At 45.9% G+C, this 576716-nt stretch overlaps 1 protein-coding gene and 1 pseudogene across 3 annotated transcripts; one reads left to right on the forward strand and one right to left on the reverse strand.

Annotated features, from left to right (window-relative positions):
- Positions 1-43503: 43503 nt before the first annotated feature.
- Positions 43504-43621, reverse strand: LOC135052404 (5S ribosomal RNA; annotated as a pseudogene).
- Positions 43622-86729: 43108 nt separating this feature from the next.
- On the forward strand, positions 86730-375671 carry COG6 (component of oligomeric golgi complex 6). 3 transcript variants are annotated; one of them, XM_063951903.1, is made up of 19 exons: positions 86730-86967; positions 90011-90154; positions 91746-91817; positions 106724-106782; positions 187814-187925; positions 191723-191805; positions 211475-211545; positions 212188-212281; positions 246802-246930; positions 274171-274301; positions 280875-280939; positions 285176-285267; positions 294070-294187; positions 322402-322533; positions 324152-324319; positions 327228-327335; positions 330057-330110; positions 330869-330948; positions 375456-375671. In XM_063951903.1, exons 1-19 carry the CDS (start codon positions 86842-86844, stop codon positions 375601-375603), a joined length of 1986 nt encoding a protein of 661 aa, XP_063807973.1. In that variant the 5' UTR covers positions 86730-86841; the 3' UTR covers positions 375604-375671. The 3 variants fall into 3 exon arrangements, with proteins under 3 accessions (XP_063807973.1, XP_063807974.1, XP_063807975.1); XM_063951904.1 differs by lacking the exon at positions 274171-274301 and adding an exon at positions 274025-274116 and having other exon boundaries at positions 86733-86967; XM_063951905.1 differs by lacking the exon at positions 86730-86967 and adding an exon at positions 87086-87187.
- The last annotated feature ends 201045 nt before the right edge of the window (positions 375672-576716 follow it).

A 576716-nucleotide genomic window follows, 5' to 3' on the forward strand; every position in this document is an offset into this window, starting at 1 on the left:
GTATATAAGCGTGAACATCCCCTGTACCGCTAGACCATCCACAATAACAGCTCAAGGCTATCAGGCACAGGAGCAGCATCTATGCAGCCTGTGGTTGTGCCGAGATACCATCCTATTGATGTTCAGCAAGCCCCAGCGATGAACTAGGAGCTGAAAGGCAAATGCCGGAAAATTATGCTCTGCCCAAACAAGGATGCAACTGACCTCCATTATGGCATGAGTGCATGAAGGAAACTTTTTCATGAAGGAAAAGTTTGTTACAATGTCAGAATGTAGCTGGACCAGACGATGCTGAAGAAGTAGTCAAGCTAGGAGTAGCAGAGCTAGACCAAGAGCTCTGAAGATCATGTGGAAGTCCAGAAAGTAGAGTGGTAACTGGCTTTTTTGAGACTGACTGTGAAAGGTCTGATGACTGCAAATATCCTGCGTTGGTGGTGAAGAAATCTCAGACTTGGATCCAAAAAGGGTGGGTATCTAAGTGGGACACCTGGAGCCACCAAAACAGGGAGTGTCAGATACCCTGAGAGAGGATGAACATATGTGTCTTTAGATACAGAAGTGATCAGGTCCACCGAGCCAAAACTTCCATCTGAAGAGGCCGGGATTGAAATTTAGCAAACTCCCCCATGTCAAAGGTAGAAACTGGAGAGGCCAGACGCTGTATACAAGAGTGTATTAACAATTGGCGGTGATGCCAGAATAGACAAATCTTTGTCGCCAAAATCCGAAGTCTATCCACAGGGAGGAGTTTTTCCAATAGTGGGACTGGAGAAGATCTATTCTGAGACATTGGTTCCCTGAGAACTTGACTGGGCCAGGATATGCAAACATTCAGATAAGGTTAAAATCTGAGGGTTCCGGTATGAATGGTCGACCATGTTATGGTCGACAGTCATTAGGTCGACCACTATTGGTCGACATTGACATGGTCAACATGGACACATGGTCGACACATGAAAATGGTTGACACATGAAAGGTCGACACATGAAAAGGTCGACATGAGTTTTTTAACTTTTTTTGGTGTCGTTTTTTGCGTAAAGTGACTGGGAACCCCAATTAGTGCACCGCGTCCCCTCGCATGGCTCGCTTCGCTCGCCATGCTTCGGGCATGGTGCCTTCGCTTCGCTCGGCACAGATTACTGTTCCAATCGTAGTCCACGTGGATCGTAAAGTATGGAAAAGTTCCCCAAAAGAAAAAAAAGTAAAAAAACTCATGTCGACCTTTTCATGTGTCGACCTTTCATGTGTCGACCATTTTCATGTGTCGACCATGTGTCCATGTTGACCATGTCAATGTCGACCAATAGTGGTCGACCTAATGACTGTCGACCATAACATGGTCGACCATGTGAACGGATACCAAATCTGAGACCCCTGCTCCTGCTCCAAAGATGAGCTACCATTCCCCTTGCGAAAAAACATGAGAAGCAATGGAATGTTCAAATGGTAATACCAGAAAGTGGAGTAATGCTCACGTATCTCCGTCCTGAGTAAGTGTTGGTGACTGATTCGGATGGGAATCTGTAAAAAGGCATCCTGGATGTCTGGGCATGCTCCATAATCCCCCCGGTTTCAGAGGTAGAATGAGGCAGTGAAGAGACTCCCTTCAGAAACTGTGAATCCTCAGAGGTACCTACTTCGTGCATTCGGAATAAGTCAGATAAGTAAGATCTTCCTAAGTCAGGAAGAGGTTGACATAGAATCCTATACTTTTTTTTGGGGGGGAGACGTGGGAACCAGGATGAAGACCTTGGAGGACAGAAGGGAGTGAATAGACTCCCCGAGAACTCCCCCTATTCCTGGAAGTACTGAAAAGCCGGTGGCCAGGACGGGTGTAGTACGGCTGACCGGCGGTCTCCTGACCGCCGGTCAGCTTACCGACGCCGGGATCCCGGCAGCATACCGACGCCGGGATCCCGGCGGGGAGGGGCGAGTGCAGCAAGCCCCTTGCGGGCATGCTGCGCTCGCCACGCTGCGGGCTCGGTAATGACCTGCGGTCGCCACGGGTTCTATTCCCACTCTATGGGTGTCGTGGACACCCACGAGTGGAAATAGTCCCTGTTGGTTGGCATGCCGACCATCGGGACAGTGACCCGTCGGGCTGGTGTAGGAGGGCATGTGACTGTCGGTCAGCTGACCGGCGGTCACATGAATACCACCCGGCAGGACAGGAGGACACTTCTGAATAGTCAGAGTGTATTCCTGGGAAGCTACACTTCTGATCCAGTCATCTGACGTGGTTCCCATCCATACCTCGGAGAGACAGCGGAATCCAGCCTTCCAGACTGGAGTCCCCCAGGTTTAGAGACCCACTCTATTATGCGGCATGCCTGCCAGCTGTCTAGAGGACCAAGGCTCCCCATCTTGGGACCTAGAGCCCTTAGAAGAGAAAGGACTCAAGAAAAAGGAATGAAATTTAGACGTTCTGGATTCGGGGGACCGCAAAAGGAAGGAAAGCCGCCCTGGGCGCTGTCACCACAGCAACTATCCTGTCCAATTCTGGACCAAGAGGATCTCTCCAGAATAAGGGAGAGACTCTAAAGTCTACTTAGAACCCGTGTCAGCACACCAGGGGGTAAATTTACTAAAATGGGAGTTCTATTTAAGATGGGATGTTGCCCATAGCAACCAATCAGAATCCAGGTATTATCTTCTAGAACAGAGCTGGCCAAACCAGTCCTCGAGATCTACCAACAGTTCACATTTTCCAGACTACCTAGCTGGTGCACAGGTGTAGTCATTACTAATTAAGATGTGCTGCATTAATTCCTAACTGACAATTCTACAGATCTCCAGTAGGCCTGGAAAACATGAACCGTTGGTAGATCTCGAGGACCGGTTTGGCCAGTCCTGTTCTAGAAGGTGCTAGATAAATGAGAAGTAGAATCTGATTGGTTGCTATGGGCAACATCCCCTCTAAAATAGAACTCCCATCTTAGTAAATTTACCCCCAGGAGTGCAGCCCTGTTCCAGTTGCACTTTGGCAGAAAAGTTCATTTCTAGACACATTTTGCACAATATAATAAAAAAGACAAAAAAAACCCAAAAAATTAAAACATGCAAGTGTTACATGTGAAAGATGTTTCTTCTCTAAGTAATTAATTTAAGTACTTAATAAAGTAATATTTGCTTCATAAAAGTGGTGATTCTAAAGAGGTATAAGATTGGACTTTAAAGTAATATTTACATTCTTACACAGTGCCATAAATCCCAGAGGCAATAGAGGCATTGGCAGGGCCGGCTCCAGGCATGTTCGAATAGAGCGGCCGCGCAGGGTGCCACCCTTAATGGGCGCCGCGCGCTGGCGCCGCCATATTCGAAGCTGGAGCCGGCCCTGTGCAGCATTGGCCCGGCCGTGACCACTTGTGTGCGCTATGCGTGCCGCGCAGCGCGCATAGCGCACACAAGCGCCCGCCCGCACCTGGACCCGCACTTGCCCGACCGCCCGCCCGGTCGCACTCAGACAGCAGTACTCCTCCCCCTCTCAGCGCCGCAGGTATTTTGGGGGGGCACATTTATGGATGGCACTGTGGGGGCATTTATCTGGCACTGTGGGGGCATTTATCTGGCACTGTGGGGGCATATCTGCACTGTGGGGGCATTTATATGGCACTGCGGGGGCATATCTGCACTGTGGGGGCATTTATCTGGCACTGTGGGGGCATATCTGCACTGTGGGGGCATATCTGGCACTGTGGGGGCATTTCTGTATCTGGCACTGTTGGGGCATTTCTGTATCTGGCACTGTGGAGGCATTTCTGTATCTGGCACTGTGGGGGCATTTCTGGCACTGTGGGGGCATATCTGGCACTGTAGGGGCATATCTGGCACTGTGGGGGCATATCTGGCACTGTGGGGGCATTTCTGTATCTGGCACTGTGGGGGCATTTCTGGCACTATGGGGGCATTTCTGGCACACTGGGGGCATTTCTGGCACTGTGGGGGCATATCTGGCACTGTGGGGGCATATCTGGCACTGTGGGGGCATTTATGTATCTGGCACTGTGGGGGCATTTCTAGCACACTGGGGGCATTTCTGGCACTGTGGGGGCATTTCTGGCACACTGGGGGCATTTCTGGCACACTGGGGGCTTATCTGGCACTGTGGGGGCATATCTGGCACTGTGGGGGCATTTCTGTTTCTGGCACTGTGGGGGCATTTCTGGCACTGTGGGGGCATTTATGTATCTGGCACTGTGGGGGCATATCTGGCACTGTGGGGCATTTATGTATCTGGCACTGTGGGGGCATATCTGGCACTGTAGGGGCATATCTGGCACAGTGGGGACATTTCTGTATCTGGCACTGTGGGGGCATTTCTGGCACTGTGGGGGCATATCTGGCACTGTAGGGGCATATCTGGCACTGTGGGGGCATATCTGGCACTGTGGGGGCATTTATGTATCTGGCACTGTGGGGGCATTTCTGGCACTATGGGGGCATTTCTGGCACACTGGGGGCATTTCTGGCACTGTGGGGGCATATCTGGCACTGTGGGGGCATATCTGGCACTGTGGGGGCATTTATGTATCTGGCACTGTGGGGGCATTTATGTATCTGGCACTGTGGGGGCATATTTGGCACTGTAGGGGCATATCTGGCACTGTGGGGGCATATCTGGCACTGTGGGGGCATTTCTGTATCTGGCACTGTGGGGGCATATCTGGCACTGTGGGGGCATTTCTGTTTCTGGCACTGTGGGGGCATTTCTGGCACGCTGGGGGCATTTCTGGCACACTGGGGGCATATCTGGCACTGTGGGGGCATATCTGGCACTGTGGGGGCATTTCTGTATTCTGTATCTGGCACTGTGGGGGCATTTCTGGCACTGTGGGGGCATTTCTTGCACTGTGGGGGCATTTATATGGCACTGTGGGGGCATTTATCTGCACTGTGGGGGCATTTATCTGCAATGTGGGGGCATTTATCTGGCACTGTGGGGGCATATCTGGCACTGTGGGGGCATTTCTGTATCTGGCACTGTAGGGGCATTTATGTATCTGGAACTGTGGGGACATATCTGGCACTGTGGGGGCATTTATGTATCTGGCACTGTGGGGGCATTTATGGCACTGTGGGGGCATTTCTGTATCTGGCACTGCTGGGGGGCATGCCATGTGTAGCTGGCACGGCTGGGGAGCATATCATGTAGTGTTCCCGCTAGGCGTCTGTGGCTAGGCAATGAGTCTCAGTGCTCTGCCTGGCGCAAAGTGTCTAACGTGCTCTGCCTGGCGCAAAGTGTCTAACGTGCTCTGCCTGGCACAAAGTGTCTAACGTGCTCTGCCTGGCGCAAAGTGTCTAACGTGCTCTGCCTGGCGCAAAGTGTCTAACGTGCTCTGCCTGGCGCAAAGTGTCTAACGTGCTCTGCCTGGCGCAAAGTGTCTAGGAGGTTCTACCTGGTGCAGTGTGTATTAACTGCACTACTGTGTGGTGTAATGCGAATTGCCACTATTATGTGGCTACGCACCTTTCCCACGAAGCAACGCCCCTAAATTTTTGCTGCGCGCCTTCGGCGCGCACTGTCCATGCTTTACCATGTAGGTAGATGAGCACCAAGCATAACAGTATGTACATCATTTTGCCCTCCTAACTTAAAAATGTGCCCTCTCTGTGATCAGCACCCTGCCCTAAAAAGTGAACACTATCATGTGTAGCTGGCACTGCTGGGGGGCCTATTGTGTGTAGCTGGCACTGCTGGGGGGCATGTCATGTCTATCTGGCACTGCACATTGTGTATCTGACACTATACTGGAGACATTGTGTGTAAGGAACCCTACTGTGGCTGTTATGTGTAAGGCTGCTAATTGTGTGCGTAGAGGGGGTGTGAAAATATATTTATTTATAGTCTAATAATATGAAGTTATGAGGGGGCGGGGGGGGGGGGGCGCTTTTACATGTTCTCGCTCAGGGTACTAGTAGGCCTGGAGCCGGCCCTGAGGTTCAGAATGTTAGCTGTCAGGGGGCACAGAGGACTCTGCATCCCCCTTCTCCATCCAGCCATCTAGCATCAGAGGAAGTGCACTTGGGTGGAGTCAGGGTTGTTGCCTGATGACTTCTCAGTTCTCTCAGTCAGTGACACAAGGAGTCAGAAGTAAGTCGAACTCTCTGCTACTTCAGACTTCTTGGATCACTGGCTGAGAGATCCGCGGAGTCATCAGGCAGCTCCATCCCACCCCAGTGCTCAGCGTCTGCAGTTCAGCTCAGAAGCAGTCAGCAGCAGCCTGGGGTGTCACCTTTCCAGCTAGTGGTTGTATGGAGGAAAGTTATGTCAGTGGGGAGGGTGGCATATCCTGCTGCAGCTGGGAAGGGGGGGTGGGGTGGGGGGTGTTAGGCTGATGATGATCAGTGTCTAGGAGGAGGAGCAAGGCAGGGGGGTATGAGGAGGAATGGGAGTATAGTGAGTCAAGTGGATGGAGGATGGGGAGAACATTGATGAATATATATGTAGGGGGGTGCTTTATAATAATACATATATTGCCTGCACTACACCTGCCCGAATTGCATTCCCATCACTTTCCTTCCTCCTTTGCACGTTCAGCTGTGCTACTGCGCGTGTGCCAATGGACGTTACTGCCAGACTCACAAATTTTTGTGCACAGCCCCTAAAACAACCATCAGCAGGTCCAGGGTGAGATCAGGCTGCAAGGGGGCAAGTTCAGGTACTGTAGCCAGTGTTTCAACATTGTTGCGATGGCAACTCGCCCCTTTCGCATGTGGGGTGAGTTAATGGAATCAACCTAATAAATTACTCGGACACATCGTACATCTGCATTCTGTGGATCATAACACAATAAAATAACATAACTAAAAAACAAAAGACAAAGATGGCCCTGGCCAAATGAGCTTACGACCAGTTGTGCAAGTAGCAAAAATGGGTGTGGCCAAATGCCACATGGGGCGTGGACAATGAAAATGGGGGCGTGATACACATATGGTTGGGGGGCAGATACACATATGACCCCAATAGTGCCAGATACACATTGCCCACAGTGCCAGATACACATTGCCCCACAGTGCCAGATACACAAATGCCCCCACTGTGTCAGATATACATTGCCCCCCAGTGCCAGATACAGAAATGCCCCCACAGTCCCAGATATGCCCCCCCAGTGCCAGATACATATATGCCCCCAGTGCCAGATATGCCTCCAATGCCAGATACAGAAATGCCCCCAGTGCCAAATACACATGTCCCCACAGTGCCAGATATGCCCCCAGTGCCAGACATAGAAATGCCCCCAGTGCCAGATACACATGTCCCCACAGTGCCAGATATATCCCCTGCCTGCACAGTCTATTTTTTCTTGCGATGCCGACCCCGTGGGACCGCGCATCGGCATCGAAAGCTGTGTACACACGATGCAATATGCACTAACTTTCCTTACGATTTTGACTATATAGTCAAAATCGTAAGGAAAGTTAAGTGTATATCGCAACGTGTGTACACACCTTAAAGATGTGTACACAAAGTGCAATTTTTCTTTTGATTTTGATTATATAGTCAAAATCATAAGAAAATATAGTGCGTATCGCACAGTGTGTATAGTCCTTGTGATGCCGATGCGCGGTCTCGCGGGATCGGCATTGCAAGGAAAAATAGACTGTGCAGGCAGCCCAACATTGACTATATCGGTGGGGCTGGCCTCCGGCCACATCGAATAATCAATATTAGGCTGTACAGGCATCGCACCGTGTGTACCAGGGACGTGCGGTGAGCTAAATGGCTCAGGAGGCACTGTCTAGCACCAGAGCCAGATTTACACGCAATATATGAGCCAAAGGGTTCATGTGGGAATTATACACTGGTGCAGTACTATAAACTCCTGGAAATTTGCTGAGGTTTGATCAGAGAAGGGCGGGAAAGGTCAGCAGGAGAGGGCCTGCCTCACCTGCCATAGACTTTTTACTCCAGAGTTTTGGCTATAAAACTAAAGCAAAGAAGATATTTCAGACTTTTTCTTTGTATTTTTCATATACTTTATACAGTCAAAACTCTTGCACAAATGTTAGTATGACAGGAAAGGCTCTGCCTCACATGCCTCACCCCACCGCACGTCACTGGTGTGTACACTCCATTACAAACATAAGGATTTAGATCTTTGCTTCCCCTTGTAATACCCCATTGTCACATTATCAATCCATGCCACAGTGGCTTGAAACCCCGTTTACACCGCAGCCTGGACTCGATTTATTGCCAGTGCTTGGAAATGACAATCTCCAAGTGCCAGTGAGCCGACTCTCTATATGCTTTTAGCGTGACTCGGGTCACACCATTCACAATGTGTCTCTGGTCACAGGGTATTCGGTGGGTGCAGAAAAAGGGGCTTTTCAAGGGGGAAGGGTGGTTTATAAAACATGTTTGTTTGTTTTTTACTGCTAAGGGGTTGTGGGGGGTACTATTATTAGAATTAAAGACCACTGGGGGGTCTACTGCCAATGGGAAAGTGAAAAATTATTTTAGAATGGGGGTCTATGGACATGGTGGGGATGGGTGGAGTGCAAAACACCCCCTAGATAAACATTTTTTTTTATAAAATATAAATATTTTATTAAAAATACTTTTTAAACTTTATTAAGTAATAAAAAAAACAAATGCCAAGTTCTGAGTGGTTTTGTGGGGAAAAAAAATCATCAGTTAAGTGGATAAATTAAACTGCAGACAGTGATCATTTTTGGCTTATTCCCTCATAAACGTACAAAAATTTACTGTATTAACAAGGTGCAATATAATAATGTATAGAAATGGGAGCGAAAAATTTGTGTATTTGATTGGTTTTTTTTTGCAAACAGACTATATTTTTAATATTTTATTAAAAGAAAAATCCAATAATAAGAGCACATTATTACTGATAAATCCCTGTTTATTTCCACTCTGACAATTCTTTGGTTCTATCTGAAGAGAGAAATGATGGAAGAGGTTAATAACTGTAGCAGAGAATGAAAAACATGATCAAGATCTCATTTTCTTATGCGATCTGGAGAATGATAGTCACACAGAGATGAATTTTAATAAACCACATGACACTTTTTTGAAGCATTAAGCACATTAACAATTGATTGAACACATATTGATGTTGGTTTTCTTCAACACGTGCACCAGCAAAGAAAAAGCTCTGTGAGCATATTGGCGCATGAAAAATGATGGTTGTTGCATGGATATATTGTCATTTAACATTGTGGGATGGATTATATGCTACAATCATTTAAGTAATATATGTATATGTAAAGCTACTGGCCTGGCGAGATGGCTACACTCAATCTTAAATAGCAATAGGAAAGAAATAAAAGCTTTAGGGTCATATACAGATATAGCCACGCTCATTGTGGCTACATCTTGCCGCAACAACCGTGTGCACGTCTGGGGCACGCATCTCTTAGATGTGCACACGCCAATTTGCACAAATGTGAGCGCCAATTGCAGCAATTCGGCACGGCTAGGCACGGGCACGTCTAGCCGCACCGAGAGTGCCCATTTAGCGCAGATGTGCGTGGTTACATGTGTATATTAAAAATCGCCACAATTTGTTTTCAATGTACATCGCAGCGGGAATAAAACATTGTTTGCATGACTTCCCCCACTATGCACTAGGTATAACTAGCAGGGATAGCGGTAGCGATAACCTCTGTATCTGTGAGTTACAGCCTGGGGTTTGCTTTTATAGAAACTACACAGAGATTCACCCGCCTGCCAATCAAAGTTGGTGGTCACAATACACCCCTCTCCCCTCCTCTTGCTGGCTGTGGGCTTTAGCATAATGAACACAGTTCCTGCCAGTAATTTGAATGACATAGTAGCTATGCATTCATTCACTGGGTGTGATACATTATCCCGGCAGAATGCCGGCAGAGGGGCGAGCACTAAGAATCTACTTGCAGATTCATTGTGCTCGCCATGCTGCACTCGCCACAGGATTTGTTCCCACTCTTTGGGTATCGTGGACACCCATGAGTGGGAATAGCCCTGGTGCGCCGGGATGCCATCTGGTGGCATTGTTGGCTGCCGGGATTTCTACGGGATTTTAACTACATCCCCATTCACTAACCTACAATTACATCAATCCAGTTGTAAGAGCTTAGATAGTTAAATTGTTTTTACAATGGCATGTATTTCACCTTTAATTAATCTAATGCAGTTTTCTCTGTGGTGGCTGGCCACACCCCCTCTGATAGCTGACCACACCCCTTAAGCATGGCCACTTACAGTGGGCCATTCATTCCCCAGTCTGACATATTTGACCTACACCACAGGCCACTGGGACATTGGGCGTGCAGTGGCAAACGAAGGATTTTTAGAGTGGGGTTTCCAAATGTCAGTCCACAATCTCCCACTCTACAGAACGTTTGAGCAAGTGCGGAAATCTGGGGAGCGGCAGAAGAACCTAGTACCGACCCTGGACATTAATGTAAACAGTGGTCTTTTTATACACTGGATACTATATGGAATACATTATTATTTATCACTATAGATGGTTTCTAGTATAAACTGTATCAAACAACGTGGTCAGGAAAAGGTTAAACATATCATAATAAATTAGTGATGAGCGGGTTCGGTTTCTCGGAAACCGAACCCCCCCCGAACTTCACCCTTTTTACACGGGTCCGAGCCATACTCGGATTCTCCTGTATGGCTCGGTTAACCCGAGCGCGCCCGAACGTCATAATCCCGCTGTCGGATTCTCGCGAGATTCGGATTCTATATAAGCAGCCGCGCGTCACCGCCATTTTCACTCGTGCATTGGAAATGTTAGGGAGAGGACGTGGCTGGCGTCCTCTCCGTTTATGTTGATGCATTGCAAATATTTTGTGCTTGCTTATTACTTAATTGTGGCGACTGGGGAGCAGCTGTATATAGGAGGAGTACAGTGCTGCAGAGTTTTGCTGACAGTGACCACCAGTAATACGTTGTCTGCCTGAAAAACACTCCATATCTGTGCTCAGTGTGCTGCATATATCTGTGCTCACACTGCTTAATTGTGGGGACTGGGGAGCAGCTGTATTATATAGCAGGAGTACAGTGCAGAGTTTTGCTGACAGTGACCACCAGTATACGTTGTCTGCCTGAAAAACACTCCATATCTGTGCTCAGTGTGCTGCTTTATTGTGGGGACTGGGGACCACCAGTATAATATTATATAGGAGGAGTACAGTGCAGAGTTTTGCTGACCAGTGACCACCAGTATATAATATATAGCATTACGGTACAGTAGGCCACTGCTGTACCTACCTCTGTGTCGTCATTAAGTATACTATCCATCTAGATTCTATACCTGTGGTGCATTTCAGTTGTGCAGTTTGCTGACACAGTGACCACCAGTATATATAGCAGTACGGTACGGAAGGCCACTGCTTTACCTACCTCTGTGTCGTCATTAAGTATACTATCCATCTACATTCTATACCTGTGGTGCATTTTAGTTTTGCAGTTTGCTGACATAGTGACCACCAGTATACTATATATAGCAGTACGGTACGGAAGGCCACTGCTGTACCTACCTCTGTCTCGTCATTAAGTATACTATCCATCTAGATTCTATACCTGTGGTGCATTTCAGTTGTGCAGTTTGCTGACACAGTGACCACCAGTATATATAGCAGTACGGTACGGAAGGCCACTGCTGTACCTACCTCTGTGTCGTCATTAAGTATACTATCCATCTACATTCTATACCTGTGGTGCATTTTAGTTTTGCAGTTTGCTGACACAGTGACCACCAGTATACTATATATAGCAGTACGGTACGGAAGGCCACTGCTGTACCTACCTCTGTGTCGTCATTAAGTATACTATCCATCTACATTCTATACCTGTGGTGCATTTTAGTTTTGCAGTTTGCTGACACAGTGACCACCAGTATATATAGCAGTACGGTACGGAAGGCCACTGCTGTACCTACCTCTGTGTCGTCATTCAGTATACTATCCATCTACATTCTATACCTGTGGTGCATTTTAGTTTTGCAGTTTGCTGACACAGTGACCACCAGTATATATAGCAGTACGGTACGGAAGGCCACTGCTGTACCTACCTCTGTGTCGTCATTAAGTATACTATCCATCTACATTCTATACCTGTGGTGCATTTTAGTTTTGCAGTTTGCTGACACAGTGACCACCAGTATACTATATATAGCAGTACGGTACGGAAGGCCACTGCTGTACCTACCTCTGTGTCGTCATTAAGTATACTATCCATCTACATTCTATACCTGTGGTGCATTTTAGTTTTGCAGTTTGCTGACAGTGACCACCAGTATATATAGCAGTACGGTACGGAAGGCCACTGCTCTACCTACCTCTGTGTCGTCAAGTATACTATCCATCCATACCTGTGGTGCATTTCAGTTGTGCGCAGTATATATAGTAGTAGGCCATTGCTATTGATACTGTCATATAATTCCACACATTAAAAAATGGAGAACAAAAATGTGGAGGTTAAAATAGGGAAAGATCAAGATCCACTTCCACCTCGTGCTGAAGCTGCTGCCACTAGTCATGGCCGAGACGATGAAATGCCATCAACGTCGTCTGCCAAGGCCGATGCCCAATGTCATAGTAGAGAGCATGTAAAATCCAAAAAACAAAAGATCAGTAAAATGACCCAAAAATCAAAATTGAAAGCATCTGATGAGAAGCGTAAACTTGCTAATATGCCATTTACGACACGGAGTGGCAAGGAACGGCTGAGGCCCTGGCCTATGTTCATGGCTAGTAGTTCAGATTCACATGAGGATGGAAGCACTCATCCTCTCACTAGAAAAATGAAAAGACTTAAGCTGGCAAAAGCACAGCAAAGAACTGTGCGTTCTTCTAAATCACAAATCCCCAAGGAGAGTCCAATTGTGTTGGTTGCGATGCCTGACCTTCCTAACACTGGACGGGAAGAGCTTGCGCCTTCCACCATTTGCATGCCCCCTGCAAGTGCTGGTAGAAGCATCCGCAGTCCAGTTCCTGATAGTCAAATTGAAGATGTCACTGTTGAAGTACACCAGGATGAGGATATGGGTGTTGCTGGCGCTGGGGAGGAAATTGACAAGGAGGATTCTGATGGTGAGGTGGTTTGTTTAAGTCAGGCACCCGGGGAGACACCTGTTGTCCGTGGGATGAATATGGCCATTGACATGCCTGGTCAAAATACAAAAAAAATCAGCTCTTCGGTGTGGAATTATTTCAACACAAATGCGGACAACAGGTGTCAAGCCGTGTGTTGCCTTTGTCAAGCTGTAATAAGTAGGGGTAAGGACGTTAACCACCTCGGAACATCCTCCCTTATACGTCACCTGCAGCGCATTCATCATAAGTCAGTGACAAGTTAAAAAACTTTGGGTGACAGCGGAAGCAGTCCACTGACCACTAAATCCCTTCCTCTTGTAACCAAGCTCCTGCAAACCACACCAACTCCCTCAGTGTCAATTTCCTCCTTACTCAGGAAAGCCAATAGTCCTGCAGGCCATGTCACTGGCAAGTCTGACGAGTCCTCTCCTGCCTGGGATTCCTCCGATGCATCCTTGAGTGTAACACCTACTGCTGCTGGCGCTGCTGTTGTAGCTGCTGGGAGTTGATCGTCATCCCAGAGGGGAAGTCGGAAGACCACTTGTACTACTTCCAGTAAGCAATTGACTGTCCAACAGTCCTTTGCGAGGAAGATGAAATATCACAGCAGTCATCCTGCTGCAAAGCAGATAACTCAGGCCTTGGCAGCCTGGGCGGTGAGAAACGTGGTTCCGGTATCCACCGTTAATTCAGAGGCAACTAGAGACTTGATTGAGGTACTGTGTCCCCGGTACCAAATACCATCTAGGTTCCATTTCTCTAGGCAGGCGATACCGAAAATGTACACAGACCTCAGAAAAAGAGTCACCAGTGTCCTAAAAAATGCAGTTGTACCCAATGTCCACTTAACCACGGACATGTGGACAAGTGGAGCAGGGCAGACTCAGGACTATATGACTGTGACAGCCCACTGGGTAGATGTATTGCCTCCCACAGCAAGAACAGCAGCGGCGGCACCAGTAGCAGCATCTCGCAAACGCCAACTCGTTCCTAGGCAGGCTACGCTTTGTATCACCGCTTTCCAGAAGAGGCACACAGCTGACAACCTCTTACGTAAACTGAGGAAGATCATCGCAGAATGGCTTACCCCAATTGGACTCTCCTGGGGATTTGTGACATCGGACAACACCAGCAATATTGTGCATGCATTACATCTGGGCAAATTCCAGCACGTCCCATGTTTTGCACATACATTGAATTTGGTGGTGCAGAATTATTTAAAAACGACAGGGGCGTGCAAGAGATGCTGTCGGTGGTCCGAAGAATTGCGGGCCACTTTTCGACATTCAGCCACCGTGTACAGAAGACTGGAGCACCACCAAACAGTCCTGAACCTGCCGTGCCATCATCTGAAGCAAGAGGTGGTAATGAGGTGGAATTCAACCCTCTATATGCTTCAGAGGATGGAGGAGCAGCAAAAGGCCATTCAAGCCTATACATCTGCCCACGATATAGTCAAAGGAGGGGGAATGCACCTGACTCAAGCGCAGTGGAAAATGATTTCAACGTTGTGCAAGGTTCTGCAACCATTTGAACTTGCCACACGTGAAGTCAGTTCAGACACTGCCAGCCTGAGTCAGGTCATTCCCCTCATCAGGCTTTTGCAGAAGAAGCTGGAGACATTGTAGGAGGAGCTAAAACAGAGCGATTCCGCTAGGCATGTGGGACTTGTGGATGGAGCCCTTAATGTCCCCAAACAGCACATGATGCAAAGAAAAATGAAAGAAAAAAGAGGTGCAAGATGGAATTGTCCTTGGGCCCTCCCACCCACCCTTATGTTGTATAAACAGGACATGCACACTTTAACGAACCCATCATTTCAGCGACAGGGTCTGCCACACGACTGTAACTGAAATGACTGGTTGGTTTGGGCCCCCACCAAAAAAGAAGCAATCAATCTCTCCTTGCACAAACTGGCTCTACAGAGGCAAGATGTCCTCCTCATCATCATCCTCCGATTCCCCTTTCACTGTGTACATCCCCCTCCTCACAGATTATTAATTCGTCCTCACTGGAATCCACCATCTCAGATCCCTGTGTACTTTCTGGAGGCAATTGCTGGTGAATGTCTCCACGGAGGAATTGATTATAATTCATTTTGATGAACATCATCTTCTCCACATTTTCTGGAAGTAACCTCGTACGCCGATTGCTGACAAGGTGAGCGGCTGCACTAAACACTCTTTCGGAGTACACACTGGAGGGAGGGCAACTTAGGTAGAATAAAGCCAGTTTGTGCAAGGGCCTCCAAATCGCCTCTTTTTCCTGCCAGTATACGTACGGACTGTCTGACGTGCCTACTTGGATGCGGTCACTCATATAATCCTCCACCATTCTTTCAATGGTGAGAGAATCATATGCAGTGACAGTAGACGACATGTCAGTAATCGTTGGCAGGTCCTTCAGTCCGGACCAGATGTCAGCACTCGCTCCAGACTGCCCTGCATCACCGCCAGCGGGTGGGCTCGGAATTCTTAGCCTTTTCCTCGCACCCCCAGTTGCGGGAGAATGTGAAGGAGGAGATGCTGACGGGTCACGTTCCGCTTGACTTGACAATTTTCTCACCAGCAGGTCTTTGAACCTCTGCAGACTTGTGTCTGCCGGAAAGAGAGATCCAACGTAGGTTTTAAATCTAGGATCGAGCATGGTGGCCAAAATGTAGTGCTCTGATTTCAACAGATTGACCACCCGTGAATCCTGGTTAAGCGAATTAAGGGCTCCATCCACAAGTCCCACATGCCTAGCGGAATCGCTCCGTTTTAGCTCCTCCTTCAATCTCACCAGCTGCTTCTGAAAAAGCCTGATGAGGGGAATGACCTGACTCAGGCTGGCAGTGTCTGAACTGACTTCACGTGTGTCAAGTTCAAAGGGTTGCAGAACCTTGCACAACGTTGAAATCATTCTCCGCTGTGCTTGAGTCAGGTGCATTCTCCCTCCTTTGCCTATATCGTAGGCAGATGTATAGGCTTGAATGGCCTTTTGCTGCTCCTCCATCCTCTGAAGCATAAATAGGGTTGAATTCCACCTCATTACCACCTCTTGCTTCAGCTGATGGTGGGGAATGTTCAGGAGTGTTTGCTGGTGCTCCAGTCTTCGGCACGCGGTGGCTGAATGCCGAAAGTGGCCCGCAATTCTGCACGCCCCTGTCATTTTTTTAAAAATTCTGCACCACCAAATTAATTGTATGTGCAAAACATGGGACTTGTTGGAATTTGCCCACATGTAATGCACGCACAATATTGGTGGCGTTGTCCGATGTCACAAATCCCCAGGAAAGTCCAATTGGGGTAAGCCAATCTGCGATGATGTTCCTCAGTTTCCGTAAGAGGTTGTCAGCTGTGTGCCTCTTATGGAAAGCGGTGATACAAAGCGTAGCCCACCTAGGAACGAGTTGGCATTTGCGAGATGCTGCTACTGGTGCCGCCGCTGCTGTTCTTGCTGTGGGAGGCAATACATCTACCCAGTGGGCTGTCACAGTCATATAGTCCTTAGTCTGCCCTGCTCCACTTGTCCACATGTCCGTGGTTAAGTGGACATTGGGTACAACTGCATTTTTTAGGACACTGGTGACTCTTTTTCTGAGGTCTGTGTACATTCTCGGTATCGCCTGCCTAGAGAAGTGGAACCTAGATGGTATTTGGTACCGGGGACACACTACCTCAAGAAATTGTCTAAGTCCATGTGAACTAACACCGGATACCGGACGCACGTCTAACACCAACACAACTGCCAAGGTCTGAGTTATCCGCTTTGCAACAGGATGACTGCTGTGATATTTCATCTTCCTCGCAAAGGACTGTTGGACAGTCAATTGCTTACTAGAAGTTGTACAAGTGGTCTTCCGACTTCCCCTCTGGGATGACGATCGACTCCCAGCAGCAACAACAGTAGCGCCAGCAGCAGTAGGCGTTACACTCAATGATCCATCGGAGGAATCCCAGTCAGGAGAGGACTCGTCAGACTTGCCAGTGACATGGCCTGCAGGACTATTGGCGTTCCTGTCTAAGGAGGAAATTGACACTGAGGGAGTTGGTGGTGTGGTTTGCAGGAGCTTGGGTACAAGAGGAAGAAGGGATTTAGTGGTCAGTGGACTGCTTCCGCTGTTACCCAAAGTTTTTGAACTTGTCAATGACTTCTGATGACGTATAAGGGAGGATGTTCCTAGGTGGTTAATGTCCTTACCCCTACTTATTACAGCTTGACAAAGGCAACACACGGCTTGACACCAGTTGTCCGCATTTCTGTTGAAATAATTCCACACCGAAGAGGTGATTTTTTTTGTATTTTGACCAGGCATGTCAATTGCCTTAATCATCCCACGGACAACAGGTGTCTCCCCGGGTGCCTGACTTAAATAAACCACCTCGCCATCAGAATCCTCCTGGTCAATTTCCCCCTCAGCGCCAGCAACACCCATATCCTCATCCTGGTGTATTCAACAGTGACATCTTCAATTTGACTATCAGGAACTGTACTGTGGGTGCTCATTTCAGCACTTGCAGGGGGCGTGCAAATGGTGGAAGGAGCCACCTATTCCTGTCCAGTGTTGGGAAGGTCAGACGCAACCGACACAATTGGACTCTCCTTGGGGATTTATGATTTAGAAGAACGCACAGTTCTTTGCTGTGCTTTTGCCAGCTTAACTCTTTTCATTTTTCTAGCGGGAGGATGAATGCTTCCATCCTCATGTGAAGCTGACCCACTAGTCATGAGGAACATAGGAGAGGGTCTTAGCCGTTCCTTGCCACTCCGTGTCGTAAATGGCATATTGGCAAGTTTACACTTCTCCTCAGATGCTTTTAATTTAGATTTTTGGGTCATTTTATTGAACTTTTGTTTTTTGGATTTTACATGCTCTCTACTATGACATTGGGCATCGGCCTTGGCAGACGACGTTGATGGCATTTCATCGTCTCTGCCATGACTAGTGGCAGCAGCTTCAGCACTAGGTGGAAGTGGATCTTGATCTTTCCCTATTTTACCCTCCACATTTTTGTTCTCCATTTTTTAATTATATTTGGAATTATATGCCAGCTGCAAGATACAGCAATGGACTACTGTACTGTACTACTATATACTGGTGGTCACCACAATGCAGCACTGTACTACGATATACTGGTCACAACAATGCAGCAGATATTGAGCACTGATCAGGATACTAGAACTGAGTCTGACACGGAGCTGCAAGATACAGCAATGGACAACTGTACTGTACTACTATATACTGGTGGTCACCACAATGCAGCACTCTACTACTATATACTGGTCCCCACAATGCAGTACAGATATTGAGCACTGATCAGGATACTAGAACTGAGTCTGACACAGAGCTGCAAGATACAGCAATGGACAACTGTACTGTACTACTATATACTGGTGGTCACCACAATGCAGTACTGTACTACTATATACTGGTCCTCACAATGCAGCACAGATATTGAGCACTGATCCGTAGAATAGAACTGAGTCTGACACGGAGCTGCAAGATAACTCTATGGCCTACTGTACTGTACTACTATATACTGGTGGTCACCACAATGCAGCACTGTACTACTATATACTGGTCCCCACAATGCAGCACAGATATTGAGAACTGATCTGGAGAATAGAACTGAGTCTGAAACGGAGCTGCAAGATACAGCAATGGACAACTGTACTGTACTACTATATACTGGTGGTCACCACAATGCAGCACTGTACTGCTATATACCGGTCCCCACAATGCAGCAAAGATATTGAGCACTGATCCGGAGAATAGAACTGAGTCTGACACGGAGCTGCAAGATAACTCTATGGCCTACTGTACTGTACTACTATATACTGGTGGTCACCAAAATGCAGCACTGTACTACTATATACTGGTCCCCACAATGCAGCACAGATATTGAGAACTGATCTGGAGAATAGAACTGAGTCTGAAACGGAGCTGCAAGATACAGCAATGGACAACTGTACTGTACTACTATATACTGGTGGTCACCACAATGCAGCACTGTACTAGCAGTGGCGGTTCTTGCCACGGGCAAGCGGTACTTTTGCCCGGGGCGCCGCCTTCCGGAGGGCGCCGCACCAGGGCAAGATCCGCCACTGTGCCCCCCGCAGTGCCCTGCTGTGCCCCCCCGCTTTGAAGGGAACCAGACGCGTAGCGTCTAGTTTCCCTTCATTGAGAGGACCTTATTTGTGCGGTGCGCGATGACGTCATCGCGCACCGCACAGCAAAGGTCCTCTCCATGATGGGAAACTAGACACTACGGTCTAGTTTCCCTTCGTGTAGAGGACCTTTGCTGTGCGGTGCGCGATGACGTCATCGCGCACCGCACAGCATAGTGGCACAGACACTAGGGGTCAAAATTGACCTCTAGTGTCTATGCTGTTCTATGGGAGAGACGTAATAACGTCTCTCCCATAGATCGAAGAGAAGAGAGAGGGGAGAAGAGCGGTGCCGCCGGTGGAGGGGGTCTGGATCAGGAACGGGGATGGTAAGTATTCTTTTTATTTATTTATTTATTTTCTTGCAGCGTCGTGACCACGCCCCCAATTGAAGCCACGCCCCCATATTTTGCCCGGGGCGCCACAACTCTTAGAACCGGCCCTGTTTACTACTATATACTGGTCCCCCCAATGCAGCAAAGATATTGAGCACTGATCCGGAGAATAGAACTGAGTCTGACACGGAGCTACAAGATACAGCAATGGACAACTGTACTGTACTACTATATACTGGTGGTCACCACAATGCAGCACTGTACTACTATATACTGGTCCCCACAATGCAGCACAGATATTGAGCACTGATCCGGAGAATAGAACTGAGTCTGACACGGAGCTACAAGATAACGCTATGGCCCACTGTTCTGTACTACTATATACTGGTGGTCACCACAATGCAGCACTATACTACTATATACTGGTCCCCACAATGCAGCACACTGAGCACATATATTGAGCTTTTCAGGCAGAGAACGTAGCCACGTCCTCTCCGCCCAATCGATAATGCATGAGTGAAAATGGCGGCAATGCGCGGCTCTTTATATGGAATCCGAATCTCACGAGAATCCGACAGCGGGATAATGACGTTTCCCCCGTTCGGGTTTTGCGTGTTAGGCGGGAAGAACCGAGGCTGCCTCGGACCCGTATAAACCATGTGAAGTTCGGGGGGGTACGGACCTCAACGAACCGAACCCGCTCATCTCTAATAAATAAATTAATACACAAACATAATAGAACCAGTACTGCACTTTCTAAGCACACATTCTCCCACCTCGTGGTAAGGCTCCTGTCTCTTCTTCCTGGTAGCTACTCTCTGGTCCAGAGCACTGATGGAGGACTCAGATCCACACACACAGCAAACTTGGTAGAAGAAGCTACTACCACTGGGCATGTGCAGTGGTAAACGGGTGATGTGGCGCTAGCTCTAGTAATCATATTATATACCATTGCTATTGTTGCCATAATGTGAGCCACTTGCCAAGAGGGGGGTTTCCGTGCAACCGCCCCCCCCCTTCCCCTGCGTTTGCCTATGGAGTTATTCAGAACCGATTGCTGTGCTGCAAATTTTGTTGTCCTGCGATCAGATAGTCGCCACCCAGGGGGAGTATAAATTTGGCCCGTGCAAGTGTGCGATCACATGTGTATGCCACGCAAAAATGTCCTTCAGTCAGTGGACAGCTGCAAATCCGTTCACAACTCACTCAAATGGTTTTTCCCAGTGTGTGCAGTCTGTGCATAGCCCAGGACTTACTCCTACAGTGCGAAAAGAACAGGCTGATCGGGGCCGGAGCTGATGTCACACACCCTACCAGCAAAAGCATGGGAATGTCTGCATTTTCCCTGACACTCCCAGTAAATGGTCAGTTACCACCCCCAAACGGCGGCATCCTGTCAATCAGCACGTGAATGGCTGTGCGATTTAAATTTTCGCATCATCCTGTCGCTGTTTGACGATGCGCATGCGCATTGCGGTGCATACGCATGAATAGTCAATCGATAATCGCCTGCTGTGCGAAAATGCACAGCAGCGATCATGTCTGAATCACCCCCATTGTCCCAAAGATGTGGCAGAAGGATCTCCATTCTTTAGAGGGTGTAGAGGTCATTCTTAACTTTTTAACAGAACTGTAGTGGAAAGTGGGGATAATACTGAATTTTGGGGGTCATTCTAACCTGATCGCACGCTGCAGTTTTTCGCAGCGGTGTGATCAGGTCAGAAATGCGCAGGCGCCGCAGTGCTCCTGCACATGGCCGTCCGTCGCTGCGCTACTATCACCTCTGCCTGATTGACAGGCAGAGGCGGTCGATGGGCGAAGGGGGCGAAACGGCGGCGTTTGGCTGCCATTTCGTGGGCGCGGTCCGGCCAACGCAGGTGTGGCCAGACCGTGCGGGGAGTGGCCTGCAGCGGCTGCATGACGTCACACGCAGCCACTGCGGGCCGGGGAGCAATGAGTAGCACCCGGCCAGCACGCTAAAGCTGCGCTGGCCGGGAGCTATTTCTGAAGTGCAAAGGCATCGCCGCTGTGCGATGCCTTTGCACTTTTGCAGGGGGGTAGGCGGCACGAACATGTTGGGCAGACTAGCCATGTGCTGGGCGTCCCCCCACATGTCTGAGTTCATGATCGTAGCTGTGCTAAATTTAGCACAGCTACGATCAACTCGAAATTACCCCCATTGTACAATGGCCCTCATTCCGAGTTGTTCACTCGCTAGCTGTTTTTAGCAGCATTGCACACGCTAGGCCGCCGCCCTCTGGGAGTGTATCTTATCTTAGCAGAATAGCGAACGAAAGATTAGCAGAAATGCTACTAAAAAAATTCATGCAGTTTCTGAGTAGCTCCAGACCTACTCCTAGACTGCGATCACCTCAGTCCGTTTAGTTCCTGGTTTGACGTCACAAACACGCCCTGCGTTCGGCCAGCCACTCCCCCGTTTCTTCAGCCACTCCTGCGTTTTTACCTGGCACGCCTTCGTTTTTTAGCACACTCCCTGAAAACAGCCAGTTTCCGCCCAGAAACACCCACTTCCTGTCAATCACACTACGATCACTTGAGCGATGAAAAAACATTGCTCGAGCTTGTGTAACTCTCCAAAGTTTTGTGTTAAATTACTTAGCGCATGCGCATGTGCATTTTCCACCTAATCGCTGCGTTGCGAAAAACGGCAACGAGCGAACAACTCGGAATAAACACCAATGTTTTATCTTCATTGTTAATATCTGACAAAATGTCAGTTTATTGGTCATTTCATTTAATTACTAAACTGTTTAACCTTTGACTGCACTATTTTACTTTTTACTCCACTATTTAACCTTCTGCTGTACTATTTTTAGGCCTGCCTGAGTAAAATGAAATCCCATTGTGGATAATCCCATTCTCTACTACAGCACTGCACATACCATCCCTTCACATACTTCAACAAGACATATATAAATTACATTATTTTCTATTTCACAGCTAGTTGCGTGTATCAATATTAATTCAAGCTCTTCCAAGCTTTAAAATGGTTTGCCGGAAGAAATTAAATGTCATATTTGCAGTTGGCAGCTACTTTTATTAATATATTAGTTATTGGAAATTTTTGCCTTACTAGAGTATGGTGAAATACTGGAAAAACTGAAGCCTCGTTGCAGACCTTTATGATTAATTTCATTACTACATTTGCAAATCAGAAAATAAAAAATCTAAGCAGTGCCGGACTGGTGAATGAAGGGCCCACCGGGGGATGCAGTGGTAGGTGCCCATGCTTAGGGGTGTGGCCAGCCTCTATAGGGCCGCCCATTAGAGAGTGCATGGAACCCTTTATAAATATATAATAAATACTGCTAGTGCATGCATGATATTGTACCATATTAATAACATCAATACACTGTAGAAAAGTAGAAAAGTCACCATAGTACTGCCAGTATAATGTATTGTGTACCAGTGTGTCATCACACCTACTACTGAATAAGAACCTGTCTGCACCCTCATTCCAGTCACCAGTTTTGCCGGGTCTGTGGCTGCATGTGGGGTCAAATTTAAAAGGACAGCGAACTGTACACTGCAGTGCCTGGGCACAGGTGTTCTGCACTTCTGTGTTCTCATTGAATATTTGACCATCCATTACTTTGCTGACTGGTTCCTGTTAGCTGTTGTCTATTCCTCCATAACTGACCAGGTGTGTTTTCAACCATCAGTTTCTGTCTGTAACCTTGACCTTCACCTAATTTCATGACCCCTTACCTACACTGCCGCCAATCCATAGGCTGTCTCCAAAAATGTGTCTTACCCTAGAAGGTATTTTTATAATTCTAGGCCAGTTTGAGCTGAAGACACACTGGGTTTTGCACTTAAATTACAAGATCATACATGCCAAGAAGCAGTGGCTTCTAAAAACTGATACAGTACTTCATATACTGTATATGTATATATATATATATATATATATACATACATACATACATACACACATACATACCAGTGACGTGCGGTCCCCCTCCCCCATTGAGGGAAAAAAATAAAAATTGTAGTCCCCCCACACACCACTAAAACCAGCACCAGGCAGAACCAGCCAGGGTGGGGGGGGGGGGGGGGTAATGCCATAGCAGGGGAGACACTCAATGTGGGGTCCCCCTGCCATGCCATTAAAGTGACCCCCAAGCCAGTCAGCCCAGGGCTGGAATTCCTCGGAAAGTGGGGCCCCAAAAAAATTAAAATGGGGTCCCCCCTCCCGAGCAACACCCAGCACTGGGCTGATAACCCAGTGCTGTGCCCTGCACCCCTGGTGGCTGTTGGTGAGGGGTTCATTGTATGCTAATATTGTTCTTTACAGGTGGCCTACAGGTCCCAGCAAGCCTGCCCCAACATGCTGGCACTTGGAGAACCAAAAGTGCCAGCATGCCCGGACATAAAGGGCCCGCTGGCACCTGTAGTCTACCTGTAAAGAAAATATATATAAAAAAACACATCACGGTCTTTAAAAAAGTTTAAGATCTTTTGCGTGGCCGCCGCCTTCCCAGGGCATCTGGCGTCTTCACCTGGGGGGGCGCCACCTCCCCAGTGATTCCGGCGTCTTCACCTGGGAGGCGGCGGCCTTTAAGCTCTTTTGCATAGCCGCCGCACATCCAGGACTTCCACAGCGTCTTCTCTCTTCAGGAGCTTTTCTCTGCTCCTCCACTGCTGTCGGACTGACAGCCGCTGCCTCGCGCTGACTTATATAAGTCAGTGGGAGGGGGCGGAGCGATGACGCAGCAAGCCGTGATTGGCATGCGGTGGCCGTCTTTAATTTCAAGAATGGCCCTGACTGCCGCGTCCCGCCGCCACCACCGCCACCCGCATCTCCGCCGCATCCCACCGCCCGCACCTCCGCCGCCCGGCCCGCCACATCCCGCACCTCCGCTGCCACCAATGCCCACACACTGATTGACATCAGATCCAGTGACGGATCCGCTGGCCAATCACTGTGGCCTCACTCACAGGGGCATGCTTTCATAGGTTGAAAGCACGTCCCTATATGAAAGCGGCACCTCTAATGGTGCCGCTTTCCCATGTAATTTCAATGGGCTTTTCCTGCCCATTGCTTGGCCCTGCCCGTGCCCGCCCTCCGCTCCCATACCTTTCCCTATTCACAACGGGAGGCACCACGATCGGTGCCTCCCAACCCCACTTTACACCTTATAATGATGATTAAAATAATCTAACTTGGCAAACCTAGTGGCTGTGACACAAATCCCAAAGTCTCTGGCAAAGACCAGACATCCAGTATACTCACTTGTCACTTTTCATTTTTAATAATGTCCTTGATACAAAACATACAATTGTTATTTTGTTACAAATTAAAAGGCATTAAGCATTACATTTACAAACATGTTTATACAATTTTTAAAAAGATTTAAAATGAGCAGAGAAGGGGCGTGACCTGGCTGGCAAACGAGGCGGCTGTGTGTCAGGTGAGCTCCTGCCTGCTAGACCCTGCAAACATCAAAACCCCTCATTTGTACCCCCTCCACCTCCACCCCGAGTAATACTACCCACAGGAGAGCCCTGCGGAGCCGGGAGATAGCTCCTGCTGTCTCTGCGGGTTGTGGTCCTCCTGCCCTCATAAAGCCGGGACCTCGGGTATTGGGCCACGCAGTGCCGGGGTGAAGACATGCGTCCCCGACTGTCTCAGCGGCGGACTGTCTGCCTGTTCCCCGCTCCCTGGCCTCACCTGCCGCTCGTGAGACCCCCTGTTTGCCTCTGCGAAGCCGTGGACGCGGACTTGCGGCAGCCTCTCAGCCTGGACTCCCTGCACGGCGGCCATCTTTTATCTTCTCCACAAAGGACAGAGAAGTACATGCAATTGTCTCCGTGGGGTGTCAGTGACAGAGGGGATAAGGGGACTCTCTTTGCCTGCAGCACGTATCCTCTGCTTACACAGCATGTGATTAAATAAAACAAAACATATTCATTTATAACCGAGAAATAAAACAAAAAAAGCCCCACACAGTGCAGCTTCTTTGGCATTACATAGCTTCCCTACTATAAAGGTAACCTACTGCCCCTGTGTATGCATGTCACATCCTTCTGCTTACTGCAATAAAATTCCTACGCTGCTGCTGTTACAGTGACTTTAACCTGCAGCTATCCTTGCTACCTTTCAAAAGAGTCATATTCTGTCAAGACTCCTGCAGCCGCTGACGTAACCAGCCATTTGCCACTTGATCAGTTACACCTTTCAACCTCCCACTTCACCCTACAGGTGTGAGGAGCTCTGTGTTTTCAATATATATATATATATATATATATATATATATATATGGAGGCTGGTGTCGCTGAGATCATATTGCTGGTCAGATCGTTGTAGGTGATATACAGTTATCCTGTGCAGTGAGACATGTAAATCTTCTCGTCCCCTGTTATATTTTGATCATTTCACAGTTCCTCCCACTCAGTGGTGTTCATATTATGCTATACCTCATCCATCAAATTATGATGTTTATGGAGTAAAATTTGTCGAATAGTAACCGTGATGCACTCATATAGTGTTCCCTGCGTTGGATACCTATTGATTCTATTGTATATTGCTTATTACACTCACTGAATGTGTTATGGACAAATTCCTCATTTTGTCAGCACCTAACTCTCAACATATTAAAGGTGTCGGGAAACGTACTGATTTATTGGTAGAGCTGTCTCCCAACTCGTTATTACCACATAATTCTGAGATAGGATTTGGATCTGTAGACACAATGCCTCCGAAAGCTCCTCCTACACTTCCTTCTTATGCGGAAATTGTTAAAGCTATAAAGGAGACAGTTGAACCATTATTACAAGCGCAAGCTGATAAACTTATGTCAGCTGCCACAGACATTAAGTCGGAACTTGGCACCATGTCTCGTAGAATATCAGTCAATGAGAATCGAATTGGCTCTAATTTCCAATAAATAGAAGGCCTAAAACATCACGTGACTGAGCTGTCATCGTCCCGACAACACGTTGTCTAAACTTGATGATCTTGAAAATAGATCAAGGAGAAACAATCTAAGGGTTGTGGGTCTAAGGGAATCCATAAAAGGTCCAGCTTTGCTTAACTTCCTACTTTCGGATTTACCGGATCTACTTGGAATCCCGGAAGAATTTTCGTACTTGGAAATTGAAAGAGCACACCGATTAGGTCCTCCACGAGACTCCAACCAATCTCGTCCTCGGCCGGTCATATTCAAATGTCTGAACTTTGACCACAAAGAAATGATCTGGTCAGCAGCTAAAACTAAAGGCACTCTTCAATGGGATGGTCAGAGACTCTTTGTGTTCCAAGACTACTCTGCAGAGGTCTCCAGAGCCCTTCATGAGATGTCTACCGTTTGCACCCAGTTAGTAAAATCAGGTGTTAAATTTGCTCCTCTATACCCAGCCCGTTTACGTATTTTCTTAGCTCCAGGTCCTAAGGATTTCACGAACGTAGAAGATGCAAGAGTTTTCCTAAAGCACATTATGGAGTCCTCAGACTCAAACTCCATGGACCAAAATGAGTGAGCATACTGATTTTCTAAATGCTTAGTGATTGCCTCTTTAATCCAGATTACTAATGTCTCTTAGTTGTCATGGGTTTATATCTTTCAATGAGGTTAATTTGCCTTTCTCCATTATATACCAACTAGTATTATCATAGCCTGTGCTAAGTTGATGATGTTTTTCTTAGTTTTTGGTATAGTATAATGAGAACCCTATAGTTATTAACTATGTTCTGAGTACTTCCCCAAGGGGAGCTAGATAATACTTCCTTGTCCAATGCTGGGAGAACCTTACATCCCTTTTTTCTCCCATTCATGGGTTTACTCCACGGTTACTGTTTGAGATTGCAATGTGGTTACTATTTTCTGCCTTTTGTATTTTGTACTTTTGTACTACTTTCTTTAGTACTATATCTTCTTTCCTTTTTTCTGTTCTTTTTTCTTCCTCTTCTCTGTATACTCTTTCGCCAGGGAGCTGGAGAGATATACTTCTCACTGACATATTGTTACTAAAATTATCAATGTTTCTATAATTGATGTATTTTGCTTTTCCTTGTGGTCTGATGGTGGATGTCGTGGGTTTAGATAAACCAAATTTCTGTACAGAATATGGCTTCCCAGCTTAAATTATACTCCTGGAATGTGAGGGGCATTAATTCACCCATTAAGCGTCGGCAGATTCTCACTTATCTAAATAAGGTGAAGGCTGATGTTACTTTATTACAGGAGACCCATCTAACGCCTAATGAGCATGTAAAACTTAGTATGCTTCGTCACCAGCTTATCGCATTCTCTTCTTTTAATTCAAAAGCAAGAGGAGTTGCTATTCTTGTTCGAAAAAGAATTGCTTATGATATCCATCATCAGATCATAGACTCTGCGGGCAATTATGTTATCTTGGATATAACACTGGAGGGTTCCAGATGTACTCTGTGCAATGTCTATGCACCTGCGGTATATGATAAATATTTTTATTTAAAAATTACAGATCTCCTTAGACCGTACTCAAGCTCCCCAATTATTATGGGAGGAGATCTAAATTTGGTCTCTTCCTTGGTATTAGATAGAAAGAGTATCTCTTAACAAAAATGTAATCTCCCAAAGGTTAATTTAAATTATATGGCAACCCAATTGGGTCTTGTTGATATTTGGAGGTTACATAACCCTATTGACTTAGAATATACCTGTTATTCATCCATGTTTAATTCCTTTTCACGTCTAGACTACTTTTTTATTTCTGATAGTTTGTCCACCAGGGTCATTGATACCGACATAGAACTAATCTTAATATCGGACCATGCTCCCATCTCACTAACTATACAGACCAAATTTACCCTGGGATCTTGCTCCCATTGGAGATTCCCAGCCAAATTGGCAGCATCCCAAAAATTTCAATCTATGCTGCAGGCAGCTTGAGACTCTTATTAACTTAATAACTCCGAACATAAATCTGACCCTGGTCTGTTTTGGCAGACTGCCAAAGTGGTACTAAGGGGAGAAGTTATTGCCTTTGTGGCTAAATTTAAAAAAGAACAAAATGCAATATACCGTGACGCTCAATCTATACTTACATCTTCCTTCCAATCTTTTAAATTATGTCCCACATCTGATAATAAAAATAAGTATAAAGAGGCGAAACAGCACTTATTAAAGTTTTAACACAAATGGATTATACATTTCTGACTGCGGGTAAACATAATATATTTCAATTTGGGAACAAATCTAGTCGTTTGCTATCCAACCTTCTTAAAACGAATGATGGTCCTCATCATATTGCTGCTTTGCAAGATGAAACGGGCACCACCCAATTCGAGGGGAAAAAGATCTCAGATATCCTCCATACATATTATAATAACCTCTATTCCCAAGACCCTATCAATACTGAAGCTAAAAAGGAATTTTGGGAAAGGATATCATTACCACAAATCTCCTCAGAACATTCAAACTCGCTTATAACCCCTTTTACTACTCAGGAGTACTAAATGCTATTAAGACACTTAAGAATCTGAAAACTCCGGGCCCCGATGGGTTATTTACAAAATTTTCTAAACTCCTCTCCCCAAAAATTGTTGTCTCTTTAACATCGTTCTATAACTCTTTAATTTCTTCTCATTCGATCCCCCAATATTTTAATTCTGCAATAGTCCGAGTCCTGCCTAAACCAGGGAAAGATCCATTATTACCTTCATCATATAGGCCCATAGCGTCGCTTAACGTTGACTATAAAATATTTACCAAAATCTTAGCAGATAGAATGAAGAGAATGCTTCCTGAAATAATTCACAAAGACCAGACCGGCTTCATATGGGGTAGGCATTCAGTGACTAACATAAGAAAAATTCTAGCTGTTTTACAGTCTTTGGAGATGTCTCAAGCAGGTGGTCCTGTTTTCCTGTTATCTTTGGACGCTGAGAAAGCATTTGATCTGGTAACATGGGATCACTTGTTCGAGACCCTCCCCAATTTGTACACACTGTGCAGACCATATATCATAACCATCCCACCCAAATTTTTGTTAATAAATACCTCTCTGCTCCCTTTTTTACTCAGAGAGGGACGACACAGGGTTGCCCTCTATCCCCATTATTATTTGCAGTAGCTCTGGAACCCCTTGCTATCGCCCTATGACAATTACCAACTTTTACCGGCATATCAATCAATGGGCTAATCTCTAAATTAAGCTTGTTTGCAGACAACATGCTCCTCTTTATAAAAAATCCCATGACTGCTATTCCGGCCATTCTTACAACTATTTCTGAATTTGGCTCCTTTGCCGGATATCGAATAAAAATAAACAAATCTGAATTACTACCTTTAAAATGTTCAGGGGACCCCCCGATTCTCTCTAGTCTCTCTACTCAGCTCACGTTGACTTCTACTAAACTGAAATACTTAGGGATTTATATTCCTTCTCAATTATCTCATATATACTCACTTAATTACCCAATTATTCAGAAAATGAAAACCCAATTGGAAAACTGGATGGATCTCCCACTTTCTCTAATGGGTTGGATTATTGTGGTAAAGTCAGTAACCTTCCCTAAACTAGCATATTTACTTCAAATGCTTCCTATTGTGATCTCAAGGAAAGATGCGTTGATATGTTCTAGATTATTCTCTAAATTTATATGGAAAAATGGGAAGCCTCGTATGCCTAGGGCACGTACTTACCTTAATAAACAGAGGGGAGGTCTGAGTGTAGCCAATGTTCAGATATTTGCCAGAGCTGCATTATTTCACTATGCCTCTGATTGGCTTCTGCGTCAAGAACTTTATACCAACTTGATCCTGGAAGAGGCTCTCTTTTATTCCTACTCCCCAGCAGCACTCCTCCACACACCCTTAATGGATATTCCGAAGGAGATTAAGTCCAATATTCTCTTCAATAATACTTATAAAGCCTGGCTGGCTACACATAAAAATCTTAAAAGTGACCCTTTCTCCACCCTGTACATCCCCATTTGGGGAAATCCCAAATTCCCGCCTTCCTTGTAGAACAAAACATTTTATATCAAGACACATTCCTTGAAAAAGACCATACATCCGGTCGAAACGCATTGGTGAGGAGCTGATAGGATACTAAGATTGGCCTTTGGGACTGATACCCCGCTGACCAGTAGTGGTGAGAAACTCGGGTCCATTTTTTCTCCCCTTTGGTTAGTGATTCCATCTGGCATCAAACCCAGAGGTCTCCTTTTTTATGTTTATATTTTATTGTGGTATTTGTACTTTTTTTATTTTTTGGAATAAATGCAAAGAACTGTTTTTTATCACGAGGATTTCATCATATTTTTTGGTACCGTCTGAACCCATCTGTCATTGGGAAAAGAAACCTTTATGAGCTTGAACCACTCCTGCTGATGTAAGCAGATAAAGTGAGCATTTCAGATTGTCCTATGTGAGATTTAAACTCAGAAAACAAAGATACCTTTATGTGTGATTTCATGTTTATTCATATGTAAGCCTCCATGTAAGCTATCCCTTCTATCGAACTTCACAGAACAGGTGGTCCCATATATACTATTTTTGCACCACTTCCTTCATATATAGGGGCACCCCGAACAGGTGTATACCTATTTGAGATATTCTCCAACTAACCACTTCCTTCTGCTTTACTTTCTGTGGCCCCATTTGGGAAATCACGAGGAATTATCTGAAGGAACCAGGAAGGATCGATAAAAGATACCTTGATGTGTTTCTTCACACTCTAGCTGATGTAAGCATACATGTGAGCATTCACCCAGTCTTTGTACTAGTGACGGAAAAAGAAACCTTTATAAGAATTTTCTTCTATGTTCTGTGTAAGAACAGTGTGAGCACACAATTGACTGCTTATCACAAGGGTGACCCTATAAGAACTGTAAACAACAAACACCACCCATACGGAGGAAGATCTAGGATTCACCCTTTGATATATTTATATCCAACCGTATAGGATACAGGGACTAAGAGACTTTTTTCTTCTTTTTTCTTTTTCCTTCTCCCAATTTCCCTTTTCCCTCCCACGATCTGAACTGACGGAGACGGCTGGAAAATACCTCATCAGTAGAAGATTTCATGAAAAAACCCCTCTAGAATCACACAAGAAGTTATACATATATTTATATTTATTTTTATATTTATATCATTTACGGTATTGCTGTTATATGGAGCGCTACTGAAAGTGTGTACTCAAATCCTTTTCACATGTTTAACCCCTTGGAGTATAATTGGTGATATACTCTTGTCCACACTAACTATAGCTGCTCCTAGAGCGCAGGGATTTTCTCTTAACTCCACTCTTTCCATTTTATATCTGGCGATGTCAAGGAATCAATGCCATAAAAGATGTCTTTGACCCTGGTGGACGACTCCTCTCCTTTACCCAATTCCAAGAAAAATTCTCTATCCCTCAAAGACAGTTTTTTATGTATCTTCCACTTAGACATTATGGGGTATATGCAATTGCGGTCGAATTCCCGAAATTGTCGAAAAAACTGGACTTTTTCGCCCAAAAAAAAAAAACGACAATGCAATTCAGTACTTTCCGTCAAAAAAACGGACTTTCAAAATTCGACTTTTTGAAATTCGACATTTGTCAAATTCGACATTTCTGCAATGGTACAAATGCAGCAATTCGCCAAAAGTATATTCAATTGAAGTTTGGAAATTCGACAACAGTGCTTTTAGACAGTAAATTCGTCATTTTCAATCCGCCACACTTTGGTGGGGGAATCTAATAAAAAAAAATTAAAACATGTTTTTTTTGGTGTTTTTTTTATTGGTAATAGCATATTTATTTATATTAGAAGGGATTAGGTAATTGGTTTGTCTATTTTGGAGGCACAAGTATTATTTATATATTTTTAAAAATATTATTATTATTTTTTTTTTAATGGAATGGTAAAATCCCGAAAAAAAATGGCGTGGGGTCCCCCCTCCAAAGCATAACCAGCCTCGGGCTCTTCGAGCCGGTCCTGGTTCTAAAAATACGGGGGGAAAATGACAGGGGATCCCCCGTATTTTTAAAACCTGCGCCTGGTGCTGGTGCAAAAAAATACGGGGGACAAAAAGAGTAGGGGTCCCCCGTATTTTTTACACCAGCATCGGGCTCCACTAGCTGGACAGATAATGCCACAGCCGGGGGTCACTTTTATACAGCGCCCTGCGGCCGTGGCATTAAATATCCAACTAGTCACCCCGAGGCTGTCCCCCCCATCCAAGGGCTACGGATGGGGGGCTGATAGCATACCAAAGCGGGACAGTCCCGCTATTCGGACCCTGTCCCGCTGTCCCACTTGCGGGCAGCAGTGTCCCGTGGGCAGAGGGGCAGTTGGGAGAGCCTTTGATCACCCGCTGATCTGCACTGCAGAGCAGCCGGTGATCACTGAAAACATGCTGTGCGCACAAGCACTGCATGCATTCAGTGCTAGGAGGGGAGCGGGTGCTGCCCAGCTGCTCGGGGAGCGCTGGGCACGCCCCCAAAAGGCAGGAAAATGCCCCGTTTGGCGAGGTCACGCCCACTCGGGCGAGACCACGCCCACCACGGATGAGGCCACGCCCCCTTTTGGATCGACACACGGCTACGCCACGCAAGAGTCCCGCCTTCCTAAAGCCGAAAGTTGGGAGGTATGTGATAGCCTTGAGAAATTTGAAAGAATATTGTTTTTTCCAGTAGTACAACAAGTCCCAGCAAGCCTCCCCCGCAAGCTTTTACTTGAAGAACCACAAGTACCAGCATGCAGGAGAAAAACGGGCCCGCTGGTACCTGTAGTTCTACTGGAAAAAAAATACCCAAATAAAAACAGGACACGCACACCGTGATAGTAAAACTTCATTACACACATGTCGACACACACATACTTACCTATGTTCACACGCCGACCTCTGTCCACTTGTCCAAGTAGAATCCACGTGTACCTGTGAATAAAATTATACTCACCTGATCCAGTGTACAGATTATAATCCACGTACTTGGCAAAACAACAAAACGAACACCCGGACCAAACGGACTGAAAGGGGTCCCATGTTTACACATGGGACCCCTTTCCACGAATGCCGGGACCCCACGTGACTGCTGTCACAGAAGGTCCCTTCAGCCAATCAGGAAGTGCTACTTCGTGGCACTCACCTGATTGGCTGGATGCGCGTCTGCTGTCAGACAGCGCATCGCACAGCTCCCTCCATTAGTTTCAATGGTGGGAACTTGGCGGGTAGTGGTGGGGTTACCCGCGGTCAGCGGCTGACCGCGGGTGACCTCACCGCTGACGCAAAGTTCCCACCATTGAATATAATGGAGAGGCTTTGCGATGCGCTGTCTGACAGCAGACGCGCATACAGCCAATCAGGTGAGTGCCACGAAGACCCCTTGAAGAAGTCTCATCAGACGAAACGCGTTGGGTGACCTGTACCTACCTCATTCTAAGATAAGGAAAAATTCTATATTTTTTAAGTGCATATATTCATTTAAGTGCTTTTAGCTCAGTTGTGTGTATATTGTTGTCCCCATTATTTATGTGTTTCTTTTATGTTCATTTTAATAAATACTTTATAATATTTTAACTGGCAACCTATTTTATTGACACCTTGGTCGCTATTTATCCCTCATCCCCTCTTTTTTCATATATATATATATATATATATATATATATATATATATAAACAACCTTGAGAGTCGGCACCCGGGGTTGGTGGCACCCGGTGTGGTCACTTTCTATCACTGTACCTGCACAATTCCTTGCCTACTGTCTTTACCCTAAAGAGCATATCCAGTTAGATGCCAGATCTTGCACCTGCTTGGTTTTTGGTATTCAATTGGGTGCAGGGTCTTTGTTTATTTTGGGGAGTGGGAGGAGGGCACTCAATTTTTTTTCAGAATGACTAACTTTTATAAAAAATAAATTCATTTTTTGTAAAAATTAGCCAGACTTGCTTCTGCAGTGCTGTCTCATTTGACCGGATCCCAGCAGGCTGGTCTTCTGCAGCAGCGGTGTGTGTGAGACCCCTGTGACCACTGTCAGGTGTGCGATCCCTGGTGTGTGGGCGTGTGAGCCCCACCCCATGCATATGTGTGACCCCCATGTGTGTCCAATGGCAGCAGCAGGGAGAAGTACTGTACATCTCCCAGCAGCCACCTCCCCTCCCAGCAGCCTCTTCTCCTCCCAGCACCCTCCTTCGCAGAGGAACTATGGAAATGAGCTGACAGAGAGCAGTGGAGACCAACGGAGTGGCTGGAACACACAGGTAAGTACCCGGCTGCATTTTTTGTCTCCCCCCACAGGATTTTGCCCAGAAAAAAATCCACAACCAATTTTTAAAAATTGGATAATGCGGGTATCGGGAGCGCTCATACCTGCGGTAATCCAAAATTTGTGTGTCCATCCCCTTAGATTATAAAATCTTCTGAGCTGGTCCTTCTTCCCTCATTTGCTTTTCTTTCCCTCTCTTATACCCTAATCTCCTCCACACTGCATACAATCATGGTCGTATTAAGGGCTATATGGGCTGGTGGCTGAAAAGATTCAAGGTCCTATGAGTAGAGGAGAAGCTGTGACCAGTGCTGTACTGGTGTGGCCAACGACACGTGGGCACATACACTGGAGATGTTCGCTGACTGCCGTGTTTTGGTTGTGTATGTAATTCATCATCGGGTTTTAGTTTTGGTGTTGCCAAACCGCCGACATGTATTTTGGTTTTGGATCTGTTTTTTTTGTTTTTTTGTTCCTACAGTATTATTAACCTTAATAACATTCCTTTCCAGTCATTTCCAGTTAATTTTGACCACCTCACAGTTCATCAATATTGGCCAAATGCTGCAGTGAGCTGGCTGGTTACTAAGCAACAGAGCAGCGGCACAAACACATGGCAGTTTATAACACATCTATGAAACATTGCCACACTGCAGTGGCAGAAAAGAAAAGTGGTGCAAAATGGAATTGTCCTTGGGCCCTTCCACTCACCCTTATGTTGAATAATTAAAAAGGGCATGCACAGTTTAACAAACCAAGAATTTCAGCGACAGGGACAGCTGCTTTTGTGGTTGAAGTGCTTGGTTTGTTTAGGCCCCCACAGACCAATTTTTTGGAAGGACTATCTCTAATCACTAATGAGGAGGTGGATGATGAGGATGTTGGTGGTGGAGATTGCATGTGCTGGTCCAAACTGCTGAAAGCTGATACTGGACTGTTATTATTTTATAAATTAGTATAATGTTGTAAAATAAATTTAATTAACTCACTGTAAATGATGTAACATTGAGGACGTGCCTAGATGGTTACTGTCCCTACCTCTACTAACTTTGGGCCCACAAATGAAACAGATGCCTTTACAAATGTTGTTTCAGCCTGTTTCACTTCCACACTTCTACCATCATCCCCACATGTATAGATGGTGCAGAAATGGTTGAATTAGGCAAAGGAGGATTCTCTATGAGTACAGTGTGAAAAATGACAGACTCACACATAGCTAACGTGGACACCCCTAGACTCTCCTCAGTTTCATATCAGCTTTAGTGTTCTTTTTTATTTTTTTGGGCACTGATTTGTCAGTTTTGACACCTCACACCTTTTTTAACATTGTGAAAGATTTTGATTTCAGGTGCCCTTTCCTAAACTTTCTGCCCCCAGGACCACATTTAGTAGATGTTGTAGTACTATCATGATTTGCAGCAGCCACAGCACTAGTACTTGGTTGCACTAGCACTAGTACAAGTTGTACAAAATAAAATAATTTTCTTCACAAATGTCAACTCACACTGCAGACTCACAGTATTTATATTTATTAACACAGTGGGGCACGGCCTGGGCCTGAACACATACAAGATTTTTGTGTGGGTGTATGTTTTTATATATATTTGCCTCATTTTGGATCTAGGAAGTTCAGGAATCGATATCTCATCTCTAATATACACCCACTACACTATAAGCCCCAATATTTTCCTACATATATAAAAATATAAATTTTGTAAAAAGACTAGAAATACAATTTATATACATTTTAGTAGTTATCATATTTCGCCGACTGTGTGGCCAGCTAGGCAGCTGGTCATCATCATCACTAGTCCAAATGTGGAGGCTGGAGCTGTAGTTCCATCTGATCCATTTTTAATCTGGCCCTGCCTACGATGACACCAAACCTTGGGTTCTGCCGCTCTGCTCCTTATTTGGGTACTATGGGGGTCATTTCGACCTGATCGCACGCTGTGCTTTGTCGTAGCCGTGCGATCGGGTCGGAACTGCGCATTCACTGCGCCCGCATTGTGCAGGCGCGTCGTTGCCCGGCGACAGCTGTCGCCGAGCAGCGATGCTGCTAGCGAATAAAGTGGTTGCAGCGGCGACCGCAAGAAGATTGACAGGAGGAAGGCGTTTGGAGGGGTGATCCGAACGTAGGCGTGTCGAGGTGTTTGGAGGGTGGATGTCTGACATAAATTCCGGGACCTGCAACGCTGGATTCATCGCACAGGGTAAGTCTTACCTTGGTCTTGTTTTACACAAAACTTTTTTTTGCATAGCAGGGCTGCACAAGCGATCACAGCCTTGCTATGCAAAAATACACTCCCCCATAGGCGGCGTCTAGTTGATCGCATGGGCGGCAAAAGTTGCTACGTGCGATCAACTCAGAATGACCCCCCCATGACTGCTGATGCAGCAAGTTTATAAACCTTTTCCATGTCCTGCAATGCTCTGTACTGTAAGTCACTTTTTTCTTGTTTTGATTTCACTGTTTCTGTACCTTGTAAGGCGCAATGGACCCTTTGTGCCACCAAATAAAGGATAATAATAATAATAATAATAATAATAATGTTTTGTTAACATATTTAATTTGGGCTCATGTATTTACATGCTGAATGTTTGGTGATGCCAAATTTGTGGTGCATTACAAATAAATTATGATTCCGATTATGTACTGTATATATGTCATATTCAAAATCCTAATGAAACTCAAAAAGCAAGTGACAAGAACTGTATGAGTCTGCAAAACAATTTCTGATGTCAAATGTAAATATATCATGTGATAGAAATGAGTCTTTGAAAAGTACTTTCTTCAAGGTTTTGCAAATCCTGGTATTCCTTTAAAAAAATAAAAAAAAGAATGTACTGATAAATGTGCAATATAAATGCATGCCTGCTTGCCGGATTCAGACACTTGATGGAATATTTATTAAACTGTACCATGCATTAAAATGAACTTATTCTTGCAATGATTAAATTTACTGAATGCTGAGTGTACATGTAGGAGGTATATTGTATTCAAAAATTCACTATTCAAATCATGCAGAATGCCAGACTTATTCATTCTTTTCACATGTAACGTCATTAACATTACATAAATCAGTAGGATTCTCACAAGAGACATGCGACTGTTATCTTACAGCAGAATACAGAACAGGGCCTAATTCAGACCTGGTCGCAAGCAGGCGATTTTTGCACTGCTGCGACCTGGTAGTTGCCGCCTACAGGGGGAGGGGGTAATCGTTGTGCAGGGGTACGATCGGATGTGCAGAGAGCTGCACAAACCAAAGTTTGTGCACTCTCTGCACAGTCTGGTCTGAATTACCCCCACAGTACATTGGCCCTCATTCTGAGTTGTTCGCTCGCTAGCTGCTTTTAGCAGCATTGCACACGCTAGGCCGCCGCCCTCTGGGAGTGTATCTTAGCTTAGCAGAATAGTGAACGAAAGATTAGCAGAATTGCTACTAAATATTTTCTTGCAGTTTCTGAGTAGCTCCAGACCTACTCACAGATTGCGATCAGCTCGGTCCATTTAGTTCCTGGTTTGACTTCACAAACACGCCCTGCGTTCGGCCAGCCACTCCCCCGTTTCTCCAGACACTTCCGCGTTTTTCCCTGACACACCTGCGTTTTTTAGCACACTCCCGGAAAACGCTCAGTTACCACCCAGAAACGCCCCTTTCCTGTCAATCACTCACGATCAGCAGTGCGACTGAAAAGCGCAGCAAAGACAACAGAAAAACTGCTAGGTTTTTAGTTAAATAACTAAGCGCATGCGCGCTGCGTACCATGCGCATGCACATTTAGCAACAAATTGCAGCATAGCGAAAATCGGCAACGAGCAAACAACTCGGAATGACCACCATTATTTCAATGTTTGGAATTCTGGGGGTCATTCAGGTTTGTTAGCAAACCAAAAAAAGTTAGCAATTGGGCAAAACCAGGGCCCTCATTCCGAGTTGTTCGCTCGCAAGCGGATTTTAGCAGATTTGCTCATGCTAAGCCGCCGCCTACTGGGAGTAAATCTTAGCATCTTAAAATTGCGAACGATGTATTCGCAATATTGCGATTACACACCTCGTAGCAGTTTCTGAGTAGCTTCAGACTTACTCGGCATCTGCGATCAGTTCAGTGCTTGTCGTTCCTGGTTTGACGTCACAAACACACCCAGCGTTCGCCCAGACACTCCTCCGTTTCTCCAGCCACTCCTGCGTTTTTTCCGGAAACGGTAGCGTTTTTTCCCACACGCCCATAAAACGGCCTGTTTCCGCCTAGTAACACCCATTTCCTGTCAATCACATTACGATCGCCAGAACGATGAAAAAGCCGTGAGTAAAAATCCTAACTGCATAGCAAATTTACTTGGCGCAGTCGCAGTGCGGACATTGCGCATGCGCATTAAGCGGAAAATCGCTGCGATGCGAAGATTTTTACCGAGCGAACAACTCGGAATGAGGGCCCATGTGCACTGCAGGGGGGAGCAGATGTAACATTTGCAGATAGATTTAGATTTGGGTGGGTTATAATGATTCTGTGCAGGGTAAATACTGGCTGCTTATTTTTCTACACTGCAGTTTAGATTTCAGTTTGAACACACCCCACCCAAATATAAATGTCTCTGCACGTGTTACATCTGCCCCACCTGCAGTATAACATGTTTTTTTTTCTAACTGCTAACTTTTTTTGCTTTGCTAACAAACCTGAATAAGGCCCTCTATTTGCATCAAACATAGAGACCCTTGCTAAAGTATTCAGACTATTGACCAATTTTTCTCATTTTAGTGAACAATAAAATTGTTATTAATTTGATTTTTTTGGATTCTAATAACAGTGTAACGTCTTTTTTAGAGAGATTCATCCAGGTAGATTTGCAGGTTATTCAGATTAGTCTGATGACACATGAGAACTCCAAAGATTCTCAATTGTATTGTGATTTACTGAGCCAGAGCTGGCCCTAGGCATAGGGAGTATATGCAAATGCATAGGGTATCCTAAAAGGCTCTGGGCATCTGAGCAGGCTGGACATCTCAACTCTAATTAGCAATTTTGGGCTGTAGCATTATTGTAGCCACTGTAGCTTTATTGCACTGGCAGTGGCTGATGCAATAAAGGTTTAATGTTCGTTGTGGTGCAGAATGTGTGATGTCACGACGTTATGCTGCACTGCTGAGATAGGCAGAGCAGATAAGCAGCGGTAGTGGTCAGCCAGTAGACAGCGGTGGGCAGCCAGAAGACATCTGGCACCTTGGACATCCACCTCTGAGATCTCTCAGAGCTTAGCAGCAAATAGTATGTTCTACCCCATCGTAGCTGTGACTGTGGCATTGACCTCTTGCCTGGTACCTCTTCCTCCGTGGTCCGAGTACAGTATGTCCTTTATCTATTCCAGGCATTATAATAAAATATAACCAAAGTTTCATCTGATCGTATCCTGATTCTTCTTTTAGATATCCTGCATAAACTACAGCAGTGTTTTTCAACCACTGTGGCATGGCACACTAGTGTGCCCTGAGCAGTCTCCAGGTGTGCCGCCACAGAAGCAGAGCCAGGCCAGTCACTGTTTTGCTGCTACCGAGGCCCTGGAACGATCAATACTGGTGGGTTTAGTCAGGGCCGTTTCTAGACAATTTGGCTCCCAGTGCGAGATTTCAAAATGCGCCCCCCCCCCCCATTGCTATAAAAAAAAATTGCGTGCCCCCCCCATATAGCCAGAAAAAAAGCATGCGCGCGCCGAAGGCGCGCGCGCTCCCGACAAGGCTGTGTGGCCTGATTAAAATGGGCGTGGTCTCATTACAGTGGGCGTGGCCTCGTCTGATATCGCACCCACCACAGGGGGAAAAAATAAAAATAAAAAAGTCCCCTTTTTACACATTACACCAGGCAAGTGTCCCCGTATTACACAGCGCGGCAGGCAGGTGTCCCCATTTACAAAGTGCAGCAGGCAGGTGTCCCCATTTTACACAGTGTGGCAGGTATCCCCATTTTACACAGTGCGGCAGGTATCCCCATTTTACACAGTGCGGCAGGTATCCCCATTTTACACAGTGCGGCAGGTATCCCCATTTTACACAGTGCGGCAGGTATCCCCATTTTACACTGTGCGGCAGGTATCCCCATTTTACACAGTGCGGCAGGTATCCCCATTTTATACAGTGCGGCAGGTATCCCCATTTTATACAGTGCGGCAGGTGCCCCCATTTTACACAGTGCGGCAGGTGCCCCCATTTTACACAGTGCGGCAGGTGCCCCCATTTTACACAGTGCGGCAGGTATCCCCATTTTATACAGTGCGGCAGGTATCCCCATTTTATACAGTGCGGCAGGTATCCCCATTTTACACAGTGCGGCAGGTGCCCCCATTTTACACAGTGCGGCAGGTATCCCCATTTTATACAGTGCGGCAGGTATCCCCATTTTAAACAGTGCGGCAGGTATCCCCATTTTACACAGTGCGGCAGGTGCCCCCATTTTACACAGTCCGGCAGGTATCCCCATTTTATACAGTGCGGCAGGTATCCCCATTTTACACAGTCCGGCAGGTATCCCCATTTTATACAGTGCGGCAGGTATCCCCATTTTACACAGTGCGGCAGGTGCCCCCATTTTACAGTGCGGCAGGTATCCCCATTTTACACAGTGCGGCAGGTATCCCCATTTTACACAGTGCGGCAGGTATCCCCATTTTACACAGTGCGACAGGTATCCCCATTTTACACAGTGCGGCAGGTATCCCCATTTTACACAGTGCGGCAGGTGTCAAGTGGGGGGGGGGGGGAGAGGGGGAGAGAGAGAGAGAAAATACTTACAACTTGCCGCTCTTCGGGTCCCGCCGACTCACGTCCCTCGCGCCGGCCGCCTCCTCCTTCGATGGTTATCTCCAGTCCTCTCCTCCCTCTCTCTCCCCCCGCCGAGCGCTCCTGCTCGGGGGGCGGCGCTTCGCGGAATGACGCATTTGCGTCGTGACGTCACGACGCAAACGCGTCATTTCGCGAAGCCCCGCCCCCCGAGCAGGAGCGCTCGGGGGGAGAGAGAGGGAGGAGAGGAGTAGTCACAAAGTGCCGCGGCGGGCGCCCCGTGCGGTTGCACGGCTCGCCCGCCGCTAGAAACGGCACTGGGTTTAGTGGTTGTAGAGCCAGCTCTAATTTTGGGCCCGGGCAGTATTGGGCTCTTCTGGCTTTCTCAGATGTGGCTCAGGTGTTACCTATGGAGAAGCTGCGACATGACATCCCAGGACACGCAGCTGCACCATGCATCACCATTATATTTGAGTGTGCCTTGACTATATTCAAATCTTGGCCCTCATTCCGAGTTGTTCGCTCGCTAGCTGATTTTAGCAGCATTGCACACACTAAGCCGCCGCCCTCTGGGAGTGTATCTTAGCTTAGCAGAATTGCGAACGAAAGATTAGCACAATTGCGAATAGAAATTTCTTAGCAGTTTCTGAGTAGCTCGAGACTTACTCCTACACTGCGATCAGTTCAGTCAGTTTCGTTCCTGGTTTGATGTCACAAACACACCCAGCGTTCGCCCAGACACTCCCCCGTTTCTCCAGCCACTCCCGCTTTTTCCCCTGAAACGCCTGCGTTTTTCCGCACACTCCCATAAAACGGCCAGTTTCCACCAAGAAACACCCACTTCCTGTCAATCACACTCCGATCACCAGAACGATGAAAAAACTTCGTAATGCCGTGAGTAAAATACCAAACTTTTGTGCTAATTTACTTGGCGCAGGCGCACTGCGAACATTGCGCATGCGCAGTTTGTGACTAATCGCTCCGTTGCGAAAAAATCTAACGAGCGAACAGTTCAGTGTGCCGCGAGTTTTAAAAGGTTGAAAATCTCTTAACTACAGAGACAGAGGCTATAACAAAGTCATCATCGAAAACTTCCACTTGCTTTGACTTCTGACTTTTTTGGAAATACTCATGGAGTTTTAGCAAAACTTGATTTATGCAAAATTTATAATTTAAGATGAAAAATGAAAAAAAGGTTTAAATAATTGAGATGGTCATTTTGAATATGTCTTGATGTCTTTTGACCTCAGTAATGCATCTTTATTATTTCAAACTTTTATTTCATACAGAATTTGGCCTCCTATTTCTGTACTGTGCATGCATACCAAAATGAGTCTGTATAAGGATTTGTGTATATCTTACACTTGTATCCCATTATGTATAGGTGAAACGTGGCCCGGCAGGCTACTGATGAGGACAGCAAGAAAGAAAAAGAAGACTCTTAGTGTGGGCGCACTCTTGTTGAATCGGTAAATACCATATGAAAATAAAACGTAACTTTTATTGGTACATCATTAAAATGTATAAATATCTCACAGAGGAAGCTAGGAACAACAGCAAAATTACAAACCAACTTAAAACATAACAATATTAGTTAAATCCACATGCGGATGTTCATCCTGCCAAACTCATACAATCAAAGAACATCCATACCCAATTGTCATGTGAAAAAATGGGGATATGTTCTGGTCACTATCAATATTGAATGGGTTAGGGGTATGCAGTCATGGGTTCTTGCTGCAACATTCCACCCTGACCAGTACAGATAAAACTGTGTTGATAAGGCCTCAATAGGTCAATCGGCATTAGAGAGAGCCTCACCTTGCTTTAGTGGTACCGTACAGGTAATTATACCACATGAATAATTGAAAGCAGATTCTAATTACAGGGTATATGGGGATACAATTGCAGTAGTAGGAAGGAAGACAATGGTGCTTCTGCTGTTAGTGTAAATTGGTAACGGCATCCTACAAGTTCAATAAGACTCTACAACACTTGGTATTCCTTGGAGGTCTCCCTTCCAAGTACTGACCAAGCCCAGACCACTTGGCTACCAAGATCAGACAAGATTGGGCATATTCGGTGTGGTATGATAGTAGAGCAGATGAACTTGGTCCAAAAGACACTAATGAGAGTGCACCGCAATCAGAAAAGAATACATTTTAGGAAGATGGGCTGTTGCACCGGGTCCGAGGGCAGCAGTAGCGGTGAGGGGGTCCGCTCGTGGCGGCGGGACGCCTCTGCAGCGGGTCTCTCTTGCTGAACTGTTGCTAGGAAACCAGGGGCAGTGAGCTGTGTGGCTATGTAAAAGGTCTACAGTACTGGGCGCCGCCATGTTGGAGACCAAGTTTGAGGCATAGTCCTTGCTTCCTGTTCCTTCCAGCCAATCCAGGGAAACTTCTTCCTATAAAAGGGGGCTGGTTTAGGACAGGGACGCCAATGCTTCAAGTTACAACCCTGTTGTAGGTGCTTTTGCCCTGTGCTCCCAGGATCCTTGCTGTATTCTGGTTACTCCTAATCCTGCTTAGCTGGTTCTCAGTTGCTGCTGCAGCCCTGCCGTTCCTAACCCGCTGCTGCCTGTGGAAACACTCCTGGAAAACCCGGTCCAGTAAGACCCTTTGGGCACGGTCGGCCTCGGGTCTCCTGCCTCGTCTTTCAAGCCACAGTCCGCAGATCTTTGTCTCCAGCCTCGTCTTTGAAACCACCGTCCACAGTCCGCAGCCCGTTATCTCCAGCCTCGTCTTCCAAACCACAGTCCACCGTTCCTTGTCTCCAGCAACGTCTCCAACCACCATTCACAGTTCCACAGTTCATTGTCTACAGCCTCGTCTTTCAAGTCATAGTCCACAGTTCTTTGTCTCCAGCCACGTCTTTAACCACCATTCACAGTTCCGCAGTTCATTATTTACAACCTCGTCTTTAAAGCCGCAACCCGCAGTTCTTTGTCTACAACTACATCTTTAAGTCATCGTTCACCAGCCACGGTTCTCTACCTCAGCTCTATCCACTAGAACTACAACCCACTGACTCTTAACCCCGCTACGCTCTTCATTGCCCCTTGTTCTATGAGAAGGAACTATATCCAACCCCCTCGTCTAGTTCACCCACAGACAACTACCTCCTTGGGCAAGTCTCAGCTGCCGGATCCTCAAACCTTGCCAGACGTGACTAAAAATAATGGATAAGGGGGTGTTGGTATTTCATAACATTTTTTATAGTAAATCCAATTTTAAGATATACTACTAATTGTCAAAACACTACTCCCCTCTGTGTCTATGGCACTTCAGTACATTATATAATGTACAAATAGGGAAATGTGACTTTTACATTACATGCTACTATCCCTGCCCACATGATGGGTCGGTGTGAGTGCACTACACACATGCATGCTTGGCATAACCCTGTCACAAATGCTGCTATGTTTGACTTGGACTCTTATTGGGGTGTATCCGGCTGAACATACACTGCATACAAATTGTAAATATGATTTTTTTTCTTGCGTGCATCTTTTTCCAACATTTTGTCCAGGGTGTAAATTAATCCAGACCTAAATTATCCCCATTATGCACTGTGGGAATACAAATGGAACTTTAATCAGATTACTAAACATTTTAAGTAATCAGAGACAGCATGATTATAATATTATTTAATCAGACTGGTTTCTGCATTGTCAGTGATATAATGGAAATCAATGCTATATTATGGAGTGAGAAGCACTTCTGTTTTTCCATTGCATACAATGCACTGTGACTACAAATGTGGATGTTAGCTGTAGAAATCAGTAGCTTGATTTTGCAGTAAAATAAGTCTCTTTCACGTCATTCATTATACACATGGAATAGCACTGGGCTGCCAATTTGTTACACTACAGAGGAAGACAGGCTTCCTACCCCATTTTATATGGCGTATTAATCAGACTTCTTATTTACTATATTCATGACAGTGATGCCTATTTAATTCTCATATGCTTTACCTCTGCACAGTGCCATGGCCTTATAATGATAACCTTCCATTTATACTGTAAATAATATTCTGAACCTTAGATAATCTATCATATTCTGAATTTCTCAGTCCTGATATATATATATATATATAGGGAAGCCAGCAGGACGGCACTCACGGAGACTTGGTACATTGAAGACACTGACAGCTGAAGCTGGTGTATAGTCAACGTTTCATATTTTACTCTTCTTTCAAGAAAAAAGAGTAAAGTCTGAAACGTTGACTATACACCAGCTTCAGCTGTCAGTGTCTTCAATGTACCAAGTCTCCGTGAGTGCCGTCCTGCTGGCTTCCCTGCATATTCAGTGTGTCTAGGTCGGGCACCGGAGCATGCTGTTATTTACAGTCGATTGACTGAAATTGATGTATTACTGTATTTTTAATACACGCTACTTGCTTAAGAAAAGCCTCTGAGTGCCGTTCCATCCAGAACTGTATATATATATATATATATATATATATATATAATGGACAACAAAGCAATAAGTCTGTTTAAAAGTCAAGTGTATTTCACACAAAAAGTGGTCCTGGACCACTTTTTGTGTGAAATACACTTGACTTTTAAATAGACTTAGAGTGCCGCTTGCTTTGTTGTCCATTATCCATCCTTACCTGAGATGGCACCTAAGCACTAAGTCTTGGAGGGGGAGTGCCGGTCCTTACAGTCTTTCTATATATATATATATAAACACACAGCAAAAAACGAGGCGGCACTCAGAGACTTGTGGATGCAATGTAACTTTTGTGAAACCACTGCAAAAGCATATCAACGTTTCGGGGCGCAAAGCCCCTTCATCAGGATAACCAGCACAGCAAACAAAACCCCCTTAAATAGGTGCACTCACCCATTGAAGTCTTCCCCATGCAGGGGGTGAGTGCAACTATTTAAGGTTGCATCCACAAGTCTCTTGAGTGCCGCCTCGTTTTTTGCTGTCTGGATATGGGGATAACACCCTAGTGGAAGGCACCAGAGCAGGCTAGCCCATAGGAGCAAACCGAGTGCCGGCAACATTGGTGTTTTTGTATATATATATATATATATATATATATATACACTGCTCAAAAAAATAAAGGGAACACTAAAATAACACATCCTAGATCTGAATGAATGAAATATTCTTATTAAATACTTTGTTCTTTACATAGTTGAATGAGCTGACAACAAAATCACACTAAAATTATCAATGGAAATCAAATTTATTAACCCATGGAGGTCAGGATTTGGAGTCACACTCAAAATCAAAGTGGAAAAACACACTACAGGCTGATCCAACTTTGATGTAATGTCCTTAAAACAAGTCAAAATGAGGTTCAGTAGTGTGTGTGGCCTCCACATGCCTGTATGACCTCCCTACAACCATCACAAGTGGCTCAGGTAGTGCAGCTCATCCAGGATGGCACATCAATGCGAGCTGTGGCAAGAAGGTTTGCTGTGTCTGTCAGCGTAGTGTCCAGAGCATGGAGGCGCTACCAGGAGACAGGCCAGTACATCAGGAGACGTGGAGGAGGTCGTAGGAGGGCAACAACCCAGCAGCAGGACTGCTACCTCCGCCTTTGTGCAAGGAGGAACAGGAGGAGCACTGCCAGAGCCCTGCAAAATGACTTCCAGCAAGCCACAAATGTGCATGTGTCTACTCAAACGATCAGAAACAGACTCCATGAGGGTGGTATGAGGGCCCGACGTCCACAGGTGGGGGTTGTGCTTACAGCCCAACACCGTACAGGACGTTTGGCATTTCCAGAGAACACCAAGATTGGCAAATTCGCCACTGGCGCCCTGTGCTCTTCACAGATGAAAGCAGGTTCTCACTGAGCACATGTGACAGACGTGACAGAGTCTGGAGACGCCAAGGAGAACGTTCTACTGCCTGCAACATCCTCCAGCATGACCGGTTTGGCAGTGGCAGTGGGTCAGTAATGGTGTGGGGTGGCATTTCTTTGGGGGGTCGCACAGCCCTCCATGTGCTCGCCAGAGGTAGCCTGACTGCCATTAGGTACCGAGATGAGATCCTCAGACCCCTTGTGAGACCATATGCTGGTGCGGTTGGCCCTGGGTTCCTCCTAATGCTAGAATGCTAGACCTCATGTGGCTGGAGTGTGTCAGCAGTTCCTGCAAGATGAAGGCATTGATGCTATGGACTGGCCCGCCCGTTCCCCAGACCTGAATCCAATTGAGCACATCTGGGACATCATGTCTCGCTCCATCCACCAAGGCCACGTTGCACACAGATTGTCCAGGAGTTGGCGGATGCTTTAGTTCAGGTCTGGGAGGAGATCCCTCAGGAGACCATCCGCCACCTCATCAGGAGCATGCCCAGGCATTGTAGGGAGGTCATACAGGCACGTGGAGGCCACACACACTACTGAGCCTCATTTTAACTTGTTTTAAGGACATTACATCAAAGTTGGATCAGCCTGTAGTGTGTTTTTCCACTTTAATTTTGAGTGTGACTCCAAATCCAGACCTCCATGGGTTAATAAATTTGATTTCCATTGATAATTTTAGTGTGATTTTGTTGTCAGCACATTCAACTATGTAAAGAACAAAGTATTTAATAAGAATATTTCATTCATTCAGATCTAGGATGTGTTATTTTAGTGTTCCCTTTATTTTTTTGAGCAGTGTATATATATATATATATATATATATATAAAATATAGGATTTTGTTTACCTACTGGTAAACCCTTTTCTCGTAGTCCGTAGAGGTTGCTGGGGTCCACATTAGTACTATGGGGTATAGACGGGTCCACTAGGAGCCATTGGCACTTTAAGCGTTTGAGAGTGTGGGCTGGCTCCTCCCTCTATGCCCCTCCTACCAGACCCGGTCTATAAACTGTGCCCGAGGAGACGGACATCTTCGAGAGAAGGATTACACAGATAGTGGCGAGATTCACAGCAGCTCACAAACAAGGCAACCCAAGGTAACTAGCTTGAAACATCAGCAACGGCTAAACAGGATTACTTACCAAGTAACAAAACAGTACTTACCAAGAACTAAGCAGTACTGAACTAAATAACCACAGCAGGATAACGAAGCACTGGGCGGGCACCCAGCATCCTCTACGGACTACGAGAAAAGGATTTACCGGTAGGTAACCAAAATACTATTTTCTCTTACGTCCTAGAGCAGGGGTGGGGAACCTTTTTTCTACCGAGGGCCATTTGGATATTTATAAAATCCTTCGGGGGCCATACAAAAATTCTCAACTTAAAAAATTACCCTACCCCCCAGTAGGTCTGCCCCTTAGAGGTGCTGTGTGTGCGCGCCGAAGGCGCGTGCGCCAAAAAATGGGTGTGGCCAGTTAAAATGGGACGCGATACACATATGCCCCCAATAGTGCAGTGCCAGATCCACAATTGCCCCCACAGTGCCAGGTATACAAATGCCCCTCACAGTGCCAGGTATACAAATGCCCCTCACAGTGCCAGGTATACAAATGCCCCTCACAGTGCCAGGTGTACAAATGCCCCCCCACAGTGCCAGGTATACAGATGCCCCTCACAGTGCCAGGTATACAGATGCCCCCACAGTGCCAGGTATACAAATGCCCCCACAGTGCATACAGATGCCCCCACAGTGCCAGGTATACAGATGCCCCCACAGTGCCAGGTATACAAATGCCCCCACAGTGCCAGGTATACAGATGCCCCCCACAGTGCCAGGTATACAGATGCCCCCCACAGTGCCAGGTATACAGATGCCCCCCACAGTGCCAGGTATACAAATGCCCCCACAGTGCATACAGATGCCCCCAGAGTGCCAGGTATACAGATGCCCCCACAGTGCTACTTACCGCTCCTTTCGGCGGGACACGGAGGAGAGCGCGGCTATGTTGGGCGGCGGCGTGTAGGACTTGAAACCAGCCGCCGGTTCGAGAGCCAATCAGAGCTCGCGGATCACCAGCCGTGGCTCCTGATTGGCTGCCGGTCCGCGAGCTCTGATTGGCTCACGAACCGGCGGCTGGTTTCAAGTGCTACACGCCGCCGCCGCGCTCTCCTTCCTGTCCTGACACTGACAGCTGAGACACGCTGCCGCCGGACTGAGCGACGGCGTGTCTCACTGGGAGAAGCGGGTGGGCCGGAGCAAACGGCTATGCGGGCCTTATACGGCCCGCGGGCCGGAGGTTCCCCACCCCTGTCCTAGAGGATGCTGGGGTCCACATTAGTACCACAGGGAAGTACCAAAGCTCCCAGAACAGGAGGGAGAGCGCGGAGGCTCCTGCAGAACCAATTGACCAAACTTAAGGTCCTCAGAGTCCTCAGAAGTATCGAACTTGTAGAACTTTGCGAACGTGTTCGACCCCGACCAAGTAGCTGCTCGGCAGAATTGTAAAGCCGAGACACCCCGGGCAGTCGCCCAGGAAGAACCCACCTTACGAGTAGAGTGGGCCTTAACAGACATAGGACACGGCAAGCCTGCCGTAGAATACGCATGCTGGATAGTGAACCTGATCCAGCGAGAGATCGTATGCTTAGAAGCAGGACACCCAATTTTCTTGGGATCATACAGGACAAACAGAGAGTCCGATTTTCTGTGACGAGCAGTCCTCCTCACATAGATTTTTAGAGCCCTTACGACATCTAAGGACTTTGATGAAATTGAGGAGACAGTCGCAACTGGCACCACAATAGGTTGGTTGATATGAAATGCTGACACAACCTTCAGAAGAAACTGCTGACGTGTCCGAAGCTCAGCTCTGTCTTCATGGAAGATCAAGTATGGGCTGCTGTCACGATCCGGGTAATTGGGCATCATTATGTACCTAAACGATATTTACCATGTGTTCAAAATTGCGCTATTCTGCTTAAACATGTGTACAATATATACCACAAAGGTGCAAGTAAAGGACAAATAATCATGCAACATAAATAGTGTACATGCAGAGCACCACATCCAAACAAAATGAAAAAATTACTGAGCTTTTATGATTGGAAATAAATCACACGCTTCTATGAGAAGCTTCTTAATATATGTAGGAGACAGGAACATCCAAGAGTCTCTGAAATCAGAAGAAAGTGCTTCCCTCTAATGGGTATAACCCTTATCAGGGGGGATCAGCACACGGAATAAATCATAGTGCAGTATTTTGTATAAAATCAAAGGGGTTTTAATACAAATTGCACTTACAACATTCAAAGATAAAAATCACATGTAAAATCTCCTTGTCTGGCAGCAGCATTTGAACATAATGGACATATCACCCGAACTCCTATTGATGTTCTCAGGATGGGGTTCAGCACACACAGCTCCGGAATCTGTGGCAGCCTCTCCAAGGTGACAGTGCAGGATAGATAAATGTCCAAGCAGGCAGGAGTTACAGGAACCACACACTTAACGCGTTTCGGACCTCGCTGGGTCCTTCATCAGAAGCGAGGTCCGAAACGCGTTAAGTGTGTGGTTCCTGTAACTCCTGCCTGCTTGGACATTTATCTATCCTGCACTGTCACCTTGGAGAGGCTGCCACAGATTCCGGAGCTGTGGCATGATTATTTGTCCTTTACTTGCACCTTTGTGGTATATATTGTACACACGTTTAAGCAGAATAGCGCAATTTTGAACACATGGTAAAATAAGATTTTACTTACCGATAAATCTATTTCTCGTAGTCCGTAGTGGATGCTGGGGACTCCGTCAGGACCATGGGGAATAGCGGCTCCGCAGGAGACAGGGCACAAAAGTAAAAGCTTTAGGATCAGGTGGTGTGCACTGGCTCCTCCACCTATGACCCTCCTCCAAGCCTCAGTTAGGATACTGTGCCCGGACGAGCGTACACAATAAGGAAGGATTTTGAATCCCGGGTAAGACTCCTACCAGCCACACCAATCACACTGTACAACCTGTGATCTGAACCCAGTTAACAGCATGATAACAGCGGAGCCTCTGAAAAGATGGCTCACAACAATAATAACCCGATTTTGTAACAATAACTATGTACAAGTATTGCAGACAATCCGCACTTGGGATGGGCGCCCAGCATCCACTACGGACTACGAGAAATAGATTTATCGGTAAGTAAAATCTTATTTTCTCTGACGTCCTAGTGGATGCTGGGGACTCCGTCAGGACCATGGGGATTATACCAAAGCTCCCAAACGGGCGGGAGAGTGTGGATGACTCTGCAGCACCGAATGAGAGAACTCCAGGTCCTCTTTAGCCAGGGTATCAAATTTGTAGAATTTTACAAACGTGTTCTCCCCCGACCACGTAGCTGCTCGGCAGAGTTGTAATGCCGAGACCCCTCGGGCAGCCGCCCAGGATGAGCCCACCTTCCTTGTGGAATGGGCCTTGACAGATTTAGGCTGTGGCAGGCCTGCCACAGAATGTGCAAGTTGAAATGTGCTACAAATCCAACGAGCAATCGTCTGCTTAGAAGCAAGAGCACCCAGTTTGTTGGGTGCATACAGGATAACAGCGAGTCAGTTTTCCTGACTCCAGCCATCCTGGAAACCTATATTTTCAGGGTCCTGACAACATCTAGCAACTTGGGGTCCTCCAAGTCCCTAGTAGCCGCAGGTACCACAATAAGCTGGTTCAGGTGAAACGCTGACACCACCTTAGGAAGAAACTGGGGACGAGTCCGCAGTTCTGCCCTGTCCGAATGGACAATCAGATATGGCTTTTGTGAGACAAAGCCGCCAATTCTGACACTCGCCTGGCCGAGGCCAGGGCCAACGGCATGGTCACTTTCCATGTGAGATATTTCAAATCCACAGATTTGAGCGGTTTAAAATGTGATTTGAGGAATCCCAGAACTACGTTGAGATCCCACAGTGCCACTGGAGGCACAAAAAGGGGGTTGTATATGCAATACTCCCTTGACAAACTTCTGGACTTCAGGAACTGAAGCCAATTCTTTCTGGAAGAAAATTTACAGGGCCGAAATTTGAACCTTAATGGACCCCAATTTGAGGCCCATAGACACTCCTGTTTGCAGGAAATGCAGGAATCGACCGAGTTGAAATTTCTTCGTGGGGCCTTCCTGGCCTCACACCACGCAACATATTTTCGCCACATGTGGTGATAATGTTTTGCGGTCACCTCCTTCCTGGCTTTGACCAGGGTAGGAATGACCTCTTCCAGAATGCCTTTTTCCCTTAGGATCTGGCGTTCCACCGCCATGCCGTCAAACGCAGCCGCGGTAAGTCTTGGAACAGACCTGGTACTTGCTGAAGCAAGTCCCTTCTTAGCGGCAGAGGCCATGAGTCCTCTGTGAGCATTTCTTGAAGTTCCGGGTGCCACGTCCTTCTTGGCCAATCCGGAGCCACGAGTATAGTTCTTACTCCTCTATGTCTTATAATTCTCAGTACCTCGGTTATGAGAAGCAGAGGAGGGAACACATACACCGACTGGTACACCCACAGTGTTACCAGAACGTCCACAGATATTGCTTGAGGGTCTCTTGACCTGGCGCAATACCTGTCCAGTTTTTTGTTCAGGCGGGACGCCATCATGTCCACCTTTGGTCTTTCCCAACGGTTCACAATCATGTGGAATACTTCCCGATGAAGTCCCCACTCTCCCGGGTGGAGGTCGTGCCTGCTGAGGAAGTCTGCTTCCCAGTTGTCCACTCCCGGAATGAACACTGCTGACAGTGCTATCACATGATTTTTCGCCCAGCGAAGAATCCTTGCAGTTTCTGCCATTGCCCTCCTGCTTCTTGTGCCGCCCTGTCTGTTTACGTGGGCGACTGCCGTGATGTTGTCCCACTGGATCAATACCGGCTGACCTTGAAGCAGAGGTCTTGCTAAGCTTAGAACATTGTAAATTGCCCTTAGCTCCAGTATATTTATGTGGAGAGAAGTCTCCAGACTTGATCACACTCCCTGGAAATTTTTTCCCTGTGTGACTGCTCCCCAGCCTCTCAGGCTGGCATCCGTGGTCACCAGGACCCAGTCCTGAATGCCGAGTCTGCGGCCCTTTAGTAGATGAGCACTCTGCAGCCACCGCAGAAGAAACACCCTTGTCCTTGGAGACAGGGTTATCCGCTGATGCATCTGAAGATGCGATCCGGACCATTTTTCCAGCAGATCCCACTGAAAAGTTCTTGCGTGAAATCTACCGAATGGAATCGCTTCGTAAGAAGCCACCATTTTTCCCAGGACCCTTGTGCAATGATGCACTGACACTTTTCCTGGTTTTAGGAGGTTCCTGACTAGCTCGGATAACTCCCTGGCTTTCTTCTCCGGGAGAAACACCTTTTTCTGGACTGTGTCCAGAATCATCCCTAGGAACAGCAGACGTGTCGTCGGAAACAGCTGCGGTTTTGGAATATTTAGAATCCACCCGTGCTGTCGTAGAACTACTTGAGATAGTGCTACTCCGACCTCCAACTGTTCTCTGGACCTTGCCCCTATCAGGAGATCGTCCATTTTCTTTGAAGAAGAATCATCATTTCGGCCATTACCTTGGTAAGGACCCGGGGTGCCGTGGACAATCCAACCGGCAGCGTCTGAAACTGATAGTGACAGTTCTGTACCACGAACCTGAGGTACCCTTGGTGAGAAGGGCAAATTGGGACATGGAGGTAAGCATCCCTGATGTCCCGGGACACCATATAGTCCCCTTCTTCCTGGTTCGCTATCACTGCTCTGAGTGACTCCATCTTGATTTGAACCTTTGTATGTAAGTGTTCAACTATTTCAGATTTAGAATAGGTCTCACCGAGCCGTCTGGCTTCCGTACCACAATATAGTGTGGAATAATACCCCTTTCCTTGTTGTAGGAGGGGTACTTTGATTATCACCTGCTGGGAATACAGCTTGTGAATTGTTTCCACTACTGCCTCCCTGTCGGAGGGAGACGTTGGTAAAGCAGACTTCAGGAACCTGCGAGGGGGAGACGTATCGAATTTTCAATCTGTACCCCTGGGATACTACTTGTAGGATCCAGGGGTCCACTTGCGAGTGAGCCCACTGCGTGCTGAAACTCTTGAGACGACCCCCCCCACCGCACCCGAGTCCGCTTGTACGGCCCCAGCGTCATGCTGAGGACTTGGCAGAAGCGGTGGAGGGCTTCTGTTTCTGGGAATGGGCTGCCTGCTGCAGTCTTCTTCCCTTTCCTCTATCCCATGGCAGATATGACTGGCCTTTTGCCCGCTTGCCCTTATGGGGACGAAAGGACTGAGGCTGAAAAGACGTTGTCTTTTTCTCCTTTATACGGCAATACTTCCATGTGCCGTTTGGAATCTGCATCACCTGACCACTGTCGTGTCCATAAACAACTTCTGGCAGATATGGACATCGCACTTATTCTTGATGCCAGAGTGCAAATATCCCTCTGTGCATCTCGCATATATAGAAATGCATCCTTTAAATGCTCTATAGTCAATAAAATACTGTCCCTGTCAAGGGTATCAATATTTTCAGTCAGGGAATCCGACCAAGCCACCCCAGCGCTGCACATCCAGGCTGAGGCGATCGCTGGTCGCAGTATAACACCAGTATGTGTGTATATACTTTTTAGGATATTTTCCAGCCTCCTATCAGCTGGCTCCTTGAGGGCGGCCCTATCTGGAGACGGTACCGCCACTTGTTTTGATAAGCGTGTGAGCGCCTTATCCACCCTAAGGGGTGTTTCCCAACGCGCCCTAACTTCTGGCGGGAAAGGGTATACCGCCAATAATTTTCTATCGGGGGAAACCCACGCATCATCACACACTTCATTTAATTTATCTGATTCAGGAAAAACTACAGGTAGTTTTTTCACACTCCACATAATACCCTTTTTTGTGGTACTTGTAGTATCAGAAATATGTAACACCTCCTTCATTGCCCTTAACAAGTAACGTGTGGCCCTAAAGGAAAATACGTTTGTTTCTTCACCGTCGACACTGGAGTCAGTGTCCGTGTCTGTGTCTGTGTCGACCGACTGAGGTAAAAGGACGTTTTAACGCCCCTGACGGTGTTTGAGACGCCTGGACAGGTACTAATTGGTTTGCCGGCCGTCTCATGTCGTCAACCGACCTTGCAGCGTGTTGACATTATCACGTAATTCCTTAAATAAGCCATCCATTCCGGTGTCGACTCCCTAGAGAGTGACATCACCATTACAGGCAATTGCTCCGCCTCCTCACCAACATCGTCCTCATACATGTCGACACACACGTACCGACACACAGCACACACACAGGGAATGCTCTGATAGAGGACAGGACCCCACTAGCCCTTTGGGGAGACAGAGGGAGAGTTTGCCAGCACACACCAAAAACGCTATAATTATACAGGGACAACCTTTATATAAGTGTTTTTCCCTTATAGCATTTTAATATATATAGTCATATCGCCAAATAAGTGCCCCCCCTCTCTGTTTTAACCCTGTTTCTGTAGTGCAGTGCAGGGGAGAGCCTGGGAGCCTTCCCACCAGCATTTCTGTGAGGGAAAATGGCGCTGTGTGCTGAGGAGAATAGGCCCCGCCCCCTTTTCGGCGGGCTTCTTCTCCCGTTTTTCTGAGACCTGGCAGGGGTTAAATACATCCATATAGCCCCCAGGGGCTATATGTGATGTATTTTTAGCCAGAATAAGGTACTATCATTGCTGCCCAGGGCGCCCCCCCCAGCGCCCTGCACCCTCAGTGACCGCTGCTATGAAGTGTGCTGACAACAATGGCGCACAGCTGCAGTGCTGTGCGCTACCTTATGAAGACTGAAAAGTCTTCTGCCGCCGGTTTCTGGACCTCTTCACTTTTCGGCATCTGCAAGGGGGTCGGCGGCGCGGCTCCGGGACGAACCCCAGGGTGAGACCTGTGTTCCGACTCCCTCTGGAGCTAATGGTGTCCAGTAGCCTAAGAAGCCAATCCATCCTGCACGCAGGTGAGTTCACTTCTCTCCCCTAAGTCCCTCGATGCAGTGAGCCTGTTGCCAGCAGGACTCACTGAAAATAAAAAACCTAACAAAACTTTTACTCTAAGCAGCTCTTTAGGAGAGCCACCTAGATTGCACCCTTCTCGGCCGGGCACAAAAATCTAACTGAGGCTTGGAGGAGGGTCATAGGGGGAGGAGCCAGTGCACACCACCTGATCCTAAAGCTTTTACTTTTGTGCCCTGTCTCCTGCGGAGCCGCTATTCCCCATGGTCCTGACGGAGTCCCCAGCATCCACTAGGACGTCAGAGAAATATCGTTTACATTCAGTTTCCTTGAGTGTTTGGATGAACACTCTATTCATGTGTACTTCTGCTGCATGATTCTGGTTTTAACTGCGCATATCTGTTACACCCATATATAACTTTTATTTGATCATTATGTACCTTCCAAGTGTCTTCTGAGACTGTCCCAGCGTTCCAAAACGGGATTCCATCTGCGCTGTCTGCGTGCAGCGCGCTGTATATCATTACCTCAAGTCTCTTCCCTGTGATTCCGCAGCGCTGTAATGGCAGCCTTACAGTTTAGTTGCACTGTTTTTAAGAATGGCGTCTCCTGCCCTCCAAGCCCTCCGCCGCCATTACTGCTGTTTACCACATGGAATATACAAACATACTCCCTCCAAATGCAAACATGGGCGCAGCCATGTTTTTTCTCATCACATGTCATTCTACAACCTATCCGCTGCACTCTGGACTCTGCCTAATTATCCAGCCAATGCCTGCTTCCCAGCTGGTATAAATATCCTGCTCCTGGGCTGGATAATCGTCAGTGCTTTGGTTGTCTTACCTGTACACATGTCTCTCCTGCTTGTGGATTCTACTGCTTGTTTCTCCAGGTATTCCAGCTCCTGTGTTTCAGCTCCACTAAGAGACCCGCACCTGTTTCCATCCTGCAGTGCAGCCTGACTTCAGCAGTGTTCCAGCATTGCTCCTGGTTACTTGCTACGATCAGACACTGGCTTCCTGCTCACAGCGTTGGTTCTGCTTCGCTTCCAGCCTCCAGCGGTGTCCTGGTATCATTTCCAACTTCTCCTTCCTGCAGCACCGCTCTCCATACTTCACAGCGCATTTACCATGGCCTAACAAGCTTTCCACGGTGCTCCTGAGTCGCCTGGTAATCTGCAAGCGGTGTTCTACAGTTTCTTCAGGTCATTTCAACATTATCAGCGGTATTCCCATATCACTCGCATCTGTGACCATTCTACCATCGAACCACAATTTCCATCGATGCTCACCATCGGACTCTAACTACAGTGGTGAGTTCTACACACCTTTCCTTCATACCGGTTCCATCCGGCATTCTCTGCAATTGTTCCAAGTACCATCTACTCCTGTACATCTGTGTTACTCCAGCCTCTGTATTCCATCTGCTGGGCAGTACCAGTTCATACCTCTCCTCAGCGGTTAGCTGTGGCATATGGACTTACCATCTCCAGTTCTGGCAAGGACTCTATAACATTCTGTTCTGCAAACCACAGCACTAATTACCTCTGCGCTTCTGGGAACTGTACTGTAATTTATCACTGCACACCTACTGTGAAGTTATTGCATATCCAAGGTGTCTAAAGCTGTGTGTTCAATAAAATTTACTTTACTTTTTACAACTTCGTTGTCGTGGTCACGCCTTCGGGCAAATGGTACTAGATCTCCTGTATGTCTAGGAACCCAATACTACCTCCCCGGTTCACCTACACGCCAGTCCCTACATCTGAGGCTTCCCCAGGTCAGCCTCAGCCCTCAGTTGTGACAGTAAGCACTGACCTAATGGATCCAGCCGGAGATCAGGCCCAAGCGACCAACCCGATGCAACAACTTGCAGCCCGTTTAGAACATCAGGAAGCTGCACAGGGTCAAGTGATTCGCTGTCTCCAGGACCTCTCCACCCGGCTGGATGGAATTCAAGCAACACTCCGTGGTTCAGGGGCATCCAGTGTTCCAACTATAGTACCTCTGGTGGTAAATCCACCCACCATTCCCATTTCTGCTCCTCATCCCATTTGCCAATACCAGCCAAGCTTGATGGTTCCCCTAAAGCCTGTCGTGGTTTCCTAAATCAGTGTGAAATACACTTTGAGTTACAGCCTGGCAATTTCCCAACTGACCGCATCAAGGTTGCCTACATCATCTCCCTCCTCAGTAGCTCTGCCCTGGATTGGGCATCACCTCTATGGGAGAAATCCGATGCCCTGCTCTCTTCATATGCAGATTTTGTGGCAACCTTCAGGCGCATCTTTGACAAACCAGGACGTGTGACATCTGCCTCCACTGATCTACTGCGGCTACGTCAGGGGACACGGATAGTCGGTCAATATCTAGTACAATTCCAGATCCTAGCATCTGAACTTTCCTGGAATGATGATGCTCTCTATGCAGCCTTCTGGCACGGGTTATCCGAATGAATCAAGGATGAGCTTGCTACTAGAGACTTACCTCCAAAACTAGATGAGCTCATATCTCTCCACACCAAAGTCGATCTCCGATTCCATGAAAGGGCGATTGAGCGAGGAAGGTCCACACTTCCTAAGACCTCTACTGTTATTCTTCCTCATCAGCTATCTCCGACCAAAGATGAGCCCATGCAGATCAATCACTCTAGTCTGTCGCCTGCAGAGCGTAGAAGACACCTGTCCAAACACCTGTGTCTATATTGTGCTGCTCTTTCTCATGTCATCAACGCTTGTCCAAAGCATCAGGGAAACTCCAAATCCTAGCCAGTCAAGGAGAGGGCTGGCTAGGAGTAATGAACTCCTCTCCATCTGTCACAACTGAGGGCCTGAGCTGACGGGAGGCAGCCTCAGTTGTAGGGGCTGAGATGTACCGGAACCTGGGAGGTTGTATCAGACCCCTGGACATGTAAGTAACATGAATAATAACTGCCCGAAGGCGTGACCACGACAACTTGGATAAAAGTCAATGATGTTTATTATGACAACTCCGCAACACAGCAGCAGTAAAAGAAAACATAAAAGTCAGCAAAGAATAAATACAGTTCCTGGGTACTACAGGATGGCAGGAGCCACAGGGCACTGGTAGTGTGAGATAGTTCTTATAATCTTCTAGATGGAAAGTCCTTACCAGGCCCGACTGTAGCAATGGAGATAACCCAGGATTGTACCAGCTGGTGTTCCAGGAAAAGCTGGGTTGCTGAAGATAAAACGGCTGCTGTGGATACTGGCTGGAACCAGACTGTTGTTAGCACGGAGTGGATACTGGCTGGAACCAGTTAAATAATAAATGAACTTGGGAGCGATGAAATATGAACTGAAATGTAGAACTTGAGAGCGGAGAAATAATAATACCGGTGGAGAGTGGTAAAGTGTAGAAAGGACACCGGCCCTTTAAGAGAAGCTGTACTCTGCTGGAAGCTGGGCTGGAAGCAGGTAATGTTGTAGCTGGAAACAGATGAATCCACAATGGATTGGAGAGTCAGGCTACACCGCAGGTGGAATGCTGGTGCGGGTCTCTATGGTGGAAGTCTTGAGACAGGAGCTGGAACCTGGAAGACAATCACAGGAGAGAGACAAACAGGAACTAGGTTTGACAACCAAAGCACTGACGCCTTCCTTGCTCAGGCACAGTGTATTTATACCTGCAGCAGGGAAGGGATTGGCTAGGAAATTATGCAGATTAATAATACTGACAACAGATTGGAGGAAATGATCAGCTGACAGAATCCAAGATGGCTGCGCCCATGCAGACACTTGGAGGGAAGTTTGGTTTGTAATCCATGTGGTAATGAAAACAGTAATGGCGGCGCCGGCCACTGGAGACAGGAGACGCCAGGCTGACAAGTGAACATCCAACCACGCGGACACAGCGGAGGCCGCGGCTGACGTAATCGCCACTCTGACACTCTGCATGCAGAAGCTCAGGGACGGCGGCGGAGGCCGCGGGAGACGCCATGCCAGATGTAATAAGGCGTTACTGTGACAGCGTCTCAGAGAGACAGGAGAGGATGCAGGAACGTGAACATTAGGATAACAGATGGGATCCGGTCCTGGAGCGCTGAGCCAGCCTTAGGAGGCATCTGATGGGTAAGAAATGGCGTCCAGATACCCGGATCGTGACACCATCTTCATGTGATTGTAATCTTCCAGTTTCTCTTTAGGTGTCTCAGTGCTTCAGGAACCTCATTGCTCTGCTGGACTCTGGAGCAGTTGGGAACTTTATGACTTCAGAAGAAAGGAATTTGTTAAGCGGTGGGCTCTACCCACCGAGAGACTTTCGTCTTCCATATGTTTGACTGCCGTGCATGGCAGCAGGATTTCCGATGCAGTCATTAACTCCAAGACCCTGCCTATCCGTCTGAAGGTAGGAGCTCTTCAAAGCCACGCATCCTGTGGTTCTAGGCCTTCCATGGCTTTGTCTCCATAATCCTCAAATTGATTGGAGAACTATGCATATCCTGGCATGGAGTCCTTCCTGCTCAGAGACCTGTCTTCAGAAGGTACTTCCAGTTTGCACATCTTCTTCCAAGTCTTCATATGTTCCACCTTCACCGTACCAAGATTTCACTGATGTACAGTATATAGTAAGTCCTCCACAGATATTCTTCCCCCTCACAGGGAGTGGGATTGTCCTATTGATCTCATTCCAGGGAAGACTCCACCTCGGGGGGACACTTATCTGCTGTCGCTTCTAGAGACCCACTCAATGAGTAGTTTATCAAAGAGAACCTTGCCAAAGGGTTTATCCGGCCTTCCTCCTCTCCAGCTGGTGCAGGCTTCTTCTTCGTGAAGTAGAAAGATGGTGGTCTGCGACCCTGTATTGACTACCGTGGGCTTAATGACATCAATGTGAAAAACCGGTACTCTCTGCCCCTTATCACCGAGCTGTTTGATCATGTCGGTGGAGCCACCATCTTTTCTAAGTTAGACCTGAGCGGTGCGTACAACGTCATCCGTATCCGGAAGGGTGACGAGTGGAAGACTGCGTTTAACACCCGTGACGGACATTACGAGTACCTCGTCATGCCTTTCGAACTCAGCAATGCTCCAGCGGCATTTCAACACTTTGTGAATGAAATTTTCAGAGATATCCTCCACCGACATGTTGTGGTCTACCTCGATGATATTCTCATCTTCGCTAATGATTTACAGGAACATCACTACTGGGTCAAAGAGGTCCTGTCTCGTCTCCGTGCCATCCATCTCTATTGTAAGTTGGAAAAATGTGTCTTCGAGGTCAAATCAATTCCATTTTTAGGTTACATTGTGTCCGGTTCTGGATTAGAGATGGATCCTGAGAAACTCCAGGCTATTTATGGTTGGCCGATACCCACGACACTCAAGTACGTTCAGAGATTCCTGGGTTCGCCAATTATTACAGGAAGTTAATTCGGGACTTTTCTACTATTGTGGCACCTGTCACTGCCCTTACCAGGAAAGGTGCCAATCCCTCCAAGTGTCGGAAGAAGCTACTCAAGCCTTCTATCTACTAAAACAAAAGTTTGTCTCTGCTCCAGTTCTGAAACAGCCCGATACCAGCTCGCCCTTCACCCTGGAGGTGGATGCCTCTTCCGTTGGAGTGGGCGCAGTCCTGTCTCAAAGAGCCGATGATGCTCACTTACATCCCTGTGGCTTCTTCTCATGGAAGTTCTCTCCTGCTGAGCGCAATTACGCCATTGGTGACCGAGAACTTCTAGCTATCAAGCTCGCTCTTGAAGAATGGAGATATCTACTGGAGGGAGCTTCTCAGACCATCACTATTCTGACAGACCACAAGAATCTCCTGTACTTGAAAGCCGCCCAATGCCTCAATGCTCATCAAGCCAGGTGGGCACTCTTCTTCTCCAGGTTTGACTTTAAACTCTTGTTTTGTCCAGGGTAACAGAATCGCAAGGCTGATGCTCTTTCCCGCTCCTGGGAGCAAGAAAATTAGTCTGAATCTACTGGTAAGCATCCCATTATTGATCCAGTGGCATGCTCCGCTGTGAGAGTGGACTCTATGCCCCTGCCAGGGAAAAGCCTCGTAAAACCAGCTCTCAGAAGGAAGCTCTTGCAATGGCACATTGCTCTTGCTTCGCTGGACACGCAGGTATTCAGAAAACCTTTGAATTTGTTTTCAGATCAAACTGGTGGCCGACCCTGAAGAAGGACATTACATAATTTATTGCATCCTGTCCTAAGTGTGCCCAGCACAAGGTACCATGCCAGTCACCCACTGGACAACTGGTACCTCTGTCTGATCCTCATCATCCAAGGACCCATTTATCAAATGACTTTATTATGGATCTTCCTGAGTGTAACAAGTACAATACCATCTGGGTGGTAGTTGACCGGTTCACCAAGATGGCTCACTTCATTCTGCTCACCGGTCTTCCATCAGCTTCCAAGTTGGCTCAAGTCTTCATCCAAGAGATCTTCAGATTACATGGTCTCCCTGAAGAGATTATCTCCGATAGAGGTGTCCAGTTTGTAGCCAAATTCTGGCGAAATCTGTGTTCGGCACTTCAAGTCAAGCTAAAGTTTTCTATGGCTTATAACCCACAAACCAATGGGCAGACCGAGAGGGTGAATCAGGACTTGGAGGCCTTCCTCCGAATTTAGATTTCCTCTTCTCAAGACGACTGGGTTCATCTTCTTCTGTGGGACGAATTTTGTCACAACAACCAGTATCATTCTTCATCTTCTTCCACACCATTCTTTTACAACTACGGGTTCCATCCAAAGGTTCCAGAGCTTCAATCGTTTCCAGCAACATCAGTACCTGCAGCTGATATCACCCTTCGCCAGTTTCTCCAAAACTGGAAGAATGTCTGGGCAGCTCTCCTAAAAGCTTCCTCTAGGTACAAGAAGTTTGCGGACGGGGGCGTGGCCTGGATACTGAAGGCAGCAGACGTGCTTTACATGAGCTCCTGCAGCTAGCACCCTCTTTATTCTATTATACAGCCCCTTGCTGTTCCTATTTTCAGCAAAGTCGACTCCGGCCCCTCCCGACCACCCAGAGGTGCCCCTGTAGGAGCCGCGGAATCGGGGAGCACCTTTTGGAGCTCCCGCGGATTGCGGCCTGCGGGCGTCCTCCGGACCGGGACCTCAATTTTCCCCAGACCATTGCAGTGGCGCTGTGGATCCCCCCCCCCTTTCTTACCCATCTGTGACGGAGCAACGGCTACGTGCCTCGCAAGGCGATTACTGGAGGCCGGCAGCTGGGCTCTGTCCCTGACCAGCCGGAGCCGTCAGGGGTGAGACGGAGAGAAGCGGCGCCCGGCGGTCACGTGCGACGGGAGACCAGATCCGGGATCGGAGCTTGTGCCTGCACTCGGCGCTCTGTGACTCACCGCCGGTGGACCTGTGGGGACGGGTACAGGGGAGACCTCAGAGCTGCGCTCTCGAGCTGGGAGGTTGTGCATCACCCCCACTCCCCTCACAAATTTTATCTGACAGGATATAACTGTCGGCCCACGCTATTCCACACAATACGGGCTCCTCTATACTGTGAACATCCATAATAATTGCAGTTAGCTCCTTGGTCCTCAAAGGCAAACAGGGCTGCATTGCCCCAGCCACCCAGAGGATAGAGCTGCAAACTACGTCCCCAGCACCCCAAACCGACCAGCGGCCATTCTACCTCCACTGCTGCAGTCTATTATCAGAAGACCTGTGACGAGGGGAGACAGGAGCTGCACTGTCACTGCTGCGGATCATCATCGGTGCGGTGAGGAACTCTCCCTTCCTGATTCCCTGATTCCTTGTGACCAGAACACCTTCTCCCGCTGCCCGCGGACCCGCGGGGCCATTGGTTTCCTAACTATGTGTCTGCCTGTCTAATGTAACCCTGAGGCCATGTGGGGGCTCTTGCACGGTGACGACCCATAAGCTGCATACTGCTGAAGATATGTGAAAGTGTAATTCTATATTGCTCTACTTGAAGACCGATCTCATGGTGAAAGGGACTAAGAAAAATAAGGCCAAGACCAAGCCGGACGCGACCCCATCCCCTGCGATCCGACATTCGTCGGACCTACGTCAGTTCTTATCTACTCCAACCTCAATTCCCACTACTTCCTCAACTGTCCCGACCTCCCCGAATCTACACAGTCCGGCGGACGATATGGCATCCCCCGGGCCTCCACAGGCCCCCTCTCTGTCTGCGGAGATAAGCGAGATATTATCCCATGTGAGATCGCTCCCCACGAAGCAAGACTTCTCAGCCTTGGAGACTCGCTTACTTTCCACCATCACTCAAGAAGTGACAGCGCTCCGACAAGATATGTCCCAAATTGCGACTCGTGTTGATGTCTTGGAACGCCATGAATCGTCTACTATGGATTCTCTGACTAAATTTCGGGAGGTGCTATTTCAACAACGGGACGATATTTCTTTTCTAAAATCACGCATGGAAGATATGGATAATCGCGGCCGGCGAAACAATATCAGAGTCCGGGGCTTATCTGAGAGTGTCCAACAGGCTGACCTGACAACCGCATTGTCTACGATATTTGGAGAACTCATCGACCTGGATCCGAATAAGGACATTATATTTGATAGAGCTCACCGAGCCCTCCGTCCTCGTGGCTTACCCTCCGATAGACCACGGGACGTGATTTGCAGGCTCCATTATTATGCCCAGAAGGAGGAAATAATGAGGTCGGCCCGTCAGCTGGACAGCATTGACTTTCAGGGGGACAAGATTCAGATATTTCCTGACCTCGCCTGGTCGACCTTACAACAACGTCGAGCCCTGAAACCTCTTACAGACGCTCTCAGGAAACTCGAGCTGAAATATAGATGGGGCTTCCCTTTCTCCCTCCAGGTCTCTCATGGTGGCAAAGTCGCGAGTCTCTCTAGACCCTCGGATTCACAGGCCTTCTTCACGATCTTAGGAATTCCTCCGGTACCGCCACCAGATTGGGATGCTTATCACCACCTACCGGAACTGCCTGTTGTGCTCCCTCCAGACGACGTGTGGCAACAGGTTCGCTCCCCACGGAGGCGGGGAGCTAATCCTGGTCCACGTTCTTCAGAGCCCCCCTGAATGGGAAGTCTTGTTCCGATTGGTCGTAAACTTACTTGCTACCCATGCTATACACTAAGTTTTTGTTGTTGGTTTTTTTTTTTTTTTTTTCCTAAATAATGCCATGTGTTACTCACACGTGAGATCGGTTCAGGTAATTTAGTAATTTTGTAATAGTATGCAGTTGCCATGGTTTCAAAGATAAGCGATGTGGTATTGTCGACATATTATTCCGGTTCATTTTTATACCGAATTCCTTATTTTGTTGACGATACTCACATACACAATTGACCAACTTTTATGAAACCTGGTCAGATAGTCTAAGGTTTATTCGTATACTTTTACATAAGCTTTTATATTTTTTTTTATTTTTTTTGTCACTTATGCTTTTGTGCACACCTCAGTGATATCACACATTTGTTTAGATCCTATCTTGTGGATGGTCGCTGTCCTGGGCCCCCCGTAAGACCCCCACTATGCTGCATCCCCTGTCTCTTTGGACTGGGAGTCGGCAGGATTCCGCTCCTGTCCTTTTTGCAGCGGTTCTTCTTGTAGTATTACTGTCTCTGTTTATTGTCGAAGTGTTTTACGGCGTGGATTCCCACGCTGCATCTTTTTTTTTTCTTCTTTTCTCTTCTTTCCCTTTTCTCCTATCTCCTTCCCTTGCTGCTCTTCCTTTCCCTCCCCCAATGTCTGCCGTAGGGAAGACTTTTATGAAGCAATTGGATCCGCCTGATAATGGGGGTGAACGATCTACATGTCACTACCCTTAACGTCAAAGGGTTGAATGTTCCTGAGAAAAGGTCTAAACTTCTTAAATGGCTTAGAGATGAGAAAGCTGACGTTGCTTTTATTCAGGAAACACATTTCAAGATGGGACATGTGCCGTCCCTAAAATGTCACTACTACCCTCATGTTTTCCTGTCTAATAACTCTACTGGTAAGACATTGGGCGTAGCTATATTATTGGCTCGCCACCTGCCTGTTCTTAATGTGGCCTCCCACAGAATAGCTGAGGGTAGGGGGTTGTTGGTGAAATGCGACATCCATGGTCAACGTTTCTCTTTCCTGAACATATACGCCCCTAACGCTAAACAACCTTCCTTCATATCCTCGGTACTAGATACCGTTGAACCTCTCCTGGAGGGGGTGGTGGTGATGGGAGGTGATCTAAATTGGACCCTAGACCCCCACCAAGACAACTCTAAAAAGAACTCTTGCAGGCCGGAGAGGGAGCATAGGGGAATGAGACGCACCCTGCTCGACCACCAGCTGATTGACACATGGAGACTGACACATCCCACTGAGTTAGATTACTCCTTTTTTTCGCACCCACATCAGACATACTCCAGAATTGATTACTTGTTTCTGAGCCACCGGCACCTACACCTCCTTTCTGATGCCTCTATAGGACAGATTGTGTGGTCAGATCATGCTCCAGTTAACCTCACATTACGCCTACCTCCCAGTACACACCGCCAATGGTCCTGGCGCTTTAACGACACTTTTCTGCAGGATGCAGATTGTAGGTCCCGAATCGATAACGCTTTAGATTCTTATATCTGTACCAATGACCTAGATGACATTTCTAAAGTCTCAGTCTGGGAAGCTCATAAATGTGTCATTAGGGGGGTTTGTGTTCAGATAGGATCCTTCCGCAAAAGGCAGAAGGAGAAACTTCGGGGTGATTTATTGTCTAAAATACAGTCTCTCGAGCTCCTACACAAAAAATCCCAAACCCCACTACATTATGCTGATCTTGAAGCTGCTAGGGCAGATCTGAATAAGTTACTCTCTGATGGAATCAAGTTTTCTTATCGGAAGTGCCGTAGCAGATACTACCAATGGGGCAATAAACCTGGGAAATTGCTGGCCAAAGCACTTAGAGAACAACGTGCTCTTACCTTTATTCACACGATTAAAAATAGCCACGGCCAAACCCAACACCAGACACCCCACATCGCTAGGGCCTTTAAGGCATATTATTCCACCCTGTACAACCTCTCCGGCTTGACCGGAAGAATTGATAAGTTGTCCCATCAAACTGCTATAGCTGATTACTTACGAGCCTTAGACTTCCCAACACTATCCACAACAGAAGTAGAAGGTCTAGACGCCCCGTTCTCTACTGAGGAGGTTCAGAAAGTAATTGAATCCTCCCCCAACGGCAAGAGCCCTGGTCCCGATGGATACACCACTGCCTATTACAAAGCTTTTAAAGAGAAATTAGTCCCTATACTCACGAGAGCCTTCAATACCATATCAGATCAATCGCCTTTTTCCCCACAATCTCTTGAAGCCCATATTGCAGTTCTACCCAAAGAGGGTAAAGACCCCAGTCTTTGCTCCAGTTACCGGCCAATCTCACTGTTAAATATAGATATAAAACTTTTTGCTAAATTGATTGCAAACCGCCTCAAACTATTACTACCTGGTCTGATACATGGTGATCAAGCGGGATTTGTTTTAGGCCGAGAAGCTAGGGATAACACCTCTAAAGTGCTCAACATGATTCATTATGCCGGCCAGCTTTCATCCCCATCAATCATACTGTCGACCGATGCTGAAAAAGCATTTGACAGAGTAGACTGGGACTTTCTGGCTGGTATACTGAAGCATATGGGACTCGGTAACGCCTGTCTTCACAGAATTTTATCTCTTTATACCTCCCCGTCCGCTAAAATTAGGATTAACGGCTCCCTTTCTGATTCTTTTCCAATCTCCAATGGCACGCGACAGGGCTGTCCACTATCCCCATTGCTCTTTGTCCTTTGCATGGAAACCTTAGCTCGAAGCATTAGGGCGAACCCGAGTATTTCGGGTCTGTTGATAAAAGGGACAGAATACAAATTAGCATTATATGCCGACGACCTACTCGCTATAATCACAAAACCGGTTACTTCTTTGCCAAACTTGATGGTAGAATTTGATAAGTTTGGAGCCCTCTCTAACTTCAAAATAAATTATTCTAAATCTATTGCCATGAATTTAACTACTCCTCCTGATATAGTAGAGGGCCTGAAACATGCCTTCCCTTTTACTTGGCATGACCACAAATTAAAATACCTGGGGGTGTTACTGACCAACGATCTAGCCAAATTATTTTCCCTGAATTTTATTCCCCTATTGGCCAAGCTTCGCCTAGACTTCCAGAAATGGAAGAAATTAAGACTGTCTTGGTTCGGCAGGATTAATGTGGTCAAAATGAATACCCTCCCTAGGATACTATTCTTTCTTCAGACACTTCCGATACACATTCCCCCGCTTTGGCTCCGAGACGTCCAGAATCTTATTTGTGCGTTTGTTTGGGGCTGTAAGACACCAAGGTTTAAACACGACATTTTATTTAGGAGAAAACAACACGGGGGGCAACAACTCCCGCATATTCCTAACTACTATCACGCAGTACATTTGAATAGGATTCTGGAATGGACACGTGCTAAAGACCGCAAACAATGGGTCCTGCTAGAGGAGGGCTGTTTCCCACATTATATTGAAATTGTACCTTGGCTCCCTACCCTTCCAAAGGTTTCACACCCTACGGTCTCCCCCACGCTCAAATTATGGGCCACGCTGAGATCCCAGAGCCATATATCCTCCAAATGGTCCCCACTAACCTCCCTTCTCTATAACCCCGAGTTTACTCCAGGTCTTCATGGGACAGCTTTCACTCCATGGGCAGAAGCCGGGATTTTTAGAGTTGGTCAGCTGGTGAGCTCGGGTAGGGTGCGCTCCTTTTCAGATGTTCAGTCTTCTTGGAACCTACACAGTGCTGAGTTCTGGAGGTTCCTACAGGTTCATCATTTCATATCATCCTCTAAGAACCTCTCTGATATAACCAGGGACCTCACCGCGTTTGAAAGTCTATGCACCTCTCCCGGCTCTCCCACACATACAATTTCACAAATATATGTGCTTATCATGGAAAACTTCTTCCCACAACCCCCTACCTTTATGGCTTCCTGGGAAAAGGAACTATTAGGGCTATCTTCGCAGATTAATTGGGAATCCGTATTTAAGAACGCCTAGGCGAGTTCTCTATGCTTATCGACACTTGAGACCCTCTATAAACTTATATATAGGTGGTATAGGACTCCTCGTGTTCTTAATAAAATGTTTCCCTCTCTCTCGAACCTGTGTTGGAGATGCAAAAATGCCCCAGGGAGCTTCATACATATTTGGTGGGAATGCCCTCTTATAACCCCATTTTGGGCAGAGGTATTTAAATGCACCGAACAAATAGTGGGAGATAAGATCCCGAAAGACCCAGGTTTTTGGCTCCTCAACCACACCCCCATGGGAACACACTCCTACAAATGTTCACTGTTGAGACACCTTAGCAACGCAGCAAAAGCGGTTGTTCCACTCCTTTGGAGATCCACCTCACCACCCTCGATTAAATTATGGATTTCAAAGGTCGATTACTTTTTGGACATGGAAGACCTTGTCTCCTTCTCATCTGGGAAAACCGTTAACTTTATAAGAAGTTTGCGGACATGAAGCATCGGGCAATTCCCAAGAATGAAGTTTGCTCCTCGTTACATCGGTCCTTTCCAGGACCGATGTAAGTTGTCAATCCATTTCTGAAAATCCCTAGGACATTTCATATCTCACTCCTCAAGCCGGTGGTCCTGAATCGTTTTCATTCTGCGCTCCCCACTGCACCTAAGGTCCAGACTCAACGTGGTGTTGAGTATGAGGACGCCAAGATTCTGGACTCACGCTTCAGGTACGGTCACCTCCAGTACCTGATTGACTGGAAGGGTTATGGCCCAGAGGAACGTTCTTGGACGAATGCATCGGATGTCTATGCTCCCAAGTTGGTCAAAACTTTCCACGCCAGATTTCCTCGTAAGCCAAAGAAGTGTCCTGGGGCCACTCCCAAAGGGGGGGGGGGGGGTGCTGTCACGATCCGGGTAATTGGACATCATTGTTTACCTTCCAAGTGTCTCCTGAGACTGGTCCAGCGTTCCAAAATGGGATTCCATCTGCGCTGTCTGCATGCAGTGCGCTGTATATCATTACCTCAACTCTCTTCCCTGTGATCCCACAGCGCTATCATGGCAGCCTTGCAGTTTAGTTGCACTGTTTTTAAGAATGGCGTCTCCTGCCCTCTGCGGCCTCCGCCGCCATTACTGCTGTTTACCACATGGAATATACAAACAGACTTTCCCTCCAAATGCAAACATGGGTGCAGCCATGTTTTCTCTCATCACATGTCATTCTACAACCTATCCGCTGCACTCTGGACTCTGCCTAATTATCCAGCCAATGCCTGCTTCCCAGCTGGTATAAATATCCTACTCATGGGCTGGATAATCGTCAGTGCTTTGGTTGTCTAACCTGTACACATGTCTCTCCTGCTTGTGGATTCTACTGCTTCTCCAGGATTCTACTGATTCTCCAGGTATTCCAGCTTCTGTGTTTCAGCACCACTAAGAGACCCGCACGTGTTTCCATCCTGCGGTGCAGCCTGACTTCTGCAGTGTTCCAGCATTGCTCCTGGTTACTTGCTATGATCAGACACCGGCTTCTTGCTCACAGCGTTGGTTCTGCTTCGCTTCCAGCCTTCAGCGGTGTCCTGGTATCGTTTCCAACTTCTCCTTCCTGCAGCACCGCTCTCCATACTTCACAGCGCATTTACCATGGCCTAACAAGCTTTCCACAGTGCTCCTGAGTCGCCTGGTAATATGCAAGCTGTGTTCTACAGTTTCTTCAGTTCATTTCAACGTTATCAGCGGTATTCCCATATCGCTCGCATCTGTGACCATTCTACCATTGAACCACAGTTTCCATCGATGCGCACCATCGGACTCTAACTACAGTGGTGAGTTCTACACACCTTTCCTTCATACCGGTTCCATCCGGCATTCTCTGCAGTTGTTCCAAGTACCATCTACTCCTGTGCATCTGTGTTACTCCAGCCTCTGTATACCATCTGCTGGGCAGTACCAGTTCATACCTCTCCTCAGCGGTTAGCTGTGGCATACGGACTTACCATCTCTAGTTCTGGCAAGGACTCTATAACATTCTGTTCTGCAAGCCACAGCACTAATTACCTCTGCGCTTCTGGGAACTGTACTGTAATTGATCACTGCACATCTACTGTGAAGTTATTGCATATCCAAGGTGTCTAAAGCTGTGTTTTCAATAAAACTGACTTTACTTTTTACAACTTCGTTGTCGTGGTCACGCCTTCGGGCAAATGGTACTAGATCTCCTGTATGTCTAGGAACCCAACACTACCTCCCCGGTTCACCTACACGCCAGCCCCTACATCTGAGGCTTCCCCGGGGTCATCCTCAGCCCTCAGTTGTGACAGCTTTTACATGACAAAGCCCCCAACTCCGACACACGTCTAGCAGAAGCTAAGGCCAACAAAGTGACAGCCTTCCACGTGAGAAACTTGACCTCAACCTCCTGAAGATGTTCAAACCAGTTCGACTGGAGGAACTGCAACACCATGTTAAGATCCCAAAGCGCCGTAGGCAGTACAAAGGGAGGTTGGATGTGCAGAACTCCCTTCAAAAAAGTCTGAACCTCAGGGAGGGCAGCCAACTGTTTCTGGTAGAAAATGGATAGGGCCGAAATTTGGACCTTTATGGATCCCAACCTCAGGCCCATATCCACACCTGCTTGCAGGAAGAGGAGAAAACGTCCCAGATGAAACTCCGCAGGAAACGTCTTGGGCTTACACCAAGATATATGTTTTTTCCAAATACGATGGTAATGTTTTGACGTTACTCCTTTCCTAGCCTGTATCAGGGTAGGAATAACCTTGTTCGGAATGCCCTTCTGAGCTAGTATCTGGCGTTCAACCTCCATGCCATCAAACATAGTCTTGACATAAGTCTTGACAGGCGAACGGCCCCTGCTGCAGCAGGTCCTCCCGAAGAGGCAGAGGCCTCGGCTCTTCTAGCAGTAGATCCAGAAGATCCGCGTACCAAGCCCTTCTCGGCCAGTCCGGAGCGATGAGGATTGCCTGAGCTCTTGTTCTCCTTATGAGTATGAGAACTCTTGGAATGAGTGGGAGTGGAGGAAACACGTACACCGACTGGAACACCCACGGGGTCACTAGGGTGTCCACCGCCACTGCTTGCGGGTCCCTCGACCTGGAACAATACCACTGAAGCTTCTTGTTGAGACGAGAGGCCATCATATCGATCTGTGGTATGCCCCAAAGATCTGTTACCTCCTTGAACACCTCCGGATGGAGACCCCACTCCCCTGGATGGAGTTTGTGTCTGCTGAGGAAGTCCGCTTCCCAGTTGTCTACTCCCGGAATGAAGATTGCTGATAGCGCCAATGCGTGCTTTTCTGCCTAGAGGATCATTCTTGTTACCTCTGACATTGCAGCTCTGCTCTCCGTTCCGCCCTTTCAGTTTATGTAAGCCACTGGCTTTACATTGACCGACTGCACTTGAATGGCCCGATTTCTCAGAAGATGGGCTGCTTGGAGAAGACCGCTGTAGACGGCTCTTAGTTCCAGAACGTTTATTGGCAGGCTGGCTTCCAGACTTGACCACCTTCCTTGGAAGTTTTCCCCTTGAGTGACTGCTCCCCAGCCCCAGAGACTTGCATCCGTGGTTAGAAGGATCCAGTCCTGAATCCCGAACCTGTGGCCCTCCAGAAGGTGAGATAATTGCAGCCACCAGAGGAGTGAAATCCTGGCCTTTGGTGACAGACGTATTCTCTGGTGCATGTGTAGATGAGATCCTGACCATTTGTCCAGGAGATCCAGTTGGAAGGACCATTGTTTGTATCACCAACGCTTTTTCCTCCGAAAGAAACACCCTCTGCACTTCCGTGTCGAGGATCATTCCCAGAAAGGACAACCTCCTGGTTGGTTCCAAGTGTGATTTTGGGATATTCATGATTCAACCATGTTCCCTGAGAAGCTGGGTCGTGAGAGATATTGACCGTAACAGCTTCTCCTTGGACGATGCCTTTATCAGCAGATCGTCCAGATATGGAATTATGTTCACCCCCTGCCATCATCTTGGTGAATAACCTTGGTGCTGTGGAGATGCCGAATGGCAGGGCCTGGAACTGAAAATGACAGTTCAACAGTGCGAATCGGAGCTAAGCTTGATGTGGCAGACAAATCAGATGGTGGAGGTACGCATCCTTGATATCCATGGATACCAGGAATTCCCCCTCTTTTTGACCTGATATCACCGCCCTTAGAGACTCCATTTTGAACTTGAACTCCCTCAGAATGGGGTTTAGTGATTTTAAGTTCAGAATGGGCCTGACCGAACCATCCGGTTTCGGTACCACGAAAAGGTTCGAATAGTAACCCGTGTTTTGCAATTGAGGAGGGACTGGTACAATGACCTGTGCCTCCACCAACTTCTGGATGGCTCCCTGTAGGGTAGCCCTGTCTGCTGGCAAAGCTGGCAAGCCCAATTTGAAGAACAGATGAGGAGGGAGATCTTGAAATTCCTGCCGGTACCCCTGGGACACAATATCTAGTACCCAGGGATCCAGGCTGGATGACACCCAGACATGACTGAAATGTCTGAGTCTCGCCCCCACCAGCCCTACTTCCAGGCTGCGCTGTCCACCGTCATGCCGAGGACTTTGGCGCACCTGAAGCAGGCTTCTGTTCCTTGGAACCCGCCGCAGCAGATTTTTTTTTATTTTGGTCGGCCCCCTCTAAAGAAGGTGTTGGACGGTTTGGCCTTTCTCCATTTAGAAACGCGGAAGGACTGAGATGCAGGTGACGAATAAGGTTTCTTCGTAGCAGGAGCTGCTGAGGGAAAAAAAGGGGACTTACCCGCTGTAGCCGTGGAGATCCACGCATCCAATGCTTCCCCAAAGAGCGCCTGACCTGTGTAGGGTAGGGTCTCCACACCTCTCCTGGATTCCGCATTGGCATACCACTGGCGCAGCCACAGTCCTCGACGAGCTGAGATGGACATGGAAGAAATTCCTGCAGCCATTGGACCCAGGTCTTTCATGAATTCCACCATAAAACCTGCAGAATCCTTAATGTTACGGAGAAACAATTCAATGTCACTCTTATCTAACATATCCAAATCCTCAAGTAACGTGCCTAACCACTTTACTATAGCTTTGGAAATCCATGCACAGGCAATAGTGGGACGTAGTATCGCCCCTTAAGCCGTGTATATGGATTTGAGCGTAGTATCAATTTTGCAATCAGCTGGCTCCTTCAAGGCGGTAGATCCTGGGACAGGTAAAACCACCTTTTTCGAGAGTCTGGATACAGACGCGTCCACTATGGGTGGGTTTTCCCATTTCTTTCTATCCTCCTCAGGGAAGGGGAAAGCAACCAGAACCTTCCTAGGGATCTGGAATTTTTTCTCTGGATTTTCCCATGCTTTTTTTAAAAATAGCATCTAATTCTTTGGACACAGGGAAGGTTAGCGAGGCTTTCTTATTGTCAGTGAAGTAAGCCTCCTCAACCTGTACAGGTGTTGTGGCAGTAAAATTCAACATATCTCTAATAGCCTCTATCATCAACTGCACCCCTTTTGCAAGAGATGCGGCCCCCCTGAGCACGTCCCCATCACCGTCTGCCATGTCAGAGTCGGTATCCGTGTGGTCTTGCATGATCTGGGCAAGAACACTTTGTGGGAACCCACAGAGGGGGGTCCTGAGGTAACAGAACCAGACCAAACTGCGATAGAATTCTGTAAAACCTGAGTTGCAGATTCATTCTGAGCAACCCTAGCAGAAATCTGAGAAATCATAGTTTTGATAGAGGATAACCACTCAGGCTCCCTTAATGGTATCTGCACTACAACAGTGCAATCCTGATTACACGGAATGAGATCATCCTGAGAGGACATATCCTCAGCTGCATATGACACAGAGTCCCTGGACATAGCTAACTGGAGACCCCAAACACTCCACACACAAACAGGGTAGGTTAGACGGAGTTTTCCCCCCTGAGAATGGAAAGAGAGACACAGAATTCAGTGCCAACCCACACGCAGCTCTGTTATATATAAAGGACACCCCTTATCAGCGCCCACTGTGTACTGTAATAGTTACACAGATCTAATTCACCGCCTCCCCCCGTTCTACAACCCCCTGGTACCGCACAGGATAGCTGGAGTTGCATGGAGGGACAGCTCTATCAGCGTCTGTGTACACGAACTGTAACCAGGAAAATGGTGCTGAATTCTGCTGGGTTCGCTCTGAAGAGAAGCTCCGCCCCTTGAAGATGGCGCGTCTTCCCGCACAAATTCTTTATACTGGCATGAGGACTCCGTCGCAAGGCGGGGGATTCCGTCCTCTGTGAGCGTCTGAGTACGGAGATGGGTTAGGGTAAGGGACAGAGGAGGGGTAAAATAATTACCCCGTCCCCTGACGGCATTAGAATTGTCGGTATGCTGGTTATATACAGCATCCTAGACCACTGTATATGTTAAACAAGCAGAAACTAGTATAGACGTTCCATTCTTCCTCTCTCTGGCACACCGCTGGCCTGCAGTTCTGGAAATGTAATAGCTATGGTATTAGCTGATTAGAGAAGTATTTTAGATGGTGACCTGAGGTGGGTCTACAACACATATGGTCACCGTTTATGATTATTAACCTTGAGTGATAGCTGCTTACTGTACTTGGCAAAGATGACATTAATTATTGCCAATGAATCCCCATGGAACAGTGCCTGGAATAGCTTACTTATCACTGACAAATAGTGCAGTGCTTGTTTGGCTTTATGAAACATACTGTATACTTGTTTTGTGTGTTACAAGCTTTACCCAGCATAACTTTAGAACATTACCATAATATATAAGGAGTAATAATAAGATTTTAAACCTACCGGTAAATCTATTTCTCGTAGTCCGTAGAGGATGCTGGGACTCCGTAAGGACCATGGGGAATAGACGGGCTCCACAGGAGACATGGGCACTTTAAGAAAGAACTTGACTCTGGGTGTGCACTGGCTCCTCCCTCTATGCCCCTCCTACAGACCTCAGTTAGAGAAACTGTGCCCAGAGGAGATGGACAGTACGAGGAAAGGATTTTTGTTAATCCAAGGGCAAGATTCATACCAGCCACACCAATCACACCGTATAACTCGTGATAAACTACCCAATTAACAGTATGAAAAACGACTACATAGCATCAGTCCAAGACCGATGAGCTATAACATAACCCTTATGTAAGCAATAACTATATACAAGTCTTGCAGAAGTAGTCCGCACTTGGGACGGGCGCCCAGCATCCTCTACGGACTACGAGAAATAGATTTACCGGTAGGTTTAAAATCTTATTTTCTCTAACGTCCTAGAGGATACTGGGACTCCGTAAGGACCATGGGGATTATACCAAAGCTCCCAAACGGGCGGGAGAGTGCGGATGACTCTGCAGCACCGATTGAGCAAACAGGAGGTCCTCCTCAGCCAGGGTATCAAATTTATAGAATTTTGCAAAGGTGTTTGAACCCGACCAAGTAGCAGCTCGGCACAGCTGTAGTGCCGAGACCCCTCGGGCAGCCGCCCAAGAAGAGCCCACCTTCCTAGTGGAAGGGGCCTTAACCGATTTTTGTAACGGCAATCCTGCCGTAGAATGCGCCTGCTGAATCATGTTACAGATCCAGCGAGCAATAGTCTGCTTTGAAGCAGGGCCGCCAACTGTGTTGGCTGCATACAGGATGACCAGTGCTTCTGTTTTACTGATCCTAGCCGTTCGGGCCACGTAAATTTTCAAAGCTCTGACCACATCAAGGGACTCGGAATCCTCCAAGTCACGTGTAGCCACCGGCACGACAATAGTTTGGTTCATATGAAAGGATGAGACCACCTTAGGCAGGAATTGAGGACGGGTCCGCAAATCCGCTCTATCCATACGGAAAACCAGATAAGGGCTTTTATGTGATAAAGCCGCCAATTCCGAAACTCGCCTAGCCGAAGCCAAGGCTAACAACATGACCACCTTCCAAGTGAGATATTTCAACTCCACTGTCTTAAGTGGTTCAAACCAATGTGACTTAAGGAAACTTAACACCACGTTAAGGTCCCAAGGCGCCACCGGAGGTACAAAAGGAGGCTGAATATGCAGTACTCCCTTCACAAAAGTCTGTACTTCAGGTAATGAGGCCAATTCCTATTGAAAGAAAATGGATAAGGCCGAAATCTGAACTTTTAGTGGAGCCTAATTTTAGGTCCAAATTCACTCCAGTTTGTAGGAAGTGAAGAAAACGGCCCATGATAATGTTTAGATGTCACGTCCTTCCTAGCCTTTATTAGCGTAGGAATGACCTCATCCGGAATACCTTTTTCCGCTAGGATCCGGCGTTCAACCGTCATGCCGTCAAACGCAGCCGTGGTAAGTCTTGGAACAGACAGGGACCTTATTGTAACAAGTCCTGCCTTAGAGGAAGAGGCCACGGATCTTCTGTGAGCATTTCTTGCAGATCCGGATACCAGGTCCTTCGTGGCCAATCTGGAACAATGAGAATTGTTCTCACACCTCTTTTTCTTATTATCCTCAACACCTTGGGTATGAGAGGAAGAGGAGGAAACACATATACCGACTGGAACACCCACGGTGTCACTAGGGCGTCCACAGCTACCGCCTGAGGGTCTCTTGACCTGGCGCAATACCTTTGTAGCTTTTTGTTGAGTCGGGATGCCATCATGTCTATTTGGGGTAGTCCCCACTGACTTGCAAACTGCGCGAAGACTTCTTGATGAAGTCCCCACTCTCCCGAATGCAGAGCGTGTCTGCTGAGGAAGTCTGCTTCCCAGTCGTCCATTCCCGGAATGAACACTGCTGACAGAGCGCTTACATGATTCTCCGCCCAGCGAAGAATTCTGGTGGCTTCCGCCATTGCTACTTTGCTCCTTGTGCCGCCTTGGCGGTTTACATGAGCTACTGCGGTGATGTTGTCTGACTGGATCAGAACTGGTTGATTGCGAAGTAAGATTTCCGCTTGACGTAGGGCGTTGTATATGGCCCTTAGTTCCAGGATGTTGATGCGAAGACAAGTCTCTTGACTTGACCAAAGCCCTTGGAAATTTCTTCCCTGTGCGACCGCTCCCCAACCTCGGAGGCTCGCGTCCGTTGTCACCAGGATCCAGTCCTGAATGCCGAACCTGTGGCCCTCTAGAAGGTGAGCACTGTTTAGCCACCCCAGGAGAGATACTCTGGTCCTGGGGGACAGGGTGATCCGCTGACGCAATTGCAGATACGACCCGGACCATTTGTCCAATAGGTCCCATTGGAAGGCCCTTGCCGTATGGAATGGCTTCGTATGTTGCCACCATCTTTCCCAGAACTTGAGTGCAATGATATACTGACACTTGTTTTGGTTTCAACAAGTTCATGACTAGAGTGATGAGTTCTTGCGCTTTTCCCTTCGGAAGAAAAACACTTTTCTGGTCTGTGTCCAGAATCATGCCCAAGAAGGGCAGACGAGTTGTAGGATTCAGCTGCGACATTGGAATATTGAGAATCCAGCCGTGTCGCTGTCACACATTCAGTGAAAGTGATACGCTGCTCAGCAACTTCTCCCGTTTTCTCGCTTTTATGAGGAGATCGTCCAAGTACGGGATAATTGTGACACCCTGCTTGCGCAGGAGCACCATCATTTCCGCCATTACCTTGGTGAAAATTCTCGGGGCCGTGGAAAGCCCAAACGGCAACGTCTGAAATTGGTAATGACAATCTTGTACCGCAAATCTCAGGTACGCCTGATGAGGAGGATATATGGGTACAAGCAGGTATGCATCCGTCATGTCCAGAGATACCAAAAAAACTCCCCCTTCTAGGCTGGCGATGACCGCCCTGAGTGATTCCATCTTGAACTTGAATCGTTTTAAGTAAAGGTTCAGGGGTTTTAAATTTAAAATGGTCTGACCGAACCGTCCGGTTTCGGAAACCACAAACAGAGTTGAGTAGTACCCCTGCCCTCTTTGAAGCAGGGGTACCCCTACCACCACTTGTTGCAGACACAATTTTTGAATCGCATGTAACACTATCTCCCTTTCCAGGGGTTGTTTCAGTAGGGCCGATTTGAAGAACCGGCGAGGAGGAACTTCTTCGAATTCCAGCTTGTAACCCTGGGAAACAATTTCTATTGCCCATGGATCCACCTGTGAGTGGACCCAGACGTGGCTGAACAGTCGAAGACGTGCCCCCACAGGAGCTGACTCCCTCAGGGGAGCCCCAGCGTCATGTGGTGGATTTAGCAGAGGCCGGGGAGGACTTCTGTTCCTGGGAACTAGCTGTGTTGTGCAGCTTTTTCCCTCTGCCCTTACCTCTGGCAAGAAAGGACGAACCACGTGCTCTCTTGTTTTAATTGGAATGAAAGGACTGCATTTGATAATGAGGCGCTTTCCTAGATTGTGAGGGAATATATGGCAAAAAATTTGATTTACCTGCCGTAGCCGTGGAGACGAGATCCGAGAGGCCCTCTCCGAACAATTCCTCACCCTTGTAAGGCAACAACTCCATATGCCTCCTTTAGTCGGCATCACCTGTCCATTGCATGTGCCACAGGACACGTCTAGCAGAAAGCGACATAGTGTTGACTCTAGAACCCAGTAGATTAACGTCTCTTTGGGCATGTCTTATATATATATATATATATATATATATATAAGACAACATATTTTACATATAAATATATATATATATATATATATATATATATATTAGAGACAATAATATGGTATCCTTATCTAGGGTTTCAATCTCCGCTGATAAGATATCTGTCCAGCGCTATAAACCCATGCCGACACAATCGCCGGTCTGAGTAGTGTACCTTTACTGCATGCTATCTGCAGGATCCCTGAGGATAGCTGTAAAGTCAGCGCTACCTTTTTGGGTGAACGTGTCAATGCCTTGTACACCCTAAGGGAAGATTCCCATCGTATCCTGGCCCCATTAGGGAAAGGATACTCCCTGAGAATTCTTTTTGGGAAGCTGCAGCTTCTTGTCTGGAGATTCCCGCTCTTTTTCTTCATGAGAGGAGGGAAGTTTACCTCAGCTTTCTTCCCCTTAAACATGTGTACCCTCGTGTCAGGGACAGATGAGTCATCAGTGATAAGCAAAACATCTTTTATTACAATAACCATATATTGAATACTTTTCTGCCAGTTTGGCAGTACTTTGCATTATCGTAGTCGACACAGGAGTCAGACTCCGTGTCGATATCAGTGTCTATGATTTTGGATAGTGAGCGTTGTAAGACTCTGAAAATCTCTGTGACATAGGGACAGACATGAGTAGATTTCCTGTCTGTTCTCTAATCTTTTGTGTAATAATTCAATTTAGCCCTTAATTTCACATATCCAATCAGGCGTTGGCGTTGTCGACGGCGACACCCCACACACACACATTTGCTCCATCTCCTCCATAGGAGAGCCTTTTACCTCAGACATGTCGACACACACGTACCGACACACCACACACTCAGGGAATGCTTTTCTGAAGACAGTTCCCCCACAAGGCCCTTCGCTCGGCACACTTTACCGTTCCAATCGTAGTCCACGTGGATCGTTAAGTATGAAAAAATCCCCAAAAAAATAAAAAATGTGAAAAACTCATGTCGACCTTTAGACCTGTCGACCTAGCACATGTCGACCTAGAAACCCTGTCGACCTTCCATCCATGTCGACCTAGTGACTGTCGACCTATAGTGGTCGACCTAAACATTGTCAACCTAGACACTGTCGATCTTCAGACCGGATCCCCTGAGCACCAGCTGACCACACATGCACAGCGACCATTGATGTTCTGGGGGAGCCCTCTGCCGACTAATTATGCAAAGTATAACCCATAGGCTACAGCGGGCTGAAACCATCTTCAGATGGCGTTAGCTGCGGGGGCCATGAAGCATTCCGAGCTTTGTAAATCTGACAGTATCGCATCTCCCATAGAAACCTATGGGGATTTTGTCTCCAGTCGGGAATGGAGGGGTCTTTGTGATCTCCTGTGGTCCCTCAGTCATACATTTGTGTGATACTAAATATTTGCAGTTAGCGCACTAAAGCAGGTGTTTTCGGGGAATAAGCCCCAAATATTTAATGATAAATGAGCTCCCAAGTGTCTGCTGAAGGCAGAAGGAAAGTGATATTTTAAAATAATTTCCTGCCGGTCAGAGTAGTGGAGCTGTACTGGCAGACCTATATATACATTAAATTAAAATATGTACTCTGGCACACTTATATATACACATTAAATTAAAACACATGTCTGCAACTACAATGCCACTAATATAAATACAAAGTGGATGTCAGCATGCGTATGTTCTGCTACATTCAGTATATAACGTGTAGCAATGACTCATTTATTACTAGCTATTTGTATATCATTAAAATTTTAGATTTTTTTGTACATTTTTAACTGTTCTATAGAACTACTTCAACTATGTAGTATAATGTATGCTAATGCCCTTTCCTAATCTTGTGACACCATGGATCTAGCCGATTGGTTTATACTACTAACATATCCTAATCACTTATCTATTATATTAACTCCAGCTGAAATATATATATTTTTTTAAACACATATCTGTCAATTATTTCATCCAAGGTTCCTTCAGGAATATAAATGGGAACATTGGTGGTCATTCCGAGTTGTTCGCTCGCTAGCTGCTTTTAGCAGCATTGCAAACGCTAGGCCGCCGCCCTCTGGGAGTGTATCTTAGCTTAGCAGAATAGCGAACGAAAGAGTAGCAGAATTGCTACTACATATTTTCTTGCAGTTTCTGAGTAGCTCCAGACCCACTCCTAGATTGCGATCAGCTCGGTCCGCTTAGTTCCTGGTTTTACGTCACAAACACGCCCTGCGTTCGGCCAGCCTCTCCCCCCGTTTCTCCAGACACTCCCGCTTTTTTCCCTGACACGCCTGCGTTTTTTAGCACACTCCCGGAAAACGCTCAGTTACCACCCAGAAACGCCCCTTTCCTGTCAATCATTCACCGATCAGCAGTGCGACTGAAAAGCGCCGCACAAACAACAGCAAATCTACTATTTTGTGTAAAATACCATGCACATGCGCATTTAGCAACAAATCGCAGCATAGCGAAAATTGGCAACGAGCGAACAACTCGGAATGACCACCATTGTCAGAAGAACATAAAACAAAAACAAAACAAACTGTTTTAACATGTAAATAATAATTACTGCTGATTGTGCAGTGTAAAAGTTTATTCAGTGCTGAAAGTAAAAGTGTTAAGGGTCCCATACACTACTGCGACATGTCGGTCCCTCATGTTGCAGACGATCACCGCGGCAGCTTCCCGGGTGGCAGGATTGCACAAGATACATCGTATGCTGTCCTTTTGCATACGATGTATCTTGTGCGAACCCAGCCATGCCTGTGGGGTCCGACATATCACGAGTGCAGCACATTCAATCTAGGGGATCCGATCCGATGCTCACGGGAACACGCATCGGATCGGATGTAAAACACATCCAAAATGCCCGATTTCATCCGATATATCGGCCCGAATTGCCGAAATCGGATAAAATCTGGCATTATCGTTCTAGTGTATGGGGCCCTTAAGGGATTATAAGTAAAGACGGCCTTACTATGAACAATTGTTGTTCACATTTAGCTGATTCACTACAGTTTCTTTTTTTTTTTTTTTCTTTATTTTGTATGGTCAGGTAAAGTAGAAACAGTACAAATAAGAGTAGCAAACGGGCAGACAGAGCCCAAAAGCATAACAAGGATGACCATAGTAAGTTTAAAGAATAACACAGACCAAAAGCCAGAATGGAATCAGTATCGAATGGATATAGTGGTGGTGGTGGTGGTGGTGGTGGGGGGGGGGGGTGAAGAGGAATGGTGGGGGGGGGGGGAGGAGGGAAACCACGATACAATCTTACAGCAACAAGTATATATCGCACTATGATATGTAGGATAAGAGGGGGGGAGAGAAGCATAAGAGTATAAAGAGGCCAGGAAAAGCATGGAGAGTGAGAGCTAGAAGAAAGGGTGGACATCAGTCGTCGCCCATGGGCCCGCGGGAAAACTTAACAATACAAAGGAGGAAGAGACAATCTACGCTCTGCAAGGAGCCAAGGAGCCCAAACTTGGTCAAAAGTATATCCTCGGTCATGGAGGTAGTAGGTGATCCTCTCCATTGCTGCAATGTGCCAGATTTTGGCTTTGAGGGCAGCGAGAGGAGGGGGAGAGGGTTTTTTCCAATTAAGAGCTATCAGTGATTTTGCTGCTATTAAGATGTGTGTTGCTAGTTTTTTTGAGAATTTATCAAGGGCTGGGGGGGATAACAAAGTAAAAAGACCCAAGGGTTTTTCAGCAGAGGGGTCTCGAGGAGGGAGTTCAAGAGAGCATGAACTAAGTCCCAAAAGGGGGTTAATATCAGACAGGTCCACCATATGTGGAGCATAGTACCTCTACAGCCACAACCTCTCCAGCAATTAGGAGAAGTAGATGGATAGATCTTATTGAGTCTGTCAGGAGTATAATACCAGCGATAATAAACCTTGTATGAGGTCTCTTTAATATTGGTTGCAATTGAGCTCCTCGCAGTCCCCAGTCTCATGTCGTCCCAGTCCTCAGCTGTTGGGGGAGGTCCAAGATCTCGTTCCCAAGCAGTTTCATGGGGTCTGGAAGGGGGAAGGGTGGCGTCTAGTAGGAGGGCATAGAGCTGAGAGATTAATCCTTTGGAAAGGGGGGAGTTTTTACATAACGTTTCAAAGTACCGTGAGTGGGGGCAGGGAGCATAAGAAATGGCGAATTTGTAGGAATTCAAAGGGGTTAAAAGTTTGTGAGGGGTTTTTCTGTTGGAGATCAGACAGGGATAGCCATTGGCCCCGATTGGCAAAATCAGCTGGGAATTTAAACCCCAGTTGAGTCCATGTACGGAATCTCGGAACCGAGGATCCCGGAGGAAATAGAGGGTTCTGCCAAATAGGGGTCAAGGGGGAGGGGAGGGTAGTAAGATTCAGCTTTACCGGACAACTGTCCCAGATTTTAAGATTAAATTTGATGGTAGGAAGTAATTTGGATGTAAGGGGTCGGGATGTGGAAGGTAGACCCCATATGGGGGTCAGATCCGGGAGGGAAATGTAAGCCGATTCAATATCAAGCCAGGAAACTGATCCAGAGGGAGCATAGGAGGCTATAATATGGGAGAGATGAGAGGCGAGATAGTAGAGTTTAATTTCAGGAAGACCACTGCCACTGGCAGAAACTGGTCTTTTCAAGGTGTTTGCAGCAATACGCGGGGCCCTGTGGTTCCAAATAAAACGGATAAGGGCTTTCTGAATATTGAGAAGGAAGGAGGCAGGGACGGCAACAGGGAGAGTCTGGAAGAGATAAAGCCATTTGGGGACTATATTCATTTTGACGGCGATAATCCTGCCCAGCCATGAAATAATAAGACTATTCCAAGATGAGAGGTCAGACTGCATCTTGGAAAACAGAGGTGGGAAATTTTCACGGAAGAGAGAATCATAATGGGAAGTGAGATAAATCCCCAGATATTTGATCCTTTTGGTTTGCCATTTGAAGGCAAAATTTGTCCTGAGGGAGTCGGCTTCTCGGGGGGGAACATGGAGCAGCATGACCTCCGAGTTGGAGTAATTAATCTTATAGCCCGAAACAACACCATAAGATCGGAGGACCGAGAATAAGTTCGGGAGAGATATTGCAGGTTGCGTCAGGGAGAGGAGAATGTCATCCGCAAAAAGAGAGATTTTGGACTCGGTATGGCCCACTTGAATGCCATGTATATCATGATGGGATCTAATTTGGGAGGCAAGCGGTTCAATTATAAGGGCAAAAATCAACCGAGATAGGGGACATCCTTGCCGTGTGCCATTATAGATATGGACCGGGGCAGATGGGACGCCATTAATTAATACTGTAGCGGAAGGGGTAGAGTATAGTGCCAGAAGTCACCAGACAAGCCGTAGGCTGCGAGAGGAGTTTTGAGGAAACTCCAGGAGATCCTATTAAAAGCTTTTTCAGCATCTAAAGAGAGCACAATAGTAGGGGATCTCCTGGAGTTTGAGATATGAATAAGATCAACAGCACATCTGGTATTGTCCCTTGCCTGGCGACCCGGAATAAACCCCACTTGGTCATAATGGATCAGGGATGTGAGATACGGGTTCAAACGGTTTGCCAGAATTTTAGCAAATATCTTCAGATCTAGGTTCAGGAGGGAAATAGGATGGTAGCTAGCACAGTTAAGTGGATCTTTACCTTCCTTAGGGATCACCACAATCCTGGCTTCCAACATCTCAGAGGGAAAAGGGTCGCCATGGAGTACCTGATTGAAAAGGGACTGGAGGTGGGGGGGCGAGGAGGGTAGAGAACTTTTTATAGTACAAAGCTGTAAAGCCATCTGGACCAGGAGATTTGCCCGATTTTTTAATCATTATAGTCTGAGCAATTTCCTCTGCAGAGATTTCAGTGTTAAGCTGTTCCAAAGCGTCGTGGGATAATTTGGGGAGCTTAGCTTCGGAAGGGAAGCCAGAGATCAAGTCGGCGTGGGTCGGAGAGGAGGAGGGGAGGGAAGGAGAGGGGAGGTTATACAGGTCAGTATAGTAGGCTTGAAAAGCCGCTCTAATGGCAACAGGGTCATGAGTCAGATGGTTGTGGGGGTCTCTAATCGATATGATATTGTTTCGTGCCCTAGTAGATCGCAGTTGTGAAGCCAGGATCCTGTCTGCCTTGTCCCCCTTCTCATAGAACGTTTGGCGAAGCCATTTAAGACGTGTAGCCACTTGTCTAGAAAGAAGGAGGTCAAGTTCCGCCTTGACTGATTCACTACAGTTTCGAGTGATTATCGTGTGTATATGGGAATGATAACAGTTCCAACACTTGTAAATGTAAAAACCAATTGTGATAATTTCATTTGATTATCAAATGTGTTTGATTGTCCTAACTGTTGTTCTGCTGATCCATACCAAGACAAGCATCCAAGTGCCACCCCCAAACAAGTGCACCCCTAGGCAGGTGCCTAATGGGAAATTCACCACTGCAAACGCCTCATTCTCTATATGGGAAAATGCCCATTGTCAGAGCAACATTTGGATCGCCCTGAAACTCTTACAGTCTATGGCTGGCAATAGGGATTCACTTCTGTACACAATATTAAACCATTTAATGAACATTTATACAATATGATTTTGTCATTTTAATATGGAGCTATTTTTTTTTACTGAGCTCTGCTTTTTTCTTGACAGGTAAAAATCTGACATCTCTTTAGTGATTATTGGAAAACCTGTTTTGCACTATGTAAAATGGACAGAGAACAAATCTGCCAACCAGTTCGTGTACACATCTATTTCTGACCATAAATTATCTGGTTTTCCGACTTATTTTCCCTTTGCAGTTAGCGCATGCGCAGTTCGACAACCTCGTCCCCAGCCGGCTCTGTGGTAGTGATGTGGTAGCGTCTAGATTCTCGCGGTTGCTGACGTGTCACCTGACACACCCCGGACGTCCGCGTCTCTCTGCGTTCCATCGGTTTGTGTCTGCGTTCCACGGCTGCTCTGGACGGGGAGAAATCGCATCCTGCACAGTGACGGCAGATGGCTGAGGTTGAGGTGAACGGTGCCTCACTCTCCACGTCCTCATCCTCATCCTCTAATCCAAGCTCCAATCCCCTGTCTAGGAAGCTCAACAAAATCTTGGAGACTCGGCTGGACAATGACAAGGTGAGGGAGGAAAGCAGAGGCCACTGTCAGTTGGTTCTCCAACTGTTTGGGAACTACAGATCCCAGAATGCTTGCCAAGGACATTCTGGGATTTCTAGTTCATGGACAGCTGAACGGCCATATGTTTCCTAATCTGCTGTAGGTAGACATGATTCCCACATGATACCTGTCTGTTACATGATCATATCCTGGACAGAGCAGGAGGCTCTGTATGTGAGAGGTGTGTGGATAGCTTCATCAGGAGTCAAGACACTTTTATTGTCAACATTTTGGGAGAGATGTACTAAGCCTTGAAGAGTGATATAGTACCAGCCAATCGGACTGTGTCTAAAGAATTGTCAGGAGCTGATTGGCCGGTACTTTATCTCTCTCCACTTTATCACTCTCCAAGGCTTAGTACATCAGTCCCTTAATAACTAATAATAGGACGATTCATGCAAATGCATATATGTTTGTAAAATATTATACAGATGTTTTGATTAATATTATGATCGTTTTAAGCCATCATTTAACCTACCCTGATCAATAATTGGGGAGAAATGGGGGGTGGGGAGACTGGGGAGGATGAGATTATAAAGTGGAGAAGTTGCCCATAGCAACCCATTAGCGTCTAGCTATCATTTATCTAGCACAGTCTATGAAATGACAGAAGCTCTTTGCTTGCTTTGGCCAACTTCAATTTATTTCTCTTGACTGTTTGATATATCTCCCCCTCTATGAGAAAAGTAGAAATTAATGAATGGAATAGGCCCAAATGCTAATAAATTGGACTTTGATATTATCCACCATAAACCACCTTCCCCGACTTTGTGGGAATTTTGGTGAATTACACATTTTGGGGAGCTACCTTGAACTCCCGGGAGAAGTGAGCAATGTGGGATCTTGATTAAGTGAGTTGCAGTGAAACGTGCCGTTGCTGTTGCTCAGTGGCACATATTGTGGCACTGGGCAGCGGGGGGTGAGGCCACATTGATGCAATTCCCTTCAGAACTTTGGTCCAAGATCTCTCAAAAGGAAAAATTATAGTTCAGCAAGATATAGTTATGGCATTTTGGAGTTGCGGGATTGGCACATATTTATTTAATTATGGTGTATCCAAAGATTTGGAATGACAATTAAGGGGTATATTCAATTGAAGTCGGATCCATTCCGACATTCATTTGTCGGAATGGATCCGACCTGGGCTATTCAATAGACATCTCAATTTGACTTGTAAAAAAGTCGAATTGAGATGCGGGACGGGAGACGGGGGAGAGCAGCGATATATAGCCGCAGCTGTAGCGCTGCGCTCCCCCGTCTGCCCGCGGCTCCCCCCCCCAGTCCCTCCTCTCTCGCATCCGCCGCTCCCCGTCCCCCCTGTCACAGCCGCCGCTCCCCGTCCCCCCTGTCACAGCCGCCGCTCCCTGTTTCCCCCTCTCTCACGGCAGCGTCCACCCGGCTTCGTCAAGCGAGGTCTCACTTGCTGGAGCTGGGTGGACGCTGCTGTGAGCGGCGGCTGTGACATCCTCCAGCTCTGCTCTCCCCGTCCCCGTCTCCGGCGCTGCTCTCCCCATCTCACTCGACTTTTTTCTAAAGTCGAACTGAGGCCCTCATTCCGAGTTGTTCGCTCGCAAGCTGCTTTTTGCAGCTTTGCACACGCTAAGCCGCCGCCTACTGGGAGTGAATCTTAGCTTAGCAAAATTGCGAACGAAAGATTCGCAATATTGCGAAAAGACTTCTCTGTGCAGTTTCTGAGTAACTCGAGACTTACTCTTCCAGTGCGATCAGTTCAGTGCTTGTCATTCCTGGTTTGACGTCACAAACACACCCAGCGTTCGCCCAGACACTCCTCCGTTTCTCCAGCCACTCCCGCGTTTTTCCCAGAAACGGTAGCGTTTTTTCAAACACTGCCATAAAACGGCCAGTTTCCGCCCAGAAACACCCACTTTCTGTCAATCACATTACGATCACCAGAACGAAGAAAAAACCTTGTAATGCCGTGAGTAAAATTCCTAACTGCATAGCAAATTTACTTGGCGCAGTCGCAGTGCGAACATTGCGCATGAGCAGTTAGCGGAAAATCGCTGCGATGCGAAGAAAATTACCGAGCGAACAACTCGGAATGACCACCTGAGATGGTCGAAAAGGGGGCCAGGTTTTGGCCCCGTTATCGACACAAGCACGTGGATCGGCAGCTATTCCGCCGATCCACGTGCTTTTTGACAAGTCGAATTCATCAACTTTAACGAAAAATTTGGAGTTATATTGAATAGGTCGAATCACGATTCTACCTTAAAAAGTCGAAAACTGACGTCTTTTCGACAGACGTCCGCTTTCGACTTCAGTTGAATATACCCCTATGTGCGCACAGAGGGGGTTATTCAGTATGGATTGCTCCTGCGATCCTCAGTGCAGTTTCCTAATTATTGGGAAGCTGTGTAAATGCAAAGGACGCATTCTGTATCGCTTTGCATTATTGCGAACGCCCTGCCTGATTAACAGGCAGAGGCATTCGGGGGGAGGGACGGGGGTGGCCGGTGTTGGCAGCAATTTCCTTGACCTTTCAAGCTGCCCAAGGCCAGCCTGAGTAAGCTGAGGCGTACCCAGCTGGCAGTCTGCAGGGAACGTTACAATGTTGATTCCAGGCTGCAACACGGTCGCAGCGCTAGGATCGCACATGCATTTGCATTGCTTAGGATTGTATTTGCAAAGCTGCCTGTGAGCAGCTATAGAAATGTGTGATCCATGCTGAATTAGCCCCAAAATAAAGAATTCATTGAGTGTGGTGTGTAGATGCGCACCAACCTGGGATTTTGGTAGGTCTGAATGCAAACTACTCGGTCCCTGACCCTGCTCTGTAACAGGGCTGAGACCTGGGAATTTGCCGGCTTTTAGACCTGTCAATTTCCCAGGTCTGATGTGTAAAAGGGGTATTAGTGTAATTGTTATAATTTTTTTTTTTTTTTTTTTTAAGGCCCCCTGAAAATCTGACATTTCTGTGGGGTGCTTCTTTTTGGTAGCTTGAAACCGTTGAATGTTCACTGTTGACATTTGTTTTTAACAGGAAATGCTGGAAGCCCTTAAAGCCCTCTCCACTTTCTTTGCGGAAAACAGCCTGAGAAGCCGGAGAAACCTTCGGGGAGACATAGAGCGGAGGAGTCTATCCATAAATGAAGAATTTGTGACTATATTTAAAAATGTTAAAGAGGTTAGTTGTGTCCGTCGCCTGGGTTTGCTGTCATTTTTTTCAAAACAAATAGAATACAATATGGAACTTTTCAATTTGAATTGTTTTTAATATTAACACAATACCATTGGGTGCCTAAGGTGTTTGTACCACTGAAAAAGAGAAACAATTCATTTAGGGGGAACATGTACTAAGCAGTGATAAAAGTGGAGAAGTGAGCCAGTGGAGAAGCTGCCCATGGCAACCAATCAGCTGCTCTGTATACTTTTATAGTATGCAAATTATAAATGTTACGTCAATTCTGATTGGTTGCTATGGGCAACTTCTCCACTGGCTCACTTCTCCACTTTTATCACAGCTTAGTACATGTTCCCCATAGTCTTGTAGGGATAGTGCTGTCCTTGATGCAATGTAACACTGAATTTCAGTGCGGCAGAGCTTCTTTATTCTGACTTTCACCCACCTGGCAGAAATTCCCCTATCAGTCTCTTTCACACGGGTCAGATTGTGCTAAATGCTTTATATGATCCCCAATCTAGACACCCTGATCCCATCTCCCACCTCTCCCATCCGTAGGGTGTTTAAAGTTACACTGCCTCAGTGCTGACCTCTGGCTGTCTGCTGCTAACTTTTTATCAATTCAAGTTTTATAGCATAACAAGAATAAATTAAGATACACCATGATTTGGGGAAAAAGCATTCTGATCTGATAAACACTCACATCCTTAAAAGAGAGATTGAAATACTATGTGGAACTATACAGTTGATGCTCCACTGTTGTCATCTAAACCACAGTTGTTGTTGTTGTTGTTATTGTTTTATTTTTTTATACCAATCTTCTGTTTCCTTTACTTGTGGTTTTCTCCATCAATTTAGTTTTTCCCCGTGGAATTAATTCTGGTGAAACCGCAATACTAACTGAGAATAACATTACAATCTAAACCAGTGATGGCTAACCTTGACACTCCAGCTGTTGTTGAACTACACATCCCAGCATGCCCTGCAACAGTTTTAGCATGGCCAAAAAGCAAAACTGTAGCAGGGCATGCTGGGGTGTGTAGTTCAACAACAGCTGGAGTGTCAAGGTTAGCCATCACTGATCTAAACCATCATTATTATAGTATATATACATTTGTATTATTGCAAAAAAAATATTTTTTTATGAAGTATAGAAGATGAAGAGACTGGTATATAGAGTCTCAATCATGGAAAACATGTTTACATGCTGCAGTGAACAAAGGGTCACGTTGATGTCGTGTCACAGATTTATTGATGTGGATTTAGGATGATAGTGAAATGGCATATACAGTCGCATGACTTAGGTTTCTTACTGAAATCCAAAGCCACAGATGATGATGGAAATAGATATGATATAGGGATGGGAAGATGGTGTTGGCCGAGGAGGAGGGACCTGCTTCCTGATCAAGTAAGGTAGGAAGCGGATGCCCTCCCCAGGCGCCCTCCTCTGCCCCCCCGCCCAAATTGGACATTTAATAAATATGCCTCCTATTCTTTTTGCCAATATAAGCATATATAAGATATGAGCTCATCTGAAAAATACATGGATAACGCAGATGAGATGGTGTAAAGTATTTTTTATTTTTTTCCCCAGGAGCTAGAAAGCATAAATGAGGATGTGCAGGCGATGAGCAACTGCTGCCAGGACATGACCAGTCGCCTGAAGGTAACAATCCTATACCTCTCACAGCAATCTATGGACCTATAGTCTTAATTGTGTACAGTTCTGTGCAATGAATACTAATAGTGGGAGTCATAAATTCACATTTGTGCAAATCCCAGGAATCAGTTCGCTAATGCGCATAACAAAAGTGCCGGCTGCTTAAATGAGGTTGGATATGGGATCCCGACAGTCAGGATGCAATGGGCAGAATCCCGACATACTGTGGTAAGTACTGTTACCCCTCCTGCTAACTCTCCCCCCCCCCCCCCCCCCCACGCTCCCCCGCAGCATAACCCTCCCCCTAGTGCCTACTCCTAACCATGATACTTAACCCTAATACCTACCTTCAGGGTTGTGGTGGTCTGATCCCGCAGGCGGTGTTGTGAGTGCTGTCGGCATTCGGATGCCGGGGTTCTGACCGTCGGCATTCTTACTGTCAGAATGCCAACTACATCCCTGTCAATGTAATTGACTTTAATGGCTAGTTGTTTCCTCCCTTTATTTTTGTTGGTGGCCTGCAGATCCGCTCTCTCTGATCAGGCAGCCTCAGGCTCCATAGCAGCACAGAATTATCCATATTATCCTCAGGCTCCATAGCAGTACAGAATTATTTAGAGGAGTTCAATTGTATAATCTGTTCTCTGAGTAAATGTGAAAGGGCAGCGCAGCTTTGAGTGTGGGTTAGGTTTGATCAGTTTAATAAGGAAGGCGGGTGATGCCTTGCAGAATGGGTGCTGCATTGTCACTCGCAGTGGCCCCAAGCCCACCATATTAGTTGTGTGCACACCATTGGATTTGCGCACAACCCTGAATCAGGCACTATGGAGGTCAGTCCGCACATGCAGTTTGGCCAATTTCGTCCATCTGTGCTTGTGCAGCAGTGCCGGGAGGATGCAATCTCATTTTGATTGACAGCGGTGGGCGGAGGTATTACTCGTTGCAGTGGAGTGGTCCAGTTAACGAAGGCATAACCAGACCTTTTTTTTTTGGGGGGGGGTGGCTGCGTGAAATCACACTCAGGCGCTCCGATACAGAAAATGGCGGTGTTGCGGCTGCATACGCAGCCATGCTTCGTATGCAGGGGGGCATCCGCAATAACCTGGTCAAAGATGCGATCGCAATTAGATTGAGATAGCATTGCTGGATGGGACTTGGCAGGCTAAGCCGCCTTGCCTTGTGCTGATTGGCCCCCAGCGTGCAATCTGCAGCAGTAGCAGACTCTGCTACTGAATAGGGTCCAAAGTCCTTTATATATTTCTCGTATTACCTATTATTTTTTTTATACACTAGAATACTCAATATTGAATATTATTATGATTTCTATTATTATTTTTAAGGCATTGTGCCCAAAAATGTACACTTGTGCATGTACTGACGATAAAAACAAATAAACAAACAAACAAAAGCATGGCAAGTGATCTGGAAATGCCATTCATCAGAGGCGTTTGTGTTGTAAACTTGGCAGATGCTGAGCCATCCTATTGTGTGTCGCGATGTGTCGGGATCATATGATGCGCTATGAGACTTCTATTCATGTACTGATGAGCAAGTGCCACATTTTGTATTAAAGCAGTGCTTTATGGATGTCCTAGTTACAGTTAAGTCCAGAAGAACTACAAAGGAAACATACTGCGGATATTCAGGGCTTTTTGTTTTGGCAAGTTGTCCAAGTGCTCTTAATTTCACAGGCAATTAGCCCATAACTCTCTGGAATCTCATTTGATATTGTGTTCTCTCTTCTCTAATTACATGAGCTTACCTACTTGGCTTTACTAAAGTATCCTTTATTAGCGGCTAGAGGAATAAGCTATCTCTACCTGAAATCATTCAGTGAAAGGGGCCTGGGTACAATCATCAGCTTACAGTGTTCAGTGAGGGGGATCCTATTGGGTTCTAGGCTGTAAATGTAGCGTAGAATGTTTCTACTGTCTCAACATTGAACACTTCTCCAAATAAAATGATAAATGTAATCTCTACCATTAAATAAAAATAAGGTAGTAACCAATCTCTAAATCGGTCATTGGATCTTCTTTCAATCCTCTTTCCGTACTAGTATCCATCAGGGCTTGGTCATATCATGCCATATCTGGGCATAGAGCCGCTGACCGTGTTCTAGTAGAAATAGGTCCAAAATATGTCTGGTGTTATGAGAGCATTTCTAAAACACTCTGTATTATTGCTTGACTAGTAACATATATATGGCCTGATTCTGAGTCACACGTAATGCTGACATCATTCCAGCCCTGCCCTGTGAACGAAAATCCCTGTATTCCGAGTCAGACCATCTGTGCAATGCACTGCCCCTAGCCCTGCAGTTGTGAGAGCACCACCCTTGGTGCATGAGATCCGACTGATGTCTCTGCATACAGTATGTCAGCTCAGAATACAACGCAACTCTTTGTACACATCCACTGCAAAGTTATTCTACGTGAGAGTGCCCCATAGCTACACAGTAACATCCATCCAGCTCCAAGTGAGGTGCTCAGAAGTCATTTAAGTTGCATATGCAGCCCCTGGCACAAGCAGTTCGGTAGTCACTCAGTCCGTCCACATACAGAATTTGTGTGCAACTCAGAATCGAGTTCACTGTTTTCAGTGGGAAGTGCTGGTTCCAGAAATAACATTCTAAAAAGTCATTGTGACATCATTACTTACCAGTGAGTGAAGGAATTTATCTCACCGCAGAGCAGTTGAAAGGTCAGGTGAGAGTTTATACCCCACTATAGACACAACAGGAGAGGTGGCAGCTGCCTGATTCTTCATAGTAAGGGGTCACACAAATTTGACCTGTACTGTCCCCACACTTGGAGTATACTTTCTGCCAAAGTGATTGGCTAAACTTCCTGAACTTGCAGATCTATACGACGTACAAAGGGAGCAGTCCTATTTGCAGAGCCATACATAGTTTTAGTTTAAAACCTCAGTTTAGGTATCTTGCTTCAAGGATTACCAGATAGTGGGGGTAATTCAGACCTGATAGCTGGGCAGTGATTTTTGCACTGCTGCGATCAGATAGTCGCCGCCTACAGGAGAGTGTATTTTAGCTGTGCAAGTGTGCGATCGCATGTAAAGCAGAGCTGTACAAACTGATTTTGTGCAGTCTCTGCGCAGCCCAGGACTTACTCTGCTGCTGCGATCACATCAGCCTGTCTGGGACCGGAATTGACATCAGGAACCCTCCCTGCAAACGCTTGGACACGCCTGCGTTTTTCCAAACACTCCCAGAAAATGGTCAGTTGACACCCACAAACGCCCTTTTCCTGTCAATCTCCTTACGATCGCCCGTGCTTTCAGAAATTTTGCACCATCCCGTCGCTGACCGGCGATCCCCGTTACTGCGGCCCGTCGCGCCTGCGCATTGCGGTGCATACGCACACGCAGTTCAGATCTGATTGCAGGCTGTGAGAAAACGCAGCCTAGCGATCAGGTCTGAGTCAGCCCCAATGTCCTTTCCTCTGTAGCATGCATAAAAGTCTGGGGGGGTTATGTTATAACATGTGAGCTAAACGCGGTGCAGAAATTCCAGCAAATCTGACAGTATTTTTAAAGCCGCAATCACTTTAAAGGCAAAACCCTTAAAGTGAAGCTTTAAAAATACGGGTAGACGCTCCAGATTTTCCGCACCGCGTTCAGTTCGCAGGCTGCCGATGGATCTTTGACATTGGCACCGCTCTCTAAGATCAGTAATATTTACAGTTACTTGTTAAGAGATAATGTATAACTCTGAAAGCGACAAGCCAGTCGCAGCTAGGCCTAGGGGCATCGAGATCAAGTTTTAGGGAACATGTTTTATTTTTACTTTCATTTTATCATCCTAGGGGTAGCTAGAAATAGTCACCCTATACTGCATGTTCCAACTTTCATATGCTGTTGACCTATAAAGTACCTAACCTGCCTGTGGTTGGATCTCACTATCTTTTTAGCAATGACGCACAGGGCCGTCTTATGAGCAATGTAGGCCCCTGGGCACAGCAATGCACCGGGCCCCATACCCATCCTCCAGCAGTAGTGGTGGGTGCTATCAGCGGCAGCTTTGATATGCCGCGGGTGGTAGGGGGTGTTCTATCTTCTGCCCAGCATGTAGGACCTGGAGCAGTAATTTCTGCTAATTACTCCTTTCTGCTAATTACTCCTTACCTCCTACTGCACAGATGGGGCTAAACTGTAGAAGGGGGCATTGGGCTGAATGAAGGGGCCCTGGTACATGACTTCCAGGGTGGTAGGGGGTGCTTAATACGTAGGGTAGGAGTGGATAGTGGAGTGGGCTTAATTTTCCGGTGGGAGGGCGGCTTGCTTGACTGCAGATATCTGAAGTTCCTGAAAATAGATTTCTTAGCTTTAAATGGGATAAAAACTAGAGAGTCCCACCTTTCAGGAGGTGCTGGGGACACCTTTCAGGAGGTACTGGGGACTTGGGGATCAGAGTTCAGGAGCCAGAGCAATCCACCAACGAAAATATAAAACTGCATATTAGGTGTGTGGAGCGGGAGCAGGGACCAGCTCCTTGAAGGCTGATATCTCTAGGCATAGCAGAGACAAGCTGCTAGTGTCCACCAAAAGGGGAGAGTCCCAGATTTTGGAGCATGCCCTCAGAAAAACTCTAAGTCAGACCAAGATATCTTGCAGGGAAGAGCAAGTAACAGGCTTTGATGGGGACCACTGCTATGAAGCCGGATATCTCCGGTTTTCTAGGGCCGATTTAAAAAAAATCTGGTACCCCTGGAAGAGGGGACCCTCGGCTATCATCCTAGGGCCCTTTTACTCTTGGGGCCCTTGGGCTTGAGCCCACATGAAAAGAAGGCCCTGATGACGCATGAGTTGAAGCATAAATATACAACTTCGAGCAATTACAGGCGATTCAGAATTGTACGCATCTACCACTTGCAGTTCAGTGGGTGTTACTGGGCGTTTGCAGATAGGATAGTGTGTCGTGGCTGTGTGAGCTGAATTGTAGGCTAATCAGAAACGGTATCCAGTCTTTAGGTCGACAACTATTGGTCGACATGGTCACTAGGCAGACGTGGAAAAATGCCGACATGAGTTTTCACTTTTTATTTTTTTTATTTTCATACTTTACGATCCACGTGGATTATGATTGGGAATAGTTGCCCAAAGCATGGTGAGGGGACACGGTGCACTAATTGAGTTCCCAGGCACTTTACGAAGAAAACAACACAATAAAAAACAAAAACAAAACGCATGTCAACCTTTTTCCATATTGACATTGTCTATGTCGACCTAATGAAAGTGTCGACCTGTTTCAGGTGTCGACCTAGTCACTGTCGTCCCTATGATCCACACCCATCAGAACCATGCCTATACATAGATCCTTCTAAATGGCATACTGATCTCTTACACCAAGTAAGCAAGCACCTGTTTCCATAACCAGCTTGTTGTGCGTAAGGATAATAAATGTCCCAATGCACAAAGCAGCAGAATGAGACAAGGAGCTGTTCACATGACATATAATACAATGAGTGCACAATATTATATGCAAAGTATATTGAAATCTTAGATTCTCACATTTAATTATTGTGAAATTATGAAAGGATTTGAGTATAAATATCAATTATAATAGCAAATGGATGTGTATAGTAACTGTTGCTCCTTATTTTAAGAGTTTATGACTGTCCATGTAGCGCATTGTATAGATTACCAGTTATGTGACACCAGTGTTTACCAGTCAGTTCCAGATGTGTTATGTGTCTCCGACATCCCAGGGGATTATAATATACGCTTATAGCTTCTGAATGGAATTTATGAGCAGGTGAGACCTGTTACAACATCTAAGCGAACAGGCAGCAACAGCTGAAAGGGTAGCATATGGTGGTTGCTTCAGTGCAGTGAATACTTGTCCTGTGCTATTAATTATGTCTACCTGTAGCGGTCTCTGCCTTTACCAACCAAGGGACAAATCTAAAAAGGATTATTTTTTTTTAAGCGAAAATAATCTGGTTCTGGCTTTCAAATAAAAAAAAAGTGCTTTAAGTCCAGATGCAAAATCGCAAAACAATCGTTGAAAATGGGATCCGGTCTCTAGGTCGACAGTAACTAGGTTGACACTATCTAGGTCAGCCACTATTGGTTGACAGTAACTAGGTCGACAGGGTCTCTAGGTTGACATGTTCTAGGTCAACAGGTCAAAAGGTCGACATGAGTTTTTTACGTTTTTTTTTTTAACCTTTTCATACTTAACGGTCCATGTGGACTACAATTGGAACGAAGCAGCGAGCCATGCTAGGGGACACTGTGCTCTAATTGGGGTTCCCGGTCATTGTACGGAGAAAACAACCCCAAAAAACCATAAAAAACTCATGTAGACCTTTTGACCTGTCAACCTAGAGACCCTGTCGACCTAGTTACTGTCGACCAATAGTGGTCGACCTAGATACTATCTACCTTCCAAACCACACCTATTGAAAATTGGACCCTTACATTTGCCCCCCGAGTGTCCTTGTATGGATAGACAGAAGTCAAGGCTCCCAAATCTGCATTCTCTTGGCACCTAGAGGAAACAGACAGCCCATCTGCACTTATGTTTTCACATCTGGGTTTTGTGTAACATGCGTGTTATTATATTTGCATCATTAAATCTAGTTTATAGGTGCTTCTGGGAAAATATACTATAGCCAGCAGCATCCACTTATAAACTGCAGCCGCGTTGTGTTAATGACTAAATGTTGTGGTATGGAATATAGGGCCATATTCAGAGATGGGCACTAATGCATTTGCAGCTGTGATGTTGTACGCAGCTAATGCGTGACAATATGCTAATGGTACAGTATTGCATACATCTCTGAATCAGGCCCATATATCGGAGATTTGTGTACCTAGATTAGAATAAAGTACAACTCCCTGAAAGAGGCTCACTTATCATGCATCCGCATGCCCTTACTGTACTGCATTTGTACATGAACGTCCCTAATCCGCCTTCACAAGCTCAGGGGACTACAAGTGTCACATACATGCTGCTCTGCACGTGCTAAATTGTATGTGAAATAGTGGGATTCAGTCATGCAAACTCACTGGTTTCTGACTTTTAAGTGTAGGTACAATAAAACTTGTCATTTTTGGTGGTCTGCACTGCTGTGTCAGTCTATTGTAGGGTACAGAGGGGTGAACACATTGGCAGGTTCTACTTTATTCTGACCGTCTCGCCTCGCCACGCCACGCCTCAATTCTAGATCCACAGCAATACTTTGTGGCATTTCACAATGGATGTTAATTGGGCAGAATACAAACATCAACTCTATAGTTTTCAAAGTTAAACTCTTCAAGAATGCACATATTTTTCACCCAGATAAAAGTTAGATATTGCACAATAATGCTAGAGTATTGGATTGATTGCTCTAACCATGGGTGCCAAGAGGGGGGTTGGCGGGCACAATGCAGGCCCAGCAACAGAAATCTTGGGGACCTGTACACTTATGTTTTTGCCCCCCTCCCCCCCCCCCCCATCCCAATGAAAGGCGGTAGCCATGTTGATCTTTAGATAAAGGACAGGAACCCATTAAACCTGTGGTTCCGCGGCCAGATGCAAGTATAATAAATAAATGACTGACCACAACATTCTGAAATCACTCATACAGATAAAAAATAACATTGTTCTCTGCAAAACAAAATAAAGGATATTCCCTAATATTTATTAGATGATATAAAACACACAACTTTAGAATATCAGTATTTTTATTGTGTTCAGAAAATACAAAGATTAAATAAATTACTCGCTGCATATTTTAAATAAGTCTTAATGTAACAGAAGCAAAATCTTTGACAACATCAGTGAAGTCAAAATATTTTAATTGTATTTGAGGTCAGTGCTGATTGTGCATTATAATGATGCCTTTGGGTACATCCACAGTACATGGTGTATTTGTAAAATAAAGAGTCTATTGTTAGCTATGCACTAGATAGAGCATCCTTGTGACTGCCCCTTACAGGTATTTCACATTATATGCCAAAACAAAAAATCCCAAATTCACGTTATTATGCCACATCACCATGACCATATACACTTTATATGCCCTATACATATACATGTTACCAGAAGCATATCCCCCTAAGCGGCCACCCCCCAAATGAAAAATAAAAAAATCTCTCATTCCTCTGTTTCTTTCTTGTACCGCGCCCCCCCCCCCCCCCCCCCCCAAACACATCCGGTACTACATATTCACGGTGCAGCATGGCCACGCCCCCTTGAATATTGGCCTGATATATATCTCTCTACACTCCTAGCTCTAACGAGGTGAAGGTAACGTAATGGATGATGTTTCTTCCCTATAATCCAAATAAAGTTTTTCCATTGTTAAAAAAAAATAAAATTGAGAAATGAAAATTCTCCTCTGCACCCAGAATTACAATTTAAAATTACCTTTGAAGATAAAAAAATATTTCCCTGTATAATAAACTTATTGCATAAATCTTGGCATCACAATATACTAACGGTTTGCCTTGCTGCCTCACAGCACTGAGGGCAAGAGTTTGATTCCATAGATGACCCTTTCTGTGTGGAGTTTATATGATCTCCCCATAATTTTCTTTTCTGGGCACTCCAGTTGCCTCCGACTGGCTTCTGACTAAAAATTACCCTATATGTCTATGTGTATACATGTGGTAGACAAGCTCCATTAGATCATTGACTGAATATTCTCTACATAATGTGTGCGCTACATAAACAATGGTTAATAAATGTGTGTATGATGTGGGCTCAAATAAAACTGCAGTACAGTATTCTAATAGTGATCGTAATGTGTCTTCAGGATCAGCATCTAGTCTGTCTCGCTGTGACCCCTTGCTGTTAAACCTTGTTTATTCCCTCTATTTAGGGAATGGAAAATAGTCTCATTAGAAAACATTAATATTCTGCATTACTGGACAACTACAACCAGTGTAATAAGGGGAAAATCATATTTCTCTATCGTCCTAGTGGATGCTGGGGTTCCTGAAAGGACCATGGGGAATAGCGGCTCCGCAGGAGACAGGGCACAAAAAGTAAAGCTTTTCCGATCAGGTGGTGTGCACTGGCTCCTCCCCCTATGACCCTCCTCCAGACTCCAGTTAGATTTTTGTGCCCGGCCGAGAAGGGTGCAATCTAGGTGGCTCTCCTAAAGAGCTGCTTAGAGAAAGTTTAGCTAGGTTTTTTATGTTACAGTGATTCCTGCTGGCAACAGGATCACTGCAGCGAGGGACTGAGGGGAGAAGGAGTCAACTCACCTGCGTGCAGGATGGATTGGCTTCTTGGCTACTGGACATCAAGCTCCAGAGGGACGATCACAGGTACAGCCTGGATGGTCACCGGAGCCGCGCCGCCGGCCCCCTTGCAGATGCTGAAGACAGAAGAGGTCCAGAATCGGCGGCTGAAGACTCCTGCAGTCTTCTAAAGGTAGCGCACAGCACTGCAGCTGTGCGCCATTTTCCTCTCAGCACACTTCACACGGCAGTCACTGAGGGTGCAGGGCGCTGGGAGGGGGGCGCCCTGGGAGGCAAAATGAGTACCTATAAAGGCTAAAAATACCTCACATATAGCCCTAGAGGCTATATGGAGATATTTAACCCCTGCCTGATTTCTCAAAATAGCGGGAGACGAGCCCGCCGGAAAAGGGGCGGGGCCTATCTCCTCAGCACACGGCGCCATTTCCTCTCACAGCTCCGCTGGTCAGGACGGCTCCCAGGTCTCTCCCCTGCACTGCACTACAGAAACAGGGTAAAACAGAGAGGGGGGGCAAATTTATGGCGATATTTTTATATAACAAAGCAGCTATAGGGGAGCACTTATTATAAGGCTATCCCTGATATATATATAGCGCTTTTGGTGTGTGCTGGCAAACTCTCCCTCTGTCTCCCCAAAGGGCTAGTGGGTCCTGTCTTCATTAGGAGCATTCCCTGTGTGTCTGCTGTGTGTCGGTACGTGTGTGTCGACATGTATGAGGACGATATTGGTGTGGAGGCGGAGCAATTGCCAAATATGGGGATGTCACCTCCTAGGGGGTCGACACCAGAATGGATGCCTTTATTTATGGAACTACGGGATAGTGTCAACACGCTAAAGCAGTCGTTTGACGACATGAGACGGCCGGACAATCAATTAGTGCCTGTCCAGGCGACTCAAACACCGTCAGGGGCTGTGAAACGCCCTTTGCCTCAGTCGGTCGACACAGACCCAGACACAGGCGATGACTCCAGTGGTGACGGTGACGAATCAACCGTATTTTCCAGTAGGGCCACACGTTATATGATTTTGGCAATGAAGGAGGCGTTACATTTAGCTGATACTACAGGTACCACTAAACAGGGTATTATGTGGGGTATGAAAAAACTACCTATAGTTTTTCCTGAATCAGAAGAACTAAATGACGTGTGTAATGAAGCGTGGGTTGCCCCTGATAAAAAGCTGATAATTTCAAAGAAATTATTGGCATTATACCCTTTCCCGCCAGAGGTTAGGGAGCGCTGGGAAACACCTCCTAGGGTGGACAAGGCGCTAACACGCTTATCTAAACAAGTGGCGTTACCCTCTCCTGAGACGGCCGCACTTAAAGATCCATCAGATAGGAGGATGGAAAATATCCAAAAAAGTATATACACACATGCAGGTGTTATACTACGACCAGCTGTAGCAACTGCCTGGATGGGCAGTGCGGGGGTAGTTTGGTCAGAATCCCTGATTGAAAATATTGATACCCTGGACAGGGACAATATTTTACTGTCGTTAGAACAAATAAAGGATGCATTTCTTTATATGCGTGATGCACAGAGGGATATATGCACACTGGCATCACGGGTAAGTGCTATGTCCATTTCGGCCAGAAGAGCTTTATGGACGCGACAGTGGACAGGCGATGCGGATTCAAAACGGCATATGGAAGTTTTGCCGTATAAGGGGGAGGAGTTATTTGGAGTCGGTCTATCAGATTTGGTGGCCACGGCTACAGCCGGGAAATCCACCTTTCTACCTCAAGTCACTCCCCAACAGAAAAAGGCACCGACTTTTCAACCGCAGCCCTTTCGTTCCTTTAAAAATAAGAGAGCAAAGGGCTATTCATATTTGCCACGAGGCAAAGGTCGAGGGAAGAGACAGCAACACGCAGCTCCTTCCCAGGATCAGAAGCCCTCCCCGGCTTCTACAAAAGCCTCAGCATGACGCTGGGGCTTCTCAAGCGGACTCGGGGACGGTGGGCGGTCGTCTCAAAAATTACAGCGCGCAGTGGGCTCACTCGCAAGTAGATCCCTGGATCCTGCAGATAATATCTCAGGGATACAGGTTGGAATTAGAGACAGATCCACCTCGCCGTTTCCTGAGGTCTGCTTTACCAACGTCCCCCTCCGAAAGGGAGACGGTGTTGGAAGCCATTCACAAGCTGTACTCTCAGCAGGTGATAGTCAAGGTACCTCTTCTGCAACAAGGGAAGGGGTATTATTCCACTCTTTTTGTGGTACCGAAGCCGGATGGCTCGGTAAGGCCTATTCTAAATCTGAAGTCCTTGAACCTGTACATAAAGAAGTTCAAGTTCAAAATGGAGTCACTCAGAGCAGTGATAGCGAACCTGGAAGAGGGGGACTTTATGGTATCCTTGGACATCAAGGATGCGTATCTCCACGTTCCAATTTACCCCTCACACCAGGGGTACCTCAGGTTCGTTGTACAAAACTGTCACTATCAGTTTCAGACGCTGCCGTTCGGATTGTCCACGGCACCTCGGATCTTTACAAAGGTAATGGCCGAGATGATGATTCTTCTTCGAAGAAAAGGCGTATTAATTATCCCATACTTGGACGATCTCCTAATAAGGGCGAGGTCCAGAGAACAGCTAGAGATGGGATTAGCACTGTCTCAAGAAGTGCTAAAACAGCACGGGTGGATTCTGAATATTCCAAAATCCCAGTTAATGCCGACAACTCGTCTGCTGTTCCTAGGGATGATTCTGGACACGGTTCAGAAAAAGGTTTTTCTCCCGGAGGAAAAAGCCAAGGAGTTATCCGAGCTTGTCAGGAACCTCCTAAAACCAGGAAAGGTGTCTGTACATCAATGCACAAGAGTCCTGGGAAAAATGGTGGCTTCTTACGAAGCGATTCCATTCGGCAGATTCCACGCAAGAATTTTCCAAAGGGATCTGTTGGACAAATGGTCAGGGTCGCATCTTCAGATGCACCTACGGATAACCCTGTCTCCAAGGACAAGGGTGTCTCTTCTGTGGTGGTTGCAGAGTGCTCATCTATTGGAGGGCCGCAGATTCGGCATACAGGATTGGATCCTGGTGACCACGGACGCCAGCCTGAGAGGCTGGGGAGCAGTCACACAAGGAAGAAACTTCCAGGGAGTATGGACGAGCCTGGAAACGTCTCTTCACATAAACATTCTGGAACTAAGAGCAATATACAATGCTCTAAACCAGGCAGAACCTCTGCTTCAGGGAAAACCGGTATTGATCCAGTCGGACAACATCACGGCAGTCGCCCATGTGAACAGACAGGGCGGCACAAGAAGCAGGAGGGCAATGGCAGAAGCTGCAAGGATTCTTCGCTGGGCAGAGAATCATGTGATAGCACTGTCAGCAGTGTTCATCCCGGGAGTGGACAACTGGGAAGCAGACTTCCTCAGCAGACACGATCTTCACCCGGGAGAGTGGGGACTTCATCCAGAAGTCTTCCACATGCTGGTAACCCGTTGGGAAAGACCAATGGTGGACATGATGGCGTCTCGCCTCAACAAAAAACTGGACAGGTATTGCGCCAGGTCAAGAGATCCGCAGGCAATAGCTGTGGACGCGCTGGTAACGCCTTGGGTGTACCAGTCGGTGTATGTGTTTCCTCCTCTGCCTCTCATACCAAAAGTATTGAGAATTATACGGCAAAGAGGCGTAAGAACGATACTAGTGGTTCCGGATTGGCCAAGGAGGACTTGGTACCCGGAACTTCAAGAGATGATCACGGAAGATCCGTGGCCTCTACCTCTAAGGAGGGACTTGCTTCAGCAGGGTCCCTGTCTGTTTCAAGACTTACCGCGGCTGCGTTTGACGGCATGGCGGTTGAACGCCGGATCCTAAAGGAAAGAGGCATGCCGGAAGAAGTCATTCCTACTTTGATTAAAGCAAGGAAGGAAGTAACCGTGCAACATTATCACCGAATTTGGCGAAAATATGTTGCGTGGTGCGAAGATCGGAGTGCTCCGACGGAGGAATTTCAACTGGGTCGATTCCTACATTTCCTGCAATCAGGATTGTCAATGGGTCTCAAATTGGGATCTATTAAGGTTCAAATTTCGGCCCTGTCGATTTTCTTTCAAAAAGAATTGGCTTCAGTCCCTGAAGTCCAGACCTTTGTTAAGGGAGTGCTGCATATACAGCCTCCTGTGGTGCCTCCAGTGGCACCGTGGGATCTAAATGTGGTTTTGGACTTCCTAAAATCTCATTGGTTTGAACCACTAAAAAAGGTGGATTTGAAATATCTCACATGGAAAGTGACCATGCTTCTAGCCCTGGCTTCTGCCAGGAGAGTGTCAGAATTGGCAGCTTTATCTTACAAAAGCCCATATCTGATTTTCCATTCGGACAGGGCAGAACTGCGGACTCGTCCGCATTTTCTCCCTAAGGTGGTGTCAGCATTTCATCTGAACCAGCCTATTGTAGTGCCTGCGGCTACAAGTGACTTGGAGGACTCCAAGTTACTGGACGTTGTCAGAGCATTAAAAATATATATTGCAAGGACAGCTGGAGTCAGAAAATCTGACTCGTTGTTTATATTGTATGCACCCAACAAGATGGGTGCTCCTGCGTCTAAGCAGACGATTGCTCGTTGGATCTGTAGCACAATCCAACTTGCACATTCTGTAGCAGGCTTGCCACAGCCTAAATCTGTAAAGGCCCACTCCACAAGGAAGGTGGGCTCATCTTGGGCGGCTGCCCGAGGGGTCTCGGCATTACAACTTTGCCGAGCAGCTACGTGGTCAGGGGAGAACACGTTTGTAAAATTTTACAAATTTGATACTCTGGCTAAGGAGGACCTGGAGTTCTCTCATTCGGTGCTGCAGAGTCATCCGCACTCTCCCGCCCGTTTGGGAGCTTTGGTATAATCCCCATGGTCCTTTCAGGAACCCCAGCATCCACTAGGACGATAGAGAAAATAAGATTTTACTTACCGATAAATCTATTTCTCGGAGTCCGTAGTGGATGCTGGGCGCCCATCCCAAGTGCGGATTATCTGCATAAGTTGTACATAGTTATTGTTAACTAATTCGGGTTATTGTTAAAGGAAGCCATCTTTCAGAGGCTCCGCTGTTATCATACTGTTAACTGGGTTTAGATCACAAGTTGTACGGTGTGATTGGTGTGGCTGGTATGAGTCTTACCCGGGATTCAAAATCCTCCCTTATTGTGTACGCTCGTCCGGGCACAGTACCTAACTGGAGTCTGGAGGAGGGTCATAGGGGGAGGAGCCAGTGCACACCACCTGATCGGAAAAGCTTTACTTTTTGTGCCCTGTCTCCTGCGGAGCCGCTATTCCCCATGGTCCTTTCAGGAACCCCAGCATCCACTACGGACTCCGAGAAATAGATTTATCGGTAAGTAAAATCTTATTTTCAGGCAGTGTTAGCAAGTAGTCTTGCAGTTATTTACATGAATTCATATTTTTTATGAATAATTCATGCTGCGTTCATTAAAAAGAGGTAAATAACACAGTCCCTGATGATGTGGCAGGTGGCTGTAATATGTTTTTGCTCATCATAAATGTATACGTAATTCTGATTTGTTTTTTTCTATTCCCAAAGCAACCTGAATTTATATATAATGCATTTATTGAAATAATTATACTCTGTTTTACATTATATTTTTTTTATGTAATACTGAAATTAATTGAGTAATTCCAATCATTATAGTATTCTATACATGATGCATTTTGTCAATCTTTCCCAGGCAGCAAAGGAACAAACTCAAGATTTGATTGGGAAGACCACAAAACTTCAAGCGGAAAAGTATGTATGACCTTATATTGCCAAATGTCAGTGAATGTGAGTGTCTCCTGGTGATTGTACTGCTGGAACATGAATTACACAAGACAAAGCTGCAAAAATATTAGGATTAATACCCCTGTATTTTACTGAGCAGCTGAAACTACAGTAGATGATCAGATTAAGAACCTTTTTTTATTGTCTTTGTAAATTGCAGAAATAAAGAATCTTTGGGTTGTTTTTATTGCCGTAGGCCAGAATTGCTTCTTTTGTTCATTTTAAAAACTCCCTCAGAAATCAGACCTGCTTTAACTGTATCATTTAACTGTGTGTAGATGTTGTACGACAGCTAGTATTTTGTCTTGTGGGCTGTAATTAAAAGCAGATGGCTGTAAACACTGAAAAAGAGTGGTCACGTGACATGATTGCTGATGCGGAGTAGGTAGCGCCTCCTGGGCCTTGTGTGATGTCATGTCCATTAAGCTGTAACTCTGACTTCTCCAGGCCATAAAAAGCAGCTGGATGTCACTGCAGTGCTTTGCTGTATGGGCTGTGCAGTGCTATGTCCATCCTTTGTTCCTGGGTCTTGTAAAGGAAGGCAATGTTCTGCTGTCGTCCCCAGGATTCATGAATTGACATGGCCGGATGGAGCCTTCAGGGGGCCCACACCCAGTCCTCTTGGCCTCCCCTCTTGCCAGCACTGCCCGGGACTCAGCTGCCTATACTACAGCAGTGACATGGGTGCTGTCACTCACTGCAGCAAATGACAGTGGTCACCAATGGGAGTTGTCTGATCTTCCCTCACAGGTGTTAGCGGGTGCCCAGGGATGTGGCTGGTGACACTGTGACTGCAACAACAGAGGTGACACCATCACTGTGCTGCAGTGAGAGGCCAGCAGTTGCAACAATCAGCTGATCTTTATATTTTGTATATTTACTAAAGTGCGAGTTGTAGACGTAGAGAAGTTGCCTATAGCAACCAGATTCTAGCTATTATCTTCTAGAAGGTGCTAGATAAATAAGTAGAATCTGATTGATTGCTATGGGTAACATCTCCAATTCTATAAACCCCCACTTTAGTAAATATAACCCTGAGTGTCTGACAGCTGCTGTGCAGCAGTGTGTTGCTCCAGCCGGGGGGGCCCCCTTAGAGAGTGCATGCAGTAAATTCGGCTTGCAGGACCATACTCATACCTAATTGAATTTCCCCCCCATAGACATTACTACTCTTAATGGAAAACTTGCCATCTGTGCACACTGACCTTGATGAGAAGCTTGCTGTCTGTGCACACTGACCTTGATGGGAAGCTTGCTGTCTGTGCACACTGACCTTGATGGGAAGCTTACTGTCTGCGCACACTGACCTTGATGAGAAGCTTACTGTCTGTGCACACTGACCTTGATGGGAAGCTTACTGTCTGTGCACACTGACCTTGATGGGAAGCTTACTGTCTGTGCACACTGACCTTGATGGGAAGCCTACTGTCTGTGCACACTGACCTTGATGGGAAGCTTACTGTCTGTGCACACTGACCTTGATGGGAAGCCTACTGTCTGTGCACACTGACCTAGATGGGAAGCTTACTGCCTGCGCACACTGACCTTGATGAGAAGCTTACTGTCTGTGCACACTGACCTTGATGGGAAGCTTACTGTCTGTGCACACTGACCTTGATGGGAAGCTTACTGTCTGTGCACACTGACCTTGATGGGAAGCTTACTGTTTGTGCACACTGACCTTGATGGGAAGCTTACTGTCTCTGCACACTGACCTTGATGGGAAGCCTACTGTCAGTGCACACTGACCTTGATGGGAAGCTTACTGTCTGTGCACACTGACCTTGATGGGAAGCCTACTGTCTGTGCACACTGACCTTCATGGGAAGCTTACTGTCTGTGCACACTGACCTTGATGGGAAGCTTACTGTCTGTGCACACTGACCTTGATGGGAAGCCTACTGTCTGTGCACACTGACCTTGATGGGAAGCTTACTGTCTGTGCACACTGACCTTGATGGGAAGCTTACTGTCTGTGCACACTGACCTTGATGGGAAGCTAACTGTCTGCGCACACTGACCTTGATGGGAAGCTTACTGTCTGTGCACACTGACCTTGATGGGAAGCTTACTGTCTGTGCACACTGACCTTGATGGGAAGCCTGCTGTCTGTGCACACTGACCTTCATGGGAAGCTTACTGTCTGTGCACACTGACCTTGATGAGAAGCTCTCTGTCTGTGCACACTGACCTTGATGGGAAGCTTGCTGTCTGTGCACACTGACCTTGATGGGAAGCTTACTGTCTGCGCACACTGACCTTGATGGGAAGCTTACTGTCTGTGCACACTGACCTTGATGGGAAGCTTACTGTCTGTGCACACTGACCTTGATGGGAAGCTTACTGTCTGTGCACACTGACCTTGATGAGAAGCTTACTGTTAGTGCACACTGACCTTGATGGGAAGCTTACTGTCTGTGCACACTGACCTTGATGAGAAGCTTACTGTCTGTGCACACTGACCTTGATGGGAAGCTTACTGCCTGTGCACACTGACCTTGATGAGAAGCTTACTGTCTGTGCACACTGACCTTGATGGGAAGCTTACTGTCTGTGCACACTGACCTTGATGGGAAGCTTACTGTCTGTGCACACTGACCTTGATGGGAAGCTTACTGTCTGTGCACACTGACCTTGATGGGAAGCTTACTGCCTGTGCACACTGACCTTGATGGGAAGCTTACTGTCTGTGCACACTGACCTTGATGGGAAGCTTACTGTCTGTGCACACTGACCTTGATGGGAAGCCTACTGTCTGTGCACACTGACCTTGATGGGAAGCCTACTGTCTGTGCACACTGACCTTGATGGGAAGCTTACTGTCTGTGCACACTGACCTTGATGGGAAGCTTACTGTCTGCACACTGACCTTGATGGGAAGCTTACTGTCTGTGCACACTGACCTTGATGGGAAGCTTACTGTCTGTGCACACTGACATTTGTTTCGAGTTCTTGCCGGGTCTGAGTGCTGCTTGTAGTATTTATGGTGCAGTCGGCGTTTGAAACAAATGTTGGTGTGCACTGAAGCATTCTTCCCATAGGAAATTCAGTTAGGTGTGAGTTTGGTCCTACTAGCCAAATTCACGTAAAACTCGTGTAGTGTAAATACGACTGTTTATTATGTTGTTTTCCAAGTTTGCCCTTTGGACAAAATTCGCACAACCTTGCTGCGAGTAGTGCGAAATTGACATTTGTAATTGAATTGTGTGAATCTCGGGTGCGCACATGAAGGCGAAGTGTGCAAGTTTAACTAGGCGAGTCAGCCTTCTGCAGACTCACACCTAATTGAATTCCCCCCAATGTCTCTGTGATTAGTGTTGTTGTAGTCGCAGTCACTCTGCAAGAGACATGGTTCCATGTGGAGACTGCAGTCAAATCTCTAAGATTTTGTATCTGGGAATGGGTGGTTAGGGAGGTTACATCCCTGATTTTGTATCAGGAATGCAACCTCCCTAACCATCCCATCTCCAGCTTCCCCCACAGCCTGACCCTCCCTGGTGGTGCCTATCCCCTACCCCCTTTCCCTGTACCCTAAACATAACCCTCCCTCCCCGCAGCCTAACACTAAACACCCCCCCCCCCCCCATCCCCCCCAGGCAGCCAATCTCCAATCCGCAGGTTACCTGTTAGCAGTCCCAGCAGAACTTCCTTTGGAATCTTGGTGCCGGCATCGCAATCCATGTCGGGATTCCCGCATCGGTTTTCAGAGCAGTGTCAGGATCCCGAATGCCGGGATCCTGTTCGGATCGCTTGTATCTTTAAATTGACAAATTTTACAATTACACTCTTCCTGACTTTTCCATTCAGCTCTTCATCTTTTCTTGGATTGTAGGGGCTTCTTCCCATGGGTATCAGTCTTGTATTGTTTGTACGAGTTGCACTACACTTCACAAATGTTGGCAATATGTGCATAATGAATCATTTTACATACATACAATTTTTTTCTAGAATTGGTCTGTTGGCCTGAACTATAGCACATTGTCTATTACTTCTTAGGAAGTCTCACACATTGCCCCAGTGGGAGGGATTTCAGGAATTGATCTATTGTGCGTTATGTATGGTTAGGGAAGCCAATCCCGGGCCATTTTTTCAATCCCAGGTATCGGGATTGAAAAATAGCCAATCCCGGGATTCCCGGGATACCCGAGATTGGCTTTTAGCTATGTGGCCGCCCCCTCGCCCCACCCCGCCCCGCACATATAACTCACCATACTCCAGGGGCAGGCGGGTGGGGAACAACCTCTCATCTCTCTTGGCGGCTCCCTGCAGCAGCTGACGGTGCAACTTGACCTCTCACGCTGCGCTGGGTAGCCGGAAGGAGAAAGCCGGGCAGTGTCTGAGCATCCTGTAAACACTCAACGCTGATCCCTCAATCCCCGGGATTGGAGCTTCCAATCCAGGGATTGAATCCCGGCCATTTTTGGCCCTAAATCCCAGGATCCCGCTGATCCCGGGATTAGTCACCATATGTATGATGTTGCTGCACCTGTTGTGTAACTTAACATACCATTATGGATACCTTTTGGCTGGTATCACAGTATCCCAACCACAGTGCACAATAAGACAATGTCTAGATGCAAAGAATATATACCAAGTATATAATATCGGGCGCTAGAATGGGGTGTTATTTCCAGCAGCTGTATGGTGGGAGATAGTCAGTCTCCCTAGACAAAGTGATACATATAGGAAAGTAAACAGTGCTGGTAGTTTGCACAATTAAGACACAATTTAATATATTGTAAGTTGTAAAACAATTAATAAAAAATAGCAGCAAGCTTGGGAATATATAAAAAGTTCAATTCAGTATTAGTATCAGCTGTAAATTGTATGACCGTGTCCCTTTAATATGGTGAACAGTTCATAATAATAGGCAGGTAGATATGTAGGCATCCAGTTTTTAGCAAATTACCGGCTTTGGGGTATATGTAATTCCGGGCGAATTGCGGCAATTTTTCGCCCGTTTTTTAATTCGACACAATTCGACCGTCGAATTCCGGCAGGTGGGTGCCGGAATTCGACATATTCAATAAAAAACGGATTCGACAGTCCCGCTGTCGAAAAACGGTCGATTTGACGGATTTTGATTAGATTTTTAAAAATGTAAAAAACCCGAATTTTTTTTGCGTGGGATCCCCTCCTAAGCATAACCAGCCTCGGGCTCTTTGAGCCGGTCCTGGTTGCCAAAATACGGGAAAAAAAATGACAGGGGATCCCCCGTATTTTAACAACCAGCACCGGGCTCTGCGCCTGGTCCTGGTGCAAAAAAATAAGAATTTACTTACCGATAATTCTATTTCTCGGAGTCCGTAGTGGATGCTGGGGTTCCTGAAAGGACCATGGGGAACAGCGGCTCCGCAGGAGACAGGGCACAAAAAGTAAAGCTTTAGGATCAGGTGGTGTGCACTGGCTCCTCCCCCTATGACCCTCCTCCAAGCCTCGGTTAGGTACTGTGCCCGGACGAGCGTACACAATAAGGAAGGATTTATGAATCCCGGGTAAGACTCATACCAGCCACACCAATCACACTGTACAACCTGTGATCTGAACCCAGTTAACAGTATGATAACAGCGGAGCCTCTGAAAAGATGGCTCACAACAATAATAACCCGATTTTTGTAACTATGTACAAGTAATGCAGATAATCCGCACTTGGGATGGGCGCCCAGCATCCACTACGGACTCCGAGAAATAGAATTATCGGTAAGTAAATTCTTATTTTCTCTATCGTCCTAGTGGATGCTGGGGTTCCTGAAAGGACCATGGGGATTATACCAAAGCTCCCAAACGGGCGGGAGAGTGCGGATGACTCTGCAGCACCGAATGAGAGAACTCCAGGTCCTCCTTAGCCAGGGTATTAAATTTGTAGGATTTTACAAACGTGTTTGCCCCTGACTAAATAACCGCTCGGCAAAGTTGTAAAGCCGAGACCCCTCGGGCAGCCGCCCAAGATGAGCCCACCTTCCTTGTGGAATGGGCATTTACATATTTTGGCTGTGGCAGGCCTGCCACAGAATGTGCAAGCTGAATTGTATTACACATCCAACTAGCAAAAGTCTGCTTAAAAACAAGAGCACCCAGTTTGTTGGGTGCATACAGGATAACAGCAAGTCAGTTTTCCTGACTCCAGCCATCCTGGAACCTATATTTTCAGGGCCCTGACCACATCTAGCAACTTGGAGTCCTTCAAGTCCCTAGTAGGCGCAAGACACCACAATAAGCTGGTTCAGGTGAAACACTGACACCACCTTAGGGAGAGAACTGGGGACGAGTCCGCAGCTCTGCCCTGTCCGAATGGACAAACAGATATGGGCTTTTTTGAGAAAAAAAACCCACCAATTTGACACTCGCCTGGTCCAGGCCAGGTCCAAGAGCATGTTCACTTTTCATGTGAGATGCTTCAAATCCACAGATTTGACTGGTTTTAAACCAATGTGTTTTGAGGAATCCCAGAACTACGTTGAGATTCCACAGTGCCACTGGAGGCACAAAAGGGGGTTGTATATGCAATACTCCCTTGACAAACTTCTGGACTTCAGGAACTGAAGCCACTTCTTTCTGGAAGAAAAATCGACAGGGCCGAAATTTGAACCTTAATGGACCCCAATTTGAGGCTCATAGATACTCCTGTTTGCAAGAAATGCAGGAATCGACCGAGTTGAAATTTCTTCGTGGGGCCTTCCAGGCCTCACACCACGCAACATATTTTCGCCACATGTGGTGATAATGTTGTGCGGTCACCTCCTTTCTGGCTTTGACCAGGGTAGGAATGACCTCTTCCTGAATGCCTTTTCCCTTAGGATCCGGCGTTCCACCGCCATGCCGTCAAACGCAGCTGCGGTAAGTCTTGGAACAGACATGGTACTTGCTGAAACAAGTCCCTTCTTAGCGGCAGAGGCCATAAGTCCTCTGTGAGCATCTCTTGAAGTTCCGGGTACCAAGTCCTTCTTGGCCAATCCGGAGCCATGAGTATAGTTCTTACTCCTCTACGTCTTATAATTCTCAGTACCTTAGGTATGAAAAGCAGAGGATGGAACACATACACCGACTGGTACACCCACGGTGTTACCAGAACGTCCACAGCTATTGCCTGATGGTCTCTTAACCTGGCGCAATACCTGTCCCGTTTTTTGTTCAGACGGGACGCCATCATGTCCACCTTTGGTAATTCCCAACGGTTTACAATTATGTGGAAAACTTCCCCATGAAGTTCCCACTCTGCCGGGTGGAGGTCGTGCCTACTGAGGAAGTCTGCTTCCCAGTTTCCATTCCCGGAATGAAACACTGCTGACAGTGCTATCACATGATTTTCCGCCCAGCGAAAAGTCCTTGCAGTTTTTGCCACTGCCCTCCTGCTTCTTGTGCCGCCCTGTCTATTTACGTGGGCGACTGCCGTGATGTTTTATCCCACTGGATCAATACCGGCTGACCTTGAAGCAGAGGTCTTGCTAAGCTTAGAGCATTATAAATTTACCCTTAGCTATATTTATGTGGAGAAAAATCTCCAGACTTGATCACACTCCCTGGAAAGTTTTTCCTTGTGTGACTGCTCCCCAGCCTCTCGGGCTGGCCTCCGTGGTCACCAACATCCAAAACTGAATGCCGAATCTGCGGCCCTCTAGAAGATGAGCACTCTGTAACCACCACAGGAGAGACACCCTTGTCCTTGGATATAGGGTTATCCGCTGATGCATCTGAAGATGCGATCCGGACCATTTGTCCAGCAGATCCCACTGAAAAGTTCTTACATGAAATCTGCCGACTGGAATTGCTTCGAAGGAAGTCACCATTTTTTTACCATGGCCCTTGTGCAATGATGCACTGATTTTAGGAGGTTCCTGACTAGCTCGGATAACTCCCTGGCTTTCTCTTCCGGGAGAAACACCTTTTTCTGGACTGTGTCCAGAATCATCCCTAAGCACAGGAGACTTGTTGTCGGGATCAGCTGCGATTTTGGAATCTTTAGAATCCACCCCTGCTGTTGTAACAGTATCCGAGATAGTGCTACTCCGACCTCCAACTGTTCCCTGGACTTTGCCCTTATCAGGAGATCGTCCAAGTAAGGGATAATTAAGACGCCTTTTCTTCGAAGAAGAACCATCATTTCGGCCATTACCTTGGTAAAGACCCGGGGTGCCGTAGACAATCCAAACGGCAGCGTCTGAAACTGATAGTGACAGTTCTGTACCACGAACCTGAGGTACCCTTAGTGATAAGGGCAAATTTGGGACATGGAGGTAAGCATCCCTGATGTCTCGGGACACCAGATAGTCCCCTTCTTCCCGGTTCGTTATCACTGCTCTGAGTGACTCCATCTTGATTTGAACCTTTGTAAGTGTTCAAATTTTTTTAGATTTAGAATAGGTCTCACCTAGCCTTCTGGCTTCAGTACCACAATATAGTGTGGAATAATACCCCTTTTCTTGTTGTAGGAGGGGTAATTTAATTATCACCTGCTGGGAATACAGCTCGTGAATTTTTTCCCATACTGCCTCCTTGTCGAAGGGAGACCTTGGTAAAGCAGCCTTCAGGAGCCTGCGCAGGGGAAACGTCTCGACATTCCAAACTGTACCCCTGGGATACTACTTGTAGGATCCAGGGGTCCTGTACGGTCTCAGCGTCATGCTGAGAGCTTGTCAGAAGGGTTGGAACGCTTCTGTTCCTGGGAATGGGCTGCCTGCTGCAGTCTTCTTCCCTTTCCTCTATCCCTGGGCAGATATGACTCTTATAGGGACGAAAGGACTGAAGCTGAAAAAACGGTGTCTTTTTCTGCAGAGATGTGACTTAGGGTAAAAACGGTGGATTTTCCAGCAGTTGCCGTGGCCACCAGGTCCGATGGACCGACCCCAAATAACTCCTCTTCCTTTATACGGCAATACACCTTTGTGCCGTTTGGAATCTGCATCACCTGACCACTGTCGTGTCCATAAACATCTTCTGGCAGATATGGACATCGCACTTACTCTTGATGCCAGAGTGCAAATATCCCTCTGTGCATCTCGCATATATAGAAATACATCCTTTAAATGCTCTATAGTCAATAAAATACTGTCCCTGTCAAGGGTATCAATATTTTTAGTCAGGGAATCCGACCAAGCCACCCCAGCTCTGCACATCCAGGCTGAGGCGATCGCTGGTCGCAGTATAACACCAGTATGTGTGTATATACTTTTTATGATATTTTTCCAGCCTCCTGTCAGCTGGCTCCTTGAGGACGGCCCTATCTATAGACGGTACCGCCACTTGTTCTGATAAGCGTGTGAGCGCCTTATCCACCCTAAGGGGTGTTTCCCAACGCGCCCTAACTTCTGGCGGGAAAGGGTATACCGCCCATATTTTCTATCGGGGGGAACCCACGCATCATCACACACTTCATTTAATTTATCTGATTCAGGAAAAACTACGGTAGTTTTTTCACATCCCACATAATACCCTCTTTTGTGGTACTTGTAGTATCAGAAATATGTAACACCTCCTTCATTGCCCTTAACGTGTGGCCCTAATAAGGAATACGTTTTTTAAAACCCCTGACGGTGTTTTTGAGACGTCTGGACCGGTACTAATTGTTTGTCGGCCGTCTCATGTCGTCAACCGACCTTGGCGCGTGTTGACATTATCACGTAATTCCCTAAATAAGCCATCCATTCCGGTGTCGACTCCCTAGAGAGTGACATCACCATTACAGGCAATTGCTCTGCCTCCTCACCAACATCGTCCTCATACATGTCGACACACACGTACCGACACACAGCACACACACAGGGAATGCTCTGATAGAGGACAGGACCTACTAGCCCTTTGGAGAGACAGAGGGAGAGTTTGCCAGCACACACCAAAAACGCTATAATTATATAGGGACAACCTTATATAAGTGTTTTCCCTTATAGCATCTTTTTTATATAATTCTAACGCCAAATTAGTGCCCCCCCTCTCTGTTTTAACCCTGTTTCTGTAGTGCAGTGCAGGGGAGAGCCTGGGAGCCTTCCCTCCAGCCTTTCTGTGAGGGAAAATGGCGCTGTGTGCTGAGGAGATAGGCCCCGCCCCTTTTTCGGCGGCCTCGTCTCCCGCTCTTAACGGATTCTGTCAGGGGTTAAATATCTCCATATAGCCCCCGGAGGCTATATGTGAGGTATTTTTAGCCAAAAAAGGTTTTCATTTGCCTCCCAGGGCGCCCCCCTCCCAGCGCCCTGCACCCTCAGTGACTGCCGTGTGAAGTGTGCTGAGAGGAAAATGGCGCACAGCTGCAGTGCTGTGCGCTACCTTAAGAAGACTGAGGAGTCTTCTGCCGCCGATTCTGGACCTCTTCTCGTTTCAGCATCTGCAAGGGGGCCGGCGGCGAGGCTCCGGTGACCATCCAGGCTGTACCTGTGATCGTCCCTCTGGAGCTAATGTCCAGTAGCCAAGAAGCCAATCCATCCTGCACGCAGGTGAGTTCACTTCTTCTCCCCTAAGTCCCTCGTTGCAGTGATCCTGTTGCCAGCAGGACTCACTGTAAAATAAAAAACCTAAGCTAAACTTTTCTAAGCAGCTCTTTAGGAGAGCCACCTAGATTGCACCCTTCTCGGCCGGGCACAAAAATCTAACTGAGGCTTGGAGGAGGGTCATAGGGGGAGGAGCCAGTGCACACCACCTGATCCTAAAGCTTTACTTTTTGTGCCCTGTCTCCTGCGGAGCCGCTATTCCCCATGGTCCTTTCAGGAACCCCAGCATCCACTAGGACGATAGAGAAATACGGGGGACAAAAAGAGTAGGGATCCCACGTATTTTTTGTACCAGCGCCGGGCTCCATTAGCTGGACAGATAATGCCACAGCCGGGGGTCACATTTATACAACGCCCTGCGGCCGTGGCATTAAATATCCAACTAGTCACCCCTAGCCGGGGTACCCTGGAGGAGTGGGGACCCCTTCAATCAAGGGGTCCCCCCCCAGCCACCCAAGGGCCAGGGGTGAAGCCCGAGGCTGCCCCCCCCCCTCATCCAAGGGCTGCGGATGGGGGGCTGATAGCCTTGAGTAAAATGTAAGAATATTGTTTTTTGCAGAAGAACTACAAGTCCCAGCAAGCCTCCCCTGCAAGCCGTTACTTGGAGAACCACAAGTACCAGCAAGCGGGGGGGAAACGGGCTCGCTGGTACCTGTAGTTCTACTGCAAAAAAAATACCCAAATAAAAACAGAACACAGACACCGTGAAAATACAACTTTATTTCACACATGCCGACACATACATACTTACCTATGTTGACACGCCGACTCTGGCCACGTCTCCGTCTGTCGAAGTCCGGGGTACCTGAAAATAAAATTATACTCGCCTAAATCCAGTGTCCTGTGATATTTGTAATCCACGTACTTGGCAAAACAAAAAAAACGCATACCCACTCCACACGGACTGAAAGGGGTCCCATGTTTACACATGGGACCCCTTTCCCCGAATGCAGAGACCCCCCCGTGACTCCTGTCACAGAGAGTCTCTTCAGCCAATCAGGTAGCGCCACGTCGTGGCACTCTCCTGATTGGCTGTATGCGCGTCTGAGCTGTCAGACAGCGCATCGCACAGCTCCCTCCATTATTTTCAATGGTGGGAACTTTGCGGTCAGCGGTAAGGTCACCCGCGGTCAGCGGCTGACCGCGGGTAACCCCACCGCTGACCGCAAAGTTCCCACCATTGAAACTAATGGAGGGAGCTGTGCGATGCGCTGTCTGCCAGCTCAGACGCGCAAAGCCAATCAGGAGAGTGCCACGAAGTGGCGCTTCCTGATTGGCTGAAGGGACCTTTCTGTGACGGGAGTCATGGGGGTCTCTGCATTCGGGGAAAGGGGTCCCATGTGTAAACACGGGACCCCTTTCAGTCCGTCTGGTTCGGGTATGCGGTTTGTTTTTTTGCCAAGTACGTGGATTATAATTAAAGAACTGGACATTGGATCAGGTGAGTATAATTTTATTTTCAGGTACCCCGGACGTCGACATTGGAGACGAGGCCAGAGTCGGCGTGTCAACATAGGTAAGTATGTGTGTCAGCATGTATGTAATAAAGTTATACTTTCACGGTGTCTGTGTCCTGTTTTTATTTGGGTATTTTTTTTGCAGTAGAACTACAGGTACCAGCGGGCCCGTTTCCCCCTTGCATGCTGGTACTTGTGATTCTCCAAGTACCGGCTTGCGGGGGAGGCTTGCTGGGACTTGTAGTTCTTCTGCAAAAAACAATATTCTTACATTTTCAACAAGGCTATCAGCCCCCCATCCGCAGCCCTTGGATAGGGGGGACAGCCTCGGGCTTCAACCCTGGCCCTTGGGTGGCTGGGGGGGTGGACCCCTTGATTGAAGGGGTCCCCACTCCTCCAGGGTACCCCGGCCAGGGGTGACTAGTTGGGTATTTAATGCCACGGCAGCAGGGCGCTGTATAAAAGTTACCCCCGGCTGTGGCATTATCTGTCCAGCTAGTGGAGCCCGGCGCTGGTACAAAAAATACCGGGGATCCCTACTCTTTTTGTCCCCCGTATTTTTTGCACCAGGACCAGGCGCCGAGCCCGGTGCTGGTTATTAAAATACGGGGGATCCCCTGTCATTTTCCCCCCGTATTTTGGCAACCAGGACCGGCTCAAAGAGCCCGAGGCTGGTTATGCTTAGGAGGGGGGACCCCACGCATTTTTGTTGTTGATTTTTACACCATTCCATTAAAAAAAAAAATATATATATATATATATATATATATATATATGTGTGTACCAATAGAGCAAACAGCGCCACAGATGCAGTATTCAAAATTATTGACACTAATACGTGGAAAAATTTTAATTTAAAAGATGCTATAGTATCTGTCTGTGTACAGCACTCCCTGTAAATTCACAGGGCGTCAGCTATTTACCTCAAATGTAATAAGGTACTGGTATAAGTACCTATGGAGAAAGTATTGTGAACGGTAAATGAGGTATTAAAAGCGACCACTGGTGCTAGATGATTAAAATAAGGCCAGATACTTATAAGTATAAAAAATAGGTACATAAATTTATTAGATAGCACTAAAACAAAACGGAGTAAAAGATTCTAAGCAAAAAACAAGGGGGTAACATGTAGTCAGCAGGGTAAAACATGTACACAGCAAGTTATTTTGCATAAAAAAAGACATGGGATATATACTATAAAAAAGAGAGGGGGGGAATTCTACACATAAAATAACTTTCTTAGTGTATAAAAAACCTTCCCTTAAAAAGTAAAAAAACATACAGAGTAGGAGTAAAAAATATCTTAACTTTTGGTAAGTGAGGTATGATCAAGGCAGCACCCAACGCGTTTCGTCCTGTCTGGACTTCATCAAGGGGTGATCTAATGCTAGAGACAGATCCTATATATATATATACTGGGCTATACAGGAAGTGATAGACACATCACTTCCTGTAGTTAATTAGGTAAAGTGTTTGTAACCTAACAAAATGATTTTCAAACATAGTATTTACTGGTGTATGGATAGGAGTATCCCATCCTGTGATTATGAAGTAAAAATTCTCTGCAGAAAGTTCTTAAAACCAGGGGAGAGTCACGGAGCCACAAATTTCCTGTCCGGGGCGTCCGTGACGTCATATCCGCCCCATATCCGGTGTCCTTGACGGCCGGATGTGCATGCTCCGGAGTCCTTGGCGGCCGGATGCGCATGCGTCGACTCCATAGGGCTAGATGAATAGGAGCTGTATTACAGTTAATGAACTGTTTGATCCGGTATTCCTTGTTGGTGTTGGAGTTAGAAAAGGATTTCCTATTGTGATGGAGAAATTTGCAGATATTGCATTTGCCACATTTAAAACTGCCCACACATTTTGGCATGACGTTTCTCGGATCCGGGTTCCTTAGCATACTAGGTGCAAGCAGATCCTTTAGGTTTTTAGATTTTCTGTATACCAGTTTAGGTTCCTTGGTGAGGTAGTCTTTCAAGACGGGGTCCATCAGTAAAATGTGCCAATGTTTTTTAAGGGTTTGTTGGATCAGTTTCTCGTGTCTGTTGAAAGTGGTAATGAATTTAACTGTGTCTTCTTTGTTTTCCTTGGACTTATATTTTAGTAGATCACGTCTTTCTATCCCTTTTGTTCTGGTTGTTGCTCCTTCCAATAGTTGTGTCGGGTATCCCTTGTCCTTGAATCTTTCTGTGTAGACTTCAAGTTGGGTATCTCTGTCCTCACTGGTTTTACAGTTACGTGCTATCCTGTTGAACTGGGAAAAGGGAATATTGTCCTTCCACTGTTGTCGGTGATTGCGCCTATAGTGTACGTAGCTATTCATGTCCACATTCTTGATGAAGTTACTTGTAATGATTTCTTGGTCTAAGTGTGTCAACACTAAGTCTAAGAACTCCATCCTCTCGCTGTCCTCCTTAGCCGTAAAACTAAGGTTCATGTCATTTTCCGAAATATGGGTTAAAAATTCTTTAAAACTAGGTTGATCTCCTTCCCATATAATTAAAATGTCATCAATATAGCGTTTGTAAAAGATGATGTTACTTAGGTACGGGTTATTTGAAAAAATATACCTGTTCTCCCACTGTCCCATAAAAATATTAGCGAAGCTGGGTGCAAAGATAGTGCCCATCGCTGTACCACAAATATGGAGGTAAAACCCATCTAAAAATCTAAAATAATTGTGTTTCAATATAAAATTCATAAGATCACATATAAAATGTCTGTGTTCCTCCGTGATGAGATTATCTCTGCTGAGGAATTCATTGCAGGCTTTGATCCCCTTCTCGTGCTCTATGCAGGTGTATAAGGACTGTACATTTATTGTAGCCCATCTGTATGTGTCCTTCCAGTGAAAGGTTTCCATTAGGTTCAGGACAGCTGTGGTATCCTTCAAGTATGCTGGTAATTCTACCACATATTTTCTCAAAAAGATGTCTACATACTCCGAGAGGTGTGAGGTCAGGGAATTAATCCCTGCCACTATGGGTCTACCTGGGGGATTGACCAACGATTTGTGTACTTTGGGGAGAAAGTAAAAAATGGGGGTGGTGGGGTTGGAATTTAAAAGATACTGGTATTCATCCTTCGTAATAATTTCACGTCTAAAACCCTTTAAAAGCAAAACTCTTAGTTCCTCCACAAAGGTTTCCTTAGGGTCATTTGACAGTGAGATGTACGAGGATCGAGCTCCTAGTAATCGATTTGCTTCTATGGTATAGGCTTCCCTATCCATAATGACCAACCCCCCCCCCCTTTGTCAGTCGCTTTTATGACTATATTCTTATTCTCCTGTAGTTGTTTCATGGCTTCAGTCTCCCTATTAGTGAGATTCCTCTCCTTAATTATTGGAATATTACCGTCACAGAGATCCTTTTTGACTAGTTCGTAGAATAAGCCCACATTGTGTCCCTTAGATTCTAGGGGATAAAACTTTGAAGTGGGTTTGAGGCCAGATTTGGATTGTTCATCATTTTGTATCACCGCATCACTTTTCTTGAGAAAATGACGTTTCAAGGTGATTTTACATATGAATTTGTTCAAGTCTATGAATATGTCAAACTTATTCATTCCCTTAGTAGGTGCGAAAGACAGGCCTTTATTTAACAGCGTGGTTTCGTGATTGGTCAGTGCGTGGCTTGAGAGGGATACTCCTATCCATACACCAGTAAATACTATGTTTGAAAATCATTTTGTTAGGTTACAAACACTTTACCTAATTAACTACAGGAAGTGATGTGTCTATCACTTCCTGTATAGCCCAGTATATATATAGGATCTGTCTCTAGCATTAGATCACCCCTTGATGAAGTCCAGACAGGACGAAACGCGTTGGGTGCTGCCTTGATCATACCTCACTTACCAAAAGTTAAGATATTTTTTACTCCTACTCTGTATGTTTTTTTACTTTTTAAGGGAAGGTTTTTTATACACTAAGAAAGTTATTTTATGTGTAGAATTCCCCCACTCTCTTTTTTATAGTATATATCCCATGTCGTTTTTTTATGCAAAATAACTTGCTATGTACATGTTTTACCCTGCTGACTACATGTTACTCCCTTGTTTTTTGCTTAGAATCTTTTACTCCGTTTTGTTTTAGTGCTATCTAATAAATTTATGTACCTATTTTTTATACTTATAAGTATCTGGCCTTATTTTAATCATCTAGCACCAGTGGTCGCTTTTAATACCTCATTTACCGTTCACAATATATATATATATATATATATATATATATATATATATATATATACATACATATATATATATATATATACATATATATATTTTTAAAAATATATAAATAATACTTGTGCCTCCTAAATAGACAAACCAAGTACCTAATCCCTTCTAATATAAATAGATATGCTATTACCAAAAAAAACACACAGAAAGAAACATGTTTTTAATTTTTTTTATTAGATTCCGCCAGCAAAGTGTGGCGGATTGAAAATGACGAATTTACTGTCTAAAAGCACTGTTGTCGAATTTACAATCTTCAATTGAATATACTTTTGTCGAAATGCCGCATTTGTACCATTGCAGAAATGTCGAATTTGACAAATGTCGAATTTCAAAAAGTCGAATTTGGAATGGCCGTTTTTTTGACGAAAAGTACTGTATTGCATTGTCGAATTTTTTTTTTTTTGGTGAAAAAGTCCAATTTTTCTAAATTTCCGGGAATTCGACCGCAATTGCATATGCCCCTTTGTGTTTCAAAATTGGATTCCGTAGCGATGGTTCCTTAATAGCAGCAGGACTCCATGCAATAGTAGCGGTATCCTAGGTCCACATTTCCGCTTAATATAGTTTGTAGGATTGCCAGATGTTTATTGTCCAATGTAATTCACCACACTTCTGCCAGATGGAGCATAGGGCACACAGGTCTTTTAGTGGTGCATTTCGCTGCTCCTGGCAGCTTTGTCAAAGGTGGACATTATCTGCCCTGATCCCCTTTATATAAGATATGAATAACCATGTCCACATCGTATTGGTTGTCTGCTAATAGAACAGTCAACTTAATAAGAGATACTTTTTTTACTATAATGGATTAGAAACAAAGAAGAGGCAAAGTGTATATTAAAATCATTAAAAACTGGTTGGATAGTGTCACAGAAAGGTTTATATTTAGCTTAACTCATAAACGATCCCGATCGGAGTTTCGCCGCATTAGTAAACACAAGAATATGACTCATTAATTCAATTGGTCCGTTTCGTCACATAATGCTTACTTCCATGTGACATACTACTAAACCCATGACCGCCCGTCAGCCTATAGCATTATACTGTGCGCAATAGCGTAGTAAACAAGGCGGTCATGAGATCACGATCGGTCTCATGTCCGGATTCCAACCAACCAACAAAGTTTGTGACCGGGTCTCAGCCAACCCTCCAAAGGCAGCTGATAAAGGCATAACGCGGAAATACCGCTAACCACCCAAATGGGTGGGGGCGGCCGCATAGTTAAAATACAATTCCGGGTATCCCGGGATTGGCCATTTTTCAATCCCGATCCCGAGATTTAAAAAATGGCCCGGGATTGGCTTCCCTACTGCAGACTATTGAAAGCAAATTTCTGATTGGTCATTATGCCTTATGCTAGGTTTTATGTTAGTGTGTAGTCTGCAATGTTTTTCCATAATAAATGAGTGCTACTAGATCACATCTGTTTCCTCCATACTTCATTTTGACTGCTCAGTGCAATAATCCTAGTTTGTGACATTTATTAAATGTATTTATCTCTCTAAAAGTATATGCTTGAGTCCATTGCTTCCTCTCATGTTTATTTGCAACAGCCATGCTTCATAGCGCACATGAATGTATAGTTTGCGTAAATCACCTCTCGTATAATGTGCCTACAAACAGTTGTTTTCTCTAACGTCCTAGAGGATGCTGGGACTCCGTAAGGACCATGGAGAATAGACAGGCTCTGCAGGAGACATGGGCACTTTAAGAAAGACTTTAGACTCTGGGTGTGCACTGGCTCCTCCCTCTATGCCCCTCCTCCAGACCTCAGTTTTAGACGGTGCCCAGAGGAAGATGGGTGCACTGCAGGGAGCTCTCCTGAGTTTCCTGCTAAGAAAGCATTTTGTTAGGTTTTTTTCTTATTTTCAGGGAGCTCTGCTGGCAACAGACTCCCTGCATCGAGGGACTGAGGAGAGAGGAGCAGACCTACTTAAATGATAGGCTCTGCTTCTCGGCTACTGGGCCCCATTAGCTCCAGAGGGAGTGGAACACAGGTTCGTCCTGGGCGTTCATCCCAGAGCCGCGCCGCCGTTCTCCTCACAGAGCCGGGAGAAACGAAGAAAGAAGACTACTGAGGCGGCAGAAGCCTTCGGGTGCTTCACTGAGGTAATGCACAGCACTGCAGCTGTGCGTCATTGCTCCCATACACCTCACACACTCCGGTCACTATAAGGGTGCAGGGCGCAGGAGGGGCGCCCTGGGCAGCAATAGAATACCTCTCCTATGGCAAATGGCTATATACATGTACAGGTGGGCACTGTACATGTATATAAAAGAGCCCCCGCCATATTTTATTAAGTTTGAGCGGGACAGAAACCCGCCGCCGAGGGGGCGGGGCTTCTCCCTCAGCACTCACCAGCGCCATTTTCTCTCCACAGCACCGCTGAGAGGAAGCTCCCCGGACTCTCCCCTGCTTGACACACGGTGAAAGAGGGTTTTAAAGTAGAGGGGGGCACATATTTGGCGATTATACATTACAGCAGCGCTACTGGGTAAACATACTGTGTTTTTCTCCAGGGACATATAGCGCTGGGGTGTGTGCTGGCATACTCTCTCTCTGTCTCTCCAAAGGGCCTCAGGGGGAACCTGTCTTCAGATAAGAGATTCCCTGTGTGTGTGGAGTGTGTCGGTACGCGTGTGTCGACATGTTTGACGATTAAGGCTCACCTAAGGAGGAGGGGGAGTGCATGGTTGTCAGGTCGCCGTCGGCAACGCCGACACCGGACTGGGTGGATATGTGGAATGTCTTGAATGCAAATGTAAATTTATTGCATAAGAGGTTAGACAAGGCTGAGGCTAGGGAGCAGTCAGGTAGTCAGACCATGCCTGCCCCAGTGACACCGGGACCTTCTGGGTCTCAAAAACGCACTATCTCCCAGATTACTGACACAGATACCGACACGGACTCAGATTCTAGTGTCGACTATGAGGATGCAAAATTACAGCCAAAGGTGGCAAAAGGTATTCGTTACATGATTATTGCCAATAAAGAGGTTTTGCATATCACTGAAGAACCCCCTGTCCCTGACACGAGGGTACACATGTATAAAGGGAAAAAGCCTGAGGTCGCTTTTCCGTCCTCATTTGAGCTAAGCGAATTGTGCGAAAAGGCTTGGGAATCTCCAGATAGGAGACTACAAGTTCCCAAAAGGATTCTTATGGCGTATCCCTTTCCACAAAAGGACAGGATACGATGGGAATCTTCGCCTAAAGTAGACAAGGCGCTGACACGCTTGTCCAAGAAGGTGGCACTGCCTTCCCAGGATACAGCTACCCTCAAGGATCCTGCTGATCGTAAGCAGGAGGTTACCATGAAGTACATTTACAGACATTCCGGTACTATTGTTAGGCCGGCTATGGCATCGGCCTGGGTTTGTAGTGCTGTCCAGCATGGACAGATTCCTTATCTACGGAGATTGACACCCTAGAGAAGGATACCATTCTAATGACCCTGGAGCATGTCAAAGATGCAGCTTTATATATGCGGGATGCTCAAAGAGACATTTGTTTACTAAGCTCCAGAATAAATGCTGTGTCTGTTTCTGCTAGGCGACTCTTGTGGGCCCGACAGTGGACGGGGGATGCCGACTCAAAGCGGCATATGGAGTCGTTGCCTTACAAGGGGGAGGAGTTGTTTGGAGAAGGCCTCTCGGACCTTGTCTCTACTGCTACGGGCGGTAAATCGAATTTCTTACCTTATGTTCCCCCGCAACATACTAAGAAGGCACCTCATTATCAAATGCAGTCCTTTCGTTCAAATAAAAGCAAGAAGGTACGGGGATCGTCATTTCTTGCCAGTTGTAGAGGCAAGGGAAAAAAGCTGCACACAGCTAGTTCCCAGGAGCAGAAGTCCTCCCCTACGTCTGCAAAATCCACCGCATGACGCTGGGGCTTCCCTGGGAGAGTCAGCTCAAGTGGGGGCACGTCTTCGACTTTTCAGCCAAGTCTGGGTTCACTCACAGGTGGATCCCTGGGCTATAGAGATTGTTTCTCAGGGATACAGGCTGGAAATCGAAGAGATGCCTCCTCGCCGGTTTTTCAAATCGGCTCTGCCAGCTTCTCCGTCAGAAAGGGAGTTAGTGTTAACTGCAATTCAAAAATTGTACCTGCAACAGGTGATAGTCAAGGTTCCTCTTCTCCAGCAAGGAAAGGGGTATTACTCAACCCTGTTTGTGGTTCCGAAACCGGACCGTTCGGGCAGACCCATTTTGAATCTGAAATCCCTGAACCGGTACTTGAAAAAGTTCAAGTTCAAGATGGAATCGCTCAGAGCGGTCATCGCCAGCCTGGAGGGGGGGGGGGGGGATTGGATGGTTTCCCTGGACATAAAGGATGCTTACCTTCATGTTCCGATTTTTCTTCCTCACCAGGCGTTCCTGAGATTTGCGGTACAGGACTGTCATTACCAATTTCAGACGTTGCCGTTTGGGCTTTCCACGGCCCCGAGAATTTTCACCAAGGTAATGGCGGAAATTATGGTGCTCCTGCGCAAGCAGGGTGTCACAATTATCCCATACTTGGACGATCTCCTCATAAAGGCGAGATATCGAGAGAAGTTACTGGACAGCATGTCACTGTCAGTGAGGACGTTGCAAAAGCACGGCTGGATTCTCAATATTCCGAAGTCCCAGCTGGTTCCTACAACGCGTCTGACCTTTTTGGGCCTGATTCTGGACACAGAACAGAAAAAGGTTTTTCTTCCGATGGAAAAGGCTCAGGAGCTCATAGCTCTGGTCAGGAACCTATTAAAGACAAAAAAGGTTTCAGTGCTTTACTGCACTCGTGTCCTGGGGAAGATGGTGGCATCATACGAGGCCATCCCTTTCGGCAGGTTCCATGCGAGGACTTTTCAATTGGATCTACTGGACAAATGGTCCGGGTCTCATTTACAAATGCATCAAAGGATCACCCTGTCTCCCAGAGCCAGGATATCTCTCCTGTGGTGGCTGCACAGTGCTCACCTCCTGGAAGGCCGCAGGTTTCGGCATTCAGGACTGGATCCTGGTGACCACGGACGCAAGCCTCCGATGTTGGGGAGCAGTCACACAGGGAAGAAATTTCCAAGGACTTTGGTCAAGTCAAGTGACTTGTATATGGCCCTTAGTTCCAGGATGTTGATGTGAAGACAACGCCCTACGTCAAGCGGAGATCTTACTTCGCAATCGACCAGTTCTGATCCAGTCAGACAACATCACCGCAGTAGCTCATGTAAACCGCCAAGGCGGCACAAGGAGCAGAGTGGCAATGGCGGAAGCCACCAGAATTCTTCGCTATGCGGAGAATCATGTAAGCGCTCTGTCAGCAGTGTTCATTCCGGGAGTGGACAACTGGGAAGCAGACTTCCTCAGCAGACACGATCTGCATCCGGGAGAGTGGGGACTTCATCAGGAAGTCTTCGCGCACATTGCAAGTCGGTGGGGACTACCCCAAATAGACATGATGGCATCCCGTCTCAACAAAAAGCTACAAAGGTATTGCGCCAGGTCAAAAGACCCTCAGGCGGTAGCTGTGGACGCCCTAGTGACACCGTGGGTGTTCCAGTCGGTATATGTGTTTACTCCTCTTCCTCTCATACCAGAGGTGTTGAGGATGATGAGAAAAAGATGAGTGAGAACAATTCTCATTGTTCTAGATTGGCCACGAAGGACCTGGTATACGGATCTGCAAGAAATGCTCACAGAAGATCCGTGGCCTCTTCCTCTAAGGCAGGACCTGTTACAACAAGGTCCCTGTCTGTTCCAAGACTTACTGCAGCTGCGTTTGACGGCATGGCAGTTGGACGCCGGATCCTAGCGGAAAAAGGTATTCCGAATGAGGTCATTCCTACGCTAATAAAGGCTAGGAAGGACGTGACTTCTAAACATTATCACCGAATATGGCGAAAATATGTTTCTTGGTGTGAGGCCAGGAATGCTCCTACGGAAGAATTCCATCTAGGCCGTTTTCTTCACTTCCTACAAACTGGAGTGAATTCGGGCCTAAAATTAGGCTCCATTAAAGTTCAGATTTCGGCCTTATCCATTTTCTTTCAAAAGGAATTGGCCTCTTTACCTGAAGTACAGACTTTTGTGAAGGGAGTACTGCATATTCAGCCTCCTTTTGTGCCTCCGGTGGTGCCTTTAGACCTTAACGTGGTGTTAAGTTTCCTTAAGTCACATTGGTTTGAACCACTTAAAACAGTGGAGTTGAAATATCTCACTTGGAAGGTGGTCATGTTGTTAGCCTTGGCTTCGGCTAGGCGAGTTTCGGAATTGGCGGCTTTATCACATTAAAGCCCCTATCTGGTTTTCCATATGGATAGAGCGGAGTTGCGGACCCGTCCTCAATTCCTACCTAAGGTGGTCTCATCCTTTCATATGAACCAACCTATTGTCGTGCCTGTGGCTACACGTGACTTGGAGGATTCCGAGTCCCTTGATGTGGTCAGGGCTTTGAAATTTACGTGGCCAGAACGGCTAGGATCAGAAAAACAGAAGCACTGTTTGTCCTGTATGCAGCCAACAAGGTTGGCGGCCCTGCTTCAAAGCAGACTATTGCTCGCTGGATCTGTAACACGATTCAGCAGGCGCATTCTACGGCAGGATTGCCGTTACCGAAATCGGTTAAGGCCCATTCCACTAGGAAGGTGGGCTCGTCTTGGGCGGCTGCCCGAGGGGTCTCGGCACTACAGCTGTGCCGAGCTGCTACTTGGTCGGGGTCAAACACTTTTGCAAAGTTCTAGAAGTTTAATACCCTGGCTGAGGAGGACCTCCTGTTTGCTCAATTGGTGCTGCAGAGTCATCCGCACTCTCCCGCCCGTTTGGGAGCTTTGGTATAATCCCCATGGTCCTTACGGAGTCCCAGCATCCTCTAGGACGTTAGAGAAAATAAGATTTTACACTTACCGGTAAATCTATTTCTCGTAGTCCGTAGAGGATGCTGGGCGCCCGTCCCAAGTGCGGACTTCTTCTGCAAGACTTGTATATAGTTATTGCTTACATAAGGGTTATATTATAGTTCATTGGTTTGGACCGAGACTATGTTGTTTGTTCATACTGTTAACTGGGTAGTTTATCACAAGTTATACGGTGTGATTGGTGTGGCTGGTATGAATCTTGCCCTTGGATTAACAAAAATCCTTTCCTCGTACTGTCCATCTCCTTGGGCACAGTTTCTCTAACTGAGGTCTGGAGGCTGGACATAGGGGGAGGAGCCAGAGCACACCAGAATACAAATTCTTTCTTAAAGTGCCCATGTCTCCTGCGGAGCCCGTCTATTCTCCATGGTCCTTACGGAGTCCCAGCATCCTCTACGGACTACGAGAAATAGATTTATCGGTAAGTGTAAAATCTTATTTTTTCAGAGCTCCGTACTATAGATTCATCACAGGCTTGTGACAGCATGGCCATAATGCAGATTTAATAGGCTGGCGGTCGCAGTGCACTTATACGATGAAGTTTTGCTTTTTGTGGTCAAATTTAACTACACAAGAGATTGTGCTAAACAAACCTTTCTCGGTTAGCAGTCCATAAGGCACACGACTGAAGTTTAATGCTTCATTTTTAATAGAAAACTGGTTGTTTTCTTACATTAATCTATGTAATAGCTGCTTGAGGAAAACAAAACATGTATAACTCATTTGTCATTTTACTTTGTGACAGAAATAATTGCACAGGGTGGCTTAGAGGACTTAAATTCTGCCTAATCCTTATTTCTCTATCGTCCTTGTGGATGCTGGGGTTCCTGAAAGGACCCAGGGGGATAGCGGCTCCGCAGGAGACAGGGCACAAAAAGTAAAGCTTTCCGATCAGGTGGTGTGCACTGGCTCCTCCCCCTATGACCCTCCTCCAGACTCCAGTTAGATTTTTGTGCCCGGCCGAGAAGGGTGCAATCTAGGTGGCTCTCCTAAAGAGCTGCTTAGAGAAAGTTTAGCTTAGGTTTTTTATTTTACAGTGAGTCCTGCTGGCAACAGGATCACTGCAACGAGGGACTTAGGGGAGAAGGAGTGAACTCACCTGCGTGCAGGATGGATTGGCTTCTTGGCTACTGGACATCAGCTCCAGAGGGACGATCACAGGTACAGCCTGGATGGTCACCGGAGCCGCGCCGCCGGCCCCCTTGCAGATGCTGAAGTAAGAAGAGGTCCAGAATCGGCGGCTGAAGACTCCTGCAGTCTTCTAAAGGTAGCGCACAGCACTGCAGCTGTGCGCCATTTTCCTCTCAGCACACTTCACACGGCAGTCACTGAGGGTGCAGGGCGCTGGGAGGGGGGCGCCCTGGGAGGCAAATGAAAACCTTTTTTGGCGAAAACTACCTCACATATAGCCCCCAGAGGCTATATGGAGATATTTAACCCCTGCCAAGATTCACTAAATAGCGGGAGACGAGCCCGCCGAAAAAGGGGCGGGGCCTATCTCCTCAGCACACAGCGCCATTTTCTCTCACAGAAAGCCTGGAGAGAAGGCTCCCAGGCTCTCCCCTGCACTGCACTACAGAAACAGGGTTAAAACAGAGAGGGGGGGCACTGATTTTGGCGATATTGAGATATATATAAAGATGCTATAAGGGAAAACACTTATATAAGGTTGTCCCTATATAATTATAGCGTTTTGGTGTGTGCTGGCAAACTCTCCCTCTGTCTCCCCAAAGGGCTAGTGTGGGTCCTGTCCTCTGTCAGAGCATTCCCGGTGTGTGTGCTGTGTGTCGGTACGTGTGTGTCGACATGTATGAGGACGATGTTGGTGAGGAGGCGGAGAAATTGCCTGTAATGGTGATGTCACTCTCTAGGGAGTCGACACCGGAATGGATGGCTTATTTAGGGAATTACGTGAGAATGTCAACACGCTGCAAGGTCGGTTGACGACGTGAGACGGCCGACAAACTATTAGTACCGGTCCAGGCGTCTCAGAAACACCGTCAGGGGCGTTAAAAACGCCCATTTACCTCAGTCGGTCGACACAGACACAGACACGGACACTGAATCCAGTGTCGACGGTGAATAAACAAACGTATTTCTCATTAGGGCCACACGTTAAGGGCAATGAAGGAGGTGTTGCATATTTCTGATACTACAAGTACCACAAAAAAGGGTATTATGTGGGAGTGAAAAAACTACCTGTAGTTTTTCCTGAATCAGATAAAATAAAATGAAGTGTGTGATGATGCGTGGGGTTACCCCGATAGCAAATATTGGCGTTATACCCTTTCCCGCCAGAAATTAGGGCGCGTTGGGAAACACCCCTTAGGGTGATAAGGCGCTCACACGCTTATCAAGTGGCGTTACCGTCTCCAGATACGGCCGCCCTCAAGGAGCCAGCTGATAGGAAGCTGGAAAGATATCCTAAAAAGTATATACACACATACGGTGGTTATACTGCGACCAGCGATCGCCATCAGCCTGGAGATGCAGTGCTGGGTTGGCTTGGTCGGATTCCCTGACTGAAAATATTTTATTCATATAGAGCATTTAATAGGATGCATTCTATATATATGTACGTGAGATGCACAGAGGGATATTTGCTCTCTGGCATCAAGATAAGTACGTTGTCCATATCACCCAGAAGATGTCATGGACACGACAGTGGTCAGGTGATACAGATCCCATACGGCACATGGAAGTATTGCCGTATAAAGGGAAGGAGTTAGTTGGGGTCGATCCATCGGACGGCAACAGCTGGGAAATCCAACCTTTTTACCCCAAGTTACATCTCAGCTGAAAAAGACACCGTCTTTTCAGCCTCAATCCTTCCTTTCCCATGAGGGCATGCAGGCAAAAGGCCAGTCATATCTGCCCAGACATAGAGGTAAGGGAAGTAGACTGCAGCAGGCAGCCCCTTCCCAGGAAAAGAAGCCCTCCACCGCGTCTGCCAAGTCCTCAGCATGACGCTGGGGCCATGCAAGCGGACTCAAGGTGGGGGGGTAGTCTCAAGAGTCTCAGCGCGCAGTGGGATCACTCGCAGGTTGACCCCTAGATAGTACAAGTATTATCCCAGGGGTACAGATGGGAGAGTCGAGACATCTTCTCCTCGCAGGTTTCTGAAGTCTGCTTTACCAACGGCTCCCTCCGACAGGGAGGCAGCATTGGAAACAATTCACAAGCTGTATATCCAGCAGGTGATAAATCAAAGTACCCCTCCTACAACAAGGAAAAGGGTATTATTTTTCCACACTATATTGTGGTACTGACGCCAGACGGCTTGGTGAGACATAGTCTAAACTGAAATCTTTGAACACTTACATAAAAGGTTCAAATCGAGATGGAGTCACTCAGAGCAGTGATAGCGAACCGGAAAAAAGGGGACTATATGGTGTCCCTGGACATCAAGGATTACCTCCATGTCCAAATTTGCCCTTCTCAACAAGGGTACCTCTGGTTCGTGGTACAGAACTGTCAATATCAGTTTCAGACGATGCCGTTTGAATTATCCACGGCACCCCGGGCCTTTTACCAAGGTAATGGCCGAAAAGATGTTTCTTCAAAGAAAAAAGGCATCTAAATTATCCCTTACTTGGACGATATCCTGAAAAGGGCAAGTTCCAGAGAACAGTTGGAGGTCGGAAGAGCACTATCTAAAGTAGTTCTACGACAGCACGACTGGATTCTAAATATTCCAAGAATCGCAGCTGTTTTCCGACGATACGTCTGCTGTTCCTAGGAATGATTCTGGGCATAGTCCAGAAAAAGGTGTTCCTCCGGGAGGAAAAAGCCAAGGAGTTATTCGACCTAGTCAGAAACCTCCTAAAACCAGGCCAAGTATCAGTGCATCAATGCACAGGAGTCCTGGGAAAAATGGTGGCTTCTTACGAAGCGATTCCATTCGGCAGATCTCAGGGGATTTGCTGGACGAATGGTCCGGATCGCATTTTCAGATGCATCAGCGGATAATCCTGTCTCCAAGGACAAGGGTGTCTCTTCTGTGGGGGCTGCAGAGTGCTCATCTTTTAGAGGGCAGCACACTCAGCATTCAGGACTGTGTTCTGGGGACCACGGATACCAGCCTGAGAGGCTGGGGAGTAGTCACACAGGGAAAAAATTTCCAAGGAAGTGTGATCAAGTCTGGAGACTTCTCTCCACATGAATATACTGGAGCTAAGGGCAATTTACAATGCTCTGAGCCTAGGAAGACTCCTGCTTCAAAGTCAACCGGTGCTGATCCAGTAGGACATCATCATGGCGGTCGCCCACGTTATCAGACGGGGCGACACAAGAAGCAGGAGGGCAATGACAGCAAGGATTCTTCGCTGGGCGGAAAATCATGTGATAACACTGTCAGCAGTGTTCATTCCGGGAGTGGGCAACTGGGAAGATTTCCTCAGCATAAATGAATTCCACCCGGAAAAGTGGAAACTTAATCTGGAAGTTTCCACATGATTGTAAACCGTTGGGAAAGACCAAAGGTGGTTATGATGGCGTCCCACCTGAAGCGCCAGGTCAAGAGACACTCAGGCAATAGCTGGGACGCTCTGGTAACACCGTCGGTGTACCAGTCGGTGTATGTGTTCCATCCTCTGCTTTTCATACCCAATGTATTGAAAATGATAGGAAGGAGAGGAGTAAGAACTATACTCGTGGCTCCGGTTTGGCCAAGAAGGACTTGGTTCCCGGAACTTCAAGAGATACTAAGAAGGGTCTTGATTCGGCAAGAACCGTGTCTGTTCCGGGACTTACCGCAGCTGCGTTGACGCCAAGGCGGGTGAACGCCGGATCCTAAGGGAAAGAGGCATTCCGGAAGAGGTCATCCCTACCCTGGTCAGAGCCAGGAAGGAGGTGACCGCACAACATTATCACCACTTAGGTGAAAATATGTGCCAGGGTGTGAGTCCAGGAAGGCTCCACGGAAGAATTTCAACTAGGTTACTTTCTACATTTCCTGCAAACAGGAGTGTCTATGGGTCTCAAATTGGGTCCATTAAGGTTCAAATTTCGGCCTGTTGATTTTCTTCCAGAAAGAAATTGGCTTCAGTTCCTGAAGTCCAGAAGTTGTTAAGGGAGTACTGCATATACAGCCCCTTTGATGTCTCCAGTGGCACTGGGCGATCTCAACGTAGTTTTGGGATTCCTAAAAAATCACATTGGTTTAAACAACTCAAATCTGTGGATTTGATATATCTCACATGGAAAATGACCATGCTGTTGGTCCTGGCCTCGGCCAGGCGAGTGTCAGAATTGGCGGCTTTATCTCACAAAGCCATATCTGATTGTCCATTCGGACAGAGCAAAGCTGCGGACTCGTCCCCAGTTTCTCCTTAAGGTGGTGTCAGCGTTTCACCTGAACCAGCTTATTGTGGTACCTGCGGCTACTAGGGACTTGGAGGACTCCAAGTTGCTGGATGTTATCAGGGCCCTGAAAATATAGTTTCCAGGTTGGCTGGAGTCAGGAAATCTGACTTGCTGTTTATCCTGTATGCACCCAACAATGCTGGGTGCTTCTGCTTCTAAGCAGTCGATTGCTCGTGGGATTGGTAGCACAATTCAACTTGCACATTCTGTGGCAGGCCTGCCACAGTCTAAATCTGTTAAGGCCCATTCCACAAGGAAGGTGGGCTCATCTTGGGCGGCTGCCCGAGGGGTCTCGGCATTACAACTTTGCCGAGCAGCTACGTGGTCGGGGGAGAACACGTTTGTAAAATTCTACAAATTTGATACCCTGGCAAAAGAGGACCTGGAGTTCTCTCATTCGGTGCTGCAGAGTCATCCGCACTCTCCCGCCCGTTTGGGAGCTTTGGTATAATCCCCATGGTCCTTTCAGGAACCCCAGCATCCACAAGGACGATAGAGAAAATAAGAATTTACTTACCGATAATTCTATTTCTCGGAGTCCGTAGTGGATGCTGGGCGCCCATCCCAAGTGCGGATTATCTGCAATACTTGTACATAGTTATTGCTAACTAAATCGGGTTATTGTTGTTGTGAGCCATCTTTTCAGAGGCTCCGCTGTTATCATACTGTTAACTGGGTTCAGATCACAGGTTGTACAGTGTGATTGGTGTGGCTGGTATGACTCTTACCCGGGATTCAAAATTCCTCCCTTATTGTGTACGCTCGTCCGGGCACAGTACCTAACTGGAGTCTGGAGGAGGGTCATAGGGGGAGGAGCCAGTGCACACCACCTGATCGGAAAGCTTTACTTTTTGTGCCCTGTCTCCTGCGGAGCCGCTATCCCCCTGGGTCCTTTCAGGAACCCCAGCATCCACTACGGACTCCGAGAAATAGAATTATCGGTAAGTAAATTCTTATTTTTGTAATTGGAGTAGATCATTCAGAAGCCATAATGGTAGTTTTATTTTGCAGAATTTAGCTTGTTATTTGTGAGGCACACATACTGTAGCATACCCTTTGGCTACACACATTGGAGGCGGCCATTTTGTGGGATTAACAATTTTTTAGGAGAATGCAGCCTATAAATCTACAACGTTTTATTGGGCCTTATTTAGAGTGGACGCAGTAACGATGACTACACAAATTAGAGTTTTGCTGTTGCGCATGTGTGAAAAGTCTAGGAAACCCTTAATGCGCCTGTGCAAACCAAGGTGTGATTGCGTATGTATTTGCATTCAACATTGTTATTACTTGAGATTGCTTTTGTAATCCGTGGGTGGTTCGGGGTGGAGACTGAGAAGTGACCTATAGTCTTCACTAAAAGAAGAGGTGTTATGTGAGTGTCATGAGTGTATTTCGGAATGCTGACGCAATCTCTTTCGCAGCACCGCAGCCACGGTGGCTATAGAAACTCTGCGCCAGGCAGGGGCTGCTTGAGGAGTCAGTGTTGTGACAATGGTGCTTTGATGGGGCAGAGATCCTGAACATTGCTTAGGTATGCAAATTGGGATCCTTACTGACACTTGCATTTTTACACCCTTGATAATCCGTGCAAAATCTGAGCTGCGGATTTTCTATATGCACCTCTGAATTGGTGCCATTGCTTTACTGAGGGGGGAGGTAAAAAAGGATTGTGTTCACAACATATAGGAGATTGGTACATTTTAAATCAGTTGTGTTCTAGGTTACCTCATTGGATAGATTGATTTAGTTGCACTTCTTGTATGGTTTTTAAGATTAAATTGTATGGACTCACAGGAGGGGCGATTCAATTGCTTTCCCTGTGGCTTTCACTAGATGGTGCCCGACGGAGCAATTAATTTGTTTCTACATTCGGGTGTGAGTGCCGTGGGGAGGGACACATTTGTACTCGCAGCCTCCTGAGGTGGCAAAAACCAGATAAAATTGGGCCCAACAAGTGGTCTAATTAATGGGTGGCCGCAACAATTTTATCACTGCATCGAACGCACATAAATGAGCGCCATCTATAAAACAATTTATTTCCCTTATAAGAGGAACTATTTTCTAACAGGTTAATATTTGTTCTTTGAGGGCTTTAATTTGAGGCTGCTAAAGCAATCATATTTAAGTTTCATCGGTGGCGATATCAATGTAGGCTATGTAACATTGGTGGTCATTCCGAGTTGTTCGCTCGCTGACGTTTTTAGCAGAATAGCGATCAGGCTAAAAATGGGCGATTCTGCGCATGCGTATGGGCCGCAGGGCGCACGCGCTAAGTATTTTCACACAAAACTATGCAATTTTACACAGGTCCGAGCAACGCTTTTCAGTCGCTCTGCTGATCGGTGAGTGATTGACAGGAAGTGGGTGTTCCTGGGCGGAAACTGAGCGTTTTCCGGGAGTGTGCTAAAAAACGCAGGCGTGTCAGGCTAAAACGCAGGAGTGGCTGGGTAAACGGGGTAGTGGCTGGCCGAACGCAGGGTGTGTTTGTGACGTCAGACCAGGAACTAAACGGACTGAGGTGATCGCAATCTAGGAGTAGGTCTGGAGCTACTCAGAAACTGCAGGGAAATATTTAATAGCAGAACTGCTAATCTTTCGTTCGAAATTCTGCTAAGCTAAGATACACTCCCAGAGGGCGGCGGCCTAGCGTGTGCAATGCTGCTAAAAGCAGCTAGCGAGCGAACAACTTGGAATGAGGGCCTTTATTCTTTAAGGGGGGAGTTCAGTTAGAAGACAAAAAACATCGGGAGGTAAAAAACTGATGTTTTCCAATGTTTATCCAGTCTCAGTGAAAGCTGTGTGTTTTCAGGAGAAACAGTCCCGTTTTTGGCAGAAAATAGTACTCTTTTCAGGGAATTGTTTCTCCTTTCTGAGGCAGGAGAAAAATATTCCCTGATAAACTGCGGCTGTCGCTGGCTTATCGGGGACAATTGAATAGCCCAGGGCGTGACAATTGCCTGCATACATTTTGGGCAGGATATAATGCCATCTGAGTTAGCTGGAGGTGCGGGTTGTCGGCCGAACTCGAACTTTTTTTAAAGCGGGAATAATTTACAAGGCAAAACCATGCCTTGTAAATGATTGTCGCTTTAAAAAATGTCATCCCGCACCTCCAGCGATCTCTGATGGCATTACATCCCGCCCTTTGCATTTTTTTTTTTTTACCAGTGTCCATGACTGATGCACTTAAGTGAAATTAAGTTGTCTCTTTTTTCCCCCCAATGTCAACATACAGTAAGCACTCATTTTGTCCGTGACCATGGATCAGAGCTGGTTTAACAGCAGTGCAGCCGTGGTGGTTGCCCTTGGGCCCTCATTCACTGAGGTGCCCCCGCACATAGCTTCATCACCAGCACGGGGCACACTTTCGTGGCATAATGTGAACTAGAGCCACTACAGTGTGTTTAACACGTTTATGTACTTGGAGTATTTACACAGTGTAGTTTTTATTAATATTGCCAGCATATTTTATTGCCCCCTTTTTTTTTTGTAGTGGCCCCTACAAGTCCGTTGCTCTGGGGCTCCCATAAACCCTAATCCGTCCCTGCTATGGATGTTACTGTAAGGTCAATTCAGTATTTCAGGATTTAAATCTCTGTCATCTATCAATCCAGTATAGATTGAACTAAAATATGCCAAAACAGTATTATCACATCCAGTTATCACTTATGAAACTGATTCTATGATCAAAGGATTGCCCAATTCTGTTACACAGAGAAACAAAAGCGCAATTATGACATACATACTAGCAATGAATAGGTTACTCATTTCTATTCCTTCTAATATGGGTTAGCGTTTCTAAGCATTCTTTCTCTTCTTAAAGCTTCTGCCCTAAATAAGAGCAGTCACAAACACACATAATAAGGCACAGATGTACTAAGCCTTGGAGAGAGATAAAGTGGGGAGGGATAAAGTACCAGCTGATAAAGTATCCGCCAGTCAGCTCCTAACTGCCAAGGTCCAGGCTGTGTTTGAAAAATGATAAGTAAGGAGGACTTAGTACATCTGCCCCTGAAGTTTGGTTTACTACAGTATATACGTGGTGGTCACAAACAGGGTAGTGGGGCATTATTAATTTGACCGATGAACACCTTTAGGCTGTATCCAGACAGACGTTTCTTTTAGATTGTATTTTTAAATACACTATTAACACTCCTTTGCTTCATTTTCCCATGGCCCTAGGTAGGCTTTGTTTGGATGGCTATTCTTATATGCATTAACAAACACACTCGCACTACTGAGCGCTGATCCTAATTGGAAATTAATAATATTGGATATACTGCAGCTCTGAGAATAAGAATGTACTTGTAAAAAATAAACCATACTGCATGAGTTAAAAGGGAGTTAAAAGGGAGTGGGGGAACATTAACCTTGGACTATCCCAAAAAGGTTTTGCAAGTTACACCCCTCTCACACAGATAGTTTGCTTTCACACAGTGTTTGAAGAAGTTGTATTTTTCCCATGTGTCGTAAAAATGCTTAATTCAAAGAAGACCAATGTGTTAACTTAAAATTTTTAGTTAAAATGCTCACTGAATCTTTCCTATGCTAACCAAGACTTACGGGGCAGAATGCAAGTGTGTTTGAGTGATACAAAAGTGCCAGTCGTGATGATGTAAAAGATGAACGTCCCAGAAGGCCTTGCAGATCAAAGACAAAAAAATTAAGAAAAGCTACCGTTCCCAGCCGTAGTCCACGTGGATCGTTAAGTATGAAAAAGTAAAAAAAAAGGGAAAGACTCACGTCGACCTTTTGACCTGTCGACCTAGAACATGTCGGTCTAAAGACCCTGTTGACCTAGAAACCCTGTCAACCTACTTACTGTCGACCTAAAGACCGGATCCCCTATCCCGCACAGCTCTCTCTGTGAAGCAGTTATTTGGCTGAGAAACTGATTGCAGTGCTAGAACACCCTCTATACTCACCAGACCTAGCCCAGTGCAACTTCTTTCTTTTCCCTAAATTAAAATCTGTGCTCGAGGATACCCGTTTTGCATCACTTACTGACGTAAAGAACACTGGCGCTGTTGAGACAGCTGACCGATGAGCTACCATATGGCTTTGACCAATATAAAGTAATAATGTAGCAGTGTTTGGAGATGTGCCTCATAACACTATCGATGTGGACTTATTTTGGGAGTAGTAACTTGTGGCAAGTGGAGCAAGCCACCAAGCCCGAAGCGTGGAGAGTTATCTGAATTTTAATGTTCTAAACAAGTTTAATGGTGTTCTGAAGTAGTTACACTAACCCAGGGGGTCCCATGTTCTGAACTTGAACATTAAAGTGGAAAAACACACTACAGGCTGATCCAACTTTGATGTAATGTCCTTAAAACAAGTCAAAATGAGGCTCAGTAGTGTGTGTGGCCTCCACGTGCCTGTATAACGTCCCTACAACGCCTGGGCATGCTCCTGATGAGGTGGCGGATGGTCTCCTGAGGGATCTCCTCCCAGACCTAGACTATAGCATCCGCCAACTCCTGGACAGTCTGTGGTGCAACGTGGTGTTGGTGGATGGAGCGAAACATGATGTCCCAGATGTGCTCAATTGGATTCAGGTCTGGGGAACGGGCGGGCCAGTCCATAGCATCAATGCCTTCATCTTGCAGGAACTGCTGACACACTCCAGCCACATGAGGTCTAGCATTGTCTTGCATTAGGAGGAACCCAGGGCCAACCGCACCAGCATATGGTCTCACAAGGGGTCTGAGGATCTCATCTCGGTACCTAATGGCAGTCAGGCTACCTCTGGCAAGCACATGGAGGGCAGTGCGGCCCCCCAAAGAAATGCCACCCCACACCATTACTGACCCACTGCCAAACCGGTCATGCTGGAGGATGTTGCAGGCAGCAGAACGTTCTCCTTGGCGTCTCCAGACTTTGTCACATCTGTCACATGTGCTCAGTGAGAACCTGCTTTCATCTGTGAAGAGCACAGGGCGCCAGTGGCAAATTTGCCAATCTTGGTGTTCTCTGGCAAATGCCAAACGTCCTGCACGGTGTTGGGCTGTAAGCACAACCCCCACCTGTGGACGTCGGGCCCTCATACCACCTTCATGGAGTCTGTTTCTGATCGTTTGAGTAGACACATGCACATTTGTGGCTTGCTGGAGGTCATTTTGCAGGGCTCTGGCAGTGCTCCTCCTGTTCCTCCTTGCACAAAGGCAGAGGCAGGGGTCCTGCTGCTGGGTTGTTGCCCTCCTACGGCCTCCTCCACGTCTCCTGATGTACTGGCCTGTCTCCTGGTAGCGCCTCCATGCTCTGGACACTACGCTGACAGACACAGCAAACCTTCTTGCCACAGCTCGCATTGATGTGCCATCCTGGATGAGCTGCACTACCTGAGCAACTTGCGTGGGTTGTAGACTCCGTCTCATGCTACCACTAGAGTGAAAGCACCGACAGCTTTCAAAAGTGACCAAAACATCAGCCAGAAAGCATAGGTGCTGAGGAGTGGTCTGTGGTCACCACCTGCAGAACAACTCCTTTTATTGGGGGTGTCTTGCTAATTGCCTATAATTTCCACCTGTTGTCTATTCCATTTGCACAACAGCATGTGAAATTGATTGTCAATCAGTGTTGCTTCCTAAGTGGACAGTTTGATTTCACAGAAGTGTGATTGACTTGAGTTGCATTGTGTTGTTTAAGTGTTCCCTTTATTTTTTTGAGCAGTGTATGTGTGTGTATGTATATTGTAACACTGTAGGGGTGCAAGGTGCCTTTTCCTGGGGAATATGGCAGCACGCAGCAGCTGAGGAACAACACAAGTCCAGTTTCTGGTACAACTGACCCCGGCCAGTTTTATTGAAACAGAAAATAAAACAAACCCCAAAATAAAAATACCTTGCCTGTCCGGCACTAACTAAACATAAGATGTTCCTAACTGTCACTAAACAAAACACAGAGTTCTTCAGTACATACTGTATAGCTTACTTGCATCAGAAAGCGTGTCTCTCACACACAGATCCTGCAGCCTTCCCAGGCAGTCTGCCCATACTAATCAGGTTAGAAGCACTATATCACTCTTACACAGCTGAAACCCTGATTAGCCCTCTGTGAGGCCAAAGACCCGAACTGGGCCCAATGTCTAGAACTCGCCTTATCTCTCTCTCAGAGCCTTTACCCAGCTTTTACAGCAAACTGAAAAGGTTCAGACAAAACAAAAAGCATTTTTCCTAGAAGTTAACATTTTCTAAAACATGTAAGACAAGAACCTGGGACAAATATACCTGCCCTCAAACACTATCCCAGTGTTCTTGTCACATATCCCCCTCCCCTGTTTCGACCTAGGGGCCGGAACACTTGTAGCCCCCAAACAGAAGATGCGAGACAATGCATCTGCGTTGGCCAATTGTGTTCCCGGTCTATGTTCGACAGTAAACTTAAAGTCCTGCAACGCTAGAAACCATCTAGTTACACGAGCATTCTTGCCTCTATTTACATACATCCATTTTAAAGGGGCATGGTCTGTCACTAGTCTGAATTGTCTACCCAAGAGGTAATATCTCAAGGTATCTAGTGCCCACTTAATGGCCAAAGCCTCCTTTTCCACAATGGCATACCTTTTTTCATGCTCATTGAGTTTCCTACTCAAATAAATGATAGGGTGTTCGTCCCCATCTCTGGTTTGGGACAGCACAGCACCTATCCCTACCTCTGAGGCATCTGTCTGTACCACAAATTCTTTTGAAAAATCTGGTGTTATCAACACCGGTTGTGAACACAAAGCCACTTTTAACGCTTGGAACGCCTTTTCTGCATCAGGGTTCCATTTCACCACATTTGACTGCTTCCCTTTGGTAAGGTCTGACAACGGCACCGCTGTGGTCGCAAAATTAGGAATAAACCGTCTATAGTACCCAGTAATTCCCAAAAAAGCCCTTACCTGTTTTTTATTCACTGGACGAGGCCAGTTTTGAATAGCATCAACTTTATTCAATTGGGGCCTAATCAGACCTCTGCCTATGGTGAAGCCCAAGTATTTGACCTCCTCCATTGCGAGGCAGCACTTCTTTGGGTTAGCAGTTAACCCTGCCTCTCTGATTGAGTCCAGTACTGCTTGTACTTTAACCAAATGTGACCCCCAGTCTGTACTGTGAATTACCACATCATCCAAATAGGCAGCTGCATATTTTCTATGGGGCCTCAAAATTTTATCCATCGCCCGTTGAAAGGTTGCTGGAGCCCCATGCAACCCAAAGGGTAACATCTTATACTGGTACAGCCCCTCCGGAACCGAAAAGGCTGTTTTTTCTTTGGCGCTATCAGATAAAGGTATTTGCCAGTAACCTTTGGTCAGGTCCAATGTGGTGAGAAACCTGGCTGTTCCCAGCCTTTCTACAAGCTCATCCACACGGGGCATGGGGTATGCGTCAAACTTGGACACCTCATTTAACTTACGAAAGTCATTACAGAAGCGTATGCTACCGTCGGGCTTCGGGATGAGCACTATGGGACTGGACCACTCACTGTTAGACTCCTCTATGACTCCAAGTTCTAACATGGTTTTAACTTCCTTAGAAATAGCTTCTCGCTGAGCTTCAGGAATCCTATATGGCTTTAAATGAACCCTGACCCCTGGTTCTGTGACAATGTCATGTTTTATTATGGTCGTTCGGCCAGGCAGCTCTGAAAATACCTCCCTATTTTGGATGAGAAATTCTTTAACCTGATTGTTCTGATCAGCTGATAATGTCTCTGACACCTTCACTGCGGGAAGCAACCGGGGTGAAGACACCGAAGGGCAAGGCTCCGCTGACAGAGACAACCTATCTTTCCAGGGTTTGATTAAGTTAACATGGTAGATCTGTTCGGGTTTTCTCTTTCCCGGCTGGTATACTTTGTAATTAACCTCATTCACTTTTTCCCTAATCTCAAATGGACCCTGCCATTTAGCTAGGAATTTGCTTTCCACAGTGGGTACCAAAACAAGAACTCTATCTCCAGGAGCAAATTCCCGTATCTTGGCACTCCGGTTATAGACCCTCTGTTGAGCACTTTGGGCCTGTTCCATGTGCTCTCTGACAACAGGTACCACGGCTGCAATCCTATCCTGCATTTGTGTTACATGCTCAATAACGCTTCTATAAGGAGTGGGCTGTCCTTCCCACGTCTCTTTGGCAACATCCAACAGCCCTCTGGGGTGTCTACCATACAACAAATCAAATGGAGAAAACCCCGTAGAGGACTGAGGAACTTCTCTGATGGCCATTAACAAGTAGGGCAACAAACAATCCCAGTTTTTCCCATCTCTCTCAACAACCTTTTTTAACATACTTTTTAATGTTTTATTAAACCTTTCCACCAACCCGTCAGTTTGGGGATGGTAGATGGACGTCCTGAGGTGAGTGACCTTAAATAACTTGCACAATTCTTTCATGATCCTTGACATAAATGGAGTACCTTGGTCAGTCAAAATTTCTTTTGGTATTCCCACTCTACTAAATACCTGCACCAGCTCCCTAGCTATCGCCTTGGTTGTGATAGTGCGTAAAGGGACAGCCTCAGGATATCGAGTGGCATAGTCCATAATTACCAGGATATACTGATGGCCCCGAGCAGACTTTAACAAGGGCCCCACGAGATCCATGGCTATTCTGTCAAACGGGACCTCTATAATAGGCATGGGAACTAGTGGGCTCCTGAAATGGGGTCTAGGGGCATGATACTGGCATTCAGGACAGGAAGAACAATATTCAGACACTTCTTTATAAACCCCTGGCCAAAAGAACCTTTGTAAAACTCTTTCAGTGGTTTTTTCTGCCCCTAAATGTCCTGCGGTAACGTGACTATGAGCTAAATCTAGTACCGTTCTCCGATAAGGCTGGGGAACTACCAGCTGTTCCACCACATCCTCACCCCTTTTGACAATGTGGTACAAGAGCTCATTACAGATGGCCATGTGGGGATACGTAACCCTGTCACCTGGTACCACAGGTTCCCCATTAACAATCTTAACATTCTCTCTAGCCTTTATTAAGGTAGGATCCTTTAACTGTTCAGACGCAAACAGATCCTTCTTTACCTCCAGGTCAGGCACGCTTTCAGTTCTAACTACTATGTCTCTGTTCCCGGCAAGAGGGTCCTCACTGGACTCCCCATCTGTCACTTCCCCAGCCAAACTAGCAAAAGGCAAAGGGCCAGAAAGTTCCGAAGACCCACGTACATCCAAAAAATCACCGGTATTATCAACTGGCTTTTTACTTCTCACATCTGTTGATAACCGTGATTCCCACAGTTTCCAAAAATGAGGAAAATCCCTCCCTATTATGGCCTCATGCACCAAGGTAGGGACCAGTCCCACTTTAACCATTGCTGACCCACAACAAGTTTCTATATTCACCTCAGCAGTGGCATAATATTGGGTATCCCCATGTATGCAAGTTACCCCAATAGGTATTTGCTGGACCTTTAAGGGGTTCACTAACCCAGCTTTCACGAGGGTAACTAAACTTCCTGAATCTAGCAAGGCCTCTACCCGGTTACCTTCTAAGAACACATCACACATTTGTTTTTCCAGCTCAGGTGAAGGTACCACAGTACAGGCTAACCTAGCAAAGAAAGACATTCTGCGACATTCAAAGGCAGCATCACATTGCATGGGTTCTTGCGTGACTGGGCAATTGGCAATAACATGACCTGGCATACCACACCTAAAACATTTAACCACACGATTATCAACCCATTTGGGCAGCATAGACCGTTCTAGCCCCATTGGCCTGTTTCCAGGGCCAGTGTTTACAGTCTCTCCAGCCTTGCGTTCTCTTAACCGCCCAGCAACGTTTTCCCACGGAACAGTCTTACCAGTCTTTACTGAAGGGCGCTGTCGAGGATCTATGGGTTGCTGGGTGGTCATCAGTAGTTCCTCTGCTGCCAAATACCTCTCTACCATGTCCACTAATTGGTCAGCAGTACCCGGGTTTCCATGGCTCACCCACTTGCGCAGGACCAGGGGCAAAGATCTCAAGTAGCGGTCCATGACGACTCTTTCCACCATCTGGGGACCAGTTAATGTCTCTGGCTGCAGCCATTTTTTTGTTAGCTGAATAAGGTCGTGCATCTGGGAGCGTGGAGGCTTCTCCATGGCGTACAGCCAACGGTGCACCCGTTGTGCTCGTACTGACAGCGTGACTCCCAGGCGGGTCAGGATCTCAGTCTTTAGTTTATCATAGTCCCGAGCCTCAGCAGGGCTTAAATCAAAGTAAGCTTTTTGGGGCTCACCTGACAGGAAAGGTGCCAGCAGACTGGCCCACTGTGCTTTCGGCCAGTTCTCACGCTCGGCAGTCCTTTCAAACGTGGTCAGATAGGCCTCCACATCATCAGCCTCTGTCATTTTCTGCAGGAAGTGACTGGCTCGTATAGAACTAGAGCTGGTTGGAGCACTGACGGCCACATCTCCAACCCGAGCTGCAAGTCTCTGCACCACTTCTGCTAAGGCCTCTCTATCCTGACGCTGTAGTCTCCAATTTTCCTCCATTGCCACCTGCTGCTGTCGGTTGGCCTCCTGCTGAGCCGCTGTAGCTTGCAGCAAGGCTTTAAGCAGATCCTCCATGTCAACAGATTTTTCAGGCGGCTTTGCAGCTGCTTTCACCCAGGACATATATCAAACCCTCAGGGGTGAGTCTCAGTAACTTCACACTGGGCTGTATCTGCATAAACCACCGTTTTCTGCAGGCCTCACAAAGCTGCTGCTTTCACTTATGCGCAGAACGGCCTGCTCGCATTCTCCACCAAGTTGTAACACTGTAGGGGTGCAAGGTGCCTTTTCCTGGGGAATATGGCAGCACGCAGCAGCTGAGGAACAACACAAGTCCAGTTTCTGGTACAACTGACCCCGGACAGTTTTATTGAAACAGAAAATAAAACAAACCCCAAAATAAAAATACCTTGCCTGTCCGGCACTAACTAAACATAAGATGTTCCTAACTGTCACTAAACAAAACACAGAGTTCTTCAGTACATACTGTATAGCTTACTTGCATCAGAAAGCGTGTCTCTCACACACAGATCCTGCAGCCTTCCCAGGCAGTCTGCCCATACTAATCAGGTTAGAAGCACTATATCACTCTTACACAGCTGAAACCCTGATTAGCCCTCTGTGAGGCCAAAGACCCGAACTGGGCCCAATGTCTAGAACTCGCCTTATCTCTCTCTCAGAGCCTTTACCCAGCTTTTACAGCAAACTGAAAAGGTTCAGACAAAACAAAAAGCATTTTTCCTAGAAGTTAACATTTTCTAAAACATGTAAGACAAGAACCTGGGACAAATATACCTGCCCTCAAACACTATCCCAGTGTTCTTGTCACAATATGTATATATATGTATATATATGTATATGTATATATGTATATATATATATATATATATATATATATACACACAGTATGTATGTATTACACATACACTTGGGGTGTCACTAATCACCATGCTCGGTAAGGACCATACGCCTGTGACCAGAGTCTGCACTCATTTTACATTGTATAATACAGCATGTATGAGCAATACTGTTAAAACCTCATGTTCACATAATCCACATTGTGACATGACCATTATGTGTTTGCTGGCTGACTAATATTACAATATTGATACAAACAACAGAGCATAGTGAGGTTGTCGTAAATGATGGACGCTACAAAAAAGCCATCTGTCCCTTGAGCCACTATTGAAGGCCTTAGCAAATCTATCCCAGGAGTCCAAAACCTCTTGGTTCATGTTTCAGCACATTTTTTGGTGATTCAGCAGTTTTCTTACAGCACTTCTAGGTCAATAGATTACTAATGAAATACTATGGAAAAGTGATTAAAATCATGAAATGTTACTTATTTGGCAGCCTTAGGCTAGGGCCACACATAGCGGCCAAGCGGGACCCGCTTGGCCTCTATGTTCGGGACCCGCTTGGCCTCTATGTGTGGTCCTGCCCTTAGGCTCCATTATGTGATGCTTGACATGATTCTGCTAATGTTTGTCCATGTAGTTTCTGATCTGATCAGCTGCCACCAGCACTGGTCTTGCCTATCATATAGAGCAGGGGTGGCCAGACTTTTGTGATCTACTCATGCAGGATAATTTTGCACGCCGCAGGCGCGCGCCACAAATAAGGGTGTGGTATAACAAAAAAGGGGGTGTGGTATAAAAAGGGGCGTATCCTTGCTGCACTGGGTGTTATGACTGTCTCGCACGAAATCACTCATTGACCCCCTACAGGTAAAAACCTCAAACACATATGCCCCCACAGTGCCAGATACACACATGCCCCCACAGTACCAGATATGCCCCCACCCTGCCAGATACACATATTCCCCCACAGTGCCATTTGCCACATATGCCCCCAGTGCCATGTGCCACATATGCCCCCACAGTGCCACATATGCCCCCACAGTGCCACGCATGCCCCCACAGTGCCACATGCCCCCACAGTGCCAGCTATGACCCCACAGTGCCAGCTATGACCCCACAGTGCCACATATGCCCCCACAGTGCCACATATGCCCCCACAGTGCCACATACCCCCACAGTGCCACATATGCCTTTACAGTGCCAGATATGCCCCTACAGTGCCATGTGCCCACAGTGCCACATATGCCCCCGCAGTGCCACATATGCCCCCGCAGTGCCACATATGCCCACAGTACCACATATGACCCCACAGTGCCATATGTGCCCCAACAGTGCCATGTGCCAACAGTGCCACATATGCCCCTACAGTGCCAGATACACATATGCCCCCAGTGCCAGATATGCCTCCAGTGCCACATATGCTTCCACAGTGCCAGATATGCCCCCACAGTGCCACATATGCCCACATATGACCCCACAGTGCCATATGTGCCCCCACAGTGCCATGTGCCCACAGTGCCACATATGCCCCCACAGTGCCACTTATGCCCACAGTACCACATATGACCCCACAGTGACATGTGCCCACAGTGCCACATATGCCCCCACAGTGCCACATATGCCCCCACAGTGCCTTGTGCCCACAGTGCCACATATGCCCCCACAGTGCCACATATGCCCCCACAGTGCAATGTGCCCACAGTGCCAGATATACGTACTTTAGCTGGCTGGATCCCCGCTGGCTGTCTCGCTGTCTCCCCGCTGGCTGGATCCTGCTCCTGTGCCTGTTCCCTCTTCCTGCCGCTGCTGCTGTCCTGCTGCCACTGGCGCTGACTGGATCAACCCAGATCCAGCAGGCGCACAGGCTCCTCACATCGCGTTCCCAAACGAGCATTGCGTGGGTGCGTGCCTGACGTCATGACGTCACCCGCGCAATGCATCATTGGGAACGCTCCGGGCAGAGGCAGCAGGTTACACTTGGATCGCGATCTACTGGTGAGAGCTCCGCGATCTACCGGTAGATCGCGATCGACGTTTTGGCCGCCTCTGATATAGAGCATAAGAGCAGGAAAGGAGGGCGTAAAGAGGGGAGGAGTGAAATATCAGCTGGGAGAAGGAGAGGTGACCCAGGACACTCTGTGGAGGAGGATGGGGCAAAGCTTGGATTACAAGGGGGGAGAGGGGAGGAGGGGGTTCCACTTCAGGGATTTGCATTTTTTATTTTAGACAAGTAGTGTTGAATGTTAGCGTTTGTCTCATAATTATGTTTTTTTATAAATTAGATACATATTATACAGTGAATTTGTAAAATAAACCATCATGTTTCGCAAATTTGTGTGAATTAATATTTACTGTTCTATCAGTTAGTTCCATGAACTGAGTGATCTAATGACGTTTATAAATGCTTGTTCACAAGGATAATTGATTTCATTGTGAATAACAAAGTAAATGGTAACACTAGCAACAAATAATCAGATTTAACAGGTCTGTAATTAGATAGTTTTACACCCACAGTAATTTGGAAATAATCTAATCAAGACTCATTTGTGTGTTTTATTACTTTTTTTTTTTTTAATGCGTAGCCAAGATCTGGAATTAGTGACAACATGCAGAAGATAATAATTATGGTAACAATGCATCAGGCAAAGCAGTTGAGTGAAGATAAAACTTTTATCTCTCCTCGCTCTTTTCACATTTGAGACGCAAACATTCACTGAATTCTTTCAAACAAATTTGGCTAAGTGTAATAGCTTCCAAGTTCCGGAGGTGCTGCAATTTTATATGAGTCAGACCCCTTTTTTTTTTTTTTTTTAAAGCAGCAATGATTTAGAAACCAAAACCAATCTGGGGGCCGCCCAGCACATGTCAAGACTGCCCAGCATGCAAATACCCTGCAGCAATGCGATCGCATCGCTGAATTGTGGAAGCCCCTCTGCCTCCGCAGCCTGGCTGCGAAGGCAGGCGTAGGGCGGCCATATTTTCACTTTTCACTCGGCCATGTGTCTCTTCACGCGGCCGGCCCAAAAACACTACTGACCTGCCTCCATTTTCCTCATAACGCTGAGTTGATGCCCACCGCTGTCAGTCATGTTGCGGTTGCATCCTTCCGAGATGCGATCGTAATATGACAGCCTGCGCACACGCATTGCCACAGATGCGTGTGCACAGTACAACACTGGTTGGGAGAATGCGAACGCAATGCATCTCCGACCTGTGCTGAATAAGGCCCACTGCCTATAAAAGGTATCCCTCAAACCTCTGCATCAGAGGAAGAAGGAGACTTGTGAGGGAGCCACAGAGAGGCCAGCTATCACCTTGAAGTTGCTACAGAGTTCAGAGACTGGAGCGAATGTGCACTTGTCTATCATATCAAGAGCACCGTGTACCACTCTCCTGCCTGGGAAGGTGGCTAGAAAGAATCCATTATTGAAGTAAGCCACATCAAAGCACGCAAAGTAAAATATGGGATATGGTTTTGTGGTTAGAGGAAACAAGAATGGAGCAGCATAAACCTAACATTGCCCACAGGGAGATTCTGCAGGACAACTTTCAGCAGGATAATAATTCTAAGCACAAGGCCAAAACAACACTAGCATGGTGAAACAACAAAAAGGTGAATGTTCCACAATGCAGTGACGTGCAGTGGGGTGAGGCAGGTGAGGCAGAGCCTGTCCTGTCATACTAACGTTTGTGCCAGAGTTTTGACTGTATGAAGTATATGAAAAATACAAAGAATATGTTTGAAATATCTTCTTTGTATTATTCGAATCATTTTTTATAGCCAAAACTGGAGTAAAAAGTCTATGGCAGGTGAGGGAGTTTCTATCTTTTCCGTGCATCTCTGATCAAAACTCACCAAATTTCTAGGCGTTTATACTGCTGCACCTGTGCATAATGCCCGGATGTAGCCTTTACCGCCATATATTATGTGTAATTCTGGCTCTGGTGCTAGCCAGTGCCTCCTGAGCCATTTAGCTCACCACATGTCCCTACTACAGTGGTCAAATCAAAGTCCAAATCTCAATAAGACTAAGAATCTGTGGCACTATTGGGAAATTGCACTGCACAAGCATCCACCGTACAAGCTGAGCTACCTGGAGCAAATCTGCTGGAAGAATGGGCAAACATCACTCCCAAACAGAATGCAAACCCGGTAGAGAGAGCCCTACAGACTTAAAGCTACCACTGCAGCAAAAGTTTACTTTACCAAATAGTAGTCTGCAGGGGTGGAATACGTAGACAAGCTGCATTTTTCAGGTTTTTGTCTGATGTAGGTCATTTCTTGAGAAAGGCCAGTATTTAGCCAATAGGTAGATTTACTATGATGGAACCCTGTTGTGGACATTAACCATTTGCCTGGCTTAAACGTATGTGATACGACTGCAGCCAGGAGTGCGTTACCTGGCCAGGTCACATTCGTCTGTGCTGCCCAGCTGTGCAGAGGAAATCCATTCTGCACGTTCCACCTCCTGCTGCAGCCCCCTGGGGCTAGAACACCCTAGAATGCCTTGCGAGTGGTGAGGAGCCCCATTGCCATTGGGGGTGTGGGTGGGCGCTGTGCCTCAGGGATCTATTACCAGTAGGGGGTGATAATGCTGGGGATTGTTTTGCCACTGGATGGACTACTTCCTTTTGTGGGAGAAGTATTTTATAATGGGGATCTATGGACACGGGGTAGGGGGCCAAATACCCCTGAATATGTGTTTTTGTGATAAAATATTTAAATAATATTTTTACAAATAAATTTTAAACTTTTTTTTTGGGGGGGGGGGGGGGGGGGGGAGAAGTATTAAAGTTAAGTCCCTGGTGAATACACTCTACTTTAAAAATAATAATAATAATAATAATAATGAAAAATAAATAATATATATATATATATATATATATATATATATATATATATATATACACACAATAGTACCTTTATCTTGCGCCAAACTCAAAGCAGCACAACGGGGGAGATCTCTGTTGAAAGATCTCTAAAGAATACAAGATACAAACAAAATTCCCAAGTGCGCTATATAGGAGCGTCTTTACGGTAATTCTTCCAATGTTGTTTCCATAGGTGTAAGTTGGATATTGGAGAAAGTTTGTGATCGGGAACCTGTAACGGACACCCCTCACCAAATGGTCACCCAAACAAGTGGGCCAAGGCCAATTAATAAAAGATTATTTTAATAACATTCATTTGAACAAATGCAATTTTTACATAGTTCATCATGTAATGAGTATACAGATAGTAAATATAAATGTCAGTAAAAAACTCTAGATACTCCCTCACCTTTTTAAGTTGTGAGCTCACAAGGGAGTATCTTCACAAACTAAGTAGGAAACTTCTGACTGACAAACCCAACGCGTTTTGTCTTATCGACTTCAGGGGTAACAAATATAGATGACAGGTTTACTTGTCATAAGTGAGTTTAAATGTAGAAAATCACAACCTTAAATATAAGGATAGTAAAATCTCCTATATTAGCTCCTTGAGGGGGCTTATTATAGATGGAAATTTCCACAGGCTGCCTTAAAAATAAATTAAAAGAACTCTATTTAGGGAGTTCCTTATAAAAACTATTGATTGAAGTTCTTTTTAAAGATACTGGCAGTTATACATCCATATTTTGGTGGACTATGGAGAATATCCAGATCTTAATATCAGAATTATTTCAGATTCGGGTGTTTACCCATAAAAATTTAATTCAAAAAGTTTAAAGCTGATTTGACAATCACAATGCAATGCAACTTCTCAGTAAAGCTCACAGAACGGATCCTGGAGAGTTTTGGCTGTGCATGGAAGTGGCAGAATATATATACAGTTGTGCTCATAAGTTTACATACCCTAGCAGAATTTGTGATTTTCTGGCCATTTGTCAGAGAATATGAATGATAACTCACAAACTTTTCTTTCACTCATGGTTAGTGGTTGGGTGAAGCCATTTATTGTCAAACAACTGTGTTTACTCTTTTTAAATCATAATGACAACAGAAACTACCCAAATGACCCTGGTCAAAAGTTTACATACTCCAGTTCTTAATACCGTGTATTGCCCCCTTTAATATCAATGACAGCTTGAAGTCTTTTGTGGTAGTTGTGGATGAGGCTCTTTATTTTCTCAGATGGTAAAGCTGACCATTCTTCTTGGCAAAAAGCCTCCAGTTCCTGTAAATTCTTAGGCTGTCTAGCATGAAGTGCACGTTTGAGATCTACACAGAGTGGCTCAATGATATTGAGGTCAGGAGACTGAGATGGCCACTCCAGAACCTTCACTTTATTCTGCTGTAGCCAATGACAGGTCGACTTGGCCTTGTGTTTTGGATCATTGTCATGTTGGAACGTCCAAGTACGTCCCATGCGCAGCTTCCGGGCTGATAAGTACAAATTTTCCTCCAGTATTTTCTGATAACATGCTGCATTCATCTTGCCATCAATTTTGACCAAGTTTCCACTGCCTTTTGTAAATACCAAATTGTTTCCTCACAAATATTTAAAATGCCTGCTCTAATATATATTGTAAATGCCTGCACATCTTATTACCATTTGCCATGAATGTGCGCTGTACATCGCAAAACACTGCATCCCATAAGAGAAAACAATACACCCACACATTATCTGAGTTCCAAAGCTCATTGATGTATATATTTGTTATTAAAAGGATATGGATTCAATATATTACAATGTACAGAATACACATAATTACATGATTACAACTCACACAGTAAGCAGTTAAAACATACAGTTACAGGCCAGCATACAATACCATTCCCTCAATGCCTCTTATATCTCTCTCTCTATGTAAAATCATGCAGGCACTGGTCTGCCAGTAACTCCATCATCCTCTGAGACAAAACAGCAACTGACTCCTGTGAGATCAGCAATGTGTTATCTAGTTTTTGGGGGAGGGGACTTTCTCATTCATGATGAGTCACTAGTCTGTGTATATGCTATACAGGTTCAGCCAAATCAGACATCAAAAGGGGCTGGCCTGAGCTTCCTGTCCACTACCTGTTTGGAATATCTATTGTTCTAATAGAAGTGATTTTAGCTTTAATACATTTAATCATAATTCCTTGTTGCAATGTCCTACAACTTAATAACAAGTATCAAATGAATCTACACATTAATCTGGTTGCTTTAATACCAAATATGACAGGTGTATCTGGTTTCGTTCAAATAATACACATACATGACATTACTTCATTATTTAATTTTAAATCATCATGATGTCTGGCGCTTGATATTATTATAATTATGTACTGCATGAAATAAGTGTCGAATCCATCTCTGTGGCATGTCCGTGTAAATGCGTGTGTTACCATATATTGCTGTGCTCGCTGCGCGTATTTGCAAGTATAGCGACTCATAATGTGTGTAGTTTGTATGTTCTTTTTATGTAATATTTTTGACTTCGACACTTTGTAGCTCATACATCCCCAAAACATCAGCGATCCACCTTCGTGTTTCACAGTAGGAATGGTGTATCTTTCATCATAGGCCTTGTTGACTCCTCTCCAAATGTAACGTTTATTGTTGTGGCCAAAAAGTTAAATTTTGGTCTCATCACTCCAAATGACTTTGTTCCAGAAGTTTTGAGGCTTGTCTCTGTGCTGTTTGGAGTATTGTAAGCGGAATGCTTTTTGGCATTTGCATAGTAATGGCTTTCTTCTGGCGACTCGACCATGCAGCCCATTTTTCTTCAAATGCCTCCTTATTGTGCATCTTGAAACAACCACACCACTTTTTTTTCAGAGAGTCCTGTATTTCAGCCGAAGTTATTTGTGGATTTTTCTTTGCATCCCGAACAGTTTTCCTGGCAGTTGTGGCTGAAATTTTTGTTGGTCTACCTGACGTGATTTGGTTTCCACAGAATCCTTAATTTTCCACTTCTTAATTAGAGTTTGAACACTGCTGATTGGCATTCTCAATTGCTTAGATATCTTTTTATATCCCTTTCTTGTTTTATGCAGTTCAATTACCTTTTCCCGCAGATCCTTTGACAATTCTTTTGCTTTCCCCATGACTCAGAATCCAGACACGTCAGTGCAGCTCTGGATGAAAGATGCAAGGGTCTTTCAGGAGTCCAGAAACTCACTGACCTTTTATACACACACACTGATTACAAGCAAACAGATCACAGGTGAGGATGGTTACCTTTAGTAGCCATTCAAACCCGTTTGTGTCAACTTGTGTGCATGTTATCAGGCCAAAATCTCCAGGGTATGTAAACTTTTGATCCGGGTCATTTAGGTAGTTTCTGTTGTCATTATGATTTAAAAAGAGTAAACACAGTTGTTTGACAATAAATGGCTTCACCCAACCACCAACCATGAGTGAAAGAAAAGTTTGTGAGTTATCATTCATATTCTCTGACAAATGGCCAGAAAAGCACAAATTCTGCTAGGGTATGTAAACTTATGAGCACAACTGTGTGTATGTGTATATATATATATCTATATCTATATCTATATCTATGTCTGGGATATTTAGAGTTTATATTTAAAAAAATTATAGATCAGCTGTTGGATTCTTGGGTTTCATATACATGGTGACGGTTTCATGTAAAAGTACTAATAAATAATTAGTTTGCAGTATATCCTGCCGACTAGGGTCAAGGGGCAAGTGTTTTTTTATTTGATTGATTGAATACAGTAAAAAAATCAAATCACATTTTGAAGCATTCTGATATTTACTAAAAAGGCACCAACCACAAATGTGTAATTTTGTACCAAGAACCTTTGAAATATTTGCAATTAGTGTTGAGCTTTAATCAGCATTGTTCCCTGAGTCCCCTACCTGCAATAGCTAAGTCTCACGCACCCTTGACTACATGTTGTAATTGGTGTTATACTCACCTGTAGCTGTCTGTCTATGACTAAGTACTTGCTCCTATAATGATCATTTTAAAATGGTAATTACTTTGCTGTATCTGTGACTGTTGTTATTATGCTGGAGGTGTGATTTATTGTATTACATGGATATTTATCCGGCAGGGTCCACAGGTTATCCACAGGATAACAATGGGATATGATGGAGCGACAGCAGATTGGCACCAAACGATCAAAAGCTTTCTGGCCTCCCAGGATGCAACGGACCAGTCCATATATCCCGCCCACTGGCTCAGGCAAATCAGTTTTTTGTTTGGTGTGGCAGGAGCTGGACCATGGTCAGAGGGCTGCTGTTTCTTTAGCAGCCCTAAGCTTTCTTATGTTATTTTTATAGTCTTACTAGGTTTTTTGAGTGATCTTTCTAAACCGCGTCTTATACGCATATTAGAAAGAGTCGCTCCAACAACTCTCCGCCGGGTCGTGACAATGCTTACCCACGAGTACAGTGCTGTTTCGGCGGGTGTCTGTGTCGGATATACTAGCATGTCCATCAGACGTTACCAGGCTGTGGCCGGAGCACGGAGAGAAGATAAGGCATCGGTTCCGCGTAGCATGATGGAATACGGACACAGCCGCATTGTTTTGGGAGGAGACTATCAAACAGTAGCTGACGCGCCGCCACCATGGTTGCTCCAGCGCTAGGCCCTAGGAATCAGAGGCTCCAGGAATAGTATGAGGCCGCGATCCCTAGGGTTGATGTCAGCAGTGGGGAGTCAGACGCTCATCTTGTTGCCCCTCCCCCCGGTTCATGACCAGTTTCCGCCGAGTCTCCCGCCATGAACTGTTTCCTCGCCTCCGTCTCAGACGCTACCACGAGCGGACTCTTTCGCAGCAGGCCACTGTGTTGGTGTTCACTGAGCGCTACCACAAGAGACCCGGTCGCAGCTTAGGCGGCTGTCTGATTGCTGCATCTGTGTTCACTGAATGATACCGTGAGGAGACCCGGTCGCAGCATAGGCGGCTGTGTGACCAGTGCGTCTGTGTTCACTAAGCATCTGTGTTCACTATAGGCTGGAGCAGCAGTGTACACTAGTAGCGTCTGGATCCACTCAGCGTTCGCTTACGTATTGATCGATCTTGGAAGCGAGGTGAGTCTCCCTGTTTCCCTGTATCCCACTCTACTGACTACGGGATATACAGCACTTAAGTCTCTAACAGTATGAATAGTTAAGATTAGTGCCTATTGCATATATGAGTCTGTGTACTTTTACTGTGGTTTTCTTCACATTGCGTCTGAATACATTAGATCTGTTTATACATGATTCAGTGAATGTTTGCCTACATACTTAAAAACAGTGTTTGTAGTTGATGATGTGCTCATATGACTAATATACAACATGTGACTGACTGCTAGTGTAATTGCTGACTTTAATATATGTTTATCAGTTGTTTCTTCTGATTCTCAATGCTGGTGCATGGGTAGGGGCAGATTGATATCACTTTAGAAGGTTAAAGAGATTACAGTCACAAATTGTGTAGTACACTGTGAAAGTGCTGAATATTTATCATGTCTAAGAGCGGCAAAGGTGACGAAGGTACACTTACAGTAATACCAATACTAATATCATGTTTGTCTTGCAAAACTGTATTATCCTCTCAGGATCTGGTTCAGGATGGTTTATGTGCAAATTGTTTTGCTTTTCAGCAGAATAAAAAGGCACCACCTTGGGCTATGTTTGCACAGACTTTGTCCAGTATAGCTGAACGGATAATTCCTACAGCTTCAGTACCAGGAATGGGGTACCCATACATGCAGCTCCCTACCTACGGTATATCATTTCCCTCAGCAGCTTCTCAAATAAGACAAGCTGATAAACCGATGGTAAGTAAATCTTCACCTTCACAGGCTACACATGACAATTCATCGGAAGATTACTCAGTTTACTTCGACATACGAAGAGGAGGAAGAAGGTCTCAGCTCAGTGGATATAGCTGAATTAATTAGAGCAATGAAGGCCCATTCTATCCTTAGAAGATTCAGCAGAGCCTGTGTTAAAAACCAAGGCACCTGTGTTTAAACATCCCAAAACAGTTAAGACTGAGTTTCCAGGGTCAGACCAGCTGAAGGAAATCATCAAGAGGCTTGGGTAACACCCAATAAAAAATATAGAATTCCCAAAAAATGGGATTCCAATTATCCTTTTCCAGCCGGGGACTGTTTAAAAAGGGAGGTGGCTCCTAAAGTAGATACGCATGTGATTCGACTAGTGCGAAAATCTATATTGCCTTTGCCATCAACATCATTAAATTATGTCACGGATAGGAGAGTGGATGGTTTTCTAAAAAAACATATTTTCCCTGTCTGGAGCAGTCATAAGGCCAGCCATGGCTTCAGCTTGGATGGCAAAGGCAGTGGCTGCCTGGGCTGATGCAATGGAAGGTGATTTTTCATCAGTTTCTAGAGAGCAAAAATCTTATATAGCTCATATTAAGCAGGTTGCAGTATTCTTGGAAGAAGCTGCATTAGATATGGGTAATATTGCTTCTAGGGCATCAGCCTCAACAATTGCTGCTCGCAGAGCAGTTTGGTTACGTACATGGAAAGCTGATTCAGAATCTAAGAAGGTTTTGGAATCTTTGCCTTTTTCTGGAAACATTCTGTTTGGTAAAGAATTGACAGATATTCTGGAGCCAGAAGCAAACTCCAAGAAGGTCAAGTTTCCTTCCACATATAACCCCAAACCTAGGGGTCCGGTTTTCCGGCCCTTTCGGGCTCAAGTAAAAGCAAAGGAAAAAAATGATCGTAAGCAGCCCCTATACAGTAAGTTTGGTAAGTCAAAAAAGCATTGGGCTACCAGAGGCCCAGCTTCTAAACCAGAAGATAAGCCATCAGCCTGATGGTGCAAGTCTCCTCCTGGGGGACTCCAGGGTAGGGGGCCGACTTCTTCAGTTTGCACAGATCTGGCGACAGTCTACAACAGATGCCTGGGTGCAAGATGCGGTATCTCTAGGTTATGTTTTTCCCTTCAAGAAGCATCCTCCTCGAAGGTTCTTCTGCACCAGCCCGTCCCGGGTAGAGACGAAGGCCAGGGCTTTGCAAGAAGCAGTTCAGAAATTGCTTCAGTCAGGAGTGGTCATTCCAGTACACCCTGCACAATGAGGACAGGATTTTTACTCCAACCTATTTTGGTTCAGAAGCCAAATGGGTAATTTTGTCCCATTCTCAATCTCAAAATACTAAACAAATATATTTGGGTACCGAGGTTCCATATGGAGATGTTACGCTCCATAGTTTTGGCCATGGAACCAGGGGATTATATGGTATCCCTGGATATTCATGATGCTTACCTACATGTTCCTATAGCACTGTCCTATCAGTGTTATCTCAGGTTCGCCATCCTCCAGCAACATTTTCAGTTCCAGGCCCTACCCTTTGGGTTAGCCACAGCCCCCAGAGTATTTACCAATATTATGGTAGTTATGGCAGCTTATCTCCGCAAGCAGGGGATAAGAGTTTTTCCATATGTCAACGACCTTTTAATCCTGGCACAATCACAGGAATTGCTCCTGTGCCATCTCCAACAGACAACAACATGTCTGCAGAGACACGGGTGGCTCATAAATTGGGAGAAATCATCTCTGGTGCTGTCACAATGGATGACTCACTTGGGGGCTGTACTGGATTCAGGTCTGCAGAAAGTATTTTTATCTCGGAACAAAATATCCAAGGTACAGTCAAAGATTCAGGACTTGCTACACAGTCAAAAGGTAGCCATTCACACAGCAATGCGAGTGATGGGTAGGTTCCACAGGGATCCCACCCTGGCGCACCTGATTTGAGGATCCTTCTACTCACTAACCACTTCCTTCTTGTACGGAAGGGTGTGCATGTGTGTTCTTCTCGCCTTGATTAGGGTTCTACATGATGCTCCTGCCTTGTGCTTTGGAATACAACTGATTTGCCTGAGCCAGTAGGCGGGATATATGGACAGGCCTGTTGCATCCAAGGAGGCCAGAAAGCTTTTGATCGTTTGGTGCCAATCCGCTGTTGCTCCATCATATCCCATTGTTATCCTGTGGAACCTGTGGACTTAGGGGAAATACCATTATCAACGGTAAGTTCTTACCATAACGTATATTTATCTTATAATAGGATCTGGTTTAATATCTGTGGTTCTGGTCTTTGCAGTTATAATTATTCACAGCATAATGAACTGCGTAATGTTTCACAGATCGCCCCTGAGAGTTGGCAGCACACTTAGGGGATCATTCCGAGTTGATCGCTAGCTGCCGTTGTTTGCTGCATAGCAATCATTGGGAAAAACGGCTAATCTGCGCATGCGTATGCACCGCAATGCGCACGTGCGCCGTATGGGTACGAAGTCCATTGTGGTTTTGCACTGGTTCTAGCGACGATTCCAATAGTACAGCCGATTGCAAGGAGATTGACAGGAAGAGGGCGTTTATGGGTGTCAACTGACCGTTTTCTGGGAGTGTTTGGAAAAATGCAGGCGTGGCCGGGCGTTTGTTGGGCTGGTATCTGATGTCATTACCGTGTCACTCGTCGCAGCAATCATTGCACAGGATAAGTAACTACAGGGCTGGTCTTGTTTTGCACAAAATGTGTTTGCAGGCGCTCTGCTGCACAAGCGTTCGCACTCCTGCAAAGTGAAAATACACTCCCCTGTGGGCGGCGACTATGCGATTGCATGGCTGCTAAAAACTGCTACCAAGCGATCAACTCGGAATGACCCCCTTAATGTAGTGTGTGCAGTTGTTCCACTTCTCGGTTTTTTACATTGGAAATGTGCAGTGGATAGGCGGTAGGATAACTGGTGTATGTGTCTTCTAACTGTGCTACATGGCAATCTTGTGGCCAACAGGCACTGATTAGAGCTGGCTGGTAGCCTACTCCACGCTGGGCTAATGAACACACATTGTTGTGTATTTTTTTTCACTGCAATGTTAATGTTATCTATATATACTGTGTGTGTGTGTGTGTGTGTGTATGTGTGTATATATATATATATATATATATATATATATATAAAAGGTGCCTACAGTTTACAGATTATCAGAAGGAACATAGATTATTATCTGTTATTTATATGGTGGCACAAGGTTGTCGCAACACCTTGCAAAGTAGTAAGCATAAACAGACAGAACAGGCTTACAGTACAAAATATTCCAGAATATAAGATCAGGCCCAGCGCTACCCGCTCAGCGGTGCTACATGGACCAAGGGGGCGGAGCTATACAGGATCATGCTACTGAAGATCTGGCCAGCACAACTGTGGTAAGTGGATGTAAAAAGAGTGAGAGAGAAAGTGTGTGTGTGTGTGTGTGTGTGTGTGTGTGTGTGTGTGTCTGGGTATGTGTATGTATGTATGTATGTATGTGTGTGTTTGTATTTATGTATATACTGTATTTATGTATGTGTGTATCTGTATGCAGAGCCGTCATGTGTAAAAAGGGGACGCTGTCTGCCGTAATGTGTAATAAGGGGGATGCTGTTTGCCGTAATGTGTAATAAGGGGGACACTGTCTGCCGTAATGTGTAAAAAAGGGACACTGTCCGCCGTAAAGTGTAAAAAGGGGGACGCTGTCTGCCGTAATGTGTAAAAAGGGGGCGCTGTCTGCCGTAATGTGTAAAAAGGGGACACTGTCTGCTGTAATGTGTAAAAAGGGGACGCTGTCTGCCGTAATGTGTAAAAAGGGGACGCTGTCTGCCGTAATGTGTAAAAAGGGGGACGCTGTCTGCCATAACGTGTAAAAAGGGGATGCTGTCTGCCGTAATGTGTAAAAAGGGGACGCTGTCTGCCGTAATGTGTAAAAAGGGGATGCTGTCTACCGTAATGTGTAAGAAGGGGACTCTGTCCGCCGTAATGTGTAAAAAGGGGGACGCTGTCTGCCGTAATGTGTAAAAAGGGGACGCTGTTTGCCGTAATGTGTAAAAAGGGGGATGCTGTCTGCCTTAACGTGTAAAAAGGGGGGCGCTGTCTGCCGTCATGTGTAAAAAGGGAAATCTGTCCACCGTAATGTGTAAAAGGGGCTCTACCTAGTGTAGTGGCGCTGCTGTGCGGCGTAGTTTGAATAATGGACACTACTATAATATGTAATATGTATTGGTGTTATTTTGTGGCCACACCCCTTCCCCATGAAGCCACGCCCCTAATTTTTTTGCGCGCCCCTGTTCTACATACAGGGAGGCCGCCAATGCCCTCTCTTGCACACAGCGCTAAAATGTCTAGTTACGGCACTATCTGTGTGTAGGGCCGTAACTAGCGCTGCACAGGGTGTGTATGGGCAGAGAGTTCACATCCATAGGCTTACACGGATCTCCTGCAGCTCAGGGGCCCAAGAGGCCATGGTAACCCTCCGGCCCTGCATGTAAAGTATGGGAGGGCGCAAATTTATATTTTGCAGGAGGGCGCCGAACACCCTAGAACCGGCCCTGTATAAGATATACAGCAAGCTATGTAAGCATTGTTTCATAAGCGTCCCACTACCCACAGCAGTAATTTGGAAAATGACTAAAATAAAAACCAAGAGAAAAGGGTTCTTTTAAACCATATTCTTGAATTGTTTTAGATATTTTAGTTTGGTCAGGCTAAAAATGCGGTGCATCGTGCACCAATGATCTGTAATCAATAGTAACCAGTGCAATACTATCATTTTTTCAGTTCAGTTTGTAGAAAGTGAAGGCAAACATCTGATTGTGGAGGGTGGTTATATCAAAATATAAAAGCAATCAGCGCTCTACTCTGGGTGTTTCATCCAAGGCAGCTGTATAAAGAGAGAGAGTCAGATGTGTGTTGTTGTACAGTATATGTGGTCCTAAATCATAGGTGTACTGTATGTCCCTTTAACTAGTCAAGTGTTTTCCAGAATAGGGCAATTTGTTACCAGTTCCATGATGGTGGTAGTGGGGTCTTGCAATGAGGCTCAGTACACAGTTAATGGTTCCCCTTTGGACACACAGTATTTGCTGGATATTTCAAGTAAGGAGGTAGGAACGGTTGAAAATGCTACAGAAGTTTTATGCTGAGTGATATATCAGAGATTAGGTCAGTGGGTGGGTACAAACGATAGGTTTGTGAACGTTATTCACAGACATATTGTCCAGCTGCGACATCAGGACAACATATCGAGCGGCTAATCAGTAAGGTTCTAGATGCACAAAAAAGTATATTTACAAACAAAGTAAACATTAAATGTTTTTCAAAGTAATTGCCAGACCACTTGGTGAAGCAGCTGGACCAGTCTGAAGCAGGTATGTCTTCTACACTGCAGCTTGAGGTGACTCAATATTAATCCCATGTGTCTTGCACTTGATTTGTGAGAGCATGAAGTAGTCACAGGGGGCCAGGTCTGGACTGTATGGTGGATGACCAAGCTCCTGGATGCGTTCATGGGCCAGAAAATCCACCACTTTTGTGGACAGGTGCATTGTTGTGATGGAGAAGGGCACCACGAACACAAGTTTTTGGACGGCACCTGGAAATATCTTCCAGCACTTGCGGCAGGCATTGGTTGGCGTACCAGTGTCCAGTGATGGTGTCTGTGCTGGTATGGTAGCTATGTGTCCAGTCTTGGCTACAAAAGCAGCCACCACCTGGTTGTGCTCATGTTGGAACTTCTGTGGTGGCACACCTCCAGCTGAGTCCACAGGGCCGACTGTTGTTTGGTCTTTGGATCGAAACTGTAGATTTAGGATTCATTGTCACTGATGATCTCCCAGACAGAGTTTTAATGACCTCCGTCAAACCTGGCCAGCATGTTAAGGCACCAAGTCACACAGTATTCCTTCTGCTCTCTTGTCAGCTGATAGGGCACCCAGCATGCAGAAACCTTGCTCAGGCTAATATTTTCATGGAGTATCAAGCGGATAGATCCTGAATAGATATCTACCTCCTTCTCTAACTAGGCCACGGTCACCATGCCGACCACCTCAACTATGGCCCGTACAGCAGCAATGTTGTCCTCGGTGACGGTGGACACAGGTCGGCCGCAGCGAACCTCATCTCCTAGGGACTGTCTACTGTGACAAAATTTAGCAAACTACTCAAGCACAGTGTTTCAGGATGGTGTTTCTTCCCCTAAAGTAGCTTGCATTTGGTAAAAAAATCTCCTGCTTTTGCAGACCACTCTTGTAGTTGTAGAAGATCATGATTCTCCAGTGGACTCTATTGAACTCCATAACGTGTTTGTGAAGGAAGTGAACATGCAGACTTCTTCAGTGTGCAGTGCTGCTTGATATTTCACAAGACCTTTAGTCAGTGATTATAGTTCACAACCAGAAATTCAGATTGTGTCTACTTTACCTATGCACTGCACATCCGGAAACTTATTGCTCATCCCTCATATATGTACCTGAATTGACCGGTCTGTCGATGTGACTTCGGATATGGCAACATGTTGTCCTAGTGTGTACCCAGCTTTAGTCATGAAAAGTACTTCTGAGAAGTAGGCCCCTGACGTGTTTTGCTCTTACTTGCAGCTTTCTCAAAGACGTAGCCATTAGACCAAAATAAGTGCTTTATATACTAGTCCCAATATGGCTGCTGATTAGCAGCTGTGAATAGTTAACATCTCATCTGCAATCTGACAGCTGCATTTGCGGGAGCATTAGTTTAATACGGCTAATCCTGGGCATTATCGCAAGAAGAAGTGGTCATCGCAGGAAGTAATTGAATAGCTTCCGGGCACTAAATTCCTGCAAAAGAATTGAATTGCCCCCTTTAAGTTAATTTATTGTAAATGAGAACAAACAAGGCTGTGGGCCTAATTCAGACCTGATCGCTGGGCTGCAAAGTTTGCTGTCCTGCGTTCGGATTGTCGCCGCCTCTAGGGGGAGTGTGAATTCGCCGTGCAAGTGTGCGATCCCATGTGTACGCAGAGCTGCATTAATCCTCATTGTGTAGTCTGTGCGCAGCCCAGGACTTACTCCTACAGTGCGATCATATCAGGCTGATCGGGGCTGGAGCTGACGTCAGACACCCTCCCTGAAAACGCTTAGGCACGCCTGCGTTTTTCCGGACACTCCCTGTAAACGCTCTGTTGCCACCCACAAATTCCTGTCAATTCCTGTCAATCACCTTTGCGAACGCCCGTGCAGTCGGATTTTTCGCACCATCCCGTCGCCGACCGTCGATGCTTGTTGTTGTTTAACGCGCCTGTGCATTGCAGTGCATGCGCAGTTTGGACCTGATCGCCCGCTGTGCAAAAACGCACACCAGCGATCAGGTCTGAATGGGTGTGGATCATTAGATCGACAGTGTCTAGGTCGACAATGTTTAGGTCGACCACTATAGATCGACAGGGACAGAAAGTCGACATGTTCTAGGTCGACAGGTCAAAAGGTCGACATGAGGTTTTTATGTTTTTTTGGTGTCGTTTTCTTCGTAGGGTGACCAGGAACCCCAATTAGTGCACCGTGTCACCTCGCATGGCTCGCTTCGCTCGCCATGCTTCGGGCAAGGTGCCTCACTCCGCTACCGCTTAGCTCGGCACAGATTACCGTTGCAATCGTAGTCCACGTGGATCGTTAAGTATGAAAAAGTTTAAAAAAAGAATCCTTTAAAAAAAAACCTCATGTCGACCTTTTGACCTGTCGACCTAGAACATGTTGACCTTCTGACCCTGTCGACCTAGTGACTGTCAACATAAACATTGTCGACCTTCAGACCGGATCTCGTCTGAATTAGGCTCAATATCCATAGAACTCCAATGTCATTACCAGTCGGTAAAGAAGTTAACTAGCGGTTTCTCACAATTGCTAGAAATGTATCTGTTACTTGCAGAAACCCTTTATTGGTAAAGAATTCATGGATTCACAGCAGATAAAAATACTATTGATGTGAAAAACAACAACCCTGAAAGCGATAATTACTTACACCACCTAAACTTTAATTCATTTGAATGCTTGAGACTTATTACAAAGTAAAATGAGTCAAAAGGTGAGAACACAGTATGACGCCTTTAAAAATTGCTTTCAGCAATAGTGTGTGTGTGTGTGTGTGTGTGTGTGTGTCTGTATTGTGAGGTCTCTTGTCTGTATTGAAACTGTAATGGCAGAGCAGAGTCCGCTGTTGCATCTTACCATGGACAATAACTGACAATTTAAACATTGAGTCTGGTGTTAGGGGGTAATTCTGAGTTGATCGCAGCAGGATTTTTGTTAGCAGTTGGGCAAAACCATGGGGGTAATTCCAAGTTGATCGCAGCAGGATTTTTTTTAGCAGTTGGGCAAAACCATGTGCACTGCAAGGGAGGCAGATATAACATGTGCAGAGAGAGTTAGATTTGGGTGTGGTGTGTTCAATCTGCAATCTAATTTGCAGTGTAAAAATAAAGCAGCCAGTATTTACCCTGCACAGAAATAAAATAACCCACCCAAATCTAACTCTCTCTGCACATGTTATATCTGCCTCCCCTGCAGTGCACATGGTTTTGCCCAATTGCTAAAAAAATTCCTGCTGCGATCCAGTGGCGCACGCAGGGGGGGGTTTCCGAGCACCCAGAAACCCCCCTCACTTAAAAAAAAAAATGTTTTTTTTTTTAGTTTTTTGTCCTGCATGACTATTATTATGCCTGCTGTCTTCCTGGTCTTACTTATAAGTACTTACAAAAAGTTTACTTTACTTTAATTATAGTACATATATATATCCATGTGCATACATATATACACATGTATATACATACATATAAACACACACACATATGATATATATACATGTGTGTATATATATGTGTACTGTATATATATATATATATATATATATATGCATGTTTAATATGCTATGTATATGTGTGTATATATATATATATATATATATATATATAGAGAGAGAGAGAGAGGTGTATATACGGTATATATATGTGTGTAGATATATATATGTATACATACATACATACATACACACAGACACTAGTTTTACGGACCCATCATATACTGGGTCACCTCAGTCCCCACCCCCGTGCTTGGCTCCTCCCAGTTCTGGAAACCCCCCCATGCAAATCCTGCGTTTGCCACTGCGATCAACTTGGAAATACCCCCCATGTGCACTGCAGGGGAGGCAGATATAACATGTGCAGAGAGAGTTAGATTTCGGTGTGGTGTGCTCAATCTGCAATCTAAATTGCAGTGTAAAAATAAAGCAGCCAGTATTTACCCTGCACAGGAACAAAATAACCCACCCAAATCTAACTCTCTCTGCACATGTTATATCTGCCTCCCCTGCAGTGCACATGGTTTTGCCCAACTGCTAACAAAAATCCTGCTGTGATCAACTCAGAATTACCACCTTCCTGTGTATATTTGTAATATATGGTCTAATTCAGACCTGACCGCTGTGCTGCAAATTACACTGTTCTGTGATCAGATAGTTGCCGCCCAGGGGGAGTGAAAATTTGGCCTGTGCAAGTGTGCGAATGCATGTGTATACTGTGCAAAAATTTCCCTTCGTCATCAGACCGCTGCAAAACTGTTCAGATCACACTCACCATGAAATGTTTTTACCATTCTGTACAGTGTGTGCAGTCTGTGCGTAGCTCAATACTGACTCCTCTAGTACGAAGAAATCAGGCTGATCGTGGCCGGAGCTGACGCCACACACACACTCCCTGAAAATACTTGGGAACGCCTAAGTTTTTCCAGACACTTCCAGAAAACGGTCAGATACCACCCACAAACGGCCTCTTCCTCTCAGTCAACTTGCGAACGTCCGTGCAATCAAAATTTTCGCACCATCCTGTCACTGCTGTCCGTCGCGCATGCGCATTACGGTGCATGGGCAGTAGTTCGATAATCGCCCGCTGTACAAAAACGCCACAGCAGCGATCAGGTCTGAATCGGGCCCATAGCTAACTGATAGCCATAGCTGAAAGCTAATACTGGTTTAGAATTTGTAAGAAGCAGGGCTGACCGTAATAGCCTGTGTGCTGCCAGAGGTGCAGGACTTTGTGTGATTCTGCCTGTTTAAAGCAGCAATCATTCACAAAGCAAAACCAGGTTGATTTTGCATTGGAAATGATCGCCGCTTTGAAAATACGGGCAGACTTGCACAAAGTTCCGCACCTCCAGCAGCACGCAGGCTATTTCATGTAGCCCACGGTCTTCAAATGTGATTCTGTTTTGAACTAATACCTGTGATGATGTAGTTGTGAAGAGTCATGGGTATTTCCTGTGAGCAGACCTAGAGTTTAGTCCTATATTTCTGTTTTCCTATTGTACGTAATCCAGTGAAACAGTGTGTTCATAGAGAATTGATGAAGTTCTCTATAGGGAATGGTGCTGGCAAAGAGGGTCTGTATGACTTTAAAGAATAGTCACGGCTTGTATTAACAATGTTATGTCAGAAATAACTGACCTACTTGTTTACCCATAATTAATAACCAGACGTACTTACAGTACTATTTGGTCTTTCTATATCTACAAAATGGTTGTTGCAACTAATACGTGAAGGATGTCATTGCAAACAGTGGGTCCCATACATATTCTGCAGTTAAGCTGTGATCTACAGTGCATCCGGAAAGTATTCACAGCGCTTCACTTTTTCCACATATTGTTATGTTACAGCCTTATTCCAAAATGGAATACATTTTTTCCTTAAAATTCTACACACAATACCCCATAATGACAATGTGAAAAAAGTTTATTTACAAATTTTTGCAAATTTATTAAAAATAAAATACTAAGAAATCAAATGTACATAAGTATTCACTGCCTTTGCTCAATACTTTGTTGATGGCAGGAATTACAGCCTGAAGTCTTTTTGAATATGATTCCACAATCTTGACAAAACTATCTGTGAGCAGTTTCGCCCATTCCTCTTTGCAGAACCTCTCAAGCTCCATCAGGTTGGATGGGAAGCGTCGGTGCACAGCCATTTTCAGATCTCTCCAGAGATGTTCAGTCGGATTCAAGTCTGCGCTCTGGCTGGGCCACTCAAGGACATTCACAGAGTTGTCCCGAAGCCACTCGTTTGATATCTTGGCTGTGTGCTTAAGGTCGTTGTCCTGCTGAAAGATGAACCGTGCCCCAGTCTGAGGTCAAGAGCGCTCTGGAGCAGGTTTTCATCCAGGATGTCTCTGTACATTGCTGCATTCATCTTTCCCTCTATCCTGACTAGTCTCCCAGTTCCTGCCGCTGAAAAACATCCCCACAGCATGATGCTGCCACCACCATGCTTCACTGTAGGGATGGTATTGGCCTGGTGATGAGCGGTGCCTGGTTTCCTCCAAACATGACGCCTGGCATTCACGCCAAAGAGTTCAATCTTTGTCTAATCAGACCAGAGAATTTTGTTTCTCATGGTCTGAGAGTCCATCAGGTGCTTTTTGGCAAACTCCAGACGGGCTGCAATGTGCTTTTTTCTAAGGAGTGACTTCCGTCTATCCACTCTACCATACAGGCCTGATTGGTGGATTGCTGCAGAGATGGTTATGCTTCTGGAAGGTTCTCCTCTCTCCACAGAGGAATGCTGTAGCTCTGACAGAGTGGCCATCGAGTTCTTTGTCACCTCCCTGACTAGGGCCCTTCTTCCCCGATCGCTCAGTTTAGACGGCCGGCCAGCTCTAGGAAGAGTCCTGGTGGTTCCGTACTTCTTGCATTTACGGATGATGTAGGCCACTGTGCTCATTGGGACCTTCAAAACAGCAGATATAGGGCCTAATTCTGAGTTGATCGCAGCATCAAATTTGTTAGCAGTTGGGCAAAACCATGTACACTGCAGGAGGGGCAGATATAACATATGCAGAGAGAGTTAGATTTGGGTATGGCGTGTTCAAACTGAAATCTAAATTGCAGTGTAAAAATAAAGCAGCCAGTATTTACCCTGCACAGAAACAAAATAACCCACCCAAATCCAACTCTCTCTGCAAATGTTATATCTGCCCCCCCAGTGCACACAGTTTTGCCCAATTGCTAACAAACTTGCTGCTGCGATCAACTCAGAATTACCCCCATAGTTTTTTTTTTTTAATAAATTTGCAAAAATCTAAAAAAATAACTTTTTTCACATTGTCATTATGAGGTATTGTGTGTAGAATTTTTAGGACAAAAGTGAATTTATTCCATTTTGGAATAAGGCTGTAACATAACAAAAATGTGTAAAAAGCGCTGTGAATACTTTCCGGATGCACTGTAGAATTTGAAGCCCACAAAGATGTGATGTCCTGTACAATTGACAAGTACAGTGTATATGCTCTCCTGTACAACTGAAAAGGGGAACGGTATGGATGACCGGCAAACGGGATGCTGCCCGTCAGAATGCCGGCAGCGTGGTGAGCGCTAAGAGTCCCCTTGCGGACTCAGTGGCTGGCTGCATTCGCTACAGGTTCTATTCCCACTCTATGGGTGTCATGGACAACCATGAGTGGGAATAGTCCCTCTTGGTCGGCATGTCGACCGTCGGGACAGTGAGGGATCAGGATGTAGGTGCCGGTATTGTGACCGGTCACATAACTGCATCCCCCATGAAGGGGTGTACTAGGGCTGCAACAATATTTAGGTAGGTGGTGTGTGTCAAAGTAACATCCACATGAATGCCATGACCCAAGGTTTCCCAGTATAACATTGCCCAGAGCATCACACTGCCTCCACCGGCTTGCCTTCTTTTCCATAGTGCATTTTGGTACCATTTTTGCACCATGTAAACGATACACAAACACCCAACTGCCCACAACAGAATTAATCAGAACAGGCCACCTTCTTCCATTGCTCCATGATCCAGTTGTGATACTCACATTCCTGCTCATGGCACTGGACAGGGGTCCGCATGGGCACTCTGAGTGGCCTGCAGCTACACAGCCCCCTCCGCAGCAAGCTGTGATGCAGTGTGTGTTCTGACTACTTTCCATCATAGCCAGCATTAACATTTTCAGCAGTTTGTGCTACAGTAGCTCCTCTGTAGTATCAGATCATATGGGCTAGCCTTCACTTCCCATGTGCATCAGTGAGCCTTGGGAGCTCATGACCCTGGAAGGTACTAACCGCTGTATACTGGGAACACACCACAAAAGAAAAAGTGGGAATAGCCCTGTTGCGACGGGAAACCGGCTGGTGCCATTGTCGGCTGTTGGGATTTTGGCGTCGGTATACTGACCATCAGGATCCTGACAGCCAGTAAATTAAATGCATCCCATGACAAGTACAGTGTCTGTGCTCTCCTGTACATCTGTCAAGTACAGTAATCAAGCTCTCCTGTACAACTGACAAGTACAGTGTCTGTGCTCTCCTGTACATCTGTCAAGTACAGTAATCAAGCTCTCCTGTACAACTGACAAGTACAGTGTCTGTGCTCTCCTGTACATCTGTCAAGTACAGTAATCAAGCTCTCCTGTACAACTGACAAGTACAGTGTCTGTGCTCTCCTGTACAACTGTCAAGTACAGTAATCAAGCTCTCCTGTACAACTGACAAGTACAGTGTCTGTGCTCTCCTGTACAACTGTCAAGTACAGTAATCAAGCTCTCTTGTACAACTGACAAGTACAGTAACCGGGCTCTCCTGTACATCTGACAAGTATAGTAATTGAGCTCTCCTGTACAACTGACAAGTACAGTAATCAAGCTCTCCTGTACAACTGAAAAGTACAGTAACCGAGCTCTCCTGTACAACTGACAAGTACAGTGCCTGTGCTTTCCTGTACAATTGAGAAGTACAGTAATCGAGCTCTCCTGTACAACTGACAAGGTATAGTGTCTGTGCTCTACTGTACAACTGACAAGTACAGTAACGGAGCTCTCCTGTACAAATTACAAGTATAGTGTCTGTGCTCTACTGTACAACTGACAAGTACAGTAACCAAGCTCTCCTGTATAACTGACAAGTGCAGTAACTGAGCTCTCCTGTACAACTGACAAGTACAGTGTCTGTGCTCTCCTGTACAACTCACAAGTACAGTGTCTGTGCTCTCCTGTACAACTCACAAGTACAGTGTCTGTGCTCTCCTGTACAACTGACAAGTACAGTGTCTGTGCTCTCCTGTACAACTGACAAGTACAGTGTCTGTGCTTTCCTGTACAACTGTCAAGTACAGTAATCAAGCTCTCCTGTACAACTGACAAGTACAGTAATCAAGCTCTCCTGTACTTCTTTCAAGTACAGTAACTGTGCTCTCCTGTACAACTGACAAGTACAGTAATTGAGCTCTCATGTACAACTGACAAGTACAGTAATTGAGCTCTCCTGTACAACTGACAAGTATAGTGTCTGTGCTTTATTGTACAACTGACAAGTACAGTAATCGAGCTCTCCTGTACAACTGACAAATATAGTGTCTGTGGTCTACTGTACAACTGACAATTACAGTAACCGAGCTCTCCTGTACAACTGACAAATGCAGTGACTGAGTTCATTCACCATTGAAAGTAGGCTGAACTGGAAGGAAAACTAACCCTGAGCTGTACATCCACTGTCTGTCATGTATACACAAACACATTTCTAATGGAGGCCAGCTACTGCAGTACTGAATTAGCACACACAAAACAGTAGTCACTATTTTCTTAAATTTGTTTCATTGTGAGTGGAAGTAAATAAAGAGCGCTAGTGGGAGGAGATTTCAAATAAATGGTATGTGCATATGCAGCCATGGTCATGACAGAAACAGCCAGGCTTATGGGTTTTACAGCTTTGCATTCTCTCGGGTTACTGTCCTGTATTGGAAAAGTTTTCCTCCCCTGTCCTTCTGTCCTGTGCTATCCTATCCTATGTCTAGTATTGATGGTTGGTGTTTTTATTCTCACTTTCCAAATTACTGCAGTAATGCAAGTCCTTTGTAAAATACCAAACTATCATCAGTTATCTTTGATGGATATTGTATTAGTAAACATGAAGAAATGTGTTGTTATAGGTTGCAGCACATTGGCATTTGAGAGTTAGAAAAAGAGAAACATTTTCCCCCAGCACACCAAAGTGTCTCAGCGGTAAGGCTTCAAAACTACATGGTAATAGAAGATTCAGAGATCTCTGTTGCATATAGTTGCAAAGATATGGTTAAGCCACCAGGTCGTGTCAAAGCTTCTCTGATACTGGTGGTTTCTACGCATGATAATAACACCAACTCTGGGTCATATAACTGCTTATTTTTATGGACCCTACACACTTGTCGACCCGCCGCCGAGCTGCCCGAAGGCCGATACGGCTGGAGGGCGACCCGGCAATGGGGGTGTGTGACGGGGGGAGTGAAGAAACTTCACTCCCCCCGTCACCCGACTCCATAGCAGTGCATGCTAATATGGACGAGATTGTCTATATTGGCCTGCATGCATAAGCGACGGGGGGACCAACGATGAACGAGCGCAGGGCAGCGCACCGTTCATCGTTGGTGCCTCCACATTGAACGATATGAACGAGTTCTCGTTCATTAATGAACAAGAACGTTCATATCGTTCAGTGTTATCTGCCAGTGTGTAAGGCCCATTATGCTACATGATAATGGCACCTACAAAAATATATCTAAATTGAGAGTTTGGGCGTTATAGTCTTGTACAAATGTTAAGTGACACATTGCTAACAATTGTTGACAGGTTACTGCATATTCACACTTTATAAATATTTGTGTCTGGTATTGAAGGCTTATACCTTTTACTGTCAGAAGGGCTTATTTGCGATCATTTTTTTTTTAAGCTCAACCGTGTGCAAATTAGCCTCTTCCCAGAGCTGTGTCTCTTTTCTCAGTTAGAAGAAAAACAGTATGAGTAACACTTTGTAGAGGACGGGAACTTATAAATACCATACAGACCCTCCAATATGACCCCATCTGTAAGGTACAAAGTGCTCTGCTCCTGGACTTCTCATTTGTTTTAAAATACCCTTTCATTAAATAACTAGTTCAAGGCAGGTGACTTCAATCATAATGAGTGTTTTGTACCTGGCGGAAAGGGTCATGTTGGAGGGTCTGTATGGCGTTTATGAGTAAGTGAACCAATCACTTTCACCAACATTACAGCTTTTCATTGATTGTCCTTCTCACAGTGCCCTTCCACAAGGAAAGAAAATGTTTTGTTTTTTTCTTTCAACTAGGTGGAGATGAGCTTTAGGTGCAAAGAACTACAGCAACCAATGTTTAAATCAGTTTTATCCAAGTAGTGCAAAATAAAAACCATTAATGCAACTATACTGGTTAGTGGCTGTGATTCTGTGCAAACTGTGCAATGTCAGTGAAGCCTAGGGGTAGATTAACTAAAGCTTCTAAAACAGACCAGAGGTGGTGTTGCCCATAGAAGCCAATCAAATTCTACTATTTCTCTGTTGCATTCTAGAAAATGATAGCCAGAATCTAATTGGTTGCTATGGGCAACACCACCACATTTCTGTTTCGAAGCTTTAGTAATCTACCCCCTAACGCAGTGGTTCTCAAACTGTGTGCCTCAAGACACTTTCCTAGGGTTGGTGGTCCAGGACAAAACAAATTATTTATAGTCAAAATGATAGTCAAAACCAGTGCTAGTGGCTGCCAAACATATATATGTGGACAGGTAGAACCACAACTACTGTATGTCCACCACCATATAATGTAACTGAACCTAAGGATGACATATAAGAACAATTTACTTAATTTAACATTTATTTTGAGTTTATCCATAAGAAATTTTTGGACTAGGGGTCCTCGAAAAAAAAATGCTGATACTCTAGGGTGCCGCGATTGAAGAAAGTGCGGGAACCACTGCCCTAGTGTCTTAGAAACGGTAGACAAATAGACACCCAACAGCGGTAATAAAAGAATGTGTACAATTTAATAGAAACAATTAAAATTAAGTGTACAAGTACCGGCCAGTTTTAAATATACAAGCTGTATGTGCAAACATGCCAAAAAAAATGTTAATAGTAATAACTGATTAGTAATCATGCACAAATAGTTCATTAGTCCTAGTGAAAATGGACTTGATGCGGTTAGAATAAGATGTTTTAGTAACTTTTTCAGTGCACTGAGATTATCAGCTTCTTAGTCCAATTTTTATAACAGAGCAATGTTAGTTGTAAATGAATAAAAGCAAAGTTTGCAATCTGTAGTAATTGGAATGCACAACGGTATTTGGATATCACCTAATTTGTTAGCCCGAGCTCCCAATTGAGCAAATATACGATCTCCCGGCTCCTGGTGCCTTCCGCACATTAGTGGTGCCATATCCGGAGTATCCACATTAGGGCTTGTAAAAGGGTGAGCTCACTGTGTAAAGATGCCGCCTTTAATCAAGTCAGCAGCCTCCACATAACGTCTCTGAGGAAGCCGCTGACTTGATTAAAGGCGGAGAAACGCGTAAGACGTCACCTTCTGTGTCCGGTACCGGCATCTTTACACAGTGAACTCACCCTTTTACAAGCCCTAATGTGGATACTATGGCACCACTAATGTGCTGAAGGCACCAGGAGCCGGGAGATCGTATCTTTGCTCAATTGGGAGCTCGGGCTAACAAATTAGGTGATATCCAAATACCGTTGTGCTTTCCAGTTACTACAGATTGCAAACTTTGCTTTTATTCATTTACAACTAACATTGCTCTGTTATAAAAATTGGACTAAAAAGCTGATAATCTCAGTGCACTGAAAAAGTTACTAAAACAGCTGATTCTAACCGCATCAAGTCCATTTTCACTATTTGTGCATGATTACTAATCAGTTATTGCTATTAACAGTTTTTTTGGCATGTTTGCACATACAGCTTGTATATTTAAAACTGGCCGGTACTTGTACACTTAATTTTAATTGTTTCTATTAAATTGTACACATTCTTTTATTAGAGCTGTTGGGTGTGTATTTGTCTTGTGTTGTTTAAGGGTTGAGTGTCCCCTTTTTTAGCAGTTGCTTTAAGATTGGTGTGTTAATTATCATCATATAAACATTTGTTTAAAAGTGTTTATTGGCCCAAATCAGCCCTAAGCGCTGATTTTTGTTTTTTGTTTCTTAGAAACGGTGCAACTTTTCCTATAAGAAGGAACACACTGTAATTCAGTTATAACTTTTTTTGCATCACCTGTGCTGCACTGTTTGCTCTGGATTATTGCCACTATTGCCCTGGTTTTAGTAATGTTCTGTGTTCTTTCCTCACATGGTACAATATTCCTGCCTTCCTAATATGTAAAGTACATATTAACAGGTTTATTAAATAATTAAACATTAAAATTAAAAAAATGTAAACAATTAAGCAGCATCAGCACTAATAACTAGCATGCAAGTAAATTATTTGAAGTTATTGTGGTCTCCAGTGTTGTTCTTCAAGAACAGTGCTCTGTTGTACTCTCTTGCAAGGGAAAACGGACCATCATTTTCCTAGCAGCATGTGGGCCTTCGCACCGGAATCTGGTATCCATGGCAGCGAGTGAGACAGGGGAATAGGGCTTCATTAGGGCCCTCCTGAGATCAGAACGCGGGCCTGTGCAATGAGACATTCCCATGATCTGTTACCTTTGTCTTCCTGGGGCATGTCTTAAGTTTTCAATGGAACTTTTGTTCCCCCTTATTTTTATACGCATAATTATGAGCCAGTGCAGTACACTTTAGTACATTCCACATCCTCTGCAAACTAAACACACACACCCGTGGACTGTGTATATAAAAGAAGCCAACTACTCATGGAAATTTTTCTTCTTTGCTCAACCTTTATAAGATTATTATGACTGTGTGTTTGTAAGAAAATATTTTACTCTGAGATCTTTTCAAATCTGAATTTTAGGCCTAGATGAGTTATCCCTGTCAGTGTGCTTCTCATCCACTAACGCCTGAGAACTACAGTCATTGTATTGTTATGGGCCTGTTTACACCATTGCATTCTAATTATTTAATGCAACCTTTACAAATGTCCATATATGATGCAGTCAGACATTCCAACAGTATTCTAAATGACAGTGGGAAAAAACAAACAAACAGTATCTGAATAGCACATGGAATTCTTTTTATAATGATTTTAATGCGCTTGTTAGTTAGTACCCATTTTCCCAGCATATGAGTGGATGAAACTTTAATGCAGCACAGTTGGCATAGAGGATTGCATTACTGCCTGACAGCATAGTAGTTTGAAGGCCAGTACACACTGGCAGAGATGTGTGCTGAGCGATCTATCACAGACCGCTCAGCACACTCCCCCCCCTCCCCCCCTGCTGAGCACAGCGTGATGTGTGCTGAGCGAGGGGACAGGACGGGGGTGGAGGGGTGAGGGGTGGGGAACATTTCACCCAGCGGGTGAGTGAAATGAGCAATGGGCCATTCTAGCTCCGGCGATAGCGACGCACGGGGCCGCGCATCACTATCGCTGTGAGGGGTACACACGGAGAGGTCCGTGCTTAAAATCTAAGCAATCTAGTCAGATTACTTAGATTTTAGGAACGGATCTCTCAGTGTGTACCCCCGTTTCGGTTTGATTGTTTGATTGGCCCTGTGTGCTTGGAGTTTGTATGTTTTCTCTGGTAGATTTCCCCTGGGTGCTCCAGTTTTTTTCCCTCCCACAATCCTAAAACGTGTGGATTAAAAAATACAGTATCTAGATAGATAGTCAGTAGGTCGACACCAAATGTTAGAGAGTTAAAAGGCAACAGAGTCAAAAGGTCTACAGTTAAATGGTCGACATGCAAATGTGTTTGTGTTTATTGTAACCCTAATCCTAGCCCTTCCCCTAGTGCCTTACCCTAACCCTCCCACTGGTGTCTAATCCTAAACCTCCCACTGGTGCCTAATCCTAACCCTCCCACTGGTGCCTAGCCCTAACCCTCTCACTGGTGTTTAACCCTCCCCATAGTGCCTAAGCCTAACCCTCCCTATGGTGCCTAAGCCTAACCCTCCCCCATGGTGCCTAACCATAACCCTCCCCATGGTTCCTAACCCTAACCCTCCCCATGGTGCCCAACCCTAACCCTCCATCTGGTGCCTAACCCCCTCTCCCCCCAGTGTCTAATCCTAACCAGCCCTTTCCGCAGCCTAACCTGAACCCTCCACCAAGCCTAATAATAACCCACTGCCAGGTGCCTAACCTTAACTATACCCCCTGGCAGCCTAACTCTTTCCCAGGTGCCTAACTGTAACCCTAATCCTAACCCTTAGCCTGAAAAAACATGAAAAATCATGGGTCAACCTTTTTTGTGTTTACCATTCGCTTGTCCAAGGGCCAAGGGCCTTTTGAACCCTTGGCCCTATTGATTATTTACTGTCTATCTTACATCCGGATACCCCAAAAAACATAATGGTATGTTAATTCATTAAGATGAATAAAAAATAAAAACCTTAGTGCATGTACATCGATTGCAGGGTTGCGGGCCATTTCAAAGTAACCAATGTTACATATCTGCTGTTTGTTACGTGAGCAATACTGCATAACTTCCAAATAGATGGAATATGTATAAAATATACTATTACAAGATCAGAGGAATTTAATGAGCTTTTATAAGTGTAATTTACTTTATTTGCTAAAAAAAATTAGGTTGACATTTAATAAAAAATTCTGTCCCACTTGCTGTAACTAACGTTACATGCAATGTGTAATTAAAAGTAGCAGCCTTTGTTGCAGTTTAATTTTCTGCTTCTCTATAGAGTTTATGTAAATTATTATTTTTTTCTCTCTTTAGTACAGCACTAAATATGATCATGTTGGTATATTTATTTAAATTAAATTTCAACGGTGTTTAATATTTATTAAATGTTTTTGTAACTAACATTACACTCATGTAACTAATGTTACATGGAGAAATATAATACAGGAAAAAGTGCACTCTTTATAGTATAATAAGAATAAACTCGATTCTATTTGATAAATCAGAGAAATAATGTTTCCCACGCAGGCAGGGGTCAACCTCAAATTGATGCGTCCGCAATTACACTGCGGACGCATTATGAGGCGGCACCACACACATGCTGGGCGGCCTTGCCCTGTGCTGGCCCCCAGCATGTGAGTAGGTGCACACAGATCTTGCTGCCGGAAGCAAGATCTGCGTCCATCTCTGAATAACCCCCAATCTTTGTATAAACAGTTAAATGATGTACCATAAATTTCCAGTTATGTTTATGCTTAATATATTTTCAAAATAGACATATGTTTTTATAACTACACGGTTGAGTCACATTATTATGACCAACAGCGAATAGCCAGAGTAAACGCGGTGTGCAGCACGGACAGCAGCTAGACAGGCTGGGAGTGACTCAATAAGGTGCCGGTAGGTTAGCACATGTATCTGGAGTCGTGCTGACGGCAGTGAATCCCACAGCTGCTGGAGGGTGTGTGGCGGAGGAGCCGACGTTCACCTCTCACATCGGTGGCACGTGGTGTAACCACACAATTTACGTGGACCTGCCAAAGTACACAGCACTAAATCTGTGCTTATGATGTCAAAGTCATCTTTCTCAGGAAAAACATACAGTAATAATCCTGTAAAACCACCTTTTCTTTTCAAGTATTGTACAGTAAGAAAATTGTCATTACTGATACTTACAATGTTTCCAATGTAGTGTTTGTGATCCCCTTTAACTGTAGAGTACTTCACTACTACAGAAGAGTTCATAGGTGGAACTGTGACCTGAGATTCAACTTCTTGGGTATTAGCAGCTGTAACTGCAGATTGATCAATGTTGTTCATCAGAAGTTGATTTTTTGAACTTGACCATTTTCAGCATCAGCAAAGTGTATTAATTTGCATGTATTAAATAGAGCACTTTCACCAGTGTTTTCATATAATTCACAACAAATTCCTTGGCAGGAACCACTCATCTTGCCCCACATATTCCTTTTGCATCCTTGAGGTCTGCGAACATTGTTTCTTGGTTGTCATATATGAATTGTTGTCAGAGAGTATAATCAACAAGTATGCAGTGAATTTTTGTGTGTCAGGGCAGGCTGTTTTTGTGAATCCGTTGGACTCAGACCAACTGAAGGAGCAGATGCTACGGAGTGCAGGAAACAAGGAGGACGAAGATAATTCCTTTTCATATATTTATTAACGGCACAAACGGAGTAAAGCGGTAGGAAGTCAAACTGGCTCGGGACTGATAAACTGTAGAGAATGAAGTCTCTGAACTCCTGAAGGAAGAGGCTTGGTGCTTGCATAGAGAGATGGTTTGAAGAAGGGGCGTGACTGTGGAACTATGACGAGGTTTGCAGGGTGACGTGGGGCGTGAGATGAACTGCGGAGAGTAGGTTTCTGGATGGGGTGATAACGTGAGTGAAAACGGTAAGAATGTCCAGTGAATGATACGAATTTGAGACTGAAGAACTGAGAAGACTTTGCTTTAGATGATACGAAGACGTGGCTGAAGAACTGTGAAGTTAAGTTGCAGGATGATGCGAAGATGTGGAAGGAGAACTATGAAGACGGGTTACCTAGCTGAAGCGAGGACGTAAATGAGGAGCTGCGAGAATCGTCCACTAGATGATGCAGAGACGTGACCAAAAGACACAGACTGAGGCTGACGAACCACCACAGGAAACCTGGAGAACTCGAAAGACACCGGCGGGAGAGTGGTCAACCGTGACCGCGCACGGGGAAGCTGGCGGACGTAGTGCAACGAGAGCCGGCAGACAACTCGGAGAGCAAGATGGGACTAAATTACCTAGAGACGCAGAGTAATTTGCGGGAGCACAGAGCTAGGGTACAGAGTAACCACAACAAAGCACTGGCACATAATGCAAAAATCCCAGCCTATTTATAGGCAGCAGAAAACCAGGATTGGCTGACACCCATACGCTCATTGGTGCCGCACTTGGTCTCCAACATGGCCGCCCCCTGTAACGCAGACACACAGGGAGGCTGCGGCCACTAGGTCCTCCCTCCAGTCTCCAGGAAGCCGTCACTCCTGCCACTGACTGCGCCACGCCCCCATGTGGCCACCGAGCACCACCGCTAGCCGCGCCGGCAGGGGACGAATCCCGGGACCCGCGGTGAGTACCTGCCGTGTGACATTTGTGTATTGGCTGGCGATCTCAAAAAATTATTTGCACGGTAATACACATTTCCAGACGGTACAACCAACACTATCATTGAAACGATAACCTGTGGTGAGCAAAGCCGAATGAGCCACCTAGTGAGCCACAGAACCGGATGTGTGGCGAGTAAAGTAAGGCCAGGAGGGGTTGCGTTTGTACTTTTGGTGGTCACATAACATGCATTAAAAAACAATTGGCCCAAAAAGTCGAGTATTTTTCTGTTGATCTTTTCATCCTGTCGACCTTTAATGTTCTGAAAAAATGTAATAATCTGAAGCAGTTTAGTTACTTTAATCCAGGGGGTCCCATGTTCTGAAGTTTAACCCACAATATTATCCTAAATAACAACAAAGGATAGCTTTTGGGCGCTGTACTGAATGTGGCTCTTAATGAGTATATAGCAGCAGCCAATTGGGAAAAAGAGGAATGCCAACCTCTTAAAAATGAAAACCAGAAACAAGTATTCCCAATGGGCGCTTAATAATACATGTGCACAAACAGATTTTAAAATATAAACACAATTAATTCACATACAATAATAACCTCCTGGGGGTTTGCAGTTACAATTCGTGCAAATAAAAATAACTGGTGTAAAATACACAATTGCAATAACACCCAATGTTAAAAAATTTCTCCAACAAATAACATTCACTGATGCTGTCTTATAAGAAAACCTGCACTGTAAATCACCTCCAATAAAAAGATGACCTAGATGAATAATATATTACCAGGTGGATTGTAGCCAAAGCAGCGGAGACTCTCGGTCCTTGGTGGTCATTCCGAGTTGTTCGCTCGCAAGCTGCTTTTAGCAGCTTTGCACATGCTAAGCCGCCGCCTACTTGGAGTGAATCTTAGCTTATCAAAATTGCGAACGAAAGATTCGCAATATTGCGAAAAGACTTCTCTGTGCAGTTTCTGAGTAGCTCGAGACTTACTCTTCCAGTGCGATCAGTTCAGTGCTTGTCGTTCCTGGTTTGACGTCACAAACACACCCAGCGTTCGCCCAGACACTCCTCCGTTTCTCCAGCCACTCCCGCGTTTTTCCCAGAAACGGTAGCGTTTTTTCAAACACTCCCATAAAACGGCCAGTTTCCGCCCAGAAACACCCACTTCCTGTCAATCACACTCCGATCTCCAGAACGAAGAAAAAACCTCGTAATGCCGTGAGTAAAATACCAATCTTCATAGCAAATTTACTTGGCGCAGTCGCAGTGCGAACATTGTGCATGCGCAAATAGCGGAAAATCGCTGCGATGCGAAGAAAATTACCGAGCGAACAACTCGGAATGACCACCCTTGTGCAGCCAGTCTCAATGCTTGAGAAAGATATCTAAATGTAAAGGCTCCGTATAGATTGCTAACAAGCAGGACTCCCCACACAGTGTGTAAGAATGTGGCCAGTTGATCTCTGCACCACCGGGAACCACCCACAGCGGTGATGGGTAGCAGCGGCTTACCACTCTGAAGTGCAGTGGCCCTTGTCTCTAAGGGCCACACCATCGGGGTCCACCACAGTGATGATGTGTGGCAACGGCTTGCCGATCGGAGGTGCAGTGGCCCGTGTATCTGGAGAGGTTATTAATATTATTATATGTGAATAAATTGCCTGTAAGTCAGATATAGGAACTACCATTTGCGATTTGGATATCAACAAAAACGGACCTGAGCTTTTAAATGGACCAAGCGGATCCTTGAATCAAGCCATACAAAGGTCTTCATCTCCAACTTCAGTTGGTAATTATTTCCATTTCGGCTTACTTTGTTCTTGGATTGTGGCTATAATATACGGATGAACTTATCAATTGAAGTTCCAGCGCAATTTTAAATTCTATATATACACATATTTTTATAATGAAATGCAGTGCTATGTTAGTCCCTTATCTACATGACTAAGTTATGTTTTAAATGAATGTTGCAACATTAGGATTACATGTAATATCTGAATAAAATTTGTGGTATTTTTTTATATATTCAGCTCTCTAGCGCCAATTCTGTTCTTTTATCTATGAATAAATTGTGTTTATATTTTAAAATCTGGTTGTGCACATTTATTAAGCGCCCATTGGGAATACTTGTTTCTGGTCAAAATATTTTCCTACTACATAATTGGAAAGACGTACTGGTTGATGACTTACTCCTTATAAGCCCCTCCCCCTCCACTAACTCACGCTGACACTGCAGCATGGTGTCATTCTTGGAGCCAATTAGTGGGAAATGCAGGCAGCTCACACCACAGCGCCAATACATTACACATATGGCATGGGTTTTATCTGTGAAATGCAAAAAAAGTGCATGTTTCATGTATGAGGTCCTCTGTCTATTACTTGCTCTGTCTTCGCAAATAAAAAAATATGCAAGCAAAAAAAATAAAATAATAATGTCCAAAGGGGTACCCGTCCCTTGCCCTCAAATCATCATCATCATCATCATCATCATCCTACCAATGCATCCACCTTTTGTATATTTGAAAAAACTAATTAACCTAAATTTCCTAGAGCCCGTTTTATTTTACACTCTATGTGTAACGATAACATTTAGCGTATGACATTGACTTAAATACACATGTGACGTTGGTTACCATTTATAAGATAAGCTATTTTATTTAATGGCCATCAATGGACATTGAGGTATTGGTTAGAGGTCCAGAATCCTCATAAACCTCATAGTATCTAAAAATGACACAACTTACAAAACTGAAGGAAACTTTTTCATGTTTCGTAACTAATGTTACAAGTTAGTAATAGTGATGTTCACATTCAGTATTCAGCTTCAGACACTGATTGCTCTTGCATATGAACATGTGATTAACCACCATATACTAATAGTACTGCCACCTAGTGATAAATTGTGGAACTCCCATTTGCAATGTGGGAAAATCAAACATTAAATTACATCCCTTATCAACATTTACTTCTTAAGAATTATGTTAACTTTACATAATGTTCTCTCTACTGAATAATGTAGATACCAACATTTATATTTATGATTAGTGTTGCTCCATCTATGACTTAATTTGTGGGACACAGAAAATTAATATTGAAGAAATACATTTTTTTACTAAATTTGTCAGTTTTTTTGTGAAATAGACCTCCACTGAGGTAGCAAGGACTGATGTGCATGAGTAGTATTGTCTGTAAGGTGCAGCAGAATATGTGAAATGGACCTCCACTGAGGTAGCAAGGACTGATGTGCACGAGTAGTATTGTCTGTAAGGTGCGGCAGAATATGTGAAATGGACCTCCACTGAGGTAGCAAGGACTGATGTGCATGAGTAGTATTGTCTGTAAGGTGCGGCAGAATATGTGAAATGGACCTCCACTGAGGTAGCAAGGACTGATGTGCATGAGTAGTATTGTCTGTAAGGTGCGGCAGAATATGTGAAATGGACCTCCACTGAGGTAGCAAGGACTGATGTGCACGAGTAGTATTGTCTGTAAGGTGCGGCAGAATATGTGAAATGGACCTCCACTGAGGTAGCAAGGACTGATGTGCACGAGTAGTATTGTCTGTAAGGTGCGGCAGAATATGTGAAATGGACCTCCACTGAGGTAGCAAGGACTGATGTGCACGAGTAGTATTGTCTGTAAGGTGCGGCAGAATATGTGAAATGGACCTCCACTGAGGTAGCAAGGACTGATGTGCACGAGTAGTATTGTCTGTAAGGTGCGGCAGAATATGTGAAATGGACCTCCACTGAGGTAGCAAGGACTGATGTGCACGAGTAGTATTGTCTGTAAGGTGCGGCAGAATATGTGTGCACTATATAAATAACTTCATAAATAGATAATCTTCCTTATTCTCATTGTTGAGAGACTTCTTCAATCCACTGATTTTGCACTAGAGATAGTTCTACAGTTTTGTTGCTTTCATATAAAATATTTGTGTTAATATAGTGTTCTGTGCATAAGCTCTACAGTCTGGTTAAGTGATTCTCCTTAATTATATACTGTATTATGTGAAAACTTTATGTCTCGAATGTAATTGAATGATACTCTCTTCATATTTGGGGGCCTGTTCATTAGGTGAATTTTCGGGGGTCGGAAGGCCTCCGATACTTAAGTAACTCGCTGCAAGTACTGGAGCAATTCAGCATTGCTCTGGTGCAGAGACAGCTGATCAGCTGTCCCCGCGTATCCGTTCACTGCTTGTAGCGGTGAAATTTAGCACTGCTGAGTCTGACAGAAGTGGCACTGCGCATGCGATGGGTTCACTTGTGCACGGCCTTCTGGCAGAAGGAGACGAGCTTTGGTGGAAGGATCCGAATTAATTCCTCGTTGTGGCCGGAACTCCTTCCCATAGGAAGGAGCAGGGTGTGGGAATGAAAGCCATCTGAAGATATATCAATGCATCTGGCTCTGTGTATGGGTAACCTGCCGACCACCCGTACACTTGCTGCACGGTCTATCATCAAACCTGGGTGTGCAAACTCAAATGCCTGCCAGCTGTAATTCGAGGACGACATATCGAGTGGCGAAGGATATATCCATACCGAATTTAGCGGGACAGTGCAAGGTAGGGAGCTGGGGGCTGTCTAGCCGCTCAGGGAACGCTGGGCACGCCCCCAAAATGGCTAAAACGGGGGTAGTGGAGCTAGGCCATGCCCCCCTCAACTCAAGGTCTGCCTATCCACCTGAGGCCCCGCCCCATTTTCAGCCATGTCACGCTATTCAAAAGAGACGCAAGTTGGGAGTTATGATATACCAGTACAGGGTGTATCCAGCTTAGGCTCATAGCATTCTGGATAGCAGCTTACAGAGGTACAGTTATATCAAACAGCCAGTTTTTTTTTCTATGCAACTCGGTAATAAGGCTGAAATACAATCAGTACACTAATAAATTAACACAGTATGTTCAATAGATAGTGTAATTGCAACGGGAACCAGGTTCTTACGCTAAGCATTAACCTATTTAAATACCTTCCCCAGTATATTGACTTGCAAGATAATTAAAATACATTACAGAATAATTCATCTGTGTCAAACAATTGAGGTCCACGGTTTGTAGGGACTTGCGACTATTCACAATCTTTATTTTAAATATTCAGTCATTATCTAATTTGTTATTTAGCTGGATTTAAAGTGATTAATAAAAGTTACGTTTTACTTTCATGATTTCACAAGAATAGTGCACTCTATTGAGGGACTAGCCTTTTTTTTTTTCTTGGTGTTTTATATATGTGTCTCAGAGTCGCACCCCTAAATAGGTATACTATATGATATATTAATGCCAAATACATAACTCCTATAAAGGGAAGTCTTGTTGGTGAATTAGGGGGCGATTCAGAGATGGATGCAGCCACGCATCTGTGCGCAACGTCCGCGTCCATCTGGTCTGCGCATCGGCTGCAGTGCACGGCCACAAGGTGATTGACAGCGGCAGGCATTTGGGGGGGCAGCGTTTTGCCATTACATGGGCGTGTTGTCAGCATTTTCGGGGCGTCTGCGTGACGTCACACGCAGCTGCTCTAATTAAAAAATGCCAGTGCAGCCAATTAAATTGCGGATACATTGTTAGGCGAGACTACACCTTGCCCTGTGCTGGGTGGCCCCCAGTATGTGAGGAGATGGACACAGATTTTGCTGCGAGAAGCAAGATCTGCATCCATCTCTGAATAACCCCCTTAATCCGTAGTGCAATATCCTTCTCTTTTAAAGTACCAACCAATTGGCTACAAACTGACATTTTTCAAAAACAGCCTGTAAAATGACATTTAACAGCTGATTGGCTAGTACTTTATCTCTCAACAGCCTTCAATTAATATCCCCCTTAATTTTATACTGTGTTATGTGAAAACTATGTGTAAGCTGTAACTGTTGTGGTCCCCATACACTTATACAACTTCTCCGAGGGGAGAAGGCACATAGGATTACCTTGAGCTCCCCGGCAGCTTCCCAGCGGCAGGATCACATACGATACATCGTATGCGGTCCTTTTGCATACAATGTATCATGTGCGATCCCAGCCAAGGCTGCAGGATCTGACAGATCTACAGTGCGGCCCTTGCGATCTCCGTCTCCGATCCGATGTGCCCGGGACCGGGCATCGGATCGGAATCGGAGGTAAAATGCCTGCGATTCGCCACTTTTCATCCGATTTCTCTACCCGATCCGATGAAATCTACCTAAATCGCACAAGTGTATGGGTACCTTTACACTTTTTGCAAGGAATTGCAGTGAAGATAATTGTATAGACTACAGGTGATGTTTTGCTGCCATCTAGTGTACGCAGAAGACTTTACAGGTAATTTTTGGTCTGTTTGAGTAAATGTAATTATGGAATAGAGAGGGACCGATGCTCCTTGTTTTTGGGAGGGCAACAGCTTTTTCTTCCCTGCCACCTCAGCACATAAATGTGAAACTTTTGAAGTCCTCACATGTTGCTTTTTATAAATGATTTTATTTGTATTTTTTGTTTAATAAGATACATTGCGTGTTTGTGGGCGAAAAAACCCCTAAAGTGAATATTGTGTTTTGTGTTTTTTTAATGTAGTCAGCGACTAGAGATTCGAGCGCAAGTTGCAAATGCGTTCTTGGCAAAGTTCCAGCTTACATCGGATGAAATTAACATACTTCGTGGAACTCGTGAAGGTCCTTTAACTGAGGTAATGAGATATTGCGATTGCTATTTAGAACACATATTGTTAGATATAAAGATGTCCATACTTTTGTAGCTAAAAGCACGTTATCACCAGTGAAAGCTCACACCGTAACTCGCCAGTAAAGTATGACGTGTCCGTGACAGATGTGCATTCTATATTACTGTACAACGTAATAAAGAACGATCAAGATTTCAGTGGAAAGAAAACCCAAAGACTAATGCTGGCCATACACTAGGTTGATATCGTCTACGAATGTACGAATTTGTCTGCTCATTCGATGCATCTTGTGCACATTGTGCATGTTTTGGGTACGATTACGATGCGATGCGTGTCTCCATGGGTCGAATGTCGCATCCTCAGATCATACGTGCAGCCTATATTATCCGTCATAATCGTATGCACATCGTACCATGTTTTATGCACATAAGATGCATCGTATGATTTTGGGTGGCATTCCCCCGGACTTTTTGTTTTGTGAGTCACACAGTCGATCCTTTAACGACGGGTTGTTAGCACATTGCGTGTCACTTGTGTCTCTGGCACTGCCAGGGAACTGCCGGGGAGGGTCAGCCTGATATATGGCCAGCATATCTGTAGTAGTCTCTCTACATTGGGCGTTGTTAGCTGGCGGCAGCACTCATGTACCTAGGATCATTATCACATAGGAAGCGTGATTTCTGTTTGTGGGATGAAAAATATAGCGTTTTGGGAATGTTTTTACTGATACATCACATACATCAATGACATTATCATTACTGTAGACTTATGTAGACCAGTTTCGATTGCACAGCCCTTCATATGCTGATTGACAGGAAGAGGCCGTTTATGGGTGGTAACTGTCCTTTTTCTGGGAGTGTCAGGAAAAACGCAGGCGTTCCCAAGCATTTTCTGGGAGGGTGTGTGACGTCAGCTCCAGACCCGATCTGCCTGTTCTTTTAGTACTGTAGGAGTAAGTCTTGGGCTGTGCACAGACTGCACACACTGGAAAGACCATTCGATGGTGAGTGAGTTGTGAATGGATTTGCAATTGTCCACTGACTGAGGGACATTTTTGCACGGCGTACACATGCGATCGCACACTTGCACGGGGCAAATTTACACTCCCCTTGGGCGGCGACTGTCTGATCACAGAACAATAAAATTAGCAGCACAGCGATCAAGTCTGAATCAGGCCCTATATTTGAAAAGATATGGTAAGCCTCCAGGCCAGCGTCAAGGCTTCACTGATATTGGAGGTCCCTAACACTGCATGATAAATGTACCCACTCTGGGACATATAATTGCCTACTATAAGGCCGCATGATATGAGCACTTAAAAAAATATATATATAAATTGAAAGCCAACCTGGAGTAACTCCTAGGTCCTCCAAATGGCACTACAAGAACCAGCATGCTCTCCTAATGCTAGTCCCATTTGTGCCTCTCAAAACTGAAATATAAAATAGAAGCTGCTCAATCTCTAGTAATACCCCTCATGTGCTTAAAAAGATTTAACCCATTATCTGCCCATGAGGACCTGGACATTTTGCATTAACTACTGTATAGTTCAGGTATGTGTTTCCGCTACCTGTCAACGTGTACCCCGAAGTCAAGGGTGCTGGGAGACCATGTCCTATCATCCATACTTACTTCCAGGGTCAAGCTCTTTCTCCTAGCATGAACTTTGTTCCTAGAGGTTGGGAGCTTGACTGCATCGGCAAATGGAGCTTATTAAGCTCCGCTGCTGTGCTCTCCTTCACGTGGCTCCCAGAAGGTAACACTAATTCTGGGATCATTTTGGGTCATTCCGAGTTGATCGCTCGCTAGCTGTTTTTAGCAGCCGTGCAAGCGATATGCCGCCTCCCACTGGGAGTGTATTTTAGCTTTGCAGAAGTGCGAACGAAAGGATCGCACAGCGTCTACAAAAAAATGTTGTGCAGTTTTAGAGTATCTTCAGACCTACTCAGCGCTTGCGATCACTTCAGAATGTGCAGTTCCTGTTTTGACGTCACAAACACGCCCTGCGTTCGGCCAGCCACGCCTGCGTTTTTCCTGGCACGCCTGCGTATTTTCACACACTCCCTGAAAACGATCAGTTGCCACCCAGAAACTCCCACTTCCTGTCAATTACTCTGCGGTCAGCAGTGCGACTGAAAAGCTTCGCTAGACCTTGTGTTAAACTACATCGTCCGTTGTGAAAGTACGTCGCACGTGCGTATTACGGCGCATACGCATGCGCAGAAGTGCCGTTTTTTTGCATCATCGCTGCACAGCGAACATTTTCAGCTAGCGATCAACTCGGAATGACCCCCATTGTTCTGTGGATTGCTAAGTTTCTGATTCTACTGTTGTCCGGTCTTTGGTCTTTATAGGTCATATGGCATGTCAGCCTAACATACATATAATAAAAATTAATATATTTATATTTTTTGGCACTATGTGTTCTCTATCATTTTATCTTTAATTTTTCATGAATATGTTAACAAAGAAGCATAAAAGAAAGAAAAGCATATTAATAATAAAAGCAAAACACCTCAATGTTTATATATAAAGGATAATAATAATAATACTATTACACAGATCAGCCGTAACATTAAAACCACCTGCCTCATATTTTGCAAAAACAGATCGGAGCCGTAGAGGCATGGAGTCCACAATGCCTCTATAGGTGTCCTGTGGTATCTGGCACCAAGAAGTTAGCAGCAGACCCTGTAAGTTGCCAGGTGGGGCCTCCATGGCTCGGACTTGTATTTCCAACTCATCCCACAGATGATTGACTAGATTGAGATCTGGAGAATTTGGAGGTCAAGTCAACACCTTGAACTCTATCATGTTCCCCAAACAATTCTCGTACAATTATTGCGTTGGCAGGGCGCATTATCCTGGTGAAAGAGGCCATTGGCATCAGGGAATAGCATTGCCATGAAGGGGTGTACTAGGGCTGCAACAATATTTAGGTAGGTGCTGTGTGTCAAAGTAACATCCACATGAATGCCAGGACCCAAGGTTTCCCAGCAGAACATTGTCCAGAGCATCACACTGCCTCCACCGGCTTGCCCTCTTTTCTATGGTGCATTTTGGTACCATCTCTGCCCCAGATAAATGATGTACACACACCCAACTGTCCACAACAGACTTAATCAGAACAGGCCACCTTCTTCCATTGCTCCGTGGTCCAGTTGTGATACTCATATTCCTGCTCATGGCACTGGACAGGGGTCCACATGGGAACTCTGACTGGTCTGCAGCTACACAGCCCCCTACGCAACAAGCTGCGATGCACTGTGTGTTCTGACACCTTTCTATCATAGCCAGCATTAACTTTTTCAGCAGTTTGTGCTACAGTAGCTCTTTTGTGGTATCAGTCCAGATGGGCTAGCCTTCACTTCCAATGTGCATCAGTGAGCCTTGGGAGCTCATGATCCTGGAAGATTCTAACCACTGCATACTGGGAACACACCACAAAACCTGGCATTTTGGAGATGCTCTGACCCAGTCGTCTAAGTCATAACATTTTCGCCCTTGTCAAAGTCGCTCAGATCCTTACACTTGCCCATTTTTCCTGCTTCCAACGCATCAGCATCAGCTTCAAGAACTGGGGGTTTCCTTGCTGCCTAATATATCCCACCCCTTTACAGGTGCCATCGTACTGAGATAATCACTTCACCTGTAAGTGGCTTTAATGTTATGACTGATCGGTGTATATACATACTCACTTGGAAGCTTATACTACTGTTAATGTAAAAGAAGAGGGGTACAGTAAATTATTACTTGTAATGAGAACATAGTTACATTGTCATTGTTTATTTTATCATTTGAAGGATTTTTTCAAGGTATTGGAAAAAGTGAAACAAATTCACAATGATGTGAAACTGCTTCTGCGCACAAACCAGCAAACTGCCGGGTAAGTCTTACATTTCTAACTGCTAATATAAATATAGTACTTTATGCTGACCATTTCTGTAGATATTCTGTATCAAAGCTTGTTTTGGGGGGGAGGGGGGTATAACTGAGGGTGGGAGACTTTACATAGCCTCCTCCTTTCTCAGATTAGTAAATTGTTTCCCAGAATATACTAGTATTGTGATTTACTTTAGAGTTTTGCCTGGGGCTGTGTAAGCTTCAATGTGATCCAAATCCACTCGCCACTAAGCAGTGCATATCGTTACCACTTACTCCCTCAGCTGCGGCTGGTCTCCGGGACTGCAGGGAAAGGTCTCCTTTGTAAAGCCGCACGTATTCAGCGCTGTGACTTTACAAACACTTGAGTATTCTACATGTCTTTATACAGACAGCGTTAGTCAAGAAGAAGTGTACCTGTTATAGAATATATTGTACGAGTATTCTAATATATACCTCTGGTCTAGGACCGCGCTGTGATCCTAGAGTGAACACTAGATATGATGACGCGACAGCGGATTTGCACCAAACGGTCAAAGCTTTCAACCTCCCAGCATACAACGGACCCGTCCATATATCCGTCCATATATCCCCGCCTCCTGGCTCAGGCAACTCAGTTTTTTGTTTGGTTTCGGCGGGATGTTGTGTTGGATGTACTAGCAAGTAAGGCACCGGTTCCGCTTAGAGGGGGAACGCGGACACAGCCACACTGTTTCGGGAGGAGACTACCAAACAGTTGATGACGCGGCTGCCACCTAGTGTGCACCAGCGCTAGGCCTTAGTGATCATAGGCTCCAGGGTTAGTATGAGGCCGCAAACCATAGGGTTGATGTCAGCAGTGGGAATTAGATGCTCTTTTGGTCGCCCCAACCCCCGGTTCATGACCAGTTTCCTCAGAGTATCCCGCCATGAACTGTTTTCCTGCTTCCGTCTGAGACGCTGTGTATCTAAAAGGACCCAGTTGCTGCATAGGCGGCTGTGTGGCTGGTGCGTCAGTGTTCACTTGGGCGTCTGTGTTCACTGTAGGTTCACGGGGCGAGTGTGTACACTATTAGCGCCTGGATTCACTCAGCGTTCGCTAACGTATAGATCGGTCCTGGAAGTGGGGTGAGTCTCCCTGTATCCCACTCTACTGAGCACGGGTAATACAGCACTAGGGGGCTAATTGAGACCTGATAGCTGCTGTGCGTTTTCCTACAGCGGGCGATCAGGTCCAAACTGCACAGGCACCGCAGTGCGCCGGTGCATGCCAGAGAGGCTATCAGCATCTCAGCACTAACCCAGTGCTGGCTACGGTCAGGTCTGAATTAGGCCCTAAGTCTCTATCTACCTTTTCATCACGAATGGTTGGAGAAGTGCCTATTGCATATGAGTCTGATAATTATTACTGTTGTTTTCTTTCGCTGTGCGACTGAATACGGTTAAATCCTATATAAGGTAATGCAGTAATATGTTTCTCCTACGTACTTGAAATATATTTGTTGTTGATTATGTGCTCATATTGCTTATTATACTAATGTATAACCTGTTACTGATTGCTAGTGTGATCGCTGACTTTACTATAATTCTGTCCATTTTTTCTGTCTATTCCGATCCTCAATTGCGGGTGCAAAGCAGGGTAGGGTCAGATTGTATGTCACTTTAACAAAATTTAAAGTGATTACAGTCACAAATTGTGTAGTAGACTTCAAGTGTGTGATTATCATGTCTAAGAACGGCAACGGTGAGGAAAATACACTCGCAGCAGCACCAACACTTATGTCATGTTTGTCTTGCAAAGCTGGGTTAACCTCTCAGGATCTGGTTCAGAATGGTTTGTGTGTAAATTGTTTTAGCTTTCACCAAAGTCTCTTCAAAAATCCAAGGCAGACACAGGTGCAAGTTGAACCCCCATGGGCTACATTTGCACAGACATTATCCAGTATAGCTGAGCGGATAATTCCAACTTCTGTACGAGGAATAGGTTACACTATTAACTCTTACATGCAGCATTCCACCTCGGGTTTATCACATCCAGCAGGGGAAGCGGCAGCCTCTCAACAAAAACAGGCTGAAAGGCCAGTGGTAAGTAAATCACATAGACATGAAACAACATCTTCACAGTCTACACATGTTTCAGATGAAGACTCGTCAGAGGATGAAGACTCATTACACTCCGGTTCTGCATATGAAGTTGAGGAGGAAGGTCTTAGCTCAGTGGACATATCTGAGTTACTTAATGCAATGAAAGCCATTCTATCCTTAGGAGAATCCGCAGAGCCTGTGTTAAAATCTAAGGCTTCTGTGTTTAAACATCCCAAAACAGTTAGAACGGAGTTTCCTGTGTCAGCGCAGCTGATGGAAATTATGCTGGAGGCTTGGGTTACGCCCAGTAAGAAGTTTAGAATTCCAAGGAAATGGAATTCCAATTATCCTCTTCCGGCTGGGGACTGTTTAAAGAGAGAGGTGGCTCCCAAAGTAAATATGCATGTCATTCGATTAGTGTGTAAATCTATATTACCTCTGCCTTCAACATTGTTAAATGATGTCACGAATAGGACAGTTGATGGTTTTCCCTGTCTGGGGCAATCATAAGACCAGCCATGGCTTCAGCCTGGAAGGCAAAAGCAGTGGCTGCCTGGGCTGATGTATTGGAAGGGGATATTTCAATGGCATCTAGAGAGCCAAAATCCCATATTGCATACAATATATCAAACAGGCTGCAATGTTTTGGAAGAAGCAGCCTTGGATATGAGTAAAATTGCCTCTCAGGCATCAGCTTCAGCAGTAGCCGCTCGCAGAGCAGCTTGGCTATGTACATGGAAAGCTGATCAGGTTGTGGAGTCTTTAACTTTAACTTTTACTGGAGATTATGCTTTTTGGTAAAGAATTAACTAGTATTTTGGAGTTAGAAGCAGACTCAAAGAAAGTGAAGTTTCCTTCCACATACAAATTCAAGGCTAAATTTCCAGCTTTTCGGCCCTTTCAGTCTCAAGGGAAAGCAAAAGGAAAAGGTGAGGGCAATTAGTCCCAATACAACAAGTCTGGTAAGACTAAAAAGCATTGGACTACCAGAGGACCGACTTCTAAATCAGAAAATAAGCCATCAGCCTGATGGTGCGGGCCTCCACCTGGGGATTCCCAGGGTTGGAGGCCGACTTCTCCTACAATTAGCACAGATCTGGCGACAGTCTACCAGAGATGCCTGGGTGCAAAAAGCGGTATCTCTCAGTTAAGCGTTTGCTTTCAAGAGACACCCTCCTCAAAGGTTTTTTTGTACCAGCCCGTCTTTAGTAGAGACGAAGGCCAGGGCTTTGCAAGAGGCAGTTCAGAAATTGCTTCAGTCAGGAGTGATAATTCCAGTTCCCCCTGCACAACGAAGACAAGGTTTTTAGTCCAACCTGTTTCTAGTCCAGAAGCCAAATGGGTCGTTCCAGGCCATACTCAATCTCAAAGTGCTGAACAAGTACATTTGGGTACCTCGGTTTCATATGGTAACTTTACATTCCATAATTTTGGCCTTGGAGCCAGGGGATTATATGGTATCCCTGGATATCCAGGATGCTTACCTACATGTTCCTATAGCACTGTCCCATCAGCGTTATCTCAGGTTCGCTATCCTCCAACAGCATTTTCAATTCCAGGCCCTTCCATTTGGATTTCAATTCCAGGCCCAGAGTATTTACCAAGATTATGGTGGTAATGGCAGTTTATCTCCGCCAGCAGGGGATAAGAATTTTTCCATACCTCGATTTTTTTAATCCTGGCACAGTCTCAGGAATTTCTTCTGTGTCATCTACAACAGACAATAGCCTGTCTGCAGAAACACGGTTGGCTCATAAATTGGGCAAAATCGTCTCTGGTTCCGTCACAGCGAATGACTCATTTGGGGGCTTTATTCAATTTGAGCCTTCAGAGAGTAACTTTACCTCTGAACAAAATATCCAAAGTTCAGTCAAGGATCCAGGAGCTGCTACACAGTCGTAAGGTATCCATTCACGCAGTAATACGTGTGATGGGATTGATGGTGTCAATATTCGACATGGTAGAGTATGCTCCGTTTCATTTGAGGCCTCTGCAACGTCTGATCCTTACCAAATGTAATGGTTTTCATCCGACAACAAAAACACAGACTATGGTCCTTCCTCGGGAAGTAAGGAGGTTATTAGCCTGGTGGCTACAGACATCCCATCGGGACAAAGGGAGACCCTTTTGGATATCAGATTGAGAAATTCTGACAACGGATGCCAGCCTTCAGGGCTGGGGAGCGGTATCAGGAAGGATTTGTTTCCAGGGGCAGTGGACCAAGGAAGAAAGTTGCCTGCCAATAAATATATTGGAACTCCGGGCCATATACATGCCACTGATTCAGGCAAAGGAAATCCTTCAGGGGAAACCAGTTCAGATCCACTTGGACAGTGCGACGGCAGTAGCATTCCTCAGCCATCAGGGATGAACTTGCAGCCAGAAAGCAATGAAGGAGGTAAGTCACACGTTAAGGTGGGCAGAAATTTATCATCCAGCCTTGTCCACAGTGTTCGTTCCGGAAGTCCTAAACTGGGAAGCGGATTTTCTCATTCGACACACCATTCATGCAAACGAATGGGCTTTACACCCCGAGGTCTTCCAGACCCTGGTCGACAGGTGGGGGTTGCCAGAGATAGATCTCATCGCGTCCCATCAAGAACAACAAAGTTCCCGCAATACGGGTCAAGAACATAGGATCCCAAAGCGATCTTTGTGGATGCCCTGTCAGTGAGATGTGACTTTCATCTGGTCTATGTGTTTCCACCAATCGCCCTATTACCCAGGGCGATGAGACAACAAGGAAGGGGTGCCGCGATACTAATAACTCCGGCTTGGCCCAGATCTGCAGAGGATGTCGACAGATGCTCCATTCCTACTCCCTCAACATCCAGATCTACTGTGTCAAGGTTCTTGTTATCACAGACACGTGGATCGACTCACTTTGACGGCGTGGTTCTTGACACTTCCATCCTGAAGTCAAGAGGATTCTCACAACAGGTAATTCAGACAATGCTCAGAGCAAGGAAACCTTCCTCAGCTCACATTTATCACCGAATATGGCAAGCCTATATTCAATGGTGTAGTGATCGGAAATTTGGCTCTAGGTCTTTCAGAGTTTCCAGGGTCATAGCATTCCTTCAGGCAGGAATGGATAAAGGTTTAAGGGTGGCTTCCTTGAGAGTGCAAGTGTCAGCATTGACTGTATGGTTCCAAAAGAAAATTGCTAACCTACGGGATGTGAGCACTTTTTTCCAGGTAATGCTGCGCATTCAACCTCCTTTTGTTCCTCCTACAGTGCCTTGGGATTTAAGTGTAGTCTTAAAGGCCCTTCAAGTTGCCCCATTTGAACCACTTAAAAGAGTGGCTCTTAAATGGTTGACATCTAAAGTTCTCTTTCTACTGGCCATGGCTTCAGCTAGAAGAGTTTCAGATTTAGGGGCATTGTTATGTCGTCCTCCAATTCTGATTTTTTTTATCTAGATAGAACAGTTCTCAGAACTAAATCTGGGTATCTTCCTAAGGTGGTGTCTAAATTCCACCTTATCAAAGAAATTGTATTCCCGGCCTTCCAGGAGCCGGACCTTTCTGCGGGAAATGCACGTTGGATGTAGTTCATGCCTTACAGATCTACGTAGAGCGTACCAGTGCCATCAGAAAGACAGATTCTCTCTTCGTTCTTTACGGATTTCACAAGAGAGGATGGCCTGCCAATAAGCAGACACTGGCGAGGTGGCATCGTATGACAAGTTCAGAAGCATATTCTCAAGCTGATCTCCCTGTCCCAGCTAATGTCTCTGCCCACTCTACTCGTAAGGTAGGTCCATCATGGGCAGCACAATGTGTTGCTTCCGCAGAACAGATATGTAAGGCAGCCACATGGTCTTCCATTAACAAATTCATTAGACATTATGCTGTTGATACCTTTGCCTCTCGGGACGCTGAATTTGGTCAAAGGTTTCTCCTGTCCAATCAGGAGCATTCCTACCACTAAATTGCTTTGGGACATCCCAATGTTATCCTGTGGGTAACCTGTGGATACTGCTGGAGAAATATATGTTATGGTAAGAACTTACCGTTGATAATGGTATTTTTCCTAAGTTACATGATCCACAGGGATCCCACCCTGAAGCACCTGATTTGAGGATCCTTTTACTCACTAATCTCTTCCTTCTTGTATGGAATGGTGTGCATGTGCATTCTTCTCGCCTGATTAGTGTTCTCTGTGATGCTACTGCCTTGAGCTTTGGAAAAACAACTGATTTGCCTGAGCCAGGAGGCGGGGCTATATGGACGGGCCCGTTGCATGCTGGGAGGCCGAAAGCTTTGACCGATTGGTGCAAATCCGCTGTCGCGTCATCATATCTCAATGTTATCCTGTGTATCCTGTGGACTTAGGAGAAATACCGTTATCAACGGTAAGTTCTTACCATAATGTATATATTCTAGTCCAGTGCAGCCTTACTGTTTAATAATTTCTGCATTGCCTGTGACTGTGTGTGCCTGTATCTGCTGTATGGTTTCACTTTCAGTGTTTGCCAGATATAACTGTCACTATATTCTGTACCCTAAGAGGCTAGAGGCCTAATTCAGATCTGATCGCTAGGGTGCGTTTTTTGCATCCCTGCAATTAGGTAGTCGCCCCCTACAGGGAGGAGGGTGAAATCACTGTGCAGGAGTGCGATCACATGTGTAGAAGAGCTGCACAAACAGAAGTTTGTGCCATCTCTGCACAGACCAAGACTTACTCTTCCAGTGTGATGATCGGTGCCGGACCTGACTTCAGAAACCCTCCCTTCAAATGCCTGGTCCCTTCTGCGTTTCTCTGGACACTCCTTAAAGATGGTCAGTTGCCACCCACAAATGGCCACTTCCTGTCAGTCACTTTGCTCCTGTGCGATCGCTTTTCTCGCACCATCCCGTTGCTGCCCGGCGAGCCGCGTCTGTGCATTGTGGTGCATATGCATGCGCAGTTCAGACTTGATCGCAGGCTGTACAAAAACGCAGCCTAGCGATCAGGTCTGAATTAGGCCCTTGGTACATCTGCGTCCTGTAATATAGTGCGTCACACTATTTATCCAATACGCACATTCTGCTGTGTACTCAGTCACATAATACCAGATTTAATCGCAGGTATTGTACTTTGTCTGGCTTTATCGTACTGAGTCGCTCTGTTGTTGCATTTTTACATAATGTCTAACAGAAAGGGCAGTCAATCAGTGAAAGCTCCTTCATCATGCAGAGCATGCTCCAGGGATTACCAGCAGGGGAAGTTTTGTATGATGGTCTATGGCCCTCATTCCGAGTTGATCGCTCGCTAGCTGCTTTTAGCAGCAATGCAAACGCTAAGCCGCCGCCCTCTGGGAGTGTATCTTAGCTTAGCAGAAGTGTGAACGAAAGGATCGCAGAACGGCGTCTAAATTTTTTCAAGCAGTTTCTGAGTAGCTCCAGACCTACTCCTACCTTGCGAGCACTTCAGACTATTTAGTTCCTGTTTTGACGTCACAAACACGCCCTGCGTTCGGCCAGCCACTCCCCCGTTTCCCCAGGCACACCTGCGTTTGTATCTGACACGCCTGCGTTTTTCAGCACACTCCCGGAAAACGGTCAGTTACCTCCCAGAAACGCCCCATTCCTGTCAATCACTCAGCGGTCAACAGTGCGACTGAAAAGCGTCGCTAGACCTTGTGTGAAACTGCATCGTTTGTTGTGAAAATACATCGCGCGTGCGCACTGCGGCCCATACGCATGCTCAGAAATGCAGATTTTTTTGCCTGGTCGCTGCGCTGCGAACAACGGCAGCTAGCGATCAACTCGGAATGACCACCTATGTATTATGTGTCATACACCTCCTAGTCAGTCCGCAGCTCCTGGGTCTACTCAGTAGCCACCCTGGGCTGCGTTCACTAACCTACTGGGTACTCTGGTAGAATGCCTTATGCCCCCTATGGGACCACCTGTGCCATTACAGCCACAAATTGTCCCTATGGTTAATCTGCCTTGGTCGGAAAATTTATCTAACCAGCTGCAACAGTTAAATCAGTCCTTGGTTAGACAGAAATCCACCCCAGGTCACTCCTGTGCCTCTGGGTCATCTAAGCGGGCTACTTCCTCCTCACAGTCCACATACTTCTCTGATGTCTCATCTGAAGAGGAGGGGGAGCATACGGTTCTGTCAGTCACTGAATCTGGTGTTACTGATGAAGATTGTCCCTTGCAGATTGATGTCCCTGCCTTAGTGGTTGCTATTAAACAAATCCTACAAATCTCTGATGATGAGGATTCCACTACTGTGGCAAAGAAAACTGATTTACTTAAACCGCAGAAGGTGGTTAAAACTCTTTTTCCCATTCTGACCATTTAGTGGACATCAGACGGGAACCCTGGTCTACTCCAGGGAAGAAATTCCCTCTGCCTAAATGGTCCTTGGCTCACTATCCTCTCTCTGCAAAGTTATGTAGAAAGTAGGAAAATTCTTTGCCTGTGGATTCTCATGTCACCCGCCTTGTGGTGTCATCCACTATGCCTGTCACCACTGTCACCTCACTGAAGGAACCAACAGATAAGCGTGTGTAGGGATGCCTGAAGTCTATTTACTCCCTTACATGAGCTGGTCATAGGCCCACTATTGCTGCCTCCTGGGCTGCAAAAGGTATTGAAGAGTGGGTTCAAGCATTAGAGGAAGAGCTGCCCGACGATATTTCTGACAATGACCGACAATACCTGTCTCACATTACCACCGCCGCCTATTACATTCAGGAGGCGTCCTCTGAGACAAGTATGTTGGCAGCCAAAGCATCGACTACGTCTGTCCTGGCTCGCCGTATTCTGTGGTTGTGGTCATGGAAGGTGGACCTAGACTCCAAAAAGACCTTGGAGGGGGACATTTTGTTTGGGGAAGACATGAATAAAATTGTGTATGAGTTAGCAGCTGCTAAGACTGTTTTTCTCCCAAATACTAATCCTTCTGCACAGAAGGCAAAAGGAACCACTTTTCTTTCTTTTTTGCCTCAAGGGACAGTCTTGTGCTCCCAAAACCACAGAGCTCAAAGCCAACCAATCCTGGGCAGCCTGTCAGCCTGCTTCTAAACAAGACATGCCTGTTGCATGATGGGGTGGCCCTCCCCCTGGCGGACCCCAGGGTGGGAGGCCAACTTCTGCAGTTCACCCAGGTCTGGTTAAAGACCACTTCAGACGCATGGGTGCTGGAAGTTGTCTTTCATGGGTACGCTGCCTCTTTCAAGAGACGTCCCCCTCGCCAGTTTTGCACCATGGTTCTACCTTCTGATCCGTTAAAGGCGCAAGCTTTGCAAACAATTGTCAGTTCTCTCCTGAGTACAGGAGTAGTTGTGCCGGTACCTCAGTTCCAGAGAGGCAGAGGTTATTACTCGACCCTGGGGTATATTTACAAAGATTCACGTTTTTGCCGTTTTGAAGGGTGTTTGAACTCGAATGGTATCGGGTGCATTTTACTGCAACTTTTTGAATCCTGATACGATCATTCACTAAGCTGCCGACTTTTCCCAATTCGTTTTTTCCGATGTCGATGTGATTCGTAATGTTAGGCAGTGTTTTACGGGAGTGATGAGTAAAACACTGCCTGACAAAACACAAGGAATCCCGGCCGGATCTGTGAGATCCGTGCAGGGCTTCATTGTGTACCTTAAAAATGTGTTTTAAGTAGTAAAAAATCCGAAAAAAATTCTGTGGGGTCCCCCCTCCTAAGCACAACCAGCCTCGGGCTCTTTGAACCGGTCCTGGTTGACAAAATATGGGGGAAAAAATGACAGGGGTTCCCCCATGTTTTATCAACCAGCACCGGGCTCTGCGCCTGGTCCTGGTTCCAAAAATACGGGGGACAGAAAGCGTAGGGGTCCCCCGTATTTTTGAAACCAGCACCGGGCTCCACTAGCCAGGTACATAATGCCACAGCCGGGGGACACTTTTATACTGGTTCCTGCGGCCCTGGCATTACATACCCAACTAGTCACCCCTGGCCGGGGTACCCTGGAGGAGTGGGAACCCCTTAAATCAAGGGGTCCCCCCCCTCCAGCCACCCAAGGGCCAGGGGTGAAGCCCGAGGCTGTCCCCCCCATCCAAGAGCGGCGGATGGGGGGCTGATAACCATGTGTAAAAAATGTGAATATTGTTTTTAGTAGCAGTACTACAAGTCCCAGCAAGCCTCCCCCGCAAGCTGGTACTTGGAGAACCACAAGTACCAGCATGCGGTTGAAAACCTGGCCCGCTGGTACCTGTAGTAGTACTACTACTAAAAAAATACCCCCAAAAAACAGGACACACACACCGTGAAAGTATAAGTTTATTACATACATGCACACCTCCATACATACATACTTACCTATGTTCCCACGAGGCTCGGTCCTCTTCTCCATGTAGAATCCTTGGGGGACCTGTGAAAAAAATTATACTCACATAATCCAGTGTAGATTGTGTCCAAAGTATAATCCACGTACTTGGCAAAACAAAAAAACGGAAACCCGACCACGCACTGAAAGGGGTCCCATGTTTACACATGGGACCCCTTTCCCCGACTGTCAGGACCCCCCCTGACTCCTGTCAAAGTCAAAGAGGGTCCCTTCAGCCAATCAGGGAGCGCCACGTCGTGGCACTCTCCTGATTGGCTGTGTGCTCCTGTAGTGTCTGTGAGGCAGCACACGGCACAGATACAATGTAGCGCCTATGCGCTCCATTGTAGCCAATGGTGGGAACTTTGCGGTCAGCGGTGAGGTTACTTTCGGTCAACCGCTGACCGCAAAGTTCCCATATCCCTGTATCAATTTTTTTTTGAAGTTTTAACAATAAACAGACCCTTTCCCATAGATAACCATGCACAGATCTCACTGATCCGTGCATGGTTATCCAAACTCGACTGGAAAAAGTAGGTCTATTTCTCTAACGTCCTAGTGGATGCTGGGGACTCCGTCAGGACCATGGGGAATAGCGGGCTCCGCAGGAGACAGGGCACATCTAAAAAAGCTTTTTAGGTCACATGGTGTGTACTGGCTCCTCCCCCTATGACCCTCCTCCAAGCCTCAGTTAGGTTTTTGTGCCCGTCCGAGAGGGTGCAATCTAGGTGGCTCTCTTAAAGAGCTGTTTAGAAAAGTTTTTTTTTAGGTTTCTAATCAGTGATTCCTGCTGGCGACAGGATCACTGCAACGAGGGACTTAGGGGAGAGACTTGCAACTCACCTGCGTGCAGGAGGATTGAAGTTTTAGGCTACTGGACACTGAGCTCCAGAGGGAGTCGGAACACAGGTCAGCCTGGGGTTCGTCCCGGAGCCGCGCCGCCGATCCCCCTTACAGACGCTGAAGAACGGCAGAACGGAGGTCCGGAAACAGGCGGCAGAAGACTCCTCAGTCTTCATGAAGGTAGCGCACAGCACTGCAGCTGTGCGCCATTGTTGCTACACGGCTCACTGATCTCGGTCACGGAGGGTGCAGGGCGCTGCTGGGGGCGCCCTGGGCAGCAATATAGATTACCTTAGAGGCAAATAAATACATCACATATAGCCATTAAGGCTATATGTATGTATTTAACCCAGGCCAGTTTTCCTAATAACCGGGAGAAAAGCCCGCCGTGAAAGGGGCGGAGCTTATTCTCCTCAGCACTCAGCGCCATTTTCCTGACCAGCTCCGCTGGTGAGGAAGGCTCCCACTCTCCCCTGCCCTACAGAAACAGGGTTAAAGAGAAGGGGGGCATAAATTGGCGATATAATTATATATTAAGAGCCCATATATAGAAACAACACCTTCTAGGGTTGTTATATACATTATGGCGCTTTTGGTGTGTGCTGGCAAACTCTCCCTCTGTCTCCCCAAAGGGCTAGTGGGTCCTGTCCTCTATCAGAGCATTCCCTGTATGTGTGTGCTGTAGGTCGGTACGTGTGTGTCGACATGTATGAGGAAAATGTTGGTGAGGAGACGGAGAAAATTGCCTGTAATGGTGATGTCACTCTCTAGGGAGTCGACACCAGAATGGATGGCTTACTTATGGAATTACGTGATAATGTCAACACGCTGCAAGCCGGTTGACGACATGAGACAGCCGGCGGACAAATTAGTATCGGTCCAGGCGTCTCAGACACCGTCAGGGGCTTGTAAAAACGCCCATTTACCTCAGTTGGTCGACAGACACTGACACGGACACTGACCCCAGTGTCGACGGTGAAGAAACAAACGTAGTTTTCCTCTAGGGCCACAAGTTACATGTTAAGGGCAATGAAGGAGGTGTTACGTATTTCTGATACCACAAGTACCACAAATAAGGGTATTTTGTAGGGTGGGAATAAACTACTTGTAGTTTTGCCTGAATCAGATAAATTAAATGAAGTGTGTGATGATACGTGGGGTTCCTCCGACAGAAAGTTATGGGCGGTATACCCTTTTTCCCGCCAGTAGTAAGGGCGAGTTGGAAAACACACCTTAGGGTGGACAAGGCGCTCACACGCTTATAAAAAACATGGCGTTACCGTTTCCAGATACGGCCGCCCTCAAGGAGCCAGCTGATAGGAAGCTGGAAAATATCATAACAGTATATACACACATACTGGTGTTATACTACGACCAGCAATCGCCTCAGCCTGGATGTGCAGCGCTGAGGGGGCTTGGTCGGATTTCCTGACTGAAAATTTTGATACCCTTGACAGGGACAGGATTTTATTGTCTATAGAGCATTTTAAGGATGCATTTCTATATATGTGTGATGCGCAGAGGCATATTTGCATTCTGGCATCAAGAGTAAATGTGATGTACATATCTGCCAGACGAAGACACGACAGTGGTCAGGTGAGGCAGATTCCAGACGGCATATGGAAGTATTGCCGTATAAAGGGGCGGTCCATTGGACCTGGTGGCCATGGCAACAGCTGAAAAATCCACCTTTTGTTACCCCGAGTCACATATTGGCAGAAAAGGACACAGTCTTTTCAGTCTCAGTCCTTTCGTCCCCATACGGGCAGGCGGGCGAAGGCCAGTCATATCTGCCCAGGGGGAGAGGAAAGGGAAGAAGACTGCAGCAAGCAGCTCATTCCCAGGAACAGAAGCTCCTCACGGCTTCTGCCAAGTCCGCAGCATAACGCTGGGGCCGTACAAGCGGACTCAGGTGCGGTAGGGGGTCATCTCAAGAGTTTCAGCAACACTCGCAAGGGAACTCCGGGATCCTACATGTAATATCCCAGGTGTACATTGGAAATTCGAGACGTCTCCCCCTCACACAATTCACAGGCTGTATTCCCAGCAGGTGATAATCAAAGTACCCTTCTTACAACAAGGAAGGGGGTAGTATTCCACACTATATTGTGGTACTGAAGCCAACCGGCTCGGTGAGATCTGAAATATTTGAACACTTACATACAAGCGTTCAAATCAAGATGGAGTCACTCGGAGCAGTGATAGCGAACCAGGAAGAAGGGGACGATATGATGTCACTGGATATCAGGGACGTTTACCTACAGGTCCAAATTTGCCCTTCTCACCAAGGGTACTTCAGGTTCCTGGTACAGAACTGTCACTATCAGTTCAGACGCTGCCGTTTGGATTGTCCACGGCGCCCCGGGTCTTTACCAAGGTAATGGCCGGAATGATGATTTTTCTTAAAAGAAACATGGACGCTTTCCTGATAAGGGCAAGGTCCAGAGAACAGTTGAAGGTCGGAGTAGCACTATCTTAAGTAGTTCTACGACAGCACGAGTGGATTCTAAATATTCCAAAATCGCAGCTTTTTCCGACGACACGTCTACTGTTCCTAGGGAAGATTCTGGACACAGTCCAGAAAAACGTGTTTCTCCCAGTGGAGAAAACCAGGGAGTTATCCGAGCTAATCGGGATCCTCCTAAAACCAGGAAAAGTGTCAGTGCATCATTGCACAAGAGTCCTGGTAAAAAATGGTGGCTTATTACGAAGCAATTCCATTCGGCAGATTTCCCGCAAGAACTCTTCAGTGGGATCTGCTGGACAAATGGTCCGGATCGCATCCTCAGATGCATCAGCGGATAACCCTATATCCAAGGAAAAGGGTGTCTCTCCTGTGGTGATTACAGAGTGCTCATCTTCTAGAGGGCCGCAGATTCGGCATTCAGGATTGGATGCCGGTGACCACGGAGGCCAGCCTGAGAGGCTGGGGAACAGTCACACAAGGAAAAAATTTCCAGGGAAGTGTGATTAAGTCTGGAGAATTCTCTCCGCATAAATAAGCTTAGAGCAAATTTATAATGCTCTAAACTTAGCTAGACCTCTGCTTCAAGGTCAGCCGGTATTGATCCAGTGGGATAACATCACGGCAGTCGCCCACGTAAACAGAAGGGCGGCACAAGAAGCAGGAGGGCAGTGAAAACTGCAAGGATTTTTCGCTAGGCGGAAAATCATGTGATAGCACTGTCAGCAGTGTTCTTTCCGGGAGTGGACGACTGGGAAGCAGACTTCCTCAGCAGGCATGACCTCCACCCGGGAGAGTGGAAACTTCATAGGGAAGTTTTTCAACATGATTGTGGACCGTTGGCAAAGACCAAAGGTGGACATGATGGCGTCCCGCCCGAACAAAAAACGGGACAGGTATTCCGCCAGGTCATGAGACCTTCAGGCGATAGCTGTGGATGTTCTGGTAACACCGTGGGTGTACCAGTCTGTGTATGTGTTCCCTCCTCTGTTTCTCATAACCAGGGTATTGAGAATTATAAGACATAGAGGAGTATGAACTATACTAGTGGCTCCGGATTGGCCAAGAGGGACTTGGTACCCGGAACTTCAAGAAATGCTCACAGAGGACTAAGGGCCTGGGGAGCTAAGAAGGGACTTGATTCAGCAAGTACCATGTCTATTCCAAGACTTACCGCGGCTGCGTTTGACGGCATGGCGGTTGAATGCCGGATCCTGAGGGGAAAAGGCATTCCATAAGAGGTCATACCTACCCTGGTCAAAGCCAGGAAGGAGATGACCGCACAACGTCATCACCACATGTGGTGAAAATATGTTGCGTGGGTGAGGCCAGGAAGGCTCCACGACGGAAATTCAACTAGGTCGATTTCTACACTTCCTGAAAACAGGAGTGTTTTGGACCTCAAATTGGGGTTCATTAACATTTAAATTTCGGCCCTGTAGATTTTCTTCCAGAAAGAATTGACTTCAGTTCCTGAAGTCCAGATTGTAAAGGATGTATTGCATATACAGCTTTTTTGTGCCCCTAGGGGCACCGTGAGATCTCAACATAGTGTTGGGATTTCTTAAAATCATATTGGTTTGAACCGCTCAAATCTGTGGATTTGAAATATCTCACATGGAAAGTGACCATGCTGTTGACAAATATCTCACATGGGAAGTGACCATGTTGTTAGCCCTGGCCTCGGCCAGGCGATTGTCAGAATGGGCGGCTTTGTCTTACAAAAGCCCATATTAAAATTTTCCATTTGAACAGGACAGAACTGGGACTCGTCTCCAGTTTCTTCATAAAGGGGTGTCAGCGTTTTCACCTGAAACAACCTCTTGTGGTGCCTGCGGCTACTAGGGACTTGGAGGACTCCAAGTTACTAGACGTGGTCAGGGCCCTAAAAATATATATATATATATATATAGTTAGGACGGCTGGAGTCAGAAAGTCTGACTTGCTGTTTATACTGTATACACCCAACAAGCTGGGTGCTCATGCTTCTAAGCAGTCTATTGCACGCTGGATTTGTAGTACAATTCAGCTTGCACATTCTGTGGCAGGCCTGCCACAGACGAAATATGTAGATGCCCATTCCACAAGGAAGGTGGGCTCATCCTGGGCGGCTGCCCGAGGAGTCTCGGCATTACAACTTTGCCGAGCAGCTACGTGGTCAGGGGAGAACACGTTTGTAAAATTTTACAAATTTTGATACTCTGGCTAAGGAGGACCTGGAGTTCTCTCATTCGGTGCTGCAGAGTCATCCGCACTCTCCCGCCCGTTTGGGAGCTTTGGTATAATCCCCATGGTCCTGACGGAGTCCCCAGCATCCACTAGGACGTTAGAGAAAATAAGAATTTACTTACCGATAATTCTATTTCTCGTAGTCCGTAGTGGATGCTGGGCGCCCATCCCAAGTGCGGATTGTCTGCAATGCTTGTACATAGTTATTGTTACAAAAATCGGGTTATTACTATTGTTGTGAGCCATCTTTTCGGAGGCTACTTCGTTTTGTTATCATACTGTTAACTGGGTTCAGATCACAAGTTGTACGGTGTGATTGGTGTGGCTGGTATGAGTCTTACCCGGGATTCAAGATCCTTCCTTATTGTGTACGCTCGTCCGGGCACTGTACCTAACTGAGGCTTGGAGGAGGGTCATAGGGGGAGGAGCCAGTACACACCATGTGACCTAAAAAGCTTTTTTAGATGTGCCCTGTCTCCTGCGGAGCCCGCTATTCCCCATGGTCCTGACGGAGTCCCCAGCATCCACTACGGACTACGAGAAATAGAATTATCGGTAAGTAAATTCTTATTTTTTTTGCTGCTTTTTTTAACGAATCGAAAAAAAACAGACCCGCACTTGAGCACTCAGAGACTAACACCCAAATACGAATGAATAGTGAATGCCCGTATTGTATGAAATAACAGCCGTGTTTGACCGATGGTGTATTCATTCGTATTTCTGAACTTTGCTAATCAAACCATTACGAATATTCCAAACACTGCCGAGATTGGTGCTTAGTGAATTCCCGGATTGGGACTTAGAAAAAAAACACAAATCGGACAAACTCGAATTCTTAGTAAATTTTGGCCCCTGTTTCTAGTCCCGAAACCAAATGGGTCATTCCGGACTATTCTCAATCTCAAATCCCTGAACAAGTTTGTGAGAGTGTTCAGGTTTCGTATGGAAACACTGTGCTCAATTGTACTGGCTGTGGAACCCGGAGTCTATATGGTATCCCTGGATATACAGGATGCATACCTGCATATACCTATTGCCATGTATCACCAGCAGTTTCTGCGGTTGGCTATTGGCAACCTACATTATGAATTCCAGGCTCTACCATTTGGACTGGCCACGGCTCCTCGGATCTTCACCAAGGTCATTGCCCTTATGACGGCCCATCTCTGTCGCCAGTGTATCGGAATCTTGCCGTATCTGGACGACCTGCCGATTCTGGCAAATTCCCACAATGTCCTCCTCAGTCATCTGCAACTGACTGTAACCTTCCTGCAAGCCCACTGGTGGCTTATCAATTGGAAATATCCTTGCTGGTCCAAGCTCAGAGCATGGTGTACCTGGGCGACACTTCTGGATGCACACAGTCAACGGCTCTTTCTGTCTCCAGAAAAGGTCCTGAAGCTTCAGGACAGTATAAGATACTTCCTTTGTCGCCCCTCGGCGATGCAAGTACTTGGGCTGATAGTGTCGGTATTGGACATGGTAGAGTACGCTCAATTTCTTTCCCACCCACTACAGAGGTTAATTCTTTCCAAATGGGACGGCCATCCTCATCAGGTCAGATCTCAGATGATCACTTTAACTCCGGAGGTTTGTCTGTCGCTGATCTGGTGGCTACAGGACCAGGATTAAACAGGGGGCCGTCCCTTCTGGATCCTCGACTGGGTCCTAATGACAACAGACGCCAGGCTGAGGGGATGGGGTGCGGTGTTGGAGCAACACTCGTTTCAGGGTCACTGGACAAAGGAGGAATCACTCCTCCCAATAAACATTCTGGAGTTGAGGGCGGTGTTCAATGCATTATCTCTCGCCCTGCCTCTGGTACAAAACAGGCCTGTTCAAGTACGGTCAGACAACCATCAAGGCGGCACTCAAAGCCGCATGGCAATGATGGAAGTGTCAAAATTCCTTTGTTGGTCAGAATGCCATCTGCCAGCCTTATCGGCAGTGTTCATTCCAGGTGCCCTGGGAAGTGGACTTCTTCAGTCGCCAGGACCTTTGTCTTTACCCAGACCTGGCCAGACTGGCTTTGACGGCGTAGCTCTTGAAGCATCACTCCTGATTGCCAAAGGATTTTCTGAGGCGGTTATCCAGACTATGTTGAAAGCCCGCAAACTAGCATCTGCTCAGATTTATTACAGTGTTTGGCATTCTTACTTCACCTGGGGTGCTGATAAGAATTATGATGCACGTCCAGAATCCTGGCTTTTCTGCAACGAGGCCTTGATCTACTGTAGGGCTTCGTCTGGCCACCCTCAAGGTTCATATATCTACCTTGTCGGTATGGTTTCAGAGGAAAATTCAGCCTCCCTATGTCCCTCTGGTGGCTTCATGGGATCTGGCTGTTGTACTGGATGCCCTGCAAGAGTCTTCATTTGAACCTCTTGAGTCAGTGGATCTAAAATGGCTTACTGCCTGTTCTTGCTAGCTATTGCCTCTGCAAGAAGGGTGTCAGATTTAGGCGCTTTGTCCTGTCGTCCACCCTTTCTGATATTTCACCGTGACCAGGCAGTTCTAAGAACTCGATCGAGTTATTTAGCTAAGGTGGTGTCATCTTTTCACCTTAACCAAGAGATTGTGGTTCCGGCCTTTATCTCTTCAGATTTGTCATCCAAAGAGCGGAGTTTGGATGTGTTAAGGGCTCTCCATGTATATGTGGAGAGGACTGCCTCTATCAGGAGGTCAGATACTCTTTTTGTCTTGTTTGGTTTCCACAAACGTGGCTGACCTGCATATAAGCAAACCTTGGCCAGATGGATTAGAATGGTGATTGCACAATCTTATGCGCAGGCTGGTCTCCCAGCTCCTGCTGCTGTTAAAGCCTATTCTACTTGGTCTGTTGGACCTTCTTGGGCGGCCCGCCGCGTCGCGTCCGCAGAACAATTGTTCAAGGCGGCTACGTGGTCCTCAATGAACACGTTTATTAGGTTCTATGCCTTTGGTACTTCCGCCACCCAGTATGCTTCCTTTGGACGCCAGGTTGTCATACCTGCTAAGGCGTTTCCCCTTCCTTGAGGAACTGCTTTAGGACATCCCCGATGTTTCCTGTGGAAACCAATGTATCCTGCTGCAGAAAAGGAGTGTTATGGTAGACTTACCATGGTTAACACTCTTTCTGCGAGGTACATTGATTCCACAGGGCGCCCACCCTGACGCACCTAGCTTCTATGGGTTTGTATGGCATTAGCCACTGGTACCGTCTCCTGTCATGAGAATGTGGTTCTCTGTGACTAAAATCTGCCTTCTCTCTTGCCTGCTCCTGTATTTGACTGGTTAAAGAAACTGAGCTCACAGTGCCTGTAGACAGGGTTTATAGAGGAGGATCCAATGCATCCAGGGACAGCCTAAAGCTTTAGCCTGTTGGTGCCTCTGGATCAAGATCCACCCTACACCCCAATGTTTTCCTTTGGAACCAATGTACCTCGCAGAAAGAGTGTTAACCATGGTAAGTCTACCACAACACTCCTTTTTTTTTTTTTTTTCCTACAGCATTACGTTTGTGTGAGATTCTTTTTACTTAAATATCTTCTGGAATTTACAATTTGACCAGAGGGGAATTAATGCATTCACACAAGTTCTGTATATGAGTAGTGGGAACATTATAATACCACTGCTATGTAACCCAAGGTGTATTCTTAATGTATTTGGAATATTGAGGGATAACTTTGTTATAATGGTCTTATTTTCAGTTTCTTTTTCCCATTGCCAAAGAGTTACGGATGTATTAATTGTCTATTATAGTGATCATTTTGTGCTGTTATTGTCAGGCTTGAAATTATGGAGCAGATGGCTTTACTCCAAGAAACATCTTATGAGCGACTGTACCGATGGGCTCAAAGTAAGTGTTTATCCGATCACAACTTGCTATGGTTTTTTCTGCAAACCTGAAAGTGTTCTATTTAGTATAAATACTTGCTGGTCTCTTGCTATTGGTTATATATGGTGTCTTGTAGAATATCTAAACGTGCCCCCACAGAAGCAAGACATTTCTCTACCCCTATGAAATTATATTCAATGGAACTTAAACATTATTTCTAAAATGTGTTATGCACATAGAAATCTTACATGATTCAATCTAATCTTAAGAGATTACAGGAATATTAAACATACAAGTTTTTTAAGATCAATATTGATTGCCCAGTGCTGTATGTGCGGTCAGATTGTATAATAAATTCTTATGTGAGCTCTGTTCTGCACAGGATCAATACAAGTAGCTAACATATTTACAATAATTCTGTATGTTTGTGCGCACGTGTGTATGTGTGTATATGTATATTCCAATTAAAAAATTCTAATTCATTGGGTACTTTCACATGACTGCCACCTGCAGAATATTTGTTACAGGTGTAGTGATGTCATCACTTATGTTTGGAGAGTAGTGATGTCGTTGCAATGATGTCACTTTACCACATGACTCATTATGAAAGTGTTCTGTGACCGGCATACAATTACATTTATTGTAATGTTTGCTTTATGCCAGATGAGTGCAGGACATTGACTCAAGAATCGTGTGACATCTCTCCAATCCTGTCTCAGGCGATGGATGCTCTGCAGGATAGGCCTGTCCTATACAAGTAAGTAACCGTATTCTTTATAGCCGTTTGTTAAGAAATAATTAGAACACTTTTTTTTTTTCCAGTGTAATTTTTTTTCTTAGAAAATAGACCATTCCTAAAACTTAATTGCTAAATCTGTTCATGATCAATCTCCCTACACACGTGGATTGTTCAACAATGGTGTTTCTTGCTCAGTGGCATGTATAATATGTGACCACGTGGCATCTTGCCCTTTGCTGACGTGCACAATACCAACTCAGCTAAAGGGACTTCTTTTTTAATTATTATTTTGGAAGCATTGTCTCTAATTGTTAGTAAAGTGGATTTAAATGTCCGTGCAGACACACGTGTTATTTTTTATTTTATTAAATGCAAAATATTGTTTTGCTTTTAATGAAAGAAACTTTCCTGTGGACAAAAGATTTGGTTCTTCTTACTCAACAATCAGTTCTTCAGCAAAAACACAAAGGGGTTATTCAGAGTTCTTGGCAAACCAGAAAAGTTAGCAGTTGGGCAAACCCATGTTGCACCGCAGGTGGGGCAGATGTACATGTGCAGAGAGAGTTAGATTTAGGTGGGTTATTTTGTTTCTGTGCAGGGTAAATACTGGCTGCTTTATATTTACACTGCAGTTTAGATTTCAGATTGTACGCACCCCATCCACATCTAACTCTCTCTGCGCATGTTACATCTGCCCCACCTGCAGTGCAACATGGTTTGGCCCAATTGCTAACTTTTTTGGTTTGCTAACCACTCTGAATAGCCCCCAAAGTTTATTACATTTCCCACATCTTGTCATTCATTATTATAAACAAATGATCAGACTATAAGGGGTACCATGCCTATTACTTCTGCTAAGTGGCTGATCAGATTTTTCTGTGCAGAACTGTCTCCACATCAGTTGGATTAAAAGAAACCAGACAGCTGACCAGATTTTAGGGTTTCAAACCAATTTAAATTAACATTTTTACTGCTTACCATGTCCATTGCTTGCAAAGCCAGGTTAATGAAAGGCGCCATCACACGAGTGTACTTGTTCTGCGTAAATAGTACATTAAGCTTCTTGTCTACTACTAAGATAGCACCCGATAATAGAAGTGCACCTATGTTTAAAATCTTTGGAAGACCACTGTGCTCAGATTTAAACATCCGCTTCTCACTTTAGAAGCTCCCCTTTCTGATTATGATTTAAGCCTGTTTTCCATCTCCAGTCCTCAAGCCCCCCTAACAGCTCATGTTTTAAGCTTGTGGAAACAAGTAGAATTATTATTCATCCAGCTAAGCAGACGAAGTCAGCCAAGCACTACATGATTAAAGAAATCTTGAAAACATGTCCTGTTGGGTGTGCGTGAGGACCAGATATAGGACAAACTGGTTTAAAATAATGACACGGAGGGGATATTAGGACTGCCTTTATTACTCGTGACACTTTGGATTTAAAATGTGCAATGTAATTTAACAGGACATTTCAACATAATTGTGCCCCTTTTAAAGTATAGAACAAGATCCTGTCTCCACAAGCTCAGAGCTGGTGGTAAAGTGTTTTTTATGGAGGAAACATAGCTGTTCAACCTTCCACAAATCAAGAAAGAAATGTCCATGAAACTGTGCATTCTTGATTCCTTTATGTTATTTAGGTGATGTTGCTCGAAGATCTTGGCACACGCTTGCAAATGTAACATTCATGTGATGTCACCAAACAGGTTTGCGCTCTGTGGAGCGGATTTTCACTCAAACTTGGTTTAGCTTTGTAAATGATTGCCGCTTTAAAAATACGGGCAATCTCGACTGCAATCTTAGATACAGTTGCATCAACATGCCTTCACTGAACTTTGCCTGCATGAGAACGTCTGGTCTGCCCAGTTCTGCCGACCCATCGCCTATATTTGCGTGCGCTGAGCTCTGGGACATGCACATTGTGAAAACACGCAAAATAAGCTCCGCAAATAGGTGCATGTTGAACTCTGATTCAGACACTTGGACTGCAATGGTATTGTAAGTTTTACAGAAAATACAGGGTGTTTGGAAAGTCACTTTGTACTTTTGTATATTTATTAACACACCCTTCAATATATATGATGGAAACACAAATGATAATTATAAACAATGCTGAAAATGACCACCGTTGGCATCAAGACAGGCTTGGATCCTTTTTATTTTGTTTCTAAACACCTCTATATACATAAGTGCACGGTGACTTTCCGAACAAAATATGGGGTCTTTTCATAAAACTGTGAACACAGTGGGGAAGTTGCCCATGGCAACCAATCAGCTGCTCCGTATAATTTTATAATATGCAAATGAGAAATCTTACCTAAATGCTGATTGATTGCTACTGCTTTATGAAAAGTGCACAGTGACTTTCCGAACACCCTGTATATACTCAATATTATATTGTGGATTATTCCAGTTTTCCTCCTGGACTATTTCGCATTTCGCCACAAGATGGGAGTAGCATGTTCTATTCCAAACTTACATAACCTGCTGTCCTTGCTACATGCATTTATCAGTGAATGTACAAAAGTGTAAGGGTCATGTGTAGTAATGCTTGTTTTCCTATCAGGAGTAAACTAATTGACACAGTTCTGAAATTACTGAAATATTTCACAGGCATTTTTCTGTATATTATAGAAACATTTTGTTCATTATCCATTTTTCGTAGTCTTTCCTGGAAACCTCATTTGATTTTGCAAAACAGACATATGTGTGTTCCTTCATAATATTGTGTCGGTATAGTAAGTACAAGGTCAGTCTTTGAGAGTAGTAAATTATTATTTACATAACGATGCTGGCCTGCTGCTCTTTGTGTTATACTGCAGTATACTAACAATGGGGGTCATTCAGATCTGATTGCTGCTGTGTGTTTTCGCACAGCGCGCGATCAGGTCCAAATGCGCATGCATATGCTCTGCAGTGTGCAGGCGCAGCGGACAGCTACAACGCGGATCGCCGGTCAGCAACGGGATGGTGCGAAGGATTCATTCGCATGGGCGTACGCAAGGTGATTGACAGGAAGAGGCCGTTTGTGGGTGGTGACTGACCATTTACAGGGAGTGTCCGGAAAAACACAGGTGTGTCCAAGCGTTTTGAGGGAGGGTGTCTGACGTCAGCTCCGGCCCCGATCAGCAGGATTCAATCGTACTGGAAGAGTAAGTCCTGGGCTGTGCAGAGACTGCACAAACTAATTTTTAGCAACTCTGCTAACACATAGGAGCACACACTTGCACAGAGAAAATACACTCCCCCTGTAGGCGGCAAGTATCTGATCGCAGGACTGCAAAAAACGCAGTGATCATATCTGAATTACACCCATTGTCCATGAAATTCATGCAGAACAGAATCCTTATTCTACGGCCATGACTTGCTGTGACTATCCGGTCCTGCTTCTGTGTATGAGTCTGCCAGTATGCACAGTGCATGTCTGTAAAACAAGTCTGCAAATATGTCTGTATGTGCGCTCCAGGTTTTCTCCTGCAGGGTCCACAGTTTATCCACAGGATAACATTGGGATATTAGGTAGCGACAGCTGATTGGTACCAAACGATCAAAGCTTTCGGCACCCCAGAATGCAACAGGCCGTTCCTACTATATCCCCGCCTCCTGGCTTAGGCAATTCAGTTTTTTATTTGGTGCGACAGGAGCCGGACCATGGTCAATGGGCTGCTGGTTTTTAGCAGCCATGAGCTTTTTTTATTTTATTTTTATAGTCTTACTATATTTTCTCTAACGTCCTAGTGGATGCTGCGGACTCCGTAAGGACCATGGGGAATAGACGGGCTCCACAGGAGACTGGGCACTCTAAAGAAAGATTCAGTACTATCTGGTGTGCACTGGCTCCTCCCTCTATGCCCCTCCTCCAGACCTCAGAATCTGTGCCCGGCCAGAGCTGGGTGCTCCTAGTGGGCTCTCCTGAGCTTGCTAGAAAAGAAAGTATTTTGTCAGGTTTTTTATTTTCAGAGAGCTTCTGCTGGCAACAGACTCTCTGCTACGAGGGACTGAGGGGAGAGATGCAAACCTACTCACAGCAGCTAGGTAGCGCTTCTTAGGCTACTGGACACCATTAGCTCCAGAGGGATCGAACACAGGTACCTAACCTTGATCGTCCGTTCCCGGAGCCGGGCCGCCGTCCTCCTCGCAGAGCCAGAAGAACAGAAGCAGCAGAAGCATGAAGACATCGAAATCGGCGGCTGAAGACTCCTGTCTTCACTTAAGGTAGCGCACAGCACTGCAGCTGTGCGCCATTGCTCCCACAGCACACCGCACACTCCGGTCACTGTAAGGTGCAGGGCGCAGGGGGGGGCCCCCTGGGCAGCAATTAATTACCTTTTTGGCAAAAATAGACATATATACAGTCTGGGACTGTATATATGCCCGAGCCCCCGCCATTTTTTACACATTAAAGCGGGACAGAAGCCTGCCGCTGAGGGGGCGGGGCCTTCTTCCTCAGCACACCAGCGCCATTTTCTCTTCACAGCTCCGCTGGAAGGACGCTCCCCAGGCTCTCCCCTGCAGTATACAGGTGCATTAGAGGGTAAAAAAGAGAGGGGGGGGCACATAAATTTAGGCGCAGAGATATATTTAACAGCAGCTACGGGGTAAACACTAAGGTACAGTGTAATCCCTGGGTTATATAGCGCTGGGGTGTGTGCTGGCATACTCTCTCTCTGTCTCCCCAAAAGCCTTTGTGGGGTCCTGTCCTCAGTCAGAGCATTCCCTGTGTGTGTGCTGGGTGTCGGTACGCCTGTGTCGACATGTTTGATGAGGAAGGATACGTGGAGGCAGAACAAGTGCAGCTGAGTGTGGTGTCGCCGCCGACGGTGCCGACACCTGATTGGATGGATATGTGGAAGGTGTTAAATGATAATGTAAACTCCTTGCATAACAGTTTGGATAAAACTGTAACCTTGGGACAGTCAGGGTCTCAACCCATGCCTGATCCTACAGCGCAGAGGCCGTCAGGGTCTCAAAAGCGCACACTATCCCAGATAGTTGACACAGATGTCGACACGGAAGCTGACTCCAGTGTCGATGACGATGAGGCAAAGTTGCAGCCTAAAATGACTAAAGCCATCCGCTACATGATTGTAGCAATGAAGGATGTATTACACATTTCTGAGGAAAATCCTGTCCCTGACAAGAGGATTTATATGTATGGGGAGAAAAAGCATGAAGTGACTTTTCCCCCTTCACATGAATTAAATGAATTATGTGAAAAAGCGTGGGATTCCCCTGACAGGAAGGTGATAATTTCCAAGAGATTACTTATGGCGTATCCTTTCCCGCCAACGGACAGGTTACGCTGGGAATCCTCCCCTAGGGTAGACAAGGCGTTGACACGCTTGTCTAAGAAGGTGGCCCTGCCGTCTCAGGATACGGCCGCCCTAAAGGATCCTGCGGGTAGAAAGCAGGAAGCTATCCTGAAGTCTGTTTATACACATTCTGGCACACTGCTGAGGCCAGCAATTGCTTCGGCCTGGATGTGTAGTGCGGTAGCTGCAGGGACGGATAGACGGTCTCTCGGACCTAGTTTCCACAGCTACGGCTGGGAAGTCAAATTTCTTGCCTTATGTCCCTCCACAGCCTAAGAAAGCGCTGTATTACCAAATGCAGTCCTTTCGTTCTCAGAAGAGCAAGAAGGTCAGAGGTGCGTCCTTTCTTGCCGGAGGCAGGGTAGAGGAAAAAAGCTGCACCATGCAGCTAGTTCCCAGGAACAAAAGTCTTCCCCGGCTTCCACTAAATCCACCGCATGACGCTGGGGCTCCACAGGCGGAGCCAGGAGCCGTGGGGGCGCGTCTCCGACATTTCAGCCACCAGTGGGTTCGCTCACAGGTGGATCCTTGGGCTATACAAATTGTGTCTCAGGGATACAAGCTGGAATTCGAGGTGACGCCCCCTCACCGTTACCTAAAATCGGCCTTACCAACTTCCCCCGTGGAAAGGGAGATAGTGTTGGCGGCAATTCACAAACTTTTTCTCCAGCAGGTGGTGGCAGAGGTTCCCCCAACGGGGAAGGGGCTACTATTCCACTATGTTTGTGGTACCGAAACCGGACGGTTCGGTCAGACCTATTTTAAATTTAAAATCCCTGAACATTTATCTGAAGAAATTCAGTTCAAAATGGAATCGCTCAGAGCGGTCATTGCAAGCCTGGAAGAGGGGGATTTTATGGTGTCTCTGGACACCAAGGATGCTTACTTGCATGTCCCCATTTATCCGCCTCATCAGGAGTACCTCAGGTTTGTGGTACGGGACTGTCATTACCAATTCCAGACGGTGCCGTTTGGCCTGTCCACGGCACCGAGAGTTTTTACCAAGGTGATGGCGGAAATGATGGTGCTCCTTCGGAAGCAAGGGGTTACAATTATCCCATACTTGGACGATCTCCTCATAAAGGCGAGGTCCAGGGAGCAGTTGCTGATCAGCGTAGCACACTCTCAGGAAGTGTTACGTCAGCACGGCTGGATTCTGAACATTCCAAAGTCGCAGCTGATTCCTGCGACGCGTCTGCCCTTCCTGGGCATGATTCTGGACACAGACTAGAAGGTGTTTCTCCCGGAGGAGAAGGCTCAGGGGCTCGTGACTCTGGTCAGAGACCTCCTAAAGCCAAAACAGGTGTCGGTGCGTCACTGCACACGAGTCCTGGGAAAGATGGTGGCGTCATACGAAGCCATTACCTTCGGCAGGTTCCATGCGAGGATCTTTCAGTGGGATCTGCTGGACAAGTGGTCCGGATCGCATCTTCAGATGCATCGGATGATCACCCTGTCCCGCAGGGCCAGGGTGTCTCTTCTGTGGTGGCTACAAGGTGCTCACCTCCTCGAGGGCCGCAGATTCGGCATACAGGACTGGGTCCTGGTGACCACGGATGCAAGCCTCCGAGGGTGGGGGGCAGTCACTCAAGGAAGAAACTTCCAAGGGCTGTGGTCAAGTCAGGAGACTTGTCTGCACATAAATATCCTGGAGCTACGGGCCATATACAACGCCCTGAGTCAAGCGAAGCCTCTGCTTCGAGACCAACCAGTGCTGATTCAGTCAGACAACATCACGGCAGTCGCTCATATAAACCGCCAGGGCGGCACAAGAAGCAGGGTGGCAATGGTGGAAGCCACCAGGATTCTTCGTTGGTCGGAGAATCACGTGCAAGCACTGTCAGCAGTGTTCATTCCGGGAGTGGACAACTGGGAAGCAGACTTCCTCAGCAGACACGACCTCCACCCGGGAGAGTGGGGACTTCATCAAGAAGTCTTCACGCAGATTGTAATTCGATGGGAACTGCCACAGGTGGACATGATGGCGTCCCGCCTGAACAAAAAATTAAAGAGGTATTGCACCAGGTCAAGGGACCCTCAGGCGATAGCTGTGGACGCACTGATGACACCGTGGGTATTCCAGTCGGTCTATGTGTTTCTTCCTCTTCCTCTCATACCCAGGGTACTGAGAATCGTAAGAAAAAGAGGAGTGAGAACAATACTCATTGTTCCGGATTGGCCAAGAAGGACTTGGTACCCGGAACTGCAAGAAATGCTCACAGAGGACCCATGGCCTCTGCCTCTCAGACAGGACCTGTTGCAACAGTGGCCCTGTCTGTTCCAAGACTTACCGCGGCTTCGTTTGACGGCATGGCGGTTGAACGCCGGATCCTAGCAGAAAAGGGCATTCCAGATGCAGTTATTCCTACGCTGATAAAGGCTAGGAAGGACGTGACAGCAAAACATTATCACCGTATATGGTGAAAATATGTTGCTTGGTGTGAGGCCAGGAAGGCCCCTACAGAGGAATTCCAGCTGGGTCGATTCCTGCACTTCCTACAGTCAGGTGTGACTATGGGCCTAAAATTAGGGTCCATAAAGGTCCAGATTTCGGCCCTATCCATTTTCTTTCAAAAAGAACTGGCTTCTCTGCCTGAGGTTCAGACGTTTGTTAAGGGAGTGCTGCATATTCAGCCTACTTTTGTGCCACCAGTGGCACCTTGGGATCTTAACGTGGTCTTGGGTTTCCTGAAATCCCACTGGTTTGAGCCACTTAAGACAGTGGAGCTAAAGTATCTCACGTGGAAAGTGGTCATGCTGTTGGCCTTAGCCTCAGCTAGGCGTGTGTCAGAATTGGCGGCTTTGTCATGTAAAAGCCCCTATCTGGTTTTCCATATGGATAGGGCAGAATTGCGGACTCGTCCGCAGTTTCTGCCAAAGGTGGTGTCATCTTTTCATTTGAACCAACCCATTGTGGTGCCTGCGGCTACTCGTGACTTGGAGGATTCCAAGTTGCTTGATGTAGTCAGGGCTTTGAAGATCTATGTTGCCAGGACGGCTGGAGTCAGGAAAACTGACTCGCTGTTTATCCTGTATGCATCCAACAAGCTGGGTGCTCCTGCTTCAAAGCAAACCATTGCTCGCTGGATCTGTAACACGATTCAGCAGGCTCATTCTGCGGCTGGATTGCCGCATCCAAAATCAGTGAAAGCCCATTCCACAAGGAAGGTGGGCTCTTCTTGGGCGGCTGCCCGAGGGGTCTCGGCATTACAGCTTTGCCGAGCTGCTACTTGGTCGGGTTCAAACACATTTGCAAAATTCTACAAGTTTGATACCCTGGCTGAGGAGGACCTGGTGTTTGCTCATTCGGTGCTGCAGAGTCATCCGCACTCTCCCGCCCGTTTGGGAGCTTTGGTATAATCCCCATGGTCCTTACGGAGTCCCCAGCATCCACTAGGACGTTAGAGAAAATAAGAATTTACTCACCGGTAAATCTATTTCTCTGACGTCCTAGTGGATGCTGGGGACTCCGTAAGGACCATGGGGAATAGACGGCTCCGCAGGAGACTGGGCACATCTAAAGAAAGCTTTAGGACTATCTGGTGTGCACTGGCTCCTCCCCCTATGACCCTCCTCCAAGCCTCAGTTAGATTTCTGTGCCCGGCTGAGCTGGATGCACACTAGGGGCTCTCCTGAGCTCCTAGGAAGAAAGTATATGTTAGGTTTTTTATTTTCAGTGAGACCTGCTGGCATCAGGCTCACTGCACCGTGGGACTAAGGGGAGAAGAAGCGAACCTACCTAAGTGGTGGTAGCTTGGGCTTCTTAGGCTACTGGACACCATTAGCTCCAGAGGGATCGAACACAGGACCCGACCTCGACGTCCGTTCCCGGAGCCGCGCCGCCGTCCCCCTTACAGAGCCAGAAGCAAGAAGGTGGTCCGGAAAATCGGCGGCTGAAGACTTCTGTCTTCTCCAAGGTAGCGCACAGCACTGCAGCTGTGCGCCATTGCTCCTCATGCACACCACACACTGCGGTCACTGATGGGTGCAGGGCGCTGGGGGGGGGGGCGCCCTGAGCAGCAATATTAACACCTTGGCTGGCGAACTGACACCATATATAGCCCCAGGGGCTATATAGGTGTTTATTAACCCCTGCCAGAACTTTTACAATAGCGGGAGAAAGCCCGCCGAAAAAGGGGCAGAGCCATCTCCCTCAGCACACTGGCGCCATTTTTCCTCACAGCTCTGCTGGAGGGATCGCTCCCTGGCTCTCCCCTGCAGTCCTGCACTACAGAAAAGGGTTAAAAAGAGAGGGGGGGGCACAAATTAGGCGCAATATATATATATATTATGCAGCTATAAGGGAAAACACTCTATATAGGTGATATCCCTGTGATATATAGCGCTCTGGTGTGTGCTGGCATACTCTCCCTCTGTCTCCCCAAAGGGCTTTGTGGGGTCCTGTCCTCTGTCAGAGCATTCCCTGTGTGTGTGCTGTGTGTCGGTACTGCTGTGTCGACATGTATGATGAGGATAATGATGTGGAGGCGGAGCAAATGCCTGTGAATGGGATGTCACCCCCTGCGGGGTCGACACCGGTGTGGATGGACTTATGGAAGGAATTACGGGACAGTGTCAACTCCTTACATAAAAGGTTTGACGACATAGGACAGCCGGCTGCTCAGCTTGTGCCTGTCCAAGCGTCTCACATGTCATCAGGGGCTCTAAAACGCCCGCTACCTCAGATGGCAGACACAGATGTTGACACGGATACCGACTCTAGTGTCGACGACGATGAGACTAGTGTACCTTCCAATAGGGCCACCCGTTACATGATTGAGGCAATGAAAAATGTATTACACATTTCTGATAATACCCCAGATACCACAAAAAAGGGTATTATGTTTGGTGACAGAAAACTACCAGTAGTTTTCCTGCATCTGAGGAATTGATATGAGGTGTGTGAGGAAGCGTGGACTTCCCCCGATAAGAAATTTATAATTTCTAAGCAGCGTACCCTTTTCCGCCAGAGGATAGGTCACGTTGGGAAATAACCCCTAGGGTAGATAAAGCGGTTACACGCTTATTAAAAAAGGTGGCACTACCGTCACGGATACGGCCGCCCTGAAGGACCTGCTGATAGAAAGCAGAAAACTACCCTTAAAGCTATATACACACACACGGGCATTATATTGAGACCTGCTATTGCCTCGGCATGGATGTGCAGTGCGGCAGCTGCGTGGTCAGATTCCCTGTCGGATAATATTTATACTATAGATAGGGACAATATTTTGCTGAAAATAGAGCATATAAAAGACGCTGTCTTATACATGCGTGATGCACAGAGGGATATTTGCCGACTGGCATCACTAATAAGCGCTATGTAAAACCATTGCCGCCAGACGGGGGTTATGGACTCGGCAATGGTCGGGTGATGCCGATTCAAAACGGCACATGGAAGTTTGCCCTAGAAGGGGGTGGAACTGTTTGGGGATGGTCTTTCAGACCTCGTTTCCACAGCTACGGCTGGGAAATCAAAACTTTTGCCACAAGCTACCCCACAGCAAAAGTAAGCACTGTATTATCAGGTACAGTCCCTTCGGCCCCAGAAAAGTAGAGGGCTAGAGGCTCATCTTTTCTGCCAAGAGGAAAAGGTAGAGGGAAAAAGCTGCAGCACACAGCTAGTTCCCGGGAGCAGAAGTGCTCCCCTGCGTCCGGTAAGTCCACAGCATGACGCTGGGGCTGCTCAGGCGGACCCGGGTACGGTGGGGGCCCGTCTCAGAAATTTCAGCGCACAGTGGGCTCTCTCACAGGTGGATCCCTGGGTTCTTCAAACAGTATCTCAGAGGTACAGGCTGGAATTCGAGACGTCTCCCGCCCGCCGTTGCCTAAAATCTGCCTTACCGGCAACTCCCTCTGCCAGGGAGGCAGTGTTGGTGGCTATCCAAAAAACTGTATTCACAGCAAGTGATTATCAAGGGTACCCCTCCTTCAACAGGAAAAGGGTTACTTTTCCACAATGTTTTTGGTACCGAAACCGGACGGTTCGGTGAGACTCATCTTAAATTTAAAATCCTTGAACACATATAACAAAAGATTCAAGTTCAAGATGGAATCGCTCAGGGCGATTATTGCGATCCTAGACGAGGGGGATTACAGGGTCTCTCTGGACATCAAGGATACTTACCTGCATGTCCCCATTTACCCTACTCACCAGGAGTACCTCAAGATTGTGGTACAGGACTGTCACTATCAGTTCCAGACGCTGCCGTTTGGATTATCCACGGCACCGAGGGTCTTTACCATGGGTACTGACCGAAATGATGATACTCCTTCGCAAGAAGGGAGTTTTAATTATCCCGTACTTGGACGATCTCCTGATAAAGGCGAGGTTCAAGGAACAGTTGGTAAGGGGGTAGCACTTTCTCGGGAAGTGCTGCAACAGCAGGACTGGATTCTCAATTCCAAAGTCACAGCTGGTCCCGACGACACGTCTTCTGTTCCTGGGAATGATTCTGGAAACAGACCAGAAAAAAGTGTTTCTTCCAATGGAAAAAGCCGAGGAGTTGTCATCTCTAGTCAGAAACCTCCTAAGACCGGGACAGGTGTCGGTACATCAATGCACACGAGTCCTGGGAAAAATGGTAGCTTCGTACGAAGCAATGCCATTCGGAAAGTTCCACGCAAGGATTTTCCAGTGGGACCTGTTGGACAAATGGTCCGGGTCCCATCTCCAGATACAGCAGCAGATAATCCGGTCGGCAAGAACCAGGGTGTCGCTGCGGTGGTGGCTGCAGAGGGTTCATCTACCAGAGGGCCGCAGATTCGGAATACAGGACTGGGTCCTGGGGACCACGGATGCCAGCCTTCGGGGCTGGGGTGCAGTCACACAGGGAAGGAATTTCCAGGGCTTATGGTCAAGCCTGGAGACATCACTTCACATAAATATCCTGGAGCTAAGGGCCATTTACAATGCTCTAAGCTTAGCAAGACCTCTGCTTCAAGAGTCTATGGTCCAAACAGGAGTTTTCACTTACCATAAATTTTCTGGAGATAAGAGCCATTTACAAGGCCTAAGCAAAACAAGGCCCCTGCTTCACTAGCCGTACTGATCCAATCAGACAACATCACGGCGCTCGCCAATGTAAACAGGCAGGGCGGCACAAGAAGCAGGAGGGCGATGGCAGAAGCCACAAGGATTCCCCGTTGGGCGGAAAATCAGGTGGTAGCACTGGCAGCAGTGTTCATTCCGGGAGTGGACAACTGGGAAGCAGACTTCCGCAGCAGACTCCACCCGGGAGAATAGGGACTTCATCCAGAAGTCTTCCAAATGCTGGTAAACCGTTGGGAAAGACCACAGGTGGACATGATGGCGTCCCGCCTCAATAAAAAAGATATTGCGCCAGGTCAAGGGAACCTCAGGCGATCGCTGTGGACGCTCTAGTGACACCACGGGTGTACCAGTCGGTTTATGTGTTCCCCTCCTTTCCCTCTCATACCCAAGGTACTGAGGATAATAAGGAAAAGAGGAGTAAGAACTATACTCATTGTTCCGGATTGGCCAAGAAGGGCTTGGTACCTGGAACTTCAGGAGTTGATCTCAGAGGACCCATGGCCTCTGCCACGCAGACAGGATCTGCTGCAGCAGGGGCCCTGTCTGTTCAAAGACTTACCGCGGCTGCATTGACGGCATGGCGGTTGAACACCGGATCCTGAGTGAAAAAGGCGTTCCGGAGGAAGTCATTCTTATCCTGATCAAAGCCAGGAAGGATGTCAGCCTGAAGTTCAGACGTTGTAAGGGAGTGCTGCATATTCAGCCCCTTTTTTGTGCCCCAGTGGCACCTTGGGATCTCAATGTGGTTTTGAAGTTCCTGGAATCACATTGGTTTGAGCCACTTAAAACCGTGGATTTGAAATATCTCACATGAAAAGTGGTCATGTGTTGGCTCTGGCTTCGGCCAGGCATGTGGCAGATTTGGCGGCTTTGTCATAAAAAAGCCCTTACCTGACTTTCCATATGGATAGGGCAGAGTTGAGGACTCGTTCTCACTTTCTCCCGAAGGTGGTATCAGGTTTTCACTTGTACCAACCTATTGTGGTGCCTGCGGCTACTAGGGACCTGGAGGATTCCAAGTTACTGGACGTAGTCAGGGCCCTGAAAAATTATATTTCCAGGACGGCTGGAGTCAGGAAATCTGACTCGCTGTTTATCCTAGATGCACCCAACATGCTGGGTGCTCCTGCTTCTAAGCAGACTATAGCGCGCTGGATTTGTAGCACTATTCAGCTTGCGCATTCTGCGGTGGGACTACCGCAGCCTAAATCTGTAAAAGCCCATTCCACTTGGAAGGGGGCTCATCTTGGGCGGCTGCCCGAGGGGTCTCGGCTTTACAACTTGGCCGAGCTGCTACTTGGTCAGGGGCAAACACGTTGCAAAATTCTACAAATTTGATACCCTGGCTGAGAAGGACCTTGAGTTCTCTCATTCGGTGCTGCAGAGTCATCCGCACTCTCCCGCCCGTTTGGGAGCTTTGGTATAATCCCCATGGTCCTTACGGAGTCCCCAGCATCCACTAGGACGTCAGAGAAAATAAGATTTTACTCACCGGTAAATCTATTTCTCGTAGTCCGTAGTGGATGCTGGGCGCCCATCCCTAGTGCGGATTGTCTGCAATACTTGTAAATAGTTATTGTTACACAAATCGGGTTGTTATTGCGAACCATCTATTCAGAGGTTCCATTGTTATCATACTGTTAACCGGGGTTCCTATCACGAGTTATATGGTGTGATTGGTGTGGCTGGTATGAGTCTTACCCGGGATTCAAAATCCTTCCTTATTGTGTCAGCTCTTCCGGGCACAGTGTCCTAACTGAGGCTTGGAGGAGGGTCATAGGGGGAGGAGCCAGTGCACACCAGATAGTCCTAAAGCTTTCTTTAGATGTGCCCAGTCTCCTGCGGAGCCGTCTATTCCCCATGGTCCTTACGGAGTCCCCAGCATCCACTACGGACTACGAGAAATAGATTTACCGGTGAGTAAAATCTTATTTTCTCGTAGTCCGTAGTGGATGCTGAGCGCCCGTCCCAAGTGCGGACTTTCTGCAATTCGTGTATATAGTTATTGCTTAACAAAGGGTTATGGTTATGTAGCATCGGTTGAGTGATGCTCAGTTGTTGTTCATACTGTTAACTGGGTAAGTTTATCACAAGTTGTACAGTGTGATTGGTGTGGCTGGTATGAGTCTTACCCTGGATTCCAAAATCCTTTTCTTGTAATGTCAGCTCTTCCGGGCACAGTTTCCTTAACTGAGGTCTGGAGGAGGGGCATAGAGGGAGGAGCCAGTGCACACCAGATAGTTCTGAATCTTTTTTTAGAGTGCCCAGTCTCCTGCGGAGCCCGTCTATTCCCCATGGTCCTTACGGAGTCCCCAGCATCTACTACGGACTACGAGAAATAGAATTACCGGTGAGTAAATTCTTATTTTTTGAGCGATCTTTCTAAAAAGCGACTTGTACTATCCTTAGAAAGAATCGCTCCAACAAATCCCCGCTGGGTCGCGACAGTGCTTACCCACGTGTACAGTGCTGCCATGATCCCTAGGGTTGATGTCAGCAGTGTAAAGGCCCGTACACACTTGCCGATATATCGGCCGTTCTATTGAACGGACGATATATATCGCGGGTCCGACGGCTAGTGTGTACGGGCGATATGTCTGTGAACTCCGTCGTTCTCAGACATATTGCATTGGCCCTGCAGCACAGCTGACGGCCAATATATCTACCGATATATTGGCGCATCGCTGTGTGTGTATGGGCGACCATCCGCCCGCCCGTACACAAGCTGCTGCAGCCGGTGGTGATTGACAGCTGAACTGGGCGGGCGTGTGTACCCGCCCGCCCAGTTCATGACATCAGTCCCCTATGGATCGGGCAGTGTGTATGCACAGCACACTGCCCGATCCATCCATAGATGTTTCTGCAGATCAGTTGATCTGAAGATATATCTATCAGTGTGTACCCACCATAAGTTAAACACTCCCTTTGTCGCCCCTCCCCCCGGTTCATGACCAGTTTCCTCTGAGTTTCCTGCCATGAACTGAATTCCAGCTTCCGTCTGAGATGCTGTGTATCTAAAAGGACCCAGTCGCAGCATAGGCAGCTGTATGACTGGTGCGTCGGTGTTCACTTGGGCATCTGTGTTCACTGTAGGTTCACGGGGCGATTGTGTACACTAATAGCATCTGGATCCACTCAGCATTCACTAACGTATTGATCGATCCTAGAAGCGGGGTGAAGTCTCCCTGTATCCCACTCTCCTGAGCCAGGTGATACAGCACTGAGTCTCTATCTACCTTTGGTACTAATATTTGGATAAGTGCCTGATGCATACGAGTCTGTAAACTATTGTTGCTATTTTCTTTTGCTGTCTGAGAGTGGCTTCCTTGACAGTGCAAGTGTCAGCATTGACTGTTTGGATCCAAAAGGAAATTGCTAACCTACAGGATGTGCACACTTTTTTTCCCCCCAGGGAATGCTGCACATTCAACCTCCTTTTGTTCCTCCTACAGTGCCTTGGGACTTATGTTTAGTCCTAAAGGCCCTTCAAGTTGCCCCATTTGAACCACTAAAACGAGTGGAGTTTAAATGGTTGACAGCTGAAGTTCTCTTTCTACTGGCTATTACTTCAGCTAGAAGAGTTTCAGATTTAGGGGCATTGTTATGTCGCCCTCCTTTTCTGATTTTTTTTTATCCAGATAAAGCAGTTCTCAGAACCAAATCTGGGTATCTTCCTAAGGTAGTGTCTAAATTACACCTTAACGAAGAAATTGTAGTCCCGGCCTTCCCAGGGCCAGACCTTTCTGCGGGAGATACTTTAAGGATCTACTTGGATCGTACCAGTGCCATCAGAAAGACAGACACTCTCTTCATTCTCTACGGATTTCACAAGAGAGGATGGCCTGCTGACAAGCAGACAATGGCGAGGTGGCTTCGAATGACAATTTCAGAAGCATATTCTCAAGCTGATCTCCCTGTTTCGGCTAATGTCTCTGCTCACTTTACTCATACGGTAGGTCCGTCATGGGCAGCACAACGTGGTGCTTCAGCAGAACAGATATGTAAGGCAGCCACATAGTCTTCCATTAACACATTCATTAGACATTATGCCTTTGATACATTTGCCTCTCGGGACGCTGAATTCGAGTGAAGGATTCTCCTGTCCAATCAGGAGCGTCCCCACCACTAAATTGCTTTGGGACATGCCAATGTTATCTTGTGGATAACCTGTGGACCCTGCAGGAGATATAATCGTTATGGTAGACTTACCGTTGATAACTCTGTTTCTCCTAAGTCCACAGGGATCCCACCCAGACGCACCTGATTTGAGGATCCTTTCAATCACTAACCTCTTCCTTCTTGTATGGAAGGGTGCGCATGTGTGTTCTTTTCGCCTGATTAGGGCTCTCTGTGATGATCCTGCCTTGACCTTTGGAAAACAACTGAATTGCCTGAGCCAGGAGGTAGGGATATAGGGACGGGCCCGTTGCATTCTGGGAGGCCAACAGCTTTGATCGTTTGGTGCCAATCTGCTGTCGCTACCTCATAGAGAAATAGAGTTATCAACTGTAAATCTACCGTAACGATTATTTCACGCAATCCAATTAGAAATGTGCGAAAACGGAATTTGTCGATTATTCATGCCAACAAAACCAGTGAAAAGTCTAGGAGAAATCTGCCTGTACCCCCTAAAAGGAAACTAATATAGGATAACAGTATAGACTTCTGTTAGTGGCCATAATAAAAGTATTTGGGGTTCTTTAAAATTTGTCAAATGGCTATTATATGCATTATTGTAAAACAATGACAAAATGATAGAAAGCAAGTGTTTTCATGAAAATAAGTGCTCTAATTAAATTAGGGGTACATTTAAATGCCAATTAGTAGGTTTTTGTGTCATTTTAGGGGACTTTAAATCAATCTTTGAACACCTGTAACTCACACCCGCAAGCCTAAAAACACTTTTCCCATTCATACAACACCCCATTATGCCTGTCCCACATCTTTAAAACCATTTTACTAAACTTTGCTTTTTTTTTATCACCTCAAAAATGACATCTCATTATTGGCCAAATTAAACAAATGTAAATAATCTAAGTGCCTAATTAGTCATTAACGGGGAGTTGGGGGCGGGGGACCTCGGGACCTTCAAGTAAAAGGACAACAGGGTGACTAAGAGTATGCGGAACATTAATATGTCCTAACCAATAAGTGTTAATACTCTGTTACATAAAAAAATTTTATTCAGCAGCATTAGAAGCGACCATTTGCTTGTGTTAATATCAGTTAGTGGCATTATTTGCTCTGAAACTGCCCGGGCAAATTTTGAGGCGTTTGCTTCTTATGATCACATGGCCTGATTAATAGAGTTACGCTATTCCAATATTTATACAGTTGTTCGATGTTTTTATTACTGCGCACGGTCACACAGGGCATTTGTTCTTGTTCCTCTGCAATGACGCTCACAGATAGGATTAGGACACCGATTGACTGACAGTTAGGGACCTGTCAGGGTCTTAGTTCCATCGCCCATAGGATTACTGGGGGATGCTGAGTCGCTTCAGAATGACTTAGTTAAATTAAAAAGCTTAGTTAAATTAGAAGCTTGGGCAGCGAAATGGAGAATGCGCTTCAATACAGACAAGTGTAAGGTAATGCACTGTGGTAACAAGAACAAAAATAACACCTACCTACTAAATGGGGTAAAATTAGGGGATTCTGTACTGGAAAAGAACTTAGGTGTCCTCATAGATAGCAAGCTAAGCAGTAGTACCCAAAGTAGGACTGCAGCAAAGAAGGCTAATAAGATATTAGCATGCATAAAACGGGGAATTGATGCTAGGGACGAGAGTATTATACTCCCTTTATATAAATCACTTGTAAGGCCACACCTTGAATACTGTGTACAATTCTGGGCACCTTACTACAAAAAGGATATCCTGGAGCTAGAAAAGGTTCAAAGGCGGGCGACCAAACTAATTAAGGGTATGGAGACGCTGGAATACGAGGAAAGGCTTGAAAGACTAGGCATGTTTACACTGGAAAAGAGGAGATTAAGAGGGGACATGATCAACATTTACAAATATATAAGGGGACAATATACAGATCTTGCGCAGGACCTATTTTTGGTTAGATCAACACAGAGAACTCGTGGACACTCGCTCAGGTTAGAGGAGAGGAGATTCAACACAATACGGCGTAAAGGCTTTTTTACGGTAAGGACGATACGTGTTTGGAATTCCCTGCCTGAGGGAGTTGTAATGGCCAACTCAGTCAACACCTTTAAGAATGGGTTAGATAAATTCCTAATGGATAAGGATATCCAGGGTTACGGGGCATAGTCACGCACTATGGTTAGTATAAAAAAGAGGGGTTGATCGGAACGGCAGTCAGCAACTTCAGTCAAAATTTTATACAATTTTATACAAAATAATCATGCATAGGAGACCACAAATAGGTTGAACCCGATGGACAATTGTCTTTTTTCAACCTTAGATACTATGTTACTATGTTACTAGAATACTGATAACTGACTGATCTTCGTTTAATGCTGGGGTTTTTTTGTACACTTGGATGTGCAAAGCTGCTGATGAGCGTCTCAATACAAATCCCTGCGGATGTGACATTTGCATATCTTTGCACAGTATCTGCGTACAAAGTCACAGCAGTGGCGGCTGCATTAGTATACATCTCTGATTAAGTTTGCCAAACTTGTACTACAGGCAAATATCACACAACCTGATGCAGACCACAGTCCTCACTGTCCAGCTTTTAAGGATAGCATACTTGAGCACAGGTGACTTGGTCAAGTCAAAATAACTGAGATACTATCGGTGCTCAAGCATGCATATCACTGAAACTTGGACTATTATATCCCTTGCACAGTGCCCCTTTGCCGGGTTATTGCCAGGCTGACCTGGTTCGTGGCTCAGTTTCAAAGAGTCCCCTCCCACAAAAAAACCCGGTTGAGTGACCCGGTAATCCAACCGAGTGTGGTATGATAGATTTACACAAATTAGATAGACAGTCAATAGGTCGACGTCATATAGTCGACATGGTCAAAAGGTCGACAGTGAAAAGGTTAACTGTGTCTAAGGGTTAAAAGGTTGACATGGAAATAGTTTGCACAAAAAAGGTTGACACAAGTATTTTTTTAATGGTTTGTGTCCAAAATTTGTCCATTGCACAGTCTGTCCACGATTAGTGCAAACGTAGACGCTCATTCCGCTATCGCAGGTTACTATTCCCAATCGTAGTCCATGTGGATGCTAAATAACTCAAAAGGTGAAAAAAATCCAAAACAACTCGTTGACCATTTTTGTGTCGACCTTTTGACCATGTGGACCATGTGGGGTTGACCTATTGACTGTCTAACCAGACACTGTCTATCTGTACTTTTTAACCCAATCCAACCCAGGTAGTGACCTTGGTTGGACACGGGAATGACCCGTGTAAGTGGGGCAGTGTAAATGGTCCATTCCAGGTCATCTGATTACCTGGTCCCCTTTACAGTGTACAAAGAGCAGTGTCACTGGCACTTAGAGATGATGACATCTCCAAGCACCATCAGAACATTTAACATTGCCCCTAATGTAAACAGCATCAACTGTCGAAGCCGCAGTGTGAAGGGGGTTCTGACCTGGATTGGAAAAGTGTTCCAGATCTCAGGTCAGGTCCGGAATTGTGGTGTGAAAAGAATAATAGTGTACCTTGAGGACCAAGGTTGAGAATTAGTGGCCTAGGGTATGTGTTGGGAGAAAGAGACAACAAATACAGTATATAGAACAATTGTGAAACCCAGCAGTAGAAGAACATTTTATAATCATTTTCAAATATTAGCCGTTTAAATGTAAACAGATTGGGCGGAAATCAATTGTCGCCCCCCCCGGCAGGCAGCTGTTCAATTGTTTCTACTGACTGGCGCAATAACATAATTTCAGCTCACTACCCCTGATGGATTGTGATCTGAAATTAGCCAAAAGTGACTCATTTGAGCGCCAAACGGGATTTTTCATGATCACGCCCATTAGTTTGGTCTGGTTTTGCCGCTTAATGCGGCTAAACCTGACTGCTATGGGCGTGATATGCGCGATAATGGGGATCAATGGAATATCACCCCGTTATCTCCCGTCACTTTAGACGAGGGATCCAGTGTGATATAACAATTGAATTTCGCCCATAGGATCCTAAAGCCCTGTACACACGGGGGTATGTGTACTGAGTGATCTAGAACAGATTGCTCAGCACACATCTCTCCCCCTGCTCATCAGCACTCAACTCGATGTGTGCTGAGCGAGTGAGGAGGATGGGAAGGGGGGCGCTCATTTCACCCAGTGGTGTAGATGTTTAGTAATATGCAGTCACAGGAGGTATATTAGTGTATCTGATGAGTCCGGTGTTACACAAAGGAAATATTCAGTGTTAGCAGAAGCTTTTCATCTTCTCCTCTGGTAGATAAGGTAGAATTATGGCTAGAAAACAGATGCAAATTGATTGTTAAATAGCGGTCATTCTCTAGAAGTTAAAGCAGTATCTGTGCCTGTGGTTCTTGGAGGAGCAAAGTAATTCTGGCACTTGGGGGGAGATTTATTAAACCTTGGAGAGTGCTGAAGTGAGGAAGTTGCCCATAGCAACCAGTCATCTCACTGTAATTTTATACACTGTGCTAGAATAATGGTAATTGCTGATTAGTTACTATGCGCAACTTCTCTACTTCATCTCTTTCCAAGATTTGACAAATTTCCCCCTTGGTGTATTCCTAGTTTTTGGGAAGATACCGAGGGGTATATTTACTATAGGTCAGTTTTTCATTCATTTTTATCAGTCCCAAATGCATGAACATTGGTATTATGCGGTATGCAGCGCAAATCCAACGGGACCTGAAGCAGGCCCCATGAGTGGACAATGAAAACCTTGGCAAGAATGGGCAGGCCCAGAACAGATCAGTAAATAGTGGCATTACAGAATTCCCCTACATCTAAGCCAAATAAAATAAGATTTTACTTACCGATAAATCTATTTCTCGGAGTCCGTAGTGGATGCTGGGGTTCCTGAAAGGACCATGGGGAATAGCGGCTCCGCAGGAGACAGGGCACAAAAAGTAAAGCTTTTTCCGATCAGGTGGTGTGCACTGGCTCCTCCCCCTATGACCCTCCTCCAGACTCCAGTTAGGTACTGTGCCCGGACGAGCGTACACAATAAGGGAGGATTTTGAATCCCGGGTAAGACTCATACCAGCCACACCAATCACACCGTACAACTTGTGATCTAAACCCAGTTAACAGTATGATAACAGCTGAGCCTCTGAAAGATGGCTTCCTTCAACAATAACCCGAATTAGTTAACAATAACTATGTACAATTTATGCAGATAATCCGCACTTGGGATGGGCGCCCAGCATCCACTACGGACTCCGAGAAATAGATTTATCGGTAAGTAAAATCTTATTTTCTCTATCGTCCTAGTGGATGCTGGGGTTCCTGAAAGGACCATGGGGATTATACCAAAGCTCCCAAACGGGCGGGAGAGTGCGGATGACTCTGCAGCACCGAATGAGAGAACTCCAGGTCCTCCTTAGCCAGAGTATCAAATTTGTAAAATTTTACAAACGTGTTCTCCCCTGACCACGTAGCTGCTCGGCAAAGTTGTAATGCCGAGACCCCTCGGGCAGCCGCCCAAGATGAGCCCACCTTCCTTGTGGAGTGGGCCTTTACAGATTTAGGCTGTGGCAGGCCTGCCACAGAATGTGCAAGTTGGATTGTGCTACAGATCCAACGAGCAATCGTCTGCTTAGACGCCGGAGCACCCATCTTGTTGGGTGCATACAATATAAACAACGAGTCAGATTTTCTGACTCCAGCTGTCCTTGCAATATATATTTTTAATGCTCTGACAACGTCCAGTAACTTGGAGTCCTCCAAGTCACTTGTAGCCGCAGGCACTACAATAGGCTGGTTCAGATGAAATGCTGACACCACCTTAGGGAGAAAATGCGGACGAGTCCGCAGTTCTGCCCTGTCCGAATGGAAAATCAGATATGGGCTTTTGTAAGATAAAGCTGCCAATTCTGACACTCTCCTGGCAGAAGCCAGGGCTATAAGCATGGTCACTTTCCATGTGAGATATTTCAAATCCACCTTTTTTAGTGGTTCAAACCAATGAGATTTTAGGAAATCCAAAACCACATTGAGATCCCACGGTGCCACTGGAGGCACCACAGGAGGCTGTATATGCAGCACTCCCTTAACAAAGGTCTGGACTTCAGGGACTGAAGCCAATTCTTTTTGAAAGAAAATCGACAGGGCCGAAATTTGAACCTTAATAGATCCCAATTTGAGACCCATTGACAATCCTGATTGCAGGAAATGTAGGAATCGACCCAGTTGAAATTCCTCCGTCGGAGCACTCCGATCTTCGCACCACGCAACATATTTTCGCCAAATTCGGTGATAATGTTGCACGGTTACTTCCTTCCTTGCTTTAATCAAAGTAGGAATGACTTCTTCCGGCATGCCTTTTTCCTTTAGGATCCGGCGTTCAACCGCCATGCCGTCAAACGCAGCCGCGGTAAGTCTTGAAACAGACAGGGACCCTGCTGAAGCAAGTCCCTCCTTAGAGGTAGAGGCCACGGATCTTCCGTGATCATCTCTTGAAGTTCCGGGTACCAAGTCCTTCTTGGCCAATCCGGAACCACTAGTATCGTTCTTACGCCTCTTTGCCGTATAATTCTCAATACTTTTGGTATGAGAGGCAGAGGAGGAAACACATACACCGACTGGTACACCCAAGGCGTTACCAGCGCGTCCACAGCTATTGCCTGCGGATCTCTTGACCTGGCGCAATACCTGTCCAGTTTTTTGTTGAGGCGAGACGCCATCATGTCCACCATTGGTCTTTCCCAACGGGTTACCAGCATGTGGAAGACTTCTGGATGAAGTCCCCACTCTCCCGGGTGAAGATCGTGTCTGCTGAGGAAGTCTGCTTCCCAGTTGTCCACTCCCGGGATGAACACTGCTGACAGTGCTATCACATGATTCTCTGCCCAGCGAAGAATCCTTGCAGCTTCTGCCATTGCACTCCTGCTTCTTGTGCCGCCCTGTCTGTTCACATGGGCGACTGCCGTGATGTTGTCCGACTGGATCAACACCGGTTTTCCCTGAAGCAGAGGTTCTGCCTGGCTTAGAGCATTGTATATTGCTCTTAGTTCCAGAATGTTTATGTGAAGAGACGTTTCCAGGCTCGTCCATACTCCCTGGAAGTTTCTTCCTTGTGTGACTGCTCCCCAGCCTCTCAGGCTGGCGTCCGTGGTCACCAGGATCCAATCTTGTATGCCGAATCTGCGGCCCTCCAATAGATGAGCACTCTGCAACCACCACAGAAGAGACACCCTTGTCCTTGGAGACAGGGTTATCCGCAGGTGCATCTGAAGATGCGACCCTGACCATTTGTTCAACAGATCCCTTTGGAAAATTCTTGCGTGGAATCTGCCGAATGGAATTGCTTCGTAAGAAGCCACCATTTTTCCCAGGACTCTTGTGCATTGATGTACAGACACCTTTCCTGGTTTTAGGAGGTTCCTGACAAGCTCGGATAACTCCTTGGCTTTTTCCTCCGGGAGAAAAACCTTTTTCTGAACCGTGTCCAGAATCATCCCTAGGAACAGCAGACGAGTTGTCGGCATTAACTGGGATTTTGGAATATTCAGAATCCACCCGTGCTGTTTTAGCACTTCCTGAGACAGTGCTAATCCCATCTCTAGCTGTTCTCTGGACCTCGCCCTTATTAGGAGATCGTTCAAGTATGGGATAATTAATACGCCTTTTCTTCGAAGAAGAATCATCATCTCGGCCATTACCTTTGTAAAGATCCGAGGTGCCGTGGACAATCCGAACGGCAGCGTCTGAAACTGATAGTGACAGTTTTGTACAACGAACCTGAGGTACCCCTGGTGTGAGGGGTAAATTGGAACGTGGAGATATGCATCCTTGATGTCCAAGGATACCATAAAGTCCCCCTCTTCCAGGTTCGCTATCACTGCTCTGAGTGACTCCATTTTGAACTTGAACTTCTTTATGTACAGGTTCAAGGACTTCAGATTTAGAATAGGCCTTACCGAGCCATCCGGCTTCGGTACCACAAAAAGAGTGGAATAATACCCCTTCCCTTGTTGCAGAAGAGGTACCTTGACTATCACCTGCTGAGAGTACAGCTTGTGAATGGCTTCCAACACCGTCTCCCTTTCGGAGGGGGACGTTGGTAAAGCAGACTTCAGGAAACGGCGAGGTGGATCTGTCTCTAATTCCAACCTGTATCCCTGAGATATTATCTGCAGGATCCAGGGATCTACTTGCGAGTGAGCCCACTGCGCGCTGTAATTTTTGAGACGACCCCCCACGGTCCCCGAGTCCGCTTGAGAAGCCCCAGCGTCATGCTGAGGCTTTTGTAGAAGCCGGGGAGGGCTTCTGATCCTGGGAAGGAGCTGCGTGTTGCTGTCTCTTCCCTCGACCTTTGCCTCGTGGCAGATATGAATAGCCCTTTGCTCTCTTATTTTTAAAGGAACGAAAGGGCTGCGGTTGAAAAGTCGGTGCCTTTTTCTGTTGGGGAGTGACTTGAGGTAGAAAGGTGGATTTCCCGGCTGTAGCCGTGGCCACCAAATCTGATAGACCGACTCCAAATAACTCCTCCCCTTTATACGGCAAAACTTCCATATGCCGTTTTGAATCCGCATCGCCTGTCCACTGTCGCGTCCATAAAGCTCTTCTGGCCGAAATGGACATAGCACTTACCCGTGATGCCAGTGTGCATATATCCCTCTGTGCATCACGCATATAAAGAAATGCATCCTTTATTTGTTCTAACGACAGTAAAATATTGTCCCTGTCCAGGGTATCAATATTTTCAATCAGGGATTCTGACCAAACTACCCCCGCACTGCCCATCCAGGCAGTCGCTACAGCTGGTCGTAGTATAACACCTGCATGTGTGTATATACTTTTTTGGATATTTTCCATCCTCCTATCTGATGGATCTTTAAGTGCGGCCGTCTCAGGAGAGGGTAACGCCACTTGTTTAGATAAGCGTGTTAGCGCCTTGTCCACCCTAGGAGGTGTTTCCCAGCGCTCCCTAACCTCTGGCGGGAAAGGGTATAATGCCAATAATTTCTTTGAAATTATCAGCTTTTTATCAGGGGCAACCCACGCTTCATTACACACGTCATTTAGTTCTTCTGATTCAGGAAAAACTATAGGTAGTTTTTTCATACCCCACATAATACCCTGTTTAGTGGTACCTGTAGTATCAGCTAAATGTAACGCCTCCTTCATTGCCAAAATCATATAACGTGTGGCCCTACTGGAAAATACGGTTGATTCGTCACCGTCACCACTGGAGTCATCGCCTGTGTCTGGGTCTGTGTCGACCGACTGAGGCAAAGGGCGTTTCACAGCCCCTGACGGTGTTTGAGTCGCCTGGACAGGCACTAATTGATTGTCCGGCCGTCTCATGTCGTCAAACGACTGCTTTAGCGTGTTGACACTATCCCGTAGTTCCATAAATAAAGGCATCCATTCTGGTGTCGACTCCCTAGGGGGTGACATCCTCATATTTGGCAATTGCTCCGCCTCCACACCAATATCGTCCTCATACATGTCGACACACACGTACCGACACACAGCAGACACACAGGGAATGCTCCTAACGAAGACAGGACCCACTAGCCCTTTGGGGAGACAGAGGGAGAGTTTGCCAGCACACACCAAAAGCGCTATATATATATCAGGGATAGCCTTATAATAAGTGCTCCCTTATAGCTGCTTTGTTATATCAAAATATCGCCATAAATGTGCCCCCCCCTCTCTGTTTTACCCTGTTTCTGTAGTGCAGTGCAGGGGAGAGACTTGGGAGCCGTCCTGACCAGCGGAGCTGTGAGAGGAAATGGCGCCGTGTGCTGAGGAGATAGGCCCCGCCCCTTTTCCGGCGGGCTCGTCTCCCGCTATTTAGAAAAATTAGGCAGGGGTTAAATATCTCCATATAGCCTCTAGGGCTATATGTGAGGTATTTTTAGCCTTTATAGGTACTCATTTGCCTCCCAGGGCGCCCCCCTCCCAGCGCCCTGCACCCTCAGTGACTGCCGTGTGAAGTGTGCTGAGAGGAAAATGGCGCACAGCTGCAGTGCTGTGCGCTACCTTTAGAAGACTGCAGGAGTCTTCAGCCGCCGATTCTGGACCTCTTCTGATTTCAGCATCTGCAAGGGGGCCGGCGGCGTGGCTCCGGTGACCATCCAGGCTGTACCTGTGATCGTCCCTCTGGAGCTTGATGTCCAGTAGCCAAGAAACCAATCCATCCTGCACGCAGGTGAGTTGACTCCTTCTCCCCTCAGTCCCTCGCTGCAGTGATCCTGTTGCCAGCAGGAATCACTGTAAAATAAAAAACCTAGCTAAACTTTCTCTAAGCAGCTCTTTAGGAGAGCCACCTAGATTGCACCCTTCTCGGCCGGGCACAAAAATCTAACTGGAGTCTGGAGGAGGGTCATAGGGGGAGGAGCCAGTGCACACCACCTGATCGGAAAAAGCTTTACTTTTTGTGCCCTGTCTCCTGCGGAGCCGCTATTCCCCATGGTCCTTTCAGGAACCCCAGCATCCACTAGGACGATAGAGAAACATAGTTTGGCTTCTGTGGGGGACAATGCTGGAAGAGTATATATAGGGGGTTATTCAGAGGGAATCAGTATAAAATACCGATAGCCGGGATGCCAGCCGTCAGTATACCGACAGCGGCATCCCGGCCACCAGTATGCCAGCAGCAGGGCTAGCGCTAGTAATCCCCTTGCGGGCACGCCGCGCTGCTGGCGCGTTGGCTTGCTGTGCTACCACAGGTTATATTCTCCCTCTATGGGTGTCTTGGACACCCATTGAGGGAAAAAAGCCTGTGGCATCAGGATTCTGGCGCTGGCATAGTAACGCAGTGCGGGATCCCTGCGTCGGCATTGTGATCACCGGTATCCCGTGTGGCGGTATCTTCGCCGCTTCCCATTCACACTTGTTAGCAAACTGAAAAAGTTAGCAATTGGCCAAAACCATGTTGCACTGAAGGTGGGGCAGATGTAACGTGCTGAGAGATTTAGATTTGGGTGGGTTACATTGTTTTTGTGCATGGTAATTACTGGCTGCTATATTTTTACACTGCATTTTAGATTTCAGTTTGAACACACCCCACCCAAATCTAACTCTCTCTGCACATGTTACATCTGCCCCACCTGCAATGCACATGATTTTGCCCAATTGATAACTTTTTTGGCCTTGCTAACAACTCTGAATAACTCCCATAATATATGACCACACCAATAGCCTAGGCAAAAATCTTGAACCCTATTATCTTTTATTTCTCTGACGTCCTAGTGGATGCTGGGACTCCGTAAGGACCATGGGGAATAGCGGCTCCGCAGGAGACAGGGCACAAGAATAAAAGCTTTAGGATCAGGTGGTGTGCACTGGCTCCTCCCCCTATGACCCTCCTCCAAGCCACAGTTAGATTTTTGTGCCCGAACGAGAAGGGTGCAGGCTAGGTGGCTCTCCTGAGCTGCTTAGAATAAAAGTTTAATTTAGGTTTTTTTTTTTTTTTCAGTGAGTCCTGCTGGCAACAGGCTCACTGCATCGTGGGACTAAGGGGAGAAGAAACGGACTCACCTGCGTGCAGAGTGGATCGGGTTTCTTAGGCTACTGGACATTAGCTCCAGAGGGACGATCACAGGTTCAGCCTGGATGGGTCACCGGAGCCGCGCCGCCGTCCCCCTTACAGAGCCAGAAGAGACGAAGAGGTCCGGTGAAATCGGCGGCAGAAGACAATCCTGTCTTCAGACTAAGGTAGCGCACAGCACCGCAGCTGTGCGCCATTGCTCTCAGCACACTTCACACTCCGGTCACTGAGGGTGCAGGGCGCTTGGGGGGGAGCGCCCTGAGACGCAATATAGATGACAAATACCTTAGGTGGCAAAAGAATACATCACATATAGCTCCTGGGCTATATGGATGTATTTTAACCCCTGCCATTTTTACACAAAAAAGCGGGAGATAAGGACGTCGTGAAGGGGCGGGGCCTATCTCCTCAGCACACAAGCGCCATTTTCCCTCACAGTTCCGCTGGAAGGACGGCTCCCTGACTCTCCCCTGCAGTCCTGCTTCAGAATCAGGGTAAAAAAGAGAAGGGGGGGCACTATTGGCAGCAAATGACAATATAAGCAGCAGCTATAAGGGAATAACACTTATATAAGGTTATCCCTGTATATATATATATATATAGCGCTGGGTGTGTGCTGGCAGACTCTCCCTCTGTCTCTCCAAAGGGCTCGTGGGGTCCTGTCCTCTATCAGAGCATTCCCGGTGTGTGTGCTGTGTGTCGGTACGTGTGTGTCGACATGTATGAGGAGGAAAATGATGTGGAGGCGGAGCAATTGCCTGCGTTAGTGATGTCACCCCCTAGGGAGTCGACACCTGACTGGATGATCGTGTTCAAACAATTAAGTGATAATGTCAACACTTTGCAAAAAACTGTTGACGACATGAGACAGCCGGCAAATCAATTAGTGCCTGTCCAGGCGTCTCAGACACCGTCAGGGGCCCTAAAACGCCCGTTACCTCAGTGGGTCGACACAGACCCAGACACAGATACGGAGTCTAGTGTCGACGGTGATGAGTCGAACGTAATGTCCAGTAGGGCCACACGTTACATGATCACGGCAATGAAGGAAGCATTGCACATTTCTGACACTACAAATACCACTAAGAAGGGTATTATGTGGGGGGTGAAAAAACTACCAATAGTTTTTCCTGAGTCAGATGAATTGAATGAGGTGTGTGATAAAGCGTGGGTTTCTCCCGACAAAAAACTGCTAATTTCTAATAAATTATTGGCACTATACCCTTTCCCATCAGAGGTTAGGACACGTTGGGAAACACCCCCTAGGGTAGATAAGGCGCTCACACGTTTATCAAAACAAGTAGCGTTACCGTCTCCTGATACGGCCACCCTCAAAGAACCAGCTGATAGAAGGCTGGAAAATATTCTAAAAAGTATATACACACATACTGGTGTTATACTGCGACCAGCAATCGCTTCAGCCTGGATGTGCAGTGCTGGAGTCGCGTGGTCGGATTCCCTGACTGAAAATATTGATACCCTGGATAGGGACAATATATTGTTAACTATAGAGCATTTGAAGGATGCATTACTATATATGCGTGATGCACAGAGGGATATTTGCACCCTGGCATCAAGAGTAAGTGCTATGTCCATCTCTGCCAGAAGAACGTTATGGACGCGTCAGTGGTCAGGGGATGCGGATTCCAAACGACATATGGAAGTATTGCCGTATAAAGGGGAGGAGTTATTTGGGGCTGGTCTTTCGGACCTGGTGGCCACGGCAACGGCTGGAAAGTCCACCTTCTTACCCCAGGTCACTTCACATCAACAGAAAAAGACACCATCTTTTCAAACTCAGTCCTTTCGTTCCCATAAATACAAGCGAGCAAAAGGCCATTCCTTTCTGCCCCGGGGCAGAGGAAGGGGAAAAAGACTGCACCATGCAGCCGCTTCCCAGGATCAGAAGCCTTCCCCTGCTTCTGCCAAGTCTTCAGCATGACGCTGGGGCTTTACAAGCAGACTCAGGCTTGGTGGGGGCCCGTCTCAAGAATTTCAACGCGCAGTGGGCTCACTCGCAAGTGGATCCCTGGATTCTACAGGTAGTATCGCAGGGGTACAAACTGGAATTCGAGGCGTTTCCCCCTCGCCGGTTCCTGAAGTCTGCTCTGCCAAAGTCTCCCTCCGACAGGGAGGCAGTTCTGGAAGCCATTCACAAGCTGTATTCCCAGCAGGTGATAATCAAGGTACCCCTCCTACAACAAGGAAAGGGTTATTATTCCACGCTGTTTGTGGTACCGAAACCGGACGGCTCGGTGAGACCAATTTTAAATCTGAAATCCTTGAACACTTACATAAAAAGGTTCAAATTCAAGATGGAATCACTCAGAGCGGTGATAGCGAACCTGGAAGAAGGGGACTATATGGTGTCTCTGGACATCAAAGATGCTTATCTCCACGTCCCAATCTACCCTTCTCACCAAGGGTATCTCAGGTTTGTAGTACAAGACTGTCATTATCAGTTTCAGACGCTGCCGTTTGGGTTGTCCACGGCACCTCGGGTCTTTACCAAGGTAGTGGCCGAAATGATGATTCTTCTTCGAAGAAAAGGCGTATTAATTATCCCTTACTTGGACGATCTCCTGATAAGGGCAAGGTCCAGGGAACGGTTAGAAGTCGGAGTAGCACTATCTCAGATAGTGTTACGTCAGCACGGGTGGATCCTAAATATTCCAAAATCGCAGCTGATTCCAACGACACGTCTTCTGTTCCTAGGAATGATTCTGGACACAGTCCAGAAGAAGGTTTTTCTCCCGGAGGAGAAGGCCAAGGAGTTATCCGAGCTAGTCAGGAACCTCCTAAAACCAGCCCAGGTGTCAGTGCATCAGTGCACGAGGGTCCTGGGAAAAATGGTGGCTTCTTACGAAGCAATTCCATTCGGAAGATTCCATGCAAGAACGTTTCAGTGGGATCTACTGGACAAATGGTCCGGTTCGCATCTTCAGATGCAGCAGCGGATAACCCTGTCACCAAAGACAAGGGTGTCTCTCCTGTGGTGGTTGCAGAGTGCTCATCTTCTAGAGGGCCGCAGATTCGGCATTCAGGATTGGATCCTGGTGACCACGGATGCAAGCCTGAGAGGCTGGGGAGCAGTCACACAGGGAAAAAACTTCCAGGGCTTGTGGTCAAGCATGGAAACATCTCTTCATATAAACATTCTGGAACTACGGGCCATTTACAATGCCCTAAGTCAAGCGAAACCCCTGCTTCAGGGTCAGGCGGTATTGATCCAATCGGACAACATCACGTCAGTCGCCCACGTAAACAGACAGGGCGGCACGAGAAGCAGGAGGGCTATGGCAGAGGCTGCAAGGATTCTTCGCTGGGCGGAAAATCATGTGATAGCTCTGTCAGCAGTGTTCATTCCGGGAGTGGACAACTGGGAAGCAGACTTCCTCAGCAGACACGACCTTCACCCGGGAGAGTGGGGACTTCACCCAGAAGTCTTCCACCTGATTGTAAACCGTTGGGAAAAACCAAAGGTGGACATGATGGCGTCACGTCTAAACAAAAAATTAGACAGATATTGCGCCAGGTCAAGGGACCCTCAGGCATTAGCGGTGGACGCTCTGGTGACACCGTGGGTGTACCAGTCAGTGTATGTGTTCCCTCCTCTGCCTCTCATACCAAAAGTACTGAGAATCATAAGAAGGAGAGGAGTAAGAACGATACTCGTGGTTCCGGATTGGCCAAGAAGGACTTGGTACCCGGAACTTCAGGAGATGCTCACGGAAGACCCGTGGCCTCTACCTCTAAGAAAGGACCTGCTCCAGCAGGGGCCTTGTCTGTTCCAAGACTTACCGCGGCTGCGTTTGACGGCATGGCGGTTGAACGCCGGATCCTGAAGGAAAAAGGCATTCCAGATGAAGTCATCCCTACCCTGGTCAAAGCCAGGAAGGATGTAACCGCAAAACATTATCACCGCATTTGGCGAAAATATGTTGCGTGGTGTGAGGCCAAGAAGGCCCCTACAGAGGAATTTCAACTGGGTCGTTTCCTCCATTTCCTGCAAACAGGACTGTCTATGGGCCTAAAATTAGGGTCCATTAAGGTTCAAATTTCGGCCCTGTCGATTTTCTTCCAGAAAGAACTGGCTTCAGTACCTGAAGTTCAGACATTTGTAAAAGGGGTACTGCATATACAACCTCCTTTTGTGCCTCCAGTGGCACCTTGGGATCTCAATGTTGTTTTGAGGTTCCTTAAGTCACATTGGTTTGAACCACTCACCACTGTGGACTTAAAATATCTCACATGGAAGGTGACGATGCTGTTAGCCCTGGCTTCAGCCAGGCGTGTGTCAGAATTGGCGGCTTTATCATATAAAAGCCCTTACTTAATTTTTCATTCTGACAGGGCAGAATTGAGGACTCGTCCTCAATTTCTCCCTAAGGTGGTTTCTGCTTTTCACATGAACCAACCTATTGTGGTGCCTGCGGCTACTAGGGACTTGGAGGACTCCAAGTTACTTGACGTTGTCAGGGCCCTGAAAATATATGTTTCCAGGACGGCTGGAGTCAGAAAGTCTGACTCGCTGTTTATCCTGTATGCACCCAACAAGCTGGGTGCTCCTGCTTCTAAGCAGACTATTGCTCGTTGGATTTGTAGTACAAATCAAACTTGCACATTCTGTGGCAGGCCTGCCACAGCCTAAATCGGTAAAAGCCCATTCCACAAGGAAAGTGGGCTCATCTTGGGCGGCTGCCCGAGGGGTCTCGGCTTTACAACTTTGCAGAGCAGCTACTTGGTCAGGGGCAAACACGTTTGCTAAATTCTACAAATTTGATACCCTGGCTGAGGAGGACCTGGAGTTCTCTCATTCGGTGCTGCAGAGTCATCCGCACTCTCCCGCCCGTTTGGGAGCTTTGGTATAATCCCCATGGTCCTTACGGAGTCCCAGCATCCACTAGGACGTCAGAGAAAATAAGATTTTACTTACCGATAAATCTATTTCTCATAGTCCGTAGTGGATGCTGGGCGCCCATCCCAAGTGCGGATTGTCTGCAATACTTGTACATAGTTATTGTTAACAAAATCGGGTTATTGTTGTTGTGAGCCATCTTTTCAGAGGCTCCTTCGTTGTTATCATACTGTTAACTGGGTTCAGATCACGAGTTGTACGGTGTGATTGGTGTGGCTGGTATGAGTCTTACCCGGGATTCAATATCCTTCCTTATTATGTACGCTCGTCCGGGCACAGTATCCTAACTGAGGCTTGGAGGAGGGTCATAGGGGGAGGAGCCAGTGCACACCACCTGATCCTAAAGCTTTTATTCTTGTGCCCTGTCTCCTGCGGAGCCGCTATTCCCCATGGTCCTTACGGAGTCCCAGCATCCACTACGGACTATGAGAAATAGATTTATCGGTAAGTAAAATCTTATTTTTTACTTTACTTAATGTAATGTCTCTAACTACTAGTTCTCTGGCTTGATGTAAAGCAACATTTCTGTAAGAAATTCCGTCAGCCGGAGAGCTGTCACAGATTGTTAAGATCTACATTTAACTTGCAGAATCTGAGAGCTTTTCCATTTCTCTTTGTTAATAACTGCTGTGCTTTGATTCGGAGACATCTGAAATGACAAGGCTAGTTACAGAATCTCCTTTTATATAAAAATGTATTACAGGATCAATAATGTGTGCTCAGTAAATTGCAGAATAGCGCGGTAAATCAAACATTTAAGGAACATTGTGATATTTCTTTTTATTCATTTTAGTAAAATCTTCAAATTGGCACTTTAAAAGCCATCACTTTATTTTGTGAGTATTGGTCGATCGTTACATTGTATTGTATCAACATGAAAATTATTCATGGATTATGAACTATAGAAAAGTTTTGTTCCAGTGCGTAGGTTGATAACATAATTATTCATAGCTTTACTTTACTATAATTATTATTATTATTTTTATTATTATTATTTTAACGTCAACCTACAACAAAAGCAGCTTGTGAACCTAATACCACGATCAGAAGAATTAAGTGGGGTTCGGGTTCTGTAAATTCTGCTCTTTAGAAATGTGCTGTACAATGGATAAATAAGCAGTAGAATTACTAGGGGGGTGATGTGAGTGATTTAGCTTGTCCTTGTTACTGTATGTGGTGAATGTGCAAATAGATTTACAGTTTCTGACTTTCAACCCCCCACCCCCACCCCACCGTCACCCCTCCCCCCCGCGTCTCCTAGAACAGAACAATTTAACAAAATATTTGTGTCTTATTGTCATTTTGCACTGTACATAAAGTAGGTCTGAGATCTATAAAATTGGTGTAACACCATACCAGTGACCTTTCATCGGCAAAGAAATTATAGAGATTTTGTTAAAAGGTTGTTTTTATTTTCCCAAGGACAACTTTAATGTGTTCTCTTTTTTTTTTTACTTTTTTTTTTCATCTCCTTTTTTTTTTTTTTTTTTTAAGTAGTAAACTACAATTGTGGGTACACTAAAATTATTGTTTTCCTATCGCTTGGATAGAATCATTGTTACTTATTAAGCAAATTATTGTATTAATGTTTAAATCTTGCTTGTTTTTTTGTGCTTTCTGTCAGATACACATTGGATGAATTTGGAACTGCTCGGAGAAGTGCAGTAGTGCGTGGTTTTATTGATGCGCTAACGAGAGGCGGTGTGGGAGGTACCCCCCGACCCATTGAGATGCATTCTCATGATCCATTAAGGTAATGAATGGATACACACACACACACACACACACACACAGCTGCAAACTAGAGTTCCAGAGGTTTTCTTTATACAAGGCACTTATCACCGAGCAAACCACATGCTAATGTCAGAGTGGACTCATAGCTAGGCAAACATACTAATGACCATTTCATAACTACACAACACAGTTTCCCATTTCTCCATGGAGCACTCTATATTATGCAGACATACGGTGGAATGTAATGGAGTCTGAGACCGCCGGAGGTACGGGATTGCGGCCGATTTTTTTTAAAGAGGCAAACACCTCGCTAATTCTCTCTCCCAATTGGATTCTCCCGTAAGACTAGATATTTGAGTACACATCTGTACAGTATGTATATAGGTTTATACTAAACAGAAAGATTTTTGCTATTGGTGCTGACAATAATACACTGCAAATCTGTGTATATTTTGATCAAAACCTACAGCCCATTGTCAGGCGACCCCAATTCTCTGCACTAGCATAAATTGCAGTTATGTACTCCGCCATAATCAGGTGTGTCTGTATGTGTGTTTTTGTATTGGTATGTGTGCTAGATTCCTTTGTAATTCTCATTTTAACCACATTAGATAAGAATTTATTTATATAAGAGCAATATCCAAGTGTAAGAATGTAGTGCATATTCTATATAGCGCACAAACTCCTATTTATATTGCTGCTCCCATATATATTTTGCGCTGTACAATATTACGGCTGCCAGTGTATAGCTCTTATTACATATAGCACCCAACAGCTATCATCACGATACTAACTACAACTCACATTACCAGCTTTAATTATTTCACAATGTGCAAATGCTATACTATATTCCTATATACAGTATTTAAATAGAAACTCCATATGATATATCACAGCACGGCCTCCAAATCACAATATGCATATGTTCTATATGTACTGTATATCACACATTCCTCCATGTATCACAGACTCTCGCCTATCCTATCGCTCAACACTAAAGCAAACTCCACCTCCATTCACTGTCCCATATTTCCCAGTAAGTCATATACTGTACAGTATGCAGCCTATGGCGCAATGTCTGAGCAGGGAAGACCGGAAAAGTGGCGGTAGCATAGTAACATAGTATCTAAGGTTGAAAAAAGACAATTGTCCATCGGGTTCAACCTATTTGTGGTCTCCTATGTACGATTATTTTGTATAAAATTTTGACTGAAGTTGCTGACTGCCGTTCCGATTAACCCCTCTTTCTCTGACGTCCTAGTGGGTGCTGGGGACTCCGTAAGGACCATGGGGAATAGACGGCTCCGCAGGAGACTGGGCACACTAAAAGAAAGATTTGGTACTACCTGGTGTGCACTGGCTCCTCCCTCTATGCCCCTCCTCCAGACCTCAGTTAGATTTCTGTGCCCGGCCGAGCTGGATGTACACTAGGGGCTCTCCTGAGCTCCTAGAAAGAAAGTATATATTAGGTTTTTTATTTTACAGTGAGACCTGCTGGCAACAGGCTCACTGCAACGAGGGACTAAGGGGAGAAGAAGCGAACCTACCTGCTTGCAGCTAGCTTGGGCTTCTTAGGCTACTGGACACCATTAGCTCCAGAAGGATCGACCGCAGGACCCGTCCTTGGTGTTCGTTCCCGGAGCCGCGCCGCCGTCCCCCTTACAGAGCCAGAAGCAAGAAGATGGTCCGGAAAATCGGCGGCAGAAGACTTCAGTCTTCACCAAGGTAGCGCACAGCACTGCAGCTGTGCGCCATTGCTCCTCATACACACTTCACACTCCGGTCACTGAGGGTGCAGGGCGCTGGGGGGGGCGCCCTGAGCAGCAATAATATCACCTTGGCTGGCAAAATAACCACAATATATAGCCCCAGAGGCTATATATGTGGTAATTACCCCTGCCAGAATACAGAAAAAAGCGGGAGAAAAGTCCGCCGAAAAAGGGGCGGAGCCATCTCCCTCAGCACACTGGCGCCATTATTCCCTCACAGTTCCGCTGGAAGGAAGCTCCCTGACTCTCCCCTGCAGTCTACACTACAGAAAAGGGTAAAAAAGAGAGGGGGGCACAGATTTGAGGCGCAGTAAATATTATAGCAGCTATAAGGGGACATAATTCAGTTAGTCCCTGCATTATATAGCGCTCTGGTGTGTGCTGGCATACTCTATCTCTGTCTCCCCAAAGGGCTTTTGTGGGGTCCTGTCTCCTTTAAGAGCATTCCCTGTGTGTGTGTGCGGTGTGTCGGTATGGCTGTGTCGACATGTTTGATGAGGAGACTTATGTGGAGGCGGAGCAGATGCCTATAAATGTGATGTCACCCCCTGCGGGGCAGACACCTGAGTGGATGGACTTATGGAAGGAATTACGTGCAAGTGTCGACTCCTTACATAAAAAATTTGACGACAGGCCAAATACGGGACAGCCGGCTTCTCAGCCCGTGCCTGCCCAGGCAATTCAATGGCCATCAGGGGCTCTAAAACGCCCACTACCTCAGATGGCAGACACAGATGTCGACACGGATACTGATACCAGTGTCGACGACGATGAGTCAAATTTAATGTCCACTAGGGCCATTCGTGGCATGATTGAGGCAATGAAAGAGGTTTTACACCTTTCTGATATAAACCCAGGTACCTCAAAAAAGGGTATTATGTTTGGGGAGAAAAAACTACCAATAGTTTATCCCCCATCTGAAGAATTAAATGATGTGTGTGAAGAAGCATGGGCTTTCCCTGATAAGAAATTGGTGATTTCAAAAAAATTACTAATGGCGTTCCCTTTCTCGCCAGAGGATAGGTCACGTTGGGAAACTCCCCCTAGGGTGGATAAAGCGCTCACACGTTTGTCTAAAAAGGTGGCACTACCGTCTCCGGATACGGCCGCCCTAAAGGAACCTGCTGATAGAAAGCAGGAGGCTATCCTAAAGTCTATATATACACACACTGGTGTTATACTGAGACCAGCTATTGCTTCAGCGTGGATGTGCAGTGCTGCTGCTGCTTGGTCAGATTCCCTGTCAGAAAATATTGACACCCTGGACAGGGACACTATATTGCTTACCATAGAGCATATAAAAGACTCAGTCTTGTACATGAGAGATGCACAGAGGGAGATCTGCCGGCTGGCATCTAGAATAAGTGCATTGTCCATTTCTCTAACGTCCTAAGTGGATGCTGGGGACTCCGTAAGGACCATGGGGAATAGCGGCTCCGCAGGAGACTGGGCACATCTAAAGAAAGCTTTAGGACTATCTGGTGTGCACTGGCTCCTCCCCCTATGACCCTCCTCCAAGCCTCAGTTAGATCTCTGTGCCCGAACGAGAAGGGTGCACACTAGGGGCTCTCCTGAGCTTCTTAGTGAAAGTTTTAGTTTAGGTTTTTTATTTTCAGTGAGACCTGCTGGCAACAGGCTCACTGCATCGAGGGACTAAGGGGAGAAGAAGCGAACTCACCTGCGTGCAGAGTGGATTGGGCTTCTTAGGCTACTGGACATTAGCTCCAGAGGGACGATCACAGGCCCAGCTTGGATGGGTCCCAGAGCCGCGCCGCCGGCCCCCTTACAGAGCCAGAAGGCAGAAGAGGTCCGGAAAATCGGCGGCAGAAGACGTCCTGTCTTCAACAAGGTAGCGCACAGCACTGCAGCTGTGCGCCATTGCTCTCAGCACACTTCACACTCCGGTCACTGAGGGTGCAGGGCGCTGGGGGGGGGGCGCCCTGAGACGCAATAAAAACACCTTGGATGGCAAAAAAAATGCATCACATATAGCTCCTGGGCTATATGGATGCATTTAACCCCTGCCAGAATGCATAGAAAAACGGGAGATAAGGCCGCCGATAAGGGGGCGGAGCCTATCTCCTCAGCACACTGGCGCCATTTTCCCTCACAGCTCCGTTGGAGGGAAGCTCCCTGGCTCTCCCCTGCAGTCACTACACTACAGAAAGGGTTAAAAAAGAGAGGGGGGCACTAATTAGGCGCAGTATTAACTATACAACAGCTATAAGGGGAAAAACACTTATATAAGGTTATCCCTGTATATATATATAGCGCTCTGGTGTGTGCTGGCAAACTCTCCCTCTGTCTCCCCAAAGGGCTAGTGGGGTCCTGTCCTCTATCAGAGCATTCCCTGTGTGTGTGCTGTATGTCGGTACTTTTGTGTCGACATGTATGAGGAGAAAAATGATGTGGAGACGGAGCAGATTGCCTGTAATAGTGATGTCACCCCCTAGGGGGTCGACACCTGAGTGGATGAACTGTTGGAAGAAATTACGTGACAGTGTCAGCTCTGTATAAAAGACAGTGGTTGACATGAGACAGCCGGCTACTCAGCTTGTGCCTGTCCAGACGTCTCATAGGCCGTCAGGGGCTCTAAAGCGCCCGTTACCTCAGATGGCAGATATAGACGCCGACACGGATACTGACTCCAGTGTCGACGGTGAAGAGACAAACGTGACTTCCAGTAGGGCCACACGTTACATGATTGAGGCAATGAAAAATGTTTTACACATTTCTGATAATACGAGTACCACCAAAAAGGGGTATTATGTTCGGTGAGGAAAAACTACCTGTAGTTTTCCTGAATCTGAGAAATTAAATGAGGTGTGTGATGATGCGTGGTTTTCCCCCGATAACAACTGATAATTTCTGAAATGTTATTGGCATTATATCCTTTCCCGCCAGAGGTTAGGGTGCGTTGGGAAACACCCCCTAGGGTGGATAAAGCGCTCACACGCTTGTAAGGGCTCTACCCTCTCCTGAGATGGCCGCCCTTAAGGATCCTGCTGATAGAAAGCAGGAGGGTATCCTAAAATGTATTTACACACATACTGGTGTTATACTGCGACCAGCAATCGCCTCAGCCTGGATGTGCAGTGCTGGGTTGGCGTGGTCGGATTCCCTGACTGAAAATATTGATACCCTAGATAGGGACAGTATATTTTTGCCTATAGAGCATTTAAAAGATGCATTTCTATATATGCGTGATGCACAGCGGAATATTTGCCGACTGGCATCAAGTCTAAGTGCGTTGTCCATTTCTACCAGTAGAGGGTTATGGACACGTCAGTGGTCAGGTGATGCGTATTCCAAACGGCATTTGGAAGTATTGCCTTATTAAGGGGAGGAGTTATTTGGGGTCGGTCTTTCAGACCTGGTGGCCACGGCAACAGCTGGGAAATCCACGTTTGTACCCCAGGTCGCCTCTCAACATGAGAAGACGCCGTATTATCAGGCGCAGTCTTTTCGTGGACAAGCGGGCAAAAGGTTCCTCATTTCTGCCCCGTGACAGAGGGAGAGGAAAAAGGCTGCAGAAATCAGCCAGTTCCCAGGAACAGAAACCCTCTCCCGCCTCTGCCAAGCCCTCAGTATACGCTGGGGCTTTACAAGCAGAATCAGGCACGGTGGGGGGCCCGTCTCAATGAATTTCAGCGCGCAGTGGGCTCTCTCGCAAGTAGACCCCTGGATCCTTCAGGTGATATCTCAGGGGTACAAATTAGAATTCGAGACGTCTCCCCCTCGCCGTTTCCTAAAGTCGGCTTTACCGATGTCTCCTTCTGACAGGGAGACAGTTTTGGAAGCCATTCACAAGCTGTATTCCCAGCAGGTGATAATCAAGATACCCCTCCTGCAACAGGGAACGGGGTATTATTCCACACTGTTGTGGTACCGAAGCCGGACGGCTCGGTGAGACCGATTCTAAATCTAAAATCTTTGAACACTTACATACAGAGGTTCAAATTCAAGATTGAGTCACTCAGAGCAGTGATTGCGAACCTGGAAGAAGGGGACTACATGATGTCTCGGGACATCAAGGATGCTTACCTTCATGTCAAAATTTACCCTTCTCACCAAGGGTACCTCAGGTTTATGGTACAGAACTGTCACTATCAGTTCAGACGCTGCCGTATGGATGGTCCACGGCACCCCGGGTCTTTACCAAGGTAATGGCCGAAAGGATGATATTCCTTCGAAGGAAGGGAATTTTAGTTATCCCTTACTTGGACAATTCCCTGATAAGGGTAAGATCCAGGGAACAGTTGGAGGTCGGTGTAGCACTATCTCAGGTAGTGTTGCGGCAGCACGATTGGATTCTCAATATTCCAAAATCGCAGCTGGTTCCGACGACTTGTCTTCTGTTCCTAGGGATGATCCTGGACACAGTCCAGAAAAAGGTGTTTCTCCCAGAGGAGAAAGCCAGGGAGTTATCCGAGCTAGTCAGGAACCTCCTAAAACCGGGCCAAGTCTCAGTGCATCAATGCACAAGGGTTCTGGGTAAAATGGTGGCTTCCTACGAAGCAATCCCATTCGGCAGATTCCACGCAAGAACTTTCCAGTGGGACCTGCTGGACAAATGGTCCGGGTCGCATCTTCAGATGCATCAGCGGATAACCCTGTCTCCAAGGACAAGGGTGTCCCTCCTGTGGTGGTTGCAGAGTGCTCATCTTCTAGAGGGCCGCAGATTCGGCATTCAGGACTGGGTCCTGGTGACCACGGATGCCAGCCTGCGAGGCTGGGGAGCAGTCACACAGGGAAGGAATATCCAGGGCTTATGGTCAAGCCTGGAGACATCACTTCACATAAATATCCTGAAGCTAAGGGACATTTACAATGCTCTAAGCTTAGCAAGACCTCTGCTTCAAGGTCAGCCGGTGTTGATCCAGTCGGACAACATCACGGCACTCACCCACGTAAACAGACAGGGTGGCACAAGAAGCAGGAGGGCAATGGCAGAAGCTGCAAGGATTCTTCGCTGGGCGAAAATCATGTGATAGCACTGTCGGCAGTATTCATTCCGGGAGTGGACAACTGGGAAGCAGACTTCCTCAGCACGACCTTCACCCGGGAGAGTGGGGACTTCATCCAGAAGTCTTCCACATGATTATAAACCGTTGGGAAAAACTCGACAGGTATTGCGCCAGGTCCAGGGACCCTCAGGCAATAGCTGTAGACGCTCTGGTAACACCGTGGGTGTACCAGTCAGGGTATGTGTTCCCTCCTCTGCCTCTCATACCCAAGGTACTGAGATTGATAAGATGGAGAGGAGTAAGCACTATATTCGTGGCTCCGGATTGGCCAAGAAGGACTTGGTAACCGGAACTTCAAGAGATGCTCATGGAGGGTCCGTGGCCTCTACCTCTAAGAAGGGACCTGCTCCAGCAAGGACCCTATCTGTTCCAAGACTTACCGCGGCTGCGTTTGACGGCATGGCGGTTGAACGCCGGATCCTGAAGGAAAAAAGGCATTCCGGATGAAGTCATCCCTATCCTGATCAAAGCCAGGAAGGATGTAACCGCAAAAACATTATCACCGCAATTGGCGAAAATATGTTGCGTGGTGCGAGGCCAGTAAGGCCCGACGGAGGAAATTCAACTGGGTCGATTCCTACATTTCCTGCAAACAGGAGTGTCTATGGGCCTGAAATTGGGGTCCATTAAGGTTCAAATTTCGGCCCTGTCAATTTTCTTCCAAAAAGAACTAGCTTCAGTCCCTGAAGTTCAGACGTTTGTAAAAGGGGTACTGCATATACAGCCTCCTTTTGTGCCTCCAGTGGCACTTTGGGATCTCAATGTAGTTTTGGGTTCCAAAAGTCACATTGGTTTGAACCACTTAAATCTGTGGAGTTAAAATATCTCACATGGAAAGTGGTCATGCTGTTGGCCCTGGCCTGGGCCAGGCGCGTGTCAGAATTGGCGGCTTTATCCTGAAAAAGCCCTTATCTGATTTTCCATTCGGACAGGGCGGAATTGAGGACTCGTCCTCAGTTTCTCCCTAAGGTGGTTTCAGCGTTTCACCTGAACCAACCTATTTGTGGTGCCTGCGGCTACTAGGGACTTGGAGGACTCCAAGTTGCTAGACGTTGTCAGGGCCCTGAAAATATATGTTTCCAGGACGGCTGGAGTCAGGAAATCTGACTCGCTGTTTATCCTGTATGCACCCAACAAGCTGGGTGCTCCTGCTTCTAAGCAGACTATTGCTCGTTGGATTTGTAGTACAATTCAGCTTGCACATTCTGTGGCAGGCCTGCCACAGCCAAAAATCTGTAAATGCCCACTCCACAAGGAATGTGGGCTCATCTTGGGCGGCTGCCCGAGGGGTCTCGGCTTTACAACTTTGCCGAGCAGCTACTTGGTCAGGAGCAAATACGTTTGTAAAATTCTACAAAATTGATATCCTGGCTGAGGAGGACCTGGAGTTCTCTCATTTGGTGCTGCAGAGTCATCCGCACTCTCCCGCCCGTTTGGGAGCTTTGGTATAATCCCCATGGTCCTTACGGAGTCCCCAGCATCCACTTAGGACGTTAGAGAAAATAACAATTTACTTACCGATAATTCTATTTCTCATAGTCCGTAGTGGATGCTGGGCGCCCATCCCAAGTGCGGATTGTCTGCAATACTGGTACATAGTTATTGTTACCAAAAAAAAAAAAAAAAAATCGGGTTATTGCTGTAGTGAGCCATCTTTTCTAGAGGCTCCTCTGTTATCATGCTGTTAACTGGGTTCAGATCACAAGTTGTACGGTGTGATTCGTGTGGCTGGTATGAGTCTTACCCGGGATTCAAAATCCTTCCTTATTGTGTACGCTCGTCCGGGCACAGTATCCTAACTGAGGCTTGGAGGAGGGTCATAGGGGGAGGAGCCAGTGCACACCAGATAGTCCTAAAGCTTTCTTTAGATGTGCCCAGTCTCCTGCGGAGCCGCTATTCCCCATGGTCCTTACGGAGTCCCCAGCATCCACTACGGACTATGAGAAATAGAATTATCGGTAAGTAAATTCTTATTTTCTGCTAGGAGAGGCTTATGGACTCGGCAGTGGACAGGGGATGCAGATTCTAAAAGGCACATGGAAGTTTTGCCTTATAAGGGTGAGGAGTTATTCGGGGACGGTCTCTCAGACCTTGTTTCCACAGCAACAGCTGGGAAGTCAGCATTTTTACCCCATGTCCCCTCACAGCCTAAGAAAGCGCCATACTATCAGGTGCAGTCCTTTCGAACCCAGAAAAACAGGCGGGGAAAAGGCGGGTCCTTTCTGTCTAGAGGTAGAGGAAGGGGGAAGAAACTGCACCACGCAGCAGGTTCCCAGGAACAAAAGTCCTCCCCCGCTTCTTCCAAATCCACCGCATGACGGTGGGGCTCCACAGGCGGAGCCAGGTACGGTGGGGGGCCGCCTCAAAAATTTCAGCGATCAGTCGGTTCGCTCACGGGTGGATCCCTGGATCCTTCAAGTAGTATCTCAGGGGTACAAGCTGGAATTCGAGGCGACTCCCCCCCGCCGTTTCCTCAAATCGGCCTTACCGACAATTCCCTTGAGCAGGGAGGCTGTACTAGAGGCAATTCACAAGCTGTATTCCCAGCAGGTGATAGTAAAAGTACTCCTACTTCAACAAGGACGGGGTTACTATTCCACACTGTTTGTGGTACCGAAACCGGACGGTTCGGTGAGACCCATTTTAAATTTGAAATCCTTGAACACATACATAAAAAAAATCAAAGTTCAAGATGGAATCGCTCAGGGCGGTTATTGCAAGCCTGGACGAGGGGGATTACATGGTATCCCTGGACATCAAGGATGCTTACCTGCATGTCCCAATTTACCTTCCTCACCAGGAGTACCTCAGATTTGTGGTACAGGATTGTCATTACCAATTCCAGACACTACCGTTTGGACTGTCCACGGCACCGAGGGTGTTTACCCAGGTAATGGCAGAAATGATGATACTCCTTCGAAAAAAGGGAGTTTTAATTATCCCGTACTTGGACGATCTCCTAATAAAGGCGAGGTCCAGGGAGCAGTTACTGGTCGGAGTAGCACTATCTCGGGAAGTGCTACAACAGCATGGCTGGATTCTAAACATCCCAAAGTCACAACTGGTTCCTTCCACACGCTTACTGTTCCTGGGGATGATTCTGGACACAGAACAGAAAAAAGTGTTTCTCCCGCAGGAGAAAGCCAAGGAGCTGTCATCTCTAGTCAGAGACCTCCTAAAACCAAAACGGGTATCGGTGCATCACTGCACACGAGTCCTGGGAAAAATGGTGGCTTCATACGAAGCAATTCCATTCGGCAGGTTCCATGCAAGGACCTTCCAGTGGGACCTCTTGGACAAATGGTCGGGATCGCATCTTCAGATGCATCGTCTGATAACCCTGTCTCCAAGGACCAGGGTGTCTCTACTGTGGTGGCTGCAGAGGGCTCATCTTCTAGAGGGCCGCAGATTCGGCATACAGGACTGGGTCCTGGTGACCACGGATGCCAGCCTTTGAGGCTGGGGAGCAGTCACACAGGGAAGAAACTTCCAAGGACTATGGTCAAGTCAGGAGACTTCCCTGCACATAAATATTCTGGAACTAAGGGCCATTTACAATGCCCTAAGTCAGGCAAAACCCCTGCTTCAAAACCAGCCGGTACTGATCCAGTCAGACAACATCACGGCAGTCGCCCATGTAAACCGACAGGGCGGCACAAGAAGCAGGATGGCGATGGCAGAAGCCGCAAGGATTCTCCGATGGGCGGAAAATCACATAATAGCACTGTCGGCAGTGTTCATTCCGGGAGTGGACAACTGGGAAGCAGACTTCCTCAGCAGACACGACCTACACCCGGGAGAGTGGGGACTTCATCCAGAAGTCTTCCTACTGTTGGTAAACCGTTGGGAAAGGCCACAGGTGGACATGATGGCGTCCCGCCTCAACAAAAAGCTAAAGAGATATTGCGCCAGGTCAAGGGACCCTCAGGCGATAGCTGTGGACGCGCTAGTGACACCGTGGGTGTACCAGTCGGTCTATGTGTTCCCTCCTCTGCCCCTCATACCAAAGGTACTGAGAATAATAAGAAGGCGAGGAGTAAGAACGATACTCGTGGTTCCGGATTGGCCAAGAAGAGCTTGGTACCCGGAACTTCAAGAAATGTTATCGGAGGACCCATGGCCTCTACCGCTCAGACAGGATCTGCTACAGCAGGGACCCTGTCTGTTCCAAGACTTACCGCGGCTGCGTTTGACAGCATGGCGGTTGAATTCCGAATCCTAAAGGAAAAGGGCATTCCGGAGGAAGTCATTCCTACGCTGATAAAAGCCAGGAAAGAAGTAACCGCAAACCATTATCACCGCATTTGGCGAAAATATGTTGCGTGGTGTGAGGCCAGGAAGGCCCCCACAGAGGAATTTCAGCTGGGTCGTTTTCTGCACTTCCTACAGTCAGGAGTGACTATGGGCCTAAAATTGGGTTCCATTAAGGTCCAGATTTCGGCTCTGTCGATTTTCTTCCAGAAAGAACTGGCTTCACTGCCTGAAGTTCAGACTTTTGTAAAGGGAGTGCTTCATATTCAGCCCCCTTTTGTGCCTCCTGTGGCACCTTGGGATCTCAATGTGGTGTTGAGTTTCCTAAAATCACATTGGTTTGAACCACTTAAAACCGTGAATCTGAAATATCTCACGTGGAAAGTGGTCATGTTATTGGCCTTGGCTTCGGCCAGGCGTGTGTCAGAATTGGCGGCTTTGTCGTGTAAAAGCCCTTATCTGATTTTCCATATGGATAGGGCAGAATTGAGGACTCGTCCCCAGTTTCTCCCTAAGGTGGTATCAGCTTTTCACTTGAACCAACCTATTGTAGTGCCTGCGGCTACTAAGGACTTGGAGGATTCCAAGTTACTGGACGTAGTCAGGGCCTTGAAAATTTATGTTTCCAGGACGGCTGGAGTCAGGAAAACTGACTCGCTTTTTATCCTGTATGCACCCAACAAAATAGGTGCTCCTGCTTCTAAGCAGACTGTTGCTCGCTGGATTTGTAGCACAATTCAGCTGGCGCATTCTGCGGCTGGTTTGCCGCATCCTAAATCAGTGAAAGCCCATTCCACGAGGAAGGTGGGCTCATCTTGGGCGGCTGCCCGAGGGGTCTCGGCTTTACAACTTTGCCGAGCTGCTACTTGGTCAGGGGCAAACACGTTTGCTAAATTCTACAAATTTGATACCCTGGCTGAGGAGGACCTTGAGTTCTCTCATTCGGTGCTGCAGAGTCATCCGCACTCTCCCGCCCGTTTGGGAGCTCTGGTATAATCCCCATGGTCCTTACGGAGTCCCCAGCATCCACTAGGACGTCAGAGAAAATAAGAATTTACTCACCGGTAATTCTATTTCTCGTAGTCCGTAGTGGATGCTGGGCGCCCATCCCAAGTGCGGATTGTCTGCAATACTTGTATATAGTTATTGCCTAACTAAAGGGTTATTTGTTGAGCCATCTGTTGAGAGGCTCAGTTGTTATTCATACTGTTAACTGGGTAAAATATCACGAGTTATACGGTGTGATTGGTGTGGCTGGTATGAGTCTTACCCGGGATTCAAAATCCTTCCTTATTGTGTCAGCTCTTCCGGGCACAGTATCCTAACTGAGGTCTGGAGGAGGGGCATAGAGGGAGGAGCCAGTGCACACCAGGTAGTATCAAATCTTTCTTTTAGTGTGCCCAGTCTCCTGCGGAGCCGTCTATTCCCCATGGTCCTTACGGAGTCCCCAGCATCCACTACGGACTACGAGAAATAGAATTACCGGTGAGTAAATTCTTATTTTTTTATAAAAACTATAGTGCGTGACTATGCCCCGTAACTCTGGATATCCTTATCCATTAGGAATTTATCTAACCCATTCTTAAAGGTGTTGACTGAGTTGGCCATTACAACTCCCTCAGGCAGGGAATTCCAAACACGTATCGTCCTTACCGTAAAAAAGCCTTTACGCAGTATTGTGTGGAATCTCCTCTCCTCTAACCTGAGCGAGTGTCCACGAGTTCTCTGTGTTGATCTAACCAAAAACAGGTCCTGCGCAAGATCTGTATATTGTCCCCTTATATATTTGTAAATGTTGACCATGTCCCCTCTTAATCTCCTCTTTTCCAGTGTAAACATGCCTAGTCTTTCAAGCCTTTCCTCGTATTCCAGCGTCTCCATACCCTTAATTAGTTTGGTCGCTCGCCTTTGAACCTTTTCTAGCTCCAGGATATCCTTTTTGTAGTAAGGTGCCCAGAATTGTACACAGTATTCAAGGTGTGGCCTCACAAGTGATTTATATAACGGGAGTATAATACTCTCGTCTCTAGCATCAATTCCCCGTTTTATGCATGCTAATATCTTATTAGCCTTCTTTGCTGCAGTCCTACTTTGGGTACTACTGCTTAGTTTGCTATCTATGTACAGAATCCCCTAATTTTACCCCATTTAGTAGGTAGGTGTTATTTTTATTCTTGTTACCACAGTGCATTACCTTACACTTGTCTGTATTGAAGCGCATTCTCCATTTCGCTGCCCAAGTTACTAATTTAACTAAGTCATTCTGAAGTGACTCAGCATCCCCCTCCGCATTTATAACTTTACACAATTTGGTATCATCTGCAAAATTTTACACCATGCTCTCTAGACCTTCTGTTAGGTCGTTAATGAAAATATTGAACAATAGCGGTCCTAATACTGAGCCTTGCGGCACACCACTTAGCACTTCAGTCCAAGTTGAAAAAGATCCATTAACCACAACGCGCTGCTCCCTATTATCTAACCAGTTTTTGACCCAAGTGCATATTGTGCTTCCTAGCCCTGATTCTTGTAGCTTGTAGATAAGTCTCATGTGTGGTACAGTATCGAACGCTTTGGCAAAATCTAAAAAGATTACGTCCACCTCTTTACCCTGATCTAGGTTTGCGCTTACTGTTTCATAAAAGCCAAGTAAGTTGGTTTTACAGGATCTGTACTTCATAAACCCATGTTGATTCCTTTTAATGACCTTATTGACTTCAAGGAACTTCTGAATACTAACTCTTAGAATACCTTCCAATACTTTCCCCACTATAGATGTAAGACTAACTGGTCTATAATTACCTGGTTCAGCTTTACTTCCCTTTTTGAATATAGGCACTACTTCCGTTATACGCCAGTCTTTGGGAACCATACCTGATATTACTGAATCCTTAAAGATCAAAAATAGCGGTTTTGCAAGTTCAGAATGAAGCTCCATTAGAACCCTTGGGTGAATACCATCGGGACCTGGTGACTTATTAATCTTTAAATGTTTTAATCGGTCACAGACTACTTCCTTGCTTAAATAAGTACCTATCAGTGGGATATTCTCATTATTGAGATTATATGTTAGTCCCTGAATTGGGTCCTCTCTAGTAAATACTGTTGAAAAAAACTAATTTAGTGTGTCCGCTATGTCATTATAATTTTTGCTTAAGACTCCCAACTTGTCTTTTAAAGGGCCTATACTGTCCTTCTTTAATCTCTTGCTATTAATGTATTTAAAGAATTTTTTGGGATTCGCTTTGCTTTCCTTTGCTACTAGTTTTTCAGTTTCTACTTTAGCCGCTCTTATTTCCTTTTTGCATATTTTGTTACATTCCTTATAGTGCTGAAATGACTCTGCTTCCCCGTCAGATTTGTATTTTTTAAATGCTCGACTTTTCTTGCCCATAAATTCCTTAATCTTTTTGTTAAGCCACATCGGTTTATGATTTTTATTCCTTTTTTTGCTGCTCGTAGGAATAAATTTGAGTGTATTTTTAGCTAGCAGGAATTTTAGTACCTCCCATTTCTCCGTAGTATTTTTTCCTAAAAACAAACCTTCCCATTCAATATCCCTGAAAAATACCCTCTTTTTTTCCAAAATTTGCTTTGCTAAAGTTTAGAGTCCTAGTTGAGTTCTAGGGCTGTTTATGGAAACTGATATTGAATGTGACCATATTGTGGTCGCTGTTTCCTATGGGTTTCCCTACTATAATACCTGATACCAAATCCCCATTGTTTGTTAATACCAGGTCTAAGATTGCATTGTACCTAGTTGGTTCCTCAATTAGTTGAACTAAGTAGTTATCATTAAGTGTGTTTAAAAACATATTGGCCCTCATTCCGAGTTGTTCGCTCGTTAGTGGTTTTCGCAACGGAGCGATTTGTCGCAAACTGCGCATGCGCAATGTTCGCAGTGCGTCTGCGCCAAGTAAATTTGCCAAAAAGTTAGGTATTTTACTCACGGCTTAAAGAAGAAATTTCTTCGTTCTGGTGATCGGAGTGTGATTGACAGGAAGTGGGTGTTTCTGGGCGGAAACTGGCCGTTTTATGGGTGTGTGCGGAAAAACGCTGCCGTTTCTGGGAAAAACGCGGGAGTGGCTGGAGAAACGGGGGAGTGTCTGGGCGAACGCTGGGTGTGACGTCAAACCAGGAACGAAACTGACTGAACTGATTGCAGTGGCAGAGTAAGTCCCGAGCTACTCAGAAACTGCAAAGAAATTTCTATTCGCAATTATGCGAATCTTTCGTTCGCAATTCTGCAAAGCTAAGATTCACTCCCAGTAGGCGGCGGCTTAGCGTGTGCAAAGCTGCTAAAAGCAGCTAGCGAGCGAACAACTCGGAATGAGGGCCCTTGCCCCTAGCAGTATCACATGAATCGTTTTTCCAGTTTATCTCTGGATAGTTAAAATCTCCCATCACTACTATGTCTCCTACTCCTCCTGCTCTTTCAATTTGCTTTAGTAACAATTCCTCATCAGATGCATTGATACCAGGCGGCCTATAGCATACACCCAATACTAACTTTTTTTATTCCTTTTTTCCCGCATGCAATTTCTACCCATAATGTCTCAACAGTGTCTACAGTCCCCTCCTGAATATCTTCCCGTATATCAGGTTTTAAAAACGGCTTTACGTAAAGACACACCCCTTCACCCTTTTTATTTAGTCTGTCTCTCCTAAACAGTGTATAGCCCTCTAGATTGACTGTCCAATCATGAGATTTGTCCCACCAAGTTTCAGTAATGCCTATAATATCATACTGTTTGCTTGCTGCAAGTATTTCTAGTTCACCCTTTTTACCAGTAATGCTTCTGGCGTTTACATACATACATACATACAACTAAGATAAGTATTTTCCCTTGCGTTAGGGACATCTTTCACCTTATGTAGTCTTTCTTAAGGACATCCCACCTTCCGCTAACTTTGTCATTGGTGCCAACGTGCACCAAGACCGCCGGGTCTTTCCCAGCCCCTCCCAACAATCTATCTACCCGGTCCGCGATGTGCCGTACCCGAGCACCCGGGAGACAACAGACTGTACGGCGGTCCCGGTAGCAGATTGCCTTCCTGATGATAGAATCCCCTACCACCACCATCTGACTAGGTACCTCACTATCTTATATCCCAACCGCGCCAGAGGGACCGCTTCTCTGGATGCTAGAGGGAGCAGTCTCCTCCGGCACCGTCATTTCTTCACTATCATCCTCCGATTCCTCGTCCAGTCGGGCAAATTTGTTCGGGTTTGATAGTTCGGAGATGTCGAGCCTCCCCCTCTTTTTCTTCCTTCTAACTGTGACCCAGCTGGCTACCTGATCATCATCCTCTTCTACCAGTGACACCTCCCGCAACTCCTCCACCGTTCTGTCTAAACTTCGCTCGAGATTGTGAATCTCCCTCAGTCGCGTAACGGTATGCTCTAGATCAGTTACCTGGGCTTCCAGGGCAACCATTCACACACACCTCGTGCAGATGTAATCACACTGGGCCGGTAGCTCCAGGTGTGCATACATCTTGCACGACATGCACTGAGTGAGGTCCCCAATCACAGCCCCTCCCATATTGTTTGTAAGGTCTAACTCCCTGTTACTCTCAAAGAAAAAGCAGCAAAAATAAAAGGTAGAAGACAAACAATCTCACTTATACAATAATTAAGCTGGCTTATACCTATCTATCTTTGTGCGTTTCTTGGTCCTTCACTTTTATGCAGCCGTAGTACTCTCCCCTGCGGCACCTATACTCCACTTAGCAGTTGTTCCAGCTCACTGCACCTCCTTTTCACTCGGCTTCCAGCTCCTGCTAAAAAAAAAAAAGCCCCTCACACATGCACAATCACAGCCCCTCTGCTACTCCAAGTAAGAGACCCTCTTACTCACTCCACAAGGTCAGCCCCTTGCAGCCTCACCAGACGTTTAATGGTACTGCAAATATGTGTGTTCCTGATTGTGTATTATAAAACTCCCTCCAAAAAAAAAAACCCAGTACAGATACAAACACAAAAAAACCCAGTATAGATACAAACAATCAGATTCAGATTAACTTTCTCTCACAATATTACTATCCCTATATGGATAGACAGAGAATAATCAGAACTCACCTTTTGCTGTTACCAACTCACACTTACAAATCCAAGCAGCACTTTAAAATACAAGCCCTTACAAAGAGCAAGCTCCAAAGAGTCTAAACACTGATTATATAGGCTCAGCCAGCTGCTTTAGTCAGCCCCTCCTCCTCCTGATTACTCACACCTGATTCAACCCCCTCCCTCTGGCTTGCATTTTGGCCATACAGCTGTAAGAGGGCTATATAGAGAACAGTCTAGGAGTATAAAGCCAATTGGCCACGTAGCAGTCTTGGAACCATCATGTCAGTGGTTACGTAATTGCACACAAGTAGACGCACTGTCAGCCATCTGTGGTGATGGCTTCCGTATGCGTTACTGCACAGGTGCTGTCTGTCTGATCAGTGCATGCACTGTGCAGCTGCCACAATAGGGAAATCAAGAATGTTCCCTTATGGCTGACCATGGCCTCCAGGGTCATAATTGCAGTGGTTGGATGAGGCATTAGTGTCATAGAAGCTAGGTCGCTACTTTACACTTCTTACAGTCCTAATTTATCCAGTAGAATGATATATTATTCCTTTAACATGTATGTTTCTGATGAGCATGGAAATAATACATGTAGTTCTTCTTAACAGTGAAGTACTGACGTTATCATACTTTATACAGCTTTGCTCACTGCCAATGCCAATAAAACACAAGAACTGCAACAAGCAGTGGCTAGCCTAACTGCCAAGGCTGATACTTCCCATCCCCCGCTGTCTACTACAGGTGCACAAAAACGTGCTTTGCCTGCAATCCTATCAGATTCTGATGATGATGTACAGCTGGATGGGATGATGGGGATCCCATTATTGGGTATTCCACCCCTACACAGGGTATCTAACCTCTCATATTGACTATACGGGATGTGTTAAAGCTCCCCCTGGAGGATGCTACTAATCAGCAGTCATTTTTCCTCCCACAAGACAAACTGACAGTCACCTTTCCTGATTCCAAAGAATTGGATGATTTATTTAAATTAGCCTGGAGAAATCCAGATAAAAAATATCAGGTGTCCAAAAGGTTTTTAAATACCTTCCCATTTGCCCCTGAAGGCAGGAAATTCTGGGAAGAATCTCCAACAGTAGACGTCTCAGTCTTTCGCCTTTCTAAAAAGGCGGTGCTCCCTGCTCCGGGCTCTTTTACTGTAAAGGACCCAGGGGATAGGAAAATTGAGACCACTCTAAAAGCTATCTACACTGCTGCAGGTGTAGCTCAAAGGCCGGTCATTGCTGGTTGCTGGATGACACATGCCATTCATACATGGGCTACTCAGATTCAAGAAGGTCTTTCAGGTGATATGACCTTGGTTACTACTGTAACTTTCCTAAGACACATTCAGGACACGGCAAGAGTCCTCTGTGACTCCCTTAAAGAGATTGGCAATATAAATGCTAGAACCACTGCTATGGCTGTGTCTGCACGCAGAGCCATATGGTTGCGTCAGTGGATTGCAGACGTTGACTCCAAACGTAATGTGGAATCTCTTCCCTTCACAGGTGAATGGCTCTTCGAAGGTGAATTGGAAGCATGGATCTCCAAAGCTACTGCTGGGGCTTCGCCTGCTAGGCGTACCTGCCCAGGACCGTCTACTCAGTCCTTTCGATCCTCCAGATATCGATCTAGGGCCCGGGGTGCCTCCAGTGCAGCTATAGGCTCCAGAGTTAAGTCTAAGAAGCCAGCCATTGCTGGCTCTCTGGAGCAGTGCACCAGTTCAGCTTCCACAAAGACTTCGGCATGACAGTGCCCACCCACCCTGAGGGGATCTCGTGGTGGGAGCTCGGTTACGTCCCTGCAGCCACATCTGGGACGGTTCCTGCCAAGATGCCTGGGTGGGTAAGGGACCTTATCGCTCAGGGTTACAAGCTGGAGTTCGTTGGTGCTCCTCCCCAACGATTTTTCAAATCAGGTTTGCCAGTTTTGGAAAATATGCGTGTTACGCTACTACTGGCCATCGACAAGTTGTTCCAGTCCCGGGTCATTGTTCCAGTTCCCCTGCTACAGCGAGGACAAGGTTACTACTCCAGTCTGTTCGTAGTGCCAAAACCAGACGGGTCTGTGAGACTCATTTTGAATCTGAAGTCCTTGAATCCTTACCTGAAGGTTTTCAAATTCAAGATGGAATCTTTGAGAGCAGTGATCACAGGCCTGGAACAACAGGAATTCCTTGTGTCCCTGGATATCAAGGACGCCTACCTACATATCCCAATTTGGCCCCCTCATCGGGCCTATCTGTGGTTCGCCCTACTGAACGATCACTACCAGTTTCAGGCATTGGCTTTCGGCCTGTATACAGCTCCGAGCTCTGAGGGTGTTCACGAAGGTGATAGTGGAAATGATGTTCCAGCTCTGAGTCCAGGGGTTCAACATTGTCCCTTACCTGGACGATCTGATAAAAGCAAGTTCCAGGGAGCTTCTACATATAGATCGCACTATCCAACTTCTGTCTCACCACGGGTGGATCCTCAATCTACAGAAGTCTCAACTGGAACCGTCTCAAAGGCTCCTGTTTCTGGGTTTGATACTGAATACGGTAGCTCAGAGAGTGTTCCTCCCAGAGGACAAGGTGAGAACACTTCAAGAGATGGTTCACATGGTTCTCCGACCTGCTCGAGTTTCAATTAATCTCTGCATAAAATTGTTGGGAAAAATGGTGGCCTCGTACGAGGCGATACCGTTTGGAAGGTCCCATACCAGACCCTTCCAATTGGACATCCTAAACAAGTGGTCCGGTTCACATCTTCAGATGCACTGGATGATTCAGATGTCACCCCAGGCCAGGATTTCACTCCTGTGGTGGTTACAGTTTTCCAATCTGCTGGAAGGTCGACGTTTCGGGATTAAGGATTGGATCCTCCTTACGATGGATGCGAGCCTGAGAAGATGGGGAGCTGTCACCCAGGGGGGGCAGGTGGTCTGCCCAAGAGCCCCTACTGCCAATCAACATTCTGGAACCTCGGCTATCTACAATGCTCTGATTCAGGCCTCCCCTCTACTCAGGGATCAGGCGATCCAGGTTCAGTCAGACAACGCCACGGCAGTGGCATACATCAATCTGCAGGGGGGGACAAAAAGCCGGGCCTACATGCATGAAGTATCAAAAATACTTCTCTGGGTAGAAAGAAATGCAGGAGCGCTGTCCGCAATTTTAATTTCAGGAGTGGACAACTGGGAAGCGGACTTCCTAAGTCGCCACGACCTCAACCCGGGGGAGTGGGGATTACATCCTTAGGTGTTTCAACAGATTGTCGACAGATGGGGATTTCCTCCGATTCCGTTGATCCCAAGGGTGCTCCAGTGGATCAGATATCACAGAGTACAAGCAATCATGATTGCGCTGGATTGGCCCCAAAAGGCGTGGTATGCAACTCTTCTGGACATGTCCATAGAAGACCCTTGGCCTCTGCCGCTAAGAAAGGATCTTCTTCAGCAAGGACCATTCGTCTACCCGGACTTATGGCGGCTTTGTTTGACGGCATGGAAATTGAGCGGAACATCCTAGCTCAAAAAGGGCTTTCCAAAAAAGACATTGCCACTATGGTGCAAGCCAGAATACCTGTGACGTCAAAACACTATCATCATATCTGGAGGAGATATGTCTCTTGGTGCGAGGAATGCACGTATCCACCTGCAGAGTTTCACTTTGGACGGTTCCTACAGGCTGGTGTAGATAAGGGTTTACGTCTGGGCTCCGTTAAGGTCCAGATTTCAGCTCTCTCAATTTTCTTTCAGAAGAAATTGGCTGTGTTGCCAGAAGTTCAGACCTTCTTACAGGGGTACTTACAAGGGGTACTCCACATACAACCTCCCTTTGTGCCGCCTACAGCACCTTGGGCTGTGGATGTTGTGTTGAAATTTCTACAGTCCTCCTGGTTTGAGCCTCTGATGTCGGTAGAAGACAAGTACCTCACATGGAAGACAGTGATGTTATTGGCCCTGGCTTCTACTAGACGCGTCTCAGAATTGGGGGCCTTATCGTGTAAAAAGTCCCTACTTGGTCTTTTACGAGGACAGAGCGGAGCTCTGGACTAGACAGCAGTTCCTGCCGAAGGTTGTCTCCGCATTCCGCCTGAATCAACCTATTGTGGTTCTGTCCTGTTCTGAGGCTTCGGGTCCTCTGGAGTCTTTGACTGTTGTGCGTACTTTGAAGATCTATGTCAGGCGCAAGCTCGGGTCAGAAAGACGGATTCCATATTCGTTCTTTATGATGCGCAGAAAAAGGGTTGTCCTGCTTCAAAACAGACTATTGCTCGTTGGATTAGGCTTACTGTCCAACAGGCCTATGTGTCGGCAGCCTTACCTGTTCCTCTGTCTCTGAAGGCCCACTCTACAAGGTCAGTGGGCTCTTTCTGGGCAGCTGCCCATGGAGTCTCGGCCTTGCAACTGTGCCGAGTGGCTACCTGGTCGGGGATGAACACTTTTGTGAAATTCTGCAAATTTGATACTCTGGCCAAAGAGGATACCCAGTTTGGGCATGCAATACTACAGCAGTCTCCACATGTTCCCACCCATTCTGGAAGCTGTGGGATATCCCCATCATACTAAATCTGTCCCCAATATCCCTTATGGATGCTAAAGAAAATAGGATTTTCAATACCTACTGGTAAATCCCCATAAGGGATATTGGGTGCCCGCCTCTGTGCAGTTACTTTCTGCAGGTTATCTGTTATGTGTTACAGTTCAGCATTTGCTGTTTTCTGTTGCCAGCCATTGCTGGACAGGTTATGATATGGTGTGCTGGTGTGTAAATCTCACCACACTTGTTGTGTTCCTTCTCTCAAGTATGTCCTTTCTCCTTCGGGCACTGTTTTACCTATAACTGCCTGTGGGAGAGGGCATAGAGGGGCGGAGCCAGCACACCCAGTTGAAGAAATTTAAAGTGCACTGGCTCCTTTGGACCCGTCTTTACCCCATCGTACTAAATCTGTCCCCAATATCTCTTATGGACTACGAGAAAAGGATTTACCGGTAGGTATTCAAAATCCTATTTATGCACACAGGAAAAGACCTGTTTCTATAACTAACTGTTGGGGCATTTGACACGCAAATCCGTAGCACAGTACTGTACTGTTTAATGTACATTCACTCTGGCCCTCTCTTGTTCTTTCCCCCAACCAATGCGACTGTAGTATCAGCCCTTCATTTAAATACTGTGTTGGCAATTTATTGACTGTAAGATGGCCTCTTTGTCTGAAAAGATCAGTCTCTCAAGGAAGGGGGAAGGGTGAGGAAGGAGGTAGTGAGTTCAGAGACGCTTTCGAAAATATTCATTCTGTCGGGACCCCCCCAATAAATCAATAAAAACAGTGTATACAGACGCAAACGAACGTGTTAAAACAGTCGTCCATTGACATTTAGGTTTATGTGAACTATTAAATTAAATTAAATTAAAATGGGCTTAAAGCATGATATCTCCATGTCTGGGGGTCCAATAGGCTCAGAACCAGGTTGATATAGAAGGGAAGATGATTAGCTACCAGTGGATATTGACCCCAAGTTTCTGTGACCCCCACAAGGCTAACGGCAAGCGTCGGAACCCATGGTGGGCCTGAATTAATGGGCCCATTATAGTTTATGGGAATATAAGTCCACTTTGTGCTGTGATATCTCTGGTTCTGGGTGTCCCAGAGACTCAAGACCCGTGCCATGCGAAAGAGGAGACTCTTGTCTTTCAGGGCGGATCGGCCACTAGTTTATGTGACACCGTAAAGGGAAACGGCAAGCAACCATGTGTCGGTTCCCCTCCAACTGTCTGCCCAGCTTGCACGGGGTGCGGGGTTTCTGGCTAGATAGAAAATACTGTACAGAGACTCTAAGCACAGTGTTTTGACATCCAGGAACTTAGGGAGGAGCTTTTATCTCTCCCCATTATACTTCTAAAGATAACACTTGCTGCAGTAGCCTTTAGAGCAGAGTACGTTACAAGCTGTTCGTGCTACTGTACTTAGTACTCAAATAGAAAATACTGTACAGAGACGCTAAGCAGTGTTTTGGCATCCAGGAACTTAGGGAGGAGCTTTTATCTCTCCCCATTATACTTATAAAGATAACACTTGCCGCTGTATCCATTAGATCAGAGTACGTTACAAGCTGTTCATGGTACTTAGTGCTCAAATAGAATATACTGTACAAAGATGCTAAGCACAATGTTTTGGCATCCAGGAACTTAGGAGGGGCTTTTATCGCTCCCCATTATACTTTTAAAGATAACACTTGCAGCTGTAGTCTTTAGGGCAGGGTGTGTTACAAGCTGTTCGTGTTACTTAGTACTCAAATAGAAAATACTGTACAGAGTCGCGAAGCACAGTGTTTTGGCATCCAGAAACTTAGGGAAGAGCTTTTATCTCTCCCCATTATACTTATGAAGATAACACTTGCCGCTGTATCCTTTAGAGTAAAGTTCATTACAAGCTGTTCGTGCTACTTAGCACTCAGATAGAAAATACTGTACAGAGACGCTAAGCACAGTGTTTTGACATACAGGAACTTAGGGAGGAGTTTTTATCTCTCCCCATTGTACTTATAAAGATAACACTTTTAACACTTGCCGCTGTAGCCTTTAGAGCGTATCTGTACAGTATTTTCTATTTGAGTACTAAATAGCACGAACAGCTTGTAACATACTCTGCTCTAAAGGCTACAGCAGCAAGTGTTATCTTTATAATAAGACCCACCATGGCGTTAACCTTGTGGGCGTCACAGAAACTTGGAGTTGGTATCTTCTTGTAGCTAATCGTCTCCCCTTCCATACCAACCCAGTTCTGAGCCGATTGGACCCCCAGAACCGGAGATATTAAACTTTAAGCCCATTCTAATTTAATTTAATAGCTTACATAAGCCTAACATCAATGGACCATTGATTTAACACGTTCATTTGCATCTGTATACTGTACACTATTTTTATTTATTGGTTTGTCTATGGGACCTCATTGCCACAGTGTATTTAAAATAGCATAATGATACGAGCGTACACCATTGCCCATACAGTGTACAGTAAAGTAGTTCTTGCGCTATAGTGTACTGTATTTCAATGGAGACCACACGCATGCACTATGGTGATTTTAAAAAGCGACATCTGGTGGATGATCTCAGGTATTGCACTCACTGGTAACGCCAAACGCCATTATAAGCTCTGTGAGCCTACCTACAACTAGGCACGCCGCCTTGCGCCCAGGCACGCTGCGACTCCGTGATCGGGACTAACGCCATAGACACAGGGCCGGTCCAAGCCTACATTTTTTGGTAAGCGAATATAGATTTTGGCGCCCCCCATGGATGATGGAAAATATTATACACACAAAAGCTTAAAGCACATTAAGCGAAATATGGGTGAAATCAACTGCCTACCACAAAGTTAAAACTTAAAGGGCATAAGTGTTTTCTAATTAATCTAACTTTTAAAAATTGGGGTCCTACCCATCCTTTTCTGGGTCCCATTGGAATGAAGGTTCATATTAATCTTATTAATTATTCAGATATAAAAACAGACTTGACTTGGACACTACAAAACTGTTGCAAGGGGGAGGAGGGGGGTGACAATGCTGCTGGGCTGTGTAGCATACAGGACACTCTGCACCAGAGCTGTAGACATTTTGGTGGCCTTTGGCAGAAAGTAAATTGGTGTTCCTCCTCCCATATTTGAATTCATGGACAGTGCGCGCCAAAGGCGCGCCCCAAAAATTTAGGGACGTGGCTTCATGGGGAAAGAGCATGGCCACATAATACAGGTTGAGTATCCCTTATCCAAAATGCTTGGGACCATAGGTATTTTGGATATCGGATTTTTCCGTATTTTGGAATAATTGCATACCATAATGAGACCGCATGGCGATGGGACCTAAGTCTAAGCACAGAATACATTTATGTTTCATATACACCTTATACACACAGCCTGAAGGGCATTTAATACAATATTTTTAATAAGTTTGTGCATTAAACAAAGTTTGTGTACATACACACAATTCATTTATGTTTCATATACACCTTATACACACAGCCTGAGGGTCATTTAATACAATATTTGTAATAAATTTGTGTATTAAACAAAGTTTGTGTACATTAAGACATCAGAAAACAAAGTTTTCACTATCTCAGTCTCACTCAAAAAATTCCGTATTTCGGAATATTTGGATATGGGATACTCAACCTGTAGTACCAATTCACATTACACCACACAGGTAGAGCACGTTATATACATTGCCCCAGGTAGAGCACGTTACACACATTGCACCAGGTAGAGCACGTTATACACATTGCACCAGGTAGAGCATGTTACACACATTGCACCAGGTAGAGCACGTTATACACATTACACCACACAGGTAGAGCACGTTATACACATTGCACCAGGTAGACCACGTTACACACATTGCACCAGGTAGACCACGTTACACACATTGCACCAGGTAGACCACGTTACACACATTGCACCAGGTAGAGCACGTTATACACATTGCACCAGGTAGAGCATGTTATACATATTGCACCAGGTAGAGCATGTTATACACATTACACCACACAGGTAGAGCACGTTATACACATTGCACCAGGTAGAGCACGTTATACACATTGCACCAGGTAGAGCACGTTACACACATTGCACCAGGTAGAGCACGTTACACACATTGCACCAGGTAGAGCACGTTACACACATTGCACCAGGTAGAGCACGTTATACACATTGCACCAGGTAGAGCACGTTATACACATTGCACCAGGTAGAGCACGTTATACACATTGCACCAGGTAGAGCATGTTATACACATTACACCACACAGGTAGAGCATGTTATACACATTGCACCAGGTAGAGCATGTTACACACATTGCACCAGGTAGAGCACGTTCTACACATTACACCACACAGGTAGAGCACGTTATACACATTGCACCAGGTAGACCACGTTACACACATTGCACCAGGTAGACCACGTTACACACATTGCACCAGGTAGACCACGTTACACACATTGCACCAGGTAGAGCACGTTATACACATTGCACCAGGTAGAGCATGTTATACATATTGCACCAGGTAGAGCATGTTATACACATTACACCACACAGGTAGAGCACGTTATACACATTGCACCAGGTAGAGCATGTTACACACATTGCACCAGGTAGAGCACGTTACACACATTGCACCAGGTAGAGCACGTTACACACATTGCACCAGGTAGAGCACGTTATACACATTGCACCAGGTAGACCACGTTACACACATTGCACCAGGTAGACCACGTTACACACATTGCACCAGGTAGAACATATATATATATATATCCAGCACATCCATATAATGCAGAAGTAGACAAAAAGATATAGATGACCATAAAGTGCAAAGTCACAGCTTAAGTGGCAATGATTACAGCTACAGCAGCATATACTCATCATGTTGAAAATAGATGAAGTAGCCTCATCTTAAACTGATAGTCAGTGTATAGAGATAGATATTCTTTGTTTATTTAATTTTAACTTATTACCAAAAAAAAAAACCGCTTCTGGCTTACTTTTCCGTCTGCGTGGCTGCATACTGCCTCCCTCCCCGAGCTGGCTCCTTGCTGCAGATTGTGCGACCACTGACTGAGAGCCGTCACAGAGTTTCATTCATTCCAAGGCCGCCGGCAGCCCAGCACAGCAGTGTGGCGCCGCCAGTATGACGGCTTTTAGTGGCCGCTGCTACGGTGCCGCGGATCAGTGATTAATCACCGATCTGATCTCTGGCGTGTGATGGGGGAACCCTGTCAGGTAGGGGGGCCCAGGGATACGTGCCACCTCCTTAATCCGGCTCTGCACACACAGCATAGGAGCTGGCGGGCTGGGAGCGTGGTGCAGGCTGCCGGCGCCCTCCACACTGTGGCGCCTTACTCCTTTGCGTAACGGGCAGGCCGGCCCTGCATAGACAGCATAGATTAGCAAGGCTCCATCTGTAGATTTCTGAATGTGTAATGAATGACTGTTTGTGTTTAATGAAAAGGTATGTTGGGGATATACTTGCCTGGCTGCATCAAGCTACTGCGTCTGAAAAAGAACACCTGGAGTCTCTGTTAAAGCTCGTTAACATTCAAGGTATGTCCAGTAGCGATTCATTTATTGTGTCTCATATCTTTTATCTGCACGCAGATGTTCTAGGCCTGCACGCTACGCCAAAGTAGCCCTTATTAATCATCATCATCAAAGTTTTATTTATAAAGAGAGTCAGATTTTATTTATAAAGAGAGTCAGATTTTGCAGCATTCTACAGAGTATTGCAGGTATGACATACAGGAAAACCGTTTAAATGCATAGCAATAAAGAATGCAAGAAAGCAATTGGTGACTAATTTGCAAGGCATGGGGGAGTATTCAATAACTGTCGGAAGCTGCCGCCTTGTCGCAAAGACGGCAGCTTCCGACAGAAATAGGTCGGAAGGGGCTGATTTTTTCCGACAAGTCGAGAATTCACGAAAAAAACACGTGTATCGGTGGAATAGACGCCGATCCACGTGCTTCTGTCGGAAATGGGGCCAAATCCGACAGGTTTTGGTCCCCTCTCCGACAAACTCAATCCGACTTATAAACAAGTCGGATTGAGGAGAGGAGCGGTGCTGTGGGTGGCTGGGGAGCTGAGAACGGTGGCCGGCGGGGGGAGCTGGCTGCGGGGGACATGTCTGTGGCAGCGGGGGGAGGCGCTGCAGGGAGAGAGGTGCCTGGGCGTCCCCGGCCAGGCACCTCTCTCCCTGCAGCGCCTCCACCCGCCGCCACAAATATGTTCCCCCACTACCAGCCCCTCCAGCCGGCTGCCGATCTCTGCTCCCCCCGCTGCCCGCAGCACCTCTCTTCCTGCAGCGCCCCCCCCCCCACCGCTCCACACATGTTCCCCGCAGCCAGCCGATCACGGCTGCCGATCTCTGCTCCCCTGGCCGCTGCTGTCAGCGCATCCGCAGCCGCTGACGGCAGCGGCCTGACAGGACCCTGTGTACGGCCAAATCCGACAGTCGGATTTGGCCGTCCATTGACTAGGGGTTGTCGGATCCATTCCGACAACTGCATGTCGGAATGGATCTGACTCTTATTGAATATACCCTATAGAGGCAAAAATTGCATAATATCAGACATACAGGAAATGTACAACTATGCGGAATAAAATGAATGGATGCAATTTCGACCAAATGCCATGGGAAACAGAAATATTAAACTTAAAACGTGACAGGATGTACAAAGAGTACAGAGAGGGGGCAGTATGGATGGTGTAATGGTTAGCATTACTGCCTCACAGCACTGAGGTCATGAGTTTGATTCTCACGATGGTCCTATTATATTCTCACCTTGCTTGCAAGGGTTTCCTCCCAGAAATTGTTAATTGGCTTCCGACAAAATTCACCCTAGTGTGTGAGTGTTTGCATGTATATGGGCAGGCTAGATGGACCAAGTTATTCTTATCTGCTATCAAAATTCTATGGTTCTATGTAAGACAATGGGTCGAGAAGTTCCAATGCACAGATGCAATTATCAGAACATATTACATGACAGAAGAATTCAGCATAAGACATGTCAGGGAAATGTGCGGAAGATGAAGAGTGGACAAACACTCAGGACATAGGGCCTGATTTAGAGTTGTACATTATTGCACAGCCGCAAAGGAAGCGGCTGTGCAATACCATACAGCTAATATGCAAATGCAGCAGGAGGCACCTGGTGTAAATAGACGCCTCCTACCTGCTTCCGTGATCCACTGGTGCATCTCAAGATGATCATCAGATCACTCTGCGTGACCATCAGTCATCTGATTAACCTTCAGGTTACTCAGATTCCATCTAGGTCTACAGCCGAGGTCAGTAAATCTGCATTGCCAGACGTAGACACTGACTTTGGCACACCCACGAAATAGAGGCTGCACGCCGCCTTTCCATGCACCCAAACACCGTCAGACTGTACACTAACCATCAGGTTAGCGTACAAGTCTGAATTAAGCCTATAGTGTAGAGGACACTGCCCACAAGAGCTTGCTTTCTAAAGGTCAGTGAGAGACAATAGGAGCAAATGGGACTGTAGGCATAGTGGAGTCCAGTATGGTGCAGAGGGCTGTAAGATGCTGAGCCCAGCATAGTGCTGACACCTGGATGTGGTCATGATGGTGCAGGGATCTAAATGATATCTAAATGATGGTGAAGGGATCTAAATGAAACAGAGTCTTGCAAGGATCTGTTGGCGCAGAAGCCAACATAAAGCAATGAGATGGAACAGGTTCCCTTTTGTCCAGGCCTGCAACCAGCAAATGATCTGGTGGGGAATAAGGTGGAATTGACAATGTTGAATTATCCTCTGAATTATGGGCAGTCATCAGCGCAAAGTGTGTCAGGTGAATGGCTAGCTTGTAGTGGTGCCCTAAATTAGTAGTTGTTTACCATACCTTGAAATGGACCAGATTGGATCTGTTAAGAGTGTCTGTGGATGGCAGGTATATTTGTAGTCTTCAGAGCAGGGCCTTACAACTCCTGATCTATCTGGCGCCCAAATGTGTAGAGAGAGTATTTTCTTGTGGCTTAGTATTTGCAATTGAGGTACCTCTCTGTGAGATTTTTAAATGTGTTCTGATGGAATCAATAGAATATGCCGGCACTTGGTATCCCGGCGGTCAGGAGACCAATGCCGGGATACCGAAGATTTGAATACTGACAGTGGTGAGTTGTGTCTTTTTTCCCCTCTCCCCTACCCCCTAACCCTAACGCTCACTTGCTGCAGCCTAATCCTATCCTACCCCTATAGTACCTAACCCTAACCTTCCCTTGGCGGTGCCTAAACCTCCCCTCTCCACAGCCCAAAACTAACCCTCCCTCCCCCGCAGCCTAAACCTGACCCTCCCCGTGGGCACCTAACCCTAGCCCCCTCTCCCTGCAGCCTATTCCTAACCTCCCTCCTCCTGCAGCCTAATCCTGACCTCCCCAGGGTGCGCCTAAAGTATTCCCTTCCCCTCAGCCCTAAACATAACCGTGGCGGTATACTTAGTATGGTCTGGTCTCCTGACTATTTCAGAATTCCGGCACCGGCATTGTGACTGGTGTTGGGATTCCGACAGCCGGGATCCCGACTGCCAGTAACTTAACTGCATCCCGTTCTGACATGTAAAAATGTTTCTCACCTGGAATAAAGGAGATTTTTTTTCTTCTTTTCAACAATAAGAATAGAAAATCTGTATTCTGTGGTATACATATGTGTCCTCATACATCTTGCCTCAGTACGCCATGCAGCGGAAGATGCCTGGCGTAAGTGAGCTGACAGTTCCCGTGCTACTCCGTTAGGGCCGGGCATCTTTTTTTGCCGAAAATGCGTCTTATCTGCATCACTGTGTGAATAGGACACAAAAGCAGCTTATGCTGATTAAAATGATATGTGGCATGCCTATATTCTCTGTGCATCTGCGGCTGTAACTGCATACGAAATGCTATGGCACAGTGTTTAATAGGAAAACTCTGTAGCGAATCATTCCTGAAACAGATACAGGCGTAGTTACACAAAGAATATAGACATGCCACATATCATTTTAATTAGCATAAACTGCTTGTGCGTCCTATTCATATACCAATACAAATAAAACACATTTTAATGGAAAAGGTAACTCGAAAAGGCGCTCTGTGCTACCAAGCTACACCACGGCATGACGTGACTAGAAGGACTGTTTAACATACAGTACTAGGAGGCTAGATGTAAGTGGACACATCTGTATTCACAGTTTCTACATGTCTTCAATAGTTTTGAAGACTTTGGGAATACAACCATTTTGTTTTTATGTATATTACATTAAGGAGTCAGAGGGAAATGGAAAGCCTGCAGAGTATTGCCTCACCCACTTCTTGGAGATGTGAGAGGGGGACTTTCACCAAAGCAGTGAGCAAGGGGGTGGAGGCCCTTATGTGCACCCAGCACTAAGCAACGGGTGGTGGGTAGAGACCTGACTTTACTTTTGAAAATATCCTATACCCACATGTGCTATGAGTAATTGGAAGCAATAGAGGGTCCGATTTCTCTGATTAAATTACTTTTAACTTTGTGTTACATGTGGTGCCCAAAAACATACAGTAGATGCTGAGAGTGAATGGCATTTTTTTCGTGGCCTTGTCAAGCCACAAAGAAGGAACCTTACACAGACATATAAAATAACTTTTCAGTGAAGACCTAAGACTACTTTTGTTACGACTGGAGAATCAGTAGAGAAAGAGAAAGCTTGAGTTATTAAGGTTAGGGAACTCAGTCTTTCGGTGGCCCGAAACATTGGTGGGCTGTGACTAGAGGACAAGACTACAGCTGAGGAAGGTATATATGCTGCACATGCAATTTACTATTCTGCATCAACTTCCTTCTTACACTTGTTGCATTGATAACAGCCCCTGAGGTTCCCTCTTTCTTACTGTAGCACACTTTTCTGGGCTACTGTAACTGAACAAGGGCAAAAATAGCCATCCACCATCCACAGCACAGCTCAAAAGATTTGCCATTTATTCCTGCAAACAATAATGGAGAGTCTCAACCTACTACACAGCCTCTGGTGGGACCACAACTGAGCAACCAAGTGGGAGCATGTGTACAGCAAATCCTATAGGCCAGGGCTGGCCAAACCGGTCTTCGAGATCTACCAACAGTTCATGTTTTCCAGGCCTCCTGGAGATCTGCAGAATTGTCAGTTAGGAATGAATGCAGCACATCTTAATTAGTAATGACTACACCTGTTTACCAGCTAGGTGGTCTGAAAATTGTGAACTGTTGGTAGATCTCGAGGACTGGTTTGGCCAGCTCTGCTATAAGCAAACACAACATATGAGAAAAGAGTGATGGCCAAAATAGCACTGTCGTTAGTGGGGTATTACTGCAGTATTTCTATGACAAGAGGACATTACTATTTTGTCTTTCCAAATTATGGCCTGTGAACTAAAGCTGTCAGGTCTGGGAGGAAGACTAATTAGTAAGAACACAGAATAATGTTAGAGACATGGGATTGCTAGAGGAGACTGAGGGGAACAGTGTGAAGAATTTACTGAAGAAGTTGATGATTCCTGGTGTTTAGCAAAGAAGTGTTTATGACCCAATTCACTTTATATGGATAACATTGAATTCTGATGCAGGCTCCCAAGCCAGGGGCTCTGCCATGCACATTTATATCTACAGTACAGGGGAATACAGTATTCAAGCTTTACAGACAACGGGGCCTGCTTTAGTATGAAAACTGACCTACTGTTGTGTTTCTGTAATTATCATTAGAGGTCCAAAACAATTGTGCTCAAATTATGCAAGATAAGCGATGAGAAGGCCATAATTTCCCTATACTACTTGGAGAAGGTGGCTTTGGCAGCCACATTATTTCCTAATCCCAGAGCGTCAAGGTTAAGTGATTTGTGATGATGAAGAGATAGTCTGATGATAGGTGAAGAGATAACCCTGTATTTATTGCCTGGGTTAAATTGTTATACTCTTCCCTAGTGTTCAGGGTGTGTAAATGGGTATATACTGTGTGCCAGGGTATGTGTAAATGGGTATATACTCTGTCTTTTCTATCATGCTGCACACTGCCGTCATACTGTTTCCTGTGACCATAGAGCCTCTGCACTGTCTCATTAGGTGTCCCGGGACATATGCAAGCTGAAATGGGAGATTCGGTTGTACCTTCTTCTTTTATGGAGACATGTATCTTTGTGGAACAGATGCATGTGAGCCACTCTAGATATTCCCCTAGGTGGTTGAGGAATTCAAATGTTTTGTTGGGCTTAAGATCAACAATATATTCTTTATCTAAATGTACTGTCCACTGGTTGCTTTGCAACAATACCTTCTGCATTGGGTTGCTTCAATTAAAAATCTAGGCATATGAGTGATTAACAGTATGTTGACATACATTCTGATAAATGGTCCATTAAAACCAAAATGCACTCATGAAAATAATTGGATATGTCCAAAGATGCAAAGTTTTGTCCCTTGCTGTGGCAAAATGTATGAGAAGTGATGTCGCTGTTTCCTTTCTTCGCCCATATGAGTTATCATTAAGGAGTCTTGGCAACCAGTCAGTGAGCATTAGCAAAAATATTGTGTTTATAGAGATTTAGGACTATACATGTATTTACGAAACGGTGGCTTTTAGATGGAAATTTAATGCTGTACCCATGTGGGTAAAACCCGGAGTGCTTTGCGCTTCATATTAGTGCTGCTTTAAACTTTTACTTGAAAACCCGCCAAGAAGCTAAGCTGCTGCTTTGTAAATATGGCCCTTAATGAGGAAAGGGGAAGGAAGGAACAGGAGTTAAGTTGTCTTTTTTGTTTTTAATGCTATTCATGTGAGATTGTTAGAAATTCATGCCATCCATTCCATATTAATAACTGCAATAGAACATATCATTTATGTATCTTTTATTGAAAACAAAATCCATAAAATGAATTGACATCTATTGAAATGACAATATAGAAATGTTTAACATATAAAGCTTATGCTGAAACATAACATAGAAACCTAGAATTTGGTGGAGGATAAGAACCACTTGGCCATTCTAGTCTGCCCTAAACATATGTACATACACACTTACACACTAGGGTTCATTTTTTTGTTGGGTGCTAGATAATCTACCAGTATATTTTTGGATTGTGTGACCAAACTGGACTAACCAGAGGAAACCCACGCAAGCAGGGGAAAATATACAAAGTCCACACGAGGCAGTGGTGGGAATTGAATCCATTCTGTGAGGCAGTAATGCTAACCATTACACCATCTGTACTGCCTATGAAAACAGTCAATTTGGAATAACTCATGTGCAACATATAGTACTGCCTTGAAAAAGAGTTCAGTGTTGATTTGGTTTCTTGCAGGGGTTGAAGATAATATCCAGGAGGTAGTAGGACATATCACAGAGGGCGTCTGCAGACCCTTGAAGGTTAGTGGTTTAATTACTCTTTCACCACACTTTGGCAGCTGTTTTACATTACTTTATTCTTTATTATTGGCATTGCAAGTTTTGGTAGGCAAAGTGTTCAGCGTACTATATTAGTGATTAATTAGTGTCAGATAGCTGCTAACTTGGGGTTTAACCAATTCCCCTTAAGACAAATAATTGCCCAAAAACATAGACAGAGGTAAGTAGCGCCTATTTCCAGCCACTGAGGAATTAGACAATATCCAACTCGCATATTAAAGTAAAAATTTCATATTTAATAACAACGCATAAAAACATAAAAAACATTCACCATCATATATTATAATTTGAAGTTTAAAAGTAGCCATGTGTCAAGATGAAAAGTTTCAACAGGTTCTATAGAAACACCCTTTTAGTGAGTGGAACAATTAGTCATCAAGTATTCATAAATGCCCTAGTGCAGTGGTTCTCAAACTCGGTCCTCAGGACCCCACACTGTTCACTTTTTCCATGTCACCCAGCAGCTGCACTGTGTATCACCAACTGTCACACTTCAAAAATCTACAGGTGACCTGCAAAACATGAACAGTGTGGGGTCCTGAGGACCGAGTTTGAGAACCTGTGCCCTAGTGGGTCTGCGTTTCTCTTTCTTTGGAGAGTTTATTCTGTTGATAGCAATGTCTTCAGGAGAAACGCATTAAGGGCAGTGCCGTTGTGTGTCTGCTCTTATCTGACACATAGCCTGTGACTACTTTACAGCGAACAGCAGCTGGCTGCACCTATTGTGTATGGAGCTGGATATTGCTGTTGACAGACGGCTGGCCCACTAACTCTTAGACAGCAGCGCGGTGTTCGTGAGTGTCTGCCTGTACTCCATCCTTACCTTACAGTCACAGCCGGACTATATACAGCATGTGAGAGAGGCTGCTGTGAGCTTCGTTAAACTTCAACAGGAGAATTGACTGAATCTCTTCTAACTGCTATTTTTTTTCTGGTTATTTAACCAGGAATACCCTGACATTCGTTAGTGTTGTGGGCATTAGTGCTGAAGCACCGTAGACTAATTGCCACCAGCGGACCCAATGGGGCATTAAGGAATGCTTGCTGACTAATTGTCCCACTCCCTAAAAGTGGGACAATTAGTCAGCAGATCTATAGAACCTGTTTGAACTTTACATCTTGACATACGGCTACTTTTGATTTCAAATTTATATGATGGTGAATGTTTTGCATAATGTTTTTATGTGTGGTTATTAAGTGGGATTTTTTTTACTTTAATATGTGAGTTGGATTAATTCTCAGTGGCCGTAAATAGTCGCTACTTACCTCTTACGCTACATATCTCTGTCTATGTTAACAAATGTTGTGTTAACATTGTTTGGTAAATGCATTTCGATTTAAAGAAATTTACTTTACACTACAATTACCTTAAATGTCCAGGCATAGTAACATACAGATATTAAATAATAATCTTATTTGTAACCTTAATGGAGAACCTTCATCCTGCCCCTGGGAATTTTGCACGCTAAGTGGGACGACACAGGGAACAACATGCAGCTACATGCATTGGGGGAGGTCATTCCGAGTTGATCGCTAGCTGCCATTGTTCGCAGCACAATGATCAGGCTAAAAATCGGCATCCACGCGCGTCGTCCGGGTACAAAGCCCGTTGTGGTTGTGCACAGGTTCTAGCGAAGTTTTCAGTCGCACTGACGGCCGCAAGAAGATTGACAGGAAGGGGTCGTTTCTAGGTGTCAACTGACCGTTTTCAGGGAGTGTTTGCAAAAACGCAGGTGTGTCTGAAAAAACGCAGGCGTGGCTGGGCGTTCGCTGGGCGGGTGTATGACGTCAAATACGGACACTAATAGGCTGAAGTGATCGCAAGCGCTGAGTAGGTTCAGAGCTAATCTGAAACTGCACAAACTGTTTTTGCAGAGCTTGGCTGCACATGTGTTCGCCCTTCTGCTAAAATACACTCCACAGTGGGCGGCGGCATAGCGTTTGCACGGCTGCTAAAACTAGCCAGCGAGCGATCAACTCGGAATGACCCCCTGGGTAACGATATATTGTGCCGCTGTCCACTGCATCATGCAGTTTTTATGGACGCACAATGTATCGTTACATCTCTGGGTACACACTTTGTCCTAGTGTATACCAGCGGGATATGGTCGTTAGGTCGACACAGCTTAGGTTGTCAGTCATTGGGTCGACCACTGAATGTCGACATGCATTAGGTCGACATGTACTAGGTCGATAGGTCAAAAGGTCGATATGAGTTTTTCAAATTTTTTAAAAATGTTTTTATTTTTCCATACTTGACGATCCACGTGGACTACAATTGGAACGGTAACCTGTGCCAAGCTTCTATCACTATAACCTATTTGATCATTCATATCCTCCGTTTGATTAAATAAAATCTGACTCCTCTGCAGATAAATGTTTTGCAAAGTACAAAGACTTTACAATATTTTATTGTAGTGACGGAGGAATAAAGGAACAATTTGGTGATGTAAATATAAAAATATATGGTTCCATATTAATCCATCAATGCATGTAGCCTAGCCCTAGTGTGTAATGCAGCTCCATGTGCACATTTGCTGTAACATATGCTCTGTTCCCCGGGTAAGACAGCAATTTGTGTTTTTTTGTCAAATATTTTGTACCAATTTCTCAAAAACACCAGAAGGTCACATTCTGATGTTATCATTTTTATTTTAATTGTCATATTTATGGATTGTCCAGCCTGAAGGAAAGACTGATAAGACAATCAGTTACTCAAGGTTGTATTACCAAGAAACCTTTCTGTAGAGAAATATAAATATTTACAGTTGTAGTGGGAATTTTCATTTTAATGAATGTGGTTTCCAAGTATCTGATAACATTGGCTGTCTATGGTTTTCCTCTCATACCATTGCTTTTTCACCAGTGTAGCTATTGAAACTCATTGTAATCTGAATTTATAAGAATAAACCAAGTACAGTGCATTGTACGGTCTCTTGTCCCTGGTAAAGTGCCCGGAGCTATTCAATTAGAGGCCCGCAATTAACCCACGAGCAGCCCTTAGGCAGCAGTTAACACTTATACTGTACCTGCTCACACTCCCAGAGGAACAGCTTGTGGGTTTATAATGGTTCCATAATTGAATACCTGTGGGTACTTTACCCGGAGAAGAGATCTAAGGGTAGTTGAATCTGACCATATGTGTGGCTGCTGCTCATACTGTAATCTAAGATAGATATGATCCATAAGATATAAACCTGTCCATCTATAAATTCTCAAAGCTCATTTATGAGAGAACCTACAGTAAGATTAGAAACCCCTGACAACTTTCCAACTTGCCTAGAATTTGACAATACTGCTATGTTCTCTGTACTGAGGCCCAAATTTCAAGCAGTAGAACGGGCAATGGTTTGTGTTTTGTGCAATAAATATAGGCATGTACTCTGCCCCATATTCTACTACAAGTAGGGCAATCCAGCCACATGACAAGACCTTGCAACCACTGGATTTACACCTTGCTCCTCTGTACATATTACTACTTTTAGACATATTTACCCAGCTTCAACCCGACTCGGACCCGGGACACAGAGCACGGGTTGAAGCCAGAGTTACCCCTCTCACACTTGGTTGATGACCCTTGTTATTCCCGGGTCGTCATCCTTCACACCGGCCCAGGTCTTCCAGTGATCTGGGTATTCTGGCATTCAGTGGGCGCTTAGAGATGATCTCCAAGTGCTACTGTCCCCGACCAATCAATTTCTATCAGGTGCACCTTTCAGACCTTAGCCGGGTTTTCTACCCAGGTTGCAAGTCCTGGAAATAATGCTGCAAGCTAGCAGGGTCGCGGACCTGGGCTTCTTAACCCAGGTGGAGCGTATCAGACATAAGTCTGACCCGGGTTGATAGGCTTCTGTCCAAAAGGGGTTCCCGTCTGTGCTGCTATTTCTTGACAGCTTTATCCTCTTGCACTGCACTACAGAACACTTGTGGTGCCTTATTAAAATAACAATCCACGAAAAACATACAAAATACACACAGATAGCAGTCATCAGTAATTGAATCTGTTCCTGCAATGCTGAGGAACAGCAATGCCAACCACTGTGTCACTAGTACCATCTCTTTTAAAATGAGTATATTGTTTATAGATTAATTACCAGGTGAATTTGTTCAGAAAAATGTATAGTACCTGAAATAAAATAGGAATTCTTAATATGGTTTAAAAAGCTATATTCTGGTGCTGTTTTTTTTTTTATTTAGGTCCGTATTGAGCAGGTTATCATTGCTGAGCCTGGTGCAGTGTTGCTGTACAAAATCTCTAATTTACTGAAATTTTACCACAACACAATAAGGTGAGTAGATGTTGGGCCCTTTCTAAGTGTGTGTCTGCATACTGAATTGTTACATGAAGAAATGATCTAGACCAGGGCTGGCCAAACCAGTCCTCGAGATCTACCAACAGTACACATTTTCCAGATCACCTAGCTGGTGCACAGGTGTAGTCATTACTAATTAAGATATGCTGCATTCATTCCTAACTGACAATTCTACAGATCTCCAGGAGGCCTGGAAAACATGAACTGTTGGTAGATCTCGAGGACCGGTTTGGCCAGCCCTGATCTAGACAGCATCTTGGTGCAGGAAAGGGATAATGGGATAGGATGAAGGTTTTCAGAAATAGCAAGAGTTTAGCAAGGTTTAGGGAGGTATTCAATTAAGTGCTATTTTTTCGACTGGTCGAAAAAACGGCAATAATTCGACATGCCGTTTCTTTTTTTTTTTAATCGTCAGGGGCGAAAATGCCCACAAGTTCGCCAAAACACGTGTATCGGTGGCAAATTTGCCGATACACGTGGTTTTCGCCAGTGCTGGATTTTTCGACCAGTCAGAATAACGGCACGGGCATTACATCGGTAAATTCGACCTAAAAACGGCACTAATTGAATACCCCCCTTAGGAGTGAACCGCTCCCCAGAGAATGGGCTGTGTTAGAACAAGATGACAGGTATTGAAACTTGGAAGGTAGCAAGTTTCTGGCAAACCTGAGGAAAAATAACTACACTGAAAGGGTTGTGTTAAGTTGGAATTCAAGGGATAATACAGTATGGGATTTAAACATGCATCAGGTTTCCTAAATCTGAAAAACAGGATTTTGATACCTACCGGTAAATCCTTTTCTCCTAGTCCGTAGAGGATGCTGGGGTCCACTTCATGACCATGGGGTATAGACTGTTCCGCAGGAGCCATAGGCACTCTTAAGACTTTTCAGTGGGTGTGAACTGGCTCCTCCCTCTATGCCCCTCCTCCAGACCTCAGTTATAGGAACTGTGCCCAGGGAGACGGACATTTAGAGGAAAGGATTTACTTTAATACTAATGGTGAGATACATACCAGCTCACACCTCAACCATGCCGCACAACATGGCATTCAACATAACACATGCCAACAGGCATGAACCAATTACAGCAAACATGCTGAAACTAATAAACCACAACATGTGTAACTCTAATAAACAAAACTGCAGGTAAAGTACACACTGGGGCGCCCAGCATCCTCTACGGACTAGGAGAAAAGGATTTACCGGTAGGTATCAAAATCCTGTTTTCTCATACGTCCTAGAGGATGCTGGGGTCCACTTCATGACCATGGGGTTTATACCAAAGCTCCAGTACGGGCGGGAGAATGCGGATGACCCTGCAGTACCGATTGACCGAACTTGAGGTCTTCATTGGCTAAGGTGTCAAACTTGTAGAATTTTGCAAATGTGTTTGACCCCGACCAAGTAGCTGCTCGGCAAAGTTGCAATGCCAAGACCCCCCGGGCAGCCGCCCAGGATGAGCCCACCTTCCTAGTGGAATGGGCCTTCACCGACGTCGGTAACTGCAATCCAGCCGTAGTATGGGCGTGCTGAATCGTACTTTTGATCCAACGCGCAATAGTCTGCTTGGAAGCAGGACACCCAATCTTGGGAGCATACAGGACAAACAAAGACTCTGTTTTCCGTATTCGAGCTGTTCTAGCAACATAAATCTTCAAAGCTCTAACCACATCTAGAGACTTTGACTCAGTGAACGTGTCAGTAACTACTGGCACCACAATAGGTTGGTTTATGTGGAAGGATGAAACTACCTTTGGAAGAAAATGTTGATGAGTTCTCAACTCTGCCCTATCTTCATGGAAGATCAGGTAAGGGCTCTTGTGAGACAAGGCCCCCAACTCAGACACCCGCCGTGCGGATGCCAATGCCAAAAGCACCACCACTTTCCAAGTGAGAAACTTCAACTCTATCTCTTGTAGAGGCTCAAACCAATCCGATTGAAGAAACTGCAACACCACATTAAGGTCCCATGGTGCCACTGGAGGCACAAATGGAGGCTGGATGTGCAGAACCCCTTTCACGAAGGTCTGAACCTCTGGAAGAGAGGCCAATTGTTTTTGGAAGAACACTGACAAGGCCGAAATCTGGACCTTGATTCACCCCAATCGGAGGTCCGCCTCCACACCAGCCTGCAGAAAATGGAGAAAACGTCCCAACTGAAACTCTTCCGTAGGAGCCTTCTTGGATTCACACCAAGACACATATTTTCTCCAAATACGGTTGTAATGTTTCGACGTTACTCCTTTCCTTGCCTGAATAAGGGTGGGGATGACTTCCTTGGGAATACCCTTACGGGCTAGGATCCAGCGCTCAACAGCCATGCCATCAAACGTAGCCTTGGTAAGTCTTGATACACGCACTGCCCCTGCTGCAGCAGGTCCTCACAAAGAGGAAGAGGCCGAGGATCTTCTATGAGCAACTCCTGAAGATCTGGGTACCAAGCCCTCCTTGGCCAGTCTGGGGCAATGAAGATTGCTCGAACTCTTGTTCTCCTTATGATCCTGAGCACCTTTGGGATCAGCGGAAGTGGAGGGAAGACATACACAGACCGGAACACCCACTGGGCCACTAGCGCATCCACTGCTATTGCTTGAGGGTCTCTCGACCTGGAACAATATTTCTGAAGCTTCTCGTTGAAACGAGATTGTCACGAACCGATCTCTCACCTCTGCGGGTTCTGGGGTCCATCCGTTGCCAGTGCAGTTGCTCGCGGTGCTGTGCGGCCGTGTGGGGACGCAGCGTGGTCAGTGGCACAGGTGATGCAGGTTCTGGGAGTGCGGGGACCAAATGACCAAAGGCACCGCTGTGTGTCTGCAGTATAGGAGGCGGTCATGTTGGAGACCAAATGAGCACCAGAGAGCACTTGTGAAACACCTGTGGGTAAGTGTTAGCCAATCCCGTGCTTGTGCTGCCTTTAAGTAGGCTGGGATTATGTTACTCTGAGCCAGTGCTTTGTTGTATCTACTCTATGCCCTAGCTCTGTGCTCTCCGTGCATTCCCGTGGTCCAGATATCGCCTCCGCTCCCAGAGGTCTGCCTGCAGCCTTCACTGCAAAAGATCCACCAAACTCCCTGCTGTGCTGTCAGTTAATCGCTCTCCCAGTGGCAAACAAGTGGATTTCCAGAGTCTTGTAAGAGGTTACCCTGTCAGCCTGCTTCAATCACACAGCCTTTGGAGGATTCCACTAAATTCAGGTGCTCGTTTGTTCAGCTCTAAACTTAACCCATTCATCAACATTGTCGTCTGCTGCAGTTTCACAGTGCTGTGTTATCTTCTGAACTCACAAGTAACCCATTCAGTATTGTATTTTCATTGTTGCTGCAATCAAGGACAATTCTTCACAGCCTTTCAGTTTAATCTTTAAGCTTCAGTATAGGTCTCCACAGTTATTCATTTATGTCTGCAATATCCAGTTAACACTACTTACAGTTTGGCACCAATCATTGCTTCATTTGGACAATTCGTCATTCATTCACAAGACTGTTTAAAAACTCAGTTCTATGAACATTTCTTCAATGCATCTTTAAGACTGTTCCTGCTTATCATTATACCATTCTTTGCAATACGTCAGTTTATATATATATATATATATATATATACATACATACATGGTGATTAATAATTTGTCATTTAACTCCTTACTGGAATTGTTGCCTTTAATAAATATATGAAACAGAACTTTCTTCGTCCTCCCTGCTTTCATCATACCCCAGCACCTACACCTTTGGTTGGTCCAGGATTAACGGATTCACAAAAACACTCGGCCCTGACAGAGATGCCATCATGTCTACTTGAGGAACTCCCCAAAGACTTGTCACCTCTGCGAAGACTTCTTGGTGGAGGCCCCACTCTCCTTGATGGAGATCGTGTCGGCTGAGGAAGTCTGCTTCCCAGTTGTCTACTCCCGGAATGAAAATTTCAGCCTTTACATGTCTTTCGGCCCAGAGGAGGATCTTAGTCACCTCTACCATTGCCGCTCTGCTTTTCGTTCCGCCCTGCCTGTTTATGTACGCGACTGCTGTTACATTGTCCGACTGGATCTGCACGGAATGATCTTGAAGAAGATGTACCGCTTGTTGAAGGCCATTGTAAATGGCTCTCAATTCCAGCACGTTTATGTGAAGGCAGGCTTCCTGACTTGACCATTTTCCTTGGAAGCTTTCCGCCTGAGTGACAGCTCCCCAGCCTCGGAGACTTGCATCCGTGGTTACAAGGACCCAGTTCTGAATCCCGAACCTGCATCCCTCTAGTAGGTGTGAACTGTGTAGCCACCAAGGGATCGAAATCCTGGCTTTTGACGACAGGATTATCTTCCGGTGCATGTGTAGGTGGGATCCCGACCACTTGTCCAACAGGTCCCACTGGAATACCCTGGCATGGAACCTGCCAAACTGTATGGCCTCGTAGGCCGCCACCATCTTCCCCAACAACTGAATGCACTGATGGATCTACACACTCAATGGTTTCAATATCTGTTTTACCATTTTCTGGATTTCCAGAGCCTTTTCCACCGGAAGAAATACTCTCTGAACTTCTGTGTCCAGAATCATCCCGAGAAAAGACAATCTTGTCGTCGGTTCCAACTGTGACTTTGGATAATTTATGATCCAACCGTGTTGTTGGAGTATTGACAGGGAGAGTGTGGTGTTTTGTAACAACTGCTCCCTGGATCTCGCCTTTATCAGGAGATCGTCTAGATAAGGAATTATATTAACTCCTTTTTGACGCAGGAGAACCATCATCTCCGCCATCACTTTGGTGAATACCCTCGGCGCCGTGGAGAGACCGAAAGGTAACGTCTGGAATTGGTAATGGCAATCCTGAACCGCGAATCTCAGATAAGCCTGGTGAGGAGGATAAATGGGATCATGCAGGTAAGCATCTTTTATGTCTACAGACACCATGTAGTCCCCCTCCCCCAGACTGGAAATCACTGCCCTCAGTGATTCCATTTTGAACTTGAATCGTTTCAAGTAGAGATTCAGATTTTTCAGGTTTAGGATCGGTCTGACCGAGCCGTCCAGCTTCGGAACTACAAAAAGGCTTGAATAAAACCCCTCCCCTTTTTGTGACAAAGGTACCAGGACTATGACCTGATCCTGACATAATTTTAGGATTGCCGCTGTTATTGCTTCCCTTTCTGGAAGAGAAGCTGGCAAGGTCGATTTGAAAAATCGGCATGGGGTAACGTCTTGAAACTCCAGCTTGTATCCCTGGGACACTATTAGCAACTCCCAGGGATCCAGGCCAGACAGAATCCAACTTTGGCTGAACAGTTTGAGACGTGCCCCCACCCGAGCAGCCTCCCGCAAAGGAGCCCCAGCGTCATGCTGAAGATTTGGCAGAAGTAGGGGTAGACTTCTGCTCCAGGGAACCTGAAGCTGCTGTGGACTTCTTTCCCCTTCCCCACCCGCAAAGAAGGGGGAACCTTTCGCTTTTTTGTATTTATTGAGCCGAAAGGACTGCATGTGCGGGTGATATGTCTTTTTTGCCGGTGCATCGCCAAATAAAGCCTCACCTTTATATGAGAGAGCCTCCATATTTCTTTTGGAATCTGCATCCGCGTTCCACTGGCGAATGCACAACGCCCGCTGAGCCGATACTGCCATGGTAGCGGCTTGTGAACTCAAGAGTCCAATATCTTTCATCGCTTCTAGCATGTATGCGGCAGCGTCTTTGATATTCCCTAACTTAAGGAGTATCTCATCTTTATCAATCGTGTCAATTTCTGATGACACACTTTCTGACCATTTTTCAATAGCGCGACTCACCCACGCGCAAGCAATTGTGGGACTGAGCAGCGTACCATTGGCAACATAAATGGATTTCAATGTATCTTCCATCTTTCGGTCTGCCGGCTCTTTTAGTGAAGCCGTGCCAGGTGCAGGGAGAATTACCTTCTTTGTCAACCTGGACAGTGCACTGTCTAACACAGGGGGTGACTCCTATTTTTTCCTGTCCTCCACCGGGAAAAGATAATCTATCTGAATTCTCTTGGGAATACGAAGTTTATTTTCGGGATTCACCCACATCCCTTCAAAGAGTGTATTAAGCTCGTGGAAAGGAGGGAAAGTGACCTTAGATTTTTTTTCTTTATAGAAATAAGCCTTCTCCTGAGGTACAGGAGTGGCTTCCGTGACTTCCAGAACTTCCCTTATAGCCACAATCATATATTGTATATTTTTTGCCAATGTATGATCTATTTCTGTGGAGTCACTATCGTCGACACAAGAATCAGTGTCCGTGTCGGTATCAGTATTCACAATATTTGCAAATGGTCTCTTATGTGACCCAGAGGGGTCGCCTGCGGATGGAAGAACAGAGCCATGAAAAATCACATCCTCCACAGATTTTCTCCAGCACTCAGCATGAGATTCAGATTTATCTAATCTCCTATTGATATGATGCATACTATCACGTATTCATACCCTCCAACATTTTACACAGAAAAATCGGTACAAATCCGAAAAGGGGGCGTGGCCGCGTGTAAAGGGGGCGTGGTCACGCCCCTTTTCCTATACTTTCAATGGAAGTTTGGAGAGCCAAAAATCGGTACAGACCATGAAAAAAAGGTACTGTACCTATTAAAAAGGTACAGTTGGAGGGTATGCGTATTTCTTTCACCCATGCAGGCTCTTGGTGTGCCGGCAGCGCCACCACATTACACTTCTGTATCCCTAAAATGGTTTCCTCCGGGGAGGAACTTTCTGCCTCTGACATGTCTTACACACGTGTACAACACACACACAGACACACTGGGACTTATAGGGGACAGACCCACAGTAAAATCTGTCAGAAAGACACAGTTTAGGAGCAGCCAGTTCACAACCCCAGCGCCAGTATCTAATGCCTGTGAACACAGAATGCCCACTGACATGCAGCGCTTTTTACACAATAAAACACACTTGTAAAGCACCAAATTCGCTTGTGCCCCCCCTGTTTTGCTCCCTGATACTTGTAGTCAGAAGTGAAGGATTAACAGCGATGTCTCTGCAGCCTGAGGAGAGAGAAAATGGCACTGAGCAGTGTGCTGACTGTCTGAGGAAGAAGCTGCATCCATTTTACCTCAGAAACTTTTCATAATATTTATACTGGCGGGGGTAGGGATGTGCCTGGGCATCTTATGACCCCTTTTTGCCAGTTTATAGAGGTGTTTTTGCTGCCCAGGGCGCCCCCCCCCCCCCCCCGCGCCCTGCACCCTGCAGTGCCTGTGTGTGTGGGCAGCAATGGCGCGCTGCACTCCCGCCAGCCGCGCTGTACCTCAGCTGTCACTTTTCTTGATAGAAGATCTGTCTTCTTCTACTCACCTGACTTCTGGCTCTGTGAGGGGGGTGACGGCGTGCTGTGGGAGTGAGCATCTAGACACGGCTAGCGTTCAGTACCCTTCAGGAGCTAATGGTGTCCTGTCAGCCAGAAGCAGAGCCATGAAACTCTGCAGGAAGTTGGTTCCTACTTCTGCCCCCTCAGTCCCACGAAGCAGGGAGACTGTTGCCAGCAGTTCTCCCTGAAAACAAAAAACCTAACATAAGTCTTTTCAGAGAAGCTCAGTAGAGCTCCCCTAGAGTGCATCTAGTCTGCCTGGGCACATTTCTAAAACTGAGGTCTGGAGGAGGGGCAAAGAGGGAGGAGCCAGTTCACACCCATTGAAAAGTCTTAAGAGTGCCCATGGCTCCTGCGGAACCGTCTATACCCCATGGTCATGAAGTGGACCCCAGCATCCTCTAGGACGTATGAGAAAAAAAACGTTTCAAATAGGGTCTAAGTTCATCCGTAAAGAAAATGGTCGGACTGTGCTAAATGGTTCTGATCTGTCTCCAAATTCTGTGTTTCAGATCAGCTGCATTGTTTGATCACTATAATTTAGAGCAAGAGATCTTCCTAAGCATGGCCGCAGCTAGGTGGCAAGGGGGCGGCTAAGGGGGCATGCGTCCCGGGTGCAGAATCTGAGAGGGTGCAGAGATAGTTTCTCTGCCTACCCTCCTTCCTCTCAGCCCCAAGAGGCTACCTTCTGCCGGGTCCAAGAGCCCTCATTGCAGGTACCCGCACCCCAGCACCACTAATGAACTCCCCCCTCCCCGGCAACTAGAACGCTAATGAATGGGGCAGGGGCGGTGTCCAAGGACTCTCCAGCTGCCCCCTTTCATTTCCCAAGCACTGGTCCATGGCCGCTCACACACTCCTGTGCCTGTGTAAGCAATGCCTGCCCACAGGTCTGTTCCCCATCGACTCCCCCTTCCCGCACGCAGCTCCACCAGAGGAGGACAGGGTCCTAAGGGGCTACCTACTGCCAGGACTCAGAACCCTCTCTACAGGTCCCCGCTCCCCAGTACCACCATTGTGGATTACTGGAAAACCACCCCCCGGCAACTAGAACACTTATGAATGGGGCGGGGGTGGCTTGTCACACACTCCTGTGCCTGTTTAAACTATGTCTGCCCCTGGTCCTGTTCCTCAGCGCCTCCCCCTTCCTGCACAGCAGCTTCACCAGAGGAGGACAGGGCGAGAGGATGAAGCAGCACCCGATAATTAGTCTGGGCACTATACGCTGCCTCCCAAAGTGTGTTCCTGGGTCTCAATTAGCATGCAGGGATTTGTAGTCCTACAGCAGTTGGCCAGTTAGAGTAGTCCTTAACATAATGACACCCCCCTGCCTCCAGCTGTTGTACACAGTGTTGTTTGCAGGGGAGCACTTAAAGAATTGTGTATTGTGTTGTTGATCCCAGGAAATGCTGGCTTGAATTCTTTGGTATATTCTCACTTGTATCTTCTTTTCCAGTGGAATAGTTGGCACAAGTGCATCTACACTATTGACTACAATTGAAGAAATGCACTTATTGAGCAAAAATATTTTCTTCAACAGCCTGAGTTTACATGCAAGTAAATTGCTGGACAAGGTACAGTATACACACAAGGCACTGCTACAGACAAACACTTTAATTAAACATTGTATTGATTATTTAAGCCACTCTCCCCTGTTTCTTATAATATTCTCAAATTCTCTTCTAAAACTCTGTTAAAACAGGGAAAAAAAATAGGTAGCGGTTGCCTATAGCAACCAATATCAACAAGTGGCTTTTATTTTCTAAACTATACTAGGCAATGGATAGTTGGGATTTTTTTTTGTTTTATCACCAAAAGCACCTTATTCCTTAACTCCAATTCTCTAATGTGTTTCCATTTAAGTTACCGTTCTACATTGGCGTATATTCAATTAGTCATGAGGCTTATTGTGGGTTTGTAGCAGATTTTATGGCTATTGAATTGCAGTCTGCGGTAATCCCACAAGCTCCATTTACCAGTGATTTCTGTTTGCACCTTCCTGAGGTCCAAACAGAAATTTGAGGTAAGTAGGGCATTGTGCCCTTATTGCGAGCACCTTAACCCATAGCTCTGGCACTTAACCCGGAGTCGATGGGTTAACTTATGTAAGCTAGGGGTTTACTGTGGGAATATATGGATTTATAATTGAATAGCTTTGGGTGTTAAAGCTGAAGGCACTCCTCTTACGGTAAGCAATGCGGCTAGTTAAATATGCCCATTTTGTCTATCTGCAAAAATATTCACAAACAGTGGATTTATGGCCCCCATACATCTGAGATGTATTGGGGCAATGCCCCGATCCCTCAACGGACAGATCTGGGGATCGGAATATTAAACATGTTTAAAAATACCAATCTCCCTATTTTCATTCGGAATTGGGCATTTTTAACATGTATAATTTCTCTGATTCCCCGACAGAAAGGTTATCATTGCGGTCGGGACATGGCGGTCGGTGATGTATGGCAGCTATTAGACTGGTCTGTAAAGGGGAAGCTTTCCAAGTACGGTGGACAGCAAAAAGGTTACTTGTCTCCTAACCGTACACAAAGCTGCCATATCGTAGGCTGAACATAGCTCATATAACATTTCGCTCCTCCCCTCAAAAATCTAATTGTATTTAAGTGAGGGTGGTGCTATAAGCAGATGTTATAAATATGGAGCACTGCATTGCTTTATTAAATTTGCCTTTATGGTTTTTTGGGGTTATAAAGCTGACAACACACCCTTAGCTCTTACCCAATTAACTTTTTTGTATATGCACAGCTATGGAAAGAAGAAAAATAATATTTCTTTTAGTCTGCCATTTTGTGTTTTAGGTGTACAAAGTCAGTGAGTTTCCTGAGGTACATTGTGTGCATTCAGTGTCACGACATGACACAGACTCCGCTTCTCACTAGATTATCATTGGTATTGATTGTGCTGTGAACAAGCTGTTCTTAGTCTTGTGCCGTGTTCAGGGGTATTTTTACTTTCATTTAAACCTAAAGTATGATGATGTTTTCACCCGCCAATTGCACGGTGCTCACGTCAGGTAAAGCTTTTAGCTTTCTACTTCGCGTGTCCACTTGACTTTGTAAAACTCTGTTGTGAATGATCGGAAATTAAGCACTTGTCTTTCATTAACTGCAAATGGTCCTCCAAATGAGGTAGTGTGTGGAGAACACAGTGTAGACCCTGTGACGCTGTTTGTTTTCCCTGTGAAAATAGAACATATGATAATGATTTTTTTTTTTTTTTTTTATGGTGCTTTATTAAGATTTTTCTTAAGCAAATTACAACGACAGCTACACATAGCCCAAATAGGGATGATGAAAATATAACTGCTTTAGAGTTTACCCTTTCATAGTTTAAGGTTGTTTATTATTGTACACCCACAATTTTTTTTTAAGTATATAAAAATAAAGGAAGAGAGGGAAAAAAGAGTGGAGAAGACATTTATGGGACTGAAAAGGGAGTGAGGATAAAGGAGGACTGGGATGGCTCATGCTAGGGAATAGCTAGATAATTGGGTATGTTTAATGGGCAAATTAAAAGGATAGGAGTGAATCGATGTAGTGCAAAGTGTCACAAGGTCCACTGTGACCATATTCTTAGAGACTCACTGGGGGGAATTCAAATGTTTGAAAAGTCGGTTGGGAGTTTGTTTTTACCTGTCTATTAGATAGGAAAAAAGAGACACACAACTGACTTTTCAAACAATTGAATACCCCTCATTAAGTGTAGCGGTAAGCCATTTTCCCTCATCCAGCTGATTAAACGTGTAACCTGTAAAATGTAATTTAGCTCTAGACTTTATATAAATTACATTTCTCTTACGTCCTAGAGGATGCTGGGGACTCCGTAAGGACCATGGGGTATAGACGGGCTCCGCAGGAGACATGGGCACTATAAAGAACTTTTACTATGGGTGTGCACTGGCTCCTCCCTTTATGCCCCTCCTCCACACCTCAGTTAGATCCTGTGCCCAGAGGAGATAGGGTGCATTACAGGGAGCTCTCCTGAGTTTTCTGTGTAAAAGAATTTTGTTAGGTATTTTATTTTCAGGGAGCACTGCTGGCAACAGACTCCCTGCATCGTGGGACTGAGGGGAGAGAAGCAGACCTACTTCTTAAGAGTTCAAGGGCTCTGCTTCTTAGGCTACTGGACACCATTAGCTCCAGAGGGAGTCGGAACGCAGGTCTCACCCTGCCGTTCGTCCCAGAGCCGCACCGCCGTCCTCCTCGCAGAGCCGGAAGATAGAAGCCGAGTGAGTATAAGAAGAAAAGAAGACTTCAAAGCGGCAGAAGACTTCAGATCTTCACTGAGGTAAGCGCGCAGCGGTAACCTTACACGCCATTGCTCCCCCACACACAACACACAAGGCACTGATGGGTGCAGGGCGCAGGGGGGGCGCCCTGGGCAGCAATAAACCTCTATGGCTGGCAAACATACATATATAGGCTACAGAGCAGGGCCGGACTGGCCATCTGGCACTTCTGGCAAATGCCAGAAGGGCCGATGGCCACGTGGGCCGGTCCAGCGGTCACTGAGACGCGCTGCCGCTCAGTCCGGCGGCAGTGCGTCTCAGTTGTAAGGATTGGAGAGCTGTGAGGGATGGGGGTGAGAGCGCCGGGCACCCGCCAGCACGGCTGTGTCTGGCGCGGCGCGTATAGCGGACTTCAAAGCAGCCGCCGGTTCGTGAGCCAATCAGAGCTGGCGGACCGGCAGCCAATCAGAAGCCGCCGGTCCGCGAGCTCTGATTGGCTCACGAACCGGCGGCTGGTTTGAACGCTATACGCTGCCGCGCCAGACACAGCCGTGCTGGCGGGCGCCCGGCACTCTCACCCCGTCCCTCACAGCCCGAGGAGGAGGAGCAGTAGCAGCAGCAGCAGTGCAGCAGCGGTAAGCAGCTGCAGCACTGGCTGCTGTGGGGGCAATTGTATACCTGGCACTGTGGGGGCAATTGGCTGGCACTGTGGGGCATTTGTATACCTGGCACTGTGGGGGCAATTGTTTACCTGGCACTGTGGGGGCATCTGTATACATGGCACTGTGGGGGCATCTGTATACCTTGCACTGTGGGGGCATCTGTATACCTGGCACTGTGGGGGCATTTGTATACCTTGCACTGTGGGGGCAATTGGCTGGCACTGTGGGGCATTTGTATACCTTGCACTGTGGGGGCAATTGTTTACCTGGCACTGTGGGGGCAATTGTTTACCTGGCACTGTGGGGGCATCTGTATACCTTGCACTGTGGGGGCATCTGTATACCTGGCACTGTGGGGGCATTTGTATACCCTGCACTGTGGGGGCAATTGGCTGGCACTGTGGGGCATTTGTATACCTTGCACTGTGGGGGCAATTGTTTACCTGGCACTGTGGGGGCATCTGTATACATGGCACTGTGGGGGCATCTGTATACCTTGCACTGTGGGGGCATTTGTATACCCTGCACTGTGGGGGCAATTGGCTGGCACTGTGGGGCATTTGTATACCTTGCACTGTGGGGGCAATTGTTTACCTGGCACTGTGGGGGCATCTGTATACATGGCACTGTGGGGGCATCTGTATACCTTGCACTGTGGGGGCATCGGTTTACCTGGCACTGTGGGGGCATTTGTATACCTGGCACTGTGGGGGCATTTGTGGATCTGGCACTGTGGGGGCATTTGTATACCTGGCACTGTGGGGGCATTTGTATACCTGGCACTGTGGGGGGCATTTGTGGATCTGGCACTGTGGGGGCATTTGTATACCTGGCACTGTGGGGGCAATTGTTTACCTGGCACTGTGGGGGCATTTGTATACCTGGCACTGTGGGGGCATTTGTATACCTGGCACTGTGGGGGCATTTGTATACCTGGCACTGTGGGGGCATTTGTATACCTGGCACTGCACTATCGGGGGCATATAATGTAAATTTCGGCTCATACCGGGTGCTGTAATGTGAATTTTGGCTCATACTGTGTGGTATAATGTGAAAGGGGCAGCAGTACTAGATAGTATAAGGGGTCCTACTATTGTGGTGCATAATGCGTATAAGGGGTGTATGGTGTGGTAAACTACACTGAAGGCCACGCCCCCTTTGAGTGGTCACGCCCCCTTTTCCGGAGCGAGCGCGCCTTCGGCGCGCGCTTAATTACAGACCTCACATTTCCATACCCCCACTTAAACATTTCCACTTCAACCACTGGTTGTGTATATTTTAATAGAGAATGATGTACGCCTGTATGTTGTTAGAATATTAATTATATTTGTAAGAACATAGACTAATAAGTGGGAGGAGTCAGGAATAGTAAGGGGAGGAGTCACAGAGGTGGGCCTGTGTGCTTCAAAAATGCCAGGGCCTATTTTTTTTTCTGACGTCCTAGTGGATGCTGGGAACTCCGTAAGGACCATGGGGAATAGCGGCTCCGCAGGAGACTGGGCACAAAAGTAAAGCTTTAGGACTACCTGGTGTGCACTGGCTCCTCCCCCTATGACCCTCCTCCAAGCCTCAGTTAGATTTTTGTGCCCGAACGAGAAGGGTGCACACTAGGGGCTCTCCTGAGCTTCTTAGTGAAAGTTTAGTTTTAGGTTTTTTATTTTCAGTGAGACCTGCTGGCAACAGGCTCACTGCATCGAGGGACTAAGGGGAGAAGAAGCGAACTCACCTGCTTGCAGAGTGGATTGGGCTTCTTAGGCTACTGGACACCATTAGCTCCAGAGGGATCGAACACAGGCCCAGCCATGGAGTCCGGTCCCAGAGCCGCGCCGCCGGCCCCCTTACAGAGCCAGAAGCAGGAAGAGGTCCGGAAAATCGGCGGCAGAAGACATCCTGTCTTCACCAAGGTAGCGCACAGCACTGCAGCTGTGCGCCATTGCTTCTCAGCACACTTCACACTTCGGTCACTGAGGGTGCAGGGCGCTAGGGGGGGGCGCCCTGAGCAGCAATAAAAACACCTTGGCTGGCGAAAATACATCACATATAGCCCCCAGGGCTATATGGATGAATTTTAACCCCTGCCAGAATCCATAAAAAAGCAGGAGAAAAGTCCGCGAAAAAGGGGCGGAGCCTATCTCCTCAGCACACTGGCGCCATTTTCCCTCACAGCTCCGTTGGAGGGAAGCTCCCTGTCTCTCCCCTGCAGTCACTACACTACAGAAAGGGTTAAAAAAGAGAGGGGGGCACTAATTAGGCGCAGTATTAACAATACAGCAGCTATAAGGGGAAAAACACTTATATAAGGTTATCCCTGTATATATATAGCGCTCTGGTGTGTGCTGGCAAACTCTCCCTCTGTCTCCCCAAAGGGCTAGTGGGGTCCTGTCCTCTATCAGAGCATTCCCTGTGTGTGTGCTGTGTGTCGGTACGTTTGTGTCGACATGTATGAGGAGGAAAATGATGTGGAGGCGGAGCAATTGCCTGTAATAGTGATGTCACCCCCTAGGGGGTCGACACCTGAGTGGATGAACTGTTGGAAGAAATTACGTGACAGTGTCAGCTCTTTACAAAAGACAGTGGTTGACATGAGACAGCCGGCTACTCAGCTTGTGCCTGTCCAGACGTCTCATAGGCCGTCAGGGGCTCTAAAGCGCCCGTTACCTCAGATACAGACGCCGACACGGATACTGACTCCAGTGTCGACGGTGAAGAGACAAATGTGACTTCCAGTAGGGCCACACGTTACATGATTGAGGCAATGAAAAATGTTTTACACATTTCTGATAATACGAGTACCACCAAAAGGGGTATTATGTTCGGTGAGGAAAAACTACCTGTAGTTTTCCTGAATCTGAGGAATTAAATGAGGTGTGTGATGAAGCGTGGGTTTCCCCCAATAAAAACTGATAATTTCTAAAAAGTTATTGGCATTATATCCTTTCCCGCCAGAGGTTAGGGTGCGTTGGGGAACACCCCCTAGGGTGGATAAAGCGCTCACACGCTTGTCAAAACAAGGGGCTCTACCCTCTCTTGAGACGGCCGCCCTTAAGGATCCTGCTGATAGAAAGCAGGAGGGTATCCTAAAATGTATTTACACACATACTGGTGTTATACTGCGACCAGCAATCGCCTCAGCCTGGATGTGCAGTGCTGGGTTGGCGTGGTCGGATTCCCTGACTGAAAATATTGATACCCTAGATAGGGACAGTATATTATTGCCTATAGAGCATTTAAAAGATGCATTTCTATATATGCGTGATGCACAGCGGGATATTTGCCGACTGGCATCAAGAGTAAGTGCGCTGTCCATTTCTGCTAGAAGAGGGTTATGGACACGACAGTGGTCAGGTGATGCGGATTCCAAACGGCATATGGAAGTATTGCCTTATAAAGGGGAGGAGTTATTTGGGGTCGGTCTTTCAGACCTGGTGGCCACGGCAACAGCTGGGAAATCCAAGTTGTTTACCCCAGGTCGCCTCTCAACATAAGAAGACGCCGTATTATCAGGCGCAGTCCTTTAGTTTCCATAAGGGCAAGCGGGCAAAAGGTTCCTCATTTCTGCCCCGTGACAGAGGGAGAGGAAAAAGGCTGCAGCAATCAGCCAGTTCCCAGGAACAGAAGCCCTCTCCCGCCTCTGCCAAGCCCTCAGCATGACGCTGGGGCTTTACAAGCGGACTCAGGCACGGTGGGGGCCCGTCTCAAGAATTTCAGCGCGCAGTGGGCTCACTCGCAAGTAGACCCCTGGATCCTTCAGGTGGTATCTCAGGGGTACAAATTGGAATTCGAGACGTCTCCCCCTCGCCGTTTCCTAAAGTCGGCTTTACCGACGTCTCCCTCCGACAGGGAGGCAGTTTTGGAAGCCATTCACAAGCTGTATTCCCAGCAGGTGATAATCAAGGTACCCCTCCTGCAACAGGGAAAGGGGTATTATTCCACACTGTTGTGGTACCGAAGCCGGACGGCTCGGTGAGACCGATTTTAAATCTAAAATCTTTGAACACTTACATACAGAGGTTCAAATTCAAGATGGAGTCACTCAGAGCAGTGATTGCGAACCTGGAAGAAGGGGACTACATGGTGTCTCTGGACATCAAGGATGCTTACCTTCATGTCCCAATTTACCCTTCTCACCAAGGGTACCTCAGGTTTGTGGTACAGAACTGTCACTATCAGTTTCAGACGCTGCCGTTTGGATGGTCCACGGCACCCCGGGTCTTTACCAAGGTAATGGCCGAAATGATGATACTCCTTCGAAGGAAGGGAGTTTTAGTTATCCCTTACTTGGACGATCTCCTGATAAGGGCAAGATCCAGGGAACAGTTGGAGGTCGGTGTAGCACTATCTCAGGTAGTGTTGCGGCAGCACGGTTGGATTCTCAATATTCCAAAATCGCAGCTGATTCCGACGACTCGTCTTCTGTTCCTAGGGATGATCCTGGACACAGTCCAGAAAAAGGTGTTTCTCCCGGAGGAGAAAGCCAGGGAGTTATTCGAGCTAGTCAAGAACCTCCTAAAACCAAGCCAAGTCTCAGTGCATCAATGCACAAGAGTCCTGGGAAAAATGGTGGCTTCCTACGAAGCAATCCCATTAGGCAGATTCCACGCAAGAACTTTTCAGTGGGACCGGCTGGACAAATGGTCCGGGTCGCATCTTCAGATGCATCAGCGGATAACCCTGTCACCAAAGACAAGGGTGTCTCTCCTGTGGTAGTTGCAGAGTGCTCATCTTCTAGAGGGCCGCAGATTCGGCATTCAGGACTGGGTCCTGGTGACCACGGATGCCAGCCTGCGAGGCTGGGAAGCAGTCACACAGGGAAGGAATTTCCAGGGCTTATGGTCAAGCCTGGAGACATCACTTCACATAAATATCCTGGAGCTAAGGGCCATTTACAATGCTCTAAGCTTAGCAAGACCTCTGCTTCAAGGTCAGCCGGTGTTGATCCAGTCGGACAACATCACGGCAGTCGCCCACGTAAACAGACAGGGCGGCACAAGAAGCAGGAGGGCAATGGCAGAAGCTGCAAGGATTCTTCGCTGGGCGGAAAATCATGTGATAGCACTGTCAGCAGTGTTCATTCCGGGAGTGGACAACTGGGAAGCAGACTTCCTCAGCAGGCATGACCTCCACCCTGGAGAGTGGGGACTTCATCCAGAAGTCTTCCACATGATTATAAACCGTTGGGAAAAACCAAAGGTGGACATGTTGGCGTCACGCCTCAACAAAAAACTGGACAGGTATTGCGCCAGGTCAAGGGACCCTCAGGCAATAGCTGGGGACGCTCTGGTAACACCGTGGGTGTACCAGTCAGTGTATGTGTTCCCTCCTCTGCCTCTCATACCCAAGGTACTGAGAATTATAAGACGGAGAGGAGTAAGAACTATATTCGTGGTTCCGGATTGGCCAAGAAGGACTTGGTACCCGGAACTTCAAGAGATGCTCACGGAGGATCCGTGGCCTCTACCTCTAAGAAGGGACCTGCTCCAGCAAGGACCCTGTCTGTTCCAAGACTTACCGCGGCTGCGTTTGACGGCATGGCGGTTGAACGCCGGATCCTGAAGGAAAAGGGCATTCCGGATGAAGTCATCCCTACCCTGATCAAAGCCAGGAAGGATGTAACCGCAAAACATTATCACCGCATTTGGCGAAAATATGTTGTGTGGTGCGAGGCCAGGAAGGCCCCGACGGAGGAATTTCAACTAGGTCGATTCCTGCATTTCCTGCAAACAGGAGTGTTTATGGGCCTGAAATTGGGGTCCATTAAGGTTCAAATTTCGGCCCTGTCGATTTTCTTCCAGAAAGAACTAGCTTCAGTCCCTGAAGTTCAGACGTTTGTAAAAGGGGTACTGCATATACAGCCTCCTTTTGTGCCTCCAGTGGCACCTTGGGATCTCAATGTAGTTTTGGGGTTCCTAAAGTCACATTGGTTTGAACCACTTAAATCTGTGAGTTAAAATATCTCACATGGAATGTGGTCATGCTATTGGCCCTGGCCTCGGCCAGGCGCGTGTCAGAGTTGGCGGCTTTATCCTGTAAAAGCCCTTATCTGATTTTCCATTCGACAGGGCGGAATTGAGGACTCGTCCTCAATTTCTCCCTAAGGTGGTTTCAGCGTTTCACCTGAACCAACCTATTGTGGTGCCTGCGGCTACTAGGGACTTGGAGGACTCCAAGTTGCTAGACGTTGTCAGGGTCCTGAACATTTAGGTGTCCAGAACGGCTGGAGTCAGAAAATCTGACTCGCTGTTTATCCTGTATGCACCCAACAAGCTGGGTGCTCCTGCTTCTAAGCAGACTATTGCTCGTTGGATTTGTAGTACAATTCAGCTTGCACACTCTGTGGCAGGCCTGCCACAGCCAAAATCTGTAAATGCCCACTCCACAAGGAAGGTGGGCTCATCTTGGGCGGCTGCCCGAGGGGTCTCGGCTTTACAAATTTGATACCCTGGCTGAGGAGGACCTGGAGTTCTCTCATTCGGTGCTGCAGAGTCATCCGCACTCTCCCGCCCGTTTGGGAGCTTTGGTATATTTCCCATGGTCCTTACGGAGTTCCCAGCATCCACTAGGACGTCAGAGAAAATAAGATTTTACTCACCGGTAAATCTATTTCTCGTAGTCCGTAGTGGATGCTGGGCGCCCATCCCAAGTGCGGATTATCTGCAATACTTGTACATAGTTATTGTAAAATAATCGGGTTATTGTTGTAGTGAGCCATCTTTTCGAGAGGCTCCTCTGTTATCATACTGTTAACTGGGTTCAGATCACAAGTTGTACGGTGTGATTGGTGTGGCTGGTATGAGTCTTACCCGGGATTCATAAATCCTTCCTTATTGTGTACGCTCGTCCGGGCACAGTATCCTAACTGAGGCTTGGAAGAGGGTCATAGGGGGAGGAGCCAGTGCACACTAGGTAGTCCTAAAGCTTTACTTTTGTGCCCAGTCTCCTGCGGAGCCGCTATTCCCCATGGTCCTTACGGAGTTCCCAGCATCCACTACGGACTACGAGAAATAGATTTACCGGTGAGTAAAATCTTATTTTTTAGTCCCAGTCCGGCCCTGCTACAGAGGCACTATATATCATAACCCCCGCCAGTATTGTAAAAATGAGCGGGACCGAAGCCCGCCGGTGAGGGGGCGGAGCTTTGTCCCTCAGCACGGAAAGCGCCATTTTCTCCACAGCATGGAGCTGGCTCCCCGAACTCTCCCCTGCTGAAGACACAGGGCCAAACAGAGGGGGGGGGCACTTATTAGCAGCAGTGAGTGTATATAATGTGATTATATATATATAATTATATAAAAGCGCTGTTTTATCTGGGAATTCTATTTCCGGTGTCAGTGGCGCTGGGTGTGTGCTGGCATACTCTCTCTCTGTCTCTCCAAAGGGCCTTATTGGGGATCTGTCTCCATATAAATATCCCTGTGTGTGTGGGGTTGTGTCGGTACGTGTGTGTCGGCATGCCTGAAGCGGAAGGCTCATCTAAGGAGGAGGTGGAGCAGATGATTGTGGTGTCTCCGTCGGCAACGCCGACACCTGATTGGTTGGACATGTGGAATGTTTTAAATGCAAATGTAAATTTATTACATAAGAGATTGGACAAAGCAGAGTCCAGGGATTTGACTGTGTCACAGGGCCCTTCAGGGTCTCAAAAACGTCCCCTGTCCCAAATAGTAGACACTGATACCGACACAGATTCTGACTCCAGTGTCGACTATGATGATGCAAGGTTACACCCAAGGGTGGCAAAAAGTATTCATTATTTGATTATTGCAATAAAAGATGTTTTGCATATCACAGATGACTCCTCTGTCCCTGACACGAGGGTACACAGGTTTAAGGTAAAGAAACCTGAGGTAACGTTTCCCCCATCTTATGAGCTGAACGCATTATTTGAAAAAGCTTGGGAAACTCCAGACAGAAAACTGCAGATTCACAAAAGAATTATTATGGCGTATCCTTTCCCCTCAAAGGACAGGTTACGGTGGGAATCATCACCCACGGTAGACAAGGCCTTAACACGCTTGTCCAAAAAGGTGGCCCTACCGTCCCCGGTCACGGCGACACTAAAAGGTCCTGCGGATCGCAGGCATGAAACTACCTTAAAATAAATTTATACACATACGGGGGCTTTGCTCAGACCGGCAATAGCATCGGCTTGGGTTTGTAGTGCGGTAGCAGCTTGGACAGATACCTTGTCAGCTGATATTGATACCCTAGATAGGGATACCATTTTATTGACCTTAGGTCACATCAAAGACGCAGTCTTATATATGCTGTGGACCCGCCAATGGACGGGTGATGCCGACTCAAAGAGGCATATGGAAATTTTGCCTTACAAGGGTGAGGTTTTAATTGGGGAAGGTCTCGCGGACCTGGTTTCAACAGCTACCGCAAGTAAATCTACCTTTTTTTGCCTTATGTTCCCCCACAGCAAAAGAAAACGCCGCAGTATCAGATGCAGTCCTCTCGGTCGCATAAGTCCAGAAGAGGTTGGGGCTCTTCCTTCCTCGCCAGAGGTAAGGGTAGAGGGAAAAAGAATGCCTGCTACGGCCAGTTCCCAGGAACAGAAGTCCTCCCCGGCTTCTACTAAATCCACCGCATGACGCTGGGGCTCCACTGAGGGAGTCCGCTCCGGTGGGGGCATGTCTTCGACTCTTCAGCCACGTCTGGGTTCGGTCGGATGTGGATCCTTGGGCGATGGTAATTGTGTCCCAAGGTTACAAGCTGGAATTCAAAGACGTGCCTCCCCGCCGACTCTTCAAATCGGCTTTACCAGTGTATCCCCCAGAGAGGGAGATAGCGTGGGCTGCAGTTCGAAAGCTGTATCTACAGCAAGTGAATATTAGGGTTCCCTTAATGCAACAGGGAAAAGGGTACTATTCAACCCTATTTGGGGCAACCGAAACCGGATGGCTTGGTCAGACCCATTCTCAACTTAAAATCGCTGAACCTGTACTTTAAAAGGTTCAAGTTCAAGATGGAATCGCTCAGGACAGTGATCTACAGCCTGGAAGGGGGGGATTTTATGGTGTCACTAGACATAAAGGATGCATACCTTCATGCCCCCATTTATCCACCTCATCAAGCATACCTGAGATTCGCTGTACAGGCCTGTCATTTCCAATTTCAGATGTTGCCGTTTGGGATTTCCACGGCCCCAAGGGTTTTCACCAAGGTAATGACGGAAGTGATGGTACTCCTGCGCAGGCAAGGAGTCACAATTATCCCGTACTTGGACGATCTCCTGATAAAAGCGAGATCAAAGGAACAGTTGCAGAAAAGCGTGTCGTTCTCCCTGAGAGTGCTGCAGCAACATGGCTGGATTCTAAATCTACCAAAGTCACAGTTGGTTTCAACAACTCGGCTGTCTTTCTTAGGCATGATTCTGGACACAGAATGTATTATTTATTTATTTATTAGCAGTTTCTTATATAGCGCAGCATATTCCGTTGCGCTTTACAATTAGAACAACAGTTATAGAACAAAACAGGGCAAAGACAGACATAGCGGTAGGAAGGCCCTGCTCGCAAGCTTACAATCTATAGGGAAATAGGTATTGATACACAAGGATAGATGCAACCTGTTACATAATGTTTCCCCAGATTGCTAGGTTCTTAGTGGGTTGTATGATATGATCACCCAGCAATGTTGGAAGACAAAATGTGAGGTTATGGGGACTGTGCAGAGGGAATGTAACTGGATAGGGAAGCATTGAAGGTTATGTGTGTGGGTCAGGAATTTGGTAGGCTTGTCTGAAGAGATGAGTTTTCAGGGAACGTTTAAAGGTTTGGAGACTAGTGGAGAGTCTTATTGTGCGTGGGAGGGCATTCCACAGAGTGGGTGAAGCCCAGGTAAAGTCCTGTAATTTTGAGTGGGAACAGGTAATACATCTGGATGAGAGACGCAGATCTTGTGCAGAGCGGAGGGGTCTGGTAGGGAGATATTTTGAGATGAGTGAGGAGATGTATGATGGTGCAGTTTGGGTAATAGCCTTGTATGTAAGTAAAAGTATTTTATATTTGACACGGTAGAATACCGGTAACCAATGGAGGGACTGACAGAGCGGATCAGCAGACGAAGAACGTCTGGCAAGGAAGATTAGCCTCGCAGCTGCATTTAAAATGTATTGAAGTGGTGAGAGCCTATGTTTGGGAAGACCAGTAAGGAGACTATTACAATAATCAATGCCGGAGATGATGAGTGCATGGATCAGAGTTTTTGCAGTGTCTTGTGTAAGATAAGGGCGTATTTTGGATATGTTTTTAAGGTGCATGTAACATGATTTAGAGACAGATTGAATGTGTGGAACAAACGACAGTTCAGAGTCAAGGATGACACCTAGGCAGCGAGCTTGTGGGGTAGGGTGGATAGTTGCATTGTCAACAGTTATGGCAATATCAGGTTGGTAACTACCCTTAGCTGGTGGGAAAATAATTAATTCTGTTTTGGAAATGTTGAGTTTGAGATGGCGAGATGACATCCAAGATGAAATGGCAGACAGGCATCCAGTGACACGAGCCAATACAGATGGTGATAAATCTGGGGAGGATAGGTAGATTTGAGTATCATCAGCGTACAAATGATACTGAAATCCGAAGGAGCTGATTAGTTTACCAAGAGAGGAGGTATAGATTGAGAAAAGCAGAGGACCTAAGACTGAGCCTTGCGGTACTCCAACTGATAGAGGTAGAGAAGAGGAGGTAGAATCAGAGAAGTGAACACTGAAAGATCGATTAGATAGGTAGGATGAGAACCAAGTAAGGGCTGTGTCCTGAAGACCTAGGGACTCTAGTGTTTGTATGAGAAGAGTGTGGTCAACAATGTCAAAAGCAGCAGAGAGATCTAGAAGAATAAGTAGTGTGTAATGGCCTTTTGATCTAGCAGTGACCAGATCATTCACTACTTTGGTCAGTGCCGTCTCCGTGGAGTGTTGGGCATGAAAGCCTGACTGAAGTGGGTCCAGTAAGTTGTGGGAGTTAAGAAAGTGTGTAAGGCGAGTGTAGGCAAGTCTCTCAAGTAGCTTGGAGGGACTGGGTAGCTGAGAAATGGGACGGTAGTTAGAGAGTGTGTTTGGGTCAAAGTTGTGTTTTTTCAGAATGGGAGTAATCACTGCATGTTTAAACAGAGATGGAAAGATGCCAGTAGAGAGAGAGAGATTACAGATTTTAGTTAAGGTTGGGATAAGCACAGGAGACAGTGGCGTAGGAGGATGAAAAGAGTGTTGATACTTCATCTTCACTTGTGGGATCAAATGAAGAGAAAGTGCCAGAGGGTTCAGATAGGGATTTGAGCAGGTCACTGGCTGAGTTAGAGCATACCATTTTATCTCGGATTTTATCAATCTTATCCTTGAAGTAGGAAGCAAGTTCTTGTGCACTGATAGTAGCTAGTGGGGGAGGTGAGGGAGGGTAAAGAAGTGATTTAAATGTATTAAAAAGTCGTTTGGGGTTGGTGGCATGATAAGAGATGAGAGATTGGAAATATGTTTGTTAGGCCGTGTCCAGGGCCTGACGATAGGAGTGGTAGGTAGTCTTATATGTGAGAAAGTCACTTGGATTCTGAGATTTCCGCCACTGACGTTCTACCTTACGTGACAGTTTTTGTAGGTGTCTTGTTGATTTAGAGTGCCATGGTTGGCATCTAAGCCTACGTGGAGTGTGATGGGTAGCTGGAGCAACTTTATCAAGGGCACTCTCTAGGGTAGGGGTGGGCAAAATACGGCCCGCGGGCCGGTTGCGGCCCGCAAACCGATTCTGCCCGGCCCACTGCCTCCCACCAGCGAGCAATGACAAGCGGCCCGACCGGCTGAGCTGCTTGTCATTGCTCTGCACTGCAGTACCTCCAAGCTGCCAGCGGCGCCTCTCTCCCCTGCTGCTGCTGCTGCACGGCGCCTGCGTTGTAGCAGCCTCCTCCTCCCGCCTCCAGAGTCCCCAGTGACACGGCTGTGTTCAGCCGAAAAGGGGGCGGAGCTACGTGCCGATGAGGGGGCGGGGTTACACGGGACATCAGGGGGCGGGGCTACACGGGAGAGGAGCCAGACTGCTTCAGATCCATCCTTCCTGCCACTGCCAGCCAGATCAGTAAGTTAATGGGAAAAGTGAGTGAGAGAAAGAAAGTGTGTGTGTGTGCGCGAGTGTGTGCGATAGTGTGCGCATATTTGTGTGTGCGGGCAGTGGCGTCAGACTGTTTTTAGGTTTGGGGGAGAGATCTTTAGCTCCCGCAGTACCAACCCCTCCCGTGTTCTGTCACCATGTCACCCCCGAGTTCTGTCACGTGTCACCCCCCCCCCCCCAGTGTTCTGTCACTGTGTCACCCCCCCCGGTGTTCTGTCACCGTGTCACACCCACGGGTTCTGTCACCGTGTCACACTCCCGTGTTCTGCCACCGTGTCACCCCCCACGTGTTCTGTCACCGTGTCACCCCCCCGTGTTCTGTCACTGTGTCACCCCCCCGTGTTCTGTCACTGTGTCACCCCCCCGTGTTCTGTCACTGTGTCACCCCCCCGTGCCCCGTGTTCTGTCACCGTGTCACCCCCCGTGTTCTGTCACCGTGTCACCCCCCCGTGTTCTGTCACCGTGTCACCCCCCCGTGTTCTGTCACTGTGTCACCCCCCCGTGTTCTGTCACTGTGTCACCCCCCCGTGCTCTGTCACTGTGTCACCCCCCCGTGCTCTGTCACTGTGTCACCCCCCCGTGCTCTGTCACTGTATCACACCCCCGTGCTCTGTCACTGTATCACACCCCCGTGCTCTGTCACTGTGTCACACCCCCGTGCTCTGTCACTGTGTCACACCCCCGTGCTCTGTCACTGTGTCACACACCCCATGTTCTGTCACTGTCACCACCCCTCCCAGTGTTCTGTCACTGTGTCGTCCCCTCCCCCCGTGTTCTGTCACTGTGTCACACACCCCATGTTCTGTCACTGTCACCACCCCCCCGTGTTCTGTCACTGTGTCACCCCCCAGTGTTCTGTCACTATGTCACACCCCCCGTGTTCTATCACCGTGTCACCCCCACCGTATTCTGTCACTGTGTCACACACCCCGTGTTCTGTCACTGTCACCCCCCCCCCCCTCCCCGTGTTCTGTCACTGTGTCACACCCCCTGTGTTCTGTCACCGTGTCACACCTTTCCCCAGGGGCCATAAGACACTGGATAATTTGCTTGCTGCACAATAATTATCCGAAATAAAATGTTAGTGTGTAAAAGGGGGCTCTACCTGCCGTAATGTGTGTAAAAGGGGCTCTATCTGGTGTAATGTGTGTAGGTGGCGCTGTGTGGCGCAATTTGAATAATGGAGACTATTGTGCAGCATAATATGAATCTGTATTATTATTTGGCCCACACCCCTTCCACATGAAGCCATGTCCCTATATTTTTGGCAAGTGGGGGGAGCTGCTATTTTGTATGTGGCCCTCGGATACTGACAGGAAATGTCAAGTGGCCCCTCAGCTGAAATAATTGCCCACCCCTGCTCTAGGGTCTGGTGCAGGTGGGATACAGCAGTGTCAGGTGTGGTGAATGTAGAGATTGGTGAGAGACGTTGTTGCAGAGAAGTGGAAAGTTGTTGAAAATTTATATTGTTAGTATTTCTGCGTGTTAGAGGAGGCTTGCTTGGTTTTAGTGTCCTAGAATTTAAAGTAATAGAAGAGATTGTGAAGGTGATCAGGTTGTGATCAGAGAGAGGGAAAGGAGTGTTAATGAGTTGGGAAACTGAGCAGAGCCTGGTGAACACAAGATCAAGGCAGTGGCCGTCCTGGTGAGTAGAGGAGTCGGACCATTGGGTTAGGCCAAGAGAGGAGGTTAGAGAGAGGAGTTTGGATGCATGAACAGATTGTGGACTGTCAAGAGCTATATTGAAATCGCCCATAATGATGGTGGAGATGTCAGAGGATAAGAAGTGTGGGAGCCAGGCAGAAAAATCTTCTAGAAATTGTTGTTTAGGTTGCCCAGGAGGGCGATAGATAGCTGCAACACGCAGAGAGAAGGGGGTGAAAATCCTGATAGAGTGAACTTCAAATGATGTGAATGCGAGTGATGGAACCTGAGGTAGAACAGTGTATGTGAAAAACTGTGACAGTAAGATTCCAACCCCACCACCTTTACTATTATTAGGCCTAGATGTGTGTGTGAAGTGGAAACCACCGTGTGACAGTGCTGCAGGGGAGGCCGTGTCTGATTGTGTGAGCCATGTTTCTGTTATAGCCAGCAGATTAAAGTTGTGAGATATGAAGAGGTCATGGATGGATGTTAATTTGTTGCAAACAGAGAGTGCATTCAATAAGGCACATTTTAGTAACTTGGAGGGGGATGGGAGACACGTGATATTTATGAGGTTAGATGGATTTCTATGTTGTTTTGAGACAGCTGAGTGTGAGAACAGAAGAAGGTTTTTTCTCCCAATGGAAAAAGCCCAGGAACTCCAGAACAGGGTCAGAGACCTGTTTAAAACAAAAAAGAGTGTCAGTCCATCAATGCACTCGAGTACTGGGGAAAATGGTGGCGACCTACGAGGCCAAACCCTTCGGCAGGTTTCAGGCGAGGACTTTTCAGTGGGACCTCCTGGACAAGTGGTCCAGGTCTCACCTTCCAATACATCAGAAGATAACTCTGTCCCCCAGGGCCAGGGTGTCTCTCCTGTGGTGGCTGCAGAGTGCTCATCTTCTAGAAGGTCGCAGGTTCGGCATTCAGGACTGGGTCCTGGTGACCACGGACGCGAGCCTCCGAGGATGGGGAGCAGTCACACAAGGAAGGAATTTTCAGGGACGGTGGTCAAGGCAGGAGGCTTGCCTACACATCTACATACTGGAATTAAGGGCCGTTTACAACGGCCTACGACAAGCGGAGAATCTTCTTCGCGACCTACCGGTTCTGATTCAATCAGACAACGTCACAGCTGTGGCTCATGTAAACCGCCAAGGCGGTACAAAGAGCAGAGTGGCAATGGCGGAAGCCACCAGGATTCTGCGGTGAGCAGAAAATCACGTAAGCGCTCTGTCAGCGATATTCATTCCGGGAGTGGACAACTGGGAAGCAGTCTTCCTCAGCAGACAGGATCTCCATCAAGGAGAGTGGGGACTTCATCAAGAAGTCTTTGCAGAGATAACAAGTCGTTGGGAGCTTCCTCAAATAGTCATGATGGCATCACGCCTCAACAAGAAGCTTTGGAGGTATTGCGCCAGGTCAAGGGACCCTCAGGCAGGAGCGGTGGACGCCCTGGTGACACCATGGGTGTTTCAGTCGGTCTATGTGTTCCCTCCTCTGCCTCTCATCTCAAAAATATTGAGAATCATAAGACGAACAAGAGTGCAGACAATACTCATTGTTCCAGATTGGCCTCGAAGGGCCTGGTGTTCTTCAGGGGATGCCCACAGAAGATCCGTGGCCTCTTCCTCTCAGAGAGGACCTGTTGCAGCAGGGGCCCTGCGTGTTCCAAGACTTACCGCGGTTACGTTTGACGGCATGGCGGTTGAACACCGAATCCTAGCGGAGAAGGGTATTCCACACCTTGAGGAAGATAACAAGCTGTTATCGAAACGCGTTGGTGAACGGTATCCTGGGTACACGTGGAGGACTCCCTTGCTGGCATCTTGACTTTCTGGGGACGCCTGTATGTTTTGAATGCTCATTTGTCTACTTGTTAGACCAACAAAATCGGTGAGAGTCCACCTGTACCATTTTATTCTTCTGTATTAAATTGTTTTTATGGTATTGCACCATTGGATCCTCTTTTATTTCATATGAAATTATCCTGAGTCCATGTGGAGAGAGACCTTATCTGATGTTGATTGGAGAGGGAGGATCTCTGGTTATGATCTGACGTCTGGACTTTGACACAGTGATTTTGTCTACTATATGTAGACCAATCCATTCGGTACGAGTTCACGCCAGAATATCTCGATTGTATACTTATAACAATAATACACTATGCATGTATTTTTTGTCTAGGTAGACACGACACTAGATTCTGTGTGAGAGTATCAGATCAAAAACTCTGTGAAGCGCCCGTGTATTGGTGTGGTAACTTATTCTTTTCTGCCTACTCTGATGAAGGCTAGGAAGGAAGTGACGGCGAAACATTATCACTGTATCTGGAGACAGTTTGTATCTTGGTGTGAAGCCAGGAATGCTCCTACGGAAGGTTTCCACTTGGGCCGTTTTCTCCACTTTCTACAGACAGGAGTGGTTATGGGCCTACAGTTAGGCTCCATTAAGGTACAGATTTCGGCCCTGTCTATATTCTTCCAGAAGGAATTGGCTTCTCTCCCAGAAGTCCAAACTTTTGCAAGGGGAGTGCTACACATCCAGCCTCCTTTTGTGCCCCCGGTGGCACCATGGGACCTTAACGTAGTGTTACAGTTCCTTAAATCGCACTGGTTTTAGCCTTTTTCAAACAGTTGAATTGAAATTTCTCACTTGGAAAGTGGTCATGTTATTGGCCTTGGCATCTGCAAGGCGGGTGTCCGAATTGGCGGCTTTGTCTCACAAGAGCCCCTATCGGATTTTCCAGTTGGATAGAGCTCAATTTCTACCTAAGGTGGTTTCGTCTTTTCGCATGAACCAACATATTGTGGTGCCTGTGGCTACGGGGTCTTGGAGGACTCCAAGTCCCTGGATGTAGTCAGGGCATTAAATATTGATGTAGCCAGGACGGCTAGGGTTAGGAAAACAGAGGTTCTGTTTGTCCTGTATGCAGCCAACAAGGTTGGCGCTCCTGCTTCTAAGCAGACTATTGCTCGCTGGATCTGTAACTCGATTCAGCAGGTTCATTCTATGGCTGGATTGCCGTTACAAAATTCGGTAAAAGCCCATTCCACTAGGAAGGTGGGCTCTTCTTGGGTGGCTGCCCGAGGCGTCTCAGCATTACAGCTTTGCCGAGCAGCTACTTGGTCGGGTTCAAACACTTTTGCTAAATTCTACAAGTTTGATACCCTGGCTGATGAGGACCTTGCGTTTGCTCAGTCGGTGCTGCAGAGTCATCCGCACTCTCCCGCCCAGTTGGGAGCTTTGGTATAAACCCCATGGTCCTTACGGTGTCCCCAGCATCCTCTAGGACGTAAGAGAAAATAAGATTTTAAACCTATCGGTAAATCTTTTTCTCCTAGTCCGTAGAGGATGCTGGGCGCCCGTCCCAGTGCGGACTGCATCTGCAAGACTTGTATATAGTTGTTGCTTTCATAAGGGTTATGTTACAGTTGGAATCGGTCTTTGACTGATACTGTTTTTTTGTTGATTCTGTTAACTGGTTGCGTATATTCCAGGTTATATGGTATGATTGGTGTGGGCTGGTATGAATCTTGCCCTTAGATTAACAAAATCCTTTCCTCATATTGTCCATCTCCTCTGGGCACAGTTCTCTAACTGAGGTCTGGAGGAGGGGCATAGAGGGAGGAGCCAGTGCACACCCATACTAAAAGTTCTTTGTCGCTCCTGCGGAGCCCGTCTATACCTCATGGTCCTTACGGAGTCCCCAGCATCCTCTATGGACTAGGAGAAAAAGATTTACCGGTAGGTTTAAAATCTTATTTTTTGTTCGCTTCCTAATTCATTTTAATTTAGTAAGGGCCTCCCATAGTTGTGTTTTTAAGATGCCGATATTAAGAATCATGTAAACGTAGATCATATCTTAAGACTCTAATCCAGACTTTCTTCAGACAAGGGGATATCAAACATATATGGAGTACATTGCCTAATTCTAGACACTAAGTAGATGCTGGTGTAGGTTTGGGACAGGTGTAGCAGATGTAGTTACCATCAAAATAGGACTATGGGGGTCATTCCGAGTTAATTGTAGCTGTGCTAAATTTAGCACCGCTACGATCATCTTCCCTGACATGCGGTGGGACGCCCGGCACAGGGCTTGTCCGCCCCGTAAGTCAGTGCTCCCCCTCCCCCCCTCCCCCCCCCCCCCCCGCACAAATACAAAAGCATCACACAGCGGTAATGCTTTTGTATTTCTGGAGTAACTCCCAGCCAGTGCAGCTCCTGCGGCTGGCCGGGAGTTGTTCGTCGCGTCCCCTGCAACGGTCCGGCCACGCCTGTGTTGGCCGGACCGCGCTCCCTAAACGGCGGCTTAACGCTGCCGTCCAGCCCCCTCCCGCCCAGCGACCTCCTCTATCTCAGAGGCTGCGCACTGCGGCGCCGACACATGCGCAGTTCCGACCCGATCACTGCGCTGCGACAAAGTGCAGCGAGCGATCGGGTCGGAATGACCCCCTATGTATGTTGATTCTAGAGCCTAAGGGGTCTATTCATGAAGCAGTGAAAAGGGTGGAGAAGTGAGCCAGTGGAGAAGTTGTCCATGTCAACCAGCCTGCATTGAAGTAACATTTATAATTTGCGTACTATACAACTGTACGAAGCAGCTGATTGTGGTTGCCATGGGCAACTTCTCCACAGCTTCACTTCTCCACTCTTTTCACTGCTTCATGAATAGACCCCCAAGACATTAGGGTGAATTCTATTAGCTACTGTAAATTACCGCACCTAATTGATCCACAGGTGGTAATTCGTATAACCCCGATATCCCCAAAATTTGCGATAATTGTTTTTTTTTCATGGCAGCAGTTGTGAAAACACATGGATCTGGGAACTTATTCCGTATCCTGTGTTTTTTCCTTAATAGTGAGTAAATTTTGCTGGGAAAAAAGGCCATTGATTGAATTGGCCGATAAAATCATCAGGCAAAAATCGCTTTAAAGACCTTTTTTTTTTCAATTGGATTACCCCTTTAGTTGTGTGTGGAATTAGTAGTCCTACATGAGATCTGTGTGGATCCAGTAATTCAGTGGCTCTCCTGATGTATCTGACAGACTGTTAGGGTCTCCTGCTCTGTGCTGCCACGTCGTCATGGCAACCGGGAGACAAGTGCGACAAGTGCTAGCAGAGTAACCTGAGCGTAGCTGATACTCCGGTTCGGGTCTTTTGCTTTGCAGTGGTTACAGGCTCTGTGCACGGCAGGGGATCCGGTGCTGGTTTTTGTGCTCACAGTCTGTGAGGTCTGAGTGGGGCGTGGACAGCACCTGCTATATAAACCCTCTTCTCAGGTTAGGCAGATGCTGCTGAATCTTTGTTGGTTAGTCAGTTCCTGAAAGCTAGCTAGTACTGTGTAAACTTTGTATTTGTTTGTTGCTTACTGCAAATAGGCCTTGGGATTTGGTATTACACTCTGCCAATCCAGACCTAGCAGTAAGACTGGAGTCAGTCGTTTAACCTGCTGGGGTTCTTTTGCTACTCTGTGAACCTAGCAAGTTTGCGGCTGTATTCTCAGACTTGCCTGCCAAAATCCTTTCTCACTGTGCAAGGTGTTCAGGTGTCAGTTTAGTGGCAGTAAGCTGAACCAGTGCACTGCAAGTGAGGACTAGGATTGTGGAGACTCTCCTTGTGTCTATTATTCCATCTCTAACCAAGGAGTTTACTGCCACACCCGTTGGTAACCCTTTAGGGTTTTGCTGTTGCCCTTAGCAACAGCATTTCGGGTTCTCTACGTATTAAATCACTACATCTCGCTTCTTTCCATCTGAGCATTCCTAATACTAGGGAGACACCCAGTTTCTTAGCCTTTGGGCTTCTCTGTTCATTTTGTGTTTATTTTGTTACCCTATCACCTTCTGTGTATGTATTGTCATATTCCCCAGTCTGTCTGTGAGTTCATTTGTTTTGCATCCCTCACCGTTCAGACACCAGTACATTCCTGCTGGCACTGGTGTGCATAACACAGTCTGAGGAGAAGGTCCTCTCCTTCTTAGACTGGCCTTGCTAGTGATCATAGCCCTTCCCAGGTGAACCTCTCATTCATGAGCAAGAAAAGTCCATGAGGTCTTGGCTTTTACGCCTTTAAACAAGGCCTGCGGGGGGGAAGTTCTCTGGCTTGGACCCTTACCTGAACTAGAGTACCCGCTGTTTTACACAAAACTAAATTCATTTAGCCAAATCTGCCAAGTGCCACCAAGTAAAGCTGTATTTCATTTTCATAATTATATGTCTTCAATAACTAAATACATTCAATGATTAACTAGCAAGTACTTGAATATCTCTCTGCACGTGTGTTCTATGAGACGGTCAGGCTCTTGCCATCTGATTGGCTGCCAGCCTGTCAATTAAACACAGTCATGGAACTGTTCTCTGTATGAGAGCGGGTAAGAGTGAGTATTGGACCTGGCACAAATGAAGCCTGGTGCTGGTAGAGAGAACCATGGGGACGTTATCTGTAGCATAGTCAGTTCAGTGGGGGGTCACTACAGGGAGGGGAAAGACATGGAGTAGTATCGGTACATGGGGGCATGATGTGGTATTATGAAAATGGGGGGGACATACCAAGGGGCAACATCAATACAATGAGGGACCAGATAATGGAGCAGTATCAGTACAGGAATGGGCATGGCATGAGGCACAATATCGATCCAAGACAGTATGGCAGTTTCTAATTGAATAATAAAATACCCCTCCCCCAGCTAACAAGATATATTTTGAATGTTGTGAGTATTTGGGCCTTGAGATGATCATTATATTATATTATGTTATTATAATATCCGTTTTCATTCCCTTTCATTGCAGAGGATGCATTAGCTTAGTGTGATAGCTGATTATTTTAACTGAGACTTGGTGCATGTTTACTAACGACCTTAAAGTATGTGTAGTGGTGTGCAGAGATTCCCTTTGCGGAGCCTTGTTATGTATACAGACTCAAGTAAATTGCAGTTTATCAGTATCACCAATGTGCAGAGTTATTTAGATGATTATTAAATATAATAGTTGGAAGGTAGAACAATGAAACAGATGTGTGTACTTTGGTCTGGCAGATGTGTCCTCATTACACTGACAAATCATCCGACCCTTCTGTACAAGGTAGTAAATTATCCTTACTCATTTCCACAGTTATCATGTGGCATATTAAAGATTATGAGCTGCTATCGTAGGATTATCTAAATGAAATCCTGGACGAGAAACCTCTAGTAATTTATTTCCATTATTCAAAACGGTTTCACAGTTTACAGAGAGCAGATTGTTGCTGGACATAGTGGAGTTTGCCATGAAGGAAAAATACTGGATTTAGAAGTGCCCTAACAGTATATCTGTGAATAGACATACCAACCCAGATTCCTTACTGATACGTCTTATAGAGCGGTCATCCCCACTCCCCTATCCAAGGAGACTCTCTCAATTTGCTGTCCCAGGTTAACTTGGACTGTTGGATTGTACTTAGGGGGCAGTGGATGATCACCTACAGTAGCTCAGACCTGGCTCAGACCTGGCCAACCTGTGGCTCTCCAGCTAATAGCAAAACTGTGGCAGAGCATGCTGGGACTTGTAGTTTCACATCAGCTGGGGTGCCACAGGTTGGCCAGACCTGACTTAGTTGAATATGGTTTTAGGGTGGTGGATGAAATCTGGGTCCGTTCAAGTGGAGGAACGTTACTCCGTTACATCTCTGGAAAGTGTAAATAGTGGCCCCTGCTTGTCATGTATGTGAGGCTGGCGGTTCAGTTCAGGAACTGATATGTCTAAAGTAAGCATTGGCAATAGATGTGTATATATATTTACAATATTAGAAATATTGTAATTGTAATGCTGGAAACTAGGGTTGCTGATCATTCTGCCCTCCAGCGGGTTTAGAACTATACATCCCAGCATGCCCTGCTGCAGTTTTAGCATTCTTTAATAGCAAAACTGTGGCAGGGTATGCTGGGATGTATAGTTCCAAAACATGCCCGTTGAGCACCCCTGCTGTTACAACTATGATCGCGTTAGTTTACATTGAAACCCTCCTTATTTATCTATGTCTGCATGTACTGTAGATATGTATGTTTAAGTTAAGCCTAAAGCTCCACACAGCAGCATAACACGGTATAGTGACTACTATCCTACAGAAGTGCATTGAGAGACCACTAAAACCATTTATTGTGAGCTGTCTGGACCAAGGACTACTAAGAAGTCTAATGGAAAGCAATCCATAAAAGTCTTGGATGCAACACGCTGGAAAGCTGTTAAGCATTAAAATAAAAAAATCATAGTAGTACATGTTATAATATGCTTCCTGATATGTTTATTTTAAGTTCTATGACCATTCTTATTATTTAACATAAAATATAGGAAGTATCTCTGGCCGATCATACAAGAATGACCTGGCTGCAATAGTATTAGCAACAGCTGAAGGAGAATAACATTAAAAACTCATAAATAAAATATATTAATGTCTTGACTTGATTCATCTTATTGCTACTGTCACCATAAATGGTGCTCAAACGGGTTTGGGTCATAGGGTCGACATGCATTAGATAGACCACTATTGGTCGACAGTGACTAGGTTGACACCTGAAATAGGTCGTCACAGTCATTAGGTCGACATGGAAACAGGGTTTTTTTTAACTTTTTTTGGTGTCGTTTTCATCGTAAAAGTGACTGGGAACCCCAATCGGTGCACCATGTCCCCTCACATGGCTTGCTTAGCTCGCCATGCTTCGGACAAGGCGCCTCGCTCCGCTACCGCTGCGCAAGGCACATTTCACTATTCCCAATCATTGTCCACGTGGATCGTAAAGTATGAAAAAGTGGAAAAAAATGTGAAAAATGCATGTCGACCTAGTGACCATGTCGACCAATAGTGGTCGACCTGATGACCGTATCCCGTTCAGACAGGTATCCTTGGTGCATGTGAAAGAAAATAAAATCTAGCATAACAAAATCTAGCATAACACTAGTATACTCCCCGCAAACTGTGGAAAAATTGAAACAAGTCTGTGATCTGTCTTCAGGGTAGTTTTACCACTTTGGCATCTGCTCACCCGCGTGATGTCTACGATCATTCAGGAGCATAAGGAGCTGTTGTCGCTGTGTGGCCACTGATACCACAAGGAATTTGAAGCCCCAAAATTTTGTGTGTGATTCGGCATTCTTGGACTTAGACATCGGCGGTGCTCAGCAGAGGAAGGGCAGGCGATTCGGGGGGGAGAGGAAGTTCCTACTGTACCTTGGGGGCACCTTCAAAATTTTGCACTGAGGCCTCCACAGGCCTCCTTAAGCCTGGTGGGGGACGGACCTCAAACATGCTGTATTTTGGCCATCACTATCCAAACAGATGATCCTGTTTGCATAATTTGTCAAAATAAAAATGAATCTTTTAAGCAACAGAGAGATCTGGGAGATTATCTTTTGTTTTAGAAAGATACAATATGATCCTGTACCTTTTGAAAAGTTAAATATACGAACTTGAGCTTAAAATTGTAATAAAAATGCGGTCTAATGGAGGAAATACACGCCAGTCTAATGGAGGAAATACACGCCAGTCTAATGGAGGAAATACACGCCAGTCTAATGGAGGAAATACACACCAGTCTAATGGATACACACCAGTCTAATGGATGCATATTATTGTTGGTATCCGGACTATAGATCTACACTTAAAAGGTCTACCACTAATGGTAGACATGCATTAGGTCGACAGGGTCAAAAGGTCGGCATGCGAGGGGATACGGGGCTTGTTTGTGGCAGAAGTGACAAAACACCCCAAAAAATAAGAATAAAATGGTGTCTACCTTCTTTGTGTCGAGCATTTCCATGTCACCCTTTTGACCCTGTCGACCTCTCCTACTGTCTACCTATTGTATGTCATCCTTTTGACCCTGTCGACCTAATGCATGTCTACCAATAGTGGTAGACCTATTGACTGTAGTCCATTTTACTGTAGATCTAATAATCCATACCCATTAATGTATACATTATAATGCTTCTCATTGCAAGCCGGCTTGCTTCTAATTAAATCAACTTCATAATATTCAGATCTTTTTTTTAAAACTTTTTTAAGTTGTACTACAGAAACAGACCCCATTATTACTTGCTAAGGGCTGCAGCACCTCACCAGCTTCCATAAAGCTTTCTAATGACTTAACAGGCAGAGTAGAGGCTTATTCAATTAGGGTCGAAAGTTGCCGTCTGTTGAAAAGATGGCAGTTTTCGACTTTTTAAGGTCGAATCGTGATTCGACCTATTCAGTCCCCGCTATTTTTATTCGACAAGTCTGGGAATTTGACTTGTTGAGTAGTGCGTGAATCGGCGATATAGCTGCCGATTCACGTACTTTCGAGGGAAACGGGGCCAAATTCGACAGGATATGGACCCGTTTCCGACCATCTCAGTCTGACATAAAAAAATGCCGGACTGAGATGTGGGACCTTAGAGGAGGAGAGGGAGTAGAGCCGCAGGGAGACGGGGGAAATCCGCGGGCACACAGGGGAGAGCAGCGCTACAGCACAGCGCTGCAGTAGGATGTGTCACAGCCGCGCCGCTAACGGCAGCGTCCACCCGGCTCCTGCAAGTGAGGTCACGCTTGCTGGAGCCGGGTGGACACTGCCGTGAGGTCTGGCAGCTGTGAGACAACCTTCTGCAGCGCTGCTCTCCTCCGTCTGCCCGCGGCTGTCCCCGCTGGTCTCCCTCCGCTCACAGGTCTCATCTCAATTCGACTTTTTTTCAAGTCTGATTGAGATGGGATTGAATAGGGGTTGTCGGATCCATTCCGACAAATGCATGTCGGAATAGATCCGACCCTAATTGAATATACCCCTTAAACGCTTGGCTCATTGATACTCTTAGGGTCAGATTCAGTTAGCCATAGTAAATAAGGCAGGTTTGTTCGTTAAGACTCAGAGGGCTGGTTCTGCCCTCACTTTACCGGAACTGATAGTAGCTCGCAGACAATTGAATCAGGCCCTCGGATGAAAACAATTTCTTCTAGAGGAAGTTGTTTCTGTTTTGTATTTTTCATGATACCGCGTCAAATTCTATTGAGTATTTTTTCTTTTTCACTGAGCTATAATATGTGACAAATGTATTAATACAGCATCATCTGAATGCATTAATAACCTAAACTAACCATTGATTATATCTATATATAGGTAGAGCTGCCACCTGCAGATCTTGGTCCGAGTTCTGCCCTAAATCAGACGCTCACACTTCTACGTGAAGTTCTTGTTTCCCATGATTCTTCTGTGGTTCCTCTTGATGCCCGACAAGCTGACTTTGTGCAGGTAACTGTATTGTGTAATGTGCATTTGACTCTAGTATTGCCTTTGTTTAAGCATTGTATATTTAATAGACCATTATTATTTTGGTGAATCTAACTGCGACAATCACGGAAAATGAAAGGTGCACTGATCACTTCAAAAGCAGCTTTTCTGTCATTGTTTCTTCCGACTTTCACCCTATTCCTTGTGACATCAAACTGCAATATAATCTATAACTGGATACTGCAGAGTTCTGTACATGTAAATGTGACCAGCAGAGCCAACAATTACAGGTATAACTACTGTTAAGACTGTTTGACCACAATAAACTGTGTGTTTGATGTCATGATATGGGGAATATACCACAGTGATAAATGGTGTATTTCCAATGGACCTAAGGACCTCCATACATCAGATGGCACGTTTCCCCGATTCCCCAATCCACTGTCAGTGTGCTGCTGGGTGAGGGCAGCGTGGAGTGACGAGGCCAGGCTCTCCGTCGGAAGATGGATATTCCCTGACCTCTTCGCTGGATCTGGGGGCGATTGGCTTGTGCGACCCCATGGGTCACGCAACTGGCTGATTGTGTCTCAGATGATCCAATGCTGCTTCCTAGGATGCAGCTCGGATCACTAATGCAATCAGGAGGCATCTACTTATATCAGACGCCTCCTGCTACTTCCATGTAGGCAACAACTATAGCACCTCCATCCACATCTGAATCAGGCACATTGTACACAGTAAACTCTTGTCTTTACACTTCTCTGCAAAACTATACACTAGTTTTTCTACCTCGTACACTTACACAAACCCATAAAATCTGAGCACTTGAGCGCAAATCGGACCTCAACATGTCACCTCGGACACTTTGTACTGTGTAACATACCTCTAAGACACACCCAATGATGCAAATACATTGTAATTGCTGCGGCTACATTCTAATAGCAGAATTATAGTGTACTGAAACCTCTTTCCTACTTAGTTTGGGAAGGACAATGCTGCTGATACGTTTATCAGTCTCAGCTTGCGACTGGGGTATTTATTTTCTACATTTAATGTATATGCATTGTGTACTGTGTGTTTGAGTACCTTTTGTGCACACAGTGAAGCCACACCTCCGTATTCCTGATGCATCTGCTCTTCCTATTTGCAGGGGAGGGGGGGCATTTGGTTTCTATGAGAGGTGGTTGCATCTCGGCCCACCTTGCGTAGGCAGAAAAATGCAATTTATTTCCTTCTCCCTGACGCGTTTTACATTTGTGCCTGGATGCAAATTGTGTCCAACTCTCACTCATACCCAGAAAGTGTGAAGGGAATTAAAGTTTAATTTCTTGGTATAATAATATCAAGAAAAATGTGAGGACAATTACACCAGAATAATTAGCTAGTTCTACCTTTTTTCTTTAGAAAGAACAATGACATTACTTTCCTTATTAGACTGGCAACCTGTATTTTGTTGTACATTCTTGTTAGGATAGTTTGTTAAGCATTTGTGGAATTTTTTTCTATGTATTTATTTACAACGTTTTTGTTCCCATGATCTTGCCTAAGATTAAGGAGCACATTATGCTCCAGTAGAACTGGAAATTTGCTCTTTCCAGAAAGGTGACGTGATGTTCTGTACTCCTGATTTCCCTCGTAGGTTCTCTCTTGTGTTCTGGATCCATTGTTACAGATGTGTTCGGTATCTGCCAGTAATCTAGGCACCGCTGACATGGCCACATACATGGTCAATTGCCTGTATGTAATGAAGACAACTCTAGCTCTCTTTGAGTTTACTGACAAGCGTCTGGAGATGCTGCAATTCCAGGCAAGTTCTTGTGAATGTCTCCTGATATTGGTTGTAATGTAAATGTGAGTCATTGTGTAATGCTGCCCATACACTTATGCGATGCCCCGCGACGCGACATCGCGGGGCATCGTACCGGCAGTTCAGGTGCGATGAAATTGCACCTGAACTGCCAAAGTGATTACCATGCGATCATGCGATAGATCGCATGGTAATCACATGATGGGCACATCACCGCCGAGTGGGAGCAGCCTCTGGCCACTCCCAGCGGGTGCCCATCGCACATCGCAGTGCGATATATCTCATGTGGGTTTAAAACCACATGCGATCGCACTGCGATGCGAGAAATATTAAGTGCAGCACATAATATCTTGAGACGCCATATTCGACCGTCGTGCCCGCGCATCGTGTCTCAAGGTACTAAAATGTGCATACAAATCCTTTCATTTCTCTCACAGATGTGGTCGAAATCGAAGGATAGCACCGATTATCTCATAAGTGTATGGGCACCATAAGTCTTCTCTTCCATCAGTAATAGTAAGCAAGTTTGATCGAAGTACAAATGTGTCCTCTTACATCCTCTCTGCAGTCACGCTAAACAGCCCTTCAAGTCATGCCATGCCCTGGTGGGACTTGGTAGCGCAAAGAGTCATTTTTGCGTCTTAAGTGCAATGCAATACAATAGGACGCACTGGCAGCTTCTGCTCATTAAAATATGCAGCATGCCTATGACCCTAATTCAGACCTCTACGATCAGTCACACAGACATGTGGGGGACGCCAGCACATGACTAGTCTGCCCCGCATGTCAGGCCCCACCCTCCCCCGCACAAGAACAAAAACATCGCACAGCGGCGATGCTTTTGTACTTGAAAAGTATCTCCCTAACAGCACAGCTCCTGCGCGCTGGCAGGGAGCTACTCGTCGCTGTGAGGGTCACAGCGGCTGCGTGTGATGTCACGAAGCCGCCGCGGCCCGCCCCCTGCACGGCTCAGGCACGCCTACGTTGCCTGGACCGCACCCCCTAAACGGCCTTCAAACGCCGCTGGCCAGCCCAGCGACCGCCTCTGCCTGTCAATCAGGCAAAATCAGGCAGAGGTGATCGCAGGGCTGAGACGGCCGCCGGCTGTCTGGCATGCGCCGGCGCATGCGCAGTTCAGACCTGATCGGTTGCTGTGCGAAAACGCACAGCAACGATCAGGTCTGAATTAGGCCCTACATATGTTAGAGCTTGACAAAAAAAAAAATGTTTTTGATGTGGCCCTAAATGTGTTTGAAGAATGGCTAGTTTTTTCTATGCATCAAAGCCTATATGATTACCGCAATATTACTAAACATTATTTTGAAAACATGAAGATATTCAGTTTAATCTTGCTAGCCAGACATCTACATTTTACAGGGAATACTATTTTTAAGGTTGACATTAGCTATGACGACAGTTATGATGTTTACATTGTTGAAATGTTGACATCCCCAGAATGATGATATATTCACAATGGTAACATCTGAAGTGTAGACATGTGAAATCCTGACATTCCTAGAATGTGTACATTTGATTTAGGCTGCGGTACTGGAGGGTTAGGGATAGGCTACGGGGGTAGGTTAGTGTTAGGGGAGGGGTTAGGAGTAGGAATTAGGGTAAGGGATAAGGGGGAGAGTACTCACCAGAAAGCTTCATGTCACAAGTCTTTGCCGGAACTGCTCCTCATGTGACCACTGGGACCCGGAAGCCACTGTTGCAGCCATGAAGATCAGGTAAGTCACCACTAGGGACATTTGAACACAATCCAGGAGTATCCACATGATGAATGGGGATGCGGTCAATTTACCTACAATCAAAATCCCAACAACCACTGACCAACGGTCAAAATACAGACTAAACCTGTGTGTTGTCGGGAGAATTTTTCTTTTTTCGGGTGAACCTATTAGGATAGCCTGAAAAAAATATCGGGTTAAAATCTAGAAAACTGCATGTTTTTCGCTCCTGATGTTTCTTCACAGCTGATAGGATACCCCCCAATTTGTGCTGTTTTCTATGTGTGCTTCTTTTCGTTTATATAACCCCATACAAAAACATATAGTATAGTACAGGTTGAGTATCCCTTATCCAAAATGCTTGGGACCAGAGGTATTTTGGATATGGGATTTTTCCGTATTTTGGAATAATTGCATACCATAATGAGATATCATGGCGATGGGACCCAAGTCAGAGCACAGAATGCATTTAATGTTTCATATACACCTTATACACACAGCCTGAAGGTCATTTTAGCCAATATTTTTTATAACTTTGTGCATTAAACAAAGTGTGTCTACATTCACACAATTCATTTATGTTTCATATACACTTTATACACACAGCCTGAGGGTCATTTGATACAATATTTTTAATAACTTTGTGTATTAAACAAAGTTTGTGTACATTGAGCCGTCAAAAAACAAAGGTTTCACTATCTCACTCTCAGTCAAAAAAGTCCGTATTTCGGAATATTACGTATTTCGGAATATTTGGATATGGGATACTCAACCTGTATAGTATATTCAAATATGCATAAAAAGTTCATCCAATTTGTCCGTACAAAACAAGATTATATATCCGTGTCACCAGGATAGACTTTATTTATATTAAAATTAATATTAAATATTACTATTATTAATATTAAAATGTTGTTCTCCTTTGAGAAATCTGGTGCAGCCACCGGAGGCACAGAGCCGTCACACACCCCTGGTAGTCTTAACAATTAGACAAGACAGAACAATAACTTCTCAGACATTCTTTGTAAGTACAGAACAGCAAGAAATTGTTTCATTGTCGGGAACAAACTGTCTTTTTGTTTTGGCTTGTAATGTAATGAAAAACAGAGATTACGGAGATAGATCGCTTTCAATATATATTATGGTTCACATAATTATTTTTCACCTTTTCGCAGATTGAAGCTCATCTGGATACTCTGATCAATGAACAAGCCTCTTACGTACTGACTAGAGCTGGACTAAGCCAAATATACAGCTGCGTGCAGCAACACAAGCCAGAGCAGGTGAGGCATAGGAGTAATTACATCTGACCGCCCCTGCACATTACATGGAAAGTGATCACTGATGTAGTATCTAGTGCAGGGTTAGTCATTATGTGGCCCTCTATTGCTGTGAAACTAGACAGTTTTAGTATACCCTAATAGGAAAACTGTAAGAGCATGCTGGAATGTGTAGTTCCACAGCAGCTGGCGGGTCACATGTTGAAAACCTCTGATCTACTGTATGAAGATACATTGAGATGGTCTTTTAGTCCTTGGCAACATTTGCTATAAATTGTTAAGAGCCACCACCCCTAACTAACAAACAATATCCCCAGTGAAGGATCAGTATGTGTGACCGGCGGACAGGGATGCCAGCACTCACAATACCGATGTTTAAAATCTCAACAGGGGTGAGCGAGGTCAGCATGCTATACCCCTACCACCGAACCCTCCCTTCCCACAGTCTACCCCTAACCTCTCCCCAGTGGTGCCTAAACCTAACTCTCCCACTCCCCCCCGCAGCCTAACCCTAACCTTCCACCGGTGGTGCCTAACCCTAACCGTCCCCTCCTCACAGCCTAACCCTTACCTCCCCCCCATCCCCCTCCGTAGCCTAACCTTAACTCCCCACATGGATGGCACCTAAACCTAACCTTCCCTCTGACCCTAACCTGCCCACTAAACCAGAGCCGGCCTTAACCAATATGATGCCCTAGGCAAGATTTTGTCTGGTGCCCCCTAGCACCACCGCTGGTTCTGCCTCTGACCTTGCACCTCTTTCCCAGCACCATCACCCCTCATCCATAGCAGTCCTCATTTTGGGGTTTGTACCCCCTATATTTTAAAAAGGAACACTTTGCACCTTTGGCGCACAGCCCAAAAAGGGGTGTGTTTTTGCTGGCAAGGGGCATGGCTACACAATAGTAACCCCAATTTCAATTACGCCACACAGTACTGCAACTTTATTCACATTTGATCATGCAATAGTGTCCATAATTCATATTACATCCCACAGTAGTATCACTTTATCTTATAAATGTTACTCCTCACAGTAGAGCCCCTTATTCACATTACATATCACTGAATTGCTCCTAATTCACCTTACACCACACCCTATTGCTCTTTATTCACATTAGACAACACAGTAGTGCCTTTTCTATATGCAACGCCACATAGTAGAGCACCTTATACACATAATGCCCCATACACATGAGACACATTATTAATGTCCTTATAAACATAATGCACCTAACACATTATGACAACCTTTATTAATGCCCTTTTACATGTAATGTCCCTTACGCATATGCCGCACATTATTAATGCCCTTATACACATAATGACACACATAGTGCCCCCTACACATTTGCTGCACATTATTACACATAATGTGCCCCTATACACATAATGACACACATACAGTAGTACCCTGTTACACATATGCCGCATATTATTAATGCCCTTATACACATAATGACACACATAGTGCCCCTTAATGTTGCACATTATTAATGCATTTTTACATGACACACATAATGCTTCTTACACATATTCTGAACACCTTGCACAACCAACCCACTCACATGCACACAACACTCACACTGCCACTAACACTGTGACCTCTGCCTCTGCTTGAATACAGATGTGTCCTCATAAATCTTGCCTCAGTGCTAACGTTGGGCACATTTTTTTAAATGATTTAATGAAAATGCATCTTATTTGCATTGCTATGTGGCTAGGATGCACAAGCCGCTTCTGCTGATTAAAATGATATGCAGCATGCCTATATATTGTGTGAGACTGTTGCTGTATCTGCATATGAAATGCTACACACAGAATATAGGCATGCCACATATCATTTTAATCAGCAGAAGCTGCTGATGCCCCTAGGCATATCAAATGCCCTAGGCAATTGCCTAGTTTGCCTATGACTATGGCCGGCTCTGCACTAAACGGTCGGGATTCCGGCTGTAGGGATTCCGGAGTCAGCCTCCTGACCCTGTCAGGATTCCGGCGTCAGCATTATGACAGGTGTCGGGTTTCCACTGTTGGTATTCTGACTGCTGAGATCCCGACAGCTGGTATCTTAACCACATCCCCACTGTGATCACCCCCTCCTATCACAGCCCCTTACTATCACCTTCTGCAGAGATGAGAAAAATGGGCTGTGGACAGAGATGAAAGAGAAATCGGTGGAGCAGAGATAAGAGAGGGAAGGTGACAGATAAAATAGATGGGGGTAGGGGAACAGAGATCAGAGACAGGTGGGAGGGGAAGTCCGGCATCGGCCTTAAGACCGTCGGGATCCCATACTGAATCCAGATATGAAACATATAAAAAAAAAAATTCAAATTGTGTCATACGGTTTCCTGTAATGTTTTGGAAATAATACACTTTATTGTGTCTGTACTGCTTGCCTGCTATCTCCTGGTGACGCCATTACAGTGCCTTTGATGTCTGCTGGCACAAGGGTTACTGACTTGTAGCATAATTCCCAGAGTTTAGCAGGTAATTGTCATCTGAATACCTCTGCTATTTACAAAATGCTAAAGAAAATGACATTTGTAAATGTAGAACAACTGAAGGAACATAATAATGAAGCATTACATATTTTTGAATGAGTCGTGTAATGTTCACTTTGCAAAATGACTTAACCTGTTTTTATGAACACTAATTGAATAATACAATGATTTATGATAAGTGACTGTGCTAAAACTTTTGATATTTTGGTTCTTATTGCAGGGGCCACTGTCAAATCTACCCAGTATGGACTCTGTGTCTCTGAAAGCTGCGATGGTACAATATTGTTTTTTTGCAATGCATGACAAGGTTTATTCTTTCATGACTGAGATGAATAGTGTCACGGTCTTCTTACTGCCCCATATGTGACCTTACCCAGCAGTGTTGCAGACACATGACTATAAAATTCATTCTGTTCAATGTCACTGTAACCATTTGTGTTTCTTCTTGCGGCTGTGTGCATTGAGATTGCGTCTTGTGTTTTTGAGTTTGACTTGATTGATTTCACTTGGTTCAAAGCTTATCACCACCATTGGAGAGGTACATTTATTTCTGATGGAGTGAAACATGTACATGGAATGGCTCATTCATTCCAATTGCCTACTTACTTCAGTGGGATAGCATGGTGTAGAAACCCCATTAAAATTAATTGTAACTCACATGAATGGAGCTTTACAATATTTTCACTTTTTTCCCCTCATGTCAGTAGACATTAAATTATTACATTGTGATTACAGCAGGTGGTTCTTTTAACTCCCCTCAACTCCATCCAATGACATCTAAGCCACTTGTGATTGGCTGAGTGGCTAATTATACACTTCTTGGTCAATTAATTCTGTTTTATCTGAACATCTCAAATTAAAATGTAAGATATGACATTTGATTGACACATAAATGTGTATATTCAAACCTTGAACAGGCCTGACTATGCTAGTAGTTCCAATGTCTTCCCATCTGGCAGAAAAGGGCCAATATTGAAATGAAGTTTCCTGTGCTGACACAGCATTATACTTACATTTATGTCTTGTGGCTAGGCGCAGTTTGACCGGTACCTGGCAGCTCCTGACAATCTGCAGATGCCGCAGCTGAATTTCTTCCTAAGCGCCACAGTGAAGTAAGTGACATTTAAATATCATAACCAGCATTATCCAACACTACTATTAAAGGTGATTTAACGATGAATTCTGCTTCTGTGAACTTTTATATGAAATACAAAATGTCATTGATGAGCAGCATGTCCCAAGCACTTACATCTAGTTTTGTGGATGAAGTACGTAACTAACTTATTGGGTGATAGGCATTTGACAGATGAATGGATATCATGTATGGGTTACTGATGTCTGTGGACCATGCACTTGGCCATGTTAGCAAGGCAGATGACAGAATAGGGCTGTGGGAAAGTAGAAGCAAACGATAACAAGAGAGGTTACGTACAGGCGCTAATGTGGTTTCTTATTCCTAGCAGCTACTGGTAACTGGAGATAGTCTCCTGTATATAACAATAGGAAAAGGTAGCGCTATTCCATAGATTTGGAACAATTTATGCTTAGTAAAATAATACATCAACAATATTCCTTCACACACAAATCAATAATAAAATAATGAAAAACACTATTTCTCTTACGTCCTAGAGGATACTGGGGTTCCATTTAGTACCATGGGGTATAGACGGTTCCACTAGGAGCCATGGGCACTTTAAGAATTTGATAGTGTGGACTGGCTCCTCCCTCTATGCCCCTCCTACCAGACTCTGTTTAGAAAATGTACCCGGAGGAGTCGGTCACGCTTATGGAAGCTCCTGAAGTGTTTTCTGGATTTATTTTATATGTTTGTTATTTTCAGGCAGGGCTGGATGCCACCAGCCTGCCTGCTTCGTAGTACTTAGGGAGGGGGGGGGGGGGACCATTAACCCTCTTGAAGGGTTAATGGTCCCGTTCCCCACTGACAGGACACTGAGCTCCTGAGGGAACTATTCGCAAGCCCCACCATGGCAAGCGTACATTCCCGCAGCACGCCGCCACCCCTAACAGCCAGAAGAATGTTGGAAGGTATTCTAAGAGATAGTATTCAGAAGTTCCTTGAAGTCAATAAGGTAATTAAAAGGAATCAACATGGATTTGTGAAGGACAGATCCTGTCAAACCAACTTACTTGGCTTTTATGAAACAGTAAGTGCGAACCTTGATCAGGGTAAGGAGGTGGATGTAATCATTTTAGACTTTGCGAAAGCTTTCGACACTGTACCACACAGGAGACTTATCTACAAGAAATAGGGCTAGGAAGCACAAAATGCACTTGGATCAAAAATTGGTTAGATAATAGGGAGCAGCGCGTTGTGGTTAATGGATCTTTTTCAAATTGGACTGAAGTGTTAAGTGGTGTGCCGCAAGGCTCAGTATTAGGACCGCTATTGTTCAATATTTTCATTAACGACCTAACAGAAGGTCTAGAGAGCATGGTATCAATTTTTGCAGATGATACCAAATTGTGTAAAGTTATAAATACGGAGGGGGATGCTGAGTTGCTTTAGAACGACTTAGTTAAATTAGAAGCATGGGCAGTAAAATGGAGAATGCGCTTCAATACAGACAAGTGTAAGGTAATCCACTGTGGTAACAAGAACAAAACTAACACCTACATACTAAATGGGGTAAAATTAGGGGATTCTGTACTGGAAAAGTACTTAGGTGTCCTCATAGATAGCAAACTAAGCAGTAGTACCCAAAGTAGGATTGCAGCAAAGAAGGCTAATAAGATATTAGCATGCATAAAACGGGGAATTGATGCTAGGGACGAGAGTGTTATACTCCTGTTGTATAAATCACTAGTGAGGCCACACCTTGAATACTGTGTACAATTCTGGGCACCATACTACAAAAAGGATATCCTGGAGCTAGAAAAGGTTCAGAGGCGGGCGACCAAACTAATTAAGGGCATGGAGATGCTGGAATACGAGGAAAGGCTTGCAAGGCTAGGCATGTTTACATTGGAAAAGAGGAGACTAAGAGGGGACATGATCAACATCTACAAATATATAAGGGGACAATACACAGATCTTGCGCAGGACCTGTTTTTGGTTAGATCAACACAGAGAACTCGTGGGCACTCGCTCAGGTTAGAGGAGAGGAGATTCCGCAAAATACGGCGTAAAGGCTTTTCTCTAACGTCCTAGTGGATGCTGGGGACTCCGTAAGGACCATGGGAATAGACGGGCTCCGCAGGAGACATGGGCACTTTAAGAAAGAATTTAGATTCTGGTGTGCTCTGGCTCCTCCCTCTATGTCCCTCCTCCAGACCTCAGTTTGAATCTGTGCCCGGACGAGCTGGGTGCTGTTCAGTGAGCTCTCCTGAGCTTGCTGTAAGAAAGTATTTTGTTAGGTTTTTTATTTTCAGGGAGCTCTGCTGGCAACAGACTCCCTGCATCGTGGGACAGAGGGGAGAGAAGCAGCCCTACTCTCTGAAGCTAGGTCCTGCTTCCTCGGCTACTGGACACCATTAGCTCCAGAGGGATCATACACAGGATCTCACCCTCGTCGTCCGATCCCAGAGCCGCGCCGCCGTCCCCCTCGCAGAGCTGGAAGACAGAAGCCGGGTGAGTATGAGAAGCAAGAAGACTTCGAAATCGGCAGCAGAAGACTCCGTTCTTCACATGAGGTAACGCACAGCACTGCAGCTGTGCGCCATTGCTCCAAACACACCTCACATACTCCGGTCACTGTAAGGGTGCAGGGCGCAGGGGGGGGCGCCCTGGGCAGCATATGGACCTCTGTTGGCAAAAGTACTCATATATACATTTGGGCACTGTATATATGTATGAGCCCCCGCCAAAAAGATATGTATTTTAGCGGGACAGAAGACCGCCGTCGAGGGGGCGGGGCTTCTCCCTCAGCACTCACGAGCGACATTTTTTCTCCACAGCTCCGCTGAGAAGAAGCTCCCCAGGCTCTCCCCTGCAGATCACGGTAGAAAAGGGTAAAAGGAGAGGGGGGGCACATAATTAGGCGCTAAAAACACAATATACAGCTGCTACTGGGTTAACATTAAGTTACTGTGTTATTCCTGGGTTATATAGCGCTGGGGTGTGTGCTGGCATACTCTCTCTCTGTCTCACCAAAGGGCCTTGTGGGGGAACTGTCTTCAAAAAGGGCATTCCCTGTGTGTGTGGTGTGTCGGTACGCTTGTGTCGACATGTCTGATGAGGAAGGCTATGTGGAAGCAGAGCGGGAGCAAATGAATGTGGTGTCTCTGCCGACGGCACCGACACCTGATTGGATGGATATGTGGAAGGTTTTAAATGATAATGTTAATTCCTCACATAAAAGGGTGGAAAAAGCTGAAGCCTCAGGACTAGTCAGGGTCCCAACCCATGCCTGATCCTATGTCGCAGAGGCCGATAGGGTCTCAGAAGCGCCCACTATCCCAAATTATTGACACGGATACCGACATGGATTCTGACTCCAGTGTCGATTACGATGATGCAAAGTTACAGCCAAAATTGGCTAAATCCATCCGTTATATGATTATAGCTATTAAGAATGTGTTGCACATCACTGAGGAAACCCCAGTCCCTGACAGGAGGGTTCATATGTATGGGGAAAAGAAGCCGCAGGTAACTTTTCCCCCCTCACACGAGCTCAATGAGTTATGTGAAAAGGCTTGGGAATCTCCAGATAAAAAACTGCAGATTTCCAAAAGGATTCTTATGGCGAATCCTTTCCCGCCAACGGACAGGTTATGCTGGCTATCCTCCCCTAGGGTGGACAAAGCTTTGACACGCTTATCCAAGAAGGGAGCCCTGCCGTCACAGGATACAGCTACCCTCAAAGATGCTGCGGATAGAAAACAGGAGGGTACCCTGAAGTCCATTTATACACATTCAGGTACCTTACTGAGGCCGGCAATCGCGTCGGCTTGGGTGTGTAGTGCTGTAGCAGCATGGACGGATACCTTATCTGAGGAACTTGATACCTTAGACAAGGATACTATTGTAGGATTATTATTATATAGACTTTGTTTATCCTGTATGCTTCCAACAAGCTTGGTGCGCCTGCTTCAAAGCAAACTATTGCTTGCTGGATCTGTAACACGATTCAGCAGGCTCATTCTGCGGCTGGATTGCCGCTGCCAAAATCAGTTAAGGCCCATTCCACTAGGAAGGTGGGCTCTTCTTGGGCGGCTGCCCGAGGGGTCTCGGCATTACAGCTGTGCCGAGCGCCTACTTGGTCAGGTTCAAACACTTTTGCAAAGTTCTACAAGTTTGATACCCTGGCTGAGGAGGACCTTGTGTTTGCTCATTCGGTGCTGCAGAGTCATCCGCACTCCAGGGTTATGGTGCATAGTCACGCACTATAGTTATTATAAAAAAGAGGGATAAAACGTAATGGCAGACATCAGCATCAGTCAAAATTTTATACCAAATAATCCTGCATAGGAGACCACAAATAGGTTGAACTCGATGGACAAATTGTCTTTTTTCAGCCTTAGATACTATGTCACTATGTAATGAAGAATGCTGAGTACTAAGCCGGCGTCCTGGTTAGAGGGGCGCCGACCATTATGGCAGCATGAGGGTACGGAGACGCACAACTTTTAACAGAGGCGGAATGCATCTCCAGACACAGTACACAGCTGCGTCTCAGTGCACTGTACACAGTACCCACACTGGCAAAAACTGCCTTAAAACGGTTTTCTCTCAATTTTAAGCACCAGATTACCTAGCCAGTATATAAAAGCGGGAAGACCGCGAGCCATTGAAGAGGTGGGGCCTTCACTATGAGCAGATCCAGCAGCCCACCAGTGCCATTTTCCCTCTGCAGTGGACACAGATGCTGACTGACAGGGATGCGCAGCTCAACCGGAGAGACTCCAGATTACCTCAGTGGTACCAGGGGGTCATAGCAGGGGGGGAAACGATTATTAGTGTACTAAGTCCCCTATCGGGGTACTTAGTCTGCGACCCAGCTAAGCTTGGCATTAGCGATAAGGGCGCGGTGGGGGCTGGCTCCTAATAACTCTGTGTCTCCCTGAAGGGCTCTTTGTGGGTTAATTGTGCTTAACCTTTTCCTGTGTGTGTGTGTGTGTGCACTCACATTTACATTATGTCAGGCAAAGAGTGTGTTTCTTGTACAGCGGAGTGTTCGTCTTCACCAGGGGGCTCACTACTGGGTACTCAGGGCAGTGCACCTTCCCAGAATAGTGGGGCTGAACCGGAATGGGTTAATTCCATTAAAGGAATGATCTCCAATATTTCTACGAAATTATCCTGCAATGAGAAAGAGACGCAATGCTTAAGACAGACTGTGGATGAGTTTATGAATAGAGACTCAGTCCCCAAACCAGCGTCTCAATCCCCTCCCATTTGTCCGCAAAAATGATCTCTGGCCCATATCCTGCAGTTTGACTCTGACGCTGACGAGTCAGACATGGAGGAGGGCAAGGTGGATTTGGAGGCGGGGATGCTACTCTGTCACAGGGAATAGAGGCTCTTATAGAGGCTATCAGAGATGTTCTGCAAATTCCTGATAAGGTGTCAGAGGAGTGTGAGGAATCTTATTTTAATGTAAAAAAGAAGTCCTCAGCCACTTTTTTTAATGCATCAAAGGAATTGAATACCCTGTTTGAAGAACTGTGGGTTAATCCTAATAAGAAATGTTCATATCCCTAAAGGGTTGCTTTCATCTTTTCCTTTTCCTCTGGAGGATAGGAAAAAATGGGAAAATCCACCGATAGTGGACGTATCAGTCTCTAGGCTGTCACGAAAAATTGTATTGCCTGTCCCTGGTGCAGCTTCCCTAAAAGACACAGCTGATCGTAAAATTGAGACAAATCATTGTACACAGCTGCTGGGTTGGCCCAGAGACCCACTATTGCATGTGCGTGGATCACAAAAGCTATTGCTAAATGGTCAGGTAACCTAATTGAGGGGTTAGATTCCTTGCCTAGGGGGGATGTTGTTTTACTCCTGCAGCATATACAAGACTCTGCTATCTTTATGGTAGAAGCCATAAAAGAGATAGGCTTGCTTAATGCACGCACCACCGCTATGACAGTGTCAGCACGCAGGGGCTTGTGGCTACGCCATTGGACTGCTGAGGCGGACTCCAGAGTAGGCATGTAAGGCCTACCATTCACAGAAGAGGCCTTGTTTGGAGATGAACTAGACAAATGGATCTCCAAAGCTACTGCTGGTAAGTCTACGTATCTTCCTTCCGCAGCACCCCCGGCCAGGAAAGCTTATTCAGCTTCAAATTTACAGTCCTTTCAGACGGCCAAGTTTACGGGCAAATCCAGAGGTGCTCCTACGGCCTCCAGAGTTGCAAGAGGTAAACCACGCAAACCAGCAACTGCAGGTGCTCAGAAACAGAGCTCAGGCTCTGCTTCCTCAAAGCCTTCAGCATGACGGTGGAACCCGATGCCTGGAGGGCTGTCAGGTGGGAGCCCGATTAAAATTCTGCAGTCATATCTGGTCAAGTTCGTGCCGGGATCCCTGGGTCATAGATCTTATTTCCCAGGGCTACAGACTGGAGTTCCAAGAGCTCCCACCTCACAAATTCTTCAAATCAGGCTTACCAGTTTCACAAGAGGCAAGTATAACTTTATCAGTTTTTGGATGGCATGCTGTACAGACTCAAGTCATTGTTCCAGTTCCACCTCATCTGCACAACAAGGGGTACTATTCCAACTTGTTTGCTGATTCTGAACCTCAAGTCCTTGAACCCGTTCTTTAGAGTGTTCAAGTTGAAGATGGAGTCTCTGAGAGCGGGGATCTCAGGTTTCGAGGAAGTGGAATTCCTAGTGTCTCTGGATATCAAGGATGCATACCTTCACATTCCGATCTGGCCCCCTCATCGGGCTTATCTATGGTTTGCACTGCAGGACTGTCACTACCAGTTCCACGCCTTGCCATTTGGTCTCACCACGGCACCGAGGGTATTCACCAAAGTGATGGCAGAGATGGTGTTTATACTCCACAAACAGGGAGTGAATATAATTCCGTACCTGGACAATCTTCTGATAAAGGGAGAGGTTGCTGGACAGCATTGGTCTTACAACCAAACTTCTCCAGCATCACGGGTGGATTCTGAACCTTCTGAAATCTCACCTAGAGCCAACACAGAGGCTTCCATTCCTGGGAATGATACTGGACATGGAGTCGCAGAAAGTGTTCCTTCCGTTGGAAAAGGCATTGGTAATCCAGTCGATGGTTCGGGATATCCTGAAGCCAACCCGGATATCAGTGCATCTATGCGTTCGCCTTCTGGGGAAAATGGTGGCCTCTTACGAGGCACTTCAATATGGAGGATTTCACGTAAGACCCTTCCAGCTTGATCTATTGGACAAATGGTTCGGTTCGCATCTTCACATGCACCAGAGGATCCGTCTGTCACCAAAAGCCAGGATCTCCCTTCTGTGGTGGCTACAGACTTCTCACCTCATTGAGGGTCGGAGGTTAGGAATTCAGAGCTGGATTCTGTTAACCACGGACGCAAGCCTCAGAAGTTGGGGAGCAGTCACCCAGGGGGTGCAGTTTCAAAGAAGATGGTCAAGTCAGGAAGTCATCCTTCCAATCAACATTCTAGAGCTCAGGGCTATATACAACGCCCTTCTGAAGGCCTCACATCTTATTCAAGATCGGGCCATTTAGGTCCAGTCGGACAACGTGACGGCAGTGACGTACATAAACCGACAGGACGGAACGAAAAGCAGAGCAGCAATGTCAGAGGTGTCAAGTATTCTCCTCTGGGCAGAAAAAAACGCTGTGGCGTTGTCAGCGGTCTTCATTCCGGGAGTAGACAACTGGGAAGCAGACTTCCTCAGCAGAAACGACCTGCACCCGGGGGAGTGGAGAATTCACCCGGAAGTGTTCAGGTGCTTGACACGTCAATGGGGATAATCACAAATCAACATGATGGAAGCTTTGATACATTTCCATGGTACTAAATGGAGCCCCAGTATCCTCTAGGACGTAAGATTAAATAGGATTTTAATTACCTACTGGTAAATCCTTTTCTCGTAGTCCATAGAGGATACTGGGCGCCCGTCTGGTGCTTCGTTTTTTCTGCGCTGTTACTTGGTTAAGTATTGTTGGTTCAGCTGTTGCTGTTCCTGCTTAAAGTTGGGTTAGCATAGCTTTCCTCTGGTTTGTGTGCGCTGGCTCGGGATCTCACCACTATCCTTTATATCCTTGTCTCAAAGTATGTTCGTCTCCTCGGGCACAGTTTCCTAGACTGAGTCTGGTAGGAGTGGCATAGAGGGAGGAGCAAGCCCACACTATCAAATTCTCAAAGTGCCCGTGGCTCCTAGTGGACCCGTCTATACCCCATGGTACTAAATGGAACACCAGTATCCTCTACGGACTACGAGAAAAGGATTTACATGTAGGTAATTAAAATACTATTCTTGTTTGTGACAATGAATTGAGAAAATGCCTCACCCACATTATTCTTCATAAATGTGGAAAAGTTCATATGAATTCTTGGGATGGGCCTGTTCCTATAGGAGCTTCCGGTTCCAATAAGTCAAAGTCACAAAATAGTCCAATCGATGTGGTAGATATAGAATTTAACCTCTCGTGCTCACCACTAGACGAGGAGTGTAGTTGGTGTAGTTCTGCTGATGCTTTTGCTAAAATCCTCAAAAAGCTGCGGTATCGGTCCACAGCACCACTTTATCGTTCAGGCAAGGCGATTAGCAAAGTCCTTGTTGTATAAACTCTGTGCATCAACTCGAAAGCTGGTTCAGGCCATCTTAATAAACCTTGGAATTCCAATACGTGGATAGAGGATTCCAATTTATAGAGGTGGATATATTGTAGCTATAACAACGCGTTTTACTGCCTAGTATGGGCAACTTTTTCAAGGTCCTTGCAGTGAAACGTCTACTGGTATCCGTCAGTCTGCAACTATATGCAAATGCTGCTACAAAACTCCTCCCTTGTGTACATCCATGTGCCCGAATGCTGTGTGCAGCCATGTGCCCGAATGCTGTGTGCAGCCATGTGCCCGAATGCTGTGTGCAGCCATGTGCCCGAATGCTGTGTGCAGCCATGTGCCCGAATGCTGTGTGCAGCCATGTGCCCGAATGCTGTGTGCAGCCATGTGCCTGAATGCTGTGTATAGCCATTTGTCCGAATGCTGGGTACAGCCATGTGTCCGAATGTACAAGGACTGAGACACCCACTGTTGGTGTCCGTTGTCAAAGTCAGAAAAATATCCCTATACACGCTGCCATATTTGCACCTCACGCTGGTCCGCGCTGCGCATGCGTGCGCTTTCCCGTGATAGCGCATACCCGCTGATGCGTGCACCCGCTCGCATCGGTATGCGTATTTACGGTAAAGAGTATGTAGTCGTAGCGTGCGACCCAATCGTTACATATTTCCACAATTAACGTAGTTTATAGATCATGGTCCCTTTGATAGATTCTGAAAGTTTGGTTAATATAGAATGTCCCTGATCGGAGGGATCCCTCTTTGTATTGTAGGAAGGGTCTAACAGGAGTCATACAGTAGTGTTTGGTACCCATCGGAAGAGTATTTAAATAGCAATATTCCGGTGTTGGTTTGGAGCGTATTAATCGCTCGTGCGAATAGTTATGGACATAAGAAGTTTATGTCCATTACTATTATTTACTCTTACTCAGGTATGCGGCGGGAAACCTAGTTTCCCACCCACCTGAGCTGTTTGAAATCGTCACAGCCCACCTGTATGAATCACCCTATGACCTTTTGTTATAATGCGAAGCCGAATTCCTGCGTCCAATGGACAATGAGGTTGTAGGGACCATTAGATTGCATTGTGTGAGTAGCATAAAAGACGGGCCTGTGGCATCCAGCTTTCACTTCTCATCAAACGGTTCTCATTGCTGATAATCGGGAAGCTGGATGTCCAGAGGCGCATGCGATCGTTTCCCCTTGTGCGTAAGTTTTTCTCCGTGATCATATTGTCTTACTGTGAGCCATTTCTCTCATCTCTACCTCTCTCTCTCTCTCTCTACTCTTTCTCTCGTATTTTCCCTTGATTAGATTGTATTGTATTGTATTTATAGTGTAGTTATTTGGTTAGGAAGTCTCTGTTATATTGTAGTGTATCATTTGTACTGTGATTCCTTTTTACAAGTATATTAGTTATAATACATTTAATAGGCTTTGGACCCTAAACAAGTATCTGTGTATTTTCTCATAGTGTTAAGTGTTCACAGAGCGTCGGTGACGCTCAAGCAGCTTTGTAGTTAATCAGGTTACACCAGGTTGCACTTACACACTGTCTCTACATAAAGGTATACTGTGTATCTAATAGTTAAAGGTATAGATATCAAGGTATAGCGTTGTGAGCGTCGGCGCCGCTGGTGATCTCCTCGTGGTCTCGAGCGTCCGCTACGCCATAGCGAATCATTACGTTTGTCTGTAGCCAATAGTGTGCCAGTCTGTGATCTCTGGGCCGTGAGCGAACGCGACGCTTGAGCGTCTCTCCTACGGCTGAGCGATCGTTACGCAAGTAGCGTACCCTTACGGTACTTCTTACGTAGTCAGCGTACAGTGTTCTAAGACCTCATAAAGGGTTATTTATACGATAAAGGAATACAGCTTTATCAATTGGGGGCCGTCCAGTCCTTCACATATCTGCACTAGGTAGATCAGCAGACATTATCCCTCAGCAAAGGGCGGGAGGTTGTCTCGTAGTGCTGGCGGGATAAGCGTCTGCTTCGCTTAGATAACGAGTGCTGAAGGAATCCGGGAACCGGAGGTAAGAACAAAACGCTAGTGTCTTTTAAAAACTGTAATTTTTTTTTTCTCTTCTGTCTTGCGTACACACGCACGCATACATATATATCTGCATTTCTTTTTCATTTTCGTATATCACTATCCTGTTTGCCAGTTTTATAGTTGATAGAAAAGTGCTAAAAGAGACTTGCTGTTATTTCATAGTTTAAGAATAGAGGTAATAGTTAAAGTATAGACAAACACACAGGTTTGCCTGGGAGATAAGGCAAAGTCAGTGGGGTACGTGGTAGATGATCAAGGATCATCTACATTGATAAAAGTATAAATTGTGTTACGGTGGATCTTTGTTTTGCGTACACGTGTCCCTAACAAAAGACTTGTGTACGCAATCCAAAAGCAGACGCACGCAGCGTACATTACGCAACGGAGCGTCCGGTTACGCCCACCTAGCTCAAGTCACGATAAGTTGAAGTAACGCAAAGGCGATAAGTAACGCACAGCGGTAGATAACGCGACGCGGTAAATAACGCAAGTCTATTTTTGGTGTCCGAAATTTAATTAACAGATCCTGCTCCTAATTGGTAACACAGCTGGGCTAAAGAAAAATTTCTGCGCAGAAATAGAAATAGAAGCAAAAGTGTACATGTGGTGAGTGAGTGTGTTTTTATTATTACAAGTTTATATAACTTAAAGGTTGAACCACAAGAAAAGTCGAGTACTCGTGAGGTACACGCGTGTAAGTGACGTGCACGGTGGCTAGGGAGGCATCCTTGGTTAAACATAATATTTGAGCATTAGAGTATAGCGGACCAGTATAGAACAAGACCAGGAGGTCAGACCAGGAGGTCGTACAGAACAAGACCAGGAGGTCATAAGGAGACAAAGAAGTCCGCTATAAAGGTAAGAGGCACAACCCCGGGGGTTGGTGCAGAACCCATATAGGCCATATAAGCTCTGGCTGAAGGAATTCGCAGCCGAAATTTTCGATTCCATTGATCTCTCAGTACATAACAAGTAGTGCTTATGTACTGAACGATTGTACCGCACGTCATTGTGTGCATTAGTAAACCTGACTAGTATCATTTTGCGTACAAAGGTCATAAACGCTAGTTGTACATTCTGACGTGATTTGTGTAATTTTTTATTTTTGGAAGGGAAGTTCGCTGGTCACTCAGGAACTATCTAACAACCCCACCTTTACTGGAAAGAGTAAGTGTCCTGCGGGTAACCCTCACATGTTCCAGTAAACAGAAGGTTTTTGGTAGGTGCTCTAGGTCGAGTACGCCAGCACCATATCGGTGTGACCAGGTCGTATTGGTCGACGTGAGCGAGTGAGTGGGGTACTCGGTAAACCGCCACCGCCGGCCTATTTTGAATAATTTGGTTTGCTGTAAGGGTTCGCTGAAGACCGTGATATAAAGATCAAAGGAGTAGTAAGCAACGCCTGCAGATTATGGGGGCCAGTTGTTCAGGTAGGGGGCGATCAACCTCGGTTCGGGTTGATTCAGAGAACCGACCAGTCGGGTCGGCAAGGTACATCATGTGTGAGAAATATGGAAGTCACACAGAGGTTTTATGTGATGAATGGGAGAGAATGACTGTACAAGACAGGGAGAAATTCCCAAGAATAGGTAGCTTCAGCCCAGAAGTGTTACAAAATATAAGGAGGAGGATATGTCTCATAAAATCGACAAAGAGACGAATTCAGCATCATGATTATTTACAGTTGTGGCAACAGGAAGGTGAGATACAGGGAGGTTTGGCTCTGGCGGCGGGATCTGGGGCTGTCAGGAAACTGATAGCCACAGCCCCACCTCCACCATACATTACAGGAGAGAAGTTGATTGCGGAGAAAAACGCACTGGGGTGTAAAACACAAACTCTTAGCAACCATATAAATGTTAATGATGTTAACCAAGTAACCCATGCAATTATTAACCCGTGCAAGATGTACCCTGTTTTGAACTTTCCTCAGGAGTGTGATCAAGAAGACGATTCGGCAACAACTTCAGCGCTCTCTCTAGCGGCCACCATATCAGAAACCACAGTAGGAACTGCTCCACTCACGAGATTAGTGAAGGCCCCTAGCGGAGGGATAGGTGAGGTCGTGTCAACGGGTAAGTACGGCACCATGCATTATGCTGAGACAATTGTACCACAACAAGCTGTAGAATCTACACAGAGTGAAGCTGTTAGAATAAATCCAGTAAAGGTGATAGTAGTTCCCAATGGGAAAACAGATGCATCAGGAGCCACACCCGTTAGGAACATTGCCATGTATTGCCCGTTTACTAGAATGGAATTGAGGACCATAGTGTCTGAATTCCCAGACCCCAGAAAAGATTTAGTTGCAAGCCAAAAATACATCAGGGATCTAGGAAACACTTTAGAGCCCAATAATAAGGATTGGCAGATAGTGCTAAGAGCTTGCTTACCTTCAAATGTCGACTCAGTTCAATTCTTAGCTGATTGCGGACTAGATAAAGATGTACCGCTTTCAGATGTGTACGACAAAGATAATGTAAAAAGGATAAATTTACAGTTAAAGGAGTATTTCCCAGCCGTTGTAAAATGGAACAGAATATTCTCCATTAAGCAAAAGGAGTCCGAAACGGCAGCAGAATATTTTCACCGGGCACTATTAGAAATGGCAAAATACACTGGTATAGAAGACATTAGGACCAACCCAAACCATCAAGAAGTAGCAGTATCGGTACTGATGGATGGTTTAAAGGAAACATTAAAGGCTAGGGTACAGACCACGCAACCATGTTGGCGAGGTCTGTCAGTGTCCACTTTGAGAGAGGCTGCTATTGATCACGACAGAAACATCACCAGGCACAGAGAATCGCAAAGTGATAAGTTAATGTCAGTAAGTATACAGGCGCTGACCACAAAACAGCCTGCGTATGTACCATCAAATCCTGTAAGTAAGTCAACTGTGATAACATGTTATTCCTGTAACAGACAGGGACACTATGCACGAGACTGTAGAGTAAGAAATGTACCAAAATCATACCAACCCCCTAGACAACGACACAACACAAGACATTGGGATCAGGATCCACAGAGGCGGAGTTATGAGCCACATACAGGGGAAACAAAAAGATACCCCCCGAACAGAGATTGGCATGCCTCTGGTAGTTCCCAACTAACTCCCCCACAAGTAGTTGCTGCCAGCGGGATTCAGGGAGGTCAGCATACCCAATAGGGGTGTGGCCATACCTGTAATCTGCAGCCAGTAAAATTGATTGCAAGCCTTGGAAATGAACCCGAGATCGCAATCAATGTAGCTGGTAAAACTTTAAACTTTCTTGTAGACACAGGGGCGGCCAAGTCAGTGATAAATTCGACAGTGGGCATGAGAACCACTGGTAAGACAATTCCAGCCATGGGAGTAACAGGAGTAGTCCAGCATTACCCTGTTAGCAAACCAGCCGAGATTACAATAGGGCCTTTGCATACCAAGCATTCCTTTTTGCTGGCCGCATCGGCACCAACCAATCTCCTGGGAAGAGACTTACTATGTAAAATGGGGTGCGTCATTTATTGTACTTCTGAAGGTGTATTCTTGGACATACCTGAGAATCACGCTCAGGAAGTACGAGACATGTTAGACTCCCCATCAAAATTAATGTCACATTCCATTATGACAAATAGGAATCCGTCCCAAGTAGAAGAGATGACTTCCCAGATACCAGAGTCACTTTGGACAAAAGACGGACAGGACACTGGATTAATGGCAAACGTAGCTCCAGTAGTTGTACAAGTAAAAGATGGTAGGATAGCTCCAAAAATCCCACAGTATCCTCTGAAGCCAGAGGTGGAGTTAGGAGTTTTCCCAGTAATAGAGCGCTTGCTACAACAGGGCATTCTGGTAAGAACGTCCAGCACAGCCAATAGTCCCATCTTCCCTGTTAAAAAGAGTGGGGGGAGGGGTTACAGACTAGTGCAGGATCTAAGGGGGATTAACAAAATAGTTGAGAGTCAGTTCCCCGTAGTGCCAAATCCAGCTGTCATCCTAATGCAAATTCCTCCCACTGCCAAATTTTTCACTGTTATTGACCTCTGCTCCGCTTTCTTTTCGGTACCTCTGCACCCTGACAGCCAATATTTGTTTGCATTCACATACAGAGGAGTCCAATACACGTGGACTCGATTACCCCAAGGTTTCATAGATAGTCCAAGTATATTTTCTCAGGCTTTGCATGATTGTTTACAGTCTTTCCAACCGGAGAGTGAATCAGTATTGATACAGTATGTGGATGATTTACTGCTGTGTTCAGATTCACTGGAAGCATCTCTGAAGGATACGAAACAGCTCCTGTTTCATCTTTCAGACACAGGTCACAAGGTTTCCAAAGACAAGTTGCAATTATGCCAAACTAAGGTAAAATATTTGGGACACTGTCTAACACAAGGACTGAGACACCTGACCGCTGATAGAATCCAAGCAATTAGAGACATGACCCTACCACAAACCCAGCAACAGATCAGAACGTTTTTAGGAATGTGTGGGTATTGCCGTAATTGGATCCCAGGGTTTTCCATATTGGCGCTACCTTTGCAGGAAATGGTCTCCTCAAACAAACCTGATAGGATTTTGCATACAGACGAATCCGAAACAGCATTTGAGAGACTCAAACAGTGCCTAACGCAGGCGCCAGCGCTAGGTATGCCAGACTATGGGAAACCCTTTGAACTATACGGAACAGAAAGTGCTGGTTGCGCAGCAGGTGTACTAACCCAAAAACACGGTGATGCCAGCAGGCCAGTTGCATACTACAGCGCTCAGCTAGACACGGTAGCGCGATCCCTCCCCACATGCTTGCGAAGCGTTGCTGCAATAGCATTGCTAGTAACAAAAAGCGAAGATGTCGTGCTAGGCCACAACCTCACAATCCATACACCACATGCAGTGTCAGCCTTATTGAATTCTGCCCAAACCAGACACGTCTCATCAGCGAGGTTTACAAGATGGGAATTGGCACTAATGGCCCCAGTAAACATCACCATAAGGAGATGCAGTGCATTAAATCCTGCAACATATCTCCCAGGTGTGCCTGGTCAGGCACAAAGGGTGGAAGGTGAGAGTGATGGGGAAGGAGGATTTAATACAAAGGAAGATACACATGATTGTATGGAATATTTGACCCAAAATTTTACCGCAAGGCCTGACATCAGTGACAATCCACTGGAAGATGCAGAACTCACGTTCTACACGGACGGTAGTTGTCACAGACAGTCAGACTCGGGAGACTTGTGTACTGGATACGCAGTCGTAGATGACCAAGACACCATAGAAGCGGAACCGCTAGGCCCACCTCACTCAGCCCAGGTTGCTGAACTGGTCGCCCTAACCAGAGCATGTGAATTGGCTAAGGGTAAGTCAGCCAATATCTACACCGATTCTAGATACGCATTCGGGGTAGTCCATGATTTCGGAGCCCTATGGCGCCTCAGAAATTTCATGACGGCAGCTGGTACACCGATAGCGCATGCAGCTCACATAAAAAGGCTTCTAACAGCGATACAGGAACCCGACAGAGTGGCTGTTATCAAATGTAAAGCACATACATATAGTCAAGACCCAGTATCACTTGGTAACAGCCGAGCAGACGAAGCTGCTAAGTTAGCAGCTGCTACCCCCATACCGACAGACACCACACAACTGATGGTATTCAATACCATCAACACACAAAAGTTGTGTGAGATGCAGAATTTGTGTTCCACACAGGAAAGAGCAGTCTGGAAGGCAAAGGGATATGGCCAGGAGTCCTCAGGGCTCTGGACGGATGGACATGGTAAACCAGTGGCCCCCAGAGCATATCTTCCATGTCTGGCTGAAGCAGCTCACGGGCTGACTCATCTAGGCAAGGAGGGAATGTGCAAATTGGTAAGAGCATACTGGTGCGCCCCAGGATTCTCCTCTCATGCGAGTAAAAGAGCAATGTCATGCCTTACCTGTCTGAGAAAGAATATTGGAAAGGCAATACCTACAGAACCATCCCATATCCCACCTGCCGGCGGCCCTTTTCAGGTAATACAAATTGACTTCATTCAATTACCCCCTTGTCAAAATTTGAAATATGTACTTGTTTGTATAGATGTTTTCTCGAATTGGGTCGAAGCATTTCCAGCGGCTACAAATACCGCTATGTTTACAGCTAAGAAAATTGTGCAGGAATTTGTATGTAGATATGGTATCCCTAGAATAATCGAAAGTGATAGGGGTACCCATTTTACAGGTGATGTCTTTCAAGGAATGTGTAAGTTGATGGGAATTGATAGCAAGCTGCACACTCCGTACCGTCCACAGGCGAGTGCGAAGGTCGAAAGAGTGAACAGCACGATTAAAAATAAATTGAGTAAAGTAATGGCAGAGACAGGATTGACGTGGCCAGAAGCTTTAACCATTGTTTTGTATAGCATCAGAACCACTCCCAGGTCCCCTCTTAATCTGTCCCCCTTTGAAATCTTGTTTGGTCGACAACCGCATGTCATGATTAACCCTCAGGATGATTTGAAATGTAACAATGAAGTAACTGTAAAGTACTTGATTAACATGAGTAAACAGTTGAGGAACCAAAATGATAATCTGAAGTTAGTGATTCCTGATCTACCTGATAGTAATTGTCATGACATTGAACCTGGGGATTATGTAATGATACGAAATTTTCTACGCTCAGGTTGTCTTATTGATAGATGGGAAGGACCATCCCAGGTCTTATTGACTAGCACCACAGCATTGAAGGTTGCTGAGAGAGAGACTTGGGTCCATTCATCCCACTGCAAGAAGGTTGCTGATCCAGAGAAGTCCCGTGATAAGGAACAGACGGTAGAGGTTGTATCACTGGAGTGTCTGTTCCAGGAGGACTGAGGCGGCACCTGAGCCTTGAAGACCGAAAGCAGTTGTCGACTCCCCAATCCCTTTTATTGTTTTTCTCCACTTCCCATCCCCTCTCCCTTGAAATTTCTTTTTCCCCCTTCTCATTCTTCTCCATTTCCTCCTCAAAGATGGACTTGCCCCAAGAGACTGTGATCCGGATTTTCCTGTTAACCATGATGTTGACTAGAGCAGTCTGTTCCGGCGAGAGTACCATGGAGGTCGAGAGAGGTTCTGGAATGGGTTCCGATTATGATGATGGAGGCGTAGTTTTCCAAGATCAACCTAACCAACAAGCAAAGGCGAGTATCAGAAAGCGATCCGATAGCATTGATCATAGAAGAAATTGTGAAGGATTGTTAGCTGAAGAAAACTGTATCTGCAGGCTTTGTAACAATGTCATTGAGGATGGGTGCATAAAGAAATGCCAATCCAGTTTTAATATCCATATGGACCGGCATCCATTGAGTGACTATCACTCCTTAGTGGGTAATGTGTTAAACAAAACAGATTGTTGGGTATGCTCTCAAGTACCTCAGGGTCATAGCAAATCAGGGCTAGTACCATTTCCTTTAACGATAGGGGAGGTACTTGAGTTAAATGGTGGGAGACCGGTGGACAGGAGGTTTAATATCTCCAGCCCTCCTAGTTTGAAGCTCCACCAATACCATGTGGATAGGTCCCTCTTATGTTTTAACATCTCCAATCCCCGACAGCCGGGAAATTGGGAAGTGTCATGGAGCAACCTGACCATGACCTTCTCGCATAGAGCAGATAGAATGCCTACAGATACAGAGCTTGTACGCCACATAGCCAGTAGAGGAAAATCTTTCAGGTATAGATATACCTTAGGATATAGGATTACTAGAGTTGGAGAAGTATCACCAGGATACTGTGCACATATCGTACAACCTGATACGTGTATTAAGCAGATGGAAGAATTAGGGTCAGGAGATTTCACCTGGAAGGTATGTAATATGGTAATGTCCTACTCCGTCCCATATGTTCTCCCCGATGATGCTTATTTTATATGCGGGAGAAAGGCGTACAAGTGGCTTGCCCCAAACTCTGAAGGATTGTGTTATATTGGAAAAGTATTGCCTGAAGTGATGACTGTAACACATGATAAAATGAAAGACATACACCGTGGTGCCCAAGCTCCCTATACTCACACTCATTACGAGCACCGAGTTAAAAGACAACTGTCAGAAAGGTTAGAGCATCCGGCCTCTGATCTGATCCATGAATCCACCGGGATTCAGGTTCTGGTGGCGTTAGATTTCACTCGCACCGCTCGAGGAGTGATGAATTATAGATACATCTCTGCGCTTGCAAATTTGTTAGATAATATCACTGAAATGTATGATGACACGTTTAGATACACTGGAAGAGAACTCCAAGCTTATAAAACAGAACTGGTACAGCATAGAATGGTTCTTAATTACCTCACAGCAGTGACAGGCGGATATTGTGTTACATTGGCAACACAGTACGGCGTGAAGTGTTGCACGTACATCACGAATAGCACCGAGGATCCGGTAGAGGTCATAGACCAAAAGATGGATGATATTCTCCAATTAAAGTGGGAATTTCGCCGAAAACACAATCTCACTCTTGCTGCTGTAGGTAATGAGCTGACTGGTTGGGTGTCATGGTTGAACCCGCGAAATTGGTTCTCCGGTTTAGGAGACTGGGCTCAAGGAGTCATAATGGATGTTGGAAAGTTTCTCCTATGTATTTTAGGTGTTGTTATATCTATTGGATTGATATTTAGATGCGGGCAGGCTTTAATGAGGTGCAAACAAAGTACAAGAGTGATGAGTTTGAGGAGTGAGGAAACTGTAATTAACCTGGATTTGATTTATGACCCAATGATAGAAACCAGGATGTGATGAAAAATGCGATTATACGGTCCGTTTCTTTCACCTGTTTTTCTGCTTTTCTCCAAGATAAAAAGACCCCCTTGGACGAGGAAGTTGACGAGACGCTATACAGACAACGGATGGACCAAAGAAGGAGTTTTGACCACTTGAGAAATGGACATTTGATGAACTTTGCCATGGATCCCCAGTTTCCCTAGTATTCTTAAACTTACGCTAGCCCAACATTTTTTGTAAATCTGATGGCATTGACAAAGCTTATTGCTCATGCCTAACGAGCAAAACAGCGCAAAGAAGACGACTTTCAACTGATACCGAACAAAACTTCGACGACAGATGTACATTTACCTGACATAGAATATCATTGCATTTTCCATAAGTGTTCTTCATCTTCATCTCTACAACCCTCAGGTAATAACACACATAGTATAGGGAATACAGGCACAGATATCAGCAATCACATATTCCCCCATTCATGTATCATCAACTAAAATGTGCTCCCCATTTTGTTCAAAAGCCGAAAAGAGCTCGGTAAAGTTTGACAGCCCATCCACAGACCTGTACCACGGGATAAGAAGGAATTCAAATGTATACTTCGCAATACCTCGAAGCTTGATTTACAACACGTTCGGCACGATGATACATGACCCCCCCAAACATGGACTCATACACACATGCTTCTGCTATCTCACTAGGTCATACCCTTTTCACACCTACTCCTCTCTTCTTCCTTACCCAACCATGGAAATGAATTAACCCCAGACTTATATTTTTCTCCTTTTGAAATGTTTTAGAAGGTGGCAGTTATTATTGACTGCCAAAGGGTGGACTGTCAAAGTCAGAAAAATATCCCTATACACGCTGCCATATTTGCACCTGACGCTGGTCCGCGCTGCGCATGCGTGCGCTTTCCCGTGATAGCGCATACCCGCTGATGCGTGCACCCGCTCGCATCGGTATGCGTATTTACGGTAAAGAGTATGTAGTCGTAGCGTGCGACCCAATCGTTACATATTTCCACAATTAACGTAGTTTATAGATCATGGTCCCTTTGATAGATTCTGAAAGTTTGGTTAATATAGAATGTCTCTGATCGGAGGGATCCCTCTTTGTATTGTAGGAAGGGTCTAACAGGAGTCATACAGTAGTGTTTGGTACCCATCGGAAGAGTATTTAAATAGCAATATTCCGGTGTTGGTTTGGAGCGTATTAATCGCTCGTGCGAATAGTTATGGACATAAGAAGTTTATGTCCATTACTATTATTTACTCTTACTCAGGTATGCGGCGGGAAACCTAGTTTCCCACCCACCTGAGCTGTTTGAAATCGTCACAGCCCACCTGTATGAATCACCCTATGACCTTTTGTTATAATGCGAAGCCGAATTCCTGCGTCCAATGGACAATGAGGTTGTAGGGACCATTAGATTGCATTGTGTGAGTAGCATAAAAGACGGGCCTGTGGCATCCAGCTTTCACTTCTCATCAAACGGTTCTCATTGCTGATAATCGGGAAGCTGGATGTCCAGAGGCGCATGCGATCGTTTCCCCTTGTGCGTAAGTTTTTCTCCGTGATCATATTGTCTTACTGTGAGCCATTTCTCTCATCTCTACCTCTCTCTCTCTCTCTCTACTCTTTCTCTCGTATTTTCCCTTGATTAGATTGTATTGTATTGTATTTATAGTGTAGTTATTTGGTTAGGAAGTCTCTGTTATATTGTAGTGTATCATTTGTACTGTGATTCCTTTTTACAAGTATATTAGTTATAATACATTTAATAGGCTTTGGACCCTAAACAAGTATCTGTGTATTTTCTCATAGTGTTAAGTGTTCACAGAGCGTCGGTGACGCTCAAGCAGCTTTGTAGTTAATCAGGTTACACCAGGTTGCACTTACACACTGTCTCTACATAAAAGTATACTGTGTATCTAATAGTTAAAGGTATAGATATCAAGGTATAGCGTTGTGAGCGTCGGCGCCGCTGGTGATCTCCTCGTGGTCTCGAGCGTCCGCTACGCCATAGCGAATCATTACGTTTGTCTGTAGCCAATAGTGTGCCAGTCTGTGATCTCTGGGCCGTGAGCGAACGCGACGCTTGAGCGTCTCGCCTACGGCTGAGCGATCGTTACGCAAGTAGCGTACCCTTACGGTACTTCTTACGTAGTCAGCGTACAGTGTTCTAAGACCTCATAAAGGGTTATTTATACGATAAAGGAATACAGCTTTATCACCGTACACACTGCATTACTGATTGGTGAATCCTTAGATGCCACCATCGGCCGCGCCATCGAAACCTGCACAATTCGTATAGCAGATGCAGTTTCTCCATCCGTGTAATGCCTCCTGTGTGGGAGGATGAGCGCCTGTGTAAGTCCAACATCAGCACTGCGTACGCCTATGGGCCTAATTCATATTTTTTATGCAAACCCGTCCAGTCTGGATCTGGGACGGCACCATTCTCCGAAACGAGGAATTTCTCCCCCAAATTAAAGGCATGACAGGTTCATGGTCATGTCTGTATCCTACAGCCAGTCTGAGTAAGCTTCAGCTTACGCAAGCTTTCCGGTACCTGCAGCCGATTATTGCGGTGGTGGAACGAGGCTGCGTCCTCAGATGCAGCACTCTGATCCTCACAAATGCATGCAGGAGGCATCTGTCATCTACAGACACCTCCTGCTGCCTTTACATTTTAATTAGAAGGAATTACACTTCTGCTTCCTTGTGACTGTACAATTCCTCACAAATATGAATCAGGCCCTATGTGCATATCGTTGTCTCTTTTTTGGTTAATTTGAGTTTATTTTAAATTCTATTAGTTAATTAGTTAAAGTTGACAATGAAATATTACATACATATTTTTTTTTTTTAGAGTCCGGGTATATTTTTGCAAAGCGGCTAAGCATGTTTGACCTGGAAATTTAAAGGGGTGGTATTCAGGTTGCCGACTGTCGGGATCCCGGCGCACAGTATACTGGCGCCGGAATCCCGACAGCTGGCACACCGGCACTTTTTCTCCCTCGTGGGGGTCCACGACCCCCGTGAAGCGGCGCGCCACCGTGCCCGTAGCGTGGCGAGCGCAGCGAGCCCGCCAGGGGGCTCATTTGCACTCACCGTGCTGTCGCTATGCTGGTGCTATGCTGGCGGTCGGGCTTCCGGCGCCGGTATGCTGGTCGTCGGGAGCCCGGCCGCCGGCATGGCATACCATACTACACCCAATTTAAAGTGGTAATAATATTTAATGCAAAGCACACCGCGTTTTGCACGTAGCATTTTTCCCACTTTAAATTTGCAGGTCAAATGCGCTGAGAAACGTCAGCTTGCAAAGCTGCGGCTTCGTAAATCTAGCTATAGGTGTAAAATTACCCTAAAGTCTGATCTAATGTTAGCATGTCGGTTGCCTTGTTGGGGTGTGGTCCCAACATCAATTGATTTGGTGGCTTTCACTAAGGGCCTTATTCAGTACGGATGGCATAAGCAATCCTTATTGCAGGTTCCGATGTTCAGAACGGTTCCTGGGATCGCAAGGTATTTATGCGAACGCCTCTGCCTGATTGACAGGCAGATGCGTTCGCGGAAGCAGAGGCAGCCAGCATTGGGGAGTGAGTGGCGAGGCCAAGGACTGCGTTGCGTACGCAGTTTCCTTGGCCCTGCAAGCTGCACTGTGACGGCATGCCTGAGTAAGGCCGTCGCAAATTAACATCGTGACCATCACAGATGCGATTGCATCGCAAACGCAAGAAGGAGGTGGTATGCACATCCTCCTGCATTTGCATTGCAAAGGATTGCATTTGCAAAGCTACTGCAAACAATTTTGCAATTGCAATCCTTGCTAAATTGGGCCCTAAGAGCACAGAGTAACAAACAGCTTGTATTAATATACATTGACTACCTTCTGTCACTAAGGGGTTAATGTACGCTTAACTTAATAAGATGTTCTGCTATTAGTAAGACTTACGCTTGTTGAACCTTTAAATTGGACTCCTGTAAATATACTAACCAGCTCCTTTTGGAACTCTTGTACATAACGGAGTTACATGCTGCTTAATGGATTAAGCTTTTCGACATGGCTTAATGGGCATAGCCAGTTGATCTAGTGGGAAATAAAGATGTATGGGTTTAAAAGCATTGTTCAGAGCATAAGTGCTCATGTTTAACAGCATTGTTGGAGTGATGAGTGCTCAGAATTAGAACAGGGTAATTTCTTTCATCCTCATTATTACAGCAACAGATTTTCTACTGTCACAGACCTAAATGGTGTGCGGCTGAAGGGTAGAGATTTCTCTCCAGCAGGACCTACAAGCAGGTTGCCCATCGGCTGAATGTTCTTTTCCAGGGCTCTTTATTAGCCCCCATTTTCCATAACTGCATATATACAGTAGATTTCCTGGGCAAGCTAATACGTAGTTATATAGATACATTACATAATTAGAAGAATGTATATGGTTAGGCAATGCATTTTATTTATTTTGCTTTGCTTATGGGCGGCTTTGTTTGTCCTATCCTTTATTTAAAAAGCTCCGACTTATTAAGCAAACAAAAGATATAATATATGATAAACTGTTATATGTGTATCAGACGCTCAAGATTAAATCCGGATCATCTTCTCAGTACTAGTAGCTAGCCAATACCACACCAGAATTCAAATCACTCTGTACATGGTGAATCTTGTCCTACGATCTCTTGCTTACACCAACAGGTTAAATTAGCAAGTACTGTAATCATACCTCTGAAATAAGATGGCCAGCCCCCTACGGTTCTGCTGTCTTCTGGGACTATCGGAAGTGACCAGCAGTCTCTGGGACCAGCAATACATGTAGTTATATCCGTACTGGTCTGTTTGTTATATTTATTCAAAGTGAATGGATGAGGTATTTGGATATATTGCGAATGATCATGTGTCTGTTGATGTTTAGCACGACCCTAGTTCCAATGGCTATGAATGTTGGGAGCTGTGATCTAGTAACAGGTAGGCGCCCAGGGTAGTACAATTCTGTAATACATAGTTGTTTTCTAAACTACGACTCTTATCTTCTACCGACAGACTGCGAGCATTTGGACTTCCGACTTTTATTGGAAATAGATTTTGGTTGACATTGCATTTCTGATGTGAAAAAGTGTAAACTTTCTGAGTAACCTTTTTACATACTGTACACCAGTGTTGTGGCAATAATGTTACTCAAGTAGAGTATTATTAAGACAGTCAATGGCGGCTCTTGGCACATTGCTGGTCAATCCTAGTACTTATTTCATAGCCATGTTACTGAAAGGCAGAATCTATGTGTGACTGGTGTTTTGCGTTTTAACATTAATAGTAGGGGATGTAGTCATAATATCGACAGTTATGGTGTTGATACTGATCATAGAGGCATGTGTAGAATGTCAACATGTTCACAGTGTTGACAGCTAAAATGTTAACATTCTTCATTGACCTGAGGGGGGGAGTATTAAGGTTTGGCTACGGATGAGGAGGGTTAGGCACTAGGGGGAGGTTAGGGTTAGGCTACAGGAGGGGAGGTTAGGGTTAGGCTTTGGGAGGGGAGGTTAGGCTGGGCACTAGGGGAAGGTTAGGGAGAGGCTATGGAACGGGAGGTTAGGCAATAGGGGGAGTATTAGGTATAGTCACTAGGGGGAGGGTTAGGTTATGCACTAGGGAGAGGGATAGGCTGTGGGAGAGGAAGGTTAGGGTTAGGCACTAGGCCGAGGGTTGGGCTACAGTAGGGGAGATTAGGGGGAGGGCAGGGGCGGATTAGCTTTAGGCTACGGGAGGGAATGTTGGGGTTAGGTGCTAGGGAGAGGGTTAGAGGTTAGGTTTAGAATTTAACTATTTACTTGTTTAAGTCAAATAAATTAAAAATGCTCTATATCCTCCGACTGACCTTACTTCACAATTGCGTAATGAAAATAAAGCCCCAAATGTGACTGACCACAGACCTGAACCCCCCCATCTCTGAATGAAAGTAATGCCCCAAAACTGCCCCCCCCCCCCAGATCTGATAATCTTCCAATGCCCCAAATGTGACCCCCCCCCCACAGACCTGAACCCCCCCAAACTCTCAATGAAAATAATGCACCAAAATTGTTCCGCTCCCCAGTTTGGTTATCCCCTAATGCCTCAATGAAAGTAACACCCTAGAACTGCCATCTCAAACCTGATAATCTCACTATGTCTCAATAAGAATAATGTCCTAGAATGCCCAGAGGGGCAGAGAGAGCTGTGCCGCAGCAACCTGAGGGGGAGAAAGAGCTACACCGCAGCAGCCTGGGGGGCAGAGAGAGCTACACCGCAGCAGCCTGGGGGGCAGAGAGAGCTACACTGCAGCAGCCTGAGGGGCAGAGAGAGCTACACCGCAGCAGCCTGGGGGGCAGAGGGACCTACACCGCAGCAGCCTGGGGGGCAGAGAGAGCTACACCGCAGCAGCCTGGGGGGCAGAGAGAGCTACACCGCAGCAGCCTGGGGGGCAGAGAGAGCTACACCGCAGCAGCCTGAGGGGCAGAGAGAGGTGATGCAGCTTCTAATGCAGGGAGAGGTGCAGCAGCAGCAACTAGGGCAGAGAGAGGCACTGCAGCATCAATGTAGAGAGAAGTGCAGCAGCCGGAGCAGAGAGAAATAATGCAGCAGCTGGGGCAGAAAGAGGTGTGCAGTAGTTGCTGCAGGTAAAGGTGCTGCAGCAGCAGCTGTGGCAGAGAGAGGTGCTGCAGCATTATTGTAGAGGGAAGTGCTGCAGCCTCCGAGGCAGAGAGAGGTTCTGCAGAAGTTAGGACAGAAAGATGTGCATCTGAAGCAGAGACATGTGCTGCAGCTTCCAGGAAAAAGAGAGATGCTGCAGCAGCGGGGGCATAGAGTTGGGCTGCAGGACAGAAGTAACCCTGCTGCACAGCTGAAAGCAGACAGTGAGACATATAGAGAAGGCGGACAGAGTCTCCCACTGGTGCCTCAGACATGCTCTGTTCTCTACCTAATCTCTGAGTTTGTGTGCACTCCCTCTGCTTCTCCTACTCCTGCTCTGCGGCTACCAGTACAGTGGTCCACGGAAAAGAAGGGGGGTGGCAGGCGACAGTGCGCTTTCTATCTTTTTTGCCACCCTGAGCTCATGCTCCACCGGAGCCACCCTCGCTACACCCCTGAGTGTGGTTGATTTTTGTGTTAAACTTTAACAGACTCACAATGTGTTAGTTCAGCTTTCACAGGCTGGAAGGTTAACTTTTATTTGAAGGGCGTACATGGAAATGCACTGCACTTATTGTATGCCTTCACACAAGACGGTAAATACAGTATGAGTTATTGTATCTGCATAATACATTGGAAGGGACCCTTTCATTTACTCATCACACTACTACCAAAGATCATCCCACATTAATTATGAACTCTGTACACTACTGTACTCTTAACGAGTATCTGATATTTAATGGAGGTTGTCTCCTTTTCAGTTAATGAGATGACATTTTACAAAAACTTGAGCTCAGAATATTGTCACTAATGATTTCATCTTCACTTGAAATGTCTCCTCTTTTCTTGCTTGTACGTCTAAATCCTCGTGAATCTGGAGTGCTTTATCTAGCCACTAAATGCGTTCCATAATCTTTAAAGGCGAGAGGATTAAAAAAAAAAAAAATAGAAGTTCCCCTTTTGAAAAAATATAATTCATAAAAAGCAAAACTTCATGATATCAAAGTCCTACTAAGTTTATACTTACCACAAACATAGGCCAATCCTGATGTCCTCCCTGAGCTCCCAATGGCCACTCAACAACACGTGGACAGTCAGATTAGACGGAGCTGTCACGTCTAGCAAAGTTTGAGGATCCGGTAGCTGAGATTTGCCCGAGGAGGTAGCAGGCTGTGGATGAACAAGATGAGGGGGTTGGCTATAGTTCCTTCGCATGGGACACGGAGCAATGAAGAACGTAGGCGGGGTTTGAGAGTCAATAGAAAGTATTTATTATGTACAGGACTGAGGTAGAGAACTGAGGCTGGAGCACGATGGTTAAGGAACGTAATTGCGGATAAAGAACTGCGGGTTGTGGCTTGAAAGACGAGATTGTGATTAATGAGCTGCGGAACTGTGGATAGTGGTTAAAGACGTGGCTGAAGGCGAAGAACTGTGGACTGTGATTTGAAAGACGAGACTGTAGATGATGAACTGTGGAACTGTGGATAGTGGTTGAAGACGTGGCTGGAGACAAGGACTGTGGACTGTGGTTTGGAAAACGAAGCTGAAGATAATAATCTGCAGGCTGTGGTCGGTGGTACAAAGGCGTGGCTGGTGAAGGAGATCTGTGGAGTGTGGCTTAAAAGACGAGGCAGAAGACCCGGGGCCGACTGTGCCCAAAGAGTCTTACTGGACCGGGTTTTCCAGGAGAGCTTCCACAGGCAGTAGCAGGCAAGAAACGGCAGGGCTGCAGCAGCAACAGAGAACCGACCAAGCAGGATCAGGAGGAACCAGAATACAGCAGTAATCCTGGGAACACAGGCTAAAGCACCTACAACAGGGTTGTAACTTGAAGCACTGGCGTCCCTGTCCTAAACCAGCCCCCTTTTCTCTTACGTCCTAGAGGATGCTGGGGACTCCGTAAGGACCATGGGGTATAGACGGGCTCCGCAGGAGACATGGGCACTATAAAGAACTTTTAGTATGGGTGTGCACTGGCTCCTCCCTCTATGCCCCTCCTCCAGACCTCAGTTAGATCTTGTGCCCAGAGGAGACAGGGTGCATTACAGGGGAGCTCTACTGAGTTTCTTTGAAAAAGAATTTTGTTAGATTTTTTATTTTCAGGGAGCACTGCTGGCAACAGGCTCCCTGCATCGTGGGACTGAGGAGAGAGAAGCAGACCTACTTAAGTGATAGGCTCTGCTACTTAGGCTACTGGACACCATTAACTCCAGAGGGAGTCGGAACGCAGGCTTCACCCCGCAGTTCGTCCCAGAGCCGCGCCGCCGTCCTCCTCGCAGAGCCGGAAGATAGAAGCCAAGTGAGTATAAGAAGAAAAGAAGACTTCAAGGCGGCAGAAGACTTCAGATCTTCACTGAGGTAAGTAAGCGCAGCGGTAACGCTGCGCGCTATTCCTCCCACACACAACACACAAGGCACTGATGGGTGCAGGGCGCAGGGGGGGCGCCCTGGGCAGCAATAAACCTCTAGGGCTGGCAAACATACATATATAGGCTACAGAGGCACTATATATCAAAACCCCCGCCAGTATTGTAAAAATGAGCGGGACCAAAGCCCGCCGGTGAGGGGGCGGAGCTTGGTCCCTCAGCACGGAAAGCGCCATTTTCTCCACAGCATGGAGCTGGCTCCCCGAACTCTCCCCTACTGAAGACACAGGGCCAAACAGGGGGGGGGGGGCACTTATTAGCAGCAGTGAGTGTATATAATGTGATTATATATATATTTATATAAAAGCGCTGTTTTATCTGGGATTTCTATTTCCGGTGTCAGTGGCGCTGGGTGTGTGCTGGCATACTCTCTCTCTGTCTCTCCAAAGGGTCTTATTGGGGATCTGTCTCCATAAAAATATCCCTGTGTGTGTGGGGTTGTGTCGGTACGTGTGTGATGGCATGTCTGAAGCGGAAGGCTCATCTAAGGAGGAAGTGGATCGGATGATTGTGGTGTCTCCGTCGGCAACGCCGACACCTGATTGATTGGACATGTGGAATGTTTTAAAGGCAAATGTAAATTTATTACATAAGAGATTGCACAAAGCAGAGTCCAAGGATGTGACTGTGTCACAGGGCCCTTCAGGGTCTCAAAAACGTCCACTGTCCCAAATAGTAGACACTGATACCGACACGGATTCTGACTCCAGTGTCGACTATGATGATGCAAGGTTACACCCAAGGGTGGCAAAAAGTATTCATTATTTGATTATTGCAATAAAAGATGTTTTGCATATCACAAATGACTCCTCTGTCCCTGACACGAGGGTACGCAGGTTTAAGGTAAAGAAACCTGAGGTAACGTTTCTCCCATCTTATGAGCTGAACGCATTATTTGAAAAAGCTTGGGAAACTCCAGACAAAAAACTGCAGATTCCCAAAAGAATTATTATGGCGTATCCTTTCCCCTCAAAGGACAGGTTACGGTGGGAATCATCACCCACGGTCGACAAGGCCTTAACACGCTTGTCCAAAAAAGGTGGCCCTACCGTCCCCGGACACGGCGACACTAAAAGGTCCTGCGGATCGCAGGCATGAAACTACCTTAAAATAAATTGTATAAAAAACACATACGGGGGCTTTGCTCGGACCGGCAATAGCATCGGCATGGGTTTGTAGCGCGGTAGCAGCTTGGACAGATACCTTGTCAGCTGATATTGATACCCTAGATAGGGATACCATTTTATTGACATTAGGTCACATCTAAGACGCAGTCTTATATATGCTGTGGACCCGCCAATGGACGGGTGATGCAGACTCAAAGAGGCATATGGAAGATCTCCTGATAAAAGCGAGATCAAAGGAACAGTTGCAGAAAAGTGTGTCGTTCTCCCTGAGAGTGCTGCAGCAACATGGCTGGATTCTAAATCTACCAAAGTCACAGTTGGCTTCAACAACTCGGCTGTCTTTTTTAGGAAAAAAAGAGTGTCAGTCCATCAATGCACTCGAGTACTGGAGAAAATGGTGGCGACCTACGAGGCCATCCCCTTCGGCAGGTTTCAGGCGAGGACTTTTCAGTGGGACCTTCTGGACAAGTGGTCCGGGTCTCACCTTCCAATACATCAGAAGATAACTCTGTCCCCCAGGGCCAGGGTGTCTCTCCTGGGGGGGCTGCAGAGTGCTCATCTTCTAGAAGGTCGCAGGTTCGGCATTCAGGACTGGGTCCTGGTGACCACGGACGCGAGCCTCCGAGGATGGGGAGCAGTCACACAAGGATGGTATTTTCAGGGACGGTGGTCAAGCCAGGAGGCTTGTCTACACATCTACATACTGGAATTAAGGGCCGGTTACAACGGCCTACCACAAGCGGAGAATCTTCTTCGCGACCTACCGGTTCTGATTCAATCAGACAATTTCACAGCTGTGGCTCATGTAAACCGCCAAGGCGGTACAAAGAGCAGAGTGGCAATGACGGAAGCCACCAGAATTCTGCGGTGGGCGGAAAATCACGTAAGCGCTCTGTCAGTGATATTCATTCTGGGAGTGGACAACTGGGAAGCGGTCTTCCTCAGCAGACACGATCTCCATCCAGGAGAATGGGGACTTCATCAAGAAGTTTTTGCAGAGATAACAAGTCGTTGGGAGCTTGCACAAATAGACATGATGGCATCACGCCTCAACAAGAAGCTTTGGAGGTATTGCGCCAGATCAAGGGACCCTCAGGCAGTAGCGGTGGACGCCCTGGTGACACCATAGGTGTTTCAGTCGGGCTATGTGTTTCCTCCTCTTCCTTTCATCTCAAAAATATTGGGAATCATTAGACGGAAAAGAGTACTGACAATACTCATTGTTCCAGATTGGCCTCGAAGGGCCTGGTGTTCAGATCTTCAGGGGATGCCCACAGAAGATCCGTGGCCTCTTCCTCTCAGAGAGGACCTGTTGCAGCAGGGGCCCTGCGTGATCCAAGACTTACCGCGGTTACGTTTGACGGCATGGCGGTTGAACACCGAATCCTAGCGGAGAAGGGTATTCCGGAAGAAGTCATCCCTACTCTGATAAAGGCTAGGAAGGAAGTGACAGTGAAACATTATCACTGTATCTGGAGAAAGTTTGTATCTTGGTGGGAAGCCAAGAATGCTCCTACGGAAGGTTTCCACTTGGGCCGTTTTTCTCCACTTTCTACAGACAGGAGTGGATATGGGCCTAAAGTTAGGCTCCATTGAGGTACAGATTTCGTCCCTGTCTATATTCTTCCAGAAGGAATTGGCTTCTCTCCCGGAAGTCCAAACTTTTGTAAGGGGAGTGCTACACATCCAGCCTCCTTTTGTGCCCCCGGTGGCACCATGGGACCTTAACGTAGTGTTACAGTTCCTTAAATTGCACTGGTTTGAGCCTTTTCAAACAGTTGAATTTAAATTTCTCACTTGGAAAGTGGTCATGTTAGTGGCCTTGGCATCTGCAAGGCGGGTGTCCAAATTGGCGGCTTTGTCTCACAAGAGCCCTTATCTGATTTTCCAGGTGGATAGAGCGGAATGGAGGACTCGTCCTCCGTTTCTACCTAAGGTGGTTTCCTCTTTTCACATGAACCAACCTATTGGGGTGCCTGTGGCTACGGGGGACTTGGAGGACTCCAAGTCCCTGGATGTAGTCAGGGCCTTAAAAATTTATGTAGCCAGGACGGCTAGGGTTAGGAAAACAGAGGTTCTGTTTATCCTGTATGCAGCCAACAGGGTTGGCGCTCCTGCTTCTAAGCAGACTATTGCTCGCTGGATCTGTAACTCGATTCAGCAGGTTCTTTCTACGGCTGGATTGCCGTTACCAAATTCGGTAAAGGCCCATTCCACTAGGAAGGTGGGCTCTTCTGGGGCGGCTGCCCGAGGCGTCTCGGCATTACAGCTTTGCCGAGCAGCTACTTGGTCGGGTTCAAACACTTTTGCAAAATTCTACAAGTTTGATACCCTGGCTGATGAGGACCTTGCGTTTGCTCAGTCGGTGCTGCAGAGTCATCCGCACTCTCCCGCCCGGTTGGGAGCTTTGGTATAAACCCCATGGTCCTTACGGAGTCCCCAGCATCCTCTAGGACGTAAGAGAAAATAAGATTTTAAGCCTACCGGTAAATCTTTTTCTCCTAGTCCGTAGAGGATGCTGGGCGCCAGTCCCAGTGCGGACTAAATCTGCAAGACTTGTATATAGTTGTTGCTTACATAAGGGTTATGTTACAGTTGGAATCGGTCTTTGACTGATACTGTTTTTTGTTCATACTGTTAACTGGTTGCATATATTCCAGGTTATATGGTATGATTGGTGTGGGCTGGTATGAATCTTGCCCTTAGATTAACAAAATCCTTTCCTCTTATTGTCCATCTCCTCTGGGCACAGTTCTCTAGCTGAGGTCTGGAGGAGGGGCATAGAGGGAGGAGCCAGTGCACACACATACTAAAAGTTCTTTAAAGTGCCCATGTCTCCTGCGGAGCCCGTCTATACCCCATGGTCCTTACGGAGTCCCCAGCATCCTCTACGGACTAAGAGAAAAAGATTTACCGGTAGGTTTAAAATCTTATTTTATAGGGAGAGCTTCCCCTGGATTGGCTGGATGAAACAGGAAACAGGAACTATGCTTAAAACGTGGTCTCCAACATGGCGGCGCCCAGTAATGCAGTTCTTTTTGCAAAGCCATATTGCTCACTGCCTCTGGTCTCCTAGCAACGGCTCAGCAAGAGCGACCCGCTGTAGCGGCGCCCCGCCGCCGCAAGCGGACCCCCTCACCGCCGCTACTGCTGCCCACAGATCCGGCGCAGCAGCCCACCTCCGCCGCTGCCCGCATATCGCCAAGGAAGCCAGCCCCAGCGTACCAGTAAGACTCCGGACGCTGACAGGAGCTGGTCTTCTGGCCAAGCTTCCTGATCACATAGGGACAATTAATGATTATACCAACATGCCCAGAATGGTTCAGATCATTTTTGTAAAATGTTTTTGGTTTTCTTTAATTTCATCAGGCATGTTCTCATTTCAGCACTACACATGGTAACGTCCAGCCAAAATACATATTACTAATGAACTGTGGGCCTAATTCAGCATGGATCGCTATTCAGAGAAATTGCAGTAGAAAGTAGAGAATTGCGAGTAGAAAGGCACCACACCAACAGGAAGAAAAAACGCCCGTGCAAAATTGCGAATGCATCACTATCGACTCGCAGCTGCATTCGCAATTTCCATAACATCGAAGAAACTTTGCCGTCTGAGCAAATGTGAGTAGGTCTGGGAGTGCCACTCATCTGTGACTTAGACAGCCTGGAATTGGTCTGAGCTGACGTCAGAGACCCTCCCCAAAAACACCTGTGCACGCCTGCGTTTTTTGTGGCACACCCAAAAAAAGGCAGGTTTCCACTCAGAAACGCTGGCTTCCTGTCAGTCAAACAGCGGCTATATTGCGATTACGATCTGTATGCATTTTTTGCCACTAATACCCCTCGCGCGTGTACAATGCAAACGCTACACATGCGCAGTCATTCGATAATCGCTCAATTTGCGATTTCTCTGAATAGCGAGCTATGCTGAATTAATCCGTGTTCTAAGGTGTTGGGATCAGGTGACCGGCGGTCAGCATACCCACGCCGGTAGGGAGGGGGGAGCACAACGAAGCCCCTTGCAGGCTCGGTGGCTCGCTGTGCTCGACATAGGTTCTATTCCCACTCTATTCCGTGTTGTGGATACCCGTGAATGGGAATAGTCCCTGTTAGTCTGAATGCCGACTGTTGGGATTTCCAGCAGTCGGGATTCTGGCGTCTGTATACTGACCAGTGGGATCCCGACCGCTGGTAACATGATTTCATTTTGTTCTAAGTTAGTTTTCAGCTTAAAGCAAATCAAATCTGGCTAATAATACAGAGGTTATGCAGGCTGTTCATTAGCGATGCAATTCCTGATACACCTATCAAAAATGGCGATCGGAGGTCTTCAATGATCAGCGATCCTTTGGGGAATTAGGGAAATTCAGCATATTTAAAAATCCACAAATCCAACATGTTGTATTTTCCCAATTCCTCGACCCTGGCGTCGGCAAATTGGGGAATTGTTGAAATCCATCTCAGATGTATAGGACCCATTATGTCAAACTGGCCGTTCGGCTGCTTAGGCAGATAGGATCACGTCTTTACTAAAGGTGTATTAATGAGGTTAGGGCATAATATTGTGGTAATAGTAATAATTGTTGAGGATTGCTGTCTTTTTCAAGCTAGCTGCGCTGCAATATAGGACCCGCAGCTTAATATTAGCTGATTTAGCTCATGTGTATGGGTAACATACTATTTTACGAAGTTTAATCTTGAATATATTTGTATTTGTTATTTCTAACTGTTTCGGTTTCAGAAGAATTTTTGTACACGTGTTACTTGTTGTGTTTTATTGTTGATAATGAAACATTTTGTTTGTAGTATTGATGCATCTTTTATGAGCTAAATCGGATTACCTATCCAGCCCATTAAATAATGACATTAGCAATTACTTTGCAAGTCTGAGTTAGGAAGTGATAATCCTGAAAAGTCATGAATAGAGAAATCCTATGGCTCTTAGAGGGTCACCTAGAATGTGCATGGAATTTCCTTCCCTTATTTAATGGTAAGGCTCCAGACAAACATAGTTTGTGGTATTGAAATATGAAAGACCACACAAAATGACAAAGAAAACCAACAGTCAGCATATATTTATAGTTTCAAGATTGAAATAACATAAGCTATAAATAGCACATAACGTGTACGTTGCACAACAATATAGCATTTATTTTCACTTAGAAAACAGTGATCCCTTGGGTAAACATAGCAGCTTAATATTGAAACATTGTGCTAGAAATCTGTTCAGTACAGCAGAAGTTTTAAAGAAACCATAATGAAAAATCATTCATAGCATTTACATATTATAGTAGAATTGTAGATCATTCAAAAATATTCCCACCACTGCCCTAACGTTGTGGAGTTTGTATGTTCTCCCCGTGCTTGCGTGGGTTTCCTCCGGGTACTCTGGTTTGCTCCCACACGCCAAAAATATACTGGTAAGTTAATTAGCACTCAGCAAAAATTTACCCTAGTGTGCGTGTGTGAGAGTGAGTGTGTTCTTTTTCATGTGGTAGGTAATGTTGGGGGTCATTCTGACTCGTTCGCATGCAGCGGTTCTTTGCTGCTGTGCGGACGGGTCGGAAATGCGCATGCGTTGCGGGCGCATTGCGCACGCACTTCGTTGCCTGGCGACGATCGTCATCAGCGACAAATGTGATCGCAGCAGCGATCACAAGAAGATGGACAGGCGGGAGGCGTTCCGGGGCGGATACTCACCGTTTCCAGACGTTTTCGGGGAGTGGTAAGAAGAACGCAGGCGAACAGAGGGCGGATGTCTGACGTCAGAACCGGGACCTTCATCGCTGGATTCGTCGCACTGGGTAAGTAGCTGCAGGGCTACTCTTGTTTTGAGTGAAACTTTTTTAGCATAGCAGGGCTGCACAAGCATTCGTAGCCCTGCTATGCTAAAATACACTCCCCATAGGCGGCGTCTAGTTGATCGCACGAGCAGCAAAACATTGCTACGTGCGATCAACTCGGAATGAGTTGGCCTTGTGAGATGCAGAGCTGCTTCCCTGCTGCAGGACCACCGCCCTGAGATGTTGTTTGTTCAGCGGTGCACTGAGCCCTGGCTGTCACAATCCCAGCACGCCGCACATCCCTAACACTAGCCTTAAGGTGACGTCTATGCTGAGTACAAACCGGGGGCCCCGCTAGGGGGGTCCCCCGGTTCAAAGTGCGGCTGAACACGGGCAAGGCATACGGGACCCTCCTGGGGGGTCCCTCTAGAGCCCCCCGTGTACACTGGCTTCTACTAGCTTAAACTAGCACTTGTGCAACGTTTTTAAGCCACACAGGAGACTTTGCCAGTATAAAAATCATTAACTCCAGCACCATTGGAGGGGGGCGGAGCTAACTCAGAGCAGGACCAGAGGCATTTTGGCGCCTTCCTCTGCTTAATGCAGCCACAAACAGCACACACAGCGCTTCCTGCATCACAAGACACGCTGGAAATCTGGTACAGTGTGTAGCAAAGGGGGAGAGCTGCTATTGTACACGGTCTGTGTTCTCTACAGGACAGAATTTACTCGTATTGCTGTGTTATAGTTAGCTGTCAGCCTCACTGGGGCAGTGCAGGTCAGGGTGTGCTGGTGTCTCTCTCTGTGGTCTCCTCCTCTCACATACAGGGGGTAATTCCAAGTTGATCGCAGCAGGATTTTTGATAGCAATTGGGCAAAACCATGTGCACTGCAGGGGGGGCAGATATAACATTTGCAGAGAGAGTTAGATTTGGGTGGGTTATTTTATTTCTGTGCAGGGTAAATACTGGCTGCTTTATTTTTACACTGCAATTTAGATTGCAGATTGAACACACCACACCCAAATCTAACTCTCTCTGCACATGTTATATCTGCCTCCCCTGCAGTGCACATGGTTTTGCCCAACTGCTAAAAAATTTCCTGCTGTGATCAACTTGGAATTACCCCCACAGTAAGGACAGGCTTGCAAAATATTACTGTCTGTGTGTATGTCTATGTCATTGAGCTTACTGTGAAACATGGGTAAACACAAACTGTGCAGTGTATGCCACACCAGATTCTCTCCCATGTCATCAGATTCTGTTTCTTGTGAACAATGTATTCAATCTTCACAAATCAGTGAAGGGGCTGGGGGAGAGGGTCCAGAGCCCTCCTGGCTAGGGTCTCTTAAAACTATGATATCTGATATGTCATCCCAGCTCACTGCTAACGTACAGAAAACTCAGCTATTACAACAAGCTGTTGCAGACTTAGCTGCTAGGGCAGATGTTACACAGCCCGCCCTCTCTCATGCAGGTCCACAAAAGTGTGGTCTACCTGCTCTGCTCTCTGATACAGATGAGGATATACAGGAGGATGGGGAGGTCTTGGATCCTGTTAGTGGGGATTCAGATTCTGCTCATGGTATTGAACCCGTAATTTTGGCTATACGGGACGTGTTAAAGCTCCCTCTAGAGGACACTACGTCACAGCAGTCGTGTTTCTTTACACAAAACAAGCCCAATGTCACTTTCCCTGATTCTGCAGAGTTAGATGACCTATTCAAGTTAGCCTGGAAAAATCCAGACAAAAAATTCCAAGTGTCCAAAAAAATTTTGCTCACTTTCCCATTTGCTACTGAAGGCAGGAAGTTTTGGGAGGAACCCCCATGGGTTGACGTATCAGTCTCCCGACTGTCTAAAAAGGCGGTGCTGCCTGCCCCGGGCTCCTTTACCATAAAGGATCCTGGGGACCGGAAAATAGAGACTACACTAAAATCTATTTACATGGTAGCAGGTGTATCGCAAAGACCGGTCATAGCTGGATGCTGGATGACCCATGCCATTCATACATGGGCTACTCAGATTCAGGAGGGCTTCTCCGGGGCTATGCTCCTGGTCACTGTGGTGATTCTCCTCAAGCACATTCAGGACATTACAAGCGTCTTGTGTGACTCACTCAAGGAGATGGTAAATATTAATGCTAGGCCTTCTGCCATGGCAGTGTCGGCGCCCAGGACTTTGTGGTTGCATCGGTGGATTGCGGACGCAGAATCAACGTGCAGTGCGGAATACCTCCCCTTTTCGGGGGAATGGCTCTTTGGGGTGGAGTTGGATACGTGGATTTCCAAAGTAACGGCTGGGAAATCCACGTTTCTCCCTTCTGGGGCCCCACCGGCGAGACGCTCCTACATGAAGCCGTCTATGCCTTTTCGGTCTCACAAATTTCAATCTAATGCCAGAGGTGCCTCAAATGCCACTAGAGGCACCAGAGGTGAGTCAAGAAAATCTACAGGCACCAGTTCTCAGGACCAGATCACCAGTGCTGCTTCCACTAAGGCCTCAGCATGACTGTGCCCACCCACCCCGAGGGGATCTTGAGGTGGGAGCTCGACTGCGTCACTTCAGCCACATCTGGGAGGCTACCTGCCAGGATACCTGGGTCAGGGATTTCATTTCTCAGAGCTACAAGCTGGAGTTCGACGATGCTCCTCCCCAACGATTTTTCAAATCAAGCTTACCAGCTTTGGAGGATATGCAGGTTACGTTGCAACAGGCCATCCAAATGTTGGTCCAGTCCCATGTCATTTTTCCAGTACCAATACCATAGCGAGTCAAGGATTATTACTCCAACCTGTTTGTGGTACCAAAACCGGACGGTTCGGTAAGGCCCATTTTGAATCTCAAGTCCTTGAACCCTTACCTGAAGGTTTTCAAGTTCAAAATGGAATCCTTGCGAGCATAAATTGCAGGCCTAGAGGAACAGGAATTCATGGTCTCCCTGGATATCAAGGGTGCCTACCTTCATATTCCGATTTTACCACCTCATTAGGCAGACCTGAGGTTTGCCCTGCTGGATTCCGAGGGTATTCACGAAGGTGCTGGCGGAGATGATGTTCAAACTCCAGGTCCAGGGGGTCAATGTGTAGTCCCTTACCTGGATGATCTTCTGATAAAAGCAAGATCCAGGGAGCTGTTATTGCTCCATATCGACCGCACTATCCATCTTCTGTCCCACCATGGGTGGATCCTCTATTTACAGAAGTCCCACCTGGAGCCAACTCAGCAGCTCCTGTTCCTGGGTATGTTGCTGGATACTGTGGTACGAAAGGTGTTCTTACCAGAGGACAAGGCAAGAACACTTCAGGAGATGGTCCGAATGGTACTCCGACCTACTGGAGTATCCATCCATCTTTGCATACGATTGCTGGGAAAGATGGTCGCCTCATACGAGGCTATCCAATATGGGAGGTTGCATGCCAGAACATTTCAATTGGATCTCCTGAGCAAGTGGCCCGGATCACATCTCCAGATGCACCGGATGATTTGGCTGTCACCTCAGGCCAGGATTTCCCTCCTGCGGTGGCTGCAGTCCTCCAATCTCCTGGGAGTTTCAGGATTGGACCCTCCTCACAACGGATGCGAGTCTGCAAGGATGGGGAGCTGTCACCCAAGGGGCAGGTGGTCAGACCACGAAGCCCTCCTTCCGATCAACATTCTGGAACTTCAGGCGATCTACAATGCTCTGCTTCAGGCCTCTCCTCAGCTCACGGATTACGTGATCCAAGTTCAGTCGGACAACGCCACAGCAGTGGCGTACATCTATCGGCAAGGAGGGACGAAAAGCAGAGCCTGCATGCGGGAGGTGTCAGATATACTCTTCTGGGCGGAAAGAAATGCAAGAGCAATGTCCACAATCTTCATTCTGGGAAGCGGAGTTCCTCAGTCATCACGATCTCCACCCGGAGGAGAGGGGTCTCCACCGTCAGGTGTTCCAGCAGATCATTTACCGGTGGGGCTGCCTACAGATAAACATGATGGCTTCTCGACTCAACAAGAAGCTTCACTGGTATTGCTCACAAACCAGGAACCCTCAGGTGAGGGCAGTGGATGCATTGACATCGCCTTGGCCTTACTGGCTGGTCTACCTGTTTCCTCCGATTACATTGCTCCCAAGGGTGCTCAAGCGAATCAGAAATCATGGTATCCAGGCAATTCTGATTGCCCCGGATTGGCCAAGGAGGCTGTGGTACGCGGATCTTCTGGACATGTCCATCGAAGACCCTTGGCCTCTACGGCTAAGAAGCGATCTTCAACAGGGAACGTTCATCTACCCGGACTTGTGGCGACTTCGTTTGACGGCATGGACGTTGAGCGGAACATCCTAGCTCACAAGGGCTTTTCCAAAAAGATTATTGCTACCATGGTTCAGGCCAGAAAATCTGTGACGTCAAAACACTATCATCATATCTGGAGAAGATATGTCTCTTGGTGCGAGGAACGCACGTATCCACCTGCAGAATTCCACTTGGGACGTTTCTTACGTTTCCTGCAGGCTGGTGTGGATAAGCGCTTGCATCTGGGTTCCATTAAGGTCCAGATTTCAGCGCTCTCCATTTTCTTCCAGAAGAAACTGACACTGTTGCCAGAGGTTCAGACCTTCTTGCAAGGGGTACTCCACATACAATGTCCTTTTGTGCTGCCTATGGTGCCCTGGGATTTGAATGTGGTGTTGGGCATTCTACAGTCCTCCTGGTTTGAGCCTCTGATGACAGTAGAAGACAAGTACCACACGTGGCCGATAGTGATGTTACTGGCCCTAACTTCTGCTAGGCGTGTCTCAGAATTGAGGGCCTTATCGTGTAAAATTCCGTACTTGGGGGTCATTCCAAATTGATCGCTAGCTGCCGTTGTTCGCAGCGCAGCGATCAGGCTAAAAATCTGCATTTCTGTGCATGCATATGCACCGCAATGCGCACGCGCGACGTACGGGTACAATGTCCTTTGTGGTTTTGCACAGGTTCTAGAGACGTTTCATTCGCACTGGCGGCCGCAAGAAGATTGACAGGTAAGGGGCGTTTCTGGGTGTAAACTGACCGTTTTCAGGGAGTGCTTTGAAAAACGCAGGCGTGCCAGGGAAAATGCAGGCGTGGCTGAGCGAATGCTGGGCGGGTGTGTGACGTCAAAAGCGAACTCTCCAACGTTAGAATTATCGCACACAAAGAGTAAGTTCAGGGCAGGTCTTGTTTTGCACAAAATGTTTTTGCAGGCGCTCTGCTGCACAAGCGTTTGCATTTCTGCAAAGCAAAAATACTCTCCCCAGTGGGTGGCGGCAATGCGTTTGCACGGCTGCTAAAAACTGCTAGCGAGCGAACAACTCGGAATTACCACCTTGGTCTTTTACGAGAACAGAGTGGAGCTCAGGACTAGGCAGCAGTTCCTGCTGAAGGTTGTCTCTGCATTTCACCTGAATCAACCTATTGTGGTTCCGCCCAGTTCTGACACTTTTGCTCCTCCGGAGGCATTGGATGCTGTGCGAGCCTTGAAGATCTATGTCAAGAGAACAGCTTGGATCAGAAAGACGGATTCCTTGTTCGTGCTCTAAGAAGCGCAGAAAAAGGGTTGTCCTGCTTTGAAGCAGTCCATTGCTCGTTGGCTTAGGCTTACTATCCAACAGGCCTATGTGTCGGCAGCCTTATCTGTTCCTAAGTCTCTGAAAGCCCACTCTACCAGATCGGTGGGCTCTTCCTGGGAGGCTGCCCGAGGAGTCTCGGCCTTGCAACTATGCCGAGCTGCTACCTGGTGGGGGAATAACACCTTTGTGAAGTTATACAAGTTTGATACCCTGGCCAAAGAATTTACCAAGTTTGGGCAGGCGGTCCTGCAGATGTCTCCGCACATTCCCGCCCGTTCTGGAAGCTTTGGGATGTCCCCATCGTACTAGATTCCCCCAATATCCCTTATGGATGCTAGAGAAAATAGGATTTTAATTACCTACCGGTAAATCCTTTTCTCGTAGTTCATAAGGGATATTGGGCGCCCGCCTCAGTTCGTTGACTTTTCTGCAGGTTCTGTGTTATGTGGTCACCTGCTCAGATTACTAGATCAGATATTTATTATTTTTATTATAATATGTCTATATATTTTCTTCAAGGATTTTATACTGCATATCTTAATAAATATATAATTCTTAGTATTCTTGATTTATACTGACTTTAAAGGTTTTTTTTTTTGTGGGGGGGGACCCAACATACATTATATATACTTAATTGAAAGCTTCTTCATATAAGAGTATATAAGCACTCTCTGCTCTTTCGAGTGTCTATATTTGATTTAGTGATTAAGCGCAGCCCCCAACCGAACTTTCCTATAAGACAGTCCTGCTTAGGGGATCAGTGTTGATGACCGCTGGACGGGATGCCGGCGGTCAAAATACCGACGCTGGAATCCCGAAAGGAGAAACTCCAACAGGGGTGAGTATGCTATGCTAACCCCCCTCCCCTTCCTCCTAACCTTCCCTTCCCACAGCCTAACCCTAACCTCCCCCCTCAGTACCTAACTCTAACCTTCCCCCGGTGGTACCTAACCCCCCCCTGTCCGCAGCCTAACCCTAACCTCCCACCTACCACAGCCAAACTTCCCCCCCGGAGTTGGCTAAACCTACCCCCACCCCCCGGTACTATCCCGCCACTGCGATACTTACAACGGTTGGGATACCGGCTATCGAAGTTATGGCGTCTGTCTCCTGACCCAGCCTAGATTCCGATGTCGGCATTCTGATGGGTGTCGGGATCCCGACGCCGGTATTTCGACTGCCAGGATTCCGACAGCCGGGCTTTTAACCGTATACCCTGCTGGGATTTTAGTACTATTAATGATATAAATAAACTCAGAAAATTAGCAATTTAATATCATATAAACTATGGGGAGACTCAGTATTATTTTGATCTAATAGCACTATATATTAAACTATCAACCTCCGCTAAACTTCAACAGGGGCACCCATGACAGATTCTTCCTAGAACCTTATTATAACTATTGCCCTCCTCCCAGTATGCCAGTTTTGAGAGGTATAAACTATTGATTATATTTAATCATACTTGGAATATTACATGCGTTCAATGAAGTTGGATGGTGATCATTGATCAACAGCAATATGAAATCGTGTCACAAACTTCTGATGAATGATCCACGACATTGGGAGCTATCCAGTTACCTGCAATAGTGCCGCAATCACGTAAAACTGGGTTTTTTTGTGTTTTATTTTTTATCACCCCAATCGTATTGGCTCACATTAAAATCAAACAAAATACTTTATTTGTGCACATAGGGCTCCAGTTATCTACTTACTGTATGTGACATCTGAGTGCACCAGGGGTTGTTTCTGGAGGTTTTTTTTATATATTCGCAAATGAGGTTAATACCTAAATTATATATTATTTGTTTTGTAAATAAGAAAAAACACATTACAGTTCTGTTTTTTGGGGGGACAGTAAAGCATTTGCTATGTAAATCCGTGGTTAAATATACCTGAATACAACCCTTTGACGCCATGATGTGAGAGAATAAAATGTCAACTTGCCCAAATAGGGCAAATACATTTTTCTGAAATTTGCTTCATGAGCTTTGGTTCATACTTTTATTATTATACTTTCTGTCAGTTCATGCTTACCTACTCTCTGGAAAGTTCCGGGAGGTTCCCAAATGTTGGGGAGAGTCTCTTGATAAAGTGGGCATCCTTCTGGCTGACTGTGAAGTGGGCGGGATGCGGACTTGATAATGCATGTTACTATGACTTGCGCCCAGCACAGGGCTAGTCCTTCCCGCATGTCAGGCCCGACCCTCCCCCGCACAAGTACAAAAGCATCGCACAGCGGCGATGCTTTTGTACTGGAAGAGTAGCTCCCTATCAGCACAGCTCCTGCGCTCTGGCTGGGAGCTACTGGTCGCTGACCGGGTCGCAGCGGCTGTGTGTGAAGTCACGCAGCCGCCGCGGCCCGCCCCCCCCCCCAACGGTCCGGGCACGCCTGCGTTGCCCGGACCGCACCCCCTAAACGGTGGGCAAACTCCGCCGGCCCGCGCCCTCCTGCCCAGCGACCGCCTCTGCCTATCAATCAGGCAGAGGCAATCGCAGGGCTAAGACAGCCGTCGGCACTGCGGCGCCGGCACATGCACAGTTCAGACCTGATCACTGCTGTGCGAAAACGCACAGCAGCGATCAGGTCTGAGTTAGTCCCTATGTCTATCCTATAGATTGTAAGCTTGCGAGCAGGGCCCTCCTACCTCTATGTCTGTCTGTTTTTACCCAGTTTTGTTCTATTACTGTTGTTCTAATTGTAAAGCGCAACGGAATATACTGCTCTATGTAAGAAACTGTTAATAAATAAATAATGCTCTGTGACGAGTGGGCTTATATAAGGACAGCTTACTATGGTCACTTATACTGCTGTATGTATATGTTTTTCTTAAGCTTATACTTTTGTAAAGGTTTATATTTAGATGTCCTGGTTTTTAAGAATTGTATGCATAAAATATTTTACTCATGGTTTATGTGATGTTCTTTCATTTAAGATGAAGGATATGATCCTGTTTTCTCACAGTGTTGTTGTCCTACAGTAGAGCGTATATTCTTTTGTGTGAGTCTTTACCATTTTATTGCTTTACATTCTATAAATTGCTTGTCATGAATCGGCCTTCAACCCCATCTAAATGTAAATGCCACAACGTAACCTACAAAGCTCTCTGTATTTATTTCTGCCTGTATGTATTGCATTTTTACTACTACATAAGAAGAGGTGAATTGTGGTGGTTGTATGGTTTTACTATGCTGCTCATAGTCTCCTAAAATGTATTAGCAGTATCCTGTATAACCTGCAGATGGCACTGTTGCTATAGCTGATCTAAACTTCCTAAAATCCTCTGACAACATCATAAGAAATCATTATATATATTCAACAATGCATTTGTTTCTCTACTTTTTATATTATTAACAATATATTGAAATAGTTAACTAATATGAGTGTATATAGTATATACATAAAATATAGGTAGCCAGTTGGATCCCTAATTCTTTGGGCAACCACTCAGAAAGCCTGCAGGTTTGGAGTTTACCACATAAAAGTAGCAAAATATCTATTATAGACTGTAGAAAATTAGTAAATTTGTTCTTTTTTTGTTTCTTTTCTTCAGAGAACAGATAATTAAGCAGTCCACCGAACTTGTCTGCCGAGCTTACAGTGAACTCTACGAGGCTGTTATGAGTCCTGTCAATGGCTACAGGGAGCCCACAAGCATCCTGCATAGATCTCCACAACAAGTTCAGTCCCTCCTCTCATAAATTGTGCCTACTTTCTTATGTACAGTACACTATATGTTTTAAATAAACAAAATTGACAATATTTAAAATGTAGTATATGTTTAAGTTATTTAAACTTGTTTGACATTGCAGAGATTTCTGGGTGCGAGCATTTGTAATAAAGTACAATTTGTTTCCAGCACATAACAGATCATAACAAACCTGTATACTTTATTACAGGACTGCATTGTAGTATGATATACACATTTGAGTCACATTATGATCACCTCCTCCATTTGACGTTGGCTGCGCGTAACCCAAGAAGTACGTCACGTGTCGTGCGCTGGCATGGTGGGTATATAAGGCCTGCACACATATCTCTCGTTGCTGTCATGGGTAAAATGGGAGATTTACCCAAGTTGCAAACCAGGATGATTATTGGCTTTCGTGCCAAGGGTGGCAGTATTTATGAAACAACGCAGTTTGTGAAGTGACATCTTAAACGCAGCTATTTGATCACTTTGTTAGTATCTCTACTTTTGTGAATTAGCATCAAGATGTAGAGAATGTACTAATATGGTGAATTTAGAAAAATTTAACACAGACATGGTAGCCCTTTATATTTGTGACACTTTGATCAAGATTGCATCTGGGCTCATTTGGGGCAAACCTGGTACTCAAGGGAAGATATATTGATGACTTATTTCATTGTTTGGAGGTTGATTAACTTTCACTTGATCACTTTTACTCGAATTAATAATAATGATTGTAATCTCACATTCACTCGCACTTGAGTGAAATTTATCAGAGAAATGTAGAGCCATGACTTTTTGTATTTTTACCGTTGTATACAAAGCCAACTTTTATGCATTTGTAGAAACCATACAACAGAAGAGCCCTTATTTTAAGCCAGACAAAAATCATGATAACTGTGCGAACCCCCTTTTCCTGCACAAAGGGGGTAATTCAGAGTTGATCGCAGCAGCAAAGTTGTTAGCAGTTGGGCAAAACTATGTGCACTGCAGGAGGGGCAGATGTAACATTTGCAGATAGAGTTAGATTTGGGTGGGTTATTTTGTTTCTGTGCAGGGTAAATACTGGCTGCTTTATTTTTACACTGCAATTTAGATTTCAGTTTGAACTCACCCCACCCAAATCTAACTCTCTCTGCACATGTTATATCTGCCCCCTCCCCCCTGCAGTGCACATGGTTTTGCCCAACTGCTAACAAATTTTCTGCTGCGATCAACTCTGAATTAGGCCTAAAGTTCAAAGCAAAAAAGTACACAACTGGACAAAACCATGCTGCACTGCAGGTGTGTTCAAACTGAAATCTAGACAACCCCCGCCACCTCTTCACCACTGTCAGTTTTCTTCTCTGACCATCACTTCATTTACATCCCCCTTTACCTTCCTCCCATCCCGTTCACTTCCCTACTTAGTTTTTCTCCAAAATTGCTACTATACATCCTCTCAAAATTCTCCACCCCTCCACCATTTATTGCTTAGCACTTTCCTCCTTCTCCATCATCACTGGTGATGAAGTCTTCTCATCCTCTTCCACCTACTTTCACAACACCATTTTCTACCACTTTCTCCACACTCTCTCCCTATCTCAGTGCTTGCTGCCACTTCTCTCCCCTCTTTAAAATTATTTTTCTGGTACTACTCCCTTCTCCTTTAAATATGTACAGTATGTATTTATTTCTCCCATTCTGAAAAAAAAAAAGCATACTGACCTCCTCTCTAACTACTGTCGCATCTCTCTCCTACATTTCACTTCAAAACTCTTGAAATGTCTAATTTCAATGACAATTCACTTTATTTTCCTCCTACTCCCTCCTCAATCCACTTCAGTCTGAATTTCACTCTATGAAACTGTCCTTACCAAATTGCTAAAGCTAAGGGTCAGTTTTCCATCCTTATCATGCTTTACCTATTGTTTGCCTTTGACCACTCTCTCTTCTTTAAACCCTTCATTCTTGGGTTCTATGACACTCGTCTGTCATGGCTGCCTTCTATCTCTCTAACCGCTCTATCTCTGTTTCTACTTCCAACTCCAGTGCCCCCTCTCTTTCTCTTCTTGTTCTGTGTTTGTTCTCCATTCTTTCTCTCTTTACACTTCCTCCCTTGGAGATATCAGCTCCTAGGTGGTTATGCCTTTTAAATGATTGTCCCTTTAAAACATTGGGCAAACTCGCTGGAAATCTGCTGATGCCTGCATCGCGCATGCTGTTGCATTTACCCTTTTGTATCTTCCACCTCTTGCTCCACTTTTTTAAACTCAACATGTTTAAGATTGATCTTATTATCTTCCCTTTCTTTGTTCCTTTCTAAAGAGCTCTAGAATCTGATGCTTCCTCACACATGATGTAACCAAATCTCTTATTCATGCCCTTCTTATCTCCTACTTGGAGTATCGCAAACACCTACTCTCTGGTCTTCCTTTCTCCTGACTTTAGTCTTTTACATCTTTACTAAGTGCTGCAGCTTGTCTTCTCATTTATCATCTCCTTCAACTCCTTCAGAATCCAGCTTAAGCTTCTCACACAGCGATAATTTCCTCCTCCAACTCTCACATCCAAAATTTCTCTGTGCTGCTCCCCTTCTCTGCAGCTCTTTCCCTCAAACTATGAGGTTGGTTACCTTCAAAATGCACCTGTTCATTAAAGCCCATCAGATCTCTTTTTTTTTTTTCCCCCCCAATATATATTTTATTGAGGTTCTGAAAATACAACATTGAATGTCAGAAGTAAACATGTCATCCAGCCTAGTACAAAAATAAACAGTACAACAAACATCTTCTAAGTACACGGCATCGGGGACTAGGGTTAAACCTCACTTTTTCCATTTTCTAGTATATAAGAATAAAACTGTAGACGACACAGTTACCAGGATTGTAAAAAAGTCATTCTACAAAAATACTGATCGTCAATCGCATGCAAAGGCTGAAATATAAACAGTAGAATCAATACAACATACTAATACGTTCTCCCCAGTGGAGAACGAAAAACTAAGACCTACTGATCCAAAAGAAAAACGTAGAAAAAACATAAAAATAGTCGTACCTGCTAGGGCAGGGGTGGCCAACCAGTCCGAGACAAAGAGCCAGGAAATCTTGTTAGGTACATCAAAGAGCCGACTTCGAGCCGAAGGCGCACTTGCAAAAATGGGGTGTGACCTTGTGCCTGCTAGGCCACGCCCCTGGTATGAAATACATTGAAAAAGCCAGATCCAACATAAAATACAATGAAAAGGCCACTTCTACATCAAATAATTGAAAAGGCCAGATCCGCATAAAAAATATCGAAAAGCCAGATTCACATAATACGCTTCAGTTCCCCCCTGTGTCACTCCAGCCAGCACCCGCCTGTGTCACTCCAGCCAGCACCCGCCTGTGTCACTCCAGCCAGCTCCCCTGAGTGTATTTGGCTCCCTCAGTTCTCAGTCTACGTAGTGCTGATGCATGTCTGGCTGGAGTGCAGCGGGTTACAGATCTCTTGTGGTCACGTGACTTTGAGTGTTGGGAGCCACATTTGAATGAAGAAAGAGCCGCATGTGGCTCAAGAGCCACGCGTTGGCCACCACTGTGCTAGGGCATAGAGATCGCCGACCCATCCACGGAGACATCATCAGAGCAAGAGGAGGCATGTAGACAGCGGAGATGTGAAGAGGAGATATGGAAGGGGAGAGGCGGAGGAGAGGAGGGGGAGCTGCAGCCTGTGATGTATCAGTCAGGGAAAGGAAGTAGATGAGGGAGAGAGAGGGGGAGGATCGTGTAGTCACGGGAGAGAGAGGGGAGGGTCATCAGCCAGGAGTTGATGGCCGTACCACGTGGTATGCTGAAAACTCTGCTTAATAGCCAATTTCGTCAGAGTGGGCAGTTGGTCGATAAAACGACCCCAACATCGGAATAAGGATGTAACGTATGAAGGGTTCTAAGGCCAGGTTAAAAAGGAGGGGGGAGAGGGGACAACCTTGTCTGGTCCCTCTTTCAAGGATAAAGGAAGATGAGGAGGTGTTGTTGACTATCACCTGCGCATAAATGGATTCGACCAGGCCACGAAATTTATCTCCGAACTGTTGATAAGACAAAACCCTAGCAAGATGGGGCCAGGCAATCTTATCAAAGGCCTTCTCCGCATCCAGGTTAATGAGGATATTATTGGTGAGATTATGAGGTATGCGAGTAGGTGATAGCCGCTAGGGCGGTCCTGATACCCTGCACAGATTGTCTATGTTTGATGAATCCCAACTGCACAGGCGATATGAGGCGAGAGAGACAAAGCTGCAATCTATTGGCCATTAATTCGTAAGAATTTTAAAATCCTGATTGAGGAGAGAGATCGGCCTGTAAGAGCCGGGTAGGGAGGGATCCTTTCCAGGCTTCGCAATGACTATAATCGTGGCCTCATTGAATCTAATCGGTGTTTGTTTGGAGGTAAGAATGTGATTATAGAGAGACGTGAGGGTGGGTGCCAGTTCATCTCTGAGCATTTTATAGAACTCTGCGCCAAAGCCATCAGGACCGGGGCTTTTGTTATTCGGTAAGGTCTTGATGACATCAATAACCTCCTCAGCCGTAATCGGGCTTTCCAGAGAGTCTCTCTCGTCCTGAGTCAAAACAGGGAGAGCAGCCTCCTTTAGAAGAGAGAGGTTAGCCGCCGGGTCATCAGGGCCCTTGGAGTACAGAGACCGATAAAAGTCTCTAAATTTATTGCAGATAACTGTAGGGTCTGTGCTCAGCGAGTCTGAGCTTTTAATTGCGTTTACCCACGTGCGGGAGTTAGAGCCTTTGATTAGGTTGGCCAATAACTTGCCCGATTTGTTGCCCCATCTATGGATAGTTGGGCTCTTTCCATGAGAAATGTATTGTAAACAAGTTTGGCCAAAAGATAAGCCTCTTTGTGGGCGGGGGTATCGTGTTGAGTGTAACTCCTGTATGCTGAGGTAAGGGTTGTGCTCAAGGACTGTAGTTGGGACGAAAACTTCTTCCGTTTAAAATGAGTATATGACATGATGTGACCTCGGAGAACAGCTTTGGCTGCACCCCAGAAAATCAGCGAGTCTGGACTCTGGTCATCATTGTCCAAAGTATAATTGTGCCAAGACTGCTTCATATGGAGAAGGAAATCAGCGGAGTGACGCAGGTAGGCTGTAAAACGCCATCGGGGTAGACTACGGGAGGGCATATTTAGTTGGATATGGAGAGAGATAGGGGCATGATCGGATATGATAATATTGTCGATAGAGGTGTTAGTGACTCTGGGGAGAAGGTGAGTGGCAGTGAAGATGTAGTCAATACGGGAGTGAGAGGAGTGTGGGTGAGAGTAAAAAGAATAGTCTTTTTGAGTGGGGTGAAGGATCCGCTAGGGGTCCAAGAGATCCAATTGGGAGCAGAAAGAGGATAAGAGTTGTGCAAGAGTCATAGTGGTGGTAGTACTTACCCTGGATCTGTCCATGGATGGGTCGACTACTAAGGTAAAGTCCCCGCCAACAATTAAGTTCTGGCTGCCCCAGGTAAGGAGGTTTGTTAAAAGACCTGCAAAAAAGGAGTCCGGGGAGATATTAGGTGCATAGATGTTGAGGAGGGTATAGACCGTATTATTAATGCGTACGTCTAACAATAAAAATCTACCCTCAGGGTCACAGAGCTTTCTAAGTATTGTATATTGGAGATTGGAATGAAACAAAATCGCTACCCCCCGAGATTTAGAGTGGTACGGAGACTAAATGCATTCTCCTATCCAAGGGGCTCGCAGGGTATTTCTAGGATCATCTGGTCTCTTGCAAGAGTATAATGTGGGGGGACATGCGTTTTAGGTGAGAGATCACTTTCTTCCTCTTAACCGGGTGGTTAAGACCCTCCACATTCCATGAAACAATACGGAGTAACGTGGCCTTCGAATCTCCGTCTACATGACAGTGTGGGTGGGTGTCAGTAGACATATCAACCCACCCCTACCGGGAAAAAGATCAAGAAAGAAGCGAGGAAGATAAAACAGGGTCCCACCCTGTCCCAGCGAGCAGGGGGGGGAATCTCCCAATGGGGGGAAGGGATACCGGCCCAGGCAGGTAAGACTAACAAAACAAACATAAAATAAACAAAACATCAATAAACAACAAATAAATCAGTTGCAAGAGCAGAGGTGTGAGCCAATCACACTCTACCGTAACATTGAAACATTATGTGAGACCCGAATGCAGATTCGGGTAGCGTAGGGTAGCTGACGGATAGATACACGCAGTAATCAAGTGTCAGGTATAACAAAATGCAACTCAGGATCCTCAAAGAAACGTGATCGTCCATCTTCAAAAACCCTGAGGCGGGCAGGATAAAGCAAGGAGAACCTGATCTTCGCCTCAAAGAGGTGTTTGCATATAGGAGCAAACTCTGCGCTTTGTGGCTACCGATGCGGAAAAGTCCTGAAAGATGAGAAGGCGGTCTCCATTGACAGAGAGGCTGGCAGCTTTGCGGTAGTGATCAAGGAGTCTCGCCTTGTCCGCGCAATTCAGGATGCGCATGATGACCGGGCGAGGACAACCCAAAGGATTCTTCCTTTCAGGCCCCACGCGATGGGCTCTCTCAATGACTAGAGGGACTCCTTTTAGATCCATGGAAAGTTGCTCCGGGATATCCACTGAGAGGAGGGTCAGGAGTTCGCGACCTCGCACCGACTCTGGGATGCCTATGACCCGCAGATTGTTACGTCTGCAGCGATTTCCAAGATCATCGAGCTTTTCAGAAAGGTCAGCGACCTCCAGCTGTTTGGCCTGCAGAGAACGTTGGGCTTCCTCCAAATTATCCTCTAGGGTCGATATCCTTTGTTCCGCCTCATCAAGGCGAGTAGAGTGTTGACTTAGCAGGGTCGAAGAAGACTCGATGGCCTCTTTAATGCCCTCCAATTTCTCATATAGGAGTGGCCCTAGAACCGCCAGCAGGTCCTTATGTTTCATCTTCGGCTGCTTAAGAAGCGGTCGTGATTTACGGGAGCGCTGGGAGAGTGAGCGTGTGGTCGAGTGGTCAGAGTCGGAGGAGTCACCACATGGGGTGTCCTCTCGTGAATGCTGAGTAGTGCCTGCGGACATCACGGGCAGGGAAATCAGGAACTTTTCCATGCAAAGAGGTTTAAGCAGAGGTGAGGTAGCCAGGCACAGAGAGTCCAGATAGTAAAGGGTGTAACGGGTCTCACATATTAAATAGTGGCTTTCAGTAGTAGCTCATCCTGAGCAAGACGTACGGGAGGTGAGAGGTGAGGTAAGATGGGGGGGAGGAGGGAGGGGCGTGCGGTGTCTGTGGTTGAGAAGACTTTCAGGAGCCAGCAAGAGTAAGTGATGAGAGGGGTCAGGCCCCTGTGGGTATGCAGGAAGAGGGCGGCAACCAAGGAGGTGGAAGTTAGCCCAGGACCCATTGTCCAGGTGTCGGTGGACCTTTAGGTGCCCAGCGGCGATGAGGTCAGGGTCAGGGCGTCAGGGACATTCATGAATCCTCAGCTGTCACGATGTCACGGATAGCCGCAGGGGTCTGCACGGAGGGAGGAGTGGTGATCCGGTCGGCGGAAGGCAAGGGAGAGTTCCTCACCACACTGTGTAGCAGCTGTCAAGCCAGTGCAGCGCCCGTCTCCCTCTGTCTCGATCGCCAGGTCCCCCGTAGCTGGGGCAGTGCCAATATGGCCACCGGCCTTCGTGTACTGTAGGGGGAGGTGCAGAGAGAGATGCAGTCTCATGGGTGCCTAGCAGCAGTGAGAATGGTGGGTGGGCCGTGCCTCCTTATAAGTGGTAGACAGCTCCGTTGTGACAATGTCGGCAGAGCAGCCGAATCCCAGCAGAGCCCACCAGCAGCTAGTATTGTCTCCCCTCAGAGGGCCCCGACCGCGGCAGCGATCACCAGCAGATCCGGATATGGCTCAAGCGGCAGCAGGGAGAGCCAGCCGAGGTGTGGGGTAGCCGCAGGCGTCCCTTTTCCGGGTCCACGGCAGTCAGTGTGTATGTGTGCTGGAGCAGGGAGGAAGATGGCCGCCGGGTCCCAGTGCAGGGAGTGAAAAGCTGGCCTCTTCACCGGAGCCCCCCGCGGGTACAGGCAGTCGCGGGACTTTTGGGGCCGGCCGGAGGTCACAGACAGGCCAGACAGCCCCGGGGAAGGTGAGCAGGGTCCGGGCGCAGTCACCGCCGCGTTTCCAGAAGTCCGCCGGGTCGCCCGTGAAATCGAGGCCCCGGTGTGACAGTCAGCAGCGGGCCGCAATCCGCGGGAGCTTTTAATGCGCTCCCCGATTCCGCGGCCACTGGTGTTTTGCAGCAGGGGGGTTGGGAGGGTGTAGGTAGTAGGGATTTGGAGCAGGAGAGCGAGTTTAGGCGGGCTAGGAGGGTAAAAAGATGTAGTTAAAGCAGGAGCTATGCACAGCTGCGACTGATCTCCAGCGTTAAGCCACGCCTCCCATCAGATCTCTTAACATTCTTAACTGCCCTCCCCTATCATACATTCCCAGTTCACTTCCCCGTTATACTCCAACTCCTCTAGTCAGGAGCCTTACCCTCCATCCCTTGTATTTATTCTTCCTGCCTCCTGACGTTGTCCAGTCTACGTAACCAGAAGCTTACTCAGACTGAGTGCCGGAACTCCTTACATAGAAACATAGATTTTGACGGCAGATAAGAACCACTTGGCCCATCTAGTCTGCCCCCCCTTTTTTTTTTACCATATTTATATCTCAAACCTTTTTTGATCCTTATTTCTTTGTAAGGATATCCTTATGTCTATCCCATGCATGTTTAAATTGCTCTAATTTCTTAATCTCTATCACCTCTGATGGGAGGCTATTCCACTTGTTCACTACCCTTTCTGTGAAGTAATTTTTCCTCAAATTTCCCCTGAACCTCCCCACCTCCAGTCTCAGTGCATGTCCTCGTGTCCTATTGCTTCTCTTCATTTGGAGAATGTTTCCCTCCTGGACTTTGTTAAAACCCTTGATATATTTGAAAGTTTCTATCATGTCCCCCCTTTCCATTCTCTGCTCCAAACTATACGTATTGAGATTTCTTAGTCTTTCTAGGTATGTTTTGTGATTTAGGCCATGCACCATTTTAGTTGCCCTTCTTTGTACAGTCTCTAATGTATTAATATCCTTTTGAAGATGTGGCCTCCAGAATTGAACACAGTATTCTAGATGAGGCCGTACCAATGACCTATACAGTGGCATTATTACTTCTTTCTTTCTGCTGCTGATTCCTCTCCCAATGCAGCTAAGCATCTGACTAGCCTAATTGCCTTGTTACATTGCTTTCCTGCCTTTTAAGTCACCTGAAATAGTGACTCCTAGATCCCTTTACTCCTCAGTAGTTTCTAGTATAGGGCCATTAATACTATATTTAGCCTTTGGATTTTTGAGACCCGATTGAATGATTTTGCATTTTGTGTCATTAAACTGTAATTGCCACACTCTTGACCATTCCTCTAGTCTACCTAGATCCTCAATCATTTGTTTCACCCCACGTGTTGGCGTGACGAAACGCGTCAGGACTCCTCCCCTTTATTCACTGGACTGTTCACATGACCTCGGCAATATCCACAATTGTCTCTCTCCCTCTGCTATAGTAGCGCATGCGGCACACGTCCAAAGAGAGGAGACACATAGCAGGATCGTGTGGCTGCGGTCAGCCGGCTATTCATTATCAGCCTCTCTCCCTCTGATCATTATTGGACGGCGCACGTCCAGGGAGAGTAAGAGGAGACCCAGATACAGCGGGACCCTCGCAGCTGAACCCAGCCGGTAAACTACACACCTGCCTTTCTCCCCTTGATTTGCAGCGGGTGGTGCACGCCCAGGGAGTGTGAGGAGACCTTCGGCAGCGGGATTCCTGTGGCCACTCAATTGGCACATAAATCAAACTCTCCAGCACCATAACAGATTGGGCATACGGTGGACTCACCCGAGGACGCTCGGGTACCAGCCCCACTGGATAGGTAAAACAACCACTATTTATTGTTGTCCAATTACCGGCTCTATGAACATTGAGCTCTCCTTATAATGATCAACATTGCACACAGGAGCCTGTCAATTTGCTATCAGCCATTATTATATACATACAGTAGTAACTTTGTTATTCACAACTTGAAACAATATTTCAAAGCAGCTTATCAACATATGCTACAGTGATCTACGATTGTTACAATAAGCTGTTTTTATTCAGACTGATATCAATTATTCCAGTCTATTTAACAGGTTTACCTTGTTATGTGATTGTTATAAATTTTATTCATTTGAATTTCTTATATCTTTATTGTGGCTTTCCAGTGATAATTGGGACAGTATATTGGGGGTCATTCCGAGTTGTTCGCTCGTTGCCGATTTTCGCTATGCTGCGATTTGTTGCTTCTTGTGAAAAATATTCTTCTAACTGAAGATTTATGTAAGTGAATATGAAATATTCTATAACACGTGTATTTGGGGGACCAAGATAATGATATATAAGATAGCAAAATATTGGTGGTCATTCCGAGTTGTTCGCTCGTTGCTGATTTTCGCTATGCTGCGATTTCTTCCTAACTGCGCATGCGCATGGTACGCAGAGCGCATGCGCTAAGTTATTTAACACAAAACTTAGTAGATTTGCTGGTGTTCGAGCAACGATTTTCAGTCGCACTGCTGGTCGGTGAATGATTGACACGAAAGGGGCGTTTCTGGGTGGTAACTGAGTGTTTTCCGGGAGTGTGCTAAAAAACGCAGGCGTGTCAGGTAAAAACGCGGGAGTGTCTGGAGAAACGGGGGAGTGGCTGGCCGAACGCATGGCATGTTTGTGACGTCAAACCAGGAACTAAACGGACTGAGCTGATCGCAATCTGTGAGTAGGTCTGGAGCTACTCAGAAACTGCAAAGAATTATTTAGTAGCAGTTTTGCTAATCTTTCGTTTGCAATTCTGCTATGCTAAGATACACTCCCAGAGGGCGGCGGCCTAGCGTGTGCAATGCTGCTAAAAGCAGCTAGCGAGCGAACAACTCAGAATGAGGGCCGTAGTGATTACATATTAGCTTTTTAAAGTAAGAGTTATTACTGTTTTCTGGATATTAAATAAATATATTTTGAATTACCTTTGACTCCTTTGGTTGTAAAAATCTTTTCAGGGCATTACAATGTTCATGGTGTCATGAGCGCTTCTATTACTTTCCCTTCAGTTTATTTCTATATATAGGAGTCTCACACAGCTCCTTATAGAAGCGCACGTGCACCCAACATGGGGGGTAATTCCAAGTTGATCGCAGCAGGAATTTTGGTAGCAATTGGACAAAACCATGTGCACTGCAGGGGAGGCAGATTTAACATGTGCAGAGAGAGTTAGATTTGGGTGGGGTGTGTTCAATCTGCAATCTAATTTGCAGTGTAAAAATAAAGCAGCCAGCATTTACCCTGCACAGAAACAAAATAACCCACCCAAATCTAACTCTCTCTGCACATGTTATATCTGCCTCCCCTGCAGTGCACATGGTGTTGCCCAACTGCTAAAAAAATTCCTTCTGCGATCAACTTGGAATTACCCCCATTGTCCAAATCCCTGGTTCTAGGATACAAAATCTATTTTTCGTATATTGGTTCACATAGGCGCTGCAATTCTTTTTGCCTATTACCCCACCTGGTGTGTCTACCCTGTTGCTTACTTTTGTGTCATCTGCATTAAGGCATACTTTCCCTTTAATGCCATTTGCAATGTCACCAATAAAGATATTAAAAAGCACTGGTCCAAGTACTGATCCCTGGGGTACTCCACTGGTAACATTTCCCTCCTGTGAATGCACTCCGTTTACCACAACTCTCTGTTTTCTATCCTGCAACCATGATCTTATCCATTCAATAATCCTAGTATCCAATCCCAAGCTTTCAAGTTTATTTAGCAGTCTGCATTGTGGAACAGTGTCAAAAGCCTTACTGAAGTCTAGATAAGATATATCCTTGAATGTCTCTTCTGCGAGGGTCAATTGTCTGCAGACCCTGGGCTCAGCACGCCTATAAAATGTTATGTAGCATGGTCCCAATCACTGCTCCCACTCTGCCCACGAAATGCCGCTAGCATGTCAGTCATGCTTCAGCTAAGGGGGAACTGAGAGCGATCACGCAGGACTCGTTCTGCACATGCACAGTTCCACGAACAACGGTAGACCTGTTCTACATACATCTCTGAAGTAGGCCCCACGTACCAAAAATGGCAAGGGGGAAAAAAATTAAAAAGGGCTTTTCAGTCTGTTAAAATAGGAGGTAATGAATTGTGTGGACAACTGTTGAATTTAGCAAATTGTTAATCTTTAGCAAACCCCTCATCTTGACAATGATGCTTTTCAACTGCACTCATAGACATGGTAATGTGTCATTGTCCTGATGTCTTATTTTTAGACTATGAGAAGCTATTAATGGGATCCACATAAATTATCCTCGAGGACCTGTGCGCCAAACATAGATTTGTTTGTGATTTATCACAATGGTCTCTGTTCAATTCCCAAGACTACAGTCATCTCTGTATTTCATGCATGCTACTGGCATTAAACAAGATCTGTTAAGGCAGAAGTATTTTTAACTTGTGTTATAGTTGGTGTTGATTTTCTTTATCATCAATAATTTTTATTGAAACTTTTTAAAGGAGTTACCGAAAACAAAACGGAATGAGGGGGTAAGGGTCAGGAAAAATAGGAGGAGAAAAAAGGTGTGTGTGTGCGTGTGTGTGTGTGTGTGTGTGTGTGTGTGTGTGTAAGGAGGGTGGGTGGTACAAAGTCCACATATTAAAATAAAATATAACAACATTGCAGGTCATAAAACGGGTTGGAGCTGTGAGACCGGCGGTAGGGATCCCGGAGGTCAGCATACCGACCCCGGGATCCCGACCGTTGCACACGCCACAGGTTCTATTCCCACTCTATGGGTATAGTGGACACCCATAAGTGGGAATAGTCCCTGTTAGTCGGCATGCCAATTGTCGGGCGTTTGATCGCTCGGGATCCCGGCGTCGGCATGGTGACTACCGGGATCTCAAGCTGCGGTCACATGACAGCATCCCATAAAACAGAGCAAATACCACACACAATAAATAAACAAAACATATAGTACCAGAAATCCGATATAAAATCATCAATTACATGGTGGAGTAAGTCGAGACTCATTCCTCCATAGTAAATCTACCCCTTCGCCATCAGTGGTGAAATTGTGCCATTTAAACCAAGGCATTACGAGTCTTCATCAAAAAAGCAAATTTAATTTTATGTATAATCTTATCCTCCTATGTGCAAGAATTTTTCCAAGACTGGGTTTAAGCGATTTAATCATGCCTGAGGGATAGTCATGGAGAAGAGTAAGCCAGAGTGAGGAATGTGGTCTAACATTCAAACCCTTATAGACCAGATCAAACACTCTATCCCACAGGGAGCTAATGGAAGGGCACACCCAAAAGATATGAAAGATGTTGCCACCTCCATGCAGTTGTGCCAGCAAAACTTGATCGGGCAGGCCATTTAATTTGTCCGTGGTTATATTAAATGTGGTGAAGGAGTTTATAATGGAGCCTTAGATGATTATAACATTTAGAAATTTGATGAGCTTTTAATATAAATGGATTCCCAGTGTTGGAGCATAAAGGTTAGTTGTAAATCACTTTTCCCATAATAGTTGACATTTGGAATTATCTATGGAAGTTTGACCAAAGCAATGGGAGTTCCAAAAGCGAATATGCCCACTGAGGTTACCTCAAGGTATTTGGGTTAAAAATTCAGGAATGGGCTGACGAAGTAGGCCACACAGCTTAACCAAGCTGGTTGCCCTATGCCTAATGTGGTAATATGTATATAGTTTAGTCGAGGGAAGATTTCATTGGGACTGTAAGTGGGAAAAGGGGATTAATGAAGTAATACCTAGAAGGTCTGCAGTACATGTACGCCCAATAGAACACCAGAACACAACCGTGAGATCCTGAATCAATTAAAGGAGTCTATGTATGGAGAGTGTACTAGAGGGTATGGTGATACACTGATACCTATTGCTAACGGCTTCCAAGCTGGGAGGGAGTCCAATGGAGGTCACTTAGAGAATAGTCGGGTATTAAAGCTTGTATCAGGTCAACCCATGATTTTGAGTCAGGGGAGAGAGCCCCATCACAAAGTCAGCTATATGTTGCAACATAGGGTCTAAATTGACCTCTGCATATCCTACGGTCTTATCTGTAATATAAATGCCCAGTTAGAGAAGCGAGTAAGCATTATAGCTATATGGATACTGGAGCTTCATACGTGATAACATCCCTCCAGAAAGATTCAAGCTAAAGCTTCTATTTTCTTAGTGTTTCATTTATAGAACGAGACTGCGCTACTCTCTAGTACATTGTGGGGGACAGGCAAAGAGGTCTTATGGCTGGTAACAAACATAGTATAAGCAAAAATACATAATTTGTGGGAGGAGAGTCCGATAATTTTACCTGGGACAGGTATAGTACAGAGATTTCTGATTGTGGTTGCCAAAGGCTCATCAGCCAGTACATACTGTACATTAAAAGAAAGAGGGGACATCCCTATATCTTGCCATTCATAATAGGAAAGGAAGAGGATAGGAAACCATGATTAATGATCCCAGCTGCTAAATAGAGCATAATTGATTGCAGTATTGCACCTTGAAATCCATGCTGAGATAAAGTCTCACTAAGGAAGCACCAGTAAAGGCGGTCAAATGCCTTTTTGGCATCTAAGGGAAGAAAGAAGGAGAAATTCCTGATGGTGTTTTAATAGATACTCTGTAAGATTAAGGGGTGTAGTATGGATTAAGGGGTGTAGGAGACCACCGGTCAACATACCGATGCCGGGATCCCGGCGGGGAGGAGCGAGTGCAGCAAGCCCCTTGCGGGCTTGCTGAGCTCGCCACGTTGCGGGCCCGGTGGCACAGGTTCTATTCCCACTCTATGGGTGTCGTGGACAAGTGGAAATAGTCCCTGTTGGTCAGCATTCGGACCATCAGGATAGTGAGGGGGCGGGATGTTGGTGAAGGTCATGTGACCATCTGTCTCCTGACCGCCGGTCACATGAATACCACCCAAGATTAGGACCATGTGGGGGTTATCAGAGGCTTTTCTAATGTATCCCACCTAGTCCAGATGGATAAGGCAAGGTAGTAGAGGGGATAAATGATTAGCAATACGTTTGGCGTAGATTTTTATGTCTGAATTAAGGAGAGCAATGGGTTGAACATTTTGACAGTAGGATTCTTCCAGGGTTTGGGCAGAGTAATAATAAGAGATTATAACATCTCAGAGGTGAAGAAACCCTGTTTGGAAGCAGAATTAAACAGATAGATACAGTAATAGGCCCTATACACTGGCCGATGTGTGCGGCCGATATGAACAATCTCGTTCAGTAATTAATGAGAAATTGTTCATATCTTTCAGTGTGTAGGCACCAACTATAAATGATGCGCGGCCCTGCGATTGTTCATCGTTGGTGCCGGCTCATTTATACCTGCAAGCCAATATGGACAATATCGTCCATATTAGCATGCAGGACTATGGGACCGGGTGACGTCAAGGAATGAAGGAACTTCACTCCCCCTCCCCATCCGCCGGGTCGTCTGTCGGCCATCTGGTACCTCGGCTAATGTGTAGGGGCTATAAGTATGGGCATTAGAGGATCTGCAAAAAATCAATTAAAAGAATTTGTAAATTCATCCGGACCAGGAGCCTTACCTACTGGCAGACCCTTGATTACATCAAGGACCTCTTGTTCTGACCAGGGGGCATTGAAGGAACCTAGATTGTCTCCAAGTAGAGAGGCACAGACCTTGTAAAAGAATTTAAATAGAAACATCAGTTGGTTAGGGTGTACAGTTGTCAAAACGGAAGTTATATACGGACTTGTAATAAGTAGCAAAGGTATTTGCTACTATAGATCTTCATGAGTTAATTACAAACAAGGAATAAAGTACACCAAATTCTATTCCTAGTTTGACGCATATGTAGTCTGTGACCTAAGAGTTTGCCAGTATGGTAAATAGAGGGGATGCGGTCAAGATCCCGCCAGATGGGATCCGGGCGGTCGGAATCCCGACCGGCACAATCCCAACATATTCTCCCTCTGTTGGTGTCCACGACACCCATACAGGGGGAATAAATCAGTGTGCCGAGTGTGGTGAGCGCAGCGAGCCCGCAAGGGACTGGATTGCGCTCGCCCCCCTATCGGGATTGTGCCGGTCGGGATCCCGCTGTCGGTATTCCGACCGCCGGGATCTGGTCCGGCGGGATCTCGTACTGATCCCAAATAGAGTATGGTAAAGGCACTCCTCATGTGGGAAGGACTCTCTCTAAAGGAGGTGGTTAGGATGGGCCCTGTCAGGGACCCCACTAGGTATCCATGATGTTTGCACGCAGACTATGGCCACAAGCAGTAATTTGACTCACCTTAATTGTATCACACTAGCGTCAGGACTGCGATCACAAAGATCCCCAAGTCCTGATGTAGTGAGGGCAGCGCTGTATATAATACGCACACTGAAATATTCCATCTCTCTGCCTCTTATATCATACACTTTACCACCACTACCCATAGTTATTACAAAATAGCCACTGATCCCATAGCACTCTAAGCGGTCTATTCATGAAGCAGTGAAAAGTGTGGTAAAGCGAGCCAGTGGAGAAGTTGCCCATGGCAACCAATCAGCTGTTCTGTATAATTTTGTAGTATGCAAATTATAAATGTTACTTCAGTGCTGATTGGTTGCCATGGGCAACTTCTCCACTGGCTCACTTCTCCTCACTTTTCACTGTTTCATGAATAGATCCCTATCACAGTTGCACAGACTCAGCAACACAAACTGCCATGCCGTTAATTTGGTCTCCCCCTGCTAAGAGCAATCAGTAACGGTATTAACGTAACCATAGCAATCTAAAAACTTCTCTAAAGACTTGGCTTTAGAGCAAATTGAATATAGAAGATCTATTTGGTAATCATTCACTCAAAAGTAACAAACTTTATAGGATGCTTCTTGTGAAAAATATATTCTTCTAACTGAAGATTTATGTAAGTGAATATGAAATATTCTATAACACGTGTATTTGGGGGACCAAGATAATGATATATAAGATAGCAAAATATTGGTGGTCATTCCGAGTTGTTCGCTCGTTGCCGATTTTCGCTATGCTGCGATTTGTTGCTAACTGCGCATGCGCATGGTACGCAGAGCGCATGCGCTAAGTTATTTAACACAAAACTTAGTAGATTTGCTGGTGTTCGTGCAACCCTTTTCAGTCGCACTGCTGATCGGTGAATGATTGACAGGAAAGGGACGTTTCTGGGTGGTAACTGAGCGTTTTCCAGGAGTGTGCTAAAAAAAATGCAGGCGTGTCAGGGAAAAACGCGGGAGTGTCTGGAGAAACGGGGGAGTGGCTGGCCGAACGCAGGGCGTGTTTGTGACATCAAACCAGGAACTAAACGGACTGAGGTGATCGCAATCTAGGAGTAGGTCTGGAGCTACTCAGGAAACTGCAAGAAAATATTTAGTAGCAGTTCTGCTAATCTTTCGTTCGCAATTCTGCTAAGCTAAGATACACTCCCAGAGGGCGGTGGCCTAGCGTTTGCAATGCTGCTAAAAGCAGCTAGCGAGCGAACAACTCGGAATGACCCCCATTGTGTCTTCTGCTCAGAAATTATGCACCCGAATACAAATGCACTGTAGGAATTTAATTTGCAGGTTAAGAAGATCTAAATGAGGACGGAGAAAATAGATTTTGGGTGAGCAGCTGTAGAGAAAAAGCATACCTCCCACCTTCTTAATTGGTTCTGCATTGTTCTGGTTTGCTCTGGTTTTGAAGTTGAGGAGCTAAGTCCAATACTGCACCATTTGAAACAAAACTGGGGTGGTTCTGCCTGTTGGATGTCCTTCCCGTTGCAGGCCCTATTGGCCACATTTATAAGGCAACATGTACTGTACATAAAAGCATATTCCTACATTTCTCTATATTTTGTTCAGTGTAATAAAAAAACACACAGAAAATGCCATGTGAATAAAGATGATTATAATGTCCTCTCGTAAATAGGACTAAACAGAAAAATATTTTAATAAAAAAAAAGTACATTTGTGATGACTGAAGAGGAAGCTCCTAAAGTGGTCGTAGGCTGGATTGTGCAGTTCTGTATTTACGCGTTTCACCTTGTGCATTTCCATCTGAAAAAAGTTCCACAGAATGTTTTATGGGGTCAGCTCCAGTTGCTACACACAGACCAAACAATACACAAGCTGTGTGTTAAGGAATAGACTTTAAGCTCTACTGTTGAAGGGATTGATGAGAAAGCATAACATGCTGGCGCAGTAAAGACTTATGATAAACCTGCTTTGGCCATGGCCTTTGTTTTTGACAGTCACAGATAGAAATATTTTACACCTGCATATTTCGCTACTTTAAAATTATTTCTTTTTTATTCCTTTTTGGTATCCAATACAATGAAAGTGTTGAATTCATAGCCTTCCTTCTCTTTTTATCATCTAAGTACATCAGGAGTCTGACCTTTTGTAAAAAAAAAATATTCTATGTTAACGATTTCCAGCACTGAAAACTGCAGGTCTTTAAGAAACAGCTCTACACAGACACCCTACTTGTAAAAATAACTGAAGGTACCAATTATTTACCTGTATGGAACATATGTCGTCCAATTTTTTTTTGCAGTTTTAAATAAAAAAATACAAAAATTTTCAATCCTATAACTTTATTGTTCTAGATTTGTAGACATGAGGCTTTACATCCTTGTACAGTAGTTCCATTTTAATATTAAAGTGAACTTTGGTATATTAAAAGCCAAGCCTAATGAAATGTTTTTTTTAGACCACATATCCTGTAAAAGCATTTTATACTACCATGTATTCCTCCTTAGAGTACTTATTATTATGTTTACTGGGTTCATCTCCATTACAGTGTGAATATAAGACCATGTTACCAGGCCTCCAGCATGGTTATATGATGTAGTTGGTAAAATCTCTTTATGAAGTGACCATAACAGTCAACAAGTAATATTGTCTGTTCTACCCAATCTGCCTGTAGTGTGTATTAATAGCAAATTCAACTCTAATGGAAACCAACCATAAAATGTACCTTATAATTATCAGTAATGTCAGTGATACTCATGGCTAGACAAACATGTCCAGATCTATGTAAACTTGATTTAATGTGTATAAAAATAAGTGTAATCTGCTCTCAAAATAGAACACCAAGTTATTGTTTCACCTTCAGAGAACAAATTATTGACTTAATTTCCTATTATCTAGCAGTAGTTGGAGTTAAAACTGACTACTCAGACACACAATGCAATCTCATGATCTAACCCTTTCATCACAAAATCACAGCCAAGAGCCTGTATGACCATACTGTATCTTAAACAAGACACTGCAAAAATTCATGTACTCATTATTTCCTGCACTGATTATTGCAATAGTCTCCTTACTGGTCGTCTCCAAATCAGATTCTCACCTCTACAATCCATTCTGAATGCAGCTGTGATCTTATTCACATTCACTTCTTCAATACATTCATCGTGTGCTGCTCTACTCTGCCAGTCCCTCCATTAGTTTCCTGTATTCTACCGTATTCAATATAAAATACTTTTACTTCTACATAAGGTTTTTAACTAAACTTCACCAACATCCATCTCTTCATTTATCTCAAACTATATCCCAACCCGACCTCTCCAATCTGCACAAGATTTGAGTCTCTCATACACACGCATCACCTGCTCCCATTTGAAGTTACAAGATTTATTTCGGGCTGTACCCACTCTGTGGAATGCCCCCCCCCCCTCCCCAACACACACACACACACACACACACACACACACACACACACACACTCTCTCTCTCTCTCTCTCTCTCTCTCTCTCTCTCTCTCTCTCTCTCTCTCCTCTACTCTACTCTACTCTACTCTAGTCTCCAAACCATCAAGCATTCCCTGAAAATTCACCCCCTTAGACAAAATTAGCAAATTCCAGAACTACCCACATAACCTCCATAAACTATCCTACCCAATTACATCTCCTCTATACAGTCCACCACTAACTTAACATATCTTCTCTTTCTTCATGTTCACAAATGTTCACATCTTCCTAACCTTTGGCCAACATTGCTGTGTTACTGGATCATACAGCCCACCAAGAACGCCTGTAATCTTGCTACACCATTATACTATAGATAGTGCCTATCTTTGTGTATCAGTGTCAAATTCTCTATAGATTGTAAACTTGCAAGCAGTGCCCTCTTACCTGTATGTCTCTTTGTTATTACCAAGTCTTCTTTTATTACTATTTTTTTTACCAATTATTAAGAGCAACAGAATATGCTGCACTATAAAAGTAACTGTTAATAATAATCCTATGCTTGCAAATCTATAGCAATTCATCTGGTGATTTTGATCCAATGATTGAGATAAATAGATGGGTTGGTATCCAAATATCGACGGTCGGGATCCTGATGGCCAGAAATCCAATGCTCAGAACACTGGCAGATCCCAGTGAATATTTTAACCCTAACCCACTCCTCCCGCAGCCCACTGGTGCCGAGAAGGGGGGGCTAGCATGTACTAAATACCAGGGCCTGTGCTTACTGGAGGACCCCGCAGGGGCCCAAGTCTGCTGCCAACCCCGAGAGTGTACTTAACATAATTCAGGAAGTGGTTCCTTCCACCATGGCCAGCACTGTCTTCCCAGTGACATCTTCAGGCAGACGGCACTACACACTGAGAGCAAAGTTTCTCTAGTGTACATGCGCCGTCTTTCTAAATATCACTGGGAATATGGTGTTGGCCAAGAAGGGGGGGGTCTCGCTTCTCAGAGCAAGCAAGGTAGGAAGCGGTTGCCCTCCTGGATTTAAATGGCACCCCCCCTTTATTTTAGGGCCTTTTAGGCCACGCCCCATACTAGTGCTGGTACCCGGCATGGCTCTCTACAGCCCTGCCACAGCCTAACCCTCCCCTCCTGCAACCTGACCATAAAACTAACCCTAACCCCAATACACATCTTGGATATCTGTCGGCATAGTGAGCATTGGGATTCCGCTGTTGGGATTTTTACTACTGGGGTCCTGACTACATCCCAAATAGATAGTGCAAGTGCAGTGCAATAATACAAACTTAAAAGAAGATGGAAATATTTTAATACATTTTTGTATTTTTCTCAAAATATTGTCAGACTGTTACTTTGGCTATAGAGAATGATGTTTGCCCAGTGCACCAACCAATACAATGACAGCCTTGGGTTCCATTGAACTGACCAGGAACCATTACTGACCATGTGCTCACTGTGCACAGCCTTCAAAAAAGGATGCTCTGCACGAATGAATATAGAATCCTCAACTTCTGCTTTGATAAAGGGGAATCCTGTGCAGTCCTTAGGGATTTCCCTGAGTATTAGGGCATTAAGCTGCAGGCGGACCTTTATCAGACCTCCCCTGCTTGCCCACTCTTCTGATTCTAGTGTACCCCCCTAAGTTCCTTTCTGGCCAGTCACCTACTGGTATGAAGTAAACACCAGAGAAAAAAAGGAGAGAAATTCACTATTTGGACTCAAAGCAGTTTAAATACTACTCTCAGTTTAACCAACTGTGAAATGGTGCTGGTACCAGGTATACAATCTCCACAGCCATAAAAGGGGTTATATTAACTGACTGTTACCAGCTTTTATGTTATTTGATCCTATAGAAAATTAGGCATGAGTCTTAAATTCAATTTCTAGTGATTTTTCATGATGCACTGATGAGGATTGTGTCTAATCAGATACCAGTATCATACAATAAATACCGTTGTTATTATTATTGTGTGGCTGACAACACACAATACAAGCTGTAGAATGCTGCATAGTGAAATAAAATACAAAACATGTAATGATACTGTATAAAACAGAAAACTCTGGGTTCTCCTGATGAAGGTACACACAGAAAGAGCAGCATATATACAGGCTGTGACCAGCATTGCATCCTAATTTTTTTTCTTATTTAACTGTAACCGTTTATTCTAAAACATGAAGAATTGATGCATCTATGGTTCATCTTTATCTTATAAATACATATGAAAAAAAAAAAATCTTCAGTGCAAAGAAAATACCTTCTCCAGTGCACAGGCTGCAGCTATGACTGTTGAATTGGCATATGCTGATGGTAAATGAATACTAATGGGGAATGTAAGACTAGGGTCTCGAGTAGAACCGATGTCATGGAAACCACGATAATAAAGAATCGGATGATGGAGTGATGAATGGAGATTTCAAAAAGAGTATAATTAAAAACACATTATATCAAGCCAGGAGGACTATTGGCACATACTGTGGTTTCCTGTATACACTTTTTGGGATGAGTTCTTTGGCTGCTGAATTCCTTGATGCCTGCTTGAAATCTGAATCTCTGCAGTATGGGGGCCTATGCAGACCATGAAAATTAGCCTACATCAAATACGTGTCTGATAACAAACAGCGGCGCTATCAAACCATTGAAACTTTCTTACTTGACTTCTGTCCTGTGGAAGCTCTTGCTGGGGTTTTGAACCCAGAACCTCTATTTGTGGGGTGTGGTATATTGTATCAACATTTATCAAGTGGATATGTGGTAATGTCGCAATGGTTGTAATGTCGACATGCAGCATGTCAGCATTTCTTGTGGCCTAGTGGTGACTTACCTGGTCCGACGGCTCCAGTGGTGTCTGCTGGGTCCATCGGTGTTGTCCTGATGACTTCCTGCGGATCTTGCGTGACTTCCAGTGGTAAGTATTGCTAATCATAACCCCTAACCTACCCCCCTCGTGCCTAACCTCCCCTCCCATAGCTTAACCCTAACCATCCCCCTAGTGCCTAATCCTAACCTCTTCTCACACAGCCTAACTCTAACCCTCCGCTGCCAGTCCATGCATAATGGCAACATTTCACATGCAGGTACTGACATGGTCAATGTTGATATTTTAACAACATAACTGTCCACATTGTGGTGTTGATGTTATGACTACATCCCATTTCTGTGCCTGTCTCTAAGCCTCAGGGCTATTGGAGCAGATGGTTTGGTCACCCCTGCTGTATGTATTCTTTATTGTCTGTGTTCTTTGCCCAGACGTGGCTGATATAACTGGTGGAAATGACAGCTGCTGCAAGCACAAGGGAAAGGGCACGCTGTGACCAGGATGTCATTCTCCTTCCAGGGCTATATTAACACATGGCTAGACCCCTAGGCTTTCAGGTATTTTGAGCCCCCTCTTGCTCTTCAATCTTTCACCCAACTACAGTTGACATTTGGGAAACAGAGCTTAGCCCTCATTTTACGCTTTCAGTATTCACATGGACACTGATACCCAATTGAAATAAAGTCGGCTGACCTCTTTTCTCAGCGCAATAGTTCCTTCCATTCCTTTTCTTTAGAGTTAGTGTGTGCTGTTGGTGCGCTCCCCCACCACACCACCACCCACCACATTGTATCAAAACAAACCTCAGCTGACTATGAGTCTGCCTTGCTATGGTGCAAAGTGCCTTTAGCCATTGGAGCCCTAGGGCGCAAGTACCTTTGCAAAGACAATTGAGAGGCCCCTAGTCCCTGCAGGGTCCCTGCAGGGTCCCTGGACTTTAGCCTAGACAGCCTTATGGATAATACAACCCTATCTCCAGTACTGGATTGGATGATGGGACATTATCTTTCTCGCAGTCATACACATATATGCCATACACAAAACATATTGCATAATAACAGATTAGCATGAGCATAAATACAATACACAACAGATAATCATAACATACATACATAGCATAAGTACTGGAACACCAGTGGGTAGGACATAATAGCGGCAAGAGGAGATCATGGAAAGGGGCGTTGATTGATTCAGTGCTTCGTGATCTTGTACACAACATATGGGTACAGCGCAAAGTGCTGATGACATAGATAGTGCTACAGAGAAACAAATAGGAAGAGCCTGGGTTCTGCCCCTTGACAGCATACATACTGTTTCCCTTTACTGTGCATACATGCTGGGCACTAGGACCCAGGGAGGTTCCAATCTGAATTGCTGCTGCACAGAAGCATCACGCAGGGGAAGCGGACCACATCCAGTTGTCTGATGAGACAAAGATTGAATTGTTTGGCGTGAATTAGAGATGTGCAGGTTTCGGTTTTACTCGGATTTACTTGGGGCTCGAAATGGCATCTTAATGGATCACGGATGTCACGTGTTTTGAATAGCCAATAAACAAAACCCGAAATACCTGAGTAAATCCGAGTAAAACCAAACCCACTCATCTCTAGCGTGAATGCCAGGTGTCCTGTTTAGAGGAAATCAGGCACTGCTCATCACCAGGCCAATACCATACCTACAGTGAAGCATGGTAGTGGCAGCATCATGCTGTGGGGATGTTTTTCAGTGGAAGGAACTGGGAGACTAGTCAGGATAGAGGAAAGATGAATGCAGCAATATACAGAGACATCCCGGATGAAAACCTGCTCCAGAGCACTGTTGATCTCAGACTGGGGCGACCCTAAGTACACAGCCAAGATATGAAAGGAGTGGCTTCCGGACAACTCTGTGAATGTCCTTGAGTGGCCCAGCCAGAGCCCAGACTTGAATCTGATCTCCATCTGATGGAGCTTGAGAGGTGCTGCAAAGAGGAATGGGCGAAACTGCCCAAAGATTAGTGTGCCAAGCTTGTGGCATCATATTCAAAAATACTTCAGGCTGTAATTGCTGCCAAAGGTGCATGATCAAAATATTGAGCAAAGGCTGTGAATACTTATGTACATGTGATTTCTTAGTTTTTAATTTGTTAACAATTTACAAAAATCTAAAAAAAAATATTTTCACGTTGTCATTATGGGGTATTGTGTGTAGAATTTTGAGCGAAAAAATTAATTTATTCCAGTTTGGGATAAGGCTGTAACCAGGCCCAGCGCTACCTGCTCAGCAAGGTCCGCAAAGCAGGGAAGTGCCAGGCTGGAGAGGCGCTCTCCTTGCACTGCTACCTTGCCGATGTGCATTGTAGCAGCCGGCTGCAGCAGCCTCTGCCTCACACTGAATGATAGGTAGCGGCACCAGCAACATATATAGTGGGTCCCGCCTGCCCTTCTCTGCCTTCTCTGGGTGTACACCGGACCACCCATTAACCATATCACACAATTGGCTAATTTTAAATATACTCAACATCCGCCGTCACCGCCCACAGAGTCAAATCCAGGAGCATTAAACTAGCAGCAGCTTTGAGGCCCGTTCTGAGCTCCACCTCCCCTGTGCACTACTTGAAATCCATGGGTAGCTGCTCGTCGTGACGTGATGATGTCACCCTAGCAGCAAGCCTAACTCATCCCCTTTAAAGAGAAGACTAACCGAGGTGGAGCAGCGCCCAATCACCAGGAGTAGGAGGCATCAGAGCTATAGACCCATATATGACAGCTGCCTGTTCCTGAAGCAGAGAGGAGGCACTGCTACAGCCAGTATCAGGTAAGTGACAGTTAGGGGGCTCCCTGCACAGCATATAGAGTACATATGACATATGAAGTTTAATTGTCAGAAACCCCACCCTTTGATTTAAAGCATTTGTTTATTCTAATAAAGATATATTTTTTAATGTTACATACACACACTCTCACATATTGGCCCTCATTCCGAGTCGTTCGCTCGGTAAATTTCTTCGCATCGCAGTGATTTTCCGCTTAGTGCGCATGCGCAATATCCGCACTGCGACTGCGCCAAGTAATTTTGCTATGAAGATAGTATTTTTACTCACGGCTTTTTCTTCGCTCCGGCGATCGTAGTGTGATTGACAGGAAATGGGTGTTACTGGGCGGAAACAGGCCGTTTTATGGGAGTGTGGCTGAAAACGCTACCGTTTCCGGAAAAAACGCAGGAGTGGCTGGAGAAACGGGGGAGTGTCTGGGCGAACGCTGGGTGTGTTTGTGACGTCAAACCAGGAACGACAAGCACTGAACTGATCGCAGATGCCAAGTAAGTCAGAAGCTACTCTGAAACTGCTAAGAAGTTTGTAATCGCAATATTGCGAATACATCGTTCGCAATTTTAAGAAGCTAAGATTCACTCCCAGTAGGCGGTGGCTTAGCGTGTGCAATACTGCTAAAATCGCCTTGCGAGCGAACAACTCGGAATGACCTCCATTATACTGTATACACATAATTTGAAATACAATTCTGCAGAAGGTGTATGTCAGGAGAAGTATGTCTTATGTACACACGCCTTCACCCTTTTGACTCCCTGTCAGCGTCCCTGCCCTCACCCTCGCTCTATCTCCCCCTCAGCATCCTTGCCCTCACCCTCCCTCGATCTCCCCCTCAGCATCCTTACCCTCACCCTCCCTCTATCTCCCCCACAGTGTCCCTACCCTCACCCTCCTTCTAACTCCCCATCAGCGTTCCTACCCTCACCCTCTTTCTAATTCCCCATCGGCGTCCCTACCCTCACCCTCCCTCTAACTCCCTAGTTAGAGGGAGAAAGAGAGTGAAAGAGAGGAGAGAAAACATGGAGTCGGGGGTGTCGAGAGAGAGGAGGTAAAAGAGAGAAGAAAAAAATAGCATCAGGCAGTGCTGGAAATAATAGGTAAAAAAATAAGAATTTACTTACCGATAATTCTATTTCTCGTAGTCCGTAGTGGATGCTGGGGACTCCGTCAGGACCATGGGGTTTAGCGGCTCCGCAGGAGACAGGGCACAATAATAAAAGCTTTAGGATCAGGTGGTGTGCACTGGCTCCTCCCCCTATGACCCTCCTCCAAGCCTCAGTTAGGATACTGTGCCCGGACGAGCGTGCATAATAAGGAAGGATATTGAATCCCGGGTAAGACTCATACCAGCCACACCAATCACACAGTACAACCTGTGATCTGAACCAAGTTAACAGTATGATAACAACGAAGGAGCCTCTGAAAAGATGGCTCACAACAAGAATAACCCGATTTTTGTAACAATAACCATGTACAAGTATTGCAGACAATCCGCACTTGGGATGGGCGCCCAGCATCCACTACGGACTACGAGAAATAGAATTATCGGTAAGTAAATTCTTATTTTCTCTAACGTCCTAAGTGGATGCTGGGGACTCCGTCAGGACCATGGGGATTATACCAAAGCTCCCAAACGGGCGGGAGAGTGCGGATGACTCTGCAGCACCGAATGAGAGAACTCCAGGTCCTCCTCAGTCAGGGTGTGCCCCTGACCAAGTAGCAGCTCGGCAAAGTTGTAAAGCCGAGACCCCTCGGGCAGCCGCCCAAGATGAGCCCACTTCCTTGTGGAATGGGCTTTTACTGATTTTGGCTGTGGCAAGCCTGCCACAGAATGTGCAAGCTGAATTGTACTACAAATCCAGCGAGCAATCGTCTGCTTAGAAGCAGGAACACCCATCTTGTTGGGTGCGTACAGGCTACACAGCGAGTCAGATTTTCTGACTCCAGTCGTCCTGGAAACATATATTTTCCGGGCCCTGACAACGTCAAGTAACTTGGAGTCCTCCAAGTCCCTAGTAGCCGCAGGTACCACAATAGGTTGGTTCATGTGAAAAACAGAAAACACCTTAAGGAGAAATTGAGGACGAGTCCTCAATTCTGCCCTGTCAGAATGAAAAATTAAGTAAGGGCTTTTATATGATAAAGCCGCCCATTCTGACACACGCCTGGCTGAAGCCAGGGCTAATAGAATCTTCACCTTCCATGTGAAATATTTTAATTCCACAGTGGTGAGTGGATCAAACCAATGTGACTTTAGGAAACTCAAAACAACATTGAGATCCCAAGGTGCCACTGGGGGCACAAAAGGAGGCTGTATATGCAGTACTCCTTTTACAAACGTCTGAACTTCAGGCACTGAAGCCAGTTCTTTCTGGTAGAAATTTGACAGGGTCGAAATTTGAACCTTAATGGACCCTAATTTTAGGCCCATAGACAGTCCTGTTTTCAGGAAATGTAGGAAACGACCCAGTTGGAATTCCTCTGTAGGGACCTTCTTGGCCTCACACCACGCAACATATTTTCGCCAAATGCGGTGAAAATGTCCTGTGGTTACATCCTTCCTGGCTTCGACCAGGGTAGGGATGACTTCATCTGGAATGCCCTTTCAGGATCCGGCGTTCAACTGCCATGCCGTCAAACGCAGCCGCGGTAAGTCTTGGAACAGACAAGGCCCCTGCTGGAGCAGGTCCTTTCTTAAAGGTAGAGGCCACGGTTCTTCCGTGAGCATCTCTTGAAGTTCCGGGTACCAAGTCCTTCTTGACCCATCCGGAACCACGAGTATCGTTCTTACTCATCTCCTTCTTATGATTCTCTGTACTTTTGGTATGAGATGCATAGGAGGGAACACATACCCTGACTGGTACACCCACAGTGTTACCAGAGCGTCCACCGCTATTGCCTGAGGGTCCCTTGACCTGGCGCAATATTTTTCTAGTTTTTTGTTCAGGCGGGACGCCATCATGTCCACCTTTGGTTTTTCCCAACGGTTTACAATCATGTGGAAGACTTCCCGCTGAAGTCCCCACTCTCCCGGGTGGAGGTTATGCCTGCTGAGGAAGTTTGCTTCCCAGTTTTCCACTCCCGGAATTAACACTGCTGAGAGTGTTATCACATGATTTTTCGCCCAGCGAAGAATCCTTGCAGTTTCTGCCATTTCCCTCCTGCTTCAAGTGCCGCCCTGTCTGTTTACGTGGGCGACTGCCGTGATGTTGTCCCACTGGATCAATACCGGCTGACCTTGAAGCAGAGGTCTTGCTAAGCTTAGAGCCTTGTAAATTGCCCTTAGCTCCAGTATATTTATGTGGAGAGAAGTCTCCAGACTTGATCACACTCCCTGGAAATTTTTTCCTTGTGTGACTGCTCCCCAGCCACTCAGGCTGGCATCCGTGGTCACCAGGACCCAGTCCTGAATGTCGAATCTGCGGCCCTTTCATAGATGAGCACTCTGCAGCCACCGCAGAAGAAAACACCCTTGTCCTTGGAGACAGGGTTATCCGCTGATGCATCTGAAGATGCGATCCGGACCATTTTCCCAGCAGATTCCACTGAAAGGTTCTTGCGTGAAATCTACCGAATGAGATCGCTTTGTAAGAAACCACCATTTTTCACAGGACCCTTGTGCAATGATGCACTGATACTTTTCCTGGTTTTAGGAGGTTCCTGACTAGCTCGGATAACTCCCTGGTCTTCTTCTCCGGGAGAAAACATCCTTTTCTGGACTGTGTCCAGAATCATTCCTAGGAACATTAGACGTGTCGTCGGAAAAAGCTGCGATTTTGGAATATTTAGAATCCACTCGTGCTATCGTAGAACTACTTGAGATAGTGCTACTCCGACCGCCAACTGTTCTCTGGACCTTGCCCTTATCAGGAAAGCGTCCATATTTCTTTTAGGAAGAATCATCATTTCGGCCATTACCATGGTAAAGACCCGGGGTGCCGTGGACAATCCAAACGGCAGCGTCTGAACTGATAGTGACAGTTCTGTACCACGAACCTGAGATACCCTTGGTGAGAAGGGCAAAATTTGGACATGTAGGTAAGCGTCCCTGATATCCAGTGACACCATATCGTCCTGGTTCGCTATCACTGCTCTGAGTGACTCCATCTTGATTTGAACCCTTGTATGTAATTGTTCAAATCTTTTAGATCTCACCGAGCCGTTTGGCTTCAGTACCACAATATAGTGTGGAATAATACCCCTTCCCTTGTTGTAGGAGGGGTACTTTGATTATCACCTGCTGGGAATACAGCCTGTGAATTTTTTTCCAATACTGCCTCCCTGTCGGAGGGAGACGTTGGTAAAGCAGACTTCAGGAACTTGTGAGGGGAAGACGTCTCGAATTTCCAATGTACACCTGGGATACTACGTGTAGGATCCAGGAGTCCACTTGCGAGTGAGCCCACTGCGTGCTGAAACTCTTGAGATGACCCCCCACCGCACCTGAGTCCGCTTGTATGGCCCCAGCGTCATGCTGCGGACTTGGCAGAAGCTGTGGAGGACTTCTGTTCCTGGGAATGGGCTGCCTGCTGCAGTCTTCTTCCCTTTCCTCTAACCCTGGGCAGATATGACTGGCCTTTTGCCCTCCTGCCTTTATGGGTACGAAAAGACTGAGACTGAAAAGACTGTGTCCTTTTCTGCTGAGATGTGACTTGGGGTAACAAAAGTGGATTTTCCAGCTGTTGCCATGGCCACCAGGTCCGATGGACCGCCCCTTTATACGGCAATACTTCCATGTGCCGTCTGGAATCTGCATCACCTGACCACTGTCGTGTCTATAAACATCGTCTGGCAGATATGGACATCACATCTACTCTTGATGCCAGAATGCAAATATCCCTCTGCGCATCTCGCATATATAGAAATGCATCCTTAAAATGCTCTATAGTCAATAAAATATTGTTCCTGTCAAGGGTATCAATATTTTCAGTCAGGAAATCCGACCAAGCCCCCCCAGCGCTGCACATCCAGGCTGAGGCGATTGCTGGTCGTAGTATAACACCAGTATGTGTGTATATACTTTTTAGGATATTTTTCAGCTTCCTATCAGCTGGCTCTTTGAGGGCGGCCGTATCTGGAGACGGTAACGCCACTTGTTTTTATAAGCGTGTGAGCGCCTTATCCACCCTAAGGTGTGTTTCCCAACTCGCCCTCACTTCTGGCGGGAAAGGGTATACCTCCAATAATTTTCTATCGGAGGAAACCCACGTATCATCACACACTTTAATTTATCTGATTCAGGAAAAACTACAAGTAGATTATTCCCACCCTACATAATACCCTTATTTGTGGTACTTGTAGTATCAGAAATATGTAACACCTCCTTCATTGCCCTTAACATGTAACGTGTGGCCCTAAAGGAAAATACGTTTGTTTCTTCACCGTCGACACTGAAGTCAGTGTCCGTGTCTGTGTCGACCAACTGAGGTAAATGGGCGTTTTTACAAGCCCCTGACGGTGTCTGAGACGCCTGGACAGGTACTAATTTGTTTGCCGGCCGTCTCATGTCGTCAACCGACCTTTGCATCATGTTAACATTATCACGTAATTCCTAAATAAGCCATCCATTCCGGTGTCGACTCCCTAGAGAGTGACATCACCAATACAGGCAATTTGCTCCGCCTCCTCACCAACATCGTCCTCCTACATGTCGACACACACGTACCGACACACAGCACACACACAGGGAATGCTCTGATAGAGGACAGGACCCCACTAGCCCTTTGGGGAGACAGAGGGAGAGTTTGCCAGCACACACCAAAAACGCTATAATTATACAGGGACAACCCCTTATACAAGTGTTTTCCCTTATAGCATTTTCACATATGTAATCATTTCGCCAAATAAGTGCCCCCCCTCTCTGTTTTAACCCTGTTTCTGTAGTGCAGTGCAGGGGAGAGCCTGGGAGCCTTCCTCACAGCAGAGCTGAGCAGGAAAATGGCGCCGTGTGCTGAGGAGAATAGGCCCCGCCCCCTAAAACGGCGGGCTCTTCTCCCGGAGTTTGTGAGATCTGGCAGGGGTTAAATACATCCATATAGCCTCAAGGGCTATATGTGATGTATTTTAGCCATAAAAAAGGTATAATACATTGCTGCCCAGGGCGCCCCCCCCAGCGCCCTGCACCCTCAGTGACCGCTGGTATGAAGTGTGCTGACAACAATGGCGCACAGCTGCAGTGCTGTGCGCTACCTTATGAAGACTGAAAGTCTTCTGCCGCCTGTTTCTGGACCTCTGGACCTCTTCAACTTCGGCATCTGCAAGGGGGGTCGGCGGCACGGCTCCGGGACGAACCCCAGGGTGAGACCTGTGTTCCGACTCCCTCTGGAGCTAATGGTGTCCAGTAGCCTAAGAAGCAAATCCATCCTGCACGCAGGTGAGTTTACTTCTCTCCCCTAAGTCCCTCGTAGCAGTGAGCCTGTTGCCAGCAGGACTCACTGAAAATAAAAAACCTAACTTAAACTTTTATTCTAAGCAGCTCAGGAGAGCCACCTAGATTGCACCCTTCTCGGCCGGGCACAAAGATCTAACTGAGGCTTGGAGGAGGGTCATAGGGGGAGGAGCCAGTGCACACCACCTGATCCTAAAGCTTTTATTATTGTGCCCTGTCTCCTGCGGAGCCGCTAAACCCCATGGTCCTGACGGAGTCCCCAGCATCCACTTAGGACGTTAGAGAAATAAATAAAAACAAAATATATATTAGTGTTAAGCTGGGCATACACCTGGGCTATCTATCTATCTATCTATCTATCTATCTATCTATCTATCTATCTATCTATCTATCTATCTATCTACTGTATATAGAAACCCCCTCCCTAAAAATCCTGCATTTGTCCCTGGCCACCCCTCCCTCCCCCCATACATCACAGCTGCAGCCAATAGCGTAGGGGCATTGCATTGCTTTGCCCAGGAGCCTACACTGCTGTTACGGTATTGTGTATAAGGGGAACTACTATGCTGCGTAACTTGTATAATGGCCACTACTGAGTAGCATAACACGTATAAGGGGCACTACTGTGTGCTGTAATATGAATCATTGGGACTATAGGGGTCATTCTGAGTTGATCGCACGTAGCAACTTTTTGCTGCTCGTGAGATCAACTAGATGCCGCCTATGGGGGAGAGTATTTTAGCATAGCAGGGCGCGATTGCTTGTGCAGCCCTGCTATGCTAAAAAACTTTTGTGCATAACAAGACTAGCCCTGCAGTTACTTACCCAGTGCGATGGATCCAGCGATGAAGGTCCTGTAATTGACGTCAGACAACCGCCCTCCAAATGCCTGGACACGCCTGCGTTCGGATCTTCATGCCTGGAAAACGGTGAGTATCCGCCTCGGAACGCCTCCCCGCTGTCTTGCGATCGCGCTAGAGATCACTTTCTTCTTCTGGTCGTTGCCCGGCGATGGTTGTAGCTGGGCAATGACGCGCATGCACATTGCGGGTGCCGCGCATGCGCATTTCTGACCCGTTCGCACCGCTGCGATGCGAACGGGTCAGAATGACCCCCTATGTGCAGTGTAATGTGAATACGATTGTGCTACTGTGTGGCATAATTTGAATTGGAGGTACTGCTGTGAGACCTAGAGATGAGCGCCTGAAATTTTTCGGGTTTTGTGTTTTGGTTTTGGGTTCGGTTCCGCGGCCGTGTTTTGGGTTCGAACGCGTTTTGGCAAAACCTCACCGAATTTTTTTTGTCGGATTCGGGTGTGTTTTGGATTCGGGTGTTTTTTTCAAAAAACACTAAAAAACAGCTTAAATCATAGAATTTGGGGGTCATTTTGATCCCAAAGTATTATTAACCTCAAAAACCATAATTTACACTCATTTTCAGTCTATTCTGAATACCTCACACCTCACAATATTATTTTTAGTCCTAAAATTTGCACCGAGGTCGCTGTGTGAGTAAGATAAGCGACCCTAGTGGCCGACACAAACACCGGGCCCATCTAGGAGTGGCACTGCAGTGTCACGCAGGATGTCCCTTCCAAAAAACCCTCCCCAAACAGCACATGACGCAAAGAAAAAAAGAGGCGCAATGAGGTAGCTGTGTGAGTAAGATTAGCGACCCTAGTGGCCGACACAAACACCGAGCCCATCTAGGAGTGGCACTGCAGTGTCACGCAGGATGGCCCTTCCAAAAAACCCTCCCCAAACAGCACATGACGCAAAGAAAAAAAGAGGCGCAATGAGGTAGCTGTGTGAGTAAGATTAGCGACCCTAGTGGCCGACACAAACACCGGGCCCATCTAGGAGTGGCACTGCAGTGTCACGCAGGATGTCCCTTCCAAAAAACCCTCCCCAAACAGCACATGACGCAAAGAAAAAAAGAGGCGCAATGAGGTAGCTGTGTGAGTAAGATTAGCGACCCTAGTGGCCGACACAAACACCGGGCCCATCTAGGAGTGGCACTGCAGTGTCACGCAGGATGTCCCTTCCAAAAAACCCTCCCCAAACAGCACATGACGCAAAGAAAAAAAGAGGCGCAATGAGGTAGCTGACTGTGTGAGTAAGATTAGCGACCCTAGTGGCCGACACAAACACCGGGCCCATCTAGGAGTGGCACTGCAGTGTCACGCAGGATGTCCCTTCCAAAAAACCCTCCCCAATCAGCACATGATGCAAAGAAAAAGAAAAGAAAAAAGAGGTGCAAGATGGAATTGTCCTTGGGCCCTCCCACCCACCCTTATGTTGTATAAACAAAACAGGACATGCACACTTTAACCAACCCATCATTTCAGTGACAGGGTCTGCCACACGACTGTGACTGATATGACGGGTTGGTTTGGACCCCCCCCAAAAAAAGAAGCAATTAATCTCTCCTTGCACAAACTGGCTCTACAGAGGCAAGATGTCCACCTCATCTTCACCCTCCGATATATCACCGTGTACATCCCCCTCCTCACAGATTATCAATTCGTCCCCACTGGAATCCACCATCTCAGCTCCCTGTGTACTTTGTGGAGGCAATTGCTGCTGGTCAATGTCTCCGCGGAGGAATTGATTATAATTCATTTTAATGAACATCATCTTCTCCACATTTTCTGGATGTAACCTCGTACGCCGATTGCTGACAAGGTGAGCGGCGGCACTAAACACTCTTTCGGAGTACACACTTGTGGGAGGGCAACTTAGGTAGAATAAAGCCAGTTTGTGCAAGGGCCTCCAAATTGCCTCTTTTTCCTGCCAGTATAAGTACGGACTGTGTGACGTGCCTACTTGGATGCGGTCACTCATATAATCCTCCACCATTCTATCAATGTTGAGAGAATCATATGCAGTGACAGTAGACGACATGTCCGTAATCGTTGTCAGGTCCTTCAGTCCGGACCAGATGTCAGCATCAGCAGTCGCTCCAGACTGCCCTGCATCACCGCCAGCGGGTGGGCTCGGAATTCTGAGCCTTTTCCTCGCACCCCCAGTTGCGGGAGAATGTGAAGGAGGAGATGTTGACAGGTCGCGTTCCGCTTGACTTGACAATTTTGTCACCAGCAGGTCTTTCAACCCCAGCAGACCTGTGTCTGCCGGAAAGAGAGATCCAAGGTAGGCTTTAAATCTAGGATCGAGCACGGTGGCCAAAATGTAGTGCTCTGATTTCAACAGATTGACCACCCGTGAATCCTTGTTAAGCGAATTAAGGGCTGCATCCACAAGTCCCACATGCCTAGCGGAATCGCTCCCTTTTAGCTCCTTCTTCAATGCCTCCAGCTTCTTCTGCAAAAGCCTGATGAGGGGAATGACCTGACTCAGGCTGGCAGTGTCTGAACTGACTTCACGTGTGGCAAGTTCAAAGGGCATCAGAACCTTGCACAACGTTGAAATCATTCTCCACTGCACTTGAGACAGGTGCATTCCACCTACTATATCGTGCTCAATTGTATAGGCTTGAATGGCCTTTTGCTGCTCCTCCAACCTCTGAAGCATATAGAGGGTTGAATTCCACCTCGTTACCACTTCTTGCTTCAGATGATGGCAGGGCAGATTCAGTAGTTTTTGGTGGTGCTCCAGTCTTCTGTACGTGGTGCCTGTACGCCGAAAGTGTCCCGCAATTCTTCTGGCCACCGACAGCATCTCTTGCACGCCCCTGTCGTTTTTTAAAAAATTCTGCACCACCAAATTCAAGGTATGTGCAAAACATGGGACGTGCTGGAATTTGCCCATATTTAATGCACACACAATATTGCTGGCGTTGTCCGATGCCACAAATCCACAGGAGAGTCCAATTGGGGTAAGCCATTCCGCGATGATCTTCCTCAGTTGCCGTAAGAGGTTTTCAGCTGTGTGCGTATTCTGGAAAGCGGTGATACAAAGCGTAGCCTGCCTAGGAAAGAGTTGGCGTTTGCGAGATGCTGCTACTGGTGCCGCCGCTGCTGTTCTTGCGGCGGGAGTCCATACATCTACCCAGTGGGCTGTCACAGTCATATAGTCCTGACCCTGCCCTGCTCCACTTGTCCACATGTCCGTGGTTAAGTGGACATTGGGTACAACTGCATTTTTTAGGACACTGGTGAGTCTTTTTCTGACGTCCGTGTACATTCTCGGTATCGCCTGCCTAGAGAAGTGGAACCTAGATGGTATTTGGTAACGGGGGCACACTGCCTCAATAAATTGTCTAGTTCCCTGTGAACTAACGGCGGATACCGGACGCACGTCTAACACCAACATAGTTGTCAAGGACTCAGTTATCCGCTTTGCAGTAGGATGACTGCTGTGATATTTCATCTTCCTCGCAAAGGACTGTTGAACAGTCAATTGCTTACTGGAAGTAGTACAAGTGGGCTTACGACTTCCCCTCTGGGATGACCATCGACTCCCAGCGGCAACAACAGCAGCGCCAGCAGCAGTAGGCGTTACACGCAAGGATGCATCGGAGGAATCCCAGGCAGGAGAGGACTCGTCAGAATTGCCAGTGACATGGCCTGCAGGACTATTGGCATTCCTGGGGAAGGAGGAAATTGACACTGAGGGAGTTGGTGGGGTGGTTTGCGTGAGCTTGGTTACAAGAGGAAGGGATTTACTGGTCAGTGGACTGCTTCCGCTGTCACCCAAAGTTTTTGAACTTGTCACTGACTTATTATGAATGCGCTGCAGGTGACGTATAAGGGAGGATGTTCCGAGGTGGTTAACGTCCTTACCCCTACTTATTACAGCTTGACAAAGGGAACACACGGCTTGACACCTGTTGTCCGCATTTCTGGTGAAATACCTCCACACCGAAGAGCTGATTTTTTTGGTATTTTCACCTGGCATGTCAACGGCCATATTCCTCCCACGGACAACAGGTGTCTCCCCGGGTGCCTGACTTAAACAAACCACCTCACCATCAGAATCCTCCTGGTCAATTTCCTCCCCAGCGCCAGCAACACCCATATCCTCCTCATCCTGGTGTACTTCAACACTGACATCTTCAATCTGACTATCAGGAACTGGACTGCGGGTGCTCCTTCCAGCACTTGCAGGGGGCGTGCAAATGGTGGAAGGCGCATGCTCTTCACGTCCAGTGTTGGGAAGGTCAGGCATCGCAACCGACACAATTGGACTCTCCTTGTGGATTTGGGATTTCGAAGAATGCACAGTTCTTTGCTGTGCTGCTTTTGCCAGCTTGAGTCTTTTCATTTTTCTAGCGAGAGGCTGAGTGCTTCCATCCTCATGTGAAGCTGAACCACTAGCCATGAACATAGGCCAGGGCCTCAGCCGTTCCTTGCCACTCCGTGTGGTAAATGGCATATTGGCAAGTTTACGCTTCTCCTCCGACAATTTTATTTTAGGTTTTGGAGTCCTTTTTTTACTGATATTTGGTGTTTTGGATTTGACATGCTCTGTACTATGACATTGGGCATCGGCCTTGGCAGACGACGTTGCTGGCATTTCATCGTCTCGGCCATGACTAGTGGCAGCAGCTTCAGCACGAGGTGGAAGTGGATCTTGATCTTTCCCTAATTTTGGAACCTCAACATTTTTGTTCTCCATATTTTAATAGGCACAACTAAAAGGCACCTCAGGTAAACAATGGAGATGGATGGATTGGATACTAGTATACAATTATGGACGGGCTGCCGAGTGCCGACACAGAGGTAGCCACAGCCGTGAACTACCGCACTGTACTGTGTCTGCTGCTAATATATAGACTGGTTGATAAAGAGATAGTATACTCGTAACTAGTATGTATGTATAAAGAAAGAAAAAAAAACCACGGTTAGGTGGTATATACAATTATGGACGGGCTGCCGAGTGCCGACACAGAGGTAGCCACAGCCGTGAACTACCGCACTGTACTGTGTCTGCTGCTAATATATAGACTGGTTGATAAAGAGATAGTATACTCGTAACTAGTATGTATGTATAAAGAAAGAAAAAAAAAACACGGTTAGGTGGTATATACAATTATGGACGGGCTGCCGAGTGCCGACACAGAGGTAGCCACAGCCGTGAACTACCGCACTGTACTGTGTCTGCTGCTAATATATAGACTGGTTGATAAAGAGATAGTATACTCGTAACTAGTATGTATGTATAAAGAAAGAAAAAAAAAACACGGTTAGGTGGTATATACAATTATGGACGGGCTGCCGAGTGCCGACACAGAGGTAGCCACAGCCGTGAACTACCGCACTGTACTGTGTCTGCTGCTAATATATAGACTGGTTGATAAAGAGATAGTATACTCGTAACTAGTATGTATGTATAAAGAAAGAAAAAAAAACCACGGTTAGGTGGTATATACAATTATGGACGGGCTGCCGAGTGCCGACACAGAGGTAGCCACAGCCGTGAACTACCGCACTGTACTGTGTCTGCTGCTAATATATAGACTGGTTGATAAAGAGATAGTATACTCGTAACTAGTATGTATGTATAAAGAAAGAAAAAAAAACCACGGTTAGGTGGTATATACAATTATGGACGGGCTGCCGAGTGCCGACACAGAGGTAGCCACAGCCGTGAACTACCGCACTGTACTGTGTCTGCTGCTAATATATAGACTGGTTGATAAAGAGATAGTATACTCGTAACTAGTATGTATGTATAAAGAAAGAAAAAAAAACCACGGTTAGGTGGTATATACAATTATGGACGGGCTGCCGAGTGCCGACACAGAGGTAGCCACAGCCGTGAACTACCGCACTGTACTGTGTCTGCTGCTAATATATAGACTGGTTGATAAAGAGATAGTATACTCGTAACTAGTATGTATGTATAAAGAAAGAAAAAAAAACCACGGTTAGGTGGTATATACAATTATGGACGGGCTGCCGAGTGCCGACACAGAGGTAGCCACAGCCGTGAACTACCGCACTGTACTGTGTCTGCTGCTAATATAGACTGGTTGATAAAGAGATAGTATACTACTAATATTATATATACTGGTGGTCAGGTCACTGGTCACTAGTCACACTGGCAGTGGCACTCCTGCAGCAAAAGTGTGCACTGTTTAATTTTAATATAATATTATGTACTCCTGGCTCCTGCTATAACCTATAACTGGCACTGCAGTAGTGCTCCCCAGTCTCCCCCACAATTATAAGCTGTGTGAGCTGAGCAGTCAGACAGATATATAATATATATAGATGATGCAGCACACTGGCCTGAGCCTGAGCAGTGCACACAGATATGGTATGTGACTGACTGAGTCACTGTGTGTATCGCTTTTTTCAGGCAGAGAACGGATATATTAAATAAACTGCACTGTGTGTCTGGTGGTCACTCACTATATAATATATTATGTACTCCTGGCTCCTGCTATAACCTATAACTGGCACTGCAGTAGTGCTCCCCAGTCTCCCCCACAATTATAAGCTGTGTGAGCTGAGCAGTCAGACAGATATATATAATATTATTTATATATAGATAATAGATGATGCAGCACACTGGCCTGAGCCTGAGCAGTGCACACAGATATGGTATGTGACTGAGTCACTGTGTGCTGTGTATCGCTTTTTTCAGGCAGAGAACGGATTATAAATAAAACTGGTGGTCACTGGTCACTATCAGCAAAACTCTGCACTGTACTGAGTACTCCTAATGCTCCCCAAAATTAGTAAATCAAGTGTCTCTCTAATCTATTCTAAACGGAGAGGACGCCAGCCACGTCCTCTCCCTATCAATCTCAATGCACGTGTGAAAATGGCGGCGACGCGCGGCTCCTTATATAGAATCCGAGTCTCGCGATAGAATCCGAGCCTCGCGAGAATCCGACAGCGTCATGATGACGTTCGGGCGCGCTCGGGTTAACCGAGCAAGGCGGGAAGATCCGAGTCGCTCGGACCCGTGAAAAAAAACATGAAGTTCTGGCGGGTTCGGATTCAGAGAAACCGAACCCGCTCATCTCTAGTGAGACCATGCCCCTTCCTTGCGAGATCACACCCCATTTTTGTCCCTTTATGAGTTAAGGGAGGGCGCAAAATTATAGTTTGCAGGGAGGCACCCAAAACCCTAGCACCGGCCCTGTCTGTAACATAACGAAATGTGGAAAAAGTGAAGCGCTTTGAATACTTTCCGGATTCACTGTATGATACCATGTAAGAAGTGATATGGTGGTGACATAACTCCAGAGAGACATGCAGTATAAAGCTGTTCCAATAACCTTGCACCACTGCATGCAAGCAGCATACACTCACTGGCTGGTGAGTTGTATAGAACCCCACTATGCTGAAGCTTCTATTCATGAGAACCAGTGTGTATACAACAATGAATACGGCTGTACCTGTTACACGTTAATAAACCAAAACAACTGGTTAAGTAATGCAACTGTTCCTAGCTTGAGTCATCCGCTGGGGTGCACCTACAAAACTCGTCAAATAACACCTGCACACACACCATTCCCAACAATATGCATTAGAGAGTGTTTTTTTTTTGGTGCAATAAAGCCATTTTGATGTACTATTCTTTAAAACTGTTTATTAGCTTAAGGTGAAAAAACGTCTTTGTCATGTTTTATGTTTATGCTTTTTTTATTTTATTAATGGAATGGAATGTTCAAATCTGGCCTTTCAGCGCCATATATTTCAGTCTGCAAACCCACAGTACCGAGGTGTCTCCAGGCTTTAGGCACACTCCCAATCCAAAGATGTCAACTATGCCAAAGTCAATAACAAAATAAAAAGCATCATCACAAACAGAGGTCAGGGATACCCGGTTTCTTGCAGAAATTGAAAAAAACAAAAACATAGTTAAAATGCCCAAAAATTCAGTTTGCCTTATTCATGAGTTCTTGCGTGACTTTTTTACAGAATAGATGCTGCATGTCTGAATAATAAGCCGCCTGAGGAAGGGGCACATTCAAGCACAAGTTTATCTGTAAGCACATAATGGACAAATAGGATCATTTAAACATAAAAATACAGTATGTGCAGTATTTTTTCCCCGTCCATAAATGAGTCTCAATGTGCTAAACAGATGATACAATCTCTTATTTAATTAATATTAATTAGCAATTATGTAAGCTCTTCGGATCAAGGGCTTTTATCCTGATGACTGCTTAAGCATATGGGAAATGTATGAATTTCACTTACGGAAAATGCAGTTTTAAATGTATAGTTATATATATGTAGATAACAGTGCCTTGGAAATACTGTACATGTATGTAGCCACAACTATATGGAATAGATTAAATTAGTCAGGGTGCAATGGGCTCCCATCTTGTGCTTCAAGGTTGAATCTGGCAGTCTCAAACACAATGCTCCAGGCAATAGGTGTCTGCTTCTCTTCTGGTTGTCTGTGACTTTCGCATATATACATACACTGTGCACTTACATATTACCTCTCTTCTTACTGTACAGTCTTCTGCATACTGAATGACAGAAAACATAACAAAAATCTCAAACCCTCACAAAACCTTCCCTCTTCTTATGAGTTAGGATGAGATTCCTCATCCTTTAGATTGGTATCCAAGATCTTTTTTTCTATTTTGTCTTATATCTCTTCCTTCTTTTCTCACGGCCTGTCACACCCTTCTCGAGCTCCTCCTTTCACCTCTTTTTTTTTTTTTTGCAATATAGTTTTATTGATTTTAAACAAACCTACACAAACAGCAGACAAATGGCCAGAATCAACACAAAACACAACCCAAATAAGAGCTGGTATACAAATACAGAAATCAGTATAATGGATTATAACTGAGGATTCTTTCCCTTCTCTTAACTATAAAACTGCTCACTATGTATGTAGTAATCTATATTTTGATTACTATTGACTGTTACATTCCTGCTTATAATGTTTTCTTTGATGTGTTAATGTATTTATTCATTGTGACCTTTCAATAAACTTTCTATGAAACATATCTTAGACCTTCCTCTGCTCCTGGACTTCCTTCTCAATTTTTGGTTGCAGTCACCTGTGTTGAAACACCTTTCTCATCAACTAACTAGTTCAACACAGGTGCCTGAAATGATAAATTGAGCTGGAAGTCCAGGAGCAGAGCATTTTGTACCTGATGGAAAGGGTCATGTTGAAGGCCCCGTAAGTCGAAGACTCTGCTATTCTAGAGTGACTAACAGCTAGAACCTCCTGTTCTCTGTGTAATGTTTTTTAGTACTGTACAAAAAAAAGTACAAGAATGGATTTCTAAAATGTCTACTCAATAAGATTCAACTTTTCTGAATAGATGGCCAGTCAGAGGAGACGCCATGCTGAGCAGCTTTCTTTTCTTTTGCCCAATTATTGCGGTTTGTACATATGATCACACCCTTGCTATGCCTAGTATTGTTATCTGCATATAAGGTCCATGACTGCGTCCTTAACTGACTACCCCTCTATTAAATTTGGCTTCTTATTTTACTCCATGTCTGCCTACACTGTCCTTGGCTTCTGATACCAGAAAGGAGAATTATCAAAGCATGGAGAAAGATAAAGCGGAGAGAGATAAAGTACCCACCAATCAGCTCCTGTAATTTTTCAAACAGAGCATGTAAAATTACAGCTGATTGGTTAGTAATTTCTCTCTCTCCAAGCTTTGAAACTCTCCCCCCAGGGTCTGTAATATAAACTGAGATAATACTGCCCCTATTCTAAAAAATGAAAGTCAAGAAAGACCAGGACACTGTAGTACTAGTACTGGAGAAGAAGTAACTTTGAAGAAGGGGAAAGTTGTGGTGGCTTCAGGAGGTCGCAGTTAAATATCAAAGATGAGAACTTTGATGAACTGGTGAGAACTGGAAGCCCTAGGACTAGTCAAGGGGATTTTAGACTTATGCCGGGTACACACCAGAACAACGGGTAATCAGATGGTTGTGCTGAATTTCCTTTCGGCCCAGACCATGCCAGTTTGCCCGGACACACTAGACGATGTAATGAAGGATGGAGCAACATCTCATTCCATCCTTCATCACACTGCACCGGGTCGCACTCAATATCTTTTGGTTTGCCATTCTACAGGGCCAACCAGAAGATGTTGCTTGTGACTCATTGGAGTGCGCAATAGTGGGTACACACTAAGCGATGTAAATGATTTGTCATTTGGCAAATTGTCTTTCATCCCTTTAATGTGTACCCTGCCTTGAAGGCTGAAGCCAATTCAGAATAAACCTGAGTATCCATCTCAAGTACCATGGGGGAAATAATAGATACCAAAATCAAAAGTTCAAAGACTTGTGTTTCAAATTTCATGTAAAGGTCATTGACATTTTGGCATTGTAATCATATTGGCTTGTTTCAAAACATAGAAAAGAATCGGAGAAGGGATTTTTCATTTAATTCATGGGTGTGATAACACAAGCTTTAGAGGCTGATTTGGGAGCAAAGTAGAAAACAACTCTGCACCTTGACAAGACATGTTGCAATGCAAGGGCTGCAATACGTTTATTTATTTTGCATGCAGGGTAAATACTGACTGCTTTGGCATGTATTCCATACTGAACAGACATTAAGTTAAAGGTATTGTTGAGGTATAGTGTTTCATACATTAGTACATTCCTACATTTCATACTGCGGTAGTGTGTGGGAGCCAGTTAGCGGAGCTCTGGAGTACAGAGAAGGACCCTGATGCAATACTAATAACATACATCGCTGAAGGTGCCTGGCAAATGGGGATTGTGGCAGCAGCCGGTTCCACCCCAAGGACACCTGTGCTCTGTGTGGCAGCCCCTGGTTCCACCCCCAGGTAACCTGCGCTCAGTGCGGTGGCACCAGCCACACCACTCTAGTTACAGCCCTGCAATTTCACAGAGTTAAATCTATTTACTACCTTTTAAAGGACCATATAGACTGGTGCTATTGACAAACAATTTGTATTGAACTGTTATTCCATAAGATAAAGCTACATAAACACAATGACTTAATTTTGTTTTCTTGTAAAATCAAAGTTAAAGCAATTTCTTATGTTGATTGATTGTGTTTTTTTTTTTTTTTTACAATTAGTGTTCTAGCTATCTTGTATTTACCAATTTAGTATTGAGGTAAATCTCCTAACTAGTCCTATACAACGCTAAACTAAATTAGCGAACAACAAGGAAGAAGTAGGAAATAAATGATTCTCTCGTTTATAAAGGATTCACAATATGTTCTGCTTCCTGAATTCTATTCTATTCTGTTATTCTCTTGAAAAGATTTATTAGCTGGATTGGTTTGCCTGGAAACACTACGGATACTACATGTTCATTCAAAAGCTTTTAGCAAATATTTCCTCAAACACTGAACGCTGGCTCTGGGGAAAAAAAACTCTGATGTTTACAAACAGACAATGACGTTCTCCATGACAAGCTGGATGACATGTGGCAACAGATAACAGAAGCTTATCAAAATTCTGGGACAAAATGAAAGTAGTGTTTGAAAATGGCTAATGTGTGCATTACAGAGCAATTTCCTGTAAGCCGGTGTGTTTTATTGTAGGGTTCTAATCCAAAACAAACCTGTCCTTAGAAAACAAATCAGACTGAATTTATTTTTATATCATTTCGGAAAGAAATCTCTATTGCGGTATTTTTTTTTTTTTTATACATATACATATATATATATATATATATATATATATATATATATATATATACTTTATGTATTTTTCTTTTGTTGGTAGCTGCTCTTGTGGATAGAGGTCAGTGGTACCTTATTTAAGTGGAATGCACCATCTTTAAAAATAACAGTGTGGGCTGAATGTGATGACGCCCGGGATGCCGGCTGAACTTGGACATTTTTTTTTAAGGGGCAATCACTTACAAGGCAAAACCATGCCTTGTAAGTGATTGCTTCTTTAAAAAAAAAATCAGAGTTTATAGGGAGGAGGAGATAGAAGCCAAAGTTGTCCATGTTTGTTTTGACATGATGACTAATGCTAACATTTTGAAACGGTTTCCAGTGTCACTGTCCTGGTGGGTCTTGGAGCTCTATATTGCACATTATGTGGCATGTTCATCATGAAAAAATTGTGCAATGAAATTTTTAGTTTTCAATTCTCATTGTATTCTCTCACAATTATTTCATTATTCATCATGCCACCATGAGGAAACTATCACATCCGGAAAACTGGGCTTTTTGGAAAGACAGTTTTTTTTTGAAAGTGACAACTTTTCCCTCTGAAGCCGCAGCACCCCCACCGTCTGGCTGCAACACCCAAACACCCCACCCCCCTCACCACACCTTGTTCTATGTGTCCGGCTTGAACAAACCTCTCCTCCCCCAGTTGTGTATTTGTGTAACCCTCCCACCCCTCCCCCCACCGGCACCTGTGTTGCATCCTGGCTGCAAAAGGTTATATGGAGATTGATGAATGTCACAAATTCTCTGTCCACTGGCGATTGTAGAAATAGTGACATTTAAAGGATAATGAATATGCCGCTATGTCTTTTTGAATGGATTACATTATAACATAAGAACGCTGTGTATTTAATCTATCCACCATTAGTAAAAAATAAAAAAGTGGGTTTAATATAAAAAGAAACATTATCTTTATGCATTAAAACTAACTTGATTCCGCAGATATGATACACAAAGTTCCATAAATATAATAGGCAGCCTATGGATTGTTGAACTACACAATTTAAATACATTTATCATCTTCATATGAAGTATAGATATGAGAAATTTGCCTTTGGCTAATTACATTTTGATAGGGTTGTTATAAATCCTAAATGAGTGATAACGTCCTCAGGAAAAGCATGCCTATCACATTCCATACAATGTACAGTACAGTAGACAATAAGCAAGCAGAACTGATTGTCACATGACCAAGGGTATTTTAAGGGATGGGCCAATAGAGTAGACTCTGACACTGTTCCAATATACTGCGCATGTGCAGGTCTCCGGAGAGGTAGGTATGGAAGAACATGGGTGCAGGGTGTTGACCCAGTAGCCCATGTGCTTCACACAGCCCGCACCCATTATAGATGCGCCACTGTACATGTCTATAGCCTTATGAAAGTGCTTATTTTTCAAACATTCACAATAAGTTTTATCACTTGTTGATAGATGAGCCCCCAAATGGGCACTCTGCGATACCTTTCCCCAATCTGGCCTGACATTAAGTTAATAGCACTCGCATTTAACAAACATTTTCTTCTGTGAGGGGGTCCAGTTGCCACGAACCACAACAATGCCGGGGCTAGCACCTTGTGAATTGCAACAAATTCTACACAAAAAAAAAACCATACAAAAACAATCACATGATACGATAGGGACCGATGGCCTATCTGTAAAATCTATGGCAAATCCACCCCTGTTGTGTAAACTGTTCTGTAGCATTGCCAGTCTGATTTGTCCTTTCTAATTTTTCTTCTTTTCGAGCCTCACTATACATTAGCCAAAACACAGTTGTTTTCTGTACTCATGGCCTGGTTCTGATATGTAAGCTAATGCTGCCACAAATGCGATCGCTTACGCAGTTAAAGTGCTAAAATTAGCAGTCTCAGTGCGTATGAGCGTGAAATGGAATGTGTAAAAATCAAAACACCCACTTTACTTATCTGAATATTGTGCAGATCTGCCAGATGGACTGTGCACACTACACCATCGGCCAAACATTGATGGCTCATGTAAGTCCTGGGTCATGCAGAGAGAACTCTGTAACTTGAACAAATACAGTATGGCTCTGTGGAAGCGGTACTGCCAGGGAGGCTCAGCTGCCTATTACACACTCACAACACAGCCTTTCTGTTTGCGTTTATTTTGATTACAACCCAGTCTCTCAAATGCCTCTCAATGGTCTTCTCATGGCCATGTGATTCCCATTCACAAACGCAGTTCAAAAGTACACAGTAAGGGCTTCTGAGGATATTCAGACATGCGCAGTAGCAAAACATCAGCCGTTTGCGGAAACATCAGCACTGCGTTCAAATCAGTATCAGGCCCTCAGAGCCATTAGTAACCTATTAAATCCAAAGACCCCATTCCATGAAGTTCTTTAAAATGCACTGGCACAAAATAAACATTTATTATATATATAATATATAATACAACAATAGTTAGTTGGTGCCCCCTTGGAATAGGTGAACTTATACTACTATAGTAATTGCTTAAATGTGGTACACCAATATTATACCATTACAAACATATAAAACATGTTCAAATTCACATACATATATTAAAAAAAATCTTTGCATAATAAAAAACAGTTTAGTGTTCATCATACACAAAGTTCCTTTTTCTCCTCCTCCTTTTTTCGAAGATCGGTGTTCACAATAATAGCAACAACCCAACGCGTTTTGTCTCATATAGAGACTTCATCAGGAGTATATCTCTTATTATTCAACCAAATGAGAACTTGGTATGCAAGAAAGATGTAGACACTCAATTTTTATTAAATGGGCTCAGAATTCTTTGATACATAGCCCAGGCACCTTGTTCATTAGAATGACTCGTAAACCAAAGAACGTATTCAAAAACCAGACAACTGAATTAGGGAGAATCCACAATGGAACCAACCCTCATATCAGATCGTAAGAGTCCTTTTAGTAATCCTATTGGTCTGGAATATATATATATATATATATACATACACACACATATATATATATATATATATATATATATATAGGAGGCAGTCAATTGACCGCCAGATGGGATCCTGGCAGTCCATATACCGACGGCGGAATCCCGACACCATATACAATACCGGCGGTCAGAGTCCCAATGGCCAGCTGATTTCCCCACTTGGGTGGTGGTCCATGCCATCTCCCAAGGGGGGAATAGAAACCTGTGGTGACCTAAGATCACCACCTGGCCCAAAGCGCGGTGAGCGCAGCGAGTGACAACTGTTATACTGGCTGTCCAGTAATGTAAAGTTTTGTTTCAAATTAACGATGATGACTGAAATCTCAGACAGTATATTTATTAAAATACCCTGTAATTATCATTTGCACCATCTAGTGTACAAACTGGTCAGTTTATTGGAAAAGTGTTTTTAAATAGGTGTTAAATATTACAAGTGGATAATGGGTACATTTTTTTGCTTCATCAGAAAGTATTGCCAAGAAATTATTACACAAACTCTTAAGACATTCATACATGAAGATAAGGAAACACGTCACAGAAAAAATGTGTCATTGTGTTCACATCAACCTAATGTCAGCGATAATGAAATGAATAATTAATTAATTAAATACATCACACATTCACCAACAATTCCCCACAGTGTAATAGGAAATCTTGAAACAACACAACTAAATGTTGATGTCTAAGATTTTTTAACTGTGACTTAGCAAGAATTGGCTGCATTGCTTGATATTCTCAGCAGGTAGACTAAGCTCAACGTTGATTTTAAAACACAGGTGCACTTTAAATTTATTTGCATATATGGGTGTGACTAAGCTTGATTTGACCAATCAGATGCAGCCCTCTGCCATCATCATCAGTTTGCAACTTTCACCTGGGTTTCAGTACCTGTAAGTCCAGTCCCTCCAGTATGCCCTTACTGTACTTTGTCGACTCACCCCTTTAAATCCCTGACCTGCCCACCTTGCCATAGGGAGTCACAAGTGCAAGTTGCCTGAAGAAAAGACACATGCCCAACAGGAAGATGTTTATGTTCTACTTTGAATGAAGCCCTAAGCAATAAGTCATTGAATCTACAGTATTTTTTATGATTGCCATTGGTTATCTTGATAGTCTTCTGCTGACCATTCCTGGCCAACATCAAAATTTAGTTAGTGTTTCACACATATTTTTGGTGAACATTTGTGCTGGTGTTGGCCCTGTAGTAGCATGTTCAGCTAACCAAATAAGAAATTGTTGATTTGTGTTGTAGAATAACTTGCTCATGACCCTTGGCCTTGATGGTATTCTTCAATGTATAAATAAATCTATTCAGCAGACCCATTAGTGGCTCAATGATACGGTGCTGAAGTGAAGTGCTTTATGCCATTTCTCTTCAAGATTCTCTGAAATTCTTCTGAAAGGAACTGACATAATTTACCATATCTCTATAAATTTGTTCAGGGAACTCAATAGAGTTCGAACCTCTGCTAAGTTTTCTTTATTTTGACTAAGTTGAGCAGTATCTATGTATATTTCATTCTATTCTTGTGTCATTTTTAAATCTGGTTTATAGCACATTTTTCTTGCTTTTTTTATGTAAACATTTTATCTGATCGCAATTATAGAACTCATTACAAATGTAGTGCTTTGTTGGGGGTACAAGCTGCAAATGTTGGGGGTACAAATTACCCAAATGGGCTGCCAGGGTTCACAGATGGAAAGTGAACCACTGCTCTAGAACCACACATTAACACTCATTGATCTCTTCTTGCTGAGAATCATTGATTATAATGTCATAACCTTTAGTAAGGTGAAGAGGGCTGAGTATGGTGTTGAGGGGAAGAGTAATGGGCTACAAAAGGTGATGAAGGGCTCACCACCCCAGTCTACCTTACCGCCCCTGTCCTTTTAAGAACACCCCCCCTTTTCCAGTGCGCGTGCAGCAGTAAACCCTACACTAAATCCTGTTACATTTTCTATACTCCCACTTCAAAATTCCCACTTCGACCACTGGATATAGATAGATAGATAGAAAGATAGATAGATAGATAGATAGATAGATAGATAGATAGAAAGATAGATAGATAGATAGATAGATAGATAGATAGACAGACAGACAGACAGATAATTGGTATATAGAATTTAATTGCTTGTATGACAAAACAGTCACAGTCCACGTACAGTACTGGATTAAAAATCCCTAAAACAATGTGACTCCATGTAATGCTCCTCCAATGTCTTAAAGTACTGCACAAGGGGGAAATTTACTAAAGGTCAATTTGGATCACTTTTTATTTTTTGTTGTGATAAAGCCGAGATTTTGCTTATCACAAACTTAGTAAGGACCAAATTGCATGGAAGTTGCGACTTCACACTCCAAATGGTGGCAAATCACCATTAGAACAAACATTGTTAAAAAAACATTGGTATAAATGCAAACCGTGAATGTACTAATAATCGTTTTTAATGTACTTACTTTTAACATTAGTGTTTGCTGCGAAGCCTGCACGGTTCAGTGAGATCGGTGCAGGCTTTTGTGCTTTCAGTGCAATAAAGAGTAATAATTAATTTTAAAAAGTTTCATGGAGTCCCTCGCCCCGAAAGCTTAACCAGGACCGGGCTCTTGAGCTGGTACTGGTTCTAGAAATATGGAGGGGTTCCCCGTATTTCCAATAACCAGCACCATGCTCTTACGGGATGTAGTTGGCATCCTGACGCACAGTATGCCGGCGGATAAAAGCCGGCGCCGGAATACTGATGCCGGAATCTGGACAGCAAACATCCTGAACATAAGTATCAGGGGTAGGTTAGGGTTAGGCTGCAGAAGGGAGAGTTAGGCTGCAGGAGGGCGAGTTAGGGGTACAACAAAAATATCTATCTATCTATCTATCTATCTATCTATCTATCTATCTATCTATCTATCTATCTATCTAGAACTGTCGGGATTGTGGCCGTTGGCATGGCAGGGTTTGTATTCTGACCTCTGGCATTCTCAGCACTGGAATCCCATACCCAAACAACTAGTGTGGGGTAATGCCACAGCAGGAGACATGGTTTTGGGGGTTACCCTGGCCAAAACATTAACCTCTCCTCTTCCCTCTTCAGGGCACCCAAGGCCTGGGCTGAAGCGCTGGGCTATCCACAGAACCCCTGGGCGGTTGGTGCTGAGTTGATAACATTTGAGTTAAAGTTAGATAAATATGGACTACACCAAGCCTCCCCCACATGCCGATACTTTGAGAACCACAAGTACCAGCATGCAGAAACGGCTCGCTGGTACTTATAATCCCACTGTAAAAGACATATAAAAAATAAAGACAGTACACACACACCTTTAACAGTATAACTTTAATACTCACACTCACATATACTCACCTTGTCCCTGGTGCCACTCGGTCCACTTGTCCAGTAGAATCCCTCTACATTGTAGGGGAGAATCCATGCTCACCTCCACTTGTCCAGTAGCATCCAGGAGGTTAAAAATAAAAAACAAATTTTTTAACCAGGCAGGACCTAGATGAGCTATATATGTATACACATATAGCTCCTCTCCGTAAATGAGGGAATTCACGTACCCCAGGCTGGTATTGATTGACAGTCAGTGCAATCACAGCTAATCAGTGGCCTGTCCCCATAGTAACTAACGCTGATTGGCTGGTGGCTCTGCAAATGACGGAAAACCACATTATTTTGCGGAAAAGGAGCTACAGTATATGTGTTTTTTTGTTTTTTTATACATTTAATTTCATTTGAATTTAGTGTTTTACTGGCACCTGTGTGTACTGTCATACCTGCCACCTCTGTTAATGTCCTTAAGGCATATATGGATCAGGTGTTATTCTAATAGTCAATCGCATTGCAGGCTACATCTTCATTGTTGATTTAACAGTAACAGAGCAGCCAGTGCTTAAACAGCATTCACTTCTTAAAAAAACAAAAGGTTTTTGCTCCAATTTACAATTTTTTTAAAAATATTTTCCATAGATTCCACTGACGCCCAAGGAGAAGTTTGTGACAATTGCCCTCACTTGCCTGCTTTTTGGGCTCATACCCAAACTTGATTCAGTGCATGCACAGATTTAGAGATGAAATATGAAGTCTTTTGCAACGGAGGAAGAATGATGCAATAAACCTTGGAACCAACATACTGTCTTCACTAGGGACGCAGGGTTTCGTAAAAGCTATCCAGGCAACAGATGCATAATAAATTGCAATGATTTGGGATTTTGGATTTAAAAACATTACATCATTTCAGCTGTTTTATCGATTTTATCAATAATTATTGATTTTTATCTATCAATTTTGAAACCAAACTAAAATCTGAACCTAAACCAAAACAACCGAGGGTGGATTTGCCAAAACCAAAATATGATAATGAAATGATACCAAAACACGGGGGTCCGCGCACAGCTCTGCAGAAAACATGCCTATTTTGAAAACCGCTGCTTTTATTCCTGCATAATAATAATGGAAACTGATGTTTTCCTCTTTAAATTTTTTTAAAGGTGCCTTGAAAATTTTCTCCGTGTAAAACATGTTTCATCCACTTCTTACAAATCCGTTCTAGTCATTTTCACTGAAGCCTTCCCCATCTCTAAAAGCATTGTTTATTTATTTATTTCTTTTATTTATTAAATTTCTTATATAGCGCAGCATACTGTATATTTTCTTTTCAATTTTACACAGTATATTGCAGATAAATGATATACGAAGGAAATGCCATATTACTGGTAATAGGTCATCCTTTTATAGTATTCTAGGAAATCTGAAAGGCTCATCTTCAGTTACCAGTTCGGAGAACCTTGTACTATTCAATTATATTACACTTAGATGCAGTTATCCCACTATATTGTCATGATAATGGTAAACATGAAATTACCAGCAAACTGTTTCAGCAGCATGTATATATAATAACATGATTATAGCACACACTTATGGTGTTATGATGATTTTGTGAGCATGTAGTCTGCTTGACTGCAGGATTATGTTATTGCTCATCAGAAAGTAGAATCAGAACATTTTTATCACCAAAATTGTATACCTTAGATTCATGCACATAAAAGTAGAACATTCAAGAACACTTTATGATACTTGCATATAAATCCTGTTACATTACTATTAAGGCAGCACTCTAATATTATATACATAATTCAAAAAGGCAATTTCCAATGAACGCTGCAATTAATTCTTCTGTGTGGTGTGATTGGGGCAGAATTAGGAACACCTACTGTAATGCCAAATTCATCAGATGGAAGAGGAAAATGTCATTAAACCATTTTGGAAATCTCTTCTCCAGCTAGACCATGACAATGTTTAGAGTTCCCACCATAGATATTTGATTGCTGCTCGTGATATCCTCCTACTGGTTGGTTACTACCTGGTTATAGAACCATCAAATTACATGGGTAGATGGTTTTCCAATAAATGTACAAGCTGTGATGCAGGACTGTTTTCTTTTAGTGCAGTCAGTGTGATACAGTTTAAATGGCAGGATTGAGGATTATTTCCTGTTACACACTGCCTCCTGGATAGAGGGGTACCTCAATTTATCTTCAGTGATGCTGCCTGGCTCATCTTCCTCTCCAAGCGAATCATATCTACCTTTTCTCTCCTGCACTGGCTCCCTTCCCCTTCAAAACTTAATTCAAACTCCTCACACTCAATTGCAAAGCCTCTACCCGATCCTCTCCTATTTACATCTCTGACCTCCTCTCCCATCACTTTGCAATCTGCCCACTTCATTTCACAAATGAACGCCACTTCTCCTCCCAACTGATTACTACCTCCATCTCCCGCCTCCAAGATTGTGCCTCTGCTGCTCTCTACCACTGGAACTCTCTCCCTCTCCACCTTCCACCTCTCTACAAAATTTCAAACATCCACTTCTTTATCATAGCTTGTTTTTATAAGTACAATCCATTATGTTTGGTTTTGCTTGAAAACCTAATAAAAAAATGACTGTTTCCATAGTGGGGGCTGCACTTCCTGTACACATGCTCAATCTAGACCCCAGATAATGGCTATGCCCATTCCCCAGGCATACTTCAGTACTGGAGGAGAAGGGGATAAGCACTGTAGCATGCGCCTGTTCCAGCTACGGGTTGGGGATGGAATCCCGGCGACTGGGATCCCGGTGGTCAGTATACCAACACCAGGATCCCAGCAGTCAGAATGTCGGCAGCAGGGTGAGTGCTAGAAAGCCCCTTGCGGGCTCAGTGGCTCATTGTGCTCGCCACAGGTTCTATTCCCACTTTATGGGTGTCGTGGATAACCATGAGTGGAAATAGTCCTGACATAGCTGTCGGCTTTCTCAGTGCTCGGGATCCTGGCGTCGGTATTCTGACCGTCGGGATCCCGACCGCCGGGATATTAACTACATCCCCCAGATACACCTCTGGAGACAAGCCCAGATGAAACTATATGCTGCCTATATTGCCTTTACAACTTCTTACATTTTACTTTATGAAACAAAGAAATGTAAAAAAAAATTAAACCCCCTAGCCCTCAGCGTCATGCTGAATTTATTCAGTGCATACACTCTTATTTATTTCACCAGCAAGGGCACTATGATTTATTGGTCTATTATTGAGTAACATTTTTTAACAGTATTTACTATTTTTCTGGTGGGTGGCCTTGTGGCACCCCACTGATTATAGTTGATTAGCCATCCCAAGAAAGGGTTAATGCAGTTAATAGCCAACAGCCCACAGGCTGCAGGGACAACAGGGGTTATACAATGTAGCTAGCTGCAGAACTACTGACCTGCAGCTGATTGGGTGCCCTGGAGGTGGGAAGCCGAGATATGGAATGTTACCCTGGAGATAGAACTTTGCCCTAGCTTAGAGGAGGGCTTAAGATAGCTCCTGCACAGGGCTGGAGCTGAAGTATGTGAGGTACCAGGGTTTTGGAGGAGCATGGCTGCCACCTGAGAGTCCAGAGGAGCAAAGTGCCAATGGAGCAGTGCATAAGGAGCTACATGTCGTTAGAAGAGACAGTGACACCCTGAACAGTGGCCGGAGAGAGAGGCACATGAGGTAATCACAGACATCCTAGTCACTCCCAGCGCTGCAGTCTAGACCAATCCAAGTGTAGTGGAAATGGAACAGTTAGCTGGATTTAGCATCACACAACACCTGGACATTAGGGAGCATCCAGCTTGGCAGCACCCAGAGATCCCGTCAGGATAGTCTTGAAATCTCACAGTGACTCTCATCCTTTACAACCTGCACTTTTGCCCAGCCCATCCAGGAGGCAGGAACCCGACAACTTTCAGGCTCACTTCTTAATGCATTGTGATTCAGCATATAAACTGTACCTGCATGCTGCCTAATAGTCTGTAGTGAGAGAGGGGGCAGGATTTGTACTTTTCAGTCAGAAAGTGCACCTGATGTTAGCATTCGGAGTCTTACCTCCATTTCTGGTCCCTGCGGCCTTCCTGTTAGCTGGCTGGTGTGGCTGCGGAGGATAGGAGCTGCGGCAGCGAGGTCCTCCGGTGCGCCTGCTGGATGTCTGGAGGCTGGGGTCCGGGTCCTGGGGAGTGAGCATGGCAGCCGGAGGTGTCTGTTTCCCAGTGTCCTGTTGCTGGAGTGCGGCATCTGGGAGGCTGAGGCCAGAGGTAGTGGCTGTGTGCTGGTTCCACATGTGTCCTCTGTGCAGGGAGCCTCCATGTAGGAGACCAAGCCAAGCCAATAGGTATCCCAGTTCCCATCAGCCAATCCGGTGCTGTTTCCCTTTATAAAAAGAGGCGGATGCTTAGCTATGGTGCCAATTTTTCAAGTTACTTGCTGCTGTAAGGTGCCCAAGCTCTGTACTCCCAGGTTAACCCCTGGGGGTATATTTACTAAGCTCCCGATTTTGACCGAGTTGGTGTTTTTTCATCAAAGTGTCATCTCGGGAATTTACTAAACTCAAATCTCGGCAGTGATGAGGGCTTTCGTATTCTTTTGGAAGGCAAAGAAAAAAATACGAATGAATACACCATCGGCCTGTTATTTTATACAACTCGGTAATTTACTAAAAATTTGAATTCACAAACACTGCTGGCAATAGCCAAACACTGCCGTGAAAAAATACAAATCGTAAAAAAAAGCAGTTTTAAAATAGACCTGCTTTTTTTTACCGTGTTCTGATAGGCATGCACGGATCAGGGAGATCCGTGCATGTTTATCAGTGGGAAGGGGTGTGAAAGTTTTAAAAATGAGGAAAAAATTTTGCGTGGGGTCCCCCCTCCTAAGCATAACCAGCCTCGGGCTCTTTGAGCCGGTCCTGGTTGTAAAAATACAGGGAAAAAATTGAGAGGGGTTCCCCCATATTTTAACAACCAGCACCGGGCTCTGCGCCTGGTCCTGGTGCCAAAAAGCGTAGGGGTCCCCCGTATTTTTACCACCAGCACCGGGCTCCACTAATCAGCGAGATAATGCCACAGCCGGGGGACACTTTTATATTGGTCCCTGCGGCCCTGGCATTAAATCACCAACTAGTCACCCCTGGCCGGGGTACCCTGGAGGAGTGGGGACCCCTTAAATCAAGGGGTCCCCCTCCTCCAGCCACCCAAGGACCAGGGGTGAAGCCCGAGGCTGTCTCCCCCATCCAAGGGCGGCGGATGGGGGGCTGATAGCCTTCTGTGTAAAAATAAGAATATTGTTTTTTGTAGCAGTACTACAAGTCCCAGCAAGCCTCCCCGCAAGCTGGTACTTGGAGAACCACAAGTACAAGCATGCGGGGGAAAAATGGGCCCCCTGGTACCTGTAGTTCTACTACAAAAAAAATACCCAAATAAAAACAATACACACACTCCGTGATAGTATAACTTTATTACATACATGCACACCTACATATACACATACTTACCTATGTTGACACGAAGAGTCGGTCCCCTTCTCCACATATCCAATGGTGGGAACTTTGCGGTCTGCTGTAGACCGCGAGGTTAAGTGGGGCCTACCACAAGAGTGACCCCACTTAACCTCGCAGTCTACCGCAGACCGCAAAGTTCCCACCATTGGATACAATGGAGCGCCTATGCGCTACATTGTATCTCTACAGTGCGCAGCCTGACTGACAGCTCAGGCACGCACAGCCAATCAGGAGAGTGCCATGACGTGGCGCTCCCTGATTGGCTGAAAAGACCCTCTTTGACAGCAGTCATCGGGGGTCCCGCCAGTTGGGGAAAGGGGTCCCATGTGTAAACATGGGACTCCTTTCAGTGCGTGGATTCGGGTTCTTCGTTTTTTTGTGTGACAAGTACGTGGATTACAAACAGAAGAGGACCGATCTACACTGGATTGTTGTGAGTATAATTTTATTTACAGGTACCCCGTGGATTCTACGTGGAGAAGGGGACCGACTCTTCATGTCAACATAGGTAAGTATGTGTATGTAGGTGTGCATGTATGTAATAAAGTTATACTATCATGGTGTGTGTGTATTGTTTTTATTTGGGTATTCTTTTGTAGTAGAACTACAGGTACTAGCGGGCCCATTTCCCCCCCGCATGCTGGTACTTGTGGTTCTCCAAGTACCAGCTTGCGGGGGAGGCTTGCTGGGACTTGTAGTACTGCTACAAAAAACAATATTCTTATTTTTACACAGAAAGCTATCAGCCCCCCATCCGCCGCCCTTGGATGGGGGGACAGCCTCGGGCTTCACCCCGGCCCTTGGGTGGCTGGAGGGGGGGACCCCTTGATTTAAGGGGTCCCCACTCCTCCAGGGTACCCCGGCCAGGGGTGACTAGTTGGTGATTTAATGCCAGGGCCGCAGGGACCAATATAAAAGTGTCCCCCGGCTGTGGCATTATCTCGCTGACTAGTGGAGCCCGGTGCTGTTGGTAAAAATACGGGGGACACCTACGCTTTTTGTCCCCTGTATTTTTGGCACCAGGACCAGGCGCAGAGCCCTGTGCTGGTTGTTAAAATATGGGGGAACCCCTGTCAATTTCCCCCCCATATTTTTACAACCAGGACCGGCTCAAAGAGCCCGAGCCTGGTTATGCTTAGGAGGGGGGACCCCACGCATTTTTTTTCTGATTTTTAACTCTTTAAACATTTTTTTTAAGGTACACAATGAAGCCCTGCACGGATCTCACAGATCCGGCTGGGGTTTATTGTGTTAGGTTCGGCAGTGTTTTACTAATCACTCCCGTAAAACACTGGCAGAAATTACGAATGACATCGACATCGGAAAACACAAAAATGCAGAATACGACAGCATAGTATATGAGGCGTAAAAAATTCTAAAAGTTGCAAATTCACACATTTGATGTCATTCGTGTTTAATCTCCCTCCAAATCGACACTAATACGAATCTTAGTAAATATACCCCCTGGTATCTTGGTTCTGTGGAGACCGCCCGGTGGTCAGAACTGTTATTGCAGTCCTTTGCTTCCAGTCCACCTGCCCTTGTGGTTTAACTGCTGGGTCCTCTATCTGGTAGAGGGTCTCCGTTTGCTGTCAGTTCTCACAGTGATCCTCTCTTCAACATCGTTCTTCTAATCATCTCGTCATTGTGATCTTCAGCATCGTTTACAAATCACAAGTCATCTCTTCATCCAGTGTATTTCAGCATAATTTACAAATCACAAGTCATCTCCTCATTTGGTGTTCTTCAGCATGGTTTACAAATCACAAGTCATCTCCTCATTCAGTGTTCTTCAGCATTGTTTACAAATCACAACTCATCTCCTCATTCAGTATTCTTCAGCATCATTCACAAATCACAAGTCATCTCTTCATTTCAGCATCGTTTACAAATCACAAGTCACTTCTCCATTCAGTATTCTGCAGCACTGTCTACAAGTCACGAACATTTTGTTCTTCAGAACTCACTTGGACTTATCTCCTAGTTGTGGTGTATTATTGAAGTCTCATTAAAACTGAAATAATCTTTCTTCAGTGTATCGTTCTCAGTCACTGCCCTCATTACTTACCCCTCTTCATCTTCGTACTAACTTTTCAATCCATGAGTAAGAACTATGGGGGTAATTCCAAGTTGATCGCAGCAGGAAATTTTTTAGCAGTTGGGCAAAACCATGTGCAGTGCAGGGGGCGGGGGCAGATATAAAATTTGCAGAGAGAGTTAGATTTGGGTGGGTTATTTTGTTTCTGTGCAGGGTAAATACTGTCTGCTTTATTTTTACACTGTAAATTAGATTGCAGATTGAACACACCATACCCAAATCTAACTCTCTCTGCACATGTTATATCTGCCTCCCCTGCAGTGCACATGGTTTTGCCCAATTGCTAACAGAATTCCTGCTGCGATCAACTTGGAATTACCGCCTATATTCAGCCACCTCGTTTCCTTAATTTGCCGAAAGTTGCTCCCTCAGTCAATTGTTAGTCGTCAGATCCCCAACTCAAGCCGAGTGTGACACCAGACAGCCTCAGGGGACTGTACTCTTTGACCCCAGCAGTCATAACAGGAAGCCAGGAAGAAAGCCCAGGCTCACTCCAGGGGAGTTGGAAGTATTTTACCTGCTGCATGCCAAACTGCCAGTTTCTAAGTGTCTCCGTCGGGAACTGTATTATATTTTTGTTGCTTATACTGAGGAAAGGAACTGCATGATTTTCATACACTGCTTGAATCATTCCCCTTGATCACTGATCCTTCCAATTAAAGGGTAGCTGTTATAAACTGTGTCCTCACCTATAACCTGTATTTGCCCTCTGCATGGTTACTGCCTGACCAGTGATTGAACTGCATTTTTTCTGCTTGTAACAGTTGTCATCTACCTGTCATCTGTTCATAATTGTGAACATGAATCAGAACTGTGCTGCTATTTACATCCATTTGGCTCATTGTGCGACTTCAGGTTTACTGTTGCACTGTTTGTACTTGCAGCTAATATGCTGAGAGATTACGTTTCATTACTGGAACTGTGGTACATACATACTTCTGCTACAGCTCATAAACCTTAAGTACTGGTTCCCCAGGTACCAGACAGCACTATAAAAGGCTTCAGACTGCCACCTGGTGAACATTTAGAACAATGCAGAGGATAAGGTCAGTTCCCCAAAGAGAGGGGAAAGAAAAGAGAAATCAGTTACTAATGTGGTGCACACAACCCAATATACATATAATTTTAAAATAAATTCTTTATTGTAAATTCGTTAAAACCCCTGTCATATTCTCAAATATAGGCAGAATGCCACAATAGATGTTTATTTATCTTATATATAATTAAATTGATTTACCGGACTTATATTGTCCTTTATTCAGAGTCAAGCGAAGTATTAAAAATAGTAAGGAAAGTGAAAAAGAATGAAAATAAAGTGAATAAAGATTAAAAACAAGGCTAGTGTGTCATATTCATTATGTGTTATTGATATTAAATAGTCCTAATATGTATGGACCGTTTTGCTCTCTCTATGATATGCTAAAGCTAAATGTTCGCTAAGAGAGATCTATGGGTCATCAAATCAAAATGAGACTTTCAAGAGAATGTAATCCAAGAATACAGCATGATAGAATGATAAATATAGTAATAGGTATAAACGTTTAATATTTTATATCGTCTTTCAGATAGCTTAACAGATGATGGTTACTGTATTCCAAGATGTTATCTGGTATCTCAGGTAATCCTACCCATAGGATGTTAAGTACTATGCCTGCATTATTATAATGCTTAAAATAAACACATGTGTTTTGCTGCTATAAATTAATCACATATGATGTGAGCAAAAGTGTCTAGTATTCTTTTGCTCACATCATATGTGATTAATTTATAGCAGCAAAACACATGTGTTTATTTTAAGCATTATAATAATGCAGGCATAGTACTTAACATCCTATGGGTAGGATTACCTGAGATACCAGATAACATCTTGGAATACAGTAACCATCATCTGTTAAGCTATCTGAAAGACGATATAAAATATTAAACGTTTATACCTATTACTATATTTATCATTCTATCATGCTGTATTCTTGGATTACATTCTCTTGAAAGTCTCATTTTGATTTGATTACCCATAGATCTCTCTTAGCGAACATTTAGCTTTAGCATATCATAGAGAGAGCAAAACGCTCCATACATATTAGGACTATTTAATATCAATAACACATAATGAATATGACACACTAGCCTTGTTTTTAATCTTTATTCACTTTATTTTTATTCTTTTTCACTTTCCTTACTATTTTTAATACTTCGCTTGACTCTGAATAAAGGACAATATAAGTCCGGTAAATCAATTTAATTATATATAAGATAAATAAACATCTATTGTGGCATTCTGCCTATATTTGAGAATATGACAGGGGTTTTAACGAATTTACAATAAAGAATTTATTTTAAAATTATATGTATATTGGATTGTGTGCACCACATTAGTAACTGATTTCTCTTTTCTTTCCCCTCTCTTTGGGGAACTGACCTTATACTTCAACTTAAATCGGTTGGTAGCATCTTTAATGACCTTGATATTTCTTTATGATTCACCCACTCATTGGTTAGAGTGGTACTCACTATTGAAAAGGTATCCCAAGCTTATAAAACATTTGGATTACTCAAATCTTGGTGCGGGTTACCCTCCAACTTGGATTAGAGCTGTACTTTCTCCATTGTTTGGAAATTTGCAAATGCAGAGGATAAATTGTATAGCTTTACAGTGAACTGCATCCTATCATATTGTGCCATCTGTTTGACTTTAACTGCTTCGACTATGTTCTCATATGTTCAATGTTATGTTTGATATATAATGCAATGATGTCAGCTTATGTACCACAAAATTGCATTTCACTCCAAATTTAACCTAAGTTGAATCTACAGTGGTGATATTTCTTTTCCTTGCTTAATAAACCCTGAGTCACCGTCCCAAGTGTAGTGACTGTTACTTAGGGGATTCCTGGGAATGGCCTTCTCCGTCCATCAGCCTTTGGTTCCAGCAGTAAAGTCCAGGTGAGACAGATGACTGCAGCATACGAACCAGGTACAGCCACCAACACTTGCACCTGCACCGACACTCTACTTACCTGTTATTACAACTTAGTGTCACAAACAGGATTGAAGTAAATTATCCAGCTTCAGGCAGCAAGATGACGGAATCTCAGGAACTGCAGTCCCCTGTATCAACCATAGGTCGATGGAGGCTACCTGCTTCACTAAGCGACAACAGAAGAATACCACCTGTGGCCAGACCATGCCAATTACAAATGCCCTATTACATTGGGTCCCCATGGCTACCCACCTACTCAGGAGATACACATTGGCCAGGCACCAGCTTCTTTAAAGAATTTAAGGAGAAGATGAGGTTAATGTTCCAGCTGTATCTGCTTGGAAAAGAACAAAGAATGGAAATTGTAATTGGCCAGTTGAAAGGCTCTGCACTACGAGAAGTTAGGTCATGGTCTGATGAACAAAAGTCGGACAAAGGAATATTGAATAAACTAGCCGGCATCTTCAACCTGCAAACCATAGCTGAGTTAAAGGGGCGTCTGTATGCCTGAAAACAGCAACCTCAAGAATCCTTGCGGGAGCTCACCATGGGCCTGCAGGAGGCTATGCAGGCAATTCAGGACCAGAGACCCGCGAGAGGTGGTCACAGAGAACCAATGCTGATCCAGAGCTAATAAAGCTATTGCGACACAGGGATCGAATGAGCCTTCGACAGGAGCTTGTAGTCTGCACTAGCTTGGATCCCAGGACACACCAGTCCATCTGCCAAATTGTTGTCTCCAGAGAATGTCAAAGTCAGAAAAATGTCTCAATGCACGTTGCCATATTTGCACCGCACACTGGTCCGCGCTGCGCGTGCGTACGCTCTCCCGTGGAGGCGCATACCCGCAATAGCGTGCACTCGCAGGCGCGGTATGCATATTTACGGTAGAGTTTATGTAGTCGTAGCGTGCGACTCATTCGTTACAAATGTTCACAATTAATGTAGTTTGTAGATCATGATCCCTTTGATAGATTCTGAAAGTTTGGTTAAAATACAATGTCCCAGAGCTGAGGAATCCCTCTTTATATCGTACGAAGGGTCTAACAGGAATCATACAGCAGTGTTTGGTACCCATCGGAAGAGTATTTAATTAGCAATATTCCGGTGTTGGTTTGGAGCGTATTAATCGCTCGTGCGAATAGTTATGGACATAAGAAGTTTATGTCCATTTCTATTATTTACACATACTCAGGTATGCGGCGGGAAACCCAGTTTCCCACCCACCTGAGCTGTTGGAAATCGTCACAGCCCACCTGTATGAATCACCCTATGACCTTTTGTTATGATGCAGGGCCGAATTCCTTCGGCCAATGGACAATGGGATTGTAGGACCATGAGATTGCATTGTGTGTGGGGCATAAATAGGCAGGCCGACCACATCCAGCTCTCACTCTCTCATCAACGGTTATCTGCTGATAGCCGGGAGCTGGATATCGAGGCGCAGGCGATCATACCCTTTGTGCGTAAGTTTCTCTCCGTAATCATTGTCTTTCTGTGAGCCAACTTCTCTCTATCTTTCTCTCTCTCTCTCTCTCCCTCTCTCTCCTCTTTTCTCTTATATCTCCCATAGTATTATAGTATTGTATTGTATTTCATTTAGGTCAGAGTAGTATTGTCTTTTTGTATTTTAGTTCTGTGGTTAGGAAGTCTCTGTTATATTGTAGTGTATCATTTGTACTGTTATCCCCTTTTACAAGTATATTAGATATAATACAGTTAATAGGCTTTGGAACCTAAACCAGTATCTGTGTGTTTTCTAAAGCGTTAAGTGTTCACTTGAGCGTCGGTGACGCTCAAGCAGCTTTGTAGTTAGTCAGGTTACACAAGGTTGCACTTACACCCTGTACTCACATTAAGGTATTCTTTGTATTTCTTTGGTATAAGGTTTAAACATTAAGGTATAGCGTTGTGAGCGTCTGCGCCGCTGGTGACCTCCTCGTGGTCTCGAGCGTAAGCTACGCCATAGCGAATCATTACTCTAGTCATAGCCAATAACGTGTCCTGTGATCCCTGGGCCGTGAGCGAACGTGACGCTTGAGCGTCTCGCCTACGGCTGAGCGATCGTTACGCAACTAGCGTACCATTACGGTACTTCTTAAGTAAACAGCGTACAGTGTTCTTAGCTTCATAAAGGGTTGTTTATACGACAAAGGAATTTAGCATTGTCAATTGGGGGCTCGTCCTATCCTTCTCATATCTGCACTAGGTAGATCAGCAGACATTATCCCCCAGCAAAGGGTGGGAGGTTGTCTCCCAGTGCTGACGGGATAAGCGTCTGCTTCGCTTAGATAAAGAGTGCTGAAGGAATCCGGGAACCGGAAGTAAGAACAAAACGCTTGTGTCTTTTAAAACTGTTTATTTCTCTTCTGTCTTGCGTATACACGCACGCATACATATATCTGCATTTTCTGTTTCATTTTCGTATATCACTATTCCTGTTTGCCAAATTTTATAGTTGATAGAAAGTGCTAAAAAGAGATTTGCTGTTATTTCATAATAAAGGTAATAGTTAAAGTATAGAACAACACACGATTTGTCTAGGAGACAAGGCAGTCAGTGTGGATGGCGGTAGATGATCAGGGATCATTTACATTGATAAAAGTATATATTGTGTTACGGTGGATCCTTTGCATTGCGTACACGTGTCGCTAACAAAGACTAGCGTACGCAATCCAAAAGGCAGACGCACGCAGCGTACATTACGCAACGTAGCGTCCGGTTACGCCCACGTAGCTCAAGTCTCGAAAAAAGTGAAGTAACGCAAAGGCGATAATTAACGCACAGCGGTAGATAACGCGACGCGGTAAATAACGCAAATCTATTTTTGGAAAAATCTGAAATTTAGTTTAACAGATCCTGCTCCTAATTGGTAACACTTTTGGCCTAAAGACAATTTCTGCGCAGAAATAGATATAGAAACAAAAGTGTACATGTGTTGAGTGAGTGTGTTTTGTATACAAAAGTTTATATAACTTTAAGGTGGAACCAAAAGGAAAGCCGGGTACTCGTCAAGGGACACACGTGTAAGTGACATATACGGTGGCTAGGGAGGCATCCCTGGTTAAATAATATTTGAGCATTAGAGTATAGCGGACCATAAGGTAACAAGACCAGGAGGTCATAAGGTAACAAGACCAGGAGGTCATAAGGTAACAAGACCAGGAGGTCGTAAGGTAAAAGGTCCGCTATAAAAGTCCAGTGGCACAACGCCTGGGGTGTTGGTGCAGAACCCATATAGGCCATACAAGCTCTTGCTGAAGGAATCGCGGCCGGAAACATCGATTCCATTGATCTTTCAGTACATGACAAGTAGTGCTCGTGTACTGAACGATTGGACCGCACGTAATTGTGTGCAGTAGTTAGTAATCTGACCTAATACCATTAGAGTAAAGTGGTCACAAACGCTATTTGTACATTCTGACGTGATTTGTGTAATTTTTTATTTTTGGAAGGGAAGTTCGCTGGTCACTCAGGAACTATCCAACAACCGATACTTGCTGGGGAACGCGCCCCAGTAAATAAAGGTTCACAGGGGCCCTAGGTTGGGTACAGCAGCTCTGGTTACAGTGATTGCAGTACTGGCCAACGTGGGCGAGAAGTAAGTGGGGTACTTGATAAACCACCACCGCCGGCCTGCCCAAGGACATCTTGGTTTGTTTGTAAGGGTTCGCTGAAAACCTTGAGATAAAGATCCAAGGAGGAATAAGCAACGCCTGCAGATTATGGGGGCCATTTGTTCAGGTAGGGGGCGATCAACCTCGGTTCGGGTTGATTCAGAGAACCGACCAGTTGGGTCGGCACGATATGTAATGTGTGAAAAATACGGTAGTCACACAGAGGTTTTATGTGATGAATGGGAGAGAATGACTGTACAAGACAGGGACAAATTCCCAAGAATAGGTAGCTTCAGTCCAGAAGTGTTACAAAATTTAAGGAGGAGGATATGTCTCGTAAAATCAACAAAGAGACGAATTCAACATCATGATTGTTTACAGTTATGGCACCAGGAAGGTGAGATACAGAGAGGTTTGGCTCTGGCGGCAGGATCTGGGGCAGTCAGGAAGTTGATTGCCACAGCTCCTCCTCCACCATACATTGCAGGAGAGAAGTTGATTGCGGAGAGAAACGCACTGGGTTGTAAAACACAAACTCTTAGTAACCCTGTAAATGTTAATGACGTTAACCAAATAACTCATGCAAGTATTAACCCGTGCAAGATGTACCCTGTTTTGAACCTTCCTCAGGAGTGTGATCAAGAAGACGATTCAGCAACAATTTCAGCTCTCTCTCTTGCAGCCACCATAGCAGAGACCACAGTAGGCACAGCGACACCCACGAGATTAGTGAAAGCCCCTAGCGGAGGGATAGGTGAGGTCGTGTCAACGGGTAAGTACGGCACCATGCACTACACTGAAACAATTGTACCACAACAAGCAGTAGAATCTACACAGGAAGAGGCTGTTAGAATTGCTCCTGTAAGGGTAATAGCAGTTCCCAATGGAAAAACAGATGTGTCTGGAGCCACTCCCATAAGGAACATTGCCATGTACACTCCATTTTCCCGAATGGAATTAAGAACAATAGTGTCCGAATTTCCTGACCCCAGGAAGGATTTAGTTGCTAGCCAAAAATACATCAGGGATCTAGGTAACACTGTAGAACCCAACAACAAGGATTGGCAGATACTGCTAAGAGCTTGTTTACCTTCCAATGTTGACGCAACTCAATTTTTAGCTGATTGTGCATTGGATAAAGATGTACCGCTTACAGACGTGTACAACAAGGATAATGTAAAAAGGATAAATTTACAGCTAAAAGAGTATTTCCCAGCCGTTGTTAAATGGAATAAAATATTTTCCATTAAGCAAAAGGAGTCCGAAACGGCAATAGAATATTTTCACCGGGCACTATTAGAAATGGCAAAGTACACGGGTATAGAAGACATAAAGACCAACCCAAACCATCGGGAAGTAGCAGTATCTGTACTGATGGATGGTTTAAAGGAAACATTAAAGACTAGGGTTCAGACCACGCAACCATGCTGGCGAGGTCTGTCAGTGTCCGGCTTGAGAGAGGCTGCTATTGATCACGACAGAAACATCACTAGGCACAGAGAGTCGCAAAGTGATAAGTTGATGTCCGTAAGTATACAGGCGCTGACCACAAGGCAGCCTGCGTATGTACCACCGAATCCTGTGGGTAAGGCAAGTGTAATAACATGTTTTTCTTGTAACAGACCGGGACACTATGCACGAGAATGTAGAACAAAGAATGTACAAAGATCTTTTCAACCCCCTAGACAACAACACAACACACGACATTGGGAGCAGGGTCCACAGAGGCGGAGTTTTGAGCCACATACAGGGGGAAACAAAAAGATATCCCCCGAACAGAGATTGGCATGCCTCTGGTAGTTCCCAGCTAACTCCCCCACAAGTAGTTGCTGCCAATGGGATTCAGGGAGGTCAGCATACCCAATAGGGGTATGGCCATACCTGTAATCTGCAGCCAGTTAAGTTGATTGCCAGTCTTGGAAGCGAACCAGAGATTGCAATCAATGTGGCTGGTAAAACTTTAAACTTTCTTGTAGACACAGGGGCGGCCAAGTCAGTGATAAATTCGACAGTGGGCATGAGAACCACTGGTAGGACAATTCCAGCCATGGGAGTAACAGGAGTAGTCCAGCACTACCCTGTTAGCAAACCAGCCGAGATTACAATAGGGCCTTTGCATACCAAGCATTCCTTTTTGCTGGCTGCATCTGCACCAACTAATCTCCTGGGAAGAGACTTACTATGTAAAATGGGTTGCGTCATTTATTGTACTCCTGAAGGTGTATTCTTGGACATTCCTGAGAATCACGCTCAGGAAGTACGAGACATGCTAGACTCCCCATCAAAATTAATGTCACATTCCATTATGACAAATAGGAATCCATCCCAAGTAGAAGAGATGACATCTCAGATACCAGAGTCGCTTTGGACAAAAGATGGACAGGACACTGGATTAATGGCAAACGTAGCTCCAGTAGTTGTGCAAGTAAAAGATGGTAGGATAGCTCCAAAAATCCCACAGTATCCTCTGAAGCCAGAGGTGGAGCTAGGAGTTTTTCCCGTAATAGAGCGCTTGCTACAACAGGGCATTCTAGTAAGAACGTCCAGCACCGCAAATAGTCCCATCTTCCCTGTTAAAAAGAGTGGGGGGAGGGGTTACAGGCTAGTGCAGGATCTAAGGGGGATTAACAAAATAGTTGAGAGTCAGTTCCCCGTAGTGCCTAATCCAGCTGTCATCCTAATGCAAATTCCTCCCACTGCCAAATTTTTCACTGTTATTGACCTCTGCTCCGCTTTCTTTTCGGTACCTCTGCACCCTGACAGCCAATATTTGTTTGCATTCACATACAGAGGAGTCCAATACATGTGGACTCGGTTACCCCAAGGTTTCATAGACAGTCCAAGTATATTTTCTCAGGCTTTGCATGATTGTTTACAGTCTTTCCAACCGGAGAGTGGATCAGTGTTGATACAGTACGTGGATGATCTACTACTGTGTTCTGATTCATTGGAGGCATCCCTGAAGGATACGAAACAGCTCCTGTTTCATCTTTCAGACACAGGTCACAAGGTTTCCAAAGACAAGTTGCAATTATGCCAAGCTAAGGTAAAATATTTGGGACACTGTCTAACACAAGGACTGAGACACCTGACCGCTGATAGAATCCAAGCCATTAGAGACATGACACTGCCACAAACCCAGCAACAGATCAGGACGTTTTTAGGAATGTGTGGGTATTGCCGTAATTGGATCCCAGGGTTTTCCATATTGGCGCTACCTTTGCAGGAAATGGTCTCCTCAAACAAACCTGATCGGATTTCGCATACAGACGAATCCGAAACAGCATTTGAGAGACTCAAACAGTGTCTAACGCAGGCACCAGCACTAGGTATGCCAGACTATGGGAAACCCTTTGAACTATACGGAACAGAAAGTGCTGGGTGCGCAGCAGGTGTACTAACCCAAAAACACGGTGACGCCAGCAGGCCAATTGCATACTACAGCGCCCAGCTAGACACGGTAGCACGATCCCTCCCCACATGCTTGCGTAGCGTTGCGGCGATAGCATTGCTAGTGACAAAAAGCGAAGATGTCGTGCTAGGCCACAACCTCACAATCCATACACCGCATGCGGTATCTGCCTTATTGAATTCTGCCCAAACCAGACACGTCTCATCAGCAAGGTTTACAAGATGGGAATTGGCATTAATGGCCCCAGTAAACATCACCATAAGGAGATGCAGTGCATTAAACCCTGCAACATTTCTCCCAGGTGTGCCTGGTCAGACACAAAGGGTGGAAGGTGAGAGTGATGGGGAAGGAGGATTTAATGCAAAGGAAGATACACATGATTGTATGGAATATTTGACCCAAAATTTTACCGCAAGGCCTGACATCAGTGACAATCCACTGGAAGATGCAGAACTCACGTTCTACACGGACGGTAGTTGTCACAGACAGTCAGACTCGGGAGACTTGTGTACTGGATACGCAGTCGTAGATGACCAAGACACCATAGAAGCGGAACCGCTAGGCCCACCTCACTCAGCCCAGGTTGCGGAACTGGTCGCCCTAACCAGAGCATGTGAATTGGCTAAGGGTAAGTCTGCCAATATCTACACCGATTCTAGATACGCGTTCGGGGTAGTACATGATTTCGGAGCGCTATGGCGTCTCAGAAATTTCATGACGGCAGCTGGTACACCGATAGCGCATGCAGCTCACATAAAAAGGCTTCTAACAGCGATACAGGAACCCGATAGAGTGGCTGTTATCAAATGTAAAGCACATACATATAGCCAAGACCCAGTATCCCTTGGTAACAGCCGAGCAGACGAAGCCGCAAAGCTTGCAGCTGCTACCCCCATACAGACAGACACCACACAACTGATGGTATTTAATACCATCAACACACAGAAGTTGTGTGAGATGCAGAATTTGTGTTCCACACAGGAAAGAGCAGTCTGGAAGGCAAAGGGATATGGCCAGGAGTCCTCAGGGCTCTGGACGGATGGACATGGTAAACCGGTGGCCCCCAGGGCATACCTTCCATGTCTGGCTGAAGCAGCTCACGGGCTGACTCATCTAGGCAAGGAGGGGATGTGCAAATTGGTAAGAGCATACTGGTGCGCCCCAGGATTCTCCTCTCATGCGAGTAAAAGAGCAATGTCATGCCTTACCTGTCTGAGAAAGAATATTGGAAAAGCAATACCTACAGAACCATCCCATATCCCACCTGCCGGCGGCCCTTTCCAGGTAATACAAATTGACTTCATTCAATTACCCCCATGTCGAAATTTGAAATATGTACTTGTTTGTATAGATGTTTTCTCGAATTGGGTCGAAGCTTTTCCCGCAGCTACAAATACCGCTATGTTTACAGCTAAGAAAATTGTGCAGGAATTTGTATGTAGATATGGTATCCCTAGAATCATTGAAAGTGATAGGGGTACCCATTTTACAGGTGATGTCTTTCAAGGAATGTGTAAGTTGATGGGAATTGATAGTAAGCTGCACACTCCGTACCGTCCACAGGCGAGTGCGAAGGTCGAAAGAGTGAACAGCACTATTAAAAATAAATTGAGTAAAGTAATGGCAGAGACAGGATTGACGTGGCCAGAAGCTTTACCCATTGTTTTGTATAGCATCAGAACCACTCCCAGGTCCCCCCTTAATCTGTCTCCTTTTGAAATCTTGTTTGGTCGACAACCGCATGTCATGATTAACCCTCAGGATGATTTGAAATGTAACAATGAAGTAACTGTAAAGTACTTGATTAACATGAGTAAGCAGTTGAGGAGTCAAAATGATAATCTGAAGTTGGTGATTCCTGATTTACCAGGTAGTAATTGTCATGACATTGAACCTGGGGATTATGTAATGATACGAAATTTTCTACGCTCAGGTTGTCTTATTGATAGATGGGAAGGACCATACCAGGTCTTATTGACTAGCACCACAGCATTGAAGGTTGCTGAGAGAGAGACTTGGGTCCATTCATCTCACTGCAAAAAGGTTGCCGATCCAGAGAAGTCCCGTGATAAGGAACAGACGGTAGAGGTTGTATCACTGGAGTGTCTGTTCCAGGAGGACTGAGGCGGCACCTGAGCCTTGAAGACCGAAAGCAGTTGTCGACTCCCTTCTCCCTTTTATTGTTTTTCTCCACTTCCCAGCCCCTCTCCCTTAAAATTTCTTTTTCCCCCTTCTCATTCTTCTCTATTTCCTCCTCAAAGATGGACTTGCCCCAAGAGACTGTGATCCGGATTTTGATGTTAACCATGATGTTGACCAGAGCAGTCTGTTCCGGCGAGAGTACCATAGAGGTCGAGAGAGGTTCTGGAATGGGTTCCGATTATGATGATGGAGGCGTAGTTTTCCAAGATCAACCAAACCAACAAGCAAAGGCGAGTATCAGAAAACGATCCGATAGAAGAAATTGTGATGGATTGTTAGCTGAAGAAAATTGTATCTGTAGGCTCTGTGATAATCTGGTTGAAGATGGATGCATAAAGAAATGCCAATCTAGTTTTAATATCCATATGGACCGGCATCCATTGAGTGACTATCACTCTCTAGTGGGTAACGTGTTAAACCAAACAGATTGTTGGGTATGCTCTCAAGTACCTCAGGGTCACAGTAAATCAGGGCTAGTACCATTTCCTTTAACGTTAGGGGAGGTACTTGAGCTAAGTGGTGGGAGACCGGTGGACCGGAGGTTTAACATCTCCAGCCCTCCTAGTTTGAAGCTCCACCAATACCATGTGGATAGGTCCCTCTTATGTTTTAACATCTCCAATCCCAGAAAACCGGGAAATTGGGAAGTGTCATGGAGCAACCTTACCATGACCTTTTCACACAGAGCAGATAGAATGCCTACAGATACAGAGCTCGTACGCCACATAGCCAGTAGAGGAAAATCTTTCCGGTATCGATATACCTTAGGAAATAGGATTACTAGAGTTGGAGAGGTATCACCAGGATACTGTGCACATATCGTACAAACCGATACGTGCATTAGGCAGATGGAAGAATTAGGGTCAGGAGATTTCACCTGGAAGGTTTGTAACATGGTCATGTCCTTCTCCGTCCCTTATGTTCTCCCCGATGATGCATATTTCATATGCGGGAGAAAGGCGTACAAGTGGCTTGCCCCAAACTCTGAAGGATTGTGTTATATTGGAAAAGTATTGCCTGAAGTGATGACTGTTACACATGACAAAATGAAGGACATACACCGTGGTGCCCAAGCTCCTTATACTCACACTCATTACGAGCACCGAGTTAAAAGACAACTGTCAGAAAGGTTAGAGCATCCGGCCTCTGATCTTATCCATGAATCCACCGGGATTCAGGTTCTGGTAGCGTTAGATTTCACTCGTACCGCTCGAGGAGTGATGAATTATAGATACATTTCCGCACTCGCCAATTTGTTAGATAATATCACTGAAATGTATGATGACACGTTTAGATACACTGGAAGAGAACTTCAAGCTTACAAAACAGAACTAGTTCAGCATAGGATGGTTCTTAATTATCTTACAGCAGTAACAGGCGGATATTGTGTTACATTGGCAACACAGTACGGCATAAAGTGTTGCACGTATATCACAAATAGCACCGAGGACCCGGTAGAGGTCATAGACCAAAAGATGGACGATATTCTCCAATTGAAGTGGGAATTTCGTCGAAAACACAATCTCACCCTTGCTGCTGTAGGTAATGAGCTGACTGGTTGGGTGTCATGGTTGAACCCGCGAAATTGGTTCTCCGGTTTGGGAGACTGGGCTCAAGGAGTCATAATGGATGTTGGAAAGTTTCTACTATGTATCTTGGGTGTCATTATATCGATTGGATTGATATTTAGATGCGGGCAGGCTTTAATGAGGTGCAAACAAAGTACAAAAGTGATGAGCTTGAGGAGTGAGGAAACCGTAATTAACCTGGATTTGATTTATGACCCAATGATAGAAACCAGGATGTGATGAAAATGCGATTATACGGTCCGTTTCTTTCACCTGTTTTTCTGCTTTTTCTCCAAGATACAAAGACCCCCTTGGACGAGGAAGCTGACGAGACGAGATGTATACAGACAACGGATTGACCAAAGAAGAAGATTTGACAACTTTAAATATGGACACTTGATGAACTTTGCCATGGATCCCCAGTTTCCCTAGTACTTTTAAACTCACGCTAGCCCAACATTTTTTGTAAATCTGATGGCTCAGACAAAGCTATTTGCTCATGCCCAAGGAGCAATACAGCGCAAAGAAGACGACTCTCAACAGATACCGAACACAACTTCGACGACAGATGTACATTTCCCTGACATAGAATATCATTGCATTTTCCATAAGTGTTCTTTATCTTCATCTCTACAACCCTCAGGTAATGACACACATAGACGATAGGGAATACAGGCACAGATATCAGCAACCACATACCTCCCCCATTCATGTATCATCAACTAAAATGTGCTCCCCATTTTGTTCAAAATCCGAAAAGAGCTCGGTAAAGTTTGACAGCCCATCCACAGACCTGTACCACAGGATAAGAAGGAATTCAAATGTATACTTTGCAATACCTCGAAGCTTGATTTACAACACGTACGGCACGATGATACATGACCCCCCAAACATGGATTCATACACACATGCTTCTGCTATCTCACTAGGTCATACCCTCTTCACACCTTCTCCTCTCTCCTCCCTTACCCAACCATGGAAATCAATTAACCCCTGACTTGCATTTTTCTCCTTAAATGTTTTGTGGCAGTTATTATTGACTGCCAAAGGGTGGACTGTCAAAGTCAGAAAAATGTCTCAATGCACGTTGCCATATTTGCACCGCACACTGGTCCGCGCTGCGCGTGCGTACGCTCTCCCGTGGAGGCGCATACCCGCAATAGCGTGCACTCGCAGGCGCGGTATGCGTATTTACGGTAGAGTTTATGTAGTCGTAGCGTGCGACTCATTCGTTACAAATGTTCACAATTAATGTAGTTTGTAGATCATGATCCCTTTGATAGATTCTGAAAGTTTGGTTAAAATACAATGTCCCAGAGCTGAGGAATCCCTCTTTATATCGTACGAAGGGTCTAACAGGAATCATACAGCAGTGTTTGGTACCCATCGGAAGAGTATTTAATTAGCAATATTCCGGTGTTGGTTTGGAGCGTATTAATCGCTCGTGCGAATAGTTATGGACATAAGAAGTTTATGTCCATTTCTATTATTTACACATACTCAGGTATGCGGCGGGAAACCCAGTTTCCCACCCACCTGAGCTGTTGGAAATCGTCACAGCCCACCTGTATGAATCACCCTATGACCTTTTGTTATGATGCAGGGCCGAATTCCTTCGGCCAATGGACAATGGGATTGTAGGACCATGAGATTGCATTGTGTGTGGGGCATAAATAGGCAGGCCGACCACATCCAGCTCTCACTCTCTCATCAACGGTTATCTGCTGATAGCCGGGAGCTGGATATCGAGGCGCAGGCGATCATACCCTTTGTGCGTAAGTTTCTCTCCGTAATCATTGTCTTTCTGTGAGCCAACTTCTCTCTATCTTTCTCTCTCTCTCTCTCTCCCTCTCTCTCCTCTTTTCTCTTATATCTCCCATAGTATTATAGTATTGTATTGTATTTCATTTAGGTCAGAGTAGTATTGTCTTTTTGTATTTTAGTTCTGTGGTTAGGAAGTCTCTGTTATATTGTAGTGTATCATTTGTACTGTTATCCCCTTTTACAAGTATATTAGATATAATACAGTTAATAGGCTTTGGAACCTAAACCAGTATCTGTGTGTTTTCTAAAGCGTTAAGTGTTCACTTGAGCGTCGGTGACGCTCAAGCAGCTTTGTAGTTAGTCAGGTTACACAAGGTTGCACTTACACCCTGTACTCACATTAAGGTATTCTTTGTATTTCTTTGGTATAAGGTTTAAACATTAAGGTATAGCGTTGTGAGCGTCTGCGCCGCTGGTGACCTCCTCGTGGTCTCGAGCGTAAGCTACGCCATAGCGAATCATTACTCTAGTCATAGCCAATAACGTGTCCTGTGATCCCTGGGCCGTGAGCGAACGTGACGCTTGAGCGTCTCGCCTACGGCTGAGCGATCGTTACGCAACTAGCGTACCATTACGGTACTTCTTAAGTAAACAGCGTACAGTGTTCTTAGCTTCATAAAGGGTTGTTTATACGACAAAGGAATTTAGCATTGTCAAGAACAAGCCAACTTCTTGCTCACCGCCTACCACAATGAATCTGGACACTTTGGGACCCAAAAGACCAAAGCGGTCTTACGTTGAAGATACTTCTGGGTGGGGATGAGAGCTGACATCGAGCGATGGTGTCGTGATTGTGTGACCTACAACCTGAAGAGGCCAGCTGAATCCACTCATAAGGATCCCCTGCATTCGATTCAAAGTTGTCATCCATTTGAATTTGTTGCATTGTACCACGTCAAGCTTGAAGTGTCACAACTGAGGGCTGGTGTTGGTAACGGAAAGCCTCATTTGTAGGGGCTGATGGGTACCTGAACTTAAGAGGTGAGATGGGACTCCTAGACATGCACAGGGGCTGCAGTACCAATGCCCGAAGGCGTGACCACGACAACTGGAGGTGACTTTAAGGTTTTTATTAAATTATAAAATTCATAGAAGGTGCAACAAAACAATAACCATCAAAGAAAGTCTCTGAGTTCCTACTGGTTTGAGACCAGTAACTGGGGAGTTGGCTTAAAGTGCTTTATGCTGCTACAGATCGTAGGTAAAGCAGTTAAGTGATGCTAGGGATCGCAGAGATAGCACTTAACTGTAATAGCGGATTCTTGAAGATAGTGAGAGCAAAGCACCGCTGGAGAATAGCTGCTGGAAGCCGGAGCATACACTCTGCCAACGCAGGGTGCAAATAGCAAGAGAGTCAGGCTGCACCACAGAGTGTAATCACAGGAGAGTTCAGGCTACACCGCAGAGTATAATCACAGGAGAGTCAGGCTGCACCGCAGAGTATAATCACAGGAAAGTCTCTAGTGAAGCTGAAGACTGCAATCACTGGGAAGACAACTGAAGCAGTGACAATTTCCTGGGTGCTGGGACAGGATATTTATACCTGCTGGGAAACAGGCATTGGCTGACAATTACACACAGGCACCAGCAGCGCTGCAGATTGGTGAGAAGAGTAACATGGCTGCGCCCATTACAGAGTTTGAAGGGGAAAGATGATCTGAAGAACCATGTGCCAAACAGCAATGGCGGTGGAAGCCGCAGCAGCAAAATGCTCCACGCTCTCTCACACATGCACATCGGTCACAGGGATGGCGGCGGCGGCCGTGGCACACAGAGGATGCCACACTCAGCTTCCATGCGGCAAGACCATGGGCGCGGCGGTGATGGCCCATGGCGGGACTGAGAGCGCCACACTAAAGTTAAGTGAACACACTAAGAAGGCAGCTGAGCCAGCGCTGTGGGCAACACCAGATGAAATGTAACACAAAACATAGTTATGACCCGGCCCTGGCACGCTGAGCCAATCTCAGGAGACACATAACTGGTAGAAAATGGTGTCCAGTTACCCGGATCGTGACATGAGGCTAGTCCCAGCGGATTCCAATACGCCTTGACAATAACAGATCACTACAGCAAGTTCCTGGTGGCAGTCCCAGTGCGTGATATGATTTCGAAGACAACAGCTGAACTGTTCATGAAACACTTTGTCTGCATCTACGGGTATCCCGAACAGATCTTGATGGACCAAGGCCCAGCATTTGAATCTTAGCTGTTCCATGAATTTTGTGTTATGTATCGCTTTAAGAAAGTGAGAACGACTGCCTATCACCCTCAATGTAATGGATTATGTGAGAAGGCAAACCAGACCGTGATTGGAATGCTAAGACCGTGATTGGAAAGCAGAAAAGCACTCTCACTGGCTTACCTGAATTGACCTACCTGTATTTAGTATCACACAACACCTAAACATTAGGGAGCATCCAGCTTGACAGCACACAGAGATCCCCTGTCAGGAAAGTCTTGAAATCTCACAGTGACTCTCTTCCTTTACAAACTGCAGCCCATCCAGGAGGCAGGAACCTGACAAATTTCAGGCTCACTCCTTAATGCTTTTGTGATTCAGCATATAACATTGGCCAATCCGCCGCCAAGCTGCCCGACGGCGGATACGGCCGACGCGGCGGTGGGGGGGCAGTGATGGGGGAGTGAAGTTACTTCACTCCCCCGTCACACGGCTCCATAGAACTGCAGGCAAATATGGACAAAATCGTCCATATTGGCCTGCATGCACAGCCGACAGGGCACCAGCGATGAACGAGCGCGGGGCCGCGCATCGTTCATTGCTGGTGCCTCCACACTGCACGATATGAACGCTATCTTGTTCATTAATGAACGAGATCGTTCATATCATGCAGTGATGTCAGCCAGTGTGTAGGGCCTATTAGAAGTATTTCACCTGTTGCATGTCAAACTGCCAGTAAAGCCTTTCTAAGTGGCTCCATCAGGAACTGTATTATATTCAGCACGTTTAATAACCGAATATGATTTCTCATACACTGCTTGAATCATTCCCCTTGATCACTGATCCTGCCAATTAACGGGTAGCTGTTATAAACTGTGTCCTCACCTATAACCTGTATTTGCCCTATGCATGGTTACTGCCTGCCCAGTGATTGAACTGCATCATTTTCTACTCGTAACAGGTACCAGCTACCTGTCATCTGTTCGTAATTGTGAACATGAATCAGAACTGTGCTGCTATTTACATCCATTTGGCTCATTGTGCGACTTCAGGCTTACTGTTGCACTGTTTGTACTTGCAGCTAATACGCTGAAAGATTAAGGGGGCCATTCCGAGTTGATCGCTCGCTAGCAGTTTTTAGCAGCCGTGCAAACGCATTGTCGCCGCCCACTGAGGAGTGTAATTTAGCTTAGCAGAAGTGCGAACGCTTGTGCAGCAGAGCGCCTAGCCATGCCTGCGTTTTTCTAAGCACTCCCTGAAAACGGTCAGTTGACACCAAGGAATGCCCACTTTCTGTCAATCTCCTTGCGGCCGGCTGTGCGATTGGAATCGTCGCTAGAACCAGTGCAAAACCACAATGGACTTTGTACCCATACGACGCGCGTGCGCATTGCTGAGCATACGCATGTGCAGATTAGCCGTTTTTTTCACTGATCGCTACGCAGCGAAAAATGGCAGCTAGCGATCAACTCCGAATGACCCCCTATGTTTCATTACTGGGACTGTGGTTCACACATACTTCTGTATTGGTTAGAGAACTACATCCTACAGCTCATAAACCTTTAGTACTGGTTCCACAGGTACCAGACAGGACTATAATAGGCTTCAGACTGGCACCTGGTGAACATTTAGAACAATGCAGTGGGTAAATTGTATAGCTTTACAGTGAACTGCATCCTATCATATTGTGCCATCTGTTTGACTCAGGGCCGGTGCTAGGGTGTTTGGCGCCCTCCTGCAAACTATAAATTTGCGCCCTCCCATACTTTACAAAGGGACAGCACATAATACCCCCTATAGCAGTAACGCTTATACACATAATGCTCCCTGTAGTAGTGCCACTTATACACGTAACGGGTATGGGTCGTTGGGTCGACACAACTTAGGTCAACAGTCATTAGGTCGACCTAGTCCATCTCGACCTAATGACCCTGTCAATCTAGTTACCCTGTCGACCTAATGCATGTCGACCAATAGTGGTCGACCTAATGACTGTCGACCTAAGTGGTGTCAACCTAATGACCGTATCCCCATGTAACGCCCCCTGTAGTAGTGATGCTTACACACATAATGCCCCCTGTAGCAGTGCCACTTACACACATAACACCCCCTGTAGCAGTGCCGCTTACACAAGTAACGTCTCCTGGAACAGTGCCACTTAGACATGTAACACCCCCTGTACCAGTGCCGGTTACACACGTAACGCACCCTGTACCAGTGTGCTTACACATGTAACACCCCCTGTACCAGTGCCGCTTATACCCGTAACGCCCCCTGTACCAGTGCCACTTACACACATATTGCCCCATGTACAAGTGCCGCTTACACACGTAGCGCCCCCTGTTGATCCCGTAGCCACTACATTGTCACACAGGGGAGAGGAGGGGGCTTTGTGCTGCCGGCGCCGCTGCATGTCATAGAGTGTGACATCAGCAGCCGGCAGCAGCAGCATGGACATCAGCAGCAGCTCAGCACAGGGATGCATAGCAGGAAGAGCGCCTCTCCCACCTGGTGTCTACCTGCACTGCATCCCTTTGCTGAGCGGCTACTGCCGAGCCTGGTTTGACTTTAACTGCTTTGACTATGTTCTCATATGTTCAATGTTATGTTTGATATATAATGCAATGATGTCAGTATGTACCGCAAAATTGCATTTCACTCCAAATTTAACCTAAGTTGAATCTACATAGAATTTGAAACATAGAAACATAGAATTTGACGGCAGATAAGAACCACTTGGCCCATCTACAGTGGTGATCTTTCTTTTCCTTGCTTAATAAACCCTGAGTCACTCTGTCCATCTGCCTTTGGTTCCTACAGTAAGGTCTGGGTGAGACAGACGACTGCAGCAGACGAACCAGGTACGGCCACCGACACTTACACCTGCACCGACTCTCTACTTACCACTTATTACAGCCTTGCTACTAGTCTATGCATGCTGAGCATCGGGAAGCGACGCTGCTCAGCCAGGCATTCATATGGCTCGACCAGCCCATTAGGCAATTGTCCCTTCCGGTATTTGCCAGAATTTCCAGATGGTCAGTCCAGGGTACGGCGGCCATGCAGGATTCCGGCCAAACTTGAACGTTTTTTTAAAGGGGCAATCACTTACAAGGCAAAACCATGCACAGCATCCCACCCCAGGTGTGCTATAGAATTAAATGCTGCAGAGTATTTTTTTTTTCCTCCCTCCTTAAATAGTATTGTACAGTGTCTTATCCTTCTAAACTCCACTGTCATGACTGACAAAACTAAAATCTTCTTCCTCACCCCATTATCTTAGACAAGTATTAAGGTGCAAATGGAATAGTCTGTCCTTTATAAACACTTTCTTCTCTTGCCAGAAATGTCTTTAGTTTAGACTTTAAACGCCCATAACTGGGGACACTGGTTAGAGTCTTAGGGCCTAATTCAGATAGGACGCAGTAGCTGTGTTCCATGCAGATTGCTGATTATTGGGAATCTACGGCTGCACAAGGACTGTTCTCCTCTTCTGCTTCCTGTTGGCAGGCAGTGGCATTGAGGGCGTGGGCAGGGGTGGAGGGAGGGCTGCGTTCCAGTAAACATGGGCGTGTTTCCCCCATTTTCTGGTAGGGGAGAGCCAGGAATCTGCGTGTCACAACGCAAACTTCCTGGCCTCGTAGCCCCCACTTCTGGTGACAGCTGTGCAAGCTGAGGCTTACTCAGCGGGCCAATTGCGGGGAACATCACAACTGTTGGACAAGGTGTTGGATCCCAGCTTGTGACATCGGTTGCAGTGCTGGGATCGCAGCTACATGCAGGAGTCATGGAGACGTCTCCTGCATGCCCCTCCTAGAGATTGGATGGAAATTCAGTACTGCTTGCATGCGGCATAGAACTTCCGTCCATCTCTGAATCAGACCCTTAGACAGTAGTTACTGTGAGTTATGTTGATGTACGTGTAAGGTATTAATTAAGCACTTCTAATATAGCTGCAAATAATCTTGGTTTAGGTTTCAGCATCACACTCCGGTCTCCAGGGTGGTTAACAACACGCTGGTTGTATTTTGTTACTTAACACTCCAGGTGAACAATACTGACTAATGTTTGCACAATGCATGATTGTTTTTATTGATAGATTTAAGGCTCTCCTTTGTGCTATTATAGCAGTCATAAAACTACAGTATATTCATGTTATTACTTCATTTAAATTCTTTGATATAATCTAAAAACAAATTATAGAGAGAAATTTACTAAATGATATATAAACAAATAGCAGTCTTCATGGCGATTGTGAATACAGTTTAGGTAAATACAGTTTCGGTAATTAGGTAATGTAGCAGGCTATTCTAATATTAACTGTAGTTCTGCTAACAACTTAATTCTACAACTTTAGTCTGTATGTAACCGTACAATGCTTCAATTATTATGTAAAATATGTGCTTTTAAGTTACTCTGTGCCAACTACTTTTGTTTCCTTTCACAGTAGTGAGATCTAAATGTAATAATTATATAAGAGACAAAAATACCATGGTTTGAGAGGAATGAATGAATTGCTATAAAAGGATATTTATTTCAAAAATATAGACTTGCATATCTCATCCCTCATTGACATCACACAGGGGGATATGCATCAAGGCTTGAACAGTGATAGAGAGTGGTGGAGAGAGATACAGTACCAGCCAATCAGCTCCTAATTGTTATTTCTCAAACACAGCCTGTAACATGGTAGTTAGGAGCTGATTGGTTGGTACTTTATCTCTCTCGAATCAGTGATGCATATGCCCCCAAAGGCAAATTTCCCACGTGAGGCACGTGCCTAGGGGCGGCACCTGCTTGGGGGCAGCACTTGGATGCTTGTGTTGGTGCTGTCAGCCCAAAAAGTACCAGTAACTGCAAAATATTTCCACTGTACTGTACCATATGCCATCTTGAATGGACAGCAAACAGGTAGGACATGCACATACTGCCCCTTTAAGTGGTCCTACTTAGTAAATATATACACATAATAAAAATGTCATAGATAGGGGCTTTTTTATTATTCCTTTAAATTGACTATCATTAAATGAGGGCTTATAAAAATCATGAAAAATAAAATTAGGCAGCGGCCATTATGGTTGTGCCTGGGGGCACCCTCACCTCTACATCCTCCCCTGTATGCCACACAGATATAATTTAAAATAAGTAAAATATGGATAGGTAGGTCATCCAGATCAGTAGATCACACCAGAATTTAAGTGTCAACATTCTGAATGTTGACGTACTTCAAGCCCAACTCTACCCTAGCTGCAACCTAACCCGAAACTTAACACTAGCATGGACTTTTGACATTGTACGGGTAGACATTCACAAACTTGACATTATGACTTTGTGGGGGAGATGTACGAAGCCCTGGAGAGTGATAAAGGGATGAGAGATAAAGTACCAGCCAATCAGCTCCTAACTGTCATGTTACAGGCAGTGGGGTCTATTTGCTAAGCCTTGGAGAGAGATAAAGTTGATAGAGATAAGGTACCAGGCTGTGTTTGAAAAATGACAGGAGCTGGATGGTTGGTTGGTAATATTTCTCTCCACTTTATATTTCTCCAAGGCTTAGTGCATATAACCCCTTAGTGCCTAACCCTTCCTTCTTAGTGCTTAACGCTCCCCCTCCCACACAGCCTAACCCTAACCATTCCTCTAGTGTCTAAACCTAACCCACTGGAGCTCCAGATACATGGCTGCACAGCACAGAGTGCTGACCTGATCCTGGTCTGTTATTCCCATCCACCCGCCAGGACCCAGGGACACTTACCGGCCTCCGGCTTGGGGAGTTTATACTTCCAGATAAAGCAGCCGGTCATAGTGACGCAGAGCAGGAGGAGCAGGACCCAGCGCCAGGTGAGTCCACATCACTGCTATGTCCCGCAGTCCTGCTGACGCCTCACCTTCTGGACAATTGCTGGAGAGAGCGGGGCTGTTATTACAGATATAAAGCAGGGAAGTGATCCTATTGGGGATGAGAGTGCTGCCATATTGTTATTTTGGAATCTTTGAATAAAGGAAACAGTTGTCATAAAGATTGGGAATCTATCTTAGTCACTGAACTATTTTTAAATGTAAGCACTTCTTATATTATGTTAAATGCACCAATTGTGAGTGATTTTTGTATTTTGTGAAAAGTCTGCAAGTAGAAAGGCACCGCCCCAACAGGAGGAAAAAACGTCCTGTGTAAGTTTGTGAGTGCATCGCAGGTCGCTATCCATTCGCAGATGCATACACAATTTCCGGAACATCAACGATTTTTTGCCATCTGAGCAAATGTATGTAGGTCTAAGGCGGCCACTAATCTTCTACTGAGACGGCCTGGAAGTGGTCTGCGCTGACGTCTGAGACCCTCCCCCAAAAACGCCTGGGCACGCCTACATTTTTTCTGACACACCCAAAAACGGCAGCGTCCTGTCATTCAAACTGCGGATATACACATTTTCTGACGGTATTACCCCTTGCGCGTGCGCAATGCAAACACTTCACATGCACAGTCCGATAATCGCTCCATTTGCAATTTCTCTGAATAGCGATCCATGCTGAATTAGGCCCTAAGTTAGCAATCTCAACTGCCCATAAGCTAACATCATACAATTTTAAAATAGTAAATCTAAATCTAACTAAAGTTCATTTCCGCGGTGTCTGCTGGAGGCAGAGCAAGTGAGTCATCAGTCTGAAAATGGTATCTCCCCTACTGTATCACATAAGCATATGGCAAAAATGTATAAATAAATGTAAATATGAATTTAAAGTCTTTATTATTTTGGTGATGTGTCTAAATACAATCAAGTTCTACTTAACATTTATCTAGCTGCTTCTAGAAGATAATATAGGCCCTCATTCCGAGTTGTTCGCTCGGTAATTTTCTTCGCATCGCATCGATTTTCCGCTAATTGCGCATGCGCAATGTTCGCACTGCGACTGCGCCAAGTAAATTTGCTAAGAAGTTTGGTATTTTACTCACGGCATTACAAGGTTTTTTCTTCGTTCTGGTGTTCGGAGTGTGATTGACAGGAAGTGGGTGTTTCTGGGCGGAAACTGGCCGTTTTATGGGAGTGTGTGAAAAAACGCTGCCGTTTCTGGAAAAAACGTGGGAGTGGCTGGAGAAACGGGGGAGTGTCTGGGCGAACGCTGGGTGTGTTTGTGACGTCAAACAAGTAACGACAAGCACTGAACTGATCGCACTGGAAGAGTAAGTCTCGAGCTACTCAGAAACTGCACAGAAAAATCTTTTCGCAATATTGCGAATACTTCGTTCGCAATTCTGCTAAGCTAAGATACACTCCCAGAGGGCGGCGGCTTAGCGCGTGTACTGCTGCGAAAAGCGGCTAGCGAGCGAACAACTCGGAATGAGGGCCATAATCCGATTGGTTACTATGGGCAACATCACCAGTTCTAAATAACTCCCATCTTAGTAAATTTACCCTAATGAGTCACCGATCTCCTGGAAGATAGGAGGTAAGTTGTGGGGCAGATGTACTAAGCCTTGGGGAGTGATAAAGTGGAGAGAAATAAACTACTAACAAATCAGCTCCTAATTACTATGTTACAGGCTGTGTTTGGGAAAAAAAACAGGTAGGAGCAGATTGGCTGGTACTTTATCATTCTCCAAGGCTTAGTACATCTCCCCCTAAATGGAAATAACAAGGTTACCCTGAGAGATTAGGGGGTGGGCGTGGATAAATTATTGATACTTTGTACAATATATCCCTGGGCAGAGCCTGGTTATATAGGCCGTTACATTCTAGGATACACAGCAACAGCTTGACTACCATTAGGATACCATTAAGGTAAATCTTACGGGTGTGATATGAAATACCAGTGGATGGGATGCCGGCGGTCATAAGACTGACACCGGTATCCCAATGCACAGAATCCCAATGCACAGAAGGGTCAGATAAGTACTGTATGCTTTCCCTCCTCCTTTACCCCCCACTAACTATCCTTTTCCGCATCCTAACCTTAACCTGCCCCGCAACCGCAATCCCCCCCCCCCCCCAGTGGTGCCTAAACCTAACCTCCCCTTCCTGCAGCCTAACCCTTAACCATCCATTCCCCGCAGCCTAAGCCTAAGCCTCCCTGGGGGTACTTATTCCTAACTCCTCCTCCCCGCAGCCTAACACTAACCCTCCCTTCCCACGGCTAACATCATGGAGACCCCGGCATACTTACATTCTGGATAAAAGCAAGGAGGAAAAAACGGACAGCGCTGAGTTCCAGGGAATATATGAGACGATGAGAGCCGACATTCAAAATTAGTACATATTTATTAGTGTTATAGATCAGATAAAAATAAAGTATGAAGATAAAAACTGCAGATAGCCTAAAAACAAATATTATAAATCACCTCTGTATACTCCGTGTCTGGACATAAAATGAGCATAAGTTCGTATCATTAATGAATGAAGAAATTGTCCATAATTGATATGACCGGTAAGTGCCTTGCAAATAGCCGGCAAATAAGGATGTGAAGGCAGTCCCGGATGGTGGCTAACTAAGTATGAACACAGAGCCGCTGGCGTAGTGTTTATTTCAAACCACCTGGTTCAAGGTGATTATTTTACCTCTCCTGTGGGCTGGTGATGGGCCGAGCGTCCTCGGCCTGATGTCCTGCGATGCCCACTTGCGCTATGCAGCGTGATGGAGGTTCAAATGATATCCCAGGTGTAAAGGATAATGCCAGCGTTGTGTTGTAGTGCCGCGGTCAGCGGTGGTGGGAGGCTTGGAGGCACTCGTACCGGAGCAAGGCAGACGGAGTATCAGTGGTAACACCGGAGTAGAGGTGAGCTGGAGGCGGAGTCCTAACGCGTTTCGTCACGTTCCACGTGACTTTGTCAAAGGTACCGCGGCACTACAACACAACGCTGGCATTATCCTTTACACCTGGGATATCATTTGAACCTCCATCACGCTGCATAGCGCAAGTGGGCATCGCAGGACATCAGGCCGAGGACGCTCGGCCCATCACCAGCCCACAGGAGAGGTAAAATAATCACCTTGAACCAGGTGGTTTGAAATAAACACTACGCCAGCGGCTCTGTGTTCATACTTAGTTAGCCACCATCCGGGACTGCCTTCACATCCTTATTTGCCGGCTATTTGCAAGGCACTTACCGGTCATATCAATTATGGACAATTTCTTCATTCATTAATGATACGAACTTATGCTCATTTTATGTCCAGACACGGAGTATACAGAGGTGATTTATAATATTTGTTTTTAGGCTATCTGCAGTTTTTATCTTCATACTTTATTTTTATCTGATCTATAACACTAATAAATATGTACTAATTTTGAATGTCGGCTCTCATCGTCTCATATATTCCCTGGAACTCAGCGCTGTCCGTTTTTTCCTCCTTGCTTTTCTTCAATTATCACTATCACACATAGTGTTTACGGATGCGCAGTCTTCCAGGAGAACTGTATATTCACTATTTATATTATTTGTGAATCCATACAAACTAAAATTGTGGGGCGCTTTTTAACAGTGAGTTGTTGTTTCTTACATTCTGGATGTCTGCTGTCGGGATTCCGGTGTCGGTATTCCAAGTTATGTAAAAGTTCTGGCACCGGGATTTAGCAAGCCCCTTAGATGTTAAGCCTACACCATACACAGAAGGATGCCACTGCAAAGATCACAACATGTTGTCAATAAACTTCCAATTCAGGTAACTGCATTGAGAAGGTACTCAGTGGGTCTGTACATATCATACCTCCCAACTGTCCCGAATTTTGCGGGACAGTCCGTTTTTTTGGGCTCTGGGCACGGCAGGGGGTGGGTGGGGGGGACAGTTGGGAGCCACCTGTCACTTTCTGCCATGGTGAATAGATGCTATGTGCACAGCGTCTATCCACATGAGACAGAGCGACTGGGGGCATGCTAACAGATCACAGGGCGCTGGGCATGCCCCCTCACTGATGAAAATGGGAGCCGCATACATCACAAAAGGAGGCGTGGCTTCAGAGCACTGATGCAATCACGAGCCATGCCTCCTTTTGTGATGCATGCGGCTTCGCTGCGCATGGGAGTCCCGCTGTGGGAATCCACAATGTTGGGAGGTATGACATACTGTATATGTATACACTTACAATATATCACCTAGTTCCTGTAGAAATGGTCAGGAATGTAACTACAGTGAGGACCCACTATGTAGTAATAACTGCATATATCTATGGAGATCATCTCCCTAGATAAATGGGAAATGGGAAAATCCCTTATATTCCACAGCATACCACCCAACATGACCCTTTCCGGGAGGGACAGAATGCTCTGCTTCTGCACTTCCCTCTTAATTTATGACTGCCATCACCTGTGGTGAAACACCTTTCTTATCCATTAACCTGTTCAAAACAGGTTCCGGCAATCATACACTAAGAGAAAAGTCCTGGAGCAGAGCATTGTGTCCCTCCTGGAAACGGTCATGTTGGGAGGTATGCCACAGTGTGATCTATTCTATACCATACTTGCCTACCTGACCCTCTCCATGAGGGAGAAAATGCTCTGTTCCTGGACTTTCCTGGTAATGTATGATTGCCATCACCTGTGGTAAAACACCTTTCTTATCAATTAACTAGCTCACCACAGGTGATGGCAATCATACATTACCAGGAAAGTCCAGGAACAGAGCATTTTCTCCCTCATGGAGAGGGTCAGGTAGGCAAGTATGATCTATACATATATGGCATGCATGCTATATGCATCCTCTTGTCTCATTATGCTGCTGCTATTATTATGAAAATTACTTAATTTCCATCAATAGAAGCGGAATGCATGGATGGTGGAACTGATTGGCTCTTCTATCCCCTTTTCCATTTTAATACATTCCATTTTGATACATTATTAATAAGAAGATTATTTTTTTGCATGTTACTTTCTTGTGTGGTTTACATTCATAGGCCTGCAATATCACCAGAATGGTTTGTTTGCAGACTGTTTTCCTCTCCTGTACCAGCCTATTAGTTCCTTGTTTTCCCTTAAAAGTGATAGTCTTTAGAGCAATCTATAAAAGTGAATGACTACCATCAGAGGTAAGGTGCAGATGCTGGCCTGGTAACCATGTCACAGGTTTCTACGTCATTTGCCTAATGCACTGTTTACAATCTGTATCAATCATTTCTTAATTGAACTCTTGTGCTTAGTAACAAAAGCAGATAAAACATCAGGACAACATTTAAGCCCTTTTCCTGCAAAGGAACATTTTTGAGGCACAATTGTATAAAGAAACAGAGTTTAGGTAAAGATTTTAAGTAAAATTTAATTTTATGCAAATGGTAATTAATCTGATAACTGAAAGATCTTTCTAAGCAATTAAGCAGCATTCTTTGTCATTATCCATAAGTGTCCATGTTGAAATTAAGGATTCTGTAGTGCAGTGGTTTACAAACTTGGTCCTCAGGACCCCAAAGAGCTCACATTTTCCAGGCCATCTAGCCGGTGCACAGATGTATTCATTATTCACTGATACATTGTCAAAGATCCACAGGTGGAGCTAATTATTTCACTGGTGAGTCTGTGAGGAGCCCTGGAAAACATGAACTGTTTGGGGTCCTGAAGACTGAAGGTGGATACATGCTGGGCGACTTGCTCTGTGAGCGACGTCACCTAGTGTTTCCCCTCGCGGGTCGGGCGGTCGTCTGCAGGGCATACACACTGAGCGATATGACGACCATATCACTCAGTGGTGTCACGCAGCGGCCGGGCTGTACAGGCAGCTCGTGGACGACAGTCCAAATTTACTGTACCTGCCTGCACGGCTGACAGCGAGGGTCATTAACGACCCGTGGGGCTGCGCATCGCTGACCGATGGCAGCATAGACACTTGCCGAAACAGTGAGCGACATTGCTCAGGAAGTTATGTGTGGACTGTATAGAGGAGATGTAATTGTGTAGGATCGGCTATGTGGGTGGCTATGGGATTTGATAAAGCTTGCTTGAAGAGGTGAGTTTTCAGAGAATGCTTGAAGGTTTAGAGACTAGAGGATTGTGCATGGGAGGGCATTCCACAGAGTGGGCCTCTCAGTGTCTCCCCCACTCCCCTTCATTAGGGCCAGATTAAAGGCAAGGCGGAATGGGCGGCCGCAAGATACCACAGTGCCAAGTGCAGGCAGAACTAGCGGGAGGCAGTTAAAAGTTAATGGCTCAGGCAGCGGTGGGGAGTTCAGGTGTTTGTCACTTCTGGCAATCTTCTGTCAGGAAGATTGCCAGGCTCATCTGCCTTCTCAGCTTTCGGGCAGCGCGTATAGACCTGCCCGACCTGAGGAATGCAGAGGCCCCACGGCCTCTGCAGCTGCTGCTGCTGCTGCACAGAGGCTGGAGGCAGAGAGCCCCAGAGAAGGTGAAGTACTGCAGGCACGGCACACTCTGTGCACGTCAACCACTTGAAACCCACAAGGGTCTCCAGGTCTGAAAAATAGGTGGTGGTGGGTGGCCTCAATATTTACTGGTGGAGGCTCCCACAAATTTGTTGCCCTGGACCCCCACAAGCCTTAATCCGTCCCTGCCCATCACTCTGTGTCTCTCTTTGCACCCCCTTCAGAGAGAGAGAGAGAGAGTGTGGTTGTGTGTGTGTGTGTGTGTGTGTGTGTATCATTTCACCACCCTCTTATCTTCAGTGGGGAGCCGGGAGCCAGGGATCCGGGGAGCCTGTGAGTCAAGAGCAGGAACTGCTTAAGGCTGGCCAAGCAGCTCAGAGAGAGCTGCTGATTGGATAATGGGGCAACTTCTCCACTGGCTCACTTCTCCACTCTTATCACTGCTTAGTAAATGTCCCCCTAAGACCATTGTTGACACTGAAACTCTTGAACTCAGAACTCTTGTAATAGTCATGACAGGGCCGGTGCTAGGGTGGTCGGTACCCTCCTACAAAATTTAAATTTGCGCCCTCCCATACTTTACATGCAGGGCCGGGGGGTTACCATGGCCTCTTGGGCCCCCGAGCTGCAGGAGATCCGTACAAGCCTATGGATGTGAACTCTCTGCCCACACACACTCTGTGCAGCGCTAGTTATGGCCCTGCACACAGACAGTGCCGTAACTAGACATTTTAGCGCTGTGTGCAAGAGAGGGCATCGGCGCCCCCCCCCCCCACCTGATTGTAAAATAGGGGCAGTGCGCGCCGCAGGCACGCGCAAAAAATATAGGGGCGTGGCTTCATGGGGAAGGGGTGTGGCCACAAAATAATACCAATTCATATTACATATTATAGTAGTCTCCATTATTCAAACTACGCTGCACAGGAGCGCCACTACACCAGGTAGAGCCCCTTTTACACATTACGGCGGACAGATTCCCCTTTTTACACATTACGGCAGATAGAGTCCCCTTTTTACACATTACGGCGGACAGCGTCCCCCGTTTTTACACATTACAGCAGACAGCGTCCCCCGTTTTTACACATTACGGCAGGCAGCGTCCCCATTTTTACACATTTCGGCAGACAGAGTCTCCTTTTTACACATTACGGCGGACAGTGTCTCCCTTTTTACACATTACTGCAGACAGTGTCCCCCTTTTTACACATTACGGCAGACAGCGTCCCCCTTTTTACACATTACGGCAGACAGCGTCCCCTTTTTACCCATTACGGCAGACAGCGTCCCCCTTTTTACACATTACGGCGGACAGCGTCCCCCATTTTTACACATTACAGCAGACAGCGTCCCCCGTTTTTACACATTACGGCAGGCAGCGTCCCCATTTTTACACATTTCGGCAGACAGAGTCTCCTTTTTACACATTACGGCGGACAGTGTCTCGCTTTTTACACATTACTGCAGACAGTGTCCCCCTTTTTACACATTACGGCAGACATCGTCCCCCTTTTTACACATTACGGCAGACAGCGTCCCCTTTTTACCCATCACGGCAGACAGCGTCCCCCTTTTTACACATTACGGCGGACAGCGTCCCCCATTTTTACACATTACAGCAGACAGCGTCCCCCGTTTTTACACCTTACGGCAGGCAGCGTCCCCATTTTTACACATTTCGGCAGACAGAGTCTCCTTTTTACACATTACGGCGGACAGTGTCTCCCTTTTTACACATTACTGCAGACAGTGTCCCCCTTTTTACACATTACGGCAGACATCGTCCCACTTTTTACACATTACGGCAGACAGTGTCCCCTTTTTACCCATTACGGCAGACAGCGTCCCCCTTTTTACACATTACGGCAGCCATATACACCACAGCCCTCCACCAAGCACACATATAGTACACCACAGCCACCTCTCACACACTCATGTACACCAGCCCTGCACACACTACCTGGCACACGTAGTTACGACTCTGCACACAGATACACACATACATACATACATACATACATACATATATACATAAATACAAACACACAAACACACACACACACGCACACTTTCTCTCTCACACTCTTTTTACATCCACTTACCACAATATTGCTGGCTAGATCTTCACAGTCTGCTAGCCTGGTCCTATGTAGCCCCGCCCCCTTGGTCCCTTTCGATAGAACGAACACTGAAACTCCTCTCACTGTCACAGGGGAGAGAGGAGAAGGCTTCATGCTGCCGGAGCTGCTGCGGCTGCTTGTCAGTGTGACAGGCACAGCAGCAGCAGCAGCAGGGGGGACATGACGGCGCTTCAGCAGGGATGCAGAGCAATGAAGGTGCCTCTCCTGCCCGGCGCCTACCTGCACTGCATCCCTTTGCTGAGCGGGTAGCGCCGGGCCTGAGTCATGACCATGTTGTACCTGAGATGGATTATGCATTTTGGTAAAAATTATGTGCAATGGTGTTATTTTAGAAAGAATTATGGGCGTTTTATTAATGTACTCTCTCTGTTGTCCTATTCTTAAACACAAAACCTCTCATTTATCACTCATACACTCATTTACACTCATTTATCATCAGATTCTTAAAATTGATGACATACAGTATGTCCATATTATACAGATTGTAGCATACAAATCTGAAATTTTTTTGCACTCTTGTATACTAGTTAAAATGATTATGACAGAAGTTTCAATGCAGAAGGGAGCATTTCTGATTATCGAAAACATATAAAGAGTACTGTGATCCTTTAGTTATACACTATGTAGGCAAAAGTGACTGGAACCCTCTGGTCTCCATTTGCACGCAAGAGAAATGGTGTAGCAGACATGTGTTAGTGAAGGTAGGGGTACTGATTAAATCATTTGCTAACAAAATGGCTTGCCAGAAGGAGGCTGCACGATGCCATGTTTCCAATGCAATGGTGGACTGGTATACTGAAGATTTAGTAACCTGGATGGACTGGCCAGCTCAGAGTCCAGATCTTAGCCTCATTAAGAACCTCTGAGATGAATTGGAGAAACAGGTGCATTTTAGACCAACTCAACCTTTTTTAGTGTCATAGTTGGTCACTGTGCTTAAGGCAGAATGGCAAATCATACCGCCTGCTGTTGTCCAGAAACTTGTGGACAGTTTGCCAAAAAGGTTGTCTGCAGTAATCACTGCATGTAGTGGACCTACAAAGTACCGACGTCAATAAAATCTGATTGGTCTATTTGCTGTCAGTGTCCAATCACTTTTGTCTACATACAGGTATATTCAATGCCTGTCGGAATTGCTGTCAAGTCGGAAAGACGGCAGTTTCTGACTTTTTTTAGGTCGAATCAGGATTTGACCTATTCAAATGGTTTGTTGTTTTTCCGACTTGACGGAAAACACGTGGATCGGTGGATTAGCCGTTGATTCACGTGTTTTGTCGAATTAGCGGCCAATTCTGACAGGTTTTTGGCCTGTTTTCGACAATGCTGATCCGACTTCAAAGAAAGTCGGATCAGCATTGTCGAAAACAGCAAAACCTGTCGGAAATGCCCGCTAATTGAATATAATTGAATACTGACCTGTTGGATCCTCTCTGTCGGAGAGGATCCGACGGGCATTGAATAGACCCTATAGTGTAGAAAAAGGCAAAGGCCAGGATTTAATGGGAGCCTAGTTTTGCGTCCCGGAAAAAGTCGGACAAACTCGGACATTATAATGTGCAACTTTTTCCTGGAACTCGGCCAATGTAATAGCGTGCGTCTTTTTTGTTCAAAATTCAAACTGGATTGAACCCCAGTCCTCCAGAATGCACAAGCAGCTTAAGCTAATTTAAATGATATGCAGCATAGCTATATTCTGTGTGTAATAGCAGTTGTATCTGTATACCTAATTATGCTACAGTGTTTGGCTGGAATACACTGTTGCATAACATTTGTATGCAGGTACAGTTGCTATTACACACAGAATTTAGGCATGCTGCATATGATTTTAAGCAGAAAGAGCTGCTTGTGCGTGCTATTAGAATTTGCATCTAAGATGCATGTTCTGGGGCAAAATGTGCAAAAATAACATGTACAGTACACAGACTATTTTGAGAGCGTCCATCTGTCAAACTTGGACTCTATTACATTGGCCAAGTTGTATGTGTAACATGGGCAAAACATCTGGATCCGACTTTTTCCCGTCCACTCTACTTTAGAGCAGAAAGCGCCCAAGTTTGCATGTACAAGGCCGCTAATACATTGGCCAACTTTGCAAAATGTCCGACTTTTGCGGCTATGTCCGTAAAAGTCACTAATTTCTGCGCACTCATCTGCCATTACATCCAAGCCAATAACTCACCTGTGCAAATTAATTTTACTGTAGTATTGAGTTTTAAACTTCAGATATGTTTTCTTCCTGATTGAGCATTTCATCTGTAGAATTTTCTTTTCAAAACTTCTAAATGTCTTTTGGTTTACCTGAACACAACTGTACAGCACATTCTAAGAAAATACCGGCATATTCATCAATGTCTATACATATGCACTATATGGTTCTGCAAATTGAATAAAGAAAGTAGGAAGGTCATTTTTCCAGCGTGTATTACTACAAAATCAGAAAATATCAGTGAGCACTGACCTTGAAATCCTATGTTTCAATAAAATGATTAGAATTTTTTCACTAGCTCTGTATTTACAGCCTACATATTTTAGAGTCTATTCATCATACCCTGTGAACTGTTGTACAATGTTTATAAGTCTGTCAATTTTTGCTTTGAGAGGTATCTATTACTGGTAGATGCCAACAAGTTTGTAGGTGTGTAGCGGATGTGAACAAGGTTAGTCCACACAGTGACTCCGAACCAGAGTAGGTTTTATTGAACATAATAGGATACAGGTGATAGAAGATAAACAGCAATTAATATTGGGGGTCATTCCGAGTTGATCGCTTGCTAGCAACTTTTTGCAGCACCGCAATCAGGTTAATTCATGGCAAAAGTGCGTATGCATATGCACCGCATTGCGCAGGCGTGTCATAAGGGTACAAAGAGGACCGGTGCTGGGCAATGTATTTAATGAAAAATCTGTTTGCACAGTCGAGCGCAAGGTGATTGACAGAAAGAGGACTTTTGTGGGTGTCAACTGACCGTTTTCTGGGAGTGTTTGCAAAAACGCTGGCGTGTCCAAGCAATTGCAGGTTGGGTGTCTGACGTCAATTCCGGGACCAAAAAGACTGAAGTGATGGCAGTGGCTGAGTAAGTCCAGAGCTACTCAGAAACTGCAAAAAACGTTTTTGTGCTGTCGGCTGCAAAAGCGTTCGCACACTTGCAAAGCTAAAATACACTCCCCCATAAGCGGCGACTATCTGATCGCATCGCTGCAAAAAATTGCTAGCGAGCGATCAACTCAGAATGACCCCTTATTATACGGTATCAATCTCTCCTGGGCTAAGAACTGTAGAGCCAAGTAAGCAACATGCACCTGCACTCTAATCAGCCTAAACTTTAAGTCTAGTGACTCAGACATGTGAGTGTATTGTGGCTGATAAGTCATACACAATAACAGTCAGTTAAGACACAGCTTGTAGCGTTTAAACATTTGACTACATGTCAACACCTATTGTTAATATATTCATGAAGCAATATAGGAAGAGAGGTATAATGCATATATTATTTATATATATATATATATATATATATAAACTGGTGTGTTTTTAGAAAATCCGGTGCTAAATTTAAATTAGTAATTATTTGGTGTGTGTGTGTTGTCATGGCAGCATAATCACGTCATTGTGGCCCCACTCCGCTATACCATGCTTTGACTACTGGCGTTGTAATGTGGAAATGGGGCCATAATGAGCGTGAGTCTAGTCATGAAGCCTCCTAGACCATCAGTTTACCTTATTAGACTTGCTTTTTGGGAGACTAGGCATGTACTGTATGGCTTAGTTTATCAAGTCGTCAGTGTGATACAGATTTCTGGAGGAGTGCTGTGGAGAGAGGTGTCTCTCTAGAAGCATTAGGGGCCCATGCTAATTTTAAGTTCTAGCTATGCCCATGCTGACTACCAGAATTATTAGGAGGTATATCAACCATGTACACCTGCCATTGGTGGCAATACAAGAGATTTTTGGAATGGAGAAGAGGGTTGATGATGCCTGGCGCTTTAAGAGAAAAATGCACTTTCTTTTGGTGCTTGTCATTAATGCCATTAACTGTCTAAGAGTAGAATTACACAGACAAGTCATAGTGATCTTAAGTGGAGTGTGTGTTAACATGGAATATGGCACATTCATTGCCACATTTGAAAGGGCGTAGATGCTTGCACTTGCCAGGAAACAGTTATGCAACCTCATTAGTCATTCATATAGCAAGAAATTAGAATATGTTAAAGAAAAGATGTGTTAGTCAATGCTAAGTGCAAAATTATCCGCTGCTCTTTGTAAAATCAATTTCAGATACAATGTGCACAAATAAATATAGATTTCCACTAAGGATCTAGGTTGTGTCACTCACCAGATCTTCCAATACATGAGGTCCTGCATACTGTCTGTAAAGGGTCTCAGTAGCAACAGTCTAGTCCTGCCCAAAAGCCATCTTGCTTTCTGTGGCACGTGTACAACCTTGTTTTTAAAGCTACCACTAAGGACCAAATTTCCAAAAGCCACCTCCTCCCTTCTGCACAGTGTAGATAAACTTGCAGTATGCAGCGCTCAGATGCCAGTACTTTTTCTTTCAAACCTAGCAGTTGTAGCCTTTCACACTTTGAACCCCTTGTGCTTATTTCCTTGAATATAGTTGTTTATGTTTTCTGGATAACTGCACTTAGTATCTGACCTCTGTCAGTTGTACCATCTTCTGATGCACAAGGTTGACGCGTGTTTGTGAGCGCTCTCTGGAGAGAGAAAAAAGTGACCAGGTCAAACCTCATCACTGCCTTCATCCGCAGCAGCCCTCTCCGCCAAGGGATAACCCCAAGAAGACTGTCAAAGACGTTAGCTGGCATTTGTATGCCTTTATTGTAAGGTCCACATTCAGAAGATTCCTGTCTTAAACATCCAGGAAATGCCTGCTCCTAACCTGTGATGGAGAAGCCAGGTTAGGTGTACTCAATTCTTCTCCACAGAGATCTAACTGCATCCTAACAATCTCCACTGAACTTACTCAGTGGACCAAAAACTTTTCCACCCTCATGGATTCCGGTGCTGCTGGAAGCTTCTTACCACTACAGTAGTTCAAGATTTAAGTCTACCCACGGCCTATCTACATTACAGCTTGAACGGTAGCCACATTTCCAACAGTATTATTACCCATCAAACCCATTCTCCAAAAATCAGAGTAGGTGGTGTTACACTCTAAACTTTTGAAGTTTCTCATCATTCCCAAAGCCTCTCATTTGGTGATCCTAGGCCTACCATGGTTTCCAACTTGCCTTCAGTGAGTAAAATCTCTCTAAACCATTGAGTCTTCCAACAAGGAGCTTCCACCCATTCCATGCCTAGAATTCACCTATATTTTTAGCAAGGCTGGTGCTTACCACCATACCGAGACCTGGTTAGAGGAAAGACTCATCCTAGATGGCATACCTACCGACTATCCCTTTCTGAGACTAAAATCATGTCCAACTACATCTGGAAAAATCTCAAGAAGGGGTTTATCCACCTGTCCTTCTCTCCTGTTGGTACAAGATTCTTCTTTGAAATGAAAAAAGACTTGAGTCTATGTTACTACATTGACTGTAGAGGCTTTAAAGAAACTACTATCAAGAAACAGCTAACACCTGCCACTCATCACAGGACTTTTTGATTGTGTACAATGAGCCATGATCTTCACCAAAATAGATTTTGGTGGTGCCTACAAGCTAGTGAAAAACAGAATTCAATATTTGAGATGGGCATTACGAGTATTTAGTTATAACCTTTTGACTGAGTAATGCACCAGCTGTATTCCAACACTAATAATGAGATCTTCTGTGATCTACTCAAGAAGATAGTTAATGTTACGTTCTTGGTGCTCTGAACAAAGAGGTGTAGTGTAGCAACTCCAAAGCACCAGAACGTGACGCTGAAGTAATGGCCAGGTGTGATGGTAGCCCCTAGCAACCTACCTCCGTTGTTTCACCCGCATGGTCAGTTCACGCCTGCGAGACTGTAGTTTCTTGGGCCTACGGCAGCCGCATTTGAAGGGCGGATTAGGTCTGCCCAACTCCGATGCCCCCAGATCTTAATGTGAGACAAGGCGTGAACCGAGACGGGATGATAACAAGGGGACCACTAACTAAACAAAACAGAGAGCCAGGGGCTACTAAGAAACCTAAAACTAAAAATATGTGCGGCACGCCGCCAAAGAAAAAGAGCAACAAAGGTTCCACTGTCCACACCCTACACGGCACCGTCGTGTACCGGGGAGGACAGTGAGAGCAGAAACCTCCGCAAAAACACCAGTAAAAAATAAACACAAGGACTCAGCGACCTAGGCCGCAAGATGCGGCAGAAGCCGCTACTCACAAAACTGGGAGAGAACCCCAATGAGCGAGAACCCCAAGATGACTGTTACAGGTACACTCGACTAGAGAACTGGAACGATTCCCACGACCGGCTTCTGAACTCCTGGACTCAGGACCACAGGGAGCAAGATCGACCAGATAACAGCACGCTGGACATTGAACTCTGCAGGGCAGGAACAGCATTCAGGAAGCTATCACCGGCGAGGCTGCAATGTGCTGGTTCCAATAAAAAGGCCCTACTGGCCAATAAAAGGAGAGCCAGCAAGACCATCCCCCAGACCCTAATTGATAGTTGTCGTGCAGCTGCCCTGCTGCACGAACAACTAATCAGGTGCAATCAGTATCTGGCAACGGGGAACGCGGTCCGCCAGTGGTGTCCCTGTTGCCATGGACCCGGCGGCTGTGGACGCCCGGCGTCCTAGCGTTGCCAGGGACCCGGCGGCTACAGCACGCACGGTTTCCTGGCGTTGCTAGGCGCCGGGCGGGCGAAGAGGGAGTACGGCGGCTGTGACCGTCACTCGGCAACAGTCAGAGCGGCGCCACGGACCGCCGCGCCTAACAGTACCCTGCATTTGAGGAGGGGTTAAAGAACCCCTAAAGCTGGGTTTCTGGAGAAATTCCTGAAAGAATAATCTCTTAAATTTAGGGGCATGTAAATCCTTATCCAGGACCCAAGACCTTTCTTCTGGACCACAGCCTTTCCAGTGAACCAAAAAATAGCCGGCCCGAGAAACCTTGGAATCTAAAACCTTCTCCACCAGGAACTGTTGTTGACCCTGAACATCCACCGGTCTACCCTGGGGAATCTTCCGAGGGAATCTCCTGGAAAAAATATATTGCTTCAGAAGAGAACAGTGAAAAGTGTTGCCAATTTTGAGTGATTTAGGCAACCGTAGCCGAAAAGCCACTGGATTGACTTTCTTTACAATAAGAAACGGTCCAATAAATTTGGGTCCCAATCTAGCCGAGGGTTGTCGGAGCTTAACGTTACGGGTTGACAACCACACCTTATCTCCCACCTTAAAAGTGCACGGGCGTCGGAACCTATCCAAAAAAAATTTCTCTCGGAAGGCAGCCTTCTTAAGGGCAAGGTGCACCTTTTTCCAAATCATTCTGAGACGGGAAGTTAAGGTCAACAAAGAGACTGGAAAATGAGGATAAAAGGAATTGGCTCAAGGATGAAAAGAAAGGAGACTCCTTGGTGGAAGAATGGCAAGAGTATTATAGGCAAACTCGGCCAAAGAAAGAAATTCAGACTAATAATTTTTAAGTTTGGCCGAATACAGCCGTAAATACTGTTTTAATGACTGATTAACCCGTTCAGTTTGTCCGTTAGACTGTGGATGGTATCCAGATGTTAAAGAGAGTTTCATATTTAATGAGGCACAAAAACGTTTCCAGAAACGGGCAATGAATTGTGGTCCCCGGTCAGAGAAAATATCTACGGGTAAACCATGGTGCCTGAAGACATGGTGGAGAAACAAAACTGCCAAAACTTGAGCGGAGGGTAATCAGGGAAGAGCAATGAAGTGGGCCATCTTACTAAAATGGTCTACTACCACCCAAATGACCCGGAATCCAGCTGAAAGAGGAAGGTCGACCACAATATCCATGGAAATATGTGACCATGGCCTGAGAGGGATGGCTAGAGGCATGAGTTGCCCGACCGGCAACGATCGGGATATCTTGTGCTGAGCACAAACCTGACAAGAAAGGACAAATTCCCTTACGTCCTTACAAAGATTAGGCCACCACACTGAGCGAGAGATTAACTCCAAGGTTTTAGTAATACCCGGATGAGCCGAAACCTTAATATCATGAAATTCAGCTAGAACAGTGCCTCTCAGAAATTCAGGGATGAAGAGACGATCCGCAGGAGTGACACTGGGAACCTGCTGCTGAAGCTGGACTAGCTGTGTAAATAAATCCTGTGTGAGTCCAGCCCGGATGACGAGACAATGGGGGTTGTAGCCGGGTGGTTATTGTGAACCGGAAGGAAACAACGTGACAGGGCATCGGCCTTCGTATTTTTGGAACCGGGCCTGAAGGTGATGATAAACCTGAATCGAGTAAAAAACAGCGCCCAACGTGCCTGTCGAGCATTTAGCCGTTTAGCTGACTCAATAAACTGCTGGTTCTTGTGGTCAGTGAACACAGTAATGGTATGCCTTGCTCCTTCCAGCCAGTGCCTCCACTCCTCGAAGGCCCATTTAACTGCCAGCAATTCTTGATTACCATCATCATAGTTGGATTCTGTGGAGGAGAATTTTCTGGACATGAAGGCACATGGGTGTAATTCCAGAGACTCTGGATCTTCCTGAGAAAGGATGGCTCCCACTCCAACTTCTGAGGCATCCACCTCGACAATAAAAGGGAGATCTGGGTGAGGGTGTCTAAGTACTGGAGCTGAGACAAAGGCCTGTTTTAGGGCCAGAAAGGCAGACTTGGCTTGAGGCGACCAATTGGAAAGGTCCGCTCCTTTTTTAGTCAACGCCACAATAGGAGCAACTAAATCCGAGAAGGTATGAATAAAACGCCTATAATAATTTGCAAACCTTAAGAAGCGCTGGATTGCCTTTAAGTTTGTGGGTTGTGTCCAATTTAGGATTGCCTGGAGTTTCTTTGGTTCCATGTAAAACCCCTTTAGAGAAATAATATACCCCAAGGATACTTCTGTGATATGGAAATCACATTTCTCCAGTTTGGCGTACAAATGATTCTCCCGTAACCTCTGAAGTACCAGTCGTACACGGATAATATGCTGTTCAGAGGACTCTGAGTAAATCAAAATGTCGTCTAAATAAACGACTAAGAACTTTCCTAGAAAGTCGTGAATGACATCGTTAATGAGATCCTGAAATACAGCAGGAGCATTAGACAGACCAAATGGCATTACCAGGTATTCATAATGTCCCGACTGTGTGCTGAAAGCCGTCTTCCACTCATCCCCAGATCTTATTCGGATGAGGTTGTAAGCCCCTCTAAGATCGATTTTGGAGAAAATGACGGCAGTACGAAGCTGATCAAAGAGTACCGAAATCAGTGGCAAGGAGTAGGTGTTTTTTTTACAGAAATCTTATTCAACGCCCGATAATCAATACATGGTCTGAGCGACTCATCTTTTTTCTCAACAAAAAAGAATCCTGCACTCAATGGAGACTTGGAGGGCCTAATAAAGCCCTTCTTCAGGCTCTCCTGTACATAATCATCCATTGCCGCAGTTTCCAGGCCAGACAGGGCATATAGTCTCTCTTTGGGCAGAGAGGCACCGGGAATTAGGTCAATGGCGCAGTCATAGGACCGATGAGGAGGCAGAATATCCGCATTACCTTTGGAAAAAACATCGGCAAAGTCCTGATATTCCAAAGGAATAAGTTCTGGGGTGACAGCATCGACCCGGACTGGATGGGAAATACATTCCTTAACACAAAAGGAATCCCATCAAGAAATCTCCCCAGACCGCCAATCTATGGTGGGATTATGAAAGGCAAGCCAGGGGTGACCTAATACGACGGGAACAGCCGGACAATGGGTAAGATAGAACTCAATTTTCTCCAAATGTAGGGCCCCCGCTGAACACAGAAAGTGTGAGAAAAAATGGTGCAACTAGACACTTCTAGAGACGTTTTATAAGAATTGCTTACACACTGGTGGTTTTAAATGCAGTAAATAACGATACACCTTCCATACATATGGATACTAAAAAGATAACAAAAGGACACAAAACATAGTGTAATCCAGTTAAATCAGATGGTGTATCTTTTATTCATTACTGGTCCCACTCACATGACGTAGAAGGTATATTTGCATGTAGAAACCATATACTTTGTATATAACTGCTTCCACTTCACGAGGATACAGGAGGTATAGACTCCAATAAGCACTTAAAATAAGAAAATAGCAATAGTGCAATACTGTCTGTGTATAGGTAAAAAACTGATATTTTAATAGAGACACTCACAAACATAGGTTAAAAAACAGCATGAAAACAGAGAGATGTTGCATGGACATCAGAGGCTACAGGAGACAACAGCCAGCAGGCATAGATGTATAATCACCACCAGTCCCGGTTATTTGGGAATACCCCCACGCTGTCAGATATGTCCTCCAAACCTCCCGTCAGTCCAGCACGAACAGTCCCGGCTTAAGCGCTTTCGGATATTAAATACTTCATCAGAAGCTACTGACTGGTGGTGATTATACATCTATGCCTGCTGGCTGTTGTCTCCTGTAGCCTCTGATGTCCATGCAACATCTCTCTGTTTTCATGCTGTTTTTTAACCTATGTTTGTGAGTGTCTCTATTAAAATATCAGTTTTTTACCTATACACAGACAGTATTGCACTATTGCTATTATCTTATTTTAAGTGCTTATTGGAGTCTATACGTCCTGTATCCTCGTGAAGTGGAAGCAGTTATATACAAAGTATATGGTTTCTACATGCAAATATACCATCTACGCCATGTGAGTGGGACCAGTAATGAATAAAAGATACACCATCTGATTTAACTGGATTACACTATGTTTTGTGTCCTTTTGTTATCTTTTTAGTATCCATATGTATGGAAGGTGTATCGTTATTTACTGCATTTAAAACCACCAGTGTGTAAGCAATTCTTATAAAACGTCTCTAGAAGTGTCTAGTTGCGCCATTTTTCCTCACACTTTCTGTGTTCTGTGAGTTATGCTGAAACCACGGTGAAGGTTTCTCTTGTGGGATTAAAGGCTGCTATCTAGTATAAGCGCAAGAAAGATCATCTTTTTTGTTTGTAGGGCCCCCACTGTCAGTTGTACTGGAGGTGTGCGGTGAGTAATTATCCCATTAGAAAGTGGACCACCGTCCAAGCCGTGAATGGTGATACATTTATCCAAAGGTATCTACGGAATGCCCAAAGCCTGAACCCAAACTAGATCCATAAAATTTCCTGCAGCTCCGCTGTAAACGAAGGCCGACACCAATGAACTGAGACTACCAAAGGAAATTTTTACAGGAATTAACAAGGAATCGTTAGAGGAGATTAATTGCAGACCCAAGTGAACCCCCTCACAATTCACTTGTTCAGAGCGTTTCCCTGCTTATTTGGGCAATTACGCGCAACATGTCCCTTGCCACTACAATATAAGCAGAGTCCAGAATTTAGCCTTCTGGCTCTTTCCTCTGGGGACAGCCGGGAGAGACCCATTTGCATGGGCTCCTTGACGTCCTCAGGGAAAGTATACACACATGGACTAGGCCTGAAATTAGCTCCTCTTTCAGTCCTCCGCTCTCGGAGACGACGATCAATTTTAATAGCAAGCTCCATGAGTTTATCTAAAGTCTCTGGAGCGGGATACTGAAGGAGACTGTCTTTGATTACTTCAGACAAACCGAGGCAAAACTGACTGCGCAGGGCCGGGTCGTTCCAGCCACAGTCGTTCGACCAACGGCGAAATTCGGTACAATACGCCTCTGCAGGATTTTTTCCCTGTTTAAGTGCACGCAGGTGGCTCCCAGCTGATGCTTCTCTATCAGGGTCATCATACAAAAGGCCTAAGGACTTAAAAAAGGCATCTACTGATAGCAAGGCTGCGTCATCGGCTTTTAACCCAAAAGCCCAGGTTTGCGGATCGCCTTGGAGCAAAGACATCACAATCCCAACTCGTTGAGACTCAGTACCAGAGGATCGAGGCCGTAAACGAAAACAAAGTTTACAAGCTTCCTTAAAATTAAAACAATCCTTTCGATTACCTGAAAAGCGGTCAGGAAGATGCATCTTTGGTTCAGGAATCATACCCGGGGAGGCTCGTAAAAGATATTCCTGCAATCTCACCCGAAGGGTAAGATCCTGAACCATCTGAGTGAGTTCCTGAATCTGATTGGCCAAAATCTGGCTAGGATTCGGTCCTAATACTGCTGGATTCATGAGGCCGAACTTCAAGGCCACCCAGATACAAATAACTTTTTTTTTTTGAGGGCCGGTGATAATGTTACGTTCTTGGTGCTCTGAACAAAGAGGTGTAGTGTAGCAACTCCAAAGCACCAGAACGTGACGCTGAAATAAAGGCCAGGTGTGACGGTAGCCCCTAGCAACCTACCTCCGTTGTTTCACCCGCATGGTCAGTTCACGCCTGCGAGACTGTAGTTTCTTGGGCCTACGGCAGCCGCGTTTGAAGGGCGGATTAGGTCTGCCCAACTCCGATGCCCCCAGGTCTTAATGTGAGACAAGGCGTTTACCGAGACGGGATGATAACAAGGGGACCACTAACTAAACAAAACAGAAAGCCAGGGGCTACTAAGAAACCTAAAACTAAAAATATGTGCGGCACGCTGCCAAAGAAAAAGTACAACAAAGATTCCACTGTCCACACCCTACACAGCACCGTCATGTACCAGGGAGGACAGTGAGAGCGGAAACCTCCGCAAAAACACCAGTAACAAATATACACAAGGACTCAGCGACCTAGGCCGCAAGACGCGGCAGAAGCCACTACTCACGAAACCGGGAGAGAACCCCTACGAGCGAGAACGCCGAGATGACTGTTACAGGTACACTCGACTAGAGAACTGGAACGATTCCCATGACCGGCTTCTGAACTCCTGGACTCAGGACCACAGGGAGCAAGATCGACCAGATAACAGCACGCTGGACAATGAACTCTGCAGGGCAGGAACAGCATACAGGAAGCTATCACCGGCGAGGCTGCAATGTGTTGGTTCCAATAAAAAGGACCTACTGGCCAATAAAAGGAGAGCCAGCAAGACCAGCCCCCAAACCCTAATTGATAGTTGTCATGCAGCTGCCCTGCTGCACGAACAACTAATCAGGTGCAATCAGTTTCTGGCAACGGGGAACGCGGTCCGCCAGTGGCGTTCCCGTTGCCATGGACCCGGCGTCTGTGGACGCCCGGCATCCTAGTGTTGCCAGGGACCCGGCGGCTACAGCACGCACGGCGTCCTGGCGTTGCTAGGCGCCGGGCGGGCAAAGAGGGAGGTACGGCTGCTGTGACCGTCGCTCGGCAACAGTCGGAGCAGCGCCACGGACCGCCGCACCTAACAGTCATAGTCTATGCGGATAAGATCCTCATCTTCTCCAAAAGTTTGGAATCCCATCGCTCCCATGTCAAAGAGGTGATCTTACAACTATTTTCCAATCTACTCTTCTGCAAACTTCAAAAAATGCATCTTTGAAGATCTTCGGATGGACACTGAGAAATTAAAGGAGATTCTCAGTTAGCCTCTTCCTGCTAATTCTCAAAAATGTACAAAGCTTCTTAGGTTTTGCTAACTACTACTGAGAATTCATCTGAAATTTCTCTACTCTCACCCGCAAGGGTTCTGATCCTTCCAACTGGTCTGAGGAAGCTAAAGCGGCATTTCAGGAAATCAAAGAGCTCTTGCCTGCTCCTGTGCTCCGACAAACTGATGTATTCAGACCTTTCATCTTTGAAGTTGATTCTTCACCTGTGGCAGTGTTGTCCCAGTGCTTCTAAGATGGGTATATTTACCCATGTGGATATGTTTCCCACAAGTTACTTTCAGCAGAATAAAACAATAGCATTAGAGATCAAGAGTTACTCACGATCAAGTTATGTCTTGAAGAATGGAGACACCTTTTGGAGATTGCTAAATACCCCATTTCTGTTCTTACCAATCAAAAGAACCTCCTGTACTAAAGTCTGCTCAATGCCTTAATTCAAAACAGGCAAGATGGGCTTTATTTTCTTCCAAATTTGATTTTACAGTAACTTATTGTCCATGAGCCTTATCTCACTCTATGGTCCAAGTAAAGAGCTTTGTCTTCCAAAAGGGGTCCAATAATTGATCCTATATCATTTGCAGCCATTAAACTTACATCTGACTTTTGTCAAACTAGCCCTTAATAAGAAACTTTATCATTGGGCTCATGCTTCCCGGTTCACTGGTCACCCTGGTATTTATAAGACACTTGAGTTTATTTGTAAATCATATTGGTGGCTCACTCGCTAGCAGTATATTCAGGAATTCATCACTAGCTGTCTTTTGTGTTACATCGCAAAATTCCTTGTTAAACTCCTACAGGTCAGCTTCAACCATTGTCAGTTCCACACCAACCATGGACCAATCTGCCAATGGTCTTTATTACTGATCTACCAGATTCCAAGGGACGTAACACAGTTTGGGTTGTAGAAGACCGATTCTCCATAATGGCACACTTCATTCTTCTCACTGGACTACCATCTGCACCTAAGTTGTCTCACCTTTTCATACAGGAGATCTTCAAACTCCATGGGTTGCCTTACGAGGATGTATCTGAGCATGGAGTCCAGTTTGTGGCCAAATTCTTATGGTCTTTATTCTCAGCCCTTCAAGTCACTCTCAAGTTCTTTTCTGCCTACCACCCTCAAACCAACGGGTAAACTGAGAAAGTGAATGAAGATTTGGAAACTTTCCTTCATTCCTTTACCTCCTTCTCACAAGGTGACTGGAAGGAACTTTTTACCTTGGGCAGAATTCTCCCATAATAATTTGTACCACTCCTCTTCAGGATCTACACCCTTTTTTCAAAATGTACAGAGATTACCCCAAAGGGTACTTTAATTCCAACCTCTTCCTCCAGCTGATGTTCCAACAGCTGATAGAGCAATATCGAGGATAACTCTAAGGCAGTGGACTGAGTAGAGGGTGATGTTGTCAAGATAAAGTAAAAGAGAACTGGAGCAGGTGGGAATATGATAAGCACAGTTTTAGACATGTTTACTGTAAGAAAATGCTGGTACATCTGTGAGGAATGAGCAGCATGAGAGAAGACATGGGAGGCATGAGAGAAGACAGAGGGGAAGAGGTCAGAGCAGGAGAAGTAGATCTGAGTATCATGAGCATAGAGATGGAATTGTGAGGTCAAAAGAGGTGATGATACCTAGGGAGAAAGTTATTAGGTATAAGTAAAGAACCTTGAGGGATACCATTAGGGAGTGAAGCTTGGAGAATGATGGTCCCATAAGAAGTGAATGTGCACTTAGAGAGGTCAGAAAACAAACAAGTGAAGCATTTGCAGGAGGAAAATGTGATCCTTAGTGTTGATAAGATAATAACCCTTTTAGCAAAAAAACAAAAACAAAAAAATGTCATTAATGACTTTAATGAGGGCAGTTTCTGTCAAGTGGAGAGGCAAAAGCCAGGCTGCAGTGGGTTAAAGAGGGAGTGGGAGAAAAGTGGTAAAATGGTTATAGACAATCTGCTTACAGAGCTAGGAAGGTGGAGAAGAGTTGGGATCATAGGTGGTCATTCTGAGTTGTTCGCTCGCTAGCAGTTTTTAGCAGCCGTGCAAACGCTATACCGCCTCCCACTGGGTGTGTATTTTAGCTTAGCAGAAGTGCGAACGAAAGGATCGCAGAGCGGGGACAACGTTTTTTTGTGCAGTTTTAGAGTAGCTCAAAACCTACTCAGCGCTTGCGATCACTTGAGACTGTTCTGTTCCTGTTTTGACGTCACAAACACACCCTGCGTTCGCCCAGCCACGCCTGCGTTTTTCCTGGCACGCCTGCGTTTTTTCGAACACTCCCTGAAAACGGTCAGTTGACACCCAGAAACGCCCACTTCATGTCAATCACTCTGCGGCCAGCAGTGCGACTGAAAAGCTTCGCTAGACCTTGTGTGAAATGACATCGTTCGTTGTAATAGTAAGTCGCGCGTGCGCATTGTGTCGCATCCGCATGCTCAGAAGTGCTGTTTTTTTGCCTCATCGCAGCACAGCGAACGAATGCAGCTAGCGATCAACTCGGAATGACCCCCATAGTTAGAAAAAGATTCAGGGTTAAGGGTGTTTTTTTTAATAATTATGGGAGATACAATGTTTGTCTACAAAAGGCATTGGGTTGATAAGAAAGAACCTATCTTTCTTATCAACCCAATGAAGAGGTATATACCCGACCAGTAGAAGCAATAGAAAGGGAAGGTGCAAGCACTTGTGTGATTGTGGAATAATGATATAAATCAGAGGCACTTGTCTTAAGCAGCAGTTCTGCAAGTCAATTGAGCAGTACTTAGCAATGTTATTTTTCATGTAGGAGCTCATGTTCACGTATTAGCGAAACTATTATGAAATGCCTAAAGTTAGAAGTATTCAATTTGGACACCTGGGGGCAGGGCTGCCATCAGAAATTGTAGAGCCCGGGACTGACAAAATAGGCAGCCCCTCCCCCCCCCCAAAATATATATATAAAAACTAAAAAATAATAATATATATTTAATAAATAAATAAATAATAAGAATTTACTCACCGGTAATTCTATTTCTCATAGTCTGTAGTGGATGCTGGGAACTCCGTAAGGACCATGGGGAATAGACGGGCTCCGCAGGAGACTGGGCACTCTAAAAGAAAGATTAGGTACTATCTGGTGTGCACTGGCTCCTCCCTCTATGCCCCTCCTCCAGACCTCAGTTAAGGAAACTGTGCCCAGAAGAGCTGACACAACATGGAAAGGATTTGGAATCCAGGGTAAGACTCATACCAGCCACACCAATCACACCGTACAACTTGTGATAACCATACCCAGTTAACAGTATGAACAACAACTGAGGCTCAGTAACAGATGGCTCATAACAATAACCCTTTAGTTAAGCAATAACTATATACATGTATTGCAGAGAGTCCGCACTTGGGACGGGCGCCCAGCATCCACTACGGACTACGAGAAATAGAATTACCGGTGAGTAAATTCTTATTTTCTCTGACGTCCTAGTGGATGCTGGGAACTCCGTAAGGACCATGGGGATTATACCAAAGCTCCCAAACGGGTGGGAGAGTGTGGATGACTCTGCAGCACCGCATGAGCAAACTCAAGGTCCTCCTCAGCCAGGGTATCAAACTTGTAGAACTTAGCAAACTTGTTTGACCCCGACCAAGTAGCAGCTCGGCAAAGCTGTAAAGCCGAGACCCCTCGGGCAGCCGCCCAAGAAGAGCCCAACTTCCTTGTGGAATGGGCTTTCACCATTTTGGATGCGGCAATCCAGCCGCAGAGTGAACCAGCTGAATCGTGCTATAGATCCAGCGAACAATAGTCTGCTTCGAAGCAGGAGCGCCAACCTTGTTGGCTGCATACAGAATAAACAGCGAGTCAGACTTTCTGACTCCTGCCTTTCTGGAAACATAAATTTTCAAAGCCCGGACTACGTCAAGCAACTTGGAATCCTCCAAGTCCCTAGTAGCCGCAGGCACCACAATAGGCTGGTTCAAAGGAAACGATGATACCACCCTAGGAAGAAATTGAGGACGAGTCCTCAATTCTGCCCTGTCCATATGGAAGATCAGATAAGGGTTTTTACATGACAAAACCGCCAATACTGACACACGCCTAGCCGAAGCTAAGGCCAATAGCATGACCACTTTCCACGTGAGATATTTTAGCTCCATGGTCTTAAGTGGCTCAAACCAGTGGGATTTCAGGAAATCCAACACAACGTTAATATCCCAAGGTGCCACCGGTGGCACAAAAGGAGGCTGAATATGCAGCACCCCCGGAACAACGTCTGAACTTCAGGCAGTGAAGCCAGTTCATTTTTAGAGAATATGTATAGGGCCGAAATCTTGACCTTTATGGATCCTAATTTTAGGCCCATAGTCACTCCTGACTGTAGGAAGTGCAGGAATCGACCCCGCTGGAATTCCTCTGTAGGGCCTTCCCGGCCTCACACCAAGCAACCTATTTTCGCCATATACAGTGAAAAAGTCTTGCTGTCACGTGTTTCCTAGCCTTTATCGGCGTAGGAATAACTGCATCCGGAATGCCCTTATCCGCTAGGATCCGGCGTTCAACCGCCATGCCGTCAAATGCAGCCGCGGTAAATTTTGGAACAGACAGGGCCCCTGTTGCAACATGTCCTGTCTGAGAGGCAGAAGCCCTGAGTCCTCTGAGAGCATTTCCTGCAGCTCCGGGTACCGAGTCCTTCTTGGCCAATTCGGAGCAAAGAATATTGTTTTCACTCCTCCTTTTATTACAATTCTCAGCCCTTGGGTATGAAAGGAAGAGGAGGGAATACAGAGACCGACTGGAACACCCACGGTGTTACTAATGCGACCACAGCTATCACCTGAGGTTCCCTTGACCCGGCGTAAAACTTTTTTAGCTTTTTATTGAGGTGGGACGCCATCTAGTCCACCTTAGGCAGTTCCCATCAATTTGCAAACTGTATGAAGACTTCCTGATGAAGTCCCCACTTTCCCGGGTGGAGGTCGTGCCTGCTGAGGAAGTCTGCTTCCCAGATGTCCACTCCCGGAACGAACACTGCTGACAGTGCGCTTACTTGATTCTCCGCCCAGCGAAGAATTCTGGTGGCTTCTACCCTCGCCACCCTGCTCCTTGTGCCGCCTTGGCGGTTTACATGAACCCCTGCGGTCTGACTGGATCAGAACCGGTTGGTCGCGAAGCAGGATCTCCGCTTGACTTAGGGCGTTGTATATGGCCCTTAGTTCCAGGATATTGATGTGACGGCAAGTCAGTTGACTTGACCACAGACCTTGGAAATTTCTTCCCTGTGTAACTGCGCCCCACCCTCGGAGGCTTGCATCCGTGGTCACCAGAATCCAGTCCTGAATGCCGAATCTGCAGCCCTCGAGAAGGTGAGCACTCTGCAGCCACCACAGGAGAGACACCCTGGCCCTGGGGGATAGGGTGATTAACCGATGCCTCTGAAGAGGTGATCCGGACCACTTGTCCAGTAAGTCCCATTGGAAGGTCCTCGCATGGAACCTGCCTAAGGGGATGGCCTCGTATGATGCCACCATCCTTCCCAGGACTCGAGTGCAGTGATGCACTGACGCCTGTTTTGGTTTTAATAGATTCCTGACCAGTGTCATGAGCTCCTGAGCTCTCTCTATCGGGAGATAACCCTTTTCTGGTCTGTGTCTAGGATCGTGCCTAGGAGAGGCAGATGAGCTGTAGGAAACAACTGCGGCTTTGGAATATATAGAATCCAGCCGTGTTGCCGTTACACTTCCAGAGAAAGTGATACGCTGTTCAGCAACTGCTCTCTTGATCTCGCTTTTATGAGGAGATCGTCCAAGTACGTGATAATAGTGACACCTTGCTTCCGCAGGAGCACAATCATATCCGCCATTACCATGGTGAATATTCTCGGGGCCGTGGAGAGACCAAACGGCAACATCTGAAATTGGTAATGACAATCCCGTACCGCAATTCTGAGGTACGCCTAAAGAGGTGGATAAACGGGGACATGAAGGTATGCATCCCTTATGTCCCGATTCACAATAAAGTCTCCCCCTTTTTAGGCTTGCACTGACCGCTCTTAGCAATTCCATCTTGAACTTGAACCTTCTCAGGTATATGTTCGGGGATTTTTAATTCAATATGGGTCTGACCGAACCGTCTGGTTTCGGGATCACAACATGGTCTAATAATAACACCCTCTTGTTGAAGGAGGGGACCCTTGACCACCACCTGTTAAAGATTCAATTTGTGAATTGCAGATAACACTGGCTCCCTCTCTTGGGGGGAAGCCAGCAGGGCCGTCGGTGAGGGGGCATCTTCTCACAGTCCAGCTTGTATCCCTGAGACACAATATCTATTGCCCAGGGATCGAACAGGGAGTGAACCCACTTGTGGCTGAACTTATGAAGGCGTGTCCCCACCGGGCCTAGCTCCGCCTGTGGAGCCCCAGCGACATTGGTGGATTTTTGTAGGGGCCGGGGAGGACTTCTGTTCCTGGGAACTAGCTGCCCGGCTCTGACAAGAAAGGACGCCCCTCCGACTTTCTTGTTTCTTTATACGAAAGGCTGCATTTAATAATGTCGTGCTTTCTTAGGCTGTGCAGGAATATAAGGCAAACTAGCAGAATTACCAGCTATAGCTGTGGAGACCAGGCCTGAGAACCCTTCTCCACACAATCCTCAGCCTTCCATATGCCTCTTAAGTCGGCATCATCTGTCCAATGCATATTCTACAGGACACGTCAAGCAGAGATCGACATAGCTTTGACTCTAGGACCCAGTATACTCATGTCTCTTTGGGCATGCTTTATAACTATATATTTATCACTTAAGACAGCATCTTTAATATATTTATATTGCCTACTAGGGTCTCATCTCTGCTGATAAGGTACCTGTCCACGCTGCCACAGCGCTATAAACCCATGCCGACACAATCGCCGGTCTGGGTAGTATACTAGAATGTGCACGCTATCTGCAGGATCCCTGAGAATAGCAAGTGCTACCATCTGTGCAAACAGGACACCCCAGGGAAAGATTCTCAACATATCCTGGCCCTAGTGGGGAAAGGATACAGCCTGAGAATTCTCTTGTGGGAAGCTGCCGTCTCTTGTCTGGAGATTCCCGCTCTTTTTCCTCATGAGAGGAGGGAAATTTACCTCAGCATTCTTCCCCTTAAACATGTGTGTACTCTCGTGTCAGGGACAGATGAACTCCATGTCGATACCAGTGTTTGTTATTATGGATAGTGAGCATTGAGAGACTCTGAAGGTCTCTGTGACATAGGGACAGACATGGGTAGATTTCCTGTCTGTTCCCTAACCTTTTGTGCAATAAATTCACCTTAGCACTTACACATATCCAAACAGGTGTCGGCGTTGTCGACGGAGACACCCTCTCACACACATATCCGCTCTATCACCTCCTTAGAGGAGCCTTTTACCTCAGACATGTCGACACACGCGTACCGACACACCACACACACAGGGAATGCTCTATTTGAGGACAGTTCCCCCACAAGGCCCTTTGGAGAGACAGAGAGAGAGTATGCCAGCACACACCCCAGCGCTATATAACCCAGGGATTACACTACAACTCAGTGTTTACCCAGTAGATGCTGTATATACAAATTTTTGCGCCTAAATTTATGTGCCCCCCCCCTCTCTTTTCACCCTTTGTGTACCAGGATACTGCCGGGGAGAGCCTGGGGAGCTTCCTTCCAGCGGAGCTGTGAAGAGAAAATGGCGCTGGTGTGCTGAGGAAGAAGGCCCGGCCCCCTCAGCGGCGGGCTTCTGTCCTGTTTCTGACTAAAAATGGCGGGGGTTTTACACATATACAGTTTTCCAGACTGTATTATGTGTATATATTGCCAAAAGGTATACTTATTGCTGCCCAGGGCGCCCCCCCCCCCCCAGCGCCCTGCACCCTACAGTGACCGGAGTGTGTGGTGTGCAGTGGGAGCAATGGCGCACAGCTGCAGTGCTGTGCGCTACCTTAATGAAGACCGGAGTCTTCTGCCGCCGATTTCATCTTCTTCTCTTCTGTCTTCTGGCTCTGCAAGGGGGACGGCGGCGCGGCTCCGGGAACGGACGATCGAGGTCAGGCCCTGTGTTCGAACCCTCTGGAGCTAATGGTGTCCAGTAGCCTAAGAAGCACAAGCTAGCTGCACGCAGGTAGGTTTGCTTCTCTCCCCTCAGTCCCACGTAGCAGTGAGTCTGTTGCCAGCAGATCTCACTGAAAATAAAAAACCTAACAAATACTTTCTTTCTAGCAAGCTCAGGAGAGCCCACTAGGTGCATCCAGCTCTGGCCGGGCACAGATTTTAACTGAGGTCTGGAGGAGGGGCATAGAGGGAGGAGCCAGTGCACACCAGATAGTACCTAATCTTTCTTTTAGAGTGCCCAGTCTCCTGCGGAGCCCGTCTATTCCCCATGGTCCTTACGGAGTTCCCAGCATCCACTAGGACGTCAGAGAAAAATAAATACATAAATAATGTGCACATACAGAGGAACACTATATTAATACCCCTTGCACCATATTAATACCCCTTGCACCATACTAATGCCTTCAGTAGCGGTGCTGCTTATACACATAATGCCCCCCAACAGCGGTGCTGCTAACACACAAACTGCTCCCAGTAGCAGTGGCGCTTAAGCACAAACTGCCCCCTGTAGCATACTTGCCTACCTGACCCTCTCCATGAGGGAGAAAATGCTCTGTTCTCATGGAGAGGGTCAAGTAGGCAAGTATGCCCTGTAGCGATGCCACTTATACATGCCTCCAATAGTAGCGTCGCTTACACATAATTACCACGCACGCACGCACACACACTCTTTCTCTCTCTTACTCACTCTCTCTCAACTTACCTATCACAGGCTAGCAGGAGCTGTTGCAGATTCTCCTGTGGTAGCAGCCAGCCTGGTCCCATGTAACCCCGCCCCCTCCATCCCGGTAGCTCCGCCCCCTCCATCCCGGTAGCTCCGCCTCCTTTTCATGCTCTTCTGACACTGTCACAAGAGGGGAGAGGATGCTGCAAGTTTCAATTGAAAACGTCCCTCCCAAAATGGCTGCCGCCTCAGAGGAGACAGTTATTAAAATAATAGAGGAGCCTCCTCTAGTATCTTTGATAACTGTCTCCTATGAGGCGGCGGCCATTTTGGGAGGGACGCTTACAATTGATGCTTGCAGCGTCCTCCCCTCCTTTGACAGAGTCAGATCTCGGCAGGAAAAAGGGGCGGAGCAGAGCGACGGTCGAACGGTGGCATGAACGGCCCGGGCCATCTCCTCTCTGTTAGAGAGGCCAGGCTCGGGACTACTGTGCCCGCACCACCCCCCTGATGGCGGGCCAGCCTGGGGGTATATTTCATAAAGGTAAATTTTCCATTGATTTTTATTGATTTGAATTTTTTTTTAAATCAATCTAAATCAATATTAGGTTTCATGGGCTAAAACACATATTCACAAACAGATTAATTAATAATACATTTTAATATTAATTTTGAATTAATAATAAATATTAATATATTAATATTTTAGCCCTGGAAACCAAACATCGATTTAGATCGATTTTCATTGATTTGAAATAGATGAAAATTGACCTTTAGTAAATATACGCCCTGATAGGAGAGTTTCTAAAACATCTTTCTCTGGGCACAACCAGGAGCTGATCTGAGTTGGGAGTATGAAAAAAGAAAAAAAAAGAAAGAAAGATTAATTTGTTGCAAAGCAGGGGGGGGGGGGGGGGGGGCAAACACAATTATTTATTTGTTTACATGCAGAGTAAATACTGGCTGCTTTTGCATGTAGCCCACAATTACTGGACAGCTTTATTTTTAAAGTACAGTTTAGATTTGACTTAGGACACACCTCACCCAAATCTAAGTCTCTCTGCACATTTTAAATCTGTCCCACCTGCAGGACAGCATAGCGTTAGCAAGGTGCAAAGTGACTTTTTTTTTTTAACTTTTATTTTGCTTTCCTCTCACTCTGTTTGTATGAGCCCCCTAATATTTTGGGGAATTTTCTGAACAGTGTTTTGATGCATCTAGTGTTACTCACAGCCTTCTGTTAATATGCAAATTTAGAAGGTTTGGACATTTAACACTCTTGGGGTGTAATCAATTCAAGTCGAATTTCCCAACTTGTCGGATTAATGGGAGTTTCCGACAATTTAAGGTTGAATCCAGATTCGACCTATTCAATCAAGCTCCCGTTTATCCGACAAGTCAGAAAATCTGAATTGTCGGAAAGCACGTGCATCGGCGGATTAGCCGCGGATCCACGTGTTTTGTCGGATTCGCGGCCAAATTTTAATAAATTTTAATAAATTTAATAAATAATAAAAGTCGGATTGGCATTGTTGGGCACGGCCAAACCTGTCGGATTTGGCCGCAAATTGAATACTGAAATGTCAGATCCTTACCGTCGGAAAGGATACAACATCAATTGAATATACTCCTTGGTATTCTGCCAAATGATGAAGTGTCTTATTTGTTTTGAATCAGTTGAACGCTATTAGTATAAAAGAGAAAGCATTGGAGCATTTTTAAAGATAAATCCAAAATGAAGCAGTACAAAGGATCAATTGAAGATATAACCCCATAACATGTGTTACCTGTTTATTATAAAGATTACATGAAAAATAAGTGAAACAAGTCAGATATTACAGCTACAGTCCCACTGTTTTCCATATCATCTATAGCTGAAACATTGCAAAAGTGCATTATTAAAGTGTCTGGAGACATTCCCTGACAGTAATATTATAAGCTGTACATGAAAATGTTCTGTTTATTTCTTCATTATCATCATGTTACTTAATCTGATCTTGGTCAATTAACTATGCCCAGCAATGACTGTCAGTGTACATTAACCAGTGTAAACTCAACTGGATGACACTTTTTGATTCCCAACTTGCACTAACATCTGCCTTGATAACCCTGACGGTCTGTTTTTCCCTATGCTGTGAACTGGCAGAGGGTTCATTTCAGGGAAAATTTAACACATTCCATAACTTTATTTGCACAGACTGTTGAAGTAGGATTTTCTGGCAGCACTGTGTGCTCATCAGTGCCCACGCTCATCTGTATACATCAGTGCGATCACCCATGTCACTCTGCGCTGAGTCACACAGATAATCTCTGCTCCTTTCAACATGGCTAAAAATTATGTCCCAACCTGTCTAAATTACTGTAACCGAATCTTCAAAATGTCCAAAGTCTTCTACACCCGCTTTCCACCCCCGTAGTTTTAGTTAATAACAAGGTACAGATGAAACAAGTGTGAGGCAACAGGCAGTATATATAAATTAGGTGTTTGCCTTCATTAACCTAGCAGGCACTTGGCTGATCTGAATGGTTTTCATAGGTTAAAACACATTAAGCTGTTTGATTTTAGTAAGTAAGGCATTGAGTGTACAGAGTATGGATACAATCTCAGTAATAATTAAAAACAGTGCATTTATGCTGGGTACACACTTGTATTGTACATATAAGCGACTAATGATATTTCAGTAGTGGATTGGCGGGAGTGTACAATACATCCGATTTGTTTGTGAACGACGCTGCACGCGAATTAAAGATGAGCTGCAGGGACCACCGACACTGACATCACAACTGGATTGGAACATTTAAATGCCCACCCAGTTTTGATGTATGGCCCAACATATGGAGTGTCCAACTGGTAAATTAGTATAGCTTACCTAATCGCCCATTTAGCCGGCATAATGTTTTGTCTTTTAAGTGTGTACCCAGCCCTACCTCTCTGCAATAATGTATCTGCATACTGTATCTGTAACAATGTATATGTATTTGAAACAAATGTTACAGCAATCAGATTTCTCTTGCGTCCTAGAGGATGCTGGGGTCCATATTAGCACCATGGGGTAATGACGGGTCCACAAGGAGCTATGGCCACTTTAAGAGTTTAATAGTGTGGGTTGGCTCCTCCCTCTATGCCCCTCCTACCAGCCCAGTTTAGAAAATGTGCCTGGAGGAGCCGGTCACAGTTTCAAAGTCGAAAAATATCCTGATTCATATGCCTTGTACTAACCCCTCATGCACATGCCCGCTGCACGTGCATGAGCTCTGCCGTGCGTGCACATATCCGCAAATTGCATAAGATCGCTCCGACGATCACGCACGGTGTATGCGCATTTACGGTAGAGTTTGTGAGCGTCTAGCGGGCGACTCGATCATAACATATTTTACCCACATAGGGGGAAATTTACTAAGCTCCCGATTTTGACCGAGATGCCGTTTTTTCATCAAAGTGTCATCTCGGTAATTTACTAAGCACTAATCACGGCAGTGATGAGGGCATTCGTAATTTTTTGCAAGTTCAGGTAAAAAATTACGAATGAATACACCATCGGTCAAAACGCGGCTGTTTAAGTATGAATCTCGGTCATTTACTAAGTAGTGCAAAGCAAAAAAAGAACAAACACTGCCGTGAAAAATTACAACTCGTAAAAAAGTGCTAAAAAAAAACAGACCTTTTTTTTTCCCCCGTGATTAGATAGGCATGCAGGGATCCATGAGATCCGTGCATGTATATCAATGGGAAGGGGTGGGAAAGTGCTTATTTGGTCAAAAAAAATTGCGTGGGGTCCCCCCTCCTAAGCATAACCAGCCTCGGGCTCTTTGAGCCGATCCTGGTTGCAAAAATAAGGGGAAAAAAATGACAGGGGTTCCCCCATATTTAAGCAACCAGCATCGGGCTCTGCGCCTGGTCCCAAAAATACGGGGGACAAAAAGAGTAGGGGTCCCCCGTATTTTTAAAACCAGCACCGGGCTCCACTAGCTGGACAGATAATGCCACAGCCGGGGGTCACTTTTATATAGTGCCCTGCGGCCGTGGCATCAAAAATCCAACTAGTCACCCCTGGCCGGGGTACCCTGGGGGAGTGGGGACCCCTTCAATCAAGGGGTCCCCCCCCCCAGCCACCCAAGGGCCAGGTGTGAAGCCCGAGGCTGTCCCCCCCCATCCAATGGGCTGCGGATGGGGAGGCTGATAGCCTTTGTTGTAAAAGAAAAGATATTGTTTTTAGTAGCAGTACTACAAGTCCCAGCAAGCCTCCCCCGCATGCTGGTACTTGGAGAACCACAAGTACCAGCATGCGACGGAAAAACGGGCCCGCTGGTACCTGTAGTACTACTACTAAAAAAATACCCCAAAAAAGACAAGACACACACCGTGAAAGTATAATTTTATTACATACATACACACATACATACATACTTACCTTAAGTTCCCACGCAGGTCGGTCCTCTTCTCCAGTAGAATCCAAGGGGTACCTGTTGAAGAAATTATACTAACGAGATCCAGGGGTCCAGGCTCCTCTGCAAATCCAAGGTTAATCCACGTACTTGAAAAAAATAAAAAAAACGGTGTCCCGACCACGAACTGAAAGGGGACCCATGTTTGCACATTGGTCACCTTTCCACGAATGCCAGAAACCCACTTTGACTTCTGTCTAAGTGGGTTTCTTCAGCCAATCAGGGAGCGCCACGTTGTAGCACTCTCCTGATCAGCTGTGTGCTCTTGTCCTCACTGACAGGCAGCACACGGCAGTGTTACAATGTAGCGCCTATGCGCTACATTGTAACCAATGATGGGAACTTTCTGCTCAGCGGTGACGTCACTTTAGGTCAACCGCAGGGCAGAAAGTTCCCAGCATTGGTTACAATGTAGCGCATAGGCGCTACATTGTAACACTGCCGTGTGCTGCCTGTCACTCAGTACAGGAGCACACAGCCGATCAGGAGAGTGCTACAACGTGGCACTCCCTGATTGGCTGAAGAAACCCACTTAGACATCAGTCAGAGTGGGTTTCTGGCATTCGTGGAAAGGAGTCCCATGTGAAAACATGGGGCCCCTTTCAGTTCGTGGCTCGGCTTTCCGTTTTCTTATTTTATGCAAGTACGTGGATTAGCCCTGGATTTCCCGAGGAGCCTGGACCCCTGGATCTCGTGAGTATAATTTCTTCAACAGGTACCCCTTGGATTCTACTGGAGAAGAGGACCGACCTGCGTGGGAACTTAAGGTAAGTATGTATGTATGTGTGTATGTATGTAATAAAATTATACTTTCACGGTGTGTGTGTCTTGTCTTTTTTTGGGTATTTTTTTAGTAGTAGTACTACATGTACCAGCGGGCCCATTTTTCCGTCGCATGCTGGTACTTGTGGTTCTCCAAGTACCAGCATGCGGGGGAGGCTTGCTGGGACTTGTAGTACTGCTACTAAAAACAATATCTTTTCTTTTACAACAAAGGCTATCAGCCTCCCCATCCGCAGCCCATTGGATGGGGGGGGACAGCCTCGGGCTTCACCCCTGGCCCTTGGGTGGCTGGGGGGGGGGGACCCCTTGATTGAAGGGGTCCCCACTCCCCCAGGGTACCCCGGCCAGGGGTGACTAGTTGGATTTTTGATGCCACGGCCGCAGGGCACTATATAAAAGTGACCCCCGGCTGTGGCATTATCTGTCCAGCTAGTGGAGCCCGGTGCTGGTTTTAAAAATACGGGGGACCCCTACTCTTTTTGTCCCCCGTATTTTTGGGACCAGGACCAGGCGCAGAGCCCGATGCTGGTTGCTTAAATATGGGGGAACCCCTGTCATTTTTTCCCCCATATTTTTGCAACCAGGATCGGCTCAAAGAGCCCGAGGCTGGTTATGCTTAGGAGGGGGGACCCCACGCATTTTTTTTAATGATTTTACAGTGTTTAATTTAAAAAAAAAAAAAAAAAACCCCAGCACGGATCACACAGATCCGGCCGAGATTGATTGTAAAAAAAGTCGGCAGTGTTTTGCTAATCACTGCCGTAAAAATAGGTAAAAAACCACGAATGACATCGACATCGGAACAAAAGAAAAACCCGAATACGACAGCTTAGTAAATCCATCGTAATCAATTCAAAAAGTTGCACTTTTACACTGTCGATGTCATTCGTGATTGAACTTGGACATGATTCTGGAAAATACGAATCTTAGTAAATGTACCCCATAGCGTGTTTTATAGTGAATATTCCCCTTAACAATGTTAGAAAGTATGTTTAGTGTAAACGGTTCTTGGACAGAGAAATTCCTCTTTGCATGATAGGAAGGGTCAGATGAAGGTAGAACGGTGGTGTCTAGTATCCAGCTGTAGAGTATTTTAATAGTAACATTTCAGTGTTGGTTAGGAAGAGATTGTTCGCTCCTGCATATAGTTATGTTTAAAAGTAGTTTAGAGACATTTACTGTATTTGCTGTTCATTACCCATGCGGCGGGAATCCTAAGGATACCTCCCACCTGAGCAGTTGGAGAAAGGCACAGCCCACCTGTTCGAACCCACCTATGACCTTTTGTTATAATGCAGAGACACATTCCTGTGTCCAATGAACTATAAGATTATAGGGACCATTTTATTGTTACTGTATGTTGTTTATATAAAGGCCACTATTGCTGGACCAGCACTCACTCTCTCTACAAAGGTTTTCACACTGAAGGCTGAGGGCTGGTCCAGGACGCGCTTGCGAATCATTCCCACGTGTGTAAGTTTCTCTGTAGCCATTTTGTTATTCTTTATGTATGCCATTCGTTCTCATTTTGTTATCCTTTAAGTGTTTGCCATTTTTATTCTCTTTGTGTTTGTTCTGTTTGCGATCGTTCGCTATTGTTCACATTTATTTCTTGTTATTCTGTTTAGATATTTATGTTAGGTCTGTAGTGTATAAGCTGTAACTGTTTTTCCCCTTTTTATACTAAAGTATCTTCTACGAAGGTGTTGGAACCTTACCAGGTCTTGTGTGTTTCACCAGTTACTGTATAGGGTTTCTGAGCGTCTCAATCGCTCAAACAGCTTTCATATTATCAAGGTCAATAAGTGTTACATTGTGGTAATATTACAGTACTAAGGTTTACAGTATAAGCATACCCTTACAGTGTGTTGTTAACAAGGTTTACTGTATGTCATTCAGTGAGCGTACGTGCCGCTCGTGCGTAGCACCCACGATAAGCGTCTGCTACGCTAAGTGCGTACCCTTACGGTACTCCGTGCGCCAATTGCGTACTTAGTCCATAATGAGTATATAGCTTATGTTCAAAGGTAAAAATTTACTTTATCAATTGGGGGCATCGTCCGGGCCTCCTGATATCCGCAGCCAAGCGGAACCAGGCAGACTTTTATCCATCAGCAAAGGGCGGGAAGGTAGTATCCCCTGTATCCGTGTTTATGGTTGGGGATACGGTAGTGCTGATCAGATAAGCGTCTGCTCCGCTTGGTTTGTAGGGATGCTGGTGGGATCCGGAACCGAAAGGTAAGAACGTTAAGCTATTGTCTTTTAAAACTGTTTTAATTTCTGTTTGGCGCACATTGCGCACGCAACACACGCAACACACGCAACGCATCTGTATTTTCATTTGTGTACTTTCACATATCTACCTTTCCTGTTTGCCATTTGCATTGATAACGTGCTGATAAAATTTGTTGCTTTTTTAGTTAAAAGTAAAGAGTAATACTTAAGGGAGTAATTGTAAAGCACGCACACAGCCTGGCCTAGTTGTAAAGGTTGATACAGATGAAACTGTGTGGTGTTTTGTAAACGATTATAGTTAAAATAAGAATTTACTTACCGATAATTCTATTTCTCGTAGTCCGTAGTGGATGCTGGGGACTCCGTCAGGACCATGGGGCTTTGCGGCTCCGCAGGAGACAGGGCACAATAATAAAAGCTTTAGGATCAGGTGGTGTGCACTGGCTCCTCCCCCTATGACCCTCCTCCAAGCCTCAGTTAGGATACTGTGCCCGGACGAGCGTGCATAATAAGGAAGGATATTGAATCCCGGGTAAGACTCATACCAGCCACACCAATCACACCGTACAACCTGTGATCTGAACCCAGTTAACAGTATGATAACAACGAAGGAGCCTCTGAAAAGATGGCTCACAACAAGAATAACCCGATTTTTGTAACAATAACTATGTACAAGTATTGCAGACAATCCGCACTTGGGATGGGCGCCCAGCATCCACTACGGACTACGAGAAATAGAATTATCGGTAAGTAAATTCTTATTTTCTCTAACGTCCTAAGTGGATGCTGGGGACTCCGTCAGGACCATGGGGATTATACCAAAGCTCCCAAACGGGCGGGAGAGTGCGGATGACTCTGCAGCACCGAATGAGAGAACTCCAGGTCCTCCTCAGTCAGGGTGTGCCCCTGACCAAGTAGCAGCTCGGCAAAGTTGTAAAGCCGAGACCCCTCGGGCAGCCGCCCAAGATGAGCCCACTTCCTTGTGGAATGGGCTTTTACTGATTTTGGCTGTGGCAAGCCTGCCACAGAATGTGCAAGCTGAATTGTACTACAAATCCAGCGAGCAATCGTCTGCTTAGAAGCAGGAACACCCATCTTGTTGGGTGCATACAGGCTAAACAGCGAGTCAGATTTTCTGACTCCAGTCGTCCTGGAAACATATATTTTCAGGGCCCTGACAACGTCAAGTAACTTGGAGTCCTCCAAGTCCCTAGTAGCCGCAGGTACCACAATAGGTTGGTTCATGTGAAAAACAGAAAACACCTTAAGGAGAAATTGAGGACGAGTCCTCAATTCTGCCCTGTCAGAATGAAAAATTAAGTAAGGGCTTTTATATGATAAAGCCGCCCATTCTGACACACGCCTGGCTGAAGCCAGGGCTAATAGAATCTTCACCTTCCATGTGAAATATTTTAATTCCACAATGGTGAGTGGATCAAACCAATGTGACTTTAGGAAACTCAAAACAACATTGAGATCCCAAGGTACCACTGGGGGCACAAAAGGAAGCTGTATATGCAGTACCCCTTTTACAAATGTCTGAACTTCAGGCACTGAAGCCAGTTCTTTCTGGAAGAAATTCGACAGGGTCGAAATTTGAACCTTAATGGACCCTAATTTTAGGCCCATAGACAGTCCTGTTTTCAGGAAATGTAGGAACGACCCAGTTGGAATTCCTCTGTAGGGACCTTCTTGGCCTCACACCACGTAACATATTTTCGCCAAATGCGGTGAAAATGTTTTGCGGTTACATCCTTCCTGGCTTCGACCAGGGTAGGGATGACTTCATCTGGAATGCCCTTTCAGGATCCGGCGTTCAACTGCCATGCCGTCAAACGCAGCCGCGGTAAGTCTTGGAATAGACACGGTCCCTGCTGAAGCAGGTCCCGTCTTAGAGGTAGAGGCCACGGATCCTCCGTGAGCATCTCTTGAAGTTCCGGGTACCAAGTTCTTCTTGGCCATTCCGGAGCCACTAGTATCGTTCTTACTCCCTTTTGCCGTATAATTCTCAGTACTTTTGGTATGAGATGCATAGGAGGGAACACATACCCTGACTGGTACACCCACAGTGTTAACAGAGCGTCCACCGCTATTGCCTGAGGGTCCCTTGACCTGGCGCAATATTTGTCTAGTTTTTTGTTCAGGCGGGACGCCATCATGTCCACCTTTGGTTTTTCCCAACGGTTTACAATCATGTGGAAGACTTCCCGCTGAAGTCCCCACTCTCCCGGGTGGAGGTTATGCCTGCTGAGGAAGTCTGCTTCCCAGTTTTCCACTCCCGGAATTAACACTGCTGAGAGTGTTATCACATGATTTTTCGCCCAGCGAAGAATCCTTGCAGTTTCTGCCATTTCCCTCCTGCTTCATGTGCCGCCCTGTCTGTTTACGTGGGCGACTGCCGTGATGTTGTCCCACTGGATCAATACCGGCTGACCTTGAAGCAGAGGTCTTGCTAAGCTTAGAGCCTTGTAAATTGCCCTTAGCTCCAGTATATTTATGTGGAGAGAAGTCTCCAGACTTGATCACACTCCCTGGAAATTTTTTCCTTGTGTGACTGCTCCCCAGCCACTCAGGCTGGCATCCGTGGTCACCAGGACCCAGTCCAGAATGTCGAATCTGCGGCCCTTTCATAGATGAGCACTCTGCAGCCACTGCAGAAGAAAACACCCTTGTCCTTGGAGACAGGGTTATCCGCTGATGCATCTGAAGATGCGATCCGGACCATTTTCCCAGCAGACTCCACTGAAAGGTTCTTGCGTGAAATCTACCGAATGGGATCGCTTTGTAAGAAACCACCATTTTTCACAGGACCCTTGTGCAATGATGCACTGATACTTTTCCTGGTTTTAGGAGGTTCCTGACTAGCTCGGATAACTCCCTGGCCTTCTTCTCCGGGAGAAAACATCCTTTTCTGGACTGTGTCCAGAATCATTCCTAGGAACATTAGACGTGTCGTCGGAAAAAGCTGCGATTTTGGAATATTTAGAATCCACTCGTGCTGTCGTAGAACTACTTGAGATAGTGCTACTCCGACCACCAACTGTTCTCTGGACCTTGCCCTTATCAGGAAAGCGTCCATATTTCTTTTAGGAAGAATCATCATTTCGGCCATTACCATGGTAAAGACCCGGGGTGCCGTGGACAATCCAAACGGCAGCGTCTGAACTGATAGTGACAGTTCTGTACCACGAACCTGAGATACCCTTGGTGAGAAGGGCAAAATTTGGACATGTAGGTAAGCGTCCCTGATATCCAGTGACACCATATCGTCCTGGTTCGCTATCACTGCTCTGAGTGACTCCATCTTGATTTGAACCCTTGTATGTAATTGTTCAAATCTTTTAGATCTCACCGAGCCGTTTGGCTTCAGTACCACAATATAGTGTGGAATAATACCCCTTCCCTTGTTGTAGGAGGGGTACTTTGATTATCACCTGTTGGGAATACAGCCTGTGAATTTTTTCCCAATACTGCCTCCCTGTCGGAGGGAGACGTTGGTAAAGCAGACTTCAGGAACTTGTGAGGGGAAGACGTCTCGAATTTCCAATGTACACCTGGGATACTACGTGTAGGATCCAGGAGTCCACTTGCGAGTGAGCCCACTGCTTGCTGAAATTCTTGAGATGACCCCCCACCGCACCTGAGTCCGCTTGTATGGCCCCAGCGTCATGCTGCGGACTTGGCAGAAGCTGTGGAGGACTTCTGTTCCTGGGAATGGGCTGCCTGCTGCAGTCTTCTTCCCTTTCCTCTAACCCTGGGCAGATATGACTGGCCTTTTGCCCCCTGCCTTTATGGGTACGAAAGGACTGAGACCGAAAAGACTGTGTCCTTTTCTGCTGAGATGTGACTTGGGGTAACAAAAGTGGATTTTCCAGCTGTTGCCATGGCCACCAGGTCCGATGGACCGCCCCTTTATACGGCAATACTTCCATGTGCCGTCTGGAATCTGCATCACCTGACCACTGTCATGTCTATAAACATCGTCTGGCAGATATGGACATCACATCTACTCTTGATGCCAGAATGCAAATATCCCTCTGCGCATCTCGCATATATAGAAATGCATCCTTAAAATGCTCTATAGTCAATAAAATATTGTTCCTGTCAAGGGTATCAATATTTTCAGTCAGGAAATCCGACCAAGCCCCCCCAGCGCTGCACATCCAGGCTGAGGCGATTGCTGGTCGTAGTATAACACCAGTATGTGTGTATATACTTTTTAGGATATTTTTCAGCTTCCTATCAGCTGGCTCTTTGAGGGCGGCCGTATCTGGAGACGGTAACGCCACTTGTTTTTATAAGCGTGTGAGCGCCTTATCCACCCTAAGGTGTGTTTCCCAACTCGCCCTCACTTCTGGCGGGAAAGGGTAAACCTCCAATAATTTTCTATCGGAGGAAACCCACGTATCATCACACACTTTAATTTATCTGATTCAGGAAAAACTACAAGTAGATTATTCCCACCCTACATAATACCCTTATTTGTGGTACTTGTAGTATCAGAAATATGTAACACCTCCTTCATTGCCCTTAACATGTAACGTGTGGCCCTAAAGGAAAATACGTTTGTTTCTTCACCGTCGACACTGAAGTCAGTGTCCGTGTCTGTGTCTGTGTCGACCAACTGAGGTAAATGGGCGTTTTTACAAGCCCCTGACGGTGTCTGAGACGCCTGGACAGGTACTAATTTGTTTGCCGGCCGTCTCATGTCGTCAACCGACCTTGCATCGTGTTGACATTATCACGTAATTCCTAAATAAGCCATCCATTCCGGTGTCGACTCCCTAGAGAGTGACATCACCAATACAGGCAATTTGCTCCGCCACCTCACCAACATCGTCCTCCTACATGTCGACACACACGTACCGACACACAGCACACACACAGGGAATGCTCTGATAGAGGACAGGACCCCACTAGCCCTTTGGGGAGACAGAGGGAGAGTTTGCCAGCACACACCAAAAAGGCTATAATTATACAGGGACAACCCCTTATACAAGTGTTTTCCCTTATAGCATTTTCACATATGTAATCATATCGCCAAATAAGTGCCCCCCCTCTCTGTTTTAACCCTGTTTCTGTAGTGCAGTGCAGGGGAGAGCCTGGGAGCCTTCCTCACAGCAGAGCTGAGCAGGAAAATGGCGCCGTGTGCTGAGGAGAATAGGCCCGCCCCCTAAAACGGCGGGCTCTTCTCCCGGAGTTTGTGGGATCTGGCAGGGGTTAAATACATCCATATAGCCTCAAGGGCTATATGTGATGTATTTTAGCCATAAAAAAGGTATAATACATTGCTGCCCAGGGCGCCCCCCCCAGCGCCCTGCACCCTCAGTGACCGCTGGTATGAAGTGTGCTGACAACAATGGCGCACAGCTGCAGTGCTGTGCGCTACCTTATGAAGACTGAAAGTCTTCTGCCGCCTGTTTCTGGACCTCTGGACCTCTTCAACTTCGGCATCTGCAAGGGGGGTCGGCGGCACGGCTCCGGGACGAACCCCAGGGTGAGACCTGTGTTCCGACTCCCTCTGGAGCTAATGGTGTCCAGTAGCCTAAGAAGCAAATCCATCCTGCACGCAGGTGAGTTTACTTCTCTCCCCTAAGTCCCTCGTAGCAGTGAGCCTGTTGCCAGCAGGACTCACTGAAAATAAAAAACCTAACTTAAACTTTTATTCTAAGCAGCTCAGGATAGCCACCTAGATTGCACCCTTCTCGGCCGGGCACAAAAATCTAACTGAGGCTTGGAGGAGGGTCATAGGGGGAGGAGCCAGTGCACACCACCTGATCCTAAAGCTTTTATTATTGTGCCCTGTCTCCTGCGGAGCCGCAAAACCCCATGGTCCTGACGGAGTCCCCAGCATCCACTTAGGACGTTAGAGAAATATCGTTTACATTTATAGAAGCGTGTTATTTGTGTTACTGCGGACGTATCTGGCCTGTGTACACGTGTCTCTGACCGAGTGCGAGACAGCGTACGCAACGCAAAGGCCTACACACGTGGCGTAATTACGCAACGTGCGTACAGATACGCCCACTAGATACAAATCACACGATAGCATTATTTTAGTAAGGCGATACGGAAGCCACGAGATATTAGCACAAATTTGTTCAGTATCCAAAATTTAGTTTAAAGGAAAAAGGTCCTTCTCTCGTTGCATTACCTCTGGGATTAGCCTGTGTTACCTGAATGAAAGAAATTTTCTGTACAGAAAAATCAAAGTATATATGAAGTGAAAGAGGGTGCGTATGCAAGTAAAGTTTTTTGGGGTGAACCTTGAGAAAAATCGAGATCTCGTAGAAGGATACCCGTGAAGTGAACACGTGGTGGCGTGGGAGAAGGCCATCTCACGTTAAAAGTCCATAAGGTAAGAGGAGCAATTAGTGTTACAGCAGACCAGGAGGTCCGCGATAGTCAGAAATCCGTTAAAAGTACATATATGAAGTTCTGAAAACCCTGATTTAAGAAAGGTCAGAGGTAGTGTGCGCAACCCAGGGGAGTTGGCGCAATACCCATATAGGCCCGTTTTGAGAATACGCTCCGGCTGAAGGTTTCGCAGCCTAAACAACCGATTCCGCTGGTTGTTCTGCGGATAAGTAATAGTTACTTTTACGCATTGCGACTGTACCGCATGTAATTGTGTGCATCAGTTTGTTACCTTGATACCCATTACGCAATTTGCGTACGCTTTGCGGGATCATAAACGCTATTTGTACATTCTAACGTGATTTGTGTAGGTTTTTTTTATTTTAAGGGAGGTTCGCTGATCACTCAGGAATTCTCCAGCAGCTGATACTTACTGGGGAGGGTAGCATACTCCCACACGCCCCAGTAAATAGAGGTTCAGGTTGCAGGGGCCCTGGGTTGAGTACGCCAGCGCTAAGGCAGTGTGTGGGCGTATTGGTCAACGTGGGCTAGAGTGAGTGAAGGCACTCGTTGAACTTTCACCGTCGCCTTACCTCTGGGAACTTGGTTTTTGTAGGAATTCGCTGAGAAAGCAATACCTGCAAATAATGGGGGCCAGTTGCTCAAGTAAGGGGCGATCAACCAAGGTTCAGGTTGATTCAGTACCGCGACCAGTTGGGTCGGCCAGGTATGTAATGTGTGAGAAATATGGATCACACGCAGAGGTTTTATGCAATGAGTGGGAACGTATGACTGTGAACGATGGGGAGAAGTTCCCCAGGGTAGGCAGTTTTAATCCTGAGGTTTTGCAAAATTTAAGGAGAAGGATATGTCTAATAAAGTCCGGCAAGCAAAGAATTAGACATTATGATTATTTACAGTTATGGCAACAGGAAGGTGAGATACAAAGAGGATTAGCTCAAGCAGCTGGTTCCAATCCTATCAGGAAACTGATAGCTACCGCACCACCACCACCATACATAACAGGAGAGAAAATGGCTGCAGAGAATGGCACACTGGTATATGATAAAAATGCACTTAATAAATGTATTAGTGACAAGAATAAAGTAGATAAGTGTATTGATGCTAATACTAACCCGTGCAAGTTGTATCCCGTCTTAAACTTCACCCAGGATTGCGAGCAGGAAGCTGAGCCTACCACAATATCGGCACTCTCTCTAGCAGCCACCATAGCAGAGACTACAGTGGGCACGGCCCAACCAGTAAGAGGAGTAGCAAAGGCCCCCAGTGGAGGGACAGGTGAGGTCGTGTCGGCAGGTAAGTACGGCACTGTACACTACGCAGAAACAATTACACCACATATTGTAGAATCAACCCAGAGTGATGTTATTGAACTTAATCCTGTCAGGGTGTCACAACTGAGGGCCTGAGCTGACGGGAGGCAGCCTCAGTTGTAGGGGCTGAGATGTACCGGAACCTGGGAGGTTGTATCAGACCCCTGGACATGTAAGTAACATGAATAATAACTGCCCGAAGGCGTGACCACGACAACTTGGATAAAAGTCAATGATGTTTATTATGACAACTCCGCAACACAGCAGCAGTAAAAGAAAACGTAAAAGTCAGCAAATAATAAATACAGTTCCTGGGTACTACAGGATGGCAGGAGCCACAGGGCACTGGTAGTGTGAGATAGTTCTTATGATCTTCTAGATGGAAAGTCCTTACCAGGCCCGACTGTAGCAATGGAGATAACCCAGGATTGTGCCAGCTGGTGTTCCAGGAAAAGCTGGGTTGCTGAAGGTAAAACAGCTGCTGTGGATACTGGCTGGAACCAGACTGTTGTTAGCACGGAGTGGATACTGGCTGGAACCAGTTAAATAATAAATGAACTTGGGAGCGATGAAATATGAACTGAAATGTAGAACTTGAGAGCGGAGAAATAATAATACCGGTGGAGAGTGGTAAAGTGTAGAAAGGACACCGGCCCTTTAAGGGAAGCTGTACTCTGCTGGAAGCTGAGCTGGAAGCAGGTAATGTTGTAGCTGGAAACAGATGAATCCACAATGGATTGGAGAGTCAGGCTACACCGCAGGTGGAATGCTGGTGCGGGTCTCTATGGTGGAAGTCTTGAGACAGGAGCTGGAACCTGGAAGACAATCACAGGAGAGAGACAAACAGGAACTAGGTTTGACAACCAAAGCACTGACGCCTTCCTTGCTCAGGCACAGTGTATTTATACCTGCAGCAAGGAAGGGATTGGCTAGGCAATTATGCAGATTATCAATACTGAGAACAGATTGGTGGAAATGATCAGCTGACAGAATCCAAGATGGCTGCGCCCATGCAGACACTTGGAGGGAAGTTTGGTTTGTAATCCATGTGGTAATGAAAACAGTAATGGCGGCGCCGGCCACCGGAGACAGGAGGCGCCAGGCTGACAGATGCACATCCAACCACGCGGACACAGCGGAGGCCGCGGCTGACGTAATCGCCACTCAGACACTCTGCATGCAGAAGTTCAGGGACGGCGGCGGAGGCCGCGGGAGACGCCATGCCAGGTGTAATATGGCGTTTACTGTGACAGCGTCCCAGAGTGACAGGAGAGGATACAGGAATGTACACATCAGGATAACAGATGGGATCCGGACCTGGAGCGCTGAGCCAGCCTTAGGAGGCATCTGATGGGTAAGAAATGGCGTCCAGATACCCGGATCGTGACAGCACCCCCCCCTTTAGGAGTGGCCCCAGGACACTTCTTTGGCTTTTGAGGAAACTTGGAATGGAATCTCCGGACCAAGGCAGGAGCATGGACATCAGAAGCATTGGTCCATGAACGTTCCTCAGGACCATAACCCTTCCAGTCAATAAGATATTGTAGTTGACCGTAACGGTGACGTGAGTCCAGGATCTTGGCCACTTCATACTCAACGCCTCGTTGAGTTTGGACTTTCGGAGTTGGAGGAAGTGAGGAATGAAACCGATTCAAGATCAGCGGTTTCAACAGGGAAACATGGAATGTCCTGGGTATTTTTAAGAAGGGAGGCAACTGGAGTCTGTAAGCAACAGGATTGATGACTTGTTCAATCTTGAAAGGACCGATATAGCGAGGTGCAAACTTCATACTGGGAACTCTTAACCTCAAATTCTTCGTGGATAACCATACCCGATCACCCACCTTGAGAGCAGGAACTGCTCGACGCTTCTTATCCGCAAACTTCTTGTACCTGAACGATGCCTTGAGCAGAGCTGATCGTACGCTCTTCCAGATATTGGCAAACTGATGCAAGGTGATATCCACTGCGGGAACAGAAGTTGCTGGAAGCGGTTGGAACTCAGGGACTTTAGGGTGGAATCCAAAGTTAGTGAAGAATGGTGTTGAAGCAGATGAAGAATGATACTGGTTGTTATGACAGAACTCGGCCCAGGGAAGTAATTGAACCCAGTCATCTTGAGAGGAGGACACATAGATGCGGAGGAAGGCCTCCAAGTCCTGATTCACCCTCTCGGTTTGACCATTGGTCTGAGGATGGTAAGCCGTGGAAAACTTTAGCTTGACTTGGAGGACTTGACATAAACTTCGCCAGAATTTGGCTGTGAATTGAACTCCTCGATCTGAGATAATTTCTTCAGGAAGACCGTGGAGTCGGAAGATCTCTTGTATGAATACTTGAGCCAACTTGGAAGCTGACGGAAGACCGGTGAGAGGAATGAAGTGTGCCATCTTGGTGAACCGGTCAACTACCACCCAGATGGTATTGAACTTGTTGCACATGGGTAAGTCTGTAATGAAATCCATCGACAAGTGGGTCCATGGTCGACGGGGAACGGATAGTGGAACCAGTTGCCCCGCAGGCGACTGGCGGGATACTTTATGTTGGGCACACTTTGGGCAAGATGCAATAAACTCCAAGACGTCTTTTTTCAGAGTTGGCCACCAATAGGACCTAGAGATAAACTCCAGGGTTTTTTGGATACCTGTATGTCCGGCAAAACGGGAAGCATGGGCCCAATGCATGAGCTTCTTCCTTAGCATCGGCTTCACAAAACTTTTCCCTGATGGGGGCGTAGAGTCCATCCCTACCGTGGAGAATGCCAACGGATTTATAATAGGATGCTTGTCTGAAGACTCTGACTCATTTTCTTGCTCCCATGAGCGGGAAAGGGCATCGGCCTTGCGATTCTGAGAGCCCGGACAGAACTGGAGTTTAAAGTCGAACCTAGAAAAGAAAAGTGCCCATCTGGCCTGACGAGGGTTGAGACATTGTGCGCCCTTCAGGTATAAAAGGTTCTTGTGGTCTGTAAGTATGGTGATTAAATGAGAAGCTCCCTCCAACAGATACCTCCACTCTTCTAGAGCGAGCTTGATGGCTACCAACTCCTGGTCGCCAATGGCATAGTTGCGCTCAGCTGGGGAGAACTTCCGGGAGAAGAAACTGCAAGGATGTAAATGGCCATCTTTAGCCCTCTGAGATAACACCGCTCCTACTCCAACGGAGGAGGCATCCACCTCTAGGATGAAAGGAGAGTCGATGTCAGGCTGTTTCAGGACAGGCGCAGAGATGAACCTCTGTTTTAAAAGATGAAAAGCTTGCATGGCTTCTTCAGACCACTTGGACGGGTTAGCACCCTTCTTGGTGAAAGCAGTAATAGGCGCCACAATGGTGGAAAAGTCTCGTATAAACTTTTGGTAATAATTGGCGAACCCTAAGAACCTCTGGACCCCTTTGAGGGTTAAGGGTACCGGCCAATTCTGAATTGCTTGTAGTTTCTCAGGATCCATCTCTAGTCCGGAACCGGACACAATGTACCCTAGAAACGGAATGGACTTGACTTCAAAGACGCATTTTTCTAATTTGCAATAGAGATGATTGACACGGAGACGGGACAGAACCTCTTTAACCCCAAAACGATGTTCCTCTAAATCGTTGGCAAAAATGAGGATATCGTCTAGATAGACCACGACATGACGGTATAGAATGTCTCTGAAGATCTCATTGACAAAATGCTGGAAGACAGCTGGAGCATTGCTCAATCCGAAGGGCATGACGAGGTACTCATAATGTCCGTCACGGGTGTTAAAGGCGGTCTTCCACTCGTCACCCTCACGGATCCGGATGAGATTGTATGCACCTCTTAAGTCCAGCTTTGTAAAGATGGTAGCTCCGCTAACTCTGTCAAAGAGCTCAGTAATCAGGGGTAAAGGATAACGGTTCTTGATGGTAATGTCGTTCAAACCTCTGTAGTCGATGCACGGCCGCAGACCACCATCTTTCTTTTTTACAAAAAAGAAGCCTGCGCCGGCTGGGGAAGAAGAAGGTCGAATGAACCCCTTTGCTAGGTTCTCTTTAATGTATTCCTCCATAGAATGCGTCTCAGGCAGAGACAATGGATAAGTTCGGCCTCGAGGTGGAACCTTCCCTGGAACGAGATCAATCGGGCAGTCCCATTCTCTATGAGGAGGAAGGATATCAGCAGAAGCTTTACTGAACACATCCGTGAAATCTTGATATGGAGGAGGTGGAACATCAGACGACCTGGGGGAGGAAGAACAGACAGGCAATACTTTAAACAAACATGTCTCTGCACAGGAGGAACCCCATGCCAGGATTTGCGTAGTCGTCCAATCAATTGTAGGATTGTGAAGACGGAGCCATGGAAGGCCCAGGACCACAGGATGTGTGGCTCTTGGAATCACTAAAAGTGAAATAAGTTCGGAATGAAGAACTCCCACTCTCAGACGAACTGGTAGAGTCCTTAGAGCAATAACAGTATCAAAAATTTTACTGCCATCCACGGCAGTTAAGGAAAAGGAGGAAGGAAGTCTCTCGGTGGGTAGGGACCACCGTTTAACATAGGCTTCAGTAATAAAGTTCCCAGCTGCTCCGGAATCAAGGAGGGCAATGACGTTCCGATAACGTTGAGCAACTTGAAGCGAGACTGGGAGATTACAATCATGAGGAGATGGAGAGGAGATCATTACTCCTAGCCGGCCCTCTCCTGGGCGAGCTAGGGTTTGGAGTTTTCCCGGACGTTCGGGACAGGCATTGATGGTGTGAGACGGAGCTGCACAGTAAAGACAAAGAGACTCAGAGAGACGTCTTCGGCGCTCAGCAGGAGTTAAACGGGAACGGCCAATTTGCATGGGCTCCTCTTTAGATGGTGACAGTTGACGAGGAGGAGGAGCAGAAGATTTTGGAGCAGATGATCTTCCACGCTCAGTTGCTCTCTCTCTGAAACGTAAATCAACTTTCGTGCAGAGTGAGATTAGCTCATCTAACTTAGAAGGTAAGTCTCTGGTAGCTAACTCATCTTTAATAAGCTCAGATAAGCCATGCCAGAATGCAGCATACAGGGCCTCGTCGTTCCATGCCAGTTCGGATGCCAGGATCTGGAACTGTATCAGATATTGTCCTACAGTACGTGACCCCTGGCGTAAACGGAGAATCTCGGATGAAGCTGAGGTTACCCGGCCTGGCTCGTCGAAGATGCGCCTGAATGTTGACACGAATGCAGTGTAAGAAGATAGCAGGGTGTCGGACCTCTCCCATAACGGTGATGCCCAGTCAAGGGCGGAGCCACTGAGAAGAGAGATGATGTAGGCAATTTTTGTACGGTCACTGGGAAAATTGCCAGGTTGTAGCTCAAACTGAATCTCACACTGGTTGAGAAATCCCCTGCAGAATCTTGGAGATCCGTCAAATTTTGCTGGCGTTGGAAGATGAAGACGTGGAGCAGAAATGGGTAAGGTGGGTGGGGTTATAGCTGGAGTCACTGTGGTTGACGCACCAGATGCGCCTGATCCACGGAGAGTTGTCTGAATCCCATCCAGCCGAGTAGAGAGATCCTGGAGACAGCGGATGATGTGGCCCTGTGCAGCCTCCTGATGTTCTAGTCGGGCTGCCAGTTCTTGCATCGTCCTGGCCGCTTGATCCTGGTCTCCGGCTGGATTCATTTGGTCAGTGCTTACTGTCACAACTGAGGGCCTGAGCTGACGGGAGGCAGCCTCAGTTGTAGGGGCTGAGATGTACCGGAACCTGGGAGGTTGTATCAGACCCCTGGACATGTAAGTAACATGAATAATAACTGCCCGAAGGTGTGACCACGACAACTTGGATAAAAGTCAATGATGTTTATTATGACAACTCCGCAACACAGCAGCAGTAAAAGAAAACGTAAAAGTCAGCAAATAATAAATACAGTTCCTGGGTACTACAGGATGGCAGGAGCCACAGGGCACTGGTAGTGTGAGATAGTTCTTATGATCTTCTAGATGGAAAGTCCTTACCAGGCCCGACTGTAGCAATGGAGATAACCCAGGATTGTGCCAGCTGGTGTTCCAGGAAAAGCTGGGTTGCTGAAGGTAAAACAGCTGCTGTGGATACTGGCTGGAACCAGACTGTTGTTAGCACGGAGTGGATACTGGCTGGAACCAGTTAAATAATAAATGAACTTGGGAGCGATGAAATATGAACTGAAATGTAGAACTTGAGAGCGGAGAAATAATAATACCGGTGGAGAGTGGTAAAGTGTAGAAAGGACACTGGCCCTTTAAGGGAAGCTGTACTCTGCTGGAAGCTGAGCTGGAAGCAGGTAATGTTGTAGCTGGAAACAGATGAATCCACAATGGATTGGAGAGTCAGGCTACACCGCAGGTGGAATGCTGGTGCGGGTCTCTATGGTGGAAGTCTTGAGACAGGAGCTGGAACCTGGAAGACAATCACAGGAGAGAGACAAACAGGAACTAGGTTTGACAACCAAAGCACTGACGCCTTCCTTGCTCAGGCACAGTGTATTTATACCTGCAGCAAGGAAGGGATTGGCTAGGCAATTATGCAGATTATCAATACTGAGAACAGATTGGTGGAAATGATCAGCTGACAGAATCCAAGATGGCTGCGCCCATGCAGACACTTGGAGGGAAGTTTGGTTTGTAATCCATGTGGTAATGAAAACAGTAATGGCGGCGCCGGCCACCGGAGACAGGAGGCGCCAGGCTGACAGATGCACATCCAACCACGCGGACACAGCGGAGGCCGCGGCTGACGTAATCGCCACTCAGACACTCTGCATGCAGAAGTTCAGGGACGGCGGCGGAGGCCGCGGGAGACGCCATGCCAGGTGTAATATGGCGTTTACTGTGACAGCGTCCCAGAGTGACAGGAGAGGATACAGGAATGTACACATCAGGATAACAGATGGGATCCGGACCTGGAGCGCTGAGCCAGCCTTAGGAGGCATCTGATGGGTAAGAAATGGCGTCCAGATACCCGGATCGTGACACAGGGTAATTGCGGTCCCAAATGGGAAAACTGACACTTCGGGAGTCACTCCCGTCAGGAACATTGCAATGCATTGTCCCTTTTCCCGGACAGAATTTAGAGCAATTATGTCTGAATTCCCTGATCCTAGGAAAGATCTAGTTGCAAGCCAAAGGTTCGTTAGAGAACTAGGTAACTCCGCAGAACCCAATAACAAAGATTGGCGGACAGTGCTGAGGGCATGTTTGCCCCACAATATCGACTCTGCGAGATTTATCACTGATTGTAGGTTAGATGAAGAGATGCCTCTCACAGATGCATACAATCAGGAAAATGTTAAGCAGATCAATCTGCAGCTAGGAGTATATTTCCCAACTGTTGTCAAGTGGAACAAAATCTTCTCCATAAGACAAAAAGAAGGGGAAACTGCTTCTGAGTATTTCCATCGGGCACTGCAGGAAATGGCTAAGTATACTGGAATAGAAGACATTAAGACAAATGTGCATCATAGGGAAGTAGCAGTTTCTGTGTTAATGGATGGTTTACAGGAAGTGTTAAGGACAAGGGTACAGACCACTCAACCCAACTGGAGAGGTATGTCGGTGGCTGCTTTGAGAGAGACCGCTATTGAACATGATCGGAACATCATGAGACACAGGGAGTCACAGGGCGATAAGCTGATGGCAGTAAGTATGCAAGCCCTTACAACAAAGCCACCTCAGCTTAAGCCCCAGACCCCTGTGGGTAAGTCGAATGTGATAAAATGTTATAACTGCCAGAGGGAAGGGCATTATGCACGGAATTGTATGTTTAGAGACCCACATAAGGTATATAAACCCCCTAGACAACGACATAACGCACGTAATTGTAAGCAGGGATCATATAGGAAAAATTTTAGGCCGCACCTGTAATTTGCAGCCAGTGAAGTTGATTATTAGCCTTGATAGTAAGCCTGAGGTTACAGTCGATGTAATTGGTAGGTCATTCCTTGTAGACACAAGGGCGGCCAGGTAAACTCTGTGATTTATCTTTAAATATTTCCTTTTCATCTCTGACGTTCACCAGCAGAACTACAGCTCAAACGTCACATGTCTACATGGTCTTTCAGAGGTCTACCCAACCCCAGTATATCTTACCAGCATCGTTGTGTCTGGCCAAACACAAAGGGTGGAGAGTGGAAATACTGGTGGGGGAGACTGTGCAGAGATACCGATGGACATGTTGGTGTGACAGCCTGATGGTGAACGGAAATCTGACAATGTTTCTTTTCTATTGTTCTCTCTCTTTGTTCTTTCATGTTTTACGGATGGTATGTCACACAACAGTTAGACAAATGGTAATGCAAGATTTAGGCTCCTTACAGAAAGATCGCTGAGTCGGAAAGAATATCGTATCACTGGAGTGTTCGTTTTGGGAAGACTGAGAGACAGCACTATTGAGACAACATCTGAGCAAGAAGAACAACAAGACTATAGGACAATTATCGTAACATTTTTCTTTCCCTTCAATTATTTTCGATACCCCCATTACAACTTTCTCTTTCTCCTCCTGTAAGATGGACTCGCCCCAAGAGACTGCAGTTCGTGTTTTCCTGTTGACCCTGTTGTTGACCAGAGCAGTCTGTTTCGGTGAGAGTACCAGTGAGGTCGAGAAAGGATCTGGAATGGGTTCTGATAATCAGGATGGATTCGTAGAATTCCAAGAGCAAAACAATCACAGAGTAAAGGCGAGTATCAGAAAACGATCTGGTAGCCATGACATTAATAGACATTGTGAAGGATTGTTAGCTGAAGAGAACTGTATATGTAGAAATTGTGATAACATAGTTGAGGACGGGTGCATCCCGAGATGTCAGTCCAGCATTAATATCAATATGGACCGTCATCCATTGAGTGACTATTACTCATTAGTGGGTAAGGTTTTAAACCAAACGGAATGCTGGGTGTGCTCACAAGTACCTCAAAGTCATAGAAAGTCAGGACTAGTGCCATACTCGTTAACGATAGATGAGGTACTTGAATTAAGGGGTGGGAGACCGGTGGACAAGAAATGTAATATTTCTTTCCCTCCTAGTTTGAAGCTCCACCAATACCATGTAGATAGGTCCCTAATATTTTTTAACATTTCCAATCCCCGAAAGCCGGGAAATTGGGAAGTGACATGGAACAACCGAACCATGACATTCTCACACAGAGCCGATAGAATGCCCATCGACTCAGAGCTTATACGCCAAATAGCCAACAGTGGAAGATATTTCCAATATAGGTACACTCTAGGAAATAGGCCCATGCGAGTTGGAGAAGTATCACCAGGATACTGTGCGCATATCATACAACCTGATACGTGTACTAGACAGATGAGAGAGTTAGGGATAGGAGTTTTCACCTGGAAGGTTTGTAATATGGTGATGTCATATTCTGTCCCATATGTCCTCCCCGATTATGCATATTTCATATGTGGGAGGAAGGCGTATAAGTGGCTTGCCCCAAACTCAGAGGGATTGTGTTACATTGGAAGAGTGTTACCGGAAGTAATGACCATTACCCATGAAAAGATGAAAGATGTTCACCGCAATGCTCAAGCTCCTTACACTCACACCCATTACGAACACATTGTAAAAAGACACCTTATAGATAGGACAGAGCATGCAGCCTCTGATTTGATTCACGAATCCACCGGGATTCAACTCCTGCTCGCGCTAGATATCACCCGTACCGCCAGAGGAGTTATACATTTTAGGTATATTACCGCGCTAGCGAACCTGATAGACAATATCACCGAGATGTATGATGACACCTTCAGGTATACAGGGAGAGAATTGAAAGCTTACAAAACGGAACTGATCCAGCACAGGATGGTTCTCAATTACCTCACAGCAGTGACAGGAGGGTATTGTGTCACCCTAGCAACTCAGTATGGAGTGAAGTGTTGTACGTATATCACAAACAGCACTGAGGACCCAACAGAGGTCATAGATCAAAAGATGGACGATATCTTGCAATTGAAGTGGGAGTTCCGAAGGAGACACAACCTTACCCTTGCTTCTGTGGGTAATGAACTAACCGGCTGGGTATCATGGTTGAACCCACGTAATTGGTTCTCAGATGTGTTCGGATTGTAATGAATTGCAAGCGTAGAACCAAATTGATGAGTTTGAGGAGCGAGGGCATTGTAACAACAACTAGTTCAATTTATGACCCGTCAATCGAGACAATGTTGTGATAAAATGTGATTCCACGGTCTGTTTCTTTCACCCGTTTCTCCTTTGGTTTTCTCCAAGGTACAAAGACATCCACCTGGAAGAAGAATTTGATGACCCTTTATACATACCACTGATGAACTGTGTCACAGACACCTAATGAGCTTTTAGAGACTGTAAATTTTTATGGACACTTGAAGAGCTTTGCTTGCCACTTACAGCAAAGATACAGTAAACAGACAAGACATCAGACAAGACGTCAACAAGACACCCAAAGACGACCACATACATAACCATACGACTGCATTTATAACGCATGTTTCTTATCTTCATCTCTACTATCTTCAGGTAGTGACACACATAGTCGACAGGTAATATAGGCACATATATTAGCACTCACATATTTTCCCCCTTCATGTATCATCAACTAATGTGCACCCCCATTTGTTGGAACTAAAAGCCGAAAAGAGCTTGGTAGAGTTTGTTAGCCCACTTATAGACCCTTAATACGGGATGAGAAGGATTCAATGTATACTTAGCAATACCTCGAAGCTTATTCTAGAACACGTACGGCACGATGATACATGACCCCTCAGACATGGATTTCATACACACATGCTTTTACTATCCCACTAGGTCATACATTTCCCACCTCCTCCTCTCCTCCCTACTCCCAATCATAATGAGGTATTTCATGGTAATATATATTTTTCTGCTTGAATTGTTTAGAAAGTGGCAGTTATTGTTGACTGCCAAAGGGTGGACTGTCAAAGTCGAAAAATATCCTGATTCATATGCCTTGTACTAACCCCTCATGCACATGCCCGCTGCACATGCATGAGCTCTGCCGTGCGTGCACATATCCGCAAATTGCGTAAGATCGCTCCGGCGATCACGCACGGTGTATGCGCATTTACGGTAGAGTTTGTGAGCGTCTAGCGGGCGACTCGATCATAACATATTTTACCCACATAGCGTGTTTTATAGTGAATATTCCCCTTAACAATGTTAGAAAGTATGTTAGTGTAAACGGTTCTTGGACAGAGAAATTCCTCTTTGCATGATAGGAAGGGTCAGATAAAGGTAGAACGGTGGTGTCTAGTATCCAGCTGTAGAGTATTTTAATAGTAACATTTCAGTGTTGGTTAGGAAGAGATTGTTCGCTCCTGCGTATAGTTATGTTTAAAAGTAGTTTAGAGACATTTACTGTATTTGCTGTTCATTACCCATGCGGCGGGAATCCTAAGGATACCTCCCACCTGAGCAGTTGGAGAAAGGCACAGCCCACCTGTTCGAACCCACCTATGACCTTTTGTTATAATGCAGAGACACATTCCTGTGTCCAATGAACTATAAGATTATAGGGACCATTGTATTGTTACTGTATGTTGTGTATATAAAGGCCACCATTGCTGGACCAGCACTCACTCTCTCTGCAAAGGTTTTCACACTGAAGGCTGAGGGCTGGTCCAGGACGCGCTTGCGAATCATTCCCACGTGTGTAAGTTTCTCTGTAGCCATTTTGTTATTCTTTATGTACGCCATTCGTTCTCATTTTGTTATCCTTTAAGTGTTTGACATTTTTATTCTCTTTGTGTTTGTTCTGTTTGCGATCGTTCGCTATTGTTCACATTTATTTCTTGTTATTCTGTTTAGATATTTATGTTAGGTCTGTAGTGTATAAGCTGTAACTGTTTTTCCCCTTTTTATACTAAAGTATCTTCTACGAAGGTGTTGGAACCTTACCAGGTCTTGTGTGTTTCACCAGTTATTGTATAGGGTTTCTGAGCGTCTCAATCGCTCAAACAGCTTTCATATTATCAAGGTCAATAAGTGTTACATTGTGGTAATATTACAGTACTAAGGTTTACAGTATAAGCATACCCTTACAGTGTGTTGTTAACAAGGTTTACTGTGTGTCATTCAGTGAGCGTACGTGCCGCTCGTGCGTCGCACCCACGATAAGCGTCTGCTACGCTAAGTGCGTACCCTTACGGTACTCCGTACGCCAATTGCGTACTTACTCCATAATAAGTATATAGATTATGTTCAAAGGTAAAAATTTACTTTATCAACAGATAGGGGACCTCTTAGAGCTTCTTTAGTTTTATTTATTTCTAATAGTAATCTAGACACAGGGAGTCTGCTGGCAACATCCTCCCTGCTTCGTGGGACTTAGGGGGGGAGTAGTGTCCAACCCTGAGAGGTTAATGGCCACTATCTCCGTTGACAGGACACTGAGCTCCTGAGGGTGATGATCGTTAGCCGCCCCAGGCGACCACTCACTCCTGCAGCATGCTGCCCCCCCATAACAGAGCCAGAAGATTCTGGTGGTGAGTGTGTCAGCGGCGACCCGACAGGCGGGGAGCCGATGTGAATGGTGGCAACAGGGTGGGAGCGCAGTACTGATACTGTGCTCCGGAAGGCTCAGCGGTACAGCAGGTGCGGCGCTATGAGGGGCGCCCTGGTCCTGTGCAAATACCCTTACACTGATCTCTCAGGCTATCAAGGACTCCGGTAAACACTGCTAGCATAATACCTCAGGCCAGTATAAAATTTCAAATAGTGCGGGAAAACGCGCCATGTTTGTGGGCAGAGCTTCTTAGAGCGCAACCAGCAGCTCACCAGCGCCATTTTCTCCCTGCAGATCCACTTCCAGCGACGCTCACAGGGAGTGCTGTCCAGAGCCGGCCATAGGCATAGGCAAACTAGGCAATTGCCTAGGGCATTTGATATGCCTAGGGGCATCAGCAGCTTCTGCTGATTAAAATGATATGTGGCATGTCTATATTCTGTGTGTACCATTTCATATGCAGATACAGCCAGAGTCTCACACTGTATATAGGCATGCTGCATATCATTTTAATCAGTAGAAGCTGCTTGTGCATCCTAGCCACATATCAATGCAAATAAGATGCATTTTCATTAGAAAAATGTGCCAGATGTTAGCATTGAGGCAAGATTTATGTGGACACATCTGTATCCAAGCAGAGGCAGAGGTTACAGTGTTAGTGGCAGTGTGATGGCTGTGTGCAGGTGGGTTGGTTGTACAGTTGTGCTCGGAATATGTGTAAGGAGCATTATGTGTGTCATGTAAAAATCCATTAATAATGTGCAACATATGTGTAAGGGGCATTATGCGTGTCATTATGTGTATAAGGGCATTGATAATGTGCGGCATATGTGTAAACGGTTACTACTGTATGTGTGTCATTATGTGTATAGGGGCACTAATAATGTGCAGCAAATGTGTAGGGGGCACTATGTGTATAAGGGCATTAATAAAGGTTGTCATAATGTGTAAGGCGCATTATGTTTATAAGGACATTAATAATGTGTCCCATATGTGTAAGGGGCATTACTGTGTGGAATTACGTGTATAAATGCATTACTAATGTGTGGCATTATGTGCATAAGGTGCTCTACTATGTGGCGTTGCGTATAGAAAGGGCACTACTGTGTCGTCTAATGTGAATAAAGAGCAATAGGGTGTGGTGTAATGTGAATAAGGAGCAATTCACTGTGATGTAATGTGAATAAGGGGCTCTACTGTGAGGAGTAATGTTTATAAGGTAAAGTGATACTACTGTGGGATGTAATATGAATTATGGACACTATCACATGATCAAAAGTGAATGAAGTTGCAGTACTGTGTGGCGTATTTGGAATTGGGGTTACTATTGTGTGGCCATGCCCCTTGCCAGCAAAAACACACCCCTTTTTGGGCTGTGCGTCAAATGTGCAAACTGTTCCTATTTCAAATATAGGGGGTACAAACACCTAAATAAGGACTGCTATGGGTGAGGGGTGATGGTGCTGGGAAAGAGGTGCAAGGTCAGAGGCGGAACCAGCGGTGGTGCTAGGGGGCACCAGCCAAAATCTTGCCTAGGACATCATATTGGTTAGGACCGGCTCTGGTGCTGTCCCTCCACACGACTCCAGCTATACTGTGTGGTACCAGGGGGTTGTAGAAGGGGGAGGAGGCTGTAATTTTTCTGTGTAGTCTATTAAGGGTACACAGTCAGCGCCAGGCAGTACTTATATAACTATCTCTGGGGCGCTGTGTGTGCTGGCTCCAAACTCTGTGTCTCTCTGAAGGTACTTGGGGAAAACTGTGTCTGACATTTTCCTGTGTGTGTGTGTGTGTGTGTGTGTGTGTGTATGTATGCAAATTCTCACATAACCACGTCCAGGGACTCTGTGTCTTATGCTGCAGAGGAGGTATCTTCTCCAGAGGAATCCATTCCATGTAAAAAAAGGAAAAATTATGGCCACAGGTGCTTCCAGGCGCCTACACCAAATAAGTCATGTATAAACGTATTTAAAAGGTGCTCCAATTATACTGAGTCAATAAAATAAAACCTCACCTCTACTCTTGGTCTCTCCCAGTGGACCTCCTCCCCCTTCCATGTGAGTGGAAGCTCACTGGATCTGGTTTTCACTCACCGCTGTGATCTTTCTGATTTCTCTAACTCCCTGTTCCCTCTCTCTGACCATCACCTGCTCACTTTTAACCTATCTCTATCTGCTTCTCCATCTTTACCACCTAAGACTACCAACACTAAGCGTAACATTGAGGCTATTGAGACCACTTTCCTATCTTCCCTGTTTGACTCGCAGCTCTTTCTTTCCTGCCCTAAGCAAGCTACTTCCCTTTACAATGCATCCCTTACCTCTGCTCTTGACTCTGTCACACCACCAACCACTATTCACCCTTGCAGATCGACACCTCAACCCTGGCACACCAAATGCACCAGATATCTGCAAAAATGCTCACGTACCGCTGAACGTCAGTGGAGGAAATCACGTAATAAGGCCGACTTCCTCCACTACAAATTTATGCGCTCATCCTACTTTGCTGCACTTACCGTCTCAAAACAGTCTTACTTCAAAAACCTCATCCCCTCCCAATCCTCAAACCCAAGGTGCCTCTTTGCCACTGTCAACTCGCTCCTCTGCCCACCCCCGCCTCAACTCCCCTCTTCGCTTTCCGCTCTTGACTTTGCCACCTACTTCATATCCAAAATTGACTCCATTCGTCAGGACATAACATCCCACCAGAACCTGAGCAACCTCCCTCCTCCATTTCTCAACCCCCCTCTCCTTCCCTCCTACCAAATCTGACATCTTTTTTCCCTGTATCTGGAGAGGAAGTCATGGTCCTCATCCGGTCCTCACCCCCCTCCACCTCTCCACTTGACCCTATTCCCTCCCGCCTTCTCCGCTTCCTCTCTTCTTCTGCCTGTTCCCATCTTGCTCATCTACTCAATCTCTCACTCTCATCAGGCACTGTCCCTTCTGCCTTCAAGCATCCACTTGTCTCCCATATTCTTAAAAAACCTACCCTTGATCAAACTAATCTCTCCAACTACCGACTCATCTCCCTTCTCCCTTTTGCCTCCAAACTCCTTGAGCGTATTGTCTACAACCACCTCACTGTCTTTCTTTCTTCCCACTGTGAATGCCAAATTGTTTCCTCACAAATATTGAAAATGCCCGCTCTAATATATATTGTAAACGCCTGCACATCTTATTACCATGTGCAATGAATGTGCACTATACATAGCAAAACACTGCATCCCATAAGAGAAAACAATACACCCACACATTTTCTGAGTTCCAAAGCTCATTGATGTATATATTTGTTATTAAAAGGATATGGATTCAATATATATTACAATGTACAGTGTACCTATAGTTACATGGTTACACTCACACAGTAAGCAGTTAAAACATACAGTTACATACAATTACATACGGTTACAGGCCAGCGATACAATTACCATTCCCTCCAATGCATCTTATGTCTCTCTCTCTCTCTGTAAATAAATACAGGAACTGAACTGGCAGCAAGTCCATCATCCTCTGAGACCAAAAAGCAACTGAGCTCCTGTGTGATCAATGTGTTATCTAGTTTCTGGGGGAGGGGTTCACGATGAGTCACCAGTCCCTTTGTATATGGTAATCAGGTTCAGCCTTGAAGACATCCAAAGGGCTGGCATTAGTTTCCTGTCCACTGTCCTAATAAGAGTGATTTTAGCTTTTATACATTTAATCATAATTATCCGCTGCAATGTCCCACAACTTCACAACAAGAATCAAATGAATCTACACATCAATCTGGTTGCTTCAATAGTAAACATGACCGGTCTATCTTGTTTCGTTCAAATAATACACATACATGACACCATTCCATCATATACAATTCTAAATCATCATGATGTCTGGCGCTTGATACCACCACAATTATGTACTGCATGAAATAAGTGTCGAATCCATCTCTGTGGCATGTCCGTGTAAATGCGTGTGTTACCATATATTGCTGTGCTCGCTGCGCGTATTTGCAAGTATAGCGACTTATATGTGTGTAGAGTTTGTATGTTCTCTTTATGTAATATTTTTGACTTCGACAGTCCACCCTTTGGCAGCAAACAATAACTGTCATCAATTATTAACATAAGAAAAAAATATTTCATACCATAATCGGTGACCTAGACACAAGTATATATGCATTTCGCAAATCAGACACTTGACTATATTTGGGGAAGACAGGGAGGAGGACAAGACATCCTCTATATGCACTCGGCGGTCACGGGACCACTGGTTGGGTGTGGGACAACATGCAACCTATAGAGTATGCTGGGACAGTGCTTTGGCCTATAATGTCTGATTTGCAATGAACATTTCACACATACATGTACCTACGTCTTTGTTCACTGATATTTGGATTCGATTGAGGTTCTGCTGGGTAGATGAAGAAGACACAAACAAATCGTGACAGTGACATATAAAATTTTCATGATCTACATATTCCTATCATTTTGTGAACATTGTTTCCATTTCTGGAACGTATGCTAGGTCTGTTTAATCATTGAACAAGGGTTATAAGTAGTGTCCTTCCTAAATAACATAAACCTTCGGAGTTCGTGGAGAGCCACTCATAAACCTTTCTTCCACATATATTAATGAGCTCTTTATCTGCAGTGTGTGAATAGCCATTGTCTGATTGTTCCTGATTACCTCTGAGCTCCATAACTACTAGAACTTTGATTTTTCTCTGACTTTAACAAACTGATCGGCTAATCCTGGGATCCTATAAGGAAATCACTCCTTCCTCCAGAACCAGTTCCAGTCCCACACTCGACTCCTCATAAAAAAAACCTCACAAAAATAGAATATCCTGAAAAATAAATGTTTGTCAGTGGGAAAGAGAGAAAAGAGAAATAGAACAAAGCAACTCTTGTTCATAACAAATCAATTACAATGACTAGTCTTTCTGCAGTCCTTTAGTACGCTCAGGTAGTGTTCAACAGTGCCGCCTCTCAGTCTTCACGGAACAGAGTCTCTGGTGATACTTTTGCGATCTCTTTGCCTTGCTCTTTGAACACACAGTTCACTTGGAACACACAGTTCACTTTGCTCTCCACCTTGCTCTTTGAACACACAGTTCACTTGGAACACACAGTTCACTTCGAACACACAAACTCGATGAATGTGAGCAATAAACTACTTTGTCACGAGTTCTCTCCAGGTCAGCGATCTTCTTGCAGTGGGACGAGTGGACCCAAGTCTCTCTTTCGGCGACCTTTAGTGCTGTCAACAAATCTTGGTATGGTCCTTCCCACCTGTCTATTAGGCAACCTGAGCGTAAGAACAATCACACAGTCTCTTGGTTCACAATCAAGACAGTTAGCATTTGGCATACCAGCAATCAACAGTTTCAAGTTCTTTGTCAAGTTCTCAAATGCTGGCTCATCTCAACAAGGTACTGTACTGTCACTTCATTGGTGTATTTCTGATCATTGTGCGGATCAATCATGACATGAGGTTGACTTCCAAAAACAACACAAAAAAAACAAATACCAAAACAAAAACAAATTTCGAAGAGGGTGATTCGTTGAGTGAAGATCTGGGAGTGGTTCCGAAGCTACATAATACTAGTGGCAGTATCTATGATCACAATAGTACAATTTCAAGCTTTGCTCCTACTTCTAGGGGTACCATTATCTACACAAAAATTTCTGCGTAATTTTCCTTTGCGGTAAACACAGCAGCATCTGTGGCGGCAGGAAATGCCTCTACCCAGTTTGAGAAAACATCAGTGCACACCAATACATAACACTAATTCCTAAAGGGTATTAACTGTACAAAGTCGACTTGTATTTCCTGAAAAGATCCGTCTGCAGGAGGGATATGGGATGGCCCTGTTGGTATTGCTTTACCAATATTCTTCCTCAAGCAAGTAAGACAGGTCATTGCTCTCTTACCTGCATGAGAATAGAATCCTGGCGCACACCAGTAGGCTCTCATCAGCCTGCACCTACCCTCTTTGCCTAGATGAGTCAGACCGTGTGCCACCTCAGCTACACTTGGAAGGTATGCTCTGGGGGCTACTGGCTTACCGTGTCCACCTGCCCACAGTCCTGAGGACTCCTGGCCATACCCCTTTGTCCTCCAGACTGCCTCTTCCTGCAGGGAACACAATTTTTTTTGTATCTTAATTTAACTATCGTGTGTTTGCAATGTAGAGTACCATGAGCATAACTCAAAAAAGAAAAGAAAAAAGAAACATCTCTAGAGGAGAGAAAGAAGAAGAAAATGAAAAAGAAAATGTAAGGTTTGCCATTCACCAACAGGCATATCAGTGTCTATACAAAATTTCCCTTCACCAGTATTCCCATTCTCCACCCTTTGTGCATGACAAGGCACACTGCAGTAATACTGGTGTCATCGTGCTGTTGAGATATACTGGGTTCGGGCAGAACTCTGAAGGACCTAGGCATGTGGAGTTTGAACTGTACTTGTGTCCATGTATTGTACCACCCTGTGTGAATGCAAAAGATGAAGAGGAAAACTGTAGAGAAACAGAATAGAGGTTGTTGACAGATGGGTTTGTAGAGGTGGAGAAGATTTTATAAAAATTTGACAACTGGATTGGGCACTACAGGGAAGTGATTCTCTACTTGGTCTTTACCCCTAAAAAAAAATTCTGTGTGTCTTATCTCTACTGGGACTATCCCAGCCATCAATCCAGTGTCCTGTCCATCCTAAGTTCATAGGGAACCCGGTATCTGTGATATAATTTCCTCTACCTGTGATGGACATGCATCTAGAACAGTAGAATGCGACATTAGTCTTCAAGTTTTGTCAAAGGGTAAAGTTGCATTTATTTTGTTCTTCCCATTAGCTGAATCTGTGTTTTCTATATGGCTTATGATTCCTTACTATATGTCCCTTGGTACCGTCTATGTGTTTAATAATGTGGCTTGTGTTTTCTGTCTAGGGGATTTATATTGACTATGTGTCCTACTACTCCTACAATCTCTGGCAAAATGCCCTTCCTTCCTACAAGTGTAACATATTATTGACCATTAGGGATCTGGGGTTTGGACTGATGGGTCTTTCCTGTATGTGTCAGTAAACTTACCGTCCTCAACCTCTCCACCTGTTGTTCTCTGCACCTAGCACTATTCTGGTGATGTTCAATAGCACACTATCTAAGATTAGCTACTGTGACCCCTTTCCAATTTTGCAAACAAGTCTGCACCCTGACACTCAATGTCTTATTGAGTCCGTCCATTTGCACAGAGCCAGCCACCTCCCATTTGCCTAATTAGTGTTTACCAGTGGTCTTATCCAGATGGAGAGTTTTCTATTACTGCAAGAGACAAAAACAAAAAAAAGTTTAACAAGCTTCTAGGTCATGTGAAGTATTTCATTCAATCCTTCTCATCCCGTACTAAAGGTCTGTACATGGTTCAACAAACATTTCCAAGCTCATCTTTACTAGGGGCATTACTAGGAATGAATACTTCTTATATGGTAACTGAAAGAAATACCCTGGGGTTACCTTGTCTCTGTCCGCTTTCCTACTGGCAAATACTAATGTGCGGACAGGTTTTTTCTCCATTTCTGACGTTACTCTTGATTTTTTTTTTTTTTTTTGGGGGGGGGGGGTTTACTATATATGTACACGAATGATACCATACTTACCTATTCCACTGGTCTCAGCCACTTCCCCCACAGGCTACTGTTCTTCTTTTACCGGTTGGATACTCCTCTGGGTGCATGAGAAATGGCTGAAAACGATCAGGTCACCTTCTCCTCCTAAATAAAACTTCAACATTCATTAGTACACATATAGGTTACAGTCATATTTTTCATATTTTTATTATTTTCTATAGTTTGTATGCTGGCCGTAACTGCTTCCACATCTACATAAGGCGGTGTACTTGCATTCTCTCTCTTTTTTTTTCTTCCTACTTATTTATTGTTGCTACAAGTTCAAACAGTTCTTATATTTCCATTCTTGTCTTATATGACTTTGGTTAGACATACCACCTGCAATACCTTAGGATCAAACTCGCCAACCCCTCTTGCTGTCACAGGTTTAAACAATTTGTATGTCTGACTCTTTGTTTTCGGGATTTTATCAGACATATTCTTATCCTTAAGTTCTGCAATACCTCTGGTTCAAAGCTGCTCACCTTAGGGAATGGTACCCTATCTTTGTCAGTCATACATTCCCATTCAGACAAAAAGTCTTCAGCGTGTGGACCATATTTCCCACACATAATACTTTTTCCTTTAAACTTCACTGACCCCCTGGGCCGCAGCTCTTCAACCTGAACCCTGGTTAAACGTCCCTTACTTGAGCAACTGGCTCCCATAATTGTGGGCCTTTTCCCACAAACACCAAAATACTCAATATAAGGTGACGGTGAAAGTTCTCAGAGCGCTCTTCACCCGCTCACGCCCACATTGGCCAGTACTACCATACACTGTCGATAGCGAAGGCAATGTACCCAACTTAGGGCTCCTATCAGACCTTAAAACACTGTAATTTATTTCGGGGGAAGTTCTGTTTGGAATATTTTCCTGAGAGAGGCAGCGAAAAATTCCTTTTCGGTATCTTTCAACTGGAATTGTTTGTAGGGTGAAAAACAGAGAAATTAGATAACTATCCTTCACCCTTTCCAGTGAAGCCCACCAGGGAGATTTCCCGACGTTGTCAAAGAAAAACCCCTTTTGTCTATGCAATCATGTCTGCGTATGCTCTCCCACAGCGCATATGACACAATGGTATCACGTTGTGCTGTGCAGAGCACACGGACATGCGATGCAATAGCACAGCCTATAAATACTAGTTATCTATATGCCCTATGATTGCTGTAGACCACCTAGCCTAGACCACTCCAGACCACTTCAGCACTTCAGTGTATGGGATCACTAAGACCACTTCAGACCACATCAGTTCTAACCACGCAGGGTAGCAAACCCTACGCCGCCGGGCCTCTACTAACCCGGTGTTACCACTTCAGACCACTTCAGTTTCTGGGTTCAGTTCCACTCTGTCCGCTTTCACTCACTGAAATACACTTTGGTTTTTCTGTACAGAAAATTTTAATTCATTCAGATAGGCAGCTTTACCCCAGAGGCAATATAGTTTTTTTAAACTAAATTTAGAGTAACCTGCTTTTGAAATCTGATAGTGTTGTTCTATTGTATTAAATGTCTCCCACCTTTGAACTAAACGACACTATTGTGTAATTTGTACTTAGCGCCCGCATTCTTATGCACTTTGCGTAAACACGCGACCGTGCGTGTCTCTTACGCTGCGTGCGCAGTCCTTTACTTTGTCTGAGACACGTGTACAAAACCCTGCGTCTGCAATAAAACAAATCCCACAACTTCTATAAATGTGAGCAATACTAACTATAATCGCTCACTTAACACAACACACAGTTTCTTTCTGTATAAACCTTTACAACCAGGCCAGACTGCGTTTGTGCTTTAAAACATTTATTTTAGTTTTAACTATATAGCAACAAATGTATTCGGTTTCACACAGATCTATAATGACTCTAGCAATGATCAATAATTTAAATGATATGATTCAGATTGGATAGCTATCCTGCAGAACACACACTGATATAAACACACACATAATTATAATAATATTATATATAATATATATTTATATATATATATATATATATACACCACTTGACTCTCATAGAACCCCCACACAGTACACACCTACTGAATGAATGCATTTCCTTCAAAGTCTCTAATTTGCATAACAGAGGTTCATATGCCTGTTCAAGAGGGTAGTGGGACATGTTAATTAACATTTCAATGGCTATCCTAAACTAGCAAGTAGATTTAACCTAATCCTGGAGGAAAAAGAAAAAAACTTTGTTTATATCTGTGTGTAATTCTTACATCAAGTATTCATCTATTAACTCTCACTAGGCCCAACTGAAACTATTTGTAATTGACTATGGCATGGGTTAAATAAATGCATTGGTAACTCATAAATGGTGTTTGATGTGACCAAGGAAAGCTGATTATTCTGAGCAGTGAAAATCAGCCATTTAGAAAATGACCCTCCCAAAATGGCTGCTGCTCCTCCCCCTTCAACATCCATGAGGGTTACACAAAATGGTGGACAGGCCATGTGGTTAGTCCAAAATGAAGGACAGACCATGCGGCTTCCTTTGTCACAAAGAAATCACACACCATACAAGCACCAGAAGTTATTTTAGACCTTATTTAAAAAAAACTATATCAAGGCTATGCAGCAACTTTTAAACCTACTTAACAGATAAACAATCCAATCTGAATCAAACACAATATGACTTATTTGAACCTTGTTTTGCAACAATAAAAATAAATTTTAGCATCTTAAATATTATGAGAAACGCATTGTCCCATTGAAATTGAAATCATTGGCTTACTGATACCACAACAATACACGTGGATGTTATTTTCATCAGCTTCGCGATGCGTCCATCAGAGCCGGTCAATTACAGCCACGTTTGTAATGTACAGTGCATCATTAAGACCCTGATATCCCGTAAGAGCCCTCATCTGTGAATGCCAAATTGTTTCCTCACAAATATTTAAAATGCCCGCTCTAATATATATTGTAAACGCATGCACATCTTATTACCATGTGCCATGAATGTGCACTATACATAGAAAAACACTGCATCCCATAAGAGAAAACAATACACCCACACATTATCTGAGTTCCATAGCTCATTGATGTATATATTTGTTATTAAAAGGATATGGATTCAATATATATTACAATGTACAGTATACCTATAGTTACATGGTTACACTCACACAGTAAGCAGTTAAAACATACAGTTACATACAATTACATACAGTTACAGGCCAGTGATACAATTACCATTCCCTCCAATGCATCTTATGTCTCTCTCTCTCTGTAAATAAATACAGGAACTAAACTGGCAGCAAGTCCATCATCCTCTGAGACCAAAAAGCAACTGAGCTCCTGTGTGATCAATGTGTTATCTAGTTTCTGGGGGAGGGGTTCACGATGAGTCACCAGTCCCTTTGTATATGGTAATCAGGTTCAGCCTTGAAGACATCCAAAGGGCTGGCATGAGTTTCCTGTCCACTGTCCTAATAAGAGTGATTTTAGCTTTTATACATTTAATCATAATTATCCGCTGCAATGTCCCACAACTTCACAACAAGAATCAAATGAATCTACACATCAATCTGGTTGCTTCAATAGTAAACATGACCGGTCTATCTTGTTTCGTTCAAATAATACACATACATGACACCATTCCATCATATACAATTCTAAATCATCATGATGCCTGGCGCTTGATACCACCACAATTATGTACTGCATGAAATTAGTGTTGAATCCATCTCTGTGGCATGTCCGTGTAAATGCGTGTGTTACCATATATTGCTGTGCTCGCTGCGCGTATTTGCAAGTATAGCGACTTATATGTGTGTAGAGTTTGTATGTTCTCTTTATGTAATATTTTTGACTTCGACACCACTCACTGCTTGACTTTTTCCAGTCTGGTTTCCGTCCTCAGCACTCCACTGAAACTGCCCTCACAAAAGTCTGCAATGACCTCCTTGCTGCGAAATCCAGGGGCCACTACTCTCTGCTTATTCTCCTTGACCTCTCTGCTGCTTTTGACACTGTAGACCACCCTCTCCTCCTGCAAATCCTTTACTCCCTTGGTTTGCGTGATACTGCTCTCTCCTGGCTGTCCTCCTACCTTTCTGACCGTTCCTTCTTTGTCTCCTCTCCACCTCCCCCCCACTTCCTCTACCAGTAGGTGTCCCCCAAGGTTCTGTTCTTGGGCCTCTCCTTTTCTCACTCTACACATCCTCATTAGGTGAGCTCATTAGCACTTTTGACTTAAAATATCATCTCTACGCTGATGATACTCAAATCTACCTTTCCTCCCCTGACCTCTCCCCTGCTCTCCTCACTGCTATCTCCTCCTGGATGTCCCAGCGCTTTCTTAAACTTAACATGTCTAAGACTAAGCTGATCATCTTCCCTCCCTCCCGCATAACCTCACCTCCCATAATTTAATTATCCATTGATAGCACAACTATCTCCTCTAGCCAACAAGTGCGATGTCTTGGAGTAATCCTTGACTCCTCCCTCTCCTTCAAACCACACATTCAGTACATCTCTAAAACCTGCTATTTCCACCTCAAAAACATCTCCAGGATCAGACCCTTTCTCACCCAGGATGCTATTAAGACCCTCATTCACTCACTGGTCATCTCCAGATTAGACTCCTGCAATCTCCTCCTATCTGGCCTCCCTCAACAATGCCTCTCACCACTTCAATCTATCCTCAATGCTGCTGCCCGTCTCATCTTCCTCACCAAACGTACTACATCCACATCCCCTCTCTTGCAGGACCTTCACTGGCTACCCTTCCCATTCAGAATCCAATTCAAGCTTCTCACACTCACCTACAAAGCCCTCACCCACTCTTCGCCCTCTTACATCTCTGACCTTATCTCTCTTTACATTCCCACCCGTCCTCTTCGCTCTGCTAATGTACGCCGTCTCTCCTGCCAACTAATTACCTCCTCCCACTCCTACCTTCAAGATTTTGCACGTGCTGCTCCCTATCTTTGGAATGCTCTACCTCTCCCCATCTGACTCTCCACCTCTCTACAAAACTTCAAACGGGCTCTCAAGACCCACTTCTTCACCAAACCCAGTAAACTCTCCTCCTAACCCTCTTGTCTATGCTCACTGTCTACCCCGTCTGTGTCACTCTGGTCTGTTAGCCCCTCACCTTTTAGATTGTAAGCTCTCAAGAGCAAGGACTTCTTTCCTTATGTGCCTTTCCTTTTCTTACTTACACTATCTTATACTGCATACTCCCTTTGACGGCACCTAACCCCCGGTTTTCTATACCTGTCCTATTTTGTCCTGTACTGTAAGTGCTGTTTTCTTGTTTGCTCATTTTATTATGTACTGTGTAATGGGCGCTGCGGATCCCTTGTGGCGCCATATAAATAAAGGATAACAATAATAATAATAATAATAATAATAACAACAACATCGCAGTCCTTTCGGACCACAAAGACAAAAAAGTCCAAGCCTCCTACCACCTTCTTTAGAGGTGGTCAGGGCAAAATCCAAGAAACCTGCGCCTGCAGGTTCCCAGGACCAGAAGCCTGCTTCTGGTTCCTCAAAATCCTCAGTATGATGGTGGACCGCACAGCCTGGAGAATGGGCTGGTGGGTGCGAGACTCAGACGTTTCAGCCACGTCTGGGTGTCATCCGGCCTGGATCCCTGGATACAGGATATTGTGTCACAGGGTTACAGACTGGAGTTTCAAGAACTCCCGCCTCACCGATTCTTCAAATCAGGCTTGCCAGCTTTACTCACAGAAAAGGCTATCCTACAGGAAGCCATCCAAAAATTGGAAAAGTCAGAGGTTATTGTTCCAGTTCCACCTCATATGCAACATATGGGTTACTATTCAAACCTTTTCGTGGCACCAAAACCGGATGGTTCGGTCAGACCGATTTTGAACTTGAAATCATTAAACCCTTATCTGAGGGAGTTCAAATTCAAAATGGAGTCTCTGAGAGCGTTGATCTCAGGTCTGGAGGATGGAGAGTTTCTGGTATCCCTAGATATCAAGGATGCGTACCTCCACATTCTGATTTGGACGCCACATCAGGCTTATCTCAGATTTGCACTGTTAGACAGTCACTATCAGTTCCAGGCACTGCCATTCGATCTCTCCACGGCACCGAGGGTGTTCACCAAGGTAATGGCAGAGATGATGGTTCTCCTCCGCAGACAGGGAGTGAACATAATTCCATATCTGGATGGTCTGCTGATAAAGGCATCATCCAGGGAGAAGTTGTTGCAGTCCATTGCTCTCACGACTCATCTGCTCAGGGAACATGGTTGGATCCTGAACCTTCCAAAGTCACATTTGGAGACGACAAAGAGATTGTCTTTCCTGGGGATGATCCTCGACACGGAAGTGCAGAGGGTGTTTCTACCAGTGGAGAAAGCGTTGGTGATACAATCAATGGTCCGGGATGTCTTGAAGCCTACCTGGGTATCGGTTCATCAGTGCATTCGCCTTCTGGGGAAGATGGTTGCCTCCTACGAGGCTCTACAGTATGGAAGATTTTATTGCTCGGTCCTTCCAACTGGATCTCCTAGACAAGTGGTTCGGATCTCACCTACACATGCACCAGAGGATACGTCTGTCACCAAAAGCAAGGATTTCACTCCTCTGGTGGCTGCAAATGCCTCACCTTCTGGAGGGCCGCAGGTTCCAGGTTCAGAACTGGATCCTTCTAACCACGGATGCAAGTCTCAGGGGTTGGGGCACAGTCACTCAAGGGTTAAACCTTCCAAGGAAAGTGGTCAAGTCTGGAATCCATTCTTCCAATAAGCATCCTGGAACTGAGAGCCGTATACAACGGTCTTCTCCAAGCGGCACATCTTCTGCAAAATCAGGCCATTCAAGTACAGTCGGACAATGTGACCACGGTGACCTACATAATCCGACAGGGAGGAACGAAGAGCAGGGCTGCTATGTCAGAGATAACAAGAATCCTCCTCTGGGCAGAAAAGCACACAGTGGCGCTGTCAGCAATCTTCCTTCCAGGAGTGGACAACTGGGAAGCAGACTTCCTCAGCAGGCACGATCTCCATTCAGGAGAATGGGGCCTCTATCCGGAGGTGTTCACAGAGGTGACCAGTCTTTGGGGCATGCCTCAAATAGACATGATGGCCTCATGTCTCAACAAGAAACTTCGGAGGTACTGTTCCAGATCGAGAGACCCACAAGCAGTGGCGGTGGATGCCCTGGTAACACCGTGGGTGTTCAAGTCAGTGTATGTGTTCCCTCCACTTCCTCTCATTCCAAGAATTCTAAAACTCATAAAGAGAACAAGGGTTCGGGCAATTCTCATTGCTCTGGACTGGCCAAGAAGAGCTTGGTACGCGGATCTTCTGGACTTACTGCTGGATGAGCCGAGGCCTCTTCCTCTTTGCGAGGATCTTCTGAAACAGGGTCCGTTTGCTTATCAAGACTTACCGCGGCTTCGTTTGACGGCATGGAGGTTGAACGCCAGATCTTAGCCTGGAAGGGTATTCCGAGCAAGGTTATTCCTACCCTGATACAGGCTAGGAAAGGAATAACGTCTAAACATTATAATCGCATTTGGAAAAAATATGTGTCTTGGTGTGAATCCAAGAAATATCCTACGGTGGAGTTTCAACTTGGATGGTTTCTCCTCTTCCTACAAGCAGGTGTGGATATGGGCCTGCGTTTGGGATCCATAAAGGTCCAGATTTCGTTTTTGTCCATTTTCTTCCAGAAACAATTGGCTGCCCTCCCTGAGGTTCAGACTTTTTTGAAAGGGGTTCTGCACATCCAGCCTCCCTCTGTGGCACTGATGGTACCCAGGGATCTTAACGTGGTGTTGCATTTCCTGCAATCAGATTGGTTTGAGCCTTTACAGGAGGCTGAGGTCAAGTTTCTCATGTGGAAGGCTGTCTCATTGTTGGCCTTAGCTTCTGCTCGACATGTGTCGGAATTGGGGGCTTTGTCCTGTAAAAGCCCCTACTTAATCTTCCATGAAGATAGGGCTGAGCTTAGGACGCATCAGCAGTTCCTTCCAAAGGTTGTGTCGGCTTTTCATATCAACCAACCTATTGTGGTGCCAGTAGCTTCAGACTCTTCGATTACATCAAAGTCCTTGGAAGTTGTGAGGGCTTTGAAGATCTGTGTGAAGAGGACTGCTCGTCACAGGAAATCGGACTCTCTGTTTGTCCTTTATGATCCCAAGAAAATTGGGTGTCCTGCTTCTAAGCAGACAATTTCTTGCTGGATCAGGTTCACTATTCAGCATGCATATTCTACGGCAGGATTGCCGTGTCCAAAATCTGTTAAGGCCCACTCTACTCGTAAGGTTGGTTCTTCCTGGGCAGCTGCCCGGGGGATGGGGGTGTTTTGGCTTTACAACTTTGCCGAACGGCTACTTGGTCAGGGTCGAACATGTTTGCTAAGTTCTACAAGTTCGATACTTTGGCCTCTGAGGACCTACAGTTTGGTCAATCAGTTCTCCCATACTGGGAGCTTTGGTACATCCCCATGGTACTAATGTGGACCCCAGCATCCTCTAGGAAGTAAGAGAAAATAGGATTTTAATTACCTACCGGTAAATCCTTTTATCGTAGTCCGTAGAGGATGCTGTGCTCCTGCGCAGCGCTTCGTTATCCTGCAATGGTTACTTGCTTCACTACTGCTTTGTTCTTAGTTATGTACTGCGTTGTTACTTGGTTCAGTAATGTTATTCAGCTTTTGCTGAGTTTTCAAGCTAGTTAGCTTGGTTTGCCCTGTTTGTGTGAGCTGGTGTGAATCTCGCCACTATCTGTGTAAAATCCTTCTCTCTGAGTTGTCCGTCTCCTTGGGCACAGTTTCTAGACTGGGTCTGGTAGGAGGGGCATAGAGGGAGGAGCCAGCCCACACCATTAAACTCTTAAAGTGCCCATGGCTCCTAGTGGACCCGTCTATACCCCATGGTTCTAATGTAGACCCCAGCATCCTCTACGGACTACGAGAAAAGGATTTACCGTAGGTAATTAAAATCCTATTATTACAATAGAGCAGGAAAGAGCAGATGAAAGCTCATAGCATTCACATATGGCCTGTTGGTCTCCTGTCGCCCATGCTAGTATAGAGAGCCTTATGCAGGGCTTATACTGTTCAATTATCTGCCCGATCAGCCGATAATCATCTTATTGGGCTGACCGATCAGTGCACTGCTGAGACTGATCATAATTGACAGTCTGTTAGACATGCAACATAGACCAGCATGTCTGATGTCTGACAGAACTACTCAACAGCCATTTAGCATCTGACATTGCTCAAAAAAATAAAGGGAACACTTAAACAACACAATGTAACTCCAAGCCAATCACACTTCTGTGAAATCAAACTGTCCACTTAGGAAGCAACACTGATTGACAATCAATTTTACATGCTGTTGTGCAAATGGAATAGACAACAGGTGGGAATTATAGGCAATTAGCAAGACACCCCTCATAAAGGAGTTGTTCTGCAGGTGGCGACCACAGACCACTTCTCAGCTCCTATGCATTCTGGCTGATGTTTTGGACACTTTTGAAAACTGGCGGTGCTTTCACTCTAGTGGTAGCATGAGACGGAGTCTACAACCCACACAAGTGGCTCAGGTAGTGCAGCTCATCCAGGAAGGCACATCAATGCGAGCTGTGGCAAGAAGGTTTGCTGTGTCTTTCAGCGTAGTGTCCAGAGCATGGAGGCGCTACCAGGAGACAGGCCAGTACATCAGGAGACGTGGAGGAGGCCGTAGGAGGGCAATAACCCAGCAGCAGGACCGCTACCTCCGCCTTTGTGCAAGGAGGAACAGGAGGAGCACTGCCAGAGCCCTGCAAAAATGACCTCCAGCAAGCCACAAATGTGCATGTGTCTACTCAACCGATCAGAAACAGACTCCATGAGGGTGGTATGAGGGCCCGACGTTTACAGGTGGGGGTTGTGCTTACAGCCCAACACCGTGCAGGACGTTTGGCATTTGCCAGAGAACACCAAGATTGGCAAATTCGCCACTGGCGCCCTGTGCTCTTCACAGATGAAAGCAGGTTCTAACTGAGCACATGTGACAGACGTGACAGAGTCTGGAGACGCCAAGGAGAATGTTCTACTGCCTTCAACATCCTCCAGCATGACTGGTTTGGCAGTGGGTCAGTAATGGTGTGGGGTGGCATTTCTTTGGAGGGCCGCACAGCCCTCCATGTGCTCGCCAGAGGTAGCCTGACTGCCATTAGGTACCGAGATGAGATCCTCAGACCCCTTGTGAGACCATAGGCTGGTGCAGTTGGCCCTGTGTTCCTCCTAATGCAAGACAATGCTAGACCTCATGTGGCTGGAGTGTGTCAGCAGTTCCTGCAAGACAAAGGCATTGATGCCATGGACTGGCCCGCCCGTTCCCCAGACCTGAATCCAACTGAGCACATCTGGGACATCATGTCTCGCTCCATCCACATATACACTGCTCAAAAAAATAAAGGGAACACTAAAATAACACATCCTAGATCTGAATGAATGACATATTCTTATTAAATACTCTGTTCTTTACATAGTTGAATGTGCTGACAACAAAATCACACAAAAATTATCAATGGAAATCAAATTTATTAACCCATGGAGGTCTGGATTTGGAGTCACACCCAAAATTAAAGTGGAAAAACACACTACAGGCTGATCCAACTTTGATGTAATGTCCTTAAAACAAGTCAAAATGAGGCTCAGTAGTGTGTGTGGCCTCCACGTGCCTGTATGACCTCCCTACAACGCCTGGGCATGCTCCTGATGAGGTGACGGATGGTCTCCTGAGGGATCTCCTCCCAGACCTGGACTAAAGCATCCGCCAACTCCTGGACAGTCTGTGGTGCAACGTGGCGTTGGTGGATGGAGCGAGACATGATGTCCCAGATGTGCTCAGATGGATTCAGGTCTGGGGAACGGACGGGCCAGTCCATAGCATCAATGCCTTCATCTTGCAGGAACTGCTGACACACTCCAGCCACATGAGGTCTAGCATTGTCTTGTATTAGGAGGAGACCAGGGCCAACCGCACCAGCATATGGTCTCACAAGGGGTCTGAGGATCTCATCTCGGTACCTAATGGCAGTCAGGCTACCTCTGGCGAGCACATGGAGGGCTGTGCGGCCCCCCAAAGAAATGCCACCCCACACCATTACTTACCCACTGCCAAACCGGTCATGCTGGAGGATGTTGCAGGCAGCAGAACGTTCTCCTTGGCGTCGCCAGACTGTCACGTCTATCACATGTGCTCAGTTAGAACCTGCTTTTATCTGTGAAGAGCACAGGACTCCAGTGGCAAATTTGCCAATCTTGGTGTTCTCTGGCAAATGACAAACGTCCTGCATGGTGTTGGGCTGTAAGCACAACCCCCACCTGTGGACGTCGGGCCCTCATACCACCCTCATGGAGTCTGTTTCTGATCATTTGAGTAGACACATGCACATTTGTGGCTTGCTGGAGGTGATTTTGCATGGCTCTGGCAGTGCTCCTCCTGTTCCTCCTTGCACAAAGGCGGAGGTAGCGGTCCTGTTGCTGGGTTGTTGCCCTCCTACGGCCTCCTCCACGTCTCCTGATGTACTGGCCTGTCTCCTGGTAGCGCCTCCATGCTCTGGACACTACGCTGACAGACACAGCAAACCTTCTTGCCACAGCTCGCATTGATGTGCCTTCCTGGATGAGCTGCACTACCTGAGCCACTTGTGTGGGTTGTAGACTCCGTCTCATGCTACCACTAGAGTGAAAGCACCGCCAGCTTTCAAAAGTATCCAAAACATCAGCCAGAATGCATAGGAGCTGAGAAGTGGTCTGCGGTCACCACCTGCAGAACAACTCCTTTATTGGGGGTGTCTTGCTAATTGCCTATAATTCCCACCTGTTGTCTATTCCATTTGCACAACAGCATGTGAAATTGATTGTCAATCAGTGTTGCTTCCTAAGTGGACAGTTTGATTTCACAGAAGTGTGATTGACTTGGAGTTACATTGTGTTGTTTAAGTATTCCCTTTATTTTTTTGAGCAGTGTATATATAAATTATATATAAATATATATATACAAACAGAGAACCCAGCACTCACCAAAGTAAACTCACTTATCCTCAACAATTCAATAAATAAATGATGGGGGTTTAGTTGGTGGATTGGCCAATGCACGGAAGCCTGCATACCGATTTTCAAGGTACCCCACCTTCATGGAGGTGCTACACTATCACAGAGTCTTAAAACCTGACTACCACACTGCTGCATCATCTGCCTGCTAGATGTAATGTGTACCTGCCACAGACTTTATGGCTTTTAAAGGCACACTAGTCACCTATTGCACTGGCTCAAAGATGATTGCTAAAAAACAGCTGAGACAGGTTCAGGATAATAAAGTCCACACAGGGGTGCATGAGAAAGCTAGTGGCCACGGTTAATAAGAGCTAACCATAGATTAACCCCTTCATATACACACAGAGGAAAAACCACAGCACTCACCGCACTAGAAGCGGGGCACAGCTATGCACTTACCACTCACAGGGTGGGGTGCATGTAACACTGCACTCTCCACCACAGAAGCGGGGTACACAGCTGTACTTACCACTCACAGGGCGGGGTGCATGTAGCCCATGACCACATCGCTCTAATAAATACAAACAGAGAACCCAGCACTCACCAAAGTAAACTCACTTATCCTCAACAATTCAATAAATAAATGATGGGGGTTTAGTTGGTGGATTGGCCAATGCACGGAAGCCTGCATACCGATTTTCAAGGTACCCCACCTTCATGCAGGTCCTACACTATCACAGAGTCTTAAAACCTGACTACCACACTGTTGCATCATCTGCCTGCTAGATGTAATGTGTACCTGCCACAGACTTTATGGCTTTTAAAGGCACACTAGTCACCTATTGCACTGGCTCAAAGATGATTGCTAAAAAAACAGCTGAGACAGGTTCAAGATAATAAAGTCCACACAGGGGTGCATGAGAAAGCTAGTGGCCACGGTTAATAAGAGCTAACCATAGATTAACCCCTTCATATACACACAGAGGAAAAACCACAGCACTCACCGCACTAGAAGCGGGGCACAGCTATGCACTTACCACTCACAGGGTGGGGTGCATGTAACACTGCACTCTCCACCACAGAAGCGGGGTACACAGCTGTACTTACCACTCACAGGGCGGGGAGCATGTAGCCCATGACCACATTGCTCTAATAAATACAAACAGAGAACCCAGCACTCACCAAAGTAAACTCACTTATCCTCAACAATTCAATAAATAAATGATGGGGGTTTAGTTGGTGGATTGGCCAATGCACGGAAGCCTGCATACCGATTTTCAAGGTACCCCACCTTCATGCAGGTCCTACACTATCACAGAGTCTTAAAACCTGACTACCACACTGCTCCATCATCTGCCTGCTAGATGTAATGTGTACCTGCCACAGACTTTATGGCTTTTAAAGGCACACTAGTCACCTATTGCACTGGCTCAAAGATGATTGCTAAAAAACAGCTGAGACAGGTTCAGGATAATAAAGTCCACGAATAAAGGGTCAATCTATGGTTAGCTCTTATTAACCGTGGCCACTAGCTTTCTCATGCACCCCTGTGTGGACTTTATTATCCTGAGCCAGTGCAATAGGTGACTAGTGTGCCTTTAAAAGCCATAAAGTCTGTGGCAGGTACACATTACATCTAGCAGGCAGATGATGCAGCAGTGTGGTAGTCAGGTTTTAAGACTCTGTGAAAGTGTAGGACCTGCATGAAGGTGGGGTACCTTGAAAATCGGTATGCAGGCTTCCGTGCATTGGCCAATCCACCAACTAAACCCCCATCATTTATTTATTGAATTGTTGAGGATAAGTGAGTTTACTTTGGTGAGTGCTGGGTTCTCTGTTTGTATTTATTAGAGCGATGTGGTCATGGGCTACATGCACCCCGCCCTGTGAGTGGTAAGTACAGCTGTGTACCCCGCTTCTGTGGTGGAGAGTGCAGTGTTACATGCACCCCACCCTGTGAGTGGTAAGTGCATAGCTGTGCCCCGCTTCTAGTGCGGTGAGTGCTGTGGTTTTTCCTCTGTGTGTATATGAAGGGGTTAATCTATGGTTAGCTCTTATTAACCGTGGCCACTAGCTTTCTCATGCACCCCTGTGTGGACTTTATTATCCTGAGCCAGTGCAATAGGTGACTAGTGTGCCTTTAAAAGCCATAAAGTCTGTGGCAGGTACACATTACATCTAGCAGGCAGATGATGCAGCAGTGTGGTAGTCAGGTTTTAAGACTCTGTGAAAGTGTAGGACCTGCATGAAGGTGGGGTACCTTGAAAATCGGTATGCAGGCTTCCGTGCATTGGCCAATCCAACTAAACCCCCATCATTTATTTATTGAATTGTTGAGGATAAGTGAGTTTACTTTGGTGAGTGCTGGGTTCTCTGTTTGTATTTATTAGAGCGATGTGGTCATGGGCTACATGCACCCCGCCCTGTGAGTGGTAAGTACAGCTGTGTACCCCGCTTCTGTGGTGGAGAGTGCAGTGTTACATGCACCCCACCCTGTGAGTGGTAAGTGCATAGCTGTGCCCCGCTTCTAGTGCGGTGAGTGCTGTGGTTTTTCCTCTGTGTGTATATGAAGGGGTTAATCTATGGTTAGCTCTTATTAACCGTGGCCACTAGCTTTCTCATGCACCCCTGTGTGGACTTTATTATCCTGAACCTGTCTCAGCTGTTTTTTAGCAATCATCTTTGAGCCAGTGCAATAGGTGACTAGTGTGCCTTTAAAAGCCATAAAGTCTGCGGCAGGTACACATTACATCTAGCAGGCAGATGATGCAGCAGTGTGGTAGTCAGGTTTTAAGACTCTGTGATAGTGTAGGACCTGCATGAAGGTGGGGTACCTTGAAAATCGGTATGCAGGCTTCCGTGCATTGGCCAATCCACCAACTAAACCCCCATCATTTATTTATTGAATTGTTGAGGATAAGTGAGTTTACTTTGGTGAGTGCTGGGTTCTCTGTTTGTATTTATTAGAGCGATGTGGTCATGGGCTACATGCACCCCGCCCTGTGAGTGGTAAGTACAGCTGTGTACCCCGCTTCTGTGGTGGAGAGTGCAGTGTTACATGCACCCCACCCTGTGAGTGGTAAGTGCATAGCTGTGCCCTGCTTCTAGTGCGGTGAGTGCTGTGGTTTTTCCTCTGTGTGTATATGAAGGGGTTAATCTATGGTTAGCTCTTATTAACCGTGGCCACTAGCTTTCTCATGCACCCCTGTGTGGACTTCATTATCCTGAACCTGTCTCAGCTGTTTTTTAGCAATCATCTTTGAGCCAGTGCAATAGGTAACTAGTGTGCCTTTAAAAGCCATAAAGTCTGTGGCAGGTACACATTACATCTAGCAGGCAGATGATGCAGCAGTGTGGTAGTCAGGTTTTAAGACTCTGTGATAGTGTAGGACCTGCATGAAGGTGGGGTACCTTGAAAATCGGTATGCAGGCTTCTGTGCATTGGCCAATCCACCAACTAAACCCCCATCATTTATTTATTGAATTGTTAAGGATAAGTGAGTTTACTTTGGTGAGTGCTGGGTTCTCTGTTTGTATTTATTAGAGCGATGTGGTCATGGGCTACATGCACCCCGCCCTGTGAGTGGTAAGTACAGCTGTGTACCCCGCTTCTGTGGTGGAGAGTGCAGTGTTACATGCACCCCACCCTGTGAGTGGTAAGTGCATAGCTGTGCCCCGCTTCTAGTGCGGTGAGTGCTGTGGTTTTTCCTCTGTGTGTATATGAAGGGGTTTATCTATGGTTAGCTCTTATTAACCGTGGCCACTAGCTTTCTCATGCACCCCTGTGTGGACTTTATTATGCTGAACCTGTCTCAGCTGTTTTTTAGCAATCATCTTTGAGCCAGTGCAATAGGTGACTAGTGTGCCTTTAAAAGCCATAAAGTCTGTGGCAGGTACACATTACATCCAGCAGGCAGATGATGCAGCAGTGTGATAGTCAGGTTTTAAGACTCTGTGATAGTGTAGGACCTGCATGAAGGTGGGGTACCTTAAAAATCGGTATGCAGGCTTCCGTGCATTGGCCAATCCACCAACTAAACCCCCATCATTTATTTATTGAATTGTTGAGGATAAGTGAGTTTACTTTGGTGAGTGCTGGGTTCTCTGTTTGTATTTATTAGAGCGATGTGGTCATGGGCTACATGCACCCCGCCCTGTGAGTGGTAAGTACAGCTGTGTACCCCGCTCTGTGGTGGAGAGTGCAGTGTTACATGCACACCACCCTGTGAGTGGTAAGTGCATAGCTGTTCCCCGCTTCTAGTGCGGTGAGTGCTGTGGTTTTTCCTCTGTGTGTATATGAAGGGGTTAATCTATGGTTAGCTCTTATTAACCGTGGCCACTAGCTTTCTCATGCACCCCTGTGTGGACTTTATTATCCTGAACCTGTCTCAGCTGTTTTTTAGCAATCATCTTTGAGCCAGTGCAATAGGTGACTAGTGTGCCTTTAAAAGCCATAAAGTCTGTGGCAGGTACACATTACATCTAGCAGGCAGATGATGCAGCAGTGTGGTAGTCAGGTTTTAAGACTCTGTGATAGTGTAGGACCTGCATGAAGGTGGGGTACCTTGAAAATCGGTATGCAGGCTTCCGTGCATTGGCCAATCCACCAACTAAACCCCCATCATTTATTTATTGAATTGTTGAGGATAAGTGAGTTTACTTTGGTGAGTGCTGGGTTCTCTGTTTGTATTTATTAGAGCGATGTGGTCATGGGCTACATGCACCCCGCCCTGTGAGTGGTAAGTACAGCTGTGTACCCCGCTTCTGTGGTGGAGAGTGCAGTGTTACATGCACCCCACCCTGTGAGTGGTAAGTGCATAGCTGTGCCCCGCTTCTAGTGCGGTGAGTGCTGTGGTTTTTCCTCTGTGTGTATATGAAGGGGTTAATCTATGGTTAGCTCTTATTAACCGTGGCCACTAGCTTTCTCATGCACCCCTGTGTGGACTTTATTATGCTGAACCTGTCTCAGCTGTTTTTTAGCAATCATCTTTGAGCCAGTGCAATAGGTGACTAGTGTGCCTTTAAAAGCCATAAAGTCTGTGGCAGGTACACATTACATCTAGCAGGCAGATGATGCAGCAGTGTGGTAGTCAGGTTTTAAGACTCTGTGATAGTGTAGGACCTGCATGAAGGTGGGGTACCTTGAAAATCGGTATGCAGGCTTCCGTGCATTGGCCAATCCACCAACTAAACCCCCATCATTTATTTATTGAATTGTTGAGGATAAGTGAGTTTACTTTGGTGAGTGCTGGGTTCTCTGTTTGTATTTATTAGAGCGATGTGGTCATGGGCTACATGCACCCCGCCCTGTGAGTGGTAAGTACAGCTGTGTACCCCGCTTCTGTGGTGGAGAGTGCAGTGTTACATGCACCCCACCCTGTGAGTGGTAAGTGCATAGCTGTGCCCCGCTTCTAGTGCGGTGAGTGCTGTGGTTTTTCCTCTGTGTGTAAATATATATATATATATATATATATAAAATGTATTTATTTATTTATTTAAATATAGGATGAACTTCTGATTCATGTGACTTACCATCCAAAGAAGGCACCACTTAACTCTTATATTGGTGTAAATTTAGATCAGGGCTAGAGATGTGCACCGGAAATTTTTGGGTTTTGTGTTTTGGTTTTGGATTCGGTTCCGCGGCCGTGTTTTGGAATCGGACGCGTTTTGCCAAAACCTCCCTGAAAATTTTTTGTCGGATTCGGGTGTGTTTTGGATTCGGGTGTTTTTTACAAAAAACCCTAAAAAACAGCTTAAATCATAGAATTTGGGGGTCATTTTGATCCCATAGTATTATTAACCTCAATAACCATAATTTCCACTCATTTTCAGTCTATTCTGAACACCTCACACCTCACAATATTATTTTTAGTCCTAAAATTTGCACCGAGGTCGCTGGATGGCTAAGCTAAGCGACACAAGTGGCCGACACAAACACCTGGCCCATCTAGGAGTGGCACTGCAGTGTCAGGCAGGATGGCACTTCAAAAAAATAGTCCCCAAACAGCACATGATGCAAAGAAAAAAAGAGGCGCACCGAGGTCGCTGTGTGACTAAGCTAAGCGACACAAGTGGCCGACACAAACACCTGGCCCATGTAGGAGTGGCACTGCAGTGTCACGCAGGATGGCACTTCAAAAAAATAGTCCCCAAACAGCACATGATGCAAAGAAAAATGAAAGAAAAAAGAGGTGCAAGATGGAATTGTCCTTGGACCCTCCCACCCACCCTTATGTTGTATAAACAGGACATGCACACTTTAACAAACCCATCATTTCAGCGACAGGGTCTGCCACACGACTGTGACTGAAATGACTGGTTGGTTTGGGCCCCCACCAAAAAAGAAGCAATCAATCTCTCCTTGCACAAACTGGCTCTACAGAGGCAAGATGTCCACCTCATCATCATCCTCCGATTCCTCACCCCTTTCACTGTGTACATCCCCCCTCCTCACAGATTATTAATTGTCCCCACTGGAATCCACCATCTCAGATCCCTGTATACTTTCTGGAGGCAATTGCTGCTGGTGAATGTCTCCACGGAGGAATTGATTATAATTCATTTTGATGAACATCATCTTCTCCACATTTTCTGGAAGTAACCTCGTACGCCGATTGCTGACAAGGTGAGCGGCTGCACTAAACACTCTTTCGGAGTACACACTGGAGGGAGGGTAACTTAGGTAAAATAAAGCCAGTTTGTGCAAGGGCCTCCAAATTGCCTCTTTTTCCTGCCAGTACACGTACGGACTGTCTGACGTGCCTACTTGGATGCGGTCACTCATATAATCCTCCACCAGTCTTTCAATGGTGAGAGAATCATATGCAGTGACAGTAGATGACATGTCAGTAATCGTTGGCAGGTCCTTCAGTCCGGATCAGATGTCAGCACTCGCTCCAGACTGCTCTGCATCACCGCCAGCGGGTGGGCTCGGAATTCTTAGCCTTTTCCTCGCACCCCCAGTTGCTGGAGAATGTGAAGGAGGAGCTGTTGACGGGTCACGTTCCGCTTGACTTGACAATTTTCTCACCAGCAGGTCTTTGAACCTCTGCAGACTTGTGTCTGCTGGAAAGAGAGATACAACATAGGTTTTAAATCTAGGATCGAGCACGGTGGCCAAAATGTAGTGCTCTGATTTCAACAGATTGACCACCCATGAATCCTGGTTAAGCGAATTAAGGGCTCCATCCACAAGTCCCACATGCCTAGCGGAATCGCTCTGTTTTAGCTCCTCCTTCAATGTCTCCAGTTTCTTCTGCAAAAGCCTGATGAGGGGAATGACCTGACTCAGGCTGGCAGTGTCTGAACTGACTTCACGTGTGGCAAGTTCAAAGGGTTGCAGAACCTTGCACAACGTTGAAATCATTCTCCACTGCGCTTGAGTCAGGTGCATTCCTCCTCCTTTGCCTATATCGTGGGCAGATGTATAGGCTTGAATGGCCTTTTGCTGCTCCTCCATCCTCTGAAGCATATAGAGGGTTGAATTCCACCTCGTTACCACCTCTTGCTTCAGATGATGGCAGGGCAGGTTCAGGACTGTTTGCTGGTGCTCCAGTCTTCGGCACGCAGTGGCTGAATGCCGAAAGTGGCCCGCAATTCTTCGGGCCACCGACAGCATCTCTTGCACGCCCCTGTCGTTTTTTAAATAATTCTGCACCACCAAATTCAATGTATGTGCAGAACATGGGACGTGCTGGAATTTGCCCAGATGTAATGCACGCACAATATTGCTGGCGTTGTCCGATGTCACAAATCCCCAGGACAGTCCAATTGGGGTAAGCCATTCTGCGATGATGTTCCTCAGTTTCCGTAAGAGGTTGTCAGCTGTGTGCCTCTTATGGAAAGCGGTGATATAAAGCGTAGCCTGCCTAGGAACGAGTTGGCGTTTGCGAGATGCTGCTACTGGTGCCGCCGCTGCTGTTCTTGCTGCGGGAGGCAATACATCTACCCAGTGGGCTGCCACAGTCATATAGTCCTGAGTCTGCCCTGCTCCACTTGTCCACATGTCCGTGGTTAAGTGGACATTAGGTACAACTGCATTTTTTAGGACACTGGTGACTCTTTTTCTGACGTCTGTGTACATTTTCGGTATCGCCTGCTTAGAGAAATGGAACCTAGATGGTATTTGGTACCGGGGACACAGTACCTCAATCAAGTCTCTAGTTGCCTGTGAATTAACGGTGGATACCGGACACACGTTTCTCACCACCCAGGCTGACAAGACCTGAGTTATCCGCTTTGCAGCAGGATGACTGCTGTGATATTTCATCTTCCTCGCAAAGGACTGTTGGACAGTCAATTGCTTACTGGAAGTAGTACAAGTGGTCTTCCGACTTCCCCTCTGGTATGACAATCGACTCCCAGGAGCAACAACAGCAGCGCCAGCAGCAAAAGGCGTTACACTCAAGGATGCATCGGAGGAATCCCAGGCAGGAGAGGACTCGTCATTCTTGCCAGTGACATAGCCTGCAGGACTATTGGCTTTCCTGTGTAAGGTGGAAATTGACACTGAGGGAGTTGGCGGTGTGGTTTGCAGGAGCTTGGTTACAAGAGGAAGGGATTTAGTGGTCAGTGGACTGCTTCCGCTGTCATCCAAAGTTTTTGAACTTGTCACTGACTTCTGATGAATGCGGTCCAGGTGACGTATAAGGGAAGATGTTCCTAGGTGGTTAACGTCCTTACCCCCTACTTATTACAGCTTGACAAAGGCAACACACGGCTTGACACCTGTTGTCCGCATTTGTGTTGAAATAATTCCACACCGTAGAGCTGATTTTTTTTTGTATTTTGACCAGGCATGTCAATGGCCATATTCGTCTCACGGACAACAGGTGTCCTCCCGGGTGCCTGACTTAAACAAACCACCTCACCATCAGAGTCCTCCTTGTCAATTTCCTCCCCAGCAACACCCATATCCTCATCCTGGTGTACTTCAACAGTGACATCTTCAATTTGACTATCAGGAACTGGACTGCGGGTGCTCCTTACAGCAGGGGGCGTGCAAGCTCTTCCCGTCCAGTGGCCCTCATTCCAAGTTGTTCGCTCGCAAGCTGCTTTTAGCAGCATTGCACACGCTAAGCCGACGCCTACTGGGAGTGAATCTTAGCTTATCAAAATTGCGAACGAAAGATTCGCAATATTGCGAAAAGACTTCTCTGTGCAGTTTCTGAGTAGCTCGAGACTTACTCTACCAGTGCGATCAGTTCAGTGCTTGTCGTTCCTGGTTTGACGTCACAAACACACCCAGCGTTCACCCAGACACTCCTCCATTTCTCCAGCCACTCCCGCGTTTTTCCCAGAAACGGTAGCGTTTATTCACACATTCCCATAAAACGGCCAGTTTCCGCCCAGAAACACCCACTTCCTGTCAATCGCACTCCGATCTCCAGTACGAAGAAAAAACCTTGTAATGCCGTGAGTAAAATACCAATCTTCATAGCAAATTTACTTGGCGCAGTCGCAGTGCGAACATTGCGCATGTGCAGTTAACGGAAAATCGCTGCGATGTGAAGAAAATTACCGAGCAAACAACTCGGAATGACCACCAGTGTTGGGAAGGTCAGGCATCGCAACCGACACAATTGGACTCTCCTTGGGGATTTGTGATTTAGAAGAACGCACAGTTCTTTGCTGTGCTTTTGCCAGCTTAAGTCTTTTTATTTTTCTAGCGAGAGGATGAGTGCTTCCATCCTCATGTGAATCTGAACCACTAGCCATGAACATAGGCCAGGGCCTCAGCCGTTCCTTGCCACTCCGTGTCGTAAATGGCATATTGGCAAGTTTACGCGTCTCATCAGACGCTTTCAATTTTGATTTTTGGGTCATTTTACTGAACTTTTGTTTTTTAGATTTTACATGCTCTCTACTATGACATTGGGCATCGGCCTTGGCAGACGACGTTGATGGCATTTCATCGTCTCGGCCATGACTAGTGGCAGCAGCTTCAGCACGAGGTGGAAGTGGATCTTGATCTTTCCCTATTTTAACCTCCACATTTTTGTTCTCCATTTTTTAATGTGTGGAATTATATGCCAGTATCAATAGCAATGGCCTACTACTATATATACTGCGCACAACTGAAATGCACCACAGGTATGGATGGATAGTATACTTGACGACACAGAGGTAGGTAGAGCAGTGGCCTTCCGTATCGTACTGCTATGTATACTGGTGGTCACTGTCAGCAAACTGCAAAACTAAAATGCACCACAGGTATAGAATCTAGATGGATAGTATACTTGACGACACAGAGGTAGGTAGAGCAGTGGCCTTCCGTACCGTACTGCTATATATACTGGTGGTCACTGTCAGCAAACTGCAAAACTAAAATGCACCACAGGTATAGAATCTAGATGGATAGTATACTTGACGACACAGAGGTAGGTAGAGCAGTGGCCTACCGTACCGTACTGCTATATATACTGGTGGTCACTGTCAGCAAAACTCTGCACTGTACTCCTCCTATATAATACTGCTGGTCCCCAGTCCCCACAATAAAGCAGTGTGAGCACAGATATATGCAGCACACTGAGCACAGATATGGAGTGTTTTTCAGGCAGACAACGTATACTGGTGGTCACTGGTCAGCAAAACTCTGCACTGTACTCCTCCTATATAATATACTGGTGGTCCCCAGTCCCCACAATAAAGCAGTGTGAGCACAGATATATGCAGCACACTGAGCACAGATATGGAATGTTTTTCAGGAAGACAACGTATACTGGTGGTCACTGTCAGCAAAACTCTGCACTGTACTCCTCCTATATAATATACTGGTGGTCCCCAGTACCCACAATAAAGAACTGTGAGCACAGATATATGCAGCACACTGAGCACAGATATGGAGTGTTTTTCAGGCAGACAACGTATACTGGTGGTCACTGTCAGCAAAACTCTGCACTGTACTCCTCCTATATAATACAGCTGCTCCCCAGTCCCCACAATTAAGCAGTGTGAGCGCAGATATATGCAGCACACTGAGCACAGATATGGAGTGTTTTTCAGGCAGACAACGTATACTGGTGGTCACTGTCAGCAAAACTCTGCACTGTACTCCTCCTATATAATATACTGGTGGTCCCCAGTCCCCACAATAAAGCAGTGTGAGCACAGATATATGCAGCACACTGAGCACAGATATGGAGTGTTTTTCAGGCAGACAACGTATACTGGTGGTCACTGGTCAGCAAAACTCTGCACTGTACTCCTCCTATATAATACAGCTGCTCCCCAGTCCCCACAATTAAGCAATAAGCACAAATATTTGCATCAACATTAATAAACGGAGAGGATGCCAGCCACGTCCTCTCCCTAACATTTCCAATGCACGAGTGAAAATGGCGGCGACACGCGGCTGCTTATATAGAATCCGAATCTCGCGAGAATCCGACAGCGGGATGATGACGTTCGGGCGCGCTCAGGTTAATTGAGCCATACGGGAGAATCCGAGTATGCCTCGGACCCGTGTAAAATGGGTGAAGTTCGGGGGGGTTCGGTTTCCGAGGAACCGAACCCGCTCATCACTAATCAGGGCTGGCCAAACCAGTCCTCGAGATCTACCAACAGTTCACATTTTCCTTACCACTTATCTGGTGCACAGGTGCAATCATTACCAACTGTCACTTTTTCAATTATGTGGTGCATTTATTCCTAACTGACACATTCTACAGATACACAGGTGGCCCTGAAAACATGAACTATTGATAGATCTCGAGGACCAGTTTAGCTACCCCTGCTCTAGACCATGGTAATATTTGAAGTTGCTTAAGCACCATAAAAGGTATTTCAGTGAGTTTTGGATTATCTTGATGGATTTTGTTTTGGGTGCTGCTATCCTTTAAGTTTTGCAAACAATTGTGCATTAGTTGACCTGCAGGTGGGGTGTTGATGACTTTCTGTGTTCCCATTTATTTTTCTATGTGCTGCCTATATTTACAGATGTGTCCACATCAGGGCCGGATTAAGCCTTTGGGGTGCCCGGGGCACTTAAGACAGGGGGGCCACGATGGAAGGCAGGGTATGTATATTAGATTGTGCATACCTCACAACATGACCCATTCCAGGAGGGACAAAATGCTCTTTGCCTGGACTTTCCATTTAATATATAATTGGCATCACCTGTGTTGAACTATTTCATTGATAAGAAAGGTATTTCAACACAGGTGATTGCAATCATAAATTAAGAAGGAAGTCCAGGTAGAGAGCATGTTGTCCATCCTGGAATGTGTCAAACTTAAAATACACATAGAAAAATAAAATAATTTATCTTGTCACATGCAAGAATAACAGCAGCCTTTGTACTACTTACACACTAAGGGGATCATTCTGACCGTTCATGCGCTGCTGTTTTTCGCAGCCGAGCGAACGGGTCTCTAGTGCACATGCGCTGACGCCGTAGTGTGCCGGCGCATGGCAGACAGCCGAAGGCCATTGCAGGGCTGCGAACACCTCTGCCTGATTGACAGGCAGAGGCGGTTGCAGGGCGGGAGGGGGCAGAACGGCGACATTTGGCCGCCGCTTCGTAGGCGTTGTCCGGCCAACGCAGGCGTGGCCAGACTGAACGGGGGGCGGGCTGGTGAGCGAGGAGTAGATCCCGGCCAGCACGCTAAAGCTGCACTGGTCGGGAGCTACATTTGAAGTGCAAAGGCAGTGCGCGCTGGCAGGGAGCTACTTGTTGCATCCCGGGTCACAGCAGCTGCGTGTGACGTCACGCAGCTGCCACAGCTCGCCCCCTCACATGGTCCGGGCACTTGTGCATTTCCCGGACTGCGTCCCCAAAACGGCGGCCATACGCCGCTGGGCCTGCCCCCTCCCACCCAGCGAACGCCTCTGCCTGATCGCTGGGCTGAGATGCTGATAGCATCTCTGGAATGCACACTGCGGCACATGTGCATGCTCAGTTCAGACCTGATCGCCTGCTGTGCTAAAACCAGACTTGCCTACTCTCCCGAATTCTGCGGGAGACACCTGGTTTCTTGGGTAGTCCCCCGCAGCCCCGGAAGAGTGGGCACCCCTCCCGCATTCTGCCCACTTACTGGGAAAGTGGGCTGAATGGGGAGCTATACAGTGCTGAATCGGGGACCAGGCGGAGGGGGCGGAGCTTAATGACGCGATTATATGCTAATCGCGTCATTGAAGCGCCGCCCATATGCAAATACCGCCCAATCGCGGTATTTGTTTGTGGAGTGGGCGGGGCCTGATGACGCAATTGACCCGGCCCCGCCTCCGTCGCCACCCAACTGCTTCTCCTCTCCGAGTATCTCCCGGAGAGGAGAGAAGAAAAGTAGGTAAGTATGGCTAAAACGCACAGCAGTGATCAGGTCTGAATTAGCCCATCTGTGTGTCTCTATCTCTAGACCCAAATGTTTTAGTTGCATAACTGTTTACACTGGGCTCACACCTAAGCTGGGAAGAGGAGAAGCTGGGATCCCTGTGTCACATACAGCTCTCTCCACCCTCCTATCTCTACTCTAGCTCTATCGGTAGCTCTTGAAACATGATACCTCTGTGTCTCTGCCTTCACTGCATACTGTCCTGCTCACATTCTGGTTACTATTTCTGCTGCTGCTTAAAAGGGAAAGCTAGTGACCACGGCATAACTACCACCCGCGCAGCCACTGTGGAGGCTTGGAGGCGTAGGGCTGCAGGGAGCCACCACTGATTGCTGCTGTGAGTCGGGAAAGGAGCGCCTCTTCTGTGTCCCTCCTGGGTCTCCGACGTCGTCGTCGTGTCTGTCAAATGAAGTGCTGGTTCGTGAGCTAATCAGAGCTAGTGGACTGGCAGCCAATCAGGAGACGCAGCTGCCGGTCAGTGAGCTCCGATTGGCTCACGAACCGCCACTTCATTTGACAGACACGCTGCCGGAGACACAGGACGGACACAAGAGAGGCGTGCGCTGTGCCCTCCAGGTCCTTTCCAGACTGTACTCTCCTTCCTGAACAGCAGAGCAGCGGTGAGCGGGGGGAGGGTGTATACCGGGCACTGGGTGGGCTTATTTGGCACTGGGGGCATATGTGTATCTGGTACTGTGGGGGCATATGTGGCACTGGGGGCATATGTGTTTCTGGCACTATGGGGGCATATTTTTATCTGGCACTGTGGGGTAATATCTGGCACTGGGGGCATATGTGGCACTGGGGGCACACCCCTAGCAACAAGCATTACCTCCTTGTAACAAGCTCGACAGCCAGCTCATGAAATCCCTGGCAACAAGCATTACCCCCTATCAACGAGCATGACACCCAGTGCATGAATTCCCTGGCAATGAATATTACCCCCTGGAAACGAGCTTGACACCCAGCACATGATACCCCTGGCAACAAGCATAACCCTGGCAATGAGCATGACACCCTGAGCATGAAAACCCCTGGCACCGTATATGGAACCACGAGCATGAAACCCCTGACAACGAGCAGGTAATTTAAAAGTAATTAGAAGCCTTACTGTAGGGCTTAATTTGTAATGGACATTGCGGTGTGTGGCATAATGTATCACAGACATTGCGGTGTGTGTCATAATGTGTCACAGACATTGTGATGTGTGTCATAATGTGTCACAGGCATTACAGTGTGTGGTATACTATATCCCGGGCATTGTGGTATGTGGTATTATGTCTCAGGGGCATTGCAGTGTGTGGCATAATGTATAACGGGCATTGCGGTGTGTGGCATAAAGTATAACGGGCATTACGGTGTGTGGTATACTATATCACGGGCATTGTGGCATGTGGTATAATGTCTCAGGAGTATTGCAGAGTGTGTCATAATGTGTCACAGGCATGGCGGTGTCTGGTGTACTGTATCACAGGCATTGTATGTGCTATATTGTCTCAGGGGCATTGCAGTGTGTAGCATAATGTATAACGGGCATTGCGATGCATGGCATAATGTGTCACAGGCATTACGGTGTGTGGCATAATGTGTCAGGGGCATTACGGTGAGTGGCATATGGTGTAAGGGGCATTATTGTGTGTGGAACAATGTCTAAGGGCCATTGCAGTATGTGGCATAATATATACTGGGCATTACTATAAGGAGGAAAAATGACAAATAATGTAAGGTTCATGAATCAGGATAATATTTTTCCCTGTGGTGGCTAACGTCTGGGCGTGCAGGTTGCAAAACTGGGGTATGAGATAGTCTTTTCCTGCAATACCACGCCCCTTTAAGCAAAGCCACACCCATTTCAGCAAGGTCACATCCCCTTTTTTGCTCAGATTCATCACTTTTATAGTGGAAATTATGAGTGGGGGGGGGGGGGGGGGGGGCGCCAGAGAATATTTTGGCTTGGGGGAGAAAAATCTCTAGTTAGGCCACTGGCTAGCAATGTCAGTGTACTCTTGCCAGAGGGCCCCTGACAAAGAGGGGCCCGGGTACAGTATGCCCTGCATTCCCCCCTTAATCTGGCTATGGTCCTCATACACTTTTTGCTGCAGTCGCACCAAACATCACTTCCTGGCACGCCAGGCTCATAGGTGTGCACATGGGGGGTGCCTGGTGCGCACAGGAACCCCCTAATGTCAGGCACCCCCCTCACGCACAGTGATCACTGAGCGTGTGATCACACACAGAGCCTGCTGCTCATTACTGTGCCCCCCCCCCCCGTTAAGGTCGTGTCACTATATGTGCATTATTCACTTAACTGTCCAGCGGCTGCACTGGGTACACTCGCAGGGATGTGCGGTGAGCTAAATAGCTCAGGAGGCATTGGCTAGCGCCAGAGCCAGATTTACACGCAATATATGAGCCAAAGCGTACATCTGGCCATTATACACATGTGCAGCAGTATAAACTCCTGGAAATTTGATGAGTTTTGATCAGAGATGTGCGGAAATGTTAGCCAGGTGAGACACTGCCTCACCTGCCATAGACTTTTTACTCCAGAGTTTTGGCTATAAAAATGATTAGAATAATGCAAAGAAGATATTTCAAACATATTCTTTGTATTTTTCATACTGTATATTATATACAGTCAAAACTCTTGCACAAACGTTACTGGTGCACTGTGATGACAGAACCTGCTCCCGGCTCTGCCTTGCAATGTGACGTAATGTCACGCAGCGCGCCCGCCCGTGCTCTCTCTCTCCCCGCACGCCCTCTCTCTATCCTCGTGTTCCACGTTAACTCCACAGCGGAGGAGGAGGAGGACAAATTCACCAGAGAGACAGTAAGTCAGTAAAGTGCTGCAGTTGAGCAGATTGACAGGCAGAGGCGATCGCATTTTCTGCGGGTGCTGCAGAAAATGCAGGCACATGTGCAGGAAGGGCCATGCACATGCACCCGCATCCTCATCGTAGTTTTTGCGGATGGATTGCGTATTGCGATCCAACCTGAATCAGGCCCTCTGTCTATCACTTCTAGAATACAATAGAGAAATTATAGATATATAGGGGTATATGCAATTGCGGTCGAATTCCCGAAATTGTCGAAAAACTGGACTTTTTTGCCAAAAAAAATAATTGACAATGCAATTCAGTTCTTTCCGTCAAAAAAACGGACTTTCAAAATTCGACTTTTTGAAATTCGACATTTGTCAAATTCGACATTTCTGCAATGGTACAAATGCGGCAATTCGACAAAAGTATATTCAATTGAAGTTTTGAAATTCGACAACAATGCTTTTAGACAGTAAATTTGTTATTTTCAATCCGCCACACTTTGGTGGCGGAATCTAATAAAAAAAAATTAAAACATTTTTTTTTTTGGTGTTTTTTTTATTGGTAATAGCATATCTGTTTATATTAAAAGGGATTAGGTACTTGGTTTGTCTTTTTGGGAGGCACAAGTATTATATATATTTTTAAAAATATATATATATATATATTTTTTTTTTAGATGGAATGGTAAAATCCCGGGAAAAAATGGCGTGGGGTCCTCCCTCCAAAGCATAACCAGCCTCGGGCTCTTCGAGCCGGTCCTGGTTCTAAAAATCCGGGGGGAAAATGGACAGGGGATCCCCCGTATTTTTAAAACCAGCACCGGGCTCTGTGCCTGGTGCTGGTGCAAAAAATACGGGGGACAAAAAGAGTAGGGGTCCCCCGTATTTTTTACACCAGCATCGGGCTCCACTAGCTGGACAGATAATGCCACAGCCGGGGGTCACTTTTATACAGCGCCCTGCGGCCGTGGCATTAAATATCCAACTAGTCACCCCTGGCCGGGGTACCCTGGGGGAGTGGGGACCCCTTCAATCAAGGGGTCCCCCCCCAGCCACCCAAGGGCCAGGGGTGAAGCCCGAGGCTGTCCCCCCCATCCAAGGACTGCGGATGGGGGGCTGATAGCCTTGAGAAAATGACAAGAATATTGTTTTTTCCTGTAGTACTACAAGTCCCAGCAAGCCTCCCCCGCAAGCTGGTACTTGGAGAACCACAAGTACCAGCATGCGGGAGAAAAACGGGCCCGCTGGTACCTGTAGTACTACTGAAAAAAAAATACCCAAATAAAAACAGGAGACACACACCTTGAGAGTAAAACTTTATTTCACACCTGCCGACACACACATACTTACCTATGTTGACCCGCCGACTGCCACGTCTCCTGATTCGACGATCCGGGGTACCTGTGAATAAAATTATACTCACCTCAATCCAGTGTCCAGATATAAATCCTCGTACTTGGCAAAAAAAATAAACGAACACCCGGACCAGCGGACTGAAAGGGGTCCCATGTTACACATGGGACCCCTTTCCCCGAATGCAGAGACCCCCCCCCCCGTGACTGCTGTCACAGAAAGGTCTCTTAAGCCAATCAGCGAGCGCAACGTCCTGGCACTCTGCTGATTGGCTGCACGTCTGAGCTGTCAGACAGCGCATCGCAAAGCCTCTCCATTATACTCAATGGTGGGAACTTTGCGGTTAGCGGTGAGGTCACCCGCGGTCAGCGGCTGACCGCGGGTAACCCCACCGCTGATGGCAAAGTTCTCACCATTGAAAGTAATGGAGGGAGCTGTGCGATGCGCTGTCTGAGCTCACACGCGCATACAGCCAATTAGGTGAGTGCAACGAAGTAGCGCTTCCTGATTGGCTGAAGGGACCTCTGTGACAGGAGTCACGTGGGGTCCCGGCATTCGGGGAATGGAACCCCTTTCAGTCCGCTGGTCCGGGTGTTCGTTTATTTTTTTTGCCAAGTACGAGGATTTATATCTGGACACTGGATTGAGGTGAGTATAATTTTATTCACAGGTACCCCGGATCGTCGGATCAGGAGACGTGGCAGTCGGCGGGTCAACATAGGTAAGTATGTGTGTTTCGGCAGGTGTGAAATAAAGTTTTACTCTCAAGGTGTGTGTCTCCTGTTTTTATTTGGGTATTTTTTTTCCAGTAGTACTACAGGTACCAGCGGGCCCATTTTTCTCCCGCATGCTGGTACTTGTGGTTCTCCAAGTACCAGCTTGCGGGGGAGGCTTGCTGGGACTTGTAGTACTACAGGAAAAACCAACATTCTTGTCATTTTCTCAAGGCTATCAGCCCCCCATCCGCAGCCCTTGGATGGGGGGGACAGCCTCGGGCTTCACCCCTGGCCCTTGGGTGGCTGGGGGGGGACCCCTTGATTGAAGGGGTCCCCACTCCCCCAGGGTACCCCGGCCAGGGGTGACTAGTTGGATATTTAATGCCATGGCCGCAGGGCGCTGTATAAAAGTGACCCCCGGCTGTGGCATTATCTGTCCAGCTAGTGGAGCCCGATGCTGGTGTAAAAAATACGGGGGACACCTACTCTTTTTGTCCCCCGTATTTTTTGCACCAGCACCAGGCGCAGAGCCAGGACCAGCTCGAAGAGCCCGAGGCTGGTTATGCTTTGGAGGGGGGACCCCACGCAATTTTTTTGGTTTTTTTTTTTCTAGAGATGAGCGGATTCGGTTTTACTCGGTTTTACTCGGTTCTCAAAACCGAATCTTATTGGCTATCCAAAACACGTGACATCCGTGAGCCAATAAGATTCGGTTTTGAGAACCGAGTAAAACCGAATCCGCTCATCTCTAGTTTTTTCCCATTTTTCCCCATTTTTTAAAAATCGGAACAAAATCCGTCAAATCAGCCGTTTTTCGTCAGCGGGACTGTCGAATCCGTTTTTTATTGAATATGGTCAATTTCGGCACCCACTTGCCGAAATTAGACGGTCGAATTGTGTTGAATTAAAAAACGGCCGAAAAATTGCCGCGATTCGCCGCTAATTGCATATACCCCATAGAATCTGATAGAGGATACACTATATAGAATCCTCCACTAGTCTATTTAAGAAGCTTTAGTAAATTTGCCCCTAGGTGTTTGAGGACACATCTGTATATTTGAGCAGCTTTAAAAAATAAATAGTGTTCTCTTGTAAGGGCACAACTGTTGAAGGCTACGAGTTGACCTTGAAATCATCAACATAACACATCAGATTACTCATTACTGTCAAGCTGCTCACTGTAATTTCTAAAGTACACAGCAAATGAAAGAAATTGTTTCTTGTACAGTTGATTTTTAATGCCTTTATTTGTTAAATGGGAGAACAGTTTCAAGCATACAGTTTTCTAATTTCCATACTCCAGAATTAATTACAATAAAATATTTAGAGGAGGTATTATTCTGGTTCTTAATATTCAAGATTAATGTGAACAGTTTTCCCTTCGCGTAACGGAAATAATTGCCAGCTGGATAACACATTCTACTAACTATCTCCCTGTAGCTGGGACCTGCAATATGCATAGATCACATGGAAAGGCAGCAGAAAACAATGATTAGCGCCTGTATTTTGTTTATTTACTAGTAACGTATAAATTGCCTAACCTGACTTTGAACAAGAACAGACTAAGCGGCAAATAAGAGAATGAGGGCATTTATAACTTCTACCTACACATAGTTATCTACTATTCATTGAAATGGTGGCCTGCCTCAGTTTACAGTGCATCCGGAAAGTATTCACAGTGCTTCACTTTTTCCTCATTTTGTTATGTTATAGCCTTATTCCAAAATGGAATAAATTAATTTTTTCCCTCAAAATTCTACACACAATACCCCATAATGACAACATGAATTTTTGTGATTTTTGCAACTTTATCAAAAATAAAAAAACGAAGAAATCACATGCATATAAGTATTCACAGCCTTTACCATGAAGCTCAAAATTGAGCTCAGGTATATCCTGTTTTCACTGATCATCCTTGAGATGTTCCTACAGTTTAATTGGAGTCCACCTGTGGTAAATTCAGTTGATTGGACATGATTTGGAAAGGCACACACCTGTCTAACACTTGACAGTGCTAGACAGGCCCAACACTTGACAGTGCATGTCTGAGCACATACCAAGCATGAAGTCAAAGGAACTGTCTGTAGACATCCGAGACAGGATTGTCTCAAGGCACAAATCTGGGGAAGGGTACAGAAAAATATCTGCTGCTTTGAAGGTCCCAATGAGTACAGTGTCCTACATCATCCATAAATGGAAGAAGTTTGGAACCACCAGGACTATTTCTAGAGCTGACCTGGCATCTAAACTGAGCGATCAAGGGAGAAGGGCCCTAGTCAGGGAGGTGACCAAGAACCAGATGGTTACTCTGTCAGAGCTACAGCATTTCTCTGTGGAGAGAGGAGAACCTTCCAGAAGGACAACCATCTCTACAGCAATCCACCAATCAGGCCTGTATGGTAGAGTGGCCAGACGGAAGCCACTCCTTAGTTTGCCAAAATGCACCTGAAGGACTCTCAGACCATGAGAAACAAAATTCTCTGGTCTGATGAGACAAAGATTGAACTCTTTGGTGTGAATGCCAGGCGTCATGTTTGGGAGAAAAACAGGCACCGCTCATCACCATGCCAATACCATCCCTACAGTGAAACATGGTGGTGGCAGCATCATTCTTTGGGAAGGTTTTTCAGCGGCAGGAACTGGGAGACTAGTCAGGATAGAGGGAAAGATGAATGCAGCAATGTACAGTGACATCCTGCATGAAAACCTGCTCCAGAGCGCTCTTGACCTCAGACTGAACTCAGACTGGGGTGACGGTTCATCTTTCAGCAGGACAATGACCCTAAGCACACAGCCAAGATATCAAAGGAGTAGCTTCAGGACAACTCTGTGAATGTCCTTGAGTGGCCCAGCTAGAGCCCAGACTTGAATCCGATTGAACATCTCTGAAGAGATCTGAAAATGGCTGTGCACCGATGCTTCCCATCCAACCTGATGGAGCTTGAGAGGTACTGCAAAGAGGAATGGGCAAAACTGCCCAAAGTTAGGTGTGCCAAGCTTGTGGCATCATATTCAAAAAGACTTGAGGCTGTAATTGCTGCCAAAGGTGCATCAACAAAGTATTGAGTAAAGGCTGTGAATACTTATGTACATGTGATTTCTTTTTTAGTTTTTTATTTTAAGAAATTTACAAAAATCTAAAAAACATTTTTCACGTTGTCATTATCAGGTATTGTGGGTAGAATTTTGAGGGAAAATGAATTTATTCCATCTTGGAATAAGTCTGTAACATAACAAAATGTGGAAAAAGTGAAGCGCCGTGAATACTTTCCGGATGCACTGTATACTGAGTATGGTAAATAATGGTTGATTGGGGTGTCATCATTAGGTCAACAATGACAATTTTGACAGTTATGATATCGACATTAAGGTTAGGGTTAGGCTGGGGGTGATTATAGTTAGGCTGTGAGGGCAGGGGGATTAGTGTTAGACACTAGATGTAGGGGTAGGGATTAGAGATAGGGAAGAATGCACTCTGGAAAGCTGTAGGATTGAAGGTATGACTTGAGGATGATGGTCATGTGACTTCCAGGACCAAGAAGATGCTGCTGGGGTCTCTGTACCCATCAGGATGAGGTAAGTGACCGCTGGGCCACCAGGGATGATCTGTCAACACTGTATACATACTTACAATATTATGACCATGCTGTCAACTTTGTGAAAGCGGGACTAATGCTACAGCAGGGGGGGGGGGCACAGTGTGTGATCCCCCCTCTAACATTACAGCAATCAACGACAAACCGGTCTACTCAAGGCGGGATTCCCTCAGAAATTTGCAAGCTCCCCAAAATGGAGGATCAACCAGCCCTGGCCTTGTTGTTCCACAAGTGATGGCATGCCGGGACAGGCTTGATGGGACCTGTTGCTTGTCTGTAACAAACAATATTATTATCTATTCTTTAACCATAACCCTGCGACCACTGCCACAAGTGGTGTGGGAAATAGCCCTGAGGTAAGCCCAGGGATGGTTGTACTTCGGGAGGGGGTCTCCTGACCTTAGCCACATAACACCTACAATCTCCAGCTTTGCAGCAAGGGTTTGTATGATCTGCTGGATCTTTTTAATATACGGGGTGTGCAATAAGTTTGCCGTATGTGCAGTGCATAGGTAGAGTCTGGTTGTGTAATCTTAGACTAAAGTTCTTGTGAAATGTCGAGGCACAGAACCATATATAAGCAGCATTACACACGGAAGAAGTCAGCATGTTCTCCGCCTTCATGAACTCATTATGGAGCTCAACAGAGGCCACTGGAGAGCTATGATCTTCTATGGTGACAAGAGTGTTCTGTGACAGCAGGAAAGTTTGACCAACTGCAAGCTGTTTTTGGGGAGGAAACACCATCCCGAACCACTGTGTCTGAGTAAATAAAAATAAATAGAGAGCTGTGAAAAGAGAATGTTACTTGCAATATCAACTGAATATTTAATAGCTCTTTTTGTGAAAAGGTTGCAGGTTTTTCCGGAGTTAAAAGCAGAGCAGTTAAGGATTCCTAATTGTGCCACCTGGTGGTGTTCTGCATCAAGCAACCGCTAACTAGCTGTCTCTATTGTACCTTATGCTGCTTGGTATTCACTGTCATGGCTGGTCTCCTGTGTTCTGCTCCCACGTGGACACTTCTGAAAGCGGCGATTTGGCACTTCCGGTTTCCGAGTCACGTGGTCCAACATGTTTTATGGATGCGCACTTACTCATGGATGCCTGGGAGGTTCATGGGGTTCTTTATTTATAGTTTAAAAAGTGAAAAAACTTTATTGGTTATTTGATTAAAAAAACGGAAGCAGTTTCCTGGTAACCTCACGCTTTCTAATTTCAATGCTATTGCATATATATATATATATATATATATATAAAGGTATGCCATTAAACAGTATTGATTCTATTTCTAGCATTCTTTTAGAATAAATACTTTTTAATAGCATACTTTTATTCTATTTTTATCATTACCATGAGCCATCATAACATCTCTTACTAATTTAAAATTTTACTACATACACAAAAAATATATATGCAGTTCTATGTATAGCAGTAACTTATTGCACACCCCTTATACAGACACTTTACCTGATATAAATATTTCAGAATAAAGATTTTAAAACCTACTGTATATGTATATTTGACATGGAATAGCATAAGTTGCAATGTCATGTAAATGGCCCTCAGAACACCTCTATTTATAGTGATTTAATAAGTTTGCCTTCCAAAATAACTAGGTAATGTCATGCTGCTGAAAAAATAATCTCAAGTCAAGAGACCATCTTCAATTGGGGATATAGTTATGTGACCGGCGGTCAGGAGATCGCCGGTCACATTATCGACGGCTACATCTCGCCGCCCTCTAAATCCCAACAGTAGGCATGCCAACTAGCAGGGACTATTCCCACTCGTGGGTGTCCACAAAACCCATAGAGTGGGAACAGAACCTGTGGTGAGTGGCACAGCTTGCCACCGAGCTCGCAGCGTGACGAGTGCAGTGAGTCCGCAAGGGGCTGTATTCCGCCGCCGGGATCTCATGGCCTTTATGCTGACCGCCGGTAACCCCAGTGGCGGTAACACATACCCAACCCTTCAATTGTGTAGATATACTGCCCTATTTTCTGCAGTATAGATATTAATAAAACATGTTCTAATTTTTTTTACATTTAAATGTATGTAGGCAATGACAGGTATCCCACAATGTCATCTCTATATCTCTCTGTGCTCTCCTCCAGCACAGTAGTGCTGTCAGTAAATATTTTAGTGTATAGCTTAGCAATGTCTAAATACCTCTATTGAGCATTTTGCTTTTCAGTTTATATTTTGCTGCAGAATAAACCACTTTGGACTATGGGCCTAATTCAAGGTTGATTGCAAATACAAAATCTTCCTCTAATGGGCAAAACCATGTGCACTGCAGGGGGGGGGGGGGGGGCAACAGACATAACATGTGCAGAGAGAGTTACATTTGGGTGGCTTATATTGTTTCTGTGCAGGGTAAATGCTGGCTGCATCATTTTTAAACTGCAATTTAGATTTTTGTTTGAGCACACCCTACCAGGGCCGGATTGGACATAGAAGCCACAGGGAGTTTCCCTGGTGGGCCAATTGGTGTGCGGGGCCGCCTGTCCTACGTAGCCCCGCCCCCCCAAGCTGTGAACCATTTACGGAAATAACTGCAGGCAGCGGTCGCTATGGGGAGAGCAGGCCCTCCTTCCTCCCTTTCACAATACCTGCTTAATGTCTTGCTGCGGTCGCAGTCAGGAGAGCTGGCCCCCGCCCCCCGCACGTCAGCAGCTTATGCTGCGCGCCCCCCCCCCCCTTCGTCAACAGCTTGTTCCTTTCAGGAGAGCCATCCTCCTCTCCCGCACGTCACCAGCTTATGCTGCGCCCATCCGTCCCCGTCCCCCCTCCCTCAACAGCTTGTGCCTATCAGGAGAGCTGCCCCCCCGCACGTCACCAGCATATGTTCTCTTACCCCCTGCGCACGTCACCAGCTTATGCTGCCAACACTGCCAGTATCTAGTGAGCGGCCTCACCCCACCCAGCTGACCAGAAGAGGAGGTCTCAGACGTCATCAGCGCGGACCGTGTGGGAAGGGAAGGTGCGGCCGCAGTGGGTTCACATACTGCAGTAGGAGAGGTAAGGCTCGCTCACGTACTGCAAAAGAGTGATTCTGCTAAATGCATGTTCCTCTCCTGAGGTGAGGTGCAATTTTATGTCTGGGGGGGTGAGGTGCAATTTTATGATTTTATGGCTGGGGGAGGTGTAATTTTTATGTCGGGTGGGGTGGGGGTGTGAGGTGTAAATTTATGGCTAGGGGGTGAAGTGTAATTTTATGTTGGAGTTGGGGGTGAGGTGTAATTTTATGTCGGGGGCGTGAGGTGTAATTTTATGTTGGAGGTGGGGGTGAGGTGTAATTTTATGTCGGGGGTGGAGGTGAGGTGTAATTTTATGTCGGGGGATGGGGGTGAGGTGTAATTTTATGTTGGGGTGGGCAGGCCAGGTTTGGCCATTGCAGTAACCGGGGAATATCCCGGTGGGCCGATTGGGGTGTGGGGTTGCCTGTCATAAGCGGCACTGCCCCCCTCCACGTCACCTGCTAACTGATGAGTGCGCTGCGGGCAGTGGCCGCTGTCAGGAGAGCCAGCATCCCCCCCTCCCCGTCACCTGCTTACTGGTGAGCGCTGCGGCCAGCGGCCGCTATCTGGAGAGCCGGCCCGTCCCCATCCGGCTGACCAGAAGAGGTAAGAGAAGGTGCGGTCGCAGTGGGGTATCAGGTGCTCCCTCATCTCTCCACCTGGCAGCAGTGTGCCCCCTCATCCCTCCCCCTGGCAGCAGTGTGCCCCCTCATCTCTCCAGCAGCAGCAGTGTGCCGCCGCATCCCTCCTCCCGGCATCAGTGTGCACCCTCATCCCGCCACCTGGCCGGTTGACACCCTTTACCTGGCTGGTTTGCACCCATTCCCTCTCTGCCCCAGGTGGATGGTTCTAGTCTGCCTTTGTCCTGCTATAGACCAGATCACATCGAGCTTGGTACTGCATATAGCAGGTCTTTATGTGTATAATGACGCAGACTACATATTTTTTGGGGGGGTTGTTTAATGTATGTCTATGTGCTTTACCTGGCGCAAAGTGTATAACGTGCTCTACCGGGTGCAAAGTGTATAACGTGCTTTTCCTGATGCAATGTAAAAAATGTGCTCTGCCTGGCACAATGTGTATAACGTGCTCTACCTGGCGCAGAGTGTATAGGAGATTCTACCTGGTGCAATGTGCATAATGTGCTCTGCCTGGCGCAATGTGTATAATGTGCTCTACCTGTTCGCAGAGCGTATAGGAGATTTTACCTGGTGCAATGTGTATAACGTGCTCTACCTGGGGCAGAGTGTATAGGAGATTCTACCTGGTGCAATGTGTATAACGTGCTCTACCTGGTGCAATGTGTATAATGTGCTTTACAAGGTGCAATGTGTATAATGTGCTTTACAAGGTGCAATGTGTATAATGTGCTCTGCCTGACGCAAAGTGTATAACGTGCAGAGTGTATAGGAGGTTCTACCTGGTGCAATGTGTATAAGCGGCACTACTGTGTGGTGTAATATGATTTGCCACTATTATGTGGCCATGCCCCTTCCCCACAAAGCCACTCCCCTAAATTTTTGCAGCGCGCCTTCGGTGTGCACTGTACCTTCTTTTGGGTATAGGAAGAGGAGCACCAATTCACTTTCTGCCAAAGGGCGCCAAAATGCCTACTTACAGCTCTGGTGCAGGGTGTCCTGTATGCTACACAGCCCAGCAGCATTATCACCCCCCCCCCCCCCCCTTACAACACTATTGTAGTGTCAAAATCAACTCTGTGTTTTTATATTTTAATCATTAATAAGATTTAATAAGAACCTTCATTCCAATGGGACCCAGAAAAGGACAGGTAGTACCCCAATTTTTAAAAAAGTGAGTGGTCCCTGGGACCCACATTTTTTTTCCGGCTCAGCACGATCACTGGGTTATGAGGTGTAATATTATTTTGAAGTGTTAATCCCGCCTACTTTGGTATTGGCTCCGCCTACAGTTGGTTTGGTGCCACCCACATGAGGCCACTTTTAGAAATGTTTCCAGGGCCACTTTTGTTTCCCAATCCACCCCTGCACCCCACCCAAATCTAACTCTCATTGCATATGATATATGTGCCCCACCTGCAGTGCACATGGTTTTGCCCACTAGAGGAAGATGTTACTTTTGTGATCAACCTTGAATTAGGCCCTATACTCCTTGGGCCTAATTCAGATATGATCGTAGATGTGCTAACACATCTACAATCAGTCTTCAGACATGCGGGGGGACGCCCAGCACAGGGCTATTCCGGCCCGCATGTCAGGCCCGACCCCTCCCGCACAAGTACAAAAGCATCGCACAGCGGCGATGCTTTTGTACTGGAAGAGTAGCTCCCAGCCAGCGCAGCTCCTGCGCGCTGGCAGGGAGCTACTCGTCGCTGCCTGGGTCACAGCGGCTGCGGCCCACGACCCAACGGTCCAGGCAAGCCTGCAACCCAGGATGCGGCGAGAAGCTCCCTGCCAGTGCGTAGGATCTGCGCTGGTAGGGAGCTACTCATCAGGTACAAAAGCATCGCTGCCGTGCGATGCTTTGTACCTGTGCGGCGGGGCAGAGCGAGACATGTGGGGCGGAGACTAGCACTGTGTTGAGCGTCCCCCCACATGTCTATGAAAGTGATTGTAGATGTACTAAATTTAGCACATCTACGATCAACTCTGAATTATCCTCTTAGTTTGGTGGCCTGCTGAAGTTAATGAACCTGGACAGGGTACACACACTGACAAGAGGGGCATAATTGTATCATCTTGGGGTGTGGTTACACTTTCCTCACACTGCTGGGCCCTCAGAGATACCTGACCTACTGGCAGCTTGATGTTTCGGTCAGGACACCCATCTCGGCGGGCATCTGAATTTGTCCGCCCAGCTGTGACATCAGTCCCTGCAGTGCACGGATGGTCGGTGGACTGCCCATGCACACATCCAGATGCATATCTTTAGATATAACTGCCATCGGCTGTGCCGCACACCCGACGCGATATGTCTGTGCATGACATCGTTCACAGACAATTGGGTGCACAGTACACAGCAGCCAACGTGTTCTTCATATTTCTGCCGTTCATTGGAGCGGACAATGTATCACCTAGTGTATACTCAGCTAAAGTCACAGATTTAACAAGCTTGGCAAATTAGCTTTTCTCCTGCAGGGTCCACAGGTTATCCACAGGATAATAGAAGAAAAAGTGATTGCACATGGTGCTACCATATAAACCGAGTATGATGTAAACAATGCTTACTTTCCTTCAACAAATACAATTTGTATTACTGATGATCGCTCACTAGCAACTTTTTGCTGCGCAGCGATCATCTCAACCGTGGCTAAACTGCGCATGCGTATGCACCACAGTGAGCAGGCGTGTCTTACGAGTTCAAAGCGGTTCGTTGCTGAGAGATGGATTTAACAAAGAATCCATTCGCACAGCCGAACGCACGGTGATTGACAGGAAGAGGGCGTTTATGGGTGTCAACTGACCGTTTTCAAGGAGTGGTTGGAAAAATGCAGGCGTGTCCAGGCATTTGCAGGGCGGGTGTCTGACGTCAAATCCGGACCAGACACGCTGAAATGATCGCAAGGGCTGAGTAAGTCTAGAGCTACTTAGAAACTGCACAAAATGTTTTCGGCCCGCTCGGCAGCACAGGCGTTCGCACACCTGCAAAGCAAAAATACACTCCCCCGTGGGCGGCGACTATTTGATCGCAAGCCAGCAAAAAGTTGCTAGCGAGCGATCAACTCGGAATGACCCCCCATAGTTATGAAAAGTTGAAACAAACAAACAAACAAACAAACAAACATAGTGCAACAAGTACAGGTAAACAATCGTTTGAAGATTTATTGGTTCCACTCACATAAGCAAGTTTAAACACTGCATATTGTCCTCAAATGGCATATAGTCCAGATCCAAATGTACATCTCAGTGAACTGGAAACTCAGAAGGATAGATATATAGTGCGACACAGCTCCATATGTTTAAAAAGACATTTAATCAGACAAATGCACACTCACATAAAAAACATTTTGTAAAAGCATATATCACCCATTGGGTGTAAGTCACACTGGAAGTCACCATTGAGCGGACGTTACCAGCCTTTGGCCGGAACACGGGGAGAAGGTAAGGCGTCGGTTCCACTTAGCAAAGGATACGCAAGACACAGCCGCACTGTTTTCGGGAAAGAGACTACCGAACAGTAGCTGACGTGGCTGCCACCTCGGGTTCTCCAGCACTTGGCCCCAGGGATCATAGGCTCCAGGAATTAGTTTAAGGCCGCGATACCTGGGGTTGATGTCAGCAGTGGGGAGTAAGAGGCTCCCCTGGTCGTCCCTCCCCCGGTTCATGACTAGTTTCTTCCGAGTTTCCCGCCATGAACTGATTTCCCGCTTCCGCCTGAGACGCTCTGTATCTAAAAGGACCCAGTCGCAGCATAGGCGGCTGTGTGACTGATGCGTCAGTGTTCACTTGGGCATTTGCGTTGATTGTGGGTTCATTGGGACATTTGTGTACACTATTAGCGTTTGGATCCACTCAGCGTTCACTAACATATTGATCGATCCTGGATGTGGGGTGAAGTCTCACTATATCCCACTCTCCTGAGCCGTGATACAACACTAAATCTCTACCTACAGTACCATTAAGTACAAGTAGTTGGATAAGTGCCTGATGCATATGAGTCTGTAAACTATTGCTGCTGTTTCTTTCACTGTGCGACTGAATAAGTTTAAGGTCCTATATAAGGTAATGCAGTAATATGTTTCTCCTACATACTTGAAATGTATCTGTAGTTGAATATGTGCTCTTATTGCTTATTATACCAATGCAGGGGTGGCCAACCAGTCACAAACAAAGAGCCAAAAAATCTTATTAGGCATGTCAAAAAGCCGACATCAAGCCACAGGCGCACATGCAAAAATGGGGTGTGGCCTTGTGCCTGCTAGGCCACGCCTCTGGTATAAAATACATTTAAAAAGCCAGATCCACATAAAATAAATTTTTTTAAAGCCAGATCCAACATAAAATAAATTTAAAAAGCCACTTCCACATACCCTACTGTGTCACTCCAGCCAGCTACCTCATGTGTCACTCCTGCTAGCACACTCCTACAGTATGTCACTACAGCCAGCTCCCCCATGAGTCACTCCTCCCAGCACTCTCCTGTGTCACTCCTGCCAGGACCCTCATGTGTCACTACAGCCCCCCCCCGAAAATACACCTCGTGCCATTGCAGCAGCCCCTTATGTGTCCTCTGTTTGCCAGTGGGTGTCTCACCTCTAGTATCTGGCTCTGTCAGTTCTCAGCCTCCGTAGTGCTGCTGCTGCCTGTCTGGCTGGAGTGCAGCAGTTTCTGGATCTTTTGTGGTCACGTGACTTCGAGTGTCGGGAGCCACATTTGAATAAAGAAAGTGCCGCATGAGTCTCAAGAGCCACAGGTTGGCCACCGCTGTACTAATGTATAACCGGTGACTTATTGCAAGTGTGATTGCTGACTTTACTATTTATGTCAGTTTCTGTGTATTCTGATCCTTAATGCTGGTGCAAAGCAGGGAGGGATTGGATTGTATGTCACTTTAACAAGTTTTAAAGTTATTTTAGCCACAAATTTTGTAGTTAGCACTGTACAGGTGTGTGATTTAATTAGCATGTCTAAGAGAGGCAAGAGCGAAGAGGATACACTCTCCACAGCAGCACCAACACTCATTTCATGTTTGTCTTGCAAAGCTGGGTTAACCTCTCAGGATCTGGTTCAAAATGGATTATGTGCAAACTGTTTTAGCTTTCACCAAAGCCTCCTGAATAATCCAAGGCAGGCAGAGGTTCAAGTTGAACCCCCATGGGCTACTCTTGCACAGACATTATCCAGTATAGCTGAGCAGATAATGCCAGCTCCTATACCAGGGATAGGTTACCCTATTAACTCTTACATGCAACATTCCCCCTGGGGTTTATCACATCCAGTCCAAGAATCTGCAGCTTTTCAACAAAAACAAGCGGAAAGGCTGGGGGAAGTAAATCACATAAAAGTGACACAACATCTTCACAGTCTACACATGTTTCAGATGGGGACTCGTCAGAGGATGAGGACTCATCACATTCTCCGGGACTGCATACCTGAGCTAATTTGTGCTATGAAAGCCATTCTATCTTTAAAGGAGGCAGCAAAGCCTTTGTTAAAATCTAAGGCACCTGTGTTTATCCTTCCCAAAACAGTTAGGACTGAATTTCCTGAGTCAGAACAGCTGACGGAAATTATGCAAGAGACTTGGGTAACACCCAGTAAGAAGTTAAGAATTCCAAAGAAATGGAATTCCCATTATCCTCTTCCAGCTGGGGACTGTTTAAAAAGGGAGGTGCCTCCCAAAGTAGATACGCATGTCATTCGATTGGTGCGAAAATCTACATTACCTCTGCCTTCAACATCATTAAATTATGTCATGGATAGGAAAATAGATGTTTTTTTAAAAACCATTTCTTCCTTATCTGGGGAAATTGTAAGACCAGCCATTGCTTCAGCCTGGATGGCAAAAGCAGTGGTAGCCTGGGCTGATGCATTGGAGGATGATCTTTCTTTGGCATCTAGAAAGCAAAAATCTCATATTGCACATATTAAACAGTCGGCTATTTTTATGGAAAACCTACAAAAGAATTAGTGTGGGCGCACAATTGTAAAATTATATTTATAGATAATTAGTATCAATTTGTATATACTGTATGATATAACTTTGGTAGCTGCTGGTTTAATAAATTTATTTAGAAAATACACTTAAATACAATATATTAAAAAATACAATTTCACATTTTCTATAAAACACACACAATATAGGCCATATCATGCACATATAAAATGCAAGATTAGCAATAGCTGGTCTGGTCTTAAATTGTTAGTGGATAAGCAAGAAGAAACTGTATTTAGTAGCAATGATGGTTTAGTAAGCACAGTCTGTTGTTAATAGCACAGTCTTTAAAAATTAGAATTAGAAATTAGAAAAAATAATATTAAAGTGAATGTCACGGGAACACATTAAAAAAAAAGGTTGGCAATTCCTTCCCATTGGTGTTGGTTTATGCCGTAGGGGACTTGGACGCTCATGTAATTGCATTTCCAAGGCACGGTATTTGCCATCGTCTCCCCCTACCCCCATCGCCCTTCCCCCCTGGAAGCCTGCACAGATCATGCAGTAGACAGGGAGGGAATTCAGGTCCTGTGCAATACACAAACGCAGAAGATCTACAGTACTGTTTTGCTCAGTTAGTTGCATCAGAATACACTCATTTCTACTCATTGCCGCTGTGTAGTTGCATTTAGCATAAAGAATCGCTCCTGCAGATGTACTCTGATTTATATGAAACTTGTGTGCACCCTTCCATTGACTGTCTTACAATGAAAATAAAATAATACAGTGTATTATTACAATAAAAAGAAAAGAAAGGCACATCAGGACTCGAAATCTGGACCCCCAGCGTGGGAGGTGGGAGCCTTCATCGCTAGCATTTCTAAAGCACGGTATTTTCCACCGCCTCCCGCTAGCCCACCATTCCCATTATGCCTTAGGGAACTCAGACGCTCATGTTCTGTACGTGTATTTTAAAAGCACGGTGTTTATACATTGTACTGTACATTCTTCCTTTTACACAATTAGTTGCGTCTCCATACACATACAGTACTCTACAGTAGGTCACCATCTTTTTCCACCGCCTCCCATTACGCCTACAGTATTAACATTACAGTCGTCACTGACCAATTGCCAGAGCTGTAGATCAATCCGCCGCTATACTGTACGATCGAAAGTACTGGATTAGTGGAGCATTAGTCACCCAGTGGTGGAGATGTGTAATGCATGCTGAGTATCTAGAATCGCCTCAACGCGCCTGCCTGTGATTACACTCAGCTATCGCCATAGCGTGACTAAACGTCCGTCTAGGCGGAGAATCGGTCAAGATAAAGGTGGCTACATCTGTAGATCTCATTGCGTCCCATCAGAACAAGAAAGTTCCCGCATACGGGTCAAGAACAAAGGATCCCAGAGCGTCCTTTGTGGATGCCCTGTCAGTAAGATTGGACTTTCGTCTGGCCTATGTGTTTCCACCGATCGTCCTGATGCGAAAGGTAATACAAGGAAAGGGCACCGTGATACCAATAGCTTTGGCTTGGCCCAGAAGACATTGGTACACAGATCTGCAGAGGCTGTCGATGGATGTTCTATTCCTACTCCCTCAGCGTCCAGATCTACTGTCTCAGGGTGCTTGCTATTACAAGCATTGCTCTTGAGACTTCCGTCCTGAAAGCAAGAGGATTCTCACAACAGATAATTCATACAATGCTCAGAGCAAGGAAACCATCCTCAGCTCGCATTTATCACAGAATATGGCAAGCCTATGTTCAATGGTGTAGTGAACGGAAATTTGACCCTAGGTCTTTCAGAGTTTCCAGAGTCCTAGCATTCCTTCAGGTAGGAATGGACAAAGGTCTACGGGTGGCTTCCTTGAGAGTACACGTGTGAGTATTGACTGTATGGTTCCAAAAGAAAATTGCTAACCTTCAGGATGTCTCGCCTGATTAGGGCTCTCTATGATGTTCCTGCCTTGAGCTTTGGAAAACAACTGAATTGCCTGAGCCAGGAGGCGGGGATATGGAGGAGGCCTGTTGCATTCTGGGAGGCCGAAAGCTTTGATCGTTGGTGCCAATCCGCTGACAATACCTCATATCCCAATGTTTATCCTGTGGATACTGTGAACTTAGGAGAAATAGAATTATCGACGGTAAGGCTACCATAACTACGTATTTTTGTAGGTTGGGATTAGGGCATAAAACAGCAATAGTGGAGAATAGTTTCATAGCACAGTCATCTCAGAGCAGATTACCAAGTGCTGCAATTAATGAGGTTTAGACTGTGGGGTCCATTTACACATTAAAATGGTATATGTTCAAATTTTGATTGGTGTCGAAGAAACGGTCACCCAGCATTCAATGTTTTTTTACACTTACTGACTGAAGAACAATATTTACCTCCATAGGATTTCCAGCTAATTGTAGTTCTTTTTTTTAATGAAGTGTTTGCTTTTGATTTATTAGTTTATTTCAACTTATTTTTATTGTTCATGAAAGGCAAACAAGTTTTCCTAGAAAACATGTCAGAGAGGAAATCACTTTAAACGTTCCACATTATGCAACAAGTTTAAAAACAGCAAACAGGATGCTGCATTATTTGATAATAGACGTACAGTGTGGGTCAGAGGAAATTCCTACTGGAAACACAGTTTACATATAGTTTACTAACTCTGACATAGAAAATGCAATAACATCAACGGGAAATTAATACTTATTAGAAAAATACTGTAATGTATGTTTTGTAGTTTGCTCTGTATAATAGAACTTTTTTCATCGTTGAAAACTGATCGCTCATTTGCAGCTTGAATTACCTAAAAGAGAGAAACAAGTGGTTTTTAATAACACTTTTTACCATGATGGATGAACTGACCCATTATATACAGGTGGTCTACTGTATGTTAGCAGTTCTTGATATCCTTACCAGTGGCAAACGCAGGATTTCTAGAGGGGGGTTTCCAAATGCAATCTCCATATATTCCACATTATAGATGATCTATAGCAGCGGTTCTCAACCTCGGTCCTCAAGTACACCCTACAGTTCATGTTTTTCAGGTCTCCTCACAGGACTGCAAGTGAAATAATTAGCTCCCCCTGTGGGTCTTTTAAAATGTGTCAGTGAGTAATAAATACACCTGTTCAACTGCTAGGTGACCTGGAAAACATGAACTGTTGGGGGTACTTGAGGACCGAGGTTGAGAACCACTGATCTATTGTATAGGCTGTAAGAAACATATTTAAATTATATAAATAATATAAGTGGTCTGGAAAAGGTTAAACATACTATAATAAAGGCACAAACATTATGGAACTAGTACCTCACTTTCTAAGCAAACATTCTCCCACCTCATGGTAAGGCTCCTGACTCTTCTTTCTGGTAGCTACTCTTTGGTCCAGTGCACTGAATGAGGGCTCAGAACCACACACACAGCAAACTTTGTAGAAAAGCTGCTACTGGGTATGTGCAGCAGCTCTGCATGATGCGGCGGCAGCTCTAGTAATCGTATTCTATACCATTGCTATTGTTGTCATAGTTTGCCACTTGCCAAGGGGAGGGGGTTTCTGGGCAACCAGAAATCCCCCCTGCGTGGGCCTATGCTTACATTACCGACGGCCAAAGCAAAGCTGACTAATACGCAGGGCTGTTGAGAAATCAACGATGCCAGGGTACTGGAGGCATAACCAAATTCATGATGTGGCTACAATCCCTTAAAAAGAAACCCTGAAAAAATCTTTGCGCAGGGACTGCAAATATGTACTTAGCAGCTTACCCGGTACCTGCTGGACCCTTCCAGCATGCCCTGACCCCGGTAGTCAGCACTTGCCACCCTTGCTCATGGTGCCCCTGTTCATAGGTCAGGTGTGTGAATTACTCAAAGCACACAGACCAATATTTAGCCTCACATTGGGCCCGATTCATGTATGGATTGCACATTGTATGGAGTGCACAACTGTCTAATTAAAATTCTAATGCAGGAGGAGGTGTCTGTAGGAGATAGATGCCTCCTGTTAGCATTAGTGAGGATCTGAGTGCTGCATCTGAGGATACAGCATTGGATCACCATTATGACCAGTGCCGTTTTTTGTGGTGGGTTAGCTGTTCGATCGTATGGGGCACCTGCCGTGGCACTTTTCATGAAACTTCACCCCCCAAGCATAGTACTATGGCGGGAGGAGGGGAAGCAGAATATCAGTGCTAACGGGCTGGCGCCCATCAGCGAGTATACATACATACATACACCCTTGACAATGAGCATTACCCTTGGCAACGAGCATCACCCTTGGCAACGAGCATGGATCCCAGAGCATGAAACCCCTGGCAACGAGCATGACACCCAGCACATGAAACCCCTGGCAATGAGCGTGAAAACCAGCACATGAAAGCCATGACAACCAGCGTGACACCCAGTGCATGAAACCCCTGGCAACAAGCATGACACCCAGCGCATAAAACCCCTGGCAACAAGCAGCCTTACTGTAGGGGTTAGTGTGTCAGGAACATTGCGGAGTGTGGCATAATATGGTGGAGAGGCATAATATGGTGCAAGAGACATTACTGTGTGGGGCTTAATATGATGGAATGTTTTTTTTTTCCTGTGGGGGCCGGGTCTGTTGTTGCAGGGTCAAAAACTGAGGTAGTCTTTTTCTGTGAGACCACGCCCATCTTAGCAAGACCACACCCATTTTAGTGTGGCCACACCCCTCACTAGGAGCCTTTTTCTTAATACATCTAGTGGGCCGCATTTTTGAATGTCTGGGGGAGGGGGGGGGCACATTTTTTAAATGCTCGCACTGGGAGCCAACTTGTCTAGAAACAGCCCTGATTGTTACCATCACGATCATCGGCCGCGATGGTTGCAGGCACCGGCCAAACTGTATAGCTGAAGCTTACTTAGGCTGGCCATAGGATCTGGATACCGGGGTCCAGGAAGTCTGTGTCTGGTGATGCAGTCCCTGGTTCTGTCATGCCTTCAAAATGGAGGTGACACAGTGCCGGGTGCCACCCCTGCTCTACCCACCAAATGCCGCAGAATGTCAATCATGCTGTGGCTGACAGGGGGCTGCGAGTGGCATCACAAGACCTGTTCTATACATATGCAGACCCCTAACATAGTATTTGTACTAAAACCATCGTTTTGCATACATATATGAATCAGGTCCATTGTGCACTATGTTGTCTTCTCCATTGTATATTTTTGGTTTACAATTCGATACTGTCCATGAGTAAAGTCGGATTGAATAAAGTATCCAGCTCTGCACAACCTACCGCAGTGGTGAGTAAGATACTGAGAATCTCTCTAGGAGTCACCAGTGGACATCAGTGATGTTAAGCCACCAATAGAATTATGGGGTCTATTTACTAAGACTTGGATGGAGGTAAAGTGGACGGGGATAAAGTACCAGCCAATCAGTTCTAACTGTCATATTTCAAACATAGCCTTGCATGGCAGTTAGGAGCTGTTTGACTGGTACTTTATCTCCATCCAAGGCTTAGTAAATAGACCCCTATATCACTAATACTTACTAACTACAGTAATTGAAATAAAGACACGTATGCAAAAGATTGAGGTCACAGCCCAATTTATTGATCAAATTTATTAATTAAATTAAGCATGGCGGCAGAAAAAAAAACAGTGCTACCTCAGCTACCATGCCTGTTTATAGCGAAATCTTTAACAAATATATAATGAATATCCTTCTCTTTTGTTATTGATCGATCGCAGTTCCGCAGGGACGATGCTTAGCAAAAATGTGGAAAAGAAAGGGGTATTATAGAGACCAGGCAGCAAAGTGTACTACTGTAGAACTACAAGTCTCAGGTTACCTGTGTTTTATACAGAACATCTCAATTGACCCTTATGTCTTATACCTAAACATTTGGCTTGAATATACACATTACATAATTTATGGGAAATACATTTAATTGATCAAAATGCACCATCACACTCATTCATATCCAACTTCAAGGCATTGATCCTTATCCGAGCCTGTTAATTGCTCTTCCCAGCCAGATATCTCGGATTCTGTCTGACTTAAGGTCCATACACACGGAGCAATATAACTGAGCGATTTTGACAATATAGTCAAAATCGCTCAGAAAGTTAGTGCATATCTCTCCATGTGTACACAGCCAGCGATAGCGATGCGCGTCCCCGCCAGGTCGCTATCGCTGCTAAAAATAGACTGTGCAGGCAAGTCAATTTTGGCTATGTCGCTGGGAAAGACAAAGCATCCCCTTGCTTGAATGAGTTAGCCAAAATCGCCCATAGCCAAAATCGCTGGAAAAGTTAGTCAAAATTTCTGGTAAAGTTAGTCAAAATCTCCTACTGCCAGTTCAAGGGAAATCGCTCAGTCACAATCTCTTAAGGCCCGTACACACTGGTCGATATATCGGCCGTTCTCTTGAACGGCCGATATATCGCGGGACCGTCGGCCAGTGTGTACGGGCGATACGTCTGTGAACTCCGTCGTTCACAGACGTATCGCGTCGGCTGCGCAGCACAGCCGACGGCCAATATATCTAGCGATATATTGGCGCGTCGCTGTGTGTGTACGGGGCGGGCGGTCGTCCGACCGCCCGTACACATGCTGCGGCGGCCGGTGGTGATTGACAGGTGAACTGGGCGGGCGCCCGCCCGCCCAGTTCATGACGTCAGTCTCCCGACGGATCGGGCAGTGTGTATGCACAGCACACTGCCCGATCCGTACATAGATATATCTGCAGATCAATTGATCTGCAGATATATCTACTAGTGTGTACCCACCTTTAGTCAAAATCTCTCCGTGTGTATGCACCTTTAGAGTTTTTCTGAGGGTATCCAAAAGCTGATACTCTGCCCTTTCGGTGGACACTGGCAGCTTGTCACTACTATGCCCAGAACCAGAGATATCAGCCTTCCAGCAGCTGGTCCCTGCTCCAGCTCCACACTCCTGATATGCAGTTTTATATATTCATCGGTGGATTGCTCTGGCTCCTAAACTCTGATCCCCAAGTCTCCAGTACCTCCAGAAAGGTGGGACTCTCTAGCTTTTTGTTATTTCATTGAAAGCTAAGAAATCTATTTCCAGGAATGGAAGATATCGTCAGTCAAGCAAGCAGCCCTCCAACCAGAAAATTATGAATATTAAGCCCACTCCACTATCCACCCCTCCCCTGTGTATTAAACACCTCTTACCTCCCTGGAAGTCATGTACCGGGGCCTCTTCATTCAGCCCAATGCCTCTTCTACAGTTTAGTGTTCTCCCTCCCACCCCATCTCCCACCATCTGTGCAGTAAAGGAGTAATTAGCAGGAATTACTGCTCCAGGTCCTACATGCTGAACGGAAGACAGAACACCCCCTAGCTGCCACTGATAACACCCCCCACCCCTACCGCTGGAGGATGGGTAGGTGCTCCAGTGCATTGCTTTGCACAGGGGCCTACACTGCTAAGACGGCCCTTGCTACAGACCACAGATGTAAGGTTTCATAGAAGTTGCATGGAAGCTACTGTATGAATGCTGCACGAATGTAAGCCTATGTGTGTGAGGAGAGACTACACACTATGGAGCCCTTATAGTGTAAATCCATTGCTGAAAGATGGGATTCACAGAGAGACAGCCTGAGGTTATGAGATAGGATGTAGTCAAAATGTCGACAATAACAATATCAACATTCATAATGCCGACCACAATTTCAACATTATATTAGGGTTAGGCTGCGGGGAAGGGGGTGTTAGGGTTAGCCATTACAGGGAGGGTTTAGGGTTAGGGGTAAGGATTAGGGTTGGGCTAAAATACTCAACTGAATGCTGTAGGATGGTAGGTCTGACCGAGAAGTCACATGACCACCAGGCCCTGGAAGACGCAGCTGGAGCCTACATTATTAATGTCGCCATATCATGCCACACCCGGATAAGACACCTGTATAATGTTTACTGAGGGCCACAGCGAGGCCTAGTGTGAGGGGACCCCCCACTGAAGTGTAAATGGTGCAATGGCAGCTGAAGATACACTTTGGAGTAGTGTAAGAGCTGCATTGTGAGAACTTGGAAGAGAATTGAGCCTGTACGCTGTGAGATGCAGGGGGAGGAGATTCTAGCAGATTGTTGTACAGAGCCTGTACTCTGTGAGATGCAGGGGGAGGAGATTCCAGCAGTGTGTTGTACTGAGCCTGAATGCTGTGAGATGCAGGGGGAGGAGATTCTAGCAGTGTGTTGTACTGAGCCTGTACTCTGTGAGATGCAGGGGGAGGAGATTCTAGCAGTGTGTTGTACTGATCCTGTACGCTGTGAGATGCAGGGCGAGGAGATTTCAGCAGTGTGTTGCACTGAGCCTGAACGCTGTGAGATGCCTGGGGAGGAGATTCTAGCAGTGTGTTGTACTGAGCCTGTACTCTGTGAGATGCAGAGGGAGGAGATTCTAGCAGTGTGTTGTACTGAGCCTGTACTCTGTGAGATGCAGGGGGAGGAGATTCTAACAGGGTGTTGTACTGATCCTGTATGCTGTGAGATGCAGGGGGAGGAGATTCCAGCTGGGTGTTGTACTGATCCTGTACTCTGTGAGATGCAGGGGAGGAGATTCTAGCAGTGTGTTGTACTGAGCCTGTACGCTGTGAGATGCAGGGGGAGGAGATTCTAGCAGTGTGTTGTACTGAGCCTGTACTCTGTGAGATGCAGGGGAAGGAGATTCCAGCTGTGTGTTCTACTGAGCCTGAACGCTGTGAGATGCAGGCGGAGGAGATTCTAGCAGTGTGTTGTACTGAGCCTGTACACTGTGAGATGCAGGGGGAGGAGATTCTAGCAGTGTGTTGTACTGAGCCTGTACACTGTGAGATGCAGGGGAGGAGATTCTAGCAGTGTGTTGTACCGAGCCTGTACTCTGTGAGATGCAGGGGGAGGAGATTCTAGCAGTGTGTTGTACTGAGCCTGTACTCTGTGAGATGCAGGGGGAGGAGATTCCAGCAGTGTATTGTACTGATCCTGTATGCTGTGAGATGCAGGGGGAGGAGATTCTAGCAGTGTATTGTACTGATCCTGTACGCTGTGAGATGCAGGGGGAGGAGATTCTAGCAGTGTGTTGTACTGAGCCTGAATGCTGTGAGATGCAGGGGGAGGAGATTCCAGCAGTGTGTTGTACTGAGCCTGTACTCTGTGAGATGCAGGGGGAGGAGATTCTAGCAGTGTATTGTACTGAGCCTGTATGCTGTGAGATGCAGGGGGAGGAGATTCCAGCAGGGTGTTGTACTGAGCCTGTACTCTGTGAGATGCAGGGGGAGTAGATTCTAGCAGTGTATTGTACTGATCCTGTATGCTGTGAGATGCAGGGGGAGGAGATTCTAGCAGTGTGTTGTACTGAGCCTGACCACTGTGAGATACAGGGGGAGGAGATTCTAGCAGTGTGTTGTACTGAGCCTGACCACTGTGAGATGCAGGGGGAGGAGATTCCAGCAGTGTATTGTACTGATCCTGTATGCTGTGAGATGCAGGGGGAGGAGATTCTAGCAGTGTATTGTACTGATCCTGTACGCTGTGAGATGCAGGGGGAGGAGATTCTAGCAGTGTGTTGTACTGAGCCTGAATGCTGTGAGATGCAGGGGGAGGAGATTCCATCAGTGTGTTGTACTGATCC

Source organism: Pseudophryne corroboree, chromosome 2, assembly GCF_028390025.1.
Source record: "Pseudophryne corroboree isolate aPseCor3 chromosome 2, aPseCor3.hap2, whole genome shotgun sequence".
Lineage (NCBI taxonomy): Eukaryota > Metazoa > Chordata > Amphibia > Anura > Myobatrachidae > Pseudophryne > Pseudophryne corroboree.

What these genes read in the sequence shown, in the direction of transcription:
- COG6 (XM_063951903.1), top strand. Translation starts at nt 86,842, where the DNA reads ATGGCTGAGGTTGAGGTGAACGGTGCCTCACTCTCCACGTCCTCATCC. An exon ending in ACAAAACTTCAAGCGGAAAA is followed by an intron (nt 106,783 to 187,813) that starts GTATGTATGACC and finishes TTTTTAATGTAG; the next exon opens with TCAGCGACTAGAGATTCGAG. An exon ending in CATTCTACAGAGTATTGCAG is followed by an intron (nt 274,302 to 280,874) that starts GTATGACATACA and finishes GGTTTCTTGCAG; the next exon opens with GGGTTGAAGATAATATCCAG.